We start from the raw sequence: 481,930 nt of genomic DNA, 5'->3' as shown, positions 1-481,930 counted from the left end.
TCTTGTGTCCTTCACATTCATCTGCTATTTAAACTAAAATTCCTCGAAACCCTTCCTAAACGTCTCGCTGCAATCTCGGCTCCCCAATCCCGATTTCTTCTCCAGGTTGACTTCATCCTCCTGCTCGGGCTTTCCTCCATGGGCCCTTACTGGGCCTCTTTTCCTGGCCTGCGCGTACGCCCTAATGGGCTTATTTGGTGGGCCTTATGATCGTTGAAACCCAACACCAACAATTGCCCCCCAGCCTTTTAACCTATTTTTGGGAGGGTTGAAAGGCGAATATCCAGAGAATCTTTCATGTCGTTTCGGTTTCGCGATCTTCTTCGGGGAAGGGGCAAAACATGCGGAGGCGACTCGTCGAGCTGTTCGTGAGGCCAAGGAGCGGATGTCCCAAGACTACCGGGCGGTGCTGGATTCAGTGAAGAGCAAGTGGGAGAGGAAGAAAGAGCAGACCGCGGTCGAGAGCGATCTCGCAGAGACCGAGTCCAACCTTCTTTTGATCAAGCAGATCGACGAGGGGAGGACATCAATTGCGGAGGAGGTGCAAGTTCTCGAGACGCAGCGGGCGGTCCTTGCGGTTAGGTCCAACTCCTTGGCGGTTTCGGACTTTTTGGTGAGCAAATTGGACCTTCCTCAGATCTCGGAAGACTCGGTCGCGCTCATGGAGGTTGACGCCGGAACCGGGGTCCCGCGTGGTCTGGACGAGCATGGGAGCAACGCGAGTGCCGCGAAGGATCCGGAGGCTGGGACCGGGGAAGAAGACGTTTGAGTTATGGCGTCTTTATTTTATTTATCGTTTTGAACTTGCGTTATTTGCCTGAAAGGGCTTTTAAATCTTTTGTTATGACTTGCCCGGGGGGGTTTTAACCCAAGACTTTATTTCTTTTCGTTTTTTGGAATCAACTGCCTGGAGAGGCATTTAAACCCTTGTTCTTTTCATATTGTCTTTGTTAACTGTTTCGGGTCGAAACGCGTGAGTTCTAATATGTACTCGGGGTATACGGAACTCTCCTAGGCCGGCTTACGGACAGCGGGAAATGTTCCCCGGGCACTTAATTTGTGAACTCCGTAGAATTCACTAAAAATTTGCTATTTGGGGATGAAGTCCTTTGAGGTTTTCCAAATTGGGTAGTGAAATCTTATTTGCTTTCACGTGAGGTCGTGGGGTGCGGACCGTTAGCTAGAGCTGTGCTGACCTTGTTGTTTTTTTTTTGTTTTTGATGAAGTGTTCGAAAAAGCTTGAAACGGTTGCAAGACAGTGCGAAATTCGCATGTGCTGTTTGGTGTCGTAGGTACGTTTATTTGTAGGCAATTTCGTCGCGCCGTTAGAAAGAGTTATTGTTTGTTGATTTGGTATATTTGGTAACGGTGCACCAGGTCATGGTAAAATTCGTGTTTTATTTGGAAAGATTTTGCGGAGCGGATCGAGTTGGGAAGGTGGCTGCGCTCAGGATATTGAGCTGCCTACGTACCCCGTAAGGGGATCAAGCCAGGTCGTAGTTCGATTATTATGGATACCTCTTAGAAGTATTTTTTGAGGTTCATGACGTTCCAAGGCTGGAGCTCGGCTTTACCGTTGCTCTCGTCTACGAGGCGATATACGCCATTGCGAACGACCTCGGTGATACGGAAAGGTCCTTCCCATTTTGCCGGCGTTCTTTTCTTTTCTGTGATCGAACATTCGACGGAGTACTCGGTCCCCGACAGCGAAACGCCGAGGTCGGATCTTCGAGTTATAGAAGCGAGCGATGGCATTCTGGTAATTTTGAACTCGCACGTAGGCTTGTTCTCTCTTCTCGTCGATGACGTCGAGGTGATCGCGCAGCGCTTCGCTATTTTCCTCCTCATTCTCGGGGGAAACAGCTCGGCGAATACTGCCTATGGTAACTTCTGCTGGTATTACGGCCTCAATTCTGTAGGCTAAGGAGAACGTCGTCTCGCCCGTGCTGCCACGCGGCGTAGTTCGTGTGGCCCACAATACTCCGGGGAGCTGAGCGTCCCAGCCTGACTTCGCCGAGATGTACTACTAAAACCATTTACGGTGCTTTTGATGACTTATGGATCTCGGCCAGAGCGGCCCGCTCCTCTTCTGCTCGGGCGAAATTAATCGACCTATGGAGTGCGTCGTCGAGCGACGGGGGTTGTCGAACGGTGAGCTCTTCGCGGAATTTCGAGGTGTACCATAAGCCATGCCGAAGGGCTGCCAGGGCAACCTCGTCGTTTAGGTTGGTTATCCTGGCTTTGGTTGACTTGAAGCGATTGATGTAATCGCGGAGCGGTTCGTCTTTTTCTTGGACGAGAAGCCAAAGGTCTGATTCGGTCACCTTAGCTTGGAAAAAGACTGAATACTGCTTCAAAAATGCCGAGGCGAGCTGATCGAAGCTGTCAATGGAGTTAGATTCCAAAGAGGCGAACCATTCCAACGCCGGTCCCACCAGGTTCTCGGCGAAGTAACGGCAGTAGCCGGCTTCACACTCGTCGTCGGTGAGATAAGCTTTTGTTATGGCTAATCTGAAAGCTCGGAGGTGCGCTCCCGGGTCCGTTATGCCCGCGTATTCGGGAAGGCGGAGCTTGCCCACGTCACGAAGGCGAACCTTCGCGATTCGGTCTGTGAACGGGGTACGCCTTATTTCGGCGATCACGCGATCGATGTCTGGGGCTGCGCTTGTTGCCAGGTGCACCTTAGAGCGGATTTGGGCCATCTTGGCGCTTGCCTTATTCATGTACTCGGTTAGGAATTGCGTGCTGAATGCGCCGCTACTCGGAGGTCCGGGAAGACCGAGATCCTCGGTCGTTATTCCTCGTGACGCCCCATTTCTGAGTTCTCCTGTCGGGACTGGATCCAGTCTCACCGAGGAGCCCTCCAGAGCCCCCGAGGTGCGGAGGACCTGCCCTGCTGACCCGACGTCCCTGGATGGGGAATGCTCGTCACGTCGCGAGCTCGCGTTACCATTTAAGACCGACGAGCTCGGAGCTCCGTTGCTCTCTGACGGCGCGAAAACGGGTAACGTTCTGATCCTGGGCGGGGTAACGTGGACCGCCTCAAAGTCGAGACGAGTCCGGGGAAGCGCTCTTTCCGTGGGATTGGTTAAAGCTGTTCCCGAAGAGTACGCGGAATCCCGATAGGGTCCGAGATTTACGCGAGAAGCGAGCTCTTGTTCATGCCGCTCGATTCTGTTCATGAGGGCCCGATTTGTCGCATCTTGACTTTGGGTCTTATCGATCAGAACGGCGAGCATTCCGCGAATCTCGGACAGATCGTTGCTGACAGGGGTCCCGGAGGAGACCACCGGCGCATGGTGCTGTCCGGGTCGGTTCGTTCCGTTATTCTCTGAACGAGTCCATACTCGGGACTGATTCCTGTTTCCTGTCAAGATCGCGGGGGCCGTGGGAACAACCCCGACGGTAACCCCTGGGTTTGTACTACCGAGATTCTGAGTTTGGGCGGGTCTGTGATGAGTGAGACCCGAACCTCCCAAAATACTTTGGTTCGGTGCTTGATTGTCGTCAAGTGATGAGCCTGTCCCGGGTCTGACTAGATCTGTAACCTCGTTATCGGACTGGGCTGACGCGGGTGCACCCTGGGAAGGTGCACTGATGGAGGTGGATCCGTGGACTGCCGCTGGTGGAGCAGTCTCTGAGATGATTGTGTTAGCGGTGGATGGATCCATTTCGCTGGAGTTCAAAGCAGTCGATTTTTGAGAATAGAAAGACCTAAGTCCCCACAGGCGGCGCCAAGTTGTTAGGGCTAGAAACAACAATTAGAAGAATAAGTTTGTAAAATGAGATCTGGGCAGACTTTCGGTACAAATCGACTTAGAACTATGAAAAACAACGAACTGGACTTTTGTATTCACTTTTTCTATTGATTCGCTCTGAGCTTGATTACATGTCTTGTGTCCTTCACATTCATCTGCTATTTAAACTAAAATTCCTCGAAACCCTTCCTGAACGTCTCGCTGCAATCTCGGCTCCCCAATCCCGATTTCTTCTCCAGGTTGACTTCATCCTCCTGCTCGGGCTTTCCTCCATAGGCCCTTACTGGGCCTCTTTTCCTGGCCTGCGCGTACGCCCTAATGGGCTTATTTGGTGGGCCTTATGATCGTCGAAACCCAACACCAACACTACTTCAAGATCTTTTATCATTAAGAGAGTTTATTTCTTATTTATATTTTATTAAAACATTTTTTAAAGATTTTGATGCTGATCCATTTGTTGATCTAATTGTATATATTATTTATGATTAGATGTTGATACTAACATAATATTATTCTGTATAAATTTGAATATACGGAATCTCATGAATATTGCTTAGCGTAAAGGTAAAATATAATATCATATCGTTATAACATCTTTATCGAGCTTGCTTTACCCATCAAAGTAATTGCAACGTCCCATAAACAACCAATTCATGAATGTGCCTATCTTATTCCACTTTTCATGATTATATGGTTAAACTGTTAAACCCGACTTGAAATGATAATCTATTTAATAATGTATGTCATTTATTTTTCTACAAACTCATTCGTTTCACACAATTAATGAGTTGTCAGAGATTTTAATTTAGTCATGTGTAGTTGTGTATTATTATCTTTTCAAGTTTTAATAATTTATTTTCAAACACTTTTAACTATAATTCTTTCGTCATTATTGATGATGTACTCTTTTTGAAATCTACTTTTTTCTACCTTCTATCGGCTAACATATAACACATATTAGACTGTAAAATGATTTTTAAGATAAATTTATAACTATTTTTTTTAATTACTATCTTTCAATACTTCAATTTGGATTAAAAGCATTTGATTTAATTTATGAAATATCAAATTTTTTTTCCTTTTTGATCATGTTATAAAATAATATTTCACTTTTAATTTTATTTTTCCTGTTTAAAATCTTATAAATAAAATTACAGAAATTTTTTATTCTACCATAATTTTAAATTTTACTTCCATTCTAAAACTTAATAATATATAATTCCATTAAAAATATATTCTACCATAAATTTAAATTTTACTTTTATTCTAAAACTTAATAATACGAAATTACATAATTTTTTTATTATACCATAAATTTAAAATTTACTTCCATTCTAAAACTCAATAATACATTTGAAATTTTAAATTATGATGAGTTTAATAGAAAATTTAGTTATATAATTACCGCTAATAAAAATTATAGTATTGCTTTCTTATTTTAACATTTTATTTATTTTACATAATTTTTTTATTATTTAAACTTTCTATTAATTATAATTAACATAAATATGCACTAAATAAATATTTTAAATTTATTTTAAAGTAAAAAAAAATTGCTTAGGTGGATGTTTTTGTAGATAGAAATGATGATATATAATTACAAGATCAATGGAGATTCTAGTCATAGTTCTTGTTTTCTTGACCTTGGAAAATATTTTATTTGTCTTTTATAATTATGTGTCTTAACCATATGATGCATGTATATGTAAAAGAACTAAGCATAAACGATACATGAAAGAAAGTTAGGTACGAATAGATAATAATATTATTCCAAATTCAGTGTTTTACTTCATATATATCGGGTATATGCTCTATTCTTTTTTACTTTTTTTTTTATGGTTGAATAATAAAATTAGAGTCTCGTTAATCGCTATTTTGTTTGCTCTTTGTTTAATGCTTTTTCGAATTATGATCGAGGGGTAGATGTTCTCTATAGATAGAATATTTGATTCTGGAACAATATAATTAGCCATTACAAACGAAGCCGTTGCACTGGTGCCGGAAGACATGAAAGGATGTGTGAAAGTTTAGAGGAGTGGAGAAATAAAAATTGAATGGTATGCATTATAACATCGGATGGTGAAACTACATGGATCGAGGGTTAAGGAGGAGAGAAACATGTGAAGGTGGATCGTCTTTCACACTGTCGTCGCTAAGCTTTATCAGGTTGAATCAATATGATTTAGATATAGTGTTGGGTATAGAGACTTTGGATGAAATAGTGTTAGGCCTACAGAATTTGGATGAAATCTATTGGATCAATTTATTATTTTTGTAATTGTTTAAAGGGTTTATTAAAATTTGTAAGATCCACAAAATTAAATAAGAAGAAGCTGATGTGGCAGCACCAGGAGTGAGTAAAATTAATTTTATATATATAGATTTATGATAAAATAAATAAATATTGCTCTCATGCTAAATATTTTTTAGACCCACCACCGATCACGATGTGCTAAAATAAAATAAAATAAAAATGAAACATGTGTAAACGTTAAATAATCTTGGTGTTGTTATCCATATCCTCTAAAGAATTGGTCACATCTATCACAAAGATCAACAGACATTTTATAACGAAAATTAAAACTTATAATAACGAGCTTAAACTTACATTTCACATGCGCGCACACACACACACATGTGCCGATCGATGTGCTGACCACTGACCAGGATCAAACTGTTAGAGTATCCGAAATTGCGACCAGCAACGGAATCGAAAGAGTTATGAACTGTGCACAAATGTGATCAATATACTTATATAGTTTTATTAATATATACTGTATATACTTTATATGCGCATGTACAAGACCGAAGCAATATTGTAGAATTAATGCACCAATAGAACTAGCTAGACTAAACTGAGACTTAACCAACAATTAATAATTTAATTACTACATGTTAATAACCAGAGTTGGATTTGAAGGAGCGTGTGGGTGGAAAGTGGAGTATGCAAAAATATTTTTAAAAAATCTTCTCAGATCTGCATGTGTTTAAAACTTTTAAGCTTAATAATAAAAAGTGCTAGACCTATATATACTAAATCAAGCTATATATATGTGCAAAAACCTCCGTGTATAAATTACTGGTCACATTAACTCATATTTTTCGCATACAGTTGCATTTAGATCAAATACAAAACTACAAAAGACCCCAAAAAAGCATGAATCCTCCTATGTTTTACTTCCTTTTTGCCTTAACAACAGTTTTGGCCGCCACTATCGCAAACGCACAACCTGTTCTCGACACCGATGGAGACATCATATTTGGCGGAAGTTACTATGTTCTTCCCGTCATCCGCGGCCAGGGGGGCGGCCTGACTCTCGCCGGCCGTGGTGATCAGCCATGTCCTCTCGACATCGTGCAGGAATCATCCGAGGTTGACGAGGGCATTCCCGTAAAATTCTCAAACTGGAGGTCTAAAGTTGGGTTCGTTCCCGAATCCGCGAACCTCAACATCGAGACGGAAGTCGCAGCCACGATATGCGTCCAGTCAGCCTACTGGTGGGTTGATGAGAATGCGAAGTTTCGCGTGACGGCTGGACCGAAGCCAGACGAACTCGTAAAAGAGTCGTACCTGAGTTTCTTCCAGATCCAGAATGTTTACGACCATTTTTACCAGTTTGCTTTCTGTCCTACTGGTCCTAAAAGTTGCTCCGATGTCGGGGTCTTTGTGGATGAAAATGGCGTTCGACGTTTGGCTTTAACCAAGAGGGCTGACAATACGCCATTCTTGGTTATGTTCAAAAAAGCAAATGTGCCAGAGAACTCGTCCAAGATTATGTCTATTATTTGAGAGAAAAGATTACTAAATGAAAGACAATAATAACAGTCATAACTTTATGAGACTGCTAATAAAAAAAAGGGACTCTCAATATGTGTTTCTCTTTGTTCATCAAATTTGGAATAAAACATATTTCCTATGTTTCTTTTATTATTTCTTCTCTAGTTTAAGACTCAAAATAAAAGTGAAATTAAACAGTAATTTTGTCTCTCCCTTTTTGCTGTTTATAGATAGAAACATTTTAACAACCACATCTATAAAAGTCAATGATCTAACAAGACAAAATTTCTACTACGAATGATAAAACGTGATCCATGCATATATTGTCATAATGAAAACTATTGAAGAAAACTGTGAAAAATAAATATTTATGATGTTAAACTTCATTAGAAGAATGTTCATGTTTATTATAATGAATAGTTGAATACTATAACTCTATGATTTTGTTGTGTTAGTTTCCGGGATTCTGCTTCTGGATTTCTTGTGCTACTCAATACTCATAGAAAACAGATTCTTTTTTTTTTTTATAATAAGATCATATTTTCGAGAAATTAAAGTTGCCAATATCGAGAAAGAAAAAATTCATCACTCGAGCATATATACTTTGGCATCTACCACATGGGAAAACGTCCTATTTCCCCCTCGTAACTATCATATCGTACTAGATACACTCCGATCTTTGACCTCGTTCTATATCTCCCTCAAACTAAACTGCTCCACCTATTTTTACCCGAATCCATAGTTTTATTTTTATTTCCCCATCGGAATATCATATATTATCTATTACCCCATGAAACTTGGTTAATATACGGTTTACTGTTGGTTTACTATTTGACTAACCAACTAATGAACTTATTTAACCAGATTAAACCAAAATTCAACCCAATTACAAAACTAAACCTAAAAAACTCTAAAATCAAAAATTCCCAAATCGATTTGTCTTCTTCTTCCTCTCGTTTTCTTCTTTTCAAAACCCTGCAAACAATCATAAAAAGACAGATAATCAAAACAATGACTTTTAAGTACACATATACCTAAAAACAAATTATTCTGTTTATAAAAGTATATATTTTCGACAATCCAGCGATTATTGGAGAACCAACAAGAAGTCTAACCATATACGCAGATGACAAAAGACCATCTTCAAAGTTGGTTAAGCTAAACTCTCCAGTCTCCCCTGTATCAACACAAAAATAGAGAAAGAGAGAGATCAATAATCGTTTTTAAATTCACACAATCCATAACAAAAATTATAAATTAATTCCACATAGTCACGCTGAAGAGAGAAAGAGAGAGAGAGAGAGATGGACTTTGAAAAATCTACCAAAGAAATAAACAAAATTGCTGAGAGATTGTGATATTCTTTTATCCGTTTGTAGAGAGATCAATATGCACTCGATCCAAAAAACAAAAATCCAGGAATCGTGTCAGTGTTTGCAGATTCAAGAGCTCCTTCATGGAGAATAAGTACATTTTTTTCAGCTTGACTCGTTGTAGACTCCAGATTAGCTATCAGCTAAGCCTAAGCATTGGTGAATATATGTTTTGATTTTCGATATCCTTATTCTTCTCATTCTCTATAACAATTTAATGTTCTTTACCTCAAAATTGTTCATGATTTGTTCTTCTGGTTTAGCCGTTTAGGGTTTTTACAAAACAAATTTAGGGATTTTTGATTTCGAGTGAAGAACATGACGGGTCGGGTTGTATATGTTACTTGGGTTATAAATTGATTTCATACCGGTTTTATGTGGGTTTATAATCAGATTTAATTTCAAAACCATTTAAACCAAAGTCAATGGAGAAATAGCAATAGAATTATGGATTCGGGTAAAAATAGGTAAAGCAGTTAAGTTTGAGAGAAATACAGAACGAGGTCAAAGATCGGAGTGGATATGGTACGATATAATAGTTCCGAGGGGGAAATAGGACGTTTCCCCACCACATGGGGTACATTAAAATTTAAAGTTTAATTCCTGGTGTTATATGACATGCACATGGAAATTATATATGGAAATTTACCTACTTACCTAGATAAAGACAAATACATGACATGTGTGGATTAGAATCAAAGTATTATCAATAATCTCGATTACGTGTCCGTTTTGGTTGGTTTAATCAAATTGAACTGCAATAGACACTAAAAAAAAGCATAAACAAATTGTGGTTTGCATCTTTTTGCAATTTTTCTATATCTGATAATGTAGTTAAAAATTAAAACAACGGGCGAAACATAATCGTTTTTTTAATTTAATTGGAGTTGTAAGTTGTTAGGAATGGTAAAAATCGTATACAGACTAAATCAAACTAGAATAGTATAGATTCAGTTCTCATACTTTAAAAATAAAAATTTCAAGATCCAAATTCCGCACGTCGTGACACATAGTGATCTCGACTATCTAAAGCTAAGAGCGTAGTCCTACTATAGCTCCAGGTTGGATTGTACATTAGAAAAACTCTACACGTTGGTCAATCACTCGGTGTTGGTCGGTTGGTCCGAATGTCTTATCCGTGGTGAGTACGCAGAAAAATTATTTCTAAGAGATTTGTCCAACTCCAAATATAATTAGTTAAAAACTTTGACAAAACTGAGCTTAAGCAAAATAATAATACACAAATCAAAGAAACGTGTGTAGAATGTTGGAAAATATGATCATGATCATGTGTAGTAACGCTAAAAAAAAATCATAAAAAATATTGAGAGTTTAAAGTTTACAAGCTAAAGCATACACTATCAATCAAAGCCGCCTTGCCTAGTCACCATTGGCTATAGTGTGTTTCTATAAATATCACATAAACCCCATATCTTCTTCATCCACAAAAATAACCATTAAGTGGCTATAATTATCCCAAAAACTACCAAAAGCCATGAATCCTACGCGTTGCTTCGTTCTTGCCTTAACCGCAGTGCTGGCTACGAACGCTTATGGTGCGGTTCTCGACATCGACGGAAACATCATATTCCGCGGTAGTTACTACGTTCTCCCAGTCATCCGTGGCCGAGGCGGTGGCTTGACTCTATCAGGCCGCGGTGGCGAGCTATGTCCTCTCGATATCGTGCAGGAATCTCAAGAAGTCGATGAAGGCAATCCGGTAAAATTCTCAAACTGGAGGCCTAGAGTTGCGTTCGTTCCCGAATCACAGGACCTCAACATCAAAACAGACGTCGAAGCCACAATCTGCTTCCAGTCAACATACTGGCGGGTGGGTGAGTTCGACGAGGAGAGGAAGCAATACTTCATTGTGGCTGGTCTTAAACCAGAAGGGTTCGGACAAGATTCTTCCAAGAGTTTCTTCAAGATAGAGAAATCTGGAGATGATGCGTATAAGTTTGTGTTCTGTCCTAGCACTTGTGACTCTGACTGTCCAAAATGCAGCGATGTCGGGATATTTGTGGATGAACTCGGCGTTCGGCGTTTGGCTTTAAGCGATGATCCGTTCTTGGTTATGTTCAAGAAAGCTAACGTGACCGAAGTTTCGTCCAAGACTATGTGAGAGAGGACAAGTCTCAATCTTTACTTTGACTAATAGTATAATACTTATAATAAAACCTCTCTGTTTTCTTGAAAACGAATGAAAAATCTTATCTCTTGTCTGTATTTTTCTAGTCAGTAGCTTGATATTCACGTCACAATATCATCATCACGAGATATGTAATAAAATTTCCTGGTCAACGATTGGAACTGGGTACGAACCGTTTTTAATACATTAAATCAAAACGGTTAGCTATTCAGACAAATGGGCCTGTTTTGGGCCGTAGTACAAATTGGAATTTACGGTTTTATAAGTAACAGTCAACGGTTTAATAAAATCTCTGGACCTAAAAAAAAGTGTTAATCGTGGTGACCAAAATCGTCGTCTACCCGATCTCTCAGATTCTTCTTCCATTGTCAAATCTTAGCCTTTGTCTCTCACGAAAATGGCGGAATCGATCAGCTCAGGTACATCCTTCTTTCTTACTTCTTATGCTTTCCCAGTTGCAAATCTGAATTGAATCTTTCCTATGTCGTCGACATTTGTATGATGGAATCTATGAGTGAATTGTTACGGAAGTAAAAAGCGTAATGGCCAACGTATAGTGATTACTACTGATTAGATTTCGCCAAAACCCTAGTCTTGAATCTCGCAGCGGTTGTTTTTGAAAATTGTGCAGATGTTTCGTTGATGTGTGACAAATCCGCCAAAATCTACGTCGCGGGTCATCGCGGTTTGGTTGGATCTGCCATAGTCCGCAAGCTTCAGGAGCTTGGTTTCACCAATCTCGTTCTTAGAACACACGCTGAGCTGGATCTCACTCGTCAAGCTGATGTTGAATCATTCTTTGCTCAGGAGAAGCCAGTTTATGTAATCCTAGCAGCTGCTAAAGTTGGTGGGATTCACGCTAACAACACTTACCCTGCTGATTTCATTGGTGTTAATCTCCAGATTCAGACCAATGTGATCCACTCTGCTTATGAGCACGGCGTGAAGAAGCTTCTCTTCCTTGGATCTTCTTGCATTTACCCTAAATTTGCTCCTCAGCCGATTCCTGAGTCTGCTTTGTTAACCGGACCGCTTGAACCAACTAATGAGTGGTATGCTATTGCTAAGATCGCTGGGATCAAGACTTGTCAGGCTTATCGGATTCAGCATGGATGGGATGCAATCTCTGGAATGCCAACTAATCTCTATGGTCAGAATGACAATTTCCACCCGGAGAATTCGCATGTGCTTCCTGCTCTCATGAGGAGGTTTCACGAGGCGAAAGTGAATGGAGCAGAGGAAGTTGTGGTGTGGGGCTCTGGAAGTCCGTTGAGGGAGTTCTTGCATGTGGATGATTTGGCTGATGCTTGTGTTTTCTTGCTGGATCGGTACAGCGGGTTGGAGCATGTTAACATTGGTAGTGGTCAAGAAGTGACCATCAAAGAGCTGGCTGAGCTGGTGAAAGAGGTTGTTGGCTTTGAAGGGAAGCTTGGATGGGATTGCACTAAGCCAGACGGGACTCCGAGAAAACTGATGGACAGCTCAAAGCTCGCATCTTTGGGTTGGACACCAAAGGTTTCTCTCAGAGATGGTCTTCTCCAAACTTATGATTGGTATTTGAAGAATGTGTGCAACAGCCAGTAAGTAATCTTTTCTCATATATACAACTGAACTGAGTCTCAGGTAAATCATCAGCTTCTCACCACATTGTGGTTTACCTTTTTTGAGAGATTCAAGAAATTGCTTTTTATCTACATTGACTGAGGAATTTATGATTTGCTTATCGATACAACTTTGTTCACAAGTAATTTGGTTTACCCTTGCGTATGACATGTAAGAAAAGAACCAAATGACAGATAATGAATATAGGCCCAATGGGCTAAAAAAGCCTTATTAAAGATAGCGTGAACAAAACGCACCGCGATTCAAACGTGAAAAATTAAAATAGTGATCCAAACAGAGCTCAAGCCCTAAACGTCCCCTTCGTCTCTCTCTCTCTCTCTGAGTTCAGAGCCCCGCTCAAGTTCCGATACGAAACTCATTTCAAATTAACTGTAATCAAATCAAAACACGGGAGAAAAAAACAACAAATCGCCGGCGAAATGCCTTCTACTCCGGTGCCGGAGACGGTAGTGAGCAACCGCTTCGTAGCTTTTCTCATTTGGCAATCGATACCTTCATCAGCCATCTTCTTCTTCTTCAACCTTTTCCTCTTCTCAACCACTTCAATCATCTCCTTCTTCCTCACATTCCTCGTCTTCCATACCTCGCAGCTTATCTTCTCCGTCTCATTAGCTCTCCTCTCTTCTCCGACTCCAGATTCTCCTCTTTCCCCTTTCCGATTCGTTATCGGCCTTCTCCGTAATCTCTCGGATCCCGAGTTCCGCCGCCGAGCTCGAGTGTCCTTACGCATCGTGCTCTTCGTCTGCGCTACTTCCCTCGCTGGATTCTGCTCCACCGCTGTGTTTTGCTTGTCTAATGATTCGTATGGAGCGATTGGAAGAATAGGGTTTAGAGGATTTGTGACTGGGTTACTCTACGCCGTCCTTTTCGTATTTAAGCAGCGATGGGTTTTGGAGTTTCCGATTATTCAGGTTTTTTGTGTTGTCTTTGCTGCTTGATTCATCAATTTTGTATCTTTTGGCTGATACTTACTTGTGTTTTTTTTTTTTTGCCAAACAGCGTCCACCGTTCTTCAGCTTTAAGATTGGGCTTCCTTCTGCTGTAACACAAGCTCTGAAGCTATCAGGTGTGCTTTATGTGTTGTCAACCATAATGCTGTTGTTTCTCCTAGACTGGTCGGGTGGGCTTGTGTCTGTATCGAGATTCTTGGGTGAGCAGGTCTTATCTTATGCCGGCAGTTTCTGCCTGATTCTCTCTTGGGAAATCACTCACCATATACATAAGGTTAGTTAAGTTTTGATTTGATGATTTGAATCGATTGATATAGTTGGTTGGTGATATATCGGTTTAGATTGGTGGGATAGTGTTTAGTCTGTCAAGTTCCTCGTAACTTTTTTGAGTGAACTTAGAAGAGTTAGAACTCAATATCACTTGACTAGTTCAAAACTTAACTGAGAAACTTCTGAAACGCAACGGCGAGTTAGCTGTGTTTGCCATCAAATGTTGCAGTGATAGTGTTTGGATCTAGTTCCTTTGATTATTTGTGTTTTTATGCTAAATACTTTCTACTTTGGAAGCCCATGTCCAGGCCAAACACTTGCTCCCTGTCCTTTTCTGTATGTGTTTTTGTAAACTAATAGATATTTGTATGAATATGCATACATGATACGTGTATATGCCTTTTTCTATGTCCTACTACTTTGAACATTGTTGAGGGAGACAAGGAATTTATTCATCAACTTTGAACATGCATAGATCTATATGCCTTCTCTGTGTCCTACTACTTTGAAGACAAGGAATTTATTCGTCAACTTGTTTACATTCCCTGGATAGCTTATCCTGCAATAAACACTATGAAGAATCATCTCTGAGTTTTTGTTTTGTGTGTCACTTCTCACTGAATCAAGGAAGCATAAACTTTAGCTGCTTTTTCCAGGTTCTAGATACAAAAGAAGTTAGTTACAATTTTCGTTTTCTTTTCCAGGTTCTGCATACCAAACGGTTCAGTTTTGCTCCTCCAAAAGGATCTGCTGCAGCAGAAACGAATCCAAGCGAACCTCTTCTTACTGCTTTAGAAGGGAGTACTCCAGGTTCCCTTGAGCACTCTCTTGCATACCTTGATCTCTACATGGTGTCTCAGAATAATGTCGACACATGGCGTCGTGCTGCCTTTTTTGAGGAGTCCACCGAGACTTACAAAAGAGTAATCACTCTTTGCTTGAGGCCTTTGGAAGAGCTTGCCTGCAAGTTATCTTCTGGGCTAGACCACACGTTTACTGAAACACCACCAACCGAGTCATATATCGACCCAAAATTTGGCGATTCACTTAAGTCTTTCCAGGTAAAGCGCAGTTCAGATTTAAGCCCTTTTGTATGTGATCATTTCGTCAGGTAGCTGTAACCAAAATATGTCTGCTCTATGTGTGGTATTTGCAGCTTTATGCATGGTGTGCTCAAACAACTGCATCTCTGACCTCAATCTCTCACAAGGAAGACAGGCTTGGAGTAGCACAACTATCTGGTGGGAACACTGATGTTGTCTCGACGCTTCTATCACTATTGCTAGCTATTGAAACATTTATGGGGAAGAAGACTAATCTTCAATCGCCTCAACAAATGATGGGACCTGCTAGTATCAAATGGGCGACCTCGAGTATGGTCAGAAAAGATGTTAAACCCATCAAAAGGAGTATTGGCGCAATGTACTCCTACGCGTATGCAGCCACAGATGTTTTGAAGATATCGATTTACCAGATTCTGTCTACATTCCGCGACGAAATGATTAACAGCGACAAAGCCGGACTTCTTGGTAGAGATTGGATCGGAAGCAAGAAACCACCTTTTGGAACAAACGACATGTTGCTGCAGAAACTTAAGCTCTTCCTCGAGGTCCAAGCTTGATGGAAGATTAGAGAAATGTCTCCTCCATTAAAAGCGGTAACAAGTATCATGATTTCTGAGCTGGAGAAGTAAAGGAACTAGAGTTGTTTTTTTTGTTGTTACCTGATAAAGCCTTTGTATTGAAAAAAATGAAAATCCCTCGATTTTGTTAGAGTTTGGGATTGATCTTCTTATTGATGAGCTACAAAAGTTTATAAGAATGAAACTTTATTGTTAAGTTTTGCAGAAACCTCTCTGTATGTGTTGTGTGTACTTGTAAGTTGTAACACTGCTTAAAGTAAGCTCCAATAACTATCACATTTAACGACAAAAGGAAACAAATTTATATATTCGGAATCTGAAATGGGCCAGAAATTAAGGCCCATGGTCCAAAAAATTATTAAAGGAAGAGAGATCTGGGCCGTTGGATGATGATTATTAAATAATAATATAGTGAGTTAAAGTTAAGATTGGCTACACACATTACACAACAGCACATAGCATTTTTACTTAAAGGGCAAAGGCAAAACCCTCCAGCGCCGCTTGGATCTTTCTCTCTTCTCTCTCGTTCTCACTCTCTCTTCCCTTATCTTCTTCTTATACCCTTTCGACCAAGGAAGAACCCTAGAAATCCATTTATCAAGGTAAACCCACTTCACTAAATCCTTCTTACTTTTTCATTTCGAAGGTATCTGATTTAGCCGAAGGTTCAAGATCAATTTCTTTTTTGTCTTCTTGATTCATATATAGTTCTTTATTGATTAGATATACTGTGTTTGTTATTGATTTATATAGTTTTAATCAACTGTTTTGTAAGTTAGTAGTAGTGTGTGTATTGGATACTTAAATCGATTGATTTAAAAATTGAAACTTTAGGTTAAGCTCATTGTAAAAATACGAGCTTTGTTCTTCTTTACTTCACTGTGTTCTAATCTTAGTGTATCCAATCCTAAAACTGATTGATTTTTTTTAATCTAATGTAAGTATTAGTTATTGAGTGTATTAATATGCAAACGTCTTAGACAACATTTTGGGCTAAATGGATTTAGCTTTGTGTGTTTTTGGGTACACAGATGAATAGGGAAAAGTTGATGAAGATGGCTAACACTGTCCGCACTGGCGGAAAGGGTACAGTAAGAAGGTATGTCTTTTCTTTTTTGAGATTGGTTTTTTTGCCATTTACATGTTTGATTTTCTTCTCTTTTAACATATTTTTGAATCTCTCATTTCAGAAAGAAGAAGGCTGTTCACAAGACCACCACAACCGATGACAAGAGGCTTCAGAGCACTCTTAAGAGAGTTGGAGTGAATTCAATTCCCGCTATTGAAGAAGTTAACATCTTTAAGGATGATGTAGTGATTCAGTTCATTAACCCTAAAGGTAAAAAATCCAAACTTTAAATATCAGGAATTGATAAAAACTTTCATTTTATTTAATGTTCATTATCTCTCTGTTTCTATTACAGTTCAAGCTTCCATTGCTGCTAACACATGGGTTGTGAGCGGTACACCACAGACTAAAAGTAAGTCTTGTATCCACCACAGATGATCCAATACTCTTTTCGGTTTATGCATTGTCTAATTAATCTCTGAATCTTAATTTTCTTGCAGAGTTGCAAGACATTCTTCCTCAGATTATCAGCCAACTTGGTATGCACCCTTGTCTTTGAAATCCTTACCCAAACCAGTAATCTCTGAAGTTAACAGTTTGCTTTGATAATCTCAGGACCTGATAACTTGGACAACCTGAAGAAGCTAGCAGAGCAATTCCAGAAACAGGCTCCAGGTGCAGGTGATGTCCCAGCAACTATCCAAGAAGAGGATGATGATGATGTCCCAGATCTTGTAGTGGGAGAGACTTTCGAGACTCCTGCTGCTGAAGAGGCACCTAAAGCTGCTGCTTCTTAGAAGAGGAAGAAGAAGAAGAGCTCACCTGCAAAACCCCATCATAAAATGTTTGTCGCTCTACCTTTTTTGAGCACTGTCAGATTCTTGTTTTCTCTAATGCTTCCCAACAGACAGACTCGGTTTTATTATCACTTGATGCTTTTTGGTCCGAACAGCAATTTTCCTTTTATTGAGGTTAGATCGCTTTTTGTTTACCACCTTTTCAATATGAGTTACTTCTAGGTTCTGTCTCTTCAAACACACTTTTTGCAACACAAATCTTGGTTTTTGATTAACGATTTCTTGAGGTGAACAAATCAACAGGAACGTACATTTAAATGGAAATTTGAAAGATTATGCATATTCCCAATTATTGAATGTAAAAATTCCATAGAAACAACAACACTTGTCAATGCAATCAGGTAATCAGGACAGTCTTGTTTTCGATCTCTTCTGCTTTCCCCTGCTGCGCTAGCGTTTCGTAAAGCGGAGCATTTCGTGTTTCTCTTAGCCAGATACTCACTACACCGCTCAACACAGACGCAACACCAAAGACGATAAACGACATCATTGCGCTTTCCCTTCCCAACGCAACTAGCAGCGGTGCAGCAGACGCTCCTAGCATAAACGCCTGACGCAAAAGCGATACTGCAGTGTTCCTCACGTTCGTCGGGAACAGCTCAACGCTGTAGACATACATGACGTCGTACGCTGTCGATGATGCCATGAACCCGACAGCCTCAACTGCAAGTTGTAACCATTTCGCAATAGATACCGCACGGATCACACGGTGAAGCGAGAGAACCGCGCAGAGCAGGCACGCTACTCCAGCGAGGTATGATGAATTCGAGAATAGTGGACGACGGTTCATGACCCCGAGGAGGAAACTTCCGATGAAAACCGCTGGAAACTCCATGAGAGCGTTAACAGCAACAGTTAGATAAAGATTGAAATTGAGGTTCTCAGCATTTAGTTGGATTCCGTAATAAACAAAACCACTTCCAAATCCAGCCAACATAACCAATATGATTCTCTTCACTGCCCATTTCGTTTTCCAAAACTTCTCTGATGACGAAGTTTGATCATTTCTCTCAGGAATTGGATCGACTAGGCTAAGATCCGCGGGAAGTTGTTTCCCGTTACGCCTCGCGAGTTTCTTCAAGATCACCATGGCTTCTTTGTTACGTCCCTTGACAAGAAGCCACCGAGGAGACTCATAAGCAAAAGGCAAGAGACAAACCGCGTATCCAAGTGGAAGAAAGGATATGATCCTGTAAAGATTCCTCCATGACTTCCTCTCCAAATAAGCCATGAGTGGCAGAGATAGAAAACCTAACGTGAAGAAGAAGAAACCGTATTGCCCTACTTGACCTCGCCATTTTTTACCGACGATCTCGGTGGCTAGTACGATACAGCAAGACCCGATTCCTGATCTGAAAAACCCGTTGGCGAAACGCAAGAACGCGTAAACCCAAACGTTAGGTGAAAAGGAGATGGCAAAGGCCGTGACAAATGTTAACACACAAGAGAGTAATAGTGTCTTTTTTCGACCAAACCACGAGTCAGCCAGATATCCATACACACCAGAACCTGTTAAGAAAAAAAACAAACAAAAGAATCATGTAAATAACTCTTACCAAACCAAAAAAGATGGTTACACTGTCCACACCGTAAATACCAAACTTTAAAAACTAATAAATAGGATCCTTACCGAATAAAGATCCGATGAAGAATAGAGTGGAGGGAACAGCCACAAGAAATTTATGTTGACATATGAGATTCCACTCAGAGACAATAGTGTCACTCGTTGATCCGTTCCATTCCCATTCTCCTCTGGACAAACCACACAACGCGGCTCCCTCCACGATGGCGCCGGTAGCAAGAATCCTCGCAGCGGGCTGAGCGTCGGAGAAAATGGAAACAAGAGTTGTCTGAGCATCGAAGACCCAAGCGATAGAGACCAAGAGAACATGCACGATCTGAGCCAAACCAAGTGCTCCTATGTGTTGCTCGATCACCTCGTCAACTGTGAGTGCGTACCTACTGTTTGGTTGATTTGTTGCTTCTCCTTTCTCGGATGCTGATGAATCATTTGATATATTTGGTGATGTCTCCATGAGCTTTGGAGCTTCTTGTTTTGAAGGCTCCATTATTTTGTTTTGTTTATGTTGTTTCAGGTGGAATTTTTTTTTGTTTGTTTTGTATGAAATTTATGTTTGTTTGCTTGATTATATGTCATATATATATACACATGGTCAGGGAGTGGTTTTGTATCCAATTTATCACTCTCGAATAAAAAAATCTATTCAAAAGTGATGGTGCTTAACTAGTCATTAAAATTTTTGTATATATATAAACAATTAAATTTCTAAAAACCTTTTTCCAAAAAAAAAATAAAAAAAAATTCTAAACCTTTTTCCAAAAAAATCTTCTTATATTCTGTATCTAGGCATATTATTTGTTGCGTTTGTGGTACACGTTCATTTATAACTTTGAATTCAGTTATGTTGAACAAATTTTTTTTTTTTTTTTTTGGATAAACAGTTATGTTGAACAAATAAACTTTAAATTTGTTAGCGAACTCTCTCTCTTTTGCCTTCTTTTTTCTTATATCTTTTCCGTACTTTACTTTCATCTTTTTTGTTTTCTTTTTTCATCTTTTTGTCTATGTAACTCATTTTCTTTTTGCAACAAACGTAACTCTTTAGTTCCCACTAATTTTAAAAATATTGAAAAAAAAAAGAAAATTAAGAAACGACAAAACTTACGGTTATAATGCATGATGCATGAGTAAAGAAAGAGAACAAAAAAATTATGATGCATGCATGAAGACAACACATAGCTAAAATTACAAATTGAGTAATATGATGTGTAACCAATGCATGTGGATTGTAAAACCATAGATGGGGTTTGATCAGGTACTTGTCAGACATTGTTTTGATCGTGATTTCAAATTAAAGTTCGGTTCGCTTTGCAGGTTTTTGGCCGAATAATATATATATATACATGAACTCTAGCTGAGTTTAAAATTTGCAAGAAACCCTCCTTTGTAAGAGAACGTATTCATCCGTAAGTAGTTGGGTGTTACGTATGGCATACTTACATGTACACTTTTTACAATATAAATATACGGTTCCACGATTAATGTATACTTGATATCTCTTTTCAAAAGTTAACAATAGTGTGGAGAAGTTTAAGCCAATCATGAAAGTCAAAAATTTGTTCAATTATTTTTCATAATTAGCCCCCATATGGTAAATTAATAAACTATAACAACTCTGATAAAAATGGAATGATATAATTCTACGAAGAAAATTAGAAAACGTAACTACGTAAACTATTATTTAGCGGTCAATTATGTTTCGGTTTGCATATTTAATGGACTCCGCAACAACTTAAGTTTTCAATTTAGAATTTAATTAGATTGTAAAAAAGTATAAGAAAAAAAGGTGTTGCATAATTGCATTGTAAAATATTACTTTATTAAAGAGGTGCGATCATCTCGAGAGCCCATGAAGAAAGTGGGACAAATAGTAGGATTACGACATTACGTGAGGTGAGGGGTCTATATTGATACGTCGATGATATCTTGGTATATTTCCGTATATATGATGTACCAGCTATATCTATTTTACCTTTCTTATAAATTAGTTTTTTTCCTTTTCTCTAGAATGTGAAATTTTATTTTCCCTTAAAACCTAGGTATATAAGCTCTCTATATGACCTATATATCTATGCAACTTTTGGCAAGCTATAGATGAATACAAAATTTGGTTCCAAAGGTCGTTTTCCGTGATAGAATCATATCCTTGTTTGTATACAAACATTTAGACAAACACAAAAGATATCTAACAAGTATATATTATGGACTTATTACTCCACCTAGACAACAACATATCGTTCATGAATCTTCCTTACGTGAATATTAGTTATTTGTGTTAATAAAGTTTCATTGGGTGATAATGCTAGCACTTGTGATTACGTGTAGTATAAATGTATAATCTTCTAACTTAGTTTTATTATCTACAAACTTTTTTCTTGATTAAGATATAATTTTAGAGGAATATGCGTAACCAAAGCTCCTTTTTTCATGTGTTTTTTTCTTGTATCTGGTGATAAATTGCGTGTGAATTTGTTATATGTTTGTATATGATATATCCTGGAAAAATGAGGATAAAAGTGTATAGTTATATGGCATATTCTACTTAGATTCTAAGGGATCGTTATGTGTATGTCTATATATAGTTTCCGGAAGGTCTTTTTATATTATACTATATGCTGTAATCATAATATTTAAGAGAAAAACTGATAAACAAATTCGTGAAATCATTTAGAATTACAAGAAATGTATACATCAGAACATAAAATTAATCAAATCTGTTTATTTTATACCAAATAAATATATTTATTTTCGATCAAGTGTTTTTTTCCAAATGTTGAAAAACTATCATCCGAAGTTCCGAACCACATTACTGCAATTTGTGTTTTTGGCCATTACATGTGTTTTGATGGCCAAATTAAAATAAAAATAAAAATGATTTTCCTTATGTTTCGGGATTAGTTTGGATTTGGGTCTACTAAGACGTTTATTAAAAGATATAATTATTGGTGACAAAGAAAAAGAAAACCAAACACCATGTTCCGGTTAGAAATTTAGAATAGAGTAGAAGTATATTGTTGCACAAAAAAAAAAAATAGTAGAAGTAAAATTATGTAATCAAGAATTCACAAAAATATGTATATTGCAAAATAGATAATGGTTTGTCCAAAAAAAAAAAAAAAGATAATGCAAAACATACTTATGTGTGGTGGTGTTATAGTGAACTTCGTCACATTGTGTTGCAAAATGACATAAGAAATAAAAGAATTTGGTTGGCTTTTCATGAATCAGATGAAAGAAGCACAAAAATGAGGAACATCCGATCCCGAAGACTATCACTAGTGGAAGAACTAGTAATGAGACGACATTAATGCAATATACTACTAGAGCATACCAAATAATCAGCCAATCGATGCTTAACCCATTTACATTTTGTCTATCTCCTAATCAATTATTTTCCACAATGATTAAAATAAAATAATTAATAAATATGTAGTTGATCAATAATTAGTGGATTACGAGTTGTGGGAACACTCCAAATGCTCCGTTAAAGTTAGGCAAGCTTATATCCTTCTATAAACAAATAAAAGACACTATCTCTTGGTTCACAATCTCTATACCCTAAATAATATTACAACCTAAAAAGTAAACAAAGAAAACTCATCATCAGATAAACGAAAATAGATAACGTACAGTATTAATCTTTCGCAGTTGTATCCCAAATTGTTTTTTTTTTACTGATTAACCTGTAAGTTCATTCATATGTTACAAAATTATAAAACTATACTTGAGAAAACTTTGATTTGACACCTTTTGTGTATGCAGTTTTGCCGGACAACTTTACATTTTTAAAAAAGTTTATAAAAATTACAAAATAATTTTGAATTTATAAAGAAATGAAGAGTTAGTCAATTTCTCTTTTTTTTTTTTTCTTTTTTTTCTCTTTTTCCTTAGTAGTCAATTCTGAAGTAGAACTGTATTGTTATGACATTCTATCTCTATATATTCCATTTAGAGGTTATGGAATATAATTCCATTTACAGGTGAAAGACAAAGGGAGGAATACTAGCAATCTAAGCTTTTGCATATCTTTTTTTATATATTTTTAGTTATAAGCATTTATATATTCCATTTAGAGGTTATGGAATATAATCCCATTTACAGGATATGGAATACATATAATTCCATTTAATTTACAGGTAAAAGACAAGGGCAAATGGAGCATCAAATCCTCGCTATATCAAGAGACAGTTTGTGATTCCTGATGTGCTCTTACGAAGGAAAATGGGATTGCTCACTTTTGCCGGTATATCAAGAGCATACTAAGCAATCTATGCCTTTCTATATCTTTTTTTTTTTAGTTAGCAGCTCTGATTTATAAATTAATGGAGATAAAAAAGAAAAAGAAAAAGAGAAAAACCCAAAATATGAAATATTTTACCAATGTATTTAACCGGGTCCGGATTAGCCGGTCTGACCAGTCAATCTGTGATGAAATCCGGTCAAGGTCTAACACTAAAATCCATTAATCGCATTTTGCATACTGGAACTTTATTTATATGTTTGTTTACCCACGTCTTCACGTTACAGAGAGCAAAGTACGTTATATATTAATTGCAAGCAAGAGAAAGAAACAATTCCGTGACAGATGCTACTAAATGAATGATGTATTCCGTTTATCATGCATGCGTCTTTTGCTTCACCCAAATTAAAGGTCTTATAATGATCGAACACGCAGAAGCGTTATGAGATGAATATTTATATAAACTCGTACTAGTCTACTAGAGCTCCTTCAAAGAACTGGTTTAAATCATAATGGCGTAAAAAGGTTTAAAGTTACTGCTGAATTTTTATAAGGGCATCTCCAATAGTCCTTTATTTTTATCACTACACTCTATTATAGAATAATTTTTGCTCCAGTAGTACTCTATTATAGAGGAAAAAATAGGGAAAACCATTGGAGATGGTCTAATTTTGAATTTTCCCTTAAGTAATTAACAGAAATTGTGAAGTCCAATTATCAAACATATTTATAAATTGTAAAGAAGAAAAATATATATTTCTACACTTGCTTGTGTTTTTCATTTTTAAAGAGTATATGCATTGGATTATTAAATTAGAAAACTTGATCCCAAAATCATATCCAAGCTACAATGTAAAAAATACTTGCAACTGATTCAAACTATAAACCTGTAAAGAGCATAAATAAAGTTTTTTTCACAAGAAAAAACGATCACAAAAATGACAAATCAACTTGGTTGTGAGGTGGATCAACCCAAGCAATGTTGAGTAGAGAAATAAGTTTATATTACAAGGTGGACGATTGCTAAACCAAAACAGTTTTTAGGTATACGAAAACGGAAGCTTTTGATTATTATTCACTTAAATTTTTAGTTTTTTTTTCTTTTTCTTAACCTGATTGTGTATTAATCAATATAAGGTATTTGCTACTTCTATGAAATGAAATGGGAATGAATTACAGTTGAGTGTAACGAAAGAAAGAACAAATTTGCTAATATCAAAAAGGATAGAAACAAATTCTTGAGCCGATCTTTAATATGTACTCACTAGCAGTTTGCTGATATGTACACTAGCAGTTTTAATGAACCGATCATCTTTAATCTTCGTGTGCAGCTTTAGGGTCCACAATCCTGTCTTTGCAGACAAGAGAAGCAGGGGATGTCTCTATAGTTGTACCTTGATCAACAACAGCCTTACCCTCCAATTTTTTCTGAGATAGTATGAAGTCAAAAACACTTATTAATGCCGAGAATAGAAACCTTGAGAAAGCAAGCAAGTGAATCACACTCTAGATATACCCTATTTATTAAAAATTATTTTAACAATTAAATAAAAATAATAAAAATAATAAAAACTAAATTTAAATTTTAAAGTAATTTAAATTTAAAAATAAATTACTTTTTAAAATTGTTAAATTCTGAATAAATTATAGTATAAATGTATTTATTGTATTTTAAATAATGATTATATAAATCAAATTTTTATCTTAAAATTTTGAATAAAGAAAAAGAATTTAAATATTTTTGTTGAATTTAAAAATAAATAATTCAAGATTATACAATTTCTAATATATATATATATATCAATGTTTAAGACTTATTTTAATCAATGATGATTTATTTATAATGTCGACTTTTTGAACAATTGTTTTGTTTTTTTCTTCTCTTGACTTAATTATCTTTTTCATCGACTTATATTAAAACAGTTGACTTATGTTATGGCTAGTGGATTTATAACATAGTCGATTTTTTTAACTGTTGACTTATTTTTTTGTTTATCGATTTATATATTTTCTGTTGATTTGTTTATTCATTGTTGACTTATTACATTTTACATTGATAAATTAATAAGGTCATATTTTGAATCGTTGATTTAAGTTTAATTTTTGTCGACTTATTTATTTTTCCATCGATTTATTTTAAAATTCTTGATTTTTTTTTTGATTGTTTTGTTACTTAGTTGATTTTTGATGATGTTGACCTATTTTTTTTGTTTGTTGACTTATATTTTTTTCTCATCGATTTGGTTGGTCTTAATAGACTTATCTCATTTTACATTGACTTATTAATATGTTTGACTTTTGGAACTGTCGCCTTATATTTTATTCCTGCTGATTTATGTTTTTTTTTCTTGACTTATATTAAAAAATTCAACTTCTTTTTTTATTAATTGATTTGTTACATAGTCGATATTTTTGAACTGTTGATTTACTTTCTAAAAGCTTGCAATATTTGATTATTTTATTGAACTTAATAATTTTAAAAATAAATTAAAAGTATGTAACTTATACGGTTATACCCAAATTTTCAGTAGCATATTTAATATATCGAAATATATATTTATTTACTCAAAAAAAATTATTGATTGAAAAAAATTTAAGAATTATAAGTGAATTGTATATATATTTAAAACTATTATTATCTGAAACTTTACTAAACATAAATCCAAAAAGAATAATTCTAATTAATATAATTTTAACTAAATAGAATAAATTTTTGAAATTAAATTACTAAATAATACCAGATATTTTAATTATTACTTAAAGGCATATTTTATTTATTTATCTGAATTTTAATCTTTTAGTTATTGATTAATTCATCATTTTCTAAAAAAAAATATTAAAGTTTCAAATATCTAGTTTACGCAATGTTTTTAGAAATAATATTGTCTAATGAATTAATTTAGTTATATTATATTTATTTTTAATTTTTTAATTAATTTTTTATTAAGGAAAAAATAGTCATTTTGTGCAATATATAAAGTATACTTCAAAGAATTAAAAAAATTATTATACATTTCAAATTTCCTACTAAAATTAAGGTACGTACTAAAATAGACCAGAGCTTTTAGAGTTCACAACAAGAAAGCTCCAATATTTTAGAGCTCCAATAGATGCCCTTAATGTTCCGTTGTAGAAGATGACCAAGCTCGTTGATAAATTTGTAGTTTGTATCTTCCAAGAGCTCTCTTGTTGCATCGTCAATTGCATCAAAAAGCTGTATGCAGTCTTGGTGTAATTTCGGATGACGACTTAGTTGAACACCAATGTAGACTAAAGTGCCAAAGGCTGCAACGATTTCTTCGGATCCACGGTGTTCTGGCATTGCTACTATCTTCTTAGCTTCCTCTTCAAACTCTTATAGAAGCGAACCAGAAAGTTCCATTTCAAAGATGTTGACATGTCAAGGAAAATGTAGAAACCCAACAATGGCTTGCTGTTGGCCAGATCGCGAAGGCAATATGAAAGCTCTGGCCATGTCTGATCGTTTTCGTATGGTAATCTTGTCACGGAGTAGACAATCTTCCTTAAGAAACACATATCCGCTTCTCCTTCATTCTTGTCTATATTTGAGTGCTTTCTGAGGCTTGAGATCAGCAAGAGCATATGCAGAGAAGGGTTTATCTGAGAGGGAGAAGGACAGCAGTTGCAGTGCTTTATTCCTGAGATCCCTATCGGTAGAGATGTCAATTGGTCTCTAAAACCATGGGCTGTCCGGTCCAAATTAATTTGGACTGGTTATGGTTATTACCAAATTTAAAACGGTCAAATGGGCCTAAAACCAATTTAGCCCATTTATATATGGTTTAAACTAGTTTGGACGTGGGCTGTCCAATAATCCTAAAAAATTAGGGTTTTTACTATTTGGGGGATTTTTTTTTTTTTTTCGCCGCTTCTCTCTTTCTTCGTGTATTTATGAGTATTATAAGTGTATTATGAGTGTATTATGAGTGTATTATGAATTTATAAATCTTTAGCTTTATAATTATGAGTTTATAAACCTTTAGCTTTATAATTATGAGTTTATGAGATTATGAATTTTGCTTCAATCTGCAACCAATGGACAGACCAATTGGTCATGGTCCTATTTGGTTTGGACATATTTGGGTGTGGATGTATTTGGGTCTTGACACATAAATGACCATAAATTGTATGTGTCCAAATGGACATGCCCATGGACGGATCAATTTACAACCCTACCTATCGGTATTGTTGATTGAACTCAACTTACGCGAGAGATACAAAGAGAGAGAGAGAGGGGAAAAAGAGACGTTAGAGAGCCATACTTGGGCTAAAGATCAATTTCACTTACAGGCCCATTTATCATAATTGTGCGACTTCTTTTATTTATACAGCCATTTTTTATTTTTACCAATTTATAAATTAGTAATAACAAATGTAAAACCAAATCTACTCTACATTACAAAGATCTATACTTAATTTTCAATAGAATTCGAATTTTGTTTAGAGTTCCCAAATCTTATTTTGACACTACTTATCGGCTTATCGTCGCCGATCTTCTTGATTTGAGTTATAGTACTATAAATCACAATAAAAACAAAGCTAATTAATTAGCCCAAGCGAGATTATTGACTCTATACATTTCTTTAAGCTGTTGTAGTTGCATCCCTGAGATGAACAGCATATTCGTTGCATCACACGGTCCAACACATGTACAATAATCAATCATAACACACAACTACTTCACACTATCGTACAAAGATATAAATTTTGTGGATAATAATAACTCTCATAGCGTTGGCGACATAGCGACTCGGAGTAGTGTGATGTCTGAGGATGAGGAGGAAACGACAACATATAGGACACGTGACTTTTAGTTAAACAAAGTAACAAAAAAAAAGTAACAAACTATTCCCCCCACGTGTTAAACATACAATATATAATTCGAAATATTTTCTTATAACATTCGTTCAAATCTTTTTAACAAGAAAATGCTCTTTTCACAATATGTTGATATTAAAAAAAGGAAAATGGTGAGAGCTTTCTAGAATCCAACTTGTTCATTTAAAAAGAGACTATTTAGAGATTTTATTTCCATTACACTAATCTATAACAACACCACACAGGCACACATGAACTCCATTACTTAGTCGGTAGAACTTTTAAACTTTTAGCACAGTATCAGTACTTGCTAACCGCAATTGAGAAAAAATGCATAATAATAAAATAAATACTAAGATATTGTCATGAACATAAAAAAAAGTTATGGAGGAAAATTATAAATAATTGAATTAGAGAAAAAGAAGAAAAAAATAAGAATAATGGAAGCAAAACGCGAGAGACCGACGCAGTTTTGGCAGACACGCGTCGAGCAGGAAGCGAACTGATCCGACACCACACTCTTGTTCCAGTGTTCACATTCTTCACTCTTCTTATTATTTTTTCACTCAACATTTCTCTCCACACTCACCCTTTTATTTTAATAATAATGTTCTTTTACCTATGCCTTTCTATTTTTTTTTATTGTCGGTATTTTACTTGTGTATAATTAATTATCATTCTTCTTTCTTACTTCTAGTCAGCTAATTTAAGTTTTACATCGGTGATTGGACTCATATGCTCGAACTATTAAATAAAACAAAAACTGTAATTCTAAAAATCAACTTTTTTTTTTTTTATTAGAACGATAAAAAAAATAAACGATATTTATATGAGAACGAAAATCTTAATAATTTTTTGTTTTTTTTCTAAAAATCAACAACTAGCTTATGGTAAAAATTTTTGACTGGTGAAAATTTAATTTATTGATTTTACCATGAACTTAATCATAATATTTACAAATTTTCACAATTATTTTTTTTCTTCTCTTAATCGTAAACGATTTAGAAATAATAATAATTATCTCGTTTCACATATATGTTTTAGAAATTAGGATAAAATGAAACATTTTCTTTACTGGAAAATATGATCACTATTTAAATTATTATTTATCCACACTGCCAAAAAATTGGAGTATTATTTTTACTTGAGCTACAGAAACTATATATTTTATTTTACTATAAAAATACCTTTTTTTGTTAAGAAAATAGAAATATATTTACATATAAAGAGCATGTAATGTAACAACTCTCATAAAAAAAATTTATGTAAACAAACCAGTAATCAGCATTGATAAACTCTTTCCCTTTGTTAGATTTCTGGCTTTACAATTTCTTAACCCAAAACATTGATAGTATGTGAACCCATTGATATTTTCATCGTCAATAACTAAAAAAAACTTACGAGAAAACAAAACAAAAAAACTCATTACTGTCATTTTCAGAAAGCTTTATCACTCACTCACCAGTCATCAAGCAATAAAAAAGGATTAATTTAGTTGTTATGTAATAGTATATGTCAAGCGTCCTCGTGTTCTCCAAAATTACAATTAATCCATATTTAGCTAATTACCTTTAAAAAAGAAATATATACTGCCATAAGGTCATCATGAGCATATTCGATGTATAAACAAAAGAAACTATTACCAATTTCATTTTATACTTGCAATGTGACTAGATTTGTGTTGTAGTAATGACGTAATTATGTCTACATTTTCTAAAAAAATTTTGGTTATTGTTTTGGCTATCTATAATATATACAAATATATGAGTATTAATTATTGTATAATAATAACGCAATCCTCCTTTTTTAAATTTAGCTAGATACGAGTTGTTTTTTCTTTATTATATCTATTTATTTATTTGTTAGAAACAGAAAGAAAGAAAAAAAAATCAGACAAAAGTCTTCAGTTTCATACCTTGAGGGGTTTGGTTTTTTTTTTTTTAAATAAATAAAAAAAATTGGGAATTAATTAGCTAATAAATAAATAAAAGAAAAGGATCAGAGTGAGAGAGAGAGAGAGAGAGAGAAAGAAGCGTTTCGTCCTCTTTCGTTTCCCTTCTTCTTCCATTAATACAAAGCAAATCCTACTTCACAAAGCTTTTATTCATCTCTACTTCAGTTTCTCTTGTCCTCAACTTTTTTCATCTGATAATTAAAAACCGCTAAAACAAACCCAGTTTCTGATTCTCATTTTCATCTTTATAATCGAATCAAAAAGTTTCGATTTTTTTTCTTTTTTTCTAAAAGAACCCAGAAGAAGAAGAAGCTCTGTTCTTGTTCTTTAGTGTGTTATCTTTTTTGGGGGGAGGGGTTATTTAGGGGGTGAGAATCTGAGTGTTGGGATTTACAGAAAAGGTTAAAAGGAAAGAGAGTTATATTGGGAATTATAAAGCTACCATATTGGGATTTGTCGTGTTTCTTTTTTTTTTTTTTTTTTAATTTTAATTATAAATGAGAGAAGACCAGAAATTATTAAATTTCCAAACTCTGTGTTCCCTTTCGTGGACTAGGATTTGTTTATAAAAGAGATCTCTCTAATTTCAGAGAGATTGACTAGACCAAGAAGACCAAGAACAAGAACCAGAAGAAGAAGAGTGTAGATAAGAATGTGGTGGTGGTGTTCTTCAACTAAAGGTCGTTCGAATCTTGAGAGGTTTCTTTTAGGAATCACTCCTAAGCCTCCTTCCTTCTCTCTTCCTCAGGTAAATTAAGCTAATCCTCGATTTAAGGGATAATTTGAGTCTTACGTCTCAACTAATCATTTTTTTTTAATTAATTAATTAATCGGTTGTTTCCCCTCCCCATCTCTCAAATCTCGTATTCTAATCAACAGATTTTGTCCAAAAGGTCTTTTTTTTTTTTTTTTTTTAATCACGGGATGATGTGTGTGTATCAGGGCAACCTAATAAACTAGTAAATATTTTTTTCATGATTTTGGGTGTGATGAGATTTGGCAAATAGAGACAATAATTGCATGGTCCATCAAGTTTATATCTATGAAAATCAAATCTATCCCTTTAAAATGGTTGTGTCACATCCATTTTATGGATTCTGTATCACCCACGTGGAATAAACGTGCGACTTCATATTTTTATTATTATTATATTCGGATAATCACACAATACCTATACTGAGTTTTGCTTGAATCATCTTCTTGTCCTCTGGATCTGTTGTCTCTGTATCAAGGTTTATGTATGTGTTTATGGATTAATCTGGACTGCTTGAATTTGATCTGAACAAGTTAAATCATATAGTGATTTTGCATTTTTTTTGAGGTTTGAGTGTCGGTTGCAGAGCTGTTTTGAGTGATCTTTTTTTTTGAAAATTCTTGGCAGGAACATGGAAAGGATGAGGTTGAGTATTTCAGACTTGGTGATCTTTGGGACTGTTACGATGAGCTGAGTGCATATGGCTTTGGATCGCAGGTCGAGTTAAACAATGGTGACACTGTTATGCAGTACTATGTCCCGTATCTATCAGCCATCCAAATCCACACTAACAAACCCGGCTTGATTTCCAGGTTTAAGTTTTGTTGTGATGAGCATTGTCTTGTCTTGTCTTGTTTAATAATGGGAGTTTCAGGATAGGTCTATAGGTGTTTAATTTGTTGGAGTTTTGGTGTTGCTGCAGGAACCAGAGTGAGGTGGTTGAATCTGAGAGTAGCGAGTGTTGGAGCGATAGTGAGAGTGAAAAGTTGCTGTCAAGGTCAATGAGCAATGATTCGAGCAAAACATGGGATGCTGTCTCTGAAGATTCGGTTTCTGATCCGGATGCTACAATCCTGCTGAAAGATAGACTTGGTTACCTTGACTTTAAGCACATCGAAAGAGATCCTCCCTACAAGCGGGTTCCCTTAACCGACAAGGTTCTCTCTTCTCTCTCCCTTCATTTCTTTAGTTACTCTCTCCTTTTTCCTTTTTTATGTAATGAGCTTTGGTTTTTGATACAGAAGTGTACTGTTCTTGATTCTCTTTCAGATAATTGAACTGGCGGAGAAGTATCCTGGACTCATTACCTTAAGGAGTGTCGATATGTCTCCTGCAAGTTGGATGGCTGTTGCGTGGTAAGTCGTTTGTTGTTTAAGTCAACACACAACCCTTCCTGTTTTGTACTTCCAGTGGGTGACTTGAGTGATGATTTGATGAATTAGGTACCCTATATATCACATCCCAGCATGCAAGACTGAGAAAGATTTGACGACAGGCTTCCTAACTTATCACACTCTTTCTTCGACTTTTCAAGGTACGTATGATCAGTGACGTATGAACAAACACCACTTCTTGTTTTTGTTTGTTATTGTTTTGTTAACGGCTTGAACAAAAGATGCAGATAATGTGGTGGAAGGAGATCAAAGCAACAACAAAGACCAGGAAGAAACAGAAGAGTGTGATGAAGAATCTGTTGTCAACAAGAGAATCCCATTGCCTCCATTTGCTTTAGCTAGTTACAAAATGCAAGGTGATCTTTGGAGTAAGACAGGATTTGACCAAGACCGGTTGAATTATCTTCAAAAGGCTGCAGATTCATGGCTCAAACAGCTCAATGTTGAGCACCATGACTATAACTTTTTCATAAACTCGAGCTTCTAAAGGTCTTCTTAGCTCGTATGTTTATCGTTTCTCCCAAAAAAAGAAAAAAAAAACAACCGTAACCTCTGAACATTTCTTTCTTGTTTCAAGCTCCTATCCTCTCTCTCCTTCTCTGTGTTTCTTCTGTTCCTTTTTGTTTTTTCTTTTGTCTGGCCCGTTGTGTTGTTTTAGGTAGCAACCGCCATCGCGGAGCTTTTCCTCCTGTTGCAAGCCAATCATGGAAGTATCTAAGAAAGAAAACAGAGTTTTTTTTTTTTCCTTTTTACTTTTGTTTTTGGGTTTTTACAGTGATGAGAAAACAAGAAAAGTTGGTTTTCTTGGGTGAGACGATGTAAATGGTTTTGTGAACAGAGTATTTTGTTTTGTACTTTTCTGTCTAAAAATATAAAAATATTTTTTTTTTTTTTGTATGTCGGTAAGAGCAGACTTGATTTGATGTATGTCTTGTTGTTTTTTTTTCTTTTTCTTTTAAATTTAGTGTTGAATGTGATATGATGACGATATTTTTTGTCTTTAGTCTTTACCATAGACAGTTACATTTTTTTACTTGACAAATTTCTGACTCATTCTGCAACGTATTTTAGAAACGGAAGTCCAAACTTCAAAGAATTTGAAACCGTAACAGTCAAACTTTCTAGTTCAACAACTCTTGTTTGCTACATCAGTTAATATAATACTTTACTCTTAAAAAATACAGGTTAACAACAAGTATTTATTTCCTTTTTTAATTGTTCTATTAACTTTTTTACTGATTTCTTATTCAACTGTGTAACTATCGTTCTGATAACAAAAAAAAGAAAAAACTATCTACCAAAAATTACAAAAATATGGGTGTAAAATTTAACAAGAAATTTAACATGTAAATAGTCGAATAATTAAGTGATTTGAAGTATTAAGTGATTTTTTTTTTAATTTTAATTGATTTGAAGTATTAAGTGATTTTTTTTTTAATTTTAATTGATTTGAAGTATGCTCTAAATTTTTTCGGATATTTCTAACGAATTCTCAATTTTTTTTCAATCCGATCTAATATTGTATATTTTTGGTTGACATCTTAGTTATATAAACAATTCAATAATTGTTAGATTGGAAACGGTTATTGAGCTATTATATCAACCGGAAACGGACAATATTAAATCATATATGATTATCTACATGCTAAATTCTTAAAAGTCGATGGTAATTATATAACGACAACAATCACCATCGACCTTTTTGTTTAGTTTTATTGTCGTTGTCTCATTTATAATATTTAAATATTTCAAGCTCTAAAATTTAACATGTAGACAATCAAATAATTAAAGTATAAAACAGAAAGTGATTTTAGTATAAAATTAAGGAAAAAGATGATATGTTTACTCCATATATATGTAACAAAGTGGTTATTTTTGGTTTTACTTTAACGTTTTTTTAGAAAAGCTTGTCTGTTTTCGGTTGGTATATTATTCATATAGACAGTTCAATAACCACTTCCGATAACAATCAAAACCGATATTTTATACTAATTGGTTGTCGTTTTCTCACAAATTATTTTAAAGCAACCGAGCTCTAAATTTTACAACTTACAATCAAATAATTTATGGTAATTATGTATGAAACAAAAGTATTTTAATTCAATTAAAAAGTCCAGATGTCTCATTAAAATAACAAAATCATCTTATTTTGAATTGAATGATACACCTAAAAATTTATCTGTTTTTAATTTATTTATTTTTTAAATCTGAAAATATATACATTTAATTTTAAAATAACATTTGAATATTTTGATATAACCAACACATCTAATCCTATAACACTGGCAGTAAAACCTCTAAAATCCTCATTTATTTAAATGAATTTGTGTAGATTTTCATGTATATACAATAGGTAAAAAAATAAAAAATCATATCCAATTAAAATAAATTAACATAAATTCAATCTTTAAAAAATCAATACTAAAATCAAATCACCTAAACAGAATATCCTATTTATTATCCATAAGATACTAAAAATTTGTGATTTTTTTTGTTTTCAACCACTACATTTATGGTTGCTTTCAATTGTTTGTTTGTTTTTGGGTCAAAATGTTCTCAACATTTTCTTCTCCTGTCATATAAGTTTGAAGATATTAAGATTCGCTTTTTGTTAACTCTCTCTTTTGATAATCTTTTTTTTTTTTTTTTTTTTTTTTTAATTTGGTTCAAAACAAAAAAAAAATTCCTTTTTGGGAAAATTATTATATGGTTGGAAAAATTTCGAATTGATTTTGAAGAGATTAAACCAAAATTAATCATCCCTCTTTCTCTCTCTATTCTTTCCTTCTTCTTCTTCTTCTTCTTCTTCTTCTTCTTCTCCACCATCATTCAAAGTGTGACAATGAACTAAACAACAACGTTACGCGTCTTCTTCTCTTTTTGATTCTTTCACAAGAAATCTATTTGCCCTCCATCGAGACACTAACTGGTCGAAATCAAAGAAACTTGAAGCATCTCCGGAGAATGGTTTCGTTTGCGGGTTTCGCGTTCGTGTTCGGGTTTTTACTTGGAATTCTCGCGATCGTTGCGGCGGAAGTTATAGGGTTTCTGTTTGTTCTGAAACGGTTGAATCGGAAGAGTAATAAACGACATGAATCGAATTCGGCTTCTGATCCAACTTCCAAGAACTTTGATCCTCGCCGGTCCATTGATTTCAGTCTCAGCAAACAGGTGACTAGAACCCTCTTCAGTTCTAAAGTTTTGTGCTTTCCGCAATTGATCATTGGGATTCGAAACCCTAATTTAGTTTGATAACTAAAGATTGAGTATCCCTAATTTTGAAGTTTTTAATTGAGAGAAAATGTGAGTTTCGGATTTAGTGGGGAATTACAATCTTGTGGTTTGGTTTGGTGGCTATTTTTAGATCTCTGTGATGAAAGATGTTTAATTTTCATTGACTGTGTATGCCTATATCTTAGGGAGTGATCTGGATTATGGAAATGGATGAGAATGTAAAGGATTGGATGAAGAAGGAGAAGTTACCAAAGGAGCAAAAGAAGAAGAGAGTTGATCTCATGGAGGTACATCCAATTAGGAGATTTGCTCGTATCAAAGACCATAAGCTCATCTTGTCAGATTCAGATGGCACTCAGACTTGTATTACTTTGAAAGGTTGCTTTGTTAACGCTGTTTCAGGCTCTGGACCTACTAGGAAATGGTAAGATTGTCAAAAAAAAAAGTTTATTTTTTTCGAATCCATTTTCGAAATTGTCCTTAAGTTTCCTTTTGTTTTGTGTTTTTGTTAGGGCTAAAAGATTTCCTATACAAGTAGAAAGCAAAAGTTCGGTTTTGTACAAGGGAAACCGAGTGTTTTACATTTTCTTAGAGACTTCTTGGGAGAAGGAGTCATGGTGTAAGGCTCTTCGTCTTGCTGCTTGCGAGAATCAGGAAAGGTTCATTTGGTCCACCAAACTGAAAGACGATTTCCGATACTATTTGGCTTCCCTTAATGCTGCTTATCCTTCTTTTATGAAACCATCAGCTGGTTTTAGTTTTGAGTCATTGGACAAAGGGATTAAAGTGGATGGTCCTTCATCAAAGGTTCGTTTGTTCTGGAAGAAATTTTCTAAAAAGTGCTCACCTAAAGTGAATATGCCCCCGTCGGGTCGTGAAGACAAGAAGACTTCAACCCGCGCATACCAAGATTCACAATCTACCGGTAGCTCTGGAAAGAGCACCCCAGCAAGAAAGATGCAAGATAACATCCCTGAGGAAACCGATGTCCAAGTTGTCTCACGTTCTTGGAGCCATAGCAGTCATGGATCGGATGTAGATTTAGAAGACAAGTCTTTTGATGAAGGAACATTGGCATTGAACGTACTCATTTCCCGGCTGTTCTTTGATGTCAAACAGAACACAGTTTTGAAGACTTTAGTCCGCGAACGAATCCAGGTGTGTTCCATGAATATGAAAGCTTTCACTAAATCTGGATTTTGGTTGCGTTTATTTTTTTTTCTAACTTTTATTTGTTTGGTTAAACAGCGGGTAATGTCCAACATGAGAATTCCCAGCTACATTGGTGAATTAATCTGCTGTGATGTAGACATTGGAAACCTCCCACCTTATATACACGGTACAAGAATTCTTCCAATGGAGATGAATGGTGTGTGGGCGTTCGAACTAGATATTGAATACACTGGCGGTGCGGGGCTTGAAGTTGAAACTCGGGTTGATGCCCGAGAGGAAGAACTGCAGAAAGGCATAGCTGAGGGAAAATTGCAGCCAAATTCTGCTGGGGATGTTTCACCTGGTCTCCTTGAAGGTCTTGCAGATTTTGAAAAGCAATTACTCCCCGAAGGAATTGTTGATGCACAAGATGTGAGAAATGGTGGGAATGATAAAGCTGGTTAGTACAACATTTTCTGATTGGCTTATGTATTCATCTAATCATTTTGCTTGTGATCTGGCATAATGCTTAGAAGCCATTAGACCAAGGACAATAAAGTAGATTGATTTTTTATTTGTGCAGATGAATATAAGGGTTTAAAAGGTACAAAAACAGCTCCGAACAATGGATCCAAGTGGAAGTCTATTCTGAAGAATATCGCTGAACAAGTTTCCCAGGTTGATCTTCGTTTTACTGTTATGTTTAGAAGATAGTTTCGTTGCTTGTTGCGCTCAAACTTCACGACCACGGATTGTGGTGTGATTAATAGGACCGAAAGCAGAATTAGGACCACCTTTTTCTTACCTCTTGTAGTAACTTAAGACTATTTCCATTTGTAAAACTGCAGGTCCCTATTACTTTGTCTATAGAGGTGTCTTCGCTTCGAGGGACACTCTGCGTACACATGAAGCCGCCTCCATCTGATCAACTGTGGTTTGGCTTCACAAACATGCCCGATATTGAATTCAACCTTGCCTCTGCTGTTGGTGAACACAAAATCACAAACAGCCATGTTGCTATGTTCTTGGTCAACCGGTTCAAGGTAAAGCTGTTGCGTCTTTTTTTGTTTTAGTGAAAGAATTTGAACTAACCATAAGATATAAACAAATTCTGCAGACGGCAATACGAGAGGTCATGGTGCTCCCCAATTGTGAAAGCGTAACCATTCCTTGGATGACAGCTGAAAAAGATGATTGGATCGAACGCAATATTGCTCCGTTCATGTGGCTGAATCAAGACTCGACCAGTGATCACGAAGCTGCAGAAGCGAAATCTAAAGTTGACAAGCCACCGACTCCTGAACAAGTACAGAAAACTGCCAACGTTGTTCCCCAGAAGCCTAGAATGGAAGAAGTACCTGTGTCTGCACCATCAGCTGATTCCACAGCTCTGACAATAGAGAGTCAGAAGTCCTTGGACGAACTCCAGACTCCGTTGCTCGAAAGCAGCGAAAAGCAGGATACGGTAGCACGAGGAGGCAATGGCAGTGCCGGAGACATTCTGCCGCGCAGTATCCAATCACCGTCGATGTCGTCTACAATGTCGAGCGAGGAGGATGATTCAAATTCAAAGGGAAAGAAAATGGGGGTAGCAAAGGCGAGGATGTTCGACTTCAGAAAGAAAGTGGGAGAGAAGTTCGAAGAGAAGAAACGTCACGTGGAGGAAAGAAGTAGACAGATTGTTGAAAAGATGAGAGGACCTTGACACAGATTGTTCAAAACAGAGAAGAAGGAAGCTTTTTTTTGTTTGCTCTTTTTCTTTTTTCAGGTTTCAGACCAAAAAAAATCTGATAGACAGAAGAAGAAAGTCAATAGATTAGATTATATAGGATATTGGTACTTGTAATTCATATGTTTGGTAAAAAGATCTGAGTATTGCGAAATCATCATTCTTTATTCTTATTATTACAACAAACAAAGAGCAGCATAAAAACAAAGTATCTATGCAAAGTGATTTCATACACACAAAGAAAGCTTGACCAAAGACCAAACAAAAGCAGTGACATGAGAAAAAGTTCCATCTAGTAATCTTCAGGAGCCAAGGGCTGGTGTGTGTGGTGGGTAGGTGGTTCGGTGGGTATGACCATGTACTCATATATAAGAGCGGCTAAGGCACCACCGATGAATGGTCCGACCCAATAGATCCAGTGGTCATGCCACCTCCATCCCACCAATGCTGGACCAAAGGCTCTAGCTGGATTCATCGATGCACCAGAGAATGGTCCACCCACTAAGATGTTTGCTCCAACAATGAGTCCGATTGCCAACGGCGCTATGATCCCGAGGCTTCCACGTTTTGGATCAATCAAAGTCGAATACACGACGTAGACTAAGCCAAATGTCAAAATGATCTCTAGAACAAGTCCATTAACCACTCCAACACCTGATGCTACACGGAAACCAACTGGTCTCTGCATGAACACAAACTCTATGTGAGTCCTTATTCGTTGAAATTAACTTTTAACCTAAAGCCAACGCCAAAATACTAGCTCACATATATTTGAATGTTATTTAGTGTTTACCAGGCCGTTTGTAGCGAGTCTTAACAAGAGACAAGCGAGGATGGCTCCAAGAAGCTGAGCGATCCAGTAGTAGATGGCACGAATCGCTGAAATTCTCCCTCCAATAAGAGCACCAAAAGTGACTGCCGGGTTTACGTGTCCACCAGAGACATTGATCGCTGCTGAAACCGCAGCGAACAGAGCAAACGCATGAGCCAACGCCACTAAAACCAATCCTCCTGGCGTGTTGGTTCCCGCATGAGCAGCGTGGTTCCAATACAACTTATCTAAGAAAAAATAAAGACACAACTCATATAAGTCACAATACATATGAAACGACTCAAAATACAGAGTCAGAACGGTGCATGCACGAACCGAGAGAGAGAATAGAGCCTTCAGCTGCAAAGACGAAGACAAAAGTGGAGAGAAACTCAGCTAAAGTGGCTCGAATAGAGTCAGGGTGTGTAGCCTCGTCGGCTCTACCGAAACCATACGCTCTACGAGCTGATGTTGCCATTATCGTCTAAATTAAACACTCGAAATTAAACAATAAAGTGTGAAGAAGAAAGAGAGAGACAGAGAGAGTTTAAAAGAAGCCAAAAGAAGTAAAGTCGAAGTAAAAAGGGACAGATGTGAGACTTGAGTGTCTTAAGCTGGACACGTAGCTTGAAATTGCATGCAATTACTTAACCATCTAACGACAATGTTTTTGTTAAGAGTTCGTGTTCTTGCTGCTTTCTTATCTTCTCCTGGTAAGGTTTTGGACGAACCTTGAGGTTCCGGATATATAATACATGTCGTCATGTACGTGTTAAGTTATGTGTATGTGTTCGGTTTGACTATACATGCATGTGTGCCAAGTAGATAAACAAGTACGAATCTTCTAGAGTTGGGAAAATAGTGAAGCTATGCGGGTTTACAGTAGATTAATCAGTTTTAACATCACGAAAAATGAAATTGTGATAATCGTTTGCTAAACGTGCAACACAGTATTCTGCTTTTTTTGGTTATAACTTATAACTTATAACACAACACTTTATAACAAATAAAACTCACTAAGTTACAAAATGAATGTCAACTAAAACATTCATTTTCCTCCTTTATAATGAAACATTGTTAATTTTTGTTTTGAAGCAGAGACGCTTAGTTTTCACCTCACAAAATATAGGATTTTTCTTCTTTAATCTTTAGGCTTCTTCTGATTTTGGCGGGTTAACAACTGATAAGAAAAATGTAAAAAGGAAAAACAGAGGTTCACATAACGTTTTCTGACTGATCTATAGAATCTTTATTACCATCCGAGAATCCCAAAACTGTAATCTCCATTCAAGTTTCATATCAAAGAGTGGGACTTATTCAGTCATGCGTTGTTAGCTCCAGAAGCAGCAGCCTCGGCCGCTTTCTTCTTCTCCCTCTTCTTCTTGTTTCTAAGAGCGTTCTTGCTCATCTCTCTGCATTAACACACCATAGCATCTATCAATATATGCATGACGGCTTCTCAGATTATGTATGTATGTATTCTAAGATAAAGAGACTTACCCTGCTGTGTTTACTCCAAGCAACTGCAATTGCAAATAATGAAACTATCAGAGACATATTTGATATGTGACGCCAAAAGTTCAATTAAAAAAGGTAGTAACAGTGAATATCCCATTGGTGTTTCGGTTGTGGACAGGCGTATTCTGATTCAAGTATGAATCAGAATCATGACTGTGTGTGGTTAATAATAAGTAATTTGATATCACTTGAGATTATAGAAAAGTTGTCGAGTTACCTCGGCTTGAATAGCAGCTGCGTGCTTAGCATGAGGAGGTTGATATGCAGCCGGCTTTTTTGCAATAGTGTTGGGAACAGTAGCTTTCTTCTGACCTGATCCTTGTCCTAAGATAGATCAGTCGAAATCGTTTAAGAACATGACAAGTTCACAAAACTTTCTTACAATCAGAGACAGGTTTAAGTGTTTAAACAAAGAGATGAGGACCTTGCGATTTTCCCTCGCCGAGTTTCAATGATTCAACTGACTTGATAAGTTCGCTGATCTCACCGAACCTGTCCGGAGACTCTGGTTTCCATTCAGCCTGTAGGTAAATAACCATAGCACTCCAGTAAGACAATTGGTAATTAATGTATTTTTTTTTCAAAGCTGTTGAAGAGACATACCTGATACAGCTTCTCAAACGCCTTTTTGAAATAACGCTTTCCATCGTAGTTGAAGATTTTCATCCTTCAGTCAAGACAGCGACGATATAGAACATAAGTTTAAACTAAGGAGAAAAATACAAAAATTCCATCTCTGACAAAGTAAATATAACAGTGGCTGGTTCATACATTCATAGATTAAGATATGCGGGCATGAAAACAAACAATTGATGCACAGTATTCATTTCACCACTCGTTCTGTTCGGAAAAGAAACCAAACTCAATGACAATAATGTGGCAAGAAGTATTAACATACCCATTGTCAATTTGACGTCTTGGTGCTGTTGAGGCAGTCAAGAAATAATGCCCATCCGGAGACCATTCATGTGTTACAGACCACTCGGCTTTATTACTTCCAAGCTGCTTCTTGTTGACAACATCCCAGAATGCCTGAAATATAACACCATTTATAGAAAATTGTTTAATAAGGAAAATGAGAACTGCTGACTAATTGTCACCCCAAAAGTGAAAATATGAAGAAGACAAGGAATCGTTATTTACCATATCACCAGGCAAGTTACCGAATCCAGCCACACATAAAACTGTGGAACATCGATTGGAAGTTGTTGCAAAAACATGTATACATAAGTTCTCTGTTTAAAAAGACACAAAAACAAGAGACAAAGAAAAGAGGGAAGAGAATCATACCTCTCCCTTTTGGGTTCCATCGGAGAGTGTTATAAGGACCTTCGCCAAGTTCCATCAAGGGTTTGCAATTCTTGTCAAAGATTGTCACACAAGCAGGCATAACTGAAGTCACAGTTAAAGGAAAAACAATGTTCGAAGAAAGCCATGCCCAAAAGAGCGTATAGATGCAAAGCAAAGAACAAAAGGAGATTAACATGTCAACTGTCAACTGATAAACATTATTTTTAAATGAACTCTTATAAATAACTCGTTATAGCTGATGGAAAAAGGATACAGCCATATACAACTGCAAACTCTGTACCAGAAAAAGACCACTGAACATCATGAACTGGTCCTTCTTTACCTGTTAAAGCACCAAAGATTCAGTATTCAGTACCACCAGCAATCACAACAGCAGATATATTAAGCTTAGGACTTACGTAATGGAACGAGGCCCTCATGTGTGCCATCTATTGTTAGGTAGTGTAGCTTTGTTTCCCCATAATAACTTTGGTTGGTCTTGTCAACATCTGATTGTACAACCACTAAGAGTCCAGTGGAACCGTGGTTCCAACTAAACTGCACAGAAGAACATCGGAAAAAGCTACGTCGAGCACTTGGCTGACTCTGCAAATCTTTCCCACATCCAAATATCTGGACACTGCCTGGACTCCCCTATACATGTAAGAATTAACATGTCAGAATTGCTTGTCCACAGGGGAAACAATTATACACATGTTGCTCTGCAACTTTCAGAATGGAAAAAAGACAACCTTTCGAATGAAAAGACAATAACAGACTTAGCATATAAAAGGAAATATGTTTCTTTTAATATTTAAAAGCAAACTGCGTTAGCCCAAGCAATGAAAAGCACCTTTGATTCTGGAACAAACACAGCAACATGGGAAGCTGGCGTTTTAGAAAGCTCAAATGCAGCAACCCCAGGAACTCTGATCCGGGATGTTATTCCTTTCGAGAAATCTTTCGGGTCAAAGAACTGAACCTCATTTGTAGCTAACCGGCACGCGGAAGATTCATCAGGACAGAAGCGAATTGATGGCCTACATAGCAACACAAAAACACCCCGTATCATTCATAAAAGCAGTATAATAAGCACAAAAGACTATTATCTATATCCACGCATATTATAAGCTGGCAATTTAGTACTGAGACTTTGCTTACCATGTGGTTTTAGTAATGGATTTTTGGTAATGACTATGTGCCAGATCTCCAGTCTCAGTATTCCAAACAGAGACGTTCTTCTCCTGAGGAGTAGTGGGTTTTTGAAAAGTCTGAAGATAAGTCCCGCATGGAGATAGCTCAGCAGCCGTAACATTAGCTATAGTGAACGACCGCACTTCTGTCAAGCTGGAGGAATTATAGATACTGATGATCCCATCTGATTTCATTGCCATAAGCTTGGATCCATCAACACTGAACTTGGTGTTGGAGCATGAAACTCGTTCAAGCTTGAGAGTTGGCTGATTATTAGTGAATGGAGGACCATTCCACACAGAGAAACCTTCAGCTTCTCTAACTGCGAGAAAAAAAAAGTGACTTCAGAGACATTTAAACATAACACCAAGAATATAAATTAGAGTATCAAAGATTCATACCTAATATCTCCAAGGACGGTGAAGAACTCATTGCTCCCTTTGAGAAACCTGATTTAATGCATTTGAAAAGAAACAAATCACCAGAATTGGTACACTGTGTTAGAAGAGTATCCCAAATTTCACAAATTTGAAGTCAACATAAAGTTCTCAAATTTCTAATTCACAAGAATCACGAAGGAAGAAACGAAAATCGCAAGATTACTTTACTGGGTCGAAGAAACACATTAAAGTAACCAACTTTATTATAAAACTTCTCAAAGTGAACAAGTAGAAGAAGAAGGAAGTACCTGAATGAAGCAAGCAATCGGCGAGGAGGGGTAGTCGTCGATCGCTGTTTATGGCCGGGGGCTTTAGCTCTGAACCGTATAAAAGAGAAGAGATTACCCTAACTTGAAATTTTCATCAGCTTTTTCGAAAACCTCTCATTTAACTGGAGGGTTCACTGTTATTTACTACTATATTTTACGACCCAAAAAGAAAAAAAAAAAACTTTTTTTGTAAAAATAAAAAGGTTGTAGTTTTTGTCTGTGGAGTACGGGTGCATCGTCTCTACCAACCAGGTGTCCAGGTGAATCTCTTACTAAGTTCGATCCAAGTTAGGTTTTTTTCTTCGAGAATCGTGTTGTTTATTAAGAATTGGGTTTCACTTTCGGTCTGTGATTTCATATACGGTCTCGTTCCTAGATTGTTTACCAACTGCTCGACGATATTACTCAAATAGAACCCTAATTTTTGTCTATCTCCGACGAAACTCTCTGTAGATTGTTTCAATTCTTCATATATATATATATATATATATATATATATATATAGGTTATTGATCAGTGTTCTCTCTTCTAGATACTGTCACTTTCCCAAATTCTAAATTTTGGTTATCAGAATCAGAAGTCCCAGTTCTGTTCAATTAATTTGCTATGTACAAGTACAAAGGCAAATCAATTGACTTTGTACTTCAATAATACTACTTTCTTGTAGTAGATATGTTGCTTACTGAATGATTTTATTTAGAAAATTTGAAGGATTCAAAGCTTTGGGTTTTTGAACATGGCGGAAGTAAGTCTTGGTATGCTGATAGACATTGTGGACGAGGAGTGGATGAGGGACACTTTACCTGATGATGGTAACTTATTTTTCCTTGCACGTTATACCTCAAGATCATTGTATTTTCCCCCCCCCCCCCAAAATCCAATTTCATCGATGATTGTTGTGGTGTTATTGTTGCAGATCTTCCATTGCCTCCAGTGCTTGCTGTTAGGACTGAAGATACTGAAGAAACCAGTATGTCTCTTTATTGTTCTGCTTTTGCTGTACTTTAGCTATTTGATTCTATATAGCTCTAATGTCTTTGAACACATAGTCGTCTCTTAAAACTGCTAGCTTTCACTACTGGTGATGCCTTATCTGATCCAAGATATTAAACCCCCCCATGTTAAGATCTCATAATGTCACTTTGTGTATGTTTCAAACACTGTAAAGCTAAATTGTCAGCTTTGTTTCAGAGAGTTTTTTGAGCTTTGTGATCATCTATATATACAGCTGCTTTGCGACTAATGTAAGCCATCGTAATTGCGATTGTTTCAGATCAGGAAACTCAGCAAGCAGATGCTGAAACATGGCGCGATCTCGCACTGGATACACAGTAACAGCCACTTAAAAGCACAATGAAAGCTTCTTAAGACTCCTTTTGTTTCTTGCTGTGTATGATCAAGAAGAACAGAACTTTTGTATGATGAAGACATAATTGCGTTATTGGAATAAATTTTTTTTTTTTTTTTGTCAACTAATTCAGAATTTTCGCTGACGTGTTTTGTGATGATTCGTCCACGTGGTAGGCGAACGGTTCATATTTAAATTTCTCGAAAAGAAAACAAAAAAAAAAAAAAAAGAAATCAGGTGAGTGAGGAATATGCTGAGCTTATCACTGAGCCGTAATCATGTTCCTCCATTAACGCACTTACGTCGTCATGAACGAAGAAGAATCCTCAATCTCCGATGTCGATCATCTCTTCTCTATCACCAACTCTTCCGCAATAAACTCCTTCTCCTCCCTTCGTCTTCTTCACCTGGAGTTGTTGCTATTTCAGCATCTTCGTCTCCAATCGCCGTTCCGGAATTAGAAGACGACGAGGACCACTTCGATGACGAGTTACGCCGTCTCTTGGCTCTGGTACCGGAGGAAATACGAAGGACACTTGAGGAGCACCCTGAGATTAGTGAACTCATTGAGATTGTGTTGGATTTAGGTCGTACACCTCTGGCGCGATTCCCTTCTGGAGATTTTGTTATCTCCGACGACTCTGTTACGTTTAAGGATTTGGAATTCGCTGTCTCTCAGGTTGGTGAGTCTCTTTTTTTTTTGTTGGTTCTTCTTCTCCGGTGAAACATCTATAGCTGCTTGCTTGCTAAGAGTCTAAGACCATGAATTTGGTCAGGTTGGTGAGTTCACTAATGATAATCGAGCTGGGATTAGCCGGACGTTGCATCGTATTAGTGCGATACGGAATCGGAAAGGAGAAATTATTGGATTAACTTGCCGTGTTGGTCGATCTGTTAGAGGAAGCGCAAATTTGCTGCGTGATCTTGTTCAAGATGGGAACTCATTGTTGCTTATTGGTCCACCAGGTGTTGGGAAAACTACAATGATTAGGTTTGTGTTAGTTTCTTCTACATTTGATCAGTTTGCTCATATAGTTCCATGGATTTGATATAGTCATTTTATTCAGGGAGGTAGCGAGAATGCTAGGAAATGACTATGAGAAGAGAGTAATGATTGTTGATACTTCTAATGAGATTGGTGGTGATGGTGATATACCTCATCCAGGGATTGGTAATGCTAGGCGGATGCAAGTCCCTAACTCTGACATACAACACAAGGTTGGTTTGTAGGATAGTTTGAGCGTTGTTTATTTTTAAATGAGGTATGGTTTATTATGTGTTTCAATTTGCTTACCTTCAGGTATTGATTGAAGCAGTAGAAAACCATATGCCTCAAGTGATTGTGATTGATGAGATTGGAACTAAACTTGAAGCGATAGCTGCAAGTACAATAGCAGAACGTGGAATCCAGTTAGTCGCCACTGCTCATGGAGCTACCATTGAGAATTTGATTAAGAATCCTTCATTGGACCTTCTGGTTGGAGGTGTACAGGTTAGACATGATATCTTTGCAGACCGTTCAAACCCAAAACAATATATTGTTTGACATATCATGAGAATCTCTTACCAATCGTCATTCTAGCATAAATCATTGCCATTTATGGCACTGTACTTCTTAAGAAACTAGTTTAAGGGGCTGATGTTGACCATTTCCCATGGATCTCTTATGTCAGCATAACAAGATTCGGGGCACAGGAAACATGTAGCAGATTATATTGAGTGATATCATGTTGTAGGAACTCGATGGACTATAATTCTGGATCAGTTCTTTTTCTGACAACTAGTGATACGGCATTCCAATTTTATATTCTCTAATAGTTATTCTTTCAGACATATTAATGGAGACCTTTGGCAGAGTGTGACTCTTGGAGATGAGGAAGCGACCAGAAGAGGTGGCCAGAAGACTGTCCTTGAAAGAAAAGGTCCTCCAACATTTAACTGTGGTGCAGAAATAGTTTCAAAGACTGAAGTTCGAGTTCATCGTAGACTTGAAGCAACTGTTGATGCTGTTCTCGCAGGTAGATCCTATCTTATTGAGTTGGAACTGTTGATAAATGCAAAGTACATATACATAAATGCAGCATCTATTTGGATACAACAACATTTTAAGATCTGGCTTGAGTTAATTTTCTTCTTTTGACTCATCTCCTGGCTAAAAGGTCGATTACCAAACGTTGAAATCCGAAAAGTAAAGTCTCATGGAGTGGAAGTGATTATGGAGAAGGAACCTTTCATCGACGAGACGACTGTGGATAATATACATGAAGAGGAAACATTAGATGTTTCGAAGCTCACCAATGAGGAAACGGTATCTGAAGTCCTTCCAACTAAGGAGATAACTGAAGCAGAATCGTCAGGGCAAGAGACACTGATGTATCTATATGTGTATGGGGTAAGATTAGAATGAATTTTGCAGATTCTCCAGTTTTAATACTCTTATGTATATCTGTTGATATCCATATACTAATACACAGATTCCAACTCAGATTGCAGAATCAACTGTTCTTCAGGCAATCAAACAACTAGAGATGGAAACTGCAGTAGAGTTAACTGACGACATTAGCGAAGCAGAAGCCATACTCGCATTACAAGCAAAGATCAGGAAGAATCCTCGGATTAAAGCATTAGCTACATCTCACGGTATACCTGTTTATGTAACAAAGGTAAAAGAAAAAACTAAGAATTTCTTATTCTTCCAGTTTTCTAGTTCCAGCCTCTTTACCAAAAGAAGCTTTTTGTCTTGCAGACTAACTCAGGTATTCAAGTGGCCAAGGCGATACGGGCATTACTAACTGATTACGAAGATGGTCTCGGAGAATTTGGATCAGAAGAACGTCTAAAACTATCTGAAAAAATGGACGCCTTAGAGGTAACTAAAGAGCTAGTCAAAATTTCTTTGATAGTAACCACATATTCAGGATTTCTTAACACAAAATCGTTTACATGCAGGAAGCGAGATTAGCGATAGAGCGGATAGTGATACCGAAAAAGGAAACAGCCGATTTACTACCGAGGCAACCTAAGATCGTGTCTCTTCAAGGAAAGCTAGTCAGGAAGTATAATTTACGATCAGAAAGAAAATGGAGAGAGGATGAGATGTATCTACGGATCATCCCTTATGGGACAGAAGAAGACAGAGACGACGGTGAAGATGAAGGAGAGGTTGAAGAAGAGAACGGAGAAGAGCTTGACGAGTTCGGTTGTAGCACTGGCGAGTCTAATGGTTCACCCTATGGCATTGACAGGTTACCTCTCTTGCCTGATTAGTTTTATTACTTTATATGTTCGTACAATATTAAAGATACATTTTTGTGAATGAAAATAGATATATTCTCAAACAAGTTTGATAATTGGTAACTATGATCAGAAACTCAAAGTAATGTCAAAACTTGATGTGTTTTTTTTCTTCTTTTCACTTTGAACGTCTACAGTCTACCTGTTAATTATCTGACTTCGACGAATGGTAGGAGTTGTCACTGATCGCAATTTTGAGTCCAACTAATATTGTTCTTTCTTTCTTGGAAAACTCACTTATATGTATAGCATAAATCAAATTGTTAATCTGACAAAGTGATATTTCAAGTTTCGAAAAGTATCATTTTCTTACAAAAATGGTTTGACTTTACAGCAAAGCAACACCTTGATTGATTTGTTCTTACCAATTCCTTTTTCAAGAAAAAGGTTTGTAATAAAGTTGTGACCTGAGTGACTCTATGCATATCAAACCGTCATGCATTAGAGATTTCTTTAACTTATCTTCTTTTCAGCTATCATGATCCATTTTAATCCTATGATTGTTATTTAACTCAAAAGATAATTGACATACAAGCATATACACTAGACAAAAGAATATAAATATAATTATTTTAGTTATATTTTCTAGCTAAATGGAATGAAAAAGTTGGATAAAATAAGTAAGAAGAGTTGAAGTGCGTTATGTAAGAAAGTGCCGTCCAGAGGAGTGAGGACCACTTAAGGGAGGTAGTAGTTAGTTTACGTCTAATACCATTCATAACACTTACTCATCGGAGAGGACCGACTATACTTTAGTACTTAGAGTCTTAGATAGTGCTATTTTTATTCAAGGGGTCTCATTTTGGATTTCAGTTGTTACTCATATCATATGTACCTTTTTGTGAAACGATAGTTTTCTAGCTAGAAAAGTTTTGTTTGAAGTGTCTAGGACTATCCAGTAGAATATACAATTACGAAAGGTGTAAATCGTTCAAAAATAGAGTGTGAAACTATACAGTTTTAGGAGGATCGTGGATATTACTAGACTACCACGTATTGGGTTGCATACAATCCAACAAATGTTTTGGTATTTTTGTAGGATTCTAAATATTTGTTCCTTTTACATGTGTTTGCCCGTTTGTTATGAGTTTATAACCCATAATTAATCATGTATAGATTGGTTATATGAGTTTTCTTTTTAGATTAGTGTTGAAATAAATAAATAAAGAATTGAGAAGTGTGTTAAGAAAATATTGTTTTAATACCATGGTGTTTCATGTGGTATTGGTCCAACTCGCAAAGTGTTTCTAAATTTATCAAATGAGGTATGGTTAAAATGTTCCACAAACGTATTAAAAAATGATTTTCTGGTCCACGAACGGACGATAAAGAAATGGATATGTTTATTTTATTGACAAACGAGCACATACCTCTGCATGTATTAAAAAATGATAAATATTCACTTGTCAACGGAAAAAAATTCATATTATAGCAAGAACAAAATAATTTACATACCTATCAGAAGTAGAAATACGTTAAAAAGGTTAAAATAGATAAACAAATAACGTTTAATTTCTATGTAATATAGTAGTTTGTATCAATACTTTATCAATGTGTTAAACAATGACATTATATATAGGTCCGTCAAGTTATGTAACGTATATTGCTTTCGGCCATGTAGCGGTTTAGGTAGAGAGAGTAGAGACGTGTTTTAAACAAAAACTGGGATGTTTAGATGATTGATATACGGTTATTGTCTTAGCATCAAATTGACGAAAAGAGTTAGACTACCATCAATTTATCTTTGCAATACATGTTTCCATAACCTATTTTGTAATTTGGTAAACAATATATGAATACATAGAGTATATATCAGAGAATCTTGAGTATCTAAATAAACCAGTACTATACAAATCGTATCTCCATCGTAAAATCTAAGATTCTTGTAATCCAATCTAAGCATATTTAAAACAATCTAAAAAATTAGGTATTTCGTCTGTCTATTCTTGTCTCTTCAATAGATTTTTTTTCTTTTTTCTCTTGATAAATAAATTTAATAGTTGGGTTGAAGTTAGTGTTTTGATCACTTTTTCTTCGAGCTTCCAATTGGTATTTCACTTAGTCTATAAAACTAAAGCGCCACATTTGTATCCAAGACAAAATCCAAAAAATTCTGCACAAAAAAAAGACAAAATCCAAAATCGTTTCCGTTAATAAACCTTTTTAATATCATAAAGAGTCTTCAACTTGTTATTAACAGAAATAAAATAGAGTGATAGACTTTGTCCTAGTCTCTATAATTAATTTTAAAGAATCAAAGTGAGAAAGATAGTGATTTGGACCTCAACTCATGATTCATGAATATTCTCTAAGTTCTCTTTTATTTATTTTAAATGTCTATTCAATAATATCGACATAGTAGTATTCAGAGATTCATGGTTGCTTTTCATTATTAGTGACAATATTTATCTTGTTATAAAATTATAACTTCGGTTATTTTCAGTCGATAGAATCACCAAAAAAATACGACGTTACTCAGATCCTTTGCGTCGGAGTTACGTTAGTTAACTCAAATGGTAAACTAAACTAAAGGCCAGCCCAAAAAAAAAAAAAAAAAGTCGGCATCGATTGACTTCTAACTACAACAACTTTTTAAAATTTGAGTCCATTCACAATTGTGCCCCATATTTGCCTTTTTATATTATGAAGTAGTTTAGTTGGTTTATCATTCAAAGGCACTCTAATTACACATGTCATCTTCAACACTTAAACCTTTTTTTTCCTTGAAAATTTTCCTTTGTGGGTATATACTATGAATACATTTACAATCTACTAATGAATTTATCCGCATGCATTATTCAAAAAGTTTTCATTCTTTGTATTTTTCTTAGCTTTCATATATTTTTATCATTATATGTTGACAAAAGGAATATTGCATATGTATTAAAAAGTGCATCTTATTTAGCCTCGATTATAAATCTCCTCCCACGACCGCCTTTATTTTTTTTCTCGTCTCGACCGTCTTATCTATTTTATAATGTATAGCATTTCAATGAGATTCATCATGACCCCCAATGCCATTTCTCTATATAAATGCCTCAAGCATGTGATGAAAATACACAAAAACCATTGTATACCAACTTTACAATATCATTAACACCTTTCTAAATTAAATCATTAGCACATAACACATGGCTAACTTGAAATTCTGGCTGTGCTTATTCTTGATATGTGTTTCCTTATCGATTTCATCAGCGTCTCGACCACTGCAGCAGCGATCTCCAAACGCAGATGGTGTTAAACGAGGGCGCATGATGAGAGAAGCAGAGAAAGTGTTGAAAGCGAGTATGGAGAAGCTAATGGAAAGAGGTTTTAATGAGTCTATGAGACTAAGCCCTGGAGGTCCCGATCCTCGCCATCACTAAGTAATATATTAGTAGATTTACATTGGAGGATGTATATTTTGTTCTTGATCGAGAAGAACCGGTTTAGAAGAAAACATATCGATCCTTTTCTCTTATTTTTTTTTGTAAGCCTTGTTTGTTCGTTCGGCGTAACCAATAAATTGATGTATCTCTTCGTTACGGATTTTACGAATTGTGCATGCTTTACGTACCTTATACATTCCACTATATAGTAAGTCTAGTAGAGAGGCCTTTACATATAAAGTATGAGAAAGGGAAACTGATTAGTTTAAGCTATCCTGTATTGATTCTCTTGGTGGCTCGTGTAGATTAAACACTTTAAAATTATGTTTGGAAAGTATAGTATATAATACACTCTTTCTCCTCATCGTCCACCAAAATTACAAAAACATATATATAAAAAAAGAGAGAGAAAGATAGTGATTGAAGTAAAAAAAAGAAACAGGGGAAACACAGAGATCTGGTTATAAGGAAAACTATACTTTTTATTTAAGATCGAAGTCAACTTCTTCAATTTTATAATCTTTCTTTAAGAGATCAAAACTATGAAACCTATGATGTCTCAAAATTTTCTATTTCCTTCTTATTAGTTTCGTTACAAATCTACAAAAACGTACAAGGTCGTCCCAACCTTGAGCTTGACGATCAAACAAATAGTAATTCAAGAAAATAATTCGAAGTAAGTTACAAAAAGAATCTTTATAAAAATAAATTACAAAAAACGATGAAAATTTAATCATCTGTGGGAAGAGGATACTTACAATACCTCTCATTCTTCATACACATAAAGAATCTCTCATAAGCCGAAGCCATTTGAGTAGCTGTAAACATGGAAAGAGCGTATTCCTTGCAAGCTACTCCTTTCATCTCCAAAACCCTAGACCCATCTCTTACAACAGAGTCCAAAGTTTCAACAAGAGATCTCACGTTTGGTGAAAACGTGTACCCAAACCGCTCATCCACTACCACTGTCCCAACAATGCTCGGATACTTAGGTGCTACGACCGGTTTCCCACACTGCATCGCTTCAATGATCGTCAAATCAAGCCCTTGTGGTCTCAACGTCGGATTCACAAACACATCTAACGCGTTGTAGAAACCAGAGAGCTCCTCTGGCTCTAAAGCTCCTAACACCCTAACGTTTTCACCTAACTCCGCGTATCTTTTCCCCCAAGGACCAGATCCAGCCACAAGCAGATACACTTGCGGGTGCGTTCTAACGATCGAAGCAAACGCTTCGTAGAGAAGTGGATGTCCTTTGTCTCTCACCAAACGTCCAGAGACACCCATCACAATAACAGTCCCATTACCATCAGGAACACCGTGTTTGGCCCTGAACGTAGCACCAGACTTAGGGGAATACACAAACTTGGTCTGGTCAACGCCGTTGACTATAACGTGAACGTTTCTCTTAGGAAGCTGATAGATGTTAACGAGAACCTCACGCGCGCTGTTGCTTATGCAAATGTGCTGTTTATATCTCGGGAAGAATCTGATCTCATCAACGAGTCTAGGCATCGTTTGTTGAAGATCAGAGCTAGTAGGACGATCATTCGAAAGCTCTTGGAAGAGATTTGAATGCATAATCTCGTACCAGATACCGTGCCATGTCACAGCTATGTCACCGTTAGGAACCATTTTGACACGCCAATGAGGCAGAGAAACACTCTCAGTATGAACATAATCGAAGGGATGATGATCATCTGCACCGTTGATTCTGTCGAAGATCTCAAAAGCTTGAGAGTGGTTAAGAGTGCCGTGTTCGTTTGGAGCAAAGTAGACATGAAGATCTCCTTTGTTGTGATACTCTTCTTGGTTACTTCTGTCGGAAGAAACCGTGAAGACGTGAATCTCGTGACCTCTTGAGGCAAGAGAATTGTAGAGAGTGTAAGCGTGACGCTCCATTCCTCCAGGGATCGAACCAACAGGCCATGATTTGCAAAAGACAGCGAGTTTTAGCTTCTCGGAGATTGGTCCGAGAGAGAGTTTGTTCCAAGGGAATGTAAGGTCTCGAAGATCTCCAGCGAACGGAGGAATATTCACAGAGGAAAATGTCACCGGAGAGTAATCGAACTGTGAGAAGAAGATGTAGTAAGAAGAAGAGAAGATGAGTGCTAATGTAATGATTGTTGTGAACCTGAATGAAGTGGAAGAAGAAGAAGAAGAAGAAGACAGACTTGTTCTTGAAGAATGGTTCTTGAAGGCCATTTTCTTGGTTTGCTTCTTTTGTGAATTTTGATATTGTAACTATTGAGGTTGATTCTTTTGCTTAAATTTCGGATCTTTTCTCGAGTTTTTATATCAAAGTTTCGTTTCTCAATGTAATTGCACATGGCCACATTCAATTAAGTCAAATCTCTTTACTAATCAACTGCAATTTGTTACTAAACCGGGCTATTACATCTGGTTTCTATTCTCCCCGGTTAGGTTCGGTTTAGTTTCGGACGCGTAGGAGTGTTAATATCCCGTCACACTTAACACATGTGTAATTTCTCGGGTTTCTTTTAACGCGCGTGAGCTCAATGCGCGTGTATCTACGCGATTCTCTCGACTCCAAAAAAAAATTTGCTTCCTAGGGTTTGTGTTTTCGTCGTTGCAATCTCAGTTGAATGTTCATGAACCACCACCGATCCTAAAATCTCTCACACGATCTTTTCGATTCCTTGTTTGAAATCTACAGTATTGGCGCTCAAACCCTAAAAAAAACCCTAAATTTTCGTTTGGGAGAAATCGTCAACGAGTGGCAATGGCGTCTGGTCCTATAGCCGGCGGTGGAGTTTCGAAGACGAAGCATAAATGGAGTGATAGTGGAAACAAAAGCCAAAAACGAACGAAACCCACGACGGTGAGACCGGTTCCGCTCGTGTCTCCGTCAAATTCGCTTGGCTCGGAAGAGAACCATCAGATGATGAAGATAAGTTTGAGCTCAATTTCTAAGCTTGAAGTTAGGAACTTGAAACGGAAACTAATGTCTGAGCTTGAAGAAGTTAGAAGCTTGATTAAACGGCTCGAACCACAAGGTAACTTCGCCGGCGGTTTTGGGTCCGCTGAACTACCACCTCTGTCGAACAAGAAGGTCAAAACAGCAGCGAACGGTGGTAAGAAGGGTGGTGGAGCAGCTACTGATAAAGGTACGGTTCAGATATTGAAGAGCTGCAACAATTTGCTTACGAAGTTGATGAAGCATAAGTCTGGATGGGTTTTCAATACTCCTGTTGATACGGTTAGGCTTGGTTTACATGATTATCACAATATAATTAAGAAGCCTATGGATTTGGGAACAGTGAAGACTAGGTTGAGTAAGAGTTGGTATAAGTCACCTTTGGAGTTTGCTGAGGATGTTAGACTTACTTTTAACAATGCAATGCTGTATAATCCTGTTGGGCATGATGTGCATAGTATGGCTGGGATTTTGTTGAATCTGTTTGAAGAGAAATGGGCGCCGCTTGAAAAGCAGTATGAGTTACTTACTAGGAGGCAAACACCAGTCCGTGATATTGATTTCCATGCTCCTGTTTCAACGAACACTCATAGTGTAGAGCGATTACCGTTACGTGCTCCTTCACGTTCCTCGTCTCCTCCACCACCTAAAGTAGTTGAAAATAGGATTTTGGAGAGAGCAGAATCGATGACAAACCCAGTGGAACCTGCAGTTCTAACTGTTGTACCCGAGAAGAAGCCTGAAGCTGAAAACAGGGACTTGACATTTGACGAGAAGCGGAGTCTTAGTGAGGACCTTCAGGAGTTACCTTATGACAAGCTAGAGGCAGTTGTGCAGATTATAAAGAAGAGTAATCCTGAACTCGCTCAACAAGACGATGAGATTGAGTTAGATATTGATAGTCTTGATCTCGAAACACTTTGGGAGCTTTACAGATTCGTCACTGAATATAAGAAGAGCTTGAGCAAGAAAAAGGAGGAACTGGCATTGGGCTCAGAAAGAGATGCTGAATCTGTTCACAATAGTGTCCAAGAACCGGTGAGAGCAAATAACTAATTGTTATTCACTTCTCTTACTTCTTTCATATAACTCGTACTAGGCTAATACTATAATATTTCTTCTTCCATTTTCGCAGAGCACTCTAACAACTGGCCTTAAGTCCCCAAAAGGTACTGAATTATGTGAGATTTTGATTCATAAGATAGTATCAAACTCTACTATATTAGTCTTTTAGCCCCACTGCAATAACTCTTCTTTAATTTGTTTTTGACACTTTAAAAGGTCATGTGGCATCCCCTGTTCGACAAGAAGTAAATGCTGGTGGATCAAGTAGTTCTAATAGTTCTAGTAGTGGCTCAGGCTCGTGTTCTAGTGGTAAGTTTTTTAAACTGGTTCTGTTCTTTCCTTATCAACATCACATTTCCAAACCAGATTTACTCACATTCCTCATTTGTTATGCAGATTCTGATAGCGACAGCTCAGGGCATGGATCTGATAACGGTAATTAACCAAGATCGTGGAAGTATTTAGCATAGGTTGGAGCGATCACGTTGTCAAACTTTTTGCATCTCTTTCAGTAGCAAAGCTAGGTTGCCTTTTTTTCCAGCCTTTTCCCCATCGGATTGTTTCTGTATTAGGTTCTTGTCAACTGTACAGAAAAGTGAACGTTTGAAGTGTTTTGTTTCGGCCTTGTCATCAAGTGAACAGGCTTGTTCTAAACATCTTAATTGTTTTGTGGTTGTTACGTTCATAATTGCTCTCCTATGGCCATTACTGGATTTTCTTTGGTGACTAGTTTTGCTGGGCCATATCAGAGAATAGTTTCTCCTAAAAATTCAATCCGAGACCTTCGTGGAAAATTATTTTTTTTAGTTTTCTATCATATCACTATTTAGATCCAATTAACAACAACAAAAAAGGGGACATGCTACCTAATAGAGAAGGATCACCAACTGGTGGTTCATGGAACAAAGTTAATTTTTGATGCTTGTACGTGAAGATATTGGCTTCTTTCAAACATCAAACATAGATTCATGTGCTCAACAGCAAGAAGAAGAAGTTCTAAACGAGCTATTTCTTCCGTTAAATCTGTTTCAAATGTCGATACAAACTTCAACAGATTCACGGATTATTCAATCCATCTTCCAAGTTGTCCTTATTAGTCTTCTGGTTCTAGGTTCCGTGAGGTGGATCCTTGATGAACTCAAGAGTAACGAGAGTCGAATATTCCAACTCTATGGCTTCAGACAAAGAGAGGCAGTGTTCGTCACCAAAGAGGATCAGCTTGATGAGAGCTGCAATGTCTTTGAAGGACAATGGATTTGGGACAATGTCTCTTACCCTCTTTATACAGAGAAGAGCTGTCCTTATTTAGTCAAACAAACAACATGTCAACGAAACGGACGGCCTGATTCTTATTACCAGAACTGGAGATGGAAACCAAACTCATGCGACTTACCCAGGTATTAAAGAAAAAACATATATTGTGATTCTTGCGAAGCCAAACTTGAGCAATGTTTTAAAATCTCTGAGATGTTTCAGGTTCGATGCTCTGAAACTGTTGGACGTGTTGAGGAACAAAAGACTGATGTTCATAGGAGACTCGGTGCAAAGAAGCACTTTCGAGTCAATGGTATGTATGGTGCAGTCAGTTATCCCTGACAAGAAGAAGTCCTTTCACAGGATTCCTCCTATGAAGATCTTCAAAGCTGAGGTACATAAATACAGAACACTCATGTTCCTAGTAAGAGATTTTCAACATGAATGGTAAGAAAAGGCAAATATAGTTTCTTACACCAAAGTTTATGCAATTGATCAGGAATACAATGTATCAATCGAGTATTACTGGGCGCCTTTCATCGTGGAATCAATTTCAGATCATGCAACTAATCATACAGTACACAAAAGGTTGGTTAACCTCGACGCCATTGAAAAACATAGCAAGAGCTGGGAAGGCGTTGATGTTTTAATCTTTGAGAGCTATGTATGGTGGATGCATCAACCTAAGATCAATGCAACGTAAGCTATATAACGCATAAACCATATATGAATAGTTTGCATTGGAGAAAGAGACTAGAAGGAAAACTCATATATATGCATATGATGCAGGTTTGGAGATACCAGTGATGTCCGAGAGTATAATGTGACGACTGCTTATAAAATGGCGTTAGAAACATGGGCCAAGTGGTTTAAGACGAAGATCAATCCCGAGAAGCAAAGAGTTTTCTTCACGAGTATGTCTCCTACTCATCTATGGTATGTAACACTAACAGATCATAGATGGTTATTAAAGAAAGCATATTCAATTTCCAAAGACAAGGAGAGTGATTTTGGTGTGTTATCTTTTGCAGGAGCTGTGAGTGGAATCCAGGGAGCGATGGAACCTGTTATGATGAGTTATATCCAATAGACAAACCATCATATTGGGGCACAGGATCAAATCAAGAAATCATGAAGATAGTTGGTGATGTTCTAAGCAGAGTTGGAGAAAATGTCACGTTCCTGAACATTACACAACTCTCAGAATATAGGAAAGATGGACATACAACTGTGTATGGAGAACGGAGAGGGAAGCTCTTGACAAAGGAACAGAGAGCTGATCCTAAAAACTATGGAGATTGCATCCACTGGTGTTTGCCAGGAGTTCCTGACACATGGAATGAGATTCTCTATGCATATTTGCTACGTAGTCACCGCAATTCATTCTGATCCCTTCTTGGGGAGTGTCAAGGTCAAGTTTATCAAGTTTTGTTTTGGAGCAGATATGAAAAGCAAGAAAATATAGGATATATGTTTTTGGTTATTCACTGTCAAAAAAGCTTCAATCACAGAGCAGATTAGCTCATTTATGTTTAAATAAGGTAACATGAGTCTCACTCAAGATAAATCACAGGGCCTATTTTAACTTGTACAATATGGTGAACAAAAAATCTCACAATAGCTCCCATTGGGAATCTTCTGATTCAAGTAGCTGTGAGCTTTTGGAGTCCATGGCTTTCACTTGTTTAGAGTCTTCCCCAGTGGCAAGATCAGAACCCATCTCCGCATCTCCAAACCAAATTGCAAGTTGCTCATATTCCTTCTCTCTTCTTCTTTTTGAAGTTAAAGCATCCAAGATCTTTCTCTGCTGATTGTAGAAACAGGTAAAATTAGGCGATGAGAGATCATTAAGGATCATGTAAGCCAAAATTCAAGTCTAATATCAGTCAGAACAATCTGTAATCAAGTAAGGTTCAAGTTTATATATCACAAAGAAATATCTAAGAGAAAGAGGGAGAAAGCAGTTTAGAACCTTGAAGGATCTGAGTTTCTTAGTCCTAAGATGCATTGCATAAAGCACACTGTCGTTAACATACAAGGGGTCTTCTCGAGATTGCATGCTGTTTAATGCATTGGTATCCAATGGAGAAATGGTCTTAACACGCATTGCATTGTTGTCAACATACGAGGAGTCTTCCCGAAAATCAATGTGGTACAATGCATTGATATCCAATGGAGCAACATCAGATTTTTCATTCATCACATCTAACAAAAGAAACGCGTGAGGAGACCAATTGAAGGTTTAAAAAAAGAATAATAAGCACAACTTAAAAAAGTAGAGAAAACAGAAGCACCAACCCGCATTAGAAGATCTCATGTTTGCCACATTATCTTGAACAGGTACATCTGCAATCTTGGTGGAGAGTGGATCATTCGTACTTGAATCATTATCCGTAAAGATGCCAAGCGCAGGAAGAACAGGGTCATCATTACACTTTACTTCTGTCCCAAAACTTTTCATAGAACTTTGAGTAGATTGAGATTCTGTGGAACCAAAATCTCTGCACGATACATCTCCAACTTCTTCTACACTTTTCCCGCATGAAGAAACCGAAAGGTTTCCAGGATGAGGGGTGAAAGTGTTAGTGATCCGAGATTCATCATTGGTAATTATTGGTTGTTCTTCATCAGCAAGAGTAGTGGTTGATGTCAAATTAGCATCACAGTAGTTTTCAAACAATGAAGATGTAGAGAGTATTTCTCCATCTGGCAAGGAGGATTTAACTCTAACTTCTTCTACACTATCCCCACCTGGAAAAACCAAAGAGCTTCCAGGAGAAGAGTTTTGAGTGGTTAAAGTGTTGGTGATCTGAGACTCATCATCAGTAATTGATTCTTCATCACCAATAGTAGAGGCTGATGTCTGAGAAGTATCACAATACTCTTCAAGAAATGGAGATGTAGAGTGTATTTCTTCGTTAGACAAGGAGGAGGAGGAGGAGGCAGATGATTTCTCCTTTAAACCATCTTGTTGAACTAAATTCTCCTGCAAAATATCGCATTGAACTCGTTCCTCAACAAGAACATGTTCTGAAATGTCAAAGTTCTGATGTGAAGGTGGATCAGAAGGAGTTTTACAACTCGGTGAATCGAGTTCATGGTCTTGCTGCACAATAGAAGCTTCGGAAGAACTGTCCTCTGCAGCTTCCTTTGGTTGATCAGAAGGAATTTTACAACTCTGTGAATCAACAGGGTCATGGTCTTGCTGCAAAATAGAAACTTCGGAAGAACTGTCCTCTGCAGCTTCCTTTGGTTGATCAGAAGGAATTTTACAACTCTGTGAATCAACAGGGTCATGGTCTTGCTGCAAAATAGAAACTTCGGAAGAACTGTCCTCTGCATCTTCCTTTGGTTGGTCAGAAGGAGTTTTACAACTCGGTGAATCAACAGGGTCATGGTCTTGCTGCACAACAGAAGCTTCGGAAGAACTGTCCTCTGCAGCTTCCTTTGGTTGATCAGAAGGAGTTTTACAACTCGGTGAATCAACAGGGTCATGGTCTTGCTGCATAATAGAAGCTTCGGAAGAACTGTCCTCTGCAACTTCCTTTGGTTGATCAGAAAATTTCTGAGGTGTCAATGTGTTAGTGATATGAGACTCTTCATCAGTAACTATTGTTTCTTCATCAACAGTAGTGGATGATGTCAGATTAGCATCATGATACTCTTCACGTAATGGAGATGTAAAGAGTGTTTCTGCATCAGACAAGACCTGAGACTCCTCATCGGTAACTATTGGTTCTTCATCACCAGTAGTAATGGCTGATGTCAGATTAGCATCATGATACTCTTCAAGCAATGAAGATGTAGAGTGTGTTTCTCCATCAGACAAGACCTGAGACTCCTCATCTGTAACTAATTGTTCTTCATCAACAAGATGAGTAGCATTAGGGAACGAGGAGGCTGATAAATTCTCTTGAAAAATATCTTCTTGAACTCGTCTCTCAACCACAACATGTCCTGGCATATCAAAGTTCTGATGTGACGGTGGATCAAAAAGACTCTCACATCGAGGTGAAGCAACACGATCATCATGGTGTTGCTTCACATTATAAGATACAGAAGAACGGCCCTGTTCTGCTACTTCCTTTGGTTCACATCTAACAGATTCAAATCCCGGAAGACCACTAGGTTTCAAACAAAGCGTGCTCTGTTCCAACATAAGAAAACCATCACTTAATCTCTAAAACATCATTACCCTAAAATTAATCAATTAATATGAAAAATTTACAACGAAACAATGGACTTACGTACCTGAGAAGTAAAAGAGTCAACCTCGACAAGTAAAGTTTCCAACTTGTTGTAGATTTTACCAAACCAAGCTCTTCCTTTAGATTCTAGTCCCATGATGATGGCTCACGCTAACCTGAGAATTTTGACATCATAGCTAGTTCTCAAAATCATATAGAAGATATGAATAATTTTAGAAAAGAGAAAACATATATAGACAACTCTCTCGAATTTTGTGACCAAATCACGATCATCGGTGAAGAAGAGAAACTCGTATATATAGACCGACATATCGAATTACATTAGATAAGAAAGAAAAAAAACGTGACTTTGAGACGAAAAACACAGAAGAAGGAGATGAAAAGTAAAACAAACCCAAAAATTCAAAGTACACATATACATAGATGATGAGAGAAGGTCAGGAAAGAGATGAGAATTTTACCTCAGAAAGTTAGAAGAAGAAGGAAACTACAACAACAACATAGGAAGCAACGAGAGAAAGAAGAGAAAAAACATAATCACACAACAATTAATAAATATAGCTTTATATCTAAGATTTTTTCATTAATTAATCTTTTTTCAAAGTCAATATGGATTCCGGTCTAGTATGGGCCTCAAATTTAAGAGTCTTAAACGGGCTTTTAAATATAAGGCCTCAATGTAAGTCAAAATGGGTCATGAATCATGCACACGCCACAAGTGAAAAAAAATCATGATCATGTGTGTATGCTGCATACGTTTCGTTGAAGAATGATCCAAAATCAGAAGACGTGGACTATGCCACGTGGACAAAAAGAGGCATGGGTCTGACGATAAATCTTACATTGGGGAGTGTGCATCTGGATTGATCCCTCTCCATCATTCCTTCCATCCTCAAACTTTTTTTTTTTTTAATAATCTTTATTCAAATCTTGTTGAAAATTCCTTTCACATTCTATGATGTGTGTGTAAGTATATATATATATGCAACTCTATCAATACAAACATATTAGTATATTCACCTACATATCCGATTATTCATACACACATTGTTACAGATCGATCATATAGAGAGATTGACATGGCGACTTCCACCTTCTCTTCTCGTGGTGCACAAACCATGAACACTATGTTCGTCAAGTAAGTTTACCTATATAGTGTCGAGTAGAGCAAATGCATTTTCTTTGTCTATGCTACTCTTCTCTCTATTCATATTCTAGGATCATAAAACTATGATTGTTATTTGACGAAATAAAAGTTGTGTGATTGTTTAGTTAGTTTCCTGTTATATATTAACACATGCAATTGCATATATATATAGACCGATGCTTAGGAAATCGATTCACAAGAAGAGTGCATCGCACGACATAGTGAGGGAGACGGCCAAGACGGAGGGTTCCGGCGCCGGAGAGGAAGTGAAGACGATGAGAGGCTTCTACGGCGCCGGAGAGACGTCTTCACCGGCGAGTAGTTGGGTGCCACATGAAGGCACGGGTATATACTATCCAAAAGGGCATGAGAAGGTGATGCAAGATGTGCCTCCTCCTCCAGCTGGCAGCCACGCGGACGAGCTCGTTAATTGGTTCTCCTAACCAATTGTACCAGTGAAACTCTCATCATGTCATCTCCATCTCATCGTAATCTCTCTATAATGTTGTCTTATTGTTGTATTGTTAAGGGGAAAACCATTAAATATATATATATATATGTGTAATTAAGTTGATATATGTATTGTTGTCATGTAACCAATGATAATGAATAAATTAATGATGGTTATAAGATGAATTATCCACGTTGATCAACTTGGTTACAATGTTTAGTGTCAAGCTTTATCCAAAACCCACCAAACAAAAATTCATACTCATTCTTTACTAATTGAACTATAGTTTATGCAAGTAGTAACAAGTGTGGGACCAAAACTAGAGTCTTTTGACTTCAAGAACCACAGAATTAGCCAACTCACTTATCAGACAAGAACACAAGAATGGATTTTAAGAACAAATGGCTCTTACTTCTTCAAAATCCTATCTTGGGTAAGAAAAGTATAAATCTTTTTTCATTTAATTTGGGAAAAAAAAGGTAGAAGCTTTTAATTTTTTTGGGGGTGGTTTAATGGCGCTTACAAACATATCTTTGCGTTTCAAGTTTCCACCTTTACAATCATCTTCGTCTTCCACATTCAACACTTTAATCACTACCAGAAAACTCTCTTCGATCGTTTGCTCCAAACCCTCTTCTAATGACGGCGGTAAAGTGGCTAATGACGGTGGCGCAAAGCCGCGGAAGAAGTTATCGGAGCAGTCGTCGTGGGAAGTAAAAGATTCTGAAGGGAAAGATTATCTATATAGGCTTGGCGCGGAGGCTGATAATGTTAATATAGCTGTGGGAGCACGAAGCGGCATGATCGATGATGTATTCATTGGAGACTTCCTTGGCAAAGATTGTAAAGTCTCTTCTTTTTTCAAAATTGGTTTTTGGTTAAGTTTACAAATACTTCAATTGTGTTAACAAAAGTTGTAATATCTGTTTGATTTGCAGCTGATATTGTGTTTGATTACCGTCAGAAGGCGACGAGGTCATTTGAACATCTTCAAGGAGATTATTACATTGCCCCGTCGTTCCTGGTAACTCATTTAGTCTTTACAAGAGCAGCATTGTTATTTGTTAATCTCTTGTTTGGATGCGTTTAGAATTGAAACCAATGCTTTAAATTGTGGTAATGTGTGTGTTACCAAGTGTTTTACAACATGTGTCTTCTTTCTTGACAGGATAAAGTTGGTAAGTTGACCTGTACGCTTTGGTGAAGCTTAAAGTATTAAAAGGAATACATTGGTAGCAATAAGTTGACGATAGGGTTCATATTTGATTGCCTAAAAGTCTGCAACTTTTGATTCATTTGTGACCTTTCGTTTTACCTTAACATGTCGATTTTCGTTTGATTTCTGTAGCGGTCCACATTGTGAAGAACTACCTTGCTCCTTCTTTAAATATAAAAATCCCATTGATCTTAGGTAATGATTGCCTTGTGCTTCTCTGTTTAGTAGCAGTGTTTGAAATTTTGCTACCATCTCTTGATTATTGTGGGTGTTTTATTGGGCTGGCTAGGTATCTGGGGAGGTAAAGGACAAGGCAAAACGTTTCAAACTGAACTTATATTCAAAACCATGGGAGTTGAGCCAGTTATAATGTCTGCAGGAGAGTTGGAATCCGATAGAGCTGGTGATTTCTCTAACTTTGTTTTCTCTCATATCGCCGGGTGTCTATGTCTTAGGACTTGGATGCTTTCACTGACCATCGTGCTATCGAAAGTTCTGATTTTCCTAATATTCTGTTACAGGGGAACCGGGAAGACTCATACGTGACCGCTATCGAACAGCTTCACAAGTCATTCAAAATCAAGTTAGATGCTAATCTTATCATTTGCAGTCTTGCTACACCTAGTTATCTTTGGCATGAACGTTGATGATGATGACTTGTAATGCAGGGGAAGATGAGTGTTCTCATGATCAATGATATTGATGCTGGCCTTGGTAGATTTGGTAAAAAAGCAATATTCCAGACAACTTTGAGCAATGTTGTGACTGCTCTGCTCTTTTTTTTTTCTTTTTCCGCAGAGGTGAATCTTAACCGAGTTTATTGCTCTCGTTTTAGGGGAAACACAAATGACAGTGAACAACCAGATAGTTGTTGGTACTCTGATGAATCTTGCGGATAATCCTACAAGGGTAAGTGTGGGACAAAACTGGAGAGAAGCTGACGTTGTAAATAGAGTTCCTCTAATTGTCACAGGGAATGATTTCTCTACACTGTATGCTCCACTGATCCGTGAAGGAAGAATGGAGAAGTTCTACTGGTAACAATAATACACAGCTTCCAATCCATTTTCCTGCAACTGAGAAATCTTTTCTGAAGTGTTTTGGTGCTGAAAAAAAATACAGGCAGCCAACTCGTGAAGATATCGTAAACATTGTTGGCAGAATGTATGAGAAAGATGGTATATCGCGGAAAGATGTTATAAGCATTGTAGATACATTTCCAAATCAAGGTAAATAATTTACTATCTCAATTGAGAAAATACATAGGTACAGTTCCTTACCCTTTCTATCTTTGTTGCCAGCACTTGACTTCTATGGTGCTTTGAGGTCACGCACATATGATAGGTCTATCCTTAAGGTAACTTAAGCTACGAACCAGCTGATAATAATTAGCACTCTGCAGTGAAATAGCTAATCTCTTTGTTTTTATAGTGGGTAGAGGAAGCTGGAGGAATGGAGACTCTAGGGAAAACTCTTCTCAGACGTAAAAAGACCGAAGCTGGTCCTCAATTCATTCCCCCTGAGGTAAATGCTTACAGGATTCTCAGTGATCTTTCTCTCAAAACTTTTCAGCGTTGGCTCCGTTTAAGTTTTAATGATATGGTGTGAACAGCAAACGATGGAAGCATTGCTGGAATCAGGATACTCACTGATAAAGGAACAAAAGCTCATCATGGAAACTAAGCTGTCCAGGGAGTACATGAAGAACATGGACGATTAATACCAAATACCAAACAAACATTGATTCATTCTTACAGTGAGTTTCAGTGAACACAAAATGTTACAAAAAGCTTAAAACATAACCAAATCGCTTTATAGAGTTTCTTGTTACCAAAATGATGAGCATTGAACCTAAAGCCGATGCGGCGCCAGTACATAGATTAGATATGTTATGCATCGTCACATAACAAGCAATACACGATTTTCAAAAACAACAACCACTTTTACCTTACGAAGAAGAACAAACGCTACCAGTTTTGTACTTTATTACTACACACATAAGGATCAATGTCTTGAGACAAATGGAAAATGGATTCAACGGATTGTATGAATTAGATAAACAGTCTCAGATCATCCAAATGAACCACGACATTGCTCCGATCCACACAGACATTTCCTCTTTCCTTGTAAAAAGCTCCCATCTCTGGCCTCGGGCGTAGCAGAAACCCCATAATCATAAGTCAATTCCGCCATTGGAGGAATGTGACGCATGGCAAAGAAAGCAATGTGGATAACCGACTCACCGTTTCCTTCACAAACAATAGGCTGCCAAAAAACATTGGGGGAGCAACTATGATTCATGAAACGAGCGACATTTCCAAATTTCTTGGCACTGATTAGGACTGGTGATGGGAGATCAAATTCCTCGGGAACTTCATCTGAAGGGTCCTCATCTACTAGTGCAGGCTCATAATTCCACTTGAACGAGTTATAAACACGTGATGTATCAAAAGCATACTCATCCTCATCTTGGTACTCTCTAAGCCTGCCTTTGTCTTTGATCTCACCAGCATATTCACATATGAAAGAACCAGCACGGATGGAATCCCACGAACGTAAACCCCAACCACGATTTTCTGTCTTAAACACTTCCAGGCAGAATTTTAGTCCGGTCTGAATCACTTTGTTTTTGCAGTTGGCATGACATGGACACGTTGGGCCACATTCATATATCATAGGTCTCCGAGACACTAGCATAACCCCATTAAGGTAAGGGAGATCACCACCATTTTTTCTGATACAAGAGCAGTTAAGATCTCCTGGTGAACATGAGCCACTGCAGGAACAGCCAATTGCGGGTGGGGTTAGTTTAAAGGACTCCGAGTATTTTAGAGAGGAGATATAGGTAAAATAATCAGGCCCCCTCTCCTCATCAACATCATTCACAAGCGAAACAGGTTTACTTTCAACTCCTGAAGTGAGATCTGGAAGGATAAGGCCTGGTATTGTAGTCAAACCTTCCTTCCACTTTTGAACAGATTTCCAGACACCAAAAGCAGGTGGTTGACCAGGGAGTCTCACCAATTTATATTTAAATGTGTTGCAACCAGATTTGCCTTTCTCTACCCATGACTCTGAGATCGAATAAAGTCCATCGTAGATATAGATCTTTCCTGTCTTAGTAGCTGCATCCTCCTCCCCTCTTATGACTCTTACTCCATTGCCTTTCCTTAAACTTGTCTCTAATGCTAGATTACCCCTTTCAAGCTTTTGATCAGATGCTTGTCCATTCTTGTCTGCATTGCCACCTTGTCCACTGTAAATTAAGGACTCAGGATCCTGGGCGTCACCGTCATAACGTCCAGAGGAAACAATGCTAGTTGCTAAAGGCTCTTCACCTGAGCCAACCTTACTAGTTATATAGTCAATGCCAGCCATAGTCTGCATGTGAAGACCCACTAAACACATCTCTATCCGGGAAAAGAAGATATCTCCAACCTCAATTCCAGGAACCGTTCCAACTCTCTTCTTCATGTTTGTCCGCACCCCATTGCTCATCAGAGTACCGGCTGCTTTCGCAGTGGCTGCCTTTGCATAATCTACTTGGCCGAGCCGCCTCCTAACTGCATCAAAACGCGTCAATACACTACTTACTAAGTACCCATTTCCATCATCTCGCTCTGCTGCACTGATCCCACTATCAAAATCTGCACTAAATCTTTTCACTACCTGAAAATCCAAATTCGTCTCTTTGGCCGCAGCCTGCTTCTCTTTTTTCTTCACATTACCACTTCCCTTAGGTCGACCAACTCCTCTTTTAGTTGCACTGGAGCTGCTGGGGCCATTTGATTCAGTAGGTGTTCTATAGGACCGAAGAGGTGGAACAAACGATGGAAGAGGTGTTTCCTGAGTTTGGTTGAGATCAGGAGTATCTTGCGTTGGTTGTTGTGCTCCAAAGGGGTAGAAAGGAGAATTCTCAGATGAAGAAGGACCAAAAGGTGGACAACCAACAAAAGGTGGACCTTGGTTACCATTTGGAAAAACAGGTTTCAAACTTCGCAGTGGTTTTACATCTAGCACTATTGACTTGTCATAATGGTTAGGATTTGGAACAGTATGATTGACCCCTGGAACTCCTTCCATTGCTAGATAAGCTCCTGTCGAAGTAAGAAAAATGGATAAAGGATCAACATTTGAATAATGAGCTCTAAAAGTGGAAAGAGAGTTTACAAAGAGTCAGTTACTGCATAAGCAGTTCATCCAAGACCATCACACAAACGACTCCATTTACAAATAAATTAACAATCAGTTCCCAAAATGCAAACTTTGCTATCAGAAAACAATCAAAGTATCCCTCAAAACATATATAGGCCTTTTTCAAAAAATCTGAATGCATCTAAATGCGCTTCGTAATGAACACAGAGAGGTTCCCTTGTTCTTTCAGTTCATAACTTCATACATTTGTTTTCACCCAAAATGTAATAAATCATCAGCTTAGAAGACAAAATCATTAGAGCCCACAAATTCTAAACACCACCAAAACCTTTCATGCTTAGGGCATAACGAAAAAAATAACTAATCCTTTCGTTACATCAAAATCCCTAATTTTTATTTAGATTCGTAAGAAATCAAGCTAATTCATAAACAGCACGCCGTAACTAGACGAACCCTTAGTCCAAAAAACTGGAAAAATACAAACTTTAGATTCACCAACAAAAACGAAAACAGTATCCACAGTGCAACATTCATATATACATATTCCAGATTTCAACTTAAACACGAAAAGAACAAAAAAGAAGAAGAAGAAAGAATCAGATTGTCACCATTACCAACCTCAAGAAGCTGAGAATAAAAGAATTAAAAAAAGCTCCGAGAGTTAGGAAGAGGGGAGAGAAGAGACCTTTGAGGATGATGAATGAAAGAGAGAGAGTGTTAAAAAAAGCAAAAGAGAGAGAGAGAGAGAGAGAGACGCCTTTCTTTAAAGCATTTTTGAGATTTGACTTATTTGCTCTGACGAAATAAGCATAGACGTTACTGTTTTGTTACAGAGTATACGGTCCGTTAGATTCACGTTTGCGTCATCTCCGCCGTCAAAACACATTCAGTGCCTTGAAAAAGATGAAAATTTCTTACACAACCTATCCTTTACCTCTCTTTTTTTCTTCCTTCGGTTGTCGTGTAACTGTTACCATTTCAAAATATTTTGTCTGTATCCTCCACGGCTCCACCAATTTACCAATCAGCTATGCACAACAATCTATAACAAGATTTCAAGGAAAAAAGATGGCCAGCTACACGAGGTATCGCGCAACACATGGTCACACATCCCAAGTTTGATAATGTACCCCTAGCTACATCAAGTATATGGTTGGCATGGCCACATGCACCAAGTACATGATGTTATGTGTCTCACACCATGGACATAAAATGTCGATTAATCGGGTCATTTCTCCCGGCAATGACCGGCGTTGACTCGTCGGAACCGTAATCGGAGACAACTAGAACCCGACCCGAGCACCTGCAACCAAAATGGTAAACCCGACCCGGACCGAATATTGTAATGGACCCATTTTTAATGGGCTTTATCTCTAAAATTTTAATTAACAAAAGCCCATGTTAGAATTATTCATCGATCAAAACAAGAAAAGTGAAAAAATTTTGTGAAAAAGTTTTATCCTTTTATCGAAGAATTTATCGAAGAACTGTAGAGATCCCCTTTTCAATTAGGGTTTTTACCAGAGAAAATGCAGTGAAATCTTTGCTGGAAATCGAAATAAAGAAGACATTGCCTGTTGATTGTTGTGACAATGAGGTAAATTTGGTAGTTTGCTGTTGATTTTTAACTTTTATTTTGTCGTTTTGAACAAGTGGGAAAGTGGGGTTGTTGTCGGCAAGATTCGATTCTCTTTATATGTTACTGTCGGGTTTTGGCTAAGGTTATTGTCTAGTCTTGTTGTGTAGTCTTAGTTTGTTTATACTTTGTTTATACTTTGTTTATACTTTGTTTATACATTGTTTAGACATTGTTTATAGGTTATTGTCGAGGTTATTGTCGGGTTCATTAGTTGTTTATAACAACTTGTCTTTGTCTTATATATCTTTTTTTGTAGTGGAAAAATTACAGTGAAGGTGAATTGCCATTATTCTGGCCAATTCAAGACCGAGAATGGAGTGTTGATGTACGTCGATGGAGTTATTGAAGTATTTGAGGTTGATTCAGTGACAATTTTTCAAGAAATATTGCTAAAAATGCTTGGAAAAAGAGTCAACAATCTTGGGAGAATGTGGTACAAGCTACCATTCGAAGAACTTGAAGATAGGCAACCTCTGTGGGAGAATGTTGATAGCAATATGAATAAACTGGTTTCAAAAGGACGTTGGATGGGAGAGGTGGACATCTTCTTTGAAAAGGCAGAAGAAGAACCGCTTGAAGCTGCTGGAGAAAAAGAAAAGGATGTTGCTGAGAAAAGCAGAGTAGATGATGAGATAGTTCTTCCAGATAATTTGAGTGGAGATGATAGTGATGATGGGAAATCGGATGCAGGTTTATCCGAAGCTGAAGAGTCAGATAATGAAGATGAGATTGTTGACAATGATGTTGGTATTGCAGAGGAGGACATTCAAGTTTTCAACAATGAAAACTATGAAGAACAAATTCCGGATGATGATGAAGTATATCCTGCAACGGATGATGAATCTGGCGATGAAGAAGAACAAACAGAGAGATTGGTTAAGAAAGGCTTACCTGATGGTGTGTTTAGTTTGAGGCAGGTCTTCAATAATGGGAGTGAGTTTAAGAAGAACATCATCCGATATATATTGAAGACGAGACGCAATGTGGTGTATGCTAGATGGGAGAAGGAGAAGCTTGAAGCTGTTTGTAAAGCAAAAGATTGTACTTGGAGCATATATTGTGCTATAGAGAATCCGATTGGGAAGTGGATGGTGAAGCGTTATAATAGTGAACATCTTTGTCATCCTACCGGAAGGTGTGAAACGATAAAGACACCTATAATCGCTGATCTCTTCTTAGAAGATATTAGAAGAGATCCTGAGATGAGTGGTCCAGAGATAAAAGATGAGATGAAAAGAAGGTACAACATAATTATCTCACCAAACCAGGCGAAAGTTGCAAGGAGGAAGATATTTGATAAGCTGCAAGCTGAGTGTGATGAGCAATTTTCAAGGTTAAGAGACTACGAGCTGCAACTACGGACCAGCAATCTGCACACTACAGTTGAGATTAATACGACAACAAGGGATGATGGTAGTGAGGCATTCTCGCAAATATACATTTGCTTTGAGGCGTTGAGGAGTGCTTGGAAACAGAATTGTAGACCAATCATTGGTCTGGATGGTACACACTTGAAGAATGCTATGCAAGGGCAGCTGCTTACTGCTGTAGGAAGGGACCCTAATAACCAGATTTTCCCAATAGCATGGGCTGTAGTTGATTGTGAGAACAATCCCAATTGGGAATGGTTTATTCGAAAAATAAAAGAAGATTTGAGCTTGGGGTTAGGTGAGAACATCACCTTAATTTCTGACATGCACAGAGGTTTGATTCACGGTGTTGCTACAGAGTTACCAATGGCAGAGCATCGTGCCTGTGCACGACACATCTATGGGAACTTGAAGAGAGATCACAAGTCAGACATGTTGAAGCCTTTGTTTTGGCGAATTGCAAGCAGTTACAACAAGGCAGATTATAAAGAAAATTTGAGCATATTCAAGGAATTCGATCCCCAGGCTTGTAAGACTCTACTACGAAAGGATCCAAGTTCATGGTGTAGGGCGTTTTTCAGGGTTGGTTGTTGTTGTGCTGATACACACAATAATCACACTGAGTCATACAATAGAACCTTGAAGATTGCAAGGAGGAAGCCATTTGTCCAAATGTTAGAACTTGTAAGAAGGGATGCAATGCAAAGGGTTGCCAATAGGTCTATTATTGCTGAAAAAGAAGCTGCAAAATTCACAAAAAAGGCAAGGAAAGAGCTGGAAAAATCTTGTGAAGAAGCGCAATATTGTGCAATGATTTCTAGCACCGGTGGAGAATATGAGATTGTTGAATTCGGGATTGGATACAGCGTGAGCTTTAACAAGCGTGAATGTGCATGCAGAAAATGGGATTTGACGGGTATACCTTGTCGTCATGCTGTGTGTGCAATCAGAGAACTCAATCTGGAAGTGGAAGACTATATATCAGATTATTACTTGAGTGAGAAATGGAAGGGAACATATAGAAGAGGCTTGAGGCCTGTTAATGGAGTTAAGTTCTGGGAAGATTCTGGTAAACCAAGAATTGTTGCACCTCCTTATAAACGACCTGCAGGGAGACCTAAGGGAAAAACCAGGATCAAGGGACTTAATGAATCACCACGCAAAAAGAAGTCTCAGACGAAGGTTGATCGAAAAGGAAGAATAGTGCATTGTGGTCTATGTGGTGAACAAGGACATAATTCAAGAAAGTGTCCTCATGAGGTATTGTTATCCGACATTTGATATATTTTTCTTGCTTTACATATGGTTAATTTTTTTTTCTGTTTTAGTCTCCGGAGAGCAGGGCAAAGAGAAGGAAGCTTATGGCGACTCCTCAATTGGAAGCTCAAGATCAAGAGGAAATGGGAGCAGCATTGGCAGCAATGGAGCATGAAGTTCAACCGGAAATGGGAGGAGCTTTGGTTGCCATGGAGCATCAAGATCAAGATGATGCTGAAGTGCAAGATGTTTCATCGACAACACCATAAAAGATGATGTTGGTTGTTGTTGTGCTCGAGTTCTTTTTGGATGTTGTGTTTGGGTTCTTTTTGGATGTTAACACACTTTGATTTGGGTTTTACTGTGTTTGTTTAAAACCCTTATTCGGCGAAGTTTGGTTTTGGTTTTGGTACTTTGTTCTATTGAAACAAGAAAACTAGTTTTATCCTTGTACCATACTTTGGTTGTTGTATTTCATCCTTGTACCATCCAAACAAAAAGTTTTTTAAACCATCCGATCGAAAAGTTCAATACCTTAAACGGACCAAATCCTACAAATCAACATCAAGAACAACTACTTGACAAATCCAAGTAGGATGAAATACATAGTAATTAACTTAACCAAGTACAATGACTCCAATTGCACAAACAAGTAAGCCTGTCAAACCCGTGATAACGAGGCGTTGACGAGACACAATTGCTTCCATATCATCAATCTTCTTCTTCTGCAACTGATGTCTCTCTAAATCACCACGAAGCTCCATGATTGTCGTTGATAGTTGACTGATTATCGTATTCTTCTCATTAATTTCTGCTTGAGCTTCAATCAATGCTCTTCTCGGCCAGCCTTTCACTTCTTCTTCATCTACCCAACTAAAGTACTTACAGTGACCATTACCACCTTCCTACACAAACATCAAACAACTACTTAATCAACAAAGCTACTCACCTCAACATATATCAAAATTCAAGCGATACATACCTTGTACAGCTCACACCCGAGGAACCTTCGATTTGGATTTTTCGCCGTTTTCGAGATGAACATCTTCGCCGGCAATCCACAATCACAAACTTGCCCGACTCCATACCTGCTCCTCATGCTACTAGACGATTCCGATGTTAATTCCATCTTCACTCTGAATTGAAGTTTCTCACACGATGAAGAACCCTAAAAATCGATTCTTTGTCGATTTGGGGAAAAATGGGAAATGTGATGGATTTTTTTTTTATCTAATTAAAATTTTAGAGATAAAGCCCATTAAAAATGGGTCCATTACAATATTCGGTCCGGGTCGGGTTTACCATTTTGGTTGCAGGTGCTCGGGTCGGGTTCTAGTTGTCTCCGATTATGGTTCCGACGAGTCAACGCCGGTCGTTGCCGGGAGAAATGACCCGGTTAATCGACATTTTATGTCCATGGTGTGAGACACATAACGTCATGTACTTGGTGCATGTGGCCATGCCAACCATATACTTGATGTAGCTAGGGGTACATTATCAAACTTGGGATGTGTGGCCATGTGTTGCGCGATACCTCGTGTAGCTGGCCATCTTTTTTCCAGATTTCAATATATAGTTCAGAAGTGAGACTCATGTGATGATGTCTTTTTTTTTTTTTGGCTTAAAAGGATATCAGAATCTTACAAGTTACAGATAGTAGTATTTGCCAAATCGGACACGATTCTACAACAATTCGTTTAACATTTCCAATACAAGCTAAAGGTGAAAAGCTTGGAATCTAAGCTAACAAGTGAGGCTCTCTTGATTCATCATCTGTATTGTTTGACCATAAGAATGTCGGAGCATAATCTTTGAGGCACTTGTTGCAGTTCTTTACCTTCTTGCCATGCCTGTCCTACGCATACACCCGGACCTATATGCCGTATGTATATGACGACACTGTCGTTGAATGGATACGGATGCTTTGCTGCAAAGAGAAAAACAGATGAAGTTATGGGTTTAGAAGACACCGTTTATATATGCTATTCTCAAATCAGTATAAGCAATGAGTCTTACATGGTCGAGGAAAGCCTTGTGGGTAATCTTCGATAGCAAGAAGCCCGTCGCCGAATTTGCATGCTGCATCACAGGGTTCCTCTGTGGCCATAACTTCCATAGCTTCTGTAACCTCAAAGTATAAAGGACTAAAAGCATTGGCAAGGGTTGAAACTACTGGTCCACCTGCAGAATGACATTTCTTGAGATTATTTTTGTAAATAGTACAACAGAAGTAATAGCATGACATTCACTTATGTTCATTCACCAACTGCAGAAAGATTTTTATAAACTTATAAAGATGCATACAAACCATAAAATATCTTAAATGCAACGATAGCTCGTGGAAAAAGGAATAAGTCACACATGTTCCAAAATCTATTGCAGGCAGCTGAGTAAAAAGCCACAACTAACCATATTGAAAGTTGTTTATCTTAAAATCAACTTACTAAATCAATTCCAGTGATATAAGCTCACATTTGATCTTACATTGTCAGATAGAGTTCCACATTAACTTAGATATGCCTTAAATGTTGGAATTATACTCGCAGCAACTGCAAATAGAAAAGTGTTGTTTATTTTGAGAGAAACATTAATTGGATCAAGACTTACCACAAACACGCCCATAGGTCTGTCCGTTGCTGGAGCGAAACACAGCCTACCAAGTAATATATAAACGATGTCAAGAAATATAGCACATGATAGATGCTGTCGTATGAATTAAGGATGGAAGTGATATCAGTATGACTAACCATCTTGAAGAAATTTATCCAAGATATGATTAGTGGACCTAAACATTAAGAGAAGAATACTTTAGAAGTTGTTTAAGAACATCAACATCAAGATACATAACCACACGCAGATAACATACAAACTCATTTATATATGTAGGGGCTCAAACCTAAAATGGATTACCCTGACTTGTTCGGCAGCTAAAGTATTCGAGTGAAGTTTCCGCATCTCCAGTAGAGAATAACCTGGAAGCAGTCATTTTGGCTAACTTTGGATTGTCGTAACGAGTGCTTGCTATTTCCCATGCTCTTGATATAAGCCTGCACACATACACTCTCATGAAGAAAATTGTACATGCCAGAACATGCACTAAGATTTCTTTCCATGTCAACTTCTTTGGCAAATTAATCCAATCTTTTCCAAGAGACATAAGTAAACCACATGACATAAAAAGCTAAATACTGATAAGAGTTCAGTAAGAATGACCTCGGCTCTAATAATTGCAGCAAATGGTGGCGCCTCTCTTCAGGGATGTCTTCAATCTTTTTCCTGTACAATATCAACACTATTAAACAGTCATCTTCTTATTTTATAATACGCCAGATGAAATCTAACAGGGAATTGCATGAACTAGTGGTGGTATAGTGCTTTGAGAGCAACCCCGAAACTATATTATATCTCTTCTTGGAAAAATTAATACCCTCCAAGAAAATATCCTATTTACTATATAGCAAACTCGCGCAGCCAAGTTAGGAGGAACAATAAAACTGAGACTGCAACATGTGGCTAACAAAATTCCACTAATCTAAACATGCAAGCCAGCTGCTTAAGACTGAATTTAAATGCTGGAACCCAATCAACCGAAAGCAGACTAACCATAGATAAGCAGCCGGGTTATATGAAGCAGGATCCAATGGAATCAACTCCTTGGGAGGATCAAGAAACGTTACAACATCAGATTCATCAACATAAACCCTTTTACCAGTAGGAAGAGTTTCATATGGTTTTTCATCCCATGGAGATTCATATCCTCTCCCTCCATAAACAGCCAGTACCACACCACGATACAACCCTGTAAAACCCAAAATATAACACACACATCTCTCTCTTTAGAAACCCAACAAGACTCAGCAACATAAAATCACAAGATATAACTGAACTTTCATCTTCTAACATCACTACTAAACAACAGTCACCTCAATTTAATATCGACCAAGTTAACTACAAGTGTATACAGGATAAAAGCTTCCCCAGAAAAAAAAAAAAATCATTAAATGAAAGAGAAGAAGAGCTTAAGCTCACTGTTTGATAGAGGAAACGCAAGCTGCGACTTTCCATTCCGGCGAATCGAGCCGTCAACCGCCGGAGTAAGTACCGGAGTCCGTATAAGCCAACTCTCCCGTACCGCCCCTATCTTCATCTCCGGCCAAACGAATATTTTTTTTTAAATAATTTAAAAGAAAAAAGAAATTTTGATAAACGATATATTTATTTCACAAACACGGTTACAACTAAAGGGCCGTCATAATTGGGCCTTAATTAGGCCCATATTTTACATTATTGGCCGAGTTATACATTACGAGTTAGCTAACAATCCCACGGTTCCAGCAGAGAAACTTCTTTGAGAGGAGCAACTTCTTTCAAGATACTTGACATCTTCCAACAGTTTCACCGCATCTCTCATCGTTGGTCTCATTCCCGGATCTTTATCAGTACAGCTCAGTGCCAGTTCCATCACTTGAATCACCTGTTCCCTAAGATTCGAATCCAGAAGCTCGTCCACAAGAGTAGGATCGACGATTGTTGTCACCATGTCTTCCACATTGTTGTCCTTGCTGCTGCTCAACACTGATCTGACCCAGCTTACTATATCTGTACTGTCCGGGAATGATTTGTCCACCGCTTTCTTCCTTGTTACCATCTCGAGCAACACAACTCCGTAACTGTAAACATCTGATTCTCTTCCCCTCACGGTTTTGTATGCGTTTTCTGCACAGTTTCATTGGTGGATTTAGCCAATGATCCAGCTTAAGAAGAAACAGAGTATCCATACAAAAAGCTTGCTAATATAAACACTAAACCATTCTACTATGTATGCATTACCTGGTGCGATGTACCCGGTGGTGCCTGTAACAGTGGCAGTTGAAACCGTTGAGTCATCAAGAAGGCGAGCCAAACCGAAGTCCCCAATGTGAGGCTCCAAGTCTGAGTCCATGAGTATGTTCTCTGGTTTGATGTCACGGTGAACAATCGGGGGATGACAGTCATAGTGTAGATAGGACAGTCCGTGAGCGACACCAAGCGCTACGTTGAACCGTGCAGACCAATCTAGGCCATTATCTTTTGGACCAACGCCGTGGAGAACATCGTATAGGCTTCCTTTGGGCATGTACCTATACAACATCAAACCGTCATCTTTCCTCAGCCAAAACCCTTCTAACTTAATCAGATTCCTGTGCCTCACTTGACCAATGGTATCGATCTCTCTCATCATACTCTGGTTGGCGCGGATGTGAGATGCAAAGACGAGTCTCTTCACAGCGTAGACCTTTCCTGAGCCCAAAGAAGCTCTGTATACAACTCCGTGAGCTCCTCTTCCAATGATGTACTTTTCATTAAGATTGTCAGTTGCTGCAAGAACTTTGTTAAGCAACAAAGATGGGCCTTCCTCCTGTGTGAAGACATAAGCATCTTTCTCTTTCTCTGGTCTTCCTTTGCGTCGGCGTAGGCAAATGAAAACAAGGGCAATAACCAAAACCAAGACAAGTAAAGAGGATAAGACCGCTATAAGTGCAATCTTCCAGGTGCTGAGGCCACTTTTACCCTTGCAGTAATTCAACCCGCTGTGGCTATTGTTGCTACCAGAAAAGGAATGTGGAATGCAGAGTTTAGGATTTCCTGAAAACATCGACAGGTCAGAGATCAACTCTTTCTTCAAGTGTACCGGTACTGAACCATTGAACTGATTGTTAGAAACATCAACACGCAGCAATGATTCAAGATTCTCAAGAACAGACAAAGAGCCTGTCAACTTGTTGTTGGATATGTTGAGTCTTGTTAGTCTGTCAAGATCCCCCAACTTGGAAGGAATATCACCTGTCAATCCGTTTCCGCTAAGGTCCAAATCATAAGTCAGAACCTCTATCGACCCAAGAGACGAAGGAATCTCACCACCAAAAGCATTTCGAGCAATCTGCAGAGTTGACAGCTTTCTCAGCTCAGGAAAGAACTGTGGAATACCTCCTGAAAACCGGTTATCGTTGAGAACCAAAGTCGCCAAGCCTTTCCAGTTACTAAACTCTGAAGGAATCGAACCGTTTAATGAGTTGTAGCCAACATCAAAACGCTCAAAATTCACACACTTAGACAGCTGAGCTGGTAAAGGACCTCCAAGAAGATTACGTGAAAGATTCAAATAGCCAAGGCTTTGTAGATTCCCAAGTTGTGGAGGTATCTTTCCTGTGAGTTTGTTTCGAGACAGGTTGATGCTCGAGAGATTCCTACAGCTTCCGAGGCTCCCCGGGATTGGTCCTTCAAAGTTGTTGCTATTGAAATCAAGAAATTGAAGGCTATGTTCCTGAGAAAACTCAGGAAGATGACCTGAAAGGTTGTTTTCTCTAAGGATGAATCTCGTGATGGTCTTACAGTTACCAATAGAAGTTGGTATTGAACCGTGAAGCAGATTAGTACCCAAATTGAGAATACTCAACTTCTTTCCATGGCATAGATTCGGTGGTATCTCTCCTGTGAGTTTGTTATCAATAAAGTCAATCTCTTCTAAGCTGCTGTTCACACCTAAACCATGCGGTATTGGTCCATAAAAGCTGTTGTTGAAGAGCGTAGCAATCTTTAAACGCTTCATCTGTGCCATTTCCACAGGTAGTTCCCCTGTGAGGTTGTTTTGATAAACCAGCAACTGTGCAAGACTCTGACTCTTCCATATCTCCATAGGAATCTCACCCGTGAACTGGTTTTCGAAAAGCTCTAAACTTTCTAACTTCTTCAGCTTCCCTAATGTACTAGGTATCTCCCCTCCAAGCTGGTTATTGTTCAGCTTCAACAAGTTCAAGCTACTACAGTTCCCAAGCTCCGTGGGGATACTCCCAGAGAGACGATTCTCTGAAAGGTTTATATCTGTAAGCTTCTTCAACAAACCCAATGAAGGAGGGATTGTACCAGACAAGTTACCATCCACAATGACTAGAGCATCAAGGTTACTGCAATTGCCCAATTCAGAAGGGACACCACCTTCGAATTTATTGTAGGACAAATCTAAAGTCAACAGATTCTTGCAGTTTGGTGAGCCTAAACGTAACTGCCCTCCTAGGCTGTTGTTACCAACAAACAGATCAGTGAGATTCACCAAAAGGTTAAGACTTTCAGGTAACGAACCAACTAACTTGTTCCTGTGCAGATACAGAATCTCTAGACTACTGCAGTTCCCAATCGAGTCAGGGATGTTACCAGATAACTGATTCTCAAACATACGCAGATCCACAATCTCCTTAGCTTCACCAATACTTTGAGGAATCGGACCTGTTAGATTGTTATACTCCAGATTTAGAATCTGCAACTTGGGAATTCGAAACAAGGATTGAGGCAACTCACCAGTGAGAAAGTTTGAGTAAAGATAAAATTCCTCCAAGCTCTTCAAGCTACCGAGAGTATCTGGGATCTCACCGGAGAAACTGTTTTCAGACAAATCTAAAGAAACGAGATTGGTACAGTTTCCTAAAGTGGAAGGTATAGTCCCAGAGAAATTGTTACTACTCAGATCCAAAGTCTGCAAGCTTTTGAGCTCACCGATTTCAGGACCCAACTGACCTGAAACCCTAGAATTAGTGAAGTTGAGAGACGCGACATTCTCAGAATCGTCACATGTGATACCAAACCAGTTACATGGAGTGGCTTCAGATGCGTTCACCTTCCATGTCGAAGTTACTTCCGGTGGTACTTTGTCTAAATGCTTCAGAAGCGAGAGTAGAGTTAACCCATCTGAGTTTAAACAAGAAACTAAACGGATCGAGAGAAAGAAACAGAAAAGTAGAAGAATTTTGAAAACCCCAACAAGATTCTTCATTTCTGATGAGATTATCAAAAGTCAAGAAACATGCCACTGGGCTCTTGTATCAAATCAAGATTGGTATTTGAAGCTCAAAGCTTTTGCATGAGAGAGAGAGAGAGAAGGGGGAAAAGGACAAGACTTGATTGATGGGTCATGGGTAGGTATAATTTAACTGATGATTCTTGCCGTTTTTTATGACGAGACAAGATTTTGTTTTTGGTCGTTTATGAACCAACAACAAACGAGTGTGAGATAGAGGGAGACCGAGAGAGAAACCTTAACCTCCTTCCTTCAACGCGTTTTCTTCTTTGCACGCTGTTTCTCATTCAGTCTTCTTTCTTTCCGTTTTCAGAGACACACGTGTTTTTATATAAAGAAGTCATCTCTGTTTCTTTTGATTCCTAGTGTGAAACGTGAATCTTTTCAATATTCTACAACGATGTCGTTTTACGAGTTTATCCAAAAAGAGTAAGAAACTGTTAACACATCAATAACGAAGTAAAAAAAAAGCATTTCATTAAATAATTGGACTATTTGGTTGGTGAATAGAGTCAATTTGTGGGGAGTTGGGTAGGTTTTGGGTTTTGCCAAAAAAAAAAAAAAAAAAAAAAAGGGTAGGTTTTGGGTCCATTATTAAATTCAGTACCAAGAACGCATTACCAAGTACCAACCATTAAAATATTTGATTGCAAACGTTAACAACACAGTCCACTACCTAAATTTTAAATTTGATATTATACGTGTATTGGTGTATAACAATCTTTTTCGATACTATTTGATAAGAACAGCTAAACCGTTTGCTTAGAACTGAACAAATTGACTTTCAAATCATGACTAAGGTAAGCTTCCGAGAAAAATATATAGAATAAGAGAATTTTGATTCCACGTTTCTTTTTTTTTATATAGAATTGTAAATTCACATGTCGTATATGAATTTGGATCTAATCAACCGACACTTTTTATTTTATGAATATCTCACTAACATTGCAGTATATCTATTTTTATACTGAAATAAAACATATAAAAATGAGTTGATAGTAAAGATGTTATTATTAATATAATGTCACTGGATATTTTGAAAAAGTCTGATTTTGGTCAAGCAATGTTATTACTAACACTAAGGGTGGCGATCCGGCGGAACGAACCCTGAAAAACAGTTTCTGGAGAGAACCAAAGTGGTCAACTCTTTCCAGTTACTAAACTTTGAAGGAACCGAGCCGTCTAATAAGTTAAATCCAAAATTCAGGTGACTAAGAGCAAGGTCAATGGGGGGTTCATATTTTGGGGATCTTATACACTATTTGAATTTTTATGAATTAATTGTATACTTTTTTAAAAATAAAAATCCTTGATATCTTAATTAAAATTATCTCTTCTAATGGTATGATCTAAATTTGGGTCTCTTATTTATGAAAATATAGTTTTTTAAAAATTTAAAATTTTTAAATAGAATAGAAGTAGTTTAAATGTTTAAACATATAAGGATTAATAGGAAACTTTTGACTTGTTTATGATGAATAAATTTCGAGAAGGAAATCAGACTAGAATCCTTTTATGAAAATGATGGTTTCTATTCAATTTGGGGACTCTTGAGTGACCTATCATCAACAATTGATTCATCACCATTCAATAATCAGGTTATTCGATTAAATCCAGCTTAATTAAGGGAAAGAAAGACATGCATGATCAGAAATCACTTGAATTGATTCCATAGCAAACACAAAAGCCATAACGAGTCTCACTCTCTCTCTCTCACACACACCATTGTCTCAACTTAAAACAGAGAAAAACTAGTCAATAATGTAACTTGTCCTAAAATGCAAAACATATTTAGTAGAGAGTAGAAGAGACTAGAGAGGGAGAGAGAGAGAGAGATAGTTTAATAGAGCTTCCTTTAGTAGGCGTTGTTGTTGTTGTTGTTGTTGTGATGTAGGTTCGGGTGGCTGTGATGTAGATCGTTGGACCATGAACATCACTCGAGGCCTTGTCATCGATCGGCCCAGGTAATCAACATTGAATGTTTTAGAGTGGATCATGGATGCCCACTTCTTCGAGACGAGAATGAACCTCACCAAGGATTTCAGAGGCAATCGTGAGAGAATGCTCATTTGATGATCTTCAGTAAGTGACTCAAATTTGATTTCTCCATTCTTGTTTTTTCTTTCTTTGTATTTGTAATGATATTTTGTGTTTTGAGATATAGAGAGACTAAACACACATATGTGGTATTTATAACAGAGTAGTCTCATAGTTTGTTACCAACGTTGTAACTTGTGAGTGTGGGTGATGATTACTCGTTGAGTCGTAAAAACGCGTACATCTTTATTTTACATATCATGAAATGCTTTACATCTCAAAGAAACGAAAGTAGAATGTTTAGCTCCACACGTTAAAAACTTACTAAAATTATTGGCCAATTAGCATAGAGTTTACTAGATACCATGCATGAAAAGTGACAAATTTGCTTTCATCTTACACGTTTTAGTAGTAATTTGGTTCTAATTCCAATACAATAATCACACGCCAGGATATTGATAACAAGTTAACATTTCCTAAAGGTTTCCACTTTAATTCTGTTTTGTCTATTGAGAAGGATGATTGCTAGACTAACAGAGAGATTTGGTGTAAGCCACACCAAGAGTGACTTGCAAGGTTTTCTTTCATTGTACTAATCTAGTCGTCAATGCACAAAATAAATTCTGATATAAATTTAACTTCTTAAGGTTGTTAAAATATATATATATATATATATATATATATATATATATATAAGTTCTTAAAAATTTTCACTATTCACTTTAATTCTTTGTACACAATTTTTAAAAAAAAAAAATTTATGCATAAAAAAGTTAATTGACTATTCTTTTAAATTTCTTTATTTTTTATTTAATGGGTTACTCGTTGAGGATTGTTTGGTTTATATGTTAGGATTTAAAATTGAAAAAAAAATGATGTAATGTTATTTATTCTTAAGTATAATATTATATAGAGAATATTTGTTATATATAAAAAAAGGATTCTATTATTATTGGTAAAAGAATTTCACAGAGAGTTGTCAAAAAAAAAAAAAAAAAAAAAAATTCACAAAGAGTTACTAAGCTCAGGCAAACAGTAAACGAACAATGGACAAAAAGCAGAAGATAAAGATTGATCGCAACAAAAAGCAATGTAACAATTGCAAATCCAAATCTTTGGCTACACTTTGTTTTATGTTATACCACCAACCATTTTAGGTTCTCCAAACTCCAAAGCCTTGTCTAAGAGAACCTCTTGTGACCGCCCGGTTTGTTATTGAGGCTGAGGTCGTGAGTCATGGTCCTGATAGTGCGACTTTAGATGGTTGATGGTTCGGTCTGAAAAAAATCGTTATTTGAGAGGAAGAGGCCGGTGGCTGCTACTACTCTCTTTGCGTTTACAAGATAGAATTATAGCTAGAAATCTTGTGTTTTTTCTTTTAGGAACGTTTTGTTCTACGAATCAAAATGTCACTTTCTGTAGTTGAAAAGAATATTACACTATTATACAAAAGAACTTTTCCCTTTCTCTTTGCACTTATTAGGAAGCTTCAATTTTGTAATTATATGGCAAAAAAATAAAGATTAATGGCAGTAAGAAAAAACGAACAATCACAATAAGATATAGTCGAGAGATAACATTATTATTTAGCATAAAATAAAGGTTAACGACAATAGAAATAAAAATTAACAATCCCAATAAGACCACTAGTACATGAGAGCTAGACATCATTATTATTTAGCATAAATAAAGAGTAACCGCAATAGAATGAAAATTAGAAATGAAGACAAACAACAATCCCAATGAGACTTGAGAGAGTGAACAACCAAGTCTTATTCTTCAGATAAGCCAAGTACTATCAACATGATCCAAGAAGGTTCGAACATAATAGTATCCATCAACCATTCCTTCAATCTCAAATCTTCTGAGGTTTGTTTTGTCTTTATCGTAATACACCACAAAGATGTGTCCCCCTAACCAACAGTATGGTGCGAAAACAAGTTCTTTTGTTCCAATGGTACCATTGAAAAAAAACTTGTGGTGTCCAACAGTTTCTAGCCATTGAGGAATCTTAACGATCTCTCTCCTCCAGTTTCCTGTTATCTCGTTCCTAACCCACAATACAAAACTTCCAATGTCATCGTTGTCCCATATATCAACAATTCCACTTCTAAACTCAGAGTCATCTACTAAGGCAATTTCCCCTTTGTAATTCACCAATTTCCAACGATGGTCATCAACTGTAGAGGTTTCGCCTCTGTCAGGTACTTCAATGACAGTGAAATCTTCAGAACTCACGTTGAAGCTCATTACCTGATATTTTCCACTATTGGGCTGAGCTCCATAGTACAAGAAACCTCCTTTGAATAGTCCTTGAGTAACTGGTGAATGATCATGGTTACATGTGATCCGTCTCCAAGAAGAGTCTTCCACTGATTCCTCCGTCATCGTGTATACATGAAACTCCTTAGTTCGCCTACCATCTCCGAACTGTGTAATGCATAACACCTTGAATACATCCGTAGATTCATCGTATCCGAAAAAACATCTTATGGATGCTCCGTTAGGCCTTTGGATCTTAGGTAAATGCCGAAACTTTTTCGCACCCGGGTTGCAAATGACAACATTAGTACCACCTCGAAGACAGATCAAACCTCGGATGGGTTGAGAAACTTCAACAAGTGGTACTTCTCCTTTGTTGGTACGTATCAGTTGTTGACCAGACGACAAAAATGGTTCCTCCTCTTGATAAACAGAGTGAAACAAGGCTTCGGCTTTGTTTGACGGGATTCTTACATCATGGGCGACGAACAACACTCGAGGCCTTGTCATCGACCGGTTCAAGTAAAGATCTCTGAATGCTTTCGTGCGGATTAAAGATGCATATTTCTTCGAGACGCAGATGCATGTCACCAAGGATTTCAGAGGCAACCATGACAAAATCTGTATTTGTAGATCTTCAGGAAGTGACTCGAAATTTGATTTTTCCATTTTTGTTTTTTTTCTTTCTTTGTATGTGTAATGATATTTTGTGTTTTGAGATATAGAGAAACTAAACACACATCTGGTATTTATAAGAGAGTAGTTTCATAGTTTGTTACCAACGGTGTAACTTGTGAGTGTGGGTGATGATTACTTGTTGAGTCGTGAAAGCGGTACATCTTTATTTTACATATCTTTAAATGCTTTACATCTCAAAAATAAACGAAAGTAGAATGTTTAGCTCCACACGTTAACAACTTACTAAAATTATTGGCCAATTAGCATAGAGATTACTATATACCATGTATGAAAAGTGACAAATTTGCTTTCATCTTACGCGTTTTAGTAGTTATTTGGTTCTAATTCCAATACAATTATCACACGCCAAAATATTGATAACAAGTTAACATTTTTCTAAAGGTTTTCACTTTAATTCTGTTTTGTCTATTGAGAAGGATGACTTGCAAGGTTTTCTTTCATCCTACTAATCTAGTCGTCAATGCACTTTAATTCTGTTTTGATATTATGTGTTTTAGACAAATTGTGGTTATGATCAAAGAAGACAGAAGTGGTATATATTTATAGAAATCTGAGTTTGTTACCAACGCTTGTGACTTTAGTTTAGCTTGTTGAGGTTGTAAAACGCGTACAACTTTTACTTTATTGCGTGCTCACATGATCCAGAAACAAAAAGAGAAATTTTGGTTCCACAATTAAGTTTCTAAAATTGTTGGCTAATCAGCATATAGATAAGTGGATACCAAGCATGAAATTTACATTATTACATCCTACACAAGTAAATCACACCTCAAAATATAAGATAATACCTTAGTCTTAATTATTTTTAATTGCATGAATAAAACTTATTTTTATGACTAAACTAGCAATTGACCCGCGCTACGCGCGGTAGTTAGATTAAAGTGTATTCTAGGTTTTCTTGTGTATTTTTTTTTTGGTTACGTAAAGCCATATTAACGTTTGTTGTTGTATTTGATTTTGGTTGCTATATTTAAGAGTATTTACGTCAAGCCATATTTACGTTGTTTTATATATTGTTTTCGTTTATGTTGTTTATTTTTTGGTCTTCTATTTTGTATATTGACATTTGTTCATAGGAAGTTTTGTGTAGGTTTTAAAATAATGTGTGTTTAATAGCAGTCACCTCAATCGATGTTTCATACTCTGCAGTAGATATTGCAGGAGTAGTACGATGCCAAATTCTTGTTATAGACAAACGGATAAATAACAATAGCAAATACCTATTTTTCTACCGCAAGTGTTCCACATGCAGGAGTTGCAACAACAACTACTACTACTAAATCAACTAAATCAACAACTTGTATAGTAAATGTATTTTATATAAATGCGATATTAGTTATAGAATAATAATTAGTTAAAGCAATTGTATTGTGAATTTGGTTCAGAATAATCTTTGGGAAACTTTTGAAGAAACTAATAAGACAATTGAGATAAATACTATTTAACTTTTCTAACATCATTTATTTATTTATTTTTTCCATAATATTTTTTATTTGGTAAAGTGAGACTGTAATTACTTAATCTAACCACATTTTTATTTTAACTATTCTATTTTGTTTGCTAAGAAACTCTAAATTATTTACCCAAGTTAAGAAGTATGTAAATGGAAGTAAATAAAACTGTAAGTTATATAATTTAATTGAATTATCTATATTAACATTTTTAAGTACATTTTTTGTTATAACCATTGAATTATACTTATTGACAAATTTAATCCGTGATATACCATCTTATGAATTTTATGGATATAATTTTTTCACGGGTTGTATCTAAAAAACACTTAATTTACGGGATAAATTTAACCTCAGTGTAAATTTTTAAAAATAATATTATGATTATAATTTTCTCATAGGTTATTTGTTAAAAGCCCTACAATTTTAATTTATTCTAATCATTAAAAATTTAGTTCTGTATAAATGTAATGTTATTATAGATAAATTTAATTATCGACCCATGGTGGCTGCGGTATACTATTGGTCAATTTTTTAATATGACAATAAAAAAATTATTATATATTTTTAAATAATGAACATCAAAAACAATACTAACTAACAAATGCAATTGAAAATTTTTAGGTATTTAAATATCGTTCCGCTGTGTATGGCAAGTTAAAATTCTTTTTAAAAATTATATTTACACTTCTTTTGATATTTCACTAAATACCTGCAGCTATCAACCTAGGTGAATATCCATGCTACGCACAGGCTTATGCATAAAAGAATTACATAATTATTTGTTAAACCTAAATGTTCTGGTTAAATCATCAATCTTAAGGAATTTATTAGGAATGATTTTTTCTTAACTTCACTTACTCTTTAATTTACTTAAGATATGCATCTTTCATATCTCTGTAGCTGTTTATTTTCTTGAGTAGAACTCTAGAGTTTGGTGTTGTTTTATATAACAAAATCATATGAAGACTCCTTTCGTCTTTACCTCTACGTTTTCTTGAACCAGCATTTTACAGTTGTGAATTTTTTTAACTAATCTTTTAATCAATAGTGAAAACTCCCCCTCTCTTCTGAATATATACAGTTCTTTCTCCACCATCGTTTTTTGGCTCCTCTTCTTTTTCCTACACACTTGTTTACATACAAACGTTTGAAATAAAAAACGTGCATTACCATTTCATATATAATACCCAGAAGGCCAGAAGGCAACTATAATATCACATCATTCAACATGAGGCCATTCATCAATGTTAAAACATGTTTTTCACCCTGGACCCTGCAATAACAAAGAAAAATAAATATCTAGAGCCAGTAGATAAAACAATTATGCACATTACTTCACCTGACCAAGTAGTTTCATAAAGTTTCTTTCACAAGACGATTCAAATATTAGTATGTATATACATTACATATATACTTCTTCTTTTTGACAATCATTACATATATACTTTTTTAGATGAACTTTGATTCCCGTAGAAAGAGAACAAAGGCTCGAAAGTCGAGTTAAATCTCCAAAAGATACTTGTAGGAATATCGTCACAGGAATAATGTTCCATAAAGATTTGGTCTCGTTAGCTCTTTCGTTCATATCAAATGCCAATAAGAGGGTATCGTATGTTGCCATTGTAGCGCCTTGCCATATGCTTAACATCCACTTAGCCACCCATATTTGTCACTAAACCAATCAACTCATGACGTCATATTTAGCGAAACTTACACTTGGATATAAGAAGTCGTACTACTATACTTGAATCACACGATGAAATTGGCTTCTCTTAAGAGTTGCAAAGACTTAGCTGCAACAATAATGGGAAAAATATGCCTCCCAATCTAAGAGTCTCCATACACAGCCTCTTTTTCATTTGGGAGTCCAAAGAGCTGCCAGTTGAGAGTTATACATACAGTTGGTAGTTCACCCTACTGTCCAGACCGAGCAGAGTAGAATCATTCTTCTTCCACACCTTTTATTTCCTTACTGATATATCACAACCAATCGGAATAAACAAAGTCAAAGATTACTCAAGAAAGAGATGGAACCAAACATAATTTAGAACATATCACTTGTAATGATTAGGTGGAGTACTTTTGTGTGAGCAAATGATTATGTATTTATAGGTATAAGGTACTAAGGAGGATGACAATTATTTTTTAATGGCTATGGTGAAGACGAGAGAGTATGGGTAGCCTATGGTGAGTGGCCCGTTTTGGAAGAACAGTAAATGCCACAATTTAGGTTAAATTAAAGGTCGCAACATAGATCTTTCGACAGTTACAATTTTCTTTTTGCAAACGTTTGGAAGAGAAAGAGTGAGCAGAAACGAAAAAGTCTTAGTAAAACCATCTGGGCTGAGACTGGTATTACTATGAAGGGCTGCAGTTTTGTAAGGCCCTAGAATGTATTGTTTTGAAAGGCGAAGTTTTTTTCAAATTATTGACCAGAAGGGCAGTGTCAAATAACGATTCAATTTTTTTAAAAACATCAGATAAACCAAACAAAACACAGCAATTACAGGACAACTCAAAAGGCAAATTACATTCTAGAGTTTTTAGGATTCATATGAGGAAATATATTAAAGAGGGGGAATACCTTGACATAAACAATTTTGTGAATTTAGCAGTTGTTGAAGTAGCTGAGTCGGGTGGCTTAATGAGCTCATCATCCTCGTTGCCTAAACTGGCTGGAGAAGGGTCTTTCTTTTTTTTTTTTTTTTTCCTCATCTCTCCAATCTTAGTTAAATCCAGAGAGTAGTCAGGCAATGTTCCTCCTCTTTTTTGGTCCCAATCACCAAACTGTGGCACTGATAGCGACGGAGTGTTCTTCTGCACAAACACTAATCCGAAACAAACATATCAAGTAACTATAAAAAGGTTTCATATTTGATTCGTAGACTTAACAAAATGAAATACGTTAAAAAACATAGCAATTTACAAAGCGATGCATCATGAGGCATAAAGATGAATACTCAAAGAAACAAAAGCCAAAGTTCTTAACTTGGATAAAATCACAAGCTTTGATTAAATCAAACTAATTGAAGCCTTGTCAAGATAGATGAAATTGAAGCCAAACTACATGCATCATCAAACCCAATCAAACTGTTTTTTTTTGTTTACCAGAAAATAAAAGATGGTGTGTCGGGTCCCCAGTATGTGCTGCTGCTTCGTCGCTGTCATATGCTCCTGCAATTAAAAGTAACGCAGTTGAGATTCTTCCTCTGACCAAATCCACCCTCTCTTATCAGAAAGTGTTGACAGAACCGATAGAATCATAGAAGACAGAGAGGCTGAGGAGCTACGGCGCCGCTTCCTGTATCGGCATCGCTTTAGTCACCGTTGCCACTTCTCTCTCCGCCACTATCTTCACCGTCGCTAAACGGAGCTGCTTCTTCTATCGGTAGCCCTTTTATCTCCGTTCAACGCTTCCCTCTGAGCCGCAGGACAAGGAAGCAGTTGCAGGTGGTGTCTATGGCTCCTGAGGAAGAGAAGCTCACTCGTCGCAACCCTCTCGATTTCCAGATCGTAATTAGATTTCCTTTTCGAAATTGGCTCTACAGATTCTTAGGGAAAGTCAAAGTTGGCTATTTTTTAATTTAACTCATTGCAGCTGGGCTGATACTGGTTTGCTGTAATGGGCTGCGTTAGAATTAAGCCCAAATTTGGTTTTGTTTGTTTTAAAAAGAAATGAGTGTTATTCGTATGGAGAGTACACGTGGGGGTGCTGACGTGGCTGCACCAGAAAAGAAAAAAAGGTAACTTTATATATATAGATTAGCATGACTTGAGTTGAAAGGTTTTGTTTTAATTACACATCTACTCATCTTACACGTTTTCCGTTTTCACTATAATTCTTTGTACACAATTAAAAGTAGTTGTTTTTATTATTGGTTAAACCGTTAAAGTATTAACAGAGTCGCACATTTCAATTTAAACAGAACGCTAAACAAAAGCAGAGGATGATATGATTGATTTGGTAGCGATAGAAAGGGATGCAGCCAACAGTAGAATTCAAATCGCCACTTGTCTGTTTAGTTTCCGCTTCTTCGAACACTAATCTTTTGTTTCATTTCAACCGCCATGAGATTAAATCTTTTGTGAGGATTTTTGTATGTATATATATTATATAACATTAGTCTGCCATTGAATTGAAGAAAGAATTATAAAAGCGGGTGGAACAGACACTATCATAATTGGACTGAGTTATACTGTATATAGAAAATATTTTCAAACTATCCTTTATCATTCCCATTAACATCTCCCAAACTCTCTCTACAACTTTGCACATATACAAGTTTAATTTTTCCCAATCTTGAGAGACAAACTTACCAAAAATATGAATCCATGACTTGGCATCGTTCAGTTACGCCAATTAGATGATGCCTCAAGCTCCACATCCTCTTCCCACCAAGTTGCCGACTGCAATACCATCAAGTTCCAACCAGTTTAAGCTTCTATGTGCACATGCAATAAACAGACAAACACAATCAAGACCAAATACCTTGTATCCCCTGCGCAGGAACTCGAGTGAACTCCCTTTCTCTTCTTGTAGTCCCAGAACCTGCAACAGCTCTTCCTTCGTCTGTTTGTATCCACATCAATCAAAGCTTGTTACTTTTTTTCTGAGGGTTGGGTGAAAACGACTATATGCAAAAGGTTAAATGCTTTAAGTGCACATACTTCACCCAGCGTGAAACGAGTAGGGCTTTCTGCAACACACGCAAATGAACCATCGGTTTGCTTAAGCATCACCTGCCATGGTCCTGCATTAGATTTTTGCATATCAGATATGAACAGAGAAAACACTCTCTCAAGTTCAGGCCACTGGTATTGAGAATGGTTCTGCAAATCTGATAGAGACTAGCATAGCATCACATCATGTTCAGTGATCAAGAAAGTCACAGTACATATAGGCACAGTTATAATATATTTAATCTTTAGTCCCGGATAGACTAGTTTAGCATTTACCAGGATATTGTCGAAAAAGTGCTCCATTGTAGTTCAACACAAACGGTGCCACTGCCACTGTCTTAGCCAAGCAACACAAACAAAAATTATGCTGCTTACTTTATGCATGCAGCCAAGAAGGGTCTGCTGAGAAATTATCATCATAACTGGAAAGTACCTTAGAATACTCTCTGGTTCGGATATAAAAGACGGGAATAAATTGAGAAAGAAACCGGTAGTGCAGATCTTTAGGGGGAAAGCCAAGTAGCCCTAGGTCAGCACTGCACTAAAGTTCAGTTGTTACCAGAAGTGAGGAAACAGAGAGAGATTGACTTTAAAAAAAAAAAAAACGAGGTCTCAATAGAGGTAATACCGCAAGGTATCTAGCTCAAGATTAAACAGAAGAGCTGGGGTTGAACTGGCAAAGGTTTCCTGCAAGAAGAGACCAACAACATACAGATTGTGATTGACTAAGAAGGCACAAATAAAAATTCAAAAATGACTATAGCCAGTGAACGTATCTGAACCAAGTTCCATGTTAACATAAGAAAAGATAGGAAGGAATCCAATACCACAAACTTCTCAATAAAAGAGAGTTCCCGAGTGCTGCAATTGATAAACATATAAAGGGTCGGTGGCTCCTTGGGCTCCCAAGAACCTGTAGGAACACATAATCCTCATGACTTAATGCAATAATCCATCTGTTAACATAAGCAAAAATCCAAGTGAAAAGGGACGATATTAGATAAAAGGATTGTAGTTTTAGCTATACCTTCGTTATCATCTTCAAAATCAAAGTCCAGGGTACTCCTTATAGACCTGAAGAAATTTGTGACAGAAGTACCAGGTATATCATCTAGAGAACCGATACTTATCCCATCAACCTGATGAGAAACAGACACAAAATGAAGCTGTTGTTAAGTAATCAAGCGTTCAATATCCTAACATATGCTATATACAGCAAACTGGGAAGTTCAATTTCTACCGAATCAAATGCCGCTTTGAAGCGTTGCGAAGCTCTACGCTTCTCAGGCTTGTCAGGAAAAACCTGAAACATGTTTGATATTCACATAACGTCAGAAGAACAAAATAAGAAGAATTGAGTAATGAAGGAGATAGAATTATACAATGCAAGCTCTTGTCTCTACTTTCTCCTGAAGTTTGCGAACAACAGTTATGGCCAACTGTATGTTAGCATCAATAAAGTCATCTGAAGAGCCCTACAACAACAATGTTATACAAATCCAACACAGTTACAACAACAACAACAAAATCACTATAAAAAAACTAAGTGACTGTGTCAACAAGCTAGAAAAAAAAATACCTTGTAAGAAGAAATGCTACTAGGCAAAGGCCTACACATTAGAGCAAAAAGACGCCATTATAACCACAAGCGATGAACACACAAAAATTGAAGTTTTGAGATAAGAGTAAGAGAAGGAGGATTACGGGAAATCAATCTCCAAACGAGATTTTGAATCCTGGAGAGCGTAAGCGAGAGAATTGGCGGCGTCAGAGGCTAGAACCTCGTACGACTTGGGCTTATACAAGGGGACACCTCTCTTAGGATCGGAGTCAGAAGAAGCCGATGAGAGTGCGCCTCCGCTTTTTGCGGTGGCTCCGCATCTGATTTTTCTGCTGTTTAGAAGAATCGAGGGAGAAGAGAAGAGCGCCGGTAACATCGCCATCGCCATTTTTGAACTCTCTCTCTCTGTTTAGACGACGGTACGGTAGTGATAACACTGGCTACAGTCTAATCCGCACAACCTCATGAGACGTGGCTAAATCTTGTCATCTTATCTTAACCGAATTGAACCGGAATTTGATTGGCAGAGTCATCAAACCGGTACTCTTAAACCATTCCTAACGGCCGTCAAAGTCAAAGATTACAATCTATTGACAACCGTTGATCTCAACTTGGGTTTAGTTATCATCGACGGCTATGAGTACTTGAAAGAGCTGAAGAAACACTCTATAACAGAAAGCAACCGCGCCATTGGAGTCTCCTTTTTTTTTTTAACAACTTCTTCTTCGACTCTGTTTCTCTCTCTCTCTATAACTGAGAAAGTTCTCACTTTCCCGAGAAAATTTAATTTTCTTTCTGCTCTCTGAGAAAAAAATCTTGTAACCGAAAGAGCGAGAATGATGAAACGGATTGATACTTCTCTTCTGTACACGGCGTTCGTTGTGCTTCTTCTTCTTGGAGTAGTTCCTCGATCTGATGCAAGGTCACGCTCTACTCGACGTAAGTTTCTCAAGAAAATTTCGATTGAATCTCGTTTTCATTCTTGAATCGTTGTAATCTTTGGAGATGATGATGTTTCTTTGATCTCCCTGTATCGCTTTTTGAGTAATTTGCAAGATAACGATGATCGATGATTTGGTTTTTGAGATTCTTCTGTTTCATCGTTGTTTCTTACTGTTGCAGCGCCAAGTTTCATGCGATTCGTGTCAAACGCAACTGATTTTGCGTCGGAGGATTACTACGACTACATAATCGTCGGAGGAGGTACGGCGGGATGTCCACTAGCCGCCACACTTTCACAATCTTTCAGGGTTCTTCTGCTTGAACGTGGCGGCGTTCCGTACAACAGACCTCACGTGATGTCGCACGATGGTTTCTTGACTACACTCACTGACGTCAACAACTTCGACTCGCCGGCTCAGTCTTTCGTCTCTGAGGAAGGAGTTCCTAACGCCAGAGGCCGTGTTCTTGGAGGAAGCAGTGCGATCAACGCTGGGTTCTATAGCCGTGCTGATAAGCAGTTCTTTGAGAACTCGGGTCTTAATTGGGATCTGACTAGTGTGAATCAGTCATATGAGTGGGTTGAGAGAGCTATTGTGTTTAGACCTCAGCTCAGGACTTGGCAAACTGCGATTAGGGATGCGTTGCTTGAGGTTGGTGTGCATCCGTTTAATGGATTCACCTTGGAGCATAAAGTTGGGACTAAGATCGGAGGGTCTACGTTTGATCGTGCTGGGAGGAGACACAGCTCTGCAGATCTTCTCAGGTATGCAAGAAGTTCCAACATTAGAGTTGCAGTTTACGCAACTGTAGAGAGAGTACTGCTAGCTTCATCTCCAAGTGTCTCCGGTGCCAACGTATCTGCGATTGGAGTGGTTTACCGTGATCAGCTGGGACGTTACCATCACGCCATGATACGAGACAGAGGAGAGGTGATACTGTCAGCTGGTGCACTCGGTAGCCCACAGTTGCTTTTTCTTAGTGGGATTGGTCCAAGGAGTTATCTTTCGACTTGGGGGATCCCAGTGGCTCTTGACCAGCCTCATGTGGGAGATTTTGTGTATGATAACCCGAGGAACGGTATCTCCATTGTTCCTCCGGTTCCAATGGAGAGCTCACTGATTCAAGTGGTGGGTATTACTGAGGAAGGGGCTTTTCTGGAGGCTGCTTCCAATGTGATTCCGTTTGCTTCGCCTTTACATTCTGTGTTCATCAGAGCGCCGGCTTCTCCTTTGTACGTCCCTGTGACAACTATAATGGAGAAGATCCTAGGTCCAGTGTCTATTGGTCTACTAAGGCTGGCCTCAACGGATGTGAGGATAAACCCAGTTGTTAGATTCAACTACTTCAGTGATCCACAAGATCTAGAGAGATGTGTCAATGGGACTAGGAAGATTGGAGAAATACTCAGGAGCCGAGCTATGCAGGACTTTATGATCAGGGAATGGTTTGGGAACCGTAGATTCAGGTTTGTTGGAGCTCCATTGCCTGTGGACCAATCAAATGATCTAGTGATGGCAGATTTCTGCAGACGTACTGTGAGCACAATCTGGCACTACCATGGAGGCGCTGTTGTGGGAAAAGTAGTGGACTCTGATCTCAAAGTCATTGGTATTAATTCTCTTAGGCTTGTGGATGGATCAACCTTCAATATCTCTCCAGGAACTAATCCTCAGGCGACCTTGATGATGCTTGGAAGGTAAGAAGAAACTTACCAAGTGTATTACTCTTTGAAATTGTATCAGTTCATTTTGATGAAACTAAAAAGAAACTTCTATATGATAATTGCAGGTACATGGGGCTGAAGATGCTGAGGGAGAGAATGAGATAGAAATGATTCCCCAGATAGGCTTCCTGGATTATTTTGCTGATTCTTTTGCTCTTATGTTCACCTATAGCTCTCTATCACGTGTTACTACACTGAGTTTGTTCAGTCTTTCATTGGACTCCTCGCTTAATTCATGTAATAGAGTACAGTAGTTCATCTATATAGTCCATCTATGCAACAGAATTGAGATGTACTCAGACTAGCCATTATAGTAAAAAATCCAGCATTCCTATGTCAGAGAGCAAAGGACATGTTCATATTACAAATACAGATACAGTATGTGACATACTAGAGGAAATTTAAATCTTAGTAATGTGAAAACAAGAGGCAGTATTCTTCTAATTTTCTGTTTTTGGCACTATGATGAACACTTTTGGAATTTGTTCCATGTAAAAGTTTCCTCTTGAAGTTTCGTGGAATCTCCTACTTCATTATGTAAAGGAAGATAAGACAATCAAACGCATACCTCTCGTCCTCTTACATTGCTTTCCAGGAATCCAATACCTTCCCATGAAGCTGACGTCTTTATATGCGTTGCTGCAAAAGCGAAATACTCAATTCTTGTTCTTTAAAATCCACAACCTGTTTCAGTTCCAAAAAGCTTCTTCTGCAGCAAAGAAAAAGTTTGGTTCTCCTCTTATTGTAAAACTTTGGTTTCTTAGCATTTTCCCTTGCATTGTGTTAACAAAACTAAACTCTGAATTAATCAGCAGGAAGGAGTCATGGATCAACAACCACAAGGTGATAAGAATCTGACTGTGTTCGTCGGACCCTGGGGAGGAAATGGAGGAACTGCCTGGGATGACGGGATCTATCATGGTGTCCGTGAGATCAGACTTGTATATGATCATTGCATTGACTCCATCACAGTGATCTACGATAAGAATGGTAAACCTGCAAGATCAGAGAAGCATGGAGGTGTGGGAGGCAACAAAACAGCAGAGGTTTGTTGCTCTCTTATTCTCTGTTCTGTCTCTCTCAGATTTTGGTTTCTTTAAAATGAACCGTGTTTGCAGATAAAGCTGCAATACCCAGAAGAGTATCTGATTGGCGTGAGTGGCTACTACTGTCCAGTGGTTAACAGTGGCACCCCTGTCATTAGATCAATGACATTCAAAAGCAATAAACAAGTTTATGGACCTTACGGAGTTGAACAAGGAACACCCTTCACTTTCTCAGTCAATGGAGGACGCATTGTTGGCATGAACGGTAGGAGCGGCTGGTACCTTGACTCCATCGGCTTCCATCTTTCACGTCCTAAATCAACCAAGACGGTCGACAAGCTTCGGAAGAAGATTCACTGGCTCACAAGGATAGTAGCATCATAAAGTCTATCGAACAGACTTAATCAGATACCATATCTGCATAGAATGTACTAGATAGACTATACGAATAAGGATGTTGGATGTATCTTATATAATCCATAAGACCAAAAGTTACTGCCAAAGATACTCTCTTTAATGCACACAATTCAAAAGGAAAGCATATCATTGTAATGGTAAAAAAACTAAAAAACACACGAAGGTTTTTCATATTAAGTTATAAACAAAGCATATTTCAAAGTAAGCAATATACACAAATAAGCCCGTGTTTGCGGATAATAGCAGCAACAATTCGACAAGGATCGCGTGCAAAGTGGCAGATTGTCCAAGCACGGATGTCGGTTAGCGAACTTATCCTCTGGCTTTAAGCTCAGCAAGCCTCCTCGACAAATCATCCTCATCGACTTTCTCCTCAGTCTTAGTAGGAATGGCATGACCAGCAGGCTGAGGAAGTCCCACAGAGACTTCCAAACCATAGTCATCTGCAACCTGCTGCATAAGGCTGTTGACTTCGCCTTCAGGAGTGGACAATGAAGTTGAACCAGCCATCGCATTCTCCATGAACTCAGCTTGAACCTCCATGTTCACAAACTGCTTCTCGAATGAATCCATCGTCTCAGACATCTTCTGTAGATTGCCTGATAAGAACCAAAAATTGTATACAACGCAGTGAATACATTTTCCCAACTGAGACTAAAGGATTATTTTTATCACAGAAAGTACAAAAAGATGAACCCTTTCATGTATTTCCATAAGAACAAAACCTTCCTGTCTATTCAGAAGCATCCCTTAAGTTTACATTCCCTTATAAACCATGGTGATCATCCAACCTCCGTTTCACAAAATTAATCCCTAACTAATGATCAGCAACACAACCACCGACAGAAACAATACTAAACCTATGAGCAGCATACGAAGATAATATCAGATCATTCAAATTCAGCAAAAGACATGATTTTACCTGTGGCAAGCGAAGACTCAAGGGATTTGACGATATTGGTCATGGATTTGGTGATAGTGGCCATCTTAGCCTGGGTATCGAGACGAGCAACAACAGCATCCAGACGAGAAGCGAGACGAAGGTAGTTCATCTGCTCGCTACGCTTACGAATAGCGTTCTCAGCATAGATCCGAGCACCATCCATGTTACCCTTCTCAATCGCCTTCTTCACCTTCAATTTCTCAGCTTTCTCCTCTTTCTCACACTTCCTCGATTGCCTTTGCAGAGACTTGGACGTGAATTTCAAATCGAATATCTGATTCATCAGCTTATCTGTGTTACCCATGTTGAATTCGATTCCTCTATAGATCTCCCTCTGCTAGAAATTATCAAAAAGATAGAGACTTTAGGGTTTTCTCTGTATCTGGGAAAAATATCTTGACGCGTTTGGTAATGTTTTGAAGAGAGATTGAAGAAGAGATCATATGAGAGAGAAGAAGGGAAGCTAATAAAGTCAATTTCGGTTTTCTTATTTCAAATCGGAATTGACCGGTTTAATCTATTTGTCGGTTATACCCGGTTAAAGTATTAAACAGTCACACACACAAGGCACACGTGTTAAAAGTGACTAAGCACCGTCCGATGTGTCACGCTTTGTACACGATGGATCAGTCATCGTCTGCGTGCCAACTCAGAACGAGCTTCTTTTGGAATTTTGCATGTTCTATTAAATTGTTCCTAAATTTCTTACCAAATTTCAAAATCTAATTTTTCAAATTTAAAAACCAAAGCTTTGTCTTTTCCAATTTCCAGAAACGTTTTTTTTGTTGGATTAAACGCAAAAGAAGCTGTGCCAAAAAAACCCCCCTCAAAGGAATTCGCGAGAGATGTGTGATAAGTTGGATGTTTCTGGAATCGTATTCTTGATTTTTGCAGTGTTCCGACTTTAAAAATTAAAACCCTGATCCCCTTTTATGGCCCAGAAACCGGAAAATTAGATTAGAAAAGTAGTTTAGTGGAAAAGGAAAAAAAAAGTTAGAACCTTTGGTGAATGAATACTCATTAAGACATTTGGGTCAGATCTTGGAATTAAAAAAAGAGGAAAGTTAGAAGCTTTCAGCTACTTAGCCAAGTTTTTTTTTTTTTTTCTTGTGTGATTGGGGTTTTTTTTGGAGATGAATGGGAGTAATGGTGAGGAGCGAGTCGTTCACGAGGTTGCGATGGTGGTTCCTAAGCGGGTTCTGGAAGAAGAAGGAAACTGTGTTGAGGTTTTGGTGACGGAACTTAAGAAGAGAGGGATGGTTGTTGATAGAGTCGTCGGTCTCGCAGATGAGTTTCTCAAGGTCGGTCCTTTTTTTGTTTCATCTTACTTTTCCCAAGTTACTTGTAAGTAATTTGTGATCACATCGTGTTTGTCAAGTGTAAAATCTCAATATTGATGCTTCCTAGGGTTTTTTTTTTCTCTCAAGTGCAAGTCGAAATTCTTGCATGTTGTCTTATGAAAGTACTAATCTGGGAGGTCGAGGAGGGTCCTGGAAGAGTGAATTTTTGGAGGAATACAAATTTTTTTTGATAAAACTTGCTAGTTATGTCTAACGGTGTCTAGGATTAGGATTCAACCGATTGGTGACTTATATAGCCATAAATCTCTAGAATTGACTGTTTTGCTTCTATGAGAGATAACTGCAACTCTTAAGTATTTCTTCAGGTAGCAGCTCCCTTGGAGACCTTGGGCAATGCAGCAGCAGAGCTTCATATACGCAAACCTACTCGTCTAGGTAAATATTGATTCCGGGCATTAACTTGATAAATGAACATCTGTTAAGCGGCACCGTAGCCTCATTTTTTGTTCCTCACAAGTCACAAGTTTGATGGTTATCCTCAATTCAGGGATTGATCTGCCCTTTGAGATGCAAGGGTCTGAGGCTTTCTTTCGGCAACCTGATGGTTTACTGTTCAGCTGGTTTGAACGTTTTCGGTGCTATCAACATCTTCTTTATGGAATTGTAAGTTCTGTCTCTCTGTATCTTCTGTATTGTTATTATACATCGTTGATTAATCTGTTAGCATGTTTTTTATTGCTTTAGTATGTCAATTTACAGTGTTATTGAGTCATGACACAGCAAATGAATTCTTGACTTATAGGTAAACTGTGGTGGGTACGATGTCACTCTGAAACTTGATGGCAGAGAGTTTTGTTGGGCAGCAGGGGAATCATTAGTTCGAAGGTTGGAATCAGAGGGTGTCATTAAACAAATGTTTCCTCTTCATGGTAAGCTAATCATTTGTATCTGTTGGGTTACAAACCAGTCTAGACTCTAGAACGGTTTAAAATTCTCACACAAATACGTTTTGTTTGTAGATGAATTCAAGAGGAAGGAACTTCTCCAAACTTGGGCATTAAATTGGTGGAACTTCACAAACCAACCAACTGATCAGATCTACTCTTACTTCGGTGCAAAGGTAGACACATATATAAATCTTAGTATCCTATATGTAACAGAAAGCTATTGTGAAACTCATCACATAGAAAAATCACAGATTGGAGTCTACTTTTCGTTCTTGGGAATGTATACGCAATGGTTGATATTTCCAGCCTTGCTTGGGTTTATAGTCCAGATGGTTGATTTTGGGTAAGTTCTTAATTCTGTTACAAGCTTCTAAGTAAATACTACTAGACATAATACCACACCTTATTTCAATCTTTCTTTGATCAGATCCTTGCAATTTCTTGCTCTCCCAAGTTTCTTTGTTAGCACAATACTCTGGGCTGCCTTGTTTCTACAGTTCTGGAAACGCAAAAACGCGGCCTTGTTAGCTAGGTGGGATTCCCCTACACTGATGCCTAATGATAAAACAGTTTAAAGTTTTTTTCTCATTTTCTGATTTCATTTCTTGCGTCGATTCTCTACCAATAGATGGCAGATCAATTGTTTAGTTGGCCCCAGTCAAGGATATAGATTTCTCGGAATGGAGTGGAGTTCCCTTCCATTTCCAAAGGAGCTTATAAAGAATATCGGAGATGAAAGATCCAAAGAGAAGGCAGCGTATCAAAGATATGAATGGTTTGCTTACCGCAAGAGGTTTAGGAATGATGTTCTTGTTATCATGAGCATTATCTGCCTCCAACTTCCATTTGAGCTGGCGTATGCTCATATTTACGAGATTATCAAATCTGATGTAGTCAAGTGAGCGCTTACTCGGTTTTTTCTTTACTAGCTTTACCAGTCTCATGTTTTAGCAACTAAGTTAGAACCATGACATTTTTTTTACGATGGTTTCAGGTATATATTGACAGCTATCTACCTTCTAGTTATTCAGTATCTCACTAGATTGGGAGGCAAAGTATCTGTCAAGCTGATAAATCGAGAAATCAATGAGAGTGTGGAATATCGAGCTAACAGTTTAATTTACAAAGTAAGGAAGGACAGCACTGTTTTACAGAGCACTGTTTCTATTTTCTAATCATTGCTTTGGAAAATTTCGACATTGCAGGTGTTCGGGCTCTATTTTATGCAGACATACATTGGGATCTTCTACCACGTTCTATTACATCGAAACTTCATGACACTTCGACAAGTATTGATCCAACGGTTAATAATCTCACAGGTAACAAGAAAGATGGTGATGTGATTAAAAACTCTCCTCTGAAGATTTTGTTACATGCATATGTTTAAAATTTAATTTTCTCCAGGTTTTCTGGACTTTGATGGATGGTTCTTTACCATATCTTAAGTACAGCTACAGAAAATATAAAGCTAGGTACGCTCTTTATTTCACCTAAACAGATTATAAAGCGTATGCTCAAAACTTGTAAGAAAATAATATAGCTTCTTTCTTTTTCCAGGACGAAGAAGAAACGTGAAGGTGGATCATCAACAGGAAAGATTCAAATAGCGTCAAGAGTGGAGAAGGAATATTTCAAGCCTACATATTCAGCAAGCATTGGAGTAGAACTTGAAGATGGACTTTTTGATGGTAATACATGAAATGGTTTTGTGTGATGATTTGCTTGGATGTAGCTTGAAAATGTCTCAAGCTAAAAATTGAAATGTGAAAATTGCCTTTTGCATTGCAGATTCGCTCGAGCTGGCTTTGCAGTTTGGAATGATCATGATGTTTGCTTGTGCCTTCCCTCTTGCTTTTGCCCTTGCTGCAGTGGTAACATTTACATTCTCTAATACCACTTCCTCAATTTCATCTTTAGCTTTTGTATTTTTTTTTAATCTTAAAGACATGAATTTATGTCATCTACACAGAGCAATATAATGGAAATAAGAACAAATGCCTTAAAGCTGTTGGTGACACTTCGAAGACCTCTTCCTCGTGCTGCTGCAACAATTGGAGCTTGGTTAAACATATGGCAGGTATAATGGATAGCAAGAAAATAGCGATCCTATATTACTAAATCTATCTCAGTGCATTTAGTGATTTGTTTCTTCTGTGTATTCAGTTTCTGATAGTAATGTCCATATGCACAAACTCAGCACTCTTGGTATGCTTATATGACCAAGAAGGCAAATGGAAGATCGAACCAGGGCTCGCTGCAATTCTCATCATGGAACATGTACTCTTGCTTCTGAAATTTGGTCTCTCTCGTCTCGTCCCTGAGGAGCCTGCTTGGGTTAGAGCCAGTCGTGTGAAGAATGTGACACAAGCACAAGACATGTACTGTAAACAGCTCTTGAGAAGCATTTCTGGTGAATTTAATTCCATGACAAAACCTGAACAAGAACAACAAGAAGACTCGGAGCGCCGTTAACCTGAAAATATCAGAATCAAAATACCAAAAAGGCTTTTTTAATGTGTGTATGACACAGTTTGATTTATTCGTTTGGATCCTTTTGTGCATAAAAAAGCTGTGTGATATCTTGAAGACTTGTATCCTCTTCGGTTTTGTCTGTAACAACTATGAAGAGATCACTTTAATATATATTATATGATAAATTATTGGTCAAAAGCTATAGAGAAGTACAACAGCCCTAATGTCTTCGATGTTTGTCTTTCACATGTCGTGTAATTTCTAGTCTCTTATGTTATGTTAACATTTCTCTGTACTCCATGGATGGTTGAAGACTTAAAAGTAGTAATTAATTAGGAAACTTTCTCAATTATTATTGAAGGCTCATATTAAAGATGAAATTATTAGAACAATAATTTTCTCTTTTTGGGTCAAAGATATGATATTTTCCTTTCATTTATAAAGATGAGTATTGTTTGTCAGTTTCTCCTTTTATAATTAGTGGAAATTTCTTTTTTTTGAATAGTAAGGTTACTGAAATTCTTTTCACCTAATCAAATATCAAATGTTTTGTCTTTGATTGTATTTTCAACATCAGTTTTATTTATATGGCTAGAAATTAGCCATTTATATACTTTATTTCATTGAAACAAATAATATCATAGAGAAATCTTCAATAATATCACATTGTTTTATTATTTCAAAATTAGTAAATTACCATCACGATCCAATATAAACTTTTGATTAGAAAGGATTAATCGTACTAACCTCTTACTAATTTTTCTGGTTAATAATAACAAACTTACTAAATCTTTTAATAATCCTTTAAAAACTTAGAGTTGTGATTGATTCTTGAAACTTTTTCAAAATTGTGGTGTTTTTTTATTAATTAAAATTGTTTTATAGTACTTTTGAAGATTTAATTATTGTATGTATGGCAGTCGCCTATATATCGTGCTCGTTTCAAACTCGAACGTTTACTATAATTTAAAAGAGCTAGTTCATGAATTAGTCACCACAATATTATTTAGAAACCCCCACCAATCAGTGATTTTTCCTTCTTATTTTTTGGGAAAGCTAATGATCTGTTTTCTGAAATAAAATTAGTGGAGAAAATAAGCAACAGGAAAAAATATATATATATATATATATATATATATATATATATATAAAAGAGCATAAGTTATTTAAAAAAATAATAATAAAACAGAGTAATAGTTAAAGCAGAACAAAATGGTGCAATAAAATGGACGAATAGTTGATTTTTGGTTGCGTTATGGATGAAAGAAAAGACACAGCGTCGTCGTGGGCCTATGCATGCATTTATAGAATTTAGATAAAGCATATGACAGTAAGATTTTAGATAAAACAGAAATCATAAAGTTTATTGTCTGGTTTGTACTGATAAGTGTTTTTGTAATCTATATATATAAAGTTAACTTTACTCACTCCTGGTGCTGCCACATCAGCAACTCCCTCAATTGAATAAGCCCATTTTTTTGATACAACCCACTAAGCAATTCATATTTATTTGTTTCATATTTCTTTAAAAGCCCAGTTTTATATATTTCTTTAAAAGTTCAATCCATTAGTAATATTTTATATGATGTAGAAATAAAACTCTTCCCCAGGAATCTCCACTCCGTCGTCCGCCGGTGTGCGACCTGAAGCGTCTCTCCCCTTCTTAATTCTTTCATCTCAGAACACCTAAAAGATATCTTTCAAATTAATCTTTTAGCTTAAGAAGAAACAGTAAGATTCACCAATGTTATCATCCTCTAAAAATTTTCAAAATTCAAAATAAAAGTATTTGTTTTCCTCATTCATAAATATTACCTACGCTTTCAAAAGAATTTAAACAAGAGAACGAGAGAACATAACTGAAAGTATAGCAAGAATACAAACGATGGGAAAAAAAAAAGTCCACCACTTATCATGCATGACAACAAAAATAGAACATACAAGATCAACATATATTGAAGAAACTTCCCACAAACAATCTCAAAAATAGGTCTAACAGTATTACGACCACCAGGAGATAGACATATGCAAAGAGGTCTTTAGCTTCAGGCACACCTAGATCATAAAAATTGTCAGCTTCAAAAAATATGACTAATTAAAAATCAAAAGAAAAAACAACTCAAATGAAAAAATAAGATAAGCACTTACAGAGGATCAGGGAAACACAACTAAAATTCAATTAACATTAGTCGCCAGAAATTGACAAAACCATCACCAAACAGAAAAAAATGTAAGAGATACATACACCGTTAGTTGAGGGAAAAGATGTTGAAATTCGAATTCCAGATTGTGTTCACATTAGACTTAAATTGAATGACTTACTAAACCGGCCACAAAAATATACACCCCAAAATGTTTTTCTAAAAAGCATCATAGAAGCAAAAATTAAATTTTACAACACACAATTCACATCCAATCGAAAACCACACTCTGGGGCCAACCGAAACAAAACGTAAAACTAAGATCTCAAAAACAATGGATAAATTATATATGAAATGAAAGGAAGAAAATAATTAAAAACAACAGATTTGCACACACCAATTAACACTTAACTGGAACAAAAACATTAGGGGAGAACCAATTACCCCCTACAGATGCGAAGCAAAGAGGAAAACACCCAAATACACCCAAAAAAAAAATGTGTGCATCGATGAAAGGGATGAATGAAGAAGGATAACAAGCATCAAATAAATAGTTTCAAAACTCTTATTGTCCTGTAGATCGCAAAAATGACTTCTCTACTATCCGTTCATGAGACATCACATTTTCTAAGGGAACAAAGCCATTCCAACCTCAATAACATACCACTAAAGATCCAATAGACCAACACAATTTTAAGGCTTACAGAAAATAAGGCCCAATGGCAGAAGCACAAAAAAAAATTAATAAAAACAATGAAAACAAAATTGTAAGTAACTGAGATTTTTAAACATTTTTAATCAAAAGCCACTAACTAATCACTACAAACACAAAAGTATTGACAAAAGAACTACTTGCACAGGTTACTAATTAAATAATAAAATAATTAAAAAATTACCTACAATTACATATAATAATACCAAATAACAATCCAACGACAAAATAACAATTTTTTAATTAAAGTAACGACTAAAGCGGGACAACAACTAATACTATACAAACTTAACTTCTAGTTCTATATTTTTTTTTAAACGAAAAAGAGATCATGATGATTTAAATTAATTAAAAATCAAAAAATTGACTACATTATACTAGCTGAAAAAACATACAGAAAAAAATAAATTAACAAAAGAGCAAAGGAAAATATACGGACAAACTAACCAGATGAAAAGAGGAAAAATACATACCAAAAAAACAAATTAACAAAATAACCAAAGTACACATTTATCTAACTTCCGCGTGTAGCGCGGATCAAATGCTAGTGTTATATATAATCTAGTCTTCGAAAATGTGTGAGATCAGTTAATAAACGAGATTACGAGAACAAAAATATGTATGATCACTCGTAATATACTTATTAGCTTACTTGGTATACATTCGCGTGATTCAGTTTTCCGTCGCACACACTTCTAATGTCGTGTACGTAAAATGTTAACTACTCCAGTTTATTATAATTAGACCCTGGAATATTGGACTGCACGATATTTGGGAACTTGGCAGCTTTAAGTAAGTGCGATTAAGATTTTAATGGGACACGCGTGACATGTCGCAAACAGAAAAGAACGAATCTACTTTTGAAACTGTTTTGCTTTTTGGACAACTAAATAATTTGATTAACAAAAAGAACAAGATTTGGCCGCAGTTCTAAAATTCACAAATCTTATTCTTACGAATCGCATATAATAGTGGTAACTATAAGATGAGAATATCTAACATTGTTTTGTCATATTTTTTTTTTGCCTTCTAATAAACTCAACGGAAACAAGGAATCTAGAGCTTAATTAAAAAATTTATATATATAGATGCCGATGCTCTGATAGTGTCAGTGTTGTTAGGTTACCGAATAAGTGTATGTGTCAAACTATAATTCGTAAGACATGTTGTGTTGTGTTGGCAATCAAATTTTACTTCTCAGCAATCGATGAACTAACTATCACGTGATACGACTGATACTTGGAAGCGTGGCTAGACATGAGACTCTACCATAAAACTCCTAATCCTTACCAACTTATGAAAATAGCTTGAAGTTTGACTATATTATCACACACAACACATTATATCTAAACGTGAAATGATGCATTAATTGCGAAATAGAGGGGATTGTTTGCTCAAAACGAGTAATTGTCTGAAAACTCTTTAATTACGGATTAACACACTTTGTTACTAATCTAAATAAATAAAACTCATGGTTAATCATGTTAGTAAGTTAACCCCTTTATGCAAAGCAAGTACGGATAATATCACGTTTGCTAAGTTCAGAAACGCTGACGCGTCTTGTAAATCACATATTGCAAGGCAACGTGTTTCTGAGATATCTTATTTAGGTGGCAAGCTTATGGGTTTGCCATTTCTCTAGTGTCACCGGATCCAACAATTTTATTCATTTATCGATACCTATTTTTTTTTCTATATCATTTGTTAATTATTGACATGATGACATGCACCGATAGTTTCAAAATGATAGCATATTGTATATATGAAAAGATTAATTCCCAACGTTTTTCAAATCTTTATGCAGTTTCCTAGTTTTTTCTACATATACAAAAATCACAGACCAAAAGGAATAATGTTATTTTCCAAAATGCTCACTCTATAAGTTTCCAAATGCTTTATTCTTAATCAAAATTTGTGTAAATGAAAATCAGTCAACAATTTGGAGCTAAATATAATTCAGTCCTAAATCGTGGACGCCTGTTTGGTATTCTAAATAATACAATTAACTAGAAGATTATATGATTGTTGATCGATAACGAAGAAATCCAATACTAGTAGCTAGATGAATGAATTGAATACAACGAAAGCCTGTAGCCACCGAAAAAGGCTGCTACGTACTTAATTAGTAGTATATTCTTATTTTTGTTAAATCTTTGTCCCTCACGATTCCTTACAAGTGCCTTTCCTATCCAATTCCATTTTTGTCTATAATAATTTATATCACATTATTTATTATATATAAAGCTATCTCAAATCTCAAAATATTAGAAACAATAGTAAATGTTAAGATTATAAAATAATATGATAAAACAAAAAATATCCAGTAACTATCAATTTTAAAAAGTTTATAAATGATTAATAAAAAAATATAACTAAATTAGGTTGGAACTTAGAATTATCTAACATTCCATTATAAAATCTTTATTTAATAATACAGAATGTGATATGATGTGAATAATAATTTATATCACATTATCTTATTATAAAGCTATCTCAAATCTCAAAATACTATAATGTTTTGCTTAATTAGAATCAATAGTAAATGTTAAGATTATAAAATAATATGAACAAAAAATATATATCCAATAACAATCAATTTTAAAAAGTTGATAAATGATGAATAAAAAAAAAAAACTAAAATTAGGTTAGAACTTAGAATTATTTAAAATTCCACTAAAAATATCTTGATTGAATGATATACATAATAATGTCATATGATATGATATGTCGTCAATATATCTTCTATAGTATTGCCTTTTTATTATTTTCCTTGATATAAAGGATTATGTTTTAATTTATTTTGAAGTAAGGATATATTTTGGTTTCCTTTTCAAAAAAAAAAAAAAGGATATATAATTTGGTTTGGGAATATTCTTCTCTTATTCCCGCGTTACCTCCTCCTCAACTTTTTTATTAAAAACCTTTTACCAAAAAATTTCTAAAAAGGCAAAAAATCGCTCTAGCAACCGTTGGATCTCTATACAAGACCCATGTTTGACCCGTAACATCATCAAATCCAACGGTTCACATAAAGGATTCTATTTTTTTCTTTCTTCCTTTTTGTTACCTTAAGGTAATATTCCAATGGCATCTCCAATAAAATCCCCCCCCCCCCCCCCCCTATTGTTTTCCTCTCCTTTCATTTTGTATAAATACCAAAACCACATTTCTCTTCTTCTCAAACCAACAAAAACTCAAAGCAAGAGAAGAGATCCATCAAAAGAAATCACCAATTTTTTTCTTGAGAGAGAGAGAGTTATGGCTTACAATAGCAATAACAAGAACAACAACATTGTCGTTGTTTTCGACTTCGACAAGACCATCATCGACGTTGATAGCGATAATTGGGTGATCGATGAACTTGGCTTCACTGATTTGTTCAATCAACTTCTCCCCACCATGCCTTGGAACACACTCATGGTTTGTTCTGCCTTCTCTGATTTCCTCTGTTTTCTCATTTTCCCATTTTTTTATCTATCATTCAATAAACTCAACTCCGTCGTGTATTCCATTACTATCTTGCGATTTCATTCCATTATAAAAAAAACAATTGTTATTTTGAAATATTTGTTTAATACCATCCCGGATTCGAATAAAACCCTAAATTAATGGAATTGTACAAAATAACAGGACCGTATGATGAAGGAGCTACATGATCAAGGCAAAACCATTGAGGAGATCAAACAAGCCTTGAGAACAATCCCAATCCATCCACGTGTCGTCCCTGCCATCAAATCTGCACATGAATTAGGGTAATCTGCATTATTATTATTATTATTATTTCTAAACAAAAGAAAATATTTGTAACAATCAATTTATGTCTGATTATATATATATTCTTTTGCTAATCAAATTAGACAAAACCCACCGTTTCTGATCCGATATTTACGGTTCGGTTTTCCAGGTGTGAGCTTAGGATAGTGAGCGACGCAAACATGTTCTTTATCGAGACCATCGTTGAGCATCTCGGGATAAGTGAATTCTTCTCTGAGATTAACTCGAACCCTGGATATGTCGACGAACGTGGCACCTTGAGAATCTCTCCTTACCACGACTTCACTAAAACCCCTCATGGCTGCTCTAATTCCACTTGTCCTCCTAACATGTGCAAGGTACTTTTTACATTTATTTTTCTCTTTACGAACGTTACAATTTGTCCTTATTTTCCACAAAAAAAAGACAAGTGTTTTGAAGTTTGTTAAAAAAAAAAAAAAAAAAAGACAAGTGTTTGGACATTAAAATACTATGTTTTGGTCATTTGATGGCCGAACACAGTCTAACTTGTCATCTATATATATATGGACCCACTGTGGTCGTTTCTGCTACTAAACCTTATTTTTAATAATCATATATGTTTACATTTATTTAGGGTTTGATCATTGAGAGGATTCAACAATCTTTAGCTAAAGAAGGAAAGAAGAAGATGATATACCTTGGAGATGGAGCTGGTGATTACTGTCCGAGTTTGAAACTTAAGGCAGAGGATTACGTGATGCCACGTAAGAATTTCCCGGTATGGGATCTAATTAGTCAAAATCCGATGCTGATTAAAGCAGCGATTAGAGAATGGACCGATGGCCAGAGCTTGGAGATGATATTAATAGGAATAATCGAGGAGATTAGATTGGAGGAAGAGAAGGAGAAGATGTTGAATAGTACGGAGGCTAACTGCAAGATGCAGACCATCTCTGTAGTCGGGATCAACAGTGTTCATCATGAACCAATATTAATGCCTCGTGCTCTTCGTGTTTCTCAGTCTAGTTAGAGGTAATCTAATTATAGTAAAGGAAGAAGAATATAAACTGTGGTGATTCTTCTATCCTCTTTTTTCATATGCTTTGATTGTATGCATGTATTCCAAAAAGATTGGAATTTATCCTAACTATTGTGTGACGGTGAAATTATATTACAAGAACGGAAGTTGTGATTTTTGTTTTTAAAAATTATTAATTAATTATTACCTCTTTTCTTTGATTAATAACTTAACTACATATCGCTGTTTCGTCGTCATTCATATCACATGTATTTTGTCACCCTAAAATGTAGTACAATCCTTGATATCCCAAATCTAAAATTTTATAGAATATAATCCATGTGAGCGGTGAGCCATCAACCATGCGGTCCCAAATATCCAAATACGAGAATCATTTTTACACGATTATTCTTCAATTCACTGTGTTCCCATAAATAGTGATACGTGTTTCGTTCTTTTTTCATAGTTTAATGGATCAAGAATTTTTGTGACAAATGCTGAAACCACATGCCATTAAGTTGCACAAAATTGAAAAAATGGATTGAACAAAATTAAACTAAATAATATTCAGCTCATTCATCTCCAAAATAGTGGTTGAACAGGTTAAAGATTTTTGTTATAGGATTAATTTATTTTTTCAACTTTTTGGGTTGAACGGGCTGAATAGTTTTTTCCAGCCTCTTCAACCTTTACAATGCAAATGGTGAAAATTAATTGAATAATTTTTTCAACCTGTTCAATTTCTTCAACCATGCAACCATTTGCAGCCTTTGATTTTTATTTTCAACAAAATACACACATCGATTATTAATTACTTCTTTTTCTTTTCTGGTTAATAACTTAACTTAACTGCTTAAATGTTGGAATAAGTTAATCAAGATGATTGTTACATATTGGTAACGCAAAAACACTATATACATATTTAGAAGAAAAAGAAGACTTAGGCCCTGATGTAACGGCTGTTACTTATGGCTGTAAAGACTTTAACTTTAAAATTTTAGCTGTAGAGAATTTGATTGTAAATGCTTTGACTGTGGAAACTTTAACTGTTAAAATTTGATTGGTAACAAACACTTTTAAAGCTATAGTCATTACTTTTATTATTAAAATATATTGAAATGATGATATTAATGATTTTAAAATATATATATAAACTTGTGGAAAGGTTTTAAATATAAAGAGAGGAAAAAAAATAATTATTCTTATTCTTATTTTTAAAACCTCTCCACAAGCTTTATATATATATTTTACATAATTTATTTTTATAAATTAATTATTCTTATTTTTTTTACTTTCTTTTAAGATCCATTTCAATAATAATTATTTTTATTTTTATTATCATCATTAATATCATCATTCAATATATTTTAATAATAAAAGTAAGAACTATAGCTTTAAAAATGTTTGTTACCAATCAAATTTTAACAGTTACAGTTTCTACAGTCAAAGCATCTACCGCCAAATTCTCTACAACTAAAATTTTAAAGTTAAAATCTTTACAGCCATAAGTAACAGATGTTACCAATCAGAGCCTTAATTATGGAGTTTTTGTTTAAGTCTTTACAGCCATAAGTTACATTTGTTATCAGTCAGAGCCTTAATTATGGAGTTTTTGTTTGCTAATAATATAATCACACAAATGAATCTCGTCTCACATATTACGCTGTCTCGTCATATTAATCACGTGTATTTTGTCACCTTAAAAAAGTTGTTACATTAGTACATTTCTTAATATCCCAATTCTAAATTTTATGGAATTCACGTGACGAGGCAACCATGCGGTCCCAACTATCAAAATACAGAATCATATCTCGAATCATTTTGACACGAATATACTTACTTCACGGTGTTCCCATTCCCATATAGTGATACGTCGGCCGTCGGGCATACGCCATACGTGTATTCGTTTTCTTTCATGGTATTAATGGTTTCAAGAATCTTTGTGACAAATGCTGAAGGCAGATGCCATTAAGTTTCTTGGCCTATAAAAAAAAACAGATACTACATATCTAAGTAGTGTCGTAGCTGGAGGTTTACAGTATTCCCGTTAACGAGCTTGTTAACAATTTATGCCCATTAGTATGACTGAAAAAGTGAAAAAAAAAAAGAAAAAACGTGAAATCTTTTACAAATAACTAAAATAAATCAGTTGAAGATCACTTCTACTTCTTCATCGAAATTATTTAATTTATTTTATTTATTTCAGTGGTTATATTTAAATGGTTTTATGCAGTGCCGGCTTAGGACATGTGCGGGAGGTGCGACCGCACCGGGTCCAAGGGTCCAAGAAAAAGTTTTACATGTAATTTTTTTTTTTTTGTGAAAAAAATAGTATATGTTCAAGAGTTTTTTAGAAAGTAGCACAGGGTCTATGTAAGGTTTGAGCCGGGCCTGGTTTTATGTCATGTAAACGCTTATGATATAATATATGATTTGTGGGCGTAAAAAAAAAAAAATCAGTTGAGTTTAAAAAAAAAAACCCTAGAGTAAATCAGTTATCTGCCATAAATTAACTTCAATGCCCTTCGTATATAAATTTGGGGTTTACGAAGCCCATTAAAACCCATATGTTACATATACACACCTCACATTCCACACATGTATATCCCACCAAACACATAATCGGCCCATTTACGGCCCACTATTTTCATATATACACACAAGATATTTTCAACACAAGAAAAAATTATCAGGTCGGAGAAGCCGTGGAAACGGCGGCGAGATTTTGTAGATTCGATTTAACGACAGTGTCCACAAACATCCTCGTATCCTCCTCCGTGTTACCTTTTGGTATATCAACAATGTAAGACTCCAAAACCACACTATACACTCTCTTCTTCTTCTCCTTCTCCAAAACGACAAACTCGTTAACCGATGTAACCGACCGGTAATTATTTAACCGGTGTTCTCCTCCAAGAACACGAAAACTCAAGATCCGTTTCGCTTCATCTAAAGCTTCGAGTATCTCAACGCTTGTCGACGCTGGGAGACCAGACACGACGCTGACTTCTCTTATGGTCCCAACTTTGATCTCGTTACCGTTGTTACCTCTGATGGTGCAACTCTTGATGAAGTGTTTGTATTTGTTTGGATTGGCGAAGTCTCGGACGTATCTCCATATGGCGTGTGCTGGTGCATCTACGCGGTGTGCTATGAGGGATGTGCACGTGTTTGGCGATCTTGGGAACGTGTGGTGTGTTCGGATGATAGAGTCTAGTGTTGAGAACTCTTCCTTCGTTAATCCGTATGGTGACGACGATGATGTTGTTGTTGACGATGATGATGATGGACCATGGATTGGAGCAAGATTATTAGGGTTCATGGTTTAATTTGGGTGTACTTTTGCGAAGAAAGGTGTGTAACGAAGATATAGCTATATGACTGATTCTATATATAGAATATGATAATGGAGATTTGATATATATTGATATTGTGTTTGACTAATGCTGGAGTTGAGCTGCACTAATAAATTGCCTTTGTTATTCGGATTTTTTAGAAAAATTCGGTGTGAAAATGTGAACGTGACATCAAATCTCATTATTATATGACTCATTGGATCCTTCAGGAGCTACCTATAGATCATCTTTTTCGATTTTAAAAACAAAAGAAAGCATCAAAAATGGAATCTAATCAAAATTTTGTTATTATAGTATGATATGCAAGACGTATAAGAAAGATCTATGCCCCTATTAGGGTGTATATATAGTGGAAGAAGAGTTTGTTTTGTTGTTCTCTTGAATGCAAAGTGGAATGACTCTAATGCAAGCAACAACATCATGGGCGTTGGTTGTATTGTTTGTATGCAAGTTGCTTATAAATTTAACAAAATCAAAATTACAAAGAATGAAATGAGTTGAGCCCATGTCCAACTTACAACAACACAATTTGGTTTTGAGGCTTTTAGCAATTTTTTAGACCGAGTCCACTACTCTTATCGTCACGTGATGTGCACGTGAGATCGAAGGAACGAAGTTTGACAAGTTGAGCTGTTGAGATGAGCAACATCAAGTTAGGAACTCGATTGGAATATTTCAACTTGTTGTTGTGACTAAATGTAGGAAGTAGTAGAGACAGTTTCCTATGTAAATGTTGATTGGTTTGAAAGTTGCAGTCGGTGTGATATATAAACCCGGCATTAAGTTTCACCGGAACCGGTTTAGAGGTTGAATTTGTTTAGACCGGTCAGAACCGGTTTTTTTTTTTTTTTTTTTTTCCGGCACGAAATTGGCAAAGGTGACGAACGGAAAGGGACGATGGCGATGACAAGCAGGGGTAGCTGGCCATCATCAATGGGAAGACATCAACTGGATTTCGTGTTGCTTCTCGTTCTTTTAGCTGTCGGTATCTCCGTTCCTGTCTTTGCTCTTCTTCCTTCACTGCCTCGGGGAGAGAAGGTAATCAAGATTCCTACTTTTTCTCCTAATTGCTTCTTGTTCGTCTTTTGGCATTGGTGCACATGATAGATTTTTGATATACTGAATAATACTTTGCAAATAGAATGAATAAGAGAATACAGAGATTGTAATCTCGATATCGGCACAAAAGAGAGAGTTTTGGTACTTTTCAACTACCAAGCATAGCAATTATGTTAATATGGTTCTCATTTCGTGACAAAAGTTGTTAACTTTCATCTCAAAAGTTGCAGATAATCACATCATCTCGGAAGTTTTATATCAAAGATGACATTTTTTGGAAAGATGGAAATGCTTTTCAGATTATTGGTGGTGATTTGCATTACTTTCGTGTTCTTCCTGAGGTACTGACGTACTGTGCCCTTTCTGTAGATCATTGTGATGTTTATAATATATGTGATTGATGTATTAATGCTAGAATAATGGATGCAGTACTGGGAAGATCGGCTTCTAAGAGCCAAGGTTCTAGGCCTTAATACTATTCAAGTATACGTTCCTTGGAATCTTCATGAGCCAAAGCCTGGAATGATGGTTTTTGAGGGTATTGGTGATCTTGTGTCCTTTCTCAAGCTGTGTCAGAAACTAGATTTTTTGGTTATGCTGCGTGCTGGACCTTACATCTGTGGAGGTCTGTGTTAATTTAGCTCTAGATACTAATGTTTTTCACCTCAGCATGTGGAAGATTTGCTTTTTACTAGTGCTGATAAATGTTCTCATCTCCGTTGCAGAATGGGATTTGGGAGGATTTCCTGCTTGGTTACTTGCTGTGAAACCACGTCTCCAATTAAGGACGTCAGATCCTGCATATCTTAAGTTGGTAAGTTATCAGTTAAATGAAGCAAGTGCTAGATAACTGGAGTTATCCATGATCTGCAGGCTAGATTCCTCAATTATTAGCTTTGCAATAATTAACAAGAAAAATGATGTAGTGATTTTTGGAATTTGAGTGGAAATTATGATCACTTTTGCACAATTTATAGAAGAGAAAGGTCCCATTTTTCTGTAGACTGTTTTTATGCATTATGTTCAAAGTAGAGTTGTTCATGACGAAACATATCACAGGTTGAAAGATGGTGGGATGTTCTGTTACCGAAGGTATTTCCTCTGCTTTACAGCAACGGGGGTCCTGTTATAATGGTTCAGGTACATGATCAAAAGCGATGTTCCACTATGTAATTTATCTTGATCTGGTATTCTAGTGATTGCAGGATAATTGCAGTTGATAAGATGTGTCGCCGCTTCATTACTGAGTAGCCTTACTAAGTTAAACTTTTGGAAGAATTTTTTAAATAAGAAATCTTTGTGTATAGTTTTCTTAGACCTGCAACACTATGGTTGACCAATGTGAAGCTAGAGCCCAAGTCCCTGTCATAGATCTCTTATATTAGCAAGCTTGTTTACTAAACGTAGGCTACTTTTTGCAGATTGAAAATGAATATGGTTCATATGGAAATGACAAAACCTATCTTCGTAATCTAGTTAGTATGGCTAGGGGACACCTGGGGGATGACATTATTGTGTAAGACTTAATTTCTTTGATTTCTATGATTCTCCAGTGAACTATCTTCCCTGTTACTTTCTGTTTTAGTTTGCTTAGGGTGAATTTTTTATGTGTGCGCCTTGAAATTCTCTTAAGAATTGCATCTCATGTGTTGGCTTGTCACCGGTAATATTTATTAGTGATTTGTTCTTCACCTTGAAACCATCGTCCTGTGAAAATAGATTGTGTTGAGTTTCCAAGTTAACTCACCTAACTAGCATTTCTTGGCTAAGTAAGAACGTTTCTTGTTTCTCATAATGAATGATCTTTTAGGTACACAACAGATGGAGGGAGAAGAGAAACTCTTGAGAAAGGAACTGTCCCTGCTGATGATGTCTACTCAGGTATAGTATGTGCTTCCTCTGCATCCATGATTCATAGTAAACTGATATAATGGTCTGTGTATGATGTTCATTTTTAATAATGACGAGCAACTTCTATCTCTGATAGCTGTTGATTTCACAACCGGTGATGATCCCTGGCCAATATTTGAATTGCAAAAGAAGTTTAATGCTCCAGGAAGATCACCTCCACTTTCCTCGTAAGTCTCTTATGCTCCAACCCTTGTACTTCTGCTGTGAATTAATTTTGTCATTTAGATCTATTGAGTTGTTTGTTACAGGGAGTTCTATACTGGTTGGCTCACGCATTGGGGTGAGAAGATTGCAAAAACTGATGCTGAATTTACAGCAGCTTCTCTTGAAAAAATACTGTCTCGAAATGGTTCTGCTGTGCTTTATGTATGTGCTTAAATTTTTTTTGCATATCAGTGTTTACCAGATAGGGATTAACGATAATAGTGAGGATTGTGTAATGTGATTTTCAGATGGTGCATGGAGGAACAAACTTTGGTTTCTACAATGGCGCAAATACTGGCTCTAAAGAATTCGACTATAAACCTGATCTGACATCCTACGACTATGTAGGGCTATTTCACATCATTACCTACTATTGCAAATCCTTTACTATATGTAGTAATATTTTTTTTTGTTTTCTGTTTTTGTCATTTCAGGATGCTCCCATTAAGGAGTCTGGTGACATAGATAATCCAAAATTCCAAGGTTTGATCTTATGATTGCTTTTAGCGATTTTGCAGTCTTGCTTTGTTTCCTTAATAACCTTTGTGCTATTTGCAGCTCTTCAGAGAGTGATTAAGAAGTACAATGCTGTAACACACTCCATTACCCCCTCCAAGAAACTGAAAGCGTATGGTCTTATCAAGATGAAGATGACAACATCGCTATTTGATTTAGTTAGTATGACAGATCCTGCAGATGTGATCACCTCTGCCAACCCAATTTCAATGGAATCTGCTGAACAGGTTTGTAATATCAATTGTCTTTATTCCTTATATCTGACGGTGTAGCCTAAGCATTTCCCCACTCACCATGAGATGGTCTAATATTATTGCCCTTTATATAAACTGATTCTCTATTGTCTTGTTCCCAGATGTTTGGGTTTCTTTTATATGAATCTTCATACATCACAAAAAAGAGTGGGAATATACTAAGAATACCCAAGGTATTAACCTTTGTTTCCTTTTCGTCTGATCCAATGGAAATATGTAAATATAGTTTGTTTTTTCAATCATGGTAAAAATAGAATATAGGATACATAAATCTAGGAGCAATATAAGGGTCATCGTCTAACATGATGAGTTGCAGGTTCATGACAGAGCTCAAGTGTTTGTTTCGTGCCTTTCCCAAGATGTTGATGTGAGAGTACTGAGTTACATTGGTACAACTGAGAGATGGAACAACCAACCTATTTCTCTTCCAACTACCGAGTGTAATTCCAACACTAGCTTATTTATTCTGGTAAAAAATCCATAAATCCTCAGATAAGACTCTTTACCTCTATAAGGACTCTTTACCTCTACTGAGTGCTCCTGTTTCTTATAGGTTGAAAACATGGGACGAGTAAATTACGGGCCATATATCTTTGATGAGAAGGTAAGTCTCATTTTACAAACATTTCTTATTCAGAAATTTTTTCTAGATCACTTGTTATACCAAAATGAATTTGATATTCTTAGGTGTCAAAATTTTGAAATCTACGGTAGCTTTACATTAGCCAGGCAGCTAGTTCAAAAGGTTTACTTTGTATTACTTTTCAGGGTATTTTGTCTTCGGTTTATCTAGATGGTCAAATTCTCCATGGATGGAAGATGATACCAATGCCTTTTCACAACCTGAATCAAATGCCAAATCTCAGTTTCGAGATGCATCATACCAAAAAGAGAAGTGAGAAGTTCAATCTTACTAATGGTCAGTGCTCTAATTTCTTTCAGCATGCCCTTGATTAAGTTAAAGACTGTTGGTGATTTAATTTAATGTCTTCTAAAATCTCTAAAGATGCTTTTCTTCTGTGTTCAGTATCTTCTATAGTAGGGGCATGAGTGAAACTAAATTGCTTTGTATGCCCATAACTTTAGATGTCAGTCAAAAGGAACCAGCTCTGTTTGCTGGTGAGTTCTTTATCGACAGTGCAGAAGAAATCAAAGACACATATCTATCATTCAACGGTTGGGGTAAAGGAGTTGCTTTTGTCAATAAATTCAACATCGGAAGATATTGGCCGGTAAAAGCTCTGTCCTCACCTCCTCTACAAAGCTCATCCAGTGTACAGTTTCTTTCTCTTACACATAAAACGTTTTGCAGTCTGTTGGACCACAGTGCAACCTCTATGTTCCTGCGCCGCTTCTTAAACCTGGCAAAAATACTTTGGTATGTGAATATGAACATGAGATTTGACCTTTTTTCGCTAGTTAGGACAGAGGAATGGAACCATTTTCTTGTTTGAAAACCAAAGAGTCTCTATCCATCCATCCTCATCATTAATTCCAGTTCCAGCCATTACTTAGATTGGTTGAAAACTTTTGCAGGTGATTTTCGAGTTGGAATCTCCACATCTAGAGCTTTTGCTGGAGGCAGTGGATAGGCAAGACTTCACTTGCGGTTCAAATGATTCCAAAGTTGATCAATTGTAGCCGTTCAGTTCATCCTCATTCCATCTAGGCATCTATCACTTTCTTTGAAAAAAAGAAAGAACCCTTATAAAGGCCAATGAAATATAAATAACTTAATTAAAACATTAGTAAATGATCAGATAATCCTACAAATAATAGATGTTATCTACATAAATAAAAATTGGTAAATACTACACATTTGGTTATCTAGACCAAACAGAAAATCCAACTAAAGAATAGAAAAATAAAAACTATAAAATCAACTAAAATCTGATCAAAATTATAATTCCTAACAGATAATATCTGATTATATATTCTCTAAAGTAAAAAAAAAATTGGCTATTGTTAGTACTCTATTTAACAAACAAAATCTCTCTCAAAACATAACCATATCCTCCGAAAACTTCTCTATCCACAACTCTCTCCACGATCCTCTCTCTCGTTCTCCTTCTCTTAAGGAGAAAATCAAGGAACAGGAACCTCTGGGAAACCCTAAACTTCCATATATCCCAAACCATAAAAACCCTAATAATGTCCTTCAGCGATCACTCCGGTGGCTCCACGACAGCGTGCGCTGCCTGTAAATACCAAAGGAAAAAGTGTACAAAGAACTGTCTTCTTGCTCCTTATTTCCCACAAGATCGCCCAAAGCAGTTTCTGAACGCTCATAAACTCTTTGGAGTAAGCAACATCACCAAGATGATCAAAGGAGTCGAAGAAACTCAAAGAGAGATCGCTATGCAGAACCTTATCTACCACGCTAACGCTCGTGCCGCAGATCCAATAGGAGGGCTTTACAGGGTTATGTGTGATCTTAAGCGCAAAATCGAGTGTTGTCAAGCTGAGCTTAACTTTACTCATCAGCAGATCGCTATGTGTCGCTCTCTAGCTCATCAGCAGGAGCAAAGGCAAAGGCAAGATCTTCCCTTCGGATGCTATTCCTACGGAGAACTATTACAACAAGAAGATGAATACGTTAATGTCGACGGTTATGGCTTTCAGAATGTGCAACAACATCAAGAGATGCAGCAGCAAGAGAGTCCGATCAATTACGAGATGTTATTGAAGATACCCGAACAAACCAGCAACGTTAAGCTTGAAGAGAGAACAACAATCTCTGATCAGGAACAAAACAATCTCCTGAGACAGATACTCATGTCGTCGTCGTACATCAATTAGAAGTTTTTAGTCCCTTAGTCTTATGTGTTCACAAAAAAAACCTTAGTTCAGCTTTAGGTTTTCAAGTTTTTCCTTAACATCTTGCTATAGGATTTATCATATTTCTTGTATCTTCTCAGAATTTGCAAAGGTAGGAAAGTATTAATGTTTTCTTTTGCTTACCTAATATGTCACAATCGTAAGACAAGTAAATCAGGCCAGGACGGAACTGAAAGGATAGTTTTCAGAAATCATGATCAACATTTCACGCAAGCCTTAAAAAAAAACAGAAGACATTTCACACAAGCAACAAGACCGATTGCAAAATAGGGTTACACACAGTTCATTAGACAATATGATCCTATACTTCTTCAATGAATCGAATATCAAAATAACCAGAGGAAGAGACACACAGAGATATTCTAACACAAATTCCACAACAGAGTTATCTTGTACGAAAGATTGTCTATGATAAAAAGCTGAATCTGCAAACTAAACACCAGCATTGTTTCCAAGTCTCTTCCGAAGTATCTTGACTCCCATGTATCTGCAAAGATTGACAAAGTCCTCTGTTTATATATTGAATTATAAGGAAACCTCTGATTCATTATGTTGGTATTCGATTTTACCTTCCCATCATCATAAGCGTGGCTTGAGGGTTGGTTCCTGGAGACTCATCAAACGTGGAACCATCAATAACTCTGAGCCTGTCGACACCAAGAACTTTGCGGTTAGGGCTCACAACTTTACCCACAAGACATCCACCATGGTAATGCCAGATTGTGACAACTGTGTCTTTGCAGAACTGAGCCATTGATTCGGTATCATTTAGTTGCTTTGGCCTTAGATTGATGTTTGCCTTGACGCTTAAGCTAAGCATCTTGTGTACGTCTTCCTTCTCGCACTGTGTAGTTTAGGTAGCGCTTAGACGTCACAACTTTGGAAACCAGACGAATGGCTTCAACACAGCGTTGGAGATCCACCGGGTGTTTAAAGTAATTGAAAGTGACTGAAGGGTTGTCATCTACATTCGTGTTGACCAAGCTCAAATGCCCTCTAGAGAGTGGGTAAGCTAGTTTCTCCAAGATGAAACTTCCATTGAACGATTCATGAAGTTGGTATTTGTTTCTTCTAGTGTATGCTTGCGTTGCTTCTGGTTTTCTCTGCTTTGTAGGAATGGTAGAAAACAATTCATTCTGCATGAAAAAAATCAAAGCACCATTATCTTTTACATCAACCCACATTTTCCTATAAAAGACATCAAAGAACAAAATTATCTAATCTATGGTTACCTTGTTCGACATAATCCCGTAGTGAGTATGAATACTCTGAGAGGATTGCCCAAAGCCAGTGCTAGCTTCAATATACACACCTAACTTTGTAATTCCAACAGTCTGAATAAGTGACTGCTCTATAGGCGCCTTTGAAGGCACCAAGATCGTGTTCATTGGATTATCAGCCATTCCTTTACCTACATGCTCATTCTCTAGAACCACAGGAATCTTAAGCCTCTGAAGCTCCTTCTTAGGACCAATCCCACTTAACATGAGCATCTGTGGTGACCCCATGGCTCCACTAGATAAGATCACTTCACTTCCCTTTCTATTCGAAAGCAGAGCCTGGTGTTGATTACCATTCTCGTCTTTGAATATCACTCCTGTTACTCTAGGCCTTGTTCCTGCACCCAAAACCCAAACAAAGGTTAAAAAAAAACCTTTTCAACCTTCTAAAGACTTCGTAGTAGACACAAAAGTCTATCAGTACCTGAAGTGTCAAAGACTATTTTTTGCACAGTAGCGTAGATCAAGACTCTAAGCTTCTGAGGGTTAGCGTAAGCGAGAAGCTCCGCAGAGGTATGACGTCGGCCAAATCTGTCGAAAATGGTACCACCGATTTTGGTTCCGGAGACGTGATCGTAAGTGAAGCCATTGAAAGGTCTGACTCCAACCTCTAAAAGACTGTCTCTTAGAGCTTTCTGCCATAACGTTAACTTAGGCTGATGAACGATCTCTCTCTCCACCCATGGATACGACTCCTTCACTAGCTTCGGATCCCATCCTGCTCGCTTCACAAACCTGAATGTGACGATAAGCCTTCATTAGATAAAAAAAAACCTAAAAAATATGTAAAACAATAAAATATGAAAATTGCAGATTTTACTTAGAGGAAGAATTTATTAGTTATACAAATAATGCTAGTTTGATAGTATGTGTGACATATATTGAAAGACAAGGTCCTATCAATGGCCCCGTTATTAATAAGAAAACATAACATTCTCGATCGGTGCGTTTTCATAAATGTTAGTACATATATCTATCATAAGGACACGAGGCATCGACTACACCAATATTGGTTTTATTGATTTATTCTTCCTATATTTATTATTTTTAGACTTACGCATCATCGGCTCTGGAGTAAAAACCGGCGTTAATACATGAACCGCCACCGAGAACTCTAGCGCGAGCGTTGTAAACGCCGTCAGTGGAAACAAACGCCTGCGACGCGGAGGTAGCTGACGTGTCAGCAAGTCCGATGTGAAAGTTCCTGAGGAAAGAAACGTTCGCGTTCGTAAACGGAACGCCACCTCTTTCCAAAACAAGAACGCTAAAATTCTGCGACAGCGTTGCGGCGAGAGGACAGCCTGCGGTACCGCCGCCGATGACTATGTAGTCGTAAGACGAGTCTTGACCGTTGGATGAGAAGGATGATGAAGAAGACGATGAGAATGTGCTTGCTTTATCGATGAATGTGTATCTGTATGGATTAAACTTCTCTTTACCTACAAAATAATGTTATTTTTTTTTTGTCTTTCTGTCAGTTTATTTGAAATAATGATGAAGTAGTTGGTAGAGAAGTAACTACACCATTAAATGTGTGTTATTAGCAGAACATAACCCAAGAAACAACACAACATGAGTTGCGCGTAAAAAAGACTGTACTGTTACTTTCCTGATCACTCCAGATTCGGTCATGATGTATCCAAGAAACAGAGTTTTTTTTTTAATTACATATCAAGAAAGATAAGGAGAAGCTTAATACGAAAAAGTTCGAACATAAAATGAGCGCAAGAACTACGCAAGAATCATCTACGACTAAGAGAGAAGAAAAAAAAAAGTTAAACTGTGTGATGAGCATCATGTTTAGTCAAGACTCAAGAGAGGAAGAGAAGTGAGGAGTGGTGACCTTTAGAAGCAGTGGAGGAGAGAGAAGTCGGGAGACAGAGAAGAAGAGCAAAGAGAAAGAGCTTGAGAGCCATTGGAGACTGCAGAAACCAAAACTTGAAGAGCTTTTTTCCTTTTATTTTTTAATTATTATTTGCTTCTGCATCAACTTCTTATGTGGCTTTTCATGAATGGTCTTGTTTTGTGTGTTTCCTTCTCCTATAAATAACACTAACGATCCAACAGAGCAACTATATTAATTACAACCACATGTGTCTCTATATGTTGTTACATATGATACATATATGTACCCATTTCTACGAATGTACGTATTATTACTTACACATGGTATACATCGACGTTTTTGGTTAGACAACAACACTCAGTAAAAACATTATGCAGTAAAATAAATAAGTTGGTAGTAATAAATAGATTGTGGTGGACATTACTGGTGGTCTACACTTGAACGTTCAATTTTGATTTCTGAGTGTGTCCCAATTTTGTCGAAAATAGTAAATGAAAAAGACGTGTGATCATCTTACTCAATTAATTGTTCCCTCATTTCCTCATAGAAATAGTTACCGAACAAAAATTGTTTTTACTAGTAGATAGTAGTAACTTGATTTACTCATTGTTAACAAAGTTAATTTAGACTTATAGTTACAGAACTGTTTGTTGGAAGTTGCAAGCAAGCCATTGAAATTAATGATAACTACTTCATTACAGAAGTACAAATCACAATCAAATTACATTTTCGTAATACTCCCTCCGTTCTAGTTTAACTGTCGTTTAAGGTTTTTGCACATAAATTAAGGAAATTATTAAATTTTATGTTTTGCCCTTTATTAATATATTTTATAATTTTTTCATTGGTTGAAATTTTAAAACAGCAGGGATAAGATTGAAATATTCATCAAACATCTGCATTGAAAATCTAAAACGACAACTAATATGAAACAAAAATTAAATCCTAAAACGACAACTAAATTAGAACGGAGGGAGTATTTATCAGAGAAAAAGACTTATAAAAAAGGGTTGCTATCAGATTACCTAGGTGATAAACACGAATTTAATTAAGGGAGAATTACTAGTTTAACCCAAATTGAGCAGTTAATTGCTAGATTAGCTCCTAAAATTTGAGGGTCAGTTGGGTTAGTTTCATACCAAAAATACCCTTTTTTGCTTTGTTAGGAAAAAAACAAAAGTCAATATTACCCTTTGTAAAAAATTCCTGCAATTTCGTTTTTTTTTTTTTTTATATAAAAGTCTGCCATACATGTAATGGCAGACTAATTTGCAAGTGGCAGATTTATTGTTGATGGCAGTTTTTTTTTGGCAGACTTATTTTAGATGGCAGATTAATTTGCAGAATTTGACAGCAGATTTGTTTTATATGGCAGATTTATTTGAAGTGTGTAACGACAGATTTTTCATGGACAGCAGATTTTCTTAACACGACAGACTTATATATAAAGTTATGACAGATTTTCATTGTTTTAGTCAAATTTCTAGGAATTTTGTGGCAGATTTTTTATGATTGTTGCAACAGTTTTATTTTTTCACTTAAAAAATCTGTCACATTACGACAGATTTATATACGTAAAAATAATTGCTAGTTTGACATCTAGTGATGACAGATTTTTTTTTAGTTATGACTTTTGGATTGAAGGGAAAATCTGTTGTTTGATAACAGATTTTCGAAAGTCTTTTAAAAATTGCTATATTGACCCACATGCACAATATATGTTGTGGCAGATTTTCTTATGTTATGACAGTTTTTTTTTTCTTACTAAAAAATCTGCTGCTTAATAACAGATTTATTATATATGAATACAATGATAACAGTTTTGTTTTTTGTTGATATAGTGACAGCAGATTTGTTATCTGTAATGACAAATCTATTATTTCGCATTTGATAACAGATTTTTTATAACAGATTTTTTACAGAGTAATGACAGATTTATTAGTGCCTTTGGTGACAGATTTTTTTTTAAGTTAAGCGACAGACTTTTGTAGCAGTTGCCATATATGGCGAGAATCTAGGGTTTACCCTTTTTTGGTCTTTTGTATCGTGCCTCCCCTCCCCTATATCGACTGAAATTTTTTTCTTTTTTTGGTTCATCTTATTTTTCCATAAATTCCTTCTTCCTCCTTTCCAATGTGGATTTAATCATGCTTTCTTCCTTTTGGGGTTCATAATCGACTTGTCTATTATTTTCCTTTTAAGGTGGTTTTTTTTTTTCATTTCCTCCTTCACGTTTTAGAGTAATTCACATTCAACCAAGAGAATATGAAGCAGGTGATTCTCGTTTGTGGTAATTGGATCTTTGACAACAATAAATGGTTGTTTGTTGTTGATAATGAAAGGGGTTCACGAATTCTACAATGTAACGATCAAAGCAGATTTGATGATTGCATTGGAATGGTTTATGAGGATTACAGGCTGGATAACAAGGTATTTGATGTTGTCTTGAGTTACAAGATCTCGAAGAGGTTATTGCAGGACTTACCCGGTGATACACCACCAGTTATTATTGATAATTCTCGTCAGTTGCACACTTTTCTGGGACAATTGGAAAGGGATACAGGTCGACTTTGTGTTGAAGTGAAGAAGAAAATACAGACTGATTTGAATCACATAGGTAAGAAACGAGGAAGAGATGAAAATGATCAGGTTGGAGAAGAGTATCTTGATATGGCCAGCGACACAAATGAAGAAGAGATGGATGAAGATGATAGTAGATTTGATTATTGTGATGATTCTGACGGAACAGATTCTGATGATGAGAATTTTACCCTGTATGGAATTCCACCAGAAGAAGAGGATCATAAATTGCCAATGAAGAAAAGGAGTTCATCTTTTTATATTGAAGAAAATAAGGAACCAGTTGATGTCTCAAAGGTAGACTTGTCTTCTGTGAATTTGGCTGTTGGGCAAATGTATGATACAAAGGAGCACCTAAAAACACGTTTGAAGATACTAACCTTGGTTCAAAGGTTTGATTATTATGTTTACAAATCGAGACCAACCTTATTGATTGTAAAGTGTTGGGTTAAAGGATGCAAGTGGAGGGTAACAGCTGCAACATTAAGACACTTTCCAAAGTTTGAGGTGCGTGTGTTTATTTCAGCACATACATGTTCAGTAACAGAGCGCTCTATGCGTGCCCGACAAGCAGATCATCATATTCTAGGAGAGTTGTACAAAGATTTTGTTGGTGGAGTTGGTCCCAAGGTACTGCCAATGCATGTTGCTGAAGCGTTGAATAAACGTTTTCATATCAAGGTATAATTTTTCTATTTATTTAGCATTATTTCGATTATTTTGTTTACCAGTAGTATTTTTCTGTTTTTTTCACAACAATGAAGAAAAAATATTTGTTGATGATAGATGGATTATTGGAAAGCATATCGAACGTTAAGGCATGCTCGCAAGTTGGTCAGGGGTAGTCCAGAGAGTGGTTATGAGCAGCTTCCTACATATTTGTATATGATAAAAAGGGCAAATCCTGGAACTTTTACACAGCTTGATGTTGATGAAGCTCAAAGATTTAAGTACTGTTTTCTAGCATTTGGTGCAAGCATACAGGGATTTCCGTTTTTGAGGAAAGTGGTTGTTGTGGATGGTACTTTTTTACAGGGAAAATACTTAGGGACACTACTGACAGCAACAGCTCAAGATGGCAATTTTCAGATTTTTCCTATTGCTTTCGCCGTGGTTGATACAGAGAATGATGAATCATGGGAATGGTTTTTCAAGCAACTCAGCTGTGTGATACCAGATGATGAAAGCCTTTCCATTATTTCTGATAGGCATCAATCAATTGGGAAAGCTATTAAAAAGGTCTATCCAAAGTCTAGTAGGGGAATATGTACATACCATATGTACAAGAATATTTTGGTCCGGTTTAAAGGTCGAGCAGAATTCGCTTTGGTTAAAAAGGCGGCGAATGCTTTTAGACTTATCGACTTTCAAACCACATTTGATCAGATAGAAGCCATGAATCCAGCACTACATGAGTACCTCGTGAGGGCTGATGTGCGTATGTGGACTCGTGTACATTTCCCAGGTGATAGGTACAACTTGCTTACAAGCAACATTGCAGAATCAATGAATAAGGTCATGTCACATGCTAGGAGCTTTCCTATTGTACAACTGTTGGAAGAAATAAGGTCTGTGATGACTAGGTGGTTTTCTGATAGAAGGACTGATGCATTGAAGATGACAACAGACTTGACTCGTGGTGTAGAGAAAATTCTCCAGGTCTGTTCGTTTCTATCCTTTCTTAGCAAGTGTGTATGTTATACAACTAAGTTTCTAATATAATGTCACAATTATTTTATAGGGTCGTGTGGACTATGCTAAGTTACTTACTGTCCAAGATATCGATGCACACCAAGTACAAGTAACAAGTGGAACATCTCTGCATGTTGTCAATTTGAAAGATAAAAAGTGTACGTGTTGCAGGTTTGACTTGGAGAAACTCCCTTGTGCACATGCAATTGCGGCCGGTGAATTCAGAAACATTTCTCGCATTTCAATGAGTCATCCTTATTATCGCAAACACTACGTTTACGCTTCCTACGAGAATGCCATCATGCCAAGGGCGCTTGATAAATCTGTTCCTGGACATGTGATAACGAAGGTATGTAGACCCCCGATTCCAAAACAACAACCAGGTAGACCAAAGAATTCAAGAATCAAATCGGCATTGGAAATTGCAATGGAAAAGAAGAAGCCAAGAAAACAATACACATGTGGTAATTGCAACCAAGTAGGACATAATCGCAAGACATGTACTCTATAATTTCCTAGTTTTTGTTGAAAGTTCTTTTATATTCTCGCAAGACATGTACTCATTGACATATAACTCGTTTTATTTGAAAGTTCTTTTATATTCTCTCATTCTTTTGTTATTAACAATTTAAAATTTAAAATGAGTAGCATACTCGTGGAAAAAATAAGAGCTTCACAATAAGAAGTAGAAAGCTTAAAAATTCACTACATGTCGTAAATAAGAGCTTCACAATAAGAAGTAGAAAGCTTAAAAATTCACTACATGTCGTTCAAATTTAAAATTTAAAATGAGTAGAAAGCTTCACGTTAAGCTAAAAATTCACTACATGTGGTTAAGCTAAAAATTACATGTCATTCACATTCAAATTCATATGCAAAAGAACCAGTTGTCAATGAAACAAAATAGTCTACAAGGACTCATCAAAATAGTCTACAATAAGAAGAAATAGTCTACAATGATAATGTTATAACAAAACATAAGGCAATAACACAAAATAGTCTACAAGGACTCATCAACTAGGGAAGGGATGATAATAGCTTTAGCTTGAGGATATGAATCAGTCATATTAGGTGGTATGGCTAATTCTCTGACTTCGTCATATAATTCCGCTGCAAGCTTAATCCGAAGACCCAACATGTTCTCATCGCAAAGCCCATCAAATGATTTCCCAAGAGCTAAACATTCAATGTACTTAAGAGCATACACACCACAATCACCTGGATTTTCATTCCGAGGAACATTTTTCTTCACCCTTCTCAATTCCAACATTGCTCTACTCTTCTTACGGATCGTCTCAGGAATCATGTCACTTAACATCGCTGGAATCATTCGCCTTAAAGGCAAACACTCAATGGCCATTTTATCGTCACTCACCAAGGTTGGTATGCTATCATAGATGTGAATCTTCTTACCCCGCAAGTCAATATCCAAAGCCATCCAATGGTTCTGATTGACAAAAAGACAAGCGTATAAGTTATCCACATCAATCCACCACTTCTTGTTCGTAGCTGACTCCTCAGGATATTCACCAAAAACGTGTTTCACATAGGAATCCCGAAACACAAAATTCTTAGGCCCCATATCAAACTGCATGTAGTCATTCTTCAATGTAGTGATCAGATCTTGGTCTAAGAAAGCTATGCGTTGTTTAGGATACGGACAAGGCTCACGCATATATCTTCGCCGGAACATAGCCATTGCACAACCCATGTGCTACATTCAAAAAAATAAAAACTAGAATAAGCGAAAATATAGTATAGAATAAACCTTATACTAAATTATCAAAAATAAACTTACATGGTCTGTCAACCATCCATAGTCAAAGCTTGGCCAATTTTCCCTTGGAGTCATAATTTTCCAATAGAATCTCACAGCTGCGTTGCTGGTGCTAAGTGGCTCTTCCCTGTGAATATAAGAAAGAGTTAGTACATATATAGATAATGATAGTAACTTTTATAAACGATTCAGAGTTGTTGATGTATACCTATCAAGGCTGAGAAAATCCAAAAGTGTCTGATGTTTCTCATCATCTACAGGCTTAAGATGGTCGCCTAACACATTATCACCCTCTGTAATGATCCGCTTGACTGTCGAGTTACCAAGGTAAGGATACTTCTGTGATTCTGCCAACTGGGGCACGCGTCTAGTAGTCTTCGAAGGTCCAGGTCCATCCAACCTCGTCAAAGCCTCTCCAAGGCGGTTTATTGTCATCTCAAGTTTTTTATGTACCAACTGATCCTCCTTGTTGGACCATGTATCTTCAGAACTTGAAGCTATTTTGAATTTAGCTTTCTGAACTTGGGTAGTTATATCCTCAACATCGTCAGAAGCTTTAGCAGTTATCTTCTTTTTCTTGGAAGTTTCCTTCTTCTCAACCTTCACAGATTCCTTCTTTTCAAAGAGAGGAAGTTTCTCTGATATCTCATCTTCTTCTTTCTTCTTATTCTTGACAGTGTAAACCTTCCTCACCACCCTTTGAACTGGAAATTCATCTTGTGATGTCTGCTTCATCTCAACAATCCATGACTGCAACCAAAAAAAACATGAAAGAACCGTATAAGTTTAAAACAAAAAAAAAAGAACATGAAAGTAAAACAGATACGCTTTAACAAACACAACTTGAGAAGTAAAAAAATAAACAGAACATAAGAAGTTTAAAAAAAACAGAACATGTGAAGTATAAAAATAAACAGAACATAAGAAGTTTTACAAAAACATAACATGTGAAGTTTTAAAAGAAAAAAACATGAGAAGGTTTAAAATAACAGAACATGAGAAGTTCTAACAAAACAGAAAATGAGAAGTTTGATATAAATATGAGAACCGTATAAGTTTAAAACAAAAAAAAAAGAACATGAGAAGTAAAATATGATACGCTTTTAAAAAACAGAACATGAGAAGTAAAAAAATAAACAGAACATGTGAAGTTTTAAGAAAACAGAACATGTGAAGTTTAAAAAAAACATAACATGAGAAGCTTTTAAAAAACAGAACATGAGAAGCTTTAAAAAACAGAACATGAGAAGCTTTAAAAAAAACAGAACATGAGAAGCTTTAAAAAAAACAGAACATGAGAAGCTTTAAAAATTCAGAACATGAGAAGCTTTTAAAAAACAGAACATGAGAAGCTTTAAAAAAAACAGAACATGAGAAGCTTTAAAAATTCAGAACATGAGAAGCTTTTTAAAAACAGAACATGAGAAGCTTTAAAAATTCAGAACATGAGAAGTAAAGGAAAATGTAACTTACAGGTGCTTTACTTGTTCCCTCATCATCGTTAATGGTGTGCGAAGTGGCATCATTCCGTACATCAGCTTCTTTTGGCTCTTTTCTTTCTTTCTCCAATGCTTTAATCCTCTCACCCATCTCCTCTTTGAACACCGTCATTTGTTTTTCAACGCATGTTTCAAATTTACTCTCCAAGACATCTATTCGACTGTTGAGTGTTTTGCCCAAGTCAGAAATAGTCTCATTCATTTTCTCAATCGCCCTCCAAATATCCAAAGAAATTGACGTGTCATCCTTACCATCCTACAATAACATGTTCATTATTATCATAATAGAGAAGACAAAAAATGTTAATCAATTACGGTAAAGAAAATGAAACCTTACCTCCATGTTGGTTACATTTTCTCCTTGTTCACATTTAGGATCACTATCTGTCCATCTTTTTTTCTTAGGATTGCACCCTCTGTTGTCATTCACCTTATCAGCTTCAGCTCTTCTTTTCTTCTTTTTTGAACTTATACCAACTGTCTTGCCACAACTCCAAGCATCTAGAGACAAACGGTTATGAATGAGATCTTTAATTAGCTCGTCTAGGTGTGGATCCGTATGCTCCTCTGAGTCAGACCATAGAGGATACATGTCTTCCTCTGAAACATGAATCATATGCCTAACACGAACCTACAAGCAATGAATAAAGTAAGTTTCAATTCACACAAATTATTAGTACATGTCAAAAAATAATTTTTAAAAAAAAAATAACAAACTACTAACCTGTCCGTGCAAATGCTTCTCTTTTTTGAAGAAGTCTGTGAAGTTGATACGTTTTCGTGATGATCGCCAATCAAGAAGTGGAACACCACTCGCTTCTGTCCTTCTAAACCCATAACTTTCTCCAATTCCAGGAACACTCTCATACAGCCAAATCAACATAGCATGAACGCAGCCGTGTATGGTGTATGAATCTCCGTCATAGTCAACTATCTTAACAGAATTCACTAAACTACTAAAAGCCACCCGACCCCATGGATGTTTTTCAAAAGCAACAGGATCTAAAACTCTCTTAGCAGTCACCAATGGGATTCTAGATGTATGATGAATTCCATGTACGCATACTGACAACAGACATAACCTACCAACCATCATCCTCTTATCAAAATCCCATGTTTTGTTAGAATCAATCACGTTTACCAACTCAGTCCACATAGGACCATCAAGGGTTGTTGGAATTTTCATTTCTTTCCAGAAATCATGGTGATCAACATCAAAGTTCTCTAAAGGGTCAAATGCATCACAATTTAACCTTGTTATCTCTGCAAACTCATTTAAAGAAAATCTAATTGGCCTATCATCGATCAAAGACCAAACCTCATGGATGTTGTTGATTCTCAGCTGATGTGTGAGTAGAAAGTGAACTCTCTGCGCAGCCCAAGTGTATTCCAATTCAGCAAACTTTATAAATACTCCAAGAGATGATTCCTTGAGTTTCTCCCAGACATCCACCCCTAATCCTTCTCTCAAAAATCCAATTTTGGACACAAAACAATTGTGGTTCATGCTCCTATGTTGGAGAGGCGATTTTCCATCTTCATAGAGTAGAGAAGGATATTTGATGCTCTTGCTTGAAGATGCCATTCCTAAAGATACAGAAAAAAAAAGAATCAAATGATAAGAAAATTCGATAAGAGTCCAAAGAGAATTCGATAAGCAGTAAATCAAAAATAAACAAATCAACACAAACATATATATAAATTCGACACAAAATTCTATACTATAAATAGACCCAAAATCATATCATAAAGACTAACCGGATTTAAGAAGCTATTGAGGATCCAAAGTTGATAACACACAAAGCTGAACGAATATAAACATAATCAACCGAACATAACAAATCCAAAAGATAAAAAGCTATTAAAAATAACACATAGCGGGCAAGAACATAATCAACCAGAGAAGGATGAGATTGCTGTTAAAAAGCTATTTCAAACAAAAAATAGAAACTTATAGAAACAAACAAAAAAAATCCTTTTCAGATATCACAGCCAAGCCATAAAACTGTGAATCACTTCACACAACATGAGCAACAACATCAAACGAGAATATAGCATAAGAGAATGAAATCTAAATACTCAACACTTAATGAAACACTCCTTAGATGATACTAAGATGAAAAAGAAAAAAAATAACACACAGCGGGCAAGAACATTTACAGGTTCTATATCAATTGTAACCAATACATGATGCAATTATTAGAACAAATTCTGATGCAGAGCAGAGGGTCAGAGAGACAAGCAATTCGATGTAACCAAACCTAACTGAGACAAGCTTTTTATCTTTTGGATTTAAGAAGCTATTGGAGACAAAATCATATCATAAAGACCCAAAACAAGAAGCCTAATCCTTTCTACCAATGCTTTCGAGGATCCACCAAACAATTAAAAAGCAAGACCCAAAACAAAAACAGGATTAATCGACAATTGCAATTAACAATTCTGTTCATACATAATAACCCATTAAAAAACTCACCACCGGAACAGAACAGAACAAAGAAAATCAGCCACCACCGAATGACACAGATTTTGTTTCGGCTTCTTCTCAAACAATCCTCTTTGTCACTGGCGTCGGTAACTGGCTGAAGAAGTGAAAATCAGTGTTTAGAGTTATTAATCGGGTTTTTTTTGGGATTGTAAAATCTCATTGTCGTCGGCGGAAGAAGCAAGGTTTGAAATTAAAAAGCAAGACCCAAAACAAAAACAGGAATAATCGACAATTGCAATTAACAATTCTGTTCATACATAATAACCCATTAAAAAACTCACCACCGGAACAGAACAGAACAAAGAAAATCAGCCACCACCGAATGACACAGATTTTGTTTCGGCTTCTTCTCAAACAATCCTCTTTGTCACTGGCGTCGGTAACTGGCTGGAGAAGTGAAAATCGGTGTTTAGAGTTATTAATCGGGTTTTTTTGGGATTGTAAAATCTCTTTGTCGTCGGCGGAAGAAGCAAGGTTTGAGTTTTTTTGAGAAAAGGGAAAACGAATGTCGGACAAAAAAAGGTTTGAGATTTCATTTTTTTTTAATTACTCACTCATTTTTTATTTCACTTATTTCCTATTTTACTTTCTTTGGGCTTTTGGTAATTTGAACACAAATTTGTGTCATTCTAGTTTTTCCCTAAGGAAGGGTGTCAATCTAGCAATATTTTTCAAATTTTGTGTCAATCTGGTCTATTTTCACTTTAATTAAAAGGCTTCTTCTTAGTACAACTAAACTCGTGTCCCACGACCCTATTTTGATATTTGGGACCAGCTGTAAAAACAGTTTGATTAGTAAATATAGTATACATACAGATACAGGTATAATATCATATAAAAACAAATTAGAGATAGTAAAAAGTGATAGTTGTACAGCTTGTCGATCTGTGTCATTAATGGCGATATGAAAACGGTTGAAGTAGGAAGTATGGTAGCCGTTGGATCAAAGACTTCATGGATTCAAACTTTATCAATTAATCATCTTCACCTAACCAAATTCAAAAACTAACAATATACACAGAGCCATGTTTTTGGCAAGCCATTTTAGTTATTAGTCGATTAATTAGTTATAAATTCATAATTATGACTGTTGGTTACTAACAAAAATCTTCAAAAGCCATTTTTTTCGGCTACTAATTTAAGTTGATCTTCACCTAACTAAAACTATATTCATCCATTTTTATTTAGTTGAGCAGCAGCGTGAATGTGATCGATTTATAGTTTTAGCACCAACCATGACACCAAATATCACACTAATAATAATACTCTTTTTATTAGTTCTTGTTAAAAAATAAATATTGGTTTTAGAATTAGTTTATTAGTTGGTATGATAAGTTTTTTTAATATCATTTTTCCAATGTCTTTATATTCTGTATTCTTAAATCAATTTGTGTGTTAATTTAAATATTTTATAAAAGTTAATAATTCATCAAATACTTTCATATAAGTTAAATCAAAAGACACAACAAAAATGATGATATAGTTATGATTTTCATTATTTATTATTAAATATGATACTAAATTAAAGATTATGTTTATTATTTTACTAATAAAACAAGTAAGGAGTGTTTAGTGTTGTAAATACTAAATACTGTCACACCAAATTTAGTGTAACACTATTAACAACATCAAACCTGATGTCATTTTTAGTGTCCCACTTGAAAACTTTTAGTATAAAAATAACACTAAATTTGGTGTTTTAGTCTCGAATCGGATATTCTCTTAACAAGGCACATTATATTGGATGTAGTTCATACATACAGGATTGAAAGTTTAGTACTAAATGAAAAAAAAAAAGTCACATCGCATCACGTACGATGGTCTGGTCATATAAGATCACATGAGATTTTCTCTTGACTTCATATATCAGTTTCACAACAAACTAAATAGTTTCATTTAATAAGCCACGTAAACGTAATTAATTCTACATGATGTTGGATTAGTTAACGAATGCTTCTTGTGAGGGAAACATTAATCTCTCATATAATATGCAAAAATACTTAAATTAGAAAAAGGTTAATATTGTCAACTTGTTGTTTTTGTTTTTAAAAAATCTTCTAGTGATTTGTTGAGGTGTATAATTGATAGAGTTATTGGGGGTGGATATGTATAGAAATGATGATAATAAATACACACACCAATCCATGAGTTGGATTCTGAACATATACAATATTTTAAGAAGATGGTTATTAAAACTTACCGACTCAGCAGTTAATGTAAATATTAATAATTTGCTCACTTTTCATGGGATTGGCATCTTATCCCATGCTATACCACTTCCATGAAACGAGTTATTATTGTATGAAGAAGGTACACATATATTTATGGAGTTCGACAACTTTTTATTTTTGGTTGTTTATGCAAGAGAAAAATATTCATAACCGATTCAAAATTATACCACGAAGCTTCTACACTGTTTAGTCACTTGGGTGCAAAGAGAAGTCTAAGACAGAGCAAAAGGTCCCTAAACGCAGCGTTCTGGACTCATGAGTCAGGGGATGAGGGAAAAAAAAATGCCAAGTACCGGGAATCAAACCTTTTGGAGAGTATTACTCCACTTTTGAAGAGCTTTTGTGATCTGGTGGATTTCCTGATGAAGAGGTGTTGTTGCTCGAACGACGGTTTTCTGGATTAGCAGCTGCAGGAGGGGCTTCTCCTTGCGCGGCAAGGTTCTTGATAAGATTCATAACCGTGGGAACAAACTTTGCTGATATTGATATGAGCCCTGGAAGCTGAAGAAACCATATGTCGTATTATCATATTAGTATTTGTTATCTAGAATTCTTGAATCTTGAACTTTTTCTCACGTTCATGATTCTTGAAAAGTTACTACATACGACTTTAATGGGATATGAAGGTTGGCAAAACACTTACTGCACCATTGCGGAATTCGCCAGGGATATCCAATTGTGTCCACAGTGCTTTTAGCAGAAGGAAGGCGACAAAGATGACACCGAGATAGAGAGGGTTTCTGTTACATCAACAAGGAAAAGAGATTTCAGAATGTTACGTATCATCATTGGATTATGAAACAATAATCAATACTGGCTTTGATGGACCTTAAAAGAGTCATGAATTCGTTGAATCCAAGGATTATCAATGCAAGAATTGCCCATGGAGGAGGTAACCAGTTATTTCCACGCCTGTTCGCCTCCTGAATTAGTAGTATAAACTCTTTATATAAGTATTCATAAAGCAGAGAGAGAGAGAGCTAAACTGTAAGTGAAGTAATCATGCCTGTGCAGATATGGCTTGGGTCACTGTATACTCTGTTTCTGTCTTGAACTGTCTCCATATAGATTTACATTGCACCGGTGTGATCAAAGTTCTTGATGATGGAACCTATAAAAGTCATGGGATCATATCTGTTAAAGATCAAGAATCAACTGAAGTTGAAACACATCGAAGCAGAGTTATTACACACCTCATCCCAAGTGCTTGAAGCCAGTGGATCAGATGTTGTGATGCTTTTTTTAGAAGTTTCATTATTTGATGTGTCCAACAGAGCAACAGTTAGGGTCTTTGCTATGTTATCGGGTTCATCCCCCAATCGAATTACAGCCATTACTGAGAGCAACTTCAAGGACTGAAAACGAGAAACCATAAGAAGGTGATTAGACCTTTTTCAAGCCTATAAAACAAAATGTAAAGAGGAATAACAAATCATACAGCAGATCGAGCTGATTTAGTAATGGCTCGAAGATCCTCATTTCCGGTCCAAACACGTGGCATTGAATCAGAATCTTGGCTGAAGATTGTAGCAAACCTGAAGAAAATACAAAAACAGATTCAAAATTAAATGGTTGTTTGAAACTGGTTTTGAAAGATCACTGAGCACATAAAGGAGGCTTACTATACCTTTCCTTCATACGCATCAAAACCCTTCCAGCTTCTTCTTTTGCCTTAGATTCAATGACACCTCTTGAATAATCCTGAAGGCTCTTCACCATTTTATCTCTCGTTTCTTCTTCCATGTCAAAACCAGCTAATGCACTACTAAGTCCAGAAACTGCAGATTCAGTTTCACGCTGATAAAGCTTCTTTACTGTTGTCCACGTTTCATTGCTGGCTCCTTCCAACAGAGCTTCAACGGGTTCTGATAATGCTTCATGAACTTTTGACTGCAATTTAGAGGCTAAATCAGTAACAAAGCTCAATTTCCCAAGCTTTCTTTATTCTTTCTATTACCTCATATAGGCTGGTAAGTTCAGATAACTTGGAAGTCCGCACAGAGGAAATGTGAGCCTCAATGTCACGGACTAGCTTCTCCCGTACTTTCGCTGTGTCCCAATTGGCTTGTTCAATGATGGCACCTGCACACTCTTCATCGAATTGGGCCATGCAAGCCTTGAGCCAATCTTGGGAAGCTGAAGAGAACTTTTCACCAATGCCTAAAGCCTTATCAAAAGAAGCCTTAAACTTTTCAAGCATTCCCCATCTTATATGTCCCAAGACATCTTGAAACGCTGGATTCACTAGCTGTAAAGTGATATAAAAGTTAGGAAAGCATAGAATCGATAGCCAGTGATAGAAACAAGTTAAATTCTATCAGCATTCATTTATCTTAATTGAGACAACTGCATGTAGTTTTAACACCATGCTCAAGAGATCTTAGATTGTATTTATTACTTGGAGAAGCTTTTCTTCAAGCTGATGTCTCTTCGAAGATCTATTATATCGAAGAATGTAGCCTCCCCATCATATCTATTAAAAATAGAGGACTGTGAAGATCAAACCCACAAGGAAGATTTCGGAAACAACAGTAAATCTTATATGAAGTTACTGATCTTGACATTCATATTGATTCAACCACAGTGTGTGTTTGTGAAGCTTTATTAAATCAATGTGCTTACTCTGACAAGCAAGAGCCGAGAATGGTAGTAAGCCTCTTCCCAAAATTAGAAACTGGACCAGCTTGCACCTCCTTATCCAGTTGGCGCCAGTCCTGTAGATGAAGTAAAAAGGTTACTTAGTGATTATGGGACTTACACAGACATTTCAAATAATAAAGAGTGAAAGTCTAAGATTTTTCAGAAGCATTACGTCGTTTGAAATGAAATGCGCAAACTTCTCATTTGCAATTTCTTCGCACCGCACAGTCGCCACCATGACCTGCAAACAGAATGAGCTTAGAGGGAGTTTAAGGAATGATAAAAGGTAGCACTATCAGCTACCTTGTGGGCTGGAAGGTCAAGATCCTTATTCTCTTTGATGACTCTCCAGATTTGATCAGCACTAAATGCAAAGCCTGAGGCTGGAATTACTCCTCTTCTGTCTCCAGCAAGACCACCCGGCGCAATAGAATGCATGAATCGTTGTCGCAAACTAGCAATCTAAGTTCCAAAAAAAAAAAAAGATTATATCTGACTACAGATAGATTCAACTTGAAACAGACAACATAAGTCTCAGCCATCTGTAATACGCTTGGCCTCTCACATACACACCTGCTCTTTAAACTGTTCTTCCTTTTCCTCATAACTGGAAAGAGCAACAACTTCAACCTAGCACATCAAAGAGAGAAACAGCATGACATTTATGAAAGTTGGCAACCATTCTTGCTAATAATTCTAGCTCTAGCATAACATACATTGAAGAAGTCACTTAGAGGAGTGTCCTTGTGTGCTTCAGGCTTTGGAACAGAATCCCATATCTGCCACAAAGAAGAACAAAACACCGGTGATCATCTGCCTTCCTTTGAATATCAATTTGGAATTAGATGAAAATCACTTCTCTTTTACCTTCTGAATATCTTCTCTTAAGACAGGCTCTAAATTCTCTAACGGCGTCTGCAGCCACATCATATATCAACAAAACAATGTACCAGTTAGCAGTACATATTTGCAATGTAAGAAGGATGATAAAGAAAAGAGAAGAGAGTCTACCCGGGTTTTATCTCGTATTACAAACAGCATTGTTGTTTTACGTGGACTAAATAATCGCATCATAACCTGTCAAACACAACTCCAAAAATTCAAACCCGAGAGTAAGAGACTAATTTTTGATACATATAAAAAAGCTTTGTTCGCAGCTTGTTCACGGCTGAGCATCAAAACATATACCTGAAAGACAGTTTTCAAGAGTGGTTTGTTCGCAGCTTGTTCACGGCCAATATCGTGACACCACCTAAAAGTACAAGCATTGATCATCTGTAACGAAACAGTTTCCTTTCAACAAAGCCAAAAGCGCACATTCTGATGTTTCCACTACAAACTTACATGTTGATCAAGACGATATCCGAGACAGCAAGAGCGAAAAGAGCACTCTGTTTCTCGAATGCCGTATCATCCTGCTTGGCCAGAAGAGAACACCAATTATAGAATATTTTTGTATAAGAAAGCCATTCACTACCGCACAATAAAGCAAAACAATGAGAGAAAAATTACCTCTCCTCGCTCTCTTCCATCAGTGCCCTCCAAATCCATTACAAGGGTGCAAGGCTCTATACCGGCACATCTTGCGAGCCAGATACCTTTTGTGGTTTGAGACCTATAGACGAGTTCGTAAACAGGCGAAAATCATTTACACGGAAGTCAAAAGCAAACACTATCAGATGAAATCATACCTCCCCTTAAATGCATCCATCTCCAAAAAGTTTGTTCCAAACAAATGATTCAATAATGTACTCTTCCCTGCCAAATCACAAAAGAATGGCATTAAAAATTGTGAGTATTACAAAAGTCTCTCTTCTCTAAAAGAATGCATACCGCTGCTTTGAGGACCCATAATGGAGACAACAGCATAAGAGAGGCCACAGTCTCCAAGTTTCACCTCTTTAATGAAATGATCGATGCCAGAGACATTGTATGTACCATCTCCGTCGATAAGCTGTACAGAACCACATCCCTCGCTCTTATCTGCATCCAATATAAACAATCAATGTCCTCCTAATTGAGATATTTAGTCAACAACCGAATCAAACAATTTTGCAATGAAACGAGAGAAACGACTCGGTCTTTAGTATTGCTTATGCATGCAGAGGCATTACTTTCTCAAACCAATAACAAGGACATTCTTTCTTAAGAAAGCAGAGGAAAAAGGGACTCATATATTTCAAATCACATGGATCTACGTTGCTAGCAAAACAAGAAAGAACCAACCATCAATCAGGAATCAATAAAAAAAGCATAAATCTGATAAAAAGGAAATTGCAGACAAAAGTACCCATTCTTTGTCTTTCTCAGACACAAAATTCTCAAAGTGACAGTGTGAGAAAAAGAAGATCAGAGCTTTCACGCTTTTGGGATCTCTCTCTTCAAAAGCTTCCCTTTCTCTCTTTTCCCATGTTAGTCATTTTAGGTTCGAACTTTGAAATATTATTATACTTTATTCTTTTTCCTTGGAAAAGCAAAATCAAGAAATGAAAGTTAGGAACTTTAGATCTCCACTAGAAAATTTTTGGGCATGAGGAAACATCAAAACCCAAACTTGAAAAAGAATTTGTATATTATTTAATCCAATCAAAGAATAATATTCTTCTATACACCAGCAACCCATTCCAAAAATAGTAAAAGCATTCCTATTTCTAAGCCACAATCACATCATACTAAGTTTAGTCATTCTTAACTTAATGTATATGAAACAGGGATCTTGCTTTATAAACTGATTCTAACACTTTCCCCCTAACCAGAAACGTCTCTCTCTTTGAAAGCTAATTGTCTGAAAAGTCTACGAACTTTCTGGAATCTCAGAAGCTCTACTTCATAAACAAGCTTTATGCCAGAAGAGATAAGCAGCTGCTTGTCTTGTGTAGTGATGATAACTATGCTCCCTGGACCAAAACAGTTAAAATCCTCTGCAAGAGCATCCAAATGTTCAAGCTTATTGACATTGTCAGCAACAAGCAGAACCTTTTGATTCTTGAGCCTTAATTTACTCAAGCATTCTCCTTGAATCCTTATCATAAACTCTTCATGGCGATCCTGAGAAATCCTTTTCACACTTTCCAGGAAACAATGGCTTTCAAAGTGTTGACAGATGTTCTGATAAACGAATTTAGCTAAAGCCGATCTACCATTGCCTCCTCTTGCCCAAATCCCAATCACTCTCACGGTTTTATTAGATTTCAAATCTAATAACCGGTGAAGAGCTTCCATGTGTGCATCAATCCCCTCAAGGTCACTCCCATTGCTTCTTGTTGTATCAATCACCAACCTTTTTGATATTTTGTCAGTAATTTCATCAACCATCTTCGAGTCATCTTCCCTAAACGAGATCAGAGAGACTGATTCAAATCAAACCCAACAATTAAAAATTCGACCTTTATATCATCAAAGTTACAAACTTTTACCATTTCAATGAACAATCGCCTGAGATATTCGCCAAATTGGTCAACGCTTGCCTCCATGAAAGCACTTTGTCATGATCTTCTCTATCCTCATGCTTCTTAAACTGTTCATCGACTAGTCCGATCTGCCTCCTGACATGGCACGGATCCACGCCGTAGAAGATGGGCATCACGGTGATGGAACCCTTTTTCTCGAACTCCATGATCTTCACGAGCTCCTCGAGACACCATGGAGACGCAGCGTAGTTGACGGAGACCACAACGACGGCGAACCTCGACTCCTGGATGGCGCGTACCAGCTCAGGAGAAATCCTCCGGCCACGCTCCAACACCTTATCGTCTTTGAAAGTTCGAATGTTCCTTCGGATCAGTTCATTGTAGAGGAAACTGATCAAGTTGCGGCGAGTGTCGAGTCCTCTGAAGCTAAGAAAAACATCGAAGTTGTGGAAGGTAGAAGTATCAGACATTTGATGATTGAATTCTCTATGAGAGTATAAAGAAAAATAAGGCAACTGGGTGATTTTTATAGCAGCGGAGGTGAAGAAGGAGATGGTGAGGTGTCGCCATGGCCATGGACACATGGTGGAATGAGTTTGAGTTTGTCACTGAGAGAGGACTCCTTCTTCCGGAAAATTTCTTCGCATTTTCATTTTCTTCCTATTATTATATTTTCATGTTCTTTTTTTGTTTTTGTTTTTTTCCTACTTGTTTATTTATATAACAAGAATTTTGTTACATGCTACCCTTTGGTTTATTCTACTTGTTTGTAAACGAATTTAGAATTGTCAATTTGCCAATGATAAAGTTCTTTAAAAAAAATTACAATCTTTTTTTTACACACTTATTCATGATTATAAATTTTACAATCAGAATTTCTGTATTTTTATTTCTTGTAAGAGAAATACAATCAAAAGTATCTCCCTTTTTTCATATGTTTTAAGTTTTAATATTAAGATTGATAACCAACTTATTACAATAGCAAAAAAAATACAACTTAAAATGAACTCATAAACAAAACATAAACCCAAAAGGAAAAAACCCAAAAATAAAAATGTTACAACCAAAATAAAAGTCAAAGAGCAAGGGAGAGCAATGATTCATTGATTCCTCTTGCTGGATAGGAAAAGAGCCCCGGTCTCTCTAATTGTGAAGAGTTAACCTGCGGCTTAGTAGCAGTGTGATCCAATAGGTAGCAGCAGCTAGTTAAATTCTTTCAACAATTTCTCATAAACACCAGATGTACTACTACTTGGACAACCAAAACATTCCGTGACAAAATCCTTTGCTTCATTCAAAGCCGACTCGAATGCAGCAAAGATGTCTCTCCTCTTTTTAAAGGCGAATGTTCTGAGGTCACAAAGTTTCTCGCATCTCAAATCCTCTATTTCGTAGACATCCTTTATACCATAAGAAATCAACAGCTGCTTGTCTTGTGTAGTGATGACAACAACACTCCCCGGACCAAAATCGGTGAAATCCTCTGCCAAAGCATCTAACTGTTCAACTTTATAGACGTCGTCTGCCACTAGCAGAACCTTTTGTCTCTTGAGACTTCCTCTGCTCGTCAAGTATGCTCCTTCAATCTTTTCCAGAAACTCGTCGTGTAGATGAGCTAAGTGGCGACCCTTGAAAATCCTTTTCACGTTTCCCAAGTAACAGTTGGTTTCAAACTGTTTACACCATGTCTGATAAACATGTTTAGCTAGAGTCGATCTACCGTTTCTTCCTCCACTTGTCCAAATCCCAATTACTCTCACAGGTTTCGTAGAATTCAAATCCACTAACCGGTTAAGTTTCTTCATGTGTCTCTCAATCCCCACTATCTTCCCCCCATTGCTTAGTCTTGTAAAATTCATCAGCTTTTCTGATATCCCGTCAACAGTTGCGTCCACCAGCTTCGAGTCATTGTTCCTACAGAGACAGAGACAGAGCAAAAAAATCGAAACTTTAGCATCGATTTCAAATAAAAATTCAATCTTTGTAGGATGTATCATCAAAGTTAGGAAATTTCACCATTTCGATGAACACTGGCCGGAGATATTAGCCAATTTCACCAATGCTTGCCTCCATGAAAGCACTTTCTCGTGATCTTTTTCTCTAGCCTCGTGCTTCTTGAACTGTTCAGCGACGTCTCCGGTCTGCCTCCTGACATGAAACGGATCCACGCCGTAGAAGATGGGCATCACGGTGATGGAACCGTTTTCCATAATCTTGAGGAGCTCGTCGAGACACCAAGAAGACGCAGCGTAGTGGAGGGAGACCACAACGATGGCGAATCTCGACTCCTCGATGGCGCGTTGGAGCTCCGGAGAAATCCTTTGCCCATCTTGGAGCTCCTTGTCGTCTTTGAAAGTTCGAATGCCTCTTCGTTCCAGTTCCTTGTAGAGAAAGCTTACGAAGTTGGCGCGAGTGTCGATCCCTCTAAAACTTAAGAAGACATCGTACTTGGGAGACATTTTTTTTGGTCTTTTGATTTCCTCTCTCTATATGACTCTGAGTATGTCTATGAGAGAGTATGGGATGGTATGAATAAATAACTCCTGGAGTGGGGCTTTATATAAGCAGCAAGTAGAGGAGTTTGAGCAAAGACTCTCCCAGTCAATAAGTGTATTTCCTGGCATTTTCTTTTTTTCTTTTCTTTCTGTTGATTAGCTTTTGTCAGCTTCTGTTTCGTTGAACTACTCAGAAAGAGGTGGTCTGTTTTGTAGAAGGAAAAGGGTTGTGCAGCCAAAACAAGAAAATGAGCATGAGTACAATTACATTAACCAATGAAATTATCATCTTATCCTCTTGGCTTTGATTAGTTTGACTAGTTAGGAAATTTAAGCATTTATTTAGTTAGCCATTGGACGAATGAAAAAATGGTTTATTGAGAGACAATTATGGGAAAATTAGAAATAAATGATATATTATACTCTTACAAAAAAGGTATAGATGGACAAAGTCCATAGTCTTAATTTCCAGATCATAGAATGGTAGTGCGGACAAACTGGCACGACGAGCTAGAGTACAGTCGCATCAAATTACCTATGTGAACGTTTTTCCTATCAATTGGCTTGTTTGAGCTAATCTTGTATTTTGTTATCAAAAAAAAAAAGTATAGATGGACAAACTCTTAAAAATATATCTTTTATTTTTAATTTTCCCATTTTAAATTATAGTTTTAGTTTTTAAATTTTGGATTTTGGTTTTTAGTTTTTGAATTTTTTTTAAAATATGTGAGAAAAGAATATCTTGCTTGAAAAAGGTGAAAAATTGAACGGTTGTAGTTTTTAGAACTGTTTTTGGTTTTAGATTTTCCAAAAATCCACTTTAAGGCCAATAAAATTATGAAAAAATTGGTTTTGTTAAACAATAGGGAATCCAGATTTTGATTGTTTTTGTCAATTTTCAAAAAGAAACCAAAATCTATGTTTTACTAGTTTTTCATTTTAATCCTGAATTGATTTTTTTTTTTTTAATAAGTTTTAACACAAAATCTAAAAACTATAAACCAAAATCTAGAATCTAAAAACCAATAACTAGAATTCAAAAACCACTTAAAAACTTGTAAACATTCATCACCTCTAATATTTGGTTTTTGGATTTTTATTGAAAATTATTGAGAAACTCCTAGATTCAGATTCCCTATTTTGAAGGGAATCTACTTTTACAAAAATCTTGATTGTGTAATGAGTTTTTGAGAAACAAAATCCAAAATTCTAAAAACTAACAATCAAGTCTTATAAGTTTAGATAACGGCGAATATAAACGGTTTACAAAATAAAAGTATATACAAATTATCTTGTTTATGGAAGTTGTTAATTTAAAGATTTGAAAATCCTTTTATAGAAATTCCTCATTGTCGGCTTCAATCTCATCCAGATAAGGCCTAAAGGCTGATCACACGGAAGATGAAGACACCATCTTCACCAGGTCAGAATAATCGGTAAAGAATGACATTCTAGTTGTCGAATTTATTATTTATAGAATGAAATTGTCAACGTCAATGGTAAAGTTCGTCAAAAAAAATTACAATTTTTTTTTCTACACACTAATTTTATTCAACACAACAAAATAACCATACAAAACCAGAAAATTTAACTCGAAATACAACCACATAAGTTTTACGAGAACACGAAAACACTCGGAAACAAAAAAAACTTTAATCACTTAGACTAGAGTAGACTCCAAAAAGTCAAACTTTTTGTTCTTTATTTTGTGTGGGTGAATACAAATATACTATCAAAAAAGTTACACAACTTTTTCATATTTTTCAAGTTATAATATTAAGTTGTATCTTTTTTTTTTTTTAACTTAGTATTTTAACTTCATAGCAAAAGAAGAAGGAAAAAAAATACAGCTTAAATGGACCCGTAAACGCATTGTCCAAAAAAAATAAAACTTAACCCATTAACAAACATAAACCCAAAAGGAAAAGATCCAAAAAAAAAAAGAACACCATGGAACTTTTACAAGACAGACAACCAAAATAAAAACGTTACAACCAAAAATAAAATTCAAAGAGCAAGGGAGAGCGATGAATCCTCTTGCCGGATAGGAAAAGAGCCGGTCTCTCTACTTGTGAAGAGTTAACCTGCGGCTTAGTAGCAGTAAGATCCAATAGGTAGCAGCTAGCGGATAAATCACTTAGTGGTAAATTGATTCTCACAGTTTCTCATAACCAGCACATCTACTACTTAGACAACCAAAACAGTCCGTGACAAAATCCTTTGCTCGCGAAGCCGACTCAATTGCAGCAACGATGTCTCTCTTTTTAAAGGCGAATGTTCTTCGCAAGAGGTCACAAAGTTTCTCGCATCTCAAATCCTCTACTTCGTAGACAACCTTTATGCCATAAGAAATTAACAGCTGCCTGTCTTGTGTAGTGATGACAACAAGACTCCCCGGACCAAAACCGGTGAAATCCTCTGCTAGAGCATCTAACTGTTCAACCTTATCGACGTCGTCTGCCACTAGCAGAACCTTCTGTCTGTTGAAACTTCGTTTGCTCGTCAAGTACGCTCCTTCAATATTTTCCAGAAACTCGTCGTGTAAAAGCGCTAAGTTGCGATCCTTGAAAACCCTTTTCACGTTTCCCAAGTAACAGTGCGTTGCAAAGTGTTTACACCATGTCTGATAAACATGTTTAGCTAGAGTCGATCTAGCGTTTCCTCCACTTGCCCAAATCCCAATTACTCCCACAGGTTTCGTAGAATTCAAATCCACTAACCGGTTAAGTTTCTTCATGTGTCTCTCAATCCCCACTATCTTCCCCCCATTGTTTAATCTTGTAAAAATCATCAGCTTTTCTGATATCTTGTCAACAGTTGCGTCCACCAGCTTCGAGTCATCGTTCCTACAGAGACAGAAACAGAGCAAAAAAAAATCGAAACTTTAGCACCGATTCAAGTAAAAATCAAATCTTTCGAGTCAAATCAAATCTAACAATAAAAATCCAATTTTTATCATTATCAAAGTTAGGAAATTTCACCATTTCGATGAACACTGGCCGGAGATATTAGCCAACTTCTCCAATGCTTTCCTCCATGAAAGCACTTTTTCGTGATCTTTTTCTCTAGCCTCGTGTTTCTTGAACTGTTCAACGACGTCTCCGATCTGCCTCCTGACATGGCACGGATCCACGCCGTAGAAGATGGGCATCACGGTGATGGAACCGTTATTCACGAAATCCATAATCTTGACGAGCTCGTCGAGACACCAAGGAGACGCAGCGTAGTGGACGGAGACCACAACGATGGCGAATCTCGACTCCTCGATGGCGCGTTGGAGCTCTGGAGAAATCCTCTGGCCATCCTGGAGCTCCTGGTCGTCTTTGAAAGTTCGAATGCCCCTTCGTTCCAGTTCCTTGTAGAGAAAGCTTACGAAGTTGGCGCGAGTGTCGATCCCTCTAAAACTTAGAAACACATCGTACTTAGGAGGAGTAGCACTAGACATTTTTGATCTCTTGATTCTCTCTCTTTCTCTATATGACTCTTGAGTATGTCTATGAGAGAGTATGGGATGATATAAATAAAATAACTCCTGGCTTTATATAAGCAGCAACTAGAGGAGTTTGAGCAAAGACTCTTCCTGGTCTATTAAGTGTATTTCCTGGCATTTTCTTGTTTCTTTTCTTTCTGTTGATTAGCTTTTGTCAGCTTCTGTTTCGTTGAACTACTCAGAAAGAGGTGGATTGTTTTGTAATAGGAAAAGTGATGTGCAGCCAAAACAAGAAAATGGGCATGAATAATTGAATACAGTAACATTACCCAATGAAATTATCATCTTATCCTTAGTTTGACTAGTTCGGACATTTAAGCATTTGTTTAGTTAGCGATTGGACGAATGAAAAAAATGGTTTATAGAGAGACAGAAGATTATGGCCGTGGATTTGAAATTATAGTTTTAATTTTAAAATTTTGGAATTTTGTTTTTAGTTTTTGAATTTTGTTATTAAAAAAAAAAAGGTCTCAGCTTGAAAAATGTGAAAAATCGAATCGCTGTGGATTTTAGAACTATTTTTTGTTTAAGATTTTCCAAAACTCAAGGCCAATCAAAATTATAAAAAAATTGGTTTTCCTAAATAAAAGGGAATCTAGATTTTGATAGTTTTTGTCAATTTTCATAGAAAAACTAAAATCTATGTTTTACTACAATATTTTTTTTTTATTTTTAGGCCTTGAATGGCTGCAGATTTTGAACCAGTTTTTGGTTTTTCATTTTGCAAAAACTAGTTAATTAGCAATTCATGATTCAAAAAAATAGATTTTCTAAACATTAGGAAAACCAGATTTCAAGTGATTTTTTTATTTGTTCATAGAATCCAAAAACCAAGTTTTATGGGTTTCTAAAAAAAACTTACGTGACATTTAAAAAAATTAAATCCAAAACACCTATAATAATTTAAAAATGTTGTTTAAAGGTTATTTATATAAAAATCAAAAACTAAACAAGTTACCATTAAAGATTATGCAACCAAAAGTCAAAAACTAAAATAAAATTAAAAACCAAAAGCCAAAAACCAAAAACCAAAAACCAAAAACTAAAAACTAAAAACCAATTAAAAACTACAAAACATTTATGGCCTTAATGGTGACTTGAATTTTTTTTTCTATTTTTATTTTTTAAAAGAAATTTTAACAAAAAAAACTAAAACTATAAACCAAAATCTAGAATCTAAAAACCAAAAACTAGAATTCAAAAACCACTTAAAAAACTTGTAAACATTCATGAACTCTAATATTTGGTTTTTGGATTTTTAGTGAAAATTATAGAGAAACTCCTGAAATCAGATTCCCCATTTTGAAGGGAATCTATATTCAAAAAAAATTGATTGTGTAAAAATATGAGTTTTTGAGAAACAGAATCCAAAATTTAGTTCTAAAAACTAACAATCAACTCTTATAAGTTTGAATAACGACGGCTATAAACTGTTTAACAAATAAAAGTATTGACAAATTATCCTGTTTATGGAAGTTGTTGACTTAAGATTTGAAAATCTTTTTATAGAAATAAATAATTAACTATATACAGTAGAACCTCTATAAATTAATATTCTTTAAATTAATACTCGCTATAAATTAATAAATTCTTTCGGTCCCGAGTTAGGCCGGTGTAAAAAATGACACATTTCGATAAATTAATAAGATAATATATTTTTTGGAAATCCTATGTAAAAATATAGTCCCATCAATATCATAAATTAATAATCAAAACAATATTAAATATATATATATCTAAGAAAATCTAGTGAAATACTGAAATATGACTATTGTTGTTTGCATATTCTTGAATTTGCATTCTTATTGGAGTTCATCTCTAATATCTTTCATTTTCGTCTTCTCAAATCGCAACAAAAAATTACGAAGAGTTCTAAATGCGATAATTGCTTCTTTATATGTAATTGGTATTAAAATTACCGCAATATCTTATTCGACTTCATCATTACTATGAATGATACTAGTAGAAATTTATTCTAAACTCTAAATTTCTAACATCTATCATTTTTACCTAAACTCTAAACTTAGTAATTAAAATAGACAAGATTATTAATTAAGAAAATTCTTTTAAAATATGAATGACAACAAAAGTATCTTATTTTGTAAAATTATGAAAATTTTAAAATTATGAAAATTAAAAAATCTCTTCATAAATTAATTATTAATTTATCGATAAATTAAAACCTCTTTAAATTAATAAAATTTCATTGTCCCGACCTTATTAATTTATAGAGGTTCTACTGTAATTTAGATTCAAATGGTTGGTGGAGCAAAGAGTTTAAAAATAAAAAAGTTTACAACCACTATCATGTTTACAAAGTGGTTGACTAAAAAGACTTTAGAATTTTTTTTCTAAAAAAAAATATTGATTTATATCCTCTCTTATATTTTTAAAAACAAATAGATAAAAGTTGATTTACATTTTAACCATCATTTTTTATAACTTTTTTACTGTTTAAACCCCTTGTCCAGCTTACTAATAATGGTAGTCGCTTATTTTAATTTAGCTGACATATTATTCTCTTTTCTTCACAAATATCTTTAGTTTCCGAGAAACATGGACATAAGAGCATCTGCAGCGACGTGGGTTGGATTGTGATTTGGAATGTGCGTTTTGTGGAGAGACGGAAGAGACAATCAATCATACTCTCTTCCTATGCCCTCCAGCTAGGCAGGTTTGGGGTTTATCCTCATTTCCAACATCCCCGGACTGTTTCCCCTCCCCTTCGGTCTATGAAAATATGGATTGGCTTTTTTGGAGATTCCAACAGTTTCCTTCGGTTGAAATATTCCCATGGATTCTTTGGTATATCTGGAAGGCTAGAAATGATAAACTTTTCAGTAATTTGGACTCCAACTCCTTAGCAATCCTGCAGATTGCGGAGGAGGAGTCAAAGTTGTGGTTCTTGGCACAGGAGGATGCCTTGGGATCATCGACTCTGGGCGGCTCTAGACCAGGGGTTGAACCTATGGTTAATAACTTGGCTGTGACTGATAGGTTTAGAGGCAAATACCGTTGCTATGTGGATGGATCTTGGAAGGAAACAAATTAGTTTATCGGTAGAGGATGGCATTGCATTTCTCCTGTTGGAGAATTCCCAACTATGGGTGCATCCAATTCTCGTCGTAGCTTATCACTCCTTCATGCCGAAGTGGAAGCCCTTATTTGGGCAATGCAGTGTATGATTGGTGCAGGTAATGAGAATGTTGTTTTTCTTACAGACTGTTCTGATTTGGTGAAGATGGTGTCTTCACCTCCCGAGTGGCCTGCCTTCAAGACATACTTAGACGCGATTGAAGAAGATAAGGAAGAATTCTTATCATTCTCTGTAGTCCTTATCCCCGTTCACAGAATGGTAGTGCTGACAAGCTGGCGCGTCGAGCTAGACTGGAGTCGCATCAAATTACATATGTGAACGATTTTCCTATAAATTGGCTCGTTTGAGCTGATCTTGTACTTGTTGTCAAAAAAAAAAAAAAAAAGCATGTGCTAACATATATGTTTGTCTAAAAAAAAACATGGAATGAATCCAAAATCAGTTTCATTCGTATTTATTCAGCTATCTCAAATTTGTTCAGCTTGATATATATTTTTCCCCCAAATAATTCACATGAGTCGGCCATTAAATCTTCCAAGTACCCAAAAAAAGCAGATGAGACTGGGAAGATAGTTTCTCATTTTATATGTGTCTCCTGCATTACATTTTATTGGACATATCGAACATAAAAATTACCCCAATACTCAATTATACTGTACAGACAAATCTTAAAAAGAATGGTGTCTTCTTTATTTCTTTCAAGGGATAACAGTATTACAAACAACTGGCACATCCAGATGTAAAAAGAATGTCTTAACATGTTAAAAACTAAAGAACAAACAAACAAATCAATTAAATATTCCTGGTTCTAAACAATCTATAACCAAAAAAAACAACAACTTATTTGACCTAAATCTACACTTTGTATCTAAAAGAATTTGCCTTATTAAATCCAATGAGAATCTAACTAAAGACTATATACTATTGCATTGATCCTTTGTCTAAGTTGGCCTTTGTCACACAACAGAGTGAATATATTTTTCAAGGTGATAAAAAAATAACCTGAAATATACATGGCTCCATATGTAGACTGGTCGAAACCAACAGGATCGTCTCTTTGTTTGAAAGCATCTGACCTAAATAGCTGACGAACTTCGTAGCATCTTAAGAGCTCCACTTCGTAGACACTCCTCACTACTGATGATTTAAGTAATTGTCTATCTTGTGTTGTTATGATGATTCTGCTCCCTGGACCAAACCAGTTAAATTCTTCAGCAAGTGCATCGAACTGTTCGATCTTGTCTACGTCGTTCGCCACAAGAAGAACCTTCTTGTTCCTTAGCCTTGCTTTGATCGTCTTAAGACACATACGAAAGCTCTTTGTTGTCAAACCTTCTCCTTGCATCTTCGAAAGAAGCTCATCCTGTAAATGGGATTTCCGGCAATGTTGCGAAATCCGTCTCACGTCTTCGAGGAAACAATGAGCTTCGAAGTGATGTTTGATGTTTTGGTAAACGTGGCTAGCCAGTGCTGATCTACCAATGCTTCCTCTTCCCCAAATCCCAATTACTCGAACATCTTCATTGGAATTAAGATCAAGTCGTGGATACAACTCTCTCATGTGTTGGTCAATCCCAACTAAGACATTATCATTGCTTGGTGTTTCTGAGAACAACTTGTTTGATATTTGCTCAGTAATTTCTTCGACCAGCTTTGAGTCATCTTCCCTAAAACATAAACATAATAAGACCAAGATTCAAACTTTGAGAAACAGAAGACAAAGATCCAAACTTTGATATAGATAGAGACAAAAGATCCTAACTTTGAGACACAGAGACAAAGATCCTAACTTTTAGAAACTGAGACAACGATCCTAACTCTGAGAGACAGAGACAAAGATTCTAACAATGAGAAACAGAGACAAAGATCCAAACTTTGGGATACATTAGACAAAGATCCTAACTTTGGGAGACAGAGACAAAGATCCTAACTTTTAGAAACAAAGACAAAGATCCTAACTTTGAGAAACAGAGACAACGATCCTAACTTTGAGAGACAGAGACAAAAGATCCTAACTTTGAGACATAGAGACAAAGATCCTAACTTTTAGAAACAGAGACAACGATCCTAACTCTGATTCATAGGTTTTTGGAGATTAATACCAATCCTTTGAACACTCGCCGGAGAGACTAGCCAATTTGGTCAACGCTTCCCTCCAAGATTTGACTTTTTCTTTGCTTTCTCTCTTCTCATGCTTCTTGAACTGTTTCAAGACTACTCCGATCTGTCTCCTCACAGCTGAAGGATCGATCTCATAAAAAATGGGTATCACAGTCAGCAAACCCAGTTTCTGAAGTTTCAAAATCTCCCTGAGCTCTTCAAGACACCAAGGCGAAGCAGGGTAGTTCACAGAGACCACCACGACTGCGATTCTCGACCCTTTGATCGCTTGGAGAAGCTCCGGAGAAATCGGACGGCCTCTCTCGAGTTCCTTGTCGTCTTTAAAAGTTCGGATCCGTTTTGATTCCAACTCCCTGTAGAGAAAACTGACGAAACTCTTGCGAGTATCCGCGCCTCTGAAGCTTAGGAAAACGTCGTATCTCTGAGGAGTGAATGAAGAAGAAGACGAAGAAGATAAAGATAGTGACCTGGAATCGAATATTCGTAACGATTTAACATTTTTCTTAAAACACAAAAAGTTTTTTAAGATCTTGTTCATATTTTTTTATTTGTTTTACTCTCTTTATTGGAAGGCTTTTGAGTTAGAGAGCATTTAGCAAGTGTATTAAAGAGGAGTAACGCATTCAGTTTTAATTTTATAGGTGAAGAAGAAAGACAACAACGTTACGTACGGTGTGGAAATTACCAATAGTTTTCCACGAAAATATTACGTGACTTTTTGGTGTTTTTCTTCTCTTTAGTTTGATAAAATTAGTGTAAAAACTAGATATACGAATATCCTATATTTATTCATTAGATATACTTAAAATTTAGCTATTGATTTATAATTTAGTACAGCGCCGCCCATTCTGAGTTTGAGGCTGCTTAGCTAAGAAGAAGTTTGAGTTTAATTTTGTGTGGTGTATGCACAATGCTTGATCATTTCTTGGAAACTTTAAAGTTAAAATAATAAACACATTATATATAATGAGCTACAGTATTAGAAAGAGATGTAAACCACAAACAGATAACATGTTCGTTATATTTGATTTGTATGGCTTGATAATATTTTCGAAGGCATGGTGTGACATGATCCATGACGCATACCGTTACAACCCTTCTAGATTTCACTTGAAATTTACGCTTAAAAACCGAGTTTATTATTAATCAACAGAGAATTCAGAATTATACTACTACCTTTAGAGACATGTTTACGTGTAAATACCAGTATAATAACCATCCCAAAGTTTGTAAAACATTATTCTTTCGAGTTCCGATCAAAATCTTGGATTTGTTAATTTATTGTCCAAAGAGCGATCGATGTACGTAATCATATATTCCAAAGTAGATTATTTTAGTTTTGTAGAAAACATGCAACGTCATAGATATGATACTTGAGATTTTGTGTACTTTGATTGTACCTTATTAGTTATTAGAATTAATAAGAAAAAGGTTTTGTTTGCTGAAAATAAATCAATTCGCCGTTGAAAGGTTCCAACATATTTTATACGTTTTATTGTTGTGCAGAACATGTTAGTCATTGAGTTTGTAACGCACGTAACGTATGCTACTATACTTTACCGAGTCATATATTCGTCGAGTCTGTACAGTAATCCCGACCAAATATACTTTTTTGTCATTTTTCTATACCAAATTCTTCTTGTTTTACTCAATAAAGAAGTCAAATACACTTTTTTCTTCCTTTTGTCATGGTATATTGTTTCCTTGTTCAACAGCAAGAGTCAGACCTATTACAAATTTATAAGAAGAAACAGTCATAGCTAAACATTTGATCAGAATTTTATTAATTTGAAAAGTCGATAAAGTTGTAAAATATCTCTATAAATTTTCTTATTAAGTTTTGTAGACGGAAACTGTAAAGAGAGATCCAAAGTAGAGATTCAAAATTAAGCAAAAAAATCTATATATAATAGTAATTTGAAGAAATGTTACCAAAAGTTGTGTGTTTTCTAATTGTATTTTTCGGATTATTTTCCAAAAAAAATATCTGTAAAAAATTATAATTGTGTGGTTTACGAAAAATTGTGATTATTCATTGAAACGTTTTTTTTTTGTAAAATTGCAACTATTCATTGTAGAGTTGTGTTTTCGAATATTCGTATATTTTGAAATCTATATATATTTGTCTGTTTTAATTGTTTTTATGTTTTTGCCATGGCACAAAATAATATAAAATTTCAATCTCAACAGTTTTTACAGTTTTCTAAATTATTCTCTAGCATTCATTATTTTATAAGTAAAGAAATTCCTCTGATTCTTGATTAAACAAACATTTTTTGGAATGATAAATCTTATTTACAACTTTTTATTAATTTTAAATATAAACAATTAATGAAAAAGCCTAGAGTTTTTTTCAGGAGTTCGATAGATTATACAGTGAACTTTTAGATTTGACTTTCGAATATATGGTAATAAAGATGCATTCTATTTAACTAAAAGCAGTTTATATGAGTTGCATACATCAAAATTTGGATACTGCATTAACATTACTACAAAGTCCATATCTGAAAAAATATCTTCAAGCTATATGGCTATATTGTATATTTTTCATTTGTGTTGTACGCTTTAATTGTAGTTTATGTGAAATGAATGTTTTAAATGGTATTCTTTTCTAGATAAAATTTCAACCGTTAGAAGAAAAACAATAATTATGATTCATCACTTCAATAGGAAAAGAGGACCTTTTCGTTGAGTAATTTTTTTATACTATTTTTTAAAAATCGTACAGTTGCATATGTTCATTTTAGAGTTATGTCTTTTACCATAAAATATCTATATAATTTAATATTATCTATATATATATATATATAGTTAATATTTATACAATAAAAATTTATATAAAAATAACAATCTAAATAAATTTCAGTAACAATTGTGATTTTTCGTCGTACATTTTCGTTAAATAGTTTTTTTTTTTGAAAAAATTATACGGTTTTGTCTGTTCATTCTAGAGTTATGTCTTTTACCATAAAAGAAACTCATACGAAAGCTTTTGTTCGTTGTAGAGTTATGTTTTTTCATCATATCTTATTTACAACTTTTCAATTCAATAGTTATGTTTATCTAAATGTCTATGAAGTTTTTTGTTTGTTATTTTTGTTCGTTGTAGAGTTATATTTTTTCATTATATCATCTCTTATTTACAACTTTTTTTAAACTTACAATTATATATATTTAATATTTATGAAGTTTTAGCCCTACTTATTATTTTTTCTTTTAAAATAATTTTTAATTTTATTATTTAGTATATATTTTCAAATAATTTTATAAAATATAATTCTAAATTTGAAATTTAATTTAACTTGTTTAGAAATATTCTCCCGCAATCCTAGTGTCCAAAATAGAAAATGAATAAATGACGTTTTGTTATTTAGTCTAACTTTCGAATAACTTAAATTGGTTTTACTTTTATTTTGCTAAAACTTTTGTTATTTGATTCTAGCTGATGACAAAAAAAAAAAAAAAAAAAAAATTTGGCGCCAATGAGCAAGAGTTTTGGTGGCCAGCCGAGAAGTTTTATACATTTTCATGAAAATGTGTATTATATAAGTTATAATTTATAACTAAACTTAAACATATTTTGTAATAATTTAGAGAAAATTAGCACTTTCTTTATTATTTAAGTAGATATTATTGTGTACTATTCATCATAATATATATTATTATATACTTTTTAATTTATTTTATTATTTAATAAAATTTACGTATTTCGATTAACAAAAAAAATACAAAACACACCATACTATAATTGTTATTTTTTCATTTTGTAATTTATTTCAAACACTTTCTAATCTAAAAATAAATTAATAAAACTCGAGACAAAACCAAGAAACTTGAACAAAATTTCTCAATCAACTGTTGGGCCACAACGATATATATTGGGCCTCAACAGTGACCAAACAAACCCACTTAAAAGCACTTTTTCACTGTTCTCATCTTCTTCTTCTCCTTCAGACTCTTTTTTCTTCAAAGCTCACTCTGTTAGGGTTTCGTGGCTCGCTAATCCTTTCATTAGTTTCACAAACCCAATAGAATAGTTTCTGAAGCTGAATCTCTCTCGTCACCATGATCATATCTAAGCTCTAATTGGATTCCGCGTGTGTTCGCAATTTGACGGATTTTGTGCCAAATTGCTGTCTCTCTGTTCACAAAGAATGGAACAAAAACGGTATTCTTCTCGCTTTCTTTATTTCCCTTCCCATTGTTTTCATTACACTAAACATTGAATCCCTTCAAGTCCTAATTTTTATTTTTACAGCAAAACCGGTGGTGAAGGTTTGAGTAGTCGAGGTGTTGCGAACAAAGACAGGATCAGTGAGTTGCCTGAAGAATTGCTTCTGCACATATTGTCTTCGCTTCCGACAGAAATTGCTATAACCACTAGTGTTCTGTCTAAACGGTGGAGGTCTCTTTGGAAGGTGTCTCCAAATCTCAGTTTTTATTCTGGCAATCACCATACATCTTCAGAGAATATCTGCAGTTCTTTAATTCTACATAAAGCTCCGGTTCTAGAGAGTTTGCATTTGGGATTTGGAGATGTGAGTGATGCTTCGGATGTTGGGATATGGATTGGAATTGCTTTTGCACGCCATCTGCGCAAATTGGTACTCAGTTTTCCATGTCATGATGAAGGCTCAGTAAGATTTCCGAGTGCTTTGTGTAGTTTCAATAATACACTAGAGAGCTTGAAACTCAAGTTTTCAATTTTTCTTGACCTTCCTTCTCGGGTCTGTTTCAACTCCCTTATAGAGTTGCATCTTTACTATACACTATTCAAAGACCAGGAATCTGTTTCGAACCTTTTATGCGGCTGTCCTAGACTTGAAGATTTGGTGTTGCATCGGATAAGAAATAACAATGTGGAAACTTTAACTATTGCGGTGCCATCGTTACAGAGACTAACCATTGAAGATGATCACTATGGAAGTGATGGTGGCTATGTGATAAATGCTCCTTCGTTGAAATACTTTAACATCGATGGGTTCAATAGGATTGGATATTGTCTGATTCAGAATGCGCCAGAGCTGGTGGATGCAATTGTCACCAACGTTTTTGATATAACCAATGAGAAAATGCTGGAACCTCTAACTTCAGCCAAACGCCTTTCCTTAGACTTATCACCCTTAAAGGTAATATTTTTAGATTTAAGTTTTTATCTCTGCAACTTGGCTAACATTATCTTGTGTGTACTACTTATGTTGCCTGATGATGCACAGATTAAGTATCCTACTGGTAAAATCTTCTATCGGCTTCTATCTTTGGAGCTGCATACAAACAAAGAAGAGTGGTGTAATCTTCTTTCGCTCATGCTCGATAGTTCTCCTAAATTACAAATCCTCAAGCTCATTGACGTAAGCCATTTCATATTTAGTCAGCTACTCTTTTTTTTTTTTTTTTTGGTTTTCCAGTGCTCTTTTGAGGTATATTGATGATCTTAAAAATATTACATTTGATATCTCAGTCAAAGTGGTATATTAATAAAGATAATCTGGTGGACCGGAGATGGAATCAACCGAAATGTGTACCAGAATGTTTGTTGTTCCATCTTGAGACATTCGAATGGACAAGATACGGATGGCAACTAGAAGATGAGAAAGAAGTGGCTACATACATCCTCAAGAACGCAAGACGCCTGAAGAAAGCAACTCTCTCCACAAAATCCATCGAACCTAACGAGCTCGAGAATTTGGAAAAGAGACGTGAGATGCTCAATGAGTTGGCTAATGTGGTTAGGGCCTCAAACTCATGTCACCTCGTGTGTGAAGCTGATTGATACCTACTCTTCTAGTTAATTGTTGTTCCATCTTGAAACATTTTTGTGGAGAGGATACCGATGGCAACTAGAAGATGAGAAAGAAGTGGCTACCTACATTCTAAAGAACGACGCTAGACGCTTGAAGAAAGCAACTCTCTCCACAAAACCCATCGAATCTAGAAAGCTCGTGGAGTTGTAAAAGAGACGTGAGATAATGCTCAACAAGTTGACTATTGTGGCTATGGCTTCAAATTCATGTCACCTCGTGTGTGAATCTGATACCTACTCATGTAATTGGTAGGATATTTTTCTTTTCAATTACGATTTCTATTTTGTGGATTTAATTATAAAACTGGTAGGATATTACTTTATTATTATATTATGAAAATATCTACAATTTCGTCTTATATACTAATCGAACACAAGTAAATAAAATTGCTGAATCTAATCACCTTAGTCTATTAATCTGAAGCAAATCGTAGTGCTCTATTCAACAAAAATGGAACAACATCAGTATGTTTCATTTATGTATTCCTCGGATTCCATACGTTTCCATGGTTTTCTTAGTTGCAAGTAAATATCGATAATTGCTTGTGAACATTTGATGAGTTTACCATAATTTTTCATAAAATATCTTAGAATCATGAACTATTTTTCATATAATATATCGATAATTGCTTGCCGTCACCTGTATGTTTTGGTGTTTTATTTTCCACTGTTTTTTTACTAAACAACTAGATTAAAACAACTATATCACATGACAAATTATTTATTATTTATTAAATTCTATACTGTTTGTTTAAATAAATGGGCCTATAGAGCGAAATTACACTACACCGATGCAAGGAGTACTATGGACAATTACAATTTCAATACAATATATATCTGTAAAGTTCTAGAAGTGTCTTGTAGCCAACTCTTAAAGATTATACAAAAAGCAAAAGAGTTCCCAAAATATTGAGAAAACTAAAAAGTTTTTTGAATTTTGTTAGGCGGACAATGGATAAGGAGAAAAAGAAAATGATGCTCCAGTTAAGTTTATACTTTACAACAATTTAATGTATTATTCATTTATTTGGGGTCAATGTTTATGTTTTTTGAGTTTTTTTTTTTTTTTTCTCTAGAGAACGAAAATTTGATAACATATTATTGTTACCCGAGTAATTATCACGACGTGACGATCACTTCAATAATATAAAAACTAAGGAGCTAAAACCTTTGACATTTTTTATGATTAGGAAGACACTTATCTCTCAATCAGTAATCACCCTCGCATTGACATTTTCTAAATTCTTCTGTTGACTTTTGAGACCCTACATTATTTTTGCCATCCATAATAAGTTTTTAAATCATTAATCATTAATATGGAATGCTAGCTAAACTAACAAAATCAATTATTAGCTAGAAATTACCTACCAAATAGACAAATTTATTTAGACATACTAATTTTTCTTCTTCTTCCCATATGTCTATTTTTTTTTTTTTAATTTACTGTACCCAAATTTAGTAATAAAGCATTAGTGTATCTAAACATAATTAAGTCAAAAGGCTATTTTTGACAGAAAATATAAACATTTTCACTACCATATGATCTAGCAACAATTAACATTTTTATTTAATTATTCAACCAACATGGTACTATAATGTTGTCGGTTCAAACTGTTTTTTTTTCCAATAGCTTTAAATGTATGTCATAATTCTTCTTATGACATCTGATAACTGTATCATTATTAGATCTCGACCATCTTTAACTTTTGACCACAGTTAAAAGAAAATAATTAATATCCATATAATATTTAAAAAATTCTCAAGATTTTTATGTGTTAAATGCATAATAAATTTTTTAATATTTACATAAACATTTCCCAATTTCCTATTGGATGGTTTTTGGATTGGATTTTAATAATAATATTATATTATTGTCTGAAAATAAAATAAAATAAAAAAAGTTGCGCGTCGTCACTCTCTGCTTCTTCTCTATTCAATCTAATCTAAAGCGGAGGAAACTCAAATTGTTACAGTTCACAAGTAATCTCTTCTTCAACCTCTCTCTCTCTCTCTCTCTTCCAATTTTTTTAAAGTTTCTCCCTTTCTTCTCTCTCTCTGTCTCCGTTAGACCCGTTCTGTGTTCTAATTTTATTCTTCTCTAATCTCTCTCGTTAGGGTTTTTTTTTTCTGATTCGTTCAACACAGACCCAAATCAAATCTGCGTTTTCTTTCTTTGTTCTCTATCAATGACTTCGAAGAACAATGGTTTGTCAGCGGCGCTAGTTTCGAATCTCCAAGATGTGCTTTCGAAGAGAAAAGGAGGGAACGAGGAAAAAGTTGGGAGCGATGGATCGACGGAGGAGGCTCCGTCTACATCTGATTCCGTTGACGTTGCCGCGGCTGTGGAGGAAGAGATCGATGACTCTAGACCAATTGTTTTAGTTACGAATGGTGATGGGATTGATTCGCCAGGGCTTGTTTCTCTCGTTGAGGCTTTGGTTCTTGAAGGGCTTTACAATGTCCATGTTTGTGCTCCTCAAACGTGCGTTACGAACGAATCCGAATTTTGTTAATTTGATTTTTATTGATTTGTTCACCTCACGTGTTTTGGTTAGTTAAAAGTTCTGAACTTATGGTGGTGAATTGGAATCTGCAGGGACAAATCAGCTTCTGCTCATTCTATGACTCCAGGGGAAACAATCGCTGTAAGCTCTGTTACTATGAAAGGTGCCACAGCCTTTGAAGTTGCAGGTATGCGGATTTGATTGATATGATTATTAAATACAGTTTTCTATAGTTTTCACAACATCTACAAGCTTGACAACTAAGTATATGGGACGTGAACGTTTTCAAGTCTATGTTGATACCAAATTCATAGATTTTCAAGTTAGTGTAGACTTGGATTCTCCTTTTGTTGCCAGTTTCTTGTTTTAATACATTTGGTGTGAGTTTTTGTTCATAGGATTTGAAATTATTCTTTTGTCTCAGGGACTCCTGTGGACTGCATCTCGTTAGGATTATCCGGGGCGCTATTTGCTTGGTCAAAACCTATACTGGTTAGCATTTTGCTTATTGTCCTATCATTTAACTTAATGATATTTTGGTATTTCGTAAGTTCTGTATCCTTGCCTCTGCTTGTTTTGTTCAGGTAATTAGTGGAATCAATCAGGGTTCAAGCTGTGGCCATCAAATGTAAGTGCCTTTTGTCTTTTAAATAAGTGGTAATTCATTGTTTGGCTGTCTCCTCTGTATTTACTTATTTGAGAATCCTCCAGGTTCTATTCAGGTGCAGTTGCTGGAGCCAGGGAGGCTTTGATTTCTGGGGTACCCTCTTTGTCAATATCATTGAATTGGTGAGTATATTGTGGGAATTCCTGCTGCTACATATTTGGGTTTGTTGGCCGTAATTCTTCATTTCGATTATAGGAAGAAAGATGAAAGCCAAGAGAGTCACTTTAAGGATGCCGTTGGTGTCTGCTTACCTTTGATAAACGCCACTATCAGAGACATTGAGAAAGGAGTATTTCCTAAAGACTGCTCTCTCAACATAGAAATTCCAACATCACCCTCATCAAACAAGGTTTGTATCTTTAACAAAACTCGTCTAACAAAAACAAGATATAGGGAAGCTGACGTTTCTTGTACATATGAATAGGGTTTCAAGGTAACAAAACAAAGCATGTGGAGACAGAATCCTAGTTGGCAAGCTGTTTCAGCTCACCGTCACCCTGGTGCTGGGAATTTCATGTCCAACCAACAAAGTCTAGGGGCTCAGCTCGCCCAGCTTGGCAGGGATGCTTCAGCTGCTGTGAGTTTATTCCCTATTCAGGAGTTTTAAACCTCTGAATTTGTGTTTTTTTTTTTAGATTAATTGTTGGTTCAGAAGGTCCAAGATTAGTATATTCGACTCTGATATTAAGATATTTGGCAATCTCAGGGGGCAGCTCGTCGTTTTACCACTCAGAAGAAGAGTATTGTGGAGATTGAATCGGTTGGTGTTGCTGGTAAAACTGATACCCGTGTTAAGAAATTCTTTCGTCTAGAGGTAAAGACAAACTTATAACCATTCTCTTCACAATTCCTTTTGATATTCATTGTGTTGTAAATTCCGACGTATATATATTTGCAGTTTCTTGCTAAAGAACAAGAACACACAGATGAAGATTTGGATGTCAAGGCTCTAGAAGATGGTTTTGTAAGTCGCATGATCGTGCTCTTTTTTGTATCATATATCCATTCTCATTTTCTGCATCCTGTTCTTCTCTAAATCAACACTTGCACTCAACATGAAACACATTTTTTTCTGGTTAAATTCTTAAGTCTTGTAAATATTTCTAAGAAAAATATATATATGTATGATAAGCTACTTCCCTTTTGGTAATGGCAGGTTTCTGTGACTCCATTGTCTCTACTTCCAAATATTGATTCAGAAACTCAAGCCGCAGCATCAGAATGGATCTCCAAAGCCCTTAACTCTGATCAATGAAAACGGTCATACTCGTAAATTATGTTACATGATTTGGCCAATACTCTCCCAACAAATCTGATTACTGGATTCTGCATTTGTTTGTTCTTGTGGTCGTCTTGCCATTTAACCCTTTTGTTTATTTATTTATTTGATCTCCCTACAAGGTCTGGGTTGCTCTTGTTGGCTTGTTTGTTTGTTTGTCAGTAGCTGTTTTACTTTTGTAATTGGGGAAAAAAGGTCGGTCTGCTTTTTCTCTATTTCGAATTCATACAATTTGTATACCTTTTGATTGAGAAGAACGATCTTTTACCCAAATACCATGGCTGATACTATTGCCTCTGCCTCCATTACCCATATATCTGGCAAGCATCTTGTCTCAGTTTTTTATCTTCTTTGATCTCAGTCTTCAGTGACAACACCTACAATTCACTTTTCAGGATACAAGTATAAATGTAAAGTTACAAGTTTTGCATAGATGCTATGTAACGAGCTATCAACACAGATGACAGAACCATCACTTTTATTGTATTTGGCACATCCACCAAATATTTTGAGTAGGCTTAGAACATGGTATGCACTTTGATTGTCAAAGACTCAAAGCAACATGAGATATGAAGGTGTATATTCTTCTTCATCTGCTCCTACATATTGTTCCAATTCTATTTGATGTCTTGGAAGGTATTCACCTGCGCCGATGTAATTAGATATCTGACGGCTACCATTATCTTGTGATGCTTCGAGCTTGCGCAATGTTCTTTTCCAACTCTCTTTGTCTTTATCAAATAAAAATGAACCGAGTACTTTGAGGGCCAGGGGAAGACATCCAGCAAAGTGGACAGCACGAATGGAGAAAGGTTCAAAACCAGTAAGAGGGTAAGTCCTCTTGAAAGCGTGTATTGAGAAGAGCTGGAGAGCTTCCTCATATCTGAGACACTCCATCTCGTATTTTACTCCGCATGACTTAAGTGAATGGCTGTCATGATAACTCTACTTCCGGCACCGAGCCAACGGGTAGCCTTGAGTGCATTCTTAAATTGTTCACTCTGAGTATCATCAACACCGTCAACAACAAGCAGCACTTTTCGGTTTACAAGACTTGGTTTGATGGCATCAAAGATATCATAAGAACTTCTTGTCATTGTAAGATGTTCAAGTAAACTTGGTGAGATGCGGTTATGATAGATTTTGTTGACATTGGTTAGGAAGCAGTGGTGTTGAAAGTGGCCTGAGATGTCGTCGAAAACACACTCAGCGAGTGTCGTTTTACCAACGCCTTGGATACCCCAAATGCCAACTGTACGAACACTGTCCTTAGATTCCAAATCCAGCAATCCATAGACTGCTTTCTTATGACGATACATCCCAACAAGACCGTTGGATTCGTCATACGCGGGAGAAGGCGGTTCATTTGACACATCGTCCATAACAGATGTGTCTTCAAGTGCATATCTCTCAAGTCCAAGTGTAGTTTCTCCAGAAAAAGACAGGCTTTTGGGTGTGTACTTGGTACCGATGTCTGTCATCAATCCCGAAACACTCGATTCTTCGCCAACACTAGATTGCCTGATTGATGATGCCCTTCGACGAATTGATTGGAGGGCATCAGTAGGAGAAGAAGTAATGCTGATGATAAGATTATCGAGCATCTTCGAATCATCCTCCCTGTCAAGAAAACAACTGTACTTAAAGCCTAGTTACAGTTTATTAGAACCTCTTAAACCAAATTAGTAGACAACTATTTTATGTCTTTAATAAGAAGACTTTTACCAATCGCGGGAGCAAAATCTACGGTCGGTGCGGCTCTCTAATAGATCCAGTGCATTCCTCCAGCGATTCATAGTCTCCGGAGTTTCTATTTCTTCATGTCTCCTCAAGTCTTCCGCGAATTTTCCGGTTGGGTTTGTCAAATCCTCCGGATCCACTTCGTAGAAGACTGTATTGATTTTGATGAGCCACGAACGCTCAATAATCTCCGCGAGTACCTCCAAGCACCAGACGGAAGAGGCGTAGTTCTCCGATATCACAACGACGGCGATCTTCGACTCTCTGATTGCCTTAGCGGTTTCTGGCGAAATTTTCCCTTCTCTCGTCGTATGCTGGTTCACATCTTTGTAAGTTCGAATTTGTTTTGAGTCCAACGAACGGTAGAGATGGCTGACGAATGTCCTACCGGTGTCTTCCTTTCTAAAACTCAGAAACACATCGGGTTTTGATGAGGAGGAGGAAGAAGAAGCCATGGTTATCGATTTAGTGTAGGGAACTAGTGATGATTGAAGAGATTGTCGAAGATTTGCAATGAAGTCAGTCAATGGCGTAGGTTTAGCTTCAAAAGTCAAAAGGGATCTTTAACTTTTGGGGAGGTCTTATTGAACCTCCGTTTACTTTTGGAAGTTTGACCACATAGACTAATGATGGCTTCTTCTTCATCCTCTTCGTCTCATGTCTGGAAGTATGATGTGTTCCTGAGTTTCCGAGAAGAAGACACCCGCAAAAACATCGTCAGCCATTTGCACAAAGAACTTGTCAACAGTGGAGTTGTTACCTTCAAAGATGATAAAAGGCTTGAGATAGGGGACTCCATTTCCGAAGAAATCAGCAGAGCTATCCAAGACTCCAGATTCGCTCTTGTCATTTTATCAAAGAACTACGCTTCATCTAGTTGGTGCATGGAGGAGCTCCTTATGATTATGGATCTTCACTTTAAAAAGAAGATTAAAGTCGTCCCCATTTTCTATGGAGTTGATCCTTCTCACGTGAGACATCAGACTGGGAGTTTCACATTCGACAAGTACCAAGGGTTAGAAATGGCTAACAAGGTCACGCATTGGAGAAAAGCTCTTACCCAGATCGCCAGCATAGCAGGCAAGGATTTTGCAACTTGGTAAGTTTTCACTTCACTACCTACCAACATATGTTTCTGATGTGTACTAATAATACCATGTCTATGGAGCCGTTTGTAAGTGTTCTGAGAATTTTCCATATGCTAGTGAGGACGAGGCCTTGATGATTGAAGAGATTGTTGAAGGCATTTCAAACCAGTTGTTAATTATGCAGCCAGTAGATTACAGTGATATTGTTGGAATGGAAGCTCACATGGAGCTACTGAGTTCTCTTTTGAGTATGGAATCTAAGGACGAGGTTCGTATGATAGGAATCTGGGGAATGGGAGGCATTGGCAAAACCACCATTGCCAGGTGTCTCTTTGACCGGTTTTCAAGGCCATTTCCAACTCGTTGTTTCCTTGAAAACGTTTCGAAGATATACAGAAACCATGATGCCTCGTATTTACGGAAAAAGTTTATTTCAACAGCACTTGGTCTTGCTGAGGAGAAGATGAAGTTCTCGAGTGTAGAAATTGGACCCCAGGAGATTAAGGCAAGGTTTGGACGTCGTAAAGTCTTTGTTGTCTTTGATAATGTGGATGACATGAAACAGGTGCATGCCCTCGCTAAAGAGTCCAACTGGTTTGGTCCAGGTAGCCGAATTATCATAACAACACGGGACAGGGGCTTGCTTATTTCATGTGGAGTAAGAACTGTATATGAAGTCAAGTGCTTGGATACTGGTGCTGCTCTTCAGTTATTTAATCAGTTGGCTTTTGAAGGAGGGATTCCTCCTTCTGAACTTTATGAAAAACTGGCAATCCGAGCGTCCTGGCTTGCTCAAGGTCTTCCAGCCGCTATTGAAGCTTACGGTTTATTTTTCCGAAGAATGGCATCTTTGAAGGAGTGGGATGATGCGTTATGTAGATTTATAGAAGCTCCTCATAAAAATGTTATGGAGATCTTGAAAATTAGCTACGATGGTTTAGAGGAGGCAGATAAGAATGTTTTTCTTCATGTAGCGTGCCTCTTTAATGGTGAGCCTCTCCATCGTGCCACTACCCTTCTCGATGATGGTGAACTACAGGGTTGTCTGGGATTAAAGATATTGGCTGAAAAGTCTCTTATTGAAATCACAGCTGGTGGGTATATAAAGATGCATAGTTTGATAGACCAAACTGCTAGAACAATTGTGAATCAAGAATCCGTGCAGAGGCCCCAGGGACGAAGAGTATTGTGGGATCCTTATCAAATTTATAAACTACTGGAAAGTAACGCGGTAAGCCTCTACAGTTTCTGTAACATCTGTTGTTGTTCTTGGTGGTTTCTGCACTTGTTTGTATGCCAACTGACTTTGTCGTTTTTATTCCCATAGACGAGCGAACCAACTAATTGCATGTCGTTACACATGTGTGACATGGTTTTCGCGTTGCATTTGGGTGGGTATACGAAGTACCACGACACGCTCAAATTCCTCAAGATCTACAAGCACTCGGATCATATAAAGTCCAAGCTGCATTTAAGTAGTGACGATACAAATCTACTTTCATCGAGGCTTAGATTACTACAATGGGACACATTTCCATTGACAACATTCCCTTGCCGATTCCGTCCACGAGATCTTGTTGAAGTCAGTCTACATCGCAGCAATCTGACAGTATTCTGGGAAGAGACCATGGTAAAAGCTCTCAACAGATCAATACTTATGAAAATGTGTCTTCCAATACTTGTATATTATCACAATTTCCCTATTTTTGTTGAATTATTCTCAGGAGATGCCAAACTTGAGAAGATTGGACTTGTCAGGCTCTGAAAATCTGGAACATCTTCCAGATCTTTCAGTGGCTGTGAATTTGGAGGAATTGATAACTCGAGGCTGCAAGAGGCTGAAGAGAATTCCAGAGTCCATCAGTAACCTTACGATGCTGACGAAGCTTGATGTCTCATACTGTGATCAACTTAATAGTTACCACATCACTATAAGGGAACTGAGTGGGGGCATTCGTCAAGTTGCTCTGTATTTTTCGGGTAAAGAGGTGGAAATGGAGTCCATTACAAATCTATCCGTTGGAGGAAACATACATAGTCAGATGTTGTGGCTTGATGGCAACGCAGATCACCTCTGTTTTAGTACTGAGCATCAAGCACCTGATGAATTGATGAAGGGGGAGCAACAACTACCTCATAATGAACCACCTCTTGAATTTTCTATGAGGACACTGCATGCAGTACCAGAGTTTTATTGTCCTGAACCGATGAGGAAAGCAGAGCAGAAACCACGACCCATGTCAGAATTCCATGATTTCAATTTGATAGACATTATCAGGTTTAAATACAACGCTGATGATGCAAGTTTCCTCTGCTATGGCCTTTCCATGTTTCCCTGCTTGAAAGAGTTAAATCTAATCAACTTAAACATCGAAGTGATCCCGGATGACGTATGTGGTTTGCAATTCCTAGAGAAATTGGACTGGAGTGGCAATGATTTTGAGACTTTACCAGAAACCATGAATCAACTTCCCAGGTTGAAATATGCCAGCCTTTGTAACTGCCGCAGACTAAAAGCATTGCCAGAACTAGTTCAGTTGGAGAGAATCAAACTCTCTGGCTGTGTGAGTCTCCAATCAGTGTTCAAAATATCTCATGCTGAACAAGATTGGGGCAGATTCCAGTTGCTGGAGCTTTGGGTTGACGACTGCAAGACCATTCAATCAATTTCAGATAAGTTTGGACAATATATTAAGCTATCATATGTAGATCTTAGCAGGAATGACTTTGAGACATTGCCATCAAGTATCGGAGGTCTTTTGTCTCTGGGAACTCTCTGCCTCAATAAGTGCAAGAAACTCAAATCGATAGAAAGAGTCCCATTGTGCCTTAAATATCTCTACGCCCATGGCTGTGAATCCCTGGAAACGATTTCCCTTCCTTTGAACCATTCTGTAAAGCACCTTGATCTAAGCCATTGTTTCTGCTTAAAGCAGGATGAACATTTAATCACTCAGTTTCTTAACGAGGGAGAAAACAAAGAGGTATGTTCTCAGCTTTTTCTCCCACTCCTCCATCTGCAGACACCATGAACTTGATAATTCTCTTTCCTTTTTTGGTTGTTGTTATTGTCGTGGAATAGGAGTCACTGAGATTTGCTTTCTTTCCTGGAACCGAGGTGCCCAGTTACTTCGACAAGAGTAAGACAGGAAAGTCCCTAACGATTGGCTTACCCCATGTTTGGCCGTCCCCGAAAATGCTGGGTTTTGATGGGTGTATCATGCTTTCTTGCAAGAAGCCCTTCCATATACGATTCTCGCCATTTTCTTATGACTGGGACTGGGGATATGAAAGGTACTTTTATTTGTACCTTAAACCAGATTTCTTTCATTGCCGGGAAAGTAGTTTTCATAGTACTGAAGATGAAGAAGAAGCTGTTAAATCAGATCACCTGGTTATCATCCGCGGGTTAAAAAACTTCAGCGACAAAATCAACAAGTTTGGCATCCAATCTGATTTGCAATTCTCAGAGGAGTTTAAGTCTCCCCCTGCGGAGCTAAAATCATGTGGATTTAGCTTGATTTGGGAAGATGACCAAACAGACAAGATAACCAAAAACAAAAAACAAAGACCTGTCGATTCTCTTCAAATTTGGAAAGTTGAAGAACCTTTAGAAAATCTTAATAGGTCAGTCAAAATTCAGCTTGGTTATATGTACTTTTTAATGTTAAGTTCAGTTGCCTTGAACACATGTTGCATTGTTGATGTAAAATTTTTATCAATTAGACAAGGACAGTTATCTTAATAACTAACTTCTTAGAACTGTCTCTGAGGTTTCACCGTCTTCTGTGTTTTTCTTATATTCAGGGAATCTGTCAGTTGTGGAGACTAGATGTACAGACTTTAACATTTTGACCAAAGTTCCAGTCTTCCAGATCTTGCAAGGGCCACACTATTTAAGGAGTTGATACTGAAAGGCTGTACAAGACTGGAACAAACTCCAGGGTCCAGTGGTAGTTTATTTTGCCTGCCAAAACTCGATTTATCACATTGTGACTGCTTCACAAATCTTCGGATGCGCTCGCCTAGCGAAAAACAGAAAAGACTGTCCATTCAGAATGTGGACTCAGTGGAGGGCGGCTAATCATATTGAAGCTTCCCAGAGCAGTAAAAAAATTAACTTTTCTTGGAAACCCATCCACAGAGGGGGAAATAGACGACAAATTGATTTTCAACTCGTTTGGGAAGTGTAGATTTTGTTTTACCTTTTTTTATCGCATGTATCTTTTCTATATACATATGGAATGGAAACCATAAGTGTGGAATGCATTCGGATTATCAGGGTAATCTTTGTTTGGTCAAAACTAATACTGGTTAGCATTTTGATCATCTCATCATATGACTATGTGATATTTTGGTATTTCGTAATTTCTGTATCTTTTTTCTTTTTTATGTTCTTCATGTAATTAGTGGAATCAATCATGGATCAAGCTCTGAGAAATATATATAATGTAAGTGTTTCTGTCTTGTCTGCCCGTCTTTTCTGTTTTCCTTATTTTTGAGAATCCTCCAGGTTCTATTCAGGTGCAGTTGCTGGAGCCAGAGAGCCTTTGAGTTCTGGAATACCCTTGTTGTCAATATCGTTGAACTGGTGAGACTCTCGTGCCTTCGTGGTAATAGGTGCAGCTACATATGTGGAATTATTTTGCCTTAATTTTTCGTATTGGTTATAGGAAGTATGATGAAAGCCAAGAAAGTGGCTTACCTTTGATTAACAGCAACTATCAGTGACATAGAGAAAGAAGGTTTCCCTAAAGACTGCTCTCTTAACATAGAAATTCCAACATCACCCTCACAAAACAAGGTTTGTATTTCTAATAAAACTCATCTCAGAAACTGATTTTTTGGTTTGACTTTTGTATGCAAAGAACATGATATATGCGTGCTGTGGTTATGATTCAACTCTTCAACTCTTTTCTGCATACATGAACAGAACTTGTCTGCTATCCCTTTAGGTAATGACAGGTTTCTGTGACTCCATTGTCTCTGTTCCAAAGGTTGATTCGGGAACTCAAGTCACAGAATCAGAATGGATCTCCAAAGCCCTGATAGATGAAAAAGGTCATACTAGTAAATTATGTTGCATGATTGGCAAAAACACTCCCAACAAATGTTTTGTTTTTTGGTATAAATGTTAAGAAACGGACGAAACCAAGCCAACTCTTCCAACAAATCTGGTAACTCGATTCTGCATTGTTTGTTCTTGTGATATTGTTCTCAACTTATCATTTAACCCTTTTGTTTATTTTATTTATTTGATCTCCTACAAGTCTATGGGTGCTGTTGGCTTGTTTGTTTGTTTGTCAGTAGCTGTCTGGGAACGCTTAACTTTGTAATTGGAAAAATAGGGTCGGTCTGCTTTTTCTCTAGTCTGTAGTTTGTTTTGCTAGCACAATTTCTCGAATAGAACCTTGTGCTTGTGCAAATGCTATGTTGACATCTTATTTCTAAGTTGCAAATGCTATGTTGCCATTTTTTGGCACCGCATCACCTAAAAATCATTTTTTCTCGGTAGATATTCTTTCCACCTTGCCATTCTACTTAGGGATGTTCAGATGTATATCATTCCTCACATTGTTTACCTCGATCTCCACTTCTAAAAGTGCCGTCCTGTTCCTAATCTCCTGTCAGAAGACTTTTTCTTTTGGTTCAATTTGTTTTTCCAAGCTTGAAAGTACTAGTGGCTTCTGAGTCCAACGAGTGTTGACGAGACTTATCTGAATCTACCCATCATGTACACAAAATGAAATAAAACAGTAAACACACACAAACGTACACACATGATAAACGATAAATATACAAAAGAGTTTAGTGACGAACATATGTCCTTGTTCGTCTTATTCAACCAGGGTTTTCACAAGATTCTTTTCAAACAAATCCAACTGGAGTAGACTTATGAACATGCCCACTGATCATTCAAGAGCCAAGCAATATAACGGGAAAGAGTTTGCTTCATCTACTCCAATGTGTCGATCCACTTTGATCGGACGTCTGGGTGCATAGTCATCTGCTCCAATGTACCTATTGATCTCTGAAGCGTAGCTATCACGAGATGCTTCGAGGGTACGCAATGTACTTATCCATACATCTTTTTCCCTATCGCGTAGGAAAGATCCCAACAGTTTGAGGGCCAGAGGAAGACGATTAGCGACATGGACAGCCCGAAAGGAGAGACCTTCAAAACCAGGGAGAGGGTTGCTCTGCTTGAAAGCAATCTCTGAGAAGAAAGCAAGAGCTTCCTCGTATCTAGGACACTCAACCTCGTAGATTTGTTTCACTCCACATTCAGTTAGCAAAGACCTCTCCTGTGTGATTACAATGACCCGACTTCCTGGACCAAACCAACTCGCGTCTTTGGTTATACCTTTTAGCTGGTTCATGTCATTTACACCATCAACAACAAGCAGAACCTTCCGGTTCCCCATCATTTCCTTGATGGCATTATCAGAGCTCCCCGTAAAAACTTCACTATTTAGCATATCTAGTATACTCTGCAACTTGTTGATGTTATTCTTCATATATATATGATGCTGAAATCGTGGTGAGATCTCCTCGTAAAGGTGCCTGGCAAGAGTTGTCTTCCCAACTCCTTCCGTTCCACAAATACCAATTACTGTAGAATCTGTGTGCAATGTTACAGAACGCAGCTCTTTCAGGCGACGCTTCATCCCCAGACTGAGCAGGGGCAACGAGAATAGTGTAAAATGTTCGCGGAGTTCGCTGAGTAAGGTGAGAGAACAATGCCATGTCCGAAATTTAAACTTGTGAGGGCTTCTGTAATTTAAAGGGCTGAATGCACTCTCTAGCTTCAAACTCCTAGCCGGGCTTAAACCAGTACTATGATAGCTTGATGTGGAAGATGTCAGGATATTAGAAGCGAAACTAGTAATGTTATCCACAAGCTCTGAGTCGTCCTCCCTATCATGTAAAATAAGTTTTTTTGTTTGTTTAAATGTATACTAAGTCTTGAGATCAGGAACTCTCCTAGTATTTGACAACTACATTATTACCCTCACACCAAAACAGTATTTTGCTTAGTAACCCGAAAAGGAAACGATATTAACAATTCTACTATAATGTACATAAGATTAAAAAAAAAAGAAGCAAACAGTGTACCAATCATTGGAATTGAAGCTAGGTTTACGAGACACCTGAGCATACAACTGTTAAAAGTAATTCATCATCACTTTCACATGTGCTACAAAGATTTACTGAAAGTAAAAAAGAGAAGGTAATTAAATAGGACGGTGCTTCTATTGTTGAAATAAGAAGTGGTGGTTGTTATGTTTGTCAACAAAAGTGGGCTGCAAGCTTCCTATAAATAGAGAGAGATCAAGCGAGAGCAAATCATCCCATAGCATCCAATATAATAAAGAGAAGTTGCAATACTAAGCAACATATAAATAAGAGAGTGTGTGAGGTTTGGAAAAATAACGAGTGGTGTGAGATTTGAGTGTTTTTACTATAAGTTATAAACTTTGTATTGTGAGTGATTTACAAATAAATATAAGAGTGTTTTATTTAGTTGGCTTATATATTTGTGGTTAATTTATAAATTGTGTATTTACAAGATACCAATTATACTTTAACCCAATATTAAACCGATTAATTTCTCAACATTTGGTATCAGAGCGAAGTCGATCCGACCAACTCTAATATATATTTGTTTAGTTGTTATTTGGAAGCTTTTGGTAAAATCATGACGGATTTTACTACCTCTATTGAGAAGCTCAATAACAACAATTATGGGTCATGGAGTACTCGCATGAAGTTTTATTTGCTCGGACAAGATTTATGGGATATCGTTAACGGAGCTGAGACGACACCACCAAGAGAAGCAAGAAGCACAAATACAACTTCCGACACCTCAACCTCAACACCGGTACGACAAGATGCTGCACCTCAAAGACCAACGAGTGATCATGACGCCTTAAAGAAGTGGAAGGTCAAGGCTGGTAAAGCCATGTATGCTTTAACCGTGGCTGTAGAAGAAGATTTTCTACAACGGATTAAAGATGCCCGAACACCAAAAGAAGCTTGGGACATATTGACGGCAATCTTTGCGAAGAAGAATGACGCAAAATTACAAAGGCTTGAGAATGAGCTTTTGTCTATCTCCCAGAAGAATATGACCGTGAGTCAATATTTTTCAAAAGTGAAGTCTCTTTGTGATGAGATTTCTAAACTAGATCCTGAAAATTCTATTACTCAGACAAGAATGAAAAGAATTATCATTCATGGTCTGAAGCCAGAATACAAGAGTATTATTACGGCAACTCGGGGCTGGGCTACCGAGCCAACTTTAGCAGATCTAGAGAATTTGCTAATGAATGAGGAGGATCTAGATAAACCCACACTTAGCCGACCAACCAATGGTGAAGAGACAGCTTTATTCACCAATAAGAGAAATGACCAAGGTTATGGTTATGGTCGTGGTCGAGGACGTGGTCGAGGTCGCGGTCGAGGACGCGGACGTGGTACCGGGAGATTCAACGGACAAGAACGAGATGCTCAAGGAAACCATGAGAGAAGTTTCCAATCAGGGGGAGCTCGAGGAGCTCAAAATAATCAAGGTGGTCAGAATCGATGGCAACAAAATAATAATGAAAGTGATGCATGTTACCATTGTGGCAAGAAGGGACATTATGCAAGAAATTGTTGGTCAAAGAAAGTTGAAGGAAATGCTGCCACAAGTTCAAAGAATGAAGGACATGGAGAAGAAGATTGGGAGTTTGAAACTTCTTTCTTTGCGGAGGAAGTGGATCTTGATGATGGAAGAGAGGAAGACTCAATAAAAGAATTTGCACTCACCGCTGTATGCGATCACTCAGTCGACTACAAAAATGATTGGATCGTTGACTCTGGGTGTTCAAATCATATGACAGGAGATGTGTCAAAATTAGTGAACATCACAAAATACAATGGAGATCGTGTTATTATAACAGCTGATAACACACAATTGCCAATAGCCCATGTTGGTGAGACAAATCTACCACAAAAGAATGGACATGAAGAAATTCAACTTCGAAATGTTTACCATGTCCCAGGAATGAAGAAGAACCTGTTATCCGTACCCCAACTCACAAGTGCAGGCAACTACGTACTGTTTGGTCCAGAAGATGTGAAGGTGTATCGAGAATTAAAAATTATTGGCACACCGTTCATAGAAGGACCAAAAATGAGGGCTATTTATGTGATGTCAGCAGAAGAAGCCTATGTTGAAAAAACGAGGAGAAGTGACACTGGCGACTTGTGGCATGCACGACTCGGACATGTCAATTACAGCAAATTAAAGATTATGATGCAGAAGTCGATGTTGAAGGGACTCCCACAACTTGAGATGAACCATGAGATTGTGTGCGCAGGATGCCAATATGGTAAGGCACATCAATTGCCTTACAAGGATTCAAATTTTAAAGCTAAGGAGCCGTTGGAGCTGGTTCATTCAGATTTGCTGGGAAAAATCAAACAACCATCAACACGTGGTTATCAATATTTGATAACCTTTATTGATGATTTTTCAAGATACGTATGGGTTTATTTTCTAAAGCATAAAGATGAGGCTTTAGAAAAATTTAAAGAATTCAAGACCACAGTAGAACGTGAGCTCGGTAAAACGATCAAGTGCCTACGCACTGATAATGGAGGAGAATACACTTCAAACGAGTTTAACAACTACCTTAAGGAGGTTAATATTCGGAGACAACTCACTTGTGCAAAAACTCCACAACAAAATGGAGTAGCCGAAAGAAAGAATCGCCACCTCGCAGAAATTTGTCGAAGTCTTCTGCACGCTAAGAACGTTGATACAAGATTTTGGGCAGAATGCATGAAGACGGGTGTTTATATCACCAATAGGCTGCCACAACCAAGATTGGAGTTTGTTTCACCATTTCAGAAGTTATATGATGTGAAACCAACGGTCAGTTACTTTCGAGTATTTGGATGTGTGTGCTATGTTTTTATTGCCGATGAAGATCGCAGTAAATTTGACAAGAAGGCCATTCGCTGCATTTTTGTGGGATACGACGAACAAAAGAAAGGCTGGAGATGTTGTGATCCCAATACAAACAAGATATATGTCTCACGAAATGTTGTATTCGATGAGGCATCTTCGTGGTGGGCAAACAAGGTAGCTTTACCAGATACGCATGAGTTGCAAGAAAAATTACAAACGAAGTTACAACTAGAATCGTCTCCTGGCAATGAAGACACAGAAGAACAGTTACCGTCACCTCAATCGAACGTTGGATCCAAGTCAAGAAGCCCTTGGAAAACAGGTGTTCATGAAACACCAAATGAAGTGGAGACCACTCAACAAGAAGAACAACAAGTGGAGCCAGTACAACCTCAACTACGAAGGTCTATAAGAGAAAGACGTAAAAATCCAAAGTACATAAATGCTGCGTATGCTGAAGTTAAAGAGCCAACTACATTCGAAGAAGCGTCAAGGAATCCAGAATGGAGAAAAGCTATGGAAGAAGAAATTTTGGCACTAAAACAAAATCAAACTTGGAATTTAGTGCCTAAACCGGAAGGTGTTAAACCAATATCCTGCAAATGGGTTTACAAGCTGAAAACTCTTCCAGACGGTACAATCGAACGATACAAGGCCCGATTAGTTGTACGTGGATTTTCTCAAGAGTATGGTATAGACTATGATGAGACATTTAGTCCAGTGGCAAAGATAACCACAGTTCGTGTGCTACTAGCACTAGCCGCAAGTAAGTCATGGAATTTATGGCAGATGGATGTGAAGAACGCTTTTCTAAATGGAGAACTTGATCGTGAAATTTATATTGATCAACCCCAAGGATTCGTAAATCACGAAAAACCAGAGTATGTGTGCAAATTAAAGAAGGCTTTGTATGGTTTAAAGCAGGCGCCTAGAGCATGGTACGGGAAGATTGCGGAGTTTTTAGTCCAAAGTGGTTATCATGTTGCCCCATCAGATTCGAGTCTGTTCGTGAAGATTCAAGGAGAAAAATTATCAATTATTCTTGTATATGTCGATGATATAATCATCACCGGAGATGACACGGGCGAGATTCAAAGGACAAGGGAAAACTTGTTTGTTCGATTTCAAATGAAAGAACTTGGTGAATTAAATCACTTCCTAGGATTGGAAGTTGAAAGAACAAAAGACGGCATATTTCTTGGTCAACAGAAATATGCAAGAGATCTCATTCAGAAGTTTGGGTTAGCTGAGTGTAAACCAATCACTACACCAATGGAGCCAAATTTGAAGTTGTGTGCCTATGATGGAAAAGACTTGGATGATACAACAATGTATCGACAAATCGTAGGTAGTCTTATCTATCTTACTCTTTCTAGACCCGACATAACTTTCGCTGTAGGCGTTGTTAGCAGGTTCATGCAGAAACCGAAGAAACCACACCTTGAAGCAGTTAAAAGAATCTTGAGATATATCAAAGGCACGATTGATTGGGGACTCCTTTACAAGAAAGGAGTACAAAGTAAGCTCAATGGTTATTGCGATGCTGACTATGCTGGAGATCATGACACTCGGAGGTCAACTACTGGATATGTATTTAACCTTGGTTCTGGAGCTATATCATGGTGCAGTAAGAGACAACCTACCGTTTCTCTTTCAACCACAGAAGCAGAATATAGAGCAGGAGCAATGGCAACACAAGAATGTGCTTGGTTGACTCAACTCATGAAAGATTTAAACCAACCGATAGAAGATGGAGTTCCATTACACTGTGACAACCTGTCAGCAGTTCGTTTAGCCGAAAATCCTGTTTTTCATGCTCGAACAAAACATGTGGAGGTACATTATCATTTCTTGCGAGAAAAGGTACTTCAAGGAGATATTGTCATGAAACCAATCAAGACACAAGATCAGGTTGCAGACATCTTTACAAAAAGCTTATCTGCATCTAAGGTTATCGGATTTCGAATGTTACTTGGAATGACTACACGCACAAGGAAAGTTGATAATGAGGGGGAGTGTTAAAAGTAATTCATCATCACTTTCACATGTGCTACAAAGATTTACTGAAAGTAAAAAAGAGAAGGTAATTAAATAGGACGGTGCTTCTATTGTTGAAATAAGAAGTGGTGGTTGTTATGTTTGTCAACAAAAGTGGGCTGCAAGCTTCCTATAAATAGAGAGAGATCAAGCGAGAGCAAATCATCCCATAGCATCCAATATAATAAAGAGAAGTTGCAATACTAAGCAACATATAAATAAGAGAGTGTGTGAGGTTTGGAAAAATAACGAGTGGTGTGAGATTTGAGTGTTTTTACTATAAGTTATAAACTTTGTATTGTGAGTGATTTACAAATAAATATAAGAGTGTTTTATTTAGTTGGCTTATATATTTGTGGTTAATTTATAAATTGTGTATTTACAAGATACCAATTATACTTTAACCCAATATTAAACCGATTAATTTCTCAACAACAACCACTTCTGCACCATCTCCAAGGTCTCACTCTGCGTGTCCGCGTATTTTCCTACTGCGTGACTTAAGATATCCAAAGGATTGACTTGGAAGAATATAGGAATTGTTGTCAGAGTTCCTATCTTCTCACACTCTATTAACTTTCTCAGGTCATCCATCCAGAAGTCAGAAATCACGTAGTGCTTTGATATCACGGGGATCGCAACTAGCGACTGTTCCATAGCCTCATGATCCAGGTCCTCGAAAGGCTCAGAGGCTATGAAAGTTGAGATGTATTTGGTCTTGAGCGAGCTGACAAGATGGCTAACAAAAGTTTTGCGAATCTCATCCCCTCGGAAATTCAGGAACACGTCGTGTGTCATGGTAACGATAAAATTAAAAGCCAAAGGAAGCGATTTGTCAGTTTTTCTTTTCCTTGTTATTATTTTTTTTTTTGCAAGGAAATTTCTCAAGTTTCTAGCAAGGATTGATATATAAAGCAGCTACTAGAGTAGAAAGTCATCGCTACAAGTGAATGACGTGACCTGCACATCTTTGTTACGAACTGACAAGAAGTCGTCTATATTCCGTTTTCACCAATAACAGTTGCGAAACATTCCATTGTTCTTTTTTTTTCCATAAAGAAATACATTCCATTGTTTGAGATTATTAGATAAAGTTGTTACATAAGAATGATCGTGACATGACACTTTTTAAAGTAAATGAATATACCGGTATATGACAAGAGTTAGATTAGTTGGCACGCAATGTCATTTTCATTGACTCAAGTATTTAGAAATCAAGTTGCTTATCCTAAAATCTATCTACCTATATATGGTCACACAAGCAAAACAATACTATAAGAGTTTGAACAAGTTCTATTTCACAATAAAACTTGACAAAAAAGTAACATGGTTTTAGGTGTTTTTTTTTTTCCATAGAAATACTTGGAATGGAGTCAAATACAGAGTCGACTCTTAGCAAAAAAAAAAAAATACAGAGTCGAATAAGATTCTGGCTCCCTGGGAAGAGTGACTGTAGTTGTCGTTTAATTATGCCAACTATTTAAACATGTAATCCGTACACTCTGAATATGCAATATCCATCATCGTGCATGTTGCAGACAATGCAAATCTTGTATCATTTTATCTTTTGAAACACGGATTGGTGATTCGAATTTATCCATTCTTTCCTTTCCATGCGGGTAAACCACTTTAGCCGAAGACGTGTGTCAGGAATGCTTTAGAAACAAATTGCTATCTTATCCGGACTCTGATCAAGAGATTAAGTTACGGCTTGTCTTTTCTGCTAGGATAAGTACGACATAGCTTTTCTATGTATTGAACTATTTAACCGCAATGGTAAATCAGCCTAGCGTACGCTGGATGGATCTTGGTAGCTTAGCCTTGACAAATGTCGAATAACCATTTCTAGTGATTGACTGATTGTCTAGTCCATATTTTAGTAGAGCGGATTCAACTTTCTTTGGGACTGGCTTGTGGGAGTTAATAGCAAATATTTATACGTAAAACTACGAGATTATTAACATGTGGTATTACGAAATTCGTCTATCAATGTTTGACACATAAATGTTATTATCATCCACAAAATCTAAGAAGAAAGAAGAAGGAAATGAATGGTCCAGGACAAGAAAAAGCCACTAAAAAGAACTGTAGGTCATACAGGGTAGTCCACTTTATCTTTATCCGTGACTCTTGAGTACAAGATTTCCGGGATCAAGAAAGTCGCAAATAAATATGCTGGGCTGGACTCTTTTCTCGTATGCCCGGAATACAGGGTCAGTCGTATTAATTAATTTAGAGAGCTACATTATGTTGCCAAGGCCGATCTGTCACAAACTTGAAGAATTCAAATTACAGTTTCCAGCGTGTCGTGTACTCAAATTACAATTCAAACTTGAAGAATTCAAATTAACTTTTGCATAGATGCTGTGCATAGATGCTGCTATGTAATGAGCTATCAACATAGATAACAGAAACATCACTGTTATTGTATTTGGCACATCCACCGAATATTTTGAGTAGGTTTAGAACATGGTAAACACTTTGATTGTCAAAGCAACATGAGATATGAAGGTGAATATTCTCCTTCATCTGCTCCTACATATTGTTCCAATTCTATTTGACGTCTTGGAAGGTATTCACCTGTCCCGATGTAGTTAGATACCAGGCAGCTACCGTGATCTTGGGATGCTTCGAGCTTGCGCAATGTTCTTTTCCAACTCTCTTTGTCTTTATCATATAAAAATGAACCAAGTACTCTGAGGGCTAGAGGAAGACGCCCAGCAAAGTGAACAGCACGAATGGAGAACGGTTCAAAACCAATAAGAGGGTAGGTCCTCTTGAAAGCGTATAGGGAGAAGAGTTGAAGAGCTTCCTCATATCTCAAACACTCCAGCTCGTATTTTACCCCACATAAGGTAAGAGAATGATCGAATCTTGATGTCATGATAACCCTACTTCCAGGACCAAGCCAGCGGGAAACTTTCACGGCACTCTTAAATTGTTCATTGTCAGTATCATCAACACCATCAATAACAAGCAGGACCTTTCGGTTTACAAGACTTGATTTGATGGCATCGAAGATGTCGACATTGGACATCCTTGTCCCTGGAAGATGCTTTAGTAAACTTGGTGAGATACGGTTTTGATAGATTTTGTTGACATTGGTTAGGAAGCAGTGGTGTTGAAAGTGGCATGAAATGTCGTCGAGAACACATTCCGCAAGTGTCGATTTGCCAACTCCTTGGGTACCCAAAATGCCAACTGTACGGACAAGGTTCGTAGATTCCAAATCCAATAAGCCATAGACCGCTTTCTTATGACGATACATCCCAACAAGACCGTTGGGGTCGTCAGATGCTGGAGAAGGCTGTTCATTCGACATATCTTCTGTAAGAGACGTGTCTAGGTGTGCATATCTCTCAAGTCCAAGTCCAGTTTCTCCTGACCCATGCAAACTTTTGGGTATGTGCTTCATATAGATATCGCTCATCAGTCTCAAATCGCTCGAGCCTCGGTCACCTGTCGAATGCCTGGTGGCTGATTCTTCAGAATACTCTTTCGCATATATAGAGTCAAACAGAAGATGAGTAATGTTGGCGATAAGAGCATCGAGCATCTTGGAATCATCCTCCCTGTCAAGAAAACAAAATGTTGCAAGTTGACACTAGAGTAGTTATTACTTAACGTCGGATAGAAGAAGGTCTCTATTTAGTTGTCATTTAGACCAATAAAAATTTACGGATCACTTATAGATTTACAAATCAATGTTTGAAAAAAACCTCGGAGTTCAAACCTAATTGTATATTGCATATAACCCCTCTTGAAGTCGATCCCAAAATTCTTTTCATTTTATTTTTAGTTTTTTGGTAGACAAATTCATAACGTCAAAATGATTAATTAGAAGATTTCTTTTTACCAATCGAGGGAGCAAAACCTAGAGTCGGTGGTGCGGCTCTCCTCTAATAAGCGCTCCATTGCATTCCTCCAGCGATTCACAGTCTCCGGAGTTTCTCTCTCTTCATGTCTCCTAAAATCGTCGGCGAATTTTCCCGATGGTCTTGTCAAATCCCCCGGATCCACTTCGTAAAAAACTGTTTTGATTTCAAAGATCCAAAAAAACTCGATAATCTCCGCGAGTACGTCCAAGCACCAGACGGAAGAGGCGTAGTTCTCCGATATCACAACGACGGCAATCTTTGACTCTCTGATTGCCTTAACGACCTCAGGTGATATCCTTCCGTCTCTCGTCGTCGTCTGCTGGTTTTCATCTTTGTTAGTTTGGATTTGTTTTTGATCCAACGAACGGTAGAGATGACTTACAAAAGTCCTACCGGTGTCCTCCTCTCTAAAACTCAGGAACACAGGGGAAATAGAATCCATAGAGATAGTGAAGAGATGATTGATGCACTATGAAATGCGACGGAGTTAGTCAAATGGTGCATAATATCTCCATAAGTGTGTTCACGGATTAACAAATGATATTGACGACGTGCATGCAAGTGTGTCACAAGTGGGGGTGGGGGATTAATATGGACAACGTGCAAGTGTGTAACAATTGGAGTTTCTTTATCGAACTATGAATTTGAAATGATTTGGTAAACTTGCAAACCTTTCTTTTTCCTCATCCTTCTTGGGCGCCATAGTTGAATCTACAGAGACTGATGGCTTCTTCTTCTTCATCCTCTACGTCTCCTGTCTGGAAGTACGATGTGTTCCTGAGTTTTCGGGGAGAAGACACCCGCAAGAACATCGTCAGCCATTTGCACAAAGAACTTGTCAACAAGGGAATTGTTACCTTCAAAGATGATAAAAGACTTGAGATAGGGGACTCCATTTCCGAAGAAATCAGCAGAGCCATCCAAGACTCTAGATTCGCTCTTGTCATTTTATCAAAGAACTACGCTTCATCTAGTTGGTGCATGGAGGAGCTCCTTATGATTATGGATCTTCACTTTAAAAAGAAGATTAAAGTCGTCCCCATTTTCTATGGAGTTGATCCTTCTCACGTGAGACATCAGACTGGGAGTTTCACATTCAACAGGAACCAAGGCTCAAAAATGGCTAACAAGGTCACGCATTGGAAAAAGGCTCTCAGGCAGATCGCCAGCATAGCAGGCAAGGATTTTGCAACTTGGTAAGTTTCTCACTACACAAACTTATCGTTATGATGTGTACCATTACCATATCTATGATGAAAACGTTAATTGTTCTGAGAATTTTCCATATATGCTAGTGGGGACGAGGCCTTGATGATTGAAGATATCGTTGAAGGCATTTTATACCAGTTGTTAATTATGCAGCCAGTAGATTTCAGTGATTTTGTTGGAATGGAAGCTCACATGGAGCTACTGAATTCTTTATTGAGTATGGAATCTGAGGATGAGGTTCGTATGATAGGAATCTGGGGAATGGGAGGCATTGGCAAAACCACCATTGCCAGATGTCTCTTTGACCGGTTTTCAAAGCCACTTCCTGCTCGTTGTTTCCTTCAAAACGTTTCGAAGATTTATAGAAACCATGATGTCTCGTATTTACGGAAAAAGTTTCTTTCAACCACGCTTGGTCTCTCTGAAGAGAAGTTGGAGTTGTCAGGAGTAGAACTTGGACCCCAAGAGATTAAGGCTAGGTTTGGACATCGTAAAGTCTTTGTTGTCCTTGATAATGTGGATGACTTGAAACAGGTGCATGCCCTCGCTAAAGACTCTTGCTGGTTTGGTCCAGGCAGCCGAATTATTATCACAACACGGGACAAGGGCTTGCTTAAATCATGTGGAGTAAGAACTGTATATGAAGTCAAGTGCTTGGATACTTGTGCTGCTCTTCACTTATTTAACCAGTTGGCTTTTGAAAGGGGGCTTCCTCCTTCTGAACTTTATGAAAAACTGTCAATCCGAGCGTCTTCACTTGCACAAGGTCTTCCGGCCGCTATCGAAGCTTATGGTTTATTTTTTAGAAGTTTGACATCTTTGAAGGAGTGGGACGATGCCTTGTGTAGATTTGTACAAGCTCCTGATAAAAATGTTATGGAGATCTTGAAAATTAGCTACAATGGCTTAGAGGAAACAGATAAGAATGTTTTTCTTCATGTAGCGTGTCTCTTTAATGGAGAACCACTCCAGCGTGCCACTACCCTTCTCGATGATGGTGAACTACAGGCTTGTCTGGGATTAAAAATATTGGCTGAGAAGTCTCTCATTGAAATAACAGCGGATGGGAATATAAAGATACATAATTTGGTAGACCAAACTGCTAGAGCAATTGTGAATGAAGAATCTGTGCAGAGGTCCCAGAAACGAAAAGTTTTGTGGGATCCTTATCAAATTTATAAACTGTTGGAACGTAACAAGGTAAGCCGCTACAGTATCTGTAACATTTTTTGTTGTCCTTGGTGGTTTCTGCACTAAGCTTGTTTGTATATGCTAACAGACTTTGTCGTTTTTAATCGCACAGATGAGCGAACCAACCAATTGCATGGCGCTACACATGTGTGACATGGTTTTGCCGTTGCATCTGGGTGGGTATAGGAAGTACAATGGTGATCTCAAATTCCTCAAGGTCTACAAGCACTTGGACCATATAGAGTCCAAACTGCATTTAAGTAGTGACGATACAAATCTACTTTCATCGAGGCTTAGGTTACTACATTGGGACACATTTCCCTTGACAACATTCCCTTGCCGATTCCGTCCACAAGATCTTGTTGAAGTCAGTCTACATTGCAGCAATCTTACGATATTCTGGAAGGAAACCATGGTAAAAAGCTATCAACAGATCAATGCTTATTACCATGTATCTTTACTTGTATATTTTCATAATTTTTCTATTCTTTGTTGAATTATGCTTAGGGGATACCAAACTTGAGAAGATTGGATTTATCAGGCTCTGAAAATCTGGAACAGCTTCCAGATCTTTCAGTGTCCGTGAATTTGGAGGAACTGATAACTCAAGGCTGCAAGAGGCTGAAGAGAATTCCAGAGTCTATCAGTCACCTTACTAGGCTTACGAAGCTTGATGTCTCATACTGTGATGAGCTTAACAGTTACCACACAACTATAAGGGAATTGACTAGGGGCCGCCGTCAGATTGCTTTGTATTTCTCGGGTGAAGAAGTGGAAATGGAGTCCATTACAAATCTATCCATTGGAGGAAACATACATATTCAGATGTTGTGGCTTGATGGCAACGCAGATCACCTCTGTTTTACTACTGAGCAACAAGCCCCTGTTGAATTGACGAAGAGGGAGGATCAACTAGCAAATGAGAAGGCCATGTTAGACTTCCATGGTCATGAATGGATGATGCATTGGGACGAGCAAGTACCTCATAACCAACAACCACTTGAATTTGCTACGAGGAGATTGCAGGTCGTTCAGACTGTGCGTGAGTTTTGTGGTCATGAATCAATGAAGAAAGTACAAGAGAAACCTCGACCCACATCTGAGTTCCATGGATTTAATACAATAGTGATTACAAGGTTCAACTACAACAGTGATGGTGAAAGATTCCTCTGTTATAGCCTTTCCATATTCCCATGCTTGAAAGAGTTAATTCTGATCAACTTAAACATTGAAGTGATCCCAGATGATGTATGCAACTTGCAATTCCTAGAGAAACTGGACTGGAGCGGCAATGATTTTGAGACTTTACCAAAAACCATGAATCAACTTCCTAAGTTGAAATATGTCAACCTTGGTAATTGTTGCAGACTCAAAGCATTGCCAGAACTAGTTCAGCCAGAGACAGTCAAACTCTCTGGCTGTATGAACCTCCAATCATTGTTGGAATTTTCTCATGACAAACAAGATTGTGGGAGATTCCAGTGGGCTGAGCTTTGGGTTGACGGTTGCAAGAGCATTCAATCAGTTTCAGATCAGCTTATACATTTCATGAAGCTTTCATATTTAGATCTTACCAGCCATGACTTTGAGACATTGCCAGCCAGCATCGAAAAGCTTTCCTCATTAAGAACTCTCTGCATTAATAAGTGCAAGAAACTCAAATCGATAAAAGGGCTTCCACTGTGCCTCAAGTTTCTATATGCACATAGCTGTGAAATCCTGAAAACTGTTTCTCTTCCTTTGAACCATTCTATAAAACACCTTGATCTTAGCCATTGCTTCTGTTTAAAAGAGAAAGAACATCTGATGACTCAGTTTCTTAGCAAAGGAGTAAACGAAGAGGTATGTTTTCAACTTTCTGTCTCATTCATTCAGACACCATGAACTTTAAACCATTCACACTTCTTGTTTTGTTTTGTTTTGTTATGTCGTCGTCGTCGAATAGGACTCCTTGAGATTCGCTTTCTTACCTGGAACCGAGGTGCCCAATTACTTTAAGAAAATAGAGACGGGAACGTCCGTAAAGATTAACCTACCCTTTAAATGGCCATCCCCGAAAATGCTGGGGTTTGATGGGTGTATCATGATTACTTGCAAGAAGCCCTTTCATATACGATTCCCGCCATTTACTTATGACTGGAAATGGGTATATGAAAGGTACTTTAATTTCTACCTTAAACCTGATTTCTTTCTTTCCAAGGAGAGTAGTACTGAAGATGAAGAAAAAGAAGTTGTTAAATCAGATCATCACCTGGTAATCATCCGCGGGTTAAAAAACTTCAGCAAAAAAATCTACAATATTGGCATCGAATCCGATTTGCAATTCTCAGAGGAGTTTAAGTCTCTCCCCGCGGAGCTAACATCATGTGGACTTCGCTTGGTTTGGGACGTCTCACACAAGTCCAAACCAGAAGAAGAAAAGAAAAGTACCTCCAGTTTATTAACTTCCTCTTTTGGTAGGCCCAAGACTTCCGTCCCCATGGGGCACAACGGTCGATCTTCTGTTGTTAAGTCAAAGTTAAAACCATGGCGTTGAAGTTGGTTTAGACTTGGTTTGGTTTGATTTGATTTGTTAATTTCGGTTCATTTAATATCAGCTTGGTTTGGTTTGATCGGGTCTCTCATATTTTCCTCAATCCCAATTTTAAATGATATGAGTCTTGTTTCCCAAAAAAAGACCTATAAACATTACATTAAAAAAAATGATTACTTTTAATTAAGAGTGAAACAGTATGATGGGAAACGATTTGCCTCATATGCGTCAATTGGTGGCTCAACTATGATTGGACGACGTCTAGAAGTGAAGTTATCTGCACTCACATACCTAGGAATCTCTGAAGTGAAGTTATCATGTGATAACTCAAGCCTGCACATTGTACTTTCCCATTCACCAATATTCCTACCGTGCAGAAACGATCCCAACACTTTAAGGGCCAGAGGAATACGACCCGCAACCTCGACAGCACGACCTGTGAGCCCTTCAAAACCAGAAACAGGTTCTCTTTGCTTGAAAGCAAAATGTGAGAAGATATGAATAGCTTCGTCATATCCAGGACACATAACTTCGTAAATATGTTTCACCCCGCATTGAACTAGCAAAGACCTGTCTTGAGTGATTACGATAACCCGACTTCCTGGACCAAACAAGCTGGCTTCCTTTAGAATACATTGTAGCTGTTTAATGTCATCCACACTGTCAGCAACAACTAGAATTTTTCTTTGACCCACCAATTCTTTAATGACATTGCTCCCATGGAAACTGGTTTTAGTGGTAAAAATTTCTAGCAAACTGGGTGTGGAGCTGATCTCTTGTTTGGTCAAGTCATCTATGAAAATATGATGCTGAAATTGTGGAGAGATCACTTCATAAATGTACTTGGCAAGAATTGTCTTCCCGACTCCTTCCATTCCATGAATGCCAATTATACCAATTTCTTTTGTAGAATATGCGCATAACAACTCACACACCTCTTCTGCAGGACGCTTCAAGCAGTAAGTCGGCGAGTACATACCCTCAAAAGGTTTGCTGTGATGTGCGAATGCTTTCTTCTGAGTGGCTTTGTACTTGGACAACTCAGTAGCCCCAGAAAGTTTGCTGTGATGCACAAATCCTTTCTTCTTAGTGCCAATATCTTTTAATCCACCTAAGCTACTCGGTAGCTTGGGAGTACCCCACTTTAGGCTAGGACTTGGAGAGCTTATTTTAGAAGACATCAGAGTGTCTGCAACGAAACTAGTAATTTTATCTACCAGCTTTGAGTCATCCTCCCTTTCATGAAAAAATAAGGTTTGAGATCATCAAATACTATTTGTAATCCAAATCAAAGAAAATATACAACATTTCTTTTAGTCCTCGCCAATTAGTTGTGTGATGAATAATTTCAACATGGTGTTAAAACTGTTAATATGAATGAGCCTAACAAGTATATATAGCCGAAGACAAATTCAATCATTAGTTCTAGCCAATTCGTTGTGTAATGAATTTAATCATGGTGTTAATATGAATGAGCCTAATAAGTATCACCGAATCAATAGCAAGCAAGGTACCAATGGCGGGAGTCGAAGCCAGAATTACGGATCAGGTGATCACATAGCCAGTGCTTCACCGTCTCCAGGATTATGATCCGCGGTCCATTTCGGTCTGCGAATTCTTCTGCAAGACTTACAACTCTTAACACATCCGACGGATGAACTTGTAAGAAGACAGGAACTGCTGTCAAAGTTCTGTCCTCTGCACACTTTATTATCTTGGCCAGTTCGTCCACCCACAAGTCCAAAGAGGTGTAGTTCTCCGATATCAAGGAGATTGCCACTAGGCACTGCTCGATAGCCTGATTGTACATGGGATAACTCTCTGCGGATGTAGCTGCTCTGATGCCTTTTCTATTCAACGAACGGAGAAGGTGGCTGAGAAACGTTTTGCGGATGTACTCCCCACTGAAACTCAGGAATACGTCGTACCTCATGATCACGAAGCTTTTTTCCTTTTTCCCAATGAGGGTGAATAATAGTTTTGTCAAAATTTGTTGCACTCCATGTGTCTGACTTGTTCTTCGGCGTTTATACCAATTCTCAATAAGATGGATTACGTAATCTGCACTTCTACCATGTAAGTCAACCTCTCTTTGATATTCTGTTTTCACCAATAATGATTTGCCAAATGTTCTTTCCTTCGGATGTATATCTTTTTCGTAACAGAGAATGTGTCCATCTATAAGAAGAAACTTGAAGTATTCAAATTTATTTCCAGCTTGTATGATGATGTTATAACACGTTGACTTTGATCAAATCGTCATAATAATTGTTCAAGCTTTACTATTGATTGGAAGATCCAAAACCAACGACATACGTAGCTCTGTCAACATCAGTTTCTATGGATTCATCGTCTTCACCTCGAGTCGTGAAGCAGTACCAAGTGTTCCTCAGCTTCCGAGGAGAAGACACTCGCAGGACCATTGTCAGCTTCTTGCACAAAGCACTTGTTGACCGGGGAATTGATACCTCCAAAGATGATAAAAAACTTGAGATTGGCGGCTCCATTTCAGACAAAATTAAAGAAGCTATACAGAATTCAAAGATTGCGGTTGTGGTTATCTCGGAGAACTATGCTTCTTCCACTTGGTGTCTGAACGAGCTCCAAATGATTGTGGATCTTCACAAGAAACAGCAGCTCACAGCAGTCCCAATCTTTTACAATGTTGCTCCCTCTGACGTTGGGCATCAGAGAGGAACCTTCGCCTTAGAAAGGTACAAATGCTCAAAAATCATGTTGTTGTTTTCCAGCGAGAAGAGAAAATTAATGGAAAAGATTGAGAGATGGAGAGAAGCTCTAACCGAAATTGCAGGAATATCAGGCAGCGATTCCAAAACTTGGTGAGTTTTTCTCTAATAGGTGACATGTTTTAGCAAGCATTCACCGTGGAGTCTTTTACTGACATGTTCCTGGTGTGTGTGTTTGTGTTAGTGAGGATGAGGCTGCTATGTTTGAAGATATTGTTGGACGTGTTTCAAGACAACTTTTTTCTATGGAGACAGTAAAATTCTGTGACACTATTGGAATGAACTCACATATGGAAGAACTCAATTCTGTGATGGATACAGAGAGTCTGATAGGTATCTGGGGAATGGGAGGCATTGGAAAAACCACCATTGCCAAATGTCTCTATAAGGAACATTCACATCGATTTGCTTATCATTGTTTCATAGAGAACATTAAGAGTTCCGCAGAGAAAGGCCTCATACATTTACAAGAAAAGCTTCTTTCGAATATCCTGGGCAAAGGACATGAGAAGCTTTGGAGTGTAGAGCAGGGATGCCTCTATATTAAATCGAGGCTTGGAAACCGTAAAGTTCTCCTTATCCTTGATGACGTCGACAATTTGGACCAGCTGCATGCCTTGGCAAAAGAGACTAGTTGGTTTGGACCGGGGAGCCGAATCATCATAACCACAAGAGACAAAGGATTGTTATACTCCAGTGGAGTCAGATGTGTATACTGCGTTGACATTTTGGGCAAAAATGACGCAATCCAAGTCATTAAACAGGCTGCTTTTGAAGGAGGAGAAGCTCCTTCTGATGATTATGAACAACTGTCAATCCGTGCTTCTAGCCTTGCACAAGGTCTTCCTTCCGCCCTTAAAGCTTTTGGCACATATCTCCGTCGAATGACCTCTATAGAGGACTGGGAAAAGGCAGTAGAAAGACTCAAAAAAGTTCCTCACCAGAGAGTCATGGAGATTCTGAGAACCAGCTATATGGGGTTAGATGGAAGACATCAGGCTGTTTTCCTTCATGTCGCATGCCTCTTCAATGGAGACTCAGTCCGCCGTGTAACTTCACTTCTAGATGATGGTGAATTAGAGATAAAAGCTTTAACAGAGAAGTCCCTCATCGACATATCAGCCGATGGGTGTATCAAGATGCATGTCTTGATAGAACAAGCGGGAAAAGAATTTGTGCGCGAAGAATCAGACTCCATGCCTTGGAGGCAAAAAGTTCTTTGGGAATAGGAGCAAATTATTTCTGTGCTGCAAAACAACACGGTAAGGAAGGGTTCATAAAACAATTAGACTCTTTATTCTTCTCTGTTCTAATCTCGATGGTTTTCGGTTGTGTGTTTGTCTCCATGTCAATTCAGCCAGGATTCTCCCAGGGTACAACAACAATCCAAAGCTTGGCCCTACACATGTGTGAGATGCCTCGCGTCTTGTATATTAAGGGAACGATTTTCAACACCATCAATCTAAAATTCCTCAAGGTCTTCCAGCATTTGAACGATATAGAATCCAAGTTGCAATTTCTTCCAGGTACAGATGGCCTGCCCCAACAACTCAGGTTACTACATTGGGATGTCTATCCCTTAACAACCTTGCCTCTCACGTACTACCACAATCTAAATTATCTTGTCGAAATAAAACTCCGTTACAGCAATCTTGAGCGCCTCTGGTATGGAAACCCGGTAAGACATTACAATGCACTGGAGTTGTCTTGTTATAGCATCTCTAAAGAAGTCAAACCCACTAAAGAGGTTATTAAACAAAACCACTTGAAAACATTTTCTTTATATTTGCCTTGGTTATATTCAGGTCCTCCCTATGTTGAAGAGACTAGACATGACATGTTCTCGTAACCTGAGAGAACTTCTAGGTCTGTCAGGAGCCAAAAAGCTCGAAGAGTTGCTAATGGAAGGCACAACGAGAGTGAAGCAACTCCCAATGTCCATTGAAAGCTTATCTAGTCTGCAAACACTCAACTTATCCCACTGTGGCTTAGTGCATCTCCCAATCCGTATATCAGAAACGAATATCACTCTGAAAAACGAGAATAGGGAACGCCGGCAAATAATACTAGAATTTCCCAGAGATAAAAAGGGCATACGTTTTCTTGCAAATCTGTCCATTGAGGGGAGGTTACATATTCCGTTGTCGCATCTCACAGGAAAAGCAGAGCACTTCTCCTGTATAACCAAGCAAAAAACTCCTGATGAAGCGATGGGGATGCTATTTGAAGCCGTCCAGCAGAGCGAAAGCTTTTCTGAATTTGGAACACTCCACATCAAGCGGATCAAGTACATTGAGGAAGATGCTCCTTTTGCGTGTAACAGCTTCTCAGGCTTTCCTTTCTTGGCGGAGTTAAAACTGATCAACTTAAACATCAAGAAAATCCCAGACAACATTGATCAATTGCAGTCACTAGAGAAACTGGACCTCAGTGGAAATGATTTCGCAAGTTTACCCACAACTATGGAGAACCTTTCCAAGTTAAGAACTGTCATCCTTTGTAACTGCACTAAACTTGAGGCGTTGCCGGAGCTGATTCATTTGCAGACACTCAAACTATCCCGCTGTTCAAATCTTAGATCACTGGTGGAACTCTCTACCCTGAATCCCACCAAAGTAAGATATGGTATGCTAGAGCTTGGGCTTGACAACTGCAAAAGTGTTCAATCCTTGTCAGAACAGCTAAGTCATTTCCCCAGTTTGATACACTTGGACCTAAGCAGACATGACTTTGAGGCACTACCTGAAAGCATCATAAACCTCTTATCTTTGGGAACGCTCTGCATCAATAACTGCAAGGAACTCAAATCAGTGGAAGAGCTTCCACAGAACCTTAAGCATCTATACACACATGGCTGCAATTCTCTAGAGTATCTCTGCCTTTTCTACAACAATTCTATTGAACACCTCGATCTTAGCAATTGCTGCAGCCTGCAAGAAGGTGAATCTACTACGTTGGCTCGAATTCTAGATGACGGATATAGCAATGCGGTAATTACATCAAGATTTGCATGCTTACCGGGAGCCGAAGTGCCTAGTTATCTAGATAATCAAACCCTAGGGACATCTACTAGGATCAGCCTAATCGAAGGTAGGCTTACCTCCAAAATTTTGGGTATAGTTGCCTGTGTCATGGTTGCTTGCGAGACGTCCTTCAATCTCCAGTTTCCAGAGTGTAGTTATGATTGGAGCTACGAAGCTGACGGCGTTTTTCGAATTAACCTCAAACCAAAACTGTTGGAGAGGGGGAACGAAGATGTTGTTGTTTCATCGCGTCACACTCACATGGTTGTCATCTTCGTCCCAAGTAGTATAAACATCGAGAGTTTTGACGAATTGCGACTCGAATCACATCTTCAACTTCCAGAGGCGTTTCAGAATCTGCCCGTCGAGATAAGAGCTTGTGGAATTCGAATTATCTCCGGCGATTAAACCGAGACCAAATTAGTTGTGGGGGACGGTTGGTTTAAGTTTGGTTTGGTTTTGTAATTTGTTATTTTGTATACTTTACTTCTTCAAGTTAAATTCGGTTAATTAAATCAGGTTGGTTTCGGGTTTCGATATTGAACCAAACTAAACCAGCCGATCAAACCAGCTCCTCTCATCTGCAAGTTGTCGTCGTCTTCAATGTTCTCTACGCACACGGCTGCGATTCACTGGAGAATGTTTCCCTTTCTCCAAATCACTCGATCAAACACCTTGATCTTATCCATTGCCCCCGCCTGAATCGAGGAGAAGAAGATGAACATCTGATGAAACTCTGTTTAGATGAAAAAATATAGTAAAGAGGTAAGCTTAACTGCCCCAAGTCTTTTTTTTTTTTTTTTTATCCGTCTGATTATCAATGGGTTCTCCTTTTTACGTAGGTTTCACGGCAATGTGTTTGCTTACTGGAAACTGTTGGACATGGGCTACGCCCAATATGCCACTCGGCCCAACAAAACAAGCTAATTAAGATTTCGACCCGACGAAATTGGATGTAAGTCATTAATAATTCGTAAAGGGGTACTCTCGGGAATTCACGATGGAAACCCTAGAAAACCCTCGGTCAATAGTCGCCTATAAAAGGAAGCATCACTTATTAGGATCACCATCCTCACCCCAGGACAAGAGACAGAGAGCAATACTTTGCGTGAAAACCGTTATTGTCTTCTGTATAATTCCTTCTAGCTTCTGAGCTCGTCATTATTGGCTTGTTAGTTCTCCTGTGAACTGACGAGCTCAATCTTGATTCTTGTTAGTGACGACCTCACGATTTTATCGTTAATAAAAGAACCAGCTTCACTCTTTCCCCAAAAATCTTTATTTCTTTAGTGTTGTGCAATCCCCGGTACGAACAATTGGCGCCCACCGTGGGGCGAGAGTAGAGCGCTTCTTTTGACGAATCAAGACCGACGGTCCTCACTTCCTTGAAGTTTCAAGACTCATGACAAACCCCAACGAAGACCTCAACGAAGCAACGGAGCAGCGATGGGGGCAAACGAGAACACAAATTGTCCCCCTGCCGAGCTCCCTGCCGAGCACAACCGAAGGCTCCCTGCCGAGCACAACTTCTACACCAGCGCCCGATACGCCATCAGAACCTCTTGTTGCCACACATGCCCAACATCTCCAAACCGTGGCTCTAGTTTTCACTGATGGTGCCGCCCTCCCAGCTCCCTTGCTTGCTGGACACAGAAACAACCTCGACGATCCATAACGAGACTATCATGGACATACTCGTTAGCCAGGACAGGCGAACAACCGAGCGACTTGACACACTCACTACAACATAAAAAGCTTACCACCACTTTTCACCAAACTCAAGAATGTCGTCAAAATCACGATCATCGGTCAAACCCTCGATGGTAAAACCAAAATCTCCACTCTTCCCAAATATCTATCTACCGTCGAAAGCATCACCGTGAGAAGTTTCGACCTCATGAGAGGTGTCGCCAAGCTCGCGACAACCAAACTCGACATCAACGCTCAGCTCCACATCCCCTCGATCGGTCTCAAAGCTAGCCGGATCCAGATCGGCAGATTCTCGGTCGCTCCACCCGGTAGAAAACGAGCCGACCCCCGGAGCACTACATGGCCGACCACCAACCTCATCTCCGTCTTGTCGACCTCTCTCGTTTGCGGTCTCTCTCAATTCCATAATAAACACGCCTTCGGTCATCTCTTCGCCGACCTTGATGTTATCCTCCTCAATGGCGCCGCCCTCAGAAACAAAGAGATCACGCCGCCATCCAACACCGATCTCGGCTGCTCTCCCATGTCGTGCCTTGTTGCGTCCTCCCATCCTGAGGTCGGCATCGCTATCATCAGAATCGGCAAACTCTCGGCCGAGCTGCCCGCCGACCTCGATTGCGTCTTCGCCGATCTCAGTCCCATCACGCAAATTCCTGTTCGCATCAATTCCAGCTTGCCGACCCGCATCCTCATTCGCTGAACCACACTCGAATCTGAATCCGGTCACATCGTAACCTCGCTACAATGCTGATCCCAGAGTTGAGAGCACACTCCACCCATATCCGAAAAATCGATCTCAAATTGGCGATCAGCAAGCTCCTCTCTTCCGCTTGAACCAACCTCGCGACCTCCTACCTCGAGTCCGGCATTGCGCATATGACGAGGTCCTTTCTCAAGATCGTCACGCCGCACTTTGAGGTTATTCCCATCAGATCCGGGTGCTCTCAGCAGGGAGCCGCCGAGCTCCGTCCCGCTCATAACAGGAGACATCCGACAATTCTCCTCAAACGTACCGATCTCATAAGGATCAGCAATGCGGCCTAGAGACTCGCGATCGTGCCGACCTCCCATCATGAGATTAACATCTCCACCATAATCAGCGTCGATCTCGTGGGAAGTGCTGACCTCGAGGCAGTCAGCGCCGAACTCAAGGCAGCCAGCGCCGACCTCGTGGGCATCCCTCCGCTGATCTCTCTCAATCTCGCCGACCTCCAGCCAGCTGAGAACTTTGATAACTGCTGAGCTTGCCAACGCAGCGCAAACCCGCTCAAAACCAATGCTTCCTTATCGAAATCGTCGTCATTCTCCTAACCTCCAATGCTAACCTCACGAGGGACGACCTCGGGACCAAGGTGCCGACCTCCAAATTGCCACGCGTCGCCACTACCGATCTCACGGTTAAACTCTAAAACCGTCGTTCTCACCCGGATCTCTCCTCTCGGTCACAATGCCAATCTCAGTAGATCTGGCCGCTCTACAACCTAAGAGACCGGGTCCAATACAAAAAGCATCAGATCTACTGACCTGATCTGAATCGCTCTTGATCGAATCCACTCCAACTCAAACCATCACGCCGCTCATCAAGATGAGAAATTCTGATCTCATACGAAGAGGCGACCTCTGAGAAATCAAAGCATCACCATGGGCGGCCTCGCAAGAGATACCAATCTCACAAGAGGTGCCAATCTCGCGATGACCAAAACCAGCGTTCATGCTTTCACTCTCGACCTCACCATCCCTTTGCCTATCTCACCTCCTGGTCCCAAAGCCGACCTTTATCTCGCTCTCAACAAATCGAGAATCACACTCATTATACCGATCTCTACTCTCGCTCCTATGAGCCATCTCCACCCATCGAACCTCGAGACCAACCTCGAGAGCGGTCACCGCCTGAGCCGAAATTGGCGCCGACCTCATGATGGCGACGAGCGTGAAGTGGAAAATGAGTGCGACGAGCGTGAGGGTGGAAAATGAGATGGAAGGAAACCTCAATCTCTTCCATCTCATTGGCCATCCTCGCCAACCTCAATCTCTCGATCTCGTTCCAAGGAAGATCCGCGTGCAGGCCGTGCTGACCCCTGCTGTAGAGTTCTCTCCGCCCTCGTCGCCCTATGCCGACCTCGAATTTGTTTCTTATGATGCCGACCTCAAAGTCTATGCGCGCGCGGCCTGAACCAGGACGACCGCTGACCACCATTAGGTCATCTCGATTGACGGTCAACGGAATCTCCTACCGACCGTCTATCGGTAAAGAAGCAAGGAGCGACGGCTAGATTTTGTTCTTTTGAGACTAAACAAAAAAAAAGAGAGAAGCACAAACACAAAAGTAAAAGGAATAAAGAGAGGGGTCGAACCTCTGACCTCTCTCGTTCATATCGCCCAATATACCTCCAATATATAGCCAACCTCGCCACCTCCAATTATGAGCTGACCTCGGAGTTCACCCAAATGGTTAAACAAGTGCCGACATAGATTGGAGATATGCCGCCCACACAAGGACGACATCTAGGGCACCGTACAACGTCCCGCCAACCTCCATTGGCCGACCCCCTCACCCATAGTTCTGATTTCGCCAACTCTGACGCACAAACGCTGACTTTCACCAGTCAATCCCCCCTCCTTGCTCAAAGGACCGATCTCAATCCTGATCACGCGAGACTCCAACTCGCACCGCCCTCCAACCCTAGAGGTGTCGACCTCAATCGCCTGCCGATCTGCATTTTTGTCATCGCCACACAACCATGTACCGGACATGTATCGATCGAGAATAGGCGATTCGCCGACCTCAACAAATGATTTACCGACCATATGTGCATCGCCTCCGATCCGACTACATGTGATGGCGACACCCTTGTTAGCGCCTCCCTCCCCCTCGCCGCCTTCACGTATATTAACAGGACCCAAATCTGCGAAGTCTCAGTCACGCCGTCCTCCAGCTCGTCTAACACCAGCATAGACGACTTCGCGGGAAGTCTAGCCAAGCTCGCGGCAACTAAACCCAGCCTGCCGACCTCTCAACAAGTCTCTTTCACTACCAGTTGCGCGCAAACCCATCATTTCTTGATCCTTCTCAACGGCGACCTCGCCCAAACCACTATGCTACCCTGTGATATCTCCAATATCGCGAGAAACGACCTCAGTAGCTCTGATCTTCCTAACATTCATACTTGGCGACCTGGCAAACAATTGACCTTTCAAACTTATCTATGTTATCGACCTACCAAGCTCGTCTCTACTATCGAACTCGTCACTGGCGCTAAATTTCGAAACTTGTCTCTGCTACCTGCAAGCCGATCATCAATCCAACGACAAACAACCCACGTAGGAGTCGGGTTCACCTCGAAATCGACGACCAACTCGCAGCTCAGCATCGAAGATCAACAGTGAGTTAAACATCATAATATCATTAGCTAAAAAAAAAAAAAAAAAAAAAAAAAAGAACGCTCGACATACCGAGCTCATCTATTCTTCAAAATAAGATATTTGCAACAACAAAAAAGTTACACTCGCAAGAGTACACTTAGTCAAATAAGCTCTCTCGAACGAGTCCGTCTTAACGAGTGTCCAGCTTCTACATCGTCACCCTGGCCAGGTGTACGATTTAAAACGCGTTCCACATGGATGCAGCGGTGAAATAATCCGCACAAAAAAAAGCCGAGCCCAGTCTCGCATTCAGCTAGCAGGCGGTCAAGTTTGAATAAGCCAAGTTCTTACTTGCACACTCTTTCCGACCTCGTGGCACCCACAGGGTAAGCCGGACACCAGGGCCGCACCTAAAAGGTACGACGAGCTCATCTCAACTACCAACCTAAAACTTGGTATTCGAAACACGTAACAGGGTAAGCCGAGAGACGTCTCGCCCCGTAGAATACATCTCGAAACCAAGCAAAAAGCCGAGCAAGTCTCGCACTAGCTTAAGGGCGTCTAAACTAATAAGCCAAGCTCTGGCTTGCAAGTTCTTGCCAACCCCAAACACCCACAGGATAAGCCGGACAGAAAAGCCGCACCTAAAGGTACGGCGAGTCTGTCTCGCCTACCACTTTACTTTGGTAGATCATAAAACCGAGTTGCATATGAAACATAAGCTCGCTCCCTCACGGCAACGTCATCGCGCTCAACGCTCTCGCTCAACGCACTCGCGTTTGACGCCCTCATGCTCGACGACGCTATCATGCTCGACGACGCTATCATGCTCGACGATGCTCTCACACTCGACGACGCGCTCTCGTTCAACGCCCTCACGTTTGATGCCTTCATGCTTGCTGACGCTCTCACGCTCGAAGACTCTCTCTCGCTCAACGCCCTCGCGTTCGATGCTCTCGCACTCAACTCCCTTGCGTTCAACACCTTCGCTCAACGCTCACGCTCGACGACGCTCTCATGCTCGACGACGCTCTCTCGCATAACGCCCTCGCGTTTCACGCCCTTGCAATCAACACCCTTGCGTTCAATGCCTTCTCTCAACGCTCACGCTCGACGACTCTCTCATGCTCAATACTCTCGTGCTCAACGAATGCTCTCGCCCTAAACGCCCTACTCTTGCGCTTTCCTTCCATCTCATTTTCCACTTCCATTCATGGTGGCGACTCTACTCTTGTCTTCAGTGGAGACCTACTCTCTTATTCTCGGTGGAGACCTCCACTCATTCTCGGTGGAAACCTCAACTTTCGATGGCGACATTCACTCTTCTACCTGGTGCCGACCTGCATTCTCAAGTTTGATGTCGATCTCCACTCTCCAGCTTGGCGCTGACCTCACAACCTTCTCCCGCGCTCTCTTAAGTGCCATCCTCAAGTTGACGATCAAATCTCTCCTTATCGCTCCCATGAGAAGATATGGGATGCAAGCGCACAACATGAACACCAATTTCATCTCGTCGATCTGACAATTTCTATCTAGCACACAATTTCCAATCTTCGTTCGCTGATCTCTCCTCACTCGCAAGATCAACATTTTCTTGCCGATCTCCTTCCTTGCACGTAGAACCAACCTCGGAATCATTCTCGATCGCGTGAGATCCGAACTCAATTCGCCGATCTCATCCGACGATCTCATATGCCGATCTCATCCGCCGATCTCATTCGCCAACCTCAAACTCACTCTCGGTGGCGACCTCAAACTTACTCGCCGACCTCAATCTTACTCTCGGTGGCGATCTCAAACTCACTCTCGGTGGCAACCTCAAAACTCACTCGCCGATCTCAATCTCAATCTTGCCGACCTCAATCTCACTCTCGGTGGCGACCTCAATCTCACTTTCTCGCTCGCCGACCTCAATCTCGGTGGCGACCTCATTCTCAATCTCGCTGACCTAAATCTCACTCTCGCCGAGCTCACCGCCGAGCTCATTACCTTCACTCATCTCGCCGAGCTCACCGCCGAGACCTAAATCTCACTCTCGCCAAGCTCACCGCCGAGCTCATTACCTCCGCTCATCTTGCCGAGCTCACCGCCGAGCTCACCGCCGAGCTCATTACCTTTGCTCATCTCTCCGAGCTCACCGCCGAGCTCATTACCTCCGCTCATCTCGTCGAGCTCACCGCCGAGCTCATTACTACTGCTCAACTCATTACCGCCGCTCAACTCATCTCGGTTTCTCTCAAAACCTATCTCAATCGGCCGATCTTCGATCCCCCTGGAATCATTAAATCTGTCGATCTCACCTAGATCACTCTCTCGTGCGGCGATCCTCGATGACGCCCAGCAAGATCGATCTAACCCGCTCAAAGTCAAGTTATCACGGTGACCCCTGTCCGATTCCACATCATCAGCGCCGTGCCGATCTCCAACTGTGGAGTCTCACCGATCACCGATCATCAGCAATCTCACAAGCAACCCGAGACGATCTGTGCCGAGCAGGCATATTAACAGAATTCAAGCACGCCCGCTGATCGCAGAAAAACTGACGCTCTCCGGACTAAGGGGGGGACTATTGTTGGACATGGGCTACGCCCAATATGCCACTCGGCCCAACAAAACAAGCTAATTAAGATTTCGACCCGACGAAATTGGATGTAAGTCATTAATAATTCGTAAAGGGGCACTCTCGGGAATTCACGATGGAAACCCTAGAAAACCCTCGGTCAATAGTCGCCTATAAAAGGAAGCATCACTTATTAGGATCACCATCCTCACCCCAGGACAAGAGACAGAGAGCAATACTTTGCGTGAAAACCGTTATTGTCTTCTGTATAATTCCTTCTAGCTTCTGAGCTCGTCATTATTGGCTTGTTAGTTCTCCTGTGAACTGACGAGCTCAATCTTGATTCTTGTTAGTGACGACCTCATGATTTTATCGTTAATAAAAGAACCAGCTTCACTCTTTCCCCAAAAATCTTTATTTACTTAGTGTTGTGCAATCCCCGGTACGAACAGAAACTGAAGAAGCCCCATTGACATGGACGAGGATCAGCCTACCTCTGATTTGGGTTACCCTAGTTGGAAACTTTTTCCGGTTCCTCATTTCATTCTTCTTCCGGAGACGTTGACGGATATATCTCTTCTCAACTGCTTTCGTTTGGAGCTGGAATTGGATGGTAAGGTTTTAACATTTTCTGCAAAGTCTTTCCATTTCCTTGATCCATCTATGCCAATTCTGCTAGGGTTTCATTACGGTTTGGTGTATGAATTATAACCAAAATAAACCAGCGCTGAGGAAATTCTCAAACCAACCCAACCGACTGATCTCGTATTTGGTCTGACAAACATTGGTGGTTGGTTACTTGACTTGCGAGAATCATCTCTTGCATATATATATATTTAATAATTTTTGGAGATTTTGATGGAGTCATTTTTGATTAAAACAACTAACACGTCCTGAAAATTATCATTCACATTTTCTGATTTTCAAAATACGGTATCAAATACTATACCATCTTCAAGTAATCTTTCTCGAGTGGTTCACCCACTAATCACTTGAGATAGAAGATAAAAATGAAGGATTTGGTCTTTCCATAGTTGCTCTTGTCCAGCCGCTGATCATGACTTTTTTTTCTATAATAGCTCTATCTCTTGGTCTCCTTTGAATTTGGTCCAAAGAAAGGTGATTAACTTTTAGAATTTGGTTCATTGGAGATGAGTACCCAATATCCCACGTGTCCTAATTCTCATGGATCAATCAAGGGCTTAAAAAGCCCATAAACATATGGAATTTAAAAAAAATAAAATATGAAGGGAGTAGCAATGATTATGTTTTGGTTGTTACTTCCAAGGGTAAAGGAAGGATGACTATGCTTAACTTGCACTAAAGCTTTTATTTCATTGCAGAAAAAAGGTTAGGTACTTGATTAAGAACCCAACCTAAGTTTTAGTATTATACAATCCCTTATTCCTATCTCATTTTACATGCTTTTACACTTTTCTTTCTTTTTTTATTTGGACAAAGCTTACACTTTTCCTTAAACCACACCATCCATACTTGTAAGAAAAATGGTTGCAAGTCTATAACTCAGGTGCGTGTGGATCACGAGATAAGGAGTGCGTGAGAGGGATAAATTATGGAGAAGGGCGGCTAAAACTAGAGAGTAAAAGACCTTAAAGACGGTTCAGTTCAGACATATAAATTAAAAAAGGTTTCATAAACTGGAAACGACAACATACTTCGGACAAAAAAGCATAAATAAAACATGTTAGCAATTCAAAAGCTTCACACAACATTAAACAATAGAGTTAACTAAAAAAGCTAACGTGGCCAAGATTAGCTAATACTACTTTTTTGGAATCATTATTTAGAGATAATGGAATTAAGAAATCATACAGCCTTCCAAAGAAAAAAAAAATATATATATAAACTTATTAGAAAGTTATATTCGAAAAAAAAGATTAGGGAAAAGTTTAGTAAAAGACATTATAGTATTATAATATTTGCTAATGAGCTATAAAAACAAAATAAAGGTTAAAGTGCCAAACGGATTTGTAGAGATAGGAATCGTTAACTTATAGAGCAGAAAAAAAAAATCTTGAATTGTACGTTTACCTTTCAAGAATTTACATTATTTATTGGCTTTTTTAATCTTATCATTTTGGTTTTTTCCTCCAAATTATAAATTTTTAAAAACTGTGTTAGGGAATTAAAGAATCTGATAGAGTTGGGCGATTTCAAATATATTTTTTTTTTTTGTTTTGGGTTATTGATGATTCTATAAGGTGGGATAGGCAGAGAGCCTCCTCCCTTATTATTATTCTCTGTGTTTTTGGGTAAAGTGAAACCAAATAAATTAAAGAGATATAATTAAGCACTGCTTAAGAGTTAAGACAATAATTAATCAGAAGAGGAAGAAACTGGTAGTGGTGGTGCTCATGGCGATGGTGGTTTCCTCCAACTAAAAAAAAGGTTAGAGACGAAGACGAAGCAACAAAAAAAAAGAAGATTACGATACACACTCTCTGCCCGATTCACTAAGACAGAGACTTTGTTCTGTTTTTGGACAATAAGGGAGAGAGACATGCAAAACTGATCTGTGTCCCTTCGTCTCTACATCTGCGAATCTCAAAGGTCTCTTTCTCTCTCTCTCTTTATATCTTTATCTCTATTTATGAATCTGTGTTCAAGGGCTTTGTATGTTTTCAATCCCTTTGTCAAAAAAATTCCACTTTTTCTTGGTTCGATTTATTTGGTGTATCTGCCTTGTGGCGTGCGATTTTGATGTTTTTACTTACTGATTTAGAAACTCTTTCATCTTTCAAGTCAACGCCTTTTTGCCTAAAGTGATGGCACAAATTTTAATTCTTGGTTGGAAAAAAATTTCTAATTCCGACCAATCGTTGCTTCTGCAATCGTTTTTGGTTACCCAAGATAGTACGATCGAATCAGGGTTCGTCTTAGATTAATAAACAATTTACACCAATTTTAGAAACTTTCTTACTTCTGTTTATTTCTATTCTGGTTTTGTTTTTTAAGCTTTAAATCTTGTCTTCTGCTTCTCCATCCCTCTCTAAAAATCTAATCTTTTGAATGATATGATTTTTTTAGGTTGTTTAAGAAGAAGACGTTTCGTTATGATGCATCAGATGAATAAGAAAGATTCAGCTACTCATTCCACTTTGCCATACCTTAACACTAGCATCTCTTGGGGACTTGTTCCTCCTACTGATTCCATTGTTGTTAATCGTCGCGGCTCTGCTGATTCACTAAGCTTGAAGGTGGATGCTAGGCCTGGTCATTTACAGACCACTAAGCAAATTAGTTTTCAGGACCAGGACTCATCTTCTACTCAGTCCACTGGTCAATCTTACACTGAAGTTGCTAGTAGTGGTGATGATGATAATCCTTCCAGGCAAATCTCGTTTTCAGCTAAATCAGGTTCGTTTCAAAAAGAATATATTGATATGTGATCTTCTATGTTAAAGACTCCTGCTTGATGATGTCTTGAGTTGATTTTGGTTGCTTATCAGATATTTCATTCTTTGGTATATATGTTTACTTCTCATGTCATTCAAAAGAGAATCATCATTTTGCCATATAATTGTTATCTTCTCTCTGACTTGTCAGTTGTTTGTCTAGGATCTGAAGAAACTCAGCGGAAGGGGTTTGCAACTAATCCAAAATCAGGCTCGATGACAGCATATCCGAATATTCACTTTGCTCCTGCACAGGTAATATTGTAGATCTATGAATCTGTAATAATAGCAAGTTCTGATGGTGGACTGATGATATCTTGTATTATACAAGATGCAGCCTAATTTCTCATATCACTATGCTGATCCACACTTTGGTGGTTTATTAGCTACAACTTACTTACCACATGCACAGGTTAGTACAACCCTTTGTTTCCATACATCTTCTTCTTCTGGTATACTTGGCATTAAGTGTGTTTATACTATGAAGTAGTCCCATTATGCTCTGCAAAGAAATGGAATCCCAGTCTATCTTTCAGTTTAATCAGTCTATCAGATCTCAGGACTCTTAATCTCTTTTGCAGACATGCAGTCCCCAAATGATGGGTACAGTTCAGGGTCGAGTTCCTTTACCAGGGGAGCTCACAGAAAATGAGCCGGTCTTTGTCAATGCAAAGCAATACCACGCAATCATGAGGAGGAGGCAGCAGCGTGCCAAGCTAGAGGCTCAGAACAAGCTAATCAAAGCCCGTAAAGTATTTTACTTCACCTTATGAGCCAACACATACAAAAAGCATCTCTTTAAAACTGTTCTGCTCATCTCTGTTTTTTTTTTTTTTTTTGCAACAGCCGTATCTTCATGAGTCTCGACATGTTCATGCTCTCAAAAGGCCAAGAGGGTCCGGTGGAAGATTCCTAAACACCAAAAAACTTCTTCAAGAGTCTGAGCAGGCTGCTGCTGCTGCTAGAGAAGAAGAAAATGACAAGTCAGGCCAGCGTGATAACAAAAAGGCCAACATGTCAAGATTCGAAGCTCGTATGCTGCATAACAGCAAAGACCGCAGCTCAACCACTTCTGGCTCAGACATCACCTCTGTTTCCGACAGTGCTGATATCTTTGGACACACTGATTTCCAGTTTTCAGGTTTCCCAACTCAGACGAACCGAGCCATGCTTGTTCACGGTCAATCTAATGACATGCATGGTGGTGAGGACATGCACCATTTCTCTGTCCATATCTGAGACATTGAATCTTTGGTGCTGTGTTCGTGTTCCCACCAAAAGGGGAAGTCATCCTTGGCTACTACTACTAGTTCTTTCGCTTGTTGTAAACTTAAGTCTTTGTATTTCTCATTATGTATGTGTGACATCCAAGATCTTCACTTTGAAAAACAACTAAGATCTTCACGTTGAATCACTCTATTATTGCCTTTTACCTTCTGTTAGACTGTTAACTATGTATCTCTTATGTATCTTGGCTACTAGTAATTTGGTTGTTCTAGTAAACTTTCAATTCCTCATTGTTTTTCCTTCATGATTCATATGTTTGTCTTTTTATTCATTTGTGTCGGCAATGGAGAAGTCTCCTTATTCTATTTGAAAACAATGAAGAAAAACACAGATTCTGCTTCCACTCCATTGATTTGTGTGAAGAGACACATTCGGATTCTTTAATATTTTACAATGTAGTTGACAATGTTTGAGATATATATTTAATGAAGAATCCAGTATATATTAGATCATGTACTTATTCTGGAGACACACTTCTTTATACTTAAAGAAAAGAGGTTGAAAGATTCTCTACTTTGATTGAGGTCTCAATTTATCTGTCTCACTTAAGATACTTGAAAATATTACCATTTCTTCGACACGTTCATGAATATTTTTCTCAAAATATCAGGCCGTCTCTATGAATTATTTCCTATTTAAGAATTAATAGATTATTCTGGTAAGGTAAGAAGAAACGTAAGATTCAGCTCCAAAACACGTTGACTTATGTTATGTGACAGATACACACTTGTGTTCCTGAAATACTAACAACGGTTCATAATATTAACTACTGGAAAGAAAAAGACAGCATTGTGAAATACTATATAAAGTCACAATCCTGTAAATCACTTTCTGAGTGATTCATGAATTACTAATTATAACATGTTGCCAAATCAAGTCTTACAAGTTTACAAGTCATCGTTTTTTAAATCGACTATACCGGTTTAGTAGTGCGGTTATGGTGAACTGACCCAAACACGGACAACTGAATGAGGAAAATCACATTTTTATTTATTTAAAAACAACTGAATTTTAACACATTCCTTACATATGACTTGGAAAACAAATGAAATAGCAGCAGAACAGCTAGACAAGAAGAACAAGATAAGTAAGCAAAATTAAAGACATTTCCCATAAAAAGATTCTTCTATGTGGTGGTTTTTTTTTCAGTTGTTATCACTATGATTTAGAGCAAAACCCGTCATGGTTCTTAGCTGAAAGCCGTTTCAAGAACTCGTAGGTAGTGATCATAGTTGTTGCAGACATTGACATTGAAGCACATCTTGGTCCCAATCCTCTATAACAAGCCGTCCATCCACCTTCCCTAACCAAGTTTCTTACAGTCTGTCCGATACTCGGTCCGCGCTTCCCGTTGTTACTACTATTACTACTATCTTCCCCATCAAGAACCTGCAATCTCGTCTTGATCGTGTCGAGTGGCATTGTAATCAAAGCAGCAACACTTCCAGCAATCGCAGCACTAACTCCTTGAACAGCCATTATCGTTTTGGAGTCTGGTTTAATCGCGTTACTGTTGTTGTTCCCACTCTCTTCGTCTTTCTTACAGACATAACACCCAATCCCACCCCAAACCATCCGCTGTGCAACAGAGTAAGAAGCCCACCAAACCGCATTAGACGGAGCATAAGTCAGAATAGATATCCCAAACCCTCTGTATAATCCCTTTGGTCCATCAGCACGAACAATCTTCTGAAATGCATCAAACCCGTTAACATAATTACACCTCGACGCATTGACAAGACCAGCACTTCCCTGAACCATAAGCCGTTGGCTAACCACATCAACAGGAGTCCAAACAAGCTGTGCAGCCATTGCAGCACTCAAACCTCCAACGGCGTTAGCAACTGCAGAAGCTTTAGCCTCAGTGAAACCTAAACTAACAGCAGCAGAGCCAACGTTACTCTTGGTAACCTCCAAGGCAGTCATGTACAAGGCACGAGCAGGGATTGTTCCCATCAAGGAAGTTCCAAATCCTCTGTACAATCCCCTTAAACCTTCATGTCTCACAAGAGTAAACGCAGTTCTGATACAAGAGCCTTGAGAATGACAAACTTGCTGCCGTGTTTTCATCAAAACAGCAGGATAAAGAGCTCCAGAGACACCTGAAAACAAAGCAGCTCCTAAAACGAAAAACTTGGATTTGTCAAGCATCTCCCAATTGATATCAGCTGGGATGTGAATCTCCTGTGCCGATTCTTCCTCGGCCGTACTTAGATTCATCTTCGCCACTTTTTTAACCCACCCCAGGAAATTAAAAAAAAAAAAAAAAAAAAAAAAACCCCTTTTTGTAAACAAGGAACACAAAAATGTTCCCAAAAAAAAAAAACTTGCTTGTTTCAGAGCTCGAGTTATACAATCTCTCTATCTGTACACAACTTTTATCTAATCTCAAAGTCACCAACGTCGCAAATTTCTATTTACAATCGGACACTGTAACCTATCCCCAGGATTAAAAGACCAAAATTTCTAAAAAAAGGTTAAAACTTTAGGATTCAACGAGGAAGGAAAAGAGGGAAACTTTTTCACAAGGCAAAACTCAAACCAAGAGACGACGGCATTTTTTTCTCCTGTGGAACCATGTCTCGGATCCAAAACGATCACCAAAACCATGCGGATCTAACAACATCTTCGAAAACAGAACCGATTATAAATCGACCTTACCCAAGTAACGATCATCCTCACCGGTAAGCGACAAAGAAAGAAAAAAAAATCTCACCGCAAAACCCGTTTCCTTTACCCGGAGAATACCCAATACGAGACCGATGTAAGAAAAAGGCGATAGAGAGAGAGAGAGAGCTAGATAGAGTAATCGCAAGAGGAGAGAGCACACGCAAATGAGACCTTTAACAGTTTATACTGTTATCGAGCAGACTCTTCTAGGGTTCCGTTTTTTTTTTGTTTCCTCTGTTAATAAACCAAATTGAGATCCCGGTATATCTATAACCGGCTTATATATTCCGGTTTGGTTCACCAATTGCTCTTTTTCACTCACAAAATTTACCGGTTCATCAATGTGACAAAGAAAACTAAACCGGAATTATTTAGGTTTTGATTCAATCGTGTATCATCAGGTTGTGTAATAAACTACTAATATTTTCGATATTTGTGCAAACACTAATAGATTGACAAATCTGTTTTGCTTAATTTAAAGTTAAAAACATTTATGATCGAATATTAAAAGCATTTATTAAGGAAATAAGGAAGATCATCTGGTAAAAAATAAAATAAAATCAGATGCTGGCAGTTGACACGTGTCGATCATGACTAAGGATTAAACGAAAGCGACAAAAATGGGGAGCACAGAGCACTCTCAGAAGGAGGAGATGGACGGCGGAGATACAAAGAAGCTAAAATGTAGTCATCGAAGCCAACGGCTGAGATGTTCTTCTCGGATCAGACCCAGCAGAGGAGAGAGAAATTGGATCCGCTTTTAGTGATCTGGATAAGATGACGTGGCGTCCATATCCTTGGGACGGTTGTGCAGAAGATGAAGGAACAGAGAGAGAGAGAAACAGTGTAAGAGGCAGCACGTGATATCCGATACCTTTTTCACAGTTCCACTTCCACTATGTAGCCTCGAGCTTTTTTTTTATTTTCTTCTCCTTTGATGAAAAAAAAAACAAAGTTATAGATTTATCAGTTCCTAGAAATGCTAAATTTTAAGAATAGAGTGGTGGTGGTCCTTGAACAATATGATACCAAACAGGCAAACACCAACATAAAATAATTTGAATTCTGTCATTGTATCATAATAACTCGAAAAAAATACTATTGTACTAAATTTAATTAACCTTGGGAGTTTCACATATTTGAGTATGGAATCAAATATAGTACTGCTTATTTAGAAATACCCACTACCCAATCACATACACATTTCTTTATTGGTCCACGTTTAATTAGTTCATCGTTAATCCTTATCTTCAACGGATTAGGATTTTAGTTAATAAAGCGGGTGAAAAACAAAAAAAAAAAAAAACAAAAAAAAAACTGATTCCCAAATGTTTATTTACACGATTCAGCACATGATTTGATTCCATATAGTCCGGTACGGTACGGTCCGATCGGAACAATGTTGGTTCTGAATGAATTGATGATGACCATAAATATTCAGCCCACCACAACGTTAACTGGTGTTGATTTTTTCAGCCAGGGAGAAACTTGTTATTTAAGGCCAGACCAGTGTTGATATCCTAACGTGAAATGACTGAATTCTCTTAAATTTGGCATCATAATAATATGCGTATGTGCTTTGATATCGGCTGCATCACATTGTCATTTTAGGTTTCAATATTCAACAATAATAATGTACTAGTAGTAGTATTAATTATTATGTGAACTACTCTTGATGATTAGTAGAATTTGCCTAGATTGCTGCTAAATCGTTTGAAAAATAAAGTGGTGGCTCAATACAAGAATCTATAATTAAGTATAAACAACATGTCAGAAAGAATCTATATAGATCATATGTAGATTAAAGATCCGGATTCATCAGGTCCCGGTTCGGATCCTGAATTTGGATATCCCTCTATTCCCGTAGTTCATCTTTGTCCAGTTCGAGTTTAGCTCTGAATCTCGCGATGAAATCATCAGTTCTGGTATCTATGTCGGGGATCGGACAGAACAGGCTCCCGTCGGTGGACTTACCTTCGCCTGATTGAGCTACATCCGGATCATCGGGTTCGTCGGAGCTTATACTGATGTCACTAGCCATCCTGACGTAATCTCCAGGCGGCGTAGGGATTGATATCACTGGTGATTTGCTTCCAGTGCCTAGGAATCGAGCTATTTTAGATAGGAAAGTTGGTTTAGATGTCCGTGGAGTCACCGGAGCTTCACCAATCGGTGCGCGTAATTCTTGTGGAGCTTTGCGATCCTTAGCTAGAGGCAATGATGCTGGTAGTAATTCCAGCGGAGCTATAGGAAATGCGTGTGTGTCATCAACAAAGCTCTGTTTAGGTGGAGGCCATGGATTTGTTGAATAGCCTCTCTCGATTTTAATTTTGTTGTACGAGAAGAGCCTCTCTCTCTCAAAAGAAGGAGGTGGAGGTGGTGGCCGTGGCATTGGAGGATCTGAGCTGAAGAATAAATCAAGGTCATCCTTGCTCTGTTGTCGCTGCTTCTTCTTCTTACTTGCATCCCAAGAATCCCCGGGAGGGAGAGTATATAATCTTGACCATCTCCTAGGCTCGTCGCTTCTTTCCACTACGTTCGATATCGTATCTTCTTCATCTTGTACTTTTGCTTCAAGCCTCTGCAATGCAATTTCCCAATCTTTTACACTCTTGCCATTGAGAAAGGAACCAAGTATCTTGAGGGACAATGGAAGGCAACCAGCTACCTTGGTAGCCCGAACTGAAAGCTGTTTGAAACGATTGTGAGGAGGTTGCTGCTTAAAAGCAAACTGATAAAAGAATTGGAGAGCTTCATCATATCGCAGACGCTTCACTTCATAAACGTTTTCCAACCCTTTAGCCACAAACAAACTAGAATCTTGAGTGGTTATGATAACTCTACTTCCTTGACCTAACCAGCTAGCGACCTTCCACACGTCCTCGACTTGTTCCATCGTATCCACACCATCGGCTATAAACAGAACTTTTCTATGTACAAGCCTTGATTTTACTGCATGATCCGATCCATCTTTGGAGTTCTTTATTGCTTGAGCTTTGCTTTGGAGGACAAGTTTTGAGAGAAACTCTTCTTGTAATCGTGATGGGCTGCGTTCCTGATAAATCTTGTATACATTCTCTAAAAAAACATGTTCATAGAAATTGTGTGATACCTTTTCATACGCGTATCTCGCAAGGGTTGTTTTGCCAACGCCTCTTACCCCACTTATCCCGACCATTTTTTCGACATCCTGGCTGTGAAATCCTATATCCAACATTTCATATAAAGCTTTCATGTGACAATCCATCCCAAAAAGGTCACTGTAATCACTTGGTGTTGTGGAAGTAGTCAGCTTCTTGCATACATCGTCCGTTACTTTGTCTATCAGACCGGCATCATCGTCCCTGTCGTCATATATGGAATATTGAACTATTATTGTCACTTGAGGAATCACCATTCTTCTATATGTTTTCGTTAAATTATAAGATCTTTCCAGGTAATTCCAACTACAAGCAACAAAAGAATTGATAATAGAGGGGAGTCATGAACTCAGATATACCAATTGTCCGTGTGTTCCCCGGGTAAGCTGGCCAGCAAGGTCAGTACCCTACTCCACGTCAACCGCGTCGTCCCTGTTATCGAATGTAAACCGGAAGGATCAATTTCATAGAAGATTGGTATGACACTGAGGGAGCCTTCCTTCATAAACTTTAAAAGCTCAGTGAGCTGGCTCATGCACCAGAACGAGGAGATGTAGTTCTCCGACACCACAACGAGGGCAATTTTTGGGTATCCGATATCCTGAAGCAACTGAAAAGGCTGGTCCTTGAGTTCCTCCTTGAAAGTTGTGATGCCCTTTCGGTCTAAGGAACGGTAAAGATGGCTTACAAAACATTTGCCCGTGTCAGACTTTTTGAAACTCACAAAGACATCGCACTTCTGTTGGATGGATGATGATAAAAGAGAGGAAGCCATATTCGTCTGACCAAGTATTCTTGAATCTTAAATCCAAGGGAGAGGACTTTTGTGAAATCTCAATACAGAGACAAAGCGCTACAGAGACTTTTTCGATTGATTCACCAGAATTACCTTTCGAATCCAACTCAAGGAAGGCAAACTCGAGAAAATAAATATATGATTATCCAATTACTTGAACATGCAACTACGTGAATGATGCTGCCTATGATGGCTCAAAGAATTATTAATTAAAAACACGTCTATTTAGTATTTACTATTTAGTGGTTGCGTAGTTGACTTGGTATGCTTCGTAGTCCTATATAATTTTAAGTATCTATCGGTTAGCACTTAGCTGTAAATGTATTGAAAACAATAAATCACTTTTTGAACTAGAATGAGTGATGATGTTACATGGAAGAAAAGCAAAAACAAAAATCAAAAACTATATGGCTGGCTGCTTTGAACTAGTAGTATTCAATTTAATTAAACAAAATAAGAAAAAGATAAAAATTTAACGTGTTTCAACATATATAACATATAAAACCAAATATATTTCATCAGATTAAATAGTATTTTTTTACTAGTAAAACTTGATTGGACAATAGAAAGAAAAAAAACAAACTTAATCACATGATCAGCCACCCTTGCAGGTTTAAGTTTAAGATAGTTGACCTCTAGATACAATGAGACTCGGCTTATTCTTTTGTTTTTTTTTTTGTTCATTTGTAGTCTTCCTCTTTGTTGAAGTAGATCCTTCCCTATGGCTTCTTCATCTCCATCTCGTCTCTGGAACTACGATGTGTTCCTCAGTTTTCGTGGGAAAGACACCCGCAGGAAATTCACAAGTCATCTCTACACAGCACTTCGTTATAGTAATATCGTTACTTTCAAAGACGATAGAGAGATTGAAGCGGGTGACACAATTTCCGATGAAATCTGCCAAGCGATTCAAGATTCTAGGTTCGCTGTGGTCGTTATCTCGGAGAACTACGCTACTTCTAAGTGGTGCTTGGAGGAACTCCGGATGATAATGGACTTGCACACTGAAGATATGATCAGAGTCGTTCCCATCTTCTACGGAGTAGATCCCTCTGACGTGAGACACCAGACAGGAAGCTTCGACACTGCTTTTCAAGAATACAAAGCGCCAGAATTGACGGAGAAGGTTCTCCGATGGAGATACGCGCTTGGTCAGGTTGCCAAATTGGCAGGCATACATACCGATGAAATGTGAGTGTGTTCTGTTTTTTTTTTTGTTTGTCCTTTTTTATTTGGAGCGTTGTGTTACAATCTTTATGAGATGTTTATGTTATATCTTTGAACCATGCTTTAATTTCTCATATCAGCTTAGACGAGGCTACAATGATTAAAGATATTGTTGAAGATATTTCAAGTCGGTTGTCATATATGCATCCAATAGATTTTGGAAATGTTGTTGGAGGGGAGGATCACATGGAACGAATCACTTCTCTGTTGGATATGGAATCCGAATCTGGAGACGAGAGTTGTATGATTGGGATTTGGGGAATGGGAGGCATAGGCAAAACCACCATTGCTAAGTGTCTCTATGATCGATATTCTCGTCAGTTTCCAGCTCACTGTTTCATAGAAAACGTTAAGGATATATGCAGAGAACATGGACTCTTATATTTACAAGAACTAATGCTTTCCATAATCCTCGGTAAAGAAAAAGTTGTGAAGCTGTGGAGTGTAGAGCACGGATCTCAACAGATCGAACTAAGGCTTAGTCACCGTAAAGTTTTTCTTGTCCTCGACAATGTGGACGACGTGAAGCAGTTACTTTTCCTGGCAGAAAAGCCAAGCTGGTTTGGTTCAGGGAGCCGAATCATTATAACCACACGTGACAAGGGTTTGCTCAAGACGCGTGGTGTAAACAGAGTACATGAGGTTAAGTGTTTGGAAGAAGACGATGCACTGCGTTTGTTTAACCACTTTGCTTTTCAAGGAGGAACCCCACACTCTCATAGTTATAAAGAACTCTCAGTCCGAGCTTCTCGGCTTGCCTATGGTCTGCCTTCTGCCCTTCAATCTTTTGGCTTACATTTCGCTGAGAAGACCACCTTGGAGGAGTGGAACGAAGAGCTGCATATATTTGAAACTTCTCTACCTCAAAGTATTACAAAAATCCTAAAAACTAGCTACGAGAGTTTAGACACAAGAGACAAGACTCTGTTTCTTAATATTGCATGTCTTTTTAATGGAGACCATGTCCGGCGTGTCAGGTCCCTTCTTGATGAAGGTGAATCTAGAATAAAAGGTTTAGCGGCAAAGTCTCTGATCGACATTTCTACTGATGGGTGTATAACTATGCATGCTTTGGTTGAACAAACCGCAAGAGAACTCGAGATTGAAGAAGCTATAAGCATGCCCCGGAAGTCAAGAATCATGTGGGATCCTGAAGAAATTTGCTATGTACTGAAAAATAACAGAGTAAGCCTTCTCACTCATCTTTTTTAATTCTATGATATGCTAATATATATATTTCGTTTATCTCTATGCTAAGAGATTTTTTTTCGTTGCAATCATCAGACGAACGATCAATTAATTGAATGCTTGTCACTACATACGTGTGAGATGCCTAAAAGTATGTTTGTCATGGGGAGCGTGTTTGATTCTATGCATGGCCTCAAATATCTCAAGTTGTACAAGCATTCACAAGATACGGACTCCAGGCTAAAACTGATCACTTCTAACGTTTCCTCCACTTCCGGTAATCTTAGGTTACTGCATTGGGATGCCTATTCACTGAGAGCTCTCCCTTTTGTATTTCCTACGTACTATCTCGTGGAACTCATTCTACGTTATAGCAATCTTGAAACCCTTTGGGACAAGAAGCCGGTAAAACTACATTTATGGAAATTTTGACTTGTTGTATCTCTTTGATATATGTCCCTCTCTAAACTTCCCTTGTTACATTTTTGTTTAGGATCTGAGGAAGTTGAGGAAACTAGACTTGTCAGGTTCTAAAAGTCTGCGCAAAGTTTCAGATCTCTCAAGCGCCATCCAGCTCGAGGAGGTGAATATGGAAGGCTGCACGTCGTTGGAGCAGATTCCAGCGTCCATCGGTAGGTTACCTTCTCTAAGAAAACTAAATCTATCCAAATGTGTTGGCCTAAAGAGCAATGTTGTGGTTATGAAAGAATCAACGGACTTTCAAAGATGCAGCAACATGCAGTCCCGGCCTGTCGTATTGGAGTTTCCAGCTGCTATGGAGACACTAATACATCTTACAGATGTATCTGTCGAGGGAGAAATCAGTATATTGTTGTCGTCTCTTAAAGGGCAGGCAGGTCACCTCTCTTTTAGTACCGAGAAACATATCCCAGATGAATCGATGATGTTCGCATCAAAGCTTTACGGTTTCAGAACACTCAACATCATGCGGTCTAACTACAGCAAGTGTGGTTCTTCTTTCACATGCTATAGATTTTCAGACTTCCCCATCTTGACAGAATTAAATCTAGTCAACTTGAACATTTTAGTCATCCCCGACGACATTGGTCAGCTGGTTTCCTTGGCGAAACTAGACCTCAGTGGAAATGATTACAAGAGCTTACCAACAGCTATGAGAAACCTTTCCAAGTTAAAGTATGTTAGGCTTTGTAACTGTCGGGAGCTCAAAGCATTACCAAGACTACCTCAGGTGGAAACACTCATACTCTCAGACTGTGTTAACCTCAAGTCATCTATGGAAATATCTGTAGAGGAAGAGCCGAGCAGGTACAGTTTGCTTGAACTTTCCCTCGACAACTGCAAAAGTGTTGAGTCGCTATCGGCTCAGCTTGTTCACTTCACCAACTTAAGAGGGTTAGACCTTAGCGGTCAGGAATTTGAGTCGGTGCCTACGGGGGTTAAAGATCTACTCTCGCTACTAACTCTCAGCCTTAATAACTGCAAGAACCTCAAATCATTAACAAATATCCCACTGAGCCTCAAATGTCTCAATGCACATGGGTGCAAGTCATTGGAAACTGTTTCGGTTTCCAAAAATCATTCTTTAGAGAACGTTGATCTTGGCCATTGCTTGCGTTTGAAGTTAGATACTCATCTAATCAGTCAGCTTCAAATCCATACAAGCAATGAGGTAAAGCTTTCGGCACTGCCTACTTGTACACGAGAATCATAGCATGTAAAGCCAATTCAACTATGTGAGGCTTTTAATTTGTTTTTCTTCTTGTAGGTATCATCACAATGCGGCTGCTTATATCAACCAACAAAGAGCTTCCTAGAAATCCATCCCGTGCAGATTTGTGCAGCCATTGTGCCTCTCGGTTTTGCTGCCATTGTCATGGTGTTATGTCTTGATTTGTTGCCGTTTCATTAATCTTTCTGGGTGACCTCCAGACCATATTACTTACATCAACCATTCAAGACATGCTATCTTTATGAGGAAATAAAACTACTCTTTTGCTTGGTGTTTCGACTTTTTATTTTATTTTAGATGTCTTAAGAAAGGGAAATAAGGCAGTAATCAAATTTTTTTTTATAGTCAAGAACGAGATAATATTTTTCCACACTGGTCAAGTGGTCCATCCATTTGCTTACTGTATCTTTTGACCCAGTCCGTATTAAAAACTAAATTCATGCATGACTCTTTGATGTTCAAGATTCATTTTCATATTTCCTAGTGTGGTAGTACAATTTGTATTCCTTGGGAATTTGGAACAATTAGAAAAGAAAAAACAATAAAGGAATAAGTTTTTTTTTTTTTTTTGTGGAATACTTTTTAAAGTTATAAATTGAATTTGTCAGTGACAAAGGTGTAGTCAACTTCATTCTTCTCTCCAATCAAACGCTTCACTTTACTCTCTCTCACTCATAATGGCCTCACTCTCTTTTCTCCACTCCGCCACCTACTTACCTTCCCACTCTGAAACCACACTCAAACCTCACTCCTCCGCCGTCTCTTTCACCGTCCGATGCACCACCTCCTCCACTTCTTCCTCTCCTCCGCCTCAAAAACACCGCCGTTCCCCTGATGAGAACATCCGCGACGAAGCTCGTCGCCGTCCTCACCAACTCCAAAACCTCTCCGCACGCTACGTCCCTTTCGACGCACCACCGACTTCAACCGAGTCCTACTCCCTCGACGAGATTGTCTACCGTTCACAGTCCGGTGGTCTCCTCGACGTTCAGCACGATTTCGCCGCCTTGAAACGCTACGACGGAGAGTTCTGGCGTAAACTCTTCGACTCTCGCGTCGGCAAAACCAATTGGCCGTACGGATCAGGCGTTTGGTCTAAGAAAGAGTGGGTTCTCCCCGAGATCGACGATGACGACATCGTCTCTGCTTTCGAAGGCAACTCAAATCTCTTCTGGGCTGAGCGATTCGGTAAACAGTATCTTCAGATGAACGATCTGTGGGTGAAACATTGTGGAATCAGCCACACTGGCTCGTTTAAAGATCTAGGCATGACTGTTCTTGTTTCTCAGGTCTACCATCTTTAACAAAGCTTACAACTTTATTATCCTCTGTTTTTGCAACTTTAACAAAGTTGTAAACTTTATAATCCTCTGTTTTGCAACTTTATGATGGTTCTTGTTTCTCAGGTGAATCGTCTCCGGAAAATGAACAAACCAGTCGTTGGAGTTGGATGCGCTTCCACTGGAGATACCTCCGCTGCTCTATCCGCTTACTGTGCTGCCGCCGGAATCCCGTCGATCGTGTTCTTACCGGCGGACAAAATCTCCATGGCTCAGCTTGTTCAGCCGATTGCAAACGGAGCGTTTGTGCTTAGTATTGACACTGATTTCGATGGATGTATGCATTTGATCAGAGAAGTCACGGCAGAGCTTCCGATTTACTTGGCGAACTCTCTCAACAGCCTCCGTCTCGAAGGTCAAAAGACGGCGGCGATTGAGATATTGCAGCAGTTTAACTGGGAAGTTCCTGATTGGGTCATTGTTCCTGGAGGCAATCTTGGTAACATCTATGCGTTTTACAAAGGGTTTCATATGTGTAAAGAGTTAGGTCTTGTTGATAGAATCCCTAGGCTTGTTTGTGCTCAAGCTGCTAACGCGAATCCACTTTACTTGCACTACAAATCTGGTTTCAAAGAAGATTTCAATCCGTTGAAAGCAAACACTACATTTGCTTCTGCGATTCAGATCGGTGATCCTGTTTCGATTGATAGAGCTGTCTATGCGTTGAAGAAATCTAATGGAATTGTTGAGGAAGCTACGGAAGAAGAGTTGATGGATGCAACAGCTCTTGCTGATTCTACGGGGATGTTTATATGCCCTCACACAGGTGTGGCGTTAACGGCATTGATGAAGCTGAGGAAGTCTGGAGTTATAGAAGCTAATGATCGGACTGTGGTGGTGAGTACAGCTCATGGATTGAAGTTTACGGAGAGTAAGATTGGTTATCATTCCAAGAACATTAAGGAGATGGCTTGTAGATTGGCAAATCCACCAGTTAAGGTTAAGGCAAAGTTTGGTTCGGTTATGGATGTTCTCAAGGAGTATCTTGCGAGCAATGAATCTAAGTGTTAAATAATAAGCTTTGTTTTGTTTGTGTTTTTATTGGGAAACCATTATTTGTATCTAGGGCATCTATCTTCAGGTCCTATGATATTGTTGGCTTGTGTTATTAGAGGAAGTAATGAAATTGCGTTTCTTTGGACTTGTCAAATTGAAGGACTGGTTAGTTCCATGATCACATACATCAAAGTACAACTACATGTGCTCTAACAAACTACATGTGCTCTAACAAGTACTCAGGAGACCTGTCTTGTTATATATATATTAAAAAAAAAAAATCAGAGTTCCAATTTCTTCTTTAAAACCAAAAGAACTCAATATTGAGTTTACTTTAACACTAGGACAAAAACTTAACTAGAACATAAGTAATATAATAATGTTGCATTGCATCACAAGTTTCCTACTTGAGGAAGTAAAACTAGTTCGAGGAGCAGCCTCTTCCTCGCATCACCAAAGCTTTAGCAGTAGGTACAACGGCCAATAGAGCCACAACGGCCAGGAAAAGGCCAACTACTTCCACTGCGAATTGGTTCAGCCTCACCAACTACAAGATTCCATCCTCCTACGTCATGTCTACGAAGTTTCAACGCCTTCTCTGCTCCTTGTTTCAGATCAATGTAAGCATATCCCAAGGAAGCACCGGTTTGACGGCTTGCGGGAACAAATACGCGTGTAATCTCCCCAAAAGAAGAGAAATAATTACTCAACGCGCTCTTGATATCATCCACAGGAATGGAAGGGTCAAAGCCCCTAACAGAGATCGTTTGACCATTGCCACCAACAATCTGCTGGTATGGATAAACTTTAGCAGCTGGTGGTATGGTAAACGCAGCTGGTGGTATGGTAAATGCAGCTGGCTTGGCACTTGCAGCAGGTTTATTTGCAGGTTCCTCAGAAGAAGATGATTCATCCTCAGACGAACTGGTCTCTGCCTTGGTTCGAGTAACTTTGTCATCTGGAGAAGTGTCCATGTACGATGAGTCCTCGCTGTCAGAAGCAGACACAGCAGGAGGCTTCATGACAGGAACTTTCTCACCCTTTACTGCGATCAAAATCGCCTGTAGATCTGCCTTCGTTGCCAACAAATCCACCTTTGCTTCGAGCCGCTGAAGACGATCAGCGATTCCTTTCATAATCTCCTTCATCTCAGATTTTTCCTTCCCGGGATGAGCAATTATCACATCTTTCTTCGGCTTCTTCAGATTCACTTTGGTCTTTATATCATCTTCCTGCTCCCTCTTGAGTTCTTTCAAAGACTTTGTGGCCTTAATCACGGCGGGAGTTGCTTCACCTTTGGTTGCGGATCTCTTGCTAGACTCAGCCATGGAGAAGATGAGAAGAAAAGAGAGAAAGAGCGATTCTAGCCCTAGCTTGTTGCTTAAGATAATATATATTAGGTTAAAAAAATTATAGAATCCCCTATATATTAATGTTATGAAATTGATAATTAAATACATTTTCGGATTTATTTGTTGATCAAATTTTTTATTTTTAAAAACAAATAGAAAAAGAACATTGCTTTTATATATGTCAATGACATATTTATGTAAATACTAATGAAATATAAGAGCATGTATTAAAAAAAAGCACAAAAGCTATGTTAGCGCAACACATCAGTTTTTTTATGAGAGTGTTTCTTTATTATTTAATTATTAAAAGTAAATTCTATTTTACAAACAATAAAAAATACATTTATTTATCACTTTTATACATTTTTCTCATTGCATTTTTAAACTTATGATTAATTTAAATTAAAACCTTTAGTCTAAAAATATTAATTTATCTATTTAATGGCATAGTGATTTAGATAATAATGTGAAACATAAAATATGTGAATTTGATTTTTAGAAACACAAAAAGTACATCATAAATTTCTATACCACCTTAAAATTCTTTTGTAAGTTCAAATATTTCACTGGTGAAACGTATTTTACAGAAAATAAACGCAAATTTGAATAAACGAAAATTTTTTATCTACACCACTTTAAAATTCTTTTGTAAGTTCAAATATTTCACTGGTGAAACGTATTTTACAAAAATAAACGCAAATTTGAATAAACGAAAAAAATTTTACTTACATATTTTAATTTACACAAAAATATTTTAAATCTCAAATAATAATTTACTTATAATATTTTATTTAAATTGATTTAAATTGATTTATCCCGCAGATAGATAGTGCAAGTGCTTTTTTATAAAGCTAACGCAGCTTCTTTGTTAGGCAACATAGGTAAGACTTTGACACTTTGTTGTGGTCGTATTCAAAAGCCCCCGGTGAGACCCTAGACATCTTCCACAGTTCGACGATACAAAATGGGGTTTGAAACTGGATACTAAATTTGTGTTTATTTATGTATACACCACAAGATTATACGTATAAGAAAATTTAATAAATGTAAAGAAAAAACAAACACAATATAGTAAGCCAAAAAAAAATAGAAAAACCAACGTTCCAGAAAAACCCATTAAGAAAGAAATAAACTCTATACGCTTGGGCTAAGGCCTGTAACCCGTTGAAGATCCGGATTCATCGAGTCCGGGTTCAGGTCCTAAATTGGATCTCCCTCTTTTGGCAGAGTTCATCTTCTCCAATTTGAGTCCAGCTCTGAATCTCGCGATGAAATCATCGGCTTTGGTATCTACGTCGGGGCTCGGACAGAACATACTCCCGCCGGCCGATTGAGCTACAACATCCGGTTCATCAGGTTCGTCGGAGCTTATGCTGATGTCACTAGCCATCCTGACGTAATCTCCACGCTTCACAAATTTCCAAGCCGGCATTTTAAACGGCGGATGAGGAGGCGGCGGCGGGATCGGTAACAACGGAGATTCGTTACCTGTGCCTACGAATTGAGTTACTCTAGCTGGCGGATTCGGTTTAGATGTCGGAGCTTTACGAAGCTTCGCGATTGATGCTCGTGATTCATATCTCCGTTCAGGTGGTGGCGGAGGAGGAGGAGGAGGCGGTGGATTTGAAGTGTTGGTTCTTTTGCTTTTACCTTTTTTAGATGAGAAAAGCCCCTGTAAGAAAGGTGGTGGAGGCGGTGGCGGAGGCGGCGGTTGTGGCATTGTATAATAGACCAATGGAGGATCGGAGCCGAAGAGTAAATCGAGGCCGTCGATGCTCTGTTGTCTCTGCTTCTTCTTCTTCCTCCGTAACGCTGTTAGAAACTCTTTAGTTGCTCCTCCTTTCTTCTTCTCTTGTTTATTGCTCTTCTGATACACACTCGTCGGAGGTGGAATCGGCGTCGCCGCCGCGACAAGTTCAGCTCTCTCTTTCTTCTCTTCCTTTGGAGGAACATCTTGGTACACTCTTTTAGCCTTCCTCTTCGCTTGCTTAGGCTGTGGAGGAGGAGCACGTGGCGGAGACGGGATATACGGCGGAGCAGATGGCACTGTTAGCTCTTCTTCTACTACTTCAGCTTCCGTCGTCGCAACAACCTCAACTTTCTCAGCTTCGGAACCGTCGCTTTGAATCTTTCTTCCTTCTCCGTTGTTGCCGTTGCGGTCTGGTTGAACTATATCTTCCGGCGGTGGTTTAACCTCCTCTTGCCAGTTTCTGTAACTTTGATTAGGATAGATCGGATCTGTATCTTCATAACGGCATTTACTTACACGTGTATCATCGTAAAATCTCCACCGTTCATCGTCTTCGTATTCCCGGAGACTCAGATCTGGATACGAGCTAACACTCCTTAATCTACTAAACCTCTTGTACACCGTCTGATCTCCACGATCGTCGAGCCAATAACGCGGTGTAGCACCTCCTCGATCGATGATGGACGGGGAGCTGGAGAATTTGTTACGAACGTCTTCTTCTTTGGTATGATTGGTGTCGTCATTATTGGAGTTGCGGCTGAGGAAGCCGCAAAGGACGGCGAAGAGTACGAGAACGAAGTTGAGATAGTCCCAGCTTTTACGGACTAAATGAGGTCGAAAAATCTGTGAAACGGAGGTGAAGAAAGGAGGGATAATGAAGAAGACTATGAGGATGGCAGCTGCTCCGGCGAAGAATATTTGAGTGGCGACGGTGGTTGCACGGCCGCCGAGACTTGCGGTGCGGCGGAAGTAAGTGTTGTTGTTGTTACGGCGTGATTGAAGCCAAAACGGCGTAGACGCGTCTCCGTCTTCTTCTTCTTCCATACTCTTTGCGTTTTTATTATTTTGGCTTTTTGAGAAAGACAACTTTTTTTACAAGTTTGGAGTGGTTGGCTTTCGATGCTGTGTGAGATGTGTTGCTTTTATGCTTTGTAATGCTTGGGGAACTGGGTTTGGTCTTTTATTTTAATAAATATAGTAGTAGTATATATTTTTGTGGATTTACTACTTTACACAACACAAAAATATGTCTTTGTCTTGGTCTTGGCATATTTAGATATGTTATTAGAAAAATAATCGGATAATGATAGAAACGTAGAGATACATTTCACATTTCGCGTAGAGGATATCTAAGCAGATGTATGTATGTTCAAATTAGTACTTGTAGTTGACTATACCTTTACCCTTAAGATCTGACCAGTTCCCCTGAGTTTGAGTGTCGACAAAAGGGAGAAAACAAAGGAGATAAATTTGTTATATGTCCCTCGTATGGGATATGTAGTACGTATACTTCATAATTGATTAGTTGTATAAATAAATTTGCAACTGTCACAAACTATCCATTAAAATATCTGAAAAACATCATATCCACAAACTCTAAAATCCACATTTTTTCGAAACTTGAGTTAACTTATACTCCCAAGTCTGAAGTCTTTACCATACCCTAGAGAAATGATACTCAATTAATCTTTAAATTCCGAATAAAACTTTGGTAATCCCACAAAACAAAATAAAGTAATAAATGGTTCAATTGCTACCGGGATTGCTACATACGTTTCTTGGGAAATTTTTTTTGTTTTGTTTTAATTTTCAATGACTTCTTGGATAAGCTGGAAAAATGGTGGTATTTGCTTGTGAAAGTTGGAAATGGAAATTCAAAGGCCCCTTACTAATAATACAGCTGGATTACATGTAGCAAATACATTTTGGTACGTCAAATAATCAAATTGTTCAACGGAATCATATGTCTAACGTGCAAATAAACACGTTTTCTATATGAAGCTGATGCCTAATTAGTCTTTTTAATATCTAATTTTCGAATAATAAACTGCTAAATGTTTTCTTTATATTATCAAAAATCAAATCATATATATAAACTAGCGTTTAGGTCAATGGAGGAGGGCCGGTGTTGTCGTGGCTTTCACAAATGGCTAAACCGTCAAGTGCAATATACATATGAAATCTTAATTTCTTGATAACTTGTCTAAAAATGATATACTTTCTTTTACAATCCAGAGTTTACGCGGTGCCAAACTGCCAATGATTAATAAATAGCTTTCTAACACACTTACGGTTTCACACGTCACCACCGCATTTGTAATTGATTTGATTTCTATTCTTACCCAAATTAGGAAAAGAAATAGATTTACATTTCGTACGGTATGAATGAATGTGAGATGATTAAGGTAAGTTACGGATTAATACAAAAATAAAAAACGTGAACGGCAGGATTCGAACCTGCGCGGGCAAAGCCCACATGATTTCTAGTCATGCCCGATAACCACTCCGGCACGTCCACCTTTTGTTTATTGTACTTCTTTACCACTCCTAAACCCAACCTTGAATCACTTGGATCCAAAACACTCAATTCAATGTCAAGTAAGTTATGGAATGTAAAGAATCAGTAGAAAAGGGTAGTAAAAAAGAAAAGAGAAATGCAAGAAGGTTAATGTGACAATAGTTTCAATTACAATTTCATTTGCCACATCTCAAAACTATTACAACATATTCATCTACTTTAATACTCAACCAAAAAAAAAGCATATTTTTTGCCTATTTCTTCTTCTTCTTCTTATACATAAGAATCCCAAAGTTTCATGAGAAAAAGGAATGTACTTATAAAATTAGCTATGCATCATCTTCTTAATCTTCAGTCTTCTCCTCCCCAACCCGCATTTCCATACCTTCTTTTTTCTTTTCCCAACCCCTCTAACAATATTGAATAAATATAATATGTAAAAACTTGTCGACATTAGATCCTTAACGATCTAAACTTACCCCCAGTAAAAAAAAAGTAAGTAAGCGTACTGTTTGTAATTAAGCTTCAAGTTCTGGTCTTGAATTTTCTTTGAGCTTTCAAGTCAATCACAATGATGGAGATGTTGTCTTTACTTCCTTTTTGAATAGCAAGCATGGAGAGGTAATCAGCCGCGGCTTGGCAAGCTGGGTCTGTTCCTTTGCCTCTCTCTGCTATAGGTGGTGCACCGTTCTTCTTGTGCCACATCAAGATCCGTCTCCTAGCCAATTCGCAAGCTTCTTGGTTGTTCATTACATCCCAAAGACCATCACTGGCTAGTATAAGACACTCATCTTCTCTTGACCGCGGCATGAATGTCACTTCCGGTTCTGGGATCACATATGGCTTCAGATATCTGTCACCTGCATAGGTCCAGAGGAGGAAAAAAAAACGCCGAGGATCTAATGTTTCATGAAGGGGAGTAAATTCATAACCAAGGTAAGTTTTGAAACCAATAAGCCAACTCACGACATTCATAGATGCATTAGTAGTCATCAAGAGAAGCACTGCTTACCTAGGGACCTAGACATGGCAAGAACACCAAAAACACGTGCGCCTTGCCATTGTATAACTTTACCCCCAGCATTTTCTATTCTTGCATATTCATCCTCTCTATCTGGCTGCAGAAAAAGAGAAAGAGGTAAGAAACAACTTGATCAACTCGGTACATTAGAGGGTGCTTAACTCTAGGATAGAAGGAAAGAAAGGAAACTCTTTTTACTTTGTGATCGACTGATAAGGGCATGGCTTCTTTGCCACGAAGTAATACCGCCCTTGAATCCCCACAGTTAGAAACTACTATATGTGATGAGCAAACTAAAGCAACCACAGCAGTTGATCCTACGGTCTCAGAGGCAACCGCCTCAAGAATCTTATCAGAAGAACCAACAACGGCTCTGCTGACTTTTCCTCCAATCTCATCATCAACGGTTAGAAAACAACTAGTGAAGACTTTCTCCCACTGGACCTGCCTACCCTCTCCTGTGTTCCTCTTGCATAACTCATCTTTAATGCGTTCAATTTCTTCAGCCAAGACAAAATGGAGTCTATCTCGGCAATAGTCAGCAACCTACAAGCAATAGCTAATGGATTTTAACGGCAAAATCACAAAATCAAAAGGTTATTTGGATTCAAAGAGAATGTAGAGAAAATGAGAATACAGCATACCTTATGGCCTCCATGACCATCATAAACACCGAAGAAATGACCAGTGAGGTGTGTGAGGCTAGGACTCATACCCTCATGATCTCCCATAAGCATTTTGATAGGAAGTTTAAGAAAATGAGGCAACACGGCAAAAGCATCCTCCATCTCAGATCTATTACCTTGAATGGAAACGGTACCCCAAAGCGGTATACAATCTAATTCATAAACACTTCTACCTTTGACCAGCTGATTACTATTTACTTCAGGCAAACGAATGACAACCTCAGAAGCCGTTACACCTGAACCATCTTCTTCTACACTTGTATCCTCACCCGCAATAACAACTTCAGCAGTGGGGACCTGCTCGATGCTTGATTCGCCAACGATAATAGCAGTTGCAAGAACTCTCCCGTTATCTATTTCAGACAAGCTTAACTCAGAGCCAGCATCATCAACAACTAATAAGCCTTCACTAATGACTGCAGCACTATTATCATCCTCCTCCACAAGTACCTCGTCTTCATCTAAAACATTAGTAGAAGAAGAAGAAGAAGACCCGGTTTTCAACAATTCAGATTCACCTTGTTTCTGATGTTGTGAATCAGATAACAAATCAGCAGAATCAGTAACGTTCTTGAGCTGAGTGATCTCCACAGGTGATGATGAGTCACACATTGTATTAGCTAAGCTAAGAGTCATTGCAACAGCAGGAGTCATCTCTTCCATGAGCTCCCCAACAAAATCAGAAATCTCCCCACACCACACCACACCACACCACAGAGAAAAAGATGAGAGATATCGAGTAAACTATTATCTTCAACGATGGAATTGTGTAGGAGTAATCATTCAATTGATTTCATCTTCTTCGGTTCATGATCTTGATTTTAGAATATATATCAGCGACTCCAATGCCGCTTAATGTTCATGCACTAGCTAAGCATAGTTTAAAACACATACACAGAGAGAGGACGAATCAAAGTACCGGAGGAGATGGAAACAGATCTGAAACGGATCCTCTGTAATTTTTTCTCCTTCACTCTGATTTTTTACACCCCACTCTCTCTCGATCCCCAAAATACCAAACAAATTGGGTTTGATCTTTTCGCACAAATCCTTAATCTCGATTTCACCCTATTTAGAGAGAGATCACAGACAAAAAAAAAAAAAAGAGCACTAATCAAAAACTTATACAGACGGGCTTGACAAAATTTACACACACACTCAAAAAAAAAAAAAAAAAAAAGAGGAATCCTAACAATTCGACAACACGAATCAAAGTAGACGAAGCATGGATCTATATATTATTAATAAATAAAAGAAGGTTTCCAGCTTTATTAACCCAGAAATAGAAAGATGAATGAAAAAAAAAAAAAAAAAGCTTTGTTCTTAAGAAAACACACCAAAAGCTCAATAAACAAGATTAAAATATATATATATATATATATAAAGAGCATAATAATAAATAGCACAAAGCTTCATCATTCTTCACTATATATACACAGGAACAAAAAAAAAAAACAACATAAAAATATCAGGAAAGCCAAAAAAAAAAAAAAAACTTACGAGTTAAATGAATCTCTTAAGATATTCGAATCTACAAACAGAGATGGAACAAAAGTAAAGTAAAAGAAGATGTAATCTCCTTTGATTGAGAGAAGATGATGATTGTTTTGTTTCTCTCTGCTGGGTCGAGACTCGAGAGAGAGAGAGAGAGAGAGAGAGAGAGAGAGAGAGAGAAGGGAATATTGTGTGGTATGCTTTTTTCTCTCTCTGTTTCTTCTTTTTATTCCTTTTTACAAAAATTATTTAAATAAAAAAAAGGAGTATTTATTATTACAAAAGGGGATTATTAGAAGGACACGTATACACACACAAGCCTTTGTGAGAACTTTTTGTCCTTTTATTTTCCACAACTTTTTTTATTTTTGTCCTTTTTTTTCTTTTCTTCAGGCGACACCTGTCGAATCAGCTTAACAACAACAGATGTTATTTTTAATTCCTTGTTATTTATTATGATATAATCAAATATCCCCTATATATATATATACACTAAAACCATGCCTAGTGTGATTTGTTTTCGATCTCAAATTACCAAAACAAGAAGTGAGAACGCATTTGGCTTCTCTTATATATATACTAGATTTTCCCCATATAAGTGATTTATGAACTGTAGTTTTTGTTTCTTTTTATGCATTCAAAACATTAATATGTCCATAAATTAGCTTTACAAATCTATTAATATTTTGACATGTAGATAAAAACTATTGATTTTTAAATGGTAATCATGAAGGTGTGATGTTTAAGTTGATATAATATTAATGATTTATATATGAATAATATTCTTCTTTTTTTTATGTGTATATGACTATATGTTTGTGAATTTTAAATATGAAAATGAATAAATTGAAAATTAGTTAATGAGATATGGATCAATGAATCTCAACGAATGAAATCTTGACGCTTAATATATTTGTTCAATGGATTTTATTTTCTTTTCTTTTTTCATCTTAATGTTATTTTTTTTATTGACGTTTTAGGATTATTTTTGCGTTTCAAAATAATTACATTTTAGATTTTTAATGTTACATTTGATATATTTTAAAAAAAAATTAACTTTGAGTTTATAAAAAAAAATTATCTTAAGTCAATTTCAATTTATACAAGAAAAAATTTCATACTTTTTATAATTTATGTAAAAATATCAAAAAAAATGATACTAGTTATTATGAAATAGAGTGAATATATTTTATTTCGAAGGATTATATTTCGTTACCAAGTATTATCTTTTGAGACTAACTAAAAATTATTTATCATTTACAATATAAAATGTAATCTTAAATTTTGAGAATTATGTTCTTATGTCAATATTTCTACAGAAATATCAATATTTTAGTTTTTGTTTTGTTCATATATATGTATTTGGTTTTATTAGTTTAGAACAACTCTTACCAACTTGTCTAGAGGACTCTCCTAGTGAGAATAACACAAAATGATTGTTATCAATAAGAAGAATCAGCCTAAACAAACAATAATATACATGTTTTCTTTTGCGACAACTAAAAAGTATAATCTTTATGGAATAAATTGTCTTAAAAAGTACTAATGTATCGATGAGAAACGTATAAGAGATGGTGATACAAAAGATGGAAGACGACAACCACGAAAATATAATAATATATTTTGGTTGGTCCTTTCTTTGGCTACGTAAATCAGAAACTGCAACGTGTGTTTGTTTTTTTGCAAGTCAATTTAATCGCAATAATTTCGATTTCTACCTCCGCCCACGTGGCTATCTGATTGATCCGGGACGGACGACGATAAATAATGAACACGTCCACACACTTCATTTTGTAGCAGCTCAGAAAATGTCAAAATTCGTCGATATATCATTTGCTGTCGTGCTATTATTTAACCTAAACTAACAAAATTCAGTAATATATGCCGTGTGTAAATCCAGATGTGGTATCTTGTTGTTAAAAACGCACCTTAGAAAGTCTAAAACATGCATGATGCATACTAGCTAATTTTAGTACTTATCGACAAGACAAAATAATCAACTTAGTATATATCATATTTCATTTTAATCGAAACGGTAACTTTGGTTATAAGTTCGATCGCACCAGCAATTTCCCAAAAATTACTTTCTAAAGGTAAAAATTAAGAGTTGAGAAATTTTCCTTTTTTTTTTTTTGTTTTTTGTTTGTTTCACAAGACAGTTGAGTTGTTTGAGAGAAAAAACCTCCCAAAATTAGCAAAAATGCAAAACCACTCAAAGCATCATCATTCACAATGTATAATCTGTTACTTATTATTGTTCATCGGTTCTTCTCAGAAGCTGCAGAGCCAAACAAAAGAAAACAACACAATCGATTTTGGTTGTGGGTGTTAGTGATAAAGACATGATATAATTGAGAGATATTATAGTTTTGCTTTGTGAAGCAGGGTTTCTTGAGAAGCAAGTCTCTCTAACATGTATTCAAGAAGAGTAAGAGGGACCTCGGTGGATTTTGACGCAATCACGGCGATCGCAATTGATAAGGACAAGAACAGCCAACACGCCTTCAAGTGGGCCGTTGAAAATCTCCTTCAAGATTCTCCACAATGTGTCCTTCTCCACGTTCAAGGTAGGCATCTCTCGTCATCTTCGTTGTAACAACAATCAAGTTAAAGAACCCTAACTATAAGAATCCTGTTATGCAGCAGGAAACACAGGAAACAATCAGGACGAGTCACATCAATTGTTTCTTCCTTTCAGAGGATTCTGCACTCGAAAAGGAGTTAGTGATCGGATCATTACCAAACTCCTTTGTAACAACACATCACGTATCATGACACTAATTATTGTGTATATACACCTTTTCTCAGATCATAGCTAAGGAGGTTATTCTTGGCGATCTTGACATCGCCAATGCTTTGGTTAAATACATAAGCAACAATTTTATTGCAAATATCGTTGTTGGCGCATCTGCACGCAACTCCTTCCTCAAGTCTCTTCTTCTTTTCTCTTTTTTTTTTCTCATGCTTGATATCATCTGAAACTTTGGTTACTATAAAATGCTAAAAATTCAATCTCTCTTTTGTGGTCAGGAAGTTTAAGAGTCCAGATGTGCCCACAACTTTGCTTAAGACGACACCGGAGACTTGTGCCGTCTTTGTTGTGTCCAAAGGTAAGCTATCAAGAAGCAAATTTGCGACTCGGCCTCAGAAACTTTCCAAACAACAAAATCTCTCTTTTTTGTTGTACAACTCAACGAGCTCCATTTCCAGTGATTCCGAGAGGTAAAATCTTAAACTCCCTTCTAAGTTCTAACCTTTCGCTATGGCTTTCGTTTCAACAAGATTTGGTTTACATATTTTACAGGGCATCAACATCACCTGTATCTACACAAACCAACAAACCAATATCAGATTCCTACCTATCCTATTCACCTCGCATCTCACCACCGCAATCTGTAAGTGAGATTTCTCACTCAGAGAGGACTGACAATGGCAGCTACGGTGTGGTATCAACCGTGAGTTCTTACACCATCTCTTCAAGTTCCAATACCAACAGAAGCTCGATCTCTTCAACGTCCACGGTTAGTAGTATTTCATCACTGTCTAATATACGTTTAGATTCTTAGTATTCTGACATTTCCTTCTTTGTATTAATCTGTATTCTGGGATAACTGATCATGCACAGGAAAGTCCACTTGCGGGAAATCTCGTGGAACAACAGGTAAACTTTTCAAGATTTGGTCCCGGATATACACAATTTTGTCAACATGGTATTGACATGGTGTATGATGTTTGTGGGATGTCTTACCAGAATCAAAATCTTGAAGCAGAGGTGAAAAGACTAAGACTGGAGTTGAAGCAGTTTAAGAAGGACAAAGATACTACAAACCAAAAAGAAAACGTAAGATATTGTTGATAAAAATTGTTGTTTCCTTATATTCCAGGTGGTGAATACTAATCATCAGATATTAATTACATTTATGTAGTTTCAAGAACTCCAAATACCTAGAGCTACTGCAGCCCCAAGGTCAGAGGAAGCAATAGAACTGCCTAGATTATTGTTTGAGAGGGCAAAGCAGAAAAGGGAGTCTGAAATCCACGCAGCTGAAATAGCAAAGCGCATAGCGCAAATGGAGAGCCTAAAGAGAAGATTACAAGAGATGCAAGCCAATTTAGAGAAAGAGAGAATGGTCAGTGAAGTCTCTTACAGACGTTATAGTATCAAAGATGTTGAAGCTGCAACCAATGGTTTTTCTGATGATCTAAAGATTGGGGAAGGAGGTTATGGACCTGTTTACAAAGCTGTCCTCCATTACAATTCTGTCGCCATTAAGATCATGAAGTCAGGTATCACAGAGGGACTCAAACAGTTCCAACAAGAGGTAAGTGAACTATAACGTGAGATCTTTATGTTGCTTGACATTTTTCTTCTCCTCGACTCATACATATGTTTCTTCTATACTAGATTGAGGTTCTGAGTAGCATGAGACACCCTAATATGGTGATCCTTCTCGGTGCATGTCCCGAGTTAGGTTGTCTTGTGTATGAGTATATGGAAAATGGAACACTTGAAGATCGCATCTTATGCAAAAACGATACACCTCCACTTTCATGGAGAGCAAGGTTCAGAATAGCTGCTGAGATTGCCACAGGACTTCTTTTCCTTCACCAGGCTAAACCTGAGCCCCTAGTTCATCGTGATTTGAAGCCAGCAAACATTCTGCTTGATAAATATTTCACTAGTAAGATCAGTGATGTCGGTCTAGCTCGCTTGGTACCTCCCTCTATGGCTGATGATTCCTTCAGTAACTATCACATGACTTCTGCAGCCGGTAAGAGTTTTTTTTATCTTCCATCTCTTTTCAATGTCTTAACATGGAACCAGTGTTGATGTTTCTTTCCCTCTTTGGCTCACTGGAACAGGTACATTTTGTTACATCGACCCTGAGTATCAGCAAACCGGAATGCTTGGAGTGAAATCTGACCTCTACTCCTTTGGTGTAGTGCTTCTGCAAATCATTACAGCTATGCCAGCAATGGGTTTAACCCATAAAGTAGAGATGGCAATTGAAGATAATAAGCTCAGAGAAATTTTGGATCCAAAAGTATCAGAATGGCCTGAAGAAGAGACTCTGGAGTTGGCTAAATTGGCTTTGCAGTGCTGTGAACTGAGGAAAAAAGACAGACCTGATCTTGCTTCAGTACTGTTACCAGCTCTTACCAGGCTAAGAGAGTTTGCTAGAGAGGATCATGAACGTATCCAGGACAGAACATATGTGTCATATGTACACAATTCAGTTTCGCTTCCCAAGATTCCTCACCCTCAGGTTGGTTTCTTAGAACCGTTCGTTTTGAGTGATATTAACTGCAAACTGAACTTAGAAAATTCTACACAGTGAGAACCTGCAAGAAAAGAATTCTAATCTTGTTCACCTGTTACATTGACTATATTCATACACAATAAGTCAATAAGCATATCAATAAAACGGATCTAGATCTTAGATGATAAAAGATACATAAAACACCTTTTTTAGTTCTGCATACATGCAATATATCACACCAAGAGGAGTTTAAGATCATATTTGTCATAAAGTAGGTACAAACAAATCTTTTTGCAAAACTTTCTCAGTTCATGAATCATTTCTCTGCTATGTAGAGAGTGGGTCGAATGAGAAAATCCTATTGAGTATTGACCTATGGAAATTCGACGTAGATCAACAAGAAGCTGACTGTGGCAGTACCTGCGACCCACGAAGAACTTGATCCGTATAGGAGCAGTAATCATTACATATCAAGAACAAGTCGACCTCCAAGATCACATACAAGCAAGAGCAAAGGCAAGCGTTGGTCTTTTATGAGTTGTGCTCCATCCAAAGTTCAGTGGGGTGATCTCCCGTAGTGTGTGGGGAGTTCCTTTATCTTTGTACCATGAAACACTTAAAAGAGTTTTCTTCATGTAAAATGCAACACTATTAAAAGATTTGTTCATTTGTTGTTTATTAATGAAAGATCCTCGTTTGATGCACAAACCAAATCAAATCAAATCGTCGTTTTGCATGATCATGATCTACGGTAAAAAACTATATTCTAAGCAAAAGTTAAGACTTAATATTGTTTGTTTCAACAATAGCAGCTTCCAATTCCATGGTTAGAGCTTAGAGGAGGTTTATTATACAATATCAGTGAGTTTGATAGAGAAAAACACAAAACCAAAAGTAGTCACTGTGACCTGATCCCCACAACCTTGCTAGCAAAATCCAGGAGACAAAATGAAATGCTTAGAGCAGAAGAGGTATTCAGGTGAAATAAAACCAGAGGGAAACAAATATACGATCTTTGAAAATCAAGCATGATACATACTCATTCTCTGCATTGCATTATAAGCACAGTGAACCATACGGAAATATATCAACAGATGAGAACAAAATGATGCGAAATGATAAGAAATACAAGAAAGAAGAGCTTCTTCTCAAGTCTGATACAACACATCCATTTCTTAACAAATCAAGGAAGATGGTAACATTGATGATGAAACAGAAACATAAAACACTAACTAGCAGAAACACTCAAATGACAAATTAAATTACCAATCGGTATCAGTATGAATATATAAGAAAAAAAAGGTTTGCAGGTTATTCTTCAAAGTGAAACTGCATTATGAGAGACATACAGACTTTGTACCTCTTTAGAAACCAAAATAAAGTTTTCATTTTTAAATGATTCCAAAGACATACCAAAACCTATCAAATTCACCATTTTTCTCCTATCAAAAATTTCAACAACGACGAAAACAGAGTCTTCCAATTAGACTCTTAACACATTCATTCGCAGCTCTTCAAATGGGCACATACCGCTTCACAATTTGCTTCCCTGCTACAACAGCTCCAGCAGCAAGTCCACCAAGAGCACCAGCCACAGCCGCGGATCTCACTCCTCTCGCCGCCCTACAAACAGCTCCAGTTCCAAGACCAGCAACAACACTGGTCCAAACATCATCTCTATCCGTAACAGCGACAACACCACTCTCGAGCCCTGCGTAGACCAAACCAATGATACCAACCCTGTTACCCCAAGTACGACCCGCGTGACCAGAAGAGTTCAAGATCCTGTTGATTTTGAGCTTAGTCGTGTCGCCAGATTCGAAGCTTTTGACTCCAGTGATAACTCCCAAAGAAGCTCCAGCAACGGAGCCGCCGAGGTAAGCTGTTCCGGTGTAGAAAGTGAGATTCTCACCCCAAGATCTACGCTGCCTCAAAGCCTCCTCCGTGAAGAGAAACTCAGGGGATGTGGGAAGCTTGTAAAGGTACTGAGATTTGTTGATTGGGACTTCGTAGTTTTGGTAAGGGTTGTAAAGGCGTGTGTTTTCGTCTGATCCGTGATCGGATCTGTTATTGGCCGCCATCAAAAAAATGGAAGAGAGAGAAAGAGAGAAGTCTAGGTTTTAGGGATTTTTGATGGTGGCTGGCGACGGAGGAGGAAGAGAGAGAGAGAGAAAGAAACGTGTGACGATGTGTGTTGTGTTTTGGTCTCTCTGATGTTTTTGTTTGGTTGGTTGCGGAAAGTGGAAATGAAACCAAACTAAAACTAAAAATCTATGTTTAGGGTTTTTAGGGAAAGACTCAGTCCAGTTATTGTTTCCACCAGTACCAGATTCGCACTGTACTCGCGCTGCGTTATTTTTTAATTTAGCCCCACTAGTTTGTTTTTCTATAATTGAACCCAATTTGGTTTTTTTTTCACACACACACTTTATGCTGATATTTCGAAATTCGACCCCAGAAGTTTCAATTTTACAAAATTAAAACCACCTTAATCAACATTTGACTTTTCAATATCAATATCATACCACCTGCAAATTGCAAATTCATTTTTTTTTTTGTGTCACAACAAATTGCAAATTCATCGTGATAACAAAACCAAACATTGTTGGATTTTTTATAAATTGTTTATGATTTAAAAAAAAAAACTAAATGGTGTTTAATCCAAAATAAATAAAAATATTATAAACTATAGTTCTAAACAATTTTATAATATGGTTTTCTTTGTACTCATACTTTATGCGAAATTTGATCCTAGAAGTTTCCTTTTAACAAAAGTAACACCACCTTAATCAACGTTTTGACTTTCCAATATCATATCACCTACAGTTTGCAAATTGACAACAAACCTTTTCTTTTTTGTCATATTGAATTTTATTAGAACATGTTTTTGGAACCAAGATTACATATGTCCAAAAGAGGGATGCTTAAGCTGGCGGACAACTAAAAGTCCCCAGAATCAACTGTCAAAGGAAAAGGAAATCCCCGAAAACTAAGACTTATCGAAGGGAGACCATAAACTGAACTAGAATTAGAAACAGATAATATCGAAACCTAATCGAAGGAGGACGACTCCTAAACAAAGAAGGAGATAACAAGGTAAACAACCTTAAATATGGAAGAACCAAGATAGCCGAGAAACTTCTTCTTCTGAAACACCTGCGCATCCGGTTTATCACGGCCGCCCATGGCCAACCCGTAGATAACACCTACCTCCTCCTATCATGGTGAGAGCCAATCTCTCGAGAACAAAGACATCATAACCCGGCAAGCGAAGAGCACTCATAGAAATTCATAGAGACTCAAACAAACTCCCAGATGCGACGACGACGACTGATGCGTCTCATTACGTCTAACTAAAATCCTTCAAAAGGCGATCATATCTAAACAGATCATGAAGGCAAGGACAAGGAGCAAAGCAAAACTTCTCAAAGTTAACACACGCCGCGAACACCAAGAACAAGAAAACACTGCAAGCTTTGAAGACTACCAACCAAACACTAAGAACGAAACTTCTGCTAAGTTAGGAGCCAAGCCTAACAGGAACCACAAGCTGAACCAAGGAGACAAGGTATGGGAGAATAGGCAAATTGACAACAAACCAAACATCGTTAAATTTTTATAAATAGTTTATGATTGCAAACAAAAAAAACTAAATGGTGTTTAACCCAAAATAAATAAAAATATTACAAAGTGTAGCACAATTTTTTTTATATTTTTATCATCTACGATAAACAGATCTAATAAAATCCGTAAAACATAGATAACAACGTCATTAACATAAAAATAACATCAAAGGACTATACATACATGCATTATATTGAAAAATTATGGTATGGTAAAAAGATTTACAATATGAATAATATATATTTTGTGGGAACAACTTTCATATTTAGAAGTATAAATATTTTGTCAATTAGACTAACATGAAACATGTATGAAAATGTATATTTAGGTTTCTAATGGTGACCCATAGAAAAAATAACAGGAATGGAAATGAGGAAATACAAATTCATATTAAGGAAATTCATATTTCAAATCAAAGTTCATTTGTTTTAATTTAAGTCAAAAAGGTAAAGAAAGTAATTTGTGTTAATTTAAAGAGCGTAAATGGAATTATTCGGAAGATTAAAAAAATATTAAAATTTCGAGATACTAAAAACCGAAACTTTTTTTTTCTTTTTCTTTGGGGTGGCCAAGAAACCAAAACTTGTCCCAAACTGCGTAGAGCCCGAACAAACGAAACCTCCGGCGAAAGTTACGGCCACGAGGGCGGCGTCTGACTCTGATATTACGCCGATAGTGTATACGCATCTAGGAGGAGAGATCACGAGGTCAATTACCCAAGGGTGTAATGGGAAACCAGAAATTAAAGTGGACAGGGGAGGAGGAGGAGGCGTTACTCGCCGGAATTGCAAAGCACGGTGCCGGTAAGTGGAAGAATATTCTCCGGGATCCCGAATTTTCTGAGCAGCTCATCAATCGCTCCAACATCGACCTAAAGGTTTCTCCTTTCTTTTCAATTGAGCTCTTTAAAACCACTGTCTTTGAGCCATTACAAAACCTAGCCAAGACTGAGACTAACCCCGGGAGTGCATTATGTACTCGGTCGTCTCTGATTAGTTTAAGATACATAAAAATCTGAACTTTTGGGAATAGGTTAGTAACCTTTGTTCATTAAGATTTTATGAATAATCGTTTGTTAGTAATGTTGCATCTTGTCACATTGGTTATAGTAGATTCCTGGAATAGATATGAACCCTAGAAGTTTATTTTTTTTTATTGATTCAAGTGTACAATACCTCAAGCAAGCTTGGTTGAGTTGGAAACTAGAAAGAGCAGTACTTTCCTCCATTTTTGCAATGAGTTTGTTTTACTTGGTAGCCTTATTGAAGAAAAATCTGGTAATTCTGTGTGTTTCAAATACTTTTGTAGGATAAGTGGCGTAACTTGAGTATTGCCCCCGGTACTCAAGGTTCAACTAATAGGGCACGGCCGACAAAAGTCAAAGAGGAAGAAGGCGTCACTCCACCTCCACTTGAAACTGATGAAAAACCTACTCCACCTCCTCTTGTTAACCCTATTATTCCCCCAGGTCCTACCCTTCTGCGTAAGAAATCTATTGAGTTGATCACTGATCAAAGTGGTAGTAACAGTGTGGTGGATTCAAAGAATGTTCCCAGGTTTGTCTTTCTTTCTTTTCTGTTTCTCATGCTTGAAAGGGCCGGAACTTGTGCTGATTTTGCGAGTTCCATAAATGCTAGCCTATCAACTCTAATCTTTAATAGATCAGTTCATGTGTTGCTAACCTTTTAGTGGTTTCCTATTAAAAAGGTATGATGGGATGATATTTGAAGCTCTCTCTGCATTAGCGGATGGAAATGGTTCTGATGTGAGTTCCATTTTTCATTACATTGAGGTTAGCCAAATTTCTCTTTGCTCTTCTTTGTGCTTGCTTTTTAAACTACTTAACAGATTATTTGAGACATTATGGGCACATGTAAACTGTATCTACATTGACTTTTACAAATGGCTTATTACTACTATCCACAATCTTCCTATGATTCGTCCTTCTCAGATGAGAACACCGAGTTCTGAATGTCAAGTCTTATACTATTAAGCATCTGTACTTTGATGTTTATAGTATGATGATAGTTGTCGTGAAGCTGTCTCTTGATTTTACTTAAAATTTGGGTCACTCTCTATTATTCTTTTTATCCCGTTTGGTTGTATCATAGCCTTTGTTTTGGACCTTACGACTGAGTGCTGATAATGGTTTGCTGGTGGAAAGAGCAGCCCAGGCATGAAGTACCGCCAAATTTTAGAAGAGTCCTTAGTACAAGACTGAGGAGGCTGGCATCTCAGAGCAAACTTGTAAAGGTTAGCACCTTCAAAACTGTAAGTCTTGAATCTCACTTTTCTTGTGTGTGTGTGTTCTTTTTTGAGTTCACATTTCGTTTTTGAATTTCCAAACAAAACCATCTTCATCAAGTGGCGTTTACAACTATCTGGTCCATAACTGTGTGAGCCAATGAAGCACGGTTCAACATAAAGAATCCAACAGAATGAGTGACGTTGTTCTTTAAAGCCTTCTCATGCTATGTCTTTGTTTTTTTCTTCATCTGTGTTGTTCAATCCAACACATAACAGTTACAGAACTTCTATAAGATACCCGATCCATCAGGAACAAGACCAACACCAGCCCCAAAACCAAAGGAGACACATACGAAGTCCCGGCAATCAAACAACCATCAGGCTGCTATTTCACTACAGATGATCGAGGAAGCTGCAATAACAGCCGCCTGTAAAGTCGTAGAAGCAGAGAATAAAATAGACATTGCAAAAGCAGCAGGAGAAGAGTTTGAGAAGATGACTAAACTTGCAGAAGGAACCGAACATCTCCTGGTGATAGCTAATGAGATACATGAAAAATGTATTAAACAGACTCTTTTCTCATTCTTGGCAAACAAAATTAAAAATAGAAAGATCTCCATGTCTAACCACGAGTACTATATATGTCTGTTTTACAGGTTCTCGTGGTGAGGTTGTGCTATTGGCTTGAGTCCTATTATGAGACAGACATTTCCTTGAAGCTCATTATCAAGTTCCTACGTTCATCTGCTTGTTGATAATATATAAACAAAATTAATTTACTAGGCCGTGTCTCTCTGTTTGTGAGTAAATTTCAGAGGTTCCTTTGGGGAAACCACTTTCGTATAACGAATGATACTTTACATGTTTTGGATCCAAAACATTTATTTAGACTAATAATAATAACTAAAAAAACAAAAAAAGTTTCTGCTTAAAGGGCAAATCGGGAAAGAAGAAGATATTTATGTTGTTTTCCTATTCCTACTTTGAAAAGTAAACCTAAAGAAAGGAGGACACGACCGTATTAAGTTATTGGAACGGTGGAACTATAAAAGAGCAGTCTTTAACAGATTTTTTGTTTGTTTCTTCTTTCAACTCCACGGCGCAGATCCGAGGAGTTTGGTCTTGTCTTTTTTTCAATCTTTCTCTCTTCAATTTGCTTAACTAACAGCAGGTTTGTTGTTTGAAACCCCTTTCTTATGATTTGTGTTTGGATTCTCATTGTGCTTATAGGAGCATTATAGGGTTTGATGTTTTTTGTTTGATTCGTGTTTGTTTTTGCTTTCATTCTGTACAATGCTGATTCGTAAAAAGATCGATTTTTTTATACAAGATTTAGGTGTTTTATTATCATTAGTGCGACCTTGATTCAGTTATTTTGTTACATTGATTCCGTTGGATTATACAGTTGACTTTACGAAAAAGTTGAAATTTTTTGTTACATCGTAGAAAGAAAAAAATTGAAACTTTGTATGCTTTATTTGAGATTCTGTTCTTTGTTCTGGGATCTGAGATTATATATAAGTTGAATGTTTTTGGGTGAATCTTGGTTTCTTACAATGTCGATTGCATTGTTTGTTATGCTTCACCAGTCATGGCAGGAATGGCCTCTGATGGAACCCAATACGATCCTCGTCAGTTTGATACTAAGATGAATGCCATGTAAGTTATATCTGAATCAGTCACTATATAACAAAATTGATACAATGAACTGAGTTGTGTTATACTCTACTTTGCAGACTCGGCGAGGAAGGAGAGGAAACATTCTACACTAACTATGACGAAGTTTGCGATAGCTTTGATGCTATGGACTTGAAGACTGATCTTCTTAGGGGTATTTATGCTTACGGTAAGTTAGATGTTTCCTTTGACTACACAATAAGTTTTGTTTTCCTTTTGATTGTTTCAAAGCTTAGTTAATATCACTCTTAAACAAACTCATTGTGATTCTGTAATGTAGTTTGTGATAATGCTGGTTTGTTCTTTCGTGGTGACTTATTCTTCTAATTGTCTCCTTATTACAGGTTTTGAGAAGCCTTCTGCTATTCAGCAGAGAGGAATTATCCCATTCTGCAAGGGTCTTGATGTGATCCAGCAAGCTCAGTCTGGAACCGGAAAAACCGCTACCTTTTGCTCTGGCGTTTTGCAGCAGCTCGATTACAGTTTGGTTCAGTGCCAAGCTCTGGTTTTGGCGCCTACCCGAGAACTCGCCCAGCAAATCGAAAAGGTCATGAGGGCACTTGGTGACTACCTTGGTGTCAAGGCTCAGGCCTGTGTTGGTGGAACAAGTGTACGTGAGGATCAACGTGTTCTTCAGTCTGGTGTTCATGTTGTTGTTGGAACACCTGGTCGTGTCTTTGACTTGTTGCGTAGACAATCCCTCCGTGCTGATGCAATCAAAATGTTTGTTCTCGATGAAGCTGATGAGATGCTCTCTCGTGGTTTCAAAGATCAGGTTTGAATTATTCTCCCGTTTACAATTTCATTTTCTTTCTGATATAATCAGATCCTTTTTTCTTACAGTTTGATTTGATTTCTCTTTTCAGATATACGACATCTTCCAGCTTCTTCCTTCCAAGGTTCAGGTTGGTGTTTTCTCTGCTACAATGCCACCTGAAGCCCTTGAGATCACAAGGAAGTTCATGAACAAACCAGTCAGGATTCTGGTTAAGAGAGATGAGCTGACCCTTGAAGGTATCAAGCAGTTTTATGTCAACGTAGACAAGGAAGAGTGGAAACTCGAGACACTATGCGATCTCTACGAGACTCTGGCAATCACACAAAGTGTCATCTTTGTCAACACAAGGCGTAAGGTTGATTGGCTGACCGACAAAATGAGAAGCCGTGACCACACTGTCTCAGCCACACACGGAGACATGGACCAAAACACAAGAGACATCATCATGCGTGAATTCCGCTCTGGATCTTCCCGTGTCCTCATAACCACTGACCTCCTTGCACGTGGTATCGATGTTCAGCAAGTTTCTCTGGTCATAAACTTTGACCTCCCAACCCAACCAGAGAACTACCTTCACCGTATTGGAAGAAGTGGAAGGTTTGGAAGGAAAGGAGTGGCAATCAATTTCATGACAACTGAAGATGAGAGAATGTTGTCTGATATTCAGAAGTTTTACAATGTGGTCGTTGAGGAGTTGCCAAGCAATGTTGCTGATCTTCTCTGAAGCCTTTTTTTTGTTTTGTTTTCTGTTGCGGCGGCCGGGTAAAATTTTTCTCTGTTTCTTTACCGAGAAAGTGTTGTTTTTACCCCCTTTTTGGCACCTTTTCAATGCTTTGACACTTTGTTTGAAGGCTACTACTACTACTTAGATTTATAGTCTTTTGGCAAAAATGAGAACAGAACTCATTACATGATTTTGCTTTTTGGCAATCAAGAAATTTCGGCTTTATTTATAACTTTTGTTAACGTGACTTGCAAGATAGGATACTCTCCATTTCATAAACTATAATATGACTTTTTGTTGAGTTTCTAGGTTCCTTCCCTTAAAGTTTACTGTAGATGTAACACGAATTAGGTAATTTATATCGAAATGGTGACGAGCCCCATAAAAACTTCCCTCGAATTTATGAAGTAAGCAGCGGCCATGTGTAAATCCAAAGTACATGAGATCTTACAAAATTTTCTTAGGATGAATAAAACATACAACTGTACTAGGTACTTTAGTAATTAATCTAGTAATAATGTTATTTACTAAATTAACGTAACAAACATACAAACATATCTCATCTAGACCAATATAGCAGAAAACTTCGATAAATAAAGAATAAAGATACTTGATCTCCCCCATTCTATAAATATATCAAAGATCACAAGAGACAAAAAGGCAGAAGAGAAAGAGGTTGGAGAAAAAAGCCAAAAGCAACTCTCCTTTTTTTCTTTCTAAAAGCAGAACCAATTTCTTGAGGTTTGTTCCAAAGTTAAAGATGTTCAGATCCAAGTCATGCAGAGAAGAGATCAGAAGCAGCAGCATCAAGTACCACTGCTTCAGTAATGGAGTAAATTCGGAAGCAGGAGCACTTAGCCCAACAAACCAGCAGCCTCCAGTGATGATGAGATCTTACAGCACATCAACTTATAATACATACAAGAATCCAACAACACTGGTGAGAGACGATTCCAACAGTAAGTACTCGAAAAGAAGCAATAAGTTGAAGAAGAAAGCGTTAAAGGGTCTGTGTGAGGCAGAGATTCAGAGAAAGAAGAGAGTGGCTGCTTATAATGTGTACGGTGTTGAAGGAAGAGTGAAGGGGTCTATGAAGAAGAGCTTCAAATGGTTCAAAGAGACTTGTTCAAATGCTGTCTATGGTTTGTGGTGATCCAATCACAAATCTTCTTCTCTTGTTTCCCATTGATCGTGTCTGTTTTCATTCTTGTTCACCGTATGATGACTGTTGTATCAACAAAAGATTCAAGCTGAATCATTAAGCTATGATTAATACGAATATAGGCCTTAATTGCATTTACGATATACTTCTCACTCGTAGACATCAAGAATGACGTAACCTGCAGCTCTCATGTCATCTCAGGACTTAACTTGACATATGACATACCTGAAGCTTCAACTCTCATGTCCTTTTTAAGGCAAAGCAAAACAGTACAATTATTGCTTCGGTACATCAATTATAACCTCCTCCTTTCACTATTTTTACCAACAAAAATGGCCATGTATTTAAACCACTCAATATGCTGGAACATGAAAAGGTTTATATATTATAAGAAAAAAACCTTCTTTTGTATGTTTTCTCTTGCAGCATCATGAATACACTTTACCACTTTAAATCCCTTTGACGCACAAAAGATATAAACTTTGCAGCACCAAACAAAAATAAAAACAACATAGACTGTAAAAACCAAATGGGGACTAAGAATGTTAAGTCTTTTGACTCTTTGATCTCTCCCTCTTTGAGTTTCGTCTTTTATCTGGAATCACTTCTTCGTAGTCTTTCTTTATCTTTGTTATTTTAAGTGTGTGCTTACAGGCACAAGTAAAGTCTCCCTCCCTGTGAACACAAATGCACGTAAAACATGGGGAGGGCCTAAGAGAAGTTTTACTTTGTCTTTTTTAATTTACACTTGTCCCGGGGTTTTAAGGATCTTTCACTCGTCCCCAGCAACTAAAAATGAAGACTCTCGATCCCTTTAAGATTAGCTTCATAGTTCTTCATGACTGAAGTAGTTGCCCTTGTAGGTGATGACAGCTTGTTGATCTCAGATGAGACGATAGGGGAGCTTCGACCAATAGGGATCTTTGAGTTGGAACCTGATCCAGCTTCAAAGATTTGAGGGTTTGATGGCTCAGAATCAGTTCCCAGAACTGCAGCCTCACGACTACTGGATACAGCAGCACGTCTTGATGAACCAGTTGCGCGGAGGAAACTAGAGCTTGATAACTGTCACAACAAAAACAGCTCAATTACTACCATTAATAAAACGAACAAGAATCCAAGAACTCAGCTGCCAATCCTTGTGTATACAACCCGTTGCTGAGTCTCATCGACTTACAGACCTTATGTTTATTAACAGAGCTAAAAAATTGGAAACCTGTAACATGGAGGCAATTTTATGTACTCACCACTACATCTTTAGATATTGCAGGATCACTTGAAACTGGTGCTTTTTGTCTAGACAAAATTTGTACAGGACTTCGTCTAGGGATTCCTGATGACCAGCCAGAAGGTCTAGCTTCGTCGCCACCTGCAGTGGAACCAAAGAACATATCAGATGGGTGAAAACCATGTCCCTGTGGAACAGAGTATTATAGTCAAATGCCAATTAACATAAGGAAAGAAACTACTCGAAATAGATGGAACTACCTGATGGCCTCTCAGCACTAGCAATGGCAGGGGGGAGGCCAGAGCTTGGCCCAAATCCAGGACCCTGGAAAAAAGCTATGCATTCAGCAGAATTTAAATAGGAAGACGACATTGGGGAAAGAAAAAGAAAAAACAAACGATTCTTACATGATGACGGGGAGGAGGAGTAGAAATCTGTGATTGCTGATACTTCAAGATCGTCCAATCAAATACATAATCAAACTGGAAGCCTAAGATATAAGCATAGGATGCAAACTCAATTTAACATGTTAAATTTCTGGTTCAAGTTATATATTCCTTAATTAACAGAAGTGATTAGGGCACCAAACCTTCACGAATAAACAGGTCGCGAAAAAGCCGTTTCAGGTAGGCATAGTCTGGCTTGTCGTCGAATCTCAGGGAACGGCAATAATGGAAATAGGATGCAAATTCAGATGGATAACCTCGGCATAAAGACTAAAAGAAGAATCATATTAAATCAGTACTAGATCATATGTGTGTCACCAACAAAGGCATCGGAACATTATTATCCTACCTCAATAGATGTCGATACTTTCTTTTCACTGATTTTCTCATACTTTTGCTTCTTATTGCCAGCTTTCAGTCCTTGCCAAGGAAGACTGCATATAATTGGATATGTAAGCCAAAGGCCGCCCTATAAAGAACCAACAGCAACATACCAACATGTAAGGCAAGAGAGATACATACCTTCCTTTTAAGAAGTACATGAGAACAAATCCAAGTGACTCCAAATCATCTCTACGACTTTGTTCTGCAATTAAATAGACCATTAATTATCAAGAATTACGTTCTTTAAATAATTAGAAAGTTAGAAATTAGAATAACTGGAATTACCAATGCCAAGGTGAGTGTTCATGCTAGCGTATCTAGCAGTTCCAGTCAAGTTTTTGTTTTCCCTGTGATACACAGAATATTAGAACACTTATACCCATGACAACACAGGAGAAGCAATCATTATACTCAAAGCCAAGGAAACTTAGGTCTCGAAAGGGTAAAGTTCAACACACAAACAAGGAAAAAGACGTGAGAAAGACGAAAATATTTAGATAAGCACAATACAAAGTCCATTGTAAGTATTAATTGTCCCTAAAACACACACACTCTATATCGAGGATAAAGAAGAATCTTAAGTTAGACAAAAGTCACACAAGCTAGTCAAGGATAAAAGCAAAGTCAACATAGCACTGGCTCAAACCCATTATTCTTATCATCCAGTATGTTAAGTCCGATAATGAGAGGACATAAGTGACAGAGACAAGGAAAATCATAGGGATATGACAAACCTGTAAGGAATATGTTGATGATTTGAGTCTCTATACTTCTTTGCCAGACCAAAGTCGATGACATATACCTGAATTCAGCCAACACATCGTTGAGCAAATAATTGTGGAGAATAAACAAATCTTACAAAAAAATCCTTTTCAACAGCTACCTGATTTGCGCGCCTCCCAAGACCCATCAGAAAGTTGTCAGGCTTGATGTCCCGATGTAGAAATGACTTCTGATGGACAAACTCAATGCGATTGATCTGACAAGAGGAACAAAAATATCCTAAAAGGTTTATACAACGTGAGAAAACTATTTTCATTCTACAGACGGGATCCTACCATTTGATCTGCAAGCATTAGTACAGTCTTTAGTGAGAGTTTCCTACTACAGAAATTGAATAGATCTTCAAGGCTAGGCCCCAACAAGTCTATGACGAGGACATTATAGTCCCCTTCAACACCATACCATTTAACGTTTGGAACGCCAGCTAAAATCAAGGAAAGCAAAGCAGCCCATCTTGGATAAGAAAAAGGAAATTATAAACTATAAACTATAAATGTAAAACAAGTACAGAACTAGTTTCTTACTTCCTCCTTGTAATACTTTATACAACTTTGATTCATACAGCAATTGAGGATGCTTAGTTTTCACGCTTTCCTGAAAGAAGAAAAAAAGATGCCGTCAGAACATATTTACAGCAAACACAGCAGCCAAACTAAGATGAATCAGTCACATTTTCAGAAGAAGAATGAAATACGAAAACAAACATGAGGAATTGATTTAGCATGCTTGACAGTGAGAACCAGTGCAAACAGGTAACAGAAAAAGCAACAGCCAATGTTCAGTACAGTAATATGTATAGCTGTCAGCCTCATAATTCTCCATTTAGTAGGCCACAACAAAATTCTCAAAATTTTCAATAAGGTTGGGGCCCACCAGTTGCAGGTAGTTTTGTCGTGGACTCTAAGAATTGATTCAGCATTAATTCTAAAGAATCAATAATAGCTCTCTGTTCTTACGAAAAGTCAGGTTGAACTCAGATTTAAACAACAAAAAGCATTGAACTGAAACTACAAGGTACTGAATGAAATCAAGATTAAGTAAAGGAAAAAGTCAACAAAATCGCTAAAAACACAATTGCATGACCAGAATACAAAATGCAGTAACTAGTTACAGATTTGTATAACCAAAGATAAACATCTTCAATTCCTTTTTCGTCTAAACCAAGAAATAAAATAGATTCTAACATGTAAAAGGAGAAGCTACAACCTAAGAAAGACCAAAACAATAGAAGAAGACTCTGTAAACAACACATATGCCACCAAAATCACAGCTTTTCTTCTCTCCACTTACCGAGAAAAATTTAATCTTTTATTTAATGAAGAAATATCATACAGTATGTACCAAAACGTAATAATAAAAGACATTCACATTACCAAACTAGGTTCTCTGTGTACTTGAATGATCTATGTACTTCAATTAAACACTGGAAAAAATTGGTATAACTTTTGTGATACAAAGGTACTTACAAGTTTAATAGCCACTTCTTCATTCGTCTGGATATTGGTACCTATAAATTCATTCAAATCCAAGTTTAAAAACAGTTTTATATGTAACTAGTCATGGAAACCACAAAACGAGAGATGAATACGATACCAAGATAGATCTCTCCGAATGATCCGCCGCCGATCTTCTTTCCGAGCCGAAACTTGTTTCCGACTCTAGGCTCCATCAAATCAGAAAGCTGATTAAAACCTACAACTACTTCTAAACTACACACCAAAAAAAAATCCGATTTACTAGCCGCCACCAGAATCCAGACAGAAGAAAGAAAAAAAAAAAACGAGATTGGAACAGAGGATTTGAGGAGTAGAAGATTACTACAACTAAAAAATAAAAATTAAACGGATAGAAGGAAGAAGCAGCGGTGGATTCCGATTGACTTCCGGCGAAAGAGCGTCGACATATATCTATCAATCAATCCACGCGGCGAAAATATCCCAAAAGGGAAGGGATAACCAAATACGCTAATTATTATTCTCCCTTGGCAAAAACAAATAATTATTGCGGAGTAGTTGGGCCGTACTCACACCATATTGGGTATTACCCGGCCCATAATTATTAATTAATCAGTTTAATTTATTCGCTAACCACTTCAAAACTCTCAAGTCCCCACTAGAAAGTAACAGACAAGCTATATAAGTTGGAGATTTCATTACCTAACAGCCAATTGGTTGATAGGATACGAAACCAATTTACTAAAAGCAACATTTTTTTATAGTAGTTCTTTGTAGAAATGTAACAAACAAACAAAAACTTTAGGTATTATTAAAGCCATGTTAATATGACAGTGTTCAAATAAAAAGAGATTCACCAACATATTTTGTATAAACAATTATATAAATGACTGATTAGAGAGGCGCAGAAGAGGCACAAAGTAAGATTCTTTGTTATTTTTTTTTGCATTCTGTCCTAAGTGGTGGTATACACAAAACCTAAGTATAAGTGTGTACAAAAGAAAGAAAATTCGAAAGTAGAAAAAAAAACATCAGAGCTACTCTTTACATGATCTCTCACTCTATTATAATAAACTCTCAACAAAAACAAAAAAAAATTAGCTTCAAGACCTGTCTCCAAAGACATAGTAATTCATCAGAGAATGGGACCTGCCGAGCACTATACATGCTACAATGATCTAGGTGACATTGCATCTTGAGCTGAAAAATGAGAGAGATTTGACTGCTTCTTGTTCAGTTTCGACCGTAGATGCCTGATTTTTGCATCCACTCTAGCTGTGAACCCGATCTTTGTCTTCTCTCTTGCTTTTGTACGCTCTCTGGTCCACAATCTCGCATCTTCGATATCTCTTCCGTAGTATTTGATCTCTTGTATGATATGATGATCTAGCGGATTCAAGAATCTCTGGAAAGAGATGTGAGCAACGTAAGGAAGAACTGCTGCCACCGTGACCAACAATGTAGCCATCCAGTAGATTGGTGCTGGAGCAAGAACCTCATCAAGAATCCTGTAAATGTTTCCAGACAGACTCGGAGGCGTCATGCTGTATATCGCCACAAAGAGATACCACATACCGATGCTTCCCCATATTAAAACGTGTTGGATCCAAGTGAAATGGGACATGGTTAATGCGATTTGAACATTGGCTGCCCATATGATGCAAGTGAACATGGTTGTGCCGACAGCATCCATGTCAGCTGTTTGTCCACCGTCTCTGAAAGCTTGAGAGTAAATAATTCCGATGTTGAGGAAGAATATTACAAGAGATGCATAGACACCATTGCACATCCATCCAAGTATTCTTGACCAATCGAAGAAGAGGTTCTTTGTGCCTTGTTGGTATAAAGCTGGGAACTACACAAAGCACAAGCGGAAACAAACACAGATTTTGTTGTTAGTCAGCAGTGATTCGAAATAGCTTTTCAAGATTTACTTCTTTAAGGAAGATTTATAAAGCGTACCTGTAAGCAGATCTCGGAGGATACATCCTGTTCAAAGACACCTAGGGCAATCACTGGCAATGAGGTAAGAACAACATTGAAGAGCAACAAGTAGTAGTCATTGTACACTGATTGCCCGGAGAATCCGGTGAAAGCCTCGAAGTAGAAGAGAGTGAGACCAAATGCTATGTTTTTGTAGAAGAAATAGCAGATCTGTATGTAGAATAACATAATGTTAGAAACAAAACAACAGGTATGAGTAATAAAATTGGTCACAAGAACTATTTATTTTACCATTTGAGCTATTCTTTTGTAGCACCAGTGTCCATGGACGACGAGTAATCGTTCCAAAAACCGGAACTGGGCAATCGAAAAGTCACTAGCCATAACAGCCTGCAAAAGTAAAAAGGATCAGCGAAAAGTCATTTTCTATGCACTTTCTATTAGTCAAGAAACAGAAAACATGGCTTGAAAATGCATGGTGCTGAGGGAAAAACTGAACCTGCATTCCTTCAACCCCACTAATTCCTACACCAATGTCAGCTTCTTGAATCATCCCAACATCATTTGCACCATCACCTATTGCCAATGTGGTTTTTCCAGTTCCCTCTTTAACCAACCTAACAACCTTGTATTTGGGAAAAAGCAAAAAAGATATACTTTAGGAATGCTATGAAATGAATAGGGAAGCAAGATATATATATACCAAAGCCTTCTCTTTTTGAATGAAGTTCAGGAGTTGCTTAGTCAAGGAGGAATGCTATGAAATGAATAGGGAAAGAAGATATATATATACCAAAGCTTTCTGCTTGGGGGACACACGACAGCAAATGACTGATGCACAATCCACTGCCAAAGCCAAGAATTGATACTTCATATCATCCTCTAACGCATAAGTTAGAGTTTTCCCGTCAATGATCAAAGCAAACGCAGCGTGCGGATCCTTCTCTAGCTTCACCATTTGTACAGCTTTAGTGAGTTGATTCAAAATGTTCTCTTTCACAACCTGACACATCAACAGATATATAAATGTGAGTTTCGAAATTGTAGTTGAAGGAACTTTCAATTAATGCTTTAGCAATATGCATGATACAACTCCATTAGACATACCCTTTTTGAATCTTGGGATCCTCCTTCTGAACTCATGGATGTTATGCAGATTTGTCTCATGCCTTGTCGAAGTAAACTACATGCGAATCTGCAGTTCAAAAGAAGTAATTTGTTCATAAAAGTCACTAGATAAAAGCAGCTTACAGATCCATTTTCTAGCTTTTACTCAGTAAATCAGAGATTCTAACCCAATATTGATTGCTGTTTCCATTTTGTCCCCAGTTAATACCCATAACTTGAGCCCAGCTTGAGCAAGTTTATCTATGCATTGGGGCACCTGTTTCATATGAGAAAAAAAGGAACTCAATTTACATAAGCAAGATAAAAATATGGCGCTAGTGTCTGTGCAATGATACATACCCCTTTCTGGAGTTTGTCCTCTACAGCAGTAGCACCAATAAGAATAAGTTCTTTTTCAATCATATCCGCTCCCGTCTCAAGCAGCTCCTCTCTATCAGATCCTATTGAAGTTTTGGCCTTAAGAAACTCAGAGTTCCAAGCTGCATATTCATCCTCATCAAGCTTTCTGTAAGCAAGTGCGAGTGTACGGAGCCCGGCTTCTCCATATTCAGTCAAATGCCTTGTGGTAGGTCCCAAGTATGTCTTCCCATTCTTTGCCAACCGCTCAAAGATGATGCTGTAAAGTTAAGGAAAAATTAGTTGATATCAGTAAACGTTGACTGTATATACCCTTCTTGATAAAATCAATGTGACAAATTGCTTGTTAGATGCTTGCTAACCTGTCAGCTCCTTTGCATAGTAGAAGAATCTGCCCTTCCTCATCTCGTACAATTACTGTCATTCGCTTTCTTTTGCTCGTAAATTCCAACAAATTCAGAACTTTATACTCCCTGCAATGTTTCTTGTACTTAGTCAGGACGCCCACATAAAAAAAAAAAAAAAAAGAGCTAAACTGATAATTAGAGGGCTAGACATAAAGCATCTTGACTATTCTCACCTTTCGATTATTTGCCCTGAACCAGAGAACCTTTCGCGGATAACAACGCTTGACTGGGTTCTCTTGAAGAACTCAAAACCAAACTCTCTAGCAGCAGCAAGAAAAGAAGCCTCATCAGGTGACTCTGCTTCGTAGGTGTACTTACCAGTCTCCTCGTTCAGCTCGGGAATAGCAGTGTGACAAATAGCTAATATGCGGAAGAACTGCAGAATGTCATTTGGTTGTGATTCCCTCAACCAATTACCATTCATAAGTCTGATATCCTCAAACCCAAATCCCTTTATAGGAGCTCTACGATTATTATAGTTATTGTCCCCTCCCTCATTTGTGCAACCTTCCACCTCGATTTCTTGTGTACGGCTACTGTCCCATGTACCATACACTTTAGTCTGAGACTGAGGAGTACTCGATATCTCTCCGTGCTCTTCAAGATCAACAGCCATCTGCTTTGCAGCAGCAAGCTCTACTTCGCTAGAACGCACACCATAAGAAGTGCCAGCAATGGAGCATTTCAAGAAATCCATCTGATTACATGTCAAAGTTCCTGTTTTGTCGGAGAGGATAGTATGAACCTGACCAAGCTCTTCGTTTAGGTTCGAAGTTCGCGCTTGTGCAGGGACTCCACTCTCATCATCATACATGTGTAAATCTTGGTTGATGAAACTTGCTTGCCAGACTTTGACAACCTCGATGGAAACATAAAGAGAGATTGGAATCAAATAGCCGTAAAGCAATAGAGCAGTGATGAGATGGACAACCCCAGCGTAGATTGGATTGGTCGGATTTGTAAAATCTATAGGCTCGGCAGGTCGTAAGTACCACATTTTTGGCATGTGAAACTCTGTCTCCCAAGCAAATCCTGATGAGCTGATGCAAGAGATTAAAATAAGTAGGACAAGAAGTGTGTAGATGATGTAGTCCATTGTTCTTTCGATTCTGCTTCTCTTGGAAGGCGATTTTGTTGAATTCTGCATAACTTTGGTATCAAAACCAGTAAATACCACAACTCCATAAACGTAGGTTGTATTCCTAAGCTTTGAGTCTCTTAAGAGAATTTGACTTGGATCCAGAGGAAATGTTTGCCGCTCATACTCTAGATTGCCAACAAAGGTATAGAGATTCGGGTTTGGATCTTCACATCTTACCGTCGCCATGAAGTTCTTGAAAGACTCATCATCATCTAGTGGCACTGACAAATCCAAGGATCTCTTCACTTTCAAGTTTGTTTCACCATCCAAGTTCATAGTCTCAACGTAGCAAATCCCATCATCGTAACTTGAAGACAAAAGAAGCAAATCAGCAGGGAAGAATTCGTCCTTCTCCACTTTCACAATATCCCCAACGCTAACCTTCTTCCACTTCCTCTGACGAAACACACCGTCGCTTTTATGAACACAAGTTTTACGGGCATTGATCTTCACATCTTGCATAAACCTACGCCAATCTTCTAGAGCCTCTTTTAACATACTAAGCCCAACGACAAAGACCAAAGGAGCAATCATGCTCCATTTGTTGAACGGTGAGAGAGGAAACACGGAGAGAATCGCAGCTACCAAGAAGTAGAGATTTGCAGCACGGTGGAACTGCTCGTACAAGGACTTGGGGAAGAAAGTGATGAGATTGTACCTAGTGGTAGAGACATAATTAGAACGATATCTCAAAGGCTTCTTCTTGTGCATATGAGGCTGATTACAGAACACAGTCCTGCTAAATCCTGGACCTTGGATTGGTTGAGAGTCTTGACCTTCAAGCGTACTAGGCCTAAGACATCCAAATGTATAAAGATGGCTTAGTCCCAGCTTCGATCTTATTCTACCTCGAGCCATTGCCTCAAGACTTTTCTTTTTTTTATATACTCAAGAGAAACAAGAATCCAAATATGATCCTTTCAACAACAAGAACCAGCACTCTAGTCCCTCAAGAATCAGATAAGTCCTTCAGGTGTCATAGTCCTAGTGAATTAACCCTGTACATAGATGAACCAGACCCATTGTTAGAAATTTCCAAAGTTTTGATCTTTATCTTAGACGTAATTAAAAAAAAAATGACAGAGAAGAAGACTGAAACAACCCAAACACGCAAAACGTGAAGTTCCTACAAGAAGAAGACTATAAACGGAAAAGTAGGAAGCTCTTCACATACATACTCAAAACGAAATTTTATTGAAAACAAAAAAAAAAAAAAAAAAAAAAAAAACTCAAAATTGGTCAACAGAGTCGAATCTGAATAAAATCAATCTATTTCAGAATCGATAAAAAATTTCTAAATTGCAAATCTATCAAAGATGATGAATTTATAAAACCCATAGAGGAGGAGGAGGAGGAGGAGAAAAAAAAAAATCACCAAACACAAATGATTTCCAAATACATTTGCCTTCTTAATCACAAGAAACCAAAAAAAAAAACGAAGACTACTTGAAATCTCAAAATTGATTCTTATATTCAGATTAGATAAGGAGGACTAAGCAGGAGGAGGTGATGAAGAACACGCAAACGCAGTTTTGACAGCTGTAAAAAAAAACAACTAAAAAAAAAAGGTGAGACAAGATCCCAGAACCGATGAAGAAGCCAAGCACAATGAGAAAACCCACAGAACGAAGAGATGAAGAAGATTTTAAGACAGGTAAAAAGAGGAAGATTTGTCGGACAAGTAGAGAATAAGGAGACAAACCAGGAATCTCACACCATAACACCACATGACAAAGTTAACATTAAACCCATTCCCCTACTACAGCAGCTAAATATGATTCTCCTTCAATTTGTCGGCAATGGTTTAAGAACTTTAGATCAAAGAAGGGCCAAGAACACACACACCCAAAATTTAAAAAAATGCAGCTTTTTTCTTCTCTCTCTCTCTCTCTGTCTGCTGTCTTTTTCTTCTCTTGTTTTCTCAGGAGAAACCCCAAAAAAAAAAATTTGAGAAAAGGGTTTTAGAGATTTGTTTTAAAGTTCCAAATTTTCACACTTTTTTTTGGGTATTCAAAGGACTGCAAATCTGAAACCAGTGCAGGCAGGCACTTTCGGGGTCTGCTTCTTTCTTCCTTCTTCTTCTTCTTCTTCTACGTCTTCTCTTTCTCTCTCTCTCTCTTCAACTATAATCTAATTAATGTAACAAAATTATATTCAATTTAATTGTATAATAAAATAGTCTAATTGGTAGATACGTTATTATCAAATATACGTATGCCATTTACCAAAAAAAAGAGAGTTTTTAACTTTGTGATAGATTAGAGCCTCTATGCAAGTAAAGAAAAACAATCAAGAACAAAATCTTTGAAGAATTTTTTATAATTATGGTATTTTTACAAATGAGCCAGCTGTAATTATTATTGCTAGGAATAAAAACAAAAATTTTAATTAAACCGCGTTTTTATAGATTGATTTCAGATTTTATATAGTAGTAATTATCATCTTCTTGACTTAATTTTAAACAAAAAAAGATTTTATATATATATATATATAGAAGGCGTGACTGACTGTTCAAAATTTTGTTATTTTCCTCAAATACAAAGAGTGACTCTACTTTCTAGAATATCTTGCATATTTTTTTAATGTATTTAGTATAAGTTATATTCCTTCCAATTTTTAAAATGTTATTCAACAGAATAATGTTGTTTTATATATAGTATTAAATTTTTACTCAAAAGGAAATCTAAACTAAAGTCTAATTTACCCTCATTCATAAGCTGTTATTTTAAAAAAGAAAAGAATTTCAAAAATAAAATTCCTATTTACAAAAAAAAAAATAGCATGTCTTTTGGTGAAATGTTCACTGAAATAAGGACTATTATAGTAAAAATAAAAGTAAACAAAGTGTACAATAATCTTGGGAGTATTTGGTTAATAAAGTCTACAAACTAGAAAGACGTTTTTTCTACATATCACTTTCTTAAGAGGAGAAAAACAAACAAAAAAAGTTCTTGTTTTGTCCCGACAAAAAAGAAAAGAAAAAAAAAAACTCGTATTCGTAGGTCTATGATGATCTCATTTGCTCAAAAGAAAAGGTACCTCCTGATTCATAGACTTATTAGGGGAGATATACTCAAAAGAGAAAAAGAAAAATACTTAGAAGGAGAGAGATGGTGTGGTGCCATGGTGATGACGTTCTCAAAACCTTTTTTCATCTTTCTCCGACGATGCAAATTTTTTTTCAGGGAGTCGTTTAACCAATCCTCACCGTTTCTTTTTTCTCGTTACCACCATCAATTAAATCAACTCCATTTCTATAATAGTAAGTACAGTATAAATTTAAATCAGGATTTCTTATCATTATCATTATATTAAAACTCAAAATAAATCAGATTATTGAAAAAGCTTCTAGAAGTATTTTATTTAAAAAAAAAAAATATCTTTAAAGTGTATAAACAAAAAAAAGGTGATGATCAATATTTGAGTTACGATTAGATTTAATTAAATTGATTTTTATGCTGCTGTAGTTTCTTAACAAATTTTACTATAGTTTTTTATACTTATAAGTATATCTAAACAAAATTAGGGGAAAAACATATAAATACTTAATTAGGTAAACAATAGAGGAAGAAACGGGTTTATAGAAACAAGTTCTGAGAGAGAGAGAGAGAGAGAGAGAGAGTTGGGTTGGTTTTGGTTAGACTCATAAGAACATGAGATGTGCACATTATAGAAAGGAAACTTCTTCCGTGAAGGGGGAGATAATGCAGTTAGTTAGTGATAAGAGAATAAATGATTCACGACACATTTTGTTCACTAATCGGGTAAGATCTCTATATACATCTATCGATACGTGATAAATTCGTATAGTGGAAGTATCAATATATAACACGAGTGACACACATGACCTCCAATTCACCATACAGATCTGTGAGAGTATTTAATTTTCTTACATGAATTAAATAACAACGTAGATGTTACATTCTTCTTCTAACCAACCAGAGATATTTTTATACGGCAGAAATTGTGCAGTGACACGTTTCATATGTATTGATTATATATATTTGGTCCCTATGTCTATATATTTAATTTTTCAATTAGAGATATATAGGTGGATCGGATTAGAGTTTTTGGAGATAGATAGACGTCATGAAATGTTGTTTGGTGTTGACTTTCAATAAAGCATATTTGTCGACATAATGAGTGTTAGTAAATACTAAATAGTAAAAAGACTGTCACTAGCCAAATCAAATTTCGGACTGAATTATTTTCTCGTTAGCAAGCTAATTTGTAGTAGTAGTACTAGTGTTCTTTCATTTTTTTATTTTAATACTAAAGGAATTGTAAAACATTAAAAGATGGTGGTATTTACGACGTTATAAATTTTTTTTTACTTGGTTATTTTTTCTTTTTGTTATGTGTTAGGATTTTCATTTGTATAATAACGTCAACGTGAAATAATTAAGGCATTGTTTTATTTCTTGTCATTCAGAAAAAGCTTTCAAGTTTACTTTAGTTCGAAGGATAATCACATGGGATCGGTCCACGTCCATGATTCTAATAGACCTTTTTCCGAATTTTTTGTACTCTTTTTTTTTTTTTCTTTGCTTTTCCTCTGCACACGATATTGACCACCTTTTTAACTATTTTCACTGACTTTTATGGACTCACTTAGTTACTGCTAGGTCCCCATCCTATAAATGTCATCCTTTTCTTTTTTTTTTTTTTTTTTTTTGTCAAAATAAATGTCATCCTTTTCAAGTTTTAAATTTTATATAGTAAATTTCAGAGAAACCGTCCACTAGAAAACGAGAATTGGTACACATCAAATTAGATTGAAACCAAAACTTACTCTATATATTTTGTGGAAAAAAATGCACACACATGATTTGGACTAGCCCGTTGTAATGTCTTCGTCAAAGTCCTCGCTACTGATCAATTCAGCCAACAGCTCATGGCACCCGTTGATTTCTATGACTTTTCAACCGGAATCATTTCCGATCATCCCAAATTAATCGGACGGCAGAGAATGGAAACGTGGAGGGAGGTAATAGCTAGCTAAGTACATTAACAAAGAGAGGAGTCCCACAACGGAATTTAAACCGGTCTATTTAAAATACTAATCAACGTGGTGGTCCTGTTAACGTGCAACCCAAACACGCCTTGGAGAAAAGCAATCAATATCAATTGCGCCCAAAAAATTTCCATTCATTTTAATTATTAAATGCAATTTCGGCGTATTATTATAAGTTCTAAAATTGTAAGTATGTGATTTATTTACTACTAGTATACTAGTAGTATTTAGTTGTATTATTGTATACGTTTTTGAAATTATTAATTTTCATATGGGCCTGTCGGGTTTCATTGCGACAAATATATAGTAATGAACTTTCGAAGACTTTTTATTAGAAAATAATTTATTTTTGATTGTTAGTGTTTATAGTTTATAAAACTCACAATCTTAATATTTTGCCTATTAATAAATGTTTAAAATTTAATATCCACCGGATGATGATATACAAAAACAAGTGTCGTATGCTATTACGTACATTCTTTTTTTTTCTAGTAGTAATAGGACATATAAGAATCTAGTATAGTAATCGTATAATTAGTTGGTCCCGCCGTATTTATGCGAAAAATCAAACTAATATTTTTAATATCGTACACGTTATCGAGTAAACACGTTAGAATCAGATCTTATGGTTTTTACAGTTTGATAGTCTCCATTCTCCAATGTTGTAATAGAGTAAACTAAAACTGATTTATATTAGTATATATAATAAATATATATCTTGAAGCTATATTATGTATATCCCACAATTCTTTGTGACTAATAGAGGATTGTAAAATATCAAAGTTAGGAGGTGTCAAAAGAAGAATGAAAACCCATAAATGGCATATAGTGTGTGACGATTGTAATCTCCTTATTGGAGTAGTTCAATTTCCAAAATCATGGGGAAAAAGTTAGGCACAACACATTCATGAGGGTACGTACGTACAAGACAACTCTCATAAAAACAAAAAGAGTTGTTTTCGTTTGGTGTACTATTTACCAATCGTTAAGACTATTTCTTTTTATTTCTTCTCTTCACAACAAACAACGAATGTTACAAAGAAAGAGAAAAATAAGCTGAATGATATTTATGTATATTGACTCCAACAGCATAGTTGTCAAGAAACAGTCTTTTGTGTAGATATTTGTTTTGCTCTTAAATTCAATTGTCTAATCATGGTTCTAAAGAAAACACTCACGAGTACATACGAATCAATAAAACCGAGAAATCGACAAAACATGAAAAAAGATATGAGACACAAGAGGATTTTTACGAGTTCAGATATATTTGGAATGTAAATGTATACATCTAGACAAGATCTGCACCGGCAATATCCGAGACCGAGAGAGTCTATAAACTTGGTTCACCACCACCTTAATCTGAACAAAGTTACAACAATCAAGAAACACGGTTTAACCCAAACCGGAAAAATACAATCAGGAATAACCAATCTCAATACTAGATCACATATATTAACCTCTGGGTTGTGACATTTGCAAGTGTAAATTTCATTATTGATAAATTCCAAGACTCACTAAACTTTTTGAAAGACTCCCCCCACACATAATTCAGATATGTGTTAAAAAGACTCCTACTAAAAAAACTACTAACATTAGAGTTACAAACATTACGATACGATGTTGAGTTGACTCAGTTTTTTTTCCCTCACTTCTTAGAAGAACGCTTGGGAGTAACAGCGTTAAAGATGGCTTCGATCTCTTCTTTAACGCGTTGAAAGAAACCAGGTGCTTTCACATCATCAACTGGTGTGTTCTGGTCAATGTCGTCACTTGTTCCATGAGTCTCTTTGTGATGGTGATGATGACTCTTGGACTTTTCATCATGATGACCCATTGCTTGCATTTCTTCTTTGACCCGTTCTAACACATTAGGCGACTTCACAGTCTTCTCCTCTTGTAACCCCCCAAATACAGACAGAGCAAAGAAAATTAAAAAAGTAGACTAATCAACCGGCGTTTTGCTATTGTTTTCTTTAGAGAAACTTCAGATGAAAACGATGTAATAATTAATAGACGCCTAATTTGATTGTAATAATAACTAAGGAAATTAATGAATAATGATAAACATAATTTTGAATTAAAGAAAACGCATAACTCATGATAAGATCTGATAGTTCATTTACCTGATGATAAAGGTCTTCGATTTTGATCCGCCATGGATGGTTCTTGGCCTCTCTGCTAGAGATGATCTTTGGCTGTTTGTTTTTATTGGGTTCTCTTCTGATTCGGTGGCGTTTGCTTTGCTCTAATTCGTATTCGGTGGCGTTTGCTCGAAACGAGATGCGTTTAATGTGAACCGTCAGATGTAAAGAGTAGTTGGGGTCCCCAATCAGGAAGAACCGAACCGGTGGTTTGAGAAACCCGATTCAAAAACCAATATCAAATTCAAGTCGTGGACATATAAAAATGGGTCTTTGTTGGGCCATAAATGGGCTTCTTTGTTTGTAAGTGAGACAATAAAAAACCACCCAATATTATATGACCAGATGTATAATTGACAGGTCAACACGAATCACTTACCTGTCTTTTGATTAACTTTTTCTAGGAAGCCAGCAAAGAAGAAGACGCCAGCTCTTTCCTGATCCTGGGTATGCACACTCTCTCAACGCTAAATGAATTCGTCTTTGCAGTTTTGTTTCTTTATTTGTTTGTGTTTTTTTTAAGATTATAGACGATCCTTGATTTATTTATAGGTAAAAATAATAGAAAGAATTGAGAAATTACCATATGAGTTCTTCAGAGAGTGGGGAAAACGAGTGTATGTGTTGGGCTGCAAGAGATCCATCTGGTCTTCTTTCTCCTCACACAATCACTCGCAGGTGAGATTCATGATTTAGTTATGATCCTTTTTTTTCACTCATTTCAAGCAATTTTTTTTTTTATTTTTTTTTATTTGACACACACTGTGTATGATCCAGGTCTGTTACTAATGAAGATGTTTCACTCAAAATCACACATTGTGGTGTGTGTTACGCTGATGTTATATGGACTAGGAACAAACATGGAGACTCTAAGTACCCTTTGGTTCCTGGGTGTGTTTTAAAAATCCAAACTTTTTTTAGATCATTTATTGTATCTTACTTAGTTGAATTGATGATATTCATTTAGTTTTTTTTTATTCTTTTGCAAGGCATGAGATTGCTGGGATAGTGACTAAGGTTGGGTCTAATGTTCATGGGTTCAAAGTTGGAGACCATGTTGGTGTTGGAACCTATGTTAACTCCTGCAGGGAGTGTGAGTATTGTAACGAAGGACAGGAAGTTAGTTGTGCTAAAGGGCAAGTTTTTACTTTCAATGGTATTGATCATGATGGCTCTGTTACTAAAGGAGGCTACTCCAGTCACATTGTTGTTCATGAGAGGTTATGATCAGCTTCTTCTCTTGCCATTTCATATTTTTGAAACTTGTGAATGAATGCCTTATGAGTTAGTAGGAAGCAAATGATTTCTCAGTTCTAGTTTGCTTGTGTTTGATATATTGAATACAACAGGTACTGTTACAAGATACCTGTAGACTATCCCCTGGAGTCAGCTGCACCATTACTCTGTGCTGGAATCACGGTTTATGCGCCTATGATGCGTCACCATATGAATCAACCTGGTAAATCTCTTGGGGTGATCGGGCTAGGTGGTCTTGGGCACATGGCAGTTAAGTTTGGCAAGGCTTTTGGACTCAATGTGACGGTTTTTAGCACCAGCATTTCCAAGAAGGAAGAAGCTTTGAATTTGCTGGGAGCTACCAATTTCGTTATCTCGTCTGACCATGACCAGATGAAGGTAGAAAGATAAGTTTTTTCAAATAAATTCTTGTGATCATTAGGAATGGAACCAAACACTTAACTTTGATTATTTACTTGCAGGGGCTAGAGAAATCTCTAGACTTTATCGTTGATACAGCATCTGGTGATCACGCGTTTGATCCTTACATGTCTCTCTTGAAGATTGCTGGAACCTATGTCCTGGTTGGTTTCCCAAGTGAAATTAAAATCAGTCCTGCCAATCTCAATCTTGGTATGTTTTCCCGAAAAAGTCCATTTTTGTTACACACTCTTTTAGATGCTGAAACCAAAAGATGTTGTTTTGGACAGGAATGAGAATGCTCGCGGGAAGTTTAACAGGAGGTACGAAAATAACTCAGGAAATGTTAGATTTCTGCGCAGCTCATAAGATTTATCCAAACATAGAGGTGATTCCAATTCAAAAGATAAACGAAGCTCTTGAAAGAGTGGTGAAGAAGGACGTCAAGTACCGTTTCGTGATTGACATCCAGAATTCTCTGAAATAGAGAGATGTCACACACTCAGGTCACGTGGTAATAATACCTTAAATGAGCTGTGAAGTAGTGAAGAACCTTTGGTGTGAGTGAATAATACTCACTGCTATAGTTTGTTCTGTTTTTTTATTGCAAAACAAAGTTACGGAGTGAAAAAACTAAGAAACAAGAAGTGAAGTGGTTGTTTCATAAATATCTTTATGTATATGTACCTAACGCAAATAAAGGAAGATTATTATCACGCGAGGCATGAGAGAAATAAATTATTTATTTTTCCAATGTTACGAGTCATAAATATATTTATTACGACGAAAGCGAGATGTCAATGTTACCGTTAAATTAAAATAAAATTAAAATGTCACTTTTTTTTTTTTTTTTTGCATTACTTGCCCAAAAATTTTCAAAATTCAAATCTCTTCTTTTAACAATTGCAAAACTTTTTGTCTCCTTCATTTCTTCAGGCCACCAAAACTCTCTCTCTCTTCTTCTTTTTCCTCTCTCTCGGGATTTTTGTAACAGATATATTCTGTAATCGACCTTTCTCCGCCGGATCTGATTCCAAAACCTGTGAAAGTCTTCAACTTTATTACATATTTTGATTTGGAAGAAGAAAAGTTTCAAAATTTTGAGCAAATGGGTGGCTCTGGGAATTGGATTAAGTCTCTGATTACTAACAAGAAACCCATCACTGATGATGATCAAGTAAATCTCGAAAACAAAGCTCTCTGTTTTCACTCGTATTGATCTCTGTTTTCATCTTTCAGTAGCTGATTCTTTTTGTTACTCTTCAGGAGAAGAACAGTAAGAAGAAATGGAAGCTGTGGAGGACTTCATCAGAAAGCTTACTCTCTTCCTCAAAGGGTTTCAAGAGCCGTGGTGGTGGTAGTTACGGGACTCCTTCGCTAGGCTCAGATCCGCCGTCTTTCTCTGCTGACGACTCTTTCACGGCGGCTGTTGCTGCTGTTGTCAGAGCTCCACCGAAAGATTTCTTTCTTGTTAAACGAGAATGGGCTGCCACACGGATTCAAGCTTCCTTCCGAGCTTTCCTGGTACTATTACCAGCTCTTTGCGTCACTGTTCAATTTTGATTTTAACTCTTTGCTTAGTCTACTTTGGTTTAGTGATCTCTTCTCATTGGTTTTAACACCATGATTGAGAGATATGATGGTATGTGGAACATAGAAGCACTAAAGATTCAACCCTAAATACTTAATCGATCCTTTAATCAACCATCAACACTTAACTGGATCCTTATACATTTGAGCAGCTCTTTTGTTTTCTTCTCTGAAGCTTTTGTGGTTTAATGTTTTTATGGATGCGTTTTACAGGCAAGACAAGCGCTGAGAGCTTTGAAGGCTGTGGTGAGGATTCAGGCAATATTCCGTGGTAGGCAAGTACGGAAACAAGCAGATGTGACACTAAGGTGTATGCAAGCTCTTGTTCGAGTCCAAGCTCGTGTACGAGCTCATTGCAACAGGGGGCCTTCAAATGAACAGGAGTTGCAGAAGCCATCTGATCAACGAAAAGATGATCCTGCAAAGCAAGCTGAGGTAATGCTTATCAGATATGAAATTTTCTGAGATAAAATGGGACTCGTAGGAGACTAAATGTTATATACTTTGCAATGATGTATTGTTCAGAAGGGTTGGTGTGATAGCCCGGGAAGTATAAATGAAGTGAGGACGAAGCTACAAATGAGACAAGAAGGAGCAATCAAGAGGGAGAGAGCTATGGTATATGCCTTGACACACCAGGTAATGGTTTCAGAGGTAGATCACATTTTGAGAATTTAAACTCTCAGAGCCATTTGTGTTTTACTGAGTTTTTTAATTTTGATAGCCGAGGACGTGTCCAAGTCCAAACGCCAAGGTGAACAAACAAGGGAGTGTTAAAAAGAATAACGGATCATGCAAGAGCAGTCCAGGTTGGAATTGGCTTGACCGATGGGTTGCAGACAGGCCATGGGAAGGTCGGTTGATGGAAGGGCCTACAAACTCATCAGACAATGCAAGGAAAAGCGAGAGCAGTGTGTCTGAACATGACACAGTTCAGGTCAGGAAGAACAGTCTTACAACCAGAGTTTCAGCTAGACCACCTCCAATGTCATCATCAGCCACGAGTTCTGAGTCTTCGTCAACATCTCAATCCCCAGTTCCCTTCTCGGGAAGTTTCCTTGAAGAAGGAGGGTACTACAGAAAGCCGAGCTACATGAACCTGACACAATCTATCAAAGCTAAGCAGAGACGATCAGGGTCGTCGTCCTCTTGTTCTAAAACACCGTTTGAGAAGAAACAGTCAATGTCTTACAACGGAGATGTAAATGTAAGGCGTAGTGCTGGTTCAGATCCATTGAGCAACCAGTGGACTGATTTATACCCACCGGCTCAAGTAACAGGGAGACACATGTGGGCAAAGAGCCAGAGAGGCTAAGCAATCATGCTTTCAGTCACTTCAACAGCTTGTTGGTCCCAGGAAACGCATACACGGAATATAGATACAGAAGCAACTTCTGTTTATCTTTTTACATATGAATGTTAAGGATTTAGTTTCAAGACTGCAAATGTCGTTATTTGGCCACTTAGATCATTTATGGTTTACTTGTAATGCTTCTGAAACAATATGTTCTTAGCTTTTGTCAATATGAGCCCCAGACCAAAGCTCTGCTTGAGACATGAAAGTCATTTGAAGACTAGTAACATAGTTTACATAAGAAATAGTGACCAACACTTTCCATATATTCTTCAAGTTATGGTTCAGATACACATGCATTCTGTCTTACTTAAATCATTCAGGATGGTTAACTGCCTTATTGCTTAAGTGGAGCTTTCTTCTCTCGGTCTGCAATTCTAGCAGGCGTATTTGAGTGTGATTTGAACCGTCCTCTTCCGCCTTCTTCTCTCACCTGTAAATTTGACAAGCATCAACATTTGATGTAGCATTCTCATCATTAGACAGAAGAGATCAGAATAAAGTTTATGCTTGTGTACCTTTTTCTTCACGATTTGAACAACATCTTCATCCTCAAGATGATGAGAAAGACCGCAGTGTTGAGGGTAATGCCTAGCACTTGTGCCCCAAACCAGTGCATACTTCATATCCTTCACCAGAGTTCTGTGGACGTGGTTACAGAAATCTTCAACTGTGCAGCCACCTCTATCCTGCGAAGTAACACAAGATAATCAAATTCTTATCTATACAAAATAAGCCTGAAAATCCACATTAGAAGTGTCTAAGGGTATAATACTTACAGCTGAAAGGACAAAGGGTTCATCGAAATCAGGTTGCTGGCTTTGAGGCTTTGAGTAAACTCTCACAAGTCCCATTTCGTCCCACATTCTTGCAAGTAGTCTGTCTAAGTTTAGCTGTTTCAAGCAACACCATTATTACCATTAGACCAGTGTGTTCGAGTATAGATACTCACAGGTTTCAGAGTATAGAGGAGTCAGACCATTATGACGAAGCTAGAAGCCTAGGACTACATTGTATCGGATTTTTCTTTAAACACTAGTCTTGCCAATGTAATAGAACAACTATACTTGCAAGAACTTGCCTTTAGATTGCAGCTAATAACAATAGAATTTGGCTGCCGTGCTAGCCTGTCAACGTCATCAATTCCAACAACATCTATTTTGTTGTAGACATATACACACTTGATGTATTTGCGGTTGCCTTCAATAACATCAATGAAGTCATCCACTGTAGCATCCTCTCGAAATAGAACCTGCAATATTCCTTACTTAACTCATCAGACATCTCTCAACAAAGCAACAAAATATACAATTTGAAGTTCTATAGTTCTACTCCTAGTCTCCTAACTTGCAGACAAGAGAGGCTAGGAAGAATTCTTGTCTAAGGCTGATTTGAAAACAAGATTAAAGGTGGACTTATAAATACCTCAGCATTGTGAATCTTGTATTCATGCAGAATTTGATAACAGAGCTTCTCATCAATGCGAGTTAAGGGTGCTGTAGTGTTGAAAGAAATTCCCCCGGTCTTCTTCTTCTTGAAGTATATCTGTTATAACAGTGAAAGTAAAAAACCAAAAAATGGTAGCACATCATGCTAGTACATAACAGAAGGCGGATTTTGGGTAGTTATGATATAAAATCAAGAATAAGAAGATGAAGAGAAAGAGAATTAAGAGTTTTGCTAAGAAAATAGAAAGGGAGGCCATTGATAAAGATAAGTTTTACCTGTGGAGGTCTTTTGTTTAGACGCAGACCCACTGCTTCAAGTTCCTTGGTCAGTATTTGCCTGTGACCTTCACTCTAAGACGATTTTGGAAGAAGAAATAGTGAGACAAATTGGCAAAAGCGAAAAAAAGACAGAACAATCAAATAACTTGCATATTCATTCAAACCATAGCTCTTACTTTTGAGGCATCGAGAACCATCAACACAAGGTCTGAAGACTTTGCAACAGCAATAACCTGAGAAACAAACAGTTTCAATTTACGTTTATTTCATAGCATCCCTTAATATGGTGTAAAACTGATAAGTATTTAAACCTGTCTCCCTCGTCCTTTTCCTTCTGAAGCACCTTCAATAATCCCAGGGAGATCAAGCAACTGGATTTTGGTGTCATTGTAGTGAATGACTCCAGGAATGCATGTAAGCGTTGTAAACTCATATGAGGCTGCTTCCGAATGTGTCCCCGTTAACATTGTCAAAAGCGTGGACTTTCCAACACTGCAAATCACAGCCACAAACCCCAAATTTGGCTACCTAAGTGAGGGACTCCAAAGTTGAACAAATACATGGATGTGAGTTAAAGATTAGACCTTGGAAATCCTATAAGTGCAACACGTCCATGGCCATACTTTGTAACCTCAAAACCATCCCCACCTCCACTTGAACCCTATTAAGTAGATTTGGAAGACATTTACAAACCAAAATTAGAAATGAAGACTGAATATAGAATCTGAACTCTGCTCCAGCTATAAGGAGCAGAAGTTTGTACACTCTATAGCTATAGACATCCAAGACAAGCCTAGTAACAGGATCCAAAACGCATAGACAATAGTGGTTGAATAGTTCTTCATAAAAAGTTGCCTTACTTTTGGTGGCTCCAACAGCTGTGTTCTGAGCTTTGCAATCTTTGCCTTGAGCTGACCAAGATGATACTCTGTCCATCATAAGTGACAATATTTTGCAGAAAATCAATGATGAGTCTCATCTCTATTTTACACATTCTATAATGTAAAGAGAAACCTGTAGCTTTATTCTTCTGTGTCCGAGCCATCTCGGCTTCAATCTCTTTAATCCTTTCGACGATTCCCATTTTTCTTTCAGAATTTACTGCTACAAATTGCTCGAGATCTGTAAGGATTGAGGTATCTTCACTTGTTTCAGCATTATTAAAAAAAAAAAACCAACAATAATCAGAAAGATAATTTAAAAGAAATCATAATAAAATCACCAATTAACCATTAACTCAAAAAGACACAAACTTTAAACTGGGGCAACACGAGATGCATCATCTAAAGAACTTCCATCAGAAAGAACAAAGCTTTTAATAAGCGAAGTCTAAAAGAAGTAACATATCCAGCAAACGAAAGCTCACCTCTTTGGCTACCGATCAAACTACGACATGCGGATTACATGCGAAGTTATACAACTTAGCCTTTACATATGATTCTCGGCAGTAACAGAGCTATGTGTTGGCAATTTTAGTGAAAAAACAACATAAAAGATCGAAGCTTTTGAATGAAAAAGGGAGGAATTTTGATGAGTGATGGCGATCGCAAGATGGTTCTAGAGAAAGCGAGAAAGTATATACAAGTCTGGGTCGAGAACCATCTCCAAGAAATAATGGATCGAATACAAAAAGGCCCAAACAAGTCCGGGTCAAACGCAGAGTTGGCATTTGATCATCATGACTTGACTTCCATGGATATATATATTATAGAGAAACCATTCATATCAATTCAAGAAGACTCAGAGACTACTTAATACTAGTACTTTCCTCATATATATAACCCACAAAGCTTGCTTCGAAAGTTACAAGTCTACAGAAACTGTCATCGTCTCGTCTCCCTTACTTTGCTATTTTACAAAAAAAGAAAAAACTCAGCTACAACGAAGTCGGATCTTGCTCCCTTTCCCTTCTGTTACTATATCCATCAACCTTGCTTACCGGGGAACCAGAGATTGCTTCTCCGCAAGTTCCCTTACCCGTGACAGAATCTGCACAGGAATGTGCATCGACCCATGTTTCTTGAGACTTCCCTGTAAACACAGTAGTATATTCACAACTAAGCACATCAAAGTTCTCGGCAAAGGCAGTTGTTACAAGCTAAAGGGATAGAGAGAGAGAGGAGAGACATAGAGAGGTACCATGCTGTTTGAGGGACTCTGACCAAAGCTTGCTTTCAGAAGATTTCGCCATTTGTCCTACAAAACAACAAGATGGTTAATCCAAAGCCTTGATTGATAAGACATGCAAAGAGGGTTGATGGGTTAATAAGTTGAATTACCTTGAGATCTACAGACGTACGATATGAATATGATGAAAAGGAATGCTTTTTGATCTCAGACCACTTCCCAGCTCCATACTTTGATACACCCTCGACTAGTTTTGTAACCTCAGACAGAGTCCAAGCTCGATGGTGCTTCCTTCTAAGTGCACCACCTTGCATGATTGGCAGGCCCATGTCATCCGAGCTATTTCCAGAGGAGTCTATGTGCTCTGGCTCCATGTCTTGATCAACCTCACTGAGAATATGCTCTTCGTTGTTCTTGTCACTTGTAGAAAACTGCATCTGCAAACCAAGAATGCAACGAGAAACTGTATCATATCTGGAACACCAAATTTATCTAAATTATCAGGTAGGGGGTAAATGAAATATTGTCCTAGGCCATCTCTAATATCTGCAAACTAGGAAATGAGGATGAGGAAATTTACAAGATATTTCGATGGATAGAACCAAAACAATAGATAAGCCTTACTTCTTTTTGGACTGGTCGAGAAGCAGACTCTACCACCAAATCTCGCTTCACAACCTCATTGTTTAACTGAGATGGGGTCAAATTGAAGTTACTCTCTGCTGGACTAGCTCTATCTTCCAAGCAACTGGAATGATAATCCTACACAATGTTGCATTATCCTTAATTACATTCCGACTTGTTGACCCAAAAAAAATATAACATTCCGATTTAACAAAAAAGCAAAATAATGGTACAGAAGTAGATCACTCATTTTATTATATTTTCCATCTATGCTTCTTAAAATAGAATTTGGCACGTGGAAAGAGCAAGATATGATAGGGCCAAATCATTGGAAGTTCAAAGAAAAGGCATGAGATTGTGTAATGCAACAAAGAGACATACCATAAGAGCCATGATGTTCTCTCTTGGACGGCTTCTTCGGACATGAGAAACATAAGGAACCTCCATTTCAGATCCAGCAAGGGATACCGTCCTGGTGACAGCAACTCTCTTCCCTGAGGAGACGCTGATAGACCTGACCTCAGGTTTTTCGGATGACCTCTGATCCTTTAAAGGAATCATTGGCTTGTCATTTTGCTGTTTTTCATCTGTTTCTGATAGTTCTTCAATGTATCTTCGTGTAGGCTTCCTCACTCGTTTTGCAGCCCTCTGTTCACTGGAATAATCCTCACTAGCATAATAGTGGTCAGTAGCATTCACATGATCAGTACTCGATGGCGCATCTTTCGGTTTAGTAGCTCTTACATCATCACACATATCCTTGCTAACGACATTAGTCATAACACTGGATTTCTCTTGCTTTCCAATTAACTTGTTATCTTTTATTGTCAGGTTAGTTGCTGGTACATCACAAGATTTAACAAGTCCCATTGCAATCCTCCTTTTGAGCCATGTCTTGTCCTTAACAGTTGTCTCACGGCCAAACGTTGCCCTGAATGTTTCTTGCAGTGCTTTAATTGGTAAATCATCCAAGCAGATCTCGCCTCTAACTCTAGAAAAATCAGGTTTTTGAGCAGCTTCAGACAATGCAGTTTCTTTGGGACTAGCTGCTGCGTTTGAGCATGGTTCGATCATACCGGACTGATTCACATTGCATTCATTCTGAACATTCGATGAAAAAGAAATGGGTTCTTGCAGCAAAGCTTCATAGTGGGCTTGATCCTCCTTAATAAATTTTTTTTCATTAGAAAACTGGATGTTGACATCTGGAGGAGTAGAAGGCACCTGAGATCCATGTACATTGCCAAGCCTCTCTTCTTGTTCGACCTTTTGCAACATCTTCTCATTATACTGCAAAAATCTCAAAGAAGGAATAAAATCTTAGGAGTAAGGCCATCTGGTCTGCGATAGAGTTCTTATGAAAACGTTAACATTAAAACATTAAAAAATCTACATGTAGGAATGATAGTTTGTCAGAAATTAAAATTCTGTTTTCAACATTCGTGAAATAGGACTAACCTGGTCAGTATCTGGTCGCACATTATCAGACTGCAGTAAACCTGAATTTATAGCTGAAAGAATAAGATATAATGTCACCAATTTGTACGTAAACAATAGCAGAATACGGGACAACAGATGGAGAAACCACATAAACATAAGCATATTTGGGCATATATCGACAATAGAAATCGGTATGAATGTGAGATGGATTGATATACATTTATGGTTTGATTAAGAAACCCATGACTTTGGCTCTCCCCCTGATTTGCATCTACGAAAACCACTAGATATAACTATAGGCGAAGTGCTTTTGTATATGCAATGCCTTCACGAGCAGAATTAGAGCTAAACTAACATAGGCTTTTAAGCATTCAACATATAAAGATTTATGGGAACCAAACCTTCTGAACTTTCAAGATGGGACATCCCTTCAGCTGGAAGGTGGCCTACCGTCTGACAAGCAACTGATGCAATATGCATATTTGTCTCATTGACCTCCAAATTTTCTTCATCGGTTGCAAGGTAGCCTACAGTCTGATAAGCATCTGATGCAATATGTATATTTGTCTCATTGACCTCCAAATTTTCTTCATCGGTTGCAAGGTCGCCTACAGTCTGACAAGCATCTGATGCAATATGCATATCCGTTTCATTAACCTCCAAAATTTCTTCATCGGTTGCAGGAACTAGGCTCCCATCTCCTGAAACCTAATCATTTGCATAAACCACCAAACATAAGATTTTGAAAGGCTAATACCTATAGTCATAGTAGATAAATTTTTCAATTCCACGAAAAGCAAAACCATCCTAGAATTATCATTTTGCTTGTTAATACTTGGAAATTTTATTTACATTGAAAAAGCACACATTGATAGCCATACCCGGACAAGCTTGTAGGCAACAGGATTTCCAATCTGATTTGTTGGAGAAAATGGTGTGACACTTGTCTGAGCACTGCCTTCAAACATCTCTATGCAGTCCTCAACAGTTCCAACCGCAGTTCCCATCGCAAATCCAACTTCAAACACACAATCTGAAACCACCAAATTGGAAAAAGCAAATAAATTGATCAATAGTCAATATATCTTAAAAGTAATTAACCAAATGATGCTGCAGTCCTATGTATAACTAACTTTACCAAAAGTAAAGAATCCAATCTATCACAGAGATCAGAAATATAATCCAGAATGTGTAGTCCAAAACTATCTATCATCAAACAAAGGTTAGGCCTTTGAAGAAGAAAAGATTAACACTAAGTATACAAAATCAGAAAGACTAACAATTTACACTACCCCATCTTCAAATTCCAAAGAATTCACAAGTTTCCACAATTGAAAAACAGAGACTTTCGCATTCTCAATTAAAAACAATTGAAAATTTCAGTATATTCCATCGAATTCCGAATACAAAGAGAGCAACGAAATCAAAGCTTGAAAGTAAAAAATAAACGAAAATAAAAAAAGATGGAATTTTTATCATGCTCACCACCGGAAAACAAAGTTTTATTGTCGCCGGAGAGTGTGACAATTCACAGAAAAAAAAAAAGCGATTGAATTACACTTTTTATTTAGTAACCTTGAAGCGTCAGAGACAAAGTCGTGTCTAACAATGGATTCGTCGTCGAGGATCGCAGAGGAAGAAGCTTCTCGGATTAGCAAAAGGTTAAAAATAAATTTGGGAAATTTTTTTGGTGCTGCTTTTTTATGTTGGCTCTCTTTTAGGCTTTTTTAATTTTATTTTTTAGTGCTTAAGAGCGAATTAACATGTCCCCCGGACTCCAAAGCGTTTTATTAACTCAAAATCTTTACATTTTGTGATTTTGGAATCCGTACGTGATACATATGTTATGCAGCTTGGTCCGATATTGCCACGTCAGTAAATCCCATAACTTAATTAATATAGCTGGATGGATATGCCAAAACAGATGTAAACTACGCTCCGTTTTGGTTCACGTGTGTAAGGACGCCGTGTCGGATGATATATCTAGACCAGCAATGCACGTCGGCTGATTTTGCAATTTTGGTTATTTCCACATTTACAAAAGAATGTGTGAAAAAGGTGGGTGTTTCTCCATTTTGGTTAGTCCAGATTATTTTTTTTCTTTTTTAAAAATTACACTTCCTCCATTGTTTAACTCGCAATAGAAAAAAATTTAGTTTAGAAACATTTAACAAGAATAAGGCAAGAGTACATGATAGTTTAGTTTTAAAAACAACTTTGGTCCTTTACTGACAAAATTAGAAATACAGTACAATTTACAATCGTTTGTTGCCTAACAATGTCCTTGATCCTTGCTCATTGTGGACTTTACTTCTCTCTTGCAACAATGATTCTTTTGCTGCATTGTGAATGGAAGTTGTATGCAATGCATGAGGAGACATGTTTCTCCTGCAACAATGGAAACTTGAGAAAGACAAAACTTAACACAAACACATCATGAGGGTAAGTAATAGCACCAAGTTACCATTGTACTAGTTATGTTGAAGTATATAAAACAATGTTGAGGGACTAAGCAGTTAACATCAAAACACATCAACTTTAGTAAATCTTAAACCCAAATCGGAAAAAAATTGTCAAAGAAAACCTTAGAAATTCCAAACAGATTTTTACAACCGTCAGTAGAGTAGAAAGCAAGTGTCAAAAGATGTAAGGTGCTTCCGAACTCCCAAGAACTTGGACATAGATAGTTCAGAGAGACTATAAACTCCATTTTCACTATAAGCATTGTCATTGGATCCTCTTATACCATTAAATCTGGTGTAAGGATTTGAGTAGAGATGGATCAATGCTAAATAAAACTAGCACCAAACAACATATTTAAATCAAGATTTCTATGCCATTGCTTCAGTTCAAAGTATTCGAACAAAGATCTCAAAGCAAAGACTACCAATGCAATCTAATGTAAGAATCATGAGCTACATCACAATATTACTAATGAGTAAGGAATATAGATATAATTAAACAAAAACATTTACAAATAAAGAGACTCATCAGGAAAAAGTGAACAAAAATTAGAAACTAGGGAGCAAACGTTTTTATCAATTGAAGAAGAAAGTCTCAACCTTTTATCTTATCAGCAGAAGAACGTTGAGATAAGGTTGCAAAATGAAAGGCCTGGACTTTAGACACCTGGCACGGTGATAAAGCGCCACAATAATGAATGTTTCCTTCATCATAAGAAAGGCTTTGTGGTAATTATCACCGTGTAGAGAACCTCTCCCTCGTCTAGAGGGTTACAAGAAACCGTTTTGAGATTACATCACAGCAGTACAGTAAGGACTGTAAGGTGAGGAGAACGAAACGGAAACCTTATCTTTGCAGTTGCAGACATGGCGGGTACTTCTCTACCTTCATCTCTCCTCAGCCAAGGACCTTCGTTACTCTTCTCTACTTCTTCGAATCAGGTCTCTGAACCCAAATGTGGAGTTGTGGTAACATCTGGGAAACGTTCTCTTGTTCGTTGTTTTGCTAAGAAGAAAATAAGTTTTGTGGATCAGATTCTCGATTATATCGAAGGTATCTTCAATTTCACTGGAATTTGGTTTTAAAGGTGAAGCCTTTTTTCTGAAACAAAAAAAAAAATTGAGACTTTGTACCATACTGTTGTGTGTTTTCTCTTGTTTTAAGGCGGTCCGAAGCTTAGGAAATGGTATGGAGCGCCTGAACTTCGACCAAAGGATGGATCTTTAAGTGGAGACGACGATGAATTTAAAGGTATTAACCTAAAAGGGTTTGAATTGGAATCTCATCAGGACTTAAAACATAACTCTTACATATGTTATTTGGAATCCATGAAGCAGAGGAAGAAGAAGATGATCTTGATGGAGAAAAAGATGCTGTTTTTGTAACGGATGGAGACAGTGATTTGGGTCAGGTGTGTGTTTTCATGGTTTCATAGAACCATTATATATTGGATGCAGCATGATGAAACTGAGAACTGTTAATTCTTAGCTGATGTAGATGATTATACTGCAACTGATTGTGAAAGGAACTCGGATTAAAGCACTTGTGAAGGACAAAAGAAAAGCTTTAGATGCTTTTGGAGCTTATGTTGAGGTTGGTTCACTGAATATATATAGTACTCCTAGTTCTGTCTCTTGTTTCTGTTTTATAGTACTCCTAGTTCTGTCTCTTGTTTCTGTTTTACTTTGACAAAACATTCAATTACTGTAAATCTGTGAAGTTGACGTCTGGAGATGCAAGCAACGAGCGTTTCTTAAGGAAAGCTTTTAAAGGTGTTGGTGCAATCATATCCCCAACTGTATGTTTTAACCAAACCCTTCATCATTCGTGTTGATCTGACTTTGTACATTTATCTAAAACATTAAGCATTTCATTCTGTACTTCAGGAAGGTTTCTTGTCTAATGTCAAGAGTTTAAGAGGTGTGAAACATGCAGTTCTCTTGTCTCAGGTAAGGATACATACATCTCCATGACTTTACCTTCTTCATACTTGGTTTCTTATTATAATTTGATTAGGGTCTTGTGTCTGTGAGATCATGGTTTAATGAAGCTGCAGTTGTCTGTCTATGAAAACAGCGGTGGTATTCAAGCTATGATGAATAGCAAAGCGAAAAAACTGGCAGAGCAAGATGAAAAGGCTGTTATATCTTCGAATGTTCCTTATACAATCATAAGAACAGGCAAGCTGGAGAACAGTCCTGGAGGGAATCAAGGCTTCAACTTTAGCGAGGTAAATTCATCCAATACAAGAAAAAACATGTGTTCACTTGACTGCTTGGTTTCAACAACATTTTTATGAATGAAACAGGGTGCTGCAGCTAAAGGAAGCATAAGCAAGGAAGATGCAGCTCGTATATGTGTTGAAGCTCTAAGTGTGATCCCACCAACAGGGTTAATATTTGAGGTAGATAAACAATCTTTGCTTTTCTAGGAATAGATCGTTATGTTCATTGATGTTGCTTCCAGTACAAATGATGAGGCTTCCGTTTCGGTCAGGTTACGAGTGGAGAAGAAGTTGTATCCGACTGGGAAGGACAGTTGATGAAAGTGATGCAGAGACAGAGTGAAAAGAAGTAGTAAGCTTCAAAGTTGAGATGAACAGAACATCATATTAGTATTATACATCATCATTGTCTGTCTTTACAACATCTTTCTGTTGATGTAGATAAGAAATTATTTCCTTTCATATTTGACCTGGGTCTCAAGAAACTTTGAAAGCCTTCAGAATCATAAGTTTTTCTCCTCTTGTACGCATCAAAAATTATTTGTTTTCATTATCTGTAAGATTGAGCAACCATGAGAATCATAGAAAGAATGATATGAACAGTATGGAGGCCCTACCATTTATGGTTTTCATAAAATATCCAAAAAGAAAATTGATAGGAAAATGGATGTGAGCCAAGAAATTGATTATAAAAGGTGGAAGTGAACCAAAAAGTTTGGCTGGATTCTTTTGTCCAAAAGCCAATGAAAACAAATAAAGAAAGGGGGGGGGGGGGGGGGGGGAAAGAAGCTTTGTGTTGTAAAACAACTTGAAACTTGTGTAAAAATGGAGAAAAAAAGATAAGGAATAATAAAAAGTACCTAACTAAAGTTAAAACTATAAGTCTCTGTTCTGTTGTCTTTTTGACTTTAAGGATCATGCAAGCAAGCACAAAGGCAACGAGGATAATCATCTTCTTTTGCTAGATCAGACTTTAGTACAACTTTCATGTCTTTCTTTTTCTTATTTTGATTCGAGTATCAATCTTACTTTATATGAACATTGCTAAATTTTGAGTTTCTACAAACAAGATATGGTTTACATGTAAATTCTAGAACCAAAGAAATCACACTGCACAGTACACATTCATTTGTGAGAACCCCTTTTGAAGTGCATAAAGATGATTAGAGAATTTGATTAGTCCAAAGGTGTAATTATTAACTTGTCATAAATGCATCAGTTGGTGGCAGAACTTGAATTTCAGAGATATGTCAAATCTAACAAAAGAAGAAAAATTCTTTTATTACCTCAGAATCAAAAGACATAAAACATTATGTAGATAACAATTTCAACAGAGATTACAGGAAGCAAAACTGTTGAAGAAGACCCTTAAGAAAAAACACAATATTAATGTTCATATTGTTGGACAACAACAACAAACATTGTCACTCCTTAATCCACAATCAAATTAGCTTTTGAATCTACAAAATCATCAAGATTGTTTTTTTTAACTGTTGGTTATGTTGTTACCCGGATCTAAACCTCTTCTGGTTGTTGTTGTTGTTGGCCTTGCCATCAGATTTAAGTGTCCCTGTAGACTCCCCTTCGGATGAAGCATCAACCGATCTAGCGAAAGAATGAGAGAGATCACCATAAAGACTAGCCACAGTTCTGATATTGTTATTGAGCTCTCTAATCAAACCAACATTTCTACCCAAGTGATCAGCTTGTTTTGACTCGTGGTTCTGATTGATCTCGTTGATCAAAAGCCGGTTTTGATCAAGAATGTCTTGAACTTGAACAAAGCTCTTTTGAAAATTCTGCAACAGTTTACCATCCATCTGGTATCCAGAATACACATCTCCTTCCATTCTTGATTCCATCAAAAGCTCAAATCTTGATTGATCTACAGAACAAAAAAAAAAAAAAAAGGCAAATAAAACTCACATTAAACAAGTGTGTTTAGTTTCTTATTCCGTTGACCTTTTCTATCATAAAGCTCTTTGATCACTCACATAAAGATTCTACTTTTTTCCAGTAACACAAATCAAAGATAATATATATATTTTTTTTTGCAGTTACATTTCAATCTCAAGAACCCTCAATTTTTAGACTAAACACCAAACACGTTTTGAGGAAAAGAGAGATCTATATATAGATAAAAAAGAAAAAAAGGAGAAGTAAGTAAATAGCTATTCTATAAGTAGCCTTCACCTATATAGTGAGATAATCTCAACAAAAGTAGAAACCGATTCTATAAGATTCATAAAAAAAAAAAAAAAAGTCTTTATAAAATTTTTGAAGACCCAGAAAACAAAAGAATCATATCTATTCTATGAACTCAAAAAGCAAAGCTTTTGAAAAATTCAGTTTCTTACCTTGAAAAAAAACAAACAAGCTCCGTGAAGAGGTGGTGGTGACACAGAGAAGATGAAATCGAGATTTTATTTTTTTTTCTCGGGAAATAAAACTAAGAATCTTTATATTTTTTCTTGTTTATGGAGAAAATAATATGACAATTATTGGAAAGCAAAGAGAGCAAAAAAAAAAAAAAAAAGGAATCTACTTGTCGTCTGTAGACAAACAGTTTGAGACAGAGAGAGATTTGAAGGGGAATATTTATACTATATAAATGTTCTTATCTTTTTTATATATAGGAATAAAAGATTTTTTTTTTGAGTGTTGTTGTTGTACTTGCTTGGCTTACTCTCTGCTGCATCTGTAATTTGCAGAGTTATGGAGGTTAAAGATATTGTGCCACTGTGTCAGTCAGACATCTGGATCAAAATTATTTATTTTTTTGACCCGACCCGTAACTTTTGTTTTTATTCTTTATAGTGTCAGTAGTGAGGTCGGACAAGGGGACTTAAAATCTATTTTTTAACAAATTATATGAAGTTAGTATTTAACATGTAATGGGTCAGATCATTTAACATTTAAAATTATAGGTTAGAAAATTTCACATATGAAGATTGGATAATGAAAAAATTTTAAGTTATAATTTTTTTTTTTTTTGGTTAGATTTGGCTGAAACTTGAATTAAGCACCTTTTAATTCGAAGCTATGATATAGGAGCAAGCCAGAAAATTCACACGAGGAGAGTATTTTTCTTGGGCTGGCCTGAGAGCTTCTTGAATGTGTGGGCCGCAATGTCATATCGATAAGCAGTAAGCACGATGGTGGTCTGGTCGATGAAGTAAATAGAGTTAGATTTTTAAGGTCCTGGTACATGCTCACGTACCAAATAAAATGCAAAGATCACCAATGTCAATATCTTGTTAATGCACCATGAACCCCCCCCCTTGGTTTTCACCAAAAGTTCCATTATATATATGACCTCGGGAAACAGTTTTATATATGAATTCAAAAGTTATATTACATGTATGTTTTTTTTGTTATCAGCTTGGTCAAATTATATAAATGCTGATTGGAATACAAGTTGTTTATCCCAAACCCAATGCATTGTAAATTGTGATTTGGCAGTTTGTTTGGACATACAATACTTGTTTTACATGTTATAATCCTTTAGACCGGTAGTTTTGCTTCCAGTTGAATAATTTTTTTTGGATCAAATACGAATATATTATTGGTATAAACCATGTATAAAATTTACTACCGTAAAAAGGAAAAACTACAGCAGTAGAAGTTAAGGAACAACACCTAAAACAAACGAGATAATCAAATTGTTAAGAGTAGTTGGTGCTTCAATGTTTACACCATGTCCAATTTCCTTCAATACCTCTAAACTCGAGTTTGGCAAATTCCTGTGTCAAAGAAAAATTATGTGGCAAAAAAAAAAAAAGATTACATAATAATATACTAACAAAATTAGAGTATGGAGGAGGTTAAACTGAGAGATCCTTTATTATGACTTGAATTGTTATACTATAGAGTTAAGCTATCATCACTATTCACTCATCAAATATTATTTACCTATGTAGACGACGCCCATGCTCCAAAGGAAACACCTGATCCTTGTCACCCCAAACGATCAACGTTTTCTGTGAATATTTAATCAACACCAAAATAAATAAATCGATCATCAGTTACTAATTATTCAGTTAAAAAAAAAACTGTTTTATTTGATCAAATGACCTGTGATATTGCAAAGAACTCTGACTCCTCTTCTCTTTCCAGCAAATTCTTAGCTAAATCTAAAAGTTCTTGTCGATTTGTCTCATACATCACCTAAACAAAAAAATTGAAAACTTGTAGGGCTTATTCTGCAAAATGTTTAACATCTGGATCATTTTTTAAATAAAAACTAAATTACGGGACAGAGTGAGTAATTAACAAAAAGAAACAGAACTTACAGAGATGAACTGTGAGAGGATAAAATCTGGAACCCAGTCAAGAAACCTAAGACCTGTATTCATGGAAACCCTAACTAACAACCTCAGATCTCTCGGATTACTCGGTACCAAAATCTCCGATACATCTCCGCCGTGTTTTTTCATCTCCGTCATCTTCTGCTGCTGCGTAAACCCGACTCCACTACTCACAATCACAAGTTTCTCAATCATCTCCGGCCAAATCTTCGCGATCCGGTACGCTACGAATCCACCGTAACTAATCGAGTAAACCGACAAATCTCCTCCGTCGTCTTTACCACCACAACAACCAAGCCTCTTCAAACCTCCGACGATACTCCTCGCCTGAAACTCTACGCTCCGATCTGTGTTTCTCGAGTACGATCTCCCGAAGAAAACGAGATCAGGGATGAAGAGATTAAACGATCTCGACAGATCCGTGACCTGAGGTATAAACTGCCATTTCGAGTTCCCTCCGTAACCGTGTAACATGAGGAGGTTCGGCCGGTTGATTTTCCGGTGGCCGGAGATCCAGAAATGTAATGTGGTTTCACCGTCGTTTAAATCGACGGTGATGGGGCGTAGATCGCAGAAGATTAGGAAATATAAAGATAAGAATGTATCGGCGAGCTTGATCAGAATCGGGTAATCGAAATTGTCGAGTAAACACCAAATGAGGCTCTTTAAGAGAGTTATCGCGATGCCGATGGCGCGACGGAGGATTCGAAACATGAGTTTCATTGACGCCATTAGAGAGTTTTGTTTGGTGATGATGATTCTGAGTAATATGGTTGTGGTTTGTGCATGCATGTGTGTTTGTCTGTTAGACCATTCGCATTCGTGGTAGGTATCTCAACCAGTTTCTCGTTAATTAAAAACAAATAAATGATAATAAAGGTAGAGAGACTCTTCTCGTTTTTACCGAGACAGAAAGAATTGGTTATGGTTAAAATTAGAAAAAAACAGAGCCGTTTACTATTTCTCCCGGTTTAGTCCGGTCTGATTTGATTGACTAATTCTTTCCCGCCGAAACGTTACTGATGGGCCAAAGCCCTATTTATTATAATTTTGGGCCCATAATTCATACAAACGCACAATGGTTAAGTACTCTCCCACACATTGTTTAGTGACACTGACATATATTAGCCAAGAAAAAGAAGGATCATTCCAAGAATCTTTCTTAGAGCTTTTTTTTTCTTGTTTTGTTTTGTTTTTGTCGACATCTTTGTTAAGCTTCTTCTGGCTGTCAAATAGTGTCTTTTAATGGTCCGTCACATGTGCCATTGGTCCACATTACATTACGACACATACGTATCCACATCTCCTCCTCGTATTCTCTACGTCAACTTTACCCAACTTGTGACAAAATCTTTGGCACTTGGCTCATAACTCCAACTACCCTCAAGTAAACGAGTTTTTCTTATCTTCTTATGGACGTGATTTGCGCTCTTCTACTTACTTGAGCGACAAGTTAATTCTGCATTACGCTTTGATATCTTTTAATTTGCCTCCTCTGTGTTATTCTCAAAAACTCTGAAAATTTTCATCTGTAATTAATATCAATGTCTACATCATCCATAAAATCACTAATGATGCGGAACAGGCAGGCAAAGAAAAGAGGCGTTTTGTTTGTTTCTAAGAGTGGTCCTTGTTCTTGGATGTCCATACTGGTTTCCAAAAGCTTATCTCCGTCTTTCGAATGTTCACCACACAGTTTATCCACCAGACTCTCTATATAAACGCAGAGGAGAGAAGTGAGAAGAGTAGATAAAAAAAAAGAAGAAGAAGAGAGTTATTCCTAAACCAGTCATTCAAAATGATGCGCATTATCTTCCTCTTATCTCTTCTCTTTGCTCTATCCAATGCCTCAGTTCAAGACTTCTGTGTCGCAAACCTGAAACGTGCTGAAACCCCTGCGGGTTACCCATGTATTCGTCCCATGCACGTCAAAGCCAGTGACTTTGTCTTCTCAGGCTTAGGCACTCCTGGAAACACTACAAACATCATCAGTGCTGCTGTCACGCCCGGTTTCGTTGGTCAGTTCCCAGCTCTGAACGGTCTAGGCCTCTCTACAGCTAGACTTGACCTAGCTCCTAAAGGTGTGATCCCAATGCACACTCACCCTGGTGCCTCTGAGGTTCTCTTCGTCCTTGACGGCTCTATCACTGCTGGGTTTGTCTCCTCCTCTGCAAACACTGTCTACGTGCAGACGCTTAAACCAGGACAGGTCATGGTTTTCCCACAGGGCTTACTTCATTTCCAAATCAATCAAGGAAAAGCCAAAGCTGCAGCCTTTGTCACATTCAGCAGCGCTAACCCGGGTCTCCAGATTCTTGATTTCGCACTCTTTGCTAACAATCTTCCCACTGACCTCGTCGTGGGTACTACTTTCCTTGACCCAACTACAGTCAAGAAGCTAAAGGGTGTTCTTGGAGGAACTGGTTAAAAAAAGACTTGGGACTCCCCTTGACTAAAACAACAACAAACACCTCTTCTTCTTCTTCTTCTTTTTTTATCTTTGATGGATTCTTGTCATCTCTGTTTTGTGTTCCTTGTAATTCTTCAAAACCTGTCAAGATTATTACATTGTATGTGAGTTTTTCATTCAAGATCCTGAGTTGGTCATCATATCATTAGCTAAAACTTAACCATTGACTTGAGTGAACCCTCTAATTAGGAAAAAGAAACAAAAGAATGCTAACTTTAAGGACCAGACTCTCACATGGGTTCAGTGGTCCCAACTCCACAAGTTTAGATCGGTCCTCCCCCAGCAATTATTATTCTATATGATATGTTTGACATTAACCCATTAGAACCATACAAAAAGGAGACATCATGTGTGTATGCTAAATAGCTAACTTAGATCTACAGCCTGGAGCTGGGAATTAAAGAACACATTTGACAGTTTCTTTCAAAAAATGTATCACACCAAATCTAAGAACTTTGATAAACAGAGTCATCCCCATCTCTCCAATGAAACGACTGGTTCAAGACTAAAAGCAGAACAACTACACAATACTCAGATGTGATCTAAACAACAATATTGAGTTGCAGCCACTAAAGACAATAAAAATTTACAGATTATGGAAAAGAGAAAAGGGATCAAAATTGAGATGACTCACTTAACTCCAACTGCGATACTCATTTAGTGTTGTTGTAAATCATTGATCTTGCGGAGAAGCTGACTTCTTTTGAAAAGCAAGAAAGCAGCAACAACTACTTGTAAAGCTGCAGCTACACCGGCGAAGAAAAGCCCCACCGTCTTTCCCGTGTTCACCTTCTTCTTCCGATGATGACGATGATGGTTCCTTGACTTCTTTCTCTGTCGCCATTTTTTTCTTCTGTGGTGATGATGCTTCTCGTGATTCGCCTGCTTGTTACTACTCTCAAAGACCCTTACTGGAGGAGGAGGCGGTGGTAGAATCTTGTGATTGTGAGTCAACTAAGATAGAAGAAGCAGAGATGGAGAAGAAGACGAAGAAACAGAATAAGAAAAGTCTCAAACTTTGTAATGGCGGTTCCATTTCGCAGAATCGAAAATTGGGATTGAGAGTTTCAAAATCTCTGAATCATGAAATCAGGGTTTCTCGATTTGAATAGCTGCGTGTAATATGAATCGATTTGAGAACAAAGAGAAGTGTGAATCTGAAGAACGTGTAACGTTAGAGGATCGTTCCTGGTGTGTTCTTACGTTTTAAATTAGGGAAGATGGAACGAATGAACCAAGAAGAAGAAGAACCACTGACGACGACAAGTGATGAATTTTTGATAGTGGGCCGTTTTGGATCTCTTCTTTTAGTATTATTTTATTAATTAAGGCCCATCATATATGTGATTGCAGATGAGTTGTATTATTTTTTTGGATCCGCAAATAAACAAACATTAAAAATGTGTTCATGGTCACACTATACAAAATGCGATTGTATAATAATCTCATCTGCAATCATATATGATGAAAATACTAATAAAACAGTTGAATTCAAAAATGTGTTTTTTTATAACTTTTTATTGAATACTACTTTGTAATAAGTTTTCAGCTATATATATATATGAATGTACTTAAAGGTTATTGATGGGGAGAGTTCTACAAAACAAATATATTGTTAAACTTTACAGTAATAATTGAGGGAAATGTGCAGGGGAGAGAGTGAAGAGACACACGTAAAGTAGATTCTGATGATATCATTTATCTGTGACTGTGAGGTATATGGAGCCGATAGCTTTACTCAACAACTTCGTCATCAACAAGATATTTAAAGCAATTTGCATACACTGTACTAACTACTAACATACACACTTGCAGACATATATATATAAAATTATAAACTAGTAGCTAGCTATAGTGCTACTCGAATAATGTGTGCATGTGGCCAAATTGCGTCGCATATATGAGAAATTTGGATTTTCTTTTTTTGGAATTTAATTTAGCCTTTTCCCTAATTATTAGTAAAACATGTATTTCTTAATTAGTTCTTACTATGATCATAAGTGCACAATGTAACACACATAAGTATATGCATGGGATGGAACATTCACGCATTTATGTAACATGTAATCCACCAAATATAGTAATACGAAGGTTTGGACGGACTCAATCGATTATAAGTTAGATTCAATATATAGTCAATATTTTATATTTATGTAAGCAACAATTCAGATACGACTGTAAAAAAAAAGTCCGAACCCTTAATATATCACCTACGCTGCTTACTATAATTAACTAGCTTGATAATGATATACGTGTTGATAAATCATAATCTTGGACGGATTCGACTATAAATTTAAGTTAAGTTTCACTTTGTAACGCTATTTCTTTAAATACGACCACGACAGAACTCAGAAGAAGGCACATAAATTGAGGAATTAATGGCCTCTCCTTGACTTTGTCTAATTAATAAATATCATAATCAACACTTTTGTTATGGAGTTTAAATAGTAGATGCATTAACTGTTCAACTGATTTTCAAAAAGAAAAAAAAAATGTTCAATTGATTCTATGTCGAATAAAAACAACAATTTTCATTTTCAGTTCATGCCGAAAATAATAACATTACTATCAAAGGATATCATATATAGTAATCCTGGATTCTGATAATGATAACCTATAATTTGCTAAAAATGTTGTATATATATAATATATAGGCCTAACTTTTAAACGTTTATTAAACCATAATGATATATTGAAAAGACTCATCTAACAAACCGCGGGAAAAGAAGTCTCTCCGGCGAGAAATTTCATGGTGGTCGTTCTTGTCCGGAGGGAGAACCTTTGGCCTGGTCGGTATTGGCAATCGCAGAGCTTGCTGAACATATCCTCTTCACGTCATATCTGTTTATATCGAAATTGGTTACAGCGTTTAAGCCTCTGAATTTTATTGCCGCGATATCATAAGCCTCTGCTGCTTCTTCTTGCGTGCCTTCATCAAAGTTGCGATATAAAGTTAATAATTAATAACAACAATGTATAATGTTATATATTCAACCATTTATATATAGAAGTGGTTTCATACTAAATGTGCCAAGGTACAAGTCCTTGTTTCCAGCAACTCTTCCGATTCTAGCTTGCCATCTTCCATGTTGATGATGCCTGCATGCATTATACATCCATGATCATAAACATCCTCTAATGCTATATACATGCTCAATTGCTCATAATTAGTTTTTTACAAGGTATGTCCAAATCAAACCTTGTAACTCCTCTGTAAACGGAAGCTCCCCTAGAAAACCCACTACTGTTCCTATATATGGGAATTTCATAACAAAGCTTTGGTTATAAGTATGTAACTATATATGTATATATAGAAAGCCTATAAATATCAAATATTGCAAAGAGAGTGATGTTTTAGGTTGAGTACTAGTTATACCTCCTCAACATGGCAACAAATTCTTGCCTATTCATGTTATCGAGTTCCTCGATCTCCTTTTCGTAATTACTTAACTGGATAAAAAGAGCATCAAAACACTGATATTAGTTACTAACCAACTCTAAATGATTCCATTATCAAATTAAGTCAATAAAATCGTAAATTAATTACTTCAAGATCCAAATAAGTAATTACAAATCTGGTATGTTGCATGAGTGTAACATATATAAAATAATGAAGGATTTAGAAGTGGAAGGAGCTAGGGACCAGATCAAACTCACAGAGAAATTTAAGTGAGTGGTAGGACCCCAATACTTCAGAGCCGCTAAATCATAAGCCCTCGCTGCTTTCTCCTCCTCATCATACCCTCCTGTTATATTTTATAGTTTTCATTAAGTTATCATATACAGTACGTATACTTGTTTTTATTTTTCTTAAAGAGCTTATTTACTTCAGACCATAACTAGGGCAACACGAATGCGACAAATGGATCCAATGCAGAATAGGTTGTGAAAATTTAAGTTTTTGACTTACCAAGATACACTGTGATTGATCAAGAAGGGAATTGGAAATTGCAAAAAAGAAAGAAAAAAAACTGTTAGTCAAATTATTGATGATAGCATATTTGAATCGGAAAATGTACGAATTTATATTTGTTTTTGTTTTTGGAAAAACCTTGTCTTCCTTTTCTTGTCTGTCCCTCTTTCTTACAGCTATTATCCCATAAGTGAGCTTCATACCTCCCTGTCCATCTATGCCTGTATACACGCACAAATATGTTTATATATGTGTCGACACAATCACTTTAACTACAAAATAAATGACATGTATACATAATTTTAGCTAGCATTCACATTTTTATTACGTGTAAGTTTGAGGCATCCTTATTTAATAACGTAACGTACGTACCTTGTAACTCCACGATACTGCGAAGTTCTTTGTCCTAAACTATTAACCGATTTCCGAGGAACTGTTTCCTTCACCACCTGAGATTTACCATCCAATCTCTTCCGCTTCTCATCTACCTTAACCGGTTCTTCCACCGGCACAGACAATACATTTGATTCGTTGATCAAATCAGAACAAGCGCCATGGCTCAAAGCCAATGATAGCATCGAGCCACTGGTGTTATAGTAACCAGTCTCTTCGTTACTCAACTGACTAATAGTATTGCTCGTACCACCCTCTTCAGTAACGTAAGTATTTGAGAGTGGAAATGTTGGAGTGTCTTGCCTTAACCAAGATTTGAGATCCGAGACCGAACCAACCCTCTCAAAAGCTCCATAATCAAGGACTAAGTTCGGGTATTGTGGTGTAACTTCGGTTTGTTCGTGGAGGAGGTAACCGGGTGGGTACAATTCGTTAATCACGGTGGTGCAATTGATATTGGTTTGGTTATGGTTCATAGGATACTCGGTTTGATGAGAGTTTGGCACTTCCTCGTCATGATGATGATGGTGATCAAGGTTAATATCATATCTCCCCACTACACAAAAATAGAAAAATGAATATCGTCAACAGTGGCCAAGCCAACAAACAACATATATGATATATTTTATGTATAAGTAATACCAGAAGGATGATGTGTGAGAGGATCGGCGAAGAAGAGAGACCCATCTGAACCGTTGTGCCTAAGTTCTTCTTCGTCTTTTTCTTCTTCTCTATCGCAAGTTCTCAAATGAGGTGTCAAAGAAAATCCCAACCATTTGTTCATCTCTCTCTCTCTCTCTCTCTCTCTCTCTCTCTCTTTCTCTCTCTCTCTCTCTCTCTCTCTCTCTCTCTCTACCACACTATTTAGGGTTTCGTGTTTTATATGATTTGTAGTGTTATTATTGTACATGTGAATATATATTGTTTTTTCAAAGTCTAGACATTGATATATAGATGTAGGCAAACAGATTATATTGAACAAAAGTGGAAAATGCGAAATCAGCAATTATATATAGACTAAAGACAAAACAGGTGGCGGTGAAGTTTTGTCGTAGCATGAAAGGAAAAGAAGAGGAGGTTTCTCTCTCTTACTCTCTCTTATTACACCTTCTTTTTTGGGCACTTGCATCTGACTTCTATAGAGTATTGTGCCCTCTTTCCCTCAGATCTTTTCGATGTTTACCATATATGGATACACATGGCACATAAGAGTTTTAATTTATGCATTTAAGGTTTGATTCTCTTTTTTTTTTTTCTGCTATAGAATAAGCACGATTACAAAGTTAATAAAAAATCGGTACTTTCTTTTTCGAGACGGGCGAGTAATTGGGAGTAAAAACGAAGTGATTTTTTCACTACACAAACGAGGTAAAAGAAGTTTTGAGTTTTAGATTTGTAGTTGAATAAATCAGTTATACTTCTTCATAAATAGAAGGGCGTTTACTAGAGTTCTCGACCAAAAAAGCACGACATGTCTCCATTGGGCCATTGGAATTTTTTTTGAAAAACTCAATTTCAAACAGAGTAGCTTCTCTAATCGCTAAGTGTAACAGTTGATGGCAGGTTAAACTCGTATGTTGCAGCAGATCACCCACCTCGGTTGAACCACGTTTTTATGGAAGAAAGACCTTCGCTATCTGTTTGATCTTGATATTTTTTTTGGTTAAAGGTTCAGCTCTATGACTTTTTGTAAAGGCCTTTATTTATAGGCAAATTGGTTGTGGCTGTAGGAAGGTAGCGCGGTGCTTCAGGTGCATAGGTTTAGTTCTCTATGGCTGAATGTAATTATACCAAACCAAACTCTTTGCTCTAATATAACATCACTTGATCAAAACAAAAAAAGAATCAATCAGTTAAATTGAATAGTGCACTTGCCGAGATTGTCGGGAATGATGTATTCTTTTGTGTTTGTATAGTGTCGAGACATATGTGTATTTTTGTTTGTTGTAGTAATATAGATTAGCAATATTGTCCAAGAAAAAAAAAAGATTATAATCTGTCAATCAAAATGACCAACAATTTTTATGATATTATTAGAAAATAAACTTAAAAAATATATTTTATTTAAAATATATTTATGATAACAACATAATACAACTTAACTTCGAGTATTACAGAAAATTTTAAACAAATTGATAAATTGATATACAACTAAAAAATGATTCATATATAAAAGTCACTACAAAAAATATGGGTATTGATAGCAGAAAAACATATCGCAGTTTTCGTAAGTGTTATCGTTGATAAAATTTTAGAAATGGAGCTCTATAATGACGCTTTTAAAACGCCAAACATAAAAATATGTAAGCGCGAACCAAAAATCAGTATTTCCGCCAAAGACTTAAAACTTTTAGTAAAACTGACTCTTTTCCCTCTCCACCCGCGAGACTTAATAAAATTTTTAGAAAAAACTTAGACTGAAAAAAAAACCATTAGTCTCACTTCATCGAGCTCTCCGCCGACGAGTCGACGACCGTCCATATTACCGCAGTTCACTGGAAAATCTTCATCAAAGACGAAGCTCCTTTGTCAGTGAGATCTTATCCGCCGACGAAGCTCCTCTGTTAACAATCTTCTCCGCCGACGATTCGCATTTCAGTCGGCTTGCTTGTTTCATTAGATTTTTCGATTCAGTGTTTTCTCAATTAGGGTTCTTCTGATTTCAAGTTTAGATATGTTTTATTTAGAGATTTCATAGTTAGGGTTCTGTCTTATTTAGAGATTTGAAGTTTAGATCTGTCTTATATCGAGATTTGTCAGTAATTTGGGTACTCTATTTGCAGGTTTTGGTACTCGCGGTTTGGAGGAATTTCTTTCTGGATTTCACCCAATTTCAATAGGTTAGTCCTTCTCAGTAATTTCTTTCTGTACTCGCGGTTGTGTTTAGTTAAACAAAACTTTATTGTGAATTTGATTGTTTTGTGGATTGCACATATTTTATGTTTCTGCCTGAATCATGCTGGTTTTAATTACTGAATGGACGGTTCTCAATAAGGGTAGCATATAAAATGGTGGAGAAGAGATGGGTTCATCTATGCAGGTAATTACTTTTTTCATAAATAAATTATATGGTAAGTGGTTAATTTGTGCAGTCTGATTTAGTTAGTTTTGTTTTCAATGGCATGTACTGAAGGACTGATCCTGCTTATGAGATTGGTGCTTTAAATTTTGTTAAGAAGAGGTTACTGATGCTATAGGAGGATCTGATCAGTTGGTAATATGCTCATGTACGGACTGTCGCAATGTTGATCGACATTTAGGCAGTGTAGTAGTAGTCACATAGTAAGCAAGGGAATAGACGAGGATTACAAGATACAAAGGGAGTGGTATCATCATGGAGAAGTGGTTTCAGTAGACAGCAATGTTAGTCAGTGGAATGAAGAGGTTTTAGGGTTATACAGAGCTGCTGAATACTTAGATGAAGAGTTAGCTGCTTAGTGTCAATTAGTGGATGATGCTGAGGGTGAGGCCGATGACAAGAAAGAGGACGAGTTCCTTGCAAAACTAGCTGATGCTGAAACTCCTTTATACCCTACGTGTGCAAGTCATAGCAAATTATCAGCCATTGTTTCACTGTATAGAATCAAGACAGAAAATGGCTGGTCAGACAAAAGCTTCAATAATCTTCTAAGGACTTTTCCAAGACATGTTACCGGAGGAGAATGTTCTACATACATCAATGTATGAAGTAAAGAAGTTTCTCAAGACTTTTGATATGGGTTATCAGAAGATTCATGCTTGTGTTAATGAGTGTTGTCTATTCAGGAAGAAGTTGAAGAAGCTTGATAATTGTCCTAAGTGCAAGGCGTCGAGATGGAAGGTAAACATGCACACTGGTCAGATAAAGAAATGTGTCCCCCAGAAAGTTTTAAGGTACTTTCCAATCATACCGCGACTGAAGAGGATGTTTAGGTCTGAGCAACTTGCGAAGGACCTGCGGTGGCATTTTTCAAACAAGAGCAGTGATGGAAAACTGCGTCACCCTGTAGATTCTGTTACATGGGATCAGATGAATGCTAAATACCCTGCGTTTGCTGCTGAACCAAGGAACATCCGTCTGAGACTTTCGACTGATGGATTTAACCCTTTCAATATGAAGAACAACATATACAGTTGTTGGCAAGTTTTGCTAGTGATTTATAATATGGCTCATGACCTATGTATGAAGAAGGAGAACATCATGCTTAGCTTGTTGATTACTGGGCCGCATCAACCTGGTAATAGCATTGACGTTTACTTGAAACCTCTAATAGAGGATCTAAACCATTTGTGGAGTAAAGGAGAGATAGCGTATGATGCTTTCAGTAAGAGCAATTTCACACTAAAAGAAATGCTCTTATTGACTATCAGTGACTTCCCTGCATATGAAAATCTTGCTGGATGCAAAGTTAAAGGTAAGATCGGTTGTCCTTTATGTGGAAAAGACATTGACAGTATGTGGTTGAGTAATTGTAGGAAACATGTATATATGTGCCATCGCAAAGGTCTATCACCAACACACAATTATCTGGGGAAAAAGACTTGGTTTGACGGAAAAGCTGAATATGGGAGGAAGGACAGGATATTAACTGGTCATAATATTTCTTTCCTCTTAAAAAATTTCAAAAATGATTTTGGAAATAAGAAAGAGAGTGGGAAGAAGAGAAAGCAGACTGCTGCTACTGAGTCATCCTCATCTGATGAGTCTGATGACACTGAGTCTGAGGAAGAGGAAAAAGACGAGGAGGAGTTATCCAGATGGAAGAAAAGGTCTATATTTTTCAAGTTGTCTTATTGGGAGGTATCACTACAAGAAATTTGACAATTGATAGCGCCTGAAAAACGCTACCGTATCATACGATAGCGGTTTGGTAAACGCTATGTCATCGCCCGCGATAAAAAGTCTGACACTTTAGATAACGTTTTTATCGTGCTATTGAATTTTGATATACAATAACGTTTTCAGCGCGCTATTGAATGTTGATAAACAATAACGTTTTTAGCGAGCTATTGAATGTTGACAAAAACTATAACGTTTTTATAACCGCCATATTTAAGTGTATACAATAGCGATTATATTTCGTTATTTTTAGACTATTTACATTTTTATGTTACTTTTTGCAGCATTCGTTTTATGCTATTTGTTTGGATTCCTGATTTACGACAAAATGAAGTGAAGAAGAAAACTTTTATAAAATAACATTAGGTTTTCAATCCAACTAACCAACATAATCCACACAATAGTTCAATAAACTTATAAACTAGTTAGCCAAACATAAACACCACACAATTGTTCAAGTTCCAAGCTAAGGCCCTAGTTTGTTTCTAACACAACTGTGTTGAACTCAAGACCCTACAATCTTATCAGTAGGCCATGCCACTGTTGTACCTAAAGCATCAGCAACACATTCCACTTCCGCACTTGGTCTCCATACTTTGGCTGTTCCAATCTTTATAATTTTAACCCATACCTTGCTAGAATTAGGTCCTAAGGGTTTACAGTGGACTGTGTCTTCCGGATTGGCTGACATGACTATACCTTCTGCAACGATCTCTCCTGAGTTTTCACAGTCCAACAACATGCAAGTCTTCTTTCCATTTGTTGAGCTGTTAGCGACGCTGCAGCTTATACTCTACCACTCAGAACAAAATTAAAGATCAACTCAAGATCATTATATAACATTTGACTAACTTAAAATTCAGTCACTGGAAATTATACCTTAGGTGATGATGCTTTTGGTGATGCTTCTCTTGAAGGTTGAGTATTGATCTTGTTAATTGGCCAGGCAATATAATCTTGAAGTACATGCTCCATCAAGTAATTTTCAGTAGTTGGTCTCCACAGATAAGCATCTTTCTTAACCACCTTATCAACCTTCACCACTGAAGCATTTGAACCAATACGAATATCATTGATCACTTCGTTTGGATCAGTAGACCATATATGACCCTCAGCAACTATCTCATCCTCCTCCACATTACAATCGTAGATGATGACCATGGCATGTACCTAAGTCAGTCATAAACAAATATATATATCAGAACAAGAAATGATAATAATACAGTTTCATAAAAATCAACCAAAATCAAAATTTTACCGATGAATCAGAAGTTTGGTAATCAACCATCTTGATTTTATTAGCTGGCCATGCTATTTTGACTCCCACAGCTTGGGTAAGTGATCCAACAGTTTTAGTTGGCCTCCAGAGAGAAGCATTTTCTACTAGTACAGACCTAACAATGACAACTGAGACATTAGGACCAATTGGAATATCAGCAACCTTGTACATTGGTTCAGACGAGCAGTACTCTCCTTCACCGACAACAACATCCTCTTTTGAGTACCAATCCAGTAGTTGACACATACGAACATCATGTCTACAACTACTACCCAGGTCCGAGGTAGAAACATCATCAGGCTGTTCACAGAAGAAGTTGAATTTTAAAAGCATACATTGGAATCATCAAGCATTGTTGACCAATGTGAGATAAAGATTAACTAACCTTATTCCCTTTAGACAAGAACTGAAGTTTATTTTCAAGATTTTCAACCTTGTTGACCAATTCCTTCTGCGTTTTCTCAAGCTCATACACATGTGCATCTCGAGCCTGAAGGAATCCTAGCTTTGTTGCAGTGATCCCTTTGTCCATCCCTCTAAGCCTTCCAGGTTTGTCTCTTCCTAACACCTGGCTCACAGCATCCTCTCTAATGCTAGTGCTAGCTGTAGATGCCATTTCACTATCAAGAGATTTTATTTTTTCCTGACACAAATAGTGAAAACAGAATTCATGTGAGTTCTATAAAACTAGTCCATAATCAATAAAGATTCAAACAAAACAATCCCATGTCACTTACAGCAGTATCGACAAATTTCTCTCTCACAGGTCTCCCATCTGAATGAGTGTGTCCTGCTATCCATACTTTGCTCCTTGACACTTTGCTTGGGTCTGAACTTTTTTTCTTCTGCAGTTAACAACACCACATCAGCTTTGCGTGAAAAATAACAGCAAATATTAACATCCACATACCATATCATCAGCTAGTCGAGTCATTCCTTTACGACTTGAGGTGTGTGGAATCTGCCCCTTTCTCAGTTCCCTGAATTTTTCACTTACAACCTATAAACAAGCCCATAATCAATAAAGATTCAAACAAAACATATTCAAGCATTACAGATTTTGAAATACACAACCTGAAATTCTGCACTAGTCTTAGACTTCACCCACTTTTTCCAAGCTGCAACAGATTGGATGTTACTTGGTTTCAACTCCAGAACCTCTTTATTATTTAGTTTTCGTACTTTAGAGACAAGCTTAGACTTAGAAGACCGCCAAGTATTATTCATCTGCCCCAAAAGAAACTCTTTTTGCCACTCTTCAGTTACATTGAACCTTGCCTACAATATTTGTGAAACAGTTTAAACAACTTGATGATTAGTACACAGACTCATATAAGAGGTAAATTAGCAAAAGTAATTAGGAAATACCTGAATTTGCTCCCACATCATGTCTTTTATTTTAGGATCCAAATATCTCCAGTCATCAAGAAGAACTGGCACATGCTCTCTTACCAAAATACCCATGAAGGATGAAAGCAAGACTGATCCTCGACCCACATGTGCACCAAGAGAATTCCATTCAACTTCAATTTTCTCTTCATGGTGTTTAGCAACTCCACGCATTTTAGTTGGCCCTCTTGTTCTCCTTTTCTTGGTTTCCTGAGCTTCTCCAGCTGTTGATTGCACATTTTCTTCTAGATCAGCCTGCTGCTCTTCTAAATCTCCATTGACTTGCCTATCTTCTTGGCCTTCATTGTGATGCTCATCACTATCAACATCATTGACCTGCCTGTCTTCTTCTCTTTCTAATCCAATTTCTTCCACAGCCTTACTGCGTTTCCGGATGGGCTTTTCAGGGACTGGAGGGATGCCTAGCTGATGGTTACTGCATCTAGGAATGATTGTATCCATTTTCTTCGACATTTTCATATACCTGAAACAGAACTGTAATAAATTTTAGTACAAGTAATCCTAATCCAATTAATTCACTACTAAGACCCCTTCACAATCTTCTCTATCAAAGAAACTCTCATCATCAGAAGATTCGTTTCCAAAATCTTCATTTTGCGGAACGGATGGTGCAACTACAAACTCTTCTTCTGTCTCTAGCTCATGATACCCTCTTGGTGGCGCCCTCATCACTACAGACCAACTTGAGGAGTCATCTCTAAAATAGAAAACTTGTTTAGCTTGGGAGGCCAAAATATATGGATCTTGGAGGTAGGCAGATTGGTTGACATTGAGATTCACAAGTGTAAATCCTTCTTCTTCTTTTACACCATTTCCTTTGTTGGCCCACTTACACTTGAATAGTGGTATATGAAACATATGGTAATCTAGCATAATTATCTGTTGTATAACTCCATAGAACACAACCATGTCCGCCATCTGTCTATTATCTCTAGCACTAGCTCTACACATGCTAAAAGCTTTATAAGTTACTCCACTATTCTGAGTCTTGCGCATTACGTCCTCAGTGTGAAATCTATGCCCATTAATGACAAACCCCTTATAGATTTGAGCTATATTCCTTGGTCCATGAGCTAACCATCTCAATTTCTCTGAATGATGTTCTGAGTTACCAGGGATCTACATATCCACACAAAGTATTTAAAGTTATTTACTATATATACATAGTAATAAGAAAATAATACTGTGTAAATATACAAGATCTAACCTTATCTTTTACCCACTGTGAGAACCTATCTGCGTGTAATTTCCATAAAAGAGTTTCACTTTTACGACATCTCACATCCATTGATTGCAATTCCTCAAGGTGCATACTGTTACAGAACATCAGATAGTTAGTTGTAAACATTAAACTTTCAAACTTAGTTGTTAAACTATAAGAAATAAGATGAGACAAAAGACAAACTTACTCTACATATGGACTCATCACTGCCATGTTCATTAGAACATATCTATGGGCAATGTCTCTCTCTTTATCACTTAATACCACTTGAGCAGCCTTCTGGAATGGGCATCCTTCAAGTATTCCCCCAGGGGATCCAACATCTTCATTACGGTTGATTGTTTCTTCCACCGGTACAGAATTTTGTAGGAACTCCATGCAGAATGCAATACACTCCTCAGCTAAATAACCTTCAGCCATACAAGCTTCTGGCCTTGCATAGTTTTTGACATATGCTTTTAGTGTTTTCATGTACCTATATCTCAACCAAATACAGATATACTATGTTAGTAAACTATTGAAATACAACCTGTAAATTTTCAAAGTTCAAAGATGATTACCTTTCAAAGGGGTACATCCATCTGAAATGAACAGGTCCACCCAAACGTGCCTCCCTTGCTAGATGTATTGGAAGATGGTACATTATATCGAAAAGGGATGGAGGAAAATATCTTTCTAGTTGGCAAAAGGTCTCTACACACTCAGCCTCCAGTGATATTAGCTTTTCTGGATCAAGAACTCGCTGACACAACCTCTTAAAGAAATTACATAGTCTAATCACTGCAATTCTAGGACCCTTTGGTAGTAATCCTCTCAAAGCTACTGGTAAGAGATTCTGAAGAAGCACATGATGATCATGTGACTTCAATCCACCAGTCATAGGAGGATCCACTGAAACACAGTTGGATATATTTGCAGAATAACCATCAGGCCCTCTGAATGAACTTAACCGCTTGCAAAATTCAGTTTTTTCAGACTTGGACAGCCAATAAGCAGCTGGAGGCAAATAAGTCCTCTTCCCTTTTTCCTGTGTGTGTAACTTCTGTCTAATTCCCATGTCTGCGAGATCTTTCCTTGCTTTCACCCCATCTTTTGACTTAACAGATTGCATCAACATAGCCAACATAGCATAAGAAACATTCTTCTCCACATGCATTACATCAATATTGTGACGAACCGGCATATCCTACCACAAAAGAAGAAGAATTAGTTCAATATATATATGATATGCAACTTTATATTGAAATTTGAATCTATATACCTTCCAGTAAGGTAACTCAAACAGGATGGACCTTTTCTTCCACCTCCATCTACCATCGTCTTCATCAGATTCATCATTCGATGGTTCCGCATCTTCACTTATACCTTTTCTTTTCCTTTTCCCTTTTTTCTCTATACATTTACCAAAATCATTTCTGAAATCCTTAAGCATCTCACAGATTTCTACTCCAGTTTCAACTCTTCTTGCACTTCCTTTCTCTACTGTATTATCAAACCATTTCTTTCTTCTTCTGTACGGATGATCAGGTCTGAGCCTCTTTCTGTTGCCCAAATACACATGCTTACGGCTAAATTTTAACCATCTAAAAGGCGTATCTTTTCCACAAACAATACATGCCTGTATCCCTTTGACTTTACATCCTGACAATGATCCTAATGCTGGATAATCAGTTATACTCCACATCAACATTGCTCTAAGTGTGAAATTCTCCTTCATGAAAGAGTCATAAACTAAAATACCTTCATGCCACAAATCCTTCAGATCATCTATCAATGGAGCTAGGTAGACATCAATGTTATTGCTCGGTGCAGTTGGCCCAGGGATCAAAAGAGTGAGCATCATGTTCTCAGCCTTCATACACAATGTCGGATGCATGTTGTAGTTCACTAATAATACTGGCCATGTGCTATACTTCGTATTCTGGATGGCAAAAGGATTCATCCCATCAGTGGAAAGGCCTAGGCGGAGGTTTCTTGGTTCAGCAGCAAACTCAGGCCATTTATCATTCGCATTGGCCCAAGTTAATGAATCAACTGGATGCTTCATTGTACCATCTGTACTTGCATTATTAAAATGCCACCTCAAGTCTTCAGCCATTCTTTTGGATCTAAACATCCTCCTAAATCTATCTTTAATTGGAAAATACCTTAGAACCTTTGCTGGAATCCCCTTATTCTCTTCACCGGTATTCATATCCCTGTCCCATCTGGAGATACCACATCTTGGACAGGTTTCAATATCTGCATATTGCTTCCTGTATAGGATACAATCGTTCTTGCATGCATGTATCTTGTCATATCCAAACCCAAAAATTTTCAGAAACTTCTTCATCTCATCTGTTGATCTCGGTAACACATTGTCCTTAGGAAGCATTTCATGAACCATTTTGAGCAACTGATCAAAAAAGTTCTCCGACATACCGCTCTTCACTTTAATCCTGTAAAGCCCCATGATTGCAGATATCTTGGTGTAGTTGGGACAGATTGAATACAAAGGAGTTTCCGCATATTGTAGCTTCTTTCTAAACTCAGATTCTTCTACACTATCAACATCATCATTCTGATCTTCACTATGGCTACTGGGCTTTGAATCACTATCAAAGAAGGCTGTTCTAATCAAATCATAAGCTTCAAACTCAGAGCTTAGATCTTCATCTGGCTGAGCAATTTTCTTATCACCATGAATGCTCCAACACGAATTCCTCTTGTATTTCTCATCCATTCCCCTAATCACTAGATGATCAAACATAGTCTCTATTCCTTGATGAGACAAATTCCAGCAATGTGTGCAGGGACATAGCATAAAACTAGGATTACCCAAACTTGTTGTTGCTGCATTCACAAAATTTCTAGCTCCTATCCCATACTCAAGGCTAGCCCTGTAAGCAACAAACATTATAAAGTTCAATAGCATATCTCTGTTAAAAACGAATTTCAAGACCAAACATATACATAGAAAAGCTAAAACACTGTATTTCTGAAATACTGAAGCTTTTTATGAAAACAAGACTTCTGTGCAATGAAAAAACCGGAAATAATGTCATACCTTGGTAGCCAAACCCATGACTTATCCATCGTCCAACAAGACCGTAACTCAGCTCCACATACACTCAAATTTAAAACCAGAGAATCGAGTGTGAGAATCAGAGTGAACTCATCGTCCAACAAGACCCTATCAAAAAATCAACAAATCAGAGAACAAGCAAAGATAAAATTACCCACCCGGCTAATCTGAGTGTGAGAATCGAGTGTACTCCTTGATTAGGGTTTCCACCGTGAAATCGAGTTGAGAGAGAGAGAGATGGAGTTCCAAGACAGAGAAATCGAGTTGCGAGAGAGAGAGAGAAACCGAGTTCAGGAAGAGAGAAATAGCTAGAGACTGAGAAATCAATTGAGAGCCAGAGAAATCGAGAAAGAGAAACCGAGTTGAGGAAGAGAGAAATAGAAACTGAGAAATCGATTGAGAGCCAGAGAAATCAATTGAGAGGAAAAGTCGAGAAGTCGATTGAGAGTTTGAGAGTTTGAGAGACTGAGAAGTCGATTGAGAGGAAAAATCGAGAAAGAGAGAAAAATGAAAACCCTTTTTGCCTTAGATCTATTTTTTTGCCTTAGGGAAATGACGAATTTTTTCCCCCTTTTAATTTCAATAGCGTTTACAAATTTTTAGGAACCAAATTTTGGCCCGCGTCAAATTTTAATTCCCGCTGTTAACCATAGATAGCGTTTACAAATAACCAAACGCTATCTTTAATATATGCTCACTCAAAGATAGCATAAACATCAAAAACGCTATCCTTTTATGCTATCAATAGTCAAATTTCTTGTAGTGTATGTATCTGTTTTCTCTTATTATGTAGTTTTCATAACTAATCAATATATCATTAACTTGTATTTACTTTAATTGTGTAGTACCTCCCAGTAAGACACAATTTAGATGTGATGCATGTGGAGAGAAATGTGCCTGCAAGCATTGTGGCGACATTGTTGCACAGTGGGAAATCAAAGGATGGCCTAAAGACTCGCAAAGATCTCCAACTTCTAGGCATTAGAAAGAATTTGCATCCTAAAGAAAGAGGTAAACGTATCTACCTTCCAGCTGCTCCTTGGTCTCTATCAAAGGCAGAAAAGAAAGTATTTTGTAAGCGGCTGTATGACTTCAAAGGTCCAGATGGATATTGTTCCAGTATATCCAGTTGCATATCATTATATGAGTGCAAGGTAATGGGTCTTAAATCACATGATTACCATGTGTTGATGCAACAATTACTACCTGTCGCACTTAAAGGTTTACTGCCTAAAGGTCCAAAGATTGCAATTTCACGCCTCTGCTCATTTTTCAACCATCTTTGCCAAAGAGTTGTTGATATGGAGAAGATCACATCATTGAAAAATGAAATTATGGAAACTCTGTGTATGTTCGAGAGATTCTTTCCTCTAAGCTTCTTTGATATAATGGTGCACTTATGTGTTCATCTAGGCAGAGAAACCAGATTAGGTGGATCTGTCCATTTCAGAGGATGTATCCATTTGAGAGGTATGGTTTCTATCTTATCCTCTTTACCTAACTGTACTTGACATAGATTTAGCTTCTGATTAATTGTTTATTTGTTCTTGGTACTTGAATGGTTAGATCAATGAGTGTTGTTTTCAGACTTGTACTTGAATCTTATGTATGGTATTTTTAGTCTACAGTAAAGTTCTTCTAAATTTAATTTCTTTCAAAGCATTATATAATATGTATATTGGATATATATAATATAAATATCGAATATTTATATATATATATATATATATCGATCATCGAGCATAGCAAAAAATCACAGCTACATAAAACTAAATTATAGTGTTAATTTTTTGCAATGTGAAAATAAATTATAGCGAACATAAATAGCTACACTATATAAAAAGATAATACAAATATTCTGCTACTATTAACTCTATTATAGCAAAAAAGAAACGCTACTACTAACATTACTATAACAACAATATGACACTATTATATATTGACAACTAGTAATGGATCCGCGCTACGCGCGGTAGTTGGATTAAAGTGTATTATCAGTTTTGTTGTATATACTATTATGTTGGTATTGTATATTTATTTTATACTTTCGTTTTTTTGTTAGATTTTGGTTCCATTGAAATCCTCTCCGTATTGATAGCAATGATTCCTTTTTTTTTGTTTTTCTTTTAAAAAACAATCAAATAAAGAAATTTAATACTAACAAAATTAAGAAACTCAATACAATAAAAAATTACATATGTTTAAAATCGGTTCACCAAAAGAGAAGATCGAGAACCTAAAAATGATAAGAGAAGATCTATTACAATAAATTGACCAAAAGAGTTAAAAAAATATAAACCTGGTACATGAGATTTCTATTGAACAAAGAAGGAAACTATAAGATTTGTAGAGTCAAAACCTGAAAAAGAGAAGAGAAGCAAAAGGGAAATGAGGAAATCGTAAGAGTTGGAACAGTCAAGAAACGTATTACCCTTTTTTCCTTTGGCAGTGATTGTGAAAAAACGAACTAAACCTTTTGGATCTGGCACACAAGCGTCGAAGATTAAAAACCTGATGGAAAATAATAGAATTTAAATTTTTCGACATGTTATAAAATAAGAGAAGAAGAGTTAGGTAAGTGTTGATTTTCGACCATTAGATTGCATCTAATCAACGGTAGATATGTAAAATTTGGTGACTCATAGCTTAATGAATTAGCCAATGATAATTACAGAATGGCAATGTTGTTTTTTTTTTTTGAGAAGATTGTTTTATATATGTTGTTAATATTTTGGTTGTTTTGAGCTTCGCTGGCTTGTGGTTGTTTTAAATAATATTATAGTATGATGTAAGAAGTAATATATAATATATGAATTTGGAAGATGAAGCATTGAATCTGAAAACCAAAGAACCGGATTATTTAAGCTATTTTTTTGAATATTAATTGTACCATTGTTCATAAACTGTTTGCTATTTTAAATCCAACTGATTTCTCTCTTGATCCCGTATCAACGGATTTCTTTGCTTCATTCGATTAGTTATTATTTTGAGGCATTTGTTTTGGATTTTGGTGTGCTTATTATTTTTTTGGTTTTTGTATTTGATTTTGGTTGCTTATGTTGTTTTGTTTGATATTTGTAATACAGATATGTTTTGCGTTAAGTATAATTTATTTTTCTTTTTAAAAATAAAATATTAAAATAGGATTATTTGTATAATAAATTGCTCAATATGAAAATTAGTTATACTAAAGTCTAGAAAAATTCGAATGAGTTGGTATTTTGTCAAAATATGTAAATTGTTTTTTTTTTGGTTAAAACTAAATTAAATTTTAATGTGGGTATATGTATAATTTGACTAATTACAGTTAGTATTGTGTCGAAACTGTTTTTATTCAAAAATGTGTAAGAATTTTATTTTTTTTCTACCGTATATATGCATGTTGCTTTCTTTTTCTCCCAGGATCTTTTCATCAACAGACCTTCATAGTGTACACGCTTTACTTTTATCCTTTTGAAAAAATTGCATTTCAGTAGAATAAACTGTTATTGAGCTGTGTTATAGTGTCGTATGTGTTATGTTTTATTAAATCTAAATTGCTATATGTATAGAATAAAATTATACATGTTTGAAATAAAATTACTTATTTTACTTTGATGGCAAGACGTTACGTTTAAAACAGGTGAAGAATGCACAAGAAAGCAGGTGAAGAAGATATCGCTTTGCCTTGTATGATCTACAAAATCATGGCGGGGATGAACAATCTTGTCCTGTGGGAATCGATTTCGGTTCAGTGTGCCGATTACGTTAAGAACAACGTCATGGGTCAAAGCTACGCCACGGCTGTGTAGAGAGTCTCTGACGAAGCTTTGATCTTTGCCAAGACCGTGAAATTCTCCAGCAACTGTAAAGATATTTGGGTTCTTGATATCGAGGAGACCTTTTTGTCTGCATAAGATTGAGCTTTTGTTTCCGTGATCTAGATGTCGGTAGATATATGTTCAATCTTCGAAATACCATGGATTGGTGCAATATAGTTGGTGTCTTTTTCCTGTTTCCCCTTTAGCCTGCTTGTTAATGGACGAAAATATGGTTAAGGGACATGTCGAAGTTAGTGTGAATTAGTATTTTAAAACGTTACAGGATAAAACATATCACTACCTATCGGCAAACTGAGCAGTTGTTGTGAAGTCTAAATCTGAATAAAATTTGGTCCCAGAAGTAGCATTGAGGTAAAGTTCACCTGGTGAATAGCTTATCGTTAGTGGACATCCTAGTTTAAGATGCAGTAAAGGAAACAGTCTGAATTGCTGTGGGGATTTTAAATATGACATACCTCCAAATAACTTTGGGTTGAAATTAGTAGCCAACAATATGTTAGCCCCGCCTTCTTTTTCCCTCAAAACCTTCTCAAGTGAAGTTGCGTGATCGTCAAAAGCAATGAGACGAACTTTCTCCCCGCTTCCAAACAAAAAATACAAGTGTAAAAGCAATAAAAAGGGTTAATGTAAGAACTGTATTCAGCGTACACGGAAGTAGGTGTAAGTCAGAGAGGGTCAAACCTTTCAAGGGACAGGACTACTAACATCCTCTCCAAGGTCTCTGTGATTCTATTTCTATATGCCATGCTTGAACATACTTGGCCCATGACATCTAATGAGGGAGCAGAGAGGGAAAGTTAAGACGCAACCATGAGGGGGGACAACTGGTTAACTTGACAAAACAACAGAAGTGATTTTTGGTCTACAAAGGAAATTGAAGACGCCCACTCTTAATATTGTCTACATTTTTTTAGGTTGACCCATCTAAAAGCAGCGAGCTCACAGACTATCGATTATGGAACTGAGCTTCAAGAGATCTAATTAATATTGGAAGCAGGAAACATTGAAAGGTTTAAAAATAAGACAGACTTGGAAGATCAGTATTGGTGTTGGCAAGAGAAATCAACTACTCATGAGTACGGAACCTGAAAAACTCTTTTGGGAAAATCCCAAAAGACTCATCAAATTTTTCAAAAACAGTAGTTGATATGAAACATATTGAAGTAAGCTTGAAACATGAGTTTCTTATGATGACTTCAAAGTCTAACATAATATATAGGCCCCCATCACGCAGCGAGTCTTCAAATTTTGCAAGGTGGGTAACATTGATCGAACCTTGGATGACACAACTCTAGAGGAAAAACACACAAATTAGATAACTATTCCTTAATCGAGGGAGTGATAAATGAAATAGAGATGGAAGAAACCTTTTCGTCTATTGAAAACGATATTGATAAAAGGGTTTATTTTGGCCGTGTAATATCATATGCATAGTACTGTAGTACTTAGTACGCTGAATGATAACAGATGTGTAGGCTTAGCTTAACTCCTATAAAAAGTATGAATTACTCCTTAAATTAAATTTTTGTTTGTAACGATTAAAGTAGATGATACAGTGTTTGTTTGAAAACCATTTAAATGGATAATATTAAATCACAGTACTAATCTATTACAACGCCACGACAAAATTTTTACTGATTTTCTTTTTATATCGACTATTATAGATTGATTATGTTAAATTGCTAATACGCAACCAATTTATCTGTTACACATGTTTCTGTTGCCAAATCATAGTCATCTGTTTTGAAAAGTTTATGGATTTAGCAACAAAGTAGCGACAATTTTTCCAGGTCTTTTTTATCCGCCACAATTTCTTTCTAAGTTTTTATCATTGACATGGACAATTTATAGTCTTATCATTGGTTATATATACAACATTTGTGTGTGTGTGTAATATATATCTATAAAGCATAAAAATAACTTTTGGAATTGCAGTTTCTTAACCAATCCATTATTTAAAAAAAAAATCTAGATCCACACTTTGTACGTTGTTTTCCAGTTAATTTATTTTGTTATCATTGTATTCCATATCGGTATTGTGTTATTGTGAAGTGTGAATCGTTGCCACTTGCCAAAACCGTAGCCATAAAGTGACAATATTGTTTCAACTATACTCGATTAGTGAACTTCCCGACTATGACGCAACGATCCCTTTCATTTATTGGACGTTTGACTAATTTAACTGTTTGACTTGGACGTTTGAGTCAAACATAAAAGTAAGCCAAAACCGAGTTTTGAGGAAGATCGCATATGGCTAAGGCTAACTTATGGATCTATACCTCCTCCATATAAGCCCACTTCTAATAAGTTCGGCTTCTTTTTGTTAGCAATATATTTTAGTTTTGCCAACTCCAAATTTTACTAATTATTCATTATACAAGTTCGACTTTAATTTTTAAAAAAATCTGAATTGATAAACAATTTGTTATTATATCTTATTGCTTATGTTCTTCAGAGGCTGCATCAGTATTCCAGACTACATCCTTTAATCTAGATGAGAAGTTTTTGTAGAACTGCAAAAAATAATTTCAAACATAAACCAATTACTCGAGGTGTTAACCGGATCTGAACCGGATAAAGATTGAACTGAAACATTTACCTTGTGAAACTCAAGGGTATCACCGCCGGTTTTCCTAAGCTCTACCACATGCAACGATGGCGCAACTTCAAACACTTATTAAATCGATGACCAAACCAAAACAGTTAGATAAACAACAGTATTCACCAAACCGGAGTGTTGTTATCACCAAAACCTATCTTTCTTCTTACCTCTGTAGCTATGGAGAGCTGACCTTTACGACCACTTTTGTCTCCTTTCATTTTTATCTGCGATTTTATCAAACAAATGTTTTATAATGTTGGAGCTACAAAGACATAATTTGACACAGACAAAATAAAGAAGACGAACAAACAAACCTTGTAGTTGTCTTTACGACATTGAAGCCTAATGGCTTTGCTGTTTCTTCCATTTTTGACATTATCTCACTCGCAGATCGTTGAGATGTAAACCGCGTCTCTCTCTTCACAAGTTGCTGCAACACCAATAAAAGAACAGCTTTAGTTAGACTACCCCATATATGCATATGATAATATTAGACAATCGAAACAAATAGTAAGTAGAAAAAGAGTTCGTACGGCTTGCTTCTCAAACAAGTTTTCAAGACTGAACTCTCTTGAGCTAGAGATAAGTTCGAAAGCGTTCATGGATACCGGTTTCTCCTTCTTCTCTGTCACAAGACATTCCTATAGTAACAACACATGCACAGCAGAGTAGTATTAGTTGCTTTACTGTAAATGAACTACAAAGAATATTGGGAAAATGGCGCAGATGGTTTTTTTTTACCTTGGAGTTACTGAAAGCAGCATCAACATCATCTATGGTGATGTCCTCATCATCTTGATCAAATGATGGCGGCTTGTATCCTTGCTTGAACCATTCATCTTCTAGTAACTCTGCAATACTTATTCTCTGCAATATAGACAGAAAAAAGAAGTATTGTTAAGCTCTTGCACATTTTAGACCATTTGATCTTATGGTTGGCACATCTCAAGTTATGCATTCATGTAAGAGGTGCTTACGGTTACAGGGCTGGGTTCGAGAATACGCTTAATGACTCTCTTGGCACCTGGAGAGAACCATGGTGGGCAGCTAAACTCAGCCTTGCATATCTGAAGTACACCAAAGATGAGATTAAGAAAGTACTGAGGAAAAGTAAGTAAGAAGAAGCAGAGGAAGAGAAAACTTACACGTTTGTATAATGTCATGAGATTAGGCTCATCAAAAGGCAAGTAACCAGCCATGAGCACATATAGAATTACACCACAAGACCAGATATCTGCTGCTGCTCCGTCATAGCCTTTGTCCGACAAAACCTGCCCGCAAGTTAAACAAATATGCCCTCGAAATTAGAGCCTATATATGATTCTATCTTTGGAGCGCATACAGAACACTTTATATGCTTTGCATCCTCCCTATAATCTGTTGGTGTAGGCGTCCGGCCTTCAGATTAGCGAATGAAAGAACATTAGAATCCATAATAGATAATAGAAATTTCAGATATTGGAGGAATTGTAAAAAGAATGAAATTGGAGAAGATGGCGTTATATAGGAATTGAAATACCAGAAATTGAATGACAAGTAGTGGGACTACTATTGATAGAGAAAACATTAAAGGAATGATTAAGCGGAACACAAAATTGAATGAGAAGTAGTGGGACTACTATTGAAAGAGAAAGCATTGAAGGACAGATTAGGCGGTTTCAGAGGTAAACCAAACGATAACGATAGAAGGGAGGAAACATGAAGACGGGGAGGTTGAGGTCGCACAGCAGAAGACGGTGGAGAAGACATTCGTGCAGAAAGGGTTTATTTGGAGAACAAAGCAAACGGATAATGATATTTGGGCCCTGAGAGAAAATATGAACTGGGCTTGGAAACACAAAAGAAGGAAATAATCGAGAACGAAAATGGGCTAACTCGATTTGTTAAGGCCTTATTACACACATTGGTATGCTGAGGTGGCAGCACAAGGAATGAGCAAAGTCTACTTTATATATATAGACTTGTAATGGACCCGCGCTACGCGCGGTAGTTAGATTAAATTGTGTTACCAGTTTTGTTGTATATATTATTATGTTGGTCTAGTTATTTCATTTTTTTCTTCTCTTGCTACTGTTTCATCATGCTTCCTTATGTTTTCTTTTCTTGCCATATTTTTAATTTAAAAAGGTCTTGCAGAAAGGATTGTTTTGTTTGTTCTTTATATTAATAGAATTAAGTTCATTTACTTTGGTTTTCAAGGAGTTTTTTAAAAATAGTAATTTCTAATTATGATTTAGTAGTTTATGTTGTTGTTTTCCTTTTGTTGTTAGCTGTGATTACATAATTATTAATTGTCATTTTCTTGTTCAATTGTTTATTAATATTGTCATATGTATTTTGTAAACTGTTGGGCAGTATTAGGATTTTTATTATGTGTTTCATTCTCGTAATAGTTTTTTGGTCATCTTAAGGTAAGTGTGAATTGCCTGGCAACTTTGTTTATACTAAAATGTTTTGTGTTTTACCCGCTTCTTACTATCTTATCAGTTGTTTTTGGTTCTCGAGTTGTAACTAAATTTCAACAGGCTGATATATTTTTTTTAATTCAATGTAAGTTGTGTTTTTTAGGTTTCTTATTTTGTCTTTATCATTAGTATTTCCTAATCTCTTTAGTTGAGTAAAGGTTTGTTCATCTATCTCTTTTAATATTTGGCGTCTTTATCTTTGAGATCGATTGTGAGAAGTTTGTTCAGTATAAGACTTGTAGACTCTTTAATGAGAGGTATGTTTATGTGTAGGCCTTATATTTCGGGCGTTGCTACACTTTTTCTCCATTTATTTGTCATATTCTAATAAGATATTTCTTTTTAAGAAAATGAGATCCGAAAATATTAAAAGTTGACGTAGTCTAAACATACTTGTGGATAGTTAACAAAGTTTAGAAAATAACAAAGACAATAGATTCTAACAGTACAATCTTCAAGTAGCGTTTCCAGATCGTGAGGATCCTTCTACTTTTGGGCATTTGTTTTGGATGTCTTGGATTATTCTCATGTACATTGGGTCAATGTCTTCTTCGTCTACCTCGATGCGTATTAAGTAGCCTAGGTGAGCGAGGGATTTTCTGTACTCTAGCCTTGTTATCTCCTTGACATCATCATCCGCGCGACTTCCCTCACCTTGGTCACTTATTTCTTTGATTTTTGGTTTCACGTTCTTTGCTGGGAACCCACATATGATTCCTTTTGCTTCCATTGAAATCCTTTTTCTATTAAAAAAAATTATTAATTAGTTTAGTCTAGGTTTTTCTTTCTATCAACAATCAATAAATGAAATTAACTAAGGGCAAAAGATCGAGAATAGTAGATCGTTTTATTTGTAAATTATAAGAGTAGATCGATTACAATGAACTTGCCTAATGGGTTAAAGAAAGAGCAACCTGGCTCGTCAGATTCCTATTGATGAAAGAAGGAAACTATAAGATTTGTTGATCCTAAACCTGTTAAGGAAAAGAAAAGGTGAAGGTAACTGATGTAATCGTCTGTTTAGGAAGACTCAAGAAACGTAATACCTTTTAAATTTGCGGCAGAGATAGGGAAAAATGGTAGAAAACGTTTTGGATCTGGGGGAGTTGCGGCAGAAGGTTTAAAACCAGAAAGAAAATAACAGAATGAATTGTCTTGGAGTTGTTTTAAAATAAAAGAAGTAGGGTTAGGTTATTGTTCATTTATGTCCGTTAGATTGCATATAATCGACGGTAGATATGTATAATTCGGTGATTCACACCTTACTTAATTACCCAATTTAAATTATATGTTTTGGTTTTTAATTTAATTTCTTGTTTGGTTTTCTTATATCTGTTGTATTTGTTGTATTTTGTAATGTTGTTAATTGGGTTTACGGTGTTGGCCCATAAATTTCATTGAGTTGTTGGCCCTTTAGTGGTTCGATTATTTATTTGTTAATACTTATTTTTCCTGTTTATAATTTCTGGCATTGTCAACGGTATGCCGACATCCTAATCTTCCGATGTACATTCGACGTCGATCTATGAAATTTCCTCAGTTTTATTTGGACAAAAACAATTGTAAGGTTTACAACTCTATCCCCTTTCATATGCTCACTGTGTGACTTTAATGTGTTAATTGGAATTAGTATTTGTTTTTCCCCTGTTTTCTTAAGAAGAATTCAGAATACAGATCCCGAGCTCTACTCTTCAGTTGCTCTTCATAAGTTAGAGTAAGCTACTATTTCCACCCATCTCTATTAATTTCAAGAAAGTCTGAGTTTTCATACATACTTTATGTATCTTGGTTCCTAACTGGCCGCTAGCGTAATTTGAAGTGCCGTTGTTGTTTTGGCTACGGTCCTGTTTTTTTCATCATCGTTGTGGCTTCGAGCCATTTGATCTAATCGATTTACAGGTTGGTAAAGTTCGTAGTTGTAGTCACCTTGTGAACTTTAATTTTGTAGTGTTTGTAATTATATTTATGTCCCCTTCGTTTTTTCCGCCGACGCAGGATGATAAATCCTGTTATACGAACATAGGTGAAGATATAAATATTCAGGTGGGAGTATGACTTCTACTGCGAAATTGATGTCCATATTTTACCCGTCACCGTATCCTTCAACTAATGGTATGTTGATATCTTTGATTCACTATTTTTGCTGATTCTTTTCTCAATTGGTGCCTTCTAATGTTTTCTGTATTTTTATTGTCCTTATTTTATGTTTCCTGGCTACTTTTTCTTGCCTGAATTGGTGGCATTTCTCACAATTTATGTCTGTTTTCTTCATCCTTTTATTGCTATCATGTTTATCATTGTTATTTTTCTCCTTAGAAATTGTCTCTTTTGTTGTAATATTTTCAGATTTTGTTTCGGCCTCCTCATCTTTATTCTTGTTTGGCTCATTTTGTTATTGTATATGAAGGACGATGACAAACAGATTTTATTATTGATTTTGTGTTTCCAAAATTTAACATAACATTTGTTTTCCTTTTTCTCAAAGCTTCAACTAAATGAAAAACACAAACTTGATCATTTGTTTGTAGTAGTAGCAGTCTTGGCATGTAGCATTCATGTTATTGATGTTGCAGTTGATTGTTGGTTGGACTTCTGCCAATGTACTGTAGTAGCACTGCAGTTTGGGTACATTGACTCTGTGCAACGACTTCTTGATATCTTTCCAGCATTGATCACCCTTTGCTTTGTTTTCTTTTCAGCCTAGTTTCTCAAGCCAATATTGTCCTTCTGCTGTGTCACCCCTACACAACTTGACGATTCCAAAGAGGTAAATACCCTGAACGTAGTTACCTTCTGCTGCCTTTTTCAAGTGTGCCAAGCCTTCTTCTGTGTTGTTGTTGTGAAAATATTCCTGGATGCCTTTGATATAGTGTGCCTCCACATTTCCACTTGTAATGCATTTCTCCATGAGGTCTTGGTATTTCTTTAGGGCTGCTAGGGGATTGATTGCTAGCGGCCGTAGGTTGATTTTTTTGAAAACTCTGTGATCTTGAGCTGCTTTTGCAAGCTCTGGTGATGCTTGCATGACATGTTTCACGGTCCTCCTTGAAATCTGACCAACTCGAGAGATTATATCTCCAAGGATGTCATTTGGTAGTTCTTCAAGGGAGTAGGGTTTTATGTTAGTCATTTTTTGCAAGGAGTGGGTGATGGTGATGTTTATACTTTTGGCAGAGGTATTTATAGGGTGGAGTTGTTTTACTTTGACGTTTGGTTTCTTTGATTACTTTTTGTTGGCCTCCCTTTATTCGCTTTCCGTTCTCCCTTTCATATTCACGTCATAATTTTCTTGGACGTTTTCTGCAGATTCATTTATTTATTGCTTAATGGTGTGTGTAATTGGTCTTTAATATTTCTCTATTTTAAATTTAATCGTTTTAATGTTGATATGAATTTGTAGTTATTTTTTGTAGTGAAATAGTAACACCTGTGATTAATTTAGGGAATCCTTAGTCATGGTATATATATTTTTTGGTACATCTCTGTATCTAATGTATGATAACATTGGGTTATGTTTGTTTTGTTTTTAAAAAACGAAAAACATTAGTACACAGCTTTGCGACCTTTAGTAATATTTTTTGGGTGTGTTTGTTGTCCGTTGATGTTTTCCCCGAAAATTGAACTCTGTTACTTCTTAGTTTTTAAAAATAGTGTAACAAACATTCTGTGCTACTTTTTCATTCCGTAAGTTCATGTTTGGTGTGTTTTAAAATAGAGCCTCCTCTGATTTAAAGTAATGGGGTAGTCATTTGTAAGAGTTTTGCAGAATATTAACTAAATTGTAAAGGGTTCGTCTCCTTTTTGTAGGAATCTAATAAATATTATATTTGTGTTAATATCTTTGTTCTTTAATATGCTGTTAATTATTTTAAATTGTATACCCTTCAATGTTTTATTTGAATTTTATCTCTTTCTATTTTTCATCTACGCTTGATGATCTTTTCCCTTGGTTTCTTACTCCTGTTGATATTGACTAAATTGTAAATTAAGTGGGCATTCCTCTCAATAATCGAAATAGACAATGTAGTCATATTTGCCTATATTGATTCTTACAACTATTTCTCTTATAGATCAGTTGCCCTACATATTGGACAATTTCTAGTCTCATATAGCCAAGTGATAATACAGTGATGGTGGTAAATGTGATTACATTTAAGTTGGTTAATTTCATCTTCGCCTCTAAATGTTTCCAAACAAATAACGCAGTCTTCCTCTTCCTCACTTTTGCTTGGTGTCCTGATAGATGATTGTAGATTGGCAATGACCATCTCATTTGTGAGAACGGGGTTTCCCTGGAAGTTGTAATCTTTTACTGTGAAGTGTATAAGGAAAGTCCTATTGCTTTCAATTTCTGTTTGTAAAACTGCGCCTAGAAATTGCATGAACCATCCTGTCCTTCTTCTTCCTTCGTTTAGTGGAACTGCATTTCTTGCTAGATGGTATAGTAAGTTACCTCTGAAGTGTGCTTGCGTTGTCTCGTTCGCGTTATGTGGGTAAGGTATGTAGACCTCGGTTGGTTGTTCTCCCGTCTGTGGCCTTTGGAATGATAGGAGGATGGATATGTCGCTCAGTAGAGTGGTCGGCACAGTTTCATATGAGAAAGTATACTCCCGATTTTGGTTTGTGGCCATTTTCCTGCTTTTTTTGGTTTCTTGTTGTGCCTTCGCTTATACTTTTACGATTAAAGTATATTGTTGCCATATATATAGATCTAGTCTACTCGTTAGTTAAGAGTCCTCCATTAATGAGATTCTTACTGTTGGATGGATCTCCATGGATTTTTCGACTCCCGGGCGTTTCTAATAGCTGTAATGGTGGATTCGTGTTTTAAAAACGTATTTTAATTCAGGTGTGAACTTAGTAACCGATTTCAAGATTTGGTTAATTATAAAATATTTTTCTCTTACTATTACCTTTTAATTATAATATTTCCTGTACGTGTGTGTCTTATTTTAAAGGGTTCAACCGCTTCATTACATTTTTAAATTGTTCCCAGTGGTTTGATTTATGTTCTATGCCTTTCGTTAAGAGTAGCCAGTGCAGTTTCTGTCTTTTTCTCAAGGGTTTATAAAGTTTTAAATTCCAGTCTTTTTAAAACTTTGTAGATAAGGTCAATCTTTTATAGTGTAGTGTCATTCTCTTCTGAGAAGTGAAATATTTTTCCAAGATTTTCTTTGCATCCATGGTTTTTCATTTCTTGATGTTTATTGTACTACTTACTTGTTACAAAATTAATTGTAATTGAGTTTATAGATAGAAAATGTTATTTCTCTTTTATTTAAGTTTATGTTGTACTTTACTCATATGTCGTCCTTAGTATTTGCTTCTAGTTTTTAGACCCTTATCAGCATTGCAAGTGTACTTTATGTGTGACAAAAATGTTGTATGTCCACCACTGTTGTAATGGTGTCTTCATTAATAGCTCGTATTTGAGGTAAATTATATTTTATGTTTGTTCAATATACGAAGGAAGTAGGAGCGAACCTATTCTTTGCGGATATAAATATTTGGTGATCTCTAGATTCTAAATTTGAAAAATGAAAACAACTTTATAAAAGACTTGTTATTGAAAATTAAGATTTATGTATTTCAGACATTTGGATTTCAAAAACTCTTTTTCAAATACGGTTTACAAACTTTCTCATCTGTTTGTAGTAGTAGCACTTCTTGCACATTGTATCCATATCGTTAAGTTTGCATATCTTGTTTGGTTTGATGTCTCTTATGGATTGGAAGTAGGTGGGTTGCATGATGATATTGAAACCTTGGAGTGATAATTTGATATTGGTCCAACAACGATCAGACCTTGTTGTTGATTTAAGCCATTCTAGCTTGTCCAAATATTGTTTGCCCGTGTCTGTTTCTCCCCTGCACATCATGAGAATCCCATATAGATAAATGCCTTTTTCATACAAACCTTCAGCAGATGCTTGGAGATGATGCAGTCCTGAGGGTGTGTTGTTGTGGAAGAAATACTGTGTGACACCTTCGATGTAGTGTGCTTCTGCATTACCGTTTTGGAGACATCTCTCCATTAGTCTTTGGTAGTTGTGTACTGTTGCCAATGGATTCATGGCCAGGTCCTTGAGGTTGAGTTCTTTGGAAACTCTTTCATCCTTGCAGGCTATTGCTAGTTCATGAGAAACTTGGAAGCACTGACGAACATGGTTGCGCCCAGCTTTTGCAACCCGGGAGATAATCTCGCCTAGAAGATCTTGTGGGAGGCTTTCTAATGGTGCTAATACTTTGGAAGGTGGCATTTTTGTTCGTTTTGGTGGTGTGACTTTGAATAATGTTGTCTTCGTGAGATGGGATTTTATAGTTAGCTAGTCCTTGACGTTTCATTACTTTTAAATTAGAGTAACGAATGTTATTGATTTCTTAGTGTTAGTGGCTTTTAATTACTATCATGATAGTGCTGATAGTGGGGAGTCGAAGCGAAATGGAGGTTATTCGCTTTGAATGTGTAATATATCAATTCTATTATTATTCAGATGGGCTTGTTTTCATGATCGTGGGCTTTCATCGTACATTATATTTGAACAGTGTTTTCGTTGATGTAATCCAACAAGTTTGTTTGAGGTCTTTATTTTCTGGTCTTTATATATATATATTTTTTTTAAATTAATGGTTTACGCAAGATAAGTGGGTTTTAGATTAGAATAGTATTTAAATTAGATACTTGTCAATAAACGATAAGAACTTTGGAAAATAAGCGAGAATGTATTAAACTGTAAATATTCCTTTCTTTATACAAAATGGTTTTGTAGGTTGGGACACTCTTCGTAGGTATAGATTGATGACTCTTGTCTTCGTTTAGTCCCTGAAAAGCAATATAAAGCATAGTTAGAATATGTGCCCCCTATATACAATAGTAGTTTAGAAACCAGAGCTGTTGATATTGTACATTGTTGGTGTCCTGTATAATCCATTGGTAGTTAGTATTGTACCTTTTAAGTGTTTATGTTATTGAAGACTTCTTTGTAGACTATATTCATGACCCCTCCAGTTCCATTCTTCTCTGCTGTTGCATCTAGGATTTTCAATCCAGTATTAGAGGTTACACGGGAAAGAGCGACGTACAATTGGCCGTGTGTGAACACTGATTGTGGTAAGTAAAGAGCGACTTGCTTCAAACTTTGGCCTTGACTTTTGTTAATAGTCATTGCATAGCACACTCTTATTGGGAACTGCTTCCTACGTAAAGTGAAAGGATGTTTGGTGTCATTTGGAGACAGAACAATCCTTGGGATTAGTACTCTCTCACCAACATGAGTTCCTGTGAGGATCTCCGCCTCTATTATTCTTAGACCGAGTCTGGTGACAATTAGACGTGTACCATTGCATAACCCTTTCTTTTGGTTAAGATTTCGCAGGAGCATAACTGGGACGCCTACTTTCAAGCGGATCTGATGGTTTGGTAGGCCGGGAAACTCTAGAGAGTTTAAGTACTCGACTGTGTATAAGTTACTCAAGTCTCCACCTGGTGCCACCTCTGTTTGAAGAGAATCTGCGCTTAAATATTCCTTGGTGTCACCTGCCACCTTGGATAGCTGGTATTCATTGATTTCACGGACTGTCTCATTTCGAGGAGTTAGAATTGCTCTCTCAGTTAAGTAGTTGGCTTCCTTGAACGATCTACAGAACCCTGGATATGCAGCAGTTGAAATCGCTTCAAGTTGGTTCCCCGCGGGTGGTAACATTAAACATTCTTCAATTGCTATCCTACAACCGCCACTATGATCTTCAGGGTTTGTGGTTGCGGACATAGAGTTTCCATCTCCCACTTTTAAAATCCAAGCTGCAAAAGCGGCATCAGACTTGTTTAGCCTCATGTTTATTTTGAGTTTGTAAATTTGGCAGGCAGACCAAAGATGAGATCGATTTAAAGAAGCTTGTACGGTGTCCTGGCGACTCCCTTGGGGTACCACAGGTAAAATCTGTCTGAAATCTCCTCCTAGTAGAACTGTTTTTCCACCAAACGGCTTGTTTAATGCTGTTTCATCGTCTAATGCCATCAGATCTCTGATTGTGCGATCAACGGCTTCAAAGGCGTGTTTATGTGCCATGGGGGCCTCATCCCATATTATTAACTCTGCCTTTGTAATTAAGGTAGCTAGCATTGTTCCAGGCTTGATATCACAAGTTGACCCTTCGTGGAGGTTGATTGGAATTTTGAAACGTGAATGAGCCGTTCTTCCGCCGGGCAATAGTAGTGCGGCAATTCCAGCAGATGCGACAGGGATAACAATCTTGCTTATTGACCGTATCTTGGCTATAATTGTTTTGTAGAGGTATGTTTTCCCAGTGCCTCCTGGTCCTTGTAAGAAAAATAGTCTCCCTGCGTTATCTTGAACCGAATTCAGAACTGCATCGTAAATTTTTCTTTGATCTTCATTCAAAGTTGGGAATAATCTGCCATGATCAATCTTCTCTTTGTCAATATCAACTTGCAGGTCTTCTGTGAAGCAACGTTGGCTGATTTTTTGAAGGATTGCCTTATCAGGCACAGGCATATCTTGGAAATGAGTGAGAGACTTGTCATTCTCCATTAATAGCTCCTCAATTTCAATCAAAGCATATTGCTCCAACTCTTCTTCGTTTAGGTTTAGGTGTGTGAAGTGGAAGACCTTCCTACGGTTATGTTGGACATCTTCTGCTAGGTATTTCCAGTTTTTGTTCCAAAGTTCTCGAGGGTTAGCTACTTCACAGTAGAGGAGAAGTGTGACAAAAAGATACCTGATTTGATACGCTGATGCCCATTGTGCGACCTCTTTCAGAACATCATGCCACTCTTTGTCATCATCTAGTAGTCCTCTTATGTAGCAGGCTTCTTTATTTGAACCATATATAACTCCAGCAACTGTCTTAATGTCATCAAAACATGTGGCACCTTTCACAATATTCAATAGTACTCTGAGATAGAACAAATCACCAGCTGATGGGTGGATATGTACAATCCTCCCAATAGCAAAACCTTGTTTCCTCCTTGTCCAGGTCTTTGTAGTGTTCCATACATAATACTTTGGGAATTCCATATATGTGAGATCATATGCCTTTATGTCTGAATTGTATCCAACATCGGGTGAATCTATCTCTCTTTGGTTTGTGGCCATCCATTCAGTGAGCATTGTTTTTTCGACATCTTCTCTACTAATGATGCTCTCCAATCGTTGCAGCTGGTCGAATAGGAGTCTGTGCTGATCTTGAAGATGAATATGTAAGCGTATCACTGCAGGCTTGTGGTAATGGATGTGGAAGGCAAATATTCTCCACACTGCTTCGCATGCAGAGACATAGCGACAATCTAGGTATTCACTGATTTCATCAACAGGTTGTGCCTCTTCTTTGTTCAAGCCTTTTTTTTTTTTCCCTTTGCTGGGTCTCACAATAACAAATGTTGCTTTGTCAACACCTTTAGTTATATATTTGAAGAGATACTTAACAGCACTTATTTTACAACACCACTCCACATTGATATGGGCCATATACTTTTTCAGCAGGTTGAGGTTGTGCGGTACAACATTACGATTGTCCAATCTTGTGAGACCTTTGATGACAAATTTGGAGTCATCGTTACGGCGCCGGTATACAACGTACCCAGATTTGTCAATGGTAGTGTTGTCCACAAACGTTCGTGGGTACTTCTTGGTGCAAATTCCATTCTCCATGCATGGTGAATACGGTCTATCTAAACCACAAGGCCCATGTATCATATGCTGCTCTACCAGTTCGAAGCCTTCCTTATCTATTTCCTTATCTGGTAATTCAGCTGAAATGAAACTGTCAATTATAGCTGGCTCTGGGTTTTTCATATTGCCTCCTAGCCAGAGTAGGATGTGTGCATGTGGAAGGCCTCGTTTTTGAAACTCTATGGTGTACACTACTGGTTTTTGGAAAATTGAAATATAGTTAGGTATTAACATTGTAATTAGTAAGTACATGGAGGAGATTGCTTAATATTAATTGAAATACCTGCCACAGGAACAGGGAAGAAGACTCCATTGTTAAAATCATTGAGCATCTCATCTAGTTTTTTATTGAAAACTCTTGATTGCAAATCAGGTCTTGAATTTGATCCTTCGGTAGTATATGTTTGTAGATGTTCTGTTAGCTCTGGCCAATTAGGGTTTGCTGTGAAGGTGATAAATAAGTCAGGATTTCCAAACCATCTACATATAGCCATTGCATCATGGTACTTCTCCACCATATACCGTGGTCCTGCAGTGAAACTTGAGGGCAATATGATTCGTCTTCCAATCCGCTTAGCATCTGTTTCTCCTCTTTCAACAGCATCGTACACATTGTTATACAAATCAGCTCGCAATTTTTTCTGATTTAAAGCAATATAACGAAGTCTTTCTTGTTCAGTGGCTGTGTAAGCATCGACGATGTACTGATGGAATAATCTTCCTCCCTTGATAATTGTCATACCTTCAGATAAGCGTGTTTGAATCTGGTAAGCATAGTATTCTTTCATGGTCATGTAAGACCGCTTAACTTGGCTCTCTGCTGATGACTCATATGGGATTTCCTCATGATATCCAGCGTCACCATATGGAAAGAGTAAAGGGTACTACAGACTCATATATAGAGGATGAAGATCACTTATCCTTTGTAGTTCAGAAGGTTTAAATTGAAGGATAACATCACGACCAGAAGTAGCTGTACTAAAATCTCCAACTATCAGACCCGCGATCTCATCAGTAGTAGGTAAGTCAAATTGCTTTCCTCTCTTTGCTTGGTTGACCAATTTGATATTGAATTCACTGCAATCTCCATCTTCATATCTGTCTCTAGCTTTCCGAAAAACCTTAGCCAGTTCGTTGATATTATCAAGCATCGCTACCAAGATACCAACAATTTCTTCGTCTACTGGTTTGCTTTTTCCTGACCCTGTCATCTTCTGCATACGATTCTTAATTTCATTTCTAGTGTCAAAAATGTATAGCTGTAGAAAACAGGGTTCCTTCCCATCCTCTGGTAAGAGAGATCCTATAGAATGGTAATTTTGGCCATGGATTCTATAAGTATAGGGTCCTTGTGTGCCTGTAACTGTGTGATCAACTTTGGCACCAGTTGAGGTGAACGCTAGCATTGAGTTGAGTACACGGATGTGACGCCCAAAGTCTGATGACTCGTTGTATAGCTTCTCAAGTTCAGGGGGTGTTGGACGGACTTTGGGTAATCTAACTCGTCCTTGTTGACAACAAATGGTTTGGTTTTTTGTTTCAGATCTCCAGAGCAGGGCGTCACAAAAGCGACAATGGACAATACTGGTGGAAGATGATTCACCATGTTTGTTTCCTGCTGCTGTTTTCATGAGAAGGTAGATTAGTAAGTTTGTGTAGGTGTTACACGACGTAAAACACATAGCAATTTCCAATTGTTTAGATTGTCGAATATAGTAAATGTTGATACGGATTGTTTGTGGCTTTACTGAGTTTGCCATAAAGAAAAATATGTTGTACCTTTTGGTTTCAGCGACTTGCGTTTAGCTATCAAAATGGAACGTCGGAGTTGTCGAGCTCTTGTAGAAAGTCCTGTAAAGTAGTTTAAAATAATAAGATGACTGTGTAGACCTTACTTGTAGGAGTTGTGTTTTGTTTGCAGATGTTTACTGTTTCTGGTAACGGATGTGTTGAAAAGCTTTGAACTGACAGATGCTTCAGTGTAATATTTTTCATTCAGCCATGGTTGGCGGAGCTTTGCATCTTTGGGAATTTAAGAGACGTGATTTGTGGTTAGTTTTGCCATGGCTAAAGTAACAGAGAAAACAAAATTCAGTCCATAACATTATAGCTTACTTTTCTTGAAAAGTATTTTGTCAGCCTTCAGACGGGCTTCATCTCTGCAGGTTTTTTTTTCTTTTGGCCTCCTATGCTTACCACTTCGTGGAGATTTCATTCTTTCCAGTGGCTTGTAGTTCTGGTCGGACTCAGTACTTCTTGTTTGGTTGGGGTAATGGGAAAGTGATATATTCTTCACAATTGCTTTCTAATATTATACAATTTTGAGTTTCGAACAGATTAGGCTTTAAGAAAGTCGATAATCCTCAATATGATTGGTTTGTTATGTAAGTTATAAATGTGTAACGTAAAAATGAAGAGAAGTTTATTAGGCAATATAGTTGTCGCTCTATCAATAATCAAATGCTGATTAACTCATCAGTTATTAAAAACAGTAAACATCACATATTACTACAACTCATTAGTTACCGGATTTTAACTGGGGTGGTTCTATCATCTACGGTTTTAAGTTGTAGTAATATGAAATGATCATTTGTACATTTACTGTTTTACAATGAATCACTTTGGCATCAGGAAAACATGACAAGTGTGTTTTGGTATGTAATGAACAATATATGAAGAGTTTCTGTCGAACCAGCTGTATTTTTTTCCCTGACTTTCGGATGCTATTGATTCTGAATTGCACATTTGGCTGTGAAAGTTTAAACCAATTGAGTTGATGGATGTGTAAATGTTTAAAAGTACGGGAAGTTCTTCTCTGGGCAAATATAGTTTGCTATTTAATTGGTTTATCTGTACTTAACCAATGTTTGGTGTGTTTGGACTCTACCTTGGCTGCTGGATTGTAATTTGGTTGTGGTAGACTTCAAATGTGTGTTCGGCCTATGTTTCTTATTTAAGTATCTATGTTGTTATAATGTTATGTTAAATAATGGGAAAAATGCAGGCGGCTATTATTCGTTTGAATAGTGGAGTTTTAAATAAATGTTGAAGTAAGAATGTAATGAAAATATAGTAATTACCAACGAAATAGTTATGCAATAAAACCCAAATAAGACATAGAAGATTTTAAAAAGATACTGTAATGAAAGATAGTGCTGTAAGGAGAGAAAATCGAAAAGTGATAGATTAGGAAGTAGGATAATTTCATTTCTGTTTCTTCTGCTTCTTGGTCTTATGTGCCAATGAAGTATCCACTGGAAACTCTACAGAACGAAGGGTTTCTTCCTCAGGCGTTATATCTTCTGCAAAGGTGGTGCTTGTCTGGTGTTTCTCAATTGAACATGATGTGGTTCCTATAGCATCTACAGCCACCAATTCCCGAGCTTTCCCCTGTGCTTGCAGGAACCAAATAGTTTATTTTAAAAATGTGTCAAAACTTGGAGAGAGGAGTTTGGATGTGGGTGTAAGGTTACCTCAACAAAGGTCGGTCGAGGAAGAACCTCAGTACTTTCATAAATACGTGAGACAGTAAAGGACTGATGGTGAGGTGTAAAATTGAAGTTAGTCAACTTAAGTTGAAATGTATATTTCTTCCCAATAATGTCAGACACTATTTTTGGTAATGGAGCACCAGAGAGTGAGTCTTGACCGTCAATCTAGGGAAAGCGAGAAGATATTAGAGAGACTTAAGTTCACGAATTTTGCAAAATAAGGTTTCAAGTAATAGACGAATGTTATAAGTTTTGAAGAATAATGACATACCATCTGAGAAGAGAGTGTTGATGCCTGAATGTTAGTCAACTTCACCATGTCCTTATCAAAGGCAACAAAAACGTCGGTGGTGATTCCGTCGTCTACAACAAGTTCGACACGATATCTTCCAAGTTGTGTCATGGATAGATTGCAGGTGATTAGTAAGGATCGTGAAATTTTCAAGTCCGTTAGAAAGTAGAGATTAAATAAACTTACTTTACATCTCCAATAGCAGTAGTGGAGGTACATTTGAAGTTATTGCAAGTTAAGGATGCCATCTTCTTGATCATTTTCGTACCACATGCAGCACAAGATATGAAACTCCAACCACGCTGAGTTTGAATTGCCGTAATAGTTGCGGTGCATAAGAATTCAACCTCCTAAATTATATGTAAAGCAAAAGCAATTAGATGTAATTAATGCATCGGTGGTTTGAGAAAGATTGAAAACAAAGGAAACCAGTTTTTTAAAATGCATGACGGTAAATCGTATCCGGGTAAATCATATTCAGATACGTAAACTGACCTGCGGTTTACCAGTAGCCACAAACTGGTTAAGCTCATGAATAGATATATGTTCAATTTTCGAAACACCATGGTGTGGTGCAATAGAGTTGGGATTTTTAATTTCTTTCCCCTTTAGCCTGATTGGTTATAAGCGGAAATATGGGTATGAGACATGACGAAGTTAGTATGAATTAGTATTTTAGAACGGAAAAGGATTAAACATATGAGTACCTTGCAGCAAACTGAGCAGTTGTTGTGAGATCGTATTCTGAATAAAATTTCGTCCCAGATGTAGCATTGAGATAAAGTTCACCTGATCAATAGCTAATAGTAAGTTGTCATGGTAGTTTAAAGTACAGTAGAGGAATCTGTATGAATTGTTCGGAGGGTTTTTGAAATGAATTACCTCCAAATAACTTGGGGTTGACATTCGTAGCCAGCAATATGTAAGCCCCACCGTCCTTTTCCTTGAAAACCTTCTCCAGTGAAATTGCGTGATCATCGAAAGCACTTAGACGAACTTTCTCGCCGCTTAGAACCAAAGAAACATGTGTTAAAGCAATGAAAAGGGATATTGTAAGATCTGTATTGACCAAAGAGGAAAATAGGTGTACGTCGGAGAGGGTCAAACCTTTCAAGCGAGAGGACCACTAACATCCTCTCCAAGGTCTCTGTGATTCCATTTCTATATGCTTTGCTTGAACAGACTTGGCCCATGACATCTAACAGGAATTCATGACAGTATTAAATTGGTGAACTAAACAATTACTGAAAACATTGAAGACGATAACTCTTTATATCATCAACATTTGTTAAGGGGGACTTCTCTAAAAGCAAGGGGACAAAGTGATGGATATATTGGGAGGATGGTTTCTTTCATCTTCTTTAAAACAAAGGAATAGTGATTATGAGAAACTGTATTTGGATACTACTAAATATTAAATTTACTTTCTTACTTGCTTGACGGTATTAAATTGGTTAATTAAACAATGTGTTTAAACTTCGAAGACGACATGTTTTAATATCAATAACATTTGTTAAGGGGCACTCCTCTAAAAGCAGGGGGCTAAAAGCATATCAATTACGTAACTCTACTACAGAAGATTTAATTAATATTGGATACAGGAAACATTGAAAGGGTTTAAAGTAAAACAGACCTGGAAGATCAGTATTGGTGTTGGCAAGAGAAAGCAACTGTTGATGACTACGGAACCTGAAAAACTCTTTTGGGAATATACCAAAAGACTCGTCAAGTTTTTCAAAAACAGTAGTTGAGAGGAAACGTATTGAGAACAGGGAATCAGTAAGCTTGAAACGAGAATTGCTTCTGGTGACTTCGAAGTCTGACATAATATATAGGTCCCCATCACGCAGCGAGTTTTCAAATTTTGAAAGGTGGATAACATTGATCGACCCTTGGATGACACAACTCTGGAGAAAAGAATAAAAATTAGATAACGATTTCTTAATCGAGTGAATTGTAAATGAAGAAGAGATTGGAGAAACCTTTTCGTCAATGAGTAGAAAATCGACTCCCATTACTTGGCCTCCCTTTTTGACGTTACGGGCAGGCCAGTGGCGAAGCATCCTCCCTACAATCTGTTGGTGTAAACGACCGGCCTTCAGATTAGCGAATGAAACAACGCTGGAATCCATAATAGATAATAGAAATTTTAGATTGTGGAGGAATTGTGTAGTGAATGAAATTAGGGAATATGGCATTATATAGGAATTGAAGAAACCGAAATTGAATGGATAGTAGTGGGACTACTATTGAAAGAGTAAGCATTGAAGGGCTGATTAGGCGGTTTCGGAAGATAACGAAATGTTGGCGAACAAGGCGGTGAGACATGAAGAGACGGGGTCCTTGAGGTCGGACGGCGGGAAACGGAGGAGAAGACATTCGTGGAAAAAGGGTTTTGTTGGAGGACAGAACAAACGGATAATTATATTTGGGCCCTGAGAATAAATTATAACTGGAGTTAGTAAGAAAAAAAGGAATGTAGTTTGAAGAATGGGCTGTCTCTGATGGGCTTAGTTGATTTGTTAAGGCCGTATTACTCACAATTGTTTGCTGACGTGGAATTCTTAATTCCAGTTTTGTTAAGAAAGTTCATTCAATATTAAATTACATACTTTTACAATCGATTCACCAAAAGAGAAGTTTGAAAACCTGTAAATGATAAGAGAAGATCGATTACAATGAACTAACGATATGGGTTTGAAATAGAGAATCCTGGAACATGAAATTTCTATTGAGCATAGAATGAAACAATTAGATTTGAAGATCCTAGACATGTTAAGGAGAAGAGAAGCATAAGGGAAGTGAGGCAATTGTTAGATTTCAAACCGTGAAGAAATGTTTAATCTTTTTAAAATGCGGGAGAGATAGGCCAAAATTATCGAAAACCTTTTGGATCTGGGAGAGTTGCGGTCGTAGATATGGCAAACGTTCTATGGAAAAACAGAAATAATTGTGTTTTAGCTGTTCTTTTAAAAGAGAAGTAAGGTTATGTTAGTGTTTAATTGTGACCGTTATATTGTATATAAACAACGGTAGATATGTATAATTAGGTGATTAACACTTTATTTAATTATCCAATAAAAATTATAGGTCTTGTTTTTTGTTACTTTCCGTAATTTGGTTGTGTTTTAATTGTTGTTATTATTTATTTTTCCTCTGACCTTTCCTGGCCATTCTTTGTTTTTAACAATATTAATGTATGATGTAAGAAGTATTAAATATATATGTATATCATTTTTTAATATATATTTAGGAATATAAATAACTAATATATAATATAGAAATTTAGAGGACAAAACTAATAATTTTGTAAAAAAAAGAGGGGTTGTTAAGTTAAATTTTGGTATATTAATTTTACTATGGTTTTTAAAATGGCTGGTTTTCTAAGTACAACTATATCCTCTATTGATCCATTATCAACGGATTTCATTGCCTCACTTTATTTGTTAATATTTTTACGCATTAATTTTGTAGTTTGGGTTTATATTTAATTTTTAATGGTATTTGTTTTATATTTGGGTTGCTTATGTTGTTTGAGTGGACTGTTTTTAAATGTACTAGGTGTTGCATTAAGTATAATTTTCTTCTCTGTTTTATATTTTAGGTTGCAGAATTGGGGTTTCTTAATAATACTTAGCTTTTTATGGAAATTTCTTATACTAAAGTGTTGAAAAAGTCAAATGATTTGGTATCTTCTGTAGATAACAAAATTGTTTTCTAGTGTTCAATCTAAATAAGATTATATTTCTCGTATATGTATAATTTTCTAATTACACTTTCTATTGTATACAAACTGAAAAATTTTAAATATGTGTTATTTTTTATTTTAAAATTAACTGTATATATGCATGTTGCTTTCTTGTTCTATCAGAATATTTTCAGTATAATATTTTCAGAGTGTTAACGCTTAACTTTTATCACTTTTAATAATAGTATTTGAGTACTATAAGCTGTTATTTTGCTTAGTTATATTGGTGCATGTGTAATGTTATTGTAAATCTAAATTCCTATATTTATAGAATAAACCTTAAACTCAATATTTTATAGTACTTTATGTTTGGACGATTAAACCCGATTTTGTTTTCTAACTTTTGAAATTCATTTGTTAACATTAGACCTAAGCCTTTAACCAAAAGTTAAATAAAACTTTCATCAAACTGTAAGTCAATTACCCATAATTTTAGAATCCAACAATAATAGTAGGGATGATAGAGTTTATTATTCTCTGCAATTAAAGGTAAAGAATTAACCCTACATATTCAACATACTATTAAAAAGTTCTCGCCGTTTTCACTGTCCCACCATGTTTTGCCCCATCTTCATATTTGCTCTCTCCTTGTTCTTTTCTTAGCCACTAAATTTGATACGAAGATTTGGCCACTTCAACTACTAAGAAGAATCAATCTCTTCTTCTTCTGTTCCCTCATAATCCTCATCATCTGATGACTCGTAATAATAAGCTCTGCAAGAAGGGAACATCATGTATATATTAGATCTAATATTAAATAGATTTTTAAATTATGATAAGAGTATGACAGATCCGTGAGGACTAAGGTTTAGCTGCCGGCTTTATAACGCGGGTATAAACACATCCATCTATGCATAGTAAGAACTTACAGGGAGGGATCTCTTGTAAATTCTTGCACTTCGTCACCAACGAAAACATATGAACATCTCATTTGAGACATTAGATAATGAACACCTAAATAAAGAAAAGTATGGTAAGATAGAATTTAATACAATATTTGGACTGTTTTGTATAATTTACTGTCGAAAATAGGAAAATACCTCCAAACGTAGATGTTCTCCAAAACATTAGCATACACATTATTTGTTCACCTTGATACGTAGGGTTTGCAACTATCCTATCCATTTTATAGATAAATTCCAAACAGGTTTCTCCTACTGCCATACAATTAATCACCTTCTCACTTAAGAGGAGAAAGATGATGAAAATAATACGATTATTTATGAGCGTGTGTATTTTTAAAAAAATCTCAAATGAACGTCTTTTAATAAGTAATTTTGAAGGTAAGAAAGATTACTTACTCGATGTCTAGAACCGTAAAAGGAACTACATTCTTCTCACCATTGTATCCACCTTTGTAATCAAGGAAAGTCATATAAGTTCGTTCTCCGACTGTCAAGATTTTTCCACAAAAATCTAGTAAAAGGGGAAAAAAAAATATTAGAAACATGAATCAAATGCAGATGGTGAACATAAAACAATTAAAGCATTGTAGGGGTAATCAATATACCAACACAACAGTTTCTCTCATCTGGTGTGGCATTTTCAAACTTTGTTCCATCTGTTAGAAGGAAAAAACTGTTTGAAGACCTGGGAGGTATTGAGGTGACCTTTGTTTCGCATGTAATCAATATTTTGAATTGATTGTTTGAGTTCTTTGACTCTTGCTGGGTTTCTCTCACTATGAACTTATAAATAAGGAACCACTTTCCCTGCTCCAATATGTGGACAAATAGATCGAAGTAATCTCTAGCTCTGATTTGAGCATCTATTCTTTTACCCTTGAAAAAAAGTCAGACGGGAATGATATGAATATAAGTTAAAAAAACTAAACATGCAGGATTAAAATTCTGAAACTGAAACTACCTTTTCATCCACCAAAATCAAACATTTATAGTTGGGTCCTCCCAATATTATATGTGGTGTCCACAGCCGGAGTACTTTCACAGCAATACTCATTCTCGTCTTTGAAGGATTCAATTCTTCTATGTATGCAACTATAGTTTTAGATTATTTGTTTTATGACTTGAATAGAAGAAGGAAAATGAAAGGTGAGTGGTAAGGATGATGAAAGATAAGTGTAAAGGAAGATGGAAGATGAGAAGTAAGATGAAAGATGAAGTATCCGTTTTTGGATCAAAGCCGAAAAGCGTTTAAAAATACAGAGTAGTAAATGTTGGATGGTAGTGGTATGTAAAAGGTCTGACTAATATTTATTGAAATCTTAAAAATAAAGAGAATCAAATCTTTTTCTTTGGAAGTGTGTCAAATGTTTTTTATTGGGCTTGGAGACTTGCATGCATTGGTTCCTATTTAAAAATGATTTATTTTCCAAAAGTATTTATATTATGTATATGTATAAACATGTCCATAATTAATATACAATTTTTTATTTTAAATATAGTACTTTTCGGTTATAAAAAAATACAAACAATTTAAACTAAACATTTGAATTACTTAATAAATAAGTTAACAATTGATTGAAATTATAACCTGTCATAGATAGCAAAAGAATATGGCCTAAAGTAATGAAAAGGACAATGAGACTGATGCGACTCAATTGATAGATCCCTGCCAAAGTGCAGCTACTTTTAGTAGTGATAGTAATTGTAATTTATAGTTTATTTTTGTTTTTCTTTTTAAAAAACAAATTTAGAGATAAGGACAATTGAAAAGTTGTAAAGTACTGGATTAATAGTGTTGAAAACCTAAGTTATAATATTCAAAGCAACCAAATTTTGTAAAGATGTTTGACGTTTTCAAATTTTGTAAAATTAAAAGTCATAGTTTAAAGTTTTGTTAAGTTTTTGAAAGATAAAGTGTAAAACATTTAGAACAGTAAAGATGCTTATTTTAAATGTGTTTAGCTCACCTTTTTTTGTTCTTGCTTACCTTGATATCTGGATTTCTGTTCTATGTTCTCTTCTGGTAGGGCACATATGAGTCGTTTAGCTTCCATCTGAATCGTTTCTATATTGATATAAAGTATTGAATTAGTTCCCGTTTCTTTAGTGTATCCTAAATCAAAATAAAGATATTGAAAATACTAATAAGTAAGAAATTAACGACAATGGGAAATTACTTACTTTTGCAATAGATTCAACAAAAGAAGATCGAAACCTGAAAATAAGAAGAAAAATCAATTTCAAGCAAGTGAACAAATGTTTATAAAAAAGGGTAAACTGGTACAATCGATTACCATCCTTTGAACATAGAAAGCAATTATAGAGTTGTAGATCTATAATCTCTATAGGGGAATAGAAGAAAAGGGAAATTTGAAAATCGAAAGATCTGGAGAGTAAATGTAGGTCAAACCTTCTGTGTTTCGGCATAGATCCGGAATAAATCTTGGAAACCTTTTTGATATTGCATTGAGGCGACGGTGATTGAAAACCACAGTGGTTTTTTTCCGACGATCTTTGGAAACCTTTAGGTGAATAAGTCGGATTAGTTCTCCCCCTCCATTTTTTCTTTTGACCCACCGAATCCTCCCCCAATTTGTTATTTTGTTACATGATATTAAATTATGAAGAGAGATTTTATTCTCGACCTATAAATGAGAAGAGAATATCAATTTCAATTAATTTAACAAATGAATTAAGTAAAGGAAAAACTTGTACAATCGATTTAAATCCTTTGAACATAGAAAGTAATTAAAAGATTTGTAGATCGATAATGTATAAAGGAGAATAGAAGAGAACTGAAAGTATTAAATCGTTAGATCTCGACAGTAAATGGAGGTTAAACCTTTTTGTGATTCCGCAGAGATACAGAATAAATCAAGAAACCCTTGTTGATATGGCATAGAAGCGTCGCTGAATGAAAACCATTGAAGTGACAGAGATTGAATGGAAAGTAGTGGGAGTACTATTGAAAGAGAAAGCATTGAAGGGCTGATTAGGCGGTTTCGGTAGAAAACGAAACGATGGTGATGGAGGCGGTGAAACATGAAGAGACGGGGCCGTTGAGGTCGGACGGAACCAAACGGCGGAGAAGACATTCGTGCAAAAGGGGTTTTGTAGGAGAACAGAGGAAACGGATAATTATATTTGGGCCCTGAGGAGAAAGAAAAAAAAGGGATGTAGGTTGAAGACTCGGCTGTCTCGGATGGGCTTAGTTGATTTCATAAGGCCTTATTACTCACAATTGTTTGCTGACGTGGCTGCACCATAAGAGAGGAAAGTCTACTTTATATATATAGATTAATAGCATACGTAAAAAAAGCTATTGTATATGGCTTCTCTAAGATAAAGAGCGTTTATGAAATCGTTAATGGCGTTAATCGTGGGTTAACAATGGGCATATTTCTTATAATGAATCATATATCGTAGGGAATCGATATGGTTCACACTTGAGAGAGGTTGAGACAATACAAAAGCCCATGGACCCGATTTCTTGAATTTATTTGGGTTATATATTCTTGTTACAGTCGGTTTAAAACTTTGAAATTATAAATGCTGGCAATGAAAAATTATTTATTTCCTAAGATCTCCCTTATTTATTTACAGTATTACTCTAATAATTTTTTTTAGCAGGCCAAATCGTCTCACAAATTTTTTTTACTCTAATAAAAACCCTACGCTCCGTCTTCTTTTCAAGTCTCACAAATTTCTTCATATATATATGTAAAATCTCCACAAGCTCTCATCAGAAACAAAAAATATTTATATTTACTAAAAAAAAAAACCATTGAATTCGGAAGAGAAACTCAAAACTAGGGTTTCAAATTCCCCTTTTCTACTCAACAGCTCACTTCCAAAAATCGATCCTTTTTTATCGCATAATCGCCGAGATCCTTACTTCTGGTAAGCCCTCAAGCGAAACCCACTACAAAAGTTTCGTTTTTTTCTTCTCCTTCTCCTTCTTCTTCTTCTTCTTCGTTATCAAATATCTAATACAAGAAGAGGACGGTGAAGGCTGACGATACTAATTTGAGCCATTGTTTGACTTCTATACAAATAAGCAGGACTGGATTCTGAATCTCGGTTTTAAGAGGGTTGTTTAACACAATGGATGACCTTGAACAGGCAATTATAATTAGCTTTGAATCTGGTGACTCGGCGTTGAAGTCTCGGGCGGTTGAGTATTGTCGGATAATGAAAGAAACTCCATCTATTTGTAGTATATGTATTGACAAGTTATGGTTTTGTAACGTTGTCCAAGTTCAGTTCTGGTGCCTGCAAGCGCTGCAGGATGTTTTGAGTGTTAATTATGGATCCTTGAGCTTGGATGAGAAGAGTTACGTCAGGAAATCAGTTTTTTCAATGGCGTGTCTTGAGGTTATTGATAGTGAGAATGCTGTTAGAGTTGTGGAAGGGCCACCGTTTGTAAAGAACAAGCTTGCACAGGTTTTGGCTACTTTGATCTATTTTGAGTACCCTTTGATTTGGTCTTCGGTGTTTGTTGATTTTATGGGTCACCTGAGCAAAGGAGCTGTTGTGATCGATATGTTTTGTCGGGTTTTGAATGCTTTGGATGATGAGTTGATTAGCTTGGATTACCCACGGACACCGGAAGAGATAACTGTGGCTGCTCGGGTCAAGGATACAATGAGGCAACAATGTGTCCCTCAGATGGCTAGAGCATGGTATGACATTGTATCGTTGTACAGGAATTCCGATCCTGATCTTTCTGCCACTGTGTTAGATTGCATGAGAAGATTTGTCTCTTGGATTGACATTGGATTGGTTGCAAATGATGCATTTGTTCCGTTACTGTTTGAATTGATTCTGTCTGATGGATTGTCTGATCAAGTCCGCGGTGCAGCAGCTGGGTGTGTCTTAGCCATTGTTTCTAAGCGGATGGAACCGCAGTCAAAACTGACCCTTTTGCAGACCCTTCAAATAAGTCGTGTTCTTGGTTTAGCATCCGGAGATGCTGAGTCGGAATTGGTGGCAAAAGTATCTGCTTTGCTTACTGGCTATGCTGTTGAGGTTCTAGAATGCCATAAGCGGTTGAACTCAGAGGAAACCAAGGCAGTCTCCATGGACTTGCTGAACGAAGTTCTGCCATCAGTTTTTCGTGTTATGCAGAACTGTAAGGTGGAATCTACTTTTAGCATCGTCCAGTTTCTCCTAGGTTATGTTTCCACTCTCAAAGGCCTCCCTGCATTAAAAGAGAAGCAGCTGCTCCACATCACTCAGATACTTGAAGTGATAAGAATTCAGATATGCTATGATCCTATGTATCGTAATGACCTTAATTCACTGGATAAAGTTGGATTGGAAGAGGAAGATAGAATGTCCGAGTTTAGAAAAGACCTCTTTGTCTTATTACGTACAGTGGGCCGTGTTGCTCCCGAACTGACTCAGCATTTCATTCGTAACTCACTAGCAAATGCTGTTGAATCCACATCCGAGAGAAATGTCGAAGAAGTGGAAGCTGCTCTTTCGCTTTTGTATTCATTCGGAGAGTCTCTGACCGAGGAGGCCATGAAAACGGGATCTGGGTGTTTGAGTGAACTAATTCCAATGATCTTGACCACACAGTTCCCTGGTCATTCTCATAGACTTGTTGCACTAGTATACTTGGAAAATATAACTAGGTACTTGAAGTTTATTCACGAAAATTCCCAGTACATTCCCAATGTTCTTGGTGCTTTTCTTGACGAAAGGGGTCTGCATCACCAGAATGTTTATGTGAGCCGTAGAGCATGTTACTTGTTCATGAGAGTCGTGAAATTGTTAAAATCAAAGCTTGTACCATTCATTGACGAGATCCTACAGGTAAGGATTTGGTTTTCTCTTGTCGACAGCTTCTTTGATCTAAGACAGTTACCCAATCCTGTAAATCAGATGTATTTGTTTCTTTACTCTTTTTTTGTCTAATCAGTAATCACATCGTTTTTTGAAAAATCAGAACCTTCAAGATACGTTGTCCCAGTTGACGACCATGCACTATGCATCAAGAGAACTTTCTGGAACTGAAGATGGTAGTCACATTTTTGAGGTTATGACTGCCCCTTGATGCTTCTGTTTTCATATATGTACTTCTGACTTGGAAAAGAAGCTTGTTTCAGCACAGTAAAATATAATCTCTAACTCTTAATGTGGTTTTCTGTAGGCTATTGGCTTAATCATAGGGTTGGAGGATGTCCCAGCTGAAAAGCAGTCAAAGTATCTGTCTTTACTGCTTACCCCTCTTTGTCAACAGGTTTTTGTTTCTACCATTCTCTTGTTTCCTGAAACTTTTTGGCATCATTCATTGTCAGGTATACTCACTCTCTTTCCATATGATGTGATTGTACCAGATTGAGGCAGGAGTTCAGCAGGCGAAAGTTGCAAATTCAGAAGACTTTCCTGTGAAAATTGCAAATATCCAGTTTGCTATTGTGGCAATTAATGCTCTCAGCAAGGTTTGTGCTCCGTTAATTCTAGTTTCTCCAAAAAGACATCTTTCTGTATGTGAGATTTGTTACTAGGTACCTAAAATTTTGCCATTTCTGGGCTTGTTCTTACACTTTTGCTTAAAATTCAGGGCTTCAGTGAACGTCTTGTTACTGGGAGTCGTCCTGGAATTGGTCTCATGTTTAAGCAGGTTTGTATAAAAATAGTTCTTTTTCCTCTTATTAATCATGTTTTGCTTTGCAACCTGTCTTTTAATGTTTTTGTACTTAATGCAACTTCAACTGTCGACTGTATTTAATTCGCTGTCCTAGTTGAAACTGCTGTCTTTTCTAACAATTGGTAACCTTCTCCATAATGTAGACACTAGATGTGCTTCTAAGGGTTCTAATTGCATTTCCAAAGGTCAAGCCTTTACGGAGTAAGGTATGAGTTTAGCTGTATGTTAATAAGTAGACATATTGTAATCAGTAGTGTTCCATATTCCTTTATATTAAGTTATTGATCTCAGGTCAGTGAATAGCTTTTCCTCTTCTCTGCAGGTCACATCATTCATACACCGTATGGTTGATACCCTTGGATCCTCTGTGTTCCCTTATCTTCCCAAGGCTTTGGAACAGCTACTTGCTGACAGTGAGGTATAACGAAAAATTTCAAAGCTCACCTTACATAATTGATAATTCAATGCTCAACTGCTTTCATTTCCTCAAATTGATATATATTTGAAATCCTACGATTCACTTCTTCTCTGAGAAGAATATCTACTGATCAATATACTTAGTTTTGTATAATGATGCTGCGTTGGGCACACTAATTTATAACTTCATCAACAAATATTCATACATACATTCATACTGTGTATGTATGTTGTTGCAGCCTAAGGAAACGGTTGGTTTCCTGGTATTACTCAATCAGCTTATCTGCAAGTTCAACAGCGCTCTCCGTGAAATACTGGAAGAAGTATATCCCGTGGTTGCTGAGAGGATTTTCGATGTAATCCCAAAAGATGTTAATGAGGCTGAATCTGCTAATGAGGTACCATATTTTGTTTGGTTTTCTCTTTAGCTCTATCTCCGCACATGATTTCCTGGATATTGTGCAATTGCAACTTGAGAATTGTTGATATCGTAGCATCCTTTATATCCAGTCATATATATATCCTATTGTCCTTGTAGGAAATTAGAGAACGGATAGAGCTTCAAAGGACGCTGTATACATTTCTTCATGTGATAGCCACACACGATCTTTCTTCTGTATTTCTTACGCCCAAAAGTGGGGCTTACCTAGACCGTATGATGCAGCTGCTTTTGACCTCTTCCTGTAATCACAAGGATATTACAGTACGTAAGGTTTGTAAACACTTTCTCTTCTGTTACATATTCATATACTTTTGATGATCTTTATCGCTTACTTATTACCCTCTTGTTTTTATTCTTTGCCATAAATATAGACTTGCGTACAGATATTTATCAAGCTAATTAAAGATTGGTGCGCCAAACCGTATAGCGAGGAGAAGGTAAGCCTGCTAAATAACATTTATAAACTGTCATTTCTTTATGAAAGAAGCACAAATGTCATAACCAAGGATTATTTGCTCTCAGGTTCCAGGTTTTCAGAATTTCATGATCGAAACTTTTGCAACAAACTGCTGTTTGTACAGTGTACTAAATAAATCCTTCGATTTCAGGGATGCAACTACTGTAAGCATAAGAAACCTCATTTCTCTTTCCATTTTTGGAGTTTTCTGTTAGTTGCAGTTGTTTTATAAGCTAGAGAATTATTTCCAAAACTGATTGAATTTTCATTGTTCCCTATGCATCTGTATTTATTGAAACAGCACGCCTTGTTTGGGGAAATCATCACGGCTCAGAAAGTGATGTATGAAAACTATGGTAATGCGTTTCTCATGCATCTGATGTCGAAAAGTTTTCCAGAAGCACATATCCCACAAGATTTGGCGGAGCAGTATTGCCAAAAGTTGCAGGTTTGATAAGTTTATTACTCGCTCAAACTACCGTAAGGTATAGATGAAAATCCTCTCGTCGTGTGCTTAAACATAGTTTCTCCTTGCAGGGTAATGATATCCGGGGCCTCAAGTCATTCTACCAGTCCCTTATAGAAAATCTCCGGGTTCAACAAAACGGGGGTCACGTTTTCAGATAGCATTCGAAATACAGCTAGTTTTATAGAGAGAAAGGTCTCTCAGGTCGATTCTGCTACGAGCTTAAAAGGTTTTTACCAAAAAAAAAAAAAAAAACTCTTCCTTAAATCTGTAGACTAAAGATTGAAACAAAGTGTTTTAAATATAATGTACCATCTCTTGTAGGTTTCTCCAGATGTAAATAGTATTTGCCAAATGTCTACTTGAGAGGGCAACAAAAGGTTTGTTTTCACCATTCTAGATTCTAGATCCTATTATACTGTTGTTGTTGTTGTTGTTGTCTTGTGTTGATGATTTGTGTGTCTCTCAAATCTGCAGATGTAATCCTTACCAGTAATCATGTTCTTGATTCAATCTCCGAAGTAGTAGTGTTTACTCGAGAGCCCAAGTCCCTTCCAGTGCAGATTTGCTGTTTATTTCGTTTTGCGCCTTTGTTGTGAGATTGTGTCTATAAAAAAAAAAAAAAAAGGAGCTGGTCTTATCTCCAAGTTTTGATGATGAATGTTATATAACTTTCTTCTGCATTCCATGTTTTCTTGTTTTTTTTTGTCCATGAAAAATACTTAGAAAAACTATGAGAGGGATATTATACTTAGACAGAGACACCAAAGTTTTGGCTGAAGGTTTTGTTTTCTCTAATTTATTTTATTTAATTAATTAATTATGAAATCATTTTAGTTTTTTTTTTTTTTTTTTTGTACAAAGCTCAACTCGTTTAGTTTCAAACAACTCTGGTTAAATTAATAAATTTAATATGAATTAAATAAAAAGGGAAAAAAATTGCCGGATAAAAAATGTAAAATCAAGAGATTTATTTTTTTAATATAAAAGTGAAAAGTGGTCTTCTTCTACTTGGCACCAAACAAAAAAGAAACGCTTAAGTGAGAAACCCTAGCCCCCCCCCCCCCCCCCTAAATCTGCTGCACACACACTCACACTCGAGAGAACTCGAAAAGATCGGAGAATGCCGACCATCAGTATTGGCAGAGACCGTCTCTTCGCTGCCCTTGGAGAATCCTACAGTAAATTTCATTCAATTCTCTCTTCTACTTTCAAATCTGCTTCTCTTCCTCTCTGATTCCTCGTCTTTTTTTTTTTTTTTTTTGTGAATTTGATAGCTCAGGAAGAGTTCGAGGATCTGTGTTTCCGTTTCGGTATCGAGCTTGATGATGTGGTGAGTGAATGACTTGAGTTGGTAGAACTGAACATATTCGTGGTTTTGATTTTGATCCTAATTAAGGTTTTTTTTTTTTTTTTTTTGTTGTTGTTGTATCGTTAATCTCAATTGATGAGTAGACTACTGAGAAGGCAATTATAAGGAAAGAAAAGCACATCGACGAAGAAGCTGATGAAGATGAAGAAATCATCTACAAGATTGAAATCCCTGCCAACAGGTTTCAATTACGACTCTTCCTCTAGCTATGTATGTATGTTGTTGAAGAAGATAGATAAGATAAAATAGGGAATTGATGATTGTTTTTGGTATTTTTGTATCTTTAATCTATTTGCAGATATGATTTGCTTTGCCTCGAAGGGCTTGCGCAAGCTCTTCGCGTTTTCAACAAGAAACAGGAGATACCTACCTATATCCTTGCTGACATTAGCAAAGACAAGATGATTCAAATGAAAGTTAAACCTGAGGTTTGTATGAGAGATCTTTATCTTCGCAGCCACCTCCATGATTGAAAGTTTCTGAATCTATAGTTATATTTTTTTTTTTCCTTTTTGTAGACATCGAAGATTCGTCCATTTGTTGTATGTGCTGTTTTGAGAGGTGTTACCTTTGACGAGGCTCGTTACAACAGCTTCATTGATCTTCAGGATAAGCTGCATCAGAATATTTGCCGGTAAGTCATAGGATCAATTTGGTTTCTCTTGCATTATTTTAATCATTAGCTACCATCATTGTGTGGCTTCCATCGGTTTCTAAGGTTCCATTTTCTTCAAATGGTGTGATGTTCATTTATCTTATCTGCATATTTTAGGCGAAGATCCCTGGTTGCAATTGGAACGCATGACCTTGATACATTGCAGGGTCCATTCACATACGAGGTAATTATGTGTTATCATCTTTCCTATTCTTGTTTTTATCTCTCTACTGATTCTCTACATGTACATTTTGTGTATCTGATCTAATTTGGTGTACTTCTCATCATTAAACTTTCATACAGTCTGTTCCTTTCAATTTATGTAGACACATTCTTTTATTTGAGGTTTTTCTGTGAGCCATTGATACTATGGTCTTTACTATTTTTCAGGCTCTGCCGCCAACGGATATAAATTTTGTACCTTTGAAGCAAGTAAGTCAATATCCTTATGGGTTCATTACCTTCAACTAGTATCTCTGATTAAAATTTGTTTCATGTGCCTCGTGTTTCTTGGTCAAATTCTTAAATCATTCTTTCTCCTCTGTTACAACGATAATGGTTTTTATTTTATTTTATTGGTTAAAGCATTTTGTCCTTTTCATTTCTGTTACAATTTATCGCTTCTACATAGTGAAAATTTAGTTCAGGATGGTTTCATTTATGTACCTAATCCTAATTTCGTGGTCGCAGACAAAGAGCTTCAGGGCTGACGAACTAATGGAATTTTACAAGGTAAATAGTTAAACTTTTACTCAGGTCATTGTTAAACTTTTATGTGAAATTATAATTTCTTTGAAGCAAACAATCTACGAAAAATATCCCTGAACTGATACTTGGTGGACATGTATTATGAGTTTAAATAAGTGTTTACATACTGAATAACTACGTAGGCTCTCCGAAGGATCTTCCTCTGCAATGTATCCTTATTGTGTGATTGATTGTCTTTACTTTTGTTTGCAGTCAGATATGAAGCTAAAAAAATTTCTACACATAATCGAGAAGTCACCCGTCTTCCCTGTATTATACGACAGCAAAAGGTATTTGGTTTTTCCTAGTACCTATTAAATTAGCTTTGATGAAGTAAGATGTCTGTCAGTCTATAATAGTTACTTTCTTGACCAATCACAGTAATTTTCATATCATAAATGAATTATGTAGTGAAACATAATGAAAGTTCACTTTTGCAGAACTGTTCTGTCGTTGCCACCTATTATCAATGGTGCACATTCTGCAATTACCCTGCAGACAAAGAATGTCTTCATTGAATGCACAGCAACTGATTTGACGAAGGCCAAGACTGTTCTGAACACAATGGTATGTTACAAACAGATTAGAACTACTGTGCTCAACTGAAAATCAGTATCTAACTAATCATTCAACATGTTCCAGGTTACAACTTTTTCAGAGTATTGTGAGAGAAAATTTGAGATTGAGCCTGTTGAAGTTACATATGATGACGGGAAGTCATACATCTATCCGGATTTAGCTGTCTATGATATGGAAGTTTCTCTCTCTTATATTACAGACTCAATTGGAGTCTCTTTGGAGGTGGAACAGGTAATAAATACATTACTGCTGTCAAGTTGTTATAAATGAACCAATCTCATTTCCTTTCTTGAGATGGTTATTTTAGAAACCTTAGCATTTGTATATGGATTTATCCTTCTACCTGTGGCTAGTCTTCGTTGAAATCTGTATGCATCATTTGGGTCTACTGCACAATACAAAGCAAATTGTTACTTCTCATAGCCTGAAAATTTCTGTGATCTGTTTCACATGTCTGCTGTGTATTTTCCTTCTGTTTCAGGTCCCTAAATTCTACTCTGCAATGATTTTAATCATCTTTCCTGTGACTTCGTATCTTTCAGGTTACAAGTCTGCTGACCCAAATGCAACTACATGCTGAGCCAGCCAAGTCTAGTGATAACCAATGTGCCATAAAAGTACATGTACCCCCCACCAGGAGTGACGTTCTCCACCCTTGTGATGTTATGGAGGTATATTTTGACAATCCAAACCTTTTTGTGTTGCTGCCGTTGTGATGATTCTCTATATAGCTAATTACTTTACTTCTATTTCACCAGGATGTTGCCATCGCCTATGGTTTCAATAACCTTCCAACAAGATCGCCTGCTTCGATAAAACCACTGCCTTTGAATGAGCTTACCGATCTTCTCAGAATAGAGGTATTAGCACCTCCATTTTGTTTTTGCATCAGCTCACAGTGATCTGTGTTTCACGTGAAGTTAACTTTTTAGCATTTTTGTTTCTCTTTCTCACGATGGTTTTCTATGTATTTTGAATTTTAGATTGCGATGAATGTGTACACTGAGGTGGTAACGTGGCTACTATGTTCGCGCAAGGAAAACTTTGAGATGCTAAATAGAGAGGATGATAACTCAGCAGTGATAATTGCAAACCCGCGGTCTGCTGACTTTGAGGTTCGTCTTGAGTCCTATGGTCATCTCTTTATAAACTTCTTTAATGCTAGTGCTGTGCTAATTGAGGAAAATTGTTTCATTATATGTGGTAATAGGCCATGAGGAGGACTCTCATGCCCGGAATATTGAAAACTGTTGGCTCAAACAAAGACCACCCTAAACCAATTAAGGTAAACATCTCTGGTGACTGATTAGCTAGATATGAGATTTGAGTGTTGCGTTGATGACAAAAGTCGTTTCTTTTGGTTTAAAGATTTATGAAATCAGTGATGTGGCAATGTTGGATGAGAGCAAAGACGTTGGTGCATCCAATCGACGCCATCTTGCTGCACTACATTGTGGTGCTACTTCTGGATTTGAGGTATGGAATCCCTTTGTTAGCCATATAGTATCTTCAATATATTAACATATATGTTCACAACTTAATCAATTGATATGCTTTCTCTGTACAATTCTTGATTCAGCTTATCCATGGCCTCGTCGATAGAATCATGGAAGTGATGGCAATCCCTTTTGTACCGGTCAATGACAATACCGGATACTATATAAAGCTCTCTCAAGTAAGCTCTCTCCATAATGCTTTCTCATAATCGACTCGCTCAAGATCCTAATCTCTCTGTCTCTCTCTATTGCAACAGGAGCCTGAGTTTCTACCGGGCAGGCAAGCTAGCATCGTTGTCCGAGGGAAACAAATTGGCAACTTCGGGATCGTGCATCCACAGGTACACTCATATGTGTAAGCTTTTTAAAATCCAAAAACTTTCCAGATTATTATTTGTTTCCAATCCTTTTCTGTCTTTTATTTTGTTTTGTTCAGGTTTTGAACAACTTCGACATCCCTGATCCATGCTCTTTCGTGGAGATAGACGTCGAAGCTCTCTTATAGAAAAGAAACCAACCAAATGTTTTCACCTGGTTCTTGTTGTCTTTGTGATAGTTCATTGTCTTACAAGTACAAAACATTTAACTGCTCAGTTGTTTTTGACCCCATTTGTTATAATCAATTTATATTCTCAACCTTTTCTCGATTGTAATATTATTTTGGAAAATAAGTGTCTTTTTAAAAGTGATGTTTAGAAGGAATCAATAATATATGGCCAAAATTTTAAAGCTGACTAATCTAGATTCTTAGAAACTAAGAAAATCATCTAAAACCTAAAAAAAGTGGTCTACTCTTATAATTTAAGAAAATACAGTCTAATGTAGATTATTATTTCCCCTAATTGTTCCTTAACGTGAAGTAGTTTGATTTTAAAGGTGGCGTTGAAAATGTCTACGAGACGTAATGAAGATTATTTTGGCACTTGTATGTATGTGTGTTTTTATGTAGATACGTAATATGCACATACGTATAACAGAACGGGACTTGACGTGTTTATTTTTAAGGGACTTAACGAGTTAAATTCTTTCGATTCAAGTGTTTATATATACAATTTAAGAAAAGTACATAACACACGTGATCGATCATATTTGCTCTAATAAAATATCGATAATGAAATGGACCAAGGTCAAAAGCAACCTCTGATGATGCCACACTCCGCGGCTGCCACAAAACAAAACAACACCTCAATTATCAATTATTATATGTAAGTCTTTTTTCAAATATACTCAAGTATTTGGGATCCAAAATTCTTGTATATATATATTGAAACACCTGAAATCATGATTACATTTCTCTCTTTTTTCGTCGCTTAAATCTTTTTCAAACACACATTTTTCTTCGTATGGTAAGAAAAGTAAACTAAAAGTCAAAAGTATTTTACATTCAAAAATTCAATATTTCACCGTTAGTTCCTTCTATAATATGTTTCACACTTTGAAGATATATATTTGAATACTTTCATCCATTCCATTGTTTTCTTTTTTACTTTCTATAGTCACTAGCCGGTTAGATTGAATTGAATGCATTGATCTCATTCATATTATTCTCATTCAAATCCAAAAATATTTCTGTAATGATGAAGTCTAGCGCAACTTGAAGTTCCTATAAGGGTATAAAGAAGCACAACACACTGATTCACACTTGGAACGCGCCATGCCAACGCTTTTCTATTCAATCTTATTAACAAAATTTATCTTTTACAAGGATACAATTTTGTCTCGGCCCTTACTCAACCTATTCTACCCAATAAGATTGAACCCGACTAAGAATGAATCTAAGCCTCTCTCTTTTCTATCTAAACACACACCTATGTAGATCTAAGAGAAGAAAATCAACCCTCTCTTTTTCTATCTAAACTCTCACCAGAGTAGATCTAAGAGAAAGAAAAACAATTCTCTGCGCACTGAATCACCACCCTGATTAACGTCACAGAGAACTGGGAACACCCCTTCTAAGCCTTATCTTTGTGGCTTCGAAGTTTACAAACATATCCATATTCTAGAGTGCTCAAATTGGCTTGTGTCCTACTCCTAGAATATATATACACGACTTGAGAAATCCTAGAAGGCGAATCTCCAAGTATCACGGGATAAGGAAATTGTTTGTTGCTCAGCCTTATCATTTTCTTATTTGCTGTAGAGAATATTCTTCATATCTCCAAGAATAAGGAAACTGCATGTTGGTCAAGTTTATCCTTTCCTTAATTTGCTGTGGAGAATATTCTCCATATCTGCAAAAACCATCTTGTCTCTATCTTCAATGCCAAGTCATCACCTTTCCTCGACACATCATCATATCCACTCACGTCTTGCCACGTCAGCTCACACATCTATGTCAGCAACTCGGACGTCTATGATCTTATGCAACTTCCTGATTGACACAACGCTCTGTTCGGCATAACGACTTGTTCCTCACAGCGAGTTGTTCCAGAAGCTGCATTTACAGTTCCAAGTCAAATTAGTTAAACCAACTTGCTACCAAGTGAGTAGTTCACTTCGGGGTTCAATTTCCATTATATTTTGAAATCACATATACCATCTACATCACTGTATAAACAAACATATGTAAAAGTGTAATTACCATAGTTTGCTACCCCCTCTAGAAGCAATTGATGAACATTAATAAGACAAGTGACTTTGAAGATTTTTACTTCATGTCACATCGTGCTAAATGTGACAACGGACCGCTACTATAACACAGTTCACATCTTTATTTAAGCTAACGTTTTTCTTTCTCAACCAGTTTACGGGTCAAGTGTCACTAATTTCGGAGTGAACATGTTTTTGATTTTTAAAAAAATAAATTTCCCGTAAGCCTATCATCTTGCATAAAATATCTAAAGCTAAATCCAAATGACAATAGGTGCAACATTTTCTCTGAAGTAGAATCAAACTCCGAATCTCACGGATTTAGGCTATAAAACCCAAATTACACTCGACCACGCACGCGAATTTGTTTGAGCCAACTTTGATCACTAAGATGCATCACCTTTCTCATCAAACTATTAACGATTGCCAAACTATAAATATCCCTTTTTTTCAATGAAAAGCTACATAACTTTTATATTATTATATCTTTCATATCTCCTTAAAATCAGATTCCTCTAAAAAAGGCTCTGCGAAACTATTTTTAATGATACTATAGTTTATAGGATTGAAGAAAAATGAGAGACTATAGGTTAACGAATAAATATTAAAAAATAAAATCGAGAAACGAATTTTTCAGTAGAGGGTTAAATATATGGCAATGAAGTTGTTGCCATGTCGCTCTCAAGAAACTTTAAATTGTTGAAAAGTAAATTAATGATAATGAACAAATTGACCTTAACGAAAAAGCAAATTTAATATCCGTTCTCGTCTTCGTATATAACTACTATTTTTGAAAGTGCACCATCTCATACGGCTACCACGTAGTATTTTGAATTTGATTCACACAAAATAAAATACAAATTAACATAATTTTCTTGCGCATCATGCAACATCTATTTTAAGTGTGACACGACACAATCAGATTTAGTGGAAGTCTTTTTTTTTTTTATAAATTGGTTATACAAAATTTAGTGGAATTCTTATTTAAATATAAAATGCAAACTTGGATTTTCTTAATCTTCTTCAGAAGAAATTAAACAAAAATGGTAGATCAGTAGGAATTTATTAATCACAGTTGTTATATTATTATTCATAATACAAGGAACAAAAAAAGAATAGACTTGACAATAGTGATTGTATTTTTTTCCCTTGAACAACTCAGCCTAACGGAGAAAACAAAGGGTACAAGTCAATGGTGTGGCCAAAGGTATTGGCTTACATTCCAACTTCACAAAAAGAGAGATAAGTAATCCAACCTCTTATTATTTTGTTCGTTAAATTAATCCAACTGATTAATATTGTTATTGACAGAACTAAACATAATATATTTGACAGAAGCAACCATTTCTTCTAGATGAAAATGAATATATGATACATATATAACCAATTCATTAACAACTTACAAGTGTATGATAAGTAGTCCATTAAGCACCAAAAAAAAGTATGAGATGGCTTGAGATAGTCAAAGTATTTTCTAATAGATCCAAAGATGCCTCTTGCCTCCGGAAGTGTCCACGTAATATAATAACCACACACCTTAGCTATCTATTTTGAGAATTTTGGTCTAAATTATCATATAACTAACCATAACATTAGATTGGGATTAAAAAGGTAAAACAAATAAAGTAAGGTAAAAAAGTGGTTATTTTTGGTGATTTGGAAAACTATTTTATACAACTTCCTTCATAAATGGAATTTTGTGTCAAAAATAAAGTGTGAAATTTCAAAAATAATGTTGAACAAAAAAACTTACCCATTTGCATATTTTATTCACATTTGATTTGATTTATACATCTTGGATGGCTTTATAAGACTACAGACTTACTTTTTGGAGTCTTCACCCATCTCTCACCTCTCTCTTTCTCTCTCTCTCTCTTTCCAGTTTCTAACTATTTTCAAAGAAGCTTCATAATTCTCTATATATATTTCATTCAGACAAAAAAATATAAACCATAAATCAAAATATAGACAAAATCTGGTGAAAGAAACAAAGAGAGACTCTTTCAGTTTCAAATGAAACCAATGAGATTTTCTTGGAAAAATATATGTCTTCCCATAAGCTGCATCAATAATAACACAAACCAGAAGACTACAACAAACCCATCAAAGGAAAGACTTCTTCTTCTCTCCAGGCAGAACTCTGTTCCAAGCAAAGTCTACATGTCTGATTTCAGCAATTCAACCATCTCACTCAACGACCTCTCAAGCTCTTTCCTCGTAAACATTCACATCTTCACCTACGAAGAGCTCAAAACGATCACACAAGGCTTCTCAAAGTATAATTACCTCGGTGAAGGAGGATTCGGGGAAGTCTACAAAGGTTTTGTTGATGATAGCTTCAAGACTGGTTTGAAAGCTCAGCCTGTCGCTGTCAAGGCCTTGAAAAGAGAAGGTGGACAAGGCCATAGAGAGTGGCTGGTAATTTTTTGTCTACACCTGCATATTGTTGAATCATACATTTCAAATATTATAGTACAAGCTCATATGAGAATGGTATCATAAAAACTAATGAAAAAACCGTTTGTTTGAGATTCTGCAGGCTGAAGTTATAATCCTTGGTCAGTTAAAGCATCCCCATCTGGTGAATTTGATAGGATACTGCTGTGAGGATGATCACAGGCTTCTAGTCTACGAATACATGGAACGAGGCAATCTGGAAGAACATTTATTTCAAAGTGAGTCGGTTAAAAGACCAAAATCATACTAGAATTGAAAATAAGATGCAGATTACTAACAATATGAGTACTATTTGGTGCAATGCAGAGTATGGTGGAGCCTTGCCTTGGTTAACAAGAGTGAAGATTCTACTTGGTGCTGCGAAAGGCCTCGAGTTCCTTCACAAACAAGAGAAACCTGTCATTTACAGAGATTTTAAGCCTTCCAACATCCTCTTGAGCTCGGTAATTCGAATGCTTCTCTTCTTATATTTGCATTACTAAATATCTATTGTTCTGTCAAATAACTTGAAGCCTCATATCTGAAACTTACAGGACTTCAGCTCTAAGCTTTCAGATTTCGGCTTAGCCACAGATGGATCAGAGGAAGAAGACTCAAACTTTACCAAAAGTGTAATGGGCACAGAAGGCTATGCAGCTCCGGAATACATCTCAGCAGGTTAAAGAACATAAGGATGAGGCTACTTGTTATAAACCACATAGTTATTGCATTCTTAGCTTACATGTTTCATGGTGCATTTCAGGTCATCTGACGACAATGAGCGACGTGTTCAGTTTCGGGGTGGTGCTTTTGGAGATGCTAACAGCTAGAAACGCGGTTGAGAAGTACCGGGCAAAGAAAGGAAGGAACCTGGTGGAATGGGGAAGGCCCATGTTAAAGGATCCAAACAAGCTTGAACGGATCATAGACCCGAGTCTTGAAGGGAAGTACTCGGTTGAAGGCATCAGGAAGGTAGCTGTTCTAACTTACCAATGCCTGAGCCACAATCCTAAGTCACGACCCACTATGACCACTGTAGTCAAGACCCTACAGCCTATTCTAGACCTCAAAGACATCCAAAACGGACCGTTTGTGTACATAGTTCCGGTGGCAGGTTCAATTGAAGTTCATGACATCAAATGTAAAGATGATGCCAAAGTCGTAAAAGAGGAAACGGAAAAGGAGGCAAAAGTCTGCCCACGACATCAAGCTGGTCGAAGGAAGAGACGTAAACACAAGGCAATGAAGTCTCGCGCAGTGTATTCAGACACTGCTTTGTACAAGAGTCTAGGAAGCAGTTTATATACCCCAGCCAACTAAAATATGCACAGAAAGCAAAATTATTTAATTTTTATACAGGTATAGATACGTTAGTATACATGGAAAATACCAAAAAGGTTGTGTTAGATAAATGAAAACACCATAAGGTTTCATGACACTCTGCAGATGTTGTGATAAAAACGTAGCTTAAAAAGTGAGCTACATAGATATTTAGCAGTCATTTTTCAATTTTGTAACCTCAGATGTATAAGTCTGAATTGTATGCGTGTTCAAAAGGGACAGTACTACTTGGAATCTTTTTCACCACAAAGACTCAACATCAAATCCTAAATTGACTGTAGTTCACCAACTAAGAATTTCAGTGGTAAAGCCTGTTGTTCCTAGTCAATGTTTTAGAATCTGGGTACATACGCAAGCATGCTCCAAATTCAGACAAAAATAGTTTCATATGAAGCCAAGAATTAGATCACATACCTTGGTCATGAAGAAAGACTTCTCAATCTTACCAAACCCCACTCAAAAAGACGTGTAGGAAAACTCTTCTGTGGTTGCTTTCGTCTCCTCTAATTTCCTACATGGTCCTGATTGGCAAACGAACAATAAGAAGCAGACATTTGGTGGATCAGTCTATTCCTATGGAGACTTCAATACCTAACAGGTTATGTCACTAGTGACAACTGAAGTAATACAGAAAACTGTGATGAATCGTCAAAGTGATGTTACAGTGCAGAGAAACTAGATTATCGAATTTTCATGAGATCAGTAAAACATTACAGATCTACTATTGGCACTGGCTTACATCATCACTTAATTTCAGGTTCTATAATCGACGGAAATATAAGCAATAAACTAGAAGACACATTCCTGTTAGCTTCCAAGTTCAGTAGCTAGACAATGATGTGGAATCTACTCAATACCTCAAATTTATTGATCATTGATATATTGAATGAATTTTTTCTCTAGCATTACACCTAGGATTCTTTACAACGAGCTCATATTAGTAACGCTAGAAGACATTCCAGAAAAACTTCAGGCTTGAGTGCCACACTGAAGCAAAAAGACTTCCAAATACTAAATATCTCCAATTAGATCAACTATTTCTTTCTTTTCCTCCTAGGCTTCTTTTTGACTACTCGGTTCTTAGCATCCTCATCAGTTTGATCTCGTAGCCAGTCCGCATGATACTTCTCATCGTATGGAACAACCTCTCCATCGACAAACGGCTCTCCTGCAGAAAACAATACATGTTTAAGGGGAAAAAGATATAGTGCTGCAGGTACTAAATTTAAAGGCTAATCCTCCTTTTGTCCACAAAAGTAACCCAACAATTTGAGAATGAGCACATAATCTTTAAAACTTTGAGGTCCAAAATTCGATTTTTTTTCATAAGAAATTCCAGCCTTTGGAAGCAACCACAAACAGAGCCACAACGAAAAGAAACAAAATTTAAGCAGCAAATCAAACCTCCATATCGATTGTCACCATCAACTATAAATGAATCTGGTAGAACCCATCTAACATCAGGCAGAGCTGCAATCAAATACAAGCCAAAGTTACAGCAAAACTAGAAATTAAAATAAACCCAAAAATTTCCAAAGTAAGAAGAAGAGATTTTAAAAGATCAATGTTGTGATAATACATCTAATCTTGTAAGTCAAAGGTTCATGAACCCTACAGCCAAATGCATAATAGTACTTTGTGGATACAGAGTATATCGATTTCTTCGCTTCTTCTTCGCTACACACACACAAACAAAGCAACCTCAAAATCATCATATATACCCAAAAAAAAGATTCGATTTTTATGGTTTTTGATTGCAATATATCGCTAAAGCTAGGGTCTTTTTGATAAGTTACCTCCCAAGAGCCATGGCTAGGGTTTTTACAAAGCCTTGGACAATGTGATCACGAGGTGGGTATCCATTGGGAGGCTTCATTAGCACAAGCCAGTGCTTGTAATCGCATCCCTCCACTAAACTCGGTACCGGTGGTATTGTTAACTCAGAGCAACGAGTTGTATCCGAGTTAACAGAACCGGAGCTGCCGGAGAACGGAAATAACGGAGCAAGTCGAAACCGGACGGCCGCCGTCAAGTTTAACGGTCTTCTGATGATGATGCTCGCCATTGATATGGTTCAACAATAAACGTGAGAGCCTCCAAGTGAGTTAGAGGTTCCGCTTCTTTCTACGTTTCAGTCTCAGAGACCGTAAACCGATATATGGTTTGCTTTTGGTTCGGTTTTCAGATTTTATCATAGGAGCTGAAACCAATTTAGTTTGGTTTTGATTTGGTTCGATGATATTACATTTCAATTGATATTACAGATATTCGAAAGTAATGAACATAATTTTAAGATTAGTCTCATCTGTTTTTAACTTGGAATCAGATTGTGTATATAGTTTTTGATGATTGGTATTATTTGTCGTTGTTTAGGGTTAATAAACTCTGTGAGACTAACTTATAATCTATTTATTAAAACAAAAAAAAGTTTAGCCATGTAGACATAGTTTTGTATTGAATTGTTTGGGTTGTGTGTTTTATGAAATGTGATTTCAACTGAAATAAAATTTAATATAGAGCTGAAGAAGATTGATATGGAGTATTCCAATTTTGGGCATTAGTTGTGCATACGACATGTGATAGAAATCAAGTAGTTCATAAAAAAATCTCACAAATTACTTTAGCAAATTTTAGAACTTCAAATATTGTAAACGCACATGTTTAAGATGTCAAGAAAGTTTTGATTGGTTTTTGGTTTTTGAAATGGTTTTTGATTTTAGTTTTTCCAAAAAAAAAAAACTTATTTATAACCATTCAGGTTTTTGAGAAAATTGATGGTAAAAATCTAAATATTGAGGATTTTTTACAAATTTCTAAAGGGAGTTTGAAATCCCATTTTTGTATGTTTTTAGAGGTTTATGCATATCCTTTTTTAATTTCTTTCAAATATGCTATATCTTAGGAATCGTTATTTTGTTAAAATATTTCAAAAATATTATTTTTTTCCAACTTAAACATCCCTCCTTAATTATCCATTGAACTTACACATACGTTTTTAATTATCCATTAAAACAAAGAAAGTTACAAGTGTCCATCCATTTCATAATTTCACGGTTGGTGCATAAACTTAGAATGTGAGCATCAGCAGAATTTTTTACTGGACACAATTTACATTTCTCATAACGTTTTTGTCTAACCATCCACGTGTACCCATATGAGTCTTTGAACTGGAACTGGAATTCGTTTACATATTCAATATCTGATGCTGCAGTTCTTTGCACTATCTTTATGGCATCTTCAAGATTAGGAGTTTCGATAATTGTGACACTGAGAGAAGCTTTTGGAAAAGAGTATTCTGCAACCGAGTATTCTGCAACAAAGGAATCTGATATCTTGAGCACGACTTTCTCACTAATAATCACTTCTGCCTCAAACACATCTCAATAAAAATGCAAAGCTTTTTCTAGTCGTTCCTGACTATCAAACGTGACCCCTTGTCTTACATGCTCCCCCATTCCTTTCTTTCGCTAAGGAGTTCTGCGCTGATGTGATTACACTACATTTTCGTCTCCTTCCGCTTGCTCTTCGTCTCTGGAAAGTGGGAACGAATGCTCTTTTCAAAAACGTTATAAAATTAAAAATAAAGATAAAACAACTAAACAAATTACAATTGAATAAAGCAAAATTCAAAAACAATAATCCAAAATCCAAAACTGATAACAGAAAAAACCAAAACTACAAAACATACTAATAGAAAGATATATATACTAGTTAAAAATTATGCACAGAGCCCAGAGCCGAGGTCAAACGTTCAACCATAGATCTTCGTGGCTAAAGTCAAGTAGTCATGAAATAGTTAAAAACATAATACTGTATATGATTTTTTTTTGTGGGCAATTTTAGCCACGGCGAAGGCAATAGCTAAACTTAGCCACAATTTTGTAGTCACACAAAATCTCTGTGGCTTTCGAATATATTTACCAACATATCCAAAGTGTTGGGACTTTTTGTTTTTTTTTTCAGAAATCCACGAATACGTCAGAATCAGGGGCAATAATACTAAGTAGGAATAAAACTTTTGTACTATTGGTGTCGTTCTTCTACACACAATTTAATTTAATTTATAATATAATAAAGTTCTCTGAAATCCTTGAAGAGATATATATTAACAATATCAGCAAATAAACCCTACAAATTATTTGCTTCAAAAATCTATTTATTTACTAAATAAGCTATACTAAAAAATTAAGTACTTCTAAATCGAGACACTATTAGGCACGCCTCTACACGTAACACCCGGTTCAGAACTCGGAGCCATCAACTCATACGGCAAAACCCCGGCTCCACACCGGTTCCTACGGCTAGGATCACTATTCCTCTTCTCTATCTCCTTCTCTATCCGTCCTATCTCCGCCGAGAATCCATAAAACGCATCTACGATCTCAGCATCTCCGGTCCATATCGACGGCTGTTGTCTCTCTCCGATATACTCCTCATCAGGCGAATGCGTCGACAGTGTATCAACCACCGCCATAAACTTCGTCGTTTGCAACAAACTCGGCATCGACGAGAAAAAAAACTTTTGAGGATCTTCCATAAAACTCGCGAACTCGGGGTCTGACTCGTCGGGAATCAACCGCCGCATCAAAGGTGGCCGGTTCGGGACGTAGCCACCGTAAGGATATTGTCCGAAGTTGAGTGCGGCGTGCTGTGCGGATGCCAGCCAGACGATGGTGGTGATGATGGAGACGAGGTCTTCGGCGGTAGAAAGCTCCGGCCACCAATCAGCGTCGCGGTGGTCGGCGTGACCAACGTTGATCGATTCTGAGTACCAGGCTTGGAGCTCTGTATCGGTTTGGATTAAGTTCGAGTTTGAGTAATAACGTTCCACGTAGGTTCGGACCCACGTTTGGATTGCGGACCATAATAAGAGACCATCGTTGGCGTATGGGTAATCTTCGACAAGTAATTTCAAACCATGTGGTTGTGTTGCGTCAGGAACAGCCATACCCCTGAAAATATAAATAAAAAATAGTTAGATTCTATACTATACAACAACAATTATTACAAGATAAGAAACCAAATTTAACTAGACAAAAAAATATCTATCTTACTAGCACTACTATATTATTTCCATTACTATAAGTTTTGTTAGATTTATACGTTTAGTTTAACACTAAGTTATAAATTGAGTTCAACGCTTAGTTTAGATATTGAGACATTACCTTCGGATGAGATCAGCAGGGAGACCTTCCATATCGAACCGCCATTTGTTCTTGTAAGCAGCGGAACTAATCTCTAGACCGTGTTGACCAGCTGTGAAGCACGATTCAATCACACCGTCCGCACTAATCAATGTTTGTCGTGCCACGGCATTGATTTCCGAAGTGTACCTCATGTGAGGGTCTAATAATTTGAATATCGGATGCATTGCGCTCAGTTGTCTATGAGCAGCTAATATAAACGGTTCCAAACACGCATGGGTACGTAACCAATGATTGACAAGCTGGTGGACACCAGCGTCATTGGACCCAACGTGGGCCTTAGCTAGCTGCCATATCCAGTTGGAGGTTGCGTCTACTGGAGGTGTGACCACGCGCTTGGACTGTCGGTTTGAGCATGATTGAGAGGGAAGGCTTAGCTCAATGGCAATAGGCTTGAGTGTGCCAAGACGGGTCAAGAACAATATGGTTCGAGTCGCGTAAGCCTTACGTCCATCGAGCGAGTTGATTCGATCTAGAAACGGTAAGTATATGTCATGGTAGTCCACCATAAACAATCGGTTCGTCTCTACCGCCTAAGGTTCAACACAAAAATAAAGAGATTAAAATCAGTAATTTACTCCCAAAAAAAAAAAAATATATAGTGTATAAGTTATTGAAGATCAGATATATTCGTACTTGTTGTACGGTTAAGCCATCAAGGTGACCGATGATGTGGTCTTCGGTGAGGGCGGAGTGAAGACCTGGTCCATAGATTTCGGGGTCAAGGTTGCTGACCGGTGGGTAAGTTGTGACTCGTTCTATGTTGACTGGATTTATTCCAGCTATGGCTTGGCGTGCGAACTCGTCATCTCTAAGCCATGCGTATTTATCCTCTACATTAAAGTAAAAAAGAGTCATTAGATAATTTAAACTACTAACATGATTCAAGTAAGCAGTTTAGATAGCTAATATAAAACAGAAACGCGCTTTTACTTAATTAAACTATGTAACTACCACCACTATACAATTTAAACTTTTAGTGGAAAACGAATAAACAAATGAATTAAGCACGTGAATCTTATTTCCTTTTAAAGGGAATCTAAGGGGAAGTTTCAATGTTGGTTCCAAATACACACAGAAGTGATGTACCTATAGGCTATAGCAAACCATAAAATAAAGGTAAAAGTTGGTAATGATTGGTCCTTAAACGGCATGTGATTGCACATGTGTTAAACACTTAAACTTATGAACGTCGAATTATCATGTAAAAGAGTTAATGACATAATTAGAAGATATGGTAGCTGTAAAAAAAAAAAAAGCTGTAAGAAGTAATTAATGTGCTTACTTGAAACTATTTTAGGAGTGTCGTATCTAAGCAATCCTTCGCTAGATTTGTGGAGGCTAGTGACGATCTTAGGCAAAGGGAACTTCTTGAACATATCATCTTGAAACCCTAACTTGAGAAGTAAGCCTTCTTTGTAGAGACTATCGATCTCACCGAAGTTAGCGAAGTCTTCAGCCAAAATACTAGCTTTTAACGAAGGTATAAGGTTATGTAAAACCGCCTTAAGTCTACACGCAGCAAAAGTGTTCTGCTTAGACTCTTCGAACTGCTCATCTCTTGGCACATACATCGGTAACGGTTTCTCCACCCGCCTCTCGGACATCAGATCCGTGTCTGTTGAAGACCGGCCGGTTCGACAGCGTCTAGGGTAAGGAAAGTCCCGACCACCAAATGTGGGACGGGATAGTTCACGAGATATGTCTGGATTTCCTATGTCGTTGTACACATCAAAATCATAGATTCTGTCTGATAGTTTCCTCTCTCCTTTCCCATTCCCTCTTAGATTCTCCAACTCTCTCTCCCTTAATGTTCTTAGACCGGAAGGTGTCTCGTTCGGCAAGTAAGGCTGCGTAATTTTCCAACAACAGTTAATTTTTCTATCCAAAATATATAGTTGGACGTCACATTTTTTAATAAAGACAATATTTGGACATTTGGACCCACCATGATATATTACTATATCATATTTATGATCACATTTAATACGTTATGTTGATGGTTTTGATTAAAGATTTAATTAATTACCTGATTAGTAAAGAAAATTCGTTTGGACGGATGGTCTTTTTGGGATTGGACCCAAGAGTTGCAAGGGAAGTGAACAGGGCCACAAGCGAAACCTTCGATGGTGATGCTCTCAAGGAAGAACTCTTTTTGGTGTTTGTTGGTCACCATGATGGCTCCCGGCGAACCAAAGGCCGAATCAACCGTGAACTCCGCCGAGTAATGGACTCTCTCCGCCTTTAAATTCGATTTCTTTGACCAGTCTTTCAATACCGCCGCTTTACTCTTCTTTGGCTCATTCGTTTCTGTTACAAAGTTTGACAAAAAAAAAAATTGGGTAAATTAGTATAAGAAAATAAATATTCAAACTTTGACCAAATAAAATTTGTAATGTTTTTTTTTTAATGACTTACTTGGATCAACTTGGGTGCTAATAAGCTCCAAGACGACGTTCCTACCGATTTTATCAGTAAAAGCATCCAAATGCTTAACCAAAGTTTCTTTAAAATCCTCTTTGTTCTTGTTTCTCACCGTTGCAACCGCTCTCACCTTAAACTTCACCGCCTTCTCCTCCTCCTCGTCCTTCTCTTGTTTTCTACCGACTGTGTTAATACGCAGCGTTTTAACCAAATCCTCGCTGATGGCGGCCACGATGCTGCCTGAGTTGTTAGCAGCTCTCATGGGTCTAGGCTCAAAAGGGTTGATAGAGAACTGCGTCCTCTGTGTCCTCTTCTTGATGGAGAAACGCGATTGAAACGGAAGTGAAGATCTCTCGAAGATGAGACGAGAACCCATTATCTCATTAGCTAGGGCCATTTTAAACAAATTAGTACTACTAATAAATCTAAATCTGATGTTTTTTGTTGATGAGATGGTAGAAAAGATAAAAAAAGCTTCAAGAATTGTTGAGTTTGAGAGCTTTCTTTATTTGGTGCGTTCTGATTTACAAATAAGCGGGCAGGTCACAGCTATTTATATGCCCTTAAGTCAGAGAGAGTAAAGAGACCAAAAGGAAAGAGAGCTTTTTCGCCGTCCACACGTTTTTTTAATTGGAATATTCATAGTTACTTGTCTTCTTTTATTTAGTCAAATCATTTTTTTTATTCCTCTCTAAATTAGTAACAAAAACACGAGAATTATTCAAAACTTGTTGTTAGATTTTGTGAACAATACGGACACTTCTTCAATGTTCAACTTCAACATAAGGTAACTTTCAATACTATTACTATTAAACAAAAAAAAAAAAAAAAAAAAACAAAGACAGAATTATTTTGATACCTTCGAAAAATATATTCTTCTAGTGATTTTTTTTGTTTAATTCTTTCGAGTGACTTGCTTTAAAAAAAATTTACACAAGATTATATATAAATATATACATAGATATTTTTGTCAACATTTTATATATTAAAAAAAGAGCTTCACAAAAAAAAAAAAAAAAAAAAAAGGGGAAGATCTCGTAATTGAGTCAAAACAGAGTTCCGGAGTCATCAGACACGAACGCGTCTTGCAAACAAAAAACGTTGTGAAGGAAGCAAACGAGGAAGCTAATAATGACTTCATTATTGAATGACGATAATACCCCTACTCTTTCCTGAATTGGTGTTTATATATCCCCGGGGATCGTCATGTAAAGTTGACATTTTCTTTTACTTTATTTATTATTTATAAATAAATAAATAAATAAAGATCACCACAAGTCACAAGTGAAGTAAATTAATAATTCGAGCATCGGACTTTGAAGAACGGTTTGTGATAGTTAGTTTAATGAAACAGTGGCTTTGATACTGTATATATGACCAAAAATATATAAATAATTACCGGGAAATAATTTAAAAATGTAACCGGAAATGATGATTATATCTTGGGCTCCATGCTTCCATCAAAGAACCGGACATACATATATGTGGCATATATACGCTCAGTGTAAATTTACTATTCAGAACATGTCCGTAGTGTAGTATCAAACTACTGTATATCGGGTTAATAAAATCACATGAACTCTCGCCAGCTTCGAAAGAAAATGCATTCGAAATAGACATCAAGATCAAACAACAAGTTATATTACATTATATGTAAGTTGATTATTAGATGATATCTAGTTTTTGTCATAATCGTGTATCATATCGTTTAGTTAAAGATTACCGTACAATTAATGTTTTAATATTTAGTTCTACGTATACATCCATTTATAATTTCATAAAATTCTCTCCGATCCGAGAAGCTTTAAGTGCTCACGTTTTTAGTATATTATCCACAAACGTATCATCTCGATATGCATGGCAAAATCTTATCAAAATCAAAAGTCTATATTAATTCGTGATATATATCATCGATCGTCATAAATTATAAAACTAATTAAGCTGATATACATGTATGCAAGCTGACGTTTCAAAAGTTCAATAATACTTCAAGTTCGTTTTCATCTGTAGCTCGATCGTTTCTTCCTCTTTTTTTCTTCTTTGATTAATTTCATCATATTTTTTAACTAATAGTCACGGTATCTGATTCTTTTAAGAGATTATATATTTTTTTTGTAGCAAGCCTACAAATCACATATGCAAACGCATATCTTTTTTTTTTCGTCACTAGTGTGTTTTATTATTTTAGTTCACAACGTATTTAATATTCTGTATACATTAACTAATGCTATCACACTTTTAAAAAAGGGATAACTCTTACATAGTATAGTCATAGCCACCATTTTGGTACAAGAAGTTGCCCACGCGCCGCCTCTTGGGTTCGGCTAGTTAGTCTCTTTGTTGTAGTATTACTTACTACTTTATGAAAAGTTCGTTAAAGTTTTTAGACTTTTACTAGTATACGACTAGATTAATTAACTTATTATTATTCTATGCTAATTCGCACCTAATTAGATATACATGTATGATCTAATACATATAGTGGAAATGGAAATAGTTTTTCAACACAACTTGTTTTTTTTTTTTTGTCTAAGAATTCTACTATACATAACGAAAACACAACATTGACCTAGTAGCGTTATAATTATAAATCGTATTGACCAATTATTATGTTGGATGTAGCGGGAGCATGGTCGCATTATACTATTAGTTAAGTCTCAAGGTTTTGTCTCATGACCATGCTACTCGCGATCGGTCGATATGACTTCAACGAAACTATAATCCGCGGACATGTGCAACAAAGTCAAACATATAAAAATATGAAAATACGAGCTAGTTGAAACCCAAAAAGAAAGCTGTACACATCAATAGTATATATTTTGTAAAATACATACGTTGTCGCTAGTTGTTCAACGTACGGGTTTAGCTGTGATTCTTCAATTTGAATAATATCATGACACGTTTGAATAATTTTACATTTGAACTCTTCGTACACCTAATTAAATTTTCAACGGCAAAGACCGTGTTCATTTTTTTTTTTACTTTTGTTCTTGTAAATTCTATAATTAAGTTTTAAGCACAAAAAAATGTGCAAGCACGTGAAATATAAAAGTTGTGAACGTGAGACTCTCATGCGTCACAATTTCGTGGACGTTTATGGGCCACGCAAGATCGAGTCCTTTCTTTTTCTTATATAAAGCTTGAATAATTTTAAGACCCTTTAACCAAAAAAAAAAACTCGAACAATTATGATTTTCTTCCACAAACAAAAGGTTCATCATGTTTATTACTCCGACCAGGGATTGAAATAAACATGATGCTTTAAGTGGCACTGGCAGTGTGGCACCGTCCACGAAGAGTATGCTCCAAAACAAACGGAGCTATATATATGGTAGCTAGCCGAAATATAAATTGGTAACTAGTTACAAATTTGACACTACCCTCCATGATGAAGACTTACAAGATGTTTAAAGCCACACCTTGTCTCTTAATAGGAGAGGAGTTTGTTTTTGTTTACATTATATCTACGGGTTATTGTTGGATATGGGCTGCGCACAATATGCCATTCGGCCCAACTAGACAAGTTAATTAAGATTTCGGCTCGATGAAATTAGATGCAAGTCACTAATGATCCGTAAAAGGCAATCTCTGGAATTCACGATGGAAACCCTAGAAAACCCTCGGTCAACAGTCCGTTATATAAAGAAACAGTATTCGCTGGAGAATAGGCATCAGACTCACGTACAATACCCCGAGAGCAATACTTTGCGTCAAATCACAGTTATTGTTTTCTGTATAATCTTGTTGGCTTCCGAGCTCGTCATTATTAACTCGTTGTTCTCCTGTGAACTGACGAGCTCGATCTTGACACGATTTAGTGACGACCTCACAGTTGTTATCGTTAATAAAGAACAAATATCACTCTTCTCCCAAAAATCATTATTATTTAGTGTTGTGCAATCCTTAGTACAAACAGTTATTAAAATTTTAACCTCAAATAATCTAACATCTGTAATAAACTGGAACCAAGTGGTCAAACCACTAGACCAAGACCAGGGATCAATTCCCAAAAAAAAAAATCTGTAATAAACTGGAACCAAAAAACAAATCGAGTTAAGAAATAAATTAAACTAATGTAGTGTGATGTCTAATGGCATTTTGTGTACTTACCAATCGTTTTGTTCTCATGACCTCGTAATTCACGGCGTTCGAACAGAGTCCACAGATCCATTTCTCCATGTAACGCTCTCTGATCATCTCTACGTAAGATTGTGTACACTCGTCGGTTAATCCGAGGCACTCACACGTCGACGCTGGCTCTGGCTCGTCGTCGGAGATATGTGTCACTGGCGCCAGCGAGATGATTATTACTTTCTAGTGTTGAAAATATTAGCATTGTTGGATCACTTAGTAGTACACTCGCAGACATGTTTCTTGATTTAAAACCTTGTTGAGAGAATTGATCAACAATCCAATGCTAACTTAGAATCAAATTATGAAATCCGTCGTGGACAAAAAAACTGTACTAAGGGATCAAACTAATGTCGAACTGACTATATTTGAACTTTGTTGGTACCAAAGTGATCGATTACTTATGTACGGATCCTTAGAGTTAGAGGCTTTGTGTTTGCATCTTAAAATTTGTGGACAATGATTGTATATTCCTTTACGTGTGATATATAGACCTGTGGGACGTTTTCAATTTTTATATATTAAGGTAATTAAGAAAGAATTGCAAACTATGCAATTTTGTTAATCAAATTTGCCGAACGTTTATAATATTCGGTGTGCCTACTTTTATGACCTCTTTTAAACACACGTGAATTCAACTTTTAGTCCTAGGTATTAGCTCTGCATAGATATGTACTCGAATCACCTATGAAAACAGAACAAGTTCGAGATGTACACGCGTCCAGCACAACTCTTAATTGCCAAATCAGCTCGTGTCGCATCTCTCATGTTGTTGTGCCAATCCATGATCCATACTGTTGAATCAGTTCAAGTTCTTTCAATCTCCTCCTATTTGATTTTTTTTTTTGCTTATCACGTCAAGGATACATGTTTCAGGCTACAACAAACACACGTAGCATAGTAGTAGAAAGTGACAACTAATTAATAATAATAGTGAAAAGCATGCGTTAATAATAGTGAAAACTTGAAAATGAAACTTCGAGTTTGAATTGTATTTGTGACTTTCAGTACACATAAATAGAAACTTGTGCTGTGTATGTCGTATACTTATATCTCGCATGTGATCCCTTCAAATGAACACTTCTCCTTTTGATTATATTCTAAGGAGGAGATAATAACATAGCAAGTTGAAGGAAAATTTATTGGTTAAGTAGTCGAAATGTCGAATCAATCTTTCATCATAGAGAAAAAATTCAAATCAATGTAGTTCGCCAATTAATTGCGAGTGCATACACGTTACAATTATGCTCAGATAGGATTCCTAATTTTTGTTCTCATCAGAAATAGAATATATTCGAAATTATTATAAACTATTGAGAGTTAGTGAATATTGGACAACCAACCCATCTAATCTTTTGTTTTTAATCAAGAAAACAATATCTCAAACGTTTGAAACTTACCGATTCATGCGTTACATTTTATAGTCATTTCATTTAAAAATAACTTTTTTAGAGGAGTAATTAAAAAATAACTACTATAATGTGATGTCTAATGATGGCTTATAGAAGCATCATCACAGTCACAGAGATAAGCAATGGCCCTACCTTCGATTGTTTTTGTTCATACATGTCATTTTTATATGATAAATTGCTCCAAGAATCTCCTTTTTAATTTTTATTTTTATCATCTAATAATTCTAATCGAATAATATAAATGCACATCTTTCTTTATTTTGTTCTTGTTTAACTAAGCTCACAGCGACACAATTCCGAACCTTTATTAGCAATTGGGTAAAAAAAGCAAGAATTGCCCAAAAAGTTTCCACAAGGTATACAAATCCGGCAAAAACACATACAGTGACCGATTTTTGGTTTACCGACGAAATTTTTACAAACTGAAAACCGGATTTAATCCAAGGTGGGTTCCTAAACCGACGGTTTAAAAACATTTTTCGTTTTTTTCAACGATGTCTTTTTTTTTTTTTAAGTCAAACTAGCGAAACAGCTATCAGACCTAGACAAAACATTAGAAGAAGAAACACAATCATGATGATGATCTTGGTCGTCGTCTTTAGAAGGACTACTAGGCATGGATCTAAGCATTCTTGGTGAATCTAAGCTTCTTCTCAAGATCTGTCTCATCGCAGAGATCAAATGCCCTGTCGGATTCGGAGGTGGGCTTGATGATTTGAACTTATTACACATGTTCATGTGCCTTGCCATAGCTTCCTCTGTTGTTACGAACCGTTTCGTTCTTATGACTTCGTACTTGACTGCTTCGGAACAGAGCCCACAGATCCATTTACCCATGTAACGCTCTTTGATCATCTCTATGTACGATTGCGTACACTCCTCGGTTAATCCGCAGCACTCACACGTCACCTGCTCCGGCTCGTCTCCAGAGATCTGTGTCCCCGGCGCCGGCGAGACGATGATTACGTCTGGTGTTGAAATTAGCATTGTTGGATCACTTAGTACACTCGCCGACATGGTTTCTTGATATTTTAACAAAAAAAAACCCTGTTGAGAGAAAGAACTTGATCAACACTCCAGATTCAAAAGTTTCCACACAGTTCTACTTGTGATAAAGAGATCAAGAAGAGATGATTTTTACCAGTAGAAGAAGGAGATGATGAGAAGACAACACACACAGTTCTCTGCTTGTGATATCTTCTTGATCTGTCTCTGTTTCTGAAACAGAGGAGAGAAGGTAAAAAAAACTTTTTTTTTATAATTCGTTTCTCCACTCTGCGTCTTCTAAATTCCCTTCTTCACCAATAAAAATTTCACAAAACAAAACCATTGTAAAAACAGAGTAAATCACACACACACACAAAATATAAAAGCTCTCTTTTTTTTTTTTTTTTTTTTGTTGGCTTCTCTTGATATCAAATTAGGAAAAAAGTTACCCTTTATATTACCACTAGTTAGTAGTTGTTCATAAAAATCTCTTTTCACAAAGAAGAAAAAAAGTTTAGAATTGGGAAATATTGAGAGAGAGAATGAGAGAGAGAGAGAGAGAATGTGGAGGCGAAGGGAGAAGCAATGATTGGTGTTATAAAGGGAGAGTATGAAAGGGAAGAAGAATGGTACTAAAAAAAAGCCACGTCGGATAATATGTTTTCTTCTGACAACTTTTAATCCTCACCGTCCATCTGAGGAACTTGGCCAGCTGGCGAAGAAACTGACCTCTTCTCCAAACATATTCACACGATATTTAAAACTCTTTAAATAAATAAAAATGTCAATTATATTAGTTTTCAGCCGTTTCGGTTTGGTTTAATTTGACTAATTTAGCTAATCAGGAATCGACACCGCCGTCTATGACGCCATTTTCAAAACATAATTATTGTTCCCTTTTAATTAATTACGCACGGCAAAAAACACCATATGACTCCATTATGTATATACAGTTAATCACGGCATTCATTTTGCTAATGTATCAAACAAACATTTATGTATCTTAAATTTTTCGATTTTTGCAAAATTTTGAAAAAGTGTTGTGAAAGAGGTAAATTACTTGAAACTTGGCTAATACGATGAACCTAGTCAAAACCTCTAAAAATTATACATTTTAATTGTGCTAATTTTTCTTTTGTCATATCATGCGGTGTCAACAACAGTAGCCAATTATTTGATTAGATTCATACAATTATGATATTGAAACCAGATATACGACGGATTTATAATTTCCTTATTAATTACTATGACAGTTTGAAATTTGAAAGACGACGTGTCATTAACTCTAACTTAAGTTACTAAACATAGTTTTGTTACTTACTGCCTTACTGGTCTTTTCTTTCAAATGTTTACACTTTAATTACACACACACACAAAATGGATCCGGATAAATACATTCAATTTCAAAATATATGTAAGTGTTAGTAAATTAGAATCTGTAATATTATTCTCATCAGAACTAAATGCTTGGGAAAAAGAAAAACTAAAGCTAAAAATATATTTTTTTTTTAAAAATGAAAAAAGTATAGGATACATATAATGGCCACGTATATAATTCATATTTTAGTTGAATGATTGCGTGGAATAATTAAACGAAAGGATATGCCTTGTTGGCGATTCCTATAGATCCAATATAAACCTTCTGGCCAATCAACAAAGAGCAAGTTGCAATATTTATTTTTTTTAAAAATAGTTCTCTTGACACTTTGATTCTTTCTTTTATACTCCATTTGATACTTACATATATGCCAATAAGCAATAGATCGACGTTGACAAAAGAATAGCAACAGCCAACAGATTGACGAATATATATTGCCAAGCAACTGCAGATAGGAAGATAGCCAAATGCCCTAATAGATTATAGCACAACAAAAAGAAATTAATGAAAAACATCATAATAATGGTTTTTTTTAACAAACGAAATGTTAAGGTACATTCTTTATCATGCATACTAAGTTACTAACTAATCAAAGTTTCTAAGTTCTTAAACACTAACAAAAGCACACTTCCGTAATTACATAATACTTTGTATAAGTTTACAAAATGACGAGAAGAGTAGCATATGTTTTTTTTTGCTAGTTCAGCTTGTAATTGTATACAATAAAATACTAACTATAAACTATAAATCCACCACCCACCAATGACCAATGTATTTCATTATAGCGTATATATAGTTCTTAATATTGTTTATTCTTAGCGTTCTTACGAGCAGAGCCGGCCCAAAGGCCAAGCCCATGAAGCATGAGCCTGTGGGCTTATTTTCTGCTGTGTATTTTATATATAACTTTCAGACTTATTTTCCAAAAAATGTGTTTAGTCTAATAACATTTGTTTTTGTTAGTGGGAATGAGTTCATGGATTCGATTCTGACTAATAGCAAAACAGCCATTTTATTTTAATTTGATTGTGGCTTTTATTAACTTAGAGACGGCTCTGCTTACGAGTATATTCTAGAAACAACATGTCTTGAAATATACGATCTGTGAGATCTTGCACGTTAACTTAATCCAGTTCGGATCCTATATGCAAAGCAAACATATATATATATATATATATATACGAAATATTGTAAAATGTCAATTATGAAGCCGTCACACTAAAAGTGTTCACATCATCGGTTGGAAATCTTCAAGGTGTGTTTCACGTGGATAAATTAGTTAACACAACTAAAAAGTTTAGCGAGACAGATTCGTGGATGTGTCCTTGATTTTGGAAAATTGGCCTTTCAGCATTTGATAATAAGTGTACATATATATATGGCATTTCTCAACAGTTGGAATTCGATGACGAAGAGAGGTAATATTGATATTAAAAAAAAAAATAGTAGAATTTGGGAATTTTATAGATCAAGTCTGGCTTGTTTATTAATAATATAATATAGGTCAACTCCGAAGGTCTGGATGCATATACAATATACAGAAAATAAAAATTAGTTATTACGCAATACACATATATATATTGCACATCTAAAAGTAAGACATTGACGTGACTTGACTTATGATGCATAAAAAGTCTACCTGAAGAAGAAAAAAAGGTTCCGGAAATGAAGGGCCATCACACAAAAACCGACCTTATTTTAGTTATTTGCCACCAAAGTTTCAAAGACCAAAAAAGAATGAAAACAAATTTTCACCGCCGATCAAAAGTACAATAAGATTGTTTCTTGTATAAAAATATGACGATTTTTTTTTTTCTTTTAATTTATCTCTACACGAATAAAATACAAATTTACTGTTCAAACGAATTTTTTTTTTCCATAATTGAAAGAGAAATCATATATTCATATGTCGTAGAAAAATAACGAATCATTTGACACAAAAATAAGGTTCACTCGTTCTATATGCGCTAGATTGGAGAAACACCGAAGGCCCAGTATTGATATATATTACTTCTGGGCCTCCGTTTGATTTAAAAGTTTTGACCCACTTAAACAATGATATTAAAAGCATGGGCGGGCCTCTGAGAGCCGAATTGAGTATTCTATGTAATATATTGTTTTGTTGTTTTATATGTTAGCTCTATTATCTTCCATAAGCTGTATGCAACTCTGTAGATAAAATATAAACATAGCAAAAAGCATACTTATAAAGTTATAATTTATAGACATAACCCAATTTTCTAAGTAGACTTCTTCTTCCTCTATTCATAAGCAACTTAAGAGGGAGAATAAACTTATATTATAACCATGACCACGCTTTCGAGATACTTACTAGCACAAATCATTTTAAATTAGTAATGGTTTTTCCAAAAAGCAATTACATTGAGTTGGTCATGACACGCACATTCATGTCGTTTTTCAAATGATTGTTGTCAGCTTGTCAATTGAGGAAGTGATTAGTACTATATACAAACGATTTAAATACACAAAAGATTTGCTTGACGACTACTTTATTTCGATCGATGACAACATAATAGTTGAAATAAAAATGTTATTATAACTTATTACGAGTGTATTGACTTTGGTTATCAGAAGAAACAGATAACAAAACAAACTTAAAATCAAATTAATAATCATATCATAACGTATGAAAATAATTAAAAATTGAAATGTCAGCAGCAGCAAGAGGTAGTGTTATGGTTGGCCCGACGCCGAAAAATTAGTGGTTACAACTTCATTTTATAAATAAGGTAGGGGGCAGTCTCAAATCTTTAGTGGACCAAAACCTAAATAAATATTGAGTAATTAAATTAAGTTTGCCCAATTTTATTATTAATTCTCATTACTAATGGAAAGCATGGCAGACAACAATCCGTTAAATCAGCTTTTACTTCAGCTATTAACGATTATGTTTTTATTATGTTTTTTTAACGAATCTATTTGTGGAACTTTGATTAGTAATGCGAAATGACGTTTGTAATCACTAATCAGTATGTACGTGGAATTTAAATGATCACCATGTTATTTCTTTTAGCCTACCATTTTACTCACAGCTACAAATCAGAATATACGAATAACCGATTAAAGTTGTTTTTGTTTTTGTATGTAATAATTCGTAATTGTAACTTATTGTACATGGCCTACATGTCTAATAATTTGGTTTGTCGAATTTATATTGAGTAGTCGATCGTGGTCCGGTCTCGACGTGGAGCCAGAGGATTCTGTAGTGTTTTAAAATGAAAAATTACATTATTCAATTATTGAAATAAAGTGATATATGTTATGTAGTCGAATGATCTATACAATCAAATTCTTTTACATAAAAAAGTATTATATGTTTTGGTGTGATAGCCGAAATATCCAAAAGCAAAGTCCATCTAGTTCATAGAATCTGTATTGTCATGTAAATTCTACATTGGAAAAAATTAGATATGGTAGCGGGATATTTTTCTTTTCTTTAGGAGTGACTTGTATGTACATGGAAAAAAGAAAAACTAACGTGCAAAACGTTGTTTTTTGTTTTCATAAACACTCATAATACTTAAAAACAAAATGATGGATTTCTTAAGCAAACTTTTTAAACGGAATGAAAAGATTGTTTTTTTTTTTTCTCGAATGATCGAAATAACATAATAATGAACATTAGTTATACTGTTTGTTAACAAATCTTAGCTGCTTCGTCTATTGAAGAATAAATACATTAATTGGCGAATAAAAAGATAGATATGTGAACACTTTGTTACAACATCAATATATATTGTGGTTATGAAGATTTGACCAAGAACTATAAAAAAATCGGAATAGCAAAAGTAGTTGAGGTGTTGATAGACAATGAACCATAATCAATGGAGAGAAAATGATAGAAATGTTCATAAACTGTTGGTTTCTTTTTTTCTTTTGCTGATTTGAGAGATTGAATTTATGAGTTCTAAAACAAGAAAATGGTTGAAATAGTTTTATTTTTCCCCTGCAAAGAACACTTTGTTTTTTGGTCAACTGGATTTTGATTTTAAAGATCCTAGAAATGATACTAGTTTTACATTGCTAAACTGAATATGGATATAAAATCCCCAAACTTTCCTCTATTCTTAGCCGTTTATTATGAACATGGTCTATACAAAAGAATAAGACTCATTTTACATTCTGTTAAAAAAAAAAGAAGAAAAAAGAGAATAAGACTCCAAAGAGAATCCATAAGGAATCATACAAAAAACACCCCCATATGGTTTGAGGATACAACTTTCTCATCTTCAAAAACACCATGAAACCAACAAAGAAAAGCAATTAACACTTTATTTTAAAACAAAATACTTTAATTATCAAATCATTTGACATTAGTTAAGAATTAAAAAAATAAATCAACTTTTTCCAAGATTTCTTTTTTAAAAAAACTTTCAAAAGCACTTTTAATTACTACATAAGAAAATAGAATTCCTATTTGATTCACATAAAAGTGGTTGACGTTATATGAGTTGCCTTAACTAAAGTATTTGTGGGAAGTAAGTGATTTATCTAAACTAAATTACACATGTGTTAACAAATTACTCCAAAAGCAAGAAAGGAATTTAGCGAAACATATTTGTTTGGTTAAAATAAGATTAAGCCATAACCTAAAGTGTTTTTTTTTTTTTTTGCTGTCATGACAATGTAATTTTGACGCCAAAAAATTGCATTCAACTATCGATTTCAACTCAAAATAACAAAAAACCTCCAAATAATATTAGCTATTCTTTTTTTTTTTTCCCACCAAACTTTTATTATGTTTAAAGTTAAAACTATATTATTGAGTATAAAGTTGAAACTATTTATACTATGTTGGAGAAAAAAAGAAAAAAATCTATTCTTTTTTGTTAATCATTTAGCTACAACTGGCCGGCCCATTAACCAAATTCCTATATTTATAAGAACTGGAACTCGATCCCAGATGTGATAGTACCTTCTACAAATGGATTTACTTCCTGCCACTGTACTAATGTCACTTCACAAAAAAAAATCTATTTTATTCCATAACAAACAAATTAAAAAAAAACGAAACATCTATACTATTATATAAAAATTAAAATTAAAAAAAAATAATCCGTGACTGTTGTGGCGGCAGGATGCTTTCCACGTGTTTATAAGCCATTGGGTAACATTATCCCCAACTTAAATTAAAATCTTTTTTTTTCTCTCGCCGTTCCTTTCACCGGCCGATTTTAAAATCACCCTTTAAACACGGACCTGCTTAAATCTCTTTTCACATCTTAGTCTCATCATCATCGCCGGAGACAACAAAAAAAAAAACAAAAGATGTCGGAAGAGTTCGCAATTCGAGTTGAGCAAGGTCTCAAGCTCGCAAGAAGGATATACTACGGCAAAGGCATCACTCCTCCTCTAGCTCCGTCGGATCCTCCTTCATCGCCGGAGAATTTTCTTCCGACGGCTATTACTGCTTACGCTTCAATCACAGATCCGGTGGCTGTTGATAACCCCGACGTTCCTAGCTACCAGCCGTACGTTCACGCTCGGTGCGATCCTTCGGCGCTAGTGCCGCTTCAGATGCTTGGAGTTGAGATGAGAGTAGACTGCTGGCTCGATACGGCGTTCGTCAGTATCTCTGGACGGTGGCGAGTTCACTGCGTTATGCCTAGTAAACGCTTTGACTGCTGTGTCGGTGTTCCCATGGGTGAGAAGGTAAATTTCATTACAACAAAACGACAAAAAAAGAATAAAACTACTTTTATCTATCTTTCCATTAATAGCATTGTTTTATATATTTGTGAACACATTTTGTGTAAACAGGGCTCACTTCTAGGTGCTGAGATTGATGTTTTGAGCAATGAGAAATCTTACAAGACCAAACTAGTTACAGAGGATGAAACTTCTGACTTTGAACACGTTCATAAAGACAAAGATTCACGTTTCTTCAAGTCTCATATCTATACTTTCAAGATCCCACATGTTTGTTCTCTCTGTCTCACTTTTTATAGCTAACTTCTTTTGGATTTTGTTATTAATGATCCTTAAATTAGTTTGTTAATAATTTATTAGGTTGATGGAGGATCGATCTTTACGGTTAATGTGAATTGGTCTCAGAAATTGATTTACAGAGACGGCAAGTTTCATCTAAATGTGCCTTTTAGATTCCCTGCTTATGTGGTTCCTGTAGGCAAAGAGATTATTAAACGAGAAAAGATTGAGTTGAATATGAACTCTTGTGTTATTGGCGGCGAATTAGCTTGTAATTATACAAGCCATCCTTTAAAGGTAATTTTACATTGTTGTGTTAACAGTTTTGTTTTTCAAGATTGTTACTACTGTGTGGATTGAGTAATGTGTGATGATCATTCTCAGGTGACTCATCGTGAAGCTGGTAAATTAAGTTGTCAGTATGAAGCTGAAGTATCATCTTGGTCAAGGACTGATTTTAGTGTTTCATTCAATGTTAGGTTTCTTTGATTCCCCTGAAGCATTTTTTGTATTCTTCTTCTTGATACTTAGATCGAGCTTTGTTTTTTGTTTTTGTTGTATAGGTTTCGTCTGGTGATCTGACTGGTAATGTTTTGGTTAAGTCTCCATCTCCATGGGATTCAGATGACAGAGGAATGTTCTGTTTGTACCTTTTCCCTGGAACCACCAAGCATAAGCAGGTTTGTTTTTATTACTACAACTACTATTGAATCTTCTTCTGCTTAACTGTGACATTGATCAATGCAGTGTTGCTATTATATGTAGCTTTTCAAACGAAGAGTTGTGTTTGTGATTGACATAAGTGCAAGCATGAAATGGAAGCCCCTAGAGGATGTGAAGAAAGCTTTGTTAGAGTGTTTGGGTAAGCTACAAGCTGAAGATGTTTTCAACATAATAGCCTTCAACGATGACATTCTGGAATTCTCAACTTCGATGGAGTTTGCAACAGATGATACTATCTCTGCTGTGACTGAATGGCTTGATAGTAATTTGATTGCAAATGGTGGAACAAACATGTTACTTCCCCTCAAACAGGTTCGTTACTTATCTGATCTCTCTATCAAGACATATGTCAAAGACTTCTCAGACTCTTCTTCATGTGTGTGGTTTAGGCTATGAAACTGCTTGAAGGAAGCAATATTGGAGTTCCTCTTGTATATCTTGTCACTGATGGATCTGTTGAAAACGAGAGAGAGATATGTAATGTCATGAAAGAATGTTGTAGCAGAAAAGGGAAATCGATTTCTCCTCGGATATCTACCTTTGGCATTGGTAAGTAAACTCTGTTTTTTTCTTGCTTACTCTCTCATATAATATCAAAGTCTTGATTAGAAACAGTTGCACAGGTTCGTTTTGCAACCATTACTTCTTGAGAATGCTAGCACGGATAGGGAATGGTTACTATGATGGCACGAACAACACAGGTAGATTGTAATACCCTCTAGTTTGACTATAGCTGATAGTGTACTTATTCAGAATCAAGAAGCTAAAAACATTTCTTGCTTTTGTATTAACAATACACCTAGCCAGATTCATTCGAGCATCAGATGAGTAGACTATTTGATATAGCATCTTCAACGATCGTAGCCAATACCACTTTTGATGCTCTCAAACTCCTCCGCTCAGTCGAGGTACTTTATACACCTTCTATAACATAGAGTTCGTTTCTTGATATTTCTTTTTTGACCTTCTTGTCTTTCTTTGTTTTTGCAGTTGTTTCCTTCTCAGGTTCCAGACATTACGCTCGGTGATCCGTTGATCTTGTCTGGAAGATACAAAGGAGAGTTTCCAGATGAAATTGAACTCAGAGGCACACTGGCTGATTTGAGCTGTTTCACAATAGAGTTAACAGTGCAGAAGGCTAAAGACATTCCTCTAGACAAGGTTACCTAATTACTTTCATATAATCTCGTAGGAACACAACAAAGCTTCTTTTGCTAACCTTTAAAAAACAGGTTCTTGCAAGGAGACAAATCGATGAACTCACTGCTCGAGCTTGGTTCGAAGACAAGAAAGAGCTACAAGAGAAGGTTGTAACAAGGGGTTGTGATTCCACAATGTTGGTCTTGTTTCTTATTAACTAAATTTATCGTTTTTGTATGAACAGGTCATGAGATTGAGTATACAAACAGGGGCTCCTAGCGAATACACACAAATGGTTTTATCACTCCAGCAAGACGACGAAGAGAAGACAATGGCAAGACCAGTGTCAATCAAAGAGATTCTAAGAAACCCGCCGTACCAAATCCACAAGCAGATGCAGAGGAACAACAGCTTTCGAACGAGTTTGCTTGGGAAGCAAGGGTATGGGTTCGGTAACGTTGTGGCAACGTTAAAGAACGTGCCACCGTGGATGGAGGAGCCGAAGGAGGCGGATGGAGCGGAACTTCTGATAAGAGCGGCGTCAGGAGTGGTGGATCGAGTTTGCTGTATGTGTTGCTTGCAGTGCATGTCTAGGGTGAGCGATCAGTGCACCGTAGTCTTCTCTCAGATATGTGCAGCATTGGCTTGTTTCCAGTGCATTGGTTGCTGTTTCGAAGTCTGTGGCTGTCTTGACCTCTAATAATCAAAAACTAAAGAGGGAATGTAAATTCAATTAATGGGTCTACTCTCTTAGAAAAAGTTGAAAATCATATAATTAGTGTGTAATATCTGTATGTGTAATTAGAGTTGTGATGTAAGCCAAAGTTTTTAAAATTACAAGACTAATGTAATTAACTACTATATATACTAATTTATAGAAATAGAAATAAGCTATTGGATTTGAATCATATATTCAAACTTAGTTGAACAAAACAAGAATTATCAAAAGATGATGATGACATTGTTAATTAGAGAATTTTGTCTGAAAAATTTTCATTCTGAAAAAGTGTTGTAGATGGGAGTGTCCGATTAGCTTTCCTCACCCAATTTGTTATGGTATCATATCATCTTTCGGATTGAATATTTGTTTCGATGATCACTCATCCAACACCATACGTAGCAACAATCCCATGAATTTATAGTTGCTACGAACACCAAATAAAGTTTCATTATTGAACCTAATGTCTCATTACTTATAGAAACGACAAGGACAGAGAATGAACTGATTATTAACCATTTTTTTTTCAAGAACGAGTGAAGAATAACACCTTAGAATCGATGCATTTTGATCCAGCTGTGTCATGTTATCTTGAATATGACTTACAATTAGGTACTTAGCTTTACTTAGTATATTGTAAAACAATTATCGAGAAGAGGATCAGAATTAGTACATATATATCCAAATTCAAATTAGGTGCTCAAATTCAAAGACAGACGACTGAGAACAAGTACCAATAAACCAATAGACAGCAAACAAATTCCTACATATATTACTTATAGTTTCTCTAACAAGATTAGCCTGTAAAATTTTGACTTATAGACAAAGTGATTTCATGATCCAATGAGAATGATCTGTCTATATATTAATAATAAGAGTGATTTTATTGGTAAAAGGTTAATAATGTGATTAAAGGTCATTGAAGAAGGGAGAGTTGTTGAGTAGATTGAGAAAGGAAGCGGAAGAGAGAAAACATTCCAGAAATGGAAAGATTTGGTAGACTAATGGAAAGATTACAAAACACAAAGAGACCTCGTCATGCTCACTCCACGTGCTTCCCCCATCTTCTTCTCCTTTCTTCTCTCTTTTTCTTATCTCGATGCATCTCTCCTCTTCTTCCTGGACTTGCCGAGTTGCCTCTCTCTAATTAAGTAACTAAAACCCTTTGCATCTTAATCTGACGACTACTACAAATACCCCTATTAATTTATATTTTTAATTTTCTTTTTCCTTTTCTGAAAATCTAATTAAAGTAAATCATGAAACATCTTTGGTCTAGTGATCAATGATTTAAAGGTATTTACAAGAAGTATAGGATTCGATTTTCAGAAACTACATTTTCTTGTAAAATAGTGATGCAAGGCTAATTGAACATTTCAGAATATTGTAAGCAGAGCCATCTGTCATGATATTGAGAGTTAAAAGACTGATATTGTCCATTGTTAGTATGAAAGACTGATATTATCCATTGTGAAGTGACTTTAGTGCAGTGGCCAAAGGTAAGTCCTTAATGCACAAGGCACCATCACACTAGTGATCAAGTCTCGCTCCCTACTAATATAGGGATTAGGATAATGGACCGTCGTGGAGTTTTTTTTTTTTTTGATAAGCATGTGAATTTCATATAGCTGAAAGCTTTTAGAATATTACAAGTTTACAACACCTTAATGCTACGATCGTTCCTTGCCAAAAAAATAAACTCAAGGAAGGATCACATAGATACATGAGTAGAAATATCTAGCCGTATGCCCGTATCTTAACCAAACCTGCAGAAGGTTTCTAAAGTTTTCGTCTCTGCTTTGCCAATAACACGTCGTGGAGTTATCCGTGAATGTGTTCATCATAAGATTCATAAACGTACGTGTTACATATAATTTGATTTGAACCTAATAAACTTATTGGTCATTTTCCTTTTCATTACAAAAACTATTTTTGTTTTTTTTTTTGTAGAAATAAAAAAACTATTGTTTTAAACACACAGCCACATCGTTTTTTTAAAGAAAAAAGTACAAAATTTCAAATAAAATTACAGTATTATTTTGTAGCAACCGTTTATTATATTAATCAATTATTTCATATAATACAATAATAACTTTTTAATATGTTGGAAAATTAGTATTTTTATTGAAACAATGCCATGTTTGTATTTACGACTAACCTATTCTGTAACCTAAAAAAACCAAATCACACTTCCTACACGAATGACATGCTGACGAGTTGCATGACGATCAATTCATGTGTATTAGTACATTAGTACTATTTTTTGGGGTAGATTCTAGTACATTAGTACTTTGAGTAGTTTGATCAGTTGCATATATATATTATTACAGTTGCCTTACACGTGTTCTGTTTAAAATCACAAAGACATCTCAAATGTTGTTAATCACGATTAGCAAATGTTTAAGGCAACGTATTAACCATATAAACCACACATTATTTCCAATAATGACTGTTTAAAGTGGTCCACAGTCCTTTTCCTTCCCATTTTTTTATATACCAATGCACCATTTAGAGCAAGTCGCCACAAACACTCCGAAATGTTAATGTTTAATTTTAATTAATCTCGATTTTCTCTAAAGATACTGTTAGTAACTAATAATACAATCAAAGAGAAGAAGAAGGCAATAGAAGAAGATAAAGTAAGAACAAAGTTACATGGGGACAAATAAGATATGCATGTTTCCTCCAATGATGTTAATTCATTTGGTAACATGAAACGCTATTGGACTTTGATAATATATTAATTTGCATATCTTATATTGTATAATTGTATTAGAATTACCAACATCGATGCATAGAAAGTATATTAGAATCTGTAACTGACACGAATGATACTAGTATATCACATATACTCATGTATTTGAATTAACATACATATAGTCTTTAGTATACGTATACAGTTTGAACTTTGAACATAAACTATCTTATATATCAAGGAAATAAATCTACAAATAAGTTAGTATAATAGCTCAAGAGAGGTTGTTCACTTCTTTGGCTACTGGCTAGTAGTAATGGCTAGAGTATGTACCAAACTGATATATAGTAGCCGTTGAAAGTCAACCCGACCCCTTTGGGAAAAGGGTTGCATTTGGACCCTTTTTAGTATTATGACACGTCTTCGTCTCATCATTTCTTTGTTTCCTTATCTCTCTAGTAAGAAGTTATATGTTTCTTTTTTTTTTTTTTCTTTTTTTCTTTTTGTAAAAGAAGTTAGTATATGCTTAGTTTTTACAAGAGTAGGCAAACTAGAAAAAAATTAGTCTCATACTGATAAATTTTGAAAAAGTTGACCAAAATAGAAGAAACTACATAGTATTGTCTTGCGATATTATATGCATACCACAATTTTAAGAAACAGGCTAGTAAATAATAATAAGATGTTCTTTATTTATTTATTTAACACATTGTGTAAATTTAAAATTTTAGTTTTTTCTCCTTCATAATTAATATTTTAGCTTTTCTCCTACAATAAATAAATAACTTTAAGTTTTTCATTTGTAATATAATTCGAAACTATTTTTTTTTCAAAAGTAGTTTTTTTCTTTTGATATTTCCTTAAAAACATTTTATAGTTTTTGTAAAACGCAATAAAATAAGTTCGATTTAAAAGACAAGTGGACAAGGCAAGAGCAGGCACGACGTGGCGAATGTCGATTGGACCTGAGTTCACGTGATTGGGAGTGGTGCGGTGGGCTCAACTCTCCGACGATAAAGCGAGTCTGCTTTTTATTGCTTTCCTTTTGTCTCCTTCGTTTTTTTTTCTCTCCCTTTTATAAAAGAAACCATGAAATTATAGAAGAAAAAAAAAACAAATTGTTAAGAAAATCCTTTTAACTTTTGAACCAACAAAAAAAAAAAACAAATTCCTTTTAACTTAACTTTATAATGGCAATTTTCTAATCACTATCAATATCAACTATCAGTACTCAGTAGTCTTAATATGACTGATAAAGTTATACTAAATCCTATGAATCTTCCCTACAAAAAAAAAAATCCTATGAATCTTTCCATAATGGTATAGGTTTCAATCAAATCAACTTTGTCAAAATAATGGGTTTGATTGGTAAACACTAACAAAGCTTTACAAATGGTACATTTTTGGATTTTTACCAATCATAAAAACTTTACCTAAAACTTTATTAAAATCTTCTCTTTTTTACAGTTTTGCACTATTCCATAAAAGTTTATAGCTTCAGCTTACATCTTTTTTGTACAGCTTTGACTACGTTACCAATCAGACTCAATAAAAAACTCGCCCGCCATATATTTTCTATTTTAATTTGTCCATGTAAATGTGTGTCATTCACTGGATAGAAAACATAATAATAATCCAACGGTTTAGTGTAGTCAAACCATTACATCAAAGTCGATAGATGTTAGATGTGCACAAACTTGGTCGAGAAAAAAAAGAAGAGTTTTTACGTGGCCATTATAACATTCGGGACTGGTATAAGTTTCACATGGCTAATGGCTTTGTAATACTAACGTGGCACCATGGAAAGTCCAATACATCGATGATTAACTAGATCAAAATGCATTACACGCCCACAACTTATGATTCAATTATTTGATGGAAAATATTAGATAAAATGTACAGAGAGATGAGAAATAGTGAGGGTAAGGGGACAATGGCATGAGTTCCTTCGTGGGGTTTGCTTTTATAAATTTCTATCTTTCTTTCTGTCTCTTTCCATCTTAGATTTTTCTGAAATGCTCTAGAATTCGATATTAGCCTTACAATGATGTTTTACATATAACAATTACTTGTGGATCAAAACCTTAATAACACGTTTCACACTCAGAGGTCACAAATTGAAACGATGTTTCATAAACATTTTTTTGACGTTTGATTCGTACGGTAAGACATTTGAAAGCTATTTTTGAAAACTTTTAATTTCCAACATATTCTTTTCAAATAGTACATAATTATTCTTCATTACCTTTATTATACTTTTTTTTATCATCTTACAAGGACAATTTTCAAGAAATCAATAAAAAATGAAGATTTCCACGAAAATCACATACAAATAAACGAAATGTGTAGAAACCTCTATATCTTCGTGTCAGCATAGTAACCATTCAATAACGAGGCAAATGGTTTCTAGGGATTCAATATAATTTTCATCTCCTTTTATAGATAGTCGAAACATGGTAAAAAGAGATTTAGTTTGAGACTATTTGTTGAAACGAAGTGCCGTTATATGATTCGTGATCAAAGCCGTGACGTTCTCTACGATACAAAACTAATATTTTTAATTATAATGCTCCGTTAAATTAATTAAGCTACAATACAATTAATTAAAATACACACAGAAGAATGTTTCTTTGGACCTCGATCGTTTGCATGGGGACATGTGCGCCAATATGAGTGGTACGTGGTGAGTGAGCTGTATGAACTATGAACTATAAAGAAGACTAGTGTGAGTAAAGGGGTTTATATATCTGAACACAAGTTAACCAAAACCAACCAACTCGGAAATTTTTCTTTTTTTAGAGAGAAACCTTTTTTCTTCGTCTTCCTTATTTCTTTCACTTTTGAAGAAGTGAATCTGGACGAATAAGGCCGTCATATATTGGAACTTGAACCATCAAATTCATCAAAAGATTTTAAAAAAATCTTATTTCTTTTGATTTCTACTTGTATTTAAGCCTTCTTGATTCACCACCTTAAACCGGATTATTTCAACTCTTTTTTTTTTTCTTCTGTCATTAAGACATGAAGGTAATTCGTTTAAACACTCATATGAATTTGTTCCTATATCTCAAAAATAGTGTAACATGATTACTCATATAAGGTATTCTTTTGTCTTTCTTCAGTTCTTCGGGTGGATGCAAAACAAGCTACATGGGAAACAAGGGAATACTCATAGACCAAGCATATCCTCTACTTCTTCTCGTAAGTTCAAGATTACACTATTTAACTAGATTCTATTGTCTACTTATTCGTCGAGAACAAAAATTTTGATTACCAAAGTTGCTGTCTACTTGGGACATGTGCAAAGCAAAAATACTCCTCCCAACATTCTCCTTTCCGTTGATTGGCTCTCTCATAGTTTTCTTTTGTTTTATGTAAAAAAGATCAACCGAGAGAGGAGTTTAGCGATTGGCCTCACGGGTTACTAGCGATCGGAACATTCGGTAACAAAGAGACGACACCACAAAAACTTGATCAAGAAGTGATTCAAGAAGAGACGGTGTCTAACGTGAACGTGGAAGATCAAGCGCAAGATAGAGATCAAGATCTTTCTTCCTCCGATGATCTAGAAGAAGATTTCACTCCTGAGGAAGTTGGGAAACTACAGAAGGAGCTGACGAAGCTCTTGACGAGGAGGAGCAAGAAGAGGAAGTCTGATGTGAATAGAGAGTTGGCAAATCTTCCTTTGGATAGATTCTTGAATTGTCCTTCGAGTCTTGAGGTCGATAGAAGAATCAGCAACGCCCTTTGTTCTGATGAGAATGAAGAAGACATTGAGCGTACGATCAGTGTTATCTTAGGAAGATGCAAAGCGATTTCGACAGAGAGCAAAAACAAGACGAAGAAGAGTAAGAAAGATTTGAGCAAAACCTCTGTTTCTCATCTCCTCAAGAAGATGTTTGTATGTACAGACGGTTTCTCCCCCGTCCCTAACCCTAGCTTGAGAGACACGTTTCAAGAAACGAGAATGGAGAAGGTATTGCGCCCTAATTAAAGTTCATAACACACAAATTTCAATATAACTACATTTTCCATCACTGATTATTTATACTGTATGATACAGTTGCTGAGAATGATGCTACACAAGAAGATTAACACTCAAACTTCCTCGAAGCAAACATCAACGAAGAGAAACTTGCAAGACAAGCAACGACTTTCTTTGAAGAATGAAGAAGAAGAAGGAAGAAGTAGTAACGATGGTAGTAAATGGGTCAAAACAGATTCTGATTGTGAGTTTCAGATCTTTTGATTTAATTTTTTTTATTATACTTGAATAAAAACATGAACTGATTCGATTCTGTTTTCTTCTTGTGCAGTCATTGTTCTTGAGATCTGAATAATTTGATCCACTTTTGCCTTTTTCATGTTCTTACAAGAAAGTACAGGTAATAATTAACCAGACAATAAAATCTTACATTTTCAGTTGCTTTGCCTAAATAATACTGTATCTGATATTGGATTTTATGTGTTTTTTTTTTCAGATAATCTTCAATGAGATCAAGACAAGAAATGATCAATCAATCAGTTTCATTTTCTTTCTGATGAAAGTTTTTGGGTAATCCGCAAGAGCCCATGAATCCCTTTTTTTTGCATGGTTGGGTCAGTAAAACCAAACATGTTTTGGGAACTTAAACATCAGACAGTACATGAGATATTTGTATGCATGCATACATGTGTGTATATGTGAAGATAGTTATTTAATGTATACATACATGTATGTAGTTGTGTATTTTGAGGTGGATAACCTTGGTTTATAACTTTATATACAGACTTCGTCTTTTAACACTTTTTTTTTTCTTCAGTCATTTTTACATGTTTTTTCTTCTTTTTAATTTACTTTGTAACACACAAAACTATTCAGATTAATAATACTTTTGTCTTAGCCTTGTAACTATTCTTATCATTTTGTAATATTTTCTAGGAATAACACTGAGATTTTTGAATATCCATAATTAGAATCTGGAAGTGTAAATAAGTAATATAACAGCATAACATATAAAATAAAGACTATATTGGAATATTACATAAATAAAAAAACATCAACTGAATAAACTTTTATGTGACAGATTTGAATCAAGATATTCAAAATTGAAAATGACTAATTTTGTTCACTAGAACTATATAACTTTCTCATTTGAATGCAAATATCATAAATAATACTTCTCAAGTCTTCAATATACTATTGTTTACACAGTTTATACAAATTTTGTTCGTTTTTGGATTAACAACATACGAATTGTACTGTAATAGACAACATGTGTGCTTGTCCATTCCTGATCTCAGCAAAAAAAAAACCCACACAAGAACTGGTTTCCCAAAAAAATAAAAGTACAATTCAGTTTACATGGACCACATGTCACATATATTTATTATTTAATGGGCTCACGAAGGCCCATCGTAAGATTGAACAAACAAATCAGCTACTAAAATACAAGACACTCTGACTACAGCGGAGGGTTCATTAGTCCAACTACACACACACACACTTTCGTAGTAGTAGAACCTTCCAACATCTGGAGAACGATCAAGGAGCAACCTTTGTTACCAGCCGTCCGATCAACCGACCCATTTGACACATCTCAGCTCTCTCACTGACTTCTTCAGTCAGTAGTTCTTCTCTTTTCTCTTCTCTTTCTTCAGATCTCTGCGAGAAATTGGGGTTAACAATGTTGCTCCACCTTCGTCTTTTACTTCTGCTATGTCTGACTTCTTCTTTGAAAGTCCAAGCGTCGGTGCATGAGTACCGCAGTGAGAGATTCATGTCTAAAGGCAACGCCTTTGTCTTCCATGGTGGCAGTGAAGGCATCTACTCCTCTTCTCCTTCCGATAACTTCACTTCCGACTCCGATTCCGTTTCCTTTATCCGGTAATTCAAGAGTTCAAAAGTTTCTTCTTTTTGAATCTACTTAGGATCTGAATTTGTTAATCAGACTTCATTTAGGGTAATGTTCTTCAATTGGGTCACTCACTATTAGTTGCAAGATTGTTACTTTAGAGATCTTGTAGATAAACAAGTAGTTTCAAGCTGATTTGAGTAACTTCCTTTAGCTGTGTTCTCCTGTTAAAGTTTCTTAATTTGAAACTCTATGTTTGTTTTGTGGTGCAATGCTATTGAACAGGTTTGAGAAGATCAAGTTTCAGAGGCCTGACGAAGTGTCTAACAGATCCTCATTACCTATCCACGCTGTGGTGTTTGAGGTAGAGGACAGGGAAAACATTGGAGGATCAGCTTATGGTGGGCAAAGAGCTGTGTGTTGCACATCTGATTTGGCTAAACTCGGTGTTTGCTCGCACGGAGATGTCATTTACCGTCCTTCTGCTAAAGATTCTGGCTGGCCACAAGTGTTTGGTGTTTCAATTGCTGAGAATGAGTTGTCTGTTACGCTGCCAACAAGATCGATTCAGGTCACTAAGACTGGGATGTACAACCTCTACTTCATTCATTGTGATTCTGATCTCAAGGATTTGCTTGTTGAAGGGAAAACCATTTGGAAAAATCCTACTGGATATCTACCAGGTAGAATGGCTCCGTTGATGTACTTTTACGGGTTCATGTCGCTTGCTTTTGTGTTGCTTGGCATCTTCTGGTTCTCCCAGTGTGCTAGATTCTGGAGAGAAGTGCTTCCGTTGCAGAATTGCTTAACTCTGGTGATTACATTAGGAATGTGTGAGATGGCACTTTGGTATTTCGATTACGCTGAATTCAATGAGACTGGGATCAGACCAACCGTGATCACCATTTGGGCAGTCACTTTTGGTTCTATCAAGCGTACAAGTGCTCGTATTATCATCCTGATGGTTTCAATGGGCTATGGTGTTGTGAGACCTACGCTTGGGGGGTTTACATCAAAGGTTATCATGCTTGGGGTCACTTTCTTTGTTGCATCTGAAATTCTCGAGCTGATGGAAAATGTTGGTGCTGTCAGTGATCTCTCAGGGAAAGCTCGACTGTTTTTCGTACTTCCTGTTGCGATATTGGATGCTTTCTTCATCATATGGATATTCAAATCACTCTCTGCTACGTTCAAGAAGCTGCAGACCAGAAGGTTGTTGGTCAAGTTGGATATATATAGGAAGTTCACAAATGCTTTGGCTGTAGCCATTTTGGTTTCCTTGGGTTGGATTTGCTACGAGGTAAAATAACAAACAACTGTCGATAATCTTTGTAGCTTAAAAGGCATTGTTCAAAATAAGATTTGTTCTAATGCTTTTGTCTTTGACAGCTTTATTTCAAGTCGAAGGATGTTTACAACGAACATTGGCAAAACGCTTGGATCATCCCGGCCTTCTGGCAACTGCTCTCCTTTTCCCTCCTAATTGTTATCTGTTCTCTCTGGGCTCCATCTCAGAACTCGACTAGGTAACGCCATATCCAAGAAGAACATTTGAAAATGCAATATGAAGTTTGATGTTGGTCGGTTGTTATCAATAGTAACTGCAGATGAGCAAATAGAACCATGTCTAATTGTTTTTACCGTCTTTGTCTACATATAGGTACGCCTTCTCTGGATCTTCTGGTGATTCAAGTGCGGAGTTTGAGAAGGACGATTACACACTAACCCTCATTAAACCATCTCCCATTCCTTCTCACGAAGTCAAGAACCTCTCAGAAACCAGACCTTTACAAGCCGACGAAGGAGAAGCAGAAAAAGATTTGGAGGAAGATAAGAGGGACTAAAGTAGTGAAGACAATAGCCACAACCATCTATTTGATACTTCTTTCTCTTTATCAACACCTCAATATTACTACATGTATTCTTTTAGGTTACGTGAGTTTAGTTTGTACAATACAAAGGGCAAGAGACCAAATCAGCCTTTGTCTTCGGTGTTGTAGTGTTAGTTTGTGTGCCTTGTTTTTGTCAGTGTAATGTTTCCTATGTTGCTTTATACATTTAAGTTAGTCTATGACAAGGGTGGAAATATCTCTTTAAATGTTGCATTATACATTTTTCTTGTATCCTATGCGTAAGTCTATGACAAGAGTGGATCAACCCGAAACCAAAAACACAGCAAATAAGCGTAAAAGGGATATGACATTGACACCATACAACTTGATCATATGAACAAAAAAAGATTTTAAGCTATGAATTTGGTAAGTGTACCAAACAGATACATTATAAAGTTCATACAACATTACAACTCATGAATCTGAAAATTTTTAAATCAAAGTCGTATCATCATCATCATTTCTTGCTCTCCCGCAGAGAACCCGAATTGCGAAAAGAATTCAAAGAATCTGTCTCCGTAAAAATAAAAAACTCTAAAACTTCAAGCAGAAAAAAAATAAATACTTATCTTTCTCACTCGGATCGTCTTCTCAGATGCTGAGTTGCAGAATACCCCTCAAACAAGTCAAGAACCTCAGTCTCAAGATCTTCAACAGAGATCTTGATGTAATTCTCCGGATGTTTCCCGCTCTCTATATGACTCCTGAACCGCCCAAGAAACGATCTGTAAGCCGGACTAAGCTTCTCCAATATCGAGATCTTCAACTCTTCCCTCAGCTGAGAATCTGGAACCAACCATTGTGATTGAACCCTATGAACTTCCTCAAACAAAGCATTAAAAGATTTAAACCTCTCTCTCAACGCACTTCTCGAAACACCTGATGAGAAACTTCCTTTGGTATGTAACCCTTCATCTCTCAAACAATACAAGACTTTAACCCAAGCAGCTCTTTGGTAATACGTCGCAGCTTGCCTAAACTTACCCGTTAGCTTTCTCAAGTAAAGATCTCCGATCATTTCCCGTAGCTCCGGAGACCCTTTAATCTTCTGAACAATGTAATGTGCGTTGTTCATGATAAAGAGATGCGACAAAGCAGCGTTCTTGTAGTACTTTGATTTGCCTTCAAGATTGAATTGCAAAATCACAATGATCCAAATCAAATGTAGTGCTAAGGGACCTTTGTTGTTCTCTAACTCGGAGAAATCAAAATCAGGCGTGTTTGAATCCGTACTGTTCCTCGATGGCTTTGACATGATGAGATCGATTAAAGTTGGTCTATACTCTGAGATCAAGCTAATGTAGTTCATCACGTACCTCGTCAACGGATGTATCGTACCTCCGGGAACAGGAACTCTAGAAGGCTCACGAAGCACAGCGTTTTCGAATTCCGATAATATCCCTCTCGCCGCTTCCGCTAACCTCGATAAAATCTCCGCCGCTTGAACCCTAATCGAATCAGAAGATTTCAGATCGAAGACCGATTCAATATCCGGCAAAAGCTCGATCAAAGCGTCGTGTAGATCAAGGATCTTGAAAAGCTTCTCCGGCGATCTCCGGCTGATACTAATCGCCTCGGCGAAATTAAAAAGCTGAATCGCTGGACCTTTGACTGTCTCCATGAAACAAGCCTCGTGGATGTTGACAGCTCCGACGCTTTCGAAAACATGCTCACAGAGCAGTTTCTCGCTCGCGAAGACGACTCTGACACAGATCTTAGCAGCTCGGATCCATCTCCGGATCTTCTGCTCAAGCGCTTCCCAATTCAGCCTCTGAACATCACCGATGCTGAGTTTCTCGATCCCTAACCGCCGGAAACTCGAATCGACGGCGGATTTGCGAACACTGCCGTAAACTTGAATACACTCACGGAGATAACCGGCGGAGACCATACGGCGAGCAATCCAGCTCAGGTGAACGACGGATTCAATCGGAATCAGCTCGATCTCGCGTATACTACTGGTAGATCTACTGTAACTACCTCTTCCGGTTGGTAATCGAACCGCCGCTGAACCGGTGCTAGCACTAGAACTGGATCGTTTGAGAAGATCCGTTTCTTCTTCCTCCTGCTGGTCATCGTCTTCGTTACCATTGTTACTACTAGTTCCATCGTCGTCAACCTCAAGCCGAGACGAAGAAGAAGACAACATTAGAGAATCGGAGTTGATCGGAGAGCTATGACAAACGAGTATGTTCCTGAACTCGTCTTCCAGACGAGCCACGGCGATCTGAATAGCTGAGTTAGCTCGGTTCTCGATGTCTCCGGCGGATGATGATGAAACGAATTTTTGGATTTCGTCGACGGCGTTGAGGTACAGCTTAACTTCGTTTGGATCGTTGAAGATCATCTTCTCTCTTGCTTCTTCGGACGCTGTTGCGTCCCATCGGATGATGACTTTCTCCGCTGATTCGAAACCGGAAACTGAACAGTCTTCGACTCCGCCGTGAGTTTGTTCCATTGTTTCATGCGAATGATACAGAAAACAACACACAGAGGAAGAAGAAGAGAGAAAGAACACAAAAAGTGTAAACAACAATAGAGAAGAGAAGAGAGAGTTAAGTTCTTTCTTTCTTTCTTATGATGGAGACTTTTTTGAAATAACAATAAAAATGAAAAGCAACAGTATAAAAATTTTATAGTATGCTTTTTTAAGTAAATAATACATCCAAAGTTTTTATTTTTTTGTTTTTTAGATGCTTTTAACAGCTATTTTAACCGTCATGAAAAGCGCCTTTTTGAAGTTTTTTTTTTTTTTCAGCGCGCCTTTTTCAAGTTAAAATGGAACGTTTTCATTTATACAAACCGAAAAATATATTTTTTTAAAAATATAAAATATTATTAATACGGGTTTTTTTTTTTTTTTTTAAAGGTAGGGAAGTAAAAATAAACTTTAAAATTTCAAAATTATTTTAAAAAAGTATGGTATTTTCAAAGTAAATATTTAGTAGTGGTATTTTTGTAAGAAATTTTTTTTAGTGATAGTGATAGTATTTTTGGAAAAAAAAACAATGTAATTTTAGGGTACTTCTAAAATGTTATAGAAGAAAAGTTTATTGTATTGGGTTAGTTTATAAAACAATTATTAGCGATTTGGTTAAACAAGGAGAAAAAAAAAAAAAAGTGTTGTTGTTAAAAAAAAGGGAAGAGGAAGAATAAAAAAAAAAATGAAAGGGAAGTCAACTATTCGACTGCTACAATGGGCCGACATTCACGTGCTTGCACCCGATTTCCCATGCATTATGCCTTTTTTAAAGATTCACGGTGACATCTCTCTTATTTTTCCATTATAAACACTTTCACAACATAAGAGATTGTACTCCTATTTTTATTTATTTATTTTGGCTTTGTAAACGTTAATATTAGTATTAATTTCCTTTTTAATGATAACAAATCAAATAGTACTGCTATTATATATAATTTTCTTTAGCTCTTAGGTGGATATATAAGATCATTCAAATAATTATAATCATCGTTTTCTTTGTCGACCAAATAATATGCAATATGGGAATATTATATCGAGTCTAGAAAACTAACAATTTGTGTTTCTCGAAATTATTACAGTGGGAAACAAACATTATTAATGATAATGATCTTTTATATTATTATTATTGATATTGCGACAGTCTAGAAACATACATTTGAAGTCAATTTTACATACAGGAGAAAAATAATGTTGCACGAGTGGTGCTCTGCTGGATTTGAGCCAGTTTACATTTTCATACGCCTCCTTTTTTAAATCCAACATTTACATTTTAAACAAATAGGAATACGAGTTCGATTCGATGACGTTTTTAAAAAGATAACAAAAATGGTCCTAATCAATATTCAATAGTGAACAGCTCATCTTATGCAAAAACATTTATTGGGTTACGCAAATGTCATTAGATGTGTCCTTTTAATAATTACTTTGATTTGATTTGTGAAATTCACTAACTACATAGTTTTTTTGTCCTGGTTCAGTGTGCATAGATTTCTAATTAATGCAAACCTATTAACAATTCAATAAAAATAATCTTAGTAACACAATATTTATAATTTATTCGTACTCGTATAATTTTTTTTGTTTCCTAGAATATGAGTGATATGATTAATAATCAAATGCAGTGATGGGTCTTTTGTTGTCTGCTATAACTTAGATATATGTCTATAAATCCTGGCCATAATTTTAATCATTTCTATGATAAAAATATCAATAATAATTTCACGATTCGTTAATCTACAGCTGTGTTTAGCTGTCATACAATTTAGTTTATCATTTTTTCCTCTCATCACGTACGTATACCACAAACACGTGATATGGCCATATTATTGGTTCGTAATTTGTAACTTTCATTGATTACTTAATCGTTAATGTTGTGTTTTTAATACCAAAGTTGACAAGTGGTAATAAATTACACAACAGCATATCGCTAACAACGCTAATGATGTGTTTTTAATACCAAAGGTTAGTGGTAATAAAACAGCAAGACAATCTAATTAACTAATCTATGCTCAAAACGTTCAAACACACACCCTTTTCTTGTTTTACAAGTAGCCTTAACCTTAATACTTTAATCATATACAAACTTAAACAGCAAAAAAACATAAGTTAAAAAAAAACAAAAATGGTGAATCTGCATGAATCTAACGGTAATTGGAATTGGTTTACGGTGAAGCTAAGTTTCTATGGTGATAAAGTCGTCGTTAGAATCTTCAAGCGTCAGTTCATCGATGACTTCAGTCATATTTGGTCGCTGATCTGGATCTTCTCCCGTACATCTCACACCGATCCTCAAAACGTTTTCAATCTCTTCCTCCATCATTTGATCATCAGCGGCAGCGTTAACCACCGTCGGATGAAGAAGATCCATCCAACCACCTTGTTCCATGGCGGAGCCAATCCACTCCACCAAATTCGTCCCACCGGCTCTATTCAAACCGGCGTATTGAGACGGGAATTTTCCGGTCAATATCTCAAGAACCACAACTCCAAAACTGAACACATCGGATTTGGCAGAGACGGTTCCTTCACGAACCGCTTCTGGAGACTTGTACGCGACGAGAGACTGAGATTGAGCGTCGGGATTGATCAATCTTTGAAGTCCGAATTCGGAGACTATAGGCTCGCCGTCTTCAGCAAGAAATATATTACTCGATTTTAGGTTTCCATGTGGTAGGTTTAGAGACCCTAATTCTCTATGGAGATACCACATTCCTCTAGCGATTCCTTGAATGATTTTGAGTCTCGATGGCCAATCTAATTCTTCACCGTGATCCCCGTGTAATCGGTGAAGCAAACTCAAGTTAGGGACGAATTCGAACACTAGTAATTTCTCGTCCCGTCGGAAATGGTAAGCAAGAGGTGTTAATATATTCTTGTGTCTCAAGCTTCCCAAGCTCCTAATTTCCTTGTCAAATACGTCAACACTCACTTGATTCATCACCGTCACACGCTTCACCACCACCGTGATGCCGTTTGAAAGCACCGCTTTGTATGCAGATCCCACGCCTCCGCTGCTGCTAGGACGGCTGCTTCCACCTCCGGGATTGTTGAGCACATGAGCCGCTGCTTTCATCAAGTCAGTTAAACCAAAATCACCCTTTTCTCTGTTCACCATTACCAGCCCTGCTGCACCCGTTGATTTATTCGTCAATTCACCTGAGCGACTACTCTTATTACTATGCCTCGAACTACTTCTCGATTCATCAACAGTTACCTGACTCAATCATATCAAGAAGTTGTTTGTGTTTGTTTAGTTAAAAAAGAAAAACTCTGTTTTAACGTTTTGAAGCTATGAAAATTTCGTGTAATATTGGAATTAACCTGAATCTGTTGGTCATCACCACTGTCTTGTCCAGAGGTACGAAGTGCCTTCTTCCTACGTCTCTTCTTCTTCTTCTTCCGGAAAGCTAATGAGACAAGGACAACGACAAGAAGAACTCCTAATGTCCCGAACGCTAGAAAGTATTTGCTCTTATTTGCATCTTTCATTGTTCCTTCTATAGTAACAAATGCAGTCGCATTTCTTGGTTCCGGGCATGCAGTTGCTAGCTTCCCACCGCAAAGACCAGGATTCCCCGCAAAAACCTTCGTGTCGAACTTCGACAAACCGGGAGGTATTTCTCCGGTTAGTTGGTTGTTTGAGAGATTGACATCATTTAAAGTTTTTTGTGTGAAATTAGGTATACTCCCAATGAACTGGTTGTTTTCAAGGCGTAACTCCATTAGATTTGGCAATTTGGTAGCTAATGAGATAGGAATGAGACCAGAGAACTCGTTGTTTGACAGCCACGCTTTCTTTAACGACTCCATTGTTGCGAAATAGTCAGAAGGGATGTTACCAGAAAAGTTATTACCCGATATGTAAAACGATTTCAGAGCGGTTAACTGGTTAAACTCGGGTATGTTACCGGAGAAAGAGTTGTTCATTATGCTTATGGTTCGTAGAGAAGGTAGGTCTTTTAAGGAAGTGACATCGATGTTTCCTGATAGATCCATTTGTTCGATCTGAAGACCAAAGACAGAGTTTTTGTTGCAGAGTAATCCGACCCATCGTTGGCTTTCTCCACAAGGCTCTGAATCTGGTGTCCAAGAATCAAGAGACTTGGTGTTGTTTAATGACTTCTTGAAGTTTAACAATGATTCTGTTTCGGTTATCGAATTCGCGGAGAGTGCTGTTAGAGATAGCACGAACGGCCAGATTAGCCAGGCCACGGCCATTTACTTAACCGGAGCTAGGCCACCGTGAGTTTCAAGAAACTCTTTCTTCCTTTCTTTCTTTTTTTGGTTAATCAAAGTGTTTTTTTTTTTTTTTGGTTGATTAGATTTACTATTTTTTTTGTATTCCTTGTCTTGTTTCTCGCTCTGTCTTTTGTTTTTCTTTTGTCAATTGTGATCCATTGGATGAGAGGAACTTAGGAGCTTATGGCGCGAATGTTCGTTGAAAGAGTCAAGACTGAGAAAAGCAAAAGCGAATATATAAAATAACAGATTTTGCACACACAAAAAAAAATAAAATAAAATAACTGATATATATGCATATTTGTAGTGTGGCGCTGTTGATTTTAGTTTCCAAGCCAAAACTCGGAAAAAGTTGAGTTTGCTTTCTGTAATAATCTTTAAACATATTTAAGTGTCTTAGAACACAAGTAAAAGAGTTTGTAGCAAAAATGTTTATTTGTACTTGTAAAGATTAATAAATAATGTACTCCAAATTTTGCTACACTACGACGAGATAACCCATGTAAATAAACATTGTGGGAAAACGAGAATGGTCTTGGTTTTAAGTCGTACTACACATTTGGTTCAATTCTAACGTGTGCAAACATTTTACGTCGACCACTTCGTCAGTTGGATAGGAAGAGAAACGAGTTAGCAAAATAAATATGGGCCGTATTATTGGTGTGGTGAATGCACTTTGGGCTCGCTCTGGTCCCCGGATATTCGTCACCGTATTGGACATGGCACCTTCCTTCTCCGTGTCTCAAGCCCCCGATCTCGAGAAATCCTCCTTAGTCGCAACTTATGGAATATTGCTGGACATCCTATGTTTGTGGCTCCTTGGTCTCCGGAGTTCACGCCCGAGAAACCTCCTCTTTCGAAAGCTCAGGTGCTAGTTGAGTTTCGTGGTATCCCCTACTACTTGTTCAATGATGAGAGTCTTGCAAGAATTGCCTCTGGTGTTGGGGAACCAAAATCGCTTCACCCTGAGACTGCACGGAAGGAATCGTTTGAGGTTGCCAAGATAGTAGTTGAAGTTAATTTACTTGAGGAGTTGCCTTCCAAATTAGTTTCTGGCTTTAGAAATGACAGGGAGTTTGTAGTCGATGTCTCCTATCCCTGGCTTCCCCCTAAGTGTTCCTCCTGCAAGGAGTTTGGTCATGTTGACTCTCGATGCCCTAAGGCACCACCACCAGAGGCTCTAATGCCTGTATCTCAATCGCAGGAGTCTAATGGGGAGGACCATACCTCTGCGTCTAGTCAAGCTGGGCTTTCTTTACGCTCAAAGAGTCATGTAAAGAAACACCTTGTCTCCAAGAATAAGTCTGATAGGACCCAGCCTGACCTACAGGTGACTGCAGGATCTCCTATGGATACTGGTCATGATAGTCATACCTTGATCCCACCCCTTTCGGCCCAGGACGGGGTAGCTCTTTGCGGTGCTGACACGAGAGGTGACATTTGTGAACGTTAGGTGTCTTTTATTCTAGTTCGGCGTAAGAAGAGCAGCCGCAAGGCTGCGAGTAACTAATTAACTATAGTATATATGTTTTTTGGGTGGAACACGAGAGGCCTAAATAGCCATAGAAGCCAATCAATGACAAAATCATGGATTAATATTCATAAGCCTCTTTTTGGAGCTTTTTTGGAAACTAAGATACAACTAAGGAATGCAAGGAGAGTGTTGAATGCAATTCCCCAAGGTTGGAGATGTTTTGGTAACTTTGATACGTATAACACGGCAAGGATTGTGGTGGTGTGGGATCCTCGAGTTAGAATGGTGGTGTATAAGGTGTCTGCTTAAGTGATCACCTGTGGGTTCTTTCTTCCTGCGGAGAATATTAATATCACTGTCTCATTCGTTTATGGGTTTAATCTGCCTTCGGAGAGATTGGCCTTATGGGAGGAGCTTGCTTTTCTTTATTCTTCTACGCCTTTGGCTCGCAGTCCTTGGGCGGTTATTGGTGACTTCAACCAGATACTTCGCAGTGAACACCATTCTGCTTTTCCATCTGGAGACATTGATCTTACTGGCATAGGGGACTTTCAGTTAGCACTCCAGGACGCTAATTTGTTCGAAGCCCCGTCTAAGGGTCTTCCTTTTACCTGGTGGAACAGGCAGGACACCAACCCAGTAGCTAAGCGAATCGATCATGCGCTCATCAACGACCACTGGGCTAGGCTCTATCCGGCGGCCTTCTCGGAGTTCCTAGATCCTGCCCAATCTAATCATTCTCCGTGTCTCTTCTCCATGCCACTCTCTCAACGGGTGGTCAACATGCCATTTAAGTTTTTCTCTCATGTAGTAGAGCACCCTGACTTTTCCCCCATGATTGCTGAACAATGGTCCACTAGCTCTATTATTGGGTCTTGCCAATACAAGCTAGTGCGTGCGTTGAAGCTCCTTAAGCCATGTCTCCGTGAGCTGAACAGAACTCATTTTAGTGGCATCTCGATGCGGGTCAAGGAGAAAGCAGAGGAGGTGGCAGAGATCCAAGCTCGCCTTTTAACCTCTCCTTCTCAGGATCTTGCTAGGGAGGCTAAACTAGCGTCTGAGGCCTGGCACCTTCTGATGGCGGCAAAGGAGAGGTTCTACTTACAAAAGTCTCGAGTCCAATGGCTCTCTCTAGGTGATAAGAACACATCATTTTTTCATAAGATGGTTTTACAGAGGAACTCCCAGAACCACATACATTTCTTTGTGGACGAGGCTGGGAACCGCATTACCTCCCCGGAGGAAATGAACAGACACGCGGTTGACTACTTCAAGTCGATACTTGGACATACTGATCTCCACTCCTCTCCTATCCCTATTGAAACTCTTCAAGAGTTAATCCCTTTCAGATGCACGGATGAGCAGTCTCGGGGGCTGGTAAAAGATGTCTCTGCTGAGGAGATCAGGAGTATTCTTTTTGCAATGCCTTTAAATAAGTCTCCCGGGCCTGATGGCTATCCGGTGGAGTTTTATAAGTCATCCTGGTCGACAGTTGGTCCTGATCTAGTAAATGCCATTCAAGAGTTCTTTCGTAATGGTCGTCTCCTCAAGGACATGAACACTACGATCATTTGCCTCATTCCAAAAACTCCTGAGGCATCTGCTCTCTCAGACTTCAGAACAATCAGTTGCTGTAATCTAGCCTACAAGGTTATCTCAAAGATTCTAGCTAACCGCTTGAAGCCTTTGCTTTTGGATTTTATTTCTCCAAACCAGGCAGCTTTTCTGAGTGGAAGAGGTCTGGGGGAAAATGTTCTCTTGGCGTCTGAGCTTATCCGCAATTATGAAGGGATCTCTTGTCAAAAAAGCTCAATGCTGAAGGTGGATATCAAGAAGGCATTTGACTCTGTATGCTGGGACTTTGTGTTTAAGGTCCTAGAAGCGCTTAACTTCCCTCCTCTGTTCAGGTCATGGATTCGGGAATGTGTCTCAACTCCTAGGTTCTCCATAGCCATTAATGTGGAGCTGGCGGGTTTCTTTGAAGGGAAGAAAGGGTTAAGGCAAGGAGACTGTCTCTCGCCATACCTGTTTATTCTGGCCATGGAGGTTCTCTCGCGTATGCTAGATAAAGGGTTGAATGACAGGGTTTTTTCTCCGCATCCACGGTGTAATTCTCCTCAGCTCACTCATCTGGCCTTTGCGGATGACTTATTGGTTTTTTCGGATGGCTCCTCTAGCTCGCTGCTTGGCATAACAAGGATTCTTCACCAATTTCGATCGTTCTCTGGCCTGGACATGAACCCGGCAAAGTCAGACCTTTTCCTAGGAGGCTTTGATGACCAGGAAGCCTTAGACTTGTCTTCGCTTATTGGTGTCAGACTTGGCGCATTCCCCACTCATTATTTGGGGCTCCCTCTAAGCCCGACTAAGCTCACAATGGCATCTCTCCAGCCATTCCTTCAGAAAATTACAGATCATCTTCACTCCTAGACTTCGAAGTATCTTTCGTATGCTGGGAAAGTTCAACTTATTATCTCGGTCATCTATGAGAAAGTCAACTTTTGGAGCCAAGTTTTTGTCTTTCCAAAAGGTTTCTACAGGAAAGTCGATTCTCTATGTTCTGCGTTTTTGTGGAAGAATGCTACTGACTCAGCAAAAGGGACTAGAGTGGCTTGGAAGGATATATGCCAACCAAAGCAGGAAGGTGGTCTTGGAATCCGATCTCTTGAGGACTTTGCTATGGTGTTCAGGCTGAAGCAGGTCTGGTTGCTCTTCTCTAGACCAAGCTCTCTTTGGGTTCAGTGGTTGGATCATAATGTCTTTGGCAGGAGGAATTATTGGCTAATGGATAGCTCCCCTAGGCTATCTTGGACCATTAGGAAGATGCTTGAGCTTAAGCACTTTGTCAAGAGATTCATGAGATGCAGGTTGGGTAATGGTTTAAAGGCCTTGTTTTGGTATGATTCTTGGTCCCCGCTTGGGCCATTAATCGATCTCTTTGGTGAGGTAGGCCTCCGTGAGTTGCGAATTAGCAAAGGGGCAACTGTCGCAGAAGCAACCAGGGAAGGTCTTTGGTTTTTTCCCAATGCACGATCAGCGCAAGCCGAGCAGCTTCAGACCTGTCTGTCGGCTATCTCTCCTCCTTCCTCTGTTAGTGGGTCAGATGGGTTCCAATGGAGGCTGCCTTCGGACATTTGGTAAGACAAGTTCTCCTCCAAAGCTACATGGCTTCAAATCCGCCAACCCTCGCCCGCTGTGCTATGGTTTAGATCAGTATGGTTAGGAAGCGGTTCCACGGTACTCCTTCATTCAATGGCTAACTGTTCGAGGTCGTCTCCTCACTCGGGATAGGCTACGTCGATGGGGACTGACGGTTCCAGAGGCTTGCGTACTTTGTGCAACAGGTCTTGATACACACTCTCATCTGTTCTTTGAATGTGAGTTCTCCCGTTCTATCTGGTCCCACATGGCCAGTAAAATATCGCAGAACCCCCCGGCTTCACTCCAGTTAGCGTTGGACTGGGCTTTGACGCTCCAATCGTCTCCTGCTCACTATGCAAGCAAGGTTGCAAAGCTTCTCCTTCAGGTGTCAGTCTACATGATATGGAGGGAGAGGAATCATCGGATATTCTCTGGGCAAGTATCAACCCCTTCAGCTATACGAACTCTCATCGATTGGATCCTACGTAATCGCCTCATCTCCATCTCGCGGGAAGATCCTTTAACACTCTCTCTCCTTGGATTTTATTTTGGATGTTTCTTAGAGCCACTTTCATAGTGGCTAAAGCTCATTACCTATTGTATCTGTTCCACTGCTCTCTCTCTTTTGAGCTGGGTATTTGTTTTTTTTGGGTTTCATTGTAAAAATGTGAACCTTTTTTTATTGGTATAAATTTAACATTTCACCAAAAAAAAAAAATATATCATAATTAATAGTTTGACATGTAGAATATCCCAAATTCATTCCGTTTCAAAACTTTGGATAACCAAGAACAGGCCCGGCCCACCCCTAAAGCAGCTAAAGCATCTGCTTTAGGCCACATATTATATAGAACTAATTTGGGTTAGTTACAAAAACAAATCTTAGCTACGTTGATTAGGTAGTACGAAAATCAGCACCTTATCTCGGATTCGATTCTCCAATTAAGCAGTTTTCTGTATTTTTTTAATTGTATGTATTATATGGCTAAAATGCTTTAGGCCTATGAAATCCTAGGACCGGCTCTGACCAAGAACCTCACGTCGGAAACAAGCGGCATTTGATTTTGGAATCCAAATTTTGCGGTGGCTTGGTTTTAACGGAAGTGGGACCAAATTTTCAAAGTAAGAAGATATAACACAACGAATTTCATCTGTTTCTGAATAATATTTGAACAGCCTCTCTTCTGATTATCATAGAAGACAAGATTCCCTTGCTTAGAAACCGACACGGGTATAAACCACCTTTTCTTCTGCCATGGCCAGGAAACAACAACTCTATGGGGTAAACTTATGGACTAACTCTTGCTCCATCCTGTTTTTTTCTGAATCCATGCTCCAGATCTCTAGTAACCATTCAAGCTTAACTTTGGTCGTCATGGCTATGGCTAGACGGCCGGTCCTCAAGGTTCACCAACTGGGCTTCTTGCGTGACCCACGTAGCAGTGTGTGTATGTACCCATCTCCTTTAAGCTTCATGTGTTTGTTTTTCTTTTCATTTCAACAAGTTCATGACCATTATTCATCTGCTTTTTCGAGTTAACACATATGAGATTCCTAAAAGCAGGACATAAATCCCATAAGTCATCTCATAAAGTAGCATAGCATTGTCAAATGAAAAAATTCATAATACCTAAACGGCTTGCAAAAATGGACAATAATAACTCGATCACCAATCACATATTTCTGGAGCCAACCAAATAAGTATAGCTAGAGACAATAGCGTTTAGAATAGTTGAAGACAAGACTCAAAGGCTAATAATAATGCTTGATGTGATAATATGGCTAGAGAATATATTTTTATGGTATTACTTAAATTAAAAGACATGTCAAAGGCTAAAGCTCGCGGGCTAGTAAGTTTTATTGTCATAAGGAGGAGCATGTGAAGAAGCTGCATCTTTTTGGTTTTCACATCCAAAGTATCTGTCGGTGCAAAGAACCCATTTGTTTTAGTCATTGTTGCTAAATTTGTAACGGACCTACATTCGTTACCCGGAAATTTTAAACGCAAATGTTAGATTTAGTAGTCCCACGTCAATGCAATAATGCAATTGTGTGTTTGTATAATCTTTGATTATTGTCATATGAACAATTGTAAATTAAAGACAATTATATGTGTGAATAAAACGTGAAATCACAAAATGGAAACATTTAAAAATTCATGTTCTTTTATACATAAGAACTAGATTAGGACATGCGGTACACCGCGGGGCAAAATTTTTTATAACTAAAATATTTAAGTTATAAGTTGTATTTGTTGGTTAAATATGTTATAGTTATATAATAATTGTTAAATAAACCATATAATACCATAATATAATTTATTTTTTACATAATATTTATTTAATCAATTTAATTAAATATGTCTATTCTCTATACTGAAAGTGTTAACAAAATAATGAAATGATGTTTTATCCGTGTAACGCCGAATTAATGATATTTTTTAATTTATATAAATATCGATAAAACTCATCTTTCTATATAACCCCGTCCCGAGATATTTTAACTCACACTATATCATCTTAATTTTTAATATTTATTGTGTATCTATGGTATAATATTTATCATATTTAACTTTTTAAAAGTTTTAAATATTTTTTATATTTAAATTTTTAAAAATCTTTAAAATAAAGAAGCGGAATAAACCAAATAAAAGTTTTTAAAGTTTGAATGCTTGATAAATCAAGGTTTCTACTCATTTGTATTCAGAATCATTTTAGTCTTTTTTATAGTATGACTCTAAATCATTGTCTAATTTTTTTAGACGATTTGGAATATTCTACCCGTAAATTTTATTCATCTATTGAGTAATATATGTCCGTTTTTAAAATTTTGTATTACATCATATGCAGAAAAAAATCACAATTTTTATTGCTTAATTTAATGTAGGTAACATTTTTGGTCTACTTAGGAAGTATATCAGATGTTCAATTCAAATAACTGAATCAGCTCGTGATGGAAATTTATATAAGCTTTTTTTTAATTAATTCTATCCGAATAAACAGAAGACTGAACGTAACTATTAAAAGTATGATCGTAAAAACAGAAATTGGGAAATAATGAGTCAATAGCTTCAAGAAAAAAGAAAAAGACAAAGTATATACGATGGGAGAAAACACTAGCTATTCCAAAAATGTTGACAACATCTTGATCATGTCCATATAGTTAGTCTCAAACTCAGAAGTTTTATTTGATATATCATATGTAATATGTTAATACACTCTATTTTCCAGGGAAGAGTTTTTAACCTCGAGTGGGGACTGAAAAGGTTTCACCGTTAGTGTCATAATCTCAGTAGAATCTTCTCACACGATCTTTGATTTTCTCAAATCGAAGCTGTTGGAAAAGGACATTCCCTTATATTGGCTATGATTCAAATATGTGATTGAAAGCAAGATGTGAAAAATTTCTGAATATTCTTTGGCCTTTTTTCTGTAAGACAATGGATCTATGTAAGCTCAAGTTGTTGTTCAAATATATGGTAGGGATGAGTCTTCAAAGTTCAAAGTATTTGTGTTCTCATCTTGCAAGTTGCGCTGAATAATTCAAAACAACAGTGACTTTTATCCTCCTTGGCGCCATCGTCTACGACGTTTGTTTCTTAATATTCTTTATTGGTCTCTATTTTCGCATTGAATCTTATTCGAAGAAAATTCAACGTCCGACCTTCAATAAATTAAAAGAAACAGTTAAGATATAATCATTGTATAGTAGAAATAATAATTTTATGAGCACAGAACAAAATTCATGATAATATATAGGACAATAAGTACTTTTTAAATATAACGTGTGATTTCATATAAGAAAAAAATATATAGTGTTTATTCTTTACCTAAAGCATTCCCTATATATATTCTATAGAACTGAATCCTCATGGGCAACAACACTAGTCACTAACAAAAACTACTATTTACATTACACTTAATTCTTAATTTACCATTTATCGTAAAAGTTTTTTTCTTAATCATCTAAAGACTTTATTGATATTTTTAAGTCTGAAAATGCATAAAACGATTTAAAGTAAAATTTCTCCGAAAACAAAACTAACGAATTCATAATATTTCAAAAACTAGAAATTATCACAAATTCTTTCTTTTTAAAGTCACTGAAATTTTTCCACATAAAGATAGACAATGTACTTAGCACAAAAGTATATATATGCAATATCTTTTTCCTTAGTAATAAAAAAAAAATTATAAGAAGAAAAAAAAAACGCAAATCACGCACGTATTAAGGTTGGTACCGCTAAGATTCCGACACATGTTGACATCCTAAATGTACATAAACTATACTTCACGTGTCCTAAAAGCTCTGTCGGGGATAAGTCATCGATAAATATCCATCCACTCACAAGTTCTTCTACTGTCGTCTATGGGTTCCCACGTATATAGCCATCAGCCGACGTGAGACTTCAAATCCGACTTTATAAAACACCCTCAGTTACGCACTTTAATAACGAGTATTGCCACTACCAAACGAATTATCTCAGAGAGACAAAGTCGCAATTACTAGCAAGCAACCCCTCTCGGTCCCCGACGATTTTGAAGGGGCAAAAATTGATTTAACTACATCCAGTAACGTCGTCATCACCCTCTAAAACTAGGCCCCAATCTAGTTTCTTCCACTTTTTGTTTCTTCTTTCATTTTTTTTTTAACAATATCGAACGGCTTGCGCAAGGAAAACGTGCTGGAGGAACTTGTAACAAACGTTGGTTGGGTTTTTGTCATTAATTTTAATTTTTTTTTGTCGGTAATTGTTGTCATTACTTATTATATTTATTATATTGTCAATTCATTCGATTCGTGACAAATGAAATAATTTCTTATTTTATAATGACATATATATATAGGAAACTAATAACCTATAATTAATATGTTAATGTTAATCACCATAGTAATGGAAGAGTGTGACCATGGTAAAACTCTAAGGCTTTGAATGGAAAAAGCATATCATGCAGTGCAGATCAAGTGGTTCAAACAGATCAAGTAGAATTAAAGTAGATCAAATATTTGGCTGTTCAAGTGCAGATCAAGGGTGAACAGCATCAAAAAAGCTGTAGACCAGATCTGCATGTATTTCTCCTGCTTTTGCCACAAAAAGACAAAAAAATATGAACTGCACACAGTTCATCTGCAATAATTTTTAAAAATAAAAAAGTTCTTGAATGGTGACTTAATGATAGGAAAACTGCTTTATAGGGTGATCTGCTTTTTTTCTGTCTTCCCATTCAAAACCTAATAAACTGTGCTAGTCTAGAGATATGGCATGTTTGTTTAGGTGTAAAATAATTAAGAAAAATAAACTCGTGACGATTTACGTTTTTCTATATTGGACACCGATCACTGTCACTTACTAGATTTATATAAACTAAAACAATAAAGAAATAAATAATTAAAAACACGTTATATTCGAGAGATGTTAAAAGCCACAGAAACCTATTGGCTAAAATGGATTTATGATTTTATTATATAACTTACACATGAGCAAAACAAGACATTCTATACTTCTTTTTTTTTGTAATCCTCTCCATCTTTTTTTTTTTTTACGTGTAACCCATACGAAGAATCTTTAATTTTTTTGTTGTTGTTGGTAATATCAATCATAAGTATGTCGTCGACCGGACAAGCGCCGGAGAAGTCCAACTTTTCTCAGAGGTGTAGTTTGCTCAGCCGGTACTTGAAGGAGAAGGGAAGTTTTGGGAATATAAATATCGGTTTGGCTCGAAAATCCGATCTTGAGCTCGCCGGTAACTTCGATCTCAAAGGTATATTTTTTTTTTTTTTAATATTTCTCTCTTTTTACTTTTACTTCAACCGGCGCCGCCCAAAAAGACCAAAGTTTAAGAAATCTCTGATTCTTGATTATTCAACAGATATAGGGGTATGAGATTTTAGTCCTTTGCTAGAGCTGCTCTGTAGATTAAATAATTGATACCCAAATATTTGCTTTGTCCCTCTAATCTTGAGCATGATAGATTCTTTTAGACTGTTTAGTAAGAAAAAAAAAAATGTAAAAAAACAAAAACTGTAATTTGACTTTGGTAGTAAAATTGATAAGAGTTTGATCGTTTAGTGAATTTTTGTTTGTTTGTTTTGGTTTGGTTTTAGGTCAACAAGATGTGATTAAGAAGGCAGAAACCTCAGGAACCAGATCCTTCGATTTGATTCAGAAGCTTTCTAATGGTGAAGCCTCTACTTCTTCTGGAGGCAAAGCCATAGATATAATTGATCTCAGGTACCGTACATGTACATTTCCGGAGACTTTTTTTGTTGCAAGGCCATATGTACCTTTCCGGAGTTCGGTTAGATATGAGTTAATGTTCAATCTTTATTACATTTTGTCGCAAGGAGTACCGGTTAAAACCGGTTATAGATGTGTGAAGTTTGACTAATGTACAATACAAATGGGTTTGATTTGGTTTCAGTGAACCGGAGCCTGGTAATTCACAGCTGACCATATTCTTCGGAGGGAAAGTTATGGTATTTAACGAGTTTCCTGAAGACAAAGCAAAGGAGATAATGCAAGTAGCAGCGAAAGAAGCGAATCATGTTGATTCGAAGAACACTCAGATGAATCTGGACATGGACATGAGCATCAGCAGCAAAAGCAATGTGATCATACCTGATCTGAATGAGCCAACTAGTTCAGGGAACTATGAAGATCAACAAACAGAGCAGCAGCAACATCAGGGTGTGGAACGCATTGCAAGAAGAGCTTCTCTTCATCGTTTCTTTGCTAAACGAAAAGACAGGTAAAACTAAACTTGGACTCTGTTTCTTTTCTCTTTTTGGTTACATGAATTGGTCCTAATATCGAATATGAGTCTAATTAAAGTTAATATGTACAATTAACCTAATTATAGGATTAGCTCAACTTATTAGGAGAGTGATGATTCAACGCTTAGAGTTGTTCAAGGAATCCCATATCTTATCCGGAACTTGTCACCAAATACTTTGAGTTTGAGATGAGACATAGAGTAATATATAAGAAATATGAGTTAATCATTTTGTGTTGACAGGTGACTTTTTTTTTTCGTTCTGAATACTCCACAACTGTTATATAATCTAGCTAGTCCTTATTGTTTCAAGAATTTTATTAGTAAAAATATCAGGAAATTTCTAAGTAAAGAAACACTAATTAAAAACTCTTTGTAAGTCAATATCTAGTTTGTTTATGAAGGACCAAGCATAATGACGGCTCTAATTTATTCTTCTTAAACTATGTATAAAACCAGTAAAGAAGTAGTATATAGTATTGTCAAAAAAAGGTATTAATAGATTCCACGACCAAATTAATTTGTTTAATTTTAATTTTGATGATGCTTCAATATTTCTATAAGACCTATATAATTTACAAGTTAAAAGTTATACGTTTTGAATAACAGGGCTGTGGCAAGAGCTCCATATCAAGTGAACCAAAACGGTAGCCATCTTCCTCCCAAGCCAGAGATGGTCAGTCCATCAATAAAGGCAGGCCAATCCTCACGAAACTTTGCAACTCCTCCAAAACCAAAGGCACATAATTAAATCATCATATGCCGATGGAGGTTGACAAAAAAAGGAAGGACAGTGTTCGAAAGATCTTCAACTCAAGCTATAGGGGATATGAAAGTCATCACCTGTTCATGTTTTTAGTTTCACTTATTTAGGATTTGAAGCCAAATATACTTATTATATATATCATTCCATACTTTTGACCAATCTGAGTGATTTTTAGTGTATTTACGTAGCTAGTATTATTTTCATATATCTTAAATTGAATGTAAAATTTATTTTAAAATCCAACAAAATTGTTTTACAATGACGTTATATAGCTAAAATGTTTGAAATTAGAAACAGAAAAGCTGATTTCTAAGAGTTGTCAGCCTTTAAAGGGCTGTGGAAGACGAGTGACAAACCAGAGACGGATGCCCATGCAGAGGAAAATGAGCTACAGAAGGTTCAAACTCATGATGCATGACTCCCAGTTAACACTCCTAACGCCACTAGACCAAAAAAACTTTTGAGAAAATAGGGCCGAAGTTTGTATATAATATATAGGGCCGCAAGCATATACTTCATTGACTTGGCCTTTAGGCCGGCTCTGTGCCCATGCCATCATCATCATATTCATATGCTGATATAGTGATATGCATGAATTGCTTGGTTGCGGAGAGAACTAAAGCACTTGATACATAAGCTATTGGGCCTCTGTTCAAAAAAAAGAAAAAACATAAGCTATCGGGCTGGGACAGTCACAAGAACCCAACTTTCCCAACCATTGTTTTGTTTCTGTTACACGGAGACAAATTAGAGAGACTGGGTGTTAAGACTGTTTTACCCCTGTCTTAATCCCGTATAATTTTATTAAATTACCCTTATGCCATCCTCTGTATCTGCTGCTGCTCTCTCTCGTGCCGTTTTCTAAAACCCTAGCAAAAGCTTTTATAGACGAACTCCAAAAACTACTTTCAAGTTCTCTTTCGTTCTCACTGTCTCTAATCTCAAAATCACAGAGAATTGAATCAAACCTAATTTTGCTGAAATCTCTCAGAACCCTTATTCATATGCTTTGATTGAAAACAACAACACAATGTCAAAGAAAAAGCCATTGAGTAAATCATCGCAGGACTTGAGTCTACTCACATCTGACATCGCATCGTTCGCTTCCTCTATTGGTTTAGCTTCATCTCTTCCTTCTTCTGGTTTCAACGACACTGATTTCAGAAAGCCTCTTAAACCCAAGTCCAAGAGAATTAGAAAACCTAAGAAGGACGCTTCCGCCGATGATAAGACTAAAGAAGACGAACAAGGAGGAGACACAACAACAACAAGGAACCCTAAATCGAACACTGGAAATGAAAAGGGCAAGAAGCCAAATAAAGATGCGGCGGCGAAACAAACCATACAGCCGAAGCCAAAGCCTGGATTTTTATCTATTGAGGATGACACTACTGGGGATAAGGCGAAACGTTTCACTGAATTCAAGGGTTTGCCTAAGCTACCATTAGTGAAAGCGAGTTTATTGAGCTCTGAATGGTACAATGATGCTGCGGAGCTGGAGGAGAAGGTCTTTGGTGGCCGTAGTAAAGTGGCGGTGGCGAATAAGGAGGATTTTAATGGTGTGGTGGAGAAGAAGAGAGAATTAGGAGAGAGGTTGATGTGGCAATACGCAGAGGACTTTGTTACTTCGAAAGGAAAAGGTGGAGATATGAAGATGGTGATGTCTGCTCAGAAGTCAGGGACAGTTGCTGATAAAATCACTGCCTTTGAGATTATGGTTGGAGAGAATCCTATTGCAAATATGAGGTCTCTTGATGCCTTATTGGGTATGTTTCTTGTGTGTGTTTCCAAGAAAACGAGTCTTTTGTAGGTTTATTTAGTTTCTCTTTGTTTTGGAATGGTGAAATCATCTGAAGCATTTTGTTGATGTCTCTGTTGATTGCAGGAATGGTGACTTCAAAGGTTGGAAAAAGATTTGCATTTAGGGGTCTTAAGGCTCTATCAGAAATTTTGATCAGGCACCTATTTCTTACTCTCGTGTTGTGCTATCAAATTTATGTGTCCAAAATTATATCAGTCTTGATTTTTTTTTTCCTAATTAACTGAGGTTTTTTGTCTTCTCCAGGTTATTACCTGATCGGAAGCTGAAGACACTTTTACAACGACCCTTAAACAGCATTCCGGAAAATAAGGATGGTAACTCGCTTTTGCTGTTTTGGTACTGGGAGGAATGCTTGAAACAGAGGTATAGAAAACTTATCATTTTGCTTCTAGTTGTTGTAGTTACTCCATCAAGTTGGTTTCTTAGGCTTCTTTGATGGCCTCATTAGACAAGAAGAAAAATATATTGAACATTGTCAGATAGCATATACTTCCCAAAAGCTTTTCAAAATGTAGTTAGTTTAAATCAGGCAACGAGGGATGTGTGTTTATCGTTTTTCCAAGATCTGTATCTTCTATGGGTTCCAGAGAATCGATGTGTCAGTTAATAAGCTTACGATGCTGATTTGTAGGTATGAGCGATTTGTCAACGCCCTTGATGAATCATCTAAAGATATGCTCCCAGAGCTTAAAGACAAGGCTTTAAAGGTATATCCTATCACCACTCTGCACCCCTAGCTTATTTAGCAGCATTGGTCTCCAGGTTTTGTAAGATTCTTGATGAGCTATATCATATTAGACATTTAACTATTATCGATGTTTAAGTAATTTTTCTCTTTTTGGTTCAGACAATTTTTTTCATGTTGACAAGCAAATCAGAACAAGAGCGGAAATTGCTAGTGTCATTGGTGAACAAGGTATTGTCAATTGTTACTTTCAAATATTTGTATTCTAATTATTTTTTCCAACTGTGCCCCCTTTAATTGTTCTGTGGATTACTTTACACAGTTGGGGGATCCTCAAAACAAGAGTGCATCTAATGCTGATTATCACCTAACAAATCTTTTGGCTGATCATCCTAATATGAAGGTGCGGCTGTTCAACCTGTTTCAGTATTTGGTTACTTATTGATTTTTTGTTTGGCCTCTTCTCTTTGGCTTAACTGTGTAGTAATTTTTGCAGGCTGTGGTGATTGATGAAGTTGACTCCTTTCTCTTCCGACCTCATCTTGGGTTGCGTGCAAAATATCATGGGGTATGTCCTTTTATTTACTGTTTATATTTTTAAACAAATGTCGTGTTTCACCATTCAACTCTATTAAGGATCACGATAACCATTTTTCTTCGTTTTCTTACTCATCTTTGTAAACTGGTTTATGGTTATCACAATCTGAAGTGTAATATTTAACTTCTTTTGATCTGAATGGGTTACAGTTTTACTGAGACTTTACAGAAGAAGAGTAGTATAAACTTTATCCACGAGTAGCTTTTCTTAAACCATGCTTATCAACCCTTGTAAACTTCACAGGTTAACTTTTTGAGTCAGATTCGATTGAGCCACAAAGGAGATGATCCAAAGGTGGCAAAACGCCTAATTGATGTATATTTTGCCCTATTTAAGGTATATAACTGGCATCTAACTTCTAAATGAGTGAGAAATCAAACATTGTCTTGTGATCATAATTTTTTTGTCCCTCAATTTCCACCTTCCTTTTTCATGATCTCAGACTTCTACCGCCCCTAAATGTTTTCTTTAGGGTGTCATTAATCGTAAGTCATAATATAAAATATTTCACTGTTTTCTGAGACACAGGAGTGTGTTTGCATTCTTACAGGTTTTAACCACTGAAGCAACTAGGAAACAAGGCGCAGATGATAAAGGAGTCGCTAATAAGAAAAATGCCAACCCAAAGGACACAAAACAAGAGACATCATCTGATTCACCCGTTGAATTGGATTCCAGAATTTTATCAGCTTTACTAACTGTTAGTCCGGATGTTGTTATTTTTTATTTACATGATATCTAATAGCGTTGAGACTTTACAGCTCAACTTATATCTTATTCCGTTACTGCAGGGAGTTAACAGAGCTTTTCCATATGTTTCCACTGACGAGGCCGATGATATTATTGAATCTCAGACGCCGGTGCTTTTTAAACTGGTAACTCCTAAAGTTTCATCGTATAACTTCCGCTTCATTTGTTGCAACCAGAAAATTTATAAAGAAAATGGGATCTTGAATGCGTCTAGGTACACTCGAAGAATTTCAATGTGGGAGTTCAATCACTTATGCTTCTTGACAAGATCTCATCCAAGAATAAGATTGTCAGTGACAGGTTTTACCGTGCGTTGTACTCGAAACTTCTACTTCCCTCTGCAATGAACTCTTCTAAGGCAAGCTAAATTTTGAAGCTTCTGTCTATCTGTGTTTCCATCACGTCATATTATTCTTAGTTTATGAATGGATTATCACCCTTACAATTTGGTAGATCCCAAAATTAGTTGCAGAGTGTTAGCGTATTCACATTTCATACATTTTTAATCTTGTGATAAAAACACTTATGTATCTTCCCCTGCCATGTGCCATAGGCTTTTCTTCATAACCCTGTTTAATAATTTTTCATTCCTAATTTTCAGGCTGAAATGTTTATTGGACTTCTTCTCAGAGCCATGAAAAATGATATAAATGTGAAGCGTGTGGCTGCCTTCGCCAAAAGAATCTTGCAGGTTGGTAACATGAACAAGTAATTTATGTTTTCAGTGACAATATTAATATCATTCGTCCTATATCGAAATCTTGGTTATCTTGTTATATTAATTATTCATGTTGACACACTCTGTATACAAACTTCTTTTCGTTATCTCTAAAGTTTACTCTTAAATATTTGAATAGGTTGCACTTCAACAGCCACCACAGTATGCCTGTGCATGCCTTTTCCTTTTGTCTGAAGTGTTAAAAGCAAGACCACCTCTATGGTAAGCATTTTTTGTTCTGTTAACTATATATGCCATGGCTTTTATCTGGTGATACAATGGTCCGTCTATTTACCTTGCAGGAAGATGGTGGTCCAGAGTGAATCAGTTGAGGAAGAAGAAGATGTAGAACATTTTGAGGATGTGATAGAGGGAGATGGTATTGTTCCCATTAATGTTGCAGAGAATGACAAGAGTAATGTTCAAGTTGATCATGATGGTGGTGAAATTACAGGTAGAGATGGTGATTCTTCTTCAGATGACGAAGAGGCTTTGGCAGTCAGGCAATCTGATGAAGAAGATGATTATGCTTCTGATGATTCTGAAGAGCTGTTTATAAAAGAAACTCCCCATGAGCTTCAAAAAACCATGGAGGTTTCTAATGACATGGAGAAAAGAAGCCAACCACCAAAGAAATCAAGTTGTCTTCCTGGAGGATATGATCCTCGTCATAGAGAACCTTCTTACTGGTCAGTTAATTTCATCTTTCATCGAAGCTTAAGTATACTGCTTTTGTCCTAAATATATGTCTGACAAGCTATGAGTGGAACTACGATAATATTTTAAGCCATCTTGGTTGGAACTGAATCCTTGATCTCAAATTAACAGTAACGCAGACCGTGCGAGTTGGTGGGAGTTGGTGGTTCTTTCAAAACATGCTCACCCTTCGGTTGCTACAATGGCCGGAACCCTTCTCTCAGGAACGAATATTATTTACAACGGAAACCCGTTGATCGATTTATCTCTAAGTGCTTTCTTGGATAAATTCATGGAGAAGAAAGCAAAGCAAAACACTTGGCATGGTGGCTCCCAGATCGAACCTTCCAAGAAGGTAAAAAGCTCAAGCTTCCAACAACTAGAGTTGTAAACCATTTTGTTATCTACTTTCACCTGTTACAGTTCTTCTTTTTCTTTGCATGTGCAGCTTGACATGTCAAACCGTGTGATTGGCGCTGAGATTCTCTCGTTAGAAGAAGCAGACGTGGCTCCTGAAGATCTTGTCTTCCACAAGTTCTATGTGAACAAGATGAATAGTACGAAACAATCAAAGAAAAAGAAGAAGAAGAAGCTACCTGAAGAAGAAGCTGCCGAAGAACTTTACGATGTGAATGATGGTGATGGTGGAGAAAACTATGGTAGTGATGTTGAACTCGATGGTGGTGATGAGAGTGACAATGATGAGATTGAGAATATGTTGGATGATGTTGATGATAATGCTGTGGAAGAAGAGGGCAGTGAGTATGATTATGATGATCTCGATAAAGTAGCAGGAGACGATGAGGAAGAGCTTGTGGCTGATGTGAGTGATGCAGAGATAGACTCAGACATGGACATGGACATGGACATGCTTGATGGTGAAGAAGATGTTGAAGACGATGTTGATGATAGTGGTGATAATGATAGTGATGGTGATGATGGTCGTGGTAAGAAGAAAAAGCAAGAGAAAAGAAAACGGAAATCTCCATTCGCGAGTCTTGAAGAATACGAGCATCTGATAGACCAAGACGAGAAGGATGATTCCAAGTCTAAAAGAAAAGTAGCATCAGAGCCCACAAAGAAGAAGAAAAAGAAGAAGACCAAAGCATCAGAGTAAAAAAAAGTTTAAAGTAAGAAGCAAGACTTGTTGAGTGTTATGCAAGGCTCCTTGTGCTGCTGAGTGTTATACTGAAACGCCGGAGATAATTTACTCCAATTTTTGTGGCCTTTTTTTGTTTTCATCTTTGAAAAAAAAAATATTGTACGATTATGTTTTAATTTAATCACTTGAGACTTGAAATTATTGTTCAAATATCACGAACTTTTTTGAGTATTTTTTATTTACAGTTAAATACAAATATTGAACACAGTAATGTGATGGTATCACACTATCATGACAGGCGTGAGAATCCAAGTTGATTTAGTTGTAATTTGGTGGTTAGTAAAATCATCTTAGATCTTTTAATTGAGTGATATGATTAAGACATGCTTAGTTCTTATGTTACCTTAAAAATCTTACTTTTTTTGGGGATAACCGAACCTTAAAAATCTTACTTTTAAAAGAACATATCTAAACTAAACCCATTATCGTAAAAGATGTACAAAATTTTGAAACATTTACAAATCCATAAATGGATCAGGTCAAAACGATATAAATTAAGTACGTCCACAAATATAAAATGTACCATAATATATTATATATATTATTTTAATAACTCAGGAATGATCCTAAAAGTTTCTTAGCCCAAACATTAATTTTCTGGGACCGGAAGAAACCATGTTAAATTTCGAATCCTGTAGCCAATATTACCATAGTATATATTAGATCCGACAACAATTACAACTACTACGTTAACCATTTTATAGATAGATTACATTAAAAAAAAAAAAAAAAGTAGAAAACAGTGACTTATTACGAAGTATTAAATGTATGAAATACAAATACGTATTATTATTATAAATTTATAGATTACACGAAGTCGAAAATTAAAGTAGATTAGTTGCACAATTGTCGCGCACTTACATGAACAACACCATCCCAACTGGCTTGTCTCTACTTTAGTTTTGGACTCTAGCTAACATATAATCTATAATTTCACTTAAATAAGTTCCTAACCTTTTCACTAATATTTTTTAAATCTCTAAAACAAAAAGTATTATCCTCAGAATATTGTGTAATACATCTTGCTACTCTTTATATAATTAAAATAGCATAACTCGATTTACGCAAATCAATACAATGATTACGAATCGGAAGTAATTAGTATTCCAAAACTTAGATTGCTTGTCTGGTTCGGTTCGTGTGATCATTCCAGTCTATATATGCACACGCATATACGCATATATGTGCTTGTGTCATTTTCATTTTCCCGACTCTTGATTAGGTCTAGATGCATACGTACATAAGTTTATTAAGATAAGACATTGGATAGTTATCTAATATCTCAATGATGATTGATGAGTGAGTACTATTTTACTAGTATTTGATTACCTTTGCCATAACCAAGTATAATGTTCGACAATTTATAAAAAGAAGTATCAACTAAAATTCCTTAAATGATTAGCTTACCATCCACAACTTTTTTTTTGTTCCATAAAAAGACAGACAGTAAGGTCTTCTCCACCTAATTTCTTGGAAATGCCAAACTAACTTTATTCAAAACAATGAGCAATATCTTTGATATATTGAAAAGGCTAACTAAAAAGACTATTTACATTTTGTAAAAAAGAAAAAAAAAACATGATATGAGTAGAACCTATTTCTCCTCATATACTGTCAAATTAGTTTATATGGGTTTTCCAATCTTCATTAATTTGATCGAACGGTTTTGTAAATTAAGATATAATAAATTAATGTTATTCGTATGAATTAAGAAAACAAAAATTAGTCGACAGATGGGAAGTCATGAAGACCATATTTGTTATTTTGTATATATGAACGACAAAAAATTAGCATTATCGGGTAATATTGAACAAAATTGTGGACAAGATGTAATCGTTATCTAAAAACATCACTCTTTGTCCGATCATTAGACAACAACACGCAATAAGAGGTCGCCTACACATCTCTATACACACACCGCACATACGTATATATCTAACTATTTTATAAAATAAATATATTAATACATTATAGTATTATTAATTAAAAAAGCTTATTCAAAAAATATGAATGTTTATCAAGAATTTTCAAAATTGGATTTATGGTGTTATATATGACATACGTAGACGAAATTAATTTGTTACATGAAAGAAAATAAAATATAAACCTTATAAAAATATGTATATATATGTATAGTTTGTATCTAGAGTATCTTATACTGCAGAAGTTTTTGTCATGTTAATCTCGATTAATTGATTTTTTTTAATTAATATTTTTAGTATTAATCAAATTACTTGGGTTAGCGTCTAAAAATAGTCGATAGTTACATGATGAAATTATTCAGTCTATGCATGCATGGTCCAAAATACGGTTAATATTGATATATGTGATGTTTTTGATTCTTTAGTTTCTTGCTAATCAAATATTTTTTCTAAAGTAAATCGAATTGTATCGTGTCTCGTAGTTACGTATTATATTAACATTTCCATTTTCAAGTTTGAAAAATGTTTTAAAAAATATGTAAATAGTTTATGAATATGGCAAAATTTATCACAAAATTCTATATGTAATTAATTACAAGATACAAAAAAAAAAAAGGGAAAAAACAATGGGCAAAGACGATACTAGTTTTGCCATTTATGTCCTCATCTCTCTTAGCTGTTATGCATCAATCGGTGGGTCATGCACCTATACGTCGTCTCTCTCTTTCTCTCTATCTCACTCGATATATATATACACGAACCTTCCTCGTTATTTCCTCCCAAGAACATCTCTCAAACATTCTTCTTATTCATCCAATAATTTTTTGATCCCCACACACACACTCACATCATCAACCACATATAAAATCTCCTCATAAACCCTATAAACCCTAGCTAGTAGCTAGTTTCAACAACTCTCTCGTGTTCCAAATCCAAGAAACAGTTCAGCATCAATTTAGCAATGGCCAAAGTCGGGAAGCTGACAAAGCTCAAGTCGGCGATGAAGAAATGGCCTTCTTTCGCCAAGAACCACCACCACTCAACCTCGTCAGCCGCTGTTTCCGACGAGCTCTCAGAGGACAGCAATCTCCATGTGGTTTATGTTGGGCAGACACGAAGACCTTACATGCTTAGACCAGACATCATCTCTCATCCACTCTTTCAAGAACTCGTAGATCGATCTTCTAGATCATCCGTCGAGCAAGATCGTGAGATTGTTGTAGCTTGTGAAGTCGTTTTGTTCGAGCACTTGTTGTGGATGCTCAAGTCTGGTCAAGAAGGAGGATCCGTTGAAGAATTGGCTGAGTTCTATACTTATTGACATGGACCGATTGATTTTATACATTTATTTCGTATAATATATATATATTACATTTTTTTTTTTGTTCTTGTTTTGTTGTTGCTGATAATTTGTATTTTGATTCGATGCGGTGTGTGATCCAAACATGATCTCTTAAACCATGTCATTTGCTTCTGTTTTTCTGAGCATTTTACGATGATGAGCATATATATGTAGTTCCTTAAACCAACAAAGAATAATTTTCTTGATTAAGAACAAAAAAATAAATTTCAGCAGTTTCGAGAAAACCAAACTTAGTGTTCTGGTTAGTTTTGTTTCTATATATATATATTATAATGTTAATGTGGCGGTTTTGTAACTTATTGTTTCTATTTTTGTAACGTATCTTTCTCTATGAGTCATGAGTCTCATGACATAATAAAGAAGGCCTTTGATGATGTTCGAAATTTGCTTTAGTTCCAATTAAACAAATTAAAGAATATGATGACTCCAAATTCATTTTCTCTTTGATTATCTATATAAAAAAAAAATATGACAAGCAATGATTTATATCATCAAATATTCATGGTGTTTTTGTGCGTATCATTTGTGTATGGTGTCAATTTCAAATACAGTTTTCTTTTTTTTTCGGCGTATAAAAATAGAAAAAAACAAATGCAAACTTAAATTAATGGGTCGCTCTCATGACGCGTTGGTGACCTGGTCCCAATTTCATGACCCTACTCTTCTTTCTACTTGCAGATATTATATAATTTATTTAATTTTCAAATATTCCTAAACTTTCAGCCATACAAAAAAAAAAAAAATTTAAAGCTCACGAGATTAAATTAGTCGACATAATAAATTTATAATTAGTACTAATTGGCATTGTTCCGAGGTGGTGACGAAAGGGACGCGAGAAGAGGAATTTATAAATTAGTTAAGACCAAAAAATTAAATTTATAAGTTTTAAGTACGACGACGAAGCTCTCTAATCATTATATAAGCTCTAATCATTATATAAATAAAGAGTAATCAAAGAGAAGAGAAGTTTCTTTGTCAAGTTTTAATTAAGGCTTCTTAATTGATTCCGACACGCTAATGATTGACAAGTCACTCGGTGTGTCCTTTCCGCAAACTTCATGGGACTTCTTCTTCTACTTCTGTCTTCTTCATTACATTACATTACATCTCTCCTATATAGTAGTACTACTACTACTAGTATAATACTAGTATTATAAATTCGGTTGGTAGCTAAAAATTGTTATGGGTTTTGCTTGTTTCAACGTTGAGAAATTGGATTCGAACTCAGGTGTTGTGTCTTAGACTCTTAGTGGGCCGTGCAAGGTGATGGGAAGTTATGAACCGAACAACGTTTGGTGTGGGGTTTAACTAGGGGATAAGAAGAGTCTAGAGATGATGATCAGATTAAGATATGTCACATTTACTGATGACTCTAGTCTTTTGATATGTTTCATTTATGTTCCCACATCCCATGATTAAAGCACCAAACTTTTACAGTGTGACAAACACTCTAACTTAAAGAGAAGGTCTCAACAATAAAAAAGGGATTAGCAAAAGAGAGAAGGAAGGAAAACTATCTGAAAGCTTTTTCACCAGGTGAAACCAAAACTCATCCTTTGTCTTGATGATTTGTATTTGTTTGTGCAATTTCCTGTGGAATTCTCTATTGATTTTTTGGTTTCTGTGATCTTCTTTGGTCGCTGGTCTTTCTTGTTTTTTTGCCTATGGGTTGATTTGATTTTTACCAATTCTTGTCTTCCAAGTGTTTGTTGAAATGCCTCAATGGGAAAAAGGTAAGGTTTTTCCAGGGAATCTAGTAATGTGTTCTTCTCAGTTTGATTATTCAAAAGACCCTAGCTCCATCTCCGAGTTCAGCTGCAGTAAAATTTTCTTTATGTGTCTTCCATGGATAAAATTAGTATATCATTGGGTAATGCGTTGTGTTAGAGAGTTTCCAAAGAGATGATCTTTCATTTCTTTTTTGAGTAGAATTTGGTGATAAAGGTTGGAACTTTGAAGTTGCAATCACGTCTTATCAGTATGTGGTCTCCTAATGTATTCACCATTTTCATTTGGGAAGCAATTAACCAGCTAGTGTTGTTCTCATTGATCCAGGAACTTCATAACTATGTCACGGTTTAGATCATTGTGGCAAGCTTCGGTGAATGCAACAAAGAAGGGTACTTTTTCCATTTTTCTTCTGCTGCCTCATTGACGATGTTCAACTGATTGTATTTCTTGCTATTGGTGTGCATATAATTGCTATGAATACTAATTCTTGTTTGTAATCAGAGTCAAGTGCTTTTTGATTGGAAAGTATATATTTTGTATCAAGACTAGTCTCGCTGGGGACAAACTTTTCTCACCTTTCTGCTTTGCATGCTTTTAGCTAGTCTCTAACATGTTTTCACAATGTACATTCTGTAGCTCTAACGTGGGAACTCGAAGAATGGGTACCTCCTGTAGAGAAGTGTATATTCAAGTTCAATTCAAAAGAAGATCTTAAGACATGGCACTTGTATTCTGATTCTGAATATGGAGGTACTTAGAGCACACAGGTTGGAGGCATATGCTCATAATCACGTTACAGAACCTATTGCCTGTTTTGATATCTTCTTTTGCTTCATAGTAACAATTACTTAGATCAAACAAGATTCTGAATATATTCACTGCATAACTACTCTTCATGTGATCTCCTCATTATCGTGTTGATATTTTACTTTATAGGATTATCTTCGGCTTCGTTGGAAATTAAAGATGGAGCAAATGGATCAGATTGCACTGGTTAGTATGTTTTAATCAAGTGTGCCTTACCGTCTGTTGCTTTTTCGCTTGGGTCTGATACAACCAGTTTGTGCAAGGCAGATTCTTGAAACACAGCTATGCTTTTATGAGTTGTACATATTGTGATGATTTGCTCATAACTGGAGGCATGTAAACGTTATTGAGTATATGCATTAACGAGAAACCTTTTTTTCTTTTGAAAAATCTTGATCTACGATTTCCCTAGTTGAGCTGTTTGGGTTCTACAACGTACCTCTGCTGAGAGTATGAGATTTCTTGATATGCGCACCGTAGTTTCTAACTCTCATCATGATTTTTCCTTGATAGGTGTTTTCTCTGGGAATCTCTCTACGGAAATGAGCGAAGGTTCAAAATGGAATATCAGTCGGAGTGGTTTCTGTGGAATGCGGTCGAAGAAGGTTAACAACATAGCTTCTATATTTATTTTATTACTAATCATCAATTCACACCAAAGATTTGAGTGAGTTTAAAGCACAACTTAATTACTTAACTGAACCACCTTCCCATTTCTGTAGTTTGATGGCTTTATTGATCTCGACGGGTATGATTCCATAGCCCTGAGGCTCAAAGGAGATGGAAGGTGCTATATCTCTACTGTGAGTCTCATGCTCTTCTCAATACTCTCGTCTTTTTTGCTCCAGATGAAACACAAGGGTTCAAGGAGCACAACTTTTTTTTTTCTTAAAGACTAAACTGAGATTCCATTTCAGATATATACCGAGAACTGGGTGAACTCGCCAGGGCAAGCAGAAGATAACTCATGGCAGGCTTTTGTTTTTGCTCCAAAGGGAAACTGGTATACAGCTAAGGCAAGTCTCATACTTTCTTCTACAAATCAACCAGTGTAAAAAAAAGGCTGTTGTTGTAACCCCAAGTATGACAATTTTCTTCTTCTTCTTCTTCTTCTTCAGGTTCCTCTTACTCGCTACTTACCAACATGGAAAGGAAATGTGATAGATGCAGAAATGGAAATGAATCCAGGTCGTGTTGTGGGTATGTCTCTATCAGTTAACGCACAAGGAGGTGGTTTCATTGGAGCTAAATCAGGCGCAGGCGATTTCCGAGTAGATATTGACTGGATCAAAGCAGTGAGAAGGCCATGAACGATGAAGAAAAAGCTTTCTGATGAACAAATTTGAGAAACCATTAAAAATATACAATATGTTCTCTGGTTGACTAGTTTAACCGGGATTTGGGTAAACCGTATCCAAGTTGAAGAACAATAATAAGGCTTATGAATTGACTTACAGCAAGTTGATGGACCAAAAACGCTGCTTATGAATTGACTTGCAGCAAATTGATTGGTTCAAATAGAAACGAAGAAAATATACTATTTGGTCCCAAATGGCATGGCAAGTTGCTCAATTTACCTTAAAGTGGCGAGAAAGTTATATAATTAAACTAGGAAGTCGATCCGTGCATTGCGGCACGGAAGTTGAAATTCTTAATAAATTAACATTACTAATTTGCTATATGTTAACTTATTATTGGAAAAGAAAATTTATATACAAAACTGGTATTGCATATTTAGTCTCTCTCATTTTTTTTGCTATCATATATTGGTATATGTATCACGCAAAGTAAATTTATTTTTTACTTTACTTGATCTACCTAAAATCATTATTACTTTATCACATATTGATATTTTATTTCGTTTACCAAATCTATTTTCTTGCGATGCAATAGAATAAGATTTAGCTCTAGAACAGGCAGTTCGGGATGAAATTCTTGCAAAGAACCATCAATTTTTTTTCAAAAGATTAATGCCAGCCGAGATTGGCCTAGGCTTGTTTATGTTTTTCTCCTTCACAGATTTATCCTTGTTTTTAGAAAATATTTTGTATCAAAGCTATTGTAGTTACTACAATTTCTTTTCACCAATAAAGATCTCATATTTATCAAAAAAAAAAAATAGTTCAGATCATAAAAAAATTTAAATTAGAAATTTCATTACAATAAAGTTTTTATTAATCTACGATCGACTGGTCCGTAAAACAGTCTCGCGTTTGATATATTAGACCACATTACAAGAAACATTTTGTTTATTAGCTTAAAAAGTTATCTTGTTCTTTTGTCAGAAACCTTGCCTCCTAAAAAGGATGGACCAAAGAAAAGATTATGAATAATCAAATCGAATGATTAGAAAAAAAAAGAAATTTCACACGTTCCCAAAGATAGACAGATTTCAAAATTTTGTCACACTACTATTGTTCACAAAAGATACCGGCATTACGTATACTCTTTGAAAAGAACAATTTTAACAGACATATGAATGTTAGCATATCTATATATACATTTTCAAGTATATTTAGCAAATAAATCCCAAAGTTACCACCTATTTACAAGATTACCATTAGCATTAATTATTAATTTGTTTTTCATTTAATTAATTAATATTAAGTTTCTATTTTTGAAAACAAGATTTCCCATCCTAAATAAATTTCCAAAACAATTGGAACCACTCCCTTTAACATTAAGTATTAATTTTATAATTGATTTAATTAATATTAAGTTTCCAATTTTACAACTCCATACACTAATTTCCTAAACAATCGGTCTAACCAAGATACAAATTGATTTTCGATCTTGGAGGAGGATCCGTGGCCGAGATTTTTGATCTCAACGCATTGATTTCCCCTTAAAATCTATATTATTATTTTTGAACTACATTTTGTGTTATGCCCTTCAAGTTTTGGTTATTTATATTAACATTTTTGAAGTACATTTTGGGTTATGCCCTTTTAATTTTGTTTATTTAAAAAGTTATTTACAACATTAACCCCTAAAAAGTTTCCAAAACTAACATTACTTCAGATTTTGTTCCTAAATAGTTTACATTTCATTCCAACTAAAAAATAACAGCAATCAATATGAAAAAAAAGAACTCTCACATATTTAACTACACATTTTGTTGTGTTTTGAGATGTTCTATATCTGAATCATTCTGATTCTCATTTTATTTTCTAAAACCTGCGAAATTTGATTATTAACGTAAGAGAAACTTCGATTGCCATTTATTTAAATATTATAATTAACATATATAAACTTAATAAAAAATTTAACTATTACGAATATGTAAAATTAAAAAAGTCTAAAATACTATATAATGTGGTTATTTACTAGATGAGTTATAAAGAGGACATGTTGGAATTAATAAAATATCATTAAATTAGTGTTAACACGGGTTAAATCCTCATTTAATTATTTATCAACACTACTAATATTAGAATATTTGACATAAATTCAAGTTGATTTAAGTAAGATTGCGTAAAATAATTAAATCAGTAGGAAAAATGTGACTTAATTACAGCGTATAAATTACTGATTATGTATTTATATCCCTTACTTTTGGTTATAATAATTAAAAATCAAAATAGAATCTCAAACACTAAACAAAACAAACTAAATGTACAAACAAGTGTATTGCGAGTTAAAAAATAATATAAACATTTAGCCGCACAACAACCGGAAAATTTAGTTATTCCTCTATTTACAAAACATCTAATATTTAACAAATAAATACAACATAAAATATAAATTATATGTCCGCGGTGTACCATAGGTTAAAATCTAGTAAATATTCAAAATCAAGTATAAAATATATCATTGAAAAAAACTAACGGTATGATATTAAAAGGTAACAAACATATTTACCATTCAATTTGATATCTTATTCAAAGAATTTTAATAAAATATAAAAGATATTGCTTGCTCACAGATTTATTTTTATTTTGTATTACGTATTTAAAAATAATTTTTACTTTCACGGGTTTCATATGATGAATTTTTGCGGATTAATTTTTTTTGAATATGTTGTCTGACCCGCCTAGCGTGGCGGGTTTGGAATATAGAACCAATACTAAAACTATTCATTTATCTCATATATACTAAATATTTGTAAACATAGTTTTGAAAATAAACTTATAAATTATTTAGTATATGAACTACAAAATATTACACATACTACAACACATTCTTAATATTCAAAAAAAAAAAAATACACATAAATATATACACTAACATACTATATAGGCGTATACCTCTGTTTAATTCTAGAGAACAAAACAAATCTAGAATTTTATATTCTATCTAATAACAAATTTAATGTAATTAGGTTATAAACTTTATAAAACGTAAGAAAAAGAAAGAAAAATTCTAAATTAATTAGACAAAAATTTAATTAATTGAAAATTTGAAGACTAAATAAATTAAAAAATATTATTTAAAAAACAATAATTTATAACTTAGTACACCGCGGGTGAAATCCTAGTTGAGAGATAAAGAAGAAACAGAGTAAGTGACAAACTCAAAACAAAATTGATTTATATAGAAAACAAATAGACACAACAACACAATAACTTGTGTCTCTTCACACATAACCAACTTCACCACTTAGTCACCCTTAATTGAGTTTTAGTCTTGCATTGAGCTAGAATAACATTTGTGTCTCCCTCTTGGTAATTTCTTTCTTACCACACAAGGTATTAACTTGTCTCTTCGTCCCTTTGATGAAGTTCCTCCTTTTTCTCTTGTCAGTTTGACATAAGAAGATCTTGGAGTTTCTAATTCACGCAGGCTTCTCTTTTATCAACTTCAATTTTTCTACGTGAACATTTTCACGTCCCCTCTGTGATATTTCGTCACGTTTCCATACCAACCTTGTTCTTACAACCTTCTTCACCTTCTTTTTCTCTAAGGTGCACTTTTTTTCTTATCCTTTTTCGATAATTGGCTGCTTCTCCCTTCTCTCTCTTAGGAAGCAGCATCTCCCTTCTCTCTCTTAGGAAGCAGCATCCTTTCTTGCCTAGTGTCTTCCTTTGATCACCATCATCTTCACGTCTTTGTGAAACTTTTTCCCCCTCTTCTTCAGTTATCTTTTCCACTGGCTTAAGCTCCATTGTTCTCCGAGGTATGCTTCGTTCTTTGCTCCATTTTTCTCCAAGGTAAGTTTTCTCTTATGCTCCATTTTTTTCTATGAGGTTTCTCCTTTAATACTTGGTATCTCTCTTTGTTCACCGTCACATCTCTTTGACGTCTAATGTGTTCCCTTGAACCTTTTTGCTGAGAGGTGTTACTCTGTTCTTCCAACATACACTTCTCCGTGTTGTTATCTTCCTCACAAATATAACACCACTTTTTTTTGCTAATTCGCCATGCTCTGTTTCTTTCAACAGGCGGCTTCTCCGTCTTATTTCAGTTGAAGAACTCTTCAAATTCTCAACTTCATCGAGTGATGTCTTCTGAGCATCCTTGAGAAGATTTTTCTATCTCCTTCATCTCTTTGGAACCTTCTTCTTGAAGATATTTCTCTTCTTCTTACAACGAAGTTCTTCTTATTTTGTTGTGCTTGGACAGGATCCAAGACCCTATGATACCATGTTAGAATATTGAGAGAAAAAGAAGAAACAGAGTTAGAGACCTTTGTCTCTTCCCTTTTAAAGAAGACAAGAACAAAACTGAAACTTTATTTAAAATCTGAAACTACCAACTACACAATGGCTTGAATCTCTTCCCACTTGTGCCTCTCCAATGAAACAACACAAACAAACTAACACGTCAATACCAGATTTTGCAACTATTAACCATAGTCAGTTATAGCCAACAATGAAGACATGAATTAATCTATATTTGCTGGGTTCAATTGGCAAAGTTTTAAATCACAAAAATGATAAAAAGGTAGACAACAACCATTTCGTACAAAATGATTTATAATCAAGGGGCCTAAAAAGAAGTGCACCATTTTAATTAAGCATTTCAGCCATTGAACATGTTCTTTCATCGTTGGGCTAAACTCCGTATAAAACCCCAAAGAAGAAGACGAGACAAAACGGATCAATCACGATGCTTTAGTAATTCTAAAGCTCATTTTAATTTTAATAGATTTTGTTCGTCCACTGAATATTATGCAAAAATCTAAACCCACATACTCAACACTATGTGAACAACAATTGTATGGCTATGAAAAGAACCCAAGAATTTGGAACTTACGAAAGTAAGATTGATTGAAACGTTGGCGGGAGTGTACAATACATGATACACTCTAGATCAGTGGACAGAAAATCGTCGTCGACTCGTCGTGGAAAATAGGATTCAGAAGAGGATTCCTTAAGTTTTGTTTAACGATTTCTGTTTCTCAAAGATTCACAAAAGATTTGTGTTGGAATTCATAATTCAGAATGAGGAACAAAATCATTTTACAATTCAGTTTCATTGGTTTAGGTATAGAAATGAGGCTGAAGAGGCACAACGAAAGATGGTGATAATTAAAAAGAGGGAGAAACGATGTTTCACAAAAGAACCCGAACAAAATGTTGTAATTGAAAGACACACCTCTTGGTTAGTTGGTTTCATACAACGATGCTTCACCAGTGTAGGTATATAAATCAGTATGAAGTGGCACAACTAATGGTGGTGAGATCTAAGCATAGAAAGAGGTGATGCTTCACATAAGACGTGATTATGAATAAAAAGTCGCGATTAAAAGGACACATCTTTTGGTTTAGGGAACGAATTTTCCATTAAAAAAAACCTCAGCCCTTAGATTAAGAAGAGACTAACCTCAAGCGTTGGATTACAATGATGACATCAGCAGTCCCTTAAAAACTGGTTTGCTATTATTATATATATAGATTCTTGAACCAAACTTTTTCAAATGTATTTGACCTAATGTAAGTTTCGTTATACAAAATCCCTAATTTGAATTTTAGCAAGATCATAGTGTAGAGTTATGCATAATATTCTACTAATTTAGAAGCAAATATATACTATACATAAAGTCTACAATTAGGTGGGAAAAATGTTTCTTCCTTGATTAGTCTTTTGGGATATGGTTGATAAACAATAGAAGAAAAGAAGAAAGAATGAAAAGCAAATGTATCATGTTTTGTTAAAAAGTAAATTGAAGTGAAAGTAACTCTCTTTTTTTTCTTTTGCTTTTAATTTCTCATTCTTCCTCTAAAAAGAAAACGTGAGTAATTTTGTCGTGATTTTAAATATAAAAAGTTGCATAATATTCCGTTCATTTAGTTGTCAAAACTAGGGAAAAAATGTCGTCTAAGTTCAAAATTGGGTTGCACTCACAAAGAAATACTAAAATAAGACTAATACTCAAAAACTTTTTTTTTAAAAAAGTTGATGTCGAAAACGAGTTTAAAACATAAACAACTAGTTCAAGTGGCGAGTTTCTCGATCATTCTTTAATACCCCCCTCACCCTATGTATATATATAGTATAATAGTACAACACAAGAAGGCACGATACCCAAAATATCAAAGAAAATAAAAACCACTGCTTCTTTTACCTTCTCTTTTCTTCTTCTCTTCTTCCACGTCCACGCGTATCCACACAACATCTATACATATACATCAACTTCCACATCTATATTCCCTCTCTTTGCTTCCATTAAACTCCAAAGAAGATCTCTGCTTTTCATTATATTTCATCCTATAATAGTATCATCAATGGAGAAGGAAGACTTGTACGCTGTTATGAATTTGGACAACGAATGTTCACAAGGAGATCTCAAACTTTCTTACAGGAACCTTGTTCTGGTTGGTTTTTCACTTGTCTTTTTTGGCTTTTTCTTTTTATATTGGTCTGAATGCGATCCGGTTTTGCATTTTCTGTTGATTAATATTGGTTTTTACTTTTTTTTATGTGTGTTAGAAATGGCATCCAGATCGGTTTCATGAAGAGATTAAGAAAGATGAAGCCAAGATGAAGTTCCAATCCATTCAACGAGCCTACTCTGGTAAACTATTCATCCGGTTTTCTCTTTAACCGGGTCTGATTGATTTATTGGTCTGTTCCGACCGTTTTGTTAATCAAACTGTGTTCACAACAGTTTTGTCGGATTCGAACAAGAGGCTGCTGTATGACGTCGGTGCGTATGATAGTGATGACGACGAAACTGTAGGTTTCTCTTTTAGCTACTAACGAATTTTTACTAATTTTTTTTTTCTAACAAAAAAAATACAAATTTTATTGCGTTGTAGGGAATGGCTGATTTCATAAATGAGATGGTGACACTAATGGCTCAAACTCAATCTACGGTAAACATATCATTACTTCGTTACTATTACTAATTCCTTAGTACTACTAGTAGTTACTATTGTGATGATGATGATGTTAATGGTGGTGAGTGTGATTTTTCCATGATTTGAAACAGGGGAACGAAAGCTTAGAGGAATTTGAAGAGTTGTTTGAAGAACTGTTGAAGGATGATGTGAACGATCAATTCATCAAAACTCGTTCATCTTCGTATTCGCCATTTAGTAGCGCGTCTACTACTACGGTCCATAGCGATGATTTATCAAATGATATACCCAACAAAATGAACACTCGTGACAAAACTATGGTTGTATAAGTTCTAGTAAGGTATTTTTAGTTTATATAACCATCCTTGTTGATTTTTTTTTTCTTAAAACTTATTTGTGTTTTTTTTCCTATGTATATATATACTACATAAGAAAAAGCATATGTAAATGAAAATATGTATGTTGTAGAATTATTTTCAGAATTATCATGAAACCGATGTTGACCATAATATTGATGTTTTCATAAAGGTAGTAGGGTGGTCCATGGACGAGATTTCCAAGTTGGCAATAGAAGATCTAAGAAGTAGAGCATTAACATTCAATTTTTTTTTTTGTTTGTTTGTTGGAACTTGATTTTTATTTAATTTTCGTTGTCGTGTTGCTAAGATATGGTATGTATACAATAAGTTGAACCTTCTAGTTCTAGGTCGTTTGAACCTTATTTTTGAGGTATGTAAGGTTCGTGAGAGAGAATGAGTTTGTGTCTACTACATTAAAACACAATGCATACGAAAAGTGTACAAGAAAACCTAAAAACCAATAAAATAAATAATAGACAGGAATCTAGCTATTCGATAAAGCTAGAAGACTCGTATTCATATTTGTAATTATGAAAAGTGTGGATATTTTCGAACTTATGAATCTCCACGAATTCTCGTATTTGAAAGTTTGATCCAGTCTGTAATACGAAAAAATTAAAATATTGGAAATAGTATCTTTCTTCGCCGTGAGGAATATAAACTTTTTGGAAGTAGGACCAAGTGACAAAGCTACTCACAAGTTGTCTTTTTTTTTTGGGTCGTAAATAATAAATCTTCACTATATTTAGACCTGCGATTGCGAGTCTTTTTTTTTTCTCCCTATGAAAACGAAATATGATTTAAATTAAATTGTTGTGTAGAAACTAAAAATCATGTTGCCTAACTTTGTATGGTAAACAAAATTACAAGTTGGATGACATAATACATAAATTTGTTGTTATTAGTTAGTACAAGTTGAGAATAATTAGTGTCCTCTACACTGAATCTGGTCCATTACTTTACATTTGACATCAAAGTTGCTCAACTTGTAAAAACCGCTGCCTATTTTTGTTCCTAAAAGTTGTTTTCTTTTGCAATTTGTTTGGCATCAATTCTGATTCTGTCAAATAATGTTACAGTATTCAGTTTTATAATTATTTATGAATTTGTTTGTTTTGTTGATGTTTATTTATGAACATAGTATATTATTTATGTTGTGAATTAGTGATCTCCATAGTCCTTTAAAGTAAATGGTATATCCGAAATTAAATTCGGATTAAGATGCGTGGCTTTTGGATATTTATCCTTAACATATGTAACAGTAAAACTATGTTTTTCAATATATATTTAACGATTTTCTTTAGTTTAAAAACATTCATATCATGATATCTGGATCCAAAATCGGTCTTCACTATTTGAGTACAAATCTCTGAAATTTCACATATTTAGAGTGGATTAGACTGATTTTGGCTCCTCATCATACTGAATTTACTACTTTGATATTGACCATTTCTTTTTATCGTGCATCAGTATGTGACTAAAATGAAAAGAAAAAGACAAAACACTTTTTAGTGTTACAAAAATATGGGCTAGCTAGGTCGAGTGCGTTAAGGTCCAATATATCAAAACCTAAATATGGGCTCTTAAGACCAATTTAATACTTTTTATTGTTCATGTTTCATCGTGTCTCATTGCTTGCTGATTTACTGGTTCAGTCCAAGCTGCTTAGTGTATGTTTTTGTTCTGTTGGCCACAAATGACACCTCTGATTAGATTTAAAAAAAAGAAAACGTTTTGACCAACCAAACACAACCATAACGATACGAATAAGAAAAGCAGTACCACATTAACAAACATCTTTTTTGCAAGAAAAAACTTTCTTTGATTTGCACACATTGAATAATTCTATATATAGTTGCACAAAAATTAAGTTGGGGTGGTACGGAATCTGTGTCATATTAGTATAAATATTACTAATAAAGTTAATTAAGAAGATGTGGGTGATCTAATAACTAATAAGATGATTTTGATTAAATCATACTAACAAAAATGGAGGGAAAGAGAAATCATAACAAACGCAATGATGTGGCCATGTGGAATTGTTGGCAACCACCCTCAAAACATCCAAAACATTAGGTTCGTTGCCGAAATTAATCAGATAATTAATGAGATTTGGTACAGTATTTCTTATACATTTAATAGAAATTAATGCTACATTTAGAATTAATGTTAGGGTTTGATTGGTGAATATATTACAATTTCCATTTGTTTCTCACCTAACTGATCAACAAAATCTTTTCAGAACCATACTCGTATTATAATCTTTACATGATTTTGAAAGGAAGAAGAGGTCATTGCGATAGTAGAGAGAAAAGTCGCGCGCGTGATACTCACTCGCGGCGATTTTTTCTCTCCCAACAACTTCTTCTTCTGATCACAACCACGTGCACTGACGGCGGGTCCTCCGTCAATTCCGGTGACGATGAGGACCCTTCAACCCATGGCGCTTCATCCGCGACCCCGCATCATCTCGGCGACACCATGGAAACAAGATCAAGGGGGCAGTGGAAGGGAGAAGCATCTGCGCGATCTCACCGGTAAAGAACTCTATCGGCGGAATAGCGACGCAGAGTGGAAGAAGGTGGTTCACGGCGAGGAACGGCGAAGGAAGACAGGTAGATCTGGGGTCGGAGATTCTGGAGGCTTCGCTGGATCGGACTCGATAGGGGAGGTAGACTCCGATCTGGCGAGGCTAAACCACCGTCGAAGGTCTCTTTTCTACTCCCTACTGTCTTCTCCTTCACGACCGAGCAAGAACTCTCCTCAACGACGACGAGATCGATGCTCTTCCTCCTCCTCAACGCGGCTCTACGGTGGCGGGATGGACAACGGATCTTGGATCACCATCTCCGTTCGGCTACCGTCGTCCAGGCTTACCGGAGGTCCTGATCCGGTAAGCATCCGCAGCTTTGTTGGACGGCGGCTACAAACGTGTTTTACGTTTGTAGATTAGGGTTTTCAGCTTTGGTTTGGTTCGATTTGTAAACCCAGTCGGTTTTGTATTTTTCATTGGTTTAGTTTGGTTTGGTGTAACGGGTCGGGCCCTTAGGGGATTGTGTATGGGTTTATATCCGGAAATAGCCCATTAGGCTTATATTTTTAATAGAATACCCTTTAACAAAAAAAAGAAGAGGTCATTGCAAAAAAATAAAAAAAATAATTACAAACCGATAATTTTATAAATTTTATTTTCACTATTTCATAAAGTTAATAACAAGTTCTAAAAATTGTTACTCTTGGTGAAAAATATTTACTGTTAAGTTGATGTTCACTAGACTATATACCATTGACTTCTTCCCCATATGAAACTACGAAATTACCCTCATCCTTAACCGGGAGAATGTATACCTAATGGTAACAAATTGGTAATCGAAAAATCAACACTAAACCAAGTAGAAGAAAATCGGTTTAATAAAAGAAGCTACACGTAGCAGAGGAGGGATTCGATAATATTTGATTTTTAGCTGTCTCGGTTAAGAAATCGAACCGGTGTAAGAACTTGAGGGTATATTGGTAAATTCATCACCGAGGTAGTATCTTTTGTTTTTCCAAATCGAAGACGACATTCGACGGAAAAGAAGCTGTCTGAATAAGGAAACACTCTCTCTCTCTCTCTCTCTCTCTCTGCCTCTAAAACACGCTCCGCATATTTCTCTCTCTAAAGGCAGTGTCTTTTTGTACATAGAGAGAGAGAGAGAGTGTGTGTGAGAGTGAGTGTGTTGGTTTTGAGCTTGGTTATAAAGAGCACAGAGCACAGAGAAGTGGGAGAGAAGAAAAAAGAAAAAGGAAAGATTTTTGCATTTTTGTTTTGAGCAAAACCAGTAGTGAAGTGACAACATTCTTAAGGGTTTCTTCTTCTTTCTTCTTCTTGAAGACGGTCTAGTGCCGAATTAGAACTTCGATTAAGCTAAGAAAAACTGAGAATTTGAAAGGTCCCCAGCTCAATGCTGGATCGGCAAGGAGGATCTTGGTATGTTTCTTTTTGATCAAACCCTGCATATCTCGAATGTGGTAGAGTTTTGCATGACTTTTTAGATTTCTGAAGCTTGGGTGTTTTGTTTTCAAGTTTGGATTTTTATGTTTGGGTTTACTTTAGTAGTGAGAATCAGATCTGAGAAGCATCTGTGTCTGATGACTAGATCCTCGATTTCTCTGTTTTGTATATGAGCTGTGTTGTTTTCTCTTCCTTTTTTCGGGATTCATTGTCTTTGATTGAAGTTATATTCCGTTTCTTTTTTTTTTTTATTAAACAGTTTCTATTATTGTATATCTCAGGTTTCTTGGTATGGATTTGAGATTGTTCAGTTGAATTCTGTTTAATCTCAGTGAATATCTCTGTGCTTCTTGTGAAAAAATGAGGTCAGATACGGTTCTTGATTATGCGGTATTCGAACTGTCCCCAAAGCATTCACGGTGAGTATATGTTTCTCTTAATGTGGTCCTGATTTCTTCCACTTTTGTTTTTAATTTTAATTTTTATAAAGAAGTAAGTTGTGTGTGTGTATTTCTTTTGACAGATGTGAGCTGTTTGTATCAAGTAATGAACAGACAGAGAAGCTAGCTTCCGGGTTGATTGAACCCTTTGTCTATCATTTAAAACTTCTTGAATCACAGGCGTCACCTATTAGATTGGAGGTTGAGAAAAGCAACAACACTTGGTTCTCTAAAAAAACATTAGAGAGGTTTTACAACAGATGATAATTTAAATTCATTTTTAGCAGCCTTTCTTTTTTTGGAATACTAATAGTTTTCATCCAACATTTGTCTCTCAGATTTGTACAATTTGTTAATAGTCCAGAAGTTCTGGAAAAGGTCAATACATATTATTCAGAGATGTTACAGTTGGAAGCAGCTCGGACATTATATTCGCAGGTTGTAACTTGTAACCACTATTTTTGAAACTTAACTTCTTGTTGTGATTCTTGACCGACCTTTACTAAATGTTCTGTTGTCTTCTTTGGTTTTTAAAGCGGAGCGAAGACTCAAAGTTTGGTGCATCAGGTGTGTTTGTTTTCACTGTTGTTGTTACTTACTTGTATGGTTTTGTTTTTCGTTCTTTTTGCAATTCCGGAGAACATTGATCTTGAACATCAATTTGAATCTTATTTTCTTCGGTTTCAGATGATGGAGCCGCAGCAGATGCCACCAAGTAAAGCTTTTATGCCTTTATGTTCATTGTGTGTGTTTAAAGAGTTTTTCATTGATTACTTGTTTTTTTTCTCTATACTCAGGAAGGAGCTCTTAAGGGCAATAGACTTAAGACTTGAAGCTATTAAAAAGGACTTAACGATGTCCATTTCTCATGCATCAGCTAGCGGTTTCAACCCTCATACTGTTTCCGAACTCCAACAGTTTGCTGATAAATTTGGTGCACATCAGTTGAAGTAAGCCTTTTGTTGTTTTCTACATTTGACTATTTTTTCGTGTTTTGTTGTTTGATCTAATTGGAATATTTCTTTCAGTGAAGCATGCAGCAAATATATCTCACTGTGGAAGAAAAGGCCAGACTTGATCGAAAAGGATGGGACGCGCCCGAAGCAAAATGCGGTAAATGAAACAGAACATCAAATGCAACAGTGTGCTGCTACTACAAGTACCAAAAAGAATGAAGAGGAAAAAAATGATGAAACTCTGGATGTAACCTCGTCTACAGTTAAGACCAGCCAACACACAAGACGACTGAGTGTGCAGGATAGGATTAACCTCTTTGAAAACAAACAGAAGGAAAACTCAAACTCTGTGGGAACCAAACCTGTAGCTCTTACTAAATCTATCGAGCTGAGAAGACACTCCTCGGATCTTACTTCCTATGATAAACCTGTCCTCAGAAGAAGCAGTATTGTGAGTGACATGAGCATTGATTTGACATCGGAAAAGAAGTTGGAGAGTGTCCCAGGGGATACCTCTTCGTTTGTTCCTCATACCATAGGTCTAACTGATTTAAGTGAAAGCTTTAAAAAAGGCCATGAGGTCGAATATGAGCTGAAGAGTGACTCCGAAAAAGTTGGTAGTGAAGAAGCTTCTCGAGAAAGAGTCATGAGTTCCAAAACTGTCACTGAAAAGAGTTTAGTTTCAGGAGTTGAAGAACCTTCTGATGCTCAGTCCAGATCAGTCATTGATTTGAAAGACTCTTCTTCTTCAAAAAACCAGACTGATAGTTATCTTCAGAATGTCATGAGTGATGCTAAATCCAGACAGAGAGAGGAGGGTTCTGAACTCAAAGCCAACAATGTATCACAATCATCAGCCATGTTTCCTTCTCGCCATGCACGATCTCGGTCAGCCCATATAGAAGCTAGTTTTCAGGGGGATTTGGCATCTCAACCGCAGTCTAGATCTTCTTTTGGCAGGATCAAGAAGAAAGAAGTGGTTCCATCAGAGGAACAACCAGTATTATCTCAGAAACCACAATTCAATGACGATGGGGAGGGCAGGCAGGTTCGAGCTAACAGTAATAGGTTTCCAACTGCATCGGTAGATCAAATACAGAGGACAAGACTGTCAAAGGATAATCCGGGGGCTAATGATGAGTTGAAAATGAAGGCAAATGAGCTTGAAAAACTTTTTGCTGAGCATAAACTCCGAGTTCCAGGGGATCAATCAAGTTCTTCCAGACGTGGTAAGCCAAGTGAAACCCAAGTTGCGCAGCCAGAGCCATCTCATCATTCTATAGGGGTTGCAGACCAAAGGCTTTCTCATTCTATAGGCGGTTCTGGTGATCTTTCAAAGCTCATGACTCCCTTGGTTGGTGATAAAGACAAAGGAGGTGATGCATTGCGAAGGAATTTTTCGGACGTTAGCCTTACGGATGATTCGAAAGGAAAGTTTTATGAGAAGTATATGAAGAAAAGGGATGCTAAACTGAGAGAAGAATGGAGTTTGAAAAAAGGTGAGAAGGAAACAAAATTGAAGTCTATGCAAGAGGCTCTTGAGCAAAGTAGGACTGAGATGAAGGCTAAGCTTTCTGCTTCTTCGTCTGAGAGACAAGATTCACTTTCAAGTACTCGTCAGCGTGCAGAGAAATTCAGGTCTTTTAATTCTCGGTCAAGTATGAAAAAGTACCAGGTACCTTAGCATTAGGTCCACTTCGAAATGTTCTTCCTCTCTTTCTTGAATGGTTAAGACGTGTTATATTGATGATGAGACTGTCTTTTTGGCAGCATCCTATAAACTCATTTCAGAGCGAAGAAGATGAAGATTGCTCTGAACAGAAACCTCGGGCGAAAGATAAAGCAGCCAGTGGACAACAGCAATTAGTTGGCAACAATGCTTCTCGGAGCTCCCAAGCTAGAAAGCCTCAGCCCAACAACAGGAACATGTCTTCTTCTAATACCCCGCGAACTGCAGCATCGGTTCCAAAACCATCAGGTAAAGTTTCAAACACCTCTTCTGGGAGGCGAAGATCAGACAAGTCAGTCGCACAATCTGTTCCAAATTTTTCTGAACTTATAAAGGAAAACACGAAACCATCTTCTTTAGCTGTCAAAACTACTATGCGATCACAGGTGAGAAGTAGTGGTCGCACCAAGAATATCAAGGAAGATACACCTCTCCAAAGACCTCGATCATTAAGGAAAAGCTCTTCTGGGAGCATAGACTTCACAGAATTTTCCACTCTCTGCTCCGATGATATGAAGGCCTCTCTAAGAGTGAACTCTGATATATCTGAGAGTCTAAGAAATGAAGAATATGATGAGCCTGAAGCTGAGGCAGAAGAGGTCTTGGAGAATGATGTTAGAGATGATGATGAAGAAGAGGAAGAAGTGGAAGCACTAGGTTTTGAGGATGAAAATCCAACACTAAGCGAGGTGTATGAGAAAGTAGATCATTCAAGAGAAGATAACTGTAGTTTCTTGCCTGCCACTGTGCCTCCAACATTTCTTACTGCTGCCTCATTAATGGACTCACCTGGAGAAAGTCCTCTTTCTTGGAATGCAAACCTACAACACTCATTCAGCTATCCTCATGAGCACTCGTCTGATGTTGATGCTTCTGTGGATTCTCCCATGGGAAGCCCTGCGTCATGGAGTTCTCGGATGAGAAAGAAATGGGGAACGGCTCAGAGTCCTGTTACCGTTGCTGCTGCTGCTAATAACTCGTCTCAGTTCCAGTCAAAGAAGGATTTAAGCAAAGGGTTTAAACGGTTGCTAAAGTTTGGAAGAAAAAGCCGCGGTGCAGAAAGCTTGATGATGGATTGGGTATCTGTAACGACTTCTGAAGGAGATGATGAGGTTGAAGATAGGAGAGACTTTGCGGATCGATCATCAGAGGATTTAAGAAAGTCAAGAATGGGATCTCTACAAAGCCATCTCTCTGAGGATGGGTTTCATGAGAGCGAGTTCCCTGAACAAGGTAATTCTAATGATATTTGCTTTTTAACCGCTCTTAGTTTAATGCTATCACGAGTTCTTACATATTTGGTTGTTCGCATGTTTCTTTTTCAAGCTTCCAATATCTCTGTATCCGAGTTGAAAGATGATCATCAAATGTCTGGAAGCAACTTCAAAGGTCAAAACTTGTTTTTCCTTTTTTCTTTGCCTATTCACTCATGCTGAATGCAAGATTTCTCCATTTGATCTTCCTCTGAATTATATTATTTCTTCATTACAGCGCAAAAGTCGTTCTTCTCGCTCTCCACATTCAGGGGAAAAGGAAATGATGCAAAGCCAAGATAAAGAGATTAAGAAAAATCTTGCATGGATTTGGCTGCGCAGGTAAAGAGAGAAAATAGTCAGATTCTTTTGGTGGGTAACGCAAGATTTCTGGTACCATAACTCAGACGGGTCCTTATCAGCCGGCTTAGTAATTTTGTCGATTGTTTGTGTACATTTTGTTTAGCGAACAAGATTTATCCGAATTTTTGTACCTACATCGTGATTTTGAGTCCAATTTGTTTCTGGCCTTCTTATACTTTGATGCGCATGCAACGAAATCTCTTTTTCCATAACTTAGGATCAAGTGTTTAGCTCTCTTTTGTACAACCTTCGCAGTAAACAAAGCGCAACAATTGAACAACAAATAGATATTACTGTATGTTTAAACAAAACATCTCCAAAATAGCCTCAAGCAGACACTGGCTACATATCGAGAGCCTAATAATAATGTGACTCTTCTACATGCAGAGCACAATGATTCTTTTTACTTTCTTTACAGGATTTGCTCACCATTCTTAATTTAATTTCAAAAGCTTAATTTACAAGCAAAAACTTCAAACGCTTAACTAAATACCCTTTATCTGCTTGTCCCTACGTTAGATTACAACTCATGTTGTGAAGCAAGGGTTCCTGATGATAAATAATGTTATTCTAATCGTAGTTTTCTTGATTAGGAATTGTTACCACCAGAGTTGTTTTTGGGACCTTGAAGCTCCATCGGAGAATTGGCGATGCTGCCAACAGATCCTATTGTCTGAGAACTTAGCTGTGGGCTCGCTGGACAACCCTCGAGGTTGCTTGTGCTCATGGGATGCATCGTACCGGAGCTTATCTGTGGACTCATAGGAGTTCTTTGGTTCATTTGCTGGGGACTCATTGGAGTTCTCTGACTCATTTGCTGGGGACTGGACTGTTGTAACTGCTGGCTAATTCCAGCTGCTGGAGAACCTACTTGGGGTGGTGATAGCACAGACTGAAGGGGGGAGGCTGTTGCCTGCTGCTGCTGCTGTCCTTGTTGAGGAAGTTCATGTTGTTGTAGCTGCTGCTGCTGCGGAGACTGAGCTAGCTGCTGAGGTGGCTGAGACATAGGCTGCTGTAACTGTTGCTGATGCTGCAACTGTTGTTGTTGTGGTTGCTGCTGGAGTTGCTGCTGCTGCTGCTGCTGGAGTTGTTGTTGATTCATGTACATATTCATTCCATTCATCAGCTTCGGTGGGCCCATGTTACCCATAGCAGCAGCTCGCTGCAGGTTAGCTCGGTTTAATGAATTCTGATCCAACATGGAAAGTCCAGCTGAGCTGGGGTGCATCTGCCTCGCGCCTGACACGCCACTTATCCCGGCTTGGGGAGCCCCCATTACACCTCCTCTTGACATGTTCATCCTAATCTGTGTAAACAGAGCGTTTTGATGTGGTGTTAATGCACCGGATCGGAGTTGCTGGCTTATAGCATTCAAATTTGATGCTGGATTCAGATTCATTGGGTTCTGGCCCATATTACCGATGCCAGGAACAGACATTGATGATGAGATTCCGGTTCCGCCAATCCCTCTTCCTGCCATATTCAGTTGGTTGCCTAAAGCTCCGAGCCCAGCAATACTGTTTCCCATGCTTCCCATACCCATACCCATACCCATGCCTACACCTGATCCTAGCCCCATCATAAACTTCTTCTGCATTGCTGCCTGTTGCTGCTGTAACATCTGCAGTTGGAGAGGCGAATACTTGTTGGCCATCTGACCACCCGGTTGCATACCAGAGCTCTGGCTCATCGAGTTGATGGCTGATAGCGGATTTGTAGGCAGTATCATGGATGGTCTCTGCATTTGTGGATGCTGTTGCTGTGTAAACATGGACTGTTGATTTTTCTGCTGCGATTGTGATGACAGTAACGCTGATTGTTGTGGGTCAAGCTGTTGTGGTTGCATAGGCATGGAGACACCAGACAGTAGTCCTTGAGACATTTGCAAGGCTTGAGAATTTGGTGGAGGAAGCATCCTTGCATTTCCAAGAATATTCTGGGTTGAGTTAATAGGTGCACTTCCAGCATTCCCCTGTTTCGATGCCTCACCAGACGCTTGTCCTGCAACTGCATCTCCATACTGTTGCCCATCGTTTGTAGAGTAACCTCTTGGATAACCACCTGCAGAATTTGGTTGGCTGTTGACTGGACCAGCATCCCCATGATTTGGCTTTGCCAGAATATGTTCTTCCATCATGTATCCTTCACCGGCCATCTGCATAAACATATAAAGTAATATGTAAGTAGCCATAGAACCAAGAAGTTGATATAATCGATTCAGGAATCGAGAAGTACCAGTATTTTAAATTGAGCAGCGAGTAGATCGGCGATGTGCTGTGAGAAGGAGACGAATTAGCAAGTCAGCATAAATTCCAGAAAAATAAGTGGTGCATATAATAATCTATCATCCATTGTCCACCCCCTTTCCAGCGCAGTGGACGAGAAGGAAAAACAAGCAGAAGCAACTAACAAGAGAGAAGTATCCATACATCAACTAACCATATTCATAATTACATAAAGCATTCACAACAGAGACATATAGAACATGACCCAGCAACCAATAAACATTACTGAATGTGAAGTCAGCATTACATTGAATGTTAGTGCATGCAAGTTGAAGAGATATTACTGATCAAAATAGAATACAGGGGCGAGTACGATAATTGTCAAATTTTCTGTAAACTTACTGTATTGGGCAACGCTAAGAAATTATCTTCAGGCAAAGAAACATCACCATCATCTATGTCCCCTTGATACCATGCGACTGTCCCATCGACGGGCTTCTCTGACATAACCAGTTTTGTTCGTATTTTAGGGACGTACGAAGAGACAGTGCCTGAAATGATACTAGAGTCAGAGTCAATCACATAGAGAAATACACCAATCGACAGATATCTAATTAAAACAGAAAACAGACCTTGCATCACACGTTCCATCCGAGCAAAGTTCATGACTCTTTTCTTGCATGTATTCATACTCCCACCAAAAATAGATTTTGATAATGCTTTGTCCTCATCTTTGAAGTCCTCTTCATTAGACAGGTTTGATAAACAAACCGCCAGGGACTGTTTAGCATACACACGAGGTCTTCGAGAGTACTCATCCACCTTATGCTTTTTGCAGTTTAGTTGGTACCTAAAAATGGAGCAAGAAACTGGATCAAACAACAGATAAAGATTATGAAATACTGCATCAAAACATGTCCATGCACCAACCAACATTATTTCTTTGCACAAATGCAATGAGATAAGAGTGGGACAATTCCAACAATGCTCTAGTGTAAAGCCAAAATCAGAATAAGGAGAAGTATCACATGTGTCAAAGTAAAAATCATTATTAAAAAAATGAATATGATGCGAAGTTAAAACAGACTACTTAAAATTCATACCTTGCAGCAACTCGTTCAATCTTTGAAAATCTATCAAGGATTGCGTGATCGCCCAAAGTTTGGGGTCCCACTGCAGGGCTCCTAGCATTAACTGGGACACTCACTGTATTGACACTAACAGGAGAACCAACAGTGCTCATAACTTGCGTCTTAGGAAGAGAATTTGTCCTCCGTTTTGCAGCCATTTGGGCTTGGTGTTGTCTTTGCTGCATAGCATCATTAGCACTAGAACCCACTGACTGAGTAGCAGGAATCGAAGTGACAGCCTTGTCCTTCTGAGCTGCTGCAACTGCTCCGTAGTGATTCCCCATTGAACCACCAGAAAACTCACCAGACTTCGATGAAAGTGGGGACTGTGGTGGAGCACCTGCCGATAAACGAGGACTTTGAGCCGATATTCTTCTACTAAACTGTTCTTCCTTTCTTGGGTCTTTTTCAATCTGCTGGCCAGGATTAACATTCCATGATGTTTGAGGGAAATTTGATCTCATGAATGCATTATGGGGCATCCTTGACTGAATACGCGGATCCAATTCATTTGCATCACTTCCCACACCCGACATATTGTTTCTCATGCTACCATCAATTTTACCAGTCTCAAATGGCTCCTCTTTTGAAGTGTATCGCATAGCCCCCTGTTGTGAAGCTGGGAATTGACTGGGACCACCTTCCTGATTCACAACCCCTTCAATTTGCTGTGGTGAAAACCTCTGAATACCTGTATTTGGATACTGAATACTTCTGCCTAGCATATCTTGCTGTTGTAGAAGCGCATTTTTCCAACTCGTATCGGTTCCATGAAGGCCATCCATGCGTTGCCCTAGTTGTTGATGTGGAACCCCATCAGGACCCATATGTGAAACCCTTGTCCGTTTGTTCAAACCAGGCATAGATGACATTTGTCCTTCTTGACTTTCCCTCTTTCTATGAAAAGATGTATTGGGGTTCATACTATCAGAGCCATAAGACATCATCGCATCCAGTCCTCCAGGTGATACTCCAGAGACACTGACAGAATTTGATCCTTGATCCTGCATGTTTCTTATATTTCCAGTTCCCAGGTACCTTTGTTGCTGAGGTGGTATCAAGGCCATAGAGGAATTTGGCGCATCTTGCAATGTCTGAGTTCTTAAACCCGCCAGCATATTGGTAGCAGGATTTTGAATAGCCTGATTGTTATGGGGTTGCTGCATCATCAACTGCCCCGGCATACATCCTCGCTCTGAACTTTCAGGAAGCCGATCAATGCAAACCTTTTTGCCATGAATCTTGTTCTGAGACATGACTGTGACTTCTGTCATTTGCCTTAATCTCTTTTTCCGCAAAGTAGAAAGAGACAAATCGAGCTACGGGGTAGAAAAACAACTTTTTAGACATTATAAAAGCAACTGATAAGAGAAACACGAGAAGTTTTTTTAATGGATATTACCTTAGCAGAGACAGGGTTCTTACTCAGCCTATCAAGTCTGGGTACAGGTTCCAGACAGAGTTCAGGTTGTAGGGCTTTTAATATTCTGGACTCCACTTCCTGTAGTTGATGTAAGGATCAGTACAGAAGATAATGGTTTCAGTGTTATGTCGTATAATCCAAGAGGTACCGTGATTACCATGAGATCACCATATGTCCATGAGTTGTCTGACATTGATGGAATATCTTTGACCACATTCTCAAGTGACATCTTAAGGCGCAATTTATTCACCACAGGAGAGACTTGATCTGACGGATGCTTCCGATAGTCATGCACCTACAATAGTACATATGTACCAAAAGTGAAAAGAAAACATGATGTAAGATGATACTTGAGCAGTCACTTATAGGAATGATAAAGACTAGGCTGTTTTAAGTTTACTTCTGGTTCGAATTACACCAATGAGTTTCAGAAACAATTAAAAACACCTATAAATGAGTTCGGTAGTTGAACTCCCGTGCAATTGTTACATGATTAGTGTAGAAATTTTGTTCAAGTAAAGTTATAGAGATTGCTTGAAATATTTGAATAAGTTTGAACTGTTTTCAAAAACTTATGGAAGGCAATACAGTAACAAGAATTATGGTAATAACAACTACTTCTCGAGGGGCTTAGGAATTTTTGTCCTAGTTATTTTTACTCGATGGCAGGTCAAGGAAGGCTTTATCCAAATAAATAACTGCAGATAACTAACCTCACAGATAACCACCCCGTCCACAAATTTGCAAGGTATATCTTCCAAAATGTCCCTAGGAAGTCTGCCTGCCTCAATTGCCTATAACGTATCCAGAACAATAAAAAGACATTTTCAGTGGAATGATACCTCAAAAATGAATTAACGAAATTCGAACAAGTAGGAATAAGTGGGGTTGAACAAGTGAAAGAAACAAACATCATCTTTACATCTACTCAATCTAAGTACTGTAAATTCATTCACCAAAACTTTGATTACATGTTCGAATCTCGTATAAAATAACACAGTTCTTGTAAGTTATTTTCCGTGTAATGCGAAATATTTACCGAAAGTAGACTCTCTGCTGCCCTATCATACGGTTGTAAGACCTTTGGAACATCTCGAAAGGATGTCTGTTGCACAGCCTGGTTCTTCAAAAATTAATAACTGTTAGATGTGTAAGGTTTAAAATCAAATACAAGAAACTACAAGATAATTCTCAGTACATAAAGTTCTACTACATACCTCAGAAGGTTTTCCTAAAGAGTACCCATTTGGATAGAGGCTCAATGTGAAGGAAACTTCATGCTCTGCGGAGAAAGCAAATGAACTCAATATAACATAGCTCGAACTTTGCAAAAAAACATGAGGCGTCGAATTGGTTGAGATGCTAACCTGGAGATATATCAGGCAAAGGTGACTTCGAAAACACATCACCAGCATTGCTTTCATCAATGGCCTGAATCAAACATAATAAATTTGATAATCTATACATAAGTGTTCCAAAACAAGTGACATTTTAATTAAATGAAATCAACTTATTCCTCGATTCATCATTCACAATGATATCTAACAACACAATTTCAACTTCCAAATTAGAGTTATAATTATTCAGTGCTAAATTTTTTTTACCTTTGTTTTCCCAGGGAGAACGATTGCTTTCGAATTCAGCTCTTGTGGAGAATCAGGAGTAGCCGATTCAGTAGAAATCTTAGGACGGAACTTTCTACCAACCTTGGATATCTTAAACGAGACACCCATGCCGAACTCTCTCCAGAGATTAAGCTCAACCCAGTCTGGGTACCACTACTACAATACAACAGCCAAAAAGAATGATACAAAAATGAGCAGAGACCATAAAATTGAAGATAATCTAATCACATACAGTAAGAAATTGAAACCTTATGAGCTCGTTCCAGAGAAGATCATCCAAACACGATCTCCAATTGCGTTTGAAATCGGATAAATTGAAAACAGAGAACAAGCAATGGTAAGGTATCTCTAAGGATCGAGCAACGGAGAATTCACAAACACAGGTGGGGAATTTTGTTTTTGGATGAGATGAGATCGAAGAGATGATGATATGTTTTTAGGGTTCTTCGTTCTTCCTAACTCAAAGTTAGCAGAAAATAGAAATTATCATTTTTGCTGGCGAGTTTGTGATGTTGTGGTACACTTGGATTTCGGTTTAATACAAACCGGATAATTAAACCGTTGGTTGAGTTCGATTTTATTTTAAACCAGAGGTTAATGATATATGTGAGGGCAAAACCGACTTTTACGCAATTAGGGTTTTGCGAATACCCTCTACCATTATAAGCGCTACCAGTTTCGACGCCTCTCTCTCTTTTGTGTGTGATTTACAAAGCTAAAGCTTATCTGCGGCGATTTAAGGTCCCGGAGAAGAAGAGAGATAAGAAAATGGCGACTAATGGATCTGCTAGTTCAGCTCAACTCTCCCAGAGGGAAGCTGACATCAGGATGATGTGTGCCGCTGAGGTTCATCTCGGTACCAAGAATTGCAATTACCAGATGGAGCGTTACGTCTTCAAGAGACGCAACGACGGTATATTTCTGTTTTCCTTCATTCTCGTGTTATATATATGCAAATCTGTACTATACGTTATGTAGATGATCTGAGTATTGAGTTTCTCTATAGTATGTTTATGTCACTTTTGATGTTGTTCTCGCTTTGTTTATGATCTTCCTTGGTTTTGGATTTATTGGCCGTTCTAGTTTTTTTTCACTGTTTTATGTCCGAAATAGAGATTAACACGACGGATCTAAACGGTGGCTCACTTGAAATGCTCGAACCTTGAGACTAGCGAGTGCGGTTCATCACTCGCTCTTCTCTGCAATTTATAAATAACATACAAAAGTCGTTTTGTTGTGTCTTCTCTGGTGTTGTTCTTTATGGAAGTGTTTTTTTAGTGTATGATGAAGAAATGAGCCAAGTGTTCTGGTTTCGTTTGGTTTAATTTAGATTTTTGCTTGTGGATGAGATATTTAACCTAGTCAGAGCTGTTTTTGGTTTGAAGTGGTGTTAGAGATTGTTTGGGTGCTATGTTCTGTTTCTTTTGGTTAAATCTGCACTGCGACATGATATAGGATGTAACTTAGTTGTTTTTGATTTTTGTCTTTCTCAGGTATTTACATCTTCAACCTTGGCAAAACATGGGAGAAGCTCATGATGGCTGCTCGTGTTATTGTTGCCATTGAAAACCCACAGGACATCATTGTTCAGTCTGCTAGGCCCTATGGTCAGAGAGCTGTCCTGAAGTTTGCTCAATACACTGGAGCCAATGCCATTGCTGGAAGGCACACTCCTGGTACCTTCACCAATCAGATGCAAACTTCCTTCAGTGAACCCAGGCTCTTGATTCTTACCGACCCAAGAACTGACCACCAGGTAAACTCTTATTTGCTGATTGATTCTTTTTCTTAATAACAAGTGTTGGTTTATTGATTTTGATTCATTTCTTGTGTTGCAGCCAATCAAGGAAGGTGCTTTGGGAAACATTCCCATCATTGCTTTCTGTGACACAGACTCTCCAATGAGATTTGTTGACATTGGTATCCCTGCCAACAACAAGGGAAAGCACAGCATTGGGTGTCTTTTCTGGCTTCTTGCTCGCATGGTCCTTCAGATGCGTGGAACCATTCAACGTGGACAGAAGTGGGATGTCATGGTAAGAGGATTACTATCATCTTTGGATCTCTCTGTGTTCTGACAGTCGAGAACAGTTCATTTAAAACTTTGCATGTTTGTACAGGTTGACCTGTTCTTTTACAGGGAGCCTGAGGAGACTAAGCCAGAGGATGAAGATGAAGCTGCCCCTCCCACCGACTTTGGACTTCCTCCTGCTGATTACGGAATGGCTGGTGGAGACCAATGGACCACTGCTCAGATACCTGATGGTGCATGGCCAGGAGAAGCTCAGGCTCCAATCGCTGCCGCACCTGCTGCTGCTTCGTGGAGTGATTCTGCTGGTGAGTTTTTGACAAGATATAACAAGAAACCCTATTCTTGATCTCATATCAAGCAATCTTGATTTTTAATGCTTTCTTATTGTGTTTTATTTTTGCTGTTCCAGTTGCTCCAGCAGCTGAGGGAGGATGGGATGCTGCCGCGCCACCCACAGGTGCTCCATCTGCTAGTTGGGACTGAAGTGGATAGCCTTTACTCTATGGTTTAAGGGTTATAGACATGCTTTTTTGTTACTTTGGGATTGAAGAGTTATCGAACCGTAACTGTTTTTCTTCTCACTTGTTTCTCTTAAGACAATTAGATTATTTTGTTTTGCACTTTTTTTTTTTTGTTTTGAATCAAAAAGATTTCTACTATATTATCCCTTGAGGCTTTATCACAAATATGAATTGATATTGTGGTTCTTCACAACAATTCTTTCTACATCATGATTATAAAACTGAAACTCAGGATTTGCAAGACACTAAGACAGAATTAAAATGACAAAAGTGGCTTTTTTTTTTTAATTGATATATTGACAGTAGGAAAGAACGATAATTCAATCTAAAGCTAGTAGTGTGCAACACACTCTTACAAAACAAGAACTCATGTCTTTTGTACATCGTTCAGGACCAAAGATCAATGTTATTGTCTCCATCAAAGAGACTACTCAACGATGTTAAGGAATCACAATTTCCCTCTATAAACGGAATCTGCGAGAAACACTCTGTCTGGTTCTCGAAAGCTAGAAGCTCTTCCGAAAGCAGAGCAGCATTAACGTTGCCTTCTTCTTCACCATCATTTAGTTCCTGTTTTTTCTTCGCATCGCCCATGATGACATCTCGGAGCCACAAGAAATCAACATGGCTACTACTAGGCACTGAGCTAGCCACCGCCAATCCAATATCAGCCTCATGATTCTTCTTCTCTTGTATCAGTTGCACAGTCTTAGCCTCAACTATGCGCTTCTTAGAAGGCTCGTTTGGGAAATTGAGCTTAGCTTTGGCTCCTCGGATTCTCTTAGCTTCAAGATCATAAGCTCTAGCAGCGTCTTCAGCTGTATTGAAAGTCCCCAGCCAAACTCGAACTCCTTTGGTTGGATCACGTATCTCAGCCGCCCATCTCCCCCAAGGTCTTCTCCTGATTCCTCTGTATCGACTACTCTGTTTCTTCGTCCCATCTAACGCTGAGCCTATCAATGGATAATAAAGTTCACAGCATTTGAGACATATTGAACAACCAACCAAGCTAAGAACAAAACAAAACCACAGAAGAAAATAAAGAATCATAACTCACCTGATGATGCACGTTTACGAGTTGAAGAGAAGTCCGACTCGAATTCTTCAAAATCTCCGTTGAAATCGTCGATTGAGCAATCAAAGACAGCCTTACTTGTCCAAGAAGACTTCTTACCTCTCCCAATCTTCTCTTGATCGAACTCCGACGACGGCGTTATGTAATCGGAAATTACAGCTCCTCCACACATTTTTGGTGTAAATCAGTAAATAGTAAGTACTAAAAAAAGTTTTGGGGTTAAAAGTACGATTTGTTGCTTTGTGTGTTTCTCATTGTTGCTTTGTATCGTAGCAGCACTCTTTATATGCCAAAAAAAAAAAAAAAAAGACTACGCGTGATGACAATTGGGACAAGTGGATATTAGTTAATTTTAAAATTTTACCGTTTTTTTGCCTGTTGCTCTTAAAGCATAGGTTAACTTTATAATTACAGTACGCCGTTCTGCACTTAGCGGAATTGATGAATACTATAATAACTCAGATTATTAAAATTTATTATTCGATCTTATCTCTCTTCGTTTTTGCCTTGGATGTAAATCCAGTCTTATCTTTTAATTAATGTAAATTTTACATTAATGAATCGTATATTTGAACTTCTTTTTTTTCGTCACTGTATATTTTGAGTTTTAATGATGGTGATTTTTTTTTTCTTTCTTAAATCTAACTTTAATGCGCCCTACCTAGTTTTATGGCCAATCGCATAATATCATAGATTTTCAATCTTACCGATAATGTTAATTATAAAGGTGAATAAAGGATTAATTTGAAGATTAAGTAAATTACTTCTATTTTTTTCTTTTAATTCACCATTTTTAAAATATATTTTCCTTCTTACATTCCAATTGTAATGATTCAAAACTTTTCAAATTTTGGAAAAAAAAAACAAATAAAAAAACCACAGTCCTTTCTTTACATCATGTCATTAATCTAAGACATCTATAATCACATTCATTTATTTTGTTTAGTTCATTTAAATTCCGTATTTTTTTTTTTCAAAAAACAGAGACCGTATATATATATAGTTAGGAGTCATTTACCAAATGGTCTAGTAACTTGTAACAGTTTCATATTGAAGAACAAGTCTTTGGGATGTTGGTTAACCAATGTGTTTAGTGGTTATTATTGCGTGATTAGGTAAATACCTTTATGAAATAACCTTAATGAACACAATATTTATGTACAGCTAGCTGTTGACAACAATTTGATATATATACTAGTATAAATTTAACAAAAAAAGTTAATTAATTATAGTAATTGTTAATCCAAGTTGTGTTAAACTATCAAAAGGGGTACGGCTTTCAATTTCGAAACCATAAGTAGTCTCTAATACTGACTAACTAACCCATGGTTTTCTCCACTACGCATTTTATAAATCTAAATTAATCTATCGACCAAACTTTGAATCTTTGTCAAGAGGCTAATTAATCCGCTATGGTTCGTTGAGTGGTTAATTAAAGACTAAAAATGGAAAAATAAAATAATTTAAATTAAATTAAATATTCACAATGGCAACTTACGACCCAAGAAAATGGGATTTTATACGTATCATTTCATATAGCCAATGTTTTCTTTGAGAATCGATATGCATATATTTAATTTGACCAATATATATATTAGCATATCATAATTATTCATTCGGTTAATTAACAAAAAGGGTAAAATAGAAAGGATCAAGTATATCTCGTAAATTTGGGAAATAATATCACGAAACTTAGGTTAAAAAAAGTTAATGTTAATTTTAATGGAATCATTCCAAAAATAAAGTTAACTTATTGAGGCGCATTTAATACCACAATTAGCATATATTATGATGATACAAAACTTCCATATTTGATCGAAAACTATGTATATAAATATAAATCCGAATCTTTCTCTCAAAGAAAGCTTTGTCAAACTCATAATCATCATCTTTTCATTCTTGTCTCCAATATGGAGGATGTTGGAGAAGCTTCAACTATCACTTGCTTACCTCCCGCGAAACAAAAGCCCCTTCGAAACCCTAACTTGCTTGCCAACCAAAAAAAAGAGACTACACCAAAAAAGCCTCGAACCACCAAAGGTCGACAAAAGATAGAGATCAAGGAGATCGAAGTTGAGAACCGAAGGCAAGTGACGTTTTCGAAACGCAGAACCGGTCTTTTCAAAAAAGCCGCCGAGTTAAGCGTTCTCTGCGGCGCACAGATTGGTATCATAACGTTTTCACGCTGCGATAGGATCTACTCGTTTGGTAACGTGGACACACTCGTCGATAAATACATCCGTAAGACTCCGGTGATGCTGAGGACGAACCCCGGAGGTAACGTGGCAGCAGGAGGTGAGAATAACGACGGTTTGATGTGGTGGGAGAGAGCGGTGGAGAGTGTACCGGAGGAGGATATGGAAGAGTACAAGATGGCCTTGAGTGTGTTAAGGGAAAATCTACTGACGAGGATCTCCCAGATGGGTAATGATCGGACGGTTGAGAATCTTCCGGCGTTTCCAAATGAGATGGCTATGGCTGACTGGAAACTGACTAATGAAAACCTGATGGCTAGTAACGATCGAGGAGGTTATCTAGGTAACGATGCTGGTTTGGATCTTGCGGTTCCATTTATGTCTCCAAAACCTAGACAGTGAAGTGTTTTCTTTAATTTATTATTACACTTTTGGTTTATTTACATATAAATATAGGTTGATTTTAAATTCGATTATCTAAATTAACTTATGCTTTCAAGTTTTTAGATTGAAAAAAAAAAGATTGTGTTCGGACATTGACTCCATATATTTTTTATACATATATGGAGTTAATTTATTAATAATTATGATACTGGGGTTTTTTTGGCTAGCCAGTTTCTTTGTTTTTTTTTTTTTCCCCCGTTAATGTCGTATTTTATCCAACAAGAATCTTTGCTCACAAAAAATGGTATTGTAATACTCTCTCCAACCATTGGCTTGAATTGAGGTAAGCTTGTCTCTAATTCACCTGTCGATGGTTGTAATTTGTAACAATTCGAGATTGAGGATCGGTAACTGCCCATGGAGATGATGTAACTGTGCTTTGTTAGAACTGAACAAATTCCACATACGGACAAGTCGTAATCAAAAATCATGTAGTCAATAATTGGAATACGAGGACTAAGGATGAGTCTCTAGTAGGAAAATGTAAGAAGTGGTACTTTCATAGTTGATATAGATTTTAAAGTTAACATTGTTACCGGAGAACGTGCCAAATGGCCGATTAGATGACATAAAATGAGACAAGTCAATATATGTCGATAACCCGGATGAATCGAATCGATCAGAAAACTGACTCAAAGACCGAAGTAAGGTTTTCACGGATCAAAAACATCAACATTGAAGATCTTTGAAGGATCAACACTGAAAATTTCCACTTTCAGAAACAAACTTAATAAAGAGTTAATTATTAATTAAGGAGTTGAAATTAGAGATAGAGTTGAATAAGCTCATCGCTAACTACAGAGGGAGAGAGAACACCAAGGTCCGTGAATAGGAGTGTTAGGTATTGAGGCGGAGTATAGTCTCGAGCCGACCTCTCTACTTCCACCTTTGTTGGAATCTTTAAGCCAAACTCAATTGGTCTCAGCGCTGGTGCCATGTCCTTTTGGTCTAATGGGTAAAGCCTAGCAAACTGCAAATACACAACTTTGTATCATTAACCACACTCTCTCTATCTCTTGGATCTTATAAAACCGTTTCAGTTACCTTGTAACTCTCGGCAGCGACATAGACAGGTTTGTTCATACTGTGAGCCACGAGTGCGATTTGGTATGTCCCCATCATGTTGATAATACCACCACTTTCTACAACTCCATCTGCCCCAACAAACACCATGTCTACTTCATCCATGCTATACGCTACAGCTGAATCAAGCAGTAGCTTCACTGGGATATCAAGCTTCGATAACTCACTCGATAACAAAACTCCAGTTCCATCCGGCCTTCCCTCTGTCAATATATTCATTAAAAGGGTTCAGAGAGAGGCTACTAAATACTACTAAGTCAAGATTATGTAGATCACAAGAAACAAAATGTCTCGTTAAGCAGATACAACTCAAGTTCCAATATCTAAAGCTTGTTGTTAAAATGAAAAAGCGTGATTTGGAAAAGAGAACGAACCTGTGCAGAGAACTCGAAAGAGCTTGTTGTTTTGAGCAGCAGTCTTGAGTATTTCCAGAACAACTCTAGAGAGTCCATGAACCAAAATGGTACAACCATCAAATATAAAATCTTGACTAAGCATTGCGATAATCCTACGAGCCTGCACAATGTAGTTGGACATTCTCTTCTATCACAAATGCCTTTTTGATCTATCAACTCCATTTATATAGAGATAAAGTAAGTAAGTACCTTGCAAGATATTTCCCCAAATTTCTCAGCACGTTCAAGAAGACGAGACTTTGCTGAATTGAAATCTTCGTATTCTAAAGCAGACGTTCTCGTAACGTATCTGATGAACAAATCGCATCCAGCAGTCAAAGAGATTGAAGTAGTGTCCCATGACTGCCAAAAAATTGAATCTTTTCTCAATTAAGAATCAATAATCAAGAATCAAGAATCAATAATCAAGAATCAAGAATCACTAATCACTAATTAAGAATCACTAATCAAGAGTGAAATCGCAAATTTTTCACCTTGAGAGTATCAGAGGCCTTTGTGAGCTCAATCTCAAGCTCCATCATAGTAGTAGCTTCGCTGGCACGAATAACAGCAGCAAGAGCTCGTATAGCCGCGACGGCCTCAGCCAGATCCGGTTGCTTTCTCCAGCTATTGAACTCGTCAATTACATTAAACGACTTCTCGTTCCCGAGCTCAGTGGGAGATGAGACAGGATGTTCATCGCCAGAGTCAGAGACGCCGCCCACGGCGGCTTGAGCTTGGGATAGCCATTCGCTTGTAATGACACCGTGATGCGCCGCGCGGGTTTGGTAATAAGCGGAAATGGAATCAGGTTTTTGAATGGGGGCTCGTGTTGTATCGGCGGCCATTGGAGGTGAACTCGAGGTTCGATCGAGGATAAACGACGGTGTTCTTCGCCACATTGATTCTTTTTTGTTTTCTCGAGAAAATTCCGAAAAATTGATAAAATGAAAAGAAAAAAAATTGAAGAAAAATTTCAGTTCTTAGGTCTGGAAGCCTTGTTTGTGAGTACAAGGCCCATTACTAAGCCCACTTATTATCAGTTTTTAAATTGTTGTTGTTAACACATGATTTTTTTAAAAAAATCATCAATTTACTTAATAAAATATATAAAATGGAAAAATCAGGCTAAGAATATACTTCCTCTGTATTACAAGGAGTGTCATTTTGACTCACGGCACACGAATTAAGAAAAACTTCAAGAGTTTAGGGTAAATTAGAAAATTTGATGTTAAAAATCACATTGGAAATATAAATTGACAGTCTTTGTGAAACAAAGAAAAAACTCCAATGACACTCTCTTCATAAAACAGAGGGAGTATATTTTTTTAACATGGCAAAACATTATATATTCATATAGAAAACATGACAAAATAAAATAAAAATAATAATCAAATTTTCATATCTTGGTTTTTCATACCTTCATATCTTAAATTGGCATTGCCATTGGAGTACATATATCCTAAAATTAAATTGTCTGATCGATCACTGTTGTCTGATCAAAGCATAATTACTCAGACTGATTACACTTTTCTTGAAAGTTCTTTTAAGTTCATCTTTCATGTTAAGGTTTCTCTAGTCACGGAACTCGTCCATGAAGCTCTTGTGGAACGCTGTGAGACGATCCACTATCGCTGGAATCTTGTCTTCTTGAGGAAGTATTGTGCATCTAAAGTGCCATGTTCCAGGAACCTATAACCTCAGTGAATCGAAAACACACAGATTCAAGTTATATATCCTCCTTTTGAAAAAAACATTAGAAGTTTCTCATTTGTGAAGGTTTGGTTAATTTTAATTTTTACCTGTCCAAAGCCAGAACCAGGGACTACAACTACACCAGTAGCATTGAGAAGGCGTTTGCAGTAGAACGCATCTGGTGCAGTTTTTTCGGCTTCAGCAGCTTCAATCGCCTTTTGAGGAAGATTAATTCGTGGGAAGAGATACATTGCTCCTTCAGCTCTGTTACATGTTACACCTTCTAAGTTGTTAAGAGCCTCTTCCAAAGTCTGCACATTCATTTTCAAAGCTTATGAAACGTTATAAAAGAGACTGAAAATTTTCTTAAGAGGGTGGTACTGTAATGAATCTTTCAACTCACCTTTGCACGTTTAGCCATGGATGAGAGAATTCCATCTCTTTCTACCATGTACGAGTCATATGAGTCATCACCAGGCTGATCAAATATGAAAAAGACTGATTAGTCATTTTATCTGTTGCAAGAATTGGCGAAAAACGATTAGAGATAACTAGAGATGTTATTTACCTTGGGTGGGCTCATGACAAGGCTAGCAAAAATTTGACCAGAGATGTTAGAACACAGATTCACAGAAGCCATTTTGTATATTTGTTCTCTTACATCAGATGTGAATCCGGTAACCTCCATGTAACCTCCTCTTTTCCCACATTCTCCATAGTATCCTGTCAACAGAAAAAGATATAAGCCATCAAATGAAAAGCATTGAACAAATAAAAAAGGTTGTTCATTTACCTTTAGAGACTGATTGGAACGAGACTAAGGACATATCTTGTTCCCCATAGCCCAAAGACCGAGCAACTTTCTTGAAAGAATGGAACTTTTTGTCAGGGACGTAAACATTTTCTTGGTAGACCTCGTCAGCTAATAGAACTAAACCCTCTTGCTTGCAGAAATTAACAATGTCACGCTGGTTTTCTTCCGCAAGAACCTTAACCAAATTCATGAGATAATGTTACAGTTACATAATAAGTGCTTAAATTTGTCAGTCAAAGTCTTGAAGATATGGTTTTACCTGCCCAGTTGGGTTACCAGGGTTTATGACAACCAAGGCTCTTACAGTGATGCCCTTCGACTTAGCTTCCTCCAGTTGCTTCTTAAGGTCAGATATTTCCAGTCCCCATCCTGTTGCTTCATCTAAATAGTATGGGACCTAAGCAGAAAAAATGACCATCAGAAGAATGAAAAAAAATGATCAAACAAAAAAACAACAAACTCCGTAATGATAAAATGAACATACCAAAGATCCACCATGGAGGGCAATTGAAGCAGAGTACAATGGATACTGAGGAATAGGACAGAGGATACCATCTTTCTCTGAGCTTAAGAGAAGTTGCATCATCATGTGAACCTATAAAGCGAAGAGAGAAAAAACAAATTCACTTAGCATGATCCTCTAAGAGGACTTGCTATACTTGTATGAGAAAATGTTTATGTTTTGACTGTTACCGCTGGACTTGCACCATCAGTCAAGAAAATATCATTTGGATCAGCAGGGAAACCATCACGAGCTTCGATTCCAGCTGCAATAATGTCACGTAATCCCTTGATACCCTGGGGAAGAAGAAAATGGAATCATTTATCAACATAAGGTTGGTCATCTAAATATAGTGTTAAGGACTTTTAAATTAGATCCTGATGACTAACCTGGCTGTGACTGTAAGCACCAGTTGCTCTTCCAGGAATTTGATCCAGAATCTTCCATGCTCGGTCAATTGAATCAGTACTAAAAATCAAATGGGAAGCAATCTTAAACCATATAAGCAATAGAGCGTACAAGTCTTAAAAGCGAAAGTATAACATGGATAACCTCAGGATCAACGTTCAATACCTGAACAAACCATGTGTTTCAGTCTCATCCAAAAGGCTTGAATGATCACACAAGGCAAGAACCTGACACATATTGATGATCACAGAAGTTATATCTCAGGGGTGATATATGACAAACAAAAGAGCAACAAAAACATTCGCTTACCTCTCGGAAGAACCTTATAGGCAGCTGACCAAGTGATTGAGGATTTCCAATGTTGCAATAGATGATCTGTCAAAAGCAGTGAAGACTTCAAATTTTCTTTCTTGTTGGGAATTATAAAGAGTTCAAGAATATGCAACATCAACACTAAACTATCCACTCTATGAAACTCATATCGATCATAAGTACTATACAAAGAACAAACATGTACAAGAGAACATATTTATGCAAATAAATAACAAGATTTTACCTCATCGAAGGGATAAGCATCCTTATTAGACTTCAAGTCTTCTTGCAACTTCTGTAATATGGAAAACAAAAGCCAGACAGAAGAAGTCAATTAGCTTTAAAAAAATTCTTACAAATATTGTTTGCCATGTTATCAAACAAAGCACATGAATCTCTGACCTGAGCAATGTTGACAATTTCTCCACGAACAGCATACTCACATTTCAGAACCTGCCACCCAAAATTAAAAACCATCTCATTTAACAATAAAACTAAGTTCTCAGCATGATTGAAAGTAACACTCATAACAAAAGTAATGACAAAGAAAGTGAAAAGTATTAAGAATGTGGTGACATTTCGGTGAAAACAAGATTAGAATTTTGATTAGCAGAGATTTGATGGAAAAAGTTACAATTTTTTGAAAATTTTGGAAAAGAGGATTCTGCAAAGAAACATAAATCCTCACGAAGATTGACCTAAGCAGAAGCATAGCTCAGACGGCTGTAATAAAGCAAAGCTTGTCGATTTCATCATTGGGAAACCCAAGGAGAAGCAAAGAGCTAACCTTTGGCGTTAAATCAGAAAACCCACACAGGAAAAATTGAAAATTTGAGCTAAACAGTAACAAATCCAGATACAATCCAAGCAAAAAAAAAACCCAGAAACCCCACAAATTCAGAAAAAGCAATCAAATAGAAGAATTAGAAAACCAACCTTGGGATTGATGGAGTCAAGAGTAACGGGAAGAGAAGAAGTGGAATCAGAAGAAGCAGCCATGTCCGAAGTAGAACTCATGAAACGAGACAGAGAAACAAGAGGAGCAGCACGAGGATAATTAGCAGAAGAAAAAGAAGGAGGAAGAAGAGAGAGAAAGCTTCGAGTTTGGTGATGTTGACGACGAGTCGTATGGTCGACAAGACCTTTTTTAGCTTGGCTAATTAAGAATCTCCGCATCTCTCTTTGATCAGCTTTAACTTTATAGTACAGAACGTGCTACTCAAGTCCCCAAGATTGAGCCACCAACTCTCTCACAGAAGGAAGAAGCGTGCCAACCAATGTACTCTAAAACCAGTGCCCTGCTGCACACAGAATTTTGCCTTGTTCTCCACGTTCAAAAATTATATTGATTTTTTTTTTCTTCAATAGACGAAAATATATTTTGTAGGGTTTATTTTAGGCGGCTAATTTTATCTGTTAAAAACACAGACTAATCCCATAAAAAGACATGTCCTTAGCAACAAAAAAAAAAAGGTTGTCTGAAAGATAAGTCATTTAATACTAATCACAACTAATTTGGGATAAACATATATGTTTCTACCATTATCAAATTACTGTTTGTTGATACTAAAATTTTAGAAAAAAAAAAATCTAGAGTACTACATCTATTAATTTTAGAAATCACTAATATTAAATATTGTACTGTTATATATTCCCAGTATATAAGAGTTTTTGACTAAAATCACAAAGATTAAGAAACAATAATCATTTTCTCATTTATAAAATTTTAACAATATCAAATATTAAATTGATGATTTTGTAACAAGAATTTATATATTTCACAATCATCTAATTCTAAAGAAGATTGTCAATGATTATTATTAATAGATTTTGAATTTTTCAACTCCTTTTCTCCAATGGAATCTTTTAATTTTTAAATAAGGTGTTGTTGGCAAAAATAGAAAAAAAATTAGCAAGATGAAATTGATGATTTTGTAACATCTACTCTTCTACTCTTTCATCTATTTTGTCATGTTGCAAAATTTGTCGATTCTGTCAACTAGAGTCGGGCTACAATATTGGGCCCTAAAAGGGCCAGTAAAATCGTGATCAAAACCCAATACTTGTTATATTCCACGTCACTAGGACGAGAATAAAACCCTAGAAATCAATTGGGGACATCCGATCCTGTCTGGGTTAAAATTGTTTAGGGTTTAAACAAAGTTTGGCTATAAGGAAGTTACATGGTTTCAGTTGGTTCCAAATCATTGCCATCGAGGAGGCACAGAACTACTGAAGAAGATAGCTTGATGGGTGAACGAGGAAAGTCTAGCAACAACAATCACAGTGATAGGAAAAAAGGAATGTTCAGGAAGGACCAGAGAGGTGGTGGCCGTGGATTTGATGGAGATAGTAACAAGAGGAACCAATCCGGTGGTGCACCTAATGTAAAGCCAGCAGCTTCAAAGAAACAATCTGAGTTTGAACATCAGAATCAGTTTGTCAGGTAAAGGAAGATTTTTTTGAACCCCAAACGCCTTTTTTTGCTCTGTAATTTACTGAATTGGGTTTGATCTTTTTTGTAGGAAAGAGATTGATCCAGAGACTTCAAAGTATTTCTCTGAGATTGCTAATCTCTTTGATAGTAATGAAGTTGATTTAGAGGAACGTTCAGTGATATGTGGAAATGCTCTTGAAGAAACAAAAGGGAGGGAGTATGAGATTGCAACTGATTATATCATAAGTCATGTCTTGCAAACTCTGCTTGAGGGATGTGAGCTTGACCAGCTTTGCAGTTTTATACGAAATTCTGCGGAGGTGTTCCCAGCTATTGCTATGGATAGGTCTGGTTCTCATGTTGCGGAGTCGGCTCTTAAAGCCTTGGCTACTCATCTTGAAAATCCAGATGCTTATTCTGTTATTGAGGAGGCTTTGGATTCTATATGCAAGGTACTTATTCAATCTTGTGCTGGTTTCGAGAATATTGCTTCTATTTATGAAACTGGTTATTGAACTATTTCCCTTGGTTAGGTGATTGTGGATAAACCACTTGATATGTTGTGCAACTGCTATGGTTCTCATGTTCTTCGAAGGCTTCTTTGTCTTTGCAAAGGAGTCTCTTTAGATTCCCCTGAGCTTTATGGCTCAAAATCATCAAAAGCTCTGGCGAAACGTTTGAATTTGAAGACGTCTCAGTTCGATGAGAGTAATTTCGAGATCCCTCATCAAGGGTTTCCAGACATTCTCAAGTACCTTTTATCTGGGCTATTGAGTTGTAGCAGAGAGGATATGAAGTATCTTCAAGTCGATCAGTATAGCAGTTTGGTCTTACAGGTAGGTTTCATATCCCTGTTTTATCATTTGTGTTATTTTCAACCAAGTTATTTCGTATTCACTTTTATTTTAATCTTGCTCCCTGGTTCACGCTGATGCAATGATGCTAACTAATCTTCTCTTGACAGACGGCTCTCAGACTAATGGTGAAACAAGATGAGGAGTTGCTTGAAATCATTCCGCTTATTCTAGGCTGCAACTCTTCGAAGAAAAAAGAAGAAGGGTTTCATATAGATACTAATGTTGCCAAAGAAATTTTAGAGTCAATGAAGGATAATTCATTCAGTCATCTGGTGGAGGTAACTAAGTGTAACCTCTAGCGGAATTGTTTATACATATTGCCTGCGTTAGATGATGCAAAACATTATCTAGAATGGTTGCTAGTTATCTGTTTGATTCCATGTTTTAATCGTAGTGTTCAAATTTTTAGTTGCCTTTTGTAAATGCGTTTGAATGCCATTTTCAGGTGATTTTGGAAGTGGCCCCTGAAAATTTGTATAACGAAATATTCAACAAAGTTTTCAAGAACTCTTTATTTAAGCTATCAGTTGATCGATGTGCAAATTTTGTTATTCAAGCATTAATCTCCCATGCAAAAGATCAAGAGCAGGTATCTTTATCGACTCGCACTTCATTTTTTTCTTTCTGTATTTGTGTTGTTCTCTTGAAGCATGTAAACTTACATTCAAGTGATTTTGTTAACAAGATGGGTTTGATATGGGAAGAATTAGCTCCAAGATTCAAGGATCTTCTTGAGCAAGGAAAGTCAGGTGTTGTGGCTTCTCTGATAGCGGCTACCCAGAAGCTTCAGTGTCATGAACATAAGGTTTCTATGTTTTCTACATTCAGATGAAATTTATTTCTTCTCTACTTTCAAATTTTTTGTCTTATGCAATGATTTTTTTTTTAGTGTTGTGAGGCCCTTGTTGGTGCAGTATGCTCGACAAATGAATCCCGTATCTCCATTGTTCCACGGTTGCTGTTTCTTGATAGCTACTTTGGATACCAAGATAAGTCTACATGGGAGTGGGCACCTGGTGCAAAGATGCATGTCATGGGTTCTTTGATCCTTCAGGGGATTTTCAAGTTTTCTAGCGTATGTTTCCTTCTCTTGACGTGTTGACAAAAATAGTTTCAGAGGTTTTAACTACCAAGTTTGTCTGTTCATGTGCATTGACAGTAATTCCAACTTTTTGTCAATCTCACAGGATCATATACAACCATACATAACAAGCTTAACATCTATGAAAGCTGAGTATATCATTGAAACAGCAAAAGATTCCAGCGGAGCACGTGTCATCGAGGCCTTTCTTGCCTCAAATGCTGCTACAAAACAAAAACGCAGACTAATTATAAAGTATGCCTTGCTTCTTGATGTTATATGGAAATATATATATTTCAAAACCCGTAGAGTCCATACTCTAGCTTGTTTATATGATTAAATACCCAAAACTGAAGCATAGGGAGAGTCAGAGTTGTCTTTCATTCTGTTTTTTCCTGTGTTTTTTTTTTTTTCATTTAGTTTCTTGGGCTACTTGTCAGTTTTTTTTCAGGCAATTGTTCTTTACTTTGATGATGTTTCCTTTAACCGATTATTTCGTCGCAGGTTACGTGGACATTTTGGCGAGCTCTCATTACACACATCTGGTTCATTTACTGTTGAGAAGTGCTTCGATGCATGTAACTTGACACTTAGGGAAGCCATAGCAACTGAGCTGTTGGATGTGAGAGTTGATCTCTCGAAAGCAAAACAAGGGCCTTATCTGCTTAGGAAACTTGATATCGATGGGTAAGATATATTATTCAGAAAACTTACCTTGCTTTGTTTGACGTAAGTTGTAACACATCATGAAAACTGGTACCACCAACATAAGAATTTACATTTCAGATGAAAAGAAAAAAGTAAAAGTCCTAAGAAAATTAGTCAAAAGGTGTCGTATATGTAGCACTGATGCATGCATGTAATCTTCTGCATTTTTTAACCCATTCACTATTGATATGATGCGGAGTCATTTTGTTGTTGCAGTTATGCCAGTAGACCTGAGCAGTGGAAATCAAGACAAGAATCCAAGCAATCAACATATAACGAATTTTGTTCTGCATTTGGGTCCAACAAATCAAATTTTCCAAAGAACACCTTTGTCTCTGACGCATCAGAAGATGCATCTCAGGAATTAGAAGTAAAGAACACAAGGAAAGAGGTTGACCATCATCCTACTTCCGGGATTAAGCGTCATCGAGAAGAACATGCAAGGGATAAGGATGAACCTTTTGCAAGTGAAAAAAGGGCAAAACAGAGGAAGAATAAAACTAGTGAAGCTACAGATAAACCAAAACTAGCTGGCAGCAAAAGACCTTTCCTTTCTGGTGAGATGACTGGAAAGAATCGGCATTCAAATAAAATGAGAATTTGAAGGTTAGCCTCCTTACTCTGTCATTTTATCATGCTGCATTTTTCTCATCTCTGTGCCACATTTTTTTCCATATCTAAGTTTTTATGAAGTTGCCAGCATAGCTGAAGCCTTCATGGCTAGATCTAATAAAAACAGTCTTCTCATAGTACAATCCAAAAGAACTTATAGAGGTCTAAGCCCACTATAGGAACTGTTAACAGTAGCAAGCTTATAAGATAGGTTTCTTATGTTTAAAACTTTCAATTACATTACGGCATCCAGAAATAAGTGATAAATACACTATAATACCTCAAAGAAAAAGGGAAAGATCTAAGACAAAAGAAAATGATATCTATGGTTCTCTTGCTGTGGTATGTTGTTTCCTATTTCCTCCTACATCAGTTAGGGGATCGATCCTGGTACAAAAATACACTCTTGGTGTCAATCATTCACACTCAAGAGAGATATGCGAAAACCATTTGGGATGCGTAAAGATTGAAAATTGATTGGTGTGTTTGTCTTTACTTGTTCTGTATAGGGCTGGAGCCAGACCTTGGGATTCTTCGGAAACTATCTTTTTCACCTCTTAGAGACTCTTCCTTGGTCCCCTTGTTTATCTGCAAATCTCTCATAGCTTTACTAGATGTGAAATCCATGGAAGTTGGTGCCATCTGACGACCCTCTACATTATTCTTGCTGCTAAACAAAGCTAGAAGTAACATAATCAGAGCTGCTGAGATCGATGCCGATGCATGGAATCTCTTCATTGTGGATTTTCTTTTTGATCTGTTCTTTATCTTGATGCTGTAGGTTGTTATGTTTCGGAGACTACAATTGAGAAAACCTTTTGGTAGTGAGCTATATGTGTGAGTTAAAGAGAAAGGAATAGGGATTGAAAGTCTTGTTGCTTTGTAGATTATATTATAGTTCCAAGAGACTTATTGGGATCTAAGCACGTGATCTAGTTTGACTGCTGTGCCTATAAACTTATATATTTCCCCAATTGTGTTCAGATGGTGAAGATATTTGATGGTTACTAGATCATTCACTACCTCACTGGTGCATACACATATGCATCCACATTGATTTATACATATTAGCCGTGAATATATGTGTGTTTAAGATGAGGATCATGTGATAGGGGCACGTGGTTACTGATGCTGTTTCTAATAGTATTAATTAAGTCCAACTTCATGAGAAGAAACGTTGCAGGTTAACAGCTCATGTCACTATGATAATCACCAACTTTTTATTTCTTTTTAATTGCTATCTTTGAAGAGATGGAAGGAAAAAAGTAACATATGAGTTTCCTTTTTGCATACAAATGCCGAATCGGTTAGCCTAAAACATTACACCAGACCAAATGTGTTTTCTAGATTGGTTTCTTCAAGTTATTTTTAAACCATTGGCTTGCTAGTTCTCTTGTCTCGTTTATAAGTAAGCTCATTGTAGTCCCATGGTTTGGCTTCTTGAAGAACTTCTAACTTCATGCAGTGTCCCTTGTTCCTAAGATCTTATGGGGTGTCTTTTGTTAGTGTAAACATAGTGGAGTTTTCTACAAACCTTGAATGTGATTAGAGAACAATATAGGACTCTTAGCCTGATCTGTGTAAGCTTTTAAGTTTCAGTTTTCCGTGGAATAGATAAATGATTTACTTGAATTACAAAGAAAAGCTCTCAAACACAGCCAATAAAGAGCCGAGACCAATACACAGTTTGACATCTTCAGGCAATTTTACTTCAACTAATAATAACAAATTAACAATCTTCAAGGTTCAACAGAAGTAACAGCATTGGAGCTGCTGCTACTAGTGCTACTATTGCTACAAGCCACTCTCTTGTCTCTGCTCAGAAACCTCCTTAAGGACCTCAACCTTGTAGTCATTGGAGATTTTGGTTCTTCCTCCTCAACAATATACCTCACTGATGACGACGATGATGAGACATTTTGACTTCTAATGGAAGAATCATTGATATCCATAACAACAGCTTCTTGGCTATGAGAAGCAGCATTACCAGCACCGTCTTCTTGAGGCCCAACATTGGTGTTTCCGGTACTAACCTGATCTTGGCGACCCCAGACCAAGACATTGGTGGGGAATTCCGGAGAAGAAGTTGAAATTTGAGACAAAGCATCATGGTTGTTATTATTGGTGCTACCAGCATGATCTGCATTGTCCGGAACATGTTCAACTCTCTTTGAGCTAGCTTGCTCAGGACCAAGAACCGTGTTTCTACAAATGGGACAAGTAGAGTGAGACTGAAACCACATATCAATACACTCAACATGGAAGCTGTGATTACACTTTGGAAGCAGCCTTGCTTTGTCTCCTTTAACAAGCTCAGACAAGCAAATAGAGCATTCCAAACCATCTTTGCAACTATCTTGTCTGAAAAAGACAATTGGTAAGGAACTGAGTTCAAAAGCGGAAAGTCCAGTGTTGGATTGAGCATCTTGGCCTGGTACAAAGATGAAACGGCGTCGTTGGCGGCGAGTGATTGGAGGCGGAGTAGTGGATGATGATTGGTCTTCTTCTTGTTCTTGTTCTTGCTCTTGTTGTTGCTGCTGCTGCTGTTGCTGAAGCTGATCTATTCTCCACCAGTAGAGTTTGGCGTAAAGATGGAGGATAAGGACGAAGAGAACCGCAATGAATAGAACAATGATAGCTGTGAGAATGATCTTACTTGTGACCTCTTCTGTTGATAGATCACCGAACATAGAGCTATGAACAGATCCATTATCGTCCATTGCTATACGAAAGGGACAAGATCAGAACTTTTTAACTTAGGATACGAATCCAACACAATCGGCTTGATTATGCGAAAGAAAACGATTGTACAGAAGTAGAAAATGCAAGTTGAGCAGAGCAAAACATGGAATTGGATAAGGATATGAAATTAGGGTTTTTGTGAGAGAGAGGGAGAGAGAGCAAGCACCAAAAAAGGTTGGAACTTTACTCTTTTGATGGGTACACAAATGGAAGGAGCTCAAGCTAAACAAAAACCCAGAAAGATTATGCAATAAAGGCTTGATTTTAAATGTTTCTGGAAAACAGAGCTCACAGAATCAAGACGAGAAGTGTTAATAAGTGTGGAGCTGAGGGGGGGTTTACTTGTTTTTGGAAGAGGAGAGTGAGATAGAGGCAAAAACAAAGAAGAAAGGTGTGAAGAAGGAAGGGGACTGTGTAGGAGTTTCAATGTGAGTCGGCGGCAATGGAGGAAGAAAAGGCAAGGCAGTGTCAGTGATAAGGAGCAAGGAGAAGAAGAAGAAGAAGAAGCAAGAATTGAGGGGAGATGAGTGAGTGGAGCCCAGTGTATTGAAATTGGAGTTGGGGAGCTACTCTACTCTCTTCTCTCTTCCTATCAAATCTCCTCTACTCTACTAAATCTTTATTCTTTCTTAATGCGTTATGTTAATTCGTCGTCATCCTTCTCCATTTACTCAGTTTTTTTCGGTAATGCTTCTTCTCTCCATTACACAAAAAAGAATACTAAACTACATTCTTTTTTGTTGTTTTGTTTTGTCTGAACTAATTACTTAAAAGCACAGTAATAAATTTGTTTTTGATAAAGATAACTTGGTGACATATACTCTTTACTATTTATGACCAATTCCAAAGTTAAATGTACCCTAAACCTTTGTTTTTTTTGTTTCCCATTGTTTTCATTTCACACATGCAATGTTTGTTGACTTTGTTCTCATACCAATCACTGCATGCCTTTCTTTGGAGAGGCTTATCCCGTTTATTTTACTTTTGCTAATCTCTTATTAGAAGATACACATTTGTTGTTTCATAGTACTGTTCTAGGAAACGGGTTTAGGGTTTTGGTACTATAAACCAAAAAAAAAAAAAAAAAAAACAGTAATGGTCCTAGTAATTGCAATTCATCGAATATCTGATTCAAATTTTAATAAAGTTACCTTAATGCAAAAAGAATTAGTATAAGAATATGGAGTACATTATAGTCTAAAATGATGGTATGCACTGACTTACACATCTTTTAAGACTTTTTTCGTCTTTCCAAGAGACTGGTAACTCTCCACTATTTTTACTTTTCTTCTTTCAACCCTCAACTGTGTAATAAGAGAGGGAAGTAAAAGTGAGTCAATGTTAATAATGGATGACAATATGTCATGCACTAGTTTGGAATAATTAGATGATTTAATCCAAATTATATTATTAAATTATTAGTACACTGAGCAAATAAAGAGCTTTTTATTGTTTCGATACCAGATGATGCGAAAAAAGAATCATCCTGGTCGAGGCCTAGGTTTAAGGATCCTGTCTTTTCATGAAGTGATAAACCTTAACTATATTTGCAAATTTCAGGCACTCATAAATATATTTACAGACAATTATCGGATTTTTTTATAAAAAAGGTGTATGAAAAACTAATTATTAAGTCAAATTTAAAAGATATTTCATTCACATTATTAATTTGACTTGTATAATCCGCAGTCGCCAACAATTAAACACATTAGTCAATCTTTGTGGAAAGTCCGATCAAAATATATGTGTTTTATACCACCCAAAAAACAAACATATAACCTGTTTTGAAGACACTATGGACATTCGAATTCAAAATTTTTGGTATTACGAAAACAATTAAATTATTTTTTTGAAAAAGCTTTCTAAGTTCTTATTGCGCAATTGCTCATTACCCGAAAGGAATTCTGTAACTTTTATGTTTTCTTGAAAGTAAAAAATATGGTTACTAGGCAAAATGATGAAAGTTAAATGATGATCTTCTTTACCCTCTCTTTAATAACATATCCTCTCATCTTTAATCTTTATATCATTCTCCCTAGATTCATATGGCTAACACCTTCTTATGTGATGATTAACTAGGTCAGTAATTTGTTGTTTATAACAATTTAAATCAAAGGAATTATTCTATTGGAATCAAAAATTTGTTGTTATTTTTCTATTATCATATAGATGTATTTTTCTAGTTTCTGAACATATACGATTCATCCCATTTTTTTATTTTACATAATTGAATGTTTATATTCGATTTTTAACTTTAAAATAGATAAATTATTTTGTCTACTATAAATAGCATTGCTTAGTTACAAATTACAACAATACATTTTAGTGGAATTTATTGTTGATCTTTGATGTATTCCATGGACCATGACTCAAATTTCAACTGGTTATTATGGGGACTACAATTTTTAACAACCTTGAATAAATTATGTTCTACCTACTTGGATTTAATATTTTCTCTGTGGGCTTTAGAATGAATATTTACAGGCTTTACTAAATGGACCATGGCTAATCAATCCTGCAAGTGGCAACATCAGTCTGATAACAGAAGAGGAAACGGGTCGGCCAGTTGAATTGTTTATCGTATGAGCCGTATCAACTTGTGGCCCATATGAGCTCTAATGGAATGGGTCGAGAGCCACGAGTGTATCCACTGACACGTTTATGTTTCGAAAGTCAATTTGACACTCAAAGAGGGTCGGACCGGTTGTGTCTCTTATTTTTGGCTCTTTCGATGATATCACTATATATGGCTATCTTTTTGCTTTGACTTTACTTAAAACATCTCATGATTTGTTTTTGGTATATCACCAACAACTAGTTTGCCAAGTATGTGGAATCTTGCAAACAGAATTTTTACTAAAACAATATTTGAATACATTTCTTTTTTGAATGGGATTAATGTTTAGGTGGGATTTTGGTGCTAGGTTTTGTCGGGAGATTGAAAGGATTTTAATTTTCAGCTTTTATTATGTTTTGATGTAGGATTAGTTGCAAATCCAAGTGTTAGGGTTTTTGTATTTGCAGAAAAAAAAAAAAGTAAAAGTAAAGAACTTAGATTGACAGATTAATAAATCGAGTTGCCGTAAAACAAAAGCCAACAACACATGTAAAAGATACCAGCTATTCAAACTTCAAAGTCATAACTTCTTAACTCACACACATAATGACATAACACATAAATATAGTTATATAGTATTTGTAAAAAGGTCAAGTGGTTAGATTTTGTTCTTTTTGCATGATCTTACCGGTCCAACTCAAAGCATTTACATATGTTATGTCTTTGTGAGGACGATCAATATAGAAAGATAAGCTATCTCCATTTCTTTGTACTTATATTGTAATACATTATACATGTATTGATTTAAAAACCAATTTTATCTTATAAAGTCAAACGTTTTCTCTCCCTTGATTTATGAAAAATTCACGAGGAGAGCACAGATTTCGGGTCGTCATAAAATATAACATATGCTTATATATTCACACCTGTAGTACAAAAAATAGTTTTAATGTTATTATCGCTCGACTGTTATTTTCTGTCGATTGTTTTTTAAAATTGCAAATGGTACGAAAATTCTGAAGTTGTATAGTATATAATATACTTAATAGCTGTATCTGACCCCAAAAAGGAAAACAAAATAGCTGTATATCGTTTATAAAAGGACAAGAATTATATCACTAGAAAATTAGAAATATGCCAAATACAAAATAAACAAGGATCCATGATACATGTTATCTTTTAGTGGAATTGTATAAAAAAAATGGAATATCCTAATACAAGTCGTCCAATTGCTTTATTTTACAATACCATTTCTCAATTAATTTGGATTACAAAAACATTGAAAATTGAAATTATAAACTTAGACCAAAAAAAAAGGAAGAACTTGTCATACCAAAAAATAATAATATTAGGGCGAGTTCTTTTCAAGATAGATAAACAGATAAGCCGATGTGCTGTGCTTTGAAATGGATGCATTATGCATAATAGAAAATATAACCACCAAAAAGAAAATGTTAACTTATAAACTTATAAGTGAAATAAAAAAATAGAATATCAATTTGTTTTTCCTTATTTTATCGCGAGGCAAGAAAACGACAAGCTTGACAAAACCTGGATTTGAGGTACAGAAATCAAAATAAATCTATCGGTTTTGAGAATACATTATTAGAGATTCTCTAAATTTGATTGAACTTAAATTATTTCAGTGGAGAAAAAAATAACGGAGATGAATCCCTTTTTTATTTACGTGAAAACTTAGATATAATCATATACCTAAAAGCTAATACAATATGTTATCGTTATGTAAAGTTACAAGTTAGAAAACATTTTATGCTCTCAATCTGAGCCTCAGCGTTCTAAATTCCCTTTTTTATTTTATTTTACATGATAGAGAGATAAATAAAGCATACAAAAAGGAGGTCCAGCCCAATTCCTATAAGGTTTTTTCGGTAATATTTAATGTCAAATCTTCATATTCGATTCCACTAAAGAGATAACTATTCTTAGGATGTCTTTTAAAACTCTATCATGTAAAATATTTGATTAGAAAAAAAAAAAACACAATTCATACCATCATTACTTACTGTTAATAAACACTAATGATAGTATTAAACATCTTAATCATGAATGCTACTTTTTTAATTAGACTCTTGAGGCACAACATTTTGTCGTCTAAAATTCACACAACTTAAGTAACTTTTTATGAATGGATTCGAATTATTCCAAGTATGAATCACAACAAGAACTATTTATCGTGTAAATGTGTAATACACTAATAAGTATGAGCCATTTAATAATAACTAATAAGTACAATATTTGAAAAGTCGAAGACCCTATTTTTTTAAAGTAACTTGTTAGCTATCATATACGCCATTTGCTCATTAGTAAACTACGAGAAAAGAGAGAAAAACACATGAACAGCTTGATGGATTTTTATAACCCCAAAATAACAAAAAGTCAAACAAAATAAATAGTATCCATTCACAAAAAAAAAAAAAAAAAATTAAAAAAAATAGTATCATATGATCTTCTCTTTTATCTACCTTTCGTTCTTTATGACCACTATCTAATGTTAAATGTGGTTTCCACTTGGCATAATTAAAATACTATAAAAAAAAGATCCTCCATAAGGCAAAAAGTAAAGAAAGAAAACGAAACAAAAAAAAATAAAGATGTCTTTCTTTTTCTAATAATTTGTAAAGGATATTAAAAAAAGGTGTGTAACACCACCACCACTTCGAGCCACTACTACTAACCAGCCGCCCCAAAAGGTAAACGCCTCTCCCATATTAAAAAAAAAAAAATCATCATACTATTCTTCTTTTTTATATATTCCTCTCTTTTTAAAAAAAAATTTTCGTATCATAATGTTTGTGGCCATCATTATTATTTTTTTATCATCAAAAATTTCAATTTCATGATCAACATCATAGCACGCACGCACGCACCTCCAAAGATGAAATGACCCAATTTCTTTCTTGTTTTCTTTCTCTTCCAATAATAAATTGGATCGGGTGAATAGTCAAAACGCATAGAAAACTTACTTTTTTAACCATTATCAAAAATGACAAAACAAAACCAGACAAAACGAAATAACTAAACTGAAAACAATTATAGTCTTATAGATATGACGAGTAATATAGCGCTGACTTTAATAATAGTTACATAGACATTCATAGTGTTGTACAATGTACTTAAGCTTCTTTTATTATAAAAAGCATAATAATAATAATTATATATACTTTACATAAAAATAAAATAAAAGCTTTTACATTAAAAAATCATAACCACAACCACAATCAGGGCAAAAAGATAACATGATAAAATAAAAATAAAAAAAGTAACTTTGGGTGTGACAAGAAGTTTTCGTTCTGTTTGGTCTGACTATTCCCTTTGGTCAACGATGGTATTGAGAGCCATTTTACAAGCTTCGGACAGAGAAACCCAGATTGGATAATCATGTCTTTTGTTTCTTTTCCCTCTCCTTCTCCTTCTTCTTCAAGCTTTCTCAATCTTTCTCAGCTTCTTCTTCTTCTCTTGTTCTCGCCATGATTGACGAGAAGAAGATGAGATCTAAATCCTTTGGTTATCTTGTGAGACCAGTAAAGCTTTTGTGTCCTCTGCACATGGTTCTGTTTGTCCTTTTCTATGTTCTTTCACTCTCTGTCTTCTTTCTTACAGTTTCAGAGGCTGTTTGTAATCCACAGGATCGAGATTCTCTCCTTTGGTTCTCTAGCAACGTATCATCTTCAGTCTCTCCTTTGCATTGGAATCCGTCTACTGATTGTTGCTCCTGGGAAGGAATCTCCTGTGATGATTCTCCTGAAAACCGAGTCACTTCGATTCTTTTGCCTTTTAAAGGACTCTCCGGCAACCTCCCGTCCTCTGTTTTGGATCTCCGTCGTCTCTCTCGTCTCGACCTTTCTCATAACCGTCTCTCTGGTCCACTCCCACCAGGCTTCCTCTCTGCCCTTGATCAGCTCTTGGTTCTTGATCTGAGTTACAACAGTTTCAATGGTGAATTGCCACTTGAACAATCACTTGCCAATGGAAGCAACAGAACCTTCCCAATTCAGACCGTTGATCTCTCCAGCAATTTTCTTCAGGGTGAAATCCTCGGCGGTTCTGTTTTTCTTCAGAATGCTTTCAGTTTAACCAGTTTCAATGTCAGCAACAACAGCTTCACGGGTCCTATCCCTTCCTTCATGTGCACAACTTCACCGCTGCTCACCAAACTGGATTTCTCCTACAATGATTTCAGCGGCGTCATCTCTCAAGAATTGGGCGGATGTTTGAGGCTAAGTGCTTTCCAAGCAGGCTTCAACAATCTCTCTGGTGAAATCCCTAAAGAAATCTACAATCTTCCTGAGCTTGAGCAACTCTTTTTACCAGCCAACCGTCTTTCTGGTAAGATTGATGACGGGATTACTCGTCTCACCAAACTGACGTTGCTTGAGCTTTACTTTAATCACCTCGAAGGAGAAATACCAATGGATATAGGTAAGCTTTTCAACCTGCGCAGTCTCCAACTCCATATCAATAACCTCACGGGTTCTGTACCGGTTTCTCTCGGCAATTGCACAAATCTCGTGAAGTTGAATCTACGGGTTAATAGGCTGGGAGGAACCTTATCGGCGATAAACTTTTCCGGGATTCAGAACCTCAGCATTTTAGACCTCGGAAACAATAGCTTCACGGGCGAATTCCCCTCCACGGTTTACTCGTGCAAAAAGATGACAGCAATGAGGTTTGCAGGCAACAAGTTAACGGGACAGATATCTCCTAAAGTGCTGGAATTGGAATCTCTGTCCTTCTTTACTTTTTCAGACAATAAAATGACAAACATCACAGGTGCTCTCAGGATTCTGCAAGGCTGCAAGAAGCTGTCTACTCTTATCATGGCAAAGAATTTTTACGACGAAGCTGTACCAAGCGATGCAGACTTTATTGCTGCAGATGGATTTCCAAACCTCCAAATCTTCGGTATCGGTGGATGCAGACTGAAAGGTGAAGTACCACCTTGGCTGATCAGTCTCAAGAAGGTAGAAGTTTTGGATCTGTCAATGAACCGACTCATGGGGTCAATTCCAGGTTGGCTAGGAACCCTTCCAAACCTTTTCTACTTGGATCTTTCCGATAACCTTCTTACAGGAGAGCTTCCAAAGGAACTGTTTCAGCTGAGGGCTCTGATGTCCCAAAAGGCATATGATGCAACAGAGCGGCACTATCTAGAGCTGCCGGTTTTTGTCAATCCCAATAATGTCACCACCAATCAGCAATACAATCAGCTTTCCAGCCTCCCACCTACGATATACATCAGGAGGAATAACTTAACTGGGAGTATACCAGTCGAGGTTGGACAGCTAAAGGTTCTCCATATCCTGGAGCTTCTAAGTAATAACTTTACCGGCACCATCCCAGATGAATTGTCAAACCTCACAAACTTAGAGAGGCTGGACCTGTCCAACAACAAACTATCCGGTAGAATTCCTTGGTCGCTCACAGGACTCCATTTCATGTCCTATTTCAATGTTGCAAACAACAGTCTCAGTGGGCCGATACCCACTGGGAGTCAGTTTGATACCTTCCGAAAAGCATATTTTGATGGAAACCCCTTGTTGTGCGGTGGTGTACTGCAAATATCCTGCACTCCTCCGACTCAGCCATCTACTACAAAGATGGATAGAGAAAAGGTCAACAGGACGCTTGTTTTGGGGCTTGTCATTGGGCTCTTTTTTTGCATCAGTTTGATTTTGGTGTTGCTTGCTCTGTGGGTGCTTGCCAAGAGGAGGGTAAATCCAGGAGACTCCGAGAATGCTGAACTGGAGATAAATTCCAATGGCTCGTATTCCGAAGTCCCTCCAGGATCAGAGAAAGACGTAAGCCTTGTACTGTTGTTTGGAAACAGCAGGTACGAAGTAAAAGACCTCACCATATTTGAGCTCTTGAAAGCTACCAACAATTTCAGTCAAGCTAATATAATTGGTTGCGGCGGGTTTGGTCTTGTCTATAAGGCTACCTTGGATAATGGAACAAAACTGGCGGTTAAGAAACTAACAGGAGACTATGGTATGATGGAAAAAGAATTCAAGGCAGAGGTAGAAGTTCTGTCCAGGGCCAAACATGAGAACCTGGTCGCTCTACAAGGCTACTGCGTCCATGATAGTGCCCGGATACTAATCTACTCGTTCATGGAAAATGGTAGTCTTGATTACTGGCTGCATGAAAACCCCGAGGGTCCAGCCCAGCTGGATTGGCAGAAAAGACTACACATCATGAGAGGAGCAAGTAGTGGACTAGCATACATGCACCAGATATGTGAACCACACATAGTACACCGAGACATCAAGTCCAGCAATATACTTTTGGATGGAAACTTCAAGGCTTACGTAGCAGATTTCGGGTTGTCAAGACTGATTCTTCCATACCGCACACACGTTACAACTGAGCTAGTGGGCACACTTGGTTACATTCCACCAGAGTATGGACAAGCTTGGGTAGCCACTTTGAGAGGTGACGTGTACAGTTTCGGTGTCGTCATGCTAGAGCTTCTCACAGGGAAAAGACCAATGGAGGTTTTCAGGCCAAAGATGTCAAGAGAATTGGTCGCATGGGTGCATACAATGAGAAGGGAAGGGAAAGCAGAGGAAGTGTTTGATACATTGCTGAGAGATAGTGGTTATGAAGAAGAGATGCTTCGTGTGCTTGACGTAGCCTGCATGTGTGTGAACCAAAATCCAATGAAAAGACCAAACATACAACAAGTTGTAGACTGGCTAAAGAGTATAGCAGAGAAAACAAACCAAAATAACAGAGAAGAACCTGAAGAAGAAGAAGAGACGTAAACTGTGTGTGCCTTGCCTACTTTTAAATCAAACATCTGCTGCTGCCTGCATAAGTAAATATACAAACTTATTTTTTCTTGTCAAATTGCGTATGTATATGTTCACCATCATTTCCCATGTAAATTATAATTTTGATGGTAATATATAGAAAGCTTTGATAATGTAAAGAAGTACATGAAAATTATGCAGCTTGTGACTTTCATAAACTTCCAATATATGATAAAAAAGCAGACTTTAATATAAAGGTATGATTAGAACTCATGAATGTATCTATCGTATGATCGAATCAGAAAAAATTTCAAAGCCAACTTTGGCTTCCATGAATATATATTTAAGATACATACCTGCCTTAAGTTAAGAAAACCAAAATCTGTGATGGTATAAAACCACGGGCATTTTATCGAATACTTGATGTGCATAGTTACCGAAGAGACACAAAAAGAGAAAACCATGAGCAGTATGACGCGCGAAGAAAGATGAACCATCTGAGAAACTGAAGACAATACCTAAAACATCAACGGAGGATTCAGAGACAAAGAGAGATTGAAAGATTTGGACTTTTTCAGTTCAAAAACTCAACAAGACGAGACAAGAGGAAGAAGAAGATACAAAAACATTAATTGTAAGGTGTACAGTATAGTTTGTTTATATACAAGTTATTTCTAAATGCTAACATAAGCCTGATTTAAGTTAACTATAATTATGTATATGTGCTAACATGCACTTGTGAACTAATCCTAATTAACACATACGACATATGTGTCCCCTACTATTTGTACGATATTGCTGCAGTGACATTCATGATTCACAAAGAAACACGTAACGGTCGACTTGAGCATTTTATTCATGATTTGGATCATTGTCATAATAAAATGATAGAAAATATAAATTTATTTTATTTATGAAAGATAAGAACATGCGTACGGGTATTTTCTCAACCCATTATATTTTTGGTCATGGACGAGTTTCAGGCTACATGATATTTACTAGTTGACTAGTAAAATGGGAACATCCTTAGACCTTGCTTCTCAACCCGAGAAGTAGAAGTAGCAGCCGTAGTAGCATCATCAACCTTTTTGAATTTGACGACTAAGGTCTTAGCCGTATCATTCGTGAGAACTAGCTGTGGTGCTTTAAACCAAACCCCTGGTATGGCTCCAACGGTTCCGGCAAAGGTGGTCAACTTGTAAGTGTTTTCTCCTTCTCCGGCATTCTCAATCATAAAAAGGCTATTTTCTTCTCGACGGGTGCCACCAATGAGAATCGGAGGCTCCTTTGGAGCCGAGGAGGAATCATCGAATTCCCACAACTTGGAAAACTCGTTGCAGAACGGCCATATGTTGGACTCGAACTCGATATTTAAAGCGTAAGATGTTGGAATGTGTACGGGTGGTATGGGCCAGGGGGGATTCGGCTTCCTCTGTTTATATGAGAAGCTAACCGGTAGGCCCGGCTGGTACGGAAGGAGTGTTTGGGTGATGCCAAGTGGACAGAAGGGAAATGTAATGGCGGCTGGGACTAGACCACCTCCGTTGTTACTTTTCGTCTTCACCGGCTGGATGAAGTATTGTTCACCAGGACTAAGTGGAAATCCGTAGGTGTCCGTCACCCGTTCACCTTGGATGCAGACTGCAGCTGCAACCAATATGAGAGTGAAGAGAAAAGAGAGCAGTGAAGGTTTCTTCATTATTTTTAATTTTTTTGAGTGAGATGAGTTGTGGAGAGCAAACACATATTGTATCAGTATTTATAGGAGGTCTCTTGCGGTTAAAACGGAGCATTACAGTAAAAAGGGAAGCAAAACAACCAATTTTGTAAAACAAAACCCTCAATTATTATATTGGCTTTTTCCTTACGTCACAATCTAGTCCTTAAACTTGGTTACCTAACTTTCTACTACGGCGACGGACTGATGGTTGAAAAGAGGAGGCCTAATTAAAAACCCTACGGTTATTGATTCAAGTTTCGAGTTTCAGCACGAGGAACATGCACAGCACTGCACAGTGCAGGTCCATCTTAACTAACACTGAAAGCAAAAAAAAAAACGACAAACCCTACCTTAATTTATATCAGCTATAAATGTTATTGGATTTTTCCTCAGCGTCACAATCAGATCATTAATATCTAACTTTCTTTTTACGACATACTACAGTAAGAGTAGAAAACTAGGGACTAGACTCTATGGTAATCCATTCAACAATTTCATTTTTCCAGCACCAGCCTAGCACCAGGAACATGCACAATGGCATAGGTTAGAGCACCTTCAACAAAAATCAAATCATGCAGCTTGTGACTTTCAAAAACGAGTTCTATATGGTCAAAAAGCATACTTTTATATAAGGATATGATTATTAATCATGAATGTATCGTATGATCAGGATATGATGGTGAAATTGAAGTGTGGGTCTGTAAGCGACATTTAATCGAATACTTTGGTGTGCATATATAAGTTACCGAAGAGACCTCGAGCGGAAAAAAAAAAAAAAAGAATCAACAAAAGAAAAGCTAAGGGCATGTTTATCGGGAGGTTTTAAGAGATTTTAAGAGAGGTTTTTAGAGTTTTGTAGAAAAAAAATAAATCAAAAGAAAAGAAAAAACAGAAGAGGTTCTCTTATATAATAGACTCAAATCAGTTCTAAGAGACGCTACGTGTCCTTATTTCCTTGGGCGACAGAATAATACAAAAGGGAAATTCTTTTTTTTTTTTACGCAGATTAATCTCTTTCTCTCTTTTCTCTGGCGATTAAAGTCTCGATCCGACAAAGGTTTGAATTTGGAATCGAAAGATCTGAGAATCAGAGATTGGGGTCGACTCAGTCGGAGAAGATGAGATCAGAGTCGAGAAGAATCGAAGATGAGATCAGAGTCGAGAAGAATCGTCCCCAGCTTGACGAAGGTAGTCAATATCGATTTATCACCCAATTCGATGATTTCTTCTGTATAATTCGAGCTCGATTCGGTTTTAATTGCTCTTCGATGAGCCTGATTTGTCTATTTTGTTAACTTTTCTGTGGTTAGGAATGATCCAAACTATATGACTTTGTTTTGTGTGACTTTGCCTCAATGTTGTTGTTTAGACGCTGGAGCTGCACAACACAGGATCGAAGACACTGCCATTGGGTTTATTTAAGATGTGTTTGCAGCTTTCAACTTTAGGACTCCACAACACAGAGATAACCGTTGAATTCCTCCGCCAGGTTTGCTTTGCTAAATCCGTTTCTGCAGTCTCGTATTTGTGTCTTCAGCTTCTTTGTTTGTTTTTTGAACTGAACGACAATTTACTTGCACACCATGTGTTTGCAGCTTTTCCACCTTCTCTTGTGTTTTTGTTGTGACTTTGTCTCTCTTGATTACTTGCTTAAATTACAATGTTGGCTCAATAGACCCGTTTCAATTAATTGTAAGGACTGGATTTGTTTACTCTGTGAATTATTGACTTTCTTATCTTTTACCCAGCATGGCTCAACGGAGGGGGAAAGTTTCATTCAGAAACCTGACGAAAAAGTCAACTAGGTGGTGTTGTTTTTGGCTGCACTAAGAATACCATCAAAGAATGTATGTCGAAACAGCTGTTTGGTGAGTCTTCTTCTTAAGCTTCTTCATCTCCCATGCTTCTGCTGAATATAGCTGTTTGTTTGCTGTCTACTTTAACTCTCTGCTTGTTCACTGTTGTATGCTGATGCCCTTTTATCGTTTTATTTTCCGCAATGTTTGTATCTATGATTCGGATTTAGTGTGCAGCTTTTCATTTTTATGTCTCTGGTGATTCAATTTTTTTTCCCTGCAGAGAATTTGGTAATCGTGAGAAACAAAGCAAGTGAAGCGTGAAGCGTTTATAGTATTGTTCATATTGCTATGTCTCTGATGATTTCTCATATTGCTATGTTTTGATCTTTTGAAGTTAATACAAAGTTTTGAAGTTAGTATCATGATTGGTGAGCATGAGAAGAGTGTTTGGAGGAATTGTTACAGGCAAGTATGAGTAAATCTTGGAGGTGTTGCTACCAGCTAGTTCAATTCATTACTTTAGCTAGGAAATGGTGTTAATGTTGCAAAGGTTTTGTGTGTGTGTTTTCAGATTTTTGAACCATCAAGGCTAGGGAGTAGAGAGTTTCCTCAAGATTGATGAACCCAAACAAGACTGATGAAGTTGAATAAGATTAGATTCAAAAAACTAGATTTTAAAAAATAAGAGACTCAAGATTATATCCTACCATTGGAGAGGATGATTTTAATTATAATCTCAAGGGTTCTTATCTTATAAACAGTACAGAATATATTCATTAAAAATTACAACAGTACATAAGAGACTAAAAATTAAAACCCACCGATAATCTTTTTTTTTTTTAATAAAATTTCTGATTTTATACGATAGAAAATAGTTTAGAGATACAAGGTGCCTTGGTGACAACGAACAAACCCGGTACAAAGAAGAGCAGAGTACAAATATTATAAATATTATAAATACTAGGTAGAGAGGCTTCGAAACCAAATCTCGAGGAGACCTTGGAGCTTTGGTATGCTGTTCCTGGCTAGACAGATGCTGAAGAGTCCTTCAACTGGAGTGCGGATGTTTGAGTAGATCCGAGCATTCCGCCCACCGATAATCTTGCTCTAAGAGAAGTATGACTGGCGGAGAAAGACGAAAGCATTAGAATATGAGAAACTGAAGACATACATAAAACATCAATGGAGGATTCAGATTTCAGAGACAGAGAGACATCGAGAGAATACAAAAAACCAAAAAAAAAGGAACTGTTGAGTTGGAATTAGTTACGTGACGTATGCTTCTGTTGCAACCATCAGGAGAAAATTGTTACTGTTTCTACCATTTTTTTAGAACCATATTGAGGCCATAACTTCTATTACATCTCAAAAGTTTCCTACTTTTTCTGATTTTGTTCAATTTAGCCCAAAATACCAAACCCTTAAATTCACTAGCTTTTTCCCCACGTCACAATCTAATGCTTGGTTTCTATCTGTCTACGAACACTTAACAGTGATGGTGGTTGAAAAGAGAGGTTTAGAATCTAAAGGTAATCGACTCGAACTTCGTTAAGAACATGTACAAATACAATGGTCCATGTTAAATAACAACATATGAAGAAAATAAAAAAGAGGGAATTCATGGGAAGAAGACAAGATTTCAAACACAGAGAGATAGGCATGAAGTGAACCAACGTACGAATGGTTCTCCACATCTCTGAATCTAGCCATATATTTTGTTTCTTTCTTATTCATTTGACGGCAAAAATAGTAAATCCACTTATAACGAGAAAGGGACAAAGAATCAAGAAGTGAGAAGGAAGGGTAGAGTGAAACTTGACACACATGTGTAACTTATGTATTATCTTAAAGTAGTGGACCATATCCTAAATGACACAGACGACATATATGCAATACTGTATGTGTACGATATTGCTGCCGACTGCAGTCATGACATTCACAAAGAAACACGTAACCACTTGAGCATTGTCATATTAAAGTTATAGAAAATATAATTTTATTTTATTTATGAAAGATAAGAACATGTGTGCGCGGGTATTTTCTCAACCCACTATATTTGGTCATGGACGAGTCTCATGGCTTGACATTACATGATTTTTACTAGTTGACTAGTAAAATGGGAACATCCTTAGACCTAGCTTCTCAACCCGAGAAGTAGAAGTAGCAGCCGTAGTAACATCATCAACCTTTTTGAATTTGACGAGTAAGGTCTTAGCATCATCATTGGTGATAATTAGTTGTGGTGCGCTTAACCAAGCCCAACCCCCTGGGATGGCTCCAACGGTTCCGGTTAAGGTGGTCAACTTGTAAGTGTTTTCTCCTGCTCCTTCTCCGGCTTTCTCGATCTTAAACCAACTATTTTTCTCTTGTGGTTTACCACCGATGAGAATCTTACGCTCTTTGTGAGCCGGTGAGGAAACATCGACTTCCCAGAACTTGGAAAACTCGTTGCAGACCGGCCAGATGTGTGACTTGAACTCGATATTTACAGCTAGAGATGTCTTAACGATGGTTTCCATGAGAGCGTATGGTAAATTGAAGCTAACCGGTAGTCCCGGTTGGTACGAAATGAGTGTTTGGGTGATGCCAAGTGGACAAAAGGAACGCATATTATTGGCCGCTGGGACAAGACCACCTCCGCTGTTACTTTCCGTCTTCACAGGCTGGATGAAGTATTGTTCACCGAGTTTAACTGGATTTCCATCTCTGTCCTTCACCTCTTCCTGTCGTTGTCCTTGGATGCAGACGACTGATGCTGCGAACATGAGAGTGATGAGAAAAGAGACTACTGAAGTTTTCTTCATTGTGATTGTTTTGTGTGTGTTTCTAGGATTTGAGTGAGTTGAGTTGTGGAGAGCTAACACATTTTGTATCAGTCTTTATAGGAGTTCTCTGCGGTCAAAGGAGCATGACACTAAAAAGAGAAGGAAAAAACTCCCAATTTTGTAAAGTAAATCCTTCAATTTATCAGCCATAACAATTTGTCAGAATATATATAGTCCTTAATTAATTATATTGATCAACAAACTTTCTACTAGGGTGAGGGTTGGAAAGAGGGGTCTTAATAAGACTCTACGGTTATGGATTCAAGCTTTCGATTCTCAGCACGAGGAACATGCACAATGGCCCGTGTTAACTAACATAGATATCAGAAGAAAAAAATTGATGAATCCTACCTAATTAATTTATGAGCTAAAAAAGGTTATTGGCTTTTGCCTCGCGGCACAATCTGATCGTTGGCTTCTAACATTTTTCTTACTATAGTCAGAGTAGTAAAGAAGGGAGTAGACTCTATGGTAATCGATTCATCAACTTCATTTTTCTAGCACCAGGAAAATGCACAATGGCCCAAGTTAACTAATAATGCGCATAGCTGGAAAAAAAGCAATGATCAATAAAATGGGAGGAAGGCGAGGTTTTCACAAGACGAGAGATACGGTTGAGTTAACCAACATAAGGTAGTGACAATAGCATAGTGGCAAATAATAAGTCTACTGAGAATATGCAGATCAAACTACGGATCAAGTCTCGCTCCCTGCATGTAGAAGCTAATGGGTTAGCCAGTTGTATCCTAGTGATTAAAAAAAAAAAAAACATGAGAGTAAAAAGATAAGGAAAAAACTCCCAATTTTGTAAAGTAAAACCTTCAATTTATAACTACTTATTGGTTTTTTCCTCACATCAGAGGTGGTCTTAATTATACTAACTTTTTGGTTTATAACTACTTATCTAGTCCTTAATTATATTGGCCAACTAACTTTCTACTAGTTGATCAACTAGTAGTTGATCAGTGGGGGTTGGAAAGAGGTGGTCTTAATTAGACTCTACGGTTACGGATTCAAGCTTTCAATTCTCAGCACGAGGAGCATGCACAATGGTTCGTGTTAACTAACATAGAAATTAGAAGAAAAAAAATGATGAGTCTACCTAATTCATTTATCAGCTAAAAGTGGTTGTTGGCTTTTTCCTCTCATCACAGACCCTGATCGTTGGCTTCTAAGTTTTTTTACTATAGTAAGAGTTGCAAGAAGGGAGTAGACTCTATGGTAAACAATTCAACTTCATTTTTCCAGCACCAGGAACATGCACAATGGCCCAAATTAACTAATAATACGCATAGCAGGAAAAAAACGACGGATCAATAAATGGGAGGGATACGAGATTTTGACAAGACGAGATCAGATACGTACGGTTGAGTTAACCATGCAACGCACGAGAATATCCTCAACATCTCTGTTTATGGCCACATTTGACATTCTCTATTAATTTTTAAAAAAAGAATCGAAAACTAAAAATGAAACCTAATGATGTCAACCAAAAGAATGAATTTAGCAGCAAGTATAACTAAGTTCTTAGCCATAGAACTTATTCTCATAAGGCAACAGAAAAAACACATAATTTTATTTTATGGAACATAAAAACACGCGTGCTGTGTTATTTCAATTCTCAACTCATTATTTTTGTCCATGAACGAGTCTCATCAGGCTTTGCGTTACATGATTTTTATTAGTATAAATGTAACAGATCCTCCCTGGCCCTTAGCGTAACTTAATTCTCACAGATGTCACATTTTGATTCTAGCTTGGTTCTAATTTTCTACTCGTGAATCGATTCAAACTTCGATTTTCAGCACGAGGGACATGCACAATAGTATCCATGCTAACTAAACATATATATATATAAAGGATTATCAAATAATTGATGGGTAAAAGACAAGTTTCAATCAGAAAGATAGGGATGTGTGAACCAACCGGCCACAAAACTAAGAATACATCTCTCTTTCTGCCCACCGTTTTCTTTGAAACAACTTATTAAAGCAAGAACAGAAATTAATTTTCACCACACTCTAACAGGGAAAACAAATGAGTGACAGACAATTCTATTTTAATGAAGGACAAGTGATAAAAATATCATGTTATATAAGTACAATTCAACGTACGTGGGCAGACAATTTTTCCGCACGTCACATTCTGATCATTCTTGTGATGGGTCCGTAATGTCAGGGTTTAGACTATGGTAATTGATTCAAACTTAGATTTTCAGCACGAGGAACATGCACAATGCCCATGTTAACAGATATATATATATATATATATATATATATATATATATATATATATATATATATATAGCAGCTCGGCTCTACTCCCTACTAACATGCTAACATGCACAATGCCCATGTTAGATTTTCAGGGACATCGTTCAATGGGGGGAGGTCGTCTACGGCTAGGAGGAGCTAAGCTACCGTCAAAGGTTTCTAGATCTACTCCTTACTGCCTTTCTCTCTCACATATGAGTCTGAATCTCCTCGACAATAGAAGCTCAGCTCTCTTCTTCCTCCTCAAAGCTGGTGGCGGGATGGCAACAGATCTGGATCACCATCTTCGTTTGACTCGCGTCGTCCAGGCTTACCGGAGGCCCTGTTCCGATGAGCATCTACAATTCTATGGACGGCGGCTTCAACTGTGTTCTTCAGTTGGGGATTAGAGTAAAAGAGCGACCAGTTCAATTTCGGTTCGTGAATAAATCTGAGTTAAGTTTGGTTTACGGTTTTGCTTGGTTTGATGTATGTGGTTTAGGTCCTATTAGGATTGTAATGGGCCTAAATCTGGAAATAGAATGGGTACCTATTATAAAATTGAATACTCTATAACAAAAAATAAATAAATATATATAGCAATATCAAATAATTTAGGGGAAGATGTGCATGTGAATATCCAATAGTACAACCCATCTCTGTTTACACATGAAGAAGATGTGCTTATGAACACTTTGAACACCAAATTCACTTGTCTAAACTTCAAAACACCAAACTTTATTTTCAAGAAAATATTTCTTAAAAACCCCTCATGGGAGATATATATAATTTGCATTAACCAACATTTATACTATAAAATTTTTAAGATGTGCTTTACTTGGATTTAACGATCGATGTAATTAAACAATACAACAACTCCCTTTGCAATCGAATTGGAGGATACAAATATATAATAACCTTCCAACAAAAAAAGTCCAAGTCCTATAGATCATATTATCTGTGATTATCGATATCAGTACGCAAAGAAGCCAATTTGTGAAGTTGATTCTCTCTCTCAACTTTTTTTTTTTTTTGGGAGTTTGCTAAGTAAGTATTATGAGATCATATGATTAATTCTGTAATAAACGGTTCTGAAAAATACCATACAAAAAATTATGATATAATACGTGACTTTGTAGATCAGTTTTTTGGAGGTTTTTTTTTTTTTTTTATATATATATTAGATACTTTACTGATTGAATGTGAAAGAATGACAACGTTTTTCTTTATAATTATAAATTATTTTTATATATTGTAGATTTACCAATAAATTTTCGTAGAGAGAATAGAGAAATGCATAAGAATAGGTACCACAACTAGCTGTAATAAATGCATAAAATAGAAATATCACCCTAGAAATATCACCCTATTTCTATCATAATTAATTTCAAAAAATTGTATTTTTGTTAATATTTTCGTGAAGTTATATTATTATTTTTCTCGTTAGCATGCTCATTGACAATCACGGCCAATGCATGCATAGTCATAAACTCATAACATGATAACAAGCGCTGGAAAGGATAACTTTATTTTATTTATGGAAAGTAGAAACTTGCATGTGGGTATTATCTCAACCCATTATTTTTGGCCATATGGACGAGCCTCAGGCTTTTTTTTTACATGATTGTGACCAGTTGACTAGTAGAAAGGGAACATTCCTAGACCTAATTTCTCAATGCGTGAAGTAGAAGTAGTGGTAGTCACTTCATCAACCTTTTTGAATTTGACGAGTAAGGTTTTAGCCTTATCATTGGTGACAACTAGTTGTGGTACCTTGAAAGTTCCTAGCTTAGTTCCAACAGGTCCGGCAAAACTTGTCAGCTTGTAGGTGTTTGCTTCGGCTCCTTCTCCGGCATTCTCAATCTTAAACCAGCTATTTTGTTCCTGCTTTGTACCACCAACGAGAATGGAAGGCTCTTCGGCAGCTGATGAGGATTCATCGACTTTCCAAAACTTGGAAAACTTATCGCAGAACCAAATTTTGGACTTAAACTCAATGTTTACATAATCATCTGTGGAAATGGTTGTTTCCATGATTGCGTTTGGAGTTGAGAAGCTAACGGGTACGCCTGGTATGTAATCAAGTGCTGTTTGGACGATGCCAAGTGGACATAAGGAAAAAAGTGTAGGGGGGGCTGGGACAAGACCACCTCCGGGGAAGTTGGTATTGACTGGCTGGATGTAGTATTGTTGATCGGTTTTAAGATAATTTCCAACAGTTTCCTTCACCGGTTCGCCTCCTTGGATGCAGACAGCTGCAGCTAACAGGAGAGTGATGAGAAAAGAGACCACTGAAGGTTTATTCATTTTGATGGTTTTGTGTTTTTAAGGATTTAATGTTTACTTTTCTGAGGGGTTTGAGTTGTGGAACACAAGAACATTTTGTATCGGTATTTATAGGAGTTCTCATGCAGTTAAATCGAGCATGGCAGTAAAAAAAGAGATAACAAACTGCCATTTGGTTGAGTAAAACCTAAAATTCTCAGCTATAATTGTTAATTTGGCTTTTTTCGGCACGGTCACATTCTGATCATTCTTGTGATGGGTCCTTAATGTCTATCGATCTTTCTACTATAGTGAGGGTTGAAAAGAGGGGTTTAGACTATGGTAATCGATTCAAACTTAGAATTTTAACACGAGGAACATGCACAATGTCCATGTTAACAAATTTATATAACAATTAATATCAAATAATTAACGGGAAGAAGATAAGATTTCAGACAAATAGAAAAGGATGAGTGATTCAACGTATAGAATGATTACCAACATCTCTAGGCACAAGTTGACCTGTTAATTTTTGTTATTTTATTTTTGTTATTTATTACATCATCATTAGAAAATATTTCATATGTAATCCTACAAATGATGCTCAATCCATCGAATGTAACTATCAACATCACATTAATTTGAATATGACGGATAACAAAGAATATGTATTTTTGTTGATTTAAACAAGGATGATCAAGTAATCTAACTACCAACATCACATTTGAATATTATGAAAAGCTCCATGGATCACCAAATTAAAGAATGTGTATTTTTGTTAATTTAAACAAGCTGCTAAAACAAAATCATGAATTAAAATGATCTCCGCAACGACTCTTATCCGTCAAGATAATAAAGAGTGACGATAGTTCACTACTAAAGAAATTCGCTATATTGAAAATTCAGTTTTTGTATAACCAGCAAGCGAAATGAATCAAGAGATGGAAGAAAATGGCAGATCGTAAAATTTGCCATATGCATAATCTACCAGTATTAGACTTCTTGATCCAATGTTGCGGACAACACGTAACCACTTGTGCGTTTTATTCCTAAATTGAATTATACACATTTTAAAAAAATATTGATTAATAATTTTAAATACATTATTTTCTTTCACTAAAAAGTATTATTTAATTTTAGACCAATAACAATTTAGAAATTTAAATATTTTTAATGATTATTTTTTGAAATTTACAAATTATTAACTTAAATTACTTCAAAATGGTAAAAAATTAGTTTTGTGAAACAAAAAATTATCTCAAAACATCAATTTATCAAGACGGAAGGAGTAACTTTCATCGTTAAATTCGTCAGTCTCATATGTCATAACATGTTTTTCAATTGTAATAATTGACTCTATTTTTCTTTTCTTTTTGTTTTAAAGAGTCTTTACATATATAACCGATATGACTGTAATTAAACAACACAACAACTCCTTTCGTAATCGAATTTGAGAACTGACAAGAAATAACCTTCCAACCAAAAAAAAAATGTAAGAAGTTGACAAAAAAAAAAAAAAAAAAAGAAATTTAAGGACCACCATAAGCCTAATATTAGAGAGCACTAAACGTTGTTTTTAAAAGAGAGAGCAATAACTAATTAAATATGGTTAGTAAGTATATCAGAATTACAGTATAAACTCTATAAATTAATACTCTTTAAATTAATACTCGCTATAAATTAATAAATTCTTCCGGTCCCGAGTTGGGCCGGTGTAAAAAATAACACATTTTGATAAATTAATAAGATAATATTTTTTTTGGAAATTTTATGTAAAAATATAGTCCCATCAATATCATAAATTAATAATCAAATAATATTAAAATATATATATATATATATATATATATATATATATATATATATATATATATAAGAAAATATAGTGAAATACTGAAATATGACTCTATTGTTGTTTGCATATTCTGAATTTGCATTCTTATTGGAGCTCATCTCTAATATCTTTTATTGTCGTCTTCTCAAATCACATCCAAAAATTACAAAGAGTTCTAAATGTGATAATTGCTTCTTTATATATAATTGGTTCTAAAATTACCGCAATATCTTATTCGACTTCATCATTAACATGAATGATACTAGTAGAAATTTCTTCTAAACTCCAAACTTCTAACATCTATCATTTTTAACTAAACTCTAAACTTAGCAATTACAATAGACATATTATAAATTAAGAAAATTCTTTAAAAATATGAATGATAACAAAAGTATCTTATTTTGTAATATATAATTTTCAAAATTATGAAAATTAAAAATCTTTTCATAAATTAATATTTTATTAATTTATCGATAAATTAATAATTATTAATTTATCGATAAATTAAAACCTATTTAAATTAATAAAATTTCATGGTCCCGACCTTATTAATTTATAGAGGTTCTACTGTAATTCCACTGTAAACACGACTACTTCGGTTATCGATTCCCACTTTCATCTTAGACTCTTCAAAAACTTCGATTTAAGCACGAGGAAAATGCACATTGGTCCATGTTAACAAACAATATGAAGAAAGAGAACTTGATAGGTCACAAACTTTACACAAGCCATGATCCATTGGATCCACGGCGCGGAGAGAAGCCAAGTTTGGTCATTAGGACTCTGAGAAAATCTCATTCGATTCTATCATATGCTTTGCTCATAGACATGCGACTTCCGTCCGATTGGAAAATTCGGTTTTTGGTTTATTTAAAAATTGAAAATTGTTCCGAATCTAACCGAATAAAATTTTGGTTCGGAGACGGTTATTTTGGTTATTGTAATTCGGATATTTGGTTTAGTATTGTAGGGCTAAAAAATATTTCGTAAATTGAGCATTTGGCTTTGTCTACAGAAAACACAAAGGCCCATTAACAAAAAAAAATAAACTTAGTTTTTTTGTTTTGTTATTCTAGTGATGAATGACGAAGACATCAACGACGAGATGTGGAAAGACACCGGCGGCGAAATTTGAGAAACACTAGTGGCGAGATCTGTAAAGGGGAGATCGCGGTATATAAGATGAAGAAGGATGAAGAATCAAAGAAGAGTGACTCGAAGACGAAAAAAATAATGATGTTTATGAAGGATGATGAATCGAAGAAGAAGATGATTGTTATGAATTGAAGAAAGAAGAAAAAAGAAAGAAGAAAAGAAGAATGATGATGATGATGAATAAGAAGAAGAATGATGATGATGAAGTAATGGAAGAAAGATGAAGAAGAAGGAAGTGAATGGTCGGCGGCTGGACTAGTTGTGATATTAGGAGGTTAGGGTTTTTTGTTCTTCGGTAAACCGTTCGGTTTGGGAAAATTGAACCAAAAATCTTGGTTAACCGATCCTAAATGAAACTCATTATGATCGGTTTAATCAATTAAAAAACCCAAACCGATTTGTCTAAATTTCGGTTCAGAATCCTAGGTCTATTTGCTCATATCTGTCTTGATGGCCATGAAGTTCTCTCTACAAGTAGGGTTAGAGCGAAGAGCATGGAAGTTTTTCTGAGCTATGAGGATATTATCTGTAATTAATCTTCTCGCCACAAAGGCGGACTGAGTCTCTGAGATCAAGGATGGGAGAATCTTCTTTAAGTCTATTTGATAGCACTTTTGAGATGATTTTGTAACCAACATTGCAAAGACTAATGGGACGGAAACCTGACATCACACTAGGACGTTCTGCTTTTGCAACCAGACAGATGTTGGTTCTGTTTAGGCTTGGATCCAGGTTTCCTGTGGAGAAAAAGCTTGAATTGTGGAGATTAGATCTGAAATGATAATTGACCAGAATTTCTGATAAAATAAATTTGTCATGCCATATGGACCATGGGCCTTCATTGGATTCATCTCAAAGAGTGCCTTCTTCACTTCTGCAGTCGAGACTTATCTTGTCAAGCACACATTCATCTCATTTGAAACCAGCTCGGGAACATCCTGGAGAACAAGAAAATCTTTATCGATAGTGTTTGTAGCAAAGAGCTGATTGAAGTAATCAACAACAACTTGTTAAATACCTTCTTCAGAATCTATCCAAACTCCAGTATGATCCTCGAGTCCGATAATTCTATATATAGTCGTATACCGACGGTTAAACCAATCACTTTAAACCGACTGTTTATCGACCGAGTTTAAAATCCCTCGGAAATTGGTTGTAAAACAGACGGCATTTACCAACGGATATATTTGCCGGTAGTTTCATCGGTAATTTCCGACCGTATTCCAACCATATGAATGTGTCGCTAATTTCCAACCGATTACCAACCATTTTTTACTCACATCGCTTAACGGTTTGTATATGTTCGTTATATAAACCGACCATTGTATCGGTCGGAAACTTCATCAAAACTGGTAATGTTTTCTTGTAGTGAATGGCCAAGTTAACTAATAACACGCATAGCAGGGAAAAAAACGACGATCAATAAATGGGAGGAAGACGAGGTTTCACAAGACGAGATCAGATACATACGGTTGAGTTAACCAACGCACGAAATGATCCTCAACATCTCTGTTTCTGGCCACATTTGACATTCTCTATTAATTTTTTAAAAAGAATCGAAAACTAAAAATGAAACCTGCCAACCAAAAGTATGAATTTATCAGAAAGTATAACTAAGCACAAGCACTTAGCCATAGAACTTATTCTCATGAGAAGAAAAAAACACATAATTTTATAATATATATGGAAGATAAAAACATGCGTGCTGCATTATTTCAATTCTCAACTCATTATTTTTGGCCATACGAGTCTCATCAGGCTTTGCGTTACATGATTTTTACTAGTATAAATGTAACATCCTCCCTGGCCCTCTGCGTAACTTCTCACAGATGTCACATTCTGATTCTAGCTTGGTTCTAATTTTCTACTCGTGAATCGATTCAAACTTCGATTTTCAGCACGAGGGACATGCACAATAGTATCCATGCTACAAAACTAAGAATGATTTCCACAACGACTTTTTTTCTCACAAAATAATAAATAAGTGACGGTTGTTCCAGTACTAAAGAAATTCCCTATAATGAATTTTCAGTTTTTGTATAACAAGAAAGCGACAAGAATCAAGAAATAGAAGGAAAAGGTTAGCATAACACATTAACACTAATTAACTATATATGTATAGTCTACAAGTACAATTATAAGTGTATCCTATTTAACACTTACGACATCCCCTAACAGCTAACCGCATATACTTGTGATATTGCTCCAGTGACATTCCACAAAGGGACACTTAACCACTTAAGGGATTTAATTATTCCTGAAATGGATGTTAATATTATTACCATTTCTAAAAACTATAGGATGTGCTATACTTGGATCATATGATCAATTCTGTAATAAACGGTTCTGAAAAATACCATACAAAAAATTATGATATAATACGTGACTTTGTAGATCAGTTTTTGGAGGTTTTTTTTTATATATATTAGATATGCTTTACTGATTGGATGTGAAAGAATAACAAAGTTTTTTTTAATAATTATTTTTATATATTATAGATTTACAAGCTATAGCAATAAATTTTCGTAGAGAGAATAGAGAGAACATACAGTACTGTATATAGGAAATTGCACTGAATAACCTAATTTTCTGTAAATTACGGTGATATTTCTATTTTATGCATCTATGACAGCTTTACATTTGTATCAAGCTTCTCCTCTTTGAGTCTTTCTCATCCTCACGATTCTTTCTTCCATGGCCACCACCACAATCAAACGGCAGTGCGGCCACCATCCGCTGCCACCACCGGACTTCAGCCGCTGTTCTAGCTATCTCTCAAGCCTCCAATCGCCAAGCAGGCGTGGCAACATAGATCCAAATCTCTGCACGTACGTGCATCTACCTTTCAAGCCTCCAATTGCCAATCTCACTCATGACTCTTTTCTCCTAAACACCAAAAATCTTTTTTTCTTTTTCCTTTAATGTCACTTTAATTTCTTAATTTTGATACATATAGTGCTATAATTTTTTTTTAATATGTATATTCACCTAAAATCACCCAACATATATTAATTAACTCATACTTGATATGTTGAATATTCATTCTTATATTTCTATCATAATTAATTTCAAAAAATTGTATTTTTGTTAATATTTTCGTGAAGTTATATTATTATTTTTCTCGTTAGCATGCTCATTGACAATCACGGCCAATGCATGCATAGTCATAACATAATAACAAGCGCTGGAAAGGATAACTTTATTTTATTTATGGAAAGTAGAAACTTGCATGTGGGTATTATCTCAACCCATTATTTTCGGCCATATGGACGAGCCTCAGGCTTTTTTTTACATGATTGTGACCAGTTGACTAGTAGAAAGGGAACATTCCTTGACCTAACTTCTCAATGCGTGAAGTAGAAGTAGTGGTAGTCACTTCATCAACCTTCTTGAATTTGACGAGTAAGGTTTTAGCCTTATCATTGGTGACAACTAGTTGTGGTACCTTGAAAGTTCCTATCTTAGTTCCAACAGGTCCGGCAAAGCTGGTCAGCTTGTAGGTGTTTGCTTCGGCTCCTTCTCCGGCATTCTCAATCTTAAACCAGCTATTTTGTTCCTGCTTTGTACCACCAACGAGAATGGAAGGCTCTTCGGCAGCTGATGAGGATTCATCGACTTTCCAAAACTTGGAAAACTTATCGCAGAGCCAAATTTTGGACTTAAACTCAATATTTACATAATCATCTGTAGAAATGGTTGTTTCCATCATTGCGTTTGGAGTTGAGAAGCTAACAGGTACGCCTGGTATGTAATCAAGTGCTGTTTGGACGATGCCAAGTGGACATAAGGAAAAAAGTGTAGGGGGGGCTGGGACAAGACCACCTCCGGGGAAGTTGGTATTGACTGGCTGGATGTAGTATTGTTGATCGGTTTTAAGATAATTTCCAACAGTTTCCTTCACCGGTTCGCCTCCTTGGATGCAGACAGCTGCAGCTAACAGGAGAGTGATGAGAAAAGAGACCACTGAAGGTTTATTCATTTTGATGGTTTTGTGTTTTTAAGGATTTAATGTTTACTTTTCTGAGGGGTTTGAGTTGTGGAAAACAAGAACATTTTGTATCGGTATTTATAGGAGTTCTCATGCAGTTAAATCGAGCATGGCAGTAAAAAAAGAGATAACAAACTGCCATTTTTGGTTGAGTAAAACCTAAAATTGTCAGCTATAATTGTTTGGCTTTTTTCGGCACGGTCACATTCTGATCATTCTTGTGATGGGTCCTTAATGTCTATCTTTCTACTATAGTGAGGGTTGAAAAGAGGAGTTTAGACTATGGTAATCGATTCAAACTTAAAATTTCAACACGAGGGTCGAGGAACATGCACAATGTCCATGTTAACAAATTTATATAGCAATTAATATCAAATAATAAGCGGGAAGAAGATAAGATTTCAGACAAATAGAAAAGGATGAGTGATTCAACGTATAGAATGATTACCAACATCTCTAGGCACAAGTTGACCTGTTAATTTTTGTTATTTATTACATCATCATTAGAAAATATTTTATATCTAATCCTACAAATGATGCTCAATCCAATGTAACTATCAACATCACATTAATTTGAATATGACGGATAACCAAAGAATATGTATTTTTGTTAGTTTAAACAAGGATGATCAAATAGTTCACGGGAAGAAGACAAGATTTCAGACAAATAGAAAAGGATGAGTGATTCAACGTATAGAATGATTACCAACATCTCTAGCTAGTTACAAGTTGGCCTGTTAATTTTTGTTATTTATTACATCATCATTAGAAAATATTTTATATGTAATCCTACAAATGATGCTCAATCCATCGGATCTAACTACCAACATCACATTAATTTGAATATGACGGATAACCAAAGAAAATGTATTTTTGTTGATTTAAACAAGGATGATCAAGTAATCTAACTACCAACATCACATTTGAATATGACGAACAGCTCCATGGATCACTGATATATCATGGTTTTTACGGTTTTTAACCATGATATAAGTGTGCTTTTTGAGTATTTTGATTTGTTTCTAGGTTATTTTTGAGTCTTTACAGGTTATCTAGGTATTTGGCACGGATGGAGCAATATGGAACAATTTGGATCATTTTGGAGCATTTTACCGAAGGAAATCAAGTTGGAGTCGGACCAGAGACCGAGCATCGATCGACACCACTTAAAGGGCATCGATCGACACTCGTGTTTACCCGACAAGAGAACAAGGAATTGGAAGTTTTACAAATTTGCCCAAAGTCTTCTATAATTGCAACATAAGCCCCTGGACGTATTTTAGGATGTATATATATTGTTTTTGGGTTTTAGAAACCCTTAAGTTATTTTCTAGCAGTTTTTGAGAGAAGGATATTGAGAGCTTTTGGAGAGATATATCTGAATTCTTTGTAGAGAGAAGATTTCCTGAACTCCCTCTTTTACTTTTAATATCTATTCATGTTATTCAGAATTATGATTTGTTCTTCATTAAACATGTCTGAGTAATTTGCTTGTTAGGTTTAGGGTTTTTCATAGGGTTTTTATGATTTATTAGATCTGATATTTTTAGGGTTCTTAATCTTTTATGATCTTCATCCTTGGTTGTTCTTCACAATAGTTCTTGATTGATCACCTAGAATTATTATCTTAGGGAAATAAATTAATATGAGAATATAATTGTTTTCCTGATTAAA

The 481,930-nt window shown here is 36.8% G+C and overlaps 104 protein-coding genes, 4 long non-coding RNA genes, 1 other non-coding gene and 15 pseudogenes across 226 annotated transcripts; 58 read left to right on the top strand and 66 right to left on the bottom strand.

Moving 5' to 3' along the window:
• The first annotated feature begins 6,803 nt into the window (after positions 1–6,803).
• On the top strand, positions 6,804–7,686 carry LOC104712938 (kunitz trypsin inhibitor 4 pseudogene; annotated as a pseudogene). The gene has a single exon (XR_015565770.1). The product of XR_015565770.1 is annotated as a kunitz trypsin inhibitor 4 pseudogene (transcript).
• Positions 7,687–10,404: 2,718 nt separating this feature from the next.
• LOC104712935 (kunitz trypsin inhibitor 4) lies at positions 10,405–11,213 on the top strand. Its single transcript, XM_010429935.3, has one exon. It carries the CDS (start codon positions 10,405–10,407, stop codon positions 11,029–11,031), a length of 627 nt encoding a protein of 208 aa, XP_010428237.1. The 3' UTR covers positions 11,032–11,213.
• A 137-nt stretch (positions 11,214–11,350) lies between these two features.
• Positions 11,351–12,806, top strand: LOC104712934 (GDP-L-fucose synthase 1). Its single transcript, XM_010429934.3, has 2 exons — positions 11,351–11,477; positions 11,690–12,806. Exons 1-2 carry the CDS (start codon positions 11,456–11,458, stop codon positions 12,640–12,642), a joined length of 975 nt encoding a protein of 324 aa, XP_010428236.2. The 5' UTR covers positions 11,351–11,455; the 3' UTR covers positions 12,643–12,806.
• A 41-nt stretch (positions 12,807–12,847) lies between these two features.
• Positions 12,848–15,751, top strand: LOC104712933 (uncharacterized). The gene is made up of 4 exons (XM_010429933.3): positions 12,848–13,592; positions 13,681–13,905; positions 14,606–14,962; positions 15,058–15,751. Exons 1-4 carry the CDS (start codon positions 13,101–13,103, stop codon positions 15,520–15,522), a joined length of 1,539 nt encoding a protein of 512 aa, XP_010428235.2. The 5' UTR covers positions 12,848–13,100; the 3' UTR covers positions 15,523–15,751.
• Positions 15,752–15,938: 187 nt separating this feature from the next.
• LOC104712932 (nascent polypeptide-associated complex subunit beta) lies at positions 15,939–17,603 on the top strand. Its single transcript, XM_010429932.3, has 6 exons — positions 15,939–16,145; positions 16,575–16,642; positions 16,734–16,882; positions 16,968–17,024; positions 17,113–17,151; positions 17,228–17,603. Exons 2-6 carry the CDS (start codon positions 16,575–16,577, stop codon positions 17,407–17,409), a joined length of 495 nt encoding a protein of 164 aa, XP_010428234.1. The 5' UTR covers positions 15,939–16,145; the 3' UTR covers positions 17,410–17,603.
• A 49-nt stretch (positions 17,604–17,652) lies between these two features.
• Positions 17,653–19,817, bottom strand: LOC104712931 (organic cation/carnitine transporter 1). Its single transcript, XM_010429931.3, has 2 exons — positions 19,100–19,817; positions 17,653–18,978 (listed from the first exon to the last, which is right to left on the bottom strand). The coding sequence occupies exons 1-2, from the start codon at positions 19,536–19,538 to the stop codon at positions 17,807–17,809; spliced, it is 1,611 nt and encodes a 536-aa protein (XP_010428233.1). The 5' UTR covers positions 19,539–19,817; the 3' UTR covers positions 17,653–17,806.
• A 10,204-nt stretch (positions 19,818–30,021) lies between these two features.
• Positions 30,022–33,129, top strand: LOC104751175 (uncharacterized). Of its 4 annotated transcripts, none has more exons than XM_087467103.1 (6): positions 30,022–30,832; positions 31,466–31,650; positions 31,761–31,995; positions 32,108–32,193; positions 32,281–32,372; positions 32,460–33,129. In XM_087467103.1, the coding sequence occupies exons 1-6, from the start codon at positions 30,737–30,739 to the stop codon at positions 32,717–32,719; spliced, it is 954 nt and encodes a 317-aa protein (XP_087323229.1). In that variant the 5' UTR covers positions 30,022–30,736; the 3' UTR covers positions 32,720–33,129. The 4 variants fall into 4 exon arrangements, with proteins under 4 accessions (XP_087323229.1, XP_087323228.1, XP_087323231.1 ...); XM_087467102.1 differs by having other exon boundaries at positions 30,102–30,832; positions 32,454–33,129; XM_087467105.1 differs by lacking the exon at positions 30,022–30,832 and adding an exon at positions 31,159–31,322.
• A 1,584-nt stretch (positions 33,130–34,713) lies between these two features.
• Positions 34,714–38,501, top strand: LOC104712928 (uncharacterized). Its single transcript, XM_010429926.3, has 7 exons — positions 34,714–35,403; positions 35,652–35,890; positions 35,979–36,624; positions 36,715–37,078; positions 37,202–37,296; positions 37,467–37,661; positions 37,736–38,501. The coding sequence occupies exons 1-7, from the start codon at positions 35,197–35,199 to the stop codon at positions 38,321–38,323; spliced, it is 2,334 nt and encodes a 777-aa protein (XP_010428228.2). The 5' UTR covers positions 34,714–35,196; the 3' UTR covers positions 38,324–38,501.
• Positions 38,494–39,951, bottom strand: LOC104712929 (aquaporin TIP3-1). Its single transcript, XM_010429927.3, has 3 exons — positions 39,495–39,951; positions 39,141–39,406; positions 38,494–39,029 (listed from the first exon to the last, which is right to left on the bottom strand). Exons 1-3 carry the CDS (start codon positions 39,634–39,636, stop codon positions 38,640–38,642), a joined length of 798 nt encoding a protein of 265 aa, XP_010428229.2. The 5' UTR covers positions 39,637–39,951; the 3' UTR covers positions 38,494–38,639.
• Positions 39,952–40,179: 228 nt separating this feature from the next.
• On the bottom strand, positions 40,180–44,026 carry LOC104712927 (eukaryotic translation initiation factor 2A). Of its 2 annotated transcripts, XM_010429924.3 has the most exons (14): positions 43,849–43,974; positions 43,562–43,609; positions 43,128–43,482; positions 42,820–43,006; positions 42,386–42,620; positions 42,241–42,309; positions 41,967–42,068; positions 41,820–41,860; positions 41,575–41,708; positions 41,280–41,343; positions 41,101–41,197; positions 40,894–41,000; positions 40,659–40,681; positions 40,180–40,570 (listed from the first exon to the last, which is right to left on the bottom strand). In XM_010429924.3, the coding sequence occupies exons 2-14, from the start codon at positions 43,590–43,592 to the stop codon at positions 40,480–40,482; spliced, it is 1,536 nt and encodes a 511-aa protein (XP_010428226.2). In that variant the 5' UTR covers positions 43,593–43,609; positions 43,849–43,974; the 3' UTR covers positions 40,180–40,479. The 2 variants fall into 2 exon arrangements, with proteins under 2 accessions (XP_010428226.2, XP_087320760.1); XM_087464634.1 differs by lacking the exon at positions 40,659–40,681 and having other exon boundaries at positions 40,180–40,592; positions 43,849–44,026.
• LOC104712926 (anaphase-promoting complex subunit 13) lies at positions 43,999–45,341 on the top strand. Its single transcript, XR_015565914.1, has 4 exons — positions 43,999–44,129; positions 44,570–44,681; positions 44,786–44,839; positions 45,143–45,341. It is a non-coding gene; the product is annotated as an anaphase-promoting complex subunit 13 (long non-coding RNA).
• A 20-nt stretch (positions 45,342–45,361) lies between these two features.
• On the top strand, positions 45,362–48,605 carry LOC104712925 (protein SEEDLING PLASTID DEVELOPMENT 1). 3 transcript variants are annotated; one of them, XM_010429922.2, is made up of 9 exons: positions 45,362–45,900; positions 45,994–46,208; positions 46,285–46,435; positions 46,518–46,709; positions 47,073–47,235; positions 47,377–47,609; positions 47,704–47,880; positions 47,964–48,086; positions 48,167–48,605. In XM_010429922.2, the coding sequence occupies exons 2-9, from the start codon at positions 46,201–46,203 to the stop codon at positions 48,482–48,484; spliced, it is 1,365 nt and encodes a 454-aa protein (XP_010428224.1). In that variant the 5' UTR covers positions 45,362–45,900; positions 45,994–46,200; the 3' UTR covers positions 48,485–48,605. The 3 variants fall into 3 exon arrangements, 2 of the variants coding, with proteins under 2 accessions (XP_010428224.1, XP_010428223.2); XR_015565912.1 differs by having other exon boundaries at positions 45,428–45,896; positions 46,891–47,235; positions 48,167–48,298; XM_010429921.3 differs by having other exon boundaries at positions 45,432–45,896.
• Positions 48,606–51,593: 2,988 nt separating this feature from the next.
• On the top strand, positions 51,594–52,038 carry LOC109126593 (CLAVATA3/ESR (CLE)-related protein 1). The gene has a single exon (XM_019230281.2). It carries the CDS (start codon positions 51,643–51,645, stop codon positions 51,874–51,876), a length of 234 nt encoding a protein of 77 aa, XP_019085826.1. The 5' UTR covers positions 51,594–51,642; the 3' UTR covers positions 51,877–52,038.
• Positions 52,039–52,556: 518 nt separating this feature from the next.
• LOC104712924 (uncharacterized) lies at positions 52,557–54,126 on the bottom strand. Its single transcript, XM_010429920.2, has one exon. The coding sequence runs from the start codon at positions 54,082–54,084 to the stop codon at positions 52,609–52,611; it is 1,476 nt and encodes a 491-aa protein (XP_010428222.2). The 5' UTR covers positions 54,085–54,126; the 3' UTR covers positions 52,557–52,608.
• A 237-nt stretch (positions 54,127–54,363) lies between these two features.
• Positions 54,364–56,567, top strand: LOC104712922 (transcription factor GTE3, chloroplastic-like). The gene is made up of 4 exons (XM_010429918.3): positions 54,364–55,855; positions 55,953–55,986; positions 56,099–56,191; positions 56,279–56,567. Exons 1-4 carry the CDS (start codon positions 54,623–54,625, stop codon positions 56,323–56,325), a joined length of 1,407 nt encoding a protein of 468 aa, XP_010428220.1. The 5' UTR covers positions 54,364–54,622; the 3' UTR covers positions 56,326–56,567.
• A 168-nt stretch (positions 56,568–56,735) lies between these two features.
• On the top strand, positions 56,736–58,673 carry LOC104712920 (protein trichome birefringence-like 31). The gene is made up of 5 exons (XM_010429915.3): positions 56,736–57,279; positions 57,359–57,530; positions 57,636–57,835; positions 57,926–58,072; positions 58,168–58,673. The coding sequence occupies exons 1-5, from the start codon at positions 56,801–56,803 to the stop codon at positions 58,523–58,525; spliced, it is 1,356 nt and encodes a 451-aa protein (XP_010428217.2). The 5' UTR covers positions 56,736–56,800; the 3' UTR covers positions 58,526–58,673.
• On the bottom strand, positions 58,582–61,903 carry LOC104712921 (uncharacterized). 2 transcript variants are annotated; one of them, XM_010429917.2, is made up of 5 exons: positions 61,806–61,903; positions 61,388–61,499; positions 59,435–61,283; positions 59,109–59,341; positions 58,582–58,940 (listed from the first exon to the last, which is right to left on the bottom strand). In XM_010429917.2, the coding sequence occupies exons 2-5, from the start codon at positions 61,478–61,480 to the stop codon at positions 58,749–58,751; spliced, it is 2,367 nt and encodes a 788-aa protein (XP_010428219.2). In that variant the 5' UTR covers positions 61,481–61,499; positions 61,806–61,903; the 3' UTR covers positions 58,582–58,748. The 2 variants fall into 2 exon arrangements, with proteins under 2 accessions (XP_010428219.2, XP_010428218.2); XM_010429916.2 differs by having other exon boundaries at positions 58,582–58,943; positions 61,806–61,897.
• Positions 61,904–62,322: 419 nt separating this feature from the next.
• On the top strand, positions 62,323–63,127 carry LOC104712919 (uncharacterized). Its single transcript, XM_010429914.3, has 2 exons — positions 62,323–62,482; positions 62,664–63,127. The coding sequence occupies exons 1-2, from the start codon at positions 62,424–62,426 to the stop codon at positions 62,932–62,934; spliced, it is 330 nt and encodes a 109-aa protein (XP_010428216.1). The 5' UTR covers positions 62,323–62,423; the 3' UTR covers positions 62,935–63,127.
• A 161-nt stretch (positions 63,128–63,288) lies between these two features.
• Positions 63,289–65,994, top strand: LOC104712918 (ribulose bisphosphate carboxylase/oxygenase activase, chloroplastic-like). Of its 2 annotated transcripts, XM_087467509.1 has the most exons (12): positions 63,304–63,785; positions 63,881–63,966; positions 64,111–64,120; positions 64,291–64,353; positions 64,448–64,561; positions 64,680–64,741; positions 64,827–64,881; positions 64,994–65,195; positions 65,281–65,387; positions 65,460–65,515; positions 65,590–65,682; positions 65,771–65,994. In XM_087467509.1, exons 1-12 carry the CDS (start codon positions 63,455–63,457, stop codon positions 65,876–65,878), a joined length of 1,287 nt encoding a protein of 428 aa, XP_087323635.1. In that variant the 5' UTR covers positions 63,304–63,454; the 3' UTR covers positions 65,879–65,994. The 2 variants fall into 2 exon arrangements, with proteins under 2 accessions (XP_087323636.1, XP_087323635.1); XM_087467510.1 differs by lacking the exon at positions 64,111–64,120 and having other exon boundaries at positions 63,289–63,785.
• LOC104715829 (histone-lysine N-methyltransferase, H3 lysine-9 specific SUVH3) lies at positions 65,979–69,153 on the bottom strand. Of its 3 annotated transcripts, none has more exons than XM_087467506.1 (2): positions 68,932–69,153; positions 65,979–68,255 (listed from the first exon to the last, which is right to left on the bottom strand). In XM_087467506.1, the coding sequence occupies exon 2, from the start codon at positions 68,239–68,241 to the stop codon at positions 66,229–66,231; it is 2,013 nt and encodes a 670-aa protein (XP_087323632.1). In that variant the 5' UTR covers positions 68,242–68,255; positions 68,932–69,153; the 3' UTR covers positions 65,979–66,228. The 3 variants fall into 3 exon arrangements, with proteins under 3 accessions (XP_087323632.1, XP_087323633.1, XP_087323634.1); XM_087467507.1 differs by having other exon boundaries at positions 68,922–69,110; XM_087467508.1 differs by having other exon boundaries at positions 68,999–69,049.
• A 1,061-nt stretch (positions 69,154–70,214) lies between these two features.
• On the top strand, positions 70,215–73,035 carry LOC104709150 (uncharacterized). Its single transcript, XM_010425807.2, has 2 exons — positions 70,215–72,582; positions 72,651–73,035. Exons 1-2 carry the CDS (start codon positions 70,276–70,278, stop codon positions 72,846–72,848), a joined length of 2,505 nt encoding a protein of 834 aa, XP_010424109.2. The 5' UTR covers positions 70,215–70,275; the 3' UTR covers positions 72,849–73,035.
• Positions 73,036–74,177: 1,142 nt separating this feature from the next.
• On the bottom strand, positions 74,178–76,743 carry LOC104712916 (uncharacterized). 6 transcript variants are annotated; one of them, XR_015567110.1, is made up of 8 exons: positions 76,609–76,743; positions 76,183–76,378; positions 75,793–75,855; positions 75,476–75,626; positions 75,327–75,364; positions 75,187–75,232; positions 74,596–74,845; positions 74,178–74,506 (listed from the first exon to the last, which is right to left on the bottom strand). XR_015567110.1 is itself a non-coding variant. In XM_010429911.3 (8 exons), the coding sequence occupies exons 1-8, from the start codon at positions 76,724–76,726 to the stop codon at positions 74,349–74,351; spliced, it is 861 nt and encodes a 286-aa protein (XP_010428213.1). In that variant the 5' UTR covers positions 76,727–76,743; the 3' UTR covers positions 74,178–74,348. The 6 variants fall into 6 exon arrangements, 1 of the variants encoding a protein (XP_010428213.1); XR_015567109.1 differs by having other exon boundaries at positions 74,596–74,707; XR_015567108.1 differs by having other exon boundaries at positions 74,596–74,700.
• A 33-nt stretch (positions 76,744–76,776) lies between these two features.
• On the bottom strand, positions 76,777–81,117 carry LOC104712917 (leucine-rich repeat receptor-like protein kinase PEPR1). Of its 2 annotated transcripts, XM_010429913.2 has the most exons (3): positions 79,915–81,117; positions 77,410–79,842; positions 76,777–77,295 (listed from the first exon to the last, which is right to left on the bottom strand). In XM_010429913.2, the coding sequence occupies exons 1-3, from the start codon at positions 80,384–80,386 to the stop codon at positions 76,883–76,885; spliced, it is 3,318 nt and encodes a 1,105-aa protein (XP_010428215.2). In that variant the 5' UTR covers positions 80,387–81,117; the 3' UTR covers positions 76,777–76,882. The 2 variants fall into 2 exon arrangements, with proteins under 2 accessions (XP_010428215.2, XP_010428214.2); XM_010429912.3 differs by having other exon boundaries at positions 77,410–80,983.
• A 2,893-nt stretch (positions 81,118–84,010) lies between these two features.
• LOC104712915 (putative F-box protein At1g70960) lies at positions 84,011–85,679 on the bottom strand. Its single transcript, XM_010429910.3, has one exon. The coding sequence runs from the start codon at positions 85,376–85,378 to the stop codon at positions 84,227–84,229; it is 1,152 nt and encodes a 383-aa protein (XP_010428212.2). The 5' UTR covers positions 85,379–85,679; the 3' UTR covers positions 84,011–84,226.
• A 2,492-nt stretch (positions 85,680–88,171) lies between these two features.
• LOC147939176 (uncharacterized) lies at positions 88,172–90,420 on the bottom strand. Of its 2 annotated transcripts, none has more exons than XR_015566999.1 (4): positions 90,115–90,420; positions 89,971–90,036; positions 89,447–89,690; positions 88,172–88,834 (listed from the first exon to the last, which is right to left on the bottom strand). It is a non-coding gene; the product is annotated as an uncharacterized LOC147939176 (long non-coding RNA). The 2 variants fall into 2 exon arrangements; XR_015567000.1 differs by having other exon boundaries at positions 90,153–90,420.
• Positions 90,421–91,017: 597 nt separating this feature from the next.
• On the bottom strand, positions 91,018–93,585 carry LOC104712913 (protein LPA3). 4 transcript variants are annotated; one of them, XR_015567105.1, is made up of 12 exons: positions 93,247–93,565; positions 93,122–93,152; positions 92,925–93,017; positions 92,783–92,845; positions 92,570–92,681; positions 92,370–92,455; positions 92,171–92,229; positions 91,976–92,083; positions 91,819–91,875; positions 91,531–91,613; positions 91,352–91,432; positions 91,018–91,269 (listed from the first exon to the last, which is right to left on the bottom strand). XR_015567105.1 is itself a non-coding variant. In XM_010429908.3 (12 exons), the coding sequence occupies exons 1-12, from the start codon at positions 93,489–93,491 to the stop codon at positions 91,210–91,212; spliced, it is 1,077 nt and encodes a 358-aa protein (XP_010428210.1). In that variant the 5' UTR covers positions 93,492–93,585; the 3' UTR covers positions 91,018–91,209. The 4 variants fall into 4 exon arrangements, 1 of the variants encoding a protein (XP_010428210.1); XR_015567104.1 differs by having other exon boundaries at positions 91,819–91,879; positions 93,247–93,564; XR_015567103.1 differs by having other exon boundaries at positions 91,976–92,078; positions 93,247–93,564.
• Positions 93,586–93,838: 253 nt separating this feature from the next.
• On the top strand, positions 93,839–96,102 carry LOC104712914 ((R)-mandelonitrile lyase-like). The gene is made up of 3 exons (XM_087467504.1): positions 93,839–94,042; positions 94,226–95,741; positions 95,834–96,102. Exons 1-3 carry the CDS (start codon positions 93,940–93,942, stop codon positions 95,871–95,873), a joined length of 1,659 nt encoding a protein of 552 aa, XP_087323630.1. The 5' UTR covers positions 93,839–93,939; the 3' UTR covers positions 95,874–96,102.
• A 235-nt stretch (positions 96,103–96,337) lies between these two features.
• LOC104712911 (jacalin-related lectin 19) lies at positions 96,338–97,317 on the top strand. 2 transcript variants are annotated; one of them, XM_019229436.2, is made up of 3 exons: positions 96,338–96,493; positions 96,584–96,814; positions 96,887–97,317. In XM_019229436.2, exons 2-3 carry the CDS (start codon positions 96,593–96,595, stop codon positions 97,196–97,198), a joined length of 534 nt encoding a protein of 177 aa, XP_019084981.1. In that variant the 5' UTR covers positions 96,338–96,493; positions 96,584–96,592; the 3' UTR covers positions 97,199–97,317. The 2 variants fall into 2 exon arrangements, with proteins under 2 accessions (XP_019084981.1, XP_010428208.1); XM_010429906.3 differs by having other exon boundaries at positions 96,402–96,493; positions 96,581–96,814.
• LOC104712912 (ESCRT-related protein CHMP1B-like) lies at positions 97,307–98,877 on the bottom strand. The gene is made up of 2 exons (XM_010429907.3): positions 98,154–98,877; positions 97,307–97,830 (listed from the first exon to the last, which is right to left on the bottom strand). The coding sequence occupies exons 1-2, from the start codon at positions 98,476–98,478 to the stop codon at positions 97,544–97,546; spliced, it is 612 nt and encodes a 203-aa protein (XP_010428209.1). The 5' UTR covers positions 98,479–98,877; the 3' UTR covers positions 97,307–97,543.
• A 36-nt stretch (positions 98,878–98,913) lies between these two features.
• LOC104712910 (anoctamin-like protein At1g73020) lies at positions 98,914–103,092 on the top strand. Of its 2 annotated transcripts, none has more exons than XM_010429903.3 (15): positions 98,914–99,475; positions 99,841–99,910; positions 100,023–100,138; positions 100,278–100,404; positions 100,495–100,595; positions 100,674–100,765; positions 100,850–100,954; positions 101,051–101,320; positions 101,417–101,549; positions 101,628–101,741; positions 101,827–101,894; positions 101,980–102,110; positions 102,211–102,293; positions 102,392–102,499; positions 102,620–103,092. In XM_010429903.3, the coding sequence occupies exons 1-15, from the start codon at positions 99,308–99,310 to the stop codon at positions 102,713–102,715; spliced, it is 1,782 nt and encodes a 593-aa protein (XP_010428205.1). In that variant the 5' UTR covers positions 98,914–99,307; the 3' UTR covers positions 102,716–103,092. The 2 variants fall into 2 exon arrangements, with proteins under 2 accessions (XP_010428205.1, XP_010428204.1); XM_010429902.3 differs by having other exon boundaries at positions 102,586–103,092.
• A 5,790-nt stretch (positions 103,093–108,882) lies between these two features.
• Positions 108,883–110,725, top strand: LOC104712909 (inorganic pyrophosphatase 1). The gene is made up of 4 exons (XM_010429901.3): positions 108,883–109,167; positions 109,378–109,499; positions 109,652–109,859; positions 110,117–110,725. The coding sequence occupies exons 1-4, from the start codon at positions 109,006–109,008 to the stop codon at positions 110,510–110,512; spliced, it is 888 nt and encodes a 295-aa protein (XP_010428203.1). The 5' UTR covers positions 108,883–109,005; the 3' UTR covers positions 110,513–110,725.
• A 2,365-nt stretch (positions 110,726–113,090) lies between these two features.
• On the bottom strand, positions 113,091–113,872 carry LOC104715828 (abscisic acid receptor PYL3). Its single transcript, XM_010433200.2, has one exon. It carries the CDS (start codon positions 113,820–113,822, stop codon positions 113,190–113,192), a length of 633 nt encoding a protein of 210 aa, XP_010431502.2. The 5' UTR covers positions 113,823–113,872; the 3' UTR covers positions 113,091–113,189.
• Positions 113,873–114,511: 639 nt separating this feature from the next.
• LOC104712908 (beta-galactosidase 17) lies at positions 114,512–119,601 on the top strand. Of its 9 annotated transcripts, none has more exons than XR_015567100.1 (19): positions 114,512–114,894; positions 115,146–115,256; positions 115,345–115,540; positions 115,641–115,729; positions 115,975–116,055; positions 116,337–116,431; positions 116,726–116,796; positions 116,903–116,993; positions 117,075–117,192; positions 117,279–117,374; positions 117,465–117,513; positions 117,589–117,773; positions 117,902–117,973; positions 118,117–118,269; positions 118,354–118,404; positions 118,569–118,719; positions 118,828–119,032; positions 119,113–119,178; positions 119,337–119,601. XR_015567100.1 is itself a non-coding variant. In XM_010429899.3 (19 exons), exons 1-19 carry the CDS (start codon positions 114,754–114,756, stop codon positions 119,439–119,441), a joined length of 2,067 nt encoding a protein of 688 aa, XP_010428201.2. In that variant the 5' UTR covers positions 114,592–114,753; the 3' UTR covers positions 119,442–119,601. The 9 variants fall into 9 exon arrangements, 6 of the variants coding, with proteins under 6 accessions (XP_010428201.2, XP_010428200.2, XP_087323626.1 ...); XM_010429899.3 differs by having other exon boundaries at positions 114,592–114,894; positions 118,887–119,032; XM_010429898.3 differs by having other exon boundaries at positions 114,661–114,894; positions 115,140–115,256; positions 118,887–119,032.
• A 212-nt stretch (positions 119,602–119,813) lies between these two features.
• LOC104712907 (LOB domain-containing protein 7 pseudogene) lies at positions 119,814–120,760 on the top strand (annotated as a pseudogene). Its single transcript, XR_015567102.1, has one exon. The product of XR_015567102.1 is annotated as an LOB domain-containing protein 7 pseudogene (transcript).
• A 59-nt stretch (positions 120,761–120,819) lies between these two features.
• On the bottom strand, positions 120,820–123,988 carry LOC104712906 (protein HOTHEAD-like). Its single transcript, XM_010429896.3, has 6 exons — positions 123,762–123,988; positions 122,976–123,357; positions 122,343–122,653; positions 121,871–122,256; positions 121,208–121,774; positions 120,820–121,125 (listed from the first exon to the last, which is right to left on the bottom strand). Exons 5-6 carry the CDS (start codon positions 121,456–121,458, stop codon positions 121,071–121,073), a joined length of 306 nt encoding a protein of 101 aa, XP_010428198.3. The 5' UTR covers positions 121,459–121,774; positions 121,871–122,256; positions 122,343–122,653; positions 122,976–123,357; positions 123,762–123,988; the 3' UTR covers positions 120,820–121,070.
• Positions 121,812–124,054, bottom strand: LOC147939175 (protein HOTHEAD-like). Its single transcript, XM_087465902.1, has 5 exons — positions 124,051–124,054; positions 122,976–123,357; positions 122,343–122,671; positions 121,871–122,256; positions 121,812–121,826 (listed from the first exon to the last, which is right to left on the bottom strand). Exons 1-5 carry the CDS (start codon positions 124,052–124,054, stop codon positions 121,812–121,814), a joined length of 1,116 nt encoding a protein of 371 aa, XP_087322028.1.
• Positions 124,055–125,481: 1,427 nt separating this feature from the next.
• Positions 125,482–128,645, top strand: LOC147939174 (uncharacterized). The gene is made up of 3 exons (XM_087467331.1): positions 125,482–127,025; positions 127,380–128,003; positions 128,086–128,645. Exons 1-3 carry the CDS (start codon positions 126,030–126,032, stop codon positions 128,545–128,547), a joined length of 2,082 nt encoding a protein of 693 aa, XP_087323457.1. The 5' UTR covers positions 125,482–126,029; the 3' UTR covers positions 128,548–128,645.
• A 224-nt stretch (positions 128,646–128,869) lies between these two features.
• LOC147939173 (uncharacterized) lies at positions 128,870–134,260 on the bottom strand. 2 transcript variants are annotated; one of them, XM_087467328.1, is made up of 8 exons: positions 134,082–134,260; positions 133,789–133,894; positions 132,037–132,899; positions 131,650–131,943; positions 131,287–131,568; positions 130,022–130,563; positions 129,835–129,940; positions 128,870–129,750 (listed from the first exon to the last, which is right to left on the bottom strand). In XM_087467328.1, the coding sequence occupies exons 3-8, from the start codon at positions 132,895–132,897 to the stop codon at positions 129,037–129,039; spliced, it is 2,799 nt and encodes a 932-aa protein (XP_087323454.1). In that variant the 5' UTR covers positions 132,898–132,899; positions 133,789–133,894; positions 134,082–134,260; the 3' UTR covers positions 128,870–129,036. The 2 variants fall into 2 exon arrangements, with proteins under 2 accessions (XP_087323454.1, XP_087323455.1); XM_087467329.1 differs by lacking the exon at positions 134,082–134,260 and having other exon boundaries at positions 133,789–133,905.
• A 1,861-nt stretch (positions 134,261–136,121) lies between these two features.
• Positions 136,122–141,101, bottom strand: LOC104712904 (protein ROOT HAIR DEFECTIVE 3 homolog 1-like). Its single transcript, XM_087467330.1, is given in 23 exon segments — positions 136,122–136,532; positions 136,675–136,771; positions 136,860–136,954; positions 137,038–137,142; positions 137,225–137,386; positions 137,470–137,566; positions 137,659–137,921; positions 137,989–138,279; positions 138,430–138,476; positions 138,479–138,504; positions 138,654–138,745; positions 138,844–138,912; positions 138,975–139,133; positions 139,245–139,301; positions 139,388–139,450; positions 139,539–139,586; positions 139,683–139,748; positions 139,860–139,923; positions 140,016–140,086; positions 140,184–140,286; positions 140,363–140,429; positions 140,505–140,654; positions 140,962–141,101. Coding segments are annotated over 23 exon segments (2,379 nt in total). The 5' UTR covers positions 140,966–141,101; the 3' UTR covers positions 136,122–136,349.
• A 124-nt stretch (positions 141,102–141,225) lies between these two features.
• On the bottom strand, positions 141,226–142,774 carry LOC104712905 (disease resistance protein Roq1). The gene is made up of 2 exons (XM_010429895.3): positions 142,088–142,774; positions 141,226–142,002 (listed from the first exon to the last, which is right to left on the bottom strand). The coding sequence occupies exons 1-2, from the start codon at positions 142,663–142,665 to the stop codon at positions 141,420–141,422; spliced, it is 1,161 nt and encodes a 386-aa protein (XP_010428197.2). The 5' UTR covers positions 142,666–142,774; the 3' UTR covers positions 141,226–141,419.
• A 232-nt stretch (positions 142,775–143,006) lies between these two features.
• LOC104712903 (disease resistance protein Roq1) lies at positions 143,007–144,615 on the bottom strand. The gene is made up of 2 exons (XM_010429894.3): positions 144,098–144,615; positions 143,007–143,995 (listed from the first exon to the last, which is right to left on the bottom strand). Exons 1-2 carry the CDS (start codon positions 144,538–144,540, stop codon positions 143,284–143,286), a joined length of 1,155 nt encoding a protein of 384 aa, XP_010428196.1. The 5' UTR covers positions 144,541–144,615; the 3' UTR covers positions 143,007–143,283.
• Positions 144,616–146,448: 1,833 nt separating this feature from the next.
• LOC104712902 (disease resistance protein Roq1) lies at positions 146,449–148,088 on the bottom strand. The gene is made up of 2 exons (XM_010429893.3): positions 147,558–148,088; positions 146,449–147,422 (listed from the first exon to the last, which is right to left on the bottom strand). The coding sequence occupies exons 1-2, from the start codon at positions 148,019–148,021 to the stop codon at positions 146,732–146,734; spliced, it is 1,155 nt and encodes a 384-aa protein (XP_010428195.1). The 5' UTR covers positions 148,022–148,088; the 3' UTR covers positions 146,449–146,731.
• Positions 148,089–151,831: 3,743 nt separating this feature from the next.
• On the bottom strand, positions 151,832–153,890 carry LOC104712901 (disease resistance protein Roq1-like). Its single transcript, XM_010429892.2, has 2 exons — positions 153,266–153,890; positions 151,832–152,830 (listed from the first exon to the last, which is right to left on the bottom strand). Exons 1-2 carry the CDS (start codon positions 153,820–153,822, stop codon positions 152,071–152,073), a joined length of 1,317 nt encoding a protein of 438 aa, XP_010428194.2. The 5' UTR covers positions 153,823–153,890; the 3' UTR covers positions 151,832–152,070.
• A 3,301-nt stretch (positions 153,891–157,191) lies between these two features.
• LOC104712900 (FBD-associated F-box protein At3g49020) lies at positions 157,192–159,446 on the top strand. Its single transcript, XM_010429891.3, has 4 exons — positions 157,192–157,452; positions 157,543–158,413; positions 158,501–158,635; positions 158,746–159,446. The coding sequence occupies exons 1-4, from the start codon at positions 157,439–157,441 to the stop codon at positions 159,055–159,057; spliced, it is 1,332 nt and encodes a 443-aa protein (XP_010428193.2). The 5' UTR covers positions 157,192–157,438; the 3' UTR covers positions 159,058–159,446.
• Positions 159,447–160,982: 1,536 nt separating this feature from the next.
• On the top strand, positions 160,983–163,810 carry LOC104712896 (uncharacterized). The gene is made up of 10 exons (XM_010429889.3): positions 160,983–161,569; positions 161,684–161,778; positions 162,016–162,083; positions 162,176–162,219; positions 162,303–162,380; positions 162,454–162,607; positions 162,683–162,835; positions 162,965–163,072; positions 163,157–163,222; positions 163,415–163,810. The coding sequence occupies exons 1-10, from the start codon at positions 161,274–161,276 to the stop codon at positions 163,511–163,513; spliced, it is 1,161 nt and encodes a 386-aa protein (XP_010428191.1). The 5' UTR covers positions 160,983–161,273; the 3' UTR covers positions 163,514–163,810.
• Positions 163,811–163,900: 90 nt separating this feature from the next.
• Positions 163,901–165,732, bottom strand: LOC104712897 (disease resistance protein CHL1-like; annotated as a pseudogene). The gene is made up of 2 exons (XR_015566022.1): positions 165,263–165,732; positions 163,901–165,157 (listed from the first exon to the last, which is right to left on the bottom strand). The product of XR_015566022.1 is annotated as a disease resistance protein CHL1-like (transcript).
• LOC104712899 (disease resistance protein RML1A) lies at positions 165,264–170,669 on the top strand. 2 transcript variants are annotated; one of them, XR_015566021.1, is made up of 7 exons: positions 165,872–166,376; positions 166,483–167,596; positions 167,693–167,995; positions 168,090–169,349; positions 169,448–169,659; positions 169,752–169,992; positions 170,173–170,669. XR_015566021.1 is itself a non-coding variant. In XM_087464851.1 (6 exons), the coding sequence occupies exons 1-6, from the start codon at positions 165,904–165,906 to the stop codon at positions 170,195–170,197; spliced, it is 3,720 nt and encodes a 1,239-aa protein (XP_087320977.1). In that variant the 5' UTR covers positions 165,264–165,903; the 3' UTR covers positions 170,198–170,669. The 2 variants fall into 2 exon arrangements, 1 of the variants encoding a protein (XP_087320977.1); XM_087464851.1 differs by having other exon boundaries at positions 165,264–166,376; positions 169,448–169,992.
• A 1,445-nt stretch (positions 170,670–172,114) lies between these two features.
• On the bottom strand, positions 172,115–179,244 carry LOC104712895 (disease resistance protein CHS1 pseudogene; annotated as a pseudogene). The gene is made up of 3 exons (XR_015566020.1): positions 178,800–179,244; positions 173,482–173,528; positions 172,115–173,283 (listed from the first exon to the last, which is right to left on the bottom strand). The product of XR_015566020.1 is annotated as a disease resistance protein CHS1 pseudogene (transcript).
• Positions 178,781–179,158, bottom strand: LOC147939172 (toll/interleukin-1 receptor-like protein). Its single transcript, XM_087465901.1, has one exon. It carries the CDS (start codon positions 179,156–179,158, stop codon positions 178,781–178,783), a length of 378 nt encoding a protein of 125 aa, XP_087322027.1.
• A 1,381-nt stretch (positions 179,245–180,625) lies between the features above and the next one.
• On the bottom strand, positions 180,626–182,680 carry LOC104712894 (disease resistance protein RPV1-like). The gene is made up of 2 exons (XM_010429887.2): positions 182,217–182,680; positions 180,626–181,932 (listed from the first exon to the last, which is right to left on the bottom strand). The coding sequence occupies exons 1-2, from the start codon at positions 182,678–182,680 to the stop codon at positions 180,849–180,851; spliced, it is 1,548 nt and encodes a 515-aa protein (XP_010428189.1). The 3' UTR covers positions 180,626–180,848.
• On the top strand, positions 182,222–187,248 carry LOC104715827 (disease resistance protein RML1B-like). The gene is made up of 5 exons (XM_019230074.2): positions 182,222–183,434; positions 183,534–184,647; positions 184,751–185,053; positions 185,146–186,480; positions 186,584–187,248. Exons 1-5 carry the CDS (start codon positions 182,962–182,964, stop codon positions 187,172–187,174), a joined length of 3,816 nt encoding a protein of 1,271 aa, XP_019085619.2. The 5' UTR covers positions 182,222–182,961; the 3' UTR covers positions 187,175–187,248.
• Positions 187,249–187,264: 16 nt separating this feature from the next.
• Positions 187,265–189,104, bottom strand: LOC104715826 (disease resistance protein CHS1-like). The gene is made up of 2 exons (XM_010433198.3): positions 188,686–189,104; positions 187,265–188,407 (listed from the first exon to the last, which is right to left on the bottom strand). Exons 1-2 carry the CDS (start codon positions 189,102–189,104, stop codon positions 187,351–187,353), a joined length of 1,476 nt encoding a protein of 491 aa, XP_010431500.1. The 3' UTR covers positions 187,265–187,350.
• On the top strand, positions 188,553–190,015 carry LOC109125258 (toll/interleukin-1 receptor-like protein pseudogene; annotated as a pseudogene). The gene has a single exon (XR_015565893.1). The product of XR_015565893.1 is annotated as a toll/interleukin-1 receptor-like protein pseudogene (transcript).
• Positions 190,016–190,163: 148 nt separating this feature from the next.
• On the top strand, positions 190,164–193,495 carry LOC109125246 (putative disease resistance protein At4g11170). Its single transcript, XM_087464626.1, has one exon. The coding sequence runs from the start codon at positions 190,164–190,166 to the stop codon at positions 191,145–191,147; it is 984 nt and encodes a 327-aa protein (XP_087320752.1). The 3' UTR covers positions 191,148–193,495.
• Positions 191,733–193,495, top strand: LOC104715825 (disease resistance protein RML1A-like). The gene has a single exon (XM_019229536.2). The coding sequence runs from the start codon at positions 191,733–191,735 to the stop codon at positions 193,347–193,349; it is 1,617 nt and encodes a 538-aa protein (XP_019085081.2). The 3' UTR covers positions 193,350–193,495.
• A 7,617-nt stretch (positions 193,496–201,112) lies between these two features.
• LOC104712893 (nuclear transcription factor Y subunit A-3) lies at positions 201,113–205,507 on the top strand. 4 transcript variants are annotated; one of them, XM_010429885.3, is made up of 6 exons: positions 201,113–203,145; positions 203,623–203,952; positions 204,154–204,245; positions 204,322–204,402; positions 204,572–204,742; positions 204,837–205,507. In XM_010429885.3, exons 2-6 carry the CDS (start codon positions 203,649–203,651, stop codon positions 205,227–205,229), a joined length of 1,041 nt encoding a protein of 346 aa, XP_010428187.2. In that variant the 5' UTR covers positions 201,113–203,145; positions 203,623–203,648; the 3' UTR covers positions 205,230–205,507. The 4 variants fall into 4 exon arrangements, with proteins under 4 accessions (XP_010428187.2, XP_010428188.2, XP_087320751.1 ...); XM_010429886.3 differs by having other exon boundaries at positions 202,408–203,145; positions 204,328–204,402; XM_087464625.1 differs by having other exon boundaries at positions 202,560–203,145; positions 204,142–204,245; positions 204,328–204,402.
• Positions 205,508–206,246: 739 nt separating this feature from the next.
• Positions 206,247–208,158, bottom strand: LOC147939171 (uncharacterized). Its single transcript, XM_087467698.1, has one exon. The coding sequence runs from the start codon at positions 207,495–207,497 to the stop codon at positions 206,436–206,438; it is 1,062 nt and encodes a 353-aa protein (XP_087323824.1). The 5' UTR covers positions 207,498–208,158; the 3' UTR covers positions 206,247–206,435.
• A 1,468-nt stretch (positions 208,159–209,626) lies between these two features.
• LOC104712891 (disease resistance protein CHS1-like) lies at positions 209,627–211,999 on the bottom strand. Its single transcript, XM_010429882.2, has 2 exons — positions 211,447–211,999; positions 209,627–211,291 (listed from the first exon to the last, which is right to left on the bottom strand). The coding sequence occupies exons 1-2, from the start codon at positions 211,860–211,862 to the stop codon at positions 209,803–209,805; spliced, it is 1,905 nt and encodes a 634-aa protein (XP_010428184.1). The 5' UTR covers positions 211,863–211,999; the 3' UTR covers positions 209,627–209,802.
• Positions 212,000–212,501: 502 nt separating this feature from the next.
• LOC104712890 (disease resistance protein RML1A-like) lies at positions 212,502–216,483 on the top strand. The gene is made up of 5 exons (XM_010429880.3): positions 212,502–213,074; positions 213,191–214,295; positions 214,395–214,703; positions 214,792–215,949; positions 216,046–216,483. The coding sequence occupies exons 1-5, from the start codon at positions 212,605–212,607 to the stop codon at positions 216,187–216,189; spliced, it is 3,186 nt and encodes a 1,061-aa protein (XP_010428182.1). The 5' UTR covers positions 212,502–212,604; the 3' UTR covers positions 216,190–216,483.
• On the top strand, positions 216,463–218,499 carry LOC104712889 (threonine synthase 2, chloroplastic-like). The gene is made up of 2 exons (XM_010429878.3): positions 216,463–217,298; positions 217,416–218,499. Exons 1-2 carry the CDS (start codon positions 216,687–216,689, stop codon positions 218,358–218,360), a joined length of 1,557 nt encoding a protein of 518 aa, XP_010428180.1. The 5' UTR covers positions 216,463–216,686; the 3' UTR covers positions 218,361–218,499.
• A 119-nt stretch (positions 218,500–218,618) lies between these two features.
• Positions 218,619–219,743, bottom strand: LOC104712888 (uncharacterized). The gene has a single exon (XM_010429877.2). The coding sequence runs from the start codon at positions 219,671–219,673 to the stop codon at positions 218,807–218,809; it is 867 nt and encodes a 288-aa protein (XP_010428179.1). The 5' UTR covers positions 219,674–219,743; the 3' UTR covers positions 218,619–218,806.
• A 932-nt stretch (positions 219,744–220,675) lies between these two features.
• On the bottom strand, positions 220,676–222,700 carry LOC104712887 (uncharacterized). The gene has a single exon (XM_010429876.3). The coding sequence runs from the start codon at positions 222,489–222,491 to the stop codon at positions 220,845–220,847; it is 1,647 nt and encodes a 548-aa protein (XP_010428178.1). The 5' UTR covers positions 222,492–222,700; the 3' UTR covers positions 220,676–220,844.
• Positions 222,701–223,883: 1,183 nt separating this feature from the next.
• TRNAS-AGA (transfer RNA serine (anticodon AGA)) lies at positions 223,884–223,965 on the bottom strand. Its single transcript has one exon. It is a non-coding gene; the product is annotated as a tRNA-Ser (tRNA).
• A 147-nt stretch (positions 223,966–224,112) lies between these two features.
• LOC104712884 (protein phosphatase 2C 16) lies at positions 224,113–227,406 on the bottom strand. 4 transcript variants are annotated; one of them, XM_087464623.1, is made up of 6 exons: positions 227,173–227,406; positions 225,631–226,740; positions 225,185–225,532; positions 224,978–225,083; positions 224,475–224,864; positions 224,113–224,375 (listed from the first exon to the last, which is right to left on the bottom strand). In XM_087464623.1, the coding sequence occupies exons 2-5, from the start codon at positions 226,333–226,335 to the stop codon at positions 224,491–224,493; spliced, it is 1,533 nt and encodes a 510-aa protein (XP_087320749.1). In that variant the 5' UTR covers positions 226,336–226,740; positions 227,173–227,406; the 3' UTR covers positions 224,113–224,375; positions 224,475–224,490. The 4 variants fall into 4 exon arrangements, with proteins under 4 accessions (XP_087320749.1, XP_010428177.1, XP_087320748.1 ...); XM_010429875.2 differs by having other exon boundaries at positions 224,475–224,825; XM_087464622.1 differs by having other exon boundaries at positions 224,113–224,864.
• A 2,173-nt stretch (positions 227,407–229,579) lies between these two features.
• Positions 229,580–233,005, top strand: LOC104712883 (U-box domain-containing protein 51-like). Its single transcript, XM_087465899.1, has 11 exons — positions 229,580–229,733; positions 229,813–229,886; positions 229,975–230,096; positions 230,197–230,388; positions 230,471–230,687; positions 230,792–230,827; positions 230,918–231,017; positions 231,127–231,488; positions 231,572–231,944; positions 232,030–232,433; positions 232,820–233,005. Exons 1-11 carry the CDS (start codon positions 229,580–229,582, stop codon positions 233,003–233,005), a joined length of 2,220 nt encoding a protein of 739 aa, XP_087322025.1.
• Positions 233,006–233,677: 672 nt separating this feature from the next.
• On the bottom strand, positions 233,678–234,727 carry LOC104712881 (mitochondrial import inner membrane translocase subunit TIM23-2). Its single transcript, XM_010429872.3, has one exon. The coding sequence runs from the start codon at positions 234,506–234,508 to the stop codon at positions 233,942–233,944; it is 567 nt and encodes a 188-aa protein (XP_010428174.1). The 5' UTR covers positions 234,509–234,727; the 3' UTR covers positions 233,678–233,941.
• Positions 234,728–236,549: 1,822 nt separating this feature from the next.
• LOC104712880 (telomere repeat-binding factor 5) lies at positions 236,550–239,176 on the top strand. 2 transcript variants are annotated; one of them, XM_010429871.3, is made up of 6 exons: positions 236,550–236,928; positions 237,360–237,607; positions 237,759–237,843; positions 238,221–238,304; positions 238,575–238,857; positions 238,955–239,176. In XM_010429871.3, the coding sequence occupies exons 1-6, from the start codon at positions 236,779–236,781 to the stop codon at positions 238,984–238,986; spliced, it is 882 nt and encodes a 293-aa protein (XP_010428173.1). In that variant the 5' UTR covers positions 236,550–236,778; the 3' UTR covers positions 238,987–239,176. The 2 variants fall into 2 exon arrangements, with proteins under 2 accessions (XP_010428173.1, XP_010428172.1); XM_010429870.3 differs by having other exon boundaries at positions 238,221–238,322.
• A 79-nt stretch (positions 239,177–239,255) lies between these two features.
• On the top strand, positions 239,256–241,706 carry LOC104712879 (eukaryotic initiation factor 4A-3). The gene is made up of 5 exons (XM_010429869.2): positions 239,256–239,469; positions 239,888–239,957; positions 240,035–240,144; positions 240,320–240,750; positions 240,842–241,706. Exons 2-5 carry the CDS (start codon positions 239,890–239,892, stop codon positions 241,475–241,477), a joined length of 1,245 nt encoding a protein of 414 aa, XP_010428171.1. The 5' UTR covers positions 239,256–239,469; positions 239,888–239,889; the 3' UTR covers positions 241,478–241,706.
• Positions 241,707–242,136: 430 nt separating this feature from the next.
• Positions 242,137–242,773, top strand: LOC104712878 (uncharacterized). The gene has a single exon (XM_010429867.3). The coding sequence runs from the start codon at positions 242,238–242,240 to the stop codon at positions 242,628–242,630; it is 393 nt and encodes a 130-aa protein (XP_010428169.1). The 5' UTR covers positions 242,137–242,237; the 3' UTR covers positions 242,631–242,773.
• Positions 242,774–243,003: 230 nt separating this feature from the next.
• Positions 243,004–247,583, bottom strand: LOC104712876 (casein kinase 1-like protein 2). Of its 2 annotated transcripts, none has more exons than XM_010429865.3 (15): positions 247,299–247,583; positions 247,074–247,189; positions 246,947–246,987; positions 246,005–246,074; positions 245,756–245,904; positions 245,581–245,676; positions 245,432–245,499; positions 244,983–245,044; positions 244,836–244,899; positions 244,663–244,747; positions 244,457–244,583; positions 244,275–244,357; positions 244,128–244,191; positions 243,887–244,008; positions 243,004–243,704 (listed from the first exon to the last, which is right to left on the bottom strand). In XM_010429865.3, exons 2-15 carry the CDS (start codon positions 247,147–247,149, stop codon positions 243,429–243,431), a joined length of 1,383 nt encoding a protein of 460 aa, XP_010428167.2. In that variant the 5' UTR covers positions 247,150–247,189; positions 247,299–247,583; the 3' UTR covers positions 243,004–243,428. The 2 variants fall into 2 exon arrangements, with proteins under 2 accessions (XP_010428167.2, XP_087320746.1); XM_087464620.1 differs by having other exon boundaries at positions 247,302–247,452.
• Positions 247,584–247,845: 262 nt separating this feature from the next.
• On the bottom strand, positions 247,846–254,463 carry LOC104712875 (putative phospholipid-transporting ATPase 5). Of its 3 annotated transcripts, none has more exons than XM_087464616.1 (11): positions 253,614–254,463; positions 250,944–252,909; positions 250,726–250,836; positions 250,346–250,622; positions 250,174–250,262; positions 249,986–250,073; positions 249,672–249,881; positions 249,378–249,503; positions 249,170–249,268; positions 248,897–249,088; positions 247,846–248,789 (listed from the first exon to the last, which is right to left on the bottom strand). In XM_087464616.1, exons 2-11 carry the CDS (start codon positions 252,767–252,769, stop codon positions 248,103–248,105), a joined length of 3,705 nt encoding a protein of 1,234 aa, XP_087320742.1. In that variant the 5' UTR covers positions 252,770–252,909; positions 253,614–254,463; the 3' UTR covers positions 247,846–248,102. The 3 variants fall into 3 exon arrangements, with proteins under 3 accessions (XP_087320742.1, XP_087320743.1, XP_087320745.1); XM_087464617.1 differs by having other exon boundaries at positions 253,757–254,306; XM_087464619.1 differs by lacking the exon at positions 253,614–254,463 and adding an exon at positions 253,287–253,518.
• Positions 254,464–258,348: 3,885 nt separating this feature from the next.
• Positions 258,349–259,208, bottom strand: LOC109126210 (uncharacterized). Its single transcript, XM_019229434.2, has 2 exons — positions 259,049–259,208; positions 258,349–258,818 (listed from the first exon to the last, which is right to left on the bottom strand). The coding sequence occupies exons 1-2, from the start codon at positions 259,080–259,082 to the stop codon at positions 258,571–258,573; spliced, it is 282 nt and encodes a 93-aa protein (XP_019084979.1). The 5' UTR covers positions 259,083–259,208; the 3' UTR covers positions 258,349–258,570.
• Positions 259,209–259,380: 172 nt separating this feature from the next.
• On the top strand, positions 259,381–261,438 carry LOC104712874 (putative cinnamyl alcohol dehydrogenase 1). Its single transcript, XM_010429859.2, has 7 exons — positions 259,381–259,513; positions 259,619–259,744; positions 259,844–259,957; positions 260,056–260,286; positions 260,416–260,701; positions 260,785–260,935; positions 261,013–261,438. The coding sequence occupies exons 2-7, from the start codon at positions 259,653–259,655 to the stop codon at positions 261,207–261,209; spliced, it is 1,071 nt and encodes a 356-aa protein (XP_010428161.1). The 5' UTR covers positions 259,381–259,513; positions 259,619–259,652; the 3' UTR covers positions 261,210–261,438.
• Positions 261,439–261,548: 110 nt separating this feature from the next.
• On the top strand, positions 261,549–263,874 carry LOC104712873 (protein IQ-DOMAIN 8). The gene is made up of 5 exons (XM_010429857.3): positions 261,549–261,899; positions 261,989–262,246; positions 262,526–262,747; positions 262,838–262,951; positions 263,037–263,874. The coding sequence occupies exons 1-5, from the start codon at positions 261,831–261,833 to the stop codon at positions 263,625–263,627; spliced, it is 1,254 nt and encodes a 417-aa protein (XP_010428159.1). The 5' UTR covers positions 261,549–261,830; the 3' UTR covers positions 263,628–263,874.
• Positions 263,828–267,142, bottom strand: LOC104712872 (developmentally-regulated G protein 2). 3 transcript variants are annotated; one of them, XM_010429854.3, is made up of 12 exons: positions 266,760–267,142; positions 266,408–266,533; positions 266,254–266,321; positions 265,978–266,054; positions 265,705–265,885; positions 265,570–265,626; positions 265,391–265,465; positions 265,092–265,211; positions 264,748–264,918; positions 264,446–264,559; positions 264,185–264,355; positions 263,828–264,099 (listed from the first exon to the last, which is right to left on the bottom strand). In XM_010429854.3, the coding sequence occupies exons 2-12, from the start codon at positions 266,475–266,477 to the stop codon at positions 264,004–264,006; spliced, it is 1,200 nt and encodes a 399-aa protein (XP_010428156.1). In that variant the 5' UTR covers positions 266,478–266,533; positions 266,760–267,142; the 3' UTR covers positions 263,828–264,003. The 3 variants fall into 3 exon arrangements, with proteins under 3 accessions (XP_010428156.1, XP_010428155.1, XP_010428157.1); XM_010429853.3 differs by having other exon boundaries at positions 266,408–266,515; positions 266,760–267,115; XM_010429855.3 differs by having other exon boundaries at positions 266,408–266,538; positions 266,760–266,993.
• LOC104712871 (uncharacterized) lies at positions 267,142–271,450 on the bottom strand. 5 transcript variants are annotated; one of them, XM_087464614.1, is made up of 9 exons: positions 271,070–271,450; positions 270,466–270,617; positions 269,986–270,292; positions 269,603–269,643; positions 268,526–269,434; positions 268,145–268,282; positions 267,673–267,957; positions 267,533–267,589; positions 267,142–267,424 (listed from the first exon to the last, which is right to left on the bottom strand). In XM_087464614.1, exons 2-9 carry the CDS (start codon positions 270,589–270,591, stop codon positions 267,329–267,331), a joined length of 1,959 nt encoding a protein of 652 aa, XP_087320740.1. In that variant the 5' UTR covers positions 270,592–270,617; positions 271,070–271,450; the 3' UTR covers positions 267,142–267,328. The 5 variants fall into 5 exon arrangements, with proteins under 5 accessions (XP_087320740.1, XP_087320737.1, XP_087320738.1 ...); XM_087464611.1 differs by having other exon boundaries at positions 269,603–269,655; positions 271,070–271,434; XM_087464612.1 differs by having other exon boundaries at positions 269,603–269,655; positions 271,160–271,399.
• A 1,147-nt stretch (positions 271,451–272,597) lies between these two features.
• Positions 272,598–274,808, top strand: LOC104712869 (sanguinarine reductase). 10 transcript variants are annotated; one of them, XM_010429851.3, is made up of 9 exons: positions 272,598–273,100; positions 273,212–273,298; positions 273,385–273,458; positions 273,545–273,640; positions 273,768–273,845; positions 273,934–273,996; positions 274,104–274,277; positions 274,356–274,451; positions 274,544–274,808. In XM_010429851.3, exons 1-9 carry the CDS (start codon positions 272,914–272,916, stop codon positions 274,622–274,624), a joined length of 936 nt encoding a protein of 311 aa, XP_010428153.1. In that variant the 5' UTR covers positions 272,598–272,913; the 3' UTR covers positions 274,625–274,808. The 10 variants fall into 10 exon arrangements, 4 of the variants coding, with proteins under 4 accessions (XP_010428153.1, XP_087320735.1, XP_010428152.1 ...); XR_015565888.1 differs by having other exon boundaries at positions 272,660–273,100; positions 274,124–274,277; XR_015565892.1 differs by having other exon boundaries at positions 272,756–273,100; positions 273,545–273,662; positions 273,699–273,845; positions 274,124–274,277.
• A 720-nt stretch (positions 274,809–275,528) lies between these two features.
• Positions 275,529–276,840, bottom strand: LOC104712868 (protein ELF4-LIKE 2 pseudogene; annotated as a pseudogene). Its single transcript, XR_015565886.1, has 2 exons — positions 276,629–276,840; positions 275,529–276,156 (listed from the first exon to the last, which is right to left on the bottom strand). The product of XR_015565886.1 is annotated as a protein ELF4-LIKE 2 pseudogene (transcript).
• A 996-nt stretch (positions 276,841–277,836) lies between these two features.
• On the bottom strand, positions 277,837–279,439 carry LOC104712867 (uncharacterized). The gene is made up of 4 exons (XM_010429847.3): positions 278,564–279,439; positions 278,346–278,438; positions 278,184–278,251; positions 277,837–278,014 (listed from the first exon to the last, which is right to left on the bottom strand). Exons 1-4 carry the CDS (start codon positions 279,368–279,370, stop codon positions 277,897–277,899), a joined length of 1,086 nt encoding a protein of 361 aa, XP_010428149.2. The 5' UTR covers positions 279,371–279,439; the 3' UTR covers positions 277,837–277,896.
• A 314-nt stretch (positions 279,440–279,753) lies between these two features.
• On the top strand, positions 279,754–281,188 carry LOC104712865 (germin-like protein subfamily 3 member 1). The gene has a single exon (XM_010429846.3). The coding sequence runs from the start codon at positions 280,377–280,379 to the stop codon at positions 281,004–281,006; it is 630 nt and encodes a 209-aa protein (XP_010428148.2). The 5' UTR covers positions 279,754–280,376; the 3' UTR covers positions 281,007–281,188.
• A 339-nt stretch (positions 281,189–281,527) lies between these two features.
• Positions 281,528–282,234, bottom strand: LOC104712866 (uncharacterized; annotated as a pseudogene).
• A 1,273-nt stretch (positions 282,235–283,507) lies between these two features.
• Positions 283,508–286,291, bottom strand: LOC104712864 (AP2-like ethylene-responsive transcription factor AIL1). 2 transcript variants are annotated; one of them, XM_010429845.3, is made up of 9 exons: positions 285,997–286,291; positions 285,334–285,910; positions 285,100–285,182; positions 284,959–284,967; positions 284,706–284,794; positions 284,425–284,498; positions 284,248–284,298; positions 284,071–284,147; positions 283,508–283,977 (listed from the first exon to the last, which is right to left on the bottom strand). In XM_010429845.3, exons 1-9 carry the CDS (start codon positions 286,262–286,264, stop codon positions 283,796–283,798), a joined length of 1,410 nt encoding a protein of 469 aa, XP_010428147.2. In that variant the 5' UTR covers positions 286,265–286,291; the 3' UTR covers positions 283,508–283,795. The 2 variants fall into 2 exon arrangements, with proteins under 2 accessions (XP_010428147.2, XP_087320733.1); XM_087464607.1 differs by lacking the exon at positions 284,959–284,967.
• A 2,071-nt stretch (positions 286,292–288,362) lies between these two features.
• On the top strand, positions 288,363–290,490 carry LOC147939170 (uncharacterized; annotated as a pseudogene).
• Positions 290,491–291,026: 536 nt separating this feature from the next.
• On the bottom strand, positions 291,027–293,315 carry LOC147939169 (uncharacterized). Its single transcript, XM_087465898.1, has 7 exons — positions 292,821–293,315; positions 292,527–292,730; positions 292,363–292,452; positions 292,190–292,297; positions 291,870–292,095; positions 291,432–291,781; positions 291,027–291,343 (listed from the first exon to the last, which is right to left on the bottom strand). The coding sequence occupies exons 1-7, from the start codon at positions 293,313–293,315 to the stop codon at positions 291,047–291,049; spliced, it is 1,770 nt and encodes a 589-aa protein (XP_087322024.1). The 3' UTR covers positions 291,027–291,046.
• A 57-nt stretch (positions 293,316–293,372) lies between these two features.
• Positions 293,373–297,159, bottom strand: LOC104715823 (uncharacterized). The gene is made up of 6 exons (XM_010433195.2): positions 297,131–297,159; positions 295,346–296,963; positions 294,645–295,270; positions 294,272–294,559; positions 294,070–294,175; positions 293,373–293,981 (listed from the first exon to the last, which is right to left on the bottom strand). The coding sequence occupies exons 1-6, from the start codon at positions 297,157–297,159 to the stop codon at positions 293,373–293,375; spliced, it is 3,276 nt and encodes a 1,091-aa protein (XP_010431497.2).
• A 6,186-nt stretch (positions 297,160–303,345) lies between these two features.
• Positions 303,346–305,104, bottom strand: LOC104729721 (CBL-interacting serine/threonine-protein kinase 9-like; annotated as a pseudogene).
• Positions 305,105–306,371: 1,267 nt separating this feature from the next.
• On the bottom strand, positions 306,372–307,229 carry LOC104730155 (uncharacterized). Its single transcript, XR_002034500.2, has 3 exons — positions 307,083–307,229; positions 306,927–307,010; positions 306,372–306,779 (listed from the first exon to the last, which is right to left on the bottom strand). It is a non-coding gene; the product is annotated as an uncharacterized LOC104730155 (long non-coding RNA).
• Positions 307,230–307,459: 230 nt separating this feature from the next.
• On the top strand, positions 307,460–312,548 carry LOC104730156 (uncharacterized). 23 transcript variants are annotated; one of them, XR_758391.3, is made up of 6 exons: positions 307,460–307,598; positions 307,697–307,750; positions 307,844–307,935; positions 308,032–308,148; positions 308,736–308,803; positions 312,160–312,548. It is a non-coding gene; the product is annotated as an uncharacterized LOC104730156 (long non-coding RNA). The 23 variants fall into 23 exon arrangements; XR_758390.3 differs by having other exon boundaries at positions 307,479–307,598; positions 307,694–307,750; positions 307,856–307,935; XR_015566716.1 differs by having other exon boundaries at positions 307,479–307,598; positions 307,694–307,750; positions 307,856–307,935; positions 311,963–312,548.
• A 441-nt stretch (positions 312,549–312,989) lies between these two features.
• On the bottom strand, positions 312,990–313,871 carry LOC147939168 (uncharacterized). Its single transcript, XM_087465897.1, has one exon. The coding sequence runs from the start codon at positions 313,869–313,871 to the stop codon at positions 312,990–312,992; it is 882 nt and encodes a 293-aa protein (XP_087322023.1).
• An 805-nt stretch (positions 313,872–314,676) lies between these two features.
• Positions 314,677–315,851, bottom strand: LOC147939167 (uncharacterized). Its single transcript, XM_087465896.1, has 2 exons — positions 314,776–315,851; positions 314,677–314,692 (listed from the first exon to the last, which is right to left on the bottom strand). The coding sequence occupies exons 1-2, from the start codon at positions 315,849–315,851 to the stop codon at positions 314,677–314,679; spliced, it is 1,092 nt and encodes a 363-aa protein (XP_087322022.1).
• LOC147939166 (uncharacterized) lies at positions 315,234–317,410 on the bottom strand (annotated as a pseudogene). Its single transcript, XR_015566283.1, has one exon. The product of XR_015566283.1 is annotated as an uncharacterized LOC147939166 (transcript).
• Positions 317,411–318,932: 1,522 nt separating this feature from the next.
• LOC147939165 (uncharacterized) lies at positions 318,933–321,643 on the bottom strand. The gene is made up of 10 exons (XM_087465895.1): positions 321,494–321,643; positions 321,145–321,418; positions 320,619–320,709; positions 320,394–320,518; positions 320,219–320,300; positions 320,007–320,124; positions 319,698–319,861; positions 319,491–319,605; positions 319,202–319,384; positions 318,933–319,118 (listed from the first exon to the last, which is right to left on the bottom strand). The coding sequence occupies exons 1-10, from the start codon at positions 321,641–321,643 to the stop codon at positions 318,933–318,935; spliced, it is 1,488 nt and encodes a 495-aa protein (XP_087322021.1).
• A 2,015-nt stretch (positions 321,644–323,658) lies between these two features.
• Positions 323,659–327,364, bottom strand: LOC104730157 (uncharacterized). Of its 15 annotated transcripts, none has more exons than XM_087467722.1 (11): positions 327,007–327,364; positions 326,575–326,809; positions 326,346–326,379; positions 326,132–326,229; positions 325,753–325,830; positions 325,126–325,244; positions 324,770–325,040; positions 324,561–324,675; positions 324,300–324,442; positions 324,129–324,213; positions 323,659–323,973 (listed from the first exon to the last, which is right to left on the bottom strand). In XM_087467722.1, the coding sequence occupies exons 5-11, from the start codon at positions 325,757–325,759 to the stop codon at positions 323,901–323,903; spliced, it is 813 nt and encodes a 270-aa protein (XP_087323848.1). In that variant the 5' UTR covers positions 325,760–325,830; positions 326,132–326,229; positions 326,346–326,379; positions 326,575–326,809; positions 327,007–327,364; the 3' UTR covers positions 323,659–323,900. The 15 variants fall into 15 exon arrangements, with proteins under 15 accessions (XP_087323848.1, XP_087323849.1, XP_010447566.2 ...); XM_087467723.1 differs by having other exon boundaries at positions 325,126–325,241; XM_010449264.3 differs by having other exon boundaries at positions 326,152–326,229.
• A 379-nt stretch (positions 327,365–327,743) lies between these two features.
• Positions 327,744–333,385, top strand: LOC104712862 (exportin-T-like). 2 transcript variants are annotated; one of them, XM_087464606.1, is made up of 16 exons: positions 327,744–328,064; positions 328,226–329,984; positions 330,118–330,207; positions 330,322–330,411; positions 330,509–330,613; positions 330,736–330,795; positions 330,966–331,028; positions 331,145–331,240; positions 331,479–331,637; positions 331,778–331,951; positions 332,053–332,118; positions 332,204–332,302; positions 332,440–332,586; positions 332,676–332,833; positions 332,929–332,984; positions 333,082–333,385. In XM_087464606.1, the coding sequence occupies exons 2-14, from the start codon at positions 328,269–328,271 to the stop codon at positions 332,763–332,765; spliced, it is 2,955 nt and encodes a 984-aa protein (XP_087320732.1). In that variant the 5' UTR covers positions 327,744–328,064; positions 328,226–328,268; the 3' UTR covers positions 332,766–332,833; positions 332,929–332,984; positions 333,082–333,385. The 2 variants fall into 2 exon arrangements, with proteins under 2 accessions (XP_087320732.1, XP_087320731.1); XM_087464605.1 differs by having other exon boundaries at positions 327,764–329,984.
• A 199-nt stretch (positions 333,386–333,584) lies between these two features.
• LOC104712861 (phenylalanine--tRNA ligase beta subunit, cytoplasmic) lies at positions 333,585–338,138 on the top strand. Its single transcript, XM_010429841.3, has 19 exons — positions 333,585–333,785; positions 333,882–333,937; positions 334,060–334,157; positions 334,275–334,404; positions 334,495–334,610; positions 334,749–334,815; positions 335,022–335,063; positions 335,322–335,363; positions 335,592–335,668; positions 335,819–335,945; positions 336,021–336,188; positions 336,500–336,628; positions 336,716–336,817; positions 336,941–337,072; positions 337,168–337,242; positions 337,326–337,433; positions 337,537–337,632; positions 337,711–337,794; positions 337,890–338,138. The coding sequence occupies exons 1-19, from the start codon at positions 333,728–333,730 to the stop codon at positions 337,956–337,958; spliced, it is 1,776 nt and encodes a 591-aa protein (XP_010428143.1). The 5' UTR covers positions 333,585–333,727; the 3' UTR covers positions 337,959–338,138.
• A 3,743-nt stretch (positions 338,139–341,881) lies between these two features.
• LOC104712860 (putative receptor-like protein kinase At1g72540) lies at positions 341,882–344,069 on the top strand. Its single transcript, XM_010429840.3, has 5 exons — positions 341,882–342,460; positions 342,582–342,717; positions 342,806–342,942; positions 343,033–343,156; positions 343,242–344,069. Exons 1-5 carry the CDS (start codon positions 342,056–342,058, stop codon positions 343,796–343,798), a joined length of 1,359 nt encoding a protein of 452 aa, XP_010428142.2. The 5' UTR covers positions 341,882–342,055; the 3' UTR covers positions 343,799–344,069.
• Positions 344,070–344,666: 597 nt separating this feature from the next.
• Positions 344,667–345,947, bottom strand: LOC104712859 (multiple organellar RNA editing factor 7, mitochondrial). 2 transcript variants are annotated; one of them, XM_010429838.3, is made up of 4 exons: positions 345,616–345,947; positions 345,399–345,496; positions 345,224–345,289; positions 344,667–344,987 (listed from the first exon to the last, which is right to left on the bottom strand). In XM_010429838.3, exons 1-4 carry the CDS (start codon positions 345,882–345,884, stop codon positions 344,854–344,856), a joined length of 567 nt encoding a protein of 188 aa, XP_010428140.1. In that variant the 5' UTR covers positions 345,885–345,947; the 3' UTR covers positions 344,667–344,853. The 2 variants fall into 2 exon arrangements, with proteins under 2 accessions (XP_010428140.1, XP_010428141.1); XM_010429839.3 differs by having other exon boundaries at positions 345,435–345,496.
• A 1,959-nt stretch (positions 345,948–347,906) lies between these two features.
• LOC104712857 (lipoxygenase 4, chloroplastic) lies at positions 347,907–352,290 on the bottom strand. The gene is made up of 6 exons (XM_010429837.2): positions 351,442–352,290; positions 351,053–351,333; positions 350,309–350,873; positions 349,660–349,856; positions 348,985–349,556; positions 347,907–348,771 (listed from the first exon to the last, which is right to left on the bottom strand). The coding sequence occupies exons 1-6, from the start codon at positions 351,842–351,844 to the stop codon at positions 348,015–348,017; spliced, it is 2,775 nt and encodes a 924-aa protein (XP_010428139.1). The 5' UTR covers positions 351,845–352,290; the 3' UTR covers positions 347,907–348,014.
• A 4,987-nt stretch (positions 352,291–357,277) lies between these two features.
• LOC104712856 (uncharacterized) lies at positions 357,278–358,566 on the bottom strand. The gene is made up of 2 exons (XM_087464604.1): positions 358,132–358,566; positions 357,278–358,037 (listed from the first exon to the last, which is right to left on the bottom strand). Exon 2 carries the CDS (start codon positions 358,005–358,007, stop codon positions 357,501–357,503), a length of 507 nt encoding a protein of 168 aa, XP_087320730.1. The 5' UTR covers positions 358,008–358,037; positions 358,132–358,566; the 3' UTR covers positions 357,278–357,500.
• Positions 358,567–364,394: 5,828 nt separating this feature from the next.
• Positions 364,395–368,072, top strand: LOC104712855 (uncharacterized). Of its 3 annotated transcripts, none has more exons than XM_087464602.1 (12): positions 364,395–365,028; positions 365,137–365,295; positions 365,386–365,601; positions 365,689–365,778; positions 365,868–365,984; positions 366,070–366,339; positions 366,417–366,576; positions 366,651–366,728; positions 366,835–366,935; positions 367,018–367,188; positions 367,260–367,334; positions 367,412–368,072. In XM_087464602.1, the coding sequence occupies exons 1-12, from the start codon at positions 364,645–364,647 to the stop codon at positions 367,865–367,867; spliced, it is 2,277 nt and encodes a 758-aa protein (XP_087320728.1). In that variant the 5' UTR covers positions 364,395–364,644; the 3' UTR covers positions 367,868–368,072. The 3 variants fall into 3 exon arrangements, 2 of the variants coding, with proteins under 2 accessions (XP_087320728.1, XP_087320729.1); XR_015565885.1 differs by having other exon boundaries at positions 364,435–365,028; positions 366,831–366,935; XM_087464603.1 differs by lacking the exons at positions 364,395–365,028; positions 365,137–365,295; positions 365,386–365,601; positions 365,689–365,778 and having other exon boundaries at positions 365,858–365,984; positions 366,052–366,339.
• Positions 368,073–373,321: 5,249 nt separating this feature from the next.
• On the top strand, positions 373,322–375,471 carry LOC104712854 (protein LAZY 4). Its single transcript, XM_087467475.1, has 6 exons — positions 373,322–373,607; positions 373,703–373,781; positions 373,964–374,556; positions 374,644–374,809; positions 374,897–374,965; positions 375,062–375,471. The coding sequence occupies exons 1-5, from the start codon at positions 373,602–373,604 to the stop codon at positions 374,914–374,916; spliced, it is 864 nt and encodes a 287-aa protein (XP_087323601.1). The 5' UTR covers positions 373,322–373,601; the 3' UTR covers positions 374,917–374,965; positions 375,062–375,471.
• Positions 375,472–376,022: 551 nt separating this feature from the next.
• LOC104712853 (uncharacterized) lies at positions 376,023–378,512 on the top strand. Its single transcript, XM_010429831.3, has 4 exons — positions 376,023–376,446; positions 376,700–377,714; positions 377,804–377,940; positions 378,075–378,512. Exons 1-4 carry the CDS (start codon positions 376,247–376,249, stop codon positions 378,256–378,258), a joined length of 1,536 nt encoding a protein of 511 aa, XP_010428133.1. The 5' UTR covers positions 376,023–376,246; the 3' UTR covers positions 378,259–378,512.
• Positions 378,513–378,594: 82 nt separating this feature from the next.
• LOC104712852 (exocyst complex component EXO70A1-like) lies at positions 378,595–380,935 on the bottom strand. Its single transcript, XM_010429829.3, has one exon. It carries the CDS (start codon positions 380,762–380,764, stop codon positions 378,881–378,883), a length of 1,884 nt encoding a protein of 627 aa, XP_010428131.2. The 5' UTR covers positions 380,765–380,935; the 3' UTR covers positions 378,595–378,880.
• A 1,781-nt stretch (positions 380,936–382,716) lies between these two features.
• Positions 382,717–385,133, bottom strand: LOC104715821 (pollen receptor-like kinase 3). Its single transcript, XM_010433193.3, has 2 exons — positions 384,110–385,133; positions 382,717–384,002 (listed from the first exon to the last, which is right to left on the bottom strand). Exons 1-2 carry the CDS (start codon positions 385,004–385,006, stop codon positions 382,962–382,964), a joined length of 1,938 nt encoding a protein of 645 aa, XP_010431495.2. The 5' UTR covers positions 385,007–385,133; the 3' UTR covers positions 382,717–382,961.
• Positions 385,134–394,900: 9,767 nt separating this feature from the next.
• On the top strand, positions 394,901–397,440 carry LOC104712851 (protein TIFY 11B). Its single transcript, XM_019229776.2, has 4 exons — positions 394,901–395,404; positions 395,748–395,874; positions 396,065–396,391; positions 397,025–397,440. Exons 1-4 carry the CDS (start codon positions 395,248–395,250, stop codon positions 397,164–397,166), a joined length of 753 nt encoding a protein of 250 aa, XP_019085321.2. The 5' UTR covers positions 394,901–395,247; the 3' UTR covers positions 397,167–397,440.
• Positions 397,441–397,939: 499 nt separating this feature from the next.
• LOC104712850 (protein SLOW WALKER 2) lies at positions 397,940–403,750 on the top strand. 2 transcript variants are annotated; one of them, XM_087464601.1, is made up of 17 exons: positions 397,940–398,947; positions 399,067–399,139; positions 399,247–399,366; positions 399,635–399,710; positions 399,851–399,919; positions 400,011–400,091; positions 400,185–400,256; positions 400,530–400,622; positions 400,837–400,986; positions 401,078–401,161; positions 401,251–401,394; positions 401,638–401,727; positions 401,894–401,976; positions 402,057–402,133; positions 402,209–402,443; positions 402,583–402,805; positions 402,899–403,750. In XM_087464601.1, the coding sequence occupies exons 1-17, from the start codon at positions 398,212–398,214 to the stop codon at positions 403,565–403,567; spliced, it is 3,075 nt and encodes a 1,024-aa protein (XP_087320727.1). In that variant the 5' UTR covers positions 397,940–398,211; the 3' UTR covers positions 403,568–403,750. The 2 variants fall into 2 exon arrangements, with proteins under 2 accessions (XP_087320727.1, XP_010428130.2); XM_010429828.2 differs by having other exon boundaries at positions 402,057–402,443.
• Positions 403,751–406,104: 2,354 nt separating this feature from the next.
• Positions 406,105–407,121, top strand: LOC104712846 (auxin-responsive protein SAUR78). The gene has a single exon (XM_010429825.3). The coding sequence runs from the start codon at positions 406,496–406,498 to the stop codon at positions 406,853–406,855; it is 360 nt and encodes a 119-aa protein (XP_010428127.1). The 5' UTR covers positions 406,105–406,495; the 3' UTR covers positions 406,856–407,121.
• Positions 407,122–407,987: 866 nt separating this feature from the next.
• Positions 407,988–410,939, top strand: LOC104712845 (putative complex I intermediate-associated protein 30). 2 transcript variants are annotated; one of them, XM_087464600.1, is made up of 8 exons: positions 407,988–408,433; positions 408,953–409,017; positions 409,265–409,395; positions 409,565–409,621; positions 409,949–410,040; positions 410,158–410,238; positions 410,353–410,451; positions 410,554–410,939. In XM_087464600.1, the coding sequence occupies exons 5-8, from the start codon at positions 409,978–409,980 to the stop codon at positions 410,743–410,745; spliced, it is 435 nt and encodes a 144-aa protein (XP_087320726.1). In that variant the 5' UTR covers positions 407,988–408,433; positions 408,953–409,017; positions 409,265–409,395; positions 409,565–409,621; positions 409,949–409,977; the 3' UTR covers positions 410,746–410,939. The 2 variants fall into 2 exon arrangements, with proteins under 2 accessions (XP_087320726.1, XP_010428124.1); XM_010429822.3 differs by having other exon boundaries at positions 408,048–408,433; positions 409,265–409,378.
• Positions 410,940–416,703: 5,764 nt separating this feature from the next.
• Positions 416,704–418,565, top strand: LOC104712844 (uncharacterized). Of its 2 annotated transcripts, XM_019229432.2 has the most exons (6): positions 416,704–417,192; positions 417,308–417,392; positions 417,486–417,553; positions 417,637–417,693; positions 417,810–418,018; positions 418,211–418,565. In XM_019229432.2, exons 1-5 carry the CDS (start codon positions 417,103–417,105, stop codon positions 418,005–418,007), a joined length of 498 nt encoding a protein of 165 aa, XP_019084977.2. In that variant the 5' UTR covers positions 416,704–417,102; the 3' UTR covers positions 418,008–418,018; positions 418,211–418,565. The 2 variants fall into 2 exon arrangements, with proteins under 2 accessions (XP_019084977.2, XP_087320725.1); XM_087464599.1 differs by lacking the exon at positions 418,211–418,565 and having other exon boundaries at positions 416,734–417,192; positions 417,810–418,187.
• A 2,981-nt stretch (positions 418,566–421,546) lies between these two features.
• LOC104712842 (uncharacterized) lies at positions 421,547–426,947 on the top strand. Of its 2 annotated transcripts, XR_015565884.1 has the most exons (12): positions 421,547–422,007; positions 422,313–422,450; positions 422,555–422,719; positions 422,810–422,909; positions 423,008–423,038; positions 423,159–423,186; positions 423,269–423,421; positions 423,500–425,102; positions 425,198–425,405; positions 425,543–426,389; positions 426,483–426,545; positions 426,648–426,947. XR_015565884.1 is itself a non-coding variant. In XM_010429818.3 (11 exons), the coding sequence occupies exons 2-11, from the start codon at positions 422,392–422,394 to the stop codon at positions 426,710–426,712; spliced, it is 3,459 nt and encodes a 1,152-aa protein (XP_010428120.2). In that variant the 5' UTR covers positions 421,547–422,007; positions 422,313–422,391; the 3' UTR covers positions 426,713–426,947. The 2 variants fall into 2 exon arrangements, 1 of the variants encoding a protein (XP_010428120.2); XM_010429818.3 differs by having other exon boundaries at positions 425,198–426,389.
• Positions 426,948–427,044: 97 nt separating this feature from the next.
• On the bottom strand, positions 427,045–433,669 carry LOC104712843 (protein PHYTOCHROME-DEPENDENT LATE-FLOWERING). 4 transcript variants are annotated; one of them, XM_087464595.1, is made up of 13 exons: positions 433,424–433,669; positions 433,155–433,331; positions 432,918–432,981; positions 432,768–432,832; positions 432,590–432,673; positions 432,264–432,344; positions 431,708–431,845; positions 431,530–431,628; positions 430,101–431,446; positions 429,630–429,847; positions 429,400–429,548; positions 429,008–429,046; positions 427,045–428,927 (listed from the first exon to the last, which is right to left on the bottom strand). In XM_087464595.1, the coding sequence occupies exons 2-13, from the start codon at positions 433,281–433,283 to the stop codon at positions 427,362–427,364; spliced, it is 3,978 nt and encodes a 1,325-aa protein (XP_087320721.1). In that variant the 5' UTR covers positions 433,284–433,331; positions 433,424–433,669; the 3' UTR covers positions 427,045–427,361. The 4 variants fall into 4 exon arrangements, with proteins under 4 accessions (XP_087320721.1, XP_087320723.1, XP_087320722.1 ...); XM_087464597.1 differs by having other exon boundaries at positions 432,590–432,667; XM_087464596.1 differs by having other exon boundaries at positions 433,155–433,328; positions 433,424–433,663.
• Positions 433,670–433,786: 117 nt separating this feature from the next.
• LOC104751086 (small ribosomal subunit protein uS2z) lies at positions 433,787–435,866 on the top strand. The gene is made up of 5 exons (XM_010472962.2): positions 433,787–434,088; positions 434,669–434,931; positions 435,014–435,211; positions 435,296–435,512; positions 435,617–435,866. Exons 1-5 carry the CDS (start codon positions 433,944–433,946, stop codon positions 435,688–435,690), a joined length of 897 nt encoding a protein of 298 aa, XP_010471264.2. The 5' UTR covers positions 433,787–433,943; the 3' UTR covers positions 435,691–435,866.
• A 124-nt stretch (positions 435,867–435,990) lies between these two features.
• LOC104751085 (ethylene-responsive transcription factor ERF073-like) lies at positions 435,991–437,065 on the bottom strand. Its single transcript, XM_010472961.3, has 2 exons — positions 436,786–437,065; positions 435,991–436,681 (listed from the first exon to the last, which is right to left on the bottom strand). The coding sequence occupies exons 1-2, from the start codon at positions 436,973–436,975 to the stop codon at positions 436,116–436,118; spliced, it is 756 nt and encodes a 251-aa protein (XP_010471263.2). The 5' UTR covers positions 436,976–437,065; the 3' UTR covers positions 435,991–436,115.
• Positions 437,066–438,710: 1,645 nt separating this feature from the next.
• Positions 438,711–439,400, top strand: LOC104715817 (agamous-like MADS-box protein AGL61). Its single transcript, XM_010433189.2, has one exon. The coding sequence runs from the start codon at positions 438,714–438,716 to the stop codon at positions 439,398–439,400; it is 687 nt and encodes a 228-aa protein (XP_010431491.2). The 5' UTR covers positions 438,711–438,713.
• Positions 439,401–440,092: 692 nt separating this feature from the next.
• Positions 440,093–442,065, bottom strand: LOC104712837 (uncharacterized). Its single transcript, XM_087464594.1, has 5 exons — positions 441,415–442,065; positions 441,131–441,283; positions 440,900–441,041; positions 440,487–440,728; positions 440,093–440,412 (listed from the first exon to the last, which is right to left on the bottom strand). The coding sequence occupies exons 1-5, from the start codon at positions 441,820–441,822 to the stop codon at positions 440,206–440,208; spliced, it is 1,152 nt and encodes a 383-aa protein (XP_087320720.1). The 5' UTR covers positions 441,823–442,065; the 3' UTR covers positions 440,093–440,205.
• A 251-nt stretch (positions 442,066–442,316) lies between these two features.
• On the bottom strand, positions 442,317–445,986 carry LOC104712838 (alanine aminotransferase 2, mitochondrial). The gene is made up of 14 exons (XM_010429814.3): positions 445,588–445,986; positions 445,054–445,104; positions 444,896–444,946; positions 444,649–444,714; positions 444,505–444,566; positions 444,321–444,399; positions 444,123–444,227; positions 443,914–444,024; positions 443,689–443,826; positions 443,409–443,604; positions 443,184–443,338; positions 443,019–443,093; positions 442,723–442,926; positions 442,317–442,612 (listed from the first exon to the last, which is right to left on the bottom strand). The coding sequence occupies exons 1-14, from the start codon at positions 445,825–445,827 to the stop codon at positions 442,496–442,498; spliced, it is 1,650 nt and encodes a 549-aa protein (XP_010428116.2). The 5' UTR covers positions 445,828–445,986; the 3' UTR covers positions 442,317–442,495.
• Positions 445,987–446,731: 745 nt separating this feature from the next.
• On the top strand, positions 446,732–451,320 carry LOC104712836 (pumilio homolog 23). Its single transcript, XM_087464593.1, has 11 exons — positions 446,732–447,097; positions 447,177–447,540; positions 447,622–447,924; positions 448,053–448,223; positions 448,391–448,534; positions 448,631–448,750; positions 448,835–449,020; positions 449,133–449,281; positions 449,531–449,713; positions 449,951–450,340; positions 450,856–451,320. The coding sequence occupies exons 1-10, from the start codon at positions 446,835–446,837 to the stop codon at positions 450,336–450,338; spliced, it is 2,271 nt and encodes a 756-aa protein (XP_087320719.1). The 5' UTR covers positions 446,732–446,834; the 3' UTR covers positions 450,339–450,340; positions 450,856–451,320.
• LOC104712835 (uncharacterized) lies at positions 450,462–451,084 on the bottom strand. Its single transcript, XM_010429811.3, has 2 exons — positions 450,843–451,084; positions 450,462–450,733 (listed from the first exon to the last, which is right to left on the bottom strand). Exons 1-2 carry the CDS (start codon positions 451,082–451,084, stop codon positions 450,670–450,672), a joined length of 306 nt encoding a protein of 101 aa, XP_010428113.1. The 3' UTR covers positions 450,462–450,669.
• Positions 451,321–451,945: 625 nt separating the features above from the next.
• Positions 451,946–453,839, bottom strand: LOC104712834 (RING-H2 finger protein ATL3 pseudogene; annotated as a pseudogene). Its single transcript, XR_015564975.1, has one exon. The product of XR_015564975.1 is annotated as an RING-H2 finger protein ATL3 pseudogene (transcript).
• Positions 453,840–458,841: 5,002 nt separating this feature from the next.
• LOC104712833 (tyrosine-sulfated glycopeptide receptor 1) lies at positions 458,842–462,591 on the top strand. The gene has a single exon (XM_010429809.3). The coding sequence runs from the start codon at positions 459,134–459,136 to the stop codon at positions 462,428–462,430; it is 3,297 nt and encodes a 1,098-aa protein (XP_010428111.2). The 5' UTR covers positions 458,842–459,133; the 3' UTR covers positions 462,431–462,591.
• Positions 462,592–463,303: 712 nt separating this feature from the next.
• LOC104712832 (kunitz trypsin inhibitor 2 pseudogene) lies at positions 463,304–464,156 on the bottom strand (annotated as a pseudogene). Its single transcript, XR_015565883.1, has one exon. The product of XR_015565883.1 is annotated as a kunitz trypsin inhibitor 2 pseudogene (transcript).
• Positions 464,157–467,916: 3,760 nt separating this feature from the next.
• On the bottom strand, positions 467,917–468,917 carry LOC147939164 (kunitz trypsin inhibitor 2 pseudogene; annotated as a pseudogene). Its single transcript, XR_015565882.1, has one exon. The product of XR_015565882.1 is annotated as a kunitz trypsin inhibitor 2 pseudogene (transcript).
• Positions 468,918–472,530: 3,613 nt separating this feature from the next.
• Positions 472,531–473,384, bottom strand: LOC147939163 (kunitz trypsin inhibitor 2 pseudogene; annotated as a pseudogene). Its single transcript, XR_015565881.1, has one exon. The product of XR_015565881.1 is annotated as a kunitz trypsin inhibitor 2 pseudogene (transcript).
• Positions 473,385–479,453: 6,069 nt separating this feature from the next.
• LOC104712829 (kunitz trypsin inhibitor 2 pseudogene) lies at positions 479,454–480,343 on the bottom strand (annotated as a pseudogene). The gene has a single exon (XR_015565880.1). The product of XR_015565880.1 is annotated as a kunitz trypsin inhibitor 2 pseudogene (transcript).
• Between the last annotated feature and the right edge of the window lie 1,587 nt (positions 480,344–481,930).

The sequence above is a fragment of the Camelina sativa genome, chromosome 9 (assembly GCF_030686135.1).
Source record: "Camelina sativa cultivar CO46 ecotype springtype chromosome 9, ASM3068613v1".
Classification (NCBI taxonomy): domain Eukaryota; kingdom Viridiplantae; phylum Streptophyta; class Magnoliopsida; order Brassicales; family Brassicaceae; genus Camelina; species Camelina sativa.
Note: the sequence above shows the minus strand (reverse complement) of the source record. Positions and strands in the feature narration are given on the sequence as shown.

Bases quoted from the DNA above. Each gene is read 5' to 3' on its own strand.
- LOC104712935 (XM_010429935.3), top strand. From the start codon at position 10,405: ATGAATCCTACGCGTTGCTTCGTTCTTGCCTTAACCGCAGTGCTGGCT.
- LOC104712934 (XM_010429934.3), top strand. From the start codon at position 11,456: ATGGCGGAATCGATCAGCTCAG. The intron at 11,478-11,689 runs GTACATCCTTCT...AAAATTGTGCAG, and splicing joins GGCGGAATCGATCAGCTCAG to ATGTTTCGTTGATGTGTGAC.
- LOC104712933 (XM_010429933.3), top strand. From the start codon at position 13,101: ATGCCTTCTACTCCGGTGCCGGAGACGGTAGTGAGCAACCGCTTCGTA. The intron at 13,593-13,680 runs GTTTTTTGTGTT...TTTGCCAAACAG, and splicing joins TGGAGTTTCCGATTATTCAG to CGTCCACCGTTCTTCAGCTT. The intron at 13,906-14,605 runs GTTAGTTAAGTT...TTTCTTTTCCAG, and splicing joins TCACTCACCATATACATAAG to GTTCTGCATACCAAACGGTT.
- LOC104712932 (XM_010429932.3), top strand. From the start codon at position 16,575: ATGAATAGGGAAAAGTTGATGAAGATGGCTAACACTGTCCGCACTGGC. The intron at 16,883-16,967 runs GTAAAAAATCCA...TTTCTATTACAG, and splicing joins TCAGTTCATTAACCCTAAAG to TTCAAGCTTCCATTGCTGCT. The intron at 17,152-17,227 runs GTATGCACCCTT...TGATAATCTCAG, and splicing joins TCAGATTATCAGCCAACTTG to GACCTGATAACTTGGACAAC.
- LOC104712931 (XM_010429931.3), bottom strand. From the start codon at position 19,538: ATGGAGCCTTCAAAACAAGAAGCTCCAAAGCTCATGGAGACATCACCA. The intron at 18,979-19,099 runs GTAAGGATCCTA...TTTTCTTAACAG, and splicing joins CTTCATCGGATCTTTATTCG to GTTCTGGTGTGTATGGATAT.
- LOC104751175 (XM_087467102.1), top strand. From the start codon at position 30,737: ATGTGGTGGTGGTGTTCTTCAACTAAAGGTCGTTCGAATCTTGAGAGG. The intron at 31,996-32,107 runs GTTCTCTCTTCT...ATTCTCTTTCAG, and splicing joins GGGTTCCCTTAACCGACAAG to ATAATTGAACTGGCGGAGAA. The intron at 32,194-32,280 runs GTAAGTCGTTTG...TTGATGAATTAG, and splicing joins AGTTGGATGGCTGTTGCGTG to GTACCCTATATATCACATCC.
- LOC104712928 (XM_010429926.3), top strand. From the start codon at position 35,197: ATGGTTTCGTTTGCGGGTTTCGCGTTCGTGTTCGGGTTTTTACTTGGA. The intron at 36,625-36,714 runs GTGTGTTCCATG...TTGGTTAAACAG, and splicing joins TAGTCCGCGAACGAATCCAG to CGGGTAATGTCCAACATGAG. The intron at 37,297-37,466 runs GTTGATCTTCGT...GTAAAACTGCAG, and splicing joins TCGCTGAACAAGTTTCCCAG to GTCCCTATTACTTTGTCTAT.
- LOC104712929 (XM_010429927.3), bottom strand. From the start codon at position 39,636: ATGGCAACATCAGCTCGTAGAGCGTATGGTTTCGGTAGAGCCGACGAG. The intron at 39,407-39,494 runs GTTCGTGCATGC...ATTTTTTCTTAG, and splicing joins AGGCTCTATTCTCTCTCTCG to ATAAGTTGTATTGGAACCAC. The intron at 39,030-39,140 runs GTAAACACTAAA...GTGTTCATGCAG, and splicing joins GACTCGCTACAAACGGCCTG to AGACCAGTTGGTTTCCGTGT.
- LOC104712927 (XM_010429924.3), bottom strand. From the start codon at position 43,592: ATGAGTTCTTCACCGTCCTTGGAGATATTAG. The intron at 41,001-41,100 runs GTCCTCATCTCT...GATCTATCTTAG, and splicing joins CGGCGAGGGAAAATCGCAAG to GACAAGGATCAGGTCAGAAG. The intron at 40,571-40,658 runs GTAAGTCTCTTT...GTGTTAATGCAG, and splicing joins CTTGGAGTAAACACAGCAGG to AGAGATGAGCAAGAACGCTC.
- LOC104712925 (XM_010429921.3), top strand. From the start codon at position 45,468: ATGCTGAGCTTATCACTGAGCCGTAATCATGTTCCTCCATTAACGCAC. The intron at 46,209-46,284 runs GTTTGTGTTAGT...CATTTTATTCAG, and splicing joins GGGAAAACTACAATGATTAG to GGAGGTAGCGAGAATGCTAG. The intron at 47,236-47,376 runs GTAGATCCTATC...CCTGGCTAAAAG, and splicing joins TGTTGATGCTGTTCTCGCAG to GTCGATTACCAAACGTTGAA.
- LOC109126593 (XM_019230281.2), top strand. From the start codon at position 51,643: ATGGCTAACTTGAAATTCTGGCTGTGCTTATTCTTGATATGTGTTTCC.
- LOC104712924 (XM_010429920.2), bottom strand. From the start codon at position 54,084: ATGGCCTTCAAGAACCATTCTTCAAGAACAAGTCTGTCTTCTTCTTCT.
- LOC104712922 (XM_010429918.3), top strand. From the start codon at position 54,623: ATGGCGTCTGGTCCTATAGCCGGCGGTGGAGTTTCGAAGACGAAGCAT. The intron at 55,987-56,098 runs GTACTGAATTAT...ACACTTTAAAAG, and splicing joins TGGCCTTAAGTCCCCAAAAG to GTCATGTGGCATCCCCTGTT. The intron at 56,192-56,278 runs GTAAGTTTTTTA...TTTGTTATGCAG, and splicing joins CTCAGGCTCGTGTTCTAGTG to ATTCTGATAGCGACAGCTCA.
- LOC104712920 (XM_010429915.3), top strand. From the start codon at position 56,801: ATGCTTGTACGTGAAGATATTGGCTTCTTTCAAACATCAAACATAGAT. The intron at 57,280-57,358 runs GTATTAAAGAAA...GAGATGTTTCAG, and splicing joins AACTCATGCGACTTACCCAG to GTTCGATGCTCTGAAACTGT. The intron at 57,531-57,635 runs GTACATAAATAC...GCAATTGATCAG, and splicing joins TGAAGATCTTCAAAGCTGAG to GAATACAATGTATCAATCGA.
- LOC104712921 (XM_010429916.2), bottom strand. From the start codon at position 61,480: ATGGGACTAGAATCTAAAGGAAGAGCTTGGTTTGGTAAAATCTACAAC. The intron at 61,284-61,387 runs GTACGTAAGTCC...ATGTTGGAACAG, and splicing joins TTGACTCTTTTACTTCTCAG to AGCACGCTTTGTTTGAAACC. The intron at 59,342-59,434 runs GTTGGTGCTTCT...TTCTTTTGTTAG, and splicing joins CATGAGATCTTCTAATGCGG to ATGTGATGAATGAAAAATCT.
- LOC104712919 (XM_010429914.3), top strand. From the start codon at position 62,424: ATGGCGACTTCCACCTTCTCTTCTCGTGGTGCACAAACCATGAACACT. The intron at 62,483-62,663 runs GTAAGTTTACCT...ATATATATATAG, and splicing joins ATGAACACTATGTTCGTCAA to ACCGATGCTTAGGAAATCGA.
- LOC104712918 (XM_087467509.1), top strand. From the start codon at position 63,455: ATGGCGCTTACAAACATATCTTTGCGTTTCAAGTTTCCACCTTTACAA. The intron at 64,562-64,679 runs GTGATTTCTCTA...ATTCTGTTACAG, and splicing joins GTTGGAATCCGATAGAGCTG to GGGAACCGGGAAGACTCATA. The intron at 65,516-65,589 runs GTAACTTAAGCT...TTGTTTTTATAG, and splicing joins ATGATAGGTCTATCCTTAAG to TGGGTAGAGGAAGCTGGAGG.
- LOC104715829 (XM_087467506.1), bottom strand. From the start codon at position 68,241: ATGGAAGGAGTTCCAGGGGTCAATCATACTGTTCCAAATCCTAACCAT.
- LOC104709150 (XM_010425807.2), top strand. From the start codon at position 70,276: ATGTACGTCGATGGAGTTATTGAAGTATTTGAGGTTGATTCAGTGACA. The intron at 72,583-72,650 runs GTATTGTTATCC...TTTCTGTTTTAG, and splicing joins CAAGAAAGTGTCCTCATGAG to TCTCCGGAGAGCAGGGCAAA.
- LOC104712916 (XM_010429911.3), bottom strand. From the start codon at position 76,726: ATGAAGATAGGGGCGGTACGGGAGAGTTGGCTTATACGGACTCCGGTA. The intron at 75,856-76,182 runs GTTAGTCTGCTT...GATATTGTACAG, and splicing joins AACCCGGCTGCTTATCTATG to GAAAAAGATTGAAGACATCC. The intron at 75,627-75,792 runs GTCATTCTTACT...GTATGTGTGCAG, and splicing joins CTGCAATTATTAGAGCCGAG to GCTTATATCAAGAGCATGGG.
- LOC104712917 (XM_010429912.3), bottom strand. From the start codon at position 80,386: ATGAAGAATCTTGTTGGGGTTTTCAAAATTCTTCTACTTTTCTGTTTC. The intron at 77,296-77,409 runs GTAATGCATACA...GAAACTGTGCAG, and splicing joins CACCGGGTACATCGCACCAG to AAAACGCATACAAAACCGTG.
- LOC104712915 (XM_010429910.3), bottom strand. From the start codon at position 85,378: ATGGAAAAATCAAATTTCGAGTCACTTCCTGAAGATCTACAAATACAG.
- LOC104712913 (XM_010429908.3), bottom strand. From the start codon at position 93,491: ATGGCGATGGCGATGTTACCGGCGCTCTTCTCTTCTCCCTCGATTCTT. The intron at 93,018-93,121 runs GTATTTTTTTTT...TTGTTGTTGTAG, and splicing joins GTAGCATTTCTTCTTACAAG to GGCTCTTCAGATGACTTTAT. The intron at 92,230-92,369 runs GTATTGGATTCC...CTCTTCTTGCAG, and splicing joins CTTTTATTGAGAAGTTTGTG to GAAACCTTTGCCAGTTCAAC.
- LOC104712914 (XM_087467504.1), top strand. From the start codon at position 93,940: ATGATGAAACGGATTGATACTTCTCTTCTGTACACGGCGTTCGTTGTG. The intron at 94,043-94,225 runs GTAAGTTTCTCA...TTACTGTTGCAG, and splicing joins AAGGTCACGCTCTACTCGAC to CGCCAAGTTTCATGCGATTC. The intron at 95,742-95,833 runs GTAAGAAGAAAC...TGATAATTGCAG, and splicing joins ACCTTGATGATGCTTGGAAG to GTACATGGGGCTGAAGATGC.
- LOC104712911 (XM_019229436.2), top strand. From the start codon at position 96,593: ATGGATCAACAACCACAAGGTGATAAGAATCTGACTGTGTTCGTCGGA. The intron at 96,815-96,886 runs GTTTGTTGCTCT...CCGTGTTTGCAG, and splicing joins GAGGCAACAAAACAGCAGAG to ATAAAGCTGCAATACCCAGA.
- LOC104712912 (XM_010429907.3), bottom strand. From the start codon at position 98,478: ATGGGTAACACAGATAAGCTGATGAATCAGATATTCGATTTGAAATTC. The intron at 97,831-98,153 runs GTAAAATCATGT...GGTTCTTATCAG, and splicing joins TGAGTCTTCGCTTGCCACAG to GCAATCTACAGAAGATGTCT.
- LOC104712910 (XM_010429902.3), top strand. From the start codon at position 99,308: ATGAATGGGAGTAATGGTGAGGAGCGAGTCGTTCACGAGGTTGCGATG. The intron at 100,955-101,050 runs GTGGGATTCCCC...CTCTACCAATAG, and splicing joins AACGCGGCCTTGTTAGCTAG to ATGGCAGATCAATTGTTTAG. The intron at 102,500-102,585 runs GTATAATGGATA...CTGTGTATTCAG, and splicing joins CTTGGTTAAACATATGGCAG to TTTCTGATAGTAATGTCCAT.
- LOC104712909 (XM_010429901.3), top strand. From the start codon at position 109,006: ATGGCTTACAATAGCAATAACAAGAACAACAACATTGTCGTTGTTTTC. The intron at 109,168-109,377 runs GTTTGTTCTGCC...ACAAAATAACAG, and splicing joins TGCCTTGGAACACACTCATG to GACCGTATGATGAAGGAGCT. The intron at 109,500-109,651 runs GTAATCTGCATT...TCGGTTTTCCAG, and splicing joins AAATCTGCACATGAATTAGG to GTGTGAGCTTAGGATAGTGA.
- LOC104715828 (XM_010433200.2), bottom strand. From the start codon at position 113,822: ATGAACCCTAATAATCTTGCTCCAATCCATGGTCCATCATCATCATCG.
- LOC104712908 (XM_010429898.3), top strand. From the start codon at position 114,754: ATGGCGATGACAAGCAGGGGTAGCTGGCCATCATCAATGGGAAGACAT. The intron at 115,257-115,344 runs GTACTGACGTAC...TAATGGATGCAG, and splicing joins ACTTTCGTGTTCTTCCTGAG to TACTGGGAAGATCGGCTTCT. The intron at 118,405-118,568 runs GTAAGTCTCATT...ATTACTTTTCAG, and splicing joins CATATATCTTTGATGAGAAG to GGTATTTTGTCTTCGGTTTA.
- LOC104712906 (XM_010429896.3), bottom strand. From the start codon at position 121,458: ATGCTTAGCTTAAGCGTCAAGGCAAACATCAATCTAAGGCCAAAGCAA. The intron at 121,126-121,207 runs GTAAAATCGAAT...CAATCTTTGCAG, and splicing joins ACGCTTATGATGATGGGAAG to ATACATGGGAGTCAAGATAC.
- LOC147939175 (XM_087465902.1), bottom strand. The intron at 122,672-122,975 runs GTAAGTCTAAAA...TATCTAATGAAG, and splicing joins TACTCCAGAGCCGATGATGC to GCTTATCGTCACATTCAGGT. The intron at 122,257-122,342 runs GTACTGATAGAC...TTTTGGGTGCAG, and splicing joins AATAGTCTTTGACACTTCAG to GAACAAGGCCTAGAGTAACA.
- LOC147939174 (XM_087467331.1), top strand. From the start codon at position 126,030: ATGAAGCAGGTGATTCTCGTTTGTGGTAATTGGATCTTTGACAACAAT. The intron at 127,026-127,379 runs GTATAATTTTTC...ACTTTTTTACAG, and splicing joins ATAAACGTTTTCATATCAAG to GGAAAATACTTAGGGACACT. The intron at 128,004-128,085 runs GTCTGTTCGTTT...ATTATTTTATAG, and splicing joins GTGTAGAGAAAATTCTCCAG to GGTCGTGTGGACTATGCTAA.
- LOC147939173 (XM_087467328.1), bottom strand. From the start codon at position 132,897: ATGGCATCTTCAAGCAAGAGCATCAAATATCCTTCTCTACTCTATGAA. The intron at 131,944-132,036 runs GTTAGTAGTTTG...CATTGCTTGTAG, and splicing joins AGAAGCATTTGCACGGACAG to GTTCGTGTTAGGCATATGAT. The intron at 129,751-129,834 runs GTAAGTTTATTT...TTTTGAATGTAG, and splicing joins ATGGATGGTTGACAGACCAT to CACATGGGTTGTGCAATGGC.
- LOC104712905 (XM_010429895.3), bottom strand. From the start codon at position 142,665: ATGTGTCCATGGCCATGGCGACACCTCACCATCTCCTTCTTCACCTCC. The intron at 142,003-142,087 runs GTAAAAGTTTGT...GATCTCGTTTAG, and splicing joins GGCGATTGTTCATTGAAATG to GGAAGATGACTCGAAGATGG.
- LOC104712903 (XM_010429894.3), bottom strand. From the start codon at position 144,540: ATGTCTCCCAAGTACGATGTCTTCTTAAGTTTTAGAGGGATCGACACT. The intron at 143,996-144,097 runs GTGAAATTTCCT...CTGTCTCTGTAG, and splicing joins GGCCAGTGTTCATCGAAATG to GAACAATGACTCGAAGCTGG.
- LOC104712902 (XM_010429893.3), bottom strand. From the start codon at position 148,021: ATGTCTAGTGCTACTCCTCCTAAGTACGATGTGTTTCTAAGTTTTAGA. The intron at 147,423-147,557 runs GTGAAATTTCCT...CTGTCTCTGTAG, and splicing joins GGCCAGTGTTCATCGAAATG to GAACGATGACTCGAAGCTGG.
- LOC104712901 (XM_010429892.2), bottom strand. From the start codon at position 153,822: ATGAACAAGATCTTAAAAAACTTTTTGTGTTTTAAGAAAAATGTTAAA. The intron at 152,831-153,265 runs GTATTAATCTCC...TTTATGTTTTAG, and splicing joins GGCGAGTGTTCAAAGGATTG to GGAAGATGACTCAAAGCTGG.
- LOC104712900 (XM_010429891.3), top strand. The intron at 158,414-158,500 runs GTAATATTTTTA...GATGATGCACAG, and splicing joins TAGACTTATCACCCTTAAAG to ATTAAGTATCCTACTGGTAA. The intron at 158,636-158,745 runs GTAAGCCATTTC...TTGATATCTCAG, and splicing joins AAATCCTCAAGCTCATTGAC to TCAAAGTGGTATATTAATAA.
- LOC104712896 (XM_010429889.3), top strand. From the start codon at position 161,274: ATGACTTCGAAGAACAATGGTTTGTCAGCGGCGCTAGTTTCGAATCTC. The intron at 161,779-162,015 runs GTATGCGGATTT...CTTTTGTCTCAG, and splicing joins CACAGCCTTTGAAGTTGCAG to GGACTCCTGTGGACTGCATC. The intron at 162,381-162,453 runs GTGAGTATATTG...TTTCGATTATAG, and splicing joins TTGTCAATATCATTGAATTG to GAAGAAAGATGAAAGCCAAG.
- LOC104712899 (XM_087464851.1), top strand. From the start codon at position 165,904: ATGATGGCTTCTTCTTCATCCTCTTCGTCTCATGTCTGGAAGTATGAT. The intron at 167,996-168,089 runs GTAAAAGCTCTC...AATTATTCTCAG, and splicing joins TATTCTGGGAAGAGACCATG to GAGATGCCAAACTTGAGAAG. The intron at 169,993-170,172 runs GTCAGTCAAAAT...TCTTATATTCAG, and splicing joins CCTTTAGAAAATCTTAATAG to GGAATCTGTCAGTTGTGGAG.
- LOC147939172 (XM_087465901.1), bottom strand. From the start codon at position 179,158: ATGACACACGACGTGTTCCTGAATTTCCGAGGGGATGAGATTCGCAAA.
- LOC104712894 (XM_010429887.2), bottom strand. From the start codon at position 182,680: ATGGATTCTATTTCCCCTGTGTTCCTGAGTTTTAGAGAGGAGGACACC. The intron at 181,933-182,216 runs GTAAAAAGAAAT...TTTTCTTGACAG, and splicing joins AGGTTTTGCTCCCTCGATTG to GGAGGATGATTCCAAGATGC.
- LOC104715827 (XM_019230074.2), top strand. From the start codon at position 182,962: ATGGCTTCTTCTTCTTCATCCTCTACGTCTCCTGTCTGGAAGTACGAT. The intron at 184,648-184,750 runs GTAAGCCGCTAC...TTAATCGCACAG, and splicing joins AACTGTTGGAACGTAACAAG to ATGAGCGAACCAACCAATTG. The intron at 185,054-185,145 runs GTAAAAAGCTAT...AATTATGCTTAG, and splicing joins TATTCTGGAAGGAAACCATG to GGGATACCAAACTTGAGAAG.
- LOC104715826 (XM_010433198.3), bottom strand. From the start codon at position 189,104: ATGAGGTACGACGTATTCCTGAGTTTCAGTGGGGAGTACATCCGCAAA. The intron at 188,408-188,685 runs GTACCTTGCTTG...TTTTCATGAAAG, and splicing joins GGCTTCGACTCCCGCCATTG to GGAGGATGACTCAAAGCTGG.
- LOC109125246 (XM_087464626.1), top strand. From the start codon at position 190,164: ATGGAGACAGTAAAATTCTGTGACACTATTGGAATGAACTCACATATG.
- LOC104715825 (XM_019229536.2), top strand. From the start codon at position 191,733: ATGTTGAAGAGACTAGACATGACATGTTCTCGTAACCTGAGAGAACTT.
- LOC104712893 (XM_087464624.1), top strand. From the start codon at position 203,649: ATGATGCATCAGATGAATAAGAAAGATTCAGCTACTCATTCCACTTTG. The intron at 203,953-204,141 runs GTTCGTTTCAAA...CTGACTTGTCAG, and splicing joins CTCGTTTTCAGCTAAATCAG to TTGTTTGTCTAGGATCTGAA. The intron at 204,246-204,321 runs GTAATATTGTAG...GTATTATACAAG, and splicing joins TTCACTTTGCTCCTGCACAG to ATGCAGCCTAATTTCTCATA.
- LOC147939171 (XM_087467698.1), bottom strand. From the start codon at position 207,497: ATGAATCTAAGTACGGCCGAGGAAGAATCGGCACAGGAGATTCACATC.
- LOC104712891 (XM_010429882.2), bottom strand. From the start codon at position 211,862: ATGGCTTCCTCTCTTTTATCATCATCCATCCAACAGAAGTGCGATGTC. The intron at 211,292-211,446 runs GTATATCTGAGT...ATATGACGACAG, and splicing joins GGGGAACACACGGACAATTG to GGACGATGATGCCGGTCTGA.
- LOC104712890 (XM_010429880.3), top strand. From the start codon at position 212,605: ATGGCTTCTTCATCTCCATCTCGTCTCTGGAACTACGATGTGTTCCTC. The intron at 214,704-214,791 runs GTAAAACTACAT...ATTTTTGTTTAG, and splicing joins CCCTTTGGGACAAGAAGCCG to GATCTGAGGAAGTTGAGGAA. The intron at 215,950-216,045 runs GTAAAGCTTTCG...TTCTTCTTGTAG, and splicing joins AAATCCATACAAGCAATGAG to GTATCATCACAATGCGGCTG.
- LOC104712889 (XM_010429878.3), top strand. From the start codon at position 216,687: ATGGCCTCACTCTCTTTTCTCCACTCCGCCACCTACTTACCTTCCCAC. The intron at 217,299-217,415 runs GTCTACCATCTT...CTTGTTTCTCAG, and splicing joins TGACTGTTCTTGTTTCTCAG to GTGAATCGTCTCCGGAAAAT.
- LOC104712888 (XM_010429877.2), bottom strand. From the start codon at position 219,673: ATGGCTGAGTCTAGCAAGAGATCCGCAACCAAAGGTGAAGCAACTCCC.
- LOC104712887 (XM_010429876.3), bottom strand. From the start codon at position 222,491: ATGGAAGAAGAAGAAGACGGAGACGCGTCTACGCCGTTTTGGCTTCAA.
- LOC104712884 (XM_087464622.1), bottom strand. From the start codon at position 226,335: ATGGAAGAGATGACTCCTGCTGTTGCAATGACTCTTAGCTTAGCTAAT. The intron at 225,533-225,630 runs GTATGCTGTATT...TATTGCTTGTAG, and splicing joins ATGGTCATGGAGGCCATAAG to GTTGCTGACTATTGCCGAGA. The intron at 225,084-225,184 runs GTAAAAAGAGTT...CTTTTTCTGCAG, and splicing joins CCTTATCAGTCGATCACAAA to CCAGATAGAGAGGATGAATA.
- LOC104712883 (XM_087465899.1), top strand. From the start codon at position 229,580: ATGTATTCAAGAAGAGTAAGAGGGACCTCGGTGGATTTTGACGCAATC. The intron at 230,389-230,470 runs GTAAAATCTTAA...CATATTTTACAG, and splicing joins ATTTCCAGTGATTCCGAGAG to GGCATCAACATCACCTGTAT. The intron at 232,434-232,819 runs GTTGGTTTCTTA...AATTCGACGTAG, and splicing joins CCAAGATTCCTCACCCTCAG to ATCAACAAGAAGCTGACTGT.
- LOC104712881 (XM_010429872.3), bottom strand. From the start codon at position 234,508: ATGGCGGCCAATAACAGATCCGATCACGGATCAGACGAAAACACACGC.
- LOC104712880 (XM_010429870.3), top strand. From the start codon at position 236,779: ATGGGAAACCAGAAATTAAAGTGGACAGGGGAGGAGGAGGAGGCGTTA. The intron at 237,608-237,758 runs GTTTGTCTTTCT...CCTATTAAAAAG, and splicing joins GATTCAAAGAATGTTCCCAG to GTATGATGGGATGATATTTG. The intron at 237,844-238,220 runs GTTAGCCAAATT...TGGAAAGAGCAG, and splicing joins CCATTTTTCATTACATTGAG to CCCAGGCATGAAGTACCGCC.
- LOC104712879 (XM_010429869.2), top strand. From the start codon at position 239,890: ATGGCAGGAATGGCCTCTGATGGAACCCAATACGATCCTCGTCAGTTT. The intron at 240,145-240,319 runs GTAAGTTAGATG...TCCTTATTACAG, and splicing joins TAGGGGTATTTATGCTTACG to GTTTTGAGAAGCCTTCTGCT. The intron at 240,751-240,841 runs GTTTGAATTATT...TTCTCTTTTCAG, and splicing joins CTCGTGGTTTCAAAGATCAG to ATATACGACATCTTCCAGCT.
- LOC104712878 (XM_010429867.3), top strand. From the start codon at position 242,238: ATGTTCAGATCCAAGTCATGCAGAGAAGAGATCAGAAGCAGCAGCATC.
- LOC104712876 (XM_010429865.3), bottom strand. From the start codon at position 247,149: ATGGAGCCTAGAGTCGGAAACAAGTTTCGGCTCGGAAAGAAGATCGGC. The intron at 246,988-247,073 runs GTATCGTATTCA...ATGAATTTATAG, and splicing joins ATTCGGAGAGATCTATCTTG to GTACCAATATCCAGACGAAT. The intron at 243,705-243,886 runs GTGAGTACATAA...TTGTTGTGACAG, and splicing joins CAATATCTAAAGATGTAGTG to TTATCAAGCTCTAGTTTCCT.
- LOC104712875 (XM_087464616.1), bottom strand. From the start codon at position 252,769: ATGGCTCGAGGTAGAATAAGATCGAAGCTGGGACTAAGCCATCTTTAT. The intron at 250,623-250,725 runs GTTAGCAAGCAT...TTAACTTTACAG, and splicing joins CTATGCAAAGGAGCTGACAG to CATCATCTTTGAGCGGTTGG. The intron at 249,089-249,169 runs GTAAAATAAATA...TTCTACATACAG, and splicing joins ACAAAAGAATAGCTCAAATG to ATCTGCTATTTCTTCTACAA.
- LOC109126210 (XM_019229434.2), bottom strand. From the start codon at position 259,082: ATGGCGGATCAAAATCGAAGACCTTTATCATCAG. The intron at 258,819-259,048 runs GTAAATGAACTA...GGGGGTTACAAG, and splicing joins TCGAAGACCTTTATCATCAG to AGGAGAAGACTGTGAAGTCG.
- LOC104712874 (XM_010429859.2), top strand. From the start codon at position 259,653: ATGAGTTCTTCAGAGAGTGGGGAAAACGAGTGTATGTGTTGGGCTGCA. The intron at 259,958-260,055 runs GTGTGTTTTAAA...TTCTTTTGCAAG, and splicing joins AAGTACCCTTTGGTTCCTGG to GCATGAGATTGCTGGGATAG. The intron at 260,287-260,415 runs GTTATGATCAGC...TGAATACAACAG, and splicing joins CACATTGTTGTTCATGAGAG to GTACTGTTACAAGATACCTG.
- LOC104712873 (XM_010429857.3), top strand. From the start codon at position 261,831: ATGGGTGGCTCTGGGAATTGGATTAAGTCTCTGATTACTAACAAGAAA. The intron at 262,748-262,837 runs GTAATGCTTATC...TGTATTGTTCAG, and splicing joins ATCCTGCAAAGCAAGCTGAG to AAGGGTTGGTGTGATAGCCC. The intron at 262,952-263,036 runs GTAATGGTTTCA...TAATTTTGATAG, and splicing joins TATATGCCTTGACACACCAG to CCGAGGACGTGTCCAAGTCC.
- LOC104712872 (XM_010429854.3), bottom strand. From the start codon at position 266,477: ATGGGAATCGTCGAAAGGATTAAAGAGATTGAAGCCGAGATGGCTCGG. The intron at 265,886-265,977 runs GTCTAATCTTTA...TGTGATTTGCAG, and splicing joins GCACTTATAGGATTTCCAAG to TGTTGGAAAGTCCACGCTTT. The intron at 264,560-264,747 runs GCAAGTTCTTGC...TGCTTGAAACAG, and splicing joins TTATTAGCTGCAATCTAAAG to CTAAACTTAGACAGACTACT.
- LOC104712871 (XM_087464611.1), bottom strand. From the start codon at position 270,591: ATGGGAACTGCGGTTGGAACTGTTGAGGACTGCATAGAGATGTTTGAA. The intron at 267,958-268,144 runs GTAAGGCTTATC...CTTGGTTTGCAG, and splicing joins CTCGACCAGTCCAAAAAGAA to ATGCAGTTTTCTACAAGTGA. The intron at 267,590-267,672 runs GTAATTCAACTT...GTTGTTTTGTAG, and splicing joins GTACGTCTGTAGATCTCAAG to GACAAATGGCGAAATCTTCT.
- LOC104712869 (XM_010429850.3), top strand. From the start codon at position 272,914: ATGGCGGGTACTTCTCTACCTTCATCTCTCCTCAGCCAAGGACCTTCG. The intron at 273,459-273,544 runs GTGTGTGTTTTC...TAGCTGATGTAG, and splicing joins GAGACAGTGATTTGGGTCAG to ATGATTATACTGCAACTGAT. The intron at 273,997-274,103 runs GTAAGGATACAT...ATGAAGCTGCAG, and splicing joins ATGCAGTTCTCTTGTCTCAG to TTGTCTGTCTATGAAAACAG.
- LOC104712867 (XM_010429847.3), bottom strand. From the start codon at position 279,370: ATGCATGCACAAACCACAACCATATTACTCAGAATCATCATCACCAAA. The intron at 278,439-278,563 runs GTAAGTTCTGTT...TTTTTTGTTTAG, and splicing joins TCCTCTCACAGTTCATCTCT to GTGATGTATGAGACAAATCG. The intron at 278,252-278,345 runs GTCATTTGATCA...AAATATTCACAG, and splicing joins AGTTCTTTGCAATATCACAG to AAAACGTTGATCGTTTGGGG.
- LOC104712865 (XM_010429846.3), top strand. From the start codon at position 280,377: ATGATGCGCATTATCTTCCTCTTATCTCTTCTCTTTGCTCTATCCAAT.
- LOC104712864 (XM_010429845.3), bottom strand. From the start codon at position 286,264: ATGTACAATAATAACACTACAAATCATATAAAACACGAAACCCTAAAT. The intron at 285,911-285,996 runs GTATTACTTATA...ATTTTTGTGTAG, and splicing joins TCTCACACATCATCCTTCTG to TGGGGAGATATGATATTAAC. The intron at 284,499-284,705 runs GTGAGTTTGATC...CTTTTTATCCAG, and splicing joins CCACTCACTTAAATTTCTCT to TTAAGTAATTACGAAAAGGA.
- LOC147939169 (XM_087465898.1), bottom strand. From the start codon at position 293,315: ATGTCGAAGAAAATGGATACAATCATTCCTAGATGCAGTAACCATCAG. The intron at 292,453-292,526 runs GTTGTGTATTTC...GCTTGTTTATAG, and splicing joins AGACTAGTGCAGAATTTCAG to GTTGTAAGTGAAAAATTCAG. The intron at 292,096-292,189 runs GTAAGTGACATG...TATTTGTGTCAG, and splicing joins AGAAATTTGTCGATACTGCT to GAAAAAATAAAATCTCTTGA.
- LOC104715823 (XM_010433195.2), bottom strand. From the start codon at position 297,159: ATGGATAAGTCATGGGTTTGGCTACCAAG. The intron at 296,964-297,130 runs GTATGACATTAT...TGTTGCTTACAG, and splicing joins TCATGGGTTTGGCTACCAAG to GGCTAGCCTTGAGTATGGGA. The intron at 294,560-294,644 runs GTAATCATCTTT...GTTGAGATATAG, and splicing joins TGGATGTACCCCTTTGAAAG to GTACATGAAAACACTAAAAG.
- LOC147939168 (XM_087465897.1), bottom strand. From the start codon at position 313,871: ATGAGGCTAAACAAGTCTGATGCCGCTTTTGCAGCTTGGATTTTAAAA.
- LOC147939167 (XM_087465896.1), bottom strand. From the start codon at position 315,851: ATGAAAAACCCAGAGCCAGCTATAATTGACAGTTTCATTTCAGCTGAA.
- LOC147939165 (XM_087465895.1), bottom strand. From the start codon at position 321,643: ATGGATTCCAGCGTTGTTTCATTCGCTAATCTGAAGGCCGGTCGTTTA. The intron at 320,125-320,218 runs GTACTCATATGT...ATAACCAATCAG, and splicing joins ACTGCTCAGTTTGCTGCAAG to GCTAAAGGGGAAAGAAATTA. The intron at 319,385-319,490 runs GTATGTCATTAT...CGCTTTCCCTAG, and splicing joins CAACACTCTCTTCTCAGATG to ATTGACGGTCAAGACTCACT.
- LOC104730157 (XM_010449264.3), bottom strand. From the start codon at position 326,218: ATGGAAGCTAAACGACTCATATGTGCCCTACCAGAAGAGAACATAGAA. The intron at 325,041-325,125 runs GTAGTTTCAGTT...CTTTTTTTCAAG, and splicing joins TGATTTTGGTGGATGAAAAG to GGTAAAAGAATAGATGCTCA. The intron at 324,214-324,299 runs GTATTTTCCTAT...TTCTTTATTTAG, and splicing joins GAGAACATCTACGTTTGGAG to GTGTTCATTATCTAATGTCT.
- LOC104712862 (XM_087464606.1), top strand. From the start codon at position 328,269: ATGGATGACCTTGAACAGGCAATTATAATTAGCTTTGAATCTGGTGAC. The intron at 331,952-332,052 runs GTTTGTAAACAC...CCATAAATATAG, and splicing joins AGGATATTACAGTACGTAAG to ACTTGCGTACAGATATTTAT. The intron at 332,303-332,439 runs GTAAGCATAAGA...TTATTGAAACAG, and splicing joins ATTTCAGGGATGCAACTACT to CACGCCTTGTTTGGGGAAAT.
- LOC104712861 (XM_010429841.3), top strand. From the start codon at position 333,728: ATGCCGACCATCAGTATTGGCAGAGACCGTCTCTTCGCTGCCCTTGGA. The intron at 333,938-334,059 runs GTGAGTGAATGA...ATTGATGAGTAG, and splicing joins GTATCGAGCTTGATGATGTG to ACTACTGAGAAGGCAATTAT. The intron at 337,073-337,167 runs GTTCGTCTTGAG...ATGTGGTAATAG, and splicing joins CGCGGTCTGCTGACTTTGAG to GCCATGAGGAGGACTCTCAT.
- LOC104712860 (XM_010429840.3), top strand. From the start codon at position 342,056: ATGAAACCAATGAGATTTTCTTGGAAAAATATATGTCTTCCCATAAGC. The intron at 342,943-343,032 runs GTAATTCGAATG...TGAAACTTACAG, and splicing joins CCAACATCCTCTTGAGCTCG to GACTTCAGCTCTAAGCTTTC. The intron at 343,157-343,241 runs GTTAAAGAACAT...GGTGCATTTCAG, and splicing joins TCCGGAATACATCTCAGCAG to GTCATCTGACGACAATGAGC.
- LOC104712859 (XM_010429838.3), bottom strand. From the start codon at position 345,884: ATGGCGAGCATCATCATCAGAAGACCGTTAAACTTGACGGCGGCCGTC. The intron at 345,497-345,615 runs GTAACTTATCAA...GTGTGTGTGTAG, and splicing joins CTAGCCATGGCTCTTGGGAG to CGAAGAAGAAGCGAAGAAAT. The intron at 344,988-345,223 runs GTTTGATTTGCT...TGTTTTCTGCAG, and splicing joins TGGTGACAATCGATATGGAG to GAGAGCCGTTTGTCGATGGA.
- LOC104712857 (XM_010429837.2), bottom strand. From the start codon at position 351,844: ATGGCCCTAGCTAATGAGATAATGGGTTCTCGTCTCATCTTCGAGAGA. The intron at 351,334-351,441 runs GTAAGTCATTAA...ACTTTGTAACAG, and splicing joins TAGCACCCAAGTTGATCCAA to AAACGAATGAGCCAAAGAAG. The intron at 350,874-351,052 runs GTAATTAATTAA...AAAATTACGCAG, and splicing joins GAATTTTCTTTACTAATCAG to CCTTACTTGCCGAACGAGAC.
- LOC104712856 (XM_087464604.1), bottom strand. From the start codon at position 358,007: ATGTCGGCGAGTGTACTAAGTGATCCAACAATGCTAATTTCAACACCA.
- LOC104712855 (XM_087464602.1), top strand. From the start codon at position 364,645: ATGTCGGAAGAGTTCGCAATTCGAGTTGAGCAAGGTCTCAAGCTCGCA. The intron at 366,729-366,834 runs GTAGATTGTAAT...ACACCTAGCCAG, and splicing joins TGATGGCACGAACAACACAG to ATTCATTCGAGCATCAGATG. The intron at 367,189-367,259 runs GTTACCTAATTA...TTTAAAAAACAG, and splicing joins AAGACATTCCTCTAGACAAG to GTTCTTGCAAGGAGACAAAT.
- LOC104712854 (XM_087467475.1), top strand. The intron at 373,782-373,963 runs GTAAGTTCAAGA...TATGTAAAAAAG, and splicing joins CATATCCTCTACTTCTTCTC to ATCAACCGAGAGAGGAGTTT. The intron at 374,810-374,896 runs GTGAGTTTCAGA...CTTCTTGTGCAG, and splicing joins GGTCAAAACAGATTCTGATT to TCATTGTTCTTGAGATCTGA.
- LOC104712853 (XM_010429831.3), top strand. From the start codon at position 376,247: ATGTTGCTCCACCTTCGTCTTTTACTTCTGCTATGTCTGACTTCTTCT. The intron at 376,447-376,699 runs GTAATTCAAGAG...GCTATTGAACAG, and splicing joins GATTCCGTTTCCTTTATCCG to GTTTGAGAAGATCAAGTTTC. The intron at 377,715-377,803 runs GTAAAATAACAA...TGTCTTTGACAG, and splicing joins TGGGTTGGATTTGCTACGAG to CTTTATTTCAAGTCGAAGGA.
- LOC104712852 (XM_010429829.3), bottom strand. From the start codon at position 380,764: ATGGAACAAACTCACGGCGGAGTCGAAGACTGTTCAGTTTCCGGTTTC.
- LOC104715821 (XM_010433193.3), bottom strand. From the start codon at position 385,006: ATGGCCGTGGCCTGGCTAATCTGGCCGTTCGTGCTATCTCTAACAGCA. The intron at 384,003-384,109 runs GTTAATTCCAAT...TGATTGAGTCAG, and splicing joins GTGATGACCAACAGATTCAG to GTAACTGTTGATGAATCGAG.
- LOC104712851 (XM_019229776.2), top strand. From the start codon at position 395,248: ATGTCGTCGACCGGACAAGCGCCGGAGAAGTCCAACTTTTCTCAGAGG. The intron at 395,405-395,747 runs GTATATTTTTTT...GTTTGGTTTTAG, and splicing joins CGGTAACTTCGATCTCAAAG to GTCAACAAGATGTGATTAAG. The intron at 395,875-396,064 runs GTACCGTACATG...ATTTGGTTTCAG, and splicing joins ATAGATATAATTGATCTCAG to TGAACCGGAGCCTGGTAATT.
- LOC104712850 (XM_010429828.2), top strand. From the start codon at position 398,212: ATGTCAAAGAAAAAGCCATTGAGTAAATCATCGCAGGACTTGAGTCTA. The intron at 399,367-399,634 runs GTATAGAAAACT...GCTGATTTGTAG, and splicing joins GAGGAATGCTTGAAACAGAG to GTATGAGCGATTTGTCAACG. The intron at 400,092-400,184 runs GTGCGGCTGTTC...TAATTTTTGCAG, and splicing joins CTGATCATCCTAATATGAAG to GCTGTGGTGATTGATGAAGT.
- LOC104712846 (XM_010429825.3), top strand. From the start codon at position 406,496: ATGGCCAAAGTCGGGAAGCTGACAAAGCTCAAGTCGGCGATGAAGAAA.
- LOC104712845 (XM_010429822.3), top strand. From the start codon at position 408,966: ATGTCACGGTTTAGATCATTGTGGCAAGCTTCGGTGAATGCAACAAAG. The intron at 409,379-409,564 runs GTACTTAGAGCA...TTTACTTTATAG, and splicing joins TTCTGATTCTGAATATGGAG to GATTATCTTCGGCTTCGTTG. The intron at 409,622-409,948 runs GTTAGTATGTTT...TTTCCTTGATAG, and splicing joins AAATGGATCAGATTGCACTG to GTGTTTTCTCTGGGAATCTC.
- LOC104712844 (XM_019229432.2), top strand. From the start codon at position 417,103: ATGGAGAAGGAAGACTTGTACGCTGTTATGAATTTGGACAACGAATGT. The intron at 417,554-417,636 runs GTAGGTTTCTCT...ATTGCGTTGTAG, and splicing joins ATAGTGATGACGACGAAACT to GGAATGGCTGATTTCATAAA. The intron at 417,694-417,809 runs GTAAACATATCA...GATTTGAAACAG, and splicing joins TGGCTCAAACTCAATCTACG to GGGAACGAAAGCTTAGAGGA.
- LOC104712842 (XM_010429818.3), top strand. From the start codon at position 422,392: ATGAGGTCAGATACGGTTCTTGATTATGCGGTATTCGAACTGTCCCCA. The intron at 423,039-423,158 runs GTGTGTTTGTTT...CTTCGGTTTCAG, and splicing joins CTCAAAGTTTGGTGCATCAG to ATGATGGAGCCGCAGCAGAT. The intron at 423,422-423,499 runs GTAAGCCTTTTG...TATTTCTTTCAG, and splicing joins TTTGGTGCACATCAGTTGAA to TGAAGCATGCAGCAAATATA.
- LOC104712843 (XM_087464595.1), bottom strand. From the start codon at position 433,283: ATGGGTGTCTCGTTTAAGATATCCAAGGTTGGTAGAAAGTTCCGTCCT. The intron at 432,833-432,917 runs GTTAGCATCTCA...CTTTCTCCGCAG, and splicing joins TTTGCCTGATATATCTCCAG to AGCATGAAGTTTCCTTCACA. The intron at 429,047-429,399 runs GTAAGTTTACAG...TCCTTCTCACAG, and splicing joins TCTTAGCGTTGCCCAATACA to CACATCGCCGATCTACTCGC.
- LOC104751086 (XM_010472962.2), top strand. From the start codon at position 433,944: ATGGCGACTAATGGATCTGCTAGTTCAGCTCAACTCTCCCAGAGGGAA. The intron at 434,932-435,013 runs GTAAACTCTTAT...CTTGTGTTGCAG, and splicing joins ACCCAAGAACTGACCACCAG to CCAATCAAGGAAGGTGCTTT. The intron at 435,212-435,295 runs GTAAGAGGATTA...ATGTTTGTACAG, and splicing joins GACAGAAGTGGGATGTCATG to GTTGACCTGTTCTTTTACAG.
- LOC104751085 (XM_010472961.3), bottom strand. From the start codon at position 436,975: ATGTGTGGAGGAGCTGTAATTTCCGATTACATAACGCCGTCGTCGGAG. The intron at 436,682-436,785 runs GTGAGTTATGAT...ATCCATTGATAG, and splicing joins TCGTAAACGTGCATCATCAG to GCTCAGCGTTAGATGGGACG.
- LOC104715817 (XM_010433189.2), top strand. From the start codon at position 438,714: ATGGAGGATGTTGGAGAAGCTTCAACTATCACTTGCTTACCTCCCGCG.
- LOC104712837 (XM_087464594.1), bottom strand. From the start codon at position 441,822: ATGTGGCGAAGAACACCGTCGTTTATCCTCGATCGAACCTCGAGTTCA. The intron at 441,284-441,414 runs GTGAAAAATTTG...ATTTTTTGGCAG, and splicing joins AGGCCTCTGATACTCTCAAG to TCATGGGACACTACTTCAAT. The intron at 440,729-440,899 runs GTTCGTTCTCTT...ATATATTGACAG, and splicing joins CTTTCGAGTTCTCTGCACAG to AGGGAAGGCCGGATGGAACT.
- LOC104712838 (XM_010429814.3), bottom strand. From the start codon at position 445,827: ATGCGGAGATTCTTAATTAGCCAAGCTAAAAAAGGTCTTGTCGACCAT. The intron at 444,715-444,895 runs GTAAAATCTTGT...TGCTTTTGACAG, and splicing joins ATGCTTATCCCTTCGATGAG to ATCATCTATTGCAACATTGG. The intron at 442,927-443,018 runs GTGAGTTGAAAG...ATGAATGTGCAG, and splicing joins CCATGGCTAAACGTGCAAAG to ACTTTGGAAGAGGCTCTTAA.
- LOC104712836 (XM_087464593.1), top strand. From the start codon at position 446,835: ATGGTTTCAGTTGGTTCCAAATCATTGCCATCGAGGAGGCACAGAACT. The intron at 447,541-447,621 runs GTACTTATTCAA...TCCCTTGGTTAG, and splicing joins CTTTGGATTCTATATGCAAG to GTGATTGTGGATAAACCACT. The intron at 448,751-448,834 runs GTTTCTATGTTT...TTTTTTTTTTAG, and splicing joins TTCAGTGTCATGAACATAAG to TGTTGTGAGGCCCTTGTTGG.
- LOC104712835 (XM_010429811.3), bottom strand. From the start codon at position 451,084: ATGAAGAGATTCCATGCATCGGCATCGATCTCAGCAGCTCTGATTATG. The intron at 450,734-450,842 runs GTAAAGACAAAC...TTTTTGTACCAG, and splicing joins TCCAGCCCTATACAGAACAA to GATCGATCCCCTAACTGATG.
- LOC104712833 (XM_010429809.3), top strand. From the start codon at position 459,134: ATGATTGACGAGAAGAAGATGAGATCTAAATCCTTTGGTTATCTTGTG.